General features: G+C 36.5%; 1 protein-coding gene across 1 annotated transcript; it reads right to left on the reverse strand.

The window, feature by feature from the left end:
• Positions 1–146,007: 146,007 nt before the first annotated feature.
• On the reverse strand, positions 146,008–463,572 carry LOC137235772 (protein sidekick-like). Its single transcript, XM_067758618.1, has 7 exons — positions 463,364–463,572; positions 460,480–461,127; positions 222,074–222,175; positions 153,757–153,933; positions 148,807–149,554; positions 146,375–146,502; positions 146,008–146,062 (listed from the first exon to the last, which is right to left on the reverse strand). The coding sequence occupies exons 2-5, from the start codon at positions 460,643–460,645 to the stop codon at positions 149,253–149,255; spliced, it is 747 nt and encodes a 248-aa protein (XP_067614719.1). The 5' UTR covers positions 460,646–461,127; positions 463,364–463,572; the 3' UTR covers positions 146,008–146,062; positions 146,375–146,502; positions 148,807–149,252.
• Between the last annotated feature and the right edge of the window lie 113,144 nt (positions 463,573–576,716).

Raw genomic sequence — 576,716 nt, forward strand, 5'->3', positions numbered from 1 at the left:
GAGTATTTTAAAAGGGAGTAATCCTTAGTTCCATACGTGGACGCCGTTTCGAGATATCGCCATAAAGGTGGACCAGGGGTAACCCTAGAATTTGTTTGTACAATATGGGTATCAAAAGAAAGGTGTTTATGAGTATTTTAAAAGGGAGTAATCCTTAGTTCCATATGTGGACGCCGTTTCGAGATATCGCCATAAAGGTGGAGCAGGGGTGACCCTAGAATTTGTTTGTACAATATGGGTATCAAAAGAAAGGTGTTAATGAGTATTTTAAAAGGGAGTGGGCCTTCGTTCTATAGGTGTTCGCCTTTTCGAGATATCGCCATAAAGGTGGACCAGGGGTGATTTTAGAATATGTTTTTACGATATGGGTATCAAATGAAAGGTGTTAATGAGTATTTTAAAAGGGCGTGGGGCTTAGTTCTATAGGTGGACGCCTTTTCGAGATATCGCCATAAAGGTGGACCAGGGGTGACTCTAGAATGAGTTTGTACGATATGGGTATCAAATTAAAGGTATTAATGAGAGTTTTAAAAGGGAGTGGTGTGAAGGCGTTTTCCAGATATCGACCAAAATGTGGACCAGGGTGACCCAGAACATCATCTGTTGGATACAGCTAATTTATTTATATATGTAATACCTGCCAAGATTTTAAGGGTTTTTTATTTCGCCCTGTAGAACTTTTTCATTTTCTTCTACTTAATATGGTAGGTGTCACAACCATTTTATAAAGTTTTTTCTAAAGTTATATTTCGCGTCAATAAAACAATCCAATTACCTTACCATGTTTCATGCTTTTTTTCGTATTTGGTATAGAATTATGGCATTTTTTCATTTTTCGTAATTTTCGATATCGAAAAAGTGGGCGTGGTCATAGTCGGATTTCGTTCATTTTTCATACCAAGATAAAGTGAGTTCAAGTAAGCACGTGAACTAAGTTCATTAAAGATATGTCGATTTTTGCCCAAGTTATCGTGTTAACGGCCATGCGGAAGGACAGGCGGACGCCTGTGTATAAAAACTGGGCGTGGCATCAACCGATTTCGCCCATTTTCACAGAAAACAGTTAATGTCATAAAATCTATGCCCCTACCAAATTTCAAAAGGATTGGTTAATTTTTGTTCGACTTATGGCGTTAAAAGTATCCTAGACAAATTAAATGAAAAAGGGCGGAGCCACGCCCATTTTGAAATTTTCTTTTATTTTTGTATTTTGTTGCACCATATCATTACTGGAGTTGAATGTTGACATAATTTACTTATATACTGTAAAGATATTAAATTTTTTGTTAAAATTTTACTTTAAAAAAATTTTTTTTTAAAAGTGGGCGTGGTCCTTCTCCGATTTTGCTAATTTTTATCAGGCGTACATATAGTAATAGAAGTAACGTTCCTGCCAAATTTCATCAAGATATCTTCAACGACTGCCAAATTACAGCTTGCAAAACTTTTAAATTACCTTCTTTTAAAAGTGGGCGGTGCCACGCCCATTGTCCAAAATTTTACTAATTTTCTATTCTGCGTCATAAGTTCAACTCATCTACCAAGTTTCGTCGCTTTAGCTGTCTTTTGTAATGAATTATCGCACTTTTTCGGTTTTTCGAAATTTTCGATATCGAAAAAGTGGGCGTGGTTATAGTCCGATATCGTTCATTTTAAATAGCGATCTGAGATCAGTACTCAGGAACCTGCATACCAAATTTCATCAAGATACCTCAAAATTTACTCAAGTTATCGTGTTAACGGACGGACGGACGGACGGACGGACGGACGGACGGACATGGCTCAATCAAATTTTTTTTCGATCCTGATTATTTTGATATATAGAAGTCTATATCTATCTCGATTCCTTTATATATGTACAACCAACCGTTATCCAATCAAACTTAATATACTCTGTGAGCTCTGCTCAACTGAGTATAAAAATTTTAAGCAGTTTTCGATAGCAGCTACTAAACTTTGTTTGGTCCTAAGAAGTACAACAGTGCCAAATAGCATCCACAAAAAAAAACGAACAAGAACAAGCATTTTATCAGGTGAGCGTGGCTGTGTATGTGCGTGCTGCTACATATCCTACTTGTAGACCTGTACAATGGGATTGTAGTTCAATGCAAGAATAAAGAGTCATGCGAACTACTGCAGAAGAAAATAGCGGAACAAATTGGAAAAGAGTTCGAGGCAGAGAAAACTAAAGACAAGAGAGAAATGAAGAAAATATTTAAAGTGATTGGTTTAACAGAGAGACTAAGCAGTGAGCGCTTAGTAGAATGCATTACGAAACAGAATAGTATATGTGAGGGTAAAGAGTGTAAAGGTGTAAAGATTTTTGAGAACTATAGTCGTAGAGAAGAATTTTTTAATGCACTTGTTGAAACAGATGCAGAGAATAAATATAGAGTGGGACTCTTGCATTACCATTGAGTACGTAAGAGTATTTAGATGCTTTAAATGTTTAGGTTTTAATCATAAGGCTGTTGAATGCATTAAAAAAAAGCATGTAGTAAATGTGCAGGAAATCACGACTTAAAAGATTGCTCATCAAGTATTTTTAAGTGTGTAAATTGTTGTGAGCTTGTACATAAAAAACTATTAGAAGCGGATATACACCATACTGCCTTTAGTCAGGAATGCCCCGCATATAGAAGATATATTGAAAGTAAATCTAGAACTAGAAAGTAGCAATCAAGAAATCAATATCCTATTTGTCTTTATCTTAATATTAATAGTATTTTAGGCAATAAAGAGGAACTCGAAAGACTTATTGAATTAAAAAAGCCAGCTTTAATATTATGTGCTGAGACATGTACTACTAATGAAATTTCAAATTCAGAGTTAAATATACATACTTACAAACTAGTGCGATGCGATTCACATAGTAGACATACTGGCGGTGTGCTGATTTACGTACATAATTCAATTGAATATAACATTAAATTCAACAAAGCAATAGATAAAAATCTTTGGTGTATTTTTATTAAATTGAAGCACTTCAACCCAAAATGGCAAATTGGAGTGATTTATCACTCTCCTAGTACAAGTTATGCCGATTTTATTAACTATTTGCGCAACGTCCTAGGTAGTACTTGCGAACTGTCAGATAGCAATATTCTTGTAGGTGATTTTAATATCAATTTGAATAATAGCTCAACTTATAGTATTCAACTAATTGATCTATTTAAATCATATTCAATGAATCAAAAAGTTGATTTTGATACCCGTATAACTGAGACATCTAAAACTTGTGCGATTTTAGCAACTTTAATAGAATTGATTTAGAGTCCAAAGTAGGGCTGGTTAATAGCAATCTTTAAATGCCATGCGAAACTTAACGTATGAAAAGGTAGTACACTTAAAGTTAATTAATAAATGGTATGACAATGAGTTAGCCAACATGAATAAATATAAATTAGAACTTTATAAACTAGCTCAAATATCCGGAGAATGGGATGAGTATAGAAACATAAAACAAGTAAGGAAGGTTAAGTTCGGGTGTAACCGAACATTACATACTCAGTTGAGAGCTATGGTGACAACATAAGGGAAAATAACCATGTAGGAAAATGAACCGAGGGAAACCCTGGAATGTGTTTATATGACATGTGTATCAAATGAAAGGCATTAAAGAGTATTTTATGAGGGAGTGGGCCATAGTTTTATAGGTGAACGCCATTTAGGGATATAGCCATAAAGGTGGATCAGAGTTGATTCTAGAATGCGTTTGTACGATATGGGTATCAAATGAAAGGTGTTAATGAGTATTTTAAAAGGGAGTAATCCTTAGTTCCATAGGTGGACGCCGTTTCGAGATATTGCCACAAAGGTGGACCAGGGGTGACCCTAGAATTTGTTTGTACAATATGGGCATCAAACGAATGGTGTTAATGAGTATTTTAAAAGGGAGTGGGCCTTAGTTCTATAGGTGGATGCCGTTTCGAAATATCGCCATAAAGGTGGACCAGGGGTGACTCTAGAATGTGTTTGTACGATATGGGTATCAAATTAAAGGTATTAGTGAGGGTTTTAAAAAGGAGTGGTGGTTGTTGTATAGGTGGTCGCCTTTTCGAGATATCGCCTTAAAGGTGGACCAGGGGTGACTCTAGAATGCGTTTGTACGATATGGGTATCAAATGAAAGGTGTTAATGAGTATTCTAAAAGGGAGTAATCATTAGTTCCATAGGTGGACGCCGTTTCGGGATATCGCCATAAAGGTGGACCAGGGGTGACCCTAGAATTTGTTTGTACAATATGGGTATCAAAAGAAAGGTGTTAATGAGTATTTTAAAAGCGAGTAATCCTTAGTTCCATACGTGGACGCCGTTTCGAGATATCGCCATAAAGGTGGGCCAGGGGTGACTCTAGAATTCGTTTGTGCAATATGGGTATCAAACGAAAGGAGTTAATGAGTATTTTAAAAGGGAGTGGGCCTTAGTTCTATAGGTGGACGCCTTTTCGACGTATCGCAATAAAGGTGGACCAGGGGTGACTCTAGACTTTGTTTGTACGATATGGCTATCAAAAGAAAGGTGCTAATGAGTATTTTTAAAAGGGAGTGGGCCTTCGTTCTATAGGTGTTCGCCTTTTCGAGATATTGGCATAAAGGTGGACCAGGGGTGACTTTAGAATATGTTTGTACGATATGGGTATCAAAAGAAAGGTGTTAATGAGTATTTTAAAAGGGCGTGCGGCTTAGTTCTATAGGTGGACGCCTTTTCGAGATATCGCCATAAAGGTGGATCAGGGGTGACTCTAGAATGAGTTTGTACGATATGGGTATAAAATCAAAGGTATTAATGAGAGTTTTAAAAGGGAGTGGTGGTAGTTGTATATGTGAAGGCGTTTTCCAGATATCGACCAAAATGTGGACCAGGGTGACCCAGAACATCATCTGTTGGATACTGCTAATTTATTTATATATGTAATATCTGCCAAGATTTTAAGGGTTTTTTATTTCGCCCTGCAGAACTTTTTCATTTTCTTCTACTTAATATGGTAGGTGTTACAACCATTTTATAAAGTTTTTTCTAAAGTTATATTCCGCGTCAATAAAACAATCCAATTACCTTACCATGTTTCATCCTTTTTTTCGTATTTGGTATAGAATTATGGCATTTTTTTCATTTTTCGTAATTTTCGATATCGAAAAAGTGGGTGTGGTCATAGTCGGATTTCGTTCGTTTTTCATACCAAGATAAAGTGAGTTCAAGTAAGCACGTGAACTTAGTTCATTAAAGATATGTAGATTTTTGCTCAAGTTATCGTGTTAACGGCCATGCGGAAGGACAGACGGACGACTGTGTATAAAAACTGGGCGTGGCATCAACCGCGTTCGCCCATTTTCACAGAAAACAGTTAACGTCATAGAATCTATGCCCCCACCAAATTTCAAAAGGATTGGGTAATTTTTGTTCGACTTATGGCGTTAAAAGTTTCCTAGACAAATTAAATGAAAAAGAGCGGAGCCACGCCCATTTTGAAATTTTCTTTTATTTTTGTATTTTGTTGCACCGTATCATTACTGTAGTTGAATGTTGACATAATTTACTTATATACTGTAAAGATATTAAATTTTTTTTTTAATTTTACTTTAAAAAAAATTGTTTTTAAAAGTGGGCGTGGTCCTTCTCCGAATTTGCTAATTTTTATTAAGCGTACATACAGTAATAGGAGTAACGTTCCTGCCAAATTTCATCATGATATCTTCAACGACTGCCAAATTACAGCTTGCAAAATTTTAAATTACCTTCTTTTAAAGTGGGCGGTGTCACGCCCATTGTCCAAAATTTTACTAATTTTCTATTCTGAGTCATAAGTTAAACCCATCTACCAAGTTTCGTCGCTTTATCTGTCTTTTGTAATGAATTATCGCACTTTTTCGGTTTTTCGAAATTTTCGATATCGAAAAAGTGGGCGTGGTTATAGTCCGATATCGTTCATTTTAAATAGCAATCTGAGAGGAGTGCTCAGGAATCTACATACCAAATTTCATCAAGATACCTCAAAATTTACTCAAGTTATCGTGTTAACGGCGGACGGACGGACGGACGGACGGACGGACATGGCTCAATCAAATTTTTTTTCGATCCTGATTATTTTGATATATGGAAGTCTATATCTATCTCGATTCCTTTATATATGTACAACCAACCGTTATCCAATCAAACTTAATATACTCTGTGAGCTCTGCTCAACTGAGTATAAAAAGAATATAAGAAGCTGGTAAAAATTAAAAAAATTAAGCATATGGAGCATAAGATACAGATGAATAGTAAAGATAGTAAAGCGATGTGGAAATATTTGAAATTCGCAATAAGTAGGGTTAATGAAGACTCTTCTTTCAAGAAAATTTTGATAAACGATACAGTATATATGAATGAATCTGAAATTGCTAACAATCTAAATAAATATTTTGTTGATAACATTGAATATATTTGCAATAATATAGAAGAATTTTATACAGAAGTAAATTTTCCTATTCAGTAAAATGGGATTTTCAAATTTGTAAAAGTTAGTACAGACGACGTCATCAAAATTGTTATGACGTTTAAATCTAAGCGAGGTGGTAAAAAGCTGTTATCAGATGCTGTTCTTAAAGACATGATATCATATCTGGGATACTTCTATGCGCAAATCATAAATGAAAGTTTAAGTAGTGGCATAGTTCCGGGTATTTGGAAAACTATAGTTATATTTTGCGTCAATAAGCCAATCCAATTACCATGTTTCGTCCCTTTTTTCTTATTTGGTATAGAATTATGGCATTTTTTTCATTTTTCGTATTTTTCGATATCGATAAAGTTGGCGTGGTTATGGTCGGATTTCTGCCATTTTTTATACCAAGATAAAGTGAGTTCAGATAAGTACGTGGACTAAGTTTAGTAAAGATATATCGGTTTTTGTTCAAATTATTGCGGAAGGACAGACGGTGGACTGTGTATAAAAACTGGGCGTGGATTCCACCGATGTCGCCCATTTTCACATAGAACAGTTACTGTCATAGAATCTATGCCCCTACCAAATTTGAGAAGGATTGGTAAATTTTTGTTCGACTTATGGCATTAAAAGTATTCTAGACAAACTAAATGAAAATGGACGGAGCCACGCCCATTTTGAAATTTTCATTTATTTTTGTATTTTGATGCACCATATCATTACTGGAGTTGAATGTTGACATAATTTACTTATATACTGTAAAGATATTTAATTTTTTGTTAAAATTTGAATTTAAAAAAAAAAATTTTTAAAAAGTGGGCGTGTTCTTCATCCAATTTTGCTAATTTTTATTTAGCACATATATAGTAATAGTAGTAACGTTCCTGCCAAATTTCATTATGATATCTTCAACGACTGCCAAATTACAGCTTGCAAAACTTTTAAATTACCTTCTTGTAAAAGTGAGCGGTGCCACGCCCATTGTCCAAAATCTTACTAATTTTCTATTCTGCGTCATAACGTCAACCCATCTACCAAGTTTCATCGCTTTGACCACCTTTGGCAATGAATTATCGCATTTTTTCGGTTTTTCGAAATTTTCGATATCGAAAAAGTGGGCGTGTTTATAGTCCGATATCGTTCATTTTAAATAGCGATCTGAGATGAGTGCCCAGGAATCGACATACCAAATTTCATCAAGATACCTCAAAATTTACTCAAGTTATCGTGTTAACGGACAGACGGACGGACGGACGGACGGACATGGCGCAATCAAATTTTTTTTCGATACTGATGATTTTGATATATGGAAGTCTATATCTATCTCGATTCCTTTATACCTGTACAACCAACCGTTATCCAATCAAAATTAATATACTCTGTGAGCTCTGCTCAACTGAGTATAATAATAAAAAGGCAATAATAGCAGTTTTCATTGATCTTAAAAGAGCTTTCGAAACTATAGATAAAAAAATATTATTAGGAAAATTGGAAGGAATTGGTATTGGAGATGTTGAACTGGATTGGTTTAAAGATTTCTTAACAAATCGCAAACAAAGAACAGTAATTGGTTCCATAATATCAGACGAAGTGGATGTTAAGATTGGCCTACCCCGAGGCTCTGTTCTTGAACCAATTTTATTCAACATTTATATTAATGATATAAATTCTGTTTTGAAATTCAGCTCCATAAAACTTTTCGCTGATGATGCTCTAATTTCTATAAATGGCAAAAATGAAAATGATATAAGAATCAAGTTACAAAGTGACTTAAACGCACTTTATATCTGGCTGTGTACAAACAGACTTAAAATTAACATAGAAAAAACTAAATACATGCTTATTTCAAGAAAAAACATTGCTAATTTTGAAACTATTACTATAAATAATATTGAAATAGAAAAAGTAAATACGATTAAATATTTTGGTGTTCAGATTGATTGCAAATTAAAATTTGATGCCCATGTTGACTATTCAGTAAGTAAAATAGCAAAAATATTATGGTTTATTCAAATAACTTGTAAAAACTTAAGTAATTATTACAAAGTAAAGGTTTATAGATCCAATAATTGAGCCTTACTTTATTTATTGCTCAACAATATTTTTTATTATGAAAGATTCGCAAATTGATAAGTTGCAAAAAATGCAAAATAAAGCAATGCGCTTTATTTTAAGCAAACGTTATGATACTCCTATAAAAGACATGCTTCTAAGTTTAAATTGGATGAGCGTTAAACAACAAATATTCTTTAACACAATGAAATTTATATATAATATAAAGCACGGAATTTTGCCAGAGTATCTCAGAACAGGTATTACATTTAATTACGAGGTCCATGATATAAATACAAGGCAGATAAATAATTTTAAATTGCCAAATTATAAAACAGAATCGGAACAAAATAGTCTTTTTTACAAAGGGTTTAAATACTTCAACGAACTACCTGAATATATAAAAAATTGTGATAGAAACATATTTAGCAGCCGGTTGTATGACTACACCAAATCTAGGCCGATTAAATGATATAGTCGTTGAGATTTAAATGCATTAGTGATACATGTGTCATAATTAAAATTTTTTCTTTAATTTAAAAATTCAGATTAAGTACACATGTTAATTAATGCAATCATATTTTTATGTTTTGAACTAGGCTCTTAGAGTCGTAATAAATAAATATATATAATATTGGGAGCATCTAGTGTTGGCTCATCATAATCTAAGAATTGTACCAAGTGGTCGTATGGAATATTTCGTGTGAATGCCGGTTCAGATAGTAAACTATCGTCATTCAGATCAATCATATCGGTATAATCTGAAGCATTAAAACTGATATTATATTTTTTGTAAACTCTGGGTTTAGTTGGATCATATATTTTTTCTCGATAGTATAAAATTTTTTTGAAAGCTCTATCACGTATGGCTTTTCTATCATTAAATAACATTGTTAATAAAATGTTTTCTGGATGAGCGTAGTATGAATTATTTAGGATTACACCATCTACAATATTAAGTAAATTACGTGGTAGGTATCGTGCCCAACGAATAAAGTTTGATAAAATTACATTGCTGTATACAGCTGAATTATAATATTTTACCTTTAAAAACATTGGCACATAAATTCTAATAATATAAACTGCTAGAATTTTCAAATTTTTCGATGGTGTATTAGTTGTTATATATAGACGTAATACCCTGCTTGCTTTGGTTAGACATCGAGAATGTACAACTGATCCTGATTTTAACTGAATCAACTGAAATAGCACCATTTGAAATTTGCCTTCGCCTTTTGATATAAATATTTAACATCTGTATATAATTCTCATTCTTATTCATCACTGATCATACAAGGCATAATTTCCAATGCTATTGGTTCAAAATCACTCACAAACTGAAAAATAAATTTTTTTCGATCAATTAAAATTAGTATAACTTTCCTATTTTAATTTGATTGAACAAATATTATAAAATAAATTTAACAAATGCATACCTGAAATTTTTCACAGTCTTGGATGTCTTTGTATATTATTCCACTTGCTGCTCTTGGTCCACTCGTGACTGTTTTATCTAATGCTCTGAATAAATGACCAAATGGTAATTCATTGGAATGAAGCAAACATATAAACCAGTGCAGTGGTCTATTTAAGTGCTTTTCAAAATGTATTTTAACACCATTTTCTATCCCAGTATTAGCTGGTTTTCCATCGCTGTATATGCCAATTAATTGATCTATTGACAGTTTTTTGCTATGGAAGGATTCATTTAATTTGTGTTTTGCATTTTCTTCTTCTCCCAAATTAACACATCCAAGTAATTCAGCATTAGGCTCCTTTAGAACAACTAAATGGGGTTTTTTGCCATATTTGTATGAAATTTCTAATTAATTTTCTCTCTAGTTAATGAATAATTTTTTCCGCCATCGAAAGAAAATGCAGTTATGTTGTAACCTACGTATCATTTGCAAAGCACTTCATCTCTAGCTTTAATTTTTTCTCTTGCAACTTTAAATTTATCCATTATGACAAGTTCACCGTGAACATCTCGAAAATTTATATCTTCCAAAAGGGCTGTTGCTAAACATGAAGCAACGTATTGTTGAGTATAATTTCCTCGTTTCATTGTAACAAATACTTCTGCAACTGCTTGTTTTGTAATTTGTGCTTTACCTGTTCCCATATCTGTTCCAAGTGGTTCGTATGTTGGATCATCACATAACTGTTAGCATTGTTGGTCTAGTTGTACGTGTTTCTTCTACAATGTCATCCGTATATTCAGGAATTGGGTATTTTCTATCATTATGTTGGTCCATCATAAATTCTTTTAAATGGTTTGGTATTAAACCACATGAGCATTCTGTTGTTTTTCACTTGCATTTACATTTTCCAATGTAAAATAATTCATTTATTGATTGTACGAATGCTGTAAATACCTGAACTTTTTTCTGTGTTTAATGCTTTCGTCATATTTTTCAATTAAAACATTTAGATTCTTAGAATACTACGTCTATCAGTTAGTTGAATATTCAATTTATTCCAAATTTCAAACAATTTATCAATTACATGGGGATTTAAATTTTTATGCGAAAACATTTTGCTTTCAATTTTAGTATGATCACTTAAAAAAAATAAAATCTTAAAATGTCACGACTAGACGGTAAATTTAGATTATTTAATTCACTTGATAAACCAAATGCAATAATATCGTGTTCAAGTATATGTATGTTATAAAGTGGATTCAGATGATGTAGAAGGATTCCTTTCATCCATTTTAAATTTAAATACAAAAAGCTGTAGAAAAAAAAATGTTCCATAAGAAATTTGTTAAAAATGATAATATAGTAGTTAAAAGTTCATTTTAGGCTAATTTCTCATTATTTAAGCCTGATATCTCTACTAAAATCCACACCACTACGGATATTAATACAGATTGTGAAATTTACGTAAAATATCTTTAAAGTAAGCCCAATATGATATTTTTCCTTAAATTCTATCAGAAGCTATGAAGATTTTTTGGCCAAACCCTACATTCATTTGGCAAAATATCTATTTTGCAAAAGTGGGGGACTCGAAATCGGACTTTGAGCTATGGTGTCTTCAGCAATTTTTCTTAGAATCATATGTAGATTACGCTTTTGCTATACTCCTGATGGAAAAAAAATTTCACCCGCTCTGTTGAACAGGTATACAGTTTTATAGACCTTGGTGTTAATATGAACAGTAAACTTAACTTCAACCTTCATATTACTGCAACTCTTAATAAGGCTAGAGGTGTCCTGGCGTTTGTAAAGCGATGGTCTAAAGAATTTATCGACCCGTACGTTACTTAAGCTCTTTATACAACATTAGTCAGGCCGATATTAGAATATGGTGCAAAATTTGATCATCTTGATCGGCTAGAATCAGTCCAAAAACAATTCTTACTTTTATCCTTAAGAGATTTCCATTGGGATTCTAAATATAATCTGCCGGCTTATACTAATCGCCTGAAACTTATTAATCTTCCCACCCTTGCTAGTCGTAGGAAAATGCTTGGAATTGTATTTATGATTAAATTACTAAATGTTTCGGTCACTAGCTCATTTCTGTTGATCAAAGTAAACTGTAATGTCCCTTCCCGGCCTTCAAGACATTTAAAACCTCTCCACCTAAAACATTGTGGAACGAATTTTGAATTAAATTAGCCCTCCCGCTGTTTGTGTCAGAATCACAACTCCCACTCTAGCACATTTGATGTTTCGGACTAGATTTTTGCATTAAAAAATCTATTCTTTCCTCTCTTAATAATAACTAACTGTATTCATTACCATACTGAGCTCAATTTCTACTAATTCTATCCATTATATGTATATATATTAATTTCTAATACGTTATTTATTTTACTTATCTGATGAGGTTTCCTCTGTAGCTGAGCAGTTTTAGATTTCGACGGTTAACAAACAACTGCCTTACAACGACTCGGCATGAACAGATCCAATTGCGAAATTTAACTGTTTCTACCCGTTCAAAATTTATTTAAAAAAAAAAAAAAAAACAGGCGCTTTCAATACCAGCTTAGAACGAATTTAGCTTCACCGAATTCACCAAGTAATTAAAACAAAACACTAAAAAAAATTATATAAAAAATTTAAATACTCACTTTGCATAATTTTTTCAAAAAATTAATAAGCAACAATTAATTCAAATAAAATGACCCAAGTCGAACATGTTTTCAAATTGTCCTTAAGTTGTTAAAATGTAAGTTTCCCGAAAAAAGTGCCGCTTTTTTCAAAAGCTCTATATTCCAATTGCCTAAAACAGCGGTCGTCACCACATAAGCGCTTTCGCGCAATTGTTTTTGTAAAACGCTTAGACAAGCGCGCTACACATCCCCGCGCACACGCATTCTATCCTTACGCTTGCAACCGAAGGTAGTCTGCTGTGCCCATTAGGAACTAAACTGCAATAATTTCGTGTAAAATGACTTTGAAGTAATATTTTTGGTTATATTTTTGGTTCACCTGTACGAAAGCAATAAAGCTTTGTTTGATTTATTAAATCAAAGGCATGTAGAAGTATTTTTAAATGCCTTCAAGAAAAAAATGCGACACGTTCATTTTGAAAGTTACCAAGTGCGACTGGGTATGTGCCAACGCCATCTCTGCTCGCTGATTGGTTGTTGTTATTTTTTTGAGAAATCAAAATGAAGAATAGACATGCACGGACAAAAATTTAATAGAATATAATAAAGCTTGCTTAAGCGTTGATTGCTTATCGTATTTTTTATTAGTGCGTCGCAGAACGTAAACTATTTCGTCCCTCTGTTGGCCAAATCCTCTGACGTACATGCGCAGGCCGTATTTTGCGAATTTTGAAGTAATAAAATAAACTTTGAATATTTCTAAAAATTAAATATATATTTAAATTGGTTTTTACAGTGTACTTTTTACTAGGTCCGTCGCCATTTTTTTATTGTTGGACATCAATTTTGTTTCATGTAGTTGTACTCACGCGTCCATAAGAAGTTTCTGGCGATCGCTGATCATCTATACAATCAATTAATTTTCTCAAAAACTGAAATGTTTTTCCCTTGGTTATAGGAGTAATTTTTTTAAAAGGACTCAAATACTCTTGATAGAAAAAAATTAAGAAAAATGTTTTCTCAAGTTAATGAAGTTTTATACAAAAACGAACCGGACCCGTGCGCAACTTGCGCAATAAATATAAAAAACTCATATCAAATATCAACAGAAATCAGCTGTTCTATCAATCAAGCATCTATAAACTTACATGCTATAGCGCTGCCATCTGGCGAATGTTAGCAACTGCCGGTAATGCAGTGTCAGTTCTAATCCAATATTCACAATAAGGCCATATTACAAATAGATTTCATTGTGGGCTCACAATCGTCTATTTTTAACAAACTATTTTAATAAAATATAGCTAAACAAAAGCACTACGACTAATAATTCCCAAAGTGCGCTAATATCAAGAATTCCCATATTTACAACCAAAACTTTATTTATAGATATGGATTCCAAATAAGAGCGAAAAACTGTACATCGAAACAGCAGTTAGAAACAAATATATAGGATAAGAAATTCTTACTAAATGCATTGACATTTTCCAGAGTATAAAGAAATTTTAAGAAAATGTGTTTCTTATTATTAAGAATTCATGAGCTTAAAACCGGCTTATAATAATTGAATATTCAATTAATATGTTTTTCTTCCTTTTCCATAAGTGTAAGTATTGGGTAAATTTCTCGAGATCATACACATCACATACAAATCACATCAATGATCAAACGTAAGTACATACACGTAAATAAATACTGAATAGAAAATTTAAAGCAAATTTTAAGATCAGCCGTCTCGTTGCCCATTACCGGCGAAAACAACAGTACATTTAGCAAGGTTGGAAATAAGCGGCATATACGGGTTTTAGCCCAAACTTATCAAACGCGGAGCGACTATGAAAGTACTGCAACGTAAACCCATGGGGATATATAGCATTACTTAGACGATAGGAGTTAAGGTGCACGTTATAGTCCCTTACTGACTTTAGGCGTTCGATAATTTCTCCAAAGAAAAAAGGGCGCGTGTACTTATGTACGCGCGTGAGATGTTTTAGTCCTTAGTCATTGTCAACAAGACCAATAAAGTTCAGTTTAAATTTGAAATATTAAATAAATAAATATTTATTTGCTTACATTAAGTGTAGCATAAATTCGCGAGTTAATCGAATGTTATTATTTTTAAATTATGTCCACTTCCGTAGCATCTTCCAGTAATGTCTGAATCGGAGCTTCAGTTATCAGTGGCTTATGATAAAAAGGGCTAGGTACCTATGTATCAAATTTCAGGCAAATCGAACCATAAATAGAGTTTGTTGGAATAGACTGGTCCATGGTCCACTTTCCGAAAAAAGGAAGTTCCCCTGTACCACATTTCTAGTAAATCGCAATTTAAACTGTCTCAAGTTGAATAGGTCGACCCCTGGTCCACTTCTCGGAATTAAAAGTTTCTCAAATATTATCTTCTTTGTCAAAGAGGTACCCATGTACCGAATATCAATAGTAAGATATTCATAAGATTATTTGGAATAGGCCCACTTTACGGACCAAATTGTGAATCTCAAGAATTCCCAAACCCCCTTGAACATACCCACAAAATTTTATTAAATTCGATCCAGTCATTTAGGAGGAGCTCAGTAACAAGCACACATACAGTAAGTGTAAGAGCATGTGCTAAAAAGTTATGAATTTATTTATTTATTTATATATTATTAGTATTACAGCTTTTATGCCTAGATTTACAACATATAAACTTATCACACGTAATATGAAATCTCTATCGTATCACAGTTGTACTACAATATAAGTATAATTTATTTTTAAACATATTTAAGTCTTCACAGTTTCTTATTTCTACAGGAAGTTCATTAAATCATTTTAGACCTTTATAAAACAAGTAAAGCTGTCCTCTTTCCGTTGTAAAGAGCGGAAGTCTAAAGCTATTTTTATTTCTCGTATTAATATTGTGAACGTCTCTTTGATATACAATATTGTTGCTCAAATACTCCGGCAGATTACCCTTTTTAGTATTAAAAATAAAAATCATCACAAAGAAAAGGGTCCGCTGTTTTACACTAAGACATTGCAATTCATTTATCATTTCTTTTGTCGGAGTATCGCATTTTTTTCTAAGAAAAAACCTCATCGCTTTATTTTGCATTTTTTGTAAACTGTCTATCACACTATCTGCCACTAAAAACAATATTGTAAGGCAGTAATTGAAATGAGGTTCCACGATTGTTCTATATACAAGAATGTTATGCTTTTGTACTGCCTCCAGTCACCACTCATTTAACTACTTTTATAGAGACCATTTTTGCGTCTGTTTAGATCAGTTAATTCGCGATTATACCATTGATTCATTAGTCTCACTTCAATTTGTTTTTCAAACGTTAGAACTTTCACTGCTTGAACCATAACATAATGCAAAGCTTTGATTTTATCTTCAAGTGCTAAATTGTTTAGTATACTCAAGTTATAGTATTTAAAGATATGAAGAAGGTTTTCAGCATTGTAGCACCCCCAAGAAGTTATAGTTTTTGATACACGCATTTGGTACTCTTTCTCTGATTCTAAATTAAACCCAATTGTTTCATGGTCAGAGACTTTATTTTCTTCAAGCCTCATACAGTTAATTTTATCACTATATGAGTAAAGTAAATCAATCCTTGTTTGAGAAGTTTCTGTTATACGGGTATTGAAATCGATTTCTTGAGTCATACATACATGTCTATATTGAAATCCCCCATAAGTAAGTTATTATCGCTTGATTCAAACTTATGTAGAAAATTTTCACACAAGTATTAATGAATAGTATTTGTGAAGAAACTAATAATTACCTCTGCAGAAAATTATACTCACCTGTTCAGAAAAGCTACTTAATTGCGAAGGAAATTTTAACCTGTGAAAATTTCACAAATTATAGAAGAACACACACAATTTATAAAAAAACAAGTAAGGAAGGTTAAGTTCGGGTGTAACCGAACATTACATACTCAGCTGAGAACTATGGTGACACCATAAGGGAAAATAACCATGTAGGAAAATGAACCGAGGGAAACCCTGGAATGTGTTTGTATGACATGTGTATCAAACGAAAGGCATTAAAGAGTATTTTATGAGGGAGTGGGCCATAGTTCTATAGGTGGACGCCATTTAGGGATATTGCCATAAAGGTGGATCAGGGTTGACTCTAGAATGCGTTTGTACGATATGGGTATCAAATTAAAGGTGTTAATGAGTATTTTAAAAAGGAGTAATCCTTAGTTCCATAGGTGGACGCCGTTTCGAGATATCACCACAAAGTTGGAACAGGGGTGACCCTAGAATTTGTTTGTACAATATGGGCATCAAACGGATGGTGTTATTGAGTATTTTAAAAGGGAGTGGGCCTTAGTTCTATAGGTGGAAGCCGTTTCGAAATAACGCCAAAAAGGTGGACCAGGGGTGACCCTAGAATTTGTTTGTACGATATGGGTATCAAATTAAAGGTATTAATGAGAGTTTTAAAAGGGAGTGGTGGTAGTTGTATATGTGAACTCGTTTTGCAGATATCGATCAAAATGCGGTCCAGGGTGACCCAGAACATCATCTGTTGGATACCGCTAATTTATTTATATATGTAATACCTGCCAAGATTTTAAGGGTGTTTTATTTCGCTCTGCAGAACTTTTTCATTTTCTTCTACTTAATATGGTAGGTGTCACAACCATTTTACAAAGTTTTTTCTAAAGTTATATTTCGCGTTAATAAACCAATCCAATTACCATGTTTTATCCCTTTTTCGTATTTGGTATAGAATTATGGTATTTTTTTCATTTTTCGTAATTTTCGATATCGAAAAAGTGGGCGTGGTCATAGTCGGATTTCTTTCAGTTCAGTTAACGTCATAAAGTCTATGCCCCTACCAAATTTCAAAAGGGTTGGGAAATTTTTGTTCGACTTATGGCATTAAAAGTATCCTAGACATACTAAATGAAAAAGCGCGGAGCCACGTCCATTTTGAAATTTTCTTTATTTTTTGTATTTTGTTGCACCATATCATTACTAGAGTTGAATGTTGACATAATTTACTTATATACTGTAAAAATATTAAATTTTTTGATAAAATTTTATTTAAAAAAAAATTGTTTTAAAAGTGGGCGTGGTCCTTCTACGATTTTGCTAATTTTTATTAAGCGTACATACAGTAATAGGAGTAACGTTCCTGCCAAATTTCATCATGATATCTTCAACGACTGCCAAATTACAGCTTGCAAAATTTTAAATTACCTTCTTTTAAAAGTGGTCGGTGCCACGCCCGTTGTCCAAAATTTTACTAATTTTTTATTCTTCGTCATAATTTCAACTCTCCTACCAAGTTCCATCGCTTTATCTGTCTTTTGTAATGAATTATTGCACTTTTTCGGTTTTTCGAAATTTTCGATATCGAAAAAATTGGGCGTGGTTATAGTCCGATATCGCTCATTTTAAATAGAGATCTGAGATGAGTGCTCAGGAACCTACATACCAAATTTCATCAAGATACCTCAAAATTTACTCAAGTTATCGTGTTAACGGCCGGACGGACGGACGGACATGGCTCAATAAAATTTTTTTTCGATCCTGATGATTTTGATATATGGAAGTCTATATCTATCTCGATTCCTTTATACCTGTACAACCAACCGTTATCCAATCAAACTTAGTATACTGTGTGAGCCCTGCTCAACTGAGTATAAGAAAAACAAACAAAAAATGTTATAACGTACAAAATCAAATCCACACAATTATAGACCTGCATAAATGGTACATCTAAAAGAAAAAAAATAACAACACCTGCGGATATAATTGACTTAGTATTTGGCAGTAAATTTTCCCTATTCTTTTTTCCATCACTGTAAGTAATTGCACAATTGAATTGAATTACTAATTTGCGAACGATTATTTGATATGTGTACAATAACTGTATTTTTAATGAATAAATAGAGAAAAGTATAAAAGCAGACTTAATTAGTTCTATCTGTTTTCAAACTGCTAATACGTTCTTTTTTCTCCCGCCACAAAAGCATAGTTAGGGGCAGTGCAATATATTTTGAGCAACAACACTGCTCGAAACTAAGCTTAAGACGACATCTGTTGGAATATGGAAATTGAGTTTACATCGCTACATATAAAAAAAGGCGTGCGTGTACTTATGTACGCACGTGAGAAGTTACACTTCTTTGTCATCATTAAAAAATAGCTTTTAAGTGCATGCAAATAATTAATTTCAATAAAATAATAAGAGGATTGGAAAATGATTGCCAACAAAGACAATAAAGTACAGTTTAAATTTGAAAAATAAAATAAATAAATATTTGTGTTCTTATATTAATTGCAGCATAAATTCGCGAAGTAATCAAATGCTATTATTTTTAAATTCAGTCAACTGCCATATTATCTTCCAGTAATGACTGAATACTTCAGTCATCTATCAGTGGCTTATGACAAAAAGAGGCTACCTATATACCAAAATTCAAGCAAGTGGAATTTTGAATATAATTTTTTCGAATAGACCGGTCCCCAAAAAAAACATCGTTAGTACTTATCTAGGCAAAGGACTACCTACGACGCAAATTTCAGGCAAATCGTACAGGGAATTGAATTTTTTCGAATCGATCGGTCCCTGTTCCACTTCCCAAAAAGAAACTTCACAGGAACACTGTCAGGGTTCGCACAATAAATACGATTTATTACAATAGATCAAACCCTGGTCCACTTTCCGAAAAGAAAGAAGTACCCCTGTTCGAGCGGGGATAAATGCAGCCGGAATTCCTCGTGAATTCCGGAAACGGGGAACCTATGGGGAGCCGGTTCTTGAAACTCGCGATAATGAAATGGAAAACTTACCAGCTACGCCTCGCTGTCCAACAACAAACAGATAAGTTAAATATCCAAAGATATGAAGTATATATGTATATATATATATAATAGCCTGTCGCACAGGCCTTTATTGAAAATATAAAAGGACGAAAATGTACAAATGTATTGGCAAACACTCACCTGATGGATCGCTGGTAAAAGAATAAGGGCGAGTCTATCGCTGTTCGTCCCTTTTATAGGCTCCAAGGAACTGATGCCATTTAACGGATCCGTATGATGGAACAAAGTCCAAGAAAGGAAAAAAAACGCAACGAGTGCTTGCAGCGAGTCTTCTACCAGCGACCCCTTCAGGTGAGGTTTGTAGTTGATAATGCAGACGTTAACATGCCGCCCGCCTTGCAGCATCACTGCAATATAAATTCAATATTAATGTATAAACTTCATTATAAATTCAATTACGTATAAACTTCATTTTTTCTTAACGCTAAAGGTTTTGCTTGCCAGCTCAGTATGGGGTTACTCCGAATATGACCCATCCAAAAACGGTGTTTTGAGCAGCCGGTCGCGTCGGGGTTGCAGGCCTAAGTCCAGGACGGAGTATGGCTCCACACGCGTCTACTACCAGAATCAGAGACACTGCGCCTGAGCGATAGAATGAGGGGTCTGCCAGGCGCAGGTTGTCGAAATCATCGGCGACACGCGCATCAATAGTACGCTCAGGGGCGTTCCTTACGAGGCTCCTAAGGACCTTTGCCTGGATTTGCACCCTCTCATTCAGACCCTTCAAGGTAAGGTCGCAGTGTTCCCTTTCATTCCATGGCAGCAGATGGAGTCGTTGTGCAAGGCCCCGAGATATGGTGGATATGGGTTGTCCAAGGTCGAGGACCGCGCGTACTGCATGAGTTCGTCCCATTGTCATTACTTTGGTCACCACGGTAGGCATAAGGACAGAAAAACCCGTAGCGTTTCTGGCAGCCCATTGTATTCGCTCTCGAGCGTCTCTTAGCCCTCGGGGTGCACCTTGTTGTGCGACGCGCCTTCGTTGGTGTCGCTGTGCTCGACGCTGGTGGGGCGCAGGAGGCGGCCGAGAAACTATGGACCGGATACCCGACAGGGGTGGTCTGAGTACCGGTGTTTCGGCGTTGACTGGCACAAGAGCATTTATCTGCTGGAGGTCTTCATCGCTGGCATCAATCTCCAGTATTTCTTCACTTGAATCCGACAGTTCTCGAGTCCGGTATGGTCGCGGTCGCTGAATTGGCCGATTTTCCACCTCTTCAAGGCCCTGTGGCACGTCATCCTCTCGCCGTGGTGTCTCCCATAGGTGGAGAAGGCTGTGATGCTGCTCATGGCATCGGTCACATCGCCCTGTTGACGGACAATTGCGCGTTACATGGCGCGGGGACAGGCAATTGGCACAATGGCGGTGGAGGAGGACGGCGCGTAGTCTCTCCTCTGGTTCCATATGGCGCAGCTGGCGACAAAACAGAAGTCGGTGGTTATGCTGACATAAGGGGCATCGATGGGGGTTTTTAGTATTGGCTCGGACCATTTTGGTTTGAACGACTTTTATCTAAGAGAAGAAAAAAAGAAAGAAGAAAAAAGAAAGCTGAAAAGAGAGAATTGGTTACTTAGGGATTTCGATAGGTAGTAGGACTAATTTAACTATTGGCCGGGTAATCACACCACGGGCTGTGCGTATTTCTACCACCCGTACTCGATTATCTTGGCCTGGGAAAACCTTCACCACTCTACCAAGTCGCCATTCATTAGCGGGTAAATTATCCTCTTTGATAATTACTAGATCGTTAACCTCAAGATTTCGTTGGGGGTGTTGCCACTTAACCCTCTTATGTAGCTCCTTCAAGTACTCTCCCTTCCATCGTTGGCAGAATCCTTGATGAATAGCTTTGAGCTTTTGCCATCGGTTGACGATTGACATCGGTGTTCCTTGAACCTCTGGTTCTGCATTCGCGAGTATGGGGCTTCCAATCAGAAAGTGTCCAGGGGTGAGGGGTTCAAGGCAGTCGGGGTTGTCAGACATCGGACTGATCGGTCTCGAGTTCAGACAGGCTTCTATTTTGGCCAGTAGAGTGGATAATTCCTCCATTGTGAATCGCATGGTAGTTGAAATTTTGCGGAAATGGGTTTTGAAACTCTTCACCCCTGCTTCCCATAGTCCTCCCATGTGGGGTGCTCCTGGTGGGATAAAATGCCAGTGGATTTCTTGATGGGCATATGACATAGTGGTATGCCGAGCAGCTTCAGTCATGAAATTCCGAAAGTCTTGCCTTAATGCTTTGTTTGCTCCTACAAAGTTCGTCCCATTGTCCGAATACACCTGGTGGGGACAGCCTCGCCGAGATATGAACCGCGCAAATGCAGCCAGAAATGTGGCTGTCGATAGATCGCTTGTTGCCTCTAAGTGTATTGCTTTCGTAGCAAAACAAACAAACACGCAGACATAACCCTTCGTTAATAGGCATGCCCTGCCCGTATAATTTTTGATGTCGAACGGACCAGTGAAATCGATTCCGGTATTAGTGAAGGGTCGCGAGAGCTCCGTTCGTTCTGGCGGTAGTGCTGCCATCAACTGCTCACGTGCCCTTTTCCTGTAGATGAGACAAACTTTGCAATTATTTATTTTTTTTATCAAATTTTTTAGCTTCACGATCCAATATTCTGATCGCAAAAGTCGTAGCATTAGTTGATTTCCCCCGTGTAGGGAAATCAAATGGGAAAATTTTACTACAAGCCGCGAAAACGCGCAGTCGTATGGGAGAATAATTGGACAACGTTCGTTGTAGGGTATCGTCGACAGCTCCAATCTTCCTCCCACGCGCATTATTCCGTCCGCATCGAGGAAGGGGTTGAGGGTGCGGATGGAACTCTTTGAGCTCACGGCATCAGTTGAAGCTAGCATCCGATACTCTTCAGCGTAGCATCGTTTCTGCGTTAAACGAATAAGCCGGGCTTTTACCATCTTAATTTCTTCTGGTGAGATATCTGGGGTGCCCTTGCGGGGGGTCAACTTATGCACAGGATGCGTGTTGCGGTAGAACTGGAAGATCCGGGCGATGACTCTGAGGGCTCTCGAAAAGTCCGAAAATCGCTCCAGAAGATCCGGAAGTTCTTGAGCGCTGGTGGTATGTGCTCGGACCGCTCGTTGTTCTAGGTCCGTTTCCATAAGCAAGGCATCTGTTTTGCTTGGCCACTCCGATGGGGGCGCCTTCAGCCATCTGGGGCCTTGCCACCAGAGCTTGCTGTCCGCCAACTCTTGCGGAGTCACACCGCGACTGCCCAGGTCCGCTGGATTATCGCTAGATTCCACATGATTCCATCCCTCCACTCCGACGAGCTCATCAATTTTTGCGACCCGATTCGCCACGAAGGTTGTCCAGCAGCACGGTGGCTTCTTCATCCAGGAGAGCACGATGGTCGAGTCCGTACATTTGTAGATGGTCGGCTGCGTAACGTCGAATTGGGGGAGCAAAGCGTGGATAAGTTCGGCCAGAAGCAATGCTCCACATAATTCCAACCGTGGTAAAGAGACGGTTTTAACTGGAGCCACCTTGGTTTTACCTACCAGTAAACTGACATGAGGAGACCTGTTTGTTGTGGGGTCGTACACTCTAACATAAAGGGCGGCTGCATATGCCTTTTCCGAGGCATCGCAAAAACCGTGGAACTCGATTTCATGCCACGGTGTGAAATGAATCCACCGTGGAATTTTAATTTCTGAAATGTGGGTATAATTTTTTAGAAATGTTTCCCATCGCCGGTGAGGGTCTGGAGGGAGGCTATCATCCCAATCAATCTTCGTAAGCCATATGTCTTGCATCAAGATTTTGGCTTCTACTACTATGGGTCCTAACCATCCTGCGGGGTCAAATAATTTGGCAACATAAGACAAAACCTCACGTTTGGTGTAATTTGGTTTTGTAGGGATTTCCTGGACGCTAAAATGGAACATATCGTGTACCGCATTCCACCGTATACCTAACATCCTGGCTTCACTGAGGTCATCAATTTCCAGGAACTCCTCCTTTAGCAGGTGCTCCTTTGGTAACGCTGCCAAGGTCTCTTTCGAGTTTGACGTCCATTTCCGAAGGGGGAATCCAGCTCCTTTGAGCGCTTCAATGAGCTCGTCACGAGCTTGTAGTGCTGTCTCGCGGTCATGGGCACCTGCGAGAACGTCGTCGACGTACATATGCTGCTTCAATATCCTGGAAGCCAAAGGGAAACGAACCCTAATATCGTCAGCTAACTGGAGGAGAGTCCTGATAGCTAAGTACGGGGCACAGTTTACTCCAAAAGTCACTGTGCGGAGTTCGTAGTCTACTAGCTCATCGTTCTGGGACTCCCGAAAAATTATCCTGTGAAACTGGGTGTCTTTGGGGTGTAACAGGATCTGCCGATAAATCTTCTCGATGTCTGCATTGAACACATACTTAAAAAAGCGCCATTTTAATAATAGGGCAGTAAGGTCGGTTTGTAGAACTGGGCCAGGGTAGAGAACATCATTCAGACTAACTCCATTCGACGTGGGACTGGAAGCGTTGAAGACCACGCGCACCTTCGTGGTTGTGCTGTCCGGTTTGATGACTGCGTGGTGAGGTAGGTAATAGGGAATTGAGGAGTTCCTGCCCTCCGTGGGCTTCACTGGGCTCATATGCCCCAGCATGATATACTCCCGCAGCACCCTATGGTACTCTTCCTTTAACTCCGGTTTTCGACACATAGCGCTTTCGTTCCGGATGAACTGTTGCACTGCGCTGCTTCGCGAATGTCCAATATTGATGTCGTCAGGGAATTCACGTCGAAATGGTAATGCTACCATGTACCGTCCTTCATCATTCCTGATCGCTGTCCTTACATAGTGGTTTTCGCAAAATTGTTCTTCGGGGGTAACGGACTTTTTGTTCGGAACTTGCTCTAATTCCCAAAACCGCGTTAACTGGGCGCTGGAAAATTCCGTATAGAGGGAGACGCAAGACTCTGAACTCGTTTGGAGGGGGAGCGGGGCTGGGCCAGTTAGGATCCAGCCAAACACTGTTTCTTGAGCTAACAAGGAGCCTAAGACATCCTTCTTTACACACCCTTTTATTACCGCGGGGTACAAGTCAGCACCGATAATCATGTCGACCTGCTGACTTTTGTGAAAGTTGACGTCGGCCAACTGCATCGGGGGGAGTTGACCAAGATAGGCTTGGTCGACAGAAAACTGGGGAAGACTACCTGTCAGTTGGGGGAGAATGAGGCCTCTTGCCTCGATTTGGAGCTGGGGGTCGACAGGTGATCCTAAAATGAACAGTGCTACTTTACGCACGTTTGCAGCGGACGTGGCATTGATGCCGCTTACCTTGGTGTTTGCAGCGAGTGTTGGAAGTTTGATGCGTCTCTGGAGGCGCTCCGTGATAAAGGTCCCTTCTGAACCCGAATCCAGAGGAGCTCTGGCTTCATATGCTACTCCATTATGACATACGTGTACCATGGCGGTTCCTAAAATAATATTCTTAAAATTCGCCGCGTACAACGCGTTTACATTCCCTGAGGTCGTTGGGTCCTGAGAATGTTGAGTCGTATTAGTTTGGGGGGAGGGACTGGCATTTGATGGAATTTGCCTGTTTCCGTTTGGGTTGCGATGCAGGAGTGAATGATGACGCTGATGGCAAGTCATGCAATTAAAGGTGCTAGTACAATTACGTGCAACGTGTGAATGCGCGAGGCAATTCATACATAAATTGTACTTCCTTACTACCCTACAGCGCTCCTCTACCTTCATTGCTAAAAACTTGGGGCACGACTTCAGAGTATGGGGAACATCGGGGCACAGCCTGCAGCCTGCCTGCGAAACATTGCCGTGATTGGCAGATACCTTCCTTTTTTCGTGGGTGAATGTCGAGGGCCGACTGATTGCTCCGCGGGAAACTCGAACTCCTTGAATGTCCGACACTGTCTCCAAGGTTTGGAACCTGCTCGTCAGGAAATTGTCCAGATCCTGCCACGCCGGAATCTCGCTTTTGTTGGTAATTCCCTGCTCCCATAAGGCTAGTGTTGCGTCCGGCAGCTTGCTGGATACCAGATAAATAAAGATTGCATCCCAGTTGTCGGTATCAATGCCATGCATCTGCAGTATTGAGATGCAGTTATTTACAGATCGCTGTAAATTTTTTATTTCAGTTCCCCGCTCTCCTGTCACAGATGGCAGATTAAATAATATTTTCAGCTGAGAATTGATCATAATTCTCTTATTTTCGAACCTATCGGAAAGGTTCTGCCACGCAATGGCAAAACCCTCATTCGTGAGTGGGGTTTTCTTCACAATATCCCTGGCTTCCCCCCGAGTTTTGTGATTTAGATGGTATAACTTTTCCACTTCACTTAACCGCGTATTATTTATATATATGGCCGTAAACAGATCCCGAAAGGACGGCCATGCAGTGTAGTCACCATAGAATATTTCGGTGTCGCACGGTGGAAGTTTAACGCTGGAGCGCACCGTCAAATCAGGCTCGTGTGTGAGGTGATTTACCGTGGAAGAGGGTTGACGGATGAGGGTGAGGTTATGGATGGTCTCACCCATCAGGGCTGCGCACGTCAGATATGCTGTGTAGCAGTTTTGGTATTTAACCTTCGCTTCTCGCAAGGCCGCGGCCCCGTCATCGTCGTCGTTAAGGTCTCGGGAATAGCTGCAGGAAGACTTTTTCACTGTGTCCCAAAGGGCCTTAAGTTCCTCCTTTTGAATTTCTAAGGAAAATACCGTATGATGCGCCCCTGGAGATTCGTTGAACCGATTTTCAAACTCCAGAAGTGCATCACAAGCGCGAGAGAAATCCTGTGCGTTGGCCATGTTCAGGGACCCTGATAAATAGCTATTTACAAACTGGTGAGATAGGGGTCCTGCGTAGGGGGACGGTGTTCGTCGCAACTTAAGGGGGTTTGGTCAACCTATGTATCACTATTCCGCTTGTGGGTACGTAAGGAGGGTGGGTGTGAAAGTTGCCTTTAGCGCTGCTGAGGGGGTGGAAAGCTAGAGAGGAGTACTGCGCCGCAACTTGAGGGGTTACTAAACTAAGTACCAATAAACTGTTTAAAATAGGCAAAGTATATAAAAAAAACTCACCCGTTTAGTGCCTAACGTTTTGTCGACTTACTGCTTGGGCGGCGCTTGCAGATTCCCAAAGCGGTGGGCCGTTCGTGTGGGCCTTTTAGGATGTGTTGCGTGTTATCCAAAGCGATGGGCCGCCCGTCTGGGCCTTGAGAAGGTTGCGCTACACTATTGCTTTCCAATTCGGAGGGCCGTGCGTGAGGGCCTTTGAGCTGGCGCTCGTCTGCTTACCCGATTCCAAAAGCGGTGGGCCGTTCCTATGGGCCGATACCTACACAGACAGACGTGGGGAGGTGAGTTCAGGATAAGTTACTTACCTGGCCTGTAACTGCCACACGTCTTCCTTCTATCTATGCCCGTTTTAGAGCTGACCGTCTGAATTCTTGGACCGTGGCTGACCTTCTGCCTCTTGATGACTCCGTACAGTTTTACTGGATGCAGTAGGAGGGTTGATGTTGCCTGACAGCCCCGTTTGCCGCCGAGTTGTCCTAGCTTCAATTTTTAACCCAACAAATTTCAATTTTTATCAAAAAAAAGGCTACACTCGGTCAAATATGCTCTTGAGCGTTTTCAGTGGCTGTCACCCTCTTTTGACCGCGTTTTGTGGAATCACTGCCCTGCTTTTTCAGGGACTTTTGCACTCACACACACTTTTACTTTGATTACTCCGCTTTTTTTTGGGGGGTAGTATCACCTTTTTTGAAGCACCTTTTTCAATTCACTGCCCTGCTTTTCAGGGACTTTTGCACTCACACACACTTTTACTTTGATTACTCTGCTTTTTTTTTGGGGGGGGTAGTATCACCTTTTTTGAAGCCCCTTTTTCAATTCACTGCCCTGCTTTTCAGGGACTTTTGCACACACACGCAACTGGCCTAGTATGCTCTACTTTTTTGGGGTATATTCACCCTCTTTTTAGGCACCTTTATATCGCTTCACTGCCCTGCCTTTCAGGGAGTTTTCCACTTCACTCGCGACTGGCCTAGTATGCTCAGCGTTTTCTTTGGGGGGTATATTAAACCTCTTTTAATGCACCTTTTTTCACTCACTGCCCTGCTACTCAGGGACTTTGAATCACTTTCACTCGCAACTGGCCTAGTATGCTCAGCGATTTTTTTTGGGGGGTATATTAACCTCTTTTAATGCACCTTTTTTCACTCACTGCCCTGCTACTCAGGGGCTTTGAATCACTTTCACTCGCAACTGGCCTAGTATGCTCAGCGATTTTTTTTTTTTTTGGGTATTTTAAACCTCCTTTAAGGCACCTTTTTTCACTCACTGCTCTGCTTTTTTGGGGTATATTCACCCTCTTTTTAGGCACCTTTCTTCACTCACTGCCCTGGCTTTTCAGGGGCTTTTATTTCGTTACCTTTCAATTTACTGCCCCGCTACTCAGGGACTTTTAATCACTTTCACTACTAAGGCTTTTTATTTACTGGCCACCGGTGGGGACTGTTCGCTTAACAGTCTTATCGCACCGGTATTCTAATTGTGGTCCTGGCCACACTCTTTCGGTGAGTCGGAGCGCAAACTGGTCAACGCACAGGCAAACTGGTGAATCACACTTAGAATATGCCGTGTACGGAAGGCTGTAATGCTAATACAAACTCACAAGAAAAAATATGCGTTTTCCTTTAGTTTTTGATATATGTACATGTAAAAGTACAATACCTACGTTACCTTTTTCCAAGTAAAAATGTTACCTTCTTTTGGGTGCTTTCCTCCAACACTTCGCTGTTGCTCCGGTGGTTTTCCTTTTCCTGGGCCGTCCTGGAGATGTGCTGGTGCTCGCGGCCGCCGAATTTCCAATAAAAAACCACGAATTTACTGTGGTTTTTCTCCAGCAAACTTACCAAAATCTGTTTTCCCAATGGCTGACTTCTGAATGTCAAAAACCAAATGTAAACAAGCAGCTTCTTACTTGCACTGCCTATTCACAATGGATTTTGGTATGGTGTGTTTGTTTGGTTTCCAATGGGACTTGGCAATTGTTGGTAGACAGGTTTTAAAAAAGCAACATTGTTGGAAAAGACAAAAGATATGAATTTGTGTTGTTGGACGCGTATAGGCAAAAAGACAAACTAATTGCAGCTGGTTTTATTACCAAAAAAAATGAAAAATGTTTCAAAATCCGGCTCGAAGGACCATGTTCGAGCGGGGATAAATGCAGCCGGAATTCCTCGTGAATTCCGGAAACGGGGAACCTATGGGGAGCCGGTTCTTGAAACTCGCGATAATGAAATGGAAAACTTACCAGCTACGCCTCGCTGTCCAACAACAAACAGATAAGTTAAATATCCAAAGATATGAAGTATATATGTATATATATATATAATAGCCTGTCGCACAGGCCTTTATTGAAAATATAAAAGGACGAAAATGTACAAATGTATTGGCAAACACTCACCTGATGGATCGCTGGTAAAAGAATAAGGGCGAGTCTATCGCTGTTCGTCCCTTTTATAGGCTCCAAGGAACTGATGCCATTTAACGGATCCGTATGATGGAACAAAGTCCAAGAAAGGAAAAAAAACGCAACGAGTGCTTGCAGCGAGTCTTCTACCAGCGACCCCTTCAGGTGAGGTTTGTAGTTGATAATGCAGACGTTAACAACCCCTATACCAAATTTCCAGCAAAACGCACTATAAACTGTTTCATGTAGAATAGGTCGGCCTTGGTCTACGCAATCATTAAATCACATACTTTCGAGATTATCGATATGGCGGAAAAACAAAAACTAATTAGTTGGCTGTGGTAAGGTTATGACAAAGGCGCTATGCTATCCATAAGGTTGGTTGGATCAGCTGTTTTATACCGTTATGGATCAGTAAAGTTTGCCTTACTTATTCCGCAATTCTCTTTTTCTTTTTTTTTTTCAAGTTCTATTAATTAACGAGTGAACTTTAAAGCTAAGATTAAAGTTTGATCTCACAACCTAAGGCATTTGCATGCGTCACATTTTAATTGAATAAAATCAAATTTTTTTTTAAATCGCAATTATAAACATTTATTTGTAAATAACAATTCCACTCTGCACACCCTGCAATTTATTTCATTTCTTTGAATTTATAAAATCTTGAACTTTTTCATTACTTATATTTGTATATACAGCCGGAAAAAAGGTGTCAGAAGGGGTTATCCCAATTGATAGCACAGCACAAAGTTGTTCATTTACAACGCCCGGGGCACCAGAATCACCCGAACACGTAGCAGCTATTCGACTTCTAGCACAAACCATTGATTCTGTTAAAACTTTCCCTGCCTGCCAATAACGTTTCGCACATTTGAGCTTGTCAAATATATGCATGTAAGCAGATTTGAGTACAGGCGAATAGCCCTCATTGTAAAGATCTGTCGAACCCCATCCACTAACTTTGATTGATGCGTTTTTTTCTAATGTGGTACGGCAAAGTGGTATTGCTTTTATTATATCACGCTCGATAAATGGCTCACACAATTTAATCACTGCGATATCCATCTCAAAATTTTCGAAATTAAACTCATGTGGAACATGTATACTCTGTGCATTCTGAATTTGTCCTCTTGCTGGCAAATCACGTAAGTCGGATACACCAGCTCCAACGGTGTAGTAACGCTCACTTAAATCCTTAAAGCAATGCGCAGCTGAAACCACCGACTGCAAAGTGATTAAAGAGCCAACGCAAGTATATATGCCGGTATAATTTATGGATACCAAATAGGGGCTATTCAGTATATCACAATCACTGCCATGATACACGCGATATTCCGAATTCGTATTAGCCAAAAAACAGCTATGGGCGAAAAATAGGATCGCGAAAAAACTGCATGAATTCATTTTATTTTAAAACTTTCAGTCGGTTGTTCAGTTTAAGGTGAAGCAAGTTAAATTTTGTGGGCGCTATTTATACAAAATTTTGTTGTGTAAAAAAAGAAAACAACAAAAGCTTTTTCCTCTGAATCTGAGAAATAACAATACTTTTTAATTAAGGTTAAATGAATTGAAGTAAATGCTAATTAGTTTATTCACTCGGCCCATTATAGCTTGAGGAAGTTTTCGGGCATTTAAATTTTTAAATATTGAACAAACAGCTTTTGTTCTATCAACCTAATTAGTGGAAATATCCTTGTAGTTGTTTACTTTTATATACGGAAGCGTCTGCACAATTGATTTGATATACTTGTTTGTTCACGATTATTTGATATGTATACAATAACTGTTTTTTTAATGAATAAATAGAGAAAAGTACAAAGGCACACTTAATTAGTCCTATCTGTTTTCAAACTGCTAATATGTTTTTTTTCTGCCGCCACAAAAGCATAGTTAGGGGCAGTGCATTAAATTTTGAGCAACAACACTGCTCGAAGCTAGGTGGATTGACATAATCAAAAGATCTTGTATTAAGTGTTGATGGCACGTTAATTTATTTCGATTTAAAAATCTGTTAATTTTTAACATATTCGTTAAATTGATTAAGACGACATTGGAATATAGAAATTGAGTTTACATCGCCACAAACAAAAAAAGGCATGCGTGTACTTATTAGAGATATACGCCGCCGCCGCCGACGACTTTAGTCGCTTTTCGCACGCCGCCGCCGAATGTCAAAAATATCGGCGGCGGTAGCGGCGTCCGGCGCGTTACTATATTTTCTACTCGTTTAAGACTGTTTAGGCCATTTATTGTTCATGTCGAAAATTGGTCGGATATGATCGAAATTGATATCAACGGATGCGCATCACTGTCAGTTATAAGAAACTAATTGCGAAATTTAACTATTTCTAACTGTTCAGAATTTTTTTAAAAAAACAGGCGTTTTCGATGTCAGCTTAACACTGATTTTGCATCACCCAATTCACCAAGTTAGAAAAACAAAACACTAAAAGAAAGGTTACATATATGTATACAGCCCAATTCTAACCGAAAATTCCGTGCGAGTTTTTTCCCTTCTCCCATTCCTCGTATTCTAAATAAAAATTCCTTGTGAGTTTTTTTTAGTTCTCCCTTTCCTCCTATTCTGAACAATGTTCGGAAAAGCGGAAACCGGTTATGTAAGAAAAGTAGGTCTTATGAATATGAGGGAGAGGGAGATTTCTCTGCCATTTCATATGGTTTTTTCACTTGTTAAATTAAAGGGAATGCATCAAAATAGTTAAAGGAAATTGGTTCTTTTAAGAAAAATCACTTACTTGTACAAATTTGTGCTAAGATATGTATTTACATTCTAACACAATATTCTCACTGTTAATACAACAACAACAACAACCACAATAGTCTTTATTTTAAGTAGAAAAGTATATCATAAGCAACAGAAGAGCTCTTGGTATATTTGATGCAGCCATCCAGAAATTGCGCAAGAATTTTTAAGAAGGCTTAAATAGATTTTGGCATATGGCGAAAGGCGAACTCAAGTCGACTTGGCCGCCAGAAAATTGCTTTGCTGAATGAAAGCAGGCAACTTCAGCGGATTTGTGTTATCACGCCGTCTTCTTCTTCTTATGCTCCTCTGTTGATGTTGCTGTGGCACCAATTCATTACCCATTTCAGTGAATACCACATGAAATGCAATACTGTGCATTGTTTATATTTTATTTCTTAATTTCAAACAAACTTGCAAATAATTAAACTTTTAAATTTTTTAAACAAAATAAGAAATGCGCAACGAAATTTCAATTCACAAATTCGAAATTCCTATTCCCCAATTAGTCTTCTCCCTAGGAGAAAAGAATTGGAGGAATTTTTCCACGGGAATAAAAAAATCCGCGAGAACAAAATGCCGCGAGAATATTTAGAATTGTTCTGATATGCTCACTTTGCATATTTTTTTGAAAAATCTAATAATTAACAAGTGAGTTCAAATAAAATGACCCAAGGCGAACATGTTTTCAAATTGTCCTCAAGTTGTTAAAAAAAAGCAAATTACCCAAAAAAGGTGCCGATTCAGCGAAATCAGTGATGCAAAATGCTTTAGCAGGTTCTAGGGACATAAAAACTCCTTTGAAATGATTCTTACCTCATACTTAAGTTGAGGATATATGTACTTATGAGAAGGGTTTGGAAAATCACTTGGTCTTACATCAAACATCTGTTGTTTATTTGCGAAACTATACAGCAGCGTCTGAAATGTTAATTTTGATTTTCACACTTCATCCTTCAATACCCAAGTCTCCCGGTTTGACATTTCCTAAAGTTGGCGGCCGTATGCAAATCTAGTCCCTTGGAGTGAATCACATTGTTTATAGCCTACCAAGTTTAAATATAACCTACGTGTTACGGCTCCTTTTACAAATATGAATACGTAGGCACATATATTTACCAGGTCAGGCTTTGTTCTTCGCAAGAACACTCATAGTGGTGAAGCAAAAGCTTTCCCAAGACAGTCGAACTAATGACTGTTTGTGCTACTAACCTAACGTTGTGGACAGTCGAACTAGTCTGAAAACTGAAGCTATGCGGTCATCCATAATGAGCTCTTATATTATAAGGCCGGAAAACAGCAGCTAACATATTTCAACTTAAAATCGGTCGACTTTCATTCTAAAATATCGTTTTGATTTAACGAAGACTATTGAAATCTATGTTGCGAACACAAACGTCTGCAAACTTTGGTCTACATTTCAAAATTTTATACAGGGTCCTTGTACAATTTTAATTATGTAGATGTGTCGAAGATTATACGATTTTCACCCATGAGTTACGCAATGACATCCACTTAGACTGCTTATGATTTCGAGGGCGGCATCCTTGGCCGAATAGTCGCTCCCTAACGTTTCAAGGTATTTCTCTGCTGCAGCTCGGCATCATAGCGCGTAAAAACATCCGTTAGGAAGTCTTCGGAGCCTACACCTAGAGCTTCTAGAAAAGTGACTTCAAAGTGAGTTCGAAGTAGCAGTCCTATAGCTTCTGTGCTGGTATATGGTGTGAGGGCCAGGAGAGGTAGTAGCGACCGGTGGTCAGGATTGCTACTGTTCGCATATCGGGAATTGTAGCTCTTAAAAACAGCTGAAAAAACTGGTGGTGCCCTGTGCCACGAGAGTAATGAGTATTAATAGACCATTAATAGCAACCGTGTGTCGCCTTTGTGCGTGACCGCCAAGGAGCCACAAATGATTTTAAGAAATTGTGTTCGCGACGCTTATTAGGAGTCACCAAGTGAAACTACGATTTGCACGAGATATACAGACAAAAGTGTGACCATTTTATGTACTCTGTTTCTTTTCGGTAGATGGAGCAGTACCAATTGCAAAGACCTTGGTTAGGTACGAAGCCTCTTTGGAGTAAGCGAACGAGGGACAATCCCTCAGCAAGGAGCTACTCCTGAAAATTTTTGAACGGTCTGCGAAATCTTGAGGCGAAAACCCCGGATCTTTCCGAAATGGCCAACACGTTGATTTCCTTAAATACATACAAACAAAACTTTTCCTAAATATTATTTTTTTAAATGGAAAAATTAAGCATTTTAAAGTAAGAACACCGGAGTACGCCGGCGCGCCGCCTACGCCGCCGCCGCCGATAGAGTTATCGGCGTAAATCTCTAGTACTTATGTACGCACGTGAGATGTTATGCTTCTTTGTCATCATTAAAACATAGCTTTTAATTGCATGCAAATGATACATGATAAATAAAACTCCAATATAATCCATGACTTTCGTAATATGTTTGAGGTAAATGGTTTTTTATTAGCAAAATAAGAACGCCGATAAAACTCTTTTCAATAAGGAAATCTACTATTTGGCATTTTCAAAGAACCCAAGAAAGATGTAAACTCTACATTCTACACTATCTGTGAACCTCTTTTCCAAGTTTTTGGTATGTGTTTTACGCCGACTCCAAACCATATCTGGAAGAAAAATTTATATAAGGAATATTTTCATGACACTTTCTGGGCTGGCCGAACCACTGCCGATGAGTGAGCCGCGGTTAAATAAAGTTTTGAAATAGGTTATTATGAATATATAAAGGCATTTAAAGTCAGATGGTGTATTATTATAAGTCCAAACAATTTAATATGTGCAATAAACCTTATAACAATGTTATACAGTGGTACACCAATGATTATAAAACCTCGTTACTATAACAGCTTATGTAAGCCTGTTTTTGGGTGGCCTATATATGAGCCTTATATAAAACATCATAATACAACTAGTAGTTTCTTTTAATAAGGCCTTATGTAAGTAAGCCTTATTATTGGTTGCCCATAATAATAAAGTTGTTATATTCTACCTTATGGCTTATAATAATTCCTTACGTAAGCTTTACTTTATATGAGCTAGAAGCCTTACACACAACGGTATCTTTCAAATAAATTGTATGCTTGTTGACATATGTAAGCACAGAAAAACAAGGAGTTATCCCATCCGTGTCGAAACGATTTGCAACGAGTCGAGCTCGTCGTTTTACGTAGCATATGTGTATCATTGCATAGCTATTTTGTGTACATGTGGACTTAGAACCCCAGTTAAATATTTCTGACATCAAAATTTCAATTTCGCTCGGAAGCGGTTTCGAAGCAGATGAAACAGTCATAGAATCGAGTGCAAACACACGGATATTATTTTCAAGTTGTCTCAGTAAAGTTACTACGCTTCGATTTCTGCCAACATTAGCTGTTCCTTAGCCTCTAAAATTTTTTAAATCTAGCCCAAATTCATTCAATGTTCTTAAAATTTAGTAGACATAAAGCTAAAAAAGCTAAGAGCTAAAAAATTTAAAACAAAAACTGAAAAAAGGCTTAAAGCTAAATCGCAACTTTTCAAACTAAATGGAGGAAAAAAGGTAAAATGCCAACACAAATAATAGTTGATTAACAAAGGAATAAATATAATAAGTTGGCATCTCTACTTTGCTTTGAACATAAGCCTATTTTCGTACTGGCGTCCATTACTCTTTTTTTTGTGATGTGTCAATATCTTTGTTCTCAGTTTGGGAACGGAATAAAAAAGGATATTTGAGAAACAATAACCGAAATTAGAATCGAAACCTGTCTGAGTGTTATAGAGGTGTTAACGGTTTGTTATCGAAAATATCATCGATGAAATACTGGTTTGTTGTCGACGAGTTATGGGCATGTTTTAAATTGCTTTTCGACGAGTGAACGGTTGTTATTGGCATGTTATCGACAAGGTTACAATTTTTTTATCGATTATAAGTGGTATCGATGAGTTTTTTAATCGATGGACTATCGATTTTGTAGCGAGGAGTCAACGGTTTGCTATATAAAAGTTAAAAATTTGTTATCCAAAAGCTATCGATGCGCCTTTAGAAGGTTAATTGTCTGTTATCGATGACAACCATTATGGGTCAGTTATATTTGTTTTTGTCGACGAGCTATGGACGTGTTTTCATTTCTTTTCAGCAAGTTGTTGAATTAAATAAAAATAAATGTAAGGCGCGATAACCTCCGAAGAGAGCTAAGGCCGAGCTTCTATTCCAATTTGCGTCGTGCTCCTCTTGATGTTCCCTACAAATAGGCCGGACAGGACCTACATATTTTATGCCGACTCTGAACGGCATCTGCAAGGCAGAGGAGTTTTCACTGGAAACTTTTCATGGCAGAAATACACCCGGAGCGATTCCCAACACTGCCGAGGGGCAACCCCGCTTAGAAAAATTTTCTTCTAATTGAAAAACCTTATTTCTAAAATTTTGATGTTGCTTTGCCCGGGGTGTGAACCCAGGTCATAAGGTGTGGTAGGCGGAGTACGCTACCATCAAACCACGGTGGCCATCAAGTTGTTGAATTGGGGTCCTATATTTTTTCTTATCGATTTAATATAGGTGTATTATCGACGAGGTGTTGATGAGCTATCGATTTCTTAACGAGGTGTAATAAATTTGTCATTGATATCAAACGTTCTTAGTGAGTTATCGGTTTTTTATGGACAGGCTATGGATTTTATTGTGACGAATTATCGGTTTCATACATAAAATTGATGGATTTTTTATCGAAAAGCCATCTATGTGTTATAGCCGGCGTTATATACCATTTTTTGTAAAACTATCGATTTGTTATTAATTTTGTATCGTAAACTATAGATTTGCTATAGAAAACAAAAGTTATACATTTGTTTATCGTTATACATTTATTATCGAAATGTAGCAACTAGCTATAGACAAGTCATCGACGGGTTTTTGATTTGGTTCCAACAAGTTATTGCTTTTTTGTTCGAAGTGTTGTCTTGTTATTATCGATAGCAGCTTTTTCGACGACTTATCGATTTTTTATCAAACAGTTATAGATAAAGCTTCAATTAATAGATAACCCCGTTGTAGACCCGAAATAATATTTCTTTGAAAATATATCACAACCTTGGAAAATCTTTTTAACGACAACACCTAAGCAGAGAAAGCTGAATGTAGGGTGCGTGCATGTCAGAGATGCGATAAGCGATAAGAGCGTTGATAAGAGCGAAGCGTAGAAAATTAATGCATGTATTTTAATAGAAGTGTGCATGTCGGAGCAGCGCGCTAACTCAGTCTTCGCACGCTATCATCGATAAGAGCGTAGAAATTGTAGGTCAGTAATTTCTTCGCTATTATCGATAATGGACACAGTAGATTTTATAAGTGCAGTATTTTTAAAACCTGCAATTTGGGATCAAAAAGGTCCAAGTCACCACAACAGGTTGATTTTGGTTAATTGTGGCAACAGATATCTAAACAATTAAATACAACAAGTGCAATAATATGTTTCATGTTTTTTATTATACAATTCTTGTTTAAAATATCAATTTAATTGATTTAATTAATAATTGAATTTGTTAATTTTTCTCCAAAAAAATTATTCGTATGTACTTTATTGTAAGCATCAATCGCTCCTCTTGCAAAATTGGCCTGTTGTGCCAGTTTTGCAAATTATGCTGCAGTCGATCCGAAATTTGAGACAGAATATTATGGAATGTATCGCTTGTCATTCTCATATATTCGAAAAACCTTTTTGGATCCTGTCTCAAACTACTATAGAGATGGTAAAATTCTCCTAGTTCTAGTCTTGCTTGGTTTATAGGATGCGCCGAAAACTGAACGTTTTTCCCTTACAGTATTATGTAGATGATAATATGCAGCAGTATGCGTCAGCAACAACATATTTTCTTCCTCTTATGAGGTGGGTTTTGTCTAAGGCTGGGGTAACGCTCAGTCAATCCAGAGTCGAGTAGAGGTCCCACAAACCCCTACTGAATAAATACACAATATTTATGTGTTACGAACACACGCACACACGGCTGGCGGTATTAGGCGGAAAGCAGCTTTCCGTTGCAAGATGGCGAGGGGGCGGAGCGACGGCTAACGGTCGTTGGAGTAGAGGTGGTTCGGTAGGGGGTTGAACGGTCGGGTAACGGACGGACTCGTACGGCGGTATGGAAGCAGCGGCGGGATTGAAGCAGCGGCTTAACGGCGGTAGGATGGCAAGCGGCCAACTGTCGTCGTGGCAGCGGCGTGACGGATGCAGCAGCTCAAAAGCGGTAGGGCGGCGAACGACCAACGGTCGTCGTAGCAGCGGCGGGACAGATGCAGCGGCTTAACGGCGGTAGGATGGCAGACGGACAACGGCCGTCGTAGCAGCGGCGTGACGGATGCAGGGGCTGAACAGCGGTAGGATGGCAAACGGCCAACGGTTGTCGTAGCAGCGGCGTGACGGATGCAGCGGCATAACGGCGGTAGGATGGCGAACGACCGATGGTTAGTGGGGCAGCGGCTGCACCAGCAAGGCGGGATGGGCACGGCAGTAGTATGGCGGACGGCCAACGGTCGGCGTAGCACCGGCGTGATGGAAGCAGCGGCGGCACCAGAGGGGCGACGATGCGACGGCAGCGGCGGTGGGCTACGGCAGTAGTATGGCGGACGGCCAACGGTCGGCGTAGCACCGGCGGGATGGAAGCAGCGGCGGCACCAGAAGGGCGACGACGCGACGGGGGAAATATGCTAGCGATGGTGTTTGCCTAGGCAGCGGCGGCTCGTTCCGGGCAGGGTCGGTTGACGGTATCGGCGGGATCGGATTGGTCGGCAGAATCGATATTAGGCCAGTCGGTCACCTGGGGAAGAGACTGCGAGGACTCGTTAGTGCTGGTTTCACCGCTGCATACCCCCGCCTCCCTAGTTGCACGCTAATAGAAGGTGCGTAAGAGGGGCGGGGCTGTACCAGCCGATACACCGTGGGTCAATCCGTGCGCGGAGGGGAGTGCACCCTAACGGCACAGCGGTAGCCCCTTATGCGCACGCATCGGCTCACGGCCGAAACCAGAGTTGAGGGGGAGCGGATATAGTCATTAAGGCGTCGGGTCGCTCAACACCCAGGGGGCGACGGGTGGCAATAGCACAAAGGCATCCGCCCCGCTCGTCCTTACCTGGGTGAAGGGTGACACGTGCCATGACGGCGCCCCTTCCACTCAATTAGCCGTGGCCAGAGCTGAGGGGGAGGGGGTTATATAGTCATTAAGGCGTCGGGCCGCTCAACACCCAGGGCGCGACGGGTGGCAATAGCAAAAAGGCATCCGCCCCGCTCGTCCTTACCTGGGTGAACGGTGATCCGCGCCATGACAGCGCCCCCTCCACTCAGCTGGCTAGCCGGAGTGGCAATTTTGTCTTTAAAAAGACAACCAGTGTTGCCAGGTTAGCTTTTCGAGGCTAGATTTAGCCTTTTTTTGCCTTTAGCCTCGAAATTTTGTGTTTAGCTTCGTGACTTTTTTCCAGCCTTTTTTACTCCGATATATTTTTAAAAATTTCTAAAATAAAATAATTTCAATAGTTCCTGTGAACACCTAATACCTAATAATATGAGTTCTCTACAAAAGATTAATTCTTTTTCTGCTGAAAATTCGTTGAAAATTTCAAAGCCAGATGTATTTTCTTACTTTGAAAAAGAGAAGTATAGTTATTCTAAAAGTCAAATAGCATTAATAGAGCTGCAGTGGCGAAAGCTTATAACTATACAATGGAAAAATGTACACTCCACCATGGAATTTTGGTCGGAAGTCCGAGAACATAAAAATACATTGAACGAACCTCCTTTTTTAGAACTTGTCGAATTCATATTTAGTTTTTTAGTATTACCACTCAGTAACGCGGAGGTTGAAAGAGTTTTTAGTGGCATGAAAATTCTGAAAACTAAATTAAGGAACAAACTAAAAATTAAAATGCTTAATGCGCTGCTTAATATTAGATGCTCGTTAAACCGCTTATCTAAATGTTGTAATAACTTTGAAATTACCTATGATCTCATATCTATGGTAAATAGCCAAACTTTATACCCAGACATAAGCTCTTCTGATTCTTCAGACGGGGAATATTTTATACAAATAATTAGCAGACCCGGCAGATGTTGTTCTGCCCTAAATTTGGCTTATCTGCATATATTTTAATAAGCTTTTTCCGTTAACTCTGCCATACCCCTCTACACTTTTTCCTAATCTTTTTATTCACTCCCCCCTCCGTCTTTTTCGCTTCATATCCATCTTCGTCTCATTCTATCTCTTTCTCAGTCTCCTTCTCTCTTTTCTCTTCTCTCCAGTTTTCCTCCTTCTTCTTCATCTCTTATTGCCAGTCCCAGAGGGTGGAATATATTTTGTTCCAGTCCCATTCCGAGTCTCAGTCCCAGTCCCACTCCGAGTCTCAGTCTCAGTCCCAGTCCTAGTCCTAATTCCTGTCCCAGTCCGTCTCTGGTATACTTCACGGAAAAAAGCATCCTAAATACTAATATAGACAAATTTATATACCAAATTTCAGGCAAATCGAATAGGACGTATATAAATAGGTATGTGGGTATTATTAATTCTTGTCTTTATTTCGGCTTCGCATGCATATTTATCAGTTTTGCCAGATTGATGCGACTAAATCGAATATCACAATGTACTTTAGAGCTCTCAGCAACAGTTTTTATTTGATATCCATAATACACACACATTCTAGGGGTATCCGGGTTCATGCTTTGGCCTATATCTCGAGACCCTAGCCTCCCAGTTGTATGAAAATTATCCTGTACTATAGCACTCATCAACAGCTTTCGTTTGATATCCATATTGTATAAACACATTCTAGGGGTATCCGTGCCCACGTTTTGGCCTATATCTCGAGACTCTAGTCACCCAGGGGTATGAAAATTATCCTGTACTATAGCACTCATCAACAGCTTTCATTTGATATCCATATTGTATAAACACATTCTAGGGGTACCCGGGTCCACGTTTTGATCTCAAGACCCTAGACACGTAGCGAAAAAAAAGGTAGACGTTGGCCGATTCTCAGACCTACCCAATATGCTCACAAAATTTCATGAGAACCGGTTCAGCCGTTTCGGAGCAGTTCAGCCTCTAAAACCGTGACAGAAGGATTTTATATATTAGATTAGTTTGTAATATTTTTTTAATGTATATACACATATGCAATCATTTAAAGTAATTCCATGTGCTAGTCAAAGAAAATGTGCCTGATATGTTTTGAAACAGGAAGTTATGCTTAAGTTATGTTTATAACTTTTTTATAAAAAAAAATTAATGAATTAACCAAAAAATTTCTGGCCTTTTTTTAACTTCTTTTTTTCTAAATTTAGCCTTTTCTAACCTTTTTTTTTGCCAATCTAGCTTCTTTTTTTTTTGCATCACCTGGCAACACTGAAGACAACCACTCCCGCTGGCTCACCTGCGAGGACTGAATTGCAAAAATGCAAATTCGCTGTTTATATGGGTGGTGCCGCAAACTGGTTGAGAAATCAACACACCATTATTGTCATTTTCATTGGTTTGATATCAGTGGTTGTTGAGTATGCTATAGAAGAATAAGTACAGGGAGGTTCAGGTGGCTATGCTATAGAAAAATGAGTACAGGGAGGTGCAGGTTTAAGTGGATAAGGAAATACAGGGGGGATACGTTATTGTAACGCTACGTTACACTCTGAATCACTCATTATTATAAATAATAAATATTATAGCTGTTCACTTTTCAAAACTTAAATTGCAAATGCAACTAACGCTCTTATCGCAGCTCTGTTATATACATCACACAAAACTAAAGCTCGAAGCTATGCTCTTGTCGCTGCTCTGATCGACGCTCTTATCGCTTATCGCATCTCTGACATGCACGAACCCTAATGCAATTCCAGTATAAACAAGTAAAGGTGTCTAAGTTCGGGTGTAACCGAACATAATATACTCAGCGTGAACTTAAGTTGTACATTTCTTTTCAAATAAATAACTTTTCTACATAACACGTGGCACCGCCCGTTAAAAAAAACCTGATAAGTGAAATATCATTGATTCAAAACTATTTTTTGCTAAGTTATAACTTATTATTCTAGTCTTCGACCTTTTTAAATTTGTTTTATATCTAAGTTGCCGTAGTCATTAACCGATCTCTCCCATTTTTCTAGAAATATTTCCTGCTTTAGGGAAAATTTGTGTACCTAATTTTATTACGATCCATTAATTTTTCTTCGAGTTAAGGCTCCCGAAGCACAGAAAATTGCTTAGTCATAAAAGGGGCGGTGCCGCACCCATTTTCAAAAATTTTAGTGTTTTAATGATACAAAGCTCTTTTTAGCTAAGATATAGCTTATTATATCGTATACGACCTTTTTAAAAATCTTTTGTATAAAAGTGGGCGTGGTCCTTAACCGAATTCGTTAATTTTTCTTCTAAGCATTCGTTATAGTAAAGGCAACCTCTCTGCCGAATTTTGTTACGATAGGTTTAACGATTTTTGATTTATGATTAATAATATTTGTAAAATTGATTTTACCACAAGTGGACTGTGCCACGCCCATTTTAAAATTTTTATCAAGAGTCTCAATATCAGTCCACACATAAAATTTCAACATTCTAGGTGAATTATTTACTAATACTAAATAAATACTGTGTTTTCCAAAATATTATATATATAAAAAGTGGGCGATGTTATCATCCGATTTCGCTCATTTTCAATACCAATCTATTCTGGGTCCAGATAAGCTCGTGTACCAATATTTCAATATTTACTCAAGTTATCGTGTTAACGGACAGACGAGCAGATGGACGGACGGACGGACGGACATGACTCAATCAAATTTTTTTTTCGATACTGATGATTTTGATATATGGTAGTCTATATCTATCTCGATTCTTTTATAACTGTACAACCAACCGTTATCCACTCAAAGTTAATATACTCTGTTTGCAAAGGACGCTGAGTATAAAAAGATCATCCGAATTGCTATAATCATTTTTCTCGACAGTTGTCTACATACAAAGTAATGAATGAGTATAAGACAACATATTATTACGGTTAGGGGCAACGCCACTTGAAAATATTTTTTCATAAGGACAATGCGCTATAGTTTCGTGCTTTCTATCCTTCTAATAATTTTCTAAAGTGACAATATCGAATAGAAGAGATCAGTAAATCAGCAGGAGGCTCTATACAAGAATAGGAATATAATACCCGATTTATGTTTTTGTGTTGGGTGGTACCACTCATGGTTGAATTATATGGTTGGCTCATCTTTACAGGAACAACATATCTATGTTCAGATTGTTCAAATGGAAAGGAATGAAAGCATAAAACTTTGTAGTTCTTATGTATGTAAGAAAACATTTTCAATGTGTTGGTTGCATTATGCGTTTGTCATCTCCTTTTGACAATTCCTACTCCAGTGAAATAAAAAAAATAAAATCAGTTGGTGAGATGAGCCAACCATATAGTTGATCCATGGTACCGCTAAAAAATTTTGTTTCCGAAAACGATGTCAACAAGTTTTTTATTGTTTTGAGGAAGCCGATTCAACCTACGCAATTCCATTTTTTTACTTAACTGACAGCTTTCTGAAATATTCTGCTTGGTATCATTGAGGTAGTCAATCTCTGCATTAGAAGTAGGCAATAGCTTCGATGAAAATGTAATAAGAAAGTCATTAGATATTACGCAAATTAAGCATAATTTAGCGCAATAAACAAAGTTTAAAGTTCATATAGAGCAGACTGCTGTCATGCAATTTTATTTGGCCTCCAAATATTTAATCCTAATATATGGCCGCCAACATGTCATGCACACATTCGTACAAACATTCCATGCCACAAAATATAATTTACGTATTCTTTGCGAACAACACCCTCTAAATGCTTTGAATGTTGCTGAGAATTTCTACTTATGCACATTGAGTCTCTTTGCGATGCATAATTTTGTAATAAGTGGAGCAGAGTAGTAAATCATACGATTTCCGGTCTCCTTCATCGAGCAACAAACTCCTTAGTGGGAATAAAATGGAAATTATAAAAACTATGTTGAGTATGTTTACAGGCGTGCCTGGCTATAAATTTTAGGAAATTTCACCTCAGCATAAAATCATTGGAATAAGCAAGCATATGAAGTTTTAAGTTGGCAAACTGTTATTATGGCATCTAAAATAAACCACAGCGGGTTGGGCGATTATATTATTTCCGCAGCAAGAAACGCCTGTCGTAAAAATGGATCCATTTGACCGATTTTTAAAAACGCCAGGTAAGGATTCTATAAAAATTAAAATATGAAATGGTGCCTCGAATGCTACTAACGCATATAAGAATAGGAGGGGATATGCCCCTTTGAATACTTCCCACAATAAACAGAAGGGATTATTGGAATATAAAAAGAATATTCCCGAGATTCTTAGACATGACTAAAGTCGTAAGTGGAAAGTTTTATCGATTGGCACTTATGCAGAGTCGGAAATCGACTTAGCGTTGGCAGAGGGAATGCATTTGAATACAGAAGATATGTTCCAAATGGGCTCAGCTCAGAGAAGACTGCCCCTATCGACGCATTTTGTTTAATGTAAAAGAGCTGTGGGATCCAAATCTGATATTGGATAGTGTAAAAATGCTTAGGACCTGCCTATAAGAAGCAATAAACGCAGTTGTTCCTGCTTCGAATAGAGGAACAGCTGCAATTGCGATGAAGCCAAATTCTCATTTTGAACTTGATAGCTGGAATGGAATGTGGAGACAATATAAAGTCGACCTCTTGTGCCAATCAAGGTAACCCTGCGCCAAGATTGATAAAAATCAACCCAACATAGACATGATTCCAAAAAACAAGAGTCCCTTGTATATGACTTAATCCAAATAAAACTGACCTACAAACAGTTGGGCTACCAAAGTTCCTGAAATGCAAAGGTTGTCTTCGCGCCAAGACTAATAATAATTCACCCAACACAGCCATGATCCCAAAGAAGACGGCTGCGGAATGAATCCTTAGTGCATCCGAATCAAGTCGCCCTACAGAGAGGCTACTTAAGTTCTTGCACTGCAAAAGTCATCTATTCCGAAGCGTAATCAGTTCTGACCCATTCAGTGCTAGTAGGTAACTGGCACCAAAATTTCCCACAGACCAATCTGCCATGGTTCGGTAAAAGACGGATTCCTACCCAGCGAATAAATCGATTGAGGTTTAATCGGAATTTTATATTCACTTTACGTTATGAAAACTTCAACCTGGCAAAGTGGTGAAGGCGCTGCTCAGCGTATGAAAATGGACCAGTCCTCCGTGGATACACTCGCAGCAATATTCGGAAACCGGTCTCTTATTGGGAAGGTTGTTCTTGTATTTAGACTGCGTGAAAGTTCCTTGCCCTCGTAGGTGTGAGACTTTCCTTGTTGTTTACCTAGGTGAGAATTTTCCGTCCTCGGAGGGGTAGACTGCATTTATTCATTAACTGAGTGAGAATTTCCCGTCCTTGCCCAAACAACTTATATGGAAATAATTGGCCTTAATATTGTGTAACGATGGGTGTAGTCGAGTAAAGGCTTGGCCACAATCAAATCAGAAGGTATATAAATCTCAAAGAACTTGCTTGGCTGGAGCGTTTGAAACTGCTCATGTACAACACTGCCACTGTATTTTTAAAGGAAACGATTACCCCTGAAAAGGCAATCTATAATACATATATTGGCTCAGTCTTTGAAAGCAGAAAAAAACGTAACAAGTCGTATCACATTTTCTCATTCTCTCACGCTACTTCTTCTCTCTTCCTTTTTTAGTCTTCCATACGACCGACGGTATCAAGTATTAGGTAACAATTAACTGACTTAAGTGAAAGTATTGTAAGCAATTTCCTCATTAGATTGCGGAAACCATCAACTAAATTTGATTGTAACCAAACGGAACGAACACGAAGTATGTCAGAAGGAAGTTTCCCTTGAAAAATGCTTTTCGCTCAAATCCGCCCATGCAATTTAGCTACACACAGCTACTTTTCCCATTGTAATTAATATTTCCGATACGATCATTTTGTACGCGGCTTTGTGTTGTATTTGTTCGTTTTCTTGACACACATTTTAAGGATTATATGGTGCGTGATTAGTTTACGAGGAGGGGTAACTAAGTTTCTGGAATTGGTGAATTAGTAAAAAAAAAGTCTAATTTGAAACCCAGTCGGTAGATCTTAATGGTAGTGATGGTAGTGCCACATAAGCTTAACAGTAAGAGCGTTGCTGGCCAGATTGGAAACCCCTTTCAGAGTAGCGGCTTAAAATTAACTATGGGTCGCTTTCGTCTTGAAAAATTGGAAAGCGCAGTAAAGCAATATTGTAGTTACTTTTTGCGCTAGATGTTTTTTGATGTTCATAACTCATAGCTTATTATTGGTATCTGCTATTTTACAAACAGCTTAGTGAAATTTAACTACCACCAGTGTTGCCAGGTTAGCCTTTTCGAGGCTAGATTTAGCCTTTTTTTTCCTTTAGCCTCGAAATTTTGGGTTTAGCTTCGTAACTTTTTTCTAGCCTTTTTTACTCCGAATGTATTTTTAATAATTTCAACAGTTCCTGTGAACACCTAATACCTAATAATATGAGTTCTCTACAAAAGATTAATTTTTTTCTGCTGAAAATTCGTTGAAAGTTTCAAAGCCAGATGTATTTTCTTACTTTGAAAAAGAGAAGTATAGTTATTCTAAAAGTCAAATAGCATTAATAGAGCTGCAGTGGCGAAAACTTATAACAATACAATGGAAAAATGTACACTCCACCATGGAATTTTGGTCGGAAGTCCGAGAACATAAAAATGCATTAAACGAACCTCCTTTTTTAGAACTTGTCGAAATCATATTAAGTTTTTTAGTATTACCACTTAGTTTCGAATTCGTTTTAGAGGTATGGTTCCTTCGGCAAAGTTTCTTATTTTGATCCATAGAATATGATTTTCAAAGAGCAATGGGCGATTTTTTTTGCCTCCCCACAAATCGACCCGGCCTAATACTCAGCTGAGCAGAGCTGACAGAGTATATAAACTTCGTTCGCATAACGGTAATCCGTAACGGCATAAACTAATCGAGATAGATATAGACTTCTATATATCAAAATGATCTGGGCGAAAAAAGAAATTCATTTAGCCATGTCCGTCCGTCCGTAAACACGATAACTTGAGTAAATTTTGAGCTATCTTGATGACATTTGGTATGTGGGTTTCTGTGCGCTCATCTCAGATTAGTATTTAAAATGAACGGAATCGGACGACAACCGCACCCACTTTTTCGAAATCGAAAATTTCGGAAAACCGAAAAAGTGCAAAAATTCATTACCAAAGACGGATAAAGCGATGAAACTTCGTAGGTGGGTTGAACTAGTGATGTAGAATAGAAAATTAGTAAAATTTTGGACAATGGGCGTTGCACCGTCCACTTTTAAAAGAAGGTAAATTAAAAGTTTTGGAAGCTGTAATTTGGCAGTCGTTGAAGATATGATGATGAAATTTGGCAGGAACGTTACTAGTATTACTATATATGTGGTTAATAAAAATTAGTAAAATAGGATGCAGAACACGCCGACTTTTTAAAAAAAAATTTTTAAAAGTCAAATTTTAACAAAAAATAGAATATCTTAACAGTATATAAGTAAATTATGTCAACATTCAACTCCAGTAATGATATGGTGCAACAAAATACAAAAATAAAAGAAAATTTCAAAATGGGCGTGGCTCCGCCCTTTTTAATTTAGTTTGTCTAGAATAATTTTAATGCCATAAGTGGAACAAAAATTTACCAATCCTTCTGAAATTTGGTAGGGGCATAGCCTCTATTACGCTAACTATTTTCTGTGAAAATGGGCGAAATCGGTTGAAGCCACGCCCAGTTTTTATACACAGTCGACCGTCTGCCCTTCCGCTCGGCCGTTAACACGATAACTTGAGCAAAAATTGACATATCTTTACTGAACTTAGTTCATGTAATTATCTAAACTCGTTCTATCTTGGTATAAAAAATGGCCGAAATGGAACTATGAGAACGCTCACTTTTTCGATATCGAAAATTACGAAAAATGAAAAAAATGCCATAATTCTATATCAGATATGAAAAAAGGGATGAAACATGGTAATTGGATTAGTTTATTGACGCAAAATATAACTTTAGAAAAAACTTTGTAAAATGGGTGTGACACCTTCCATATTAAGTAGAATAAAATGAAAAAGTTCTGCAGGGCGAAATCAAAAGTCCTTGGAATCTTGGCGGGAATACTGTTTGTGGTATTGAATATATAAATAAATTAGCGGTATCCGACAGATGATGTTCTGGGTGACCCTGGTCCACATTTTGGTCAATATCTCGAAAACGCCTTCACATATACAACTACCACCACTCCCTTTTAAAACCCTCATTAATACCTTTAATTTGATGCCGATAACGTACAAACACATTCCAGAGTCACCCCTGGTCCACCTTTATGGCGATATCCCAAAATGGCGTCCACCTATATAACTATGGCCCACTCCCTTTTAAAGTACTCTTTAATAGCCTCCATTTGATACTCATGTCATACAAACACATTCCATGGTTACCCTAGATTCATTTTCCTAAATGGTGATTTTCCCTTATTTTGTCTTCAAAGCCCCCAGTATGTAATGTTCGGTTACACCCGAACTTAGCCTTCCTTACTTGTTTTAAGATCCGCTTTAAGCAATGACTACTTCTTATGGAAGAAGGCGCTCTATTACATAAGGTATTTCTTTGGGCATCCGTGGAAGAGGAACGAGTAGTACTCCACTGTGCTGGACGAGATAGGTGAAGGAAGGTTTGATCTCCCTTAGTGATCTAAATCAGCGTCAGTTTTCACGAAGCGGGTATGACTCTTATGACTTGTTACTCAATGGCCAAAATAAGGATTTAAGCGCCAAGGCAGCTTGCAGCCAGTTGCGGTTGACTTCGAGATACTTAATGGCATCTTCCTTTGGATTGAAAATATTTGCCACCAAAAAAAATTAGAGAAATTCTTCCAATGTTAAGTTAGGTTAGGTTAGGTCAGGTGTTATCTGCCCTGATAGGGGAAGCTCACTTGGACAACATAAAGATCCGTTGTGATGTGACATAAACCTTGGATAAATCCTCGGGAGAACCAATCAATCATAAAGTGATTTGATGATTCCACCTCATCATCCTCCATACAGCTACAGCAGGATAGATCCATGGGGCATTGCCCAATCAAAACCACAATGATTTAAGGTCTTATGCGGTTTGGTGGCGACGAGTACCGCAGAAGATTTAATGATGAGCTATAGGGCCAGATTATGTATGACGCTGTGATACTTTGCTTCGCAGTCACTCACATTCACAGTCATATTATATAATACCAAAAATTTCACTGGCTGAAATGAATGAAAGCACGTGGATGATAGGAATTTTGGTTCACACCAGAAAAAGTTATTCTTTGCATGATTTGCTAAAGCATATTATGCGACTGAAAGGTGATGTTGCGACCAAGAAGATTTTCATATTGGAACCCGCCTACGGAAACCAAAAATATGACCCCCCTCTACGCTTTAAGGAACATAAATTAAATTTGCTTGATGTTACCAGTTGGCGCCAGTTAGCTAAACGAAGAAGCGACTGGTGCGACTTGTCGGACGGCCAAAACCACGTAAGCGATTAAGCGTCAATTAAGTAACTAAGGTATAGTCGGATTCTGTATACAATGTCATAAATGATAGACACTATAGACACATTAAGTCTATGTCAGGTCTTTATTGACGAGGCAGTTCTTGCATAATAGAGTATGTTTACTGATTGTGGTCGCTCTCTACTCTTATTGAGAGTCCCTCTCCCACTTCTACACCTGCCCGAATTCGCACTTCCACTTACAACAATCGATACCTAGGTTATTTTTCTATTGATGTTATCGATTCACCTTCGCCCTCGTTCAGGCCGGACCATACATCTGTGATGGGTTCCCGGTCATAAAGGGAAATAAGGTAACGAAAAAACCGATAAGTTGGCAAGAAGAATGCTGCGCTCGACGTCTTAATACGTTTGGGAAAAATCAAGAGGCAGAAGTTGCAAATAATTCATCAATCAAGAAAGACGTGGGTAGAAGTTTGATACTGCGAAATTTCTAAGGACATGTGCAAATCCTACCTTATCAGACTTTCAAAGCTGCTCATATCCCTAAAAGGAAAAAAGAGAGAAAACGTAAGGCTCATGATGGGCATACTAACTGGGCATAGAAATAAGGCGTCACATACTTATTTATTATGCCTCTTTAGCAACAAAATGTGTGAGAAATGCGAAAAGAACATGCTGTGTTCGTGTCCTGCGCTCGCGAAGTCAAGGCTGCAGTTACTATGGGCGGCCAGGTTACAAGATCTGGAGGCAGCAATTAAGCTGGACCTTAGAAATCTTCTTGTATTTGCCAAGAAGGAGATTTTTTAAACGCTTTTATTTAGCTTGACTCTGTGTAGCTGCCGGCCGATCGGCCGACACGGATTTTGTAATTAAAATTTAAGTAATTTCCCGATAAAATACAAGCTTCAAACTTGGAATATAGTTCAGAACCCGATGGCAATGCAATAATAAAAAAAAAAAAACTCCGATGGGTGGCGCATGGTTCGAAATATTTCAAAAAATCTTATTTGTGGTCCGACTTGGCTCATATTTGGAACACTTAATACATACACGAATAGAAAGAGACCGATAAAAAATAAAAAAAGCGCCGCCAGGTGGCACACGGATCGAGATATTTAAAAAAATCGTATTTGTGGTCCGATTTGGCTCATATTTGGAACACATAATACAGACATGAATAGAAAGCGACATATGAAAAAAATCGCCGCCAGGTGGCGCAAGGATCGAGATAGTAAAAAAAATCGTATTTGGGGTCCAATGTGACCCATATTAGGAAACCGTATATGACATACAGAAATAGAAACCACTTTAGTAAAAAAATTCACGATAGGTGCCGCAAGAACTAAGATATCTAAATAAAATAAATATATCGGAAAGGAAAAAAACCTATGTGTTTTATTTAAAGAGACCTTGAGCCAGCAGAATCGCCAAATAGTTAAATAAAATAAATTTAAAAAAAATGTTAAGTTAAACGGTTTTATTGAAAACAATACTTACAGGTCCTAGAAACTAGTCATCACGCTCCTCATCAATCTAGGGCGTTGATGAGAAAAATTAATAAAAGCGTGGGCCGCGTCAAATTTCTGTTGATAGTCAACCGCTTATATCTTTATAAATGATATTTTCATATATCAATGAGTAAGATCAATTGAACCTTAATTAGGTTATGCTACGCCTCACGTTTTTAGAAATTTCACGTTCCCAACGCTTTTATTTATTTTTCAGATCAACGCCCTAGATTCACGAGGAGTGTGATGACTAGTACCTAGGACCTACCTAATTATTTTCTATCTTTTAGTATTATTATTACTTAATGTAAGTATTGTTTTCAATAAAACCGCTTAACTTAAAAAAATTGTTTTAATTATTCTATTATAACATAAGTTCTGGTGGTTTCTCGTTTGGCTCTCAAACAAATTCTGGTATGGACACATTCAGTTGATTAAGAGGTCTCTGTTGACCGGCCAATTCAACCTAACCTAACCTAACGGACTAAAGCTTGTATAGACAATTTTGTCAACGCAGGTTTTACCTTAATAATCTTTGAAAGTACAAGAAATTGTTTAATTTATCGTTCGTACCTCATTAACAATTTTTATTTGCTTCAAATTATGATTAATAAAACAACTGTGGTTGTGTAATTATTAAAGTCCACCTGTTTGGTTTATGTCTGGCACTGTGGGTGTTATTTTCACTTTAACACTTCATTTCCTTGCTCCAAGCACACTTGAATAAACAATGGAAAACCAAAAAGGTTTCAAGCATTCTACTCGTACATGGAACATTACGCAAACAAACAGCAATTAGTTAGAATCATTGAATACTTAAACGCCGAAAAAGTCCTAGACAACGCGCCATCGCAATTAAGCCGTCCATATTCTACTTAGCGATCGATGATAAAAAGCAGCATAACAGGGAAAAAAAACACCGCAAGTATAGAGCAAAGCAACAAGCAGCAAATTAGTGACCAAAAAGTTGATTTATCTAATGATTGATTAATAGCGAAGCATATTTAAGGCGTTTTAACTTTCTTTGACTAATATAAACAAAAAGGAAATGCGCATACGCCAGGTTGATTTCATTCAATCACTGTCATGCCGTTGGCTTTTCAATTAAGGAGGGTGAAGCCAAAAAACACCGTATCACCAAGGTGTATATGAGGCGCTGTAATTCAACTTTAATTGCGTTAACCCTCTATGCGCCTATGCATGTTTGTTTATTTCTTTTCAATGTGGTTGGTAGAATTAATTAGTGTACAGTAAAATGATTTGGTTGAAATTGTATATTGAATAAATTGTTAAAGGAAGTGATGTTAAGCTGGAGGCGTGTAAAAGGCTTTTATTGAGTTCAAACAACGTAATTTAATTAGTACCCACTTGGCTAATTGAGCATTAATAGCAATGGAAATTGATAGCATTTATATTACAAAGTTTGATTAAGTTAGATCTGCTTGTATGTATATATCTACTTGTATGTAAGCAAATTGTTCTAAACCAACAAATGGGTACGATTTGAGATAACGGCCCTGTTTCGGTTACTTCGCGTCACGTACCCAAACCGAATTTTGGCTTCAAAGTAAAACAAATTTATTTTATATCTAAGAGCAACACCAAATAATAAATAAAGACTTTTCCTGGCTTAAGGCATTAAAGGATTTTAAAGCAAGCCTTGCCAATCCCTTCGAAAACGTCCTATGTTAGAATTCACATTGTTATAAAATCAATATCTTGCTATTAGGAACCTAATAAAAGCCCGGACAGCGGCCGCTCTTCTAACAATTTCCCCTTCATATATTTGATCTTGAAATTAATGACAGAGTTGGTCTTGTACGAAGGGTAATGCTGATTGCAACTACAAGCAGCCGTTGTATGGTTTCTAGCCTTTTAAAATTGAATGCGCTATCTTCAGCATTTCACTAGACCGGCACTCCATAACATTGCCCAAATGAGCATGTAATACAGCCAAAGTCACCGTATCGAGAAATTTGTGTAGAATTTTCTACAGGGTATCTGAGAGCTCCATCTGCAATGGCCAGCAATGTACAGCTGCCCCCAGGAGGAGGGAAAGACAGAGTACCCTCCGCGGCGTACCCCTTTTCACTGTTGTTGTTGTTGTAGCGATAAGGACACTCCCCGAAGGCCTTTGGTAGTGTTATCGATGTTGATGGTCCTTTGCCGGATGCAGATTCGGTACGTTCCCGTAACAAGCATCATAAAGTCACCAGCCCGACCATCTCGGGAACGATTTGGTATGACCACATGAAACATTCCAAGTCGACCCGCACTGCGAGCCCCCCCCCCCCCCCCCCTCCCCAAATTCCTTAAGGAACTTGGGGTCGCCAGAGCATAGGCTGTTAAAGAAACAGGAATCGCCACGGGTAGGCGAGGTTGATAACTGTGTTGGAGAGCTATACATTGCGCTGGCAACTCCATGAAAGGGTTGCGCTACACAACCCCTTGAATCAATTCGGTTTTTTTGTCGCCTCTTACGATTACCTGCCGCGGGTATATTCTAAGCCTCCTAACCCGCTGGGAGACCCCTTTTCACTCTGCCACTGAACATCCACGTTCTGTTATGACAGTCCTGCCAACCAGAAGAGTGTCGATAAATAGGAATAAAACCGATTCTATTAACAGCCTTTTCGTTGTTAAGACACACAACCGGCACACATTTTTTTCGCTCGAGTGACATTTTTATTAATCTGGCGACATAATAAAAGGCTGTCTCAATGGGCGTGCCTTATAATAGGCATTTTGCGATGCCTGTGCAACCCGTGTAATGCTTAAGAAAGTTGATAGCTGATGCCAACTCGTTTCATTCCAGAGGGATGGCTGGTTACCCACACGAACTCCTGTGCAACTGGGACACCAAGAAAGTGAGTGCCAATGGGAAATTTTCAGGATTTCTCACCACTCATTGACCAGCTGCCACCTATCTTTCTGAAGCACACCAGGGAAGCAGGATTTCTCAAGAATATGTTCCTGAGCGTCCTGAACTTATTGCACCCTTCCACGTTTTCGTAGAAGCTTCTCAGGGTTGTCTCTCTGGGCTCTATCTAGTTCTGACTCGTAGCTTTTTACTCCAAACTTGTAAAGCTCCCAGTATGAGGGAAGTTAAGTCCGCATGGCCTTGTTGAAAAGCCGTCCACTGGAAATTTTAAGGTCATATGACACCGCCCTCTACCACGAAGTGGAAAAATAAACCATAGGCACTATTACAAGCTGTAGTACACTTATCAGCCACAGCTTTAATGGCGGTCTCAGATAATTCCGAAACTCTTAAGAATGCCACCGGCAGTAATTTCTCTCGCTTATACTTCTTAGAATGGTCTCTACTTACATGCTTGGGATTCCATAACGTGATTTTACTGGAACGCTGTTCATTTTAAGCGAATTGTATGCTTCTGTATTCGGAGAAGGGATACTTTTAAAGTACTATCAATCCTGATATCATGAGAAACAAAGTAAGGCTGAGGTTTGAAACCTCTTTCCCAACTGCAATAATGAAATTTGAGTAATCAATCACTCCTCCTTCTAATATATAAACCCTCGTTTAGAATAAAAACAAATATATTTCTCATATTTTGCTCTGGAATCCTATCTCTCTTTTTCGCAGGCTGGACTGGGCTGCATCTTCAGCTCGCAGCTTCACATTATAACTGACCACATATGTTACAGGCAAATTATTCCTCTTTTTAATAAGATAATTTTACTGACGTTCTTAGAATTTGGCTGCAAGGACTATCATTTTATCGCTTCTGCTATTTCGCCTTTTATTATCCTCTTTTGACCTAAACTAAATTTATTTTTAAGTGATGCGGGGTAAAAGGTAAGCAACAAATTGTTTCAAATGGAAATTGTGCGTTTAAGCCGTGGCATAATCCTTAATGAATACAATTAAATTTTACTCATGATAATTAATCTTCTGTGTTCACTCACTTTCGCTTTCACCTTTTTTATCTTTAAATTTTTTTATTTTGCTAAGTAACATGTTGCGAATGTCATGGGAAATAATAACAGTTAATTGGTGAGGAAAATAATGCCAACAAATAAAAGGAAAAAAAGAAAATCATATTAAATAATAATTAAGTACATTTGAATGTTTTGCGCACACAATTATATAAACGTAAGATATTCCCAGCAAACGAATTCGAAATCATGAATATCTGTTGTGAAGTTGCCTTGTTTGCTGAACACTCTTGGCATGAAGTACAAATTTTTCATCATATCCGAATCATAAGAGATCCCTATTTCATCATATTTATGAGGCTCATATTTTTCACACTCATATCGGATTGTCAAATTACGACCCATTTTAGACTGTTTCAGGGGTTTGAGTAATTAAATGGCATTTTTGAAAATTTTAGTAACACATAAACCTAATAGACTCTGTATAATATCTATGTATATAAAGCATTTCCATATACACGGCCGGCTCCAAGATAAACGGTAGAGTTGGAGGTGAAGTATACTCAAGGGACCTTGACCTCTAGCTCTCCTTCAGACTACCCGACCGCTGCAGTGTATTCCAGGCAGAAGTTTCAGGCATCATGGAAGCCGCAGCTAGGATAGGGACACACACTCCTACTCGTTCAATTCTGAACTAAAACTGAACTGTCACCGATCTCTTCAAGAGATGACCGAACAGAACCGTTTACACCTCACATGGGTCCCTGGACATACGGACATCGAGGGAAACTGCATTGCAGATGAACTCGCTAGTCTGGGTATAACCAGACAGATTCTTCCTGACCAAGAACGCCTAGTTATGCCCATGTCCACATGCAAGCTAATGCTAAAAGAACACATCCACCACCAAGCGCATGAAAGATGGCTACAAACACTGGGGTGTCTAACATCGAAGGAAACCTGGCCAAGACAGGATCCTAAAAGATCACGTCTACTGTACAACCTAAATAGGGATACAATTTCCACACTTGTTGGGCACTAACTGGTCATTGCCTTATAGGTAGGCATGCAGAAAGGTTAGGACTACCTTATCGTCGATGCTGCAGGAGTAGTAAAGAGGATGAGGAGGAGGAAACGTCAATGACCTGCTAGCTTTTATCAGGTCCTCAAAACGTTTCGAGGAGGAAAGGAAATTGTGTATTTTGGTGGCATCACAACGGGCCTAATATTACTAGAATAAGCGTGCCCTCGGGCAGCCACCTCAACCTCACCTAACCTAATCTATTTATGTATAGTAAAACTTTAATAATGATATAAGCGGTCGTTCTTAGACCCGCTGAACCCAAATAAAAAGTTTTTAGAATTTTATGTATTTGTCTGCATATTGTGCAACTTTCATCGATGTTATTGTTGTTGTAGCAGAATTTCGCCCCATCGAATAGGTGTGATTACCTACAAATTATCATCAAAATCCTCTACCGAAAGTCCAAAAAAGCCTATTTATTATTTATGTCGGTCCCTGGTCCACTAGCTAGTCATGGAAGTACCCCTATTCCAAATTTCAAGCAAATCGCACTATACACTATTTCTATTTAGAATAGATCGGCCCCTGGTCCACTTCCGGGAACGAAAAGCTTCTCAAATATTATCCTGGTCAAAGATGTACTCCTGCACCGAATTTTAAACGAATCGTAGCATAAATTAGACTTTTCGGAATAGGTTTGTTCCTTGCCCACCTTCTGGAACAAATTGTGAGTCTAAAGCATTCTCAAATATTTTTAACACACACAGAAAATTTCATAAAAATCGGTTCAGTCATTTAGGAGGAGTTCAGTCATAAACACACATACATTAGAAATACATACATATATATATGCATATTAAGATATATGTACATACGCTTGTTATAAGAGAATCCATTTGGAAAACCAGAAATAGTTGAAGATTGATTTGTTGAATTCAATGGATATACGTTATTATATAATAGTATGTGTGCATATGCGTTTCTGTGGTGTTTTTTTTTTATAAAACTTTAAATTGTTTGTATGAAAGCATTGATAACTCAATCGAATTTCAAAATTTCAAAGCAAATAGTTTACCAAAAATCTACGGAGCAATTTACGATAATTGCTATTGAAAAAGTTTTATTATAAAAGCTACTGTAGGATTAGTGGGCATAATCGTATGTGCATATGTGTATATACATACACACAGGGCCGTAGAGAGAAAATCCGCGCCCGGGACTAAACAATTTACGGGCCCTCTATAAAAAATCCACTAATACATTTGATTAATCTGAATTAATGACATCTCATTCATGAATCATTATTGATGGGTTACATCAAAAAAAATTTTTGCCACATCAATTAAATGATTATTGGACTAAGAGCTGAAAATAAAATTAACACAGAATATTTACTATTTATACTATTTTATTGTAATGTAGATATAAAATTCTCTTTTAATAGCCACATATTATTTCAAATAATCTTTTCTAGTTATTTGGTAACATTTTAATACATTTCTGATAAATTTAATGATGATTATAAATTTTAATTATTCAATATAGTAAGTTCGGATATCAAAGAGTGGCTTTACTTGCTTTTTTCGCCGCAAAATTTTTATAATAATATCAAAATTTAACTGTCTTGCCAAAACGGATTCAACACAAAGCGTGGCAAGTCCTGAAACTCGCTCTTGAGAAGAACACGATCTATGAAAGTTTTTCATTCTTGAAAGGACGCCGAAGGAACGTTCTGCACTAGCTACAGTGACAGGTATGGTGCAAAAAATATGTAAAGTAACACAAGTGTTGGGGAAAATTGTATACAGATTTTGAACATATGTAGATGGCATTTAGCAATTCCAATTGTGACAGACCTTTATCAAATTTGCTTCGTAAATGTGTTTCAAGTGAATTATTTCGAATTCTAAGCTTTGAGAAATGTCCAAGTTTTATTTTTCGACGAATTTCGCTGCTCTCGCCCGAACCGTTGTTTCATCCATGTCTTCAAATTGCCACAAAAAGGAAAACGTCTCGCTCAAATTTCTCATAGCTGCAAATCGTTCGTTACTGCCAGTGATTACCGAATCAACGATCACCAGGAATGTATTGCTTTTAAAATCAGACTCTAATCATCCGTAATCATCTCATTTAAATAATCTTCAGAACGTCTTTTGGGTTTTCTCTTTCGAATGTCCGGAAACTTTAGCGAGATGTTCAATTGAATAGCAACTGTTTTGCATTCGCTTAAAATTGTTTTCATTGCTTCCTGATCAACTTCAAATCAGCAAATAAGGCATCTAGATGTCGGACCTCAACATCTATGGTGGCGTTTCTAGCTTGGAGGACCACGTTTCTTTCATTAATGGTAGTCAGTATTTTGGACCAAATTAAGGGCAGAAAGATACATTCGAACTTGTTGATGTACTTGAGAGAATGCCGGTAACATCGCCGTATGCTTGCGCAGTCAAATTTGGCCTTTGGCTGAAAGACTATGAAGAGTGCTCGGTACATTTTTTTTTTTTTTTTTTTGAGTATGTCCCATCATCGTGGAGTGTTGCTGAAAATAGAAAAACATTTTTGTACAACTCCGAAGAAAGTTATTGCAGCCGACAACATTCTGCAGCAACAACACCACATAAATTGAGACTATGGGTTGCACGAGGCGAATAATCAGCATTTGAGTTTTTGTCGAGAATGTGACGTAGTGCTCCATTGGAAGCTTCTTTCATATTGGCGCCGTTATCGTACCCTTGTGCACGACAATCTTTTAATTGCATTTCATGCATACCAAGAATGTGGCAAATTAGATCAGCGATTTTCTGGCTAGTTTTTTTGGTTACAATTCACGGTTATTGAATTGTAAAATTTGTTACTTTCGAATTGAAATGGAGTTAGCTTAAAATGAATGTAGTCAACGTGACTAGCAAAATACTTGGCTTTCTTGCCTTGATCTAATGTAGTTTCCCTCACGTGCTTTGCACAAATTTCTATAAACTCGTTCTGCTGTTGTGAAATCCTATCTTTCTCCAAATGATGAAGTATGGGATCATAATGGCTTATGAGATCTTAGATGCCCAAAAAATGTCCATTGTTTCGTTCACCAAGATATATACTTTCGCCTTTGAAAGCTAGGCCTCTTTCACCCAAAAATAAAATAGTGTCCAAAATTCTATATAAATTTTTTTTCCACTTTTGAGTTTCAGTGTTTAGCTGTTCATTGATAAGTATATCAATTGTAGCCTCATTTGAATTAGATTTTTTAAAGATCGCCATTGAATATAACATTTAATGTGACCTTGAGTATTTTCGTGTGATGGCAGTTTATCGTATAGCTCCTTCCATACCTGTAATTTCGAATATCCGCCAGGACAACAAATTTTAGGTAGATTTAAAGTATTTGTGCTTAATATGCGAAATGGTAGGCAATAAAAAGCATTACTACTGGCACTCCAGACTAACCAGTCATGCTCCAACTTCCCTCCATTTGGCAACGAGGTAGGAAATGCCTCCTCATAACAATCACGTGGAAAAATAAGAGGACACTTTTAATGACCTCGAAAAATTATTTCGTTAGCTTCTTCAGATCGCAAAAACTCATTATTCACGGTATCGATATCGAAGTCGTTTGCATAATCTGGACTTTGATACAGAGCTGGTGGTATTTTTGGAAGACTTTTTGAAGATAATCTTTCGTCAATATCACCACGAAAACTTTACGATTTCGGATTCATGTAAACATACATTTTTGTTTGATGTTTTTATTGTTTCCTCACTGTTCAAATGCTTTTAAAATTCGGCTTAAAATTTGCACACGGAACAACTAAAGACTCTCCTGAATTAAGAAAAAATGTCTTAGTACCCCTAAATCGCGGGCCCCATGAGATACCCCGGGCTCCTTTCATACAAAATACATGAAGAAAAAGTGTATTTACATTTTAAAAGTAACTATTACTGAACCTACCCCCAGGGGTTCTCCTAGGTTCATTTGGGGATCATTTCGTATTGATTTTGCGGACTTTTTCACGATCCTCCGATGATTTGGGGGACTCCGAAGGGATCCCGAGAAAAGCTATAACAAAACTAAACAAACGCCATTGCACCTCTGCTGATGCACTTAGTGCTTTAGTGGGAATACCTGCCCCTTCCATGCTCTAAAAGTGAAAGACCAAAACTTCAAAATATCTCTGAAAGTTTTGCTAAAAACTCATTGGGTATCTTGTAGTGCAACTACTTCATGCATTGCCCCTACTCTCAGAATCTCACGGAATTTCAAAGCGTCCATTGTGGGTAGAGCTCTGCGAGAAATATTGAGTCTCTATGCTGAGCCTGACTCCGGGGTCTGGTTCACAGATTTATCAAAATTTGATAACAAAAAACGGGAGCCGGCATCTATACCAATATTTTTCAGGCAGAAATCCATGCAAAAGAAGTTTGCGGTAGAGAACGTCTACGAAGAGAAGTAACCTCGAGAAGCATCCTTATTATGTTATTGATGAATGCACTGGAATCCTAAATGATGTGAAAGTCAAAAACAAGTTTTGTTAAGTTTGGTTCCCGAGCATCAGGGACACGGAGGCAATGTACATACAGACTGTCTAGCCGAGTAGGGTGCTTTAGCAGCATTCTATGGTCCAGAGACCTTCTGTGAACTCATAAAGACACACAATAGGAAAAGTATAATTAACTAGGAAACAAAGCAGCTCAGACGGACCCGCATTGATTGCCCAGGGAAAAGGCAGCCCAATTAAGTATATTTCCAGCATCGAGAGTATCATCCAAAGAATTAATCTAAACATAGAAAACCTACGAACCCTCACAGAGTTTTTTACGGGTCACTGAAATCTACGACATCACCTAAGTAAGTCACATCTCTCCGATATACAAATTCGTCGCTTTTATGAGCTGGAGGATGAAACGGTGATTCTCATTCTCCCCTCTAGCTGGCGTGACTATTAATCCTTCGTTATATGGAGAAAAAAGCCTGAAGAGATACTTATAAACATGAAAGACCGCCACATAAAGTAATAGGCTAGAACGTCAATCACAATAGATCTAAATAAAAATCGCAGTTCATGTCCGTATATGTTTTTCCCCTTAACCAATAACGTAGATTTTTGAAGTTATACTTCTTTTGGCGCATTATGAAAAAATTATGAGAGTGAAATTTCAGGATACACGCGTTTCACTCTAGCACGGAAGTAACAGGTTTCAAATGACGTTCGTATGTTTGCTCGCTGTGAACTGTACGAGCAAACTTTTAGATGGAAGGGTGAAAAAAGCGAGCATTCGCTGTACATGTGTTTTGACTCCGAAAGCACTCAGCCAATTTTATTCAAATTTGGAGGAAAGCTTCACAGCAACACGCAGATTGTTGCTGTGAAATGGTCCAGGGACCAACCTATTCGAACAAATTCTATTCACGGATCTGAAATTTGGTATATAAGCAGGCCTTGTACTAGATTAGTTTTTCCTATACTTTTCAATGATGCCAAAAAAGTATAACTTCTGACGCGCGTACATATGTACACGAACCCTTTTTTAATTTTTTAAGGAAATTTTTGTTATTAATTTATTTATTTTTGTTGTTTTTTTTTTTTTTGCTGTTTTCGCTTTTAATTTTTTTTAACTTAATAAATTAGTAAGTTTTTTGTTTTAGCCCTTGAGAAAATGGTTTATTCCTTTTTATGCATTTTTATCATTTTTATCGCTTAAGAAAGTACTTTATTTTATTTTATTTAAATTTTTTTCTTCAAAAAAATAATAATTTTTTTTTTTTTTTTTCATTTTCTTTGCTCAGGACACTTAGCACCGACGTAATATGAAAATGATTTACAGTTTTTATTGTTACAGACAAATTTTTTGATTTGTGCAATGGCAGATTTGGAATTTTCAGGAACTTTTTGTTGGAGTTCGGATATGCCCATATATTGTCCGGCCTGGTTTGTGTCTTGCAGGGTTTCTGAAAAAGGTCGGGATTATGCCTTCGCAGATAGTCGGAATTATAAGGTGCTCCCCAAAAATATATGTGATTTCGCGCTCATTTCTAATACATATATGTTGTGTATAAATCGTGTAATGTTGTTGTTGTTGTTGTCTTAGTGATAACGAAACTCCCCGAAGGCCTTGGGGAGTACTATCGATGTTGATGGTCCTTTTCCGGATGCAGATCCGGTACGTTTTAGTAACAAACACCATTAAAGTACTAGCCTGATCATCTCCGGAACGATTTGGTATGACCACATGAAACCATTGAGGCCATCCCGCACTTCCACTCCTAGATCCATGAGGAACTTGGCGTCGCCAGAGCCTCGGCTGTTATAGGAACATGATTCGCCACGGTAAGGATAGCTTGACAATTGGGTTGGATAACCTACATATATCGTTGGCAACACCTTGAAAGGGTTGCGCTACATAACCCCTTGCATAAATTTAGTATTTAATCGCCCCTTACGACTACCTGCCGCGGGTATATTCTAAGCCCCCTAAACCGCTGAGGGGATAAATCGTACAATGGAACCGTTCAGTTCTACATGCGTTTCCTTATCTACCCAAACGCATACATACAGCCATAATTGCTACAATACTTGCACAATCTCTTATTCGTTGGTGTGACAACATTGTACTGTAACAAAAAGGGCGTTGGCGGCAATGACACAAATATGACATCTGAAACCGTGTCAGTGTCAGTAACAACTTTTCTATGTATTCCACTTTCTAACACCTAATCAAATTGTGCCAAAAAGAGTCATAATAAAAGCGCCTAGAACCTTACGAGCGGAGATGTTTGTGACAAAAGATGGTCCTATCCTTTCAATGTTTCCGCAAAAACTTGGCATTGAAAAACTACAATAGCGCTGGTGGTTTACATGCAAAATGTTGGCAAAAAGCAAAAAAATTACAAAAACAATTTGAGTACTAGTAAATAGAATTTGTATGTCAGCAAAGTGGTTAAAGAAATTTACGATCAGACTGCAGTTACAGGCAAGGAACAATTGTACATACATATTTGATTATGGAGGACGATATTTGTGCGCGATAAATAAGAGAGAACAAAAATTATTTATGAACTTTCGTGCATGGTTGAATATGAAAAGCATAGCGGTTGTTTCAGTTTCGGAAGAGTTGGTAACTATGATTTCTTCACCAGCTGAGGTTTAATAGACCTAAACAGCAAGTTAAAAAGCTGCTTGTAGGGTTACAATGGAACTTTGTTATTGGCAGCCTAGAAAATTCGCCAGTCCAAAATTTTTTGGTAAAATTCCAAAAAAACTGTTAAGCATGTGTAAGACTTAGCCACATTCCACAAATAAACAACCAAGTCAATTATGTATAGTTTGCACGCAAAGGGAGGAAGGTCTTAGCCGAATTACTTCAGGCTTATCAGCTTTTATTATGTCCTTAATTGCGTAATCTTTCATCCAAATCTTATAGCGTCTTTTTTACATGCACATCAGAATTAATTTGAGCATTTACAATCTCTCTATGCATACATCAATCCGGGAATGCAGCTCCCCGCATTATCACCATAAAGATACAGAAAGGGATTTTTTTCTGGGAGCTAACTCCGGGCATCTTTCTCAACATGAAAAACTACGCAATAATACCATACACATCGAAAAGTAGGCAGGCAGTACTATCCCGACGTCGCGAGAACCTTTTTTTTACCCTCGAACGTTCGGGTGTGGTTATTTTAAAAATCTCCTAAGTCTCTAAAGGCAAGAGTGCCGCCATCATCATCATTAACGGGCGCTTAGGCGCTCAAGCGATTTCGCAAAAAGTCACGCCATCAAGTCTGTTTCTGTTGTCAAGTCTTCCTCTACCTACCTCCCAACTTAGTGCAGGTCTCCCACTTTGAAACATTCTTTGGCCGTAGCATTTTCGTTCATTCGCATAACTGAACTAGCCAACGGACGCACTATCTTCACATCTATGTAAAGTTCGTTTAGCCTATCATTAAATATCCTCACATACTCGCCATCTGCATCACGGATTGGACCAATAGTCTTCCGTAGAACTTTTCCTTCGAGCATTCCAACAGCCTTCTCATCTTCTAACGACAGGTTCCATGATTTCCAACAATACATCAAACCAGGTATGATGGGCGAATTGTTTGTCTCGAGAGGACTTAACTTATCAATTGCCCATTCAGATTAAAGTAGCACCTTTTGGCAAGAGTAATTCTCAGTTTGTTTGCTAAGCCTTAAGAATGCCTTGTCTTGGAAGTAATCTTAAATCCCTTAAGCTTCGTCTCTTGTCGCTCTCTCATTTCTCTTGTCGGCCTCATTAACTTTTCATCTACGTCTGGCTCATCGGTTTCAGCGATATCATCTTCCTTAGCTTACGAACCTGTTTTCCCTATCTTCCATTCCTTATATTGGCTGTAAACTTCAAGGCAGGCTGACAGACCATTTATGTAATTACTTCCCTACCGCCTTGGTATCAGAAAGACACCTTTTATACCCTCTGGCTACAAAACTAAATAAGCAAAAGATGTAACCCTTCGTTTGGTGTGTAACGTTCACATTTAAACGTATGGATATGCAAGACTATCAACCTGGAGTCAAGAAACAGGCTCAGACCTTAACTCTAAAACTCAATGCAGAATGCCAAAGGATTCAAGGTTTTTTGTTTATAACCCTTTGCGTTGTTTTAAATTCGTTTGCCGTCTGTTTGGAAGTGTCATTTTGATTACCACAAATGTCCTTCGAAATGGTCAATACGTTGTCCCATTCTGGTTGCATACAAATAATAAACGAAGTTGTTATACCCTTTGAATGTTAGTCAACACAGTTTATACATATATACTTGCATACATACAACCGGGTTTTATATTCTGACGCGTATAGAATTTGTCCTATTTTCCTACTTTGCTTAGGCATCTCAAATGCTTCTGTTTTCTGCATTTACTCAAACAAAAGCAGTAAAGCGCAATAAATGCATGAACATGAAATGAACTCAAATTGTCCGCCCGGTTATAACAATACTCACACGATTACGTTCATCATTTGAGCTGAATATGATGCTTTTAGTATTGCTTTAGGATTTGTTTAAATTATCATTTCGCTTAAAACGAGTTGGCAAAATGTTTCAACAATACTGTCCGAAAGAAGTATTGAGGCTTTACGACGTGGAAAGCGGTTCAAGTGAGTTACATTAGTAGACGCTTGGAAAAATTTAACAGACGGACTCCCATGGTATCTTTATATGTAACTCCGCCTCTTCCTTTTTCCCTGAACGTTGTGGCAGTGCACTGCCCTCAAGTGGACCAATGAAACCAGGCTGTCCTGTTAGTGCCTCCAAGGCCCGTGGGACCACTGTTAGGCATTATGTCACGGGGAAGTAAAGGCTCTTCATTCAGCAACAACAGTCCAACAGTCTATGTATCTGCACATTAAATAAATAAAATAAATGTAAGGCGCGATAACCTCCGAAGAGATCTAAGGCCGAGCTTCTCTTTCAATTTGCGTCGTGCTCCTCTTGATTTTCCCTTATTTCTAAAATTTTGATGTTGCTTTGCCCGAGGTGCGAACCCAGGGCATACGGTGTGGTAGGCGGAGCACGCTACCATCACACCACGGTGGCCGCCTGCACATTAGGGATAGTAAATTCTTCGTGCAAGGTTCGTCCCCAAAAGCTCCGTGTACAGGGATTCTTTCGTTTACGTATTCTGCGTTTTGCAATTCGGTCGAACAGGGCGGCCAAACGGGAACCTCCTCTATTCTATGCTTGTATAAATACTTCTTTAAACGGCTATTACGCTACATTTCGAACTAACATGAAGATCCAGCAGTTGGTAACAGGTAGTTGCCAAATTTCAATATGATACAGATCGGCCTTTTCACTTGATAGCAGATCTACTGGGATTTTTCGAGACCTATAAGTACTGGCTTATCATATAGCATTAATTCGGCAGGCTGCCAATATATCTTTTTGGAGGATCGTTGTACGTCCGTGCCACACTGGGGCTACTCATATTATTATCGAGCTAGTTGTGTAGGACAATAGACGACTGGTAGCTTCATCTAAGCCGTCGATGTTGAGCATTATTCACATTGGGGATCCACCAATTTTAGAAACTTTCTATACCTCTGCCTTGAAGTACTGCTTAAATGTGAGTTTTGTGTAAATGTTTACTCCTAAATATTTCAAGTAAAACTTTGAATTTATTGGATAATTTTCGGTAGGTAGCACTAACTCATCCAGAATCCACTTTTATCTTACCAAAACCACTTCTGTCTTATTGCTAGTCACATACAGTCCCATACTCTTCATCCATTTCTTGAATCTTGCTTCGGCGTCATTACTTTATGACTGGTCAGATCCAGTTTCTTGGTCACTGCTACGACGATAATATTATCTACATAGTCGAAAGTTTGCGTGCATCGGGGAGTGTCGATTTGTAGCACACCGGTTATGGTTTTACGAGCTATATTGGCAACTGTTTTTTTTGCATCTATCGTGGATCTTGATTTTCGCAATTCGAACTGTTTATGTGATGAGCCACCTTTAATTTTTAGGGTCTCTTGAAGGCGCTCACAACTCTTTGGAATGCGGTGTATGACGACGTGCTACAAATCGACCTTCCCGGAGGCACGGAGATTGTCGGCTATGCAGATGATATCGTCGTAGTAGCAATGACCAGGAAATCTAATCAAGCATTATGTAATGTAATGTAATTATGTAATGACGCCGTGTGAAGAATAAAGGAATGGCTGACGAACATGGGGTCGGAGATGGCTAGCAATAAGGCAGAAGTGGTTTTGGTGAGCTCAAAGTGGACTGTTGGTGAGTTAGTCCTAACGATAGGAGATTATCAAATAAAATCAAAACCTTCCTTGAATAAACGTAACCAGCTCTATAATATTATATGCAGCACCAGTATGGCACGGATCCAAAAAGGTCCACCAAAAAGGCAGCCTACAGCATTACTGCTATACGAATAGCATGTGTTTATCGGACGGTGTCCGACGACGCGATGCATGTTTTATCCAGGAAAATCCCTGTAGGTCTACTCACAGGTTAAATGGCCGATCTGTATGGCATTGGAATCAGCCGACCAGTTGAAGATGATAAGAAAAGCGCAAGGTCACGAACAATAGTTAGGTGGCAAGAACGGTGGGAAGAATCGAGAAAAGGGCGCTGGGTATTCAGGCTAGTTGGGAATATAGCGGAATGGTACGAGCGAAAACACGGCCAACTAAATTACCACCTCACACAGATATTGAGCTTGCACGGCGACTTCAAGGAATATCTACATAAGCGAGGGATAGAGGAGGATCATTTCTGCCCACACTGTCCCTCCGAATTGGAGAGCGCAGAAGATGTAATGTTTCACTGCCCTCGTTTGTACGGCGAAAGACTTACTGTACACAGAGTTTTTGGAGCGGAGCCTTCCATTAGGTGACCTTTATAGTTATGACGAAACTGATGCATGATGAAAGGGAGCGTAGAGAAATGTGCATACGAAGCAAAGGCGACTGAATCGCCCGTAGTGTTACCAGAAGTTTATTTTACGACAAAACTGAAAACTCCTATCAAAAACCAGGACTTGTGTTATAAAATAACTCCATCCTCTGGCAAATACAAGAAGTTCTCTAGGACTTAAGCCAATTGCTGCTTCTAGACGGCTGTACGACTCCTAATAGCTGGAGTCTTAGCCTGGCAAGTGCAGGACACGGCCGCAACTCCGCACTTCATACGTCTGATATCACTGTCTTAGCCTACTTTAAAGGCATGTAACGCCAGAAAGCAGTGTCCAGTTAGAATACCCGTCATGAGTCTACACTCCTCCCTGTTTAATGATAGAGAGGTGGATTTATTATCAGCAAGTCTGTGTCCGGCATTCAGCACCTCTTGCTCTTTAACTTGTGGGACTTCCATACCTTCGAGGTCCTCGCTATTATATGTCCAGTAGTCGTGTATCGGAAACAGAGTTTCCATTTAGCTTATCAACTGTATCGAGCATGTAGATTACTCTGGTTTCTATCCTTTAATTTTAGCTATCACAGATCTACAAGCCGAAGGATTAGGATCGGCACTATCTTTTAGTTTCTTGAAGCACACTCCTTGCCTTCTTTATAGCATTTTTAAGCGCTGTTCTTAGGGCTAAATATCGCTCATATCGTGGTGCGTAGCTTATCATATCGTGGTGATGGGCTCTCTGGGCCCTCATTCGTGCTTTGTGGCATTTTCTAAGCTTTTCGCTACTTCGTCGTTCCGACTTATCTTTGCGCAATTTCCAGGCATGACAACGCCACACGCCAAAGCTAGAAAGCAATCCTTAGCGAAGTTCAACTAGGTCAAAACTAATAGCTTCGTGGTCATTCGATCTCTATATATACCTCTGCCTTAACCCCAACTTCCTCCTCTACCACAACTTCTACGTCGACCTCAGCCAATAACATGCTTCGTTTAATATTTTAGTAATGCATACCCTACAGGGTACTTTATTGCAATTACAGCTGTTGTTTATTATCTGTTCAATACACTCAAAAGTACTTTGTCTATTAAAGCTAACAGTAGCATAAGAAAGCAAATGTGCCAAAGTAGAGCAACAGGCAAGATATTTATTACGAAAAGACTAGTGAAAACCAATTGTTATTGTTGTGTATGTTTATTGCTTGTTAGTACTGTCCATTGGAGCATAATCAGCTTATTGCCCGAGCACAACGACATGAAGCAATTAAAAATTAGAAACTGAATCAGCATAAACATCATCTGCATCATCATCACTTCAATTATCAATAATTCCTATGAAGCATCTAAAGCCGGAATTGGCAATTCAAACAAACTTGCAAATGACTTGAAAGCCTTTCAAATTTTTTATTTTATTCACGAGTGTTCCTTGCTGAGAAGCATTTCGAAATTTTAAATGAATTGCCCTATTATAAATCACACTTTACTTAGATCGAATAATTATTATTTAAAAAAACATTGAATCCTATAATGCCATGTAAATAAAGTAAATATATATATACTAGCAGACCCGGCAAACGTTGTTCTGCCCTATCTGCATACATTTTAATAAGCCTTTAACTCTGCCCTCCCCCAAACCCTCTAATTTTTAATGATCCTTTTATTCACTCCTCCCTCCGTCTTTTTCGCTTCATCTATCTCCATATTCATCTCATTCTATTTCTTTCTCAGTCTCCTCCTCCTTCTCTCTTTTATCTTCTTTCAGGTTCTTCTCATTCTTCTTCATCACTTTTTGCCTGTCCCAGAGGGTGGTATGTATTTTGTTCCAGTCCCAGTCCCAGTCCCACTCTGAGTCTCAGTTCCAGTCCTAGTCCTGATCCCAGTCCCAGGTCGTCTCTGGTCTACTTCCCGGAAAAAAGGATCGTAAATACTAATATAGGCAAATTTATATACCAAATTTCAGGCAAATCGAATAGTACGTATGTAAAGAGGTATGTGGGTATTATTAATTCATGTCTCTATTTCGGCTTCGCATGCATATTTATCAGTTTTGCCATGTTGATGTGACTAAATCGAATATCACAATGAAAATTAATTTAGAATTCTCAGTAACAGCTTTCATTTCATATCCATATTACTCACACATTCTAGGGGTATCCGGGTCCACGTTTTGCCCTATATCTTGAGACCCTAGTCACCAAGCGGTATAATATATTACTCTGTACTAAATCGCTCATCAACAGCTTTCATTTGATATCCATATTATATAAACACATTCTAGGGGTACCCGGGCCCACGTTTGAACAAAATCGACCGACGCATCTCTTCAAAAACCGGCGACCAACTAACACACATTTTAGCCTTCCTTTATATATATAGATTTTTATTTTTCACACTTCACTAAATATTAAAACGAAATGCAGATATTCGTTGCTTTTGAAATTCGGCTTAAAAATTGCACATGGAACAACTAAAGACTCTCCTGAATTGAAAAAAATATCTTAGTACTTCTAAATCGCGGACCCCCTCAGAAACCCCTGGTTCGGGGGTAATCCCCCCATTCCCTCCCCATCTCGCCGGCCTGGTGATGTGATATCATTCGCTATAATATTTTTAATTAAACACCAACCAATTACACGGAAGTATATCCGCACCACCTGAAAGAAGTACCGTTGCGTATACGTAACATTTTATTATTACGTATAAACATATAAAAAAAATTGCAATAAAATAATATTGCGACTATAAACTAAGATACTACCTATCCTATACTTCAAGCTAGATCAAACTACATACGGGATGCATAGCAAATTCAAAATCGGTTTACTAGTTTAGGAGTCCATCGCGGACAAACAATGTGACACGTGATTTTTATATATAAAGATGTTATGTGCCTATGGTGCGTACTTTATTTAAATTAATGCCTCTTAAATATTAAATTTCTCATTAAAAGTTTGCTATTTTCGAAGTAATAACCAAATCTTACTACATCTGAAATATTTACCTCGAATTTTCATTAATTTGAATTCCTTATAAGCAACTTCATGCATAATGAGTACATAAAACATATTTCGTTGTTTTATAGCTTTTAAACGTTTAAACGGTTAAGCGCCTATTAAGTAAGTAAGTAAGTAAGTAGTAGAGAACAGCGGAGGCATTGTTAAATAAAGCGCTGCTAAAAATCCAATGTAACTAGGCTCTGTTGATGCGCGCCTGTAAATATACCACACAATTTAGATCAAAAAACATTCCTTTTGTAGATTGCATTCCAAAAAATTATATACGGCTTTGCATTTGCTACGTCATGGCAAATATGCAACCTCAAAAACCGTAGTTTATTTTTGTTGATGGGTTGCAAACATGTGATATAAGTTATATATATTACCAATCTCTATGCTTTTTTTAGACAACATTTTTTGTAATATATGTAAGCATTGTTTGAAATTCGAAGCTTCTATCAACAGTCCTGCATAAATGCATTCACACGTGAATGTACAATGAGACATACTGATACTGTCTCAGTATCCATTGTACTTCACGCCAATGAGTTTGTATTGTATGAGTGATGGTATGCAAAGAGAAGTTGTATGTACACGCATTTTGTCTGCGTTGTATATGCGCGCATTCATATCATTACCAAAGAAATTCATACATACACATGTCTCATCGAGAGGCACAATGAGATAAACGTTGTACAAGTTGTACCAATGAATATATCTACTATGACTACTAAGTACCTATGTACTTGTGTTCGTTCTAAAATGATGTGTGCATTTATGAAAAGTTAAATGTTTGCGTTGAAACTATGAAAAATTTAACAAAAAATATAAGTATTTTTAAGTGGCAAAATTTTTTAATAAGAAATAAAAAAATTAATATATTTTCTTAAGAGCTAATAAACGTTTACAAATCAGCCATTCTGGAGAAAATGTTTCCCGCCTTTCATACAAAAATTTCAAAAATTAACAAAACTTCAAAATATATATTGCGCCGTTATTCCTAATCACCATCAACTTGTATGATGTATGTATAGAATTTTTCTAAGCTGAAAGTCATTGATTATTTGGTAAAACGTTATTTCCCTAAAATGAATACACATGCATACATACATAAAATTATTTTCATTAGACAATGAAAATCGGCGATACAAAACAATGGTAGGCATTCTCATCTTATGTAAGGATTTCCCATAACTAACGATCCTGAAACATGTATGTTGTGCATCGCTAATCACCATACATACACTTCTATGATGATAGACACTATCCTGCCTGAAGGACATCGATTATGGCCTTAAAAATGGGTTAGGATATGTTTATGTACATATGTACATATTGCATTGTGGAAAAATGTCATTATCTATTTCTTTAACTATTTATATAATCAAACGCACTTCAGTATATATAGAATACATGTACATACGCGTTGAAATAAAGCGCGGAATAGAACTATTTAAATAGAGAAATTAACTGAAGAAAGATCATACCAATGGATAACTACATTGAAGTATCACCAACTAAACCACAATACTTTTTCTTTTCATGGACCAATTAACATGAGCCAATTCACCAATTTCCGTAAAAAATCGCCAGTTTGCCGAAATAAAAGAAAAACTAGTCAAGGGAGACGATAAAATCATTTTAACTGCCGGAAAGAGCAAAGTTTGGAATATTTTCGGCAAAGCAGATATTGGCGGTAGCTTTTTGGACAAAGTAGCAGCATGCAAAGACTGCAGTAGCGTTTAACCTTTACGAAGATCACATCGAATTCAGTCAAACACAAGTGTTACAAAACTTTTACAGATCGAGTTGACAATAGGCCCCGACTAAATGTTGATGACGAAACAGAAAAGGACGTTGTCCGATCTGTTATAGGATGGGTTGTAAAAATTGCCGATCGTTTCAAATTGTCGAGGATGAACGGCTGTAGGAGCACACAGAGCTAATGTTGTCAATAGGAGCCAAGTATGGTCCAAATGTTTAAAAAATTGCTACCACACCCTACCACTGTATCCAGAAACATAGACAAGCTCTACAAAATTGCCTACGATGAAATGAGAACAGAATTAAAGGAACTAAGTGGCGGATTTCTTGGACTCACTTCGGATATATGGACAGACACTGTTACAAAGCATTCCTACTTATCAAATTAGTCACAAAATTGCTTGCTTTTAAGTCCATGGACTCCGAGCCCTGTACCAGTAAGAATTGCCTATTTCAATACCATGCTGAATACCCTGTTTGTTTTTTCACGAACTTTTTCCCAATAGATCAAACAATTCTGCAAAAAGTGACGGAAGCTCTGGACGAATTTGATTGGTCTTTGGATAATTGTTACGGATAGAGGACCTAACATGAAATCCAACATCACAGCCACATGTTTTGTATTACCCATTTATTGCGCAACATCGTGGAAAAATCTCTTAACTAGTCAGCCGATATTAGCGAAATGAAAGAAAAATGTTCACATGTCGTCAGGTATTTCAAGAAATCTGGAGCCAATGCACAATTGACAACAACTCTTAAAATTATTTCTCCGACAACATGGAACAGTTTACTACATGCTACAGTCTCTCAAAAATAACTGGGTTGACGTTGGAAATATTTTGGAGGAAAATCGTGAACTGAGCTGTATTAGTGGAATAAGCTTAAATGCCATAACATATGTCCTTAAAGTTCTGGGTAAATTTAAGGAAACATCAAAAGATATGGAAGGCGATAGCTATCCAACCTTACATTTAGTAATAGTACATGTTTACTACTTAATGCGGCATTGTGAATCAACCAACGATGAGTCAGAATGCATACAAGATTTGAAGCTACGGCTGCGCACATTGCTTAAGGACCTGTACTTAATAATTTAACAATGATTCATAAAAGAGCTCTATTTCTGTTCCCACCGACTAACAATCTCTCCCAGTTTACTGCTGTTGAGAAAAATGAAGTCAAAGAACATTGTAAAACTTTGCTTGAAAGGCTAATAAATGAAGACAATTTGATAAACAATGAAAACTGTCAGCAGAATTCTCTTTCAAACGAAAAAGAATGCCTATTTTCCGGATTTCTCCAGACTCAAAACATGCCTAGTAGTATTGACCGAGTACAGCAAGAATTGATGCTATATGAAAATAATTATGAGGTCATGCACAACGATTTTGACGTTCTAAAGTGGTGGGAGTTTAATAAACTAAATATCCTCTGTTATTCCAGCTAAGCCAAAAAATATTTGCTACTCCTGCTAGTAGTGCCCCTTCATAAAGAGTATTTTCAAGCGCCAAGCAATTACTTTCAGATAAGCGTAGTTCCCTAGGGCTTAACCCGACATGTGTTGAAAAAATTATGTTTTTACATATCAATATGAAAAATATTTAGAACATATATAAAAAAAAAACTTGCTTGCTTAAATAATATAAGTTAAATCTACTTGGTTAAAGAGATATTAATATCTAACATAAGAAAACACATTAATATGAAAACTAAATTAAATAAAAAAATGGCACATTTATGCACTTTTTTTTATAATAAATGGGTTTTACACGGGCAACTAGTGCACATTTTTATAATTCCTTTAAGTTCACCAAACTGTAGTTGTATACACAAGTACACCTGCGATACATGTAGTACTACTTAATATACAAGTTGTACTAGTGAATATACAAGTTGTACTACACACATGCGTAGACGCCATTGGTTGTAGTTGTGCTGCATGAGACGAGACCGTGCAAAGACTTGTATATTTTGCTACTCATAGCTTTTTGTACGCATAAACATAAGTTCTCATGCCAGTGAATTGAATGAGTGCTTGTACAAAATTTTTGTGAATGTATTCATAGGCATATTTTTGTGCATTCATGCAGGGGTCTACTTCTGTCTGTTAAAATGGTGCAGAAATTACGAAAAGTACCAAAAAGTACCCTTATACTCCTTATACTAGGGAGTTCAGAATTTTGTGTATTTGGTTTTGGAAACGTTGCTACAGCAAATGAAAGTTACGCATCCTGAACAACCTTTTTTCGTTTTAAATTTTTTTTCTCTATAAGGGAAGTTCACGATTCGGTGTAAATGACCTTGCATCGTTGCATAGAAAATTTTCATTGCACACAATTCGCAATGCAACAACAAAATAGACATAAATGCAACTGTCAGAAACTTTGGAGTATGCAATGCTAAACGTCCGATGCATTTGAAATGCAATATGCAAAGTGCAGCTGATATTCCCTGCAAGAATACTTACGGTTAGATAACAATGTTCGCAAGGAAACTTCTTTTGATTTAATTATATAAATTAAAAAATATATGCGTGTAATCTTCTCTCATTTTCTAATGCTTTAGTCATGTCTTTTAGGGCTGTTTTTGTTTGTTGGTTGCTATGGTGTTTGCTGTGATCATTCGCCAAGGTCGCTCTGGTACATTTTCATGCAATTGCATAACTTTGTCACCTCATATGCAATTAATGGTGAATGGCCGTTATATGCTTAACACGATAAAATAGTTGCAATTATATATATGAATAATAAATCAGATTAAAATTTTCTGCGAACGATAAGGCAATTATATAAAATTGCCTAGCAGAAATTCCTAACTACAGATCCTCTTATCTGCAAACTTTTGCTAAGTTCGAGTCACTAAACTGTTGAATAAATAACTCCAATATTTAATAATGAAAAATGACCTTTATTAAAGTACTTCACAATAACAGTCAAACTGATTTTCAAAATAATACTGCTATTGCCCGCTAGATAGCGTCTTAAATCCAACTAATTTCGCGCCTCTACTGGTGTTGCCTTTTATATTCTCTGATTTCCTCGTTCGCATCATCTAGGCGCTTCCATTTCCAGAATCTACTAGTTGGCCATCAGCTATCAAATTTCTCAGCTGTAACTACAGATGCACGATTTTATAGCTTCTCTCATTGCATACTTTCGGGAGTACTCAGGTATATGCATGTGGTTGCTTCTCCGCTGCGTGTACGTACATCTGTGTAGACATAATGATTGATTCGTTTATGTAGATAAATAATGATTGATTTATGGATGTGCATACAATTACTGCTTAGCATCGGCTTAGAGATGGCAGTACCCCTTAGTGTTGCTAATATTCATAACAATATGATTGGGCGATAAGAATGCAGTATACTAAATAAGAAAATAAACTAATTTTAGTCGAAATATAAGTAAGCCTATTACCAACTGTACTATTTGACTGATATAATAAAATATTCCTCATCTGCGTGGTATTCAAATAAAGCTAAAGGCCAAAACTCCTTGATTCTGAAGGAGACGAAATCGGGTCCGTTCCTGTGGCTAGGAACCAATAATATCGTAATGTTTGTGAAATTAGCTTCGGCCTGAAGCGATTTCTTGTAGGTCTGACGGTCTTAGTCGAAATGATGGCAGCATATATAGAACTTCCCTTTGGAAGATAATAGCCGAATGGGGAAGACGCACTGAAATCGAATCCTTAAGTTGCTCAGAGAAGATATATGCTCCTATGCAGCGTTCTATATTGGATCCATCGTCATAAAACGAATTTTCGTCCTTCCTGTGCACCCCGCCCCTTCTCCAGTACCCTATTGAGCTTAACCTTTATTCTGTAACGATTTAGCGTTGATGTGTAATAATATGGTGACGAAGCCATACCGAGGAGCCTTCTGAGTATACCATTGTGACCATACAGCCTCGAGTTCCAACAGTCACAATCACAAAGTCTTGCTGCCGAACAAGTTGTCGTTCCACGTAAGTGAAGGTCCGGAGGTAGTTTTGAAAGTACATTCAGTGCATCAGTTGGACACAATCTTTGTGCACCTGTTACCTCTCCGAAGACTGCTCGATGCACTCTATGCATCTTTTTGATATGGTATTGTTTGTTCATGGCGGCTTGCGGTAAGAAAATGACTTTAACCCTTTTGCAGCTTCAAGAAATAATGGCTAGAGTGATACACCCGCTATACACCCTTTCAAGCCAGAGTATCATAGGCTCACCAAGTTTCGGGAGCAGGCCGGAGTGATACGATTTGGGCACGGTGATGTGAAGAACGAGAAACTATTAATAGTGAATCTTATTTTTTCCCTGTTAATGACAGTCTCTCTGGTAGCCGCAGGTTTTTCATAGCTCGTTTAGATGAGGGGCAGCCGTGTAAACTAGTGTGCTAGAGGATGTTTAGTGATACTTCAGCAGATTCAGTCCACACCCAATCCTCGCTTCTCGCGAAGTGATCGTTGTGATTTTGGTTGGGCAGAACCTTGCTGATTCTCGACTATACATGGATGTTGTTAATTGACTAGCAGAAACATTTCCAACACTCGATCTTAGCTGTCTTTATTGCAGTCTTTTCAACAGTCGTTGTATAGTTAAGGTACTTTTGACCTTAGCACCCTTAGCATTCGGATTTAAATCAACCCCAAATTGGCGACCCATTTCTCCATAATATCGGGCTTTTTCGGCTTTGTCCGTCCACATCCCGAAATAATGCACTTTTTGTCGACCGGCATTTTAATTTTCATTTAATTTAAATTATAAAACTTTCGCGTTCGCGTTTCTGAAAAAATCACTTTGAATTAACTGGATTATAAGTAACTGGACATTTACTTGGAATTTTCGCAATTCCGGCGCACTTTTAACCTCTGACTAAAATCTAATTAGAAAATATTTATGTTTATGTAGCTCGTAGGACTAATTACAATTCAATATTACAAAGATGAAATGTGGCCATATAAATCGTTCCGAGATGGTCGGGCTAGCGCTTTAATGGTGCTGTGCTACCGGAGCGTACCGGATCCAGGAGCGGATTCCCCCCCCCCCCCCCCCCCCCCCAAAAGGTCAAAAAATTGTATTTTTCAAATAGTTTACAGAACAAAAATGAAATATCCAAAGAAAAAAAATTAAAATGTTCAATACTTAAAGTATTTGCAAAAATAAAACTTTGTAGGGAAAGTCCAAGGTGTGGAAATGAAAATATTTAGCATCAATACTGCGGGCAATTTTTGTCTCAACGGAATATCATAGAGAGTAAAATTTTGCGTATGTACTTTTCCTTGCGTGCAAAAATGTGCTCAAGAAGAATTTTTTTGCACGGTTTTTGCAACAATTTTAAAAATAGAAATTTATTTCACAGAAATAAAAAATGGGCTCTTAAAGAGTTTTTAATTACCAGGAAATTGGTGTTTGAATTGTCGGTAAAAGTCTAGTTGAGGGGTCGACTGCTAATACGCTACCAAAAATATCGAGAGAGGTGTCAAAAGACGCGTATTGACCTCGACAATAATAATGTGAACAAGTAAGGAAGGTTAAGTTCGGGTGTAACCGAACATTACATACTCAGTTGAGAGCTATGGTGACAACATTAGGGAAAATAACCATGTAGGAAAGTGAACCGAGGGAAACCCTGGAATGTGTTTGTATGACATGTGTATCAAATGAAAGGCATTAAAGAGTATTTTATGAGGGAGCGGGCCATAGTTCTATAGGTGGACGCCATTTAGGGATATCACCATAAAGGTGGATCAGGGTTGACTCTAGAATTTGTTTGTACGATATGGGTATCAAATTCAAGGTATTAATGAGGGTTTTAAAAGGGAGTGGTGGTAGTTGTATAGGTGGTCGCTTTTTCGAGATTTCACCATAAAGGTGGACCAGGGGTGACTCTAGACTTTGTTTGTACGATATGGGTATCAAATGAAAGGTGTTAATGAGTATTTTTAAAAGGGTGTGGGCCTTCGTTCTATAGGTGGTCGCCTTTTCGAGATATCGCCATAAAGGTGGACCAGGGGTGACTGTAGGATATGTCTGTACGATATGGGCATCAAATGAAAGGTGTTAATGAGTATTTTAAAAGGGCGTGGGGCTTAGTTCTATAGGTGGGCACCTTTTCGAGATATCGCCATAAAGGTGGACCAGGGATGACCCTGGAATTTGTTTGTACAATATGGGTATCAAAAAAAAAAAAAGGTGTTAATGAGTATTTTAAAAGGGAGTGATCCTTAGTTCCACAGGTGGACGCCGTTTCGAGATATCGCCATAAAGGTGGACCAGGGGTGACTCTAGAATAAGTTTGTACGATATGGGTATCAAATGAAAGGTGTTAATGAGTATTTTAAAAGGGAGTGGGCTGTAGTTCTATAGGTGGACGCCTTTTCGAGGTATCGCAATAAAGGTGGACCAGGGGTGACTATAGACTTTGTTTGTACGATATGGGTATCAAATGAAAGGTGTTAATGAGTATTTTTAAAAGGGTGTGGGCCTTCGTTCTATAGGTGGTCGCCTTTTCGAGATATCGCCATAAAGGTGGACCAGGGGTGACTGTAGAATATGTCTGTACGATATGGGTATCAAATGAAAGGTGTTAATAAGTATTTTTAAAAGGGAATGGGCCTTCGTTCTATAGGTGGTCGCCTTTTCGAGATATCGCCATAAAGGTGGACCAGGGGTGACTCTAGAATATGTTTGTACGATATGGGTATCAAATTAAAGGTATTAATGAGAGTTTTAAAAGGGAGTGGTGGTATTTGTATATGTGAAGGCGTTTTCCAGATATCGACCAAAATGTGGACCAGGGTGACCCAGAACATCATCTGTTCGATACCGCTAATATATTTATATATGTAATACCTGCCAAGATTTCAAGGGTTTTTTATTTCGCCCTGCAGAACTTTTTCATTTTCTTCTACTTAATATGGTAGGTGTCACAACCATTTTACAAAGTTGTTTCTAAAGTTATATTTCGCGTCAATAAACCAATCCAATTACAATGTTTCATCCCTTTTTCGTATTTGGTATAGAATTATGGTATTTTTTTCATTTTTCGTAATTTTCGATATCGAAAAAGTGGGCGTGGTCATAGTCGGATTTCGTTCATTTTTTATACCAAGATAAAGTGCGTTCAGATAAGTACGTGAACTAAGTTCAGTAAAGATATGTCGACTTTTGCTCTAGTTATCGTGTTAACGGCCATGCGGAAGGACAGACGGAGACTGTGTATAAAAACTGGGCGTGGCTTCAACCGATTTCGCCCATTTTCACAGAAAACAGTTAGCGTGATAAAATCTATGGCCTTACCAAATTTCAAAGGATTGGTAAATTTTTGTTCGACTTATGGCATTAAAAGTTTCCTAGACAAATTAAATGAAAAAGGGCTGAGCCACGCCCATTTTGAAATGTTCATTTATTTTTGTATTTTGTTGCACCATATCATTACTGGAGTTGAATGTTGACATAATTTACTTATATACTGTAAAGATATTAAATTTTTTGTTAAAATTTTACTTAAAAAAAATGTTTTTTTTAAGTGGGCGTTGTCCTTCTCCGATTTCGCTAATTTTTATTAAGCGTACATATAGTAATAGGAGTAACGTTCGTGCCAAATTTCATCATGATATCTTCAACGACGCAGATGTTCGGAAATAATACTTCCGTCTTCAAGTCATGAAATTTGTTCAGAAGTTGAAATGGTGGCAGCGAATCTCATCCTAAATTTGCTAAGTGGATGGCTTTGAGATGAGTGATTTCATCTATTAGGTCCGTAGAAATATCGATACCATAAATCGTGCAGAATGCCGCTGCCTGTTCTGTGAGCTCTTCTTCCGTCAGATCCTGATACTTCCACAAAAAACTAAATTTAATCGCAATGTCATTTACGGCTTCGAACCATCTTGTCATGTTACCAATCAAGCAGTCCAAAAGAATGTAAAAAACTTGCCGTTTGTATTGAGTTTTGGAATCACACTCAGGTGATTCGCCAGGTAATTCATCGAACTGGCACTTTCTTATCTTCCTTATTTTCTCTGCGAAGGTATTCACAACTCCTAGCATCTTATATTCTTGAAGTATGATCGACCATTGATCCCTGAACTTCTTCAAGTCATCAATCAGGCTACGTATATTTTCTGTTTCCACGTCCAGTGTGGCATTTCTAGCTTGCAGTACCAGATTTCGATGGTTGATTACCATCAACACTTTGAGCCAAATGGAGGCTAAGAGGATACACTCAAATTTCCCCATATATGCTTCAATACCTTCCAAATCCCTTACTGTTTCTGAACTCAGATTCAAAAGCTTGATTTCATCAATAGCTTTCTTGGGGAATGTGAATTGCGAAAGGTTTCACACTATCCACACGAGCAGACCATCGTATTTGTGACATGCTGTGCAAAGAGCAATTAGTTTTTTCCTTGAGTATTTCCCATCTCTGAGGGCTTGCGCTAAAGATATTATACAATTTCTGCGTAATACCGAAAAATGTGATGACTTCTGCACAACATTCAGCAGCTTTCACTCCACATAAATTTAAGCTATGACAAACAAAAGGTGCAAATATTGCCAGGGAGTTATCTCTCAGAATATGACTCTGCGCTCCTTTGTAACGTCCGCTCATATTACTGCCATTATCATACCCTTGCCCACGGCAGTCATCCAGTGGAATACACTGCCTTCTTAGAGTGCTGCGAATCAGCTCAGCGATAGTTTCTCCTGTTTTTGCGTTACAATCGACAAACTCTAAGAAGCGTTCTTAGATTTTCCATTTTCAGGAGTCCCTGTCTAATAAAACATAACGCAATATAAAAACAGTCTTCTCACTATGCTCCGAATCAGGGGTCGCATCCACTATTACTCTGTAATACTTGACGGACTTTCTATCGCCTCCTATCTTTCTAATTGCTTGACTTGCTCATATTTCTAGAACACATTTTATATTCCATCAGACAAATAATGTGCTTGGAGACGATTCTTTTTCGTTTGAGATTCCCTCACCTTCTCCAAATGTACATGCAATAGGGGGTAATAATTGCTGATCAGTTCCAAAATACTCCAGCGAACTGCTTCATTTTTCAGGGTTTCCGCTTAGAGAAAATCCACCGAACTTGCATTTCGAATTCTTATTTCATATTGGCGCCACTCTATATAGCAATTTTTATGATCTTGACTATTTTCGTGTTCAAGAATTTTGTCGTGTGACCTCTTCCAACCTTTTGCTTTAGAAAACTGAAGATTTTGTCAAAACTGATCGGGTATTTTCGGAAATTTTGCTGAAAAGCCGGCATGGAAAACAAAAAAGCGCTTCTTTTGTTGCACTCCAAACGAGCCAATCACGCTTTACTTTTTCTCCGTTTTATTAGAGTAGTATGGAGTGTGATTTGAAGGAAATGGCGACCACTTAAGTCGTTGGGAAGTCGAAATAAAATGTGATTTTATTTAGTTGAAGCATTTTTGACAGATAGCGCTTATAAAATTTTGCCAAACGTTTATCTAACTTAAAATCATCCCTCTCCGCGGCCCTGAAAGTATTTAAAAACAGAATACATACATACTTTCGAAAATACTTTGAAATCGAAAGCTTACATTTTGGTATTATTAAGCGCTGTACGCAGATCACAAAACATTCAAGAAAAATTTTGCAAATAGCAGGAGACACAAAATTTTGTATTTGACGATGCACGGCAATTTATACATGAATACCGCTTTTATAAAAATAAATCCCCCCCCACCAACCAAGCTCACGATCCGCCACTGACCGGATCTGTATCCGGCTAAGGACCATCGCATCGATAACACTCCCCAAAGCCTTCGTGTAGCAACCTTATCGCTACAAGAACAACAACAACAACAACAAAGATGAAAACAAAGTATTGCACACTTATACGAATATTTGTATGGATACCTTTTCAGAACATACAAATTAACGCATAATATATACAATGCTTTTGTTTATTCGAAGGAAGGAAGTAACACCAGTAACACGACACAACAACATAAAACAATACACATTTTGTTATCACTTCACAACATTGCATTGATTGCGATTCGAGTTGTATTTTATTTAATTTTTCACTGCAATTATAAATATATGAAACTAATTTCATTTGTCTTCTTCTTTTCGGCTTCGATGTAATGAAAACGAAAACAAAATAAAATAGAAAAACTGCGATGTTACGAATGATAACAAAGCAAACTCGATAAACGCGCCGAAAAAAACAAATAAGTGAATTAAGAAATAGAAAACAAAAGGGATGGTGAATTCTTCGTACAGCCGTCCCACAATTTCCACAAAGCTTTAGAACTCTACAATGTACCATCTTATATCTATAGAGTCTTTGGTTAAACCCTCAGTTAGACGACGTACCCGTTATATGTCTAAATCGGCGGTCATAGCAAATCTTCCTCTATATACCCGGCTATAGGCTTAGAAATATTTTTGGTTGTACATAGTGTAGTGTACGTTGATACCGTTTCATGCCATTGGGTACATCTTGTTAGGTACTTAGACACCTTCTTCTGAAACAATCTAGAACGAATTTCGAACTAAATGAACCTTTTCTGTGTTTATCCCAAGATTATAGCTTTTTTCTGTAAAAAAAGACTGTTCTCACCTCTCTTAATAACTAATGTTTAATACGTTTGTTTCTGTTCCTTTTAAGTATTACGCTAAGGTGATGATATCTCTTCTGTAGCTGAGCACTCTCAGATTTCGACGCTTGACAAACCGCTGCCGATCAACGACTAGGCAAAAACAAAAAGAGTTATTATGGATATCTTAATATATAAAAAACACGTGTCACAACATTTTTGGCTGCGAATGACTCCTAAACTACTGAACCGATTTTGAATTTGTTTTGCAGCCCGTGTGTAGTTTGATCTAACTTGAGAGATAGGATAGGTTATATCTCAGTTTATAGTCGCAATATTATTTTATTGCAATTTTTTTTTTTTATTTTTTATACGCAATAATATATATAAAATAATATATAAAATGTTATATTTATATTTTCAGGTTTGTTTCATTTTTTATTTGTTTATACGTAATAATAAAATGTTACTTATAAGCAGTGGCACTCATATTTTCAGGTGGTGCGGATATACTTCCGTGTAATTGCTTGGTGCTTAATTAAACAACCTGCTTATCAATAAACAATATTATAGCGAATGATATCAAGTATAGCACATCACCAGGCCCGCCGAGAGGGTGGGGCGGGGGGTTTGATGGGGCCCGCGATTTAGAGGTACTATGAAATGTTTTTTAATTCAGGAGAGTTTTTGGTTGTTCCTTGTGCAATTTTTAAGCCGAATTTCAAAAGCAAAGAAAATTTGCATTTCGTTTTAATATTATAGTGAAGTGAAATATAGGCCGACACGTGGACCCGAGTACCCCTAGAATGTGTTTATAACAATGTGTGGATAACAAATGAGATTGTTTAGGCCATTTATTGTTCATGTCGAAAATTGGGCGGATATGTTCGAAAGTGATATCAACGGATGCGCATCACTGCCAGTTATAAGAAACTAATTGCGAAATTTAATTGTTTCAAACTGTTCAAAAGTTATTAAAAAAAACAGGTGTTTTCGATGTCAGCTTAACACGGACTTTGAATCGCACAATTCACCAAGTTATTAAAACAAAACACCAAAAGAAAAGTTATATAATAAATTTATATGCTCACTTTGCATATTTTTTTCAAAAAATTAATAATCAAAACAATGAATTCAAATAAAATGACCCAATGCGAACATGTTTCCATATTGTCCTCAAGTTGTTAAAAAAAAGCAAAATACCCAATAAAGGTGCCGATTTTTTTTTAAATTTTATATTGCGATTGGCTGAAAGAATAAGCGAAATCAGTAATGCAAAATCCTTTAGTAGGTTCTAGGGGCATAAACACTCCTTTGAAATGATTCTAATCTCATAATTAAGTTGAGGATATATTTATGTACGTATGAGAAGGGTTTGAAAAATCACTTGGGCTTACAAACATCTGTTGTTTATCTGCGAAACTGTCTGAAATGTTAATTTTGATTTTCACACTTCATCCTTCAGCACCCAAGTCTCCCGGTTTGACATTTCCTAAAGTTGGCAGCCCTATCCAAAACTAGTCCCTTGGAGTGAATCACATTGATTATATCCTATCAACCAAGTTTAAATATAACCTACACATTACGGCTCCTTTTATGTGAAAACGTGTGCACATATGTATATTTATCAGGTGAGGCTTTGCCCTTCGCAAGATCACTCAAAAGGTTTCCCAAGACAGTCGAACTAAAGACCGTGTGTGCTACTACCTTAACGCAGTGGACAGTCGAACTAGTCTGAAAAATGAAGCTATGCGGTAATCCATAATGAGCTCTTATATCATGCGGAAAACAGCGGTTAACATCTTTCATCTTAAAATCGGTGGACTTTCATTCTAAAATATCGTTTTGATTTAACGAAGACTATTGAAATCTATGTTGTGAACACAAACTTCTGCAAACTTTGGTTTACATTTTAAAACTTTTATCCACGGTACTTGTAAAGTTAAAATTATGTAGCTGCGCCAAGGATTATACGATGTTCACCTTGAGTGACGCAAGGATACCCACTTAACTGCTAATGATTTCGAGGGCGGTATCCTTGGCCGAATAGCCACTCCCTAATGTTTCAAGGTGTTTCCCTGGTGTAGCTCGGCAGCATAACGCGGCAAAAGCATCCATTGGAAAGTCTTCGGATCTACACCTAGAGCTTCTAGGAAAGTGACGTCGACGAAGGTATGAGTTCGAAGTCGCAGTCCTATAGCTTCTGTGCTGGCATATGGTGTGAGGGTCAGGAGGCGTGCTAGCGACTGGTGGTCGGGATTGCTACTGTTCTCACATCGGGAATGGTAGCTCTTAAAAACAGCCGAAAAACTGGAGGCGCCCTGTGCCACGAGAGTTATGAGTATTAATAGCAGCCTTAAGTCGCCTTTGGGAGTGACCGCCAAGGAGCCACAAATGATTTAAAGAAATTTTGTTCGCGACGATTATTAGGAGTTATCCCTGGGTGAAACTACGCTTTGCACGAGATATACAGACAAAAGTGGGACTATTTTATGTATCTCTATTTCTTTTCAGCAGAGGCTGCAGTATCAATTCCAAAGACCGGGGTTAGGTTCGTAACCTCTCTGGAGTAAACGAACGAGGGACAATGTTTCCACAAGGAACTACTCCTGAAAATGCGTGAACGGTCTGCGAGATCTGCAAAAACCCCGGATCTTTCCGAAATGGCCAACACGTTGATTTCCTTAAATATATTAAAACAAAACCTTTCCTAAATATAATTTTTTTAAATAAAAATTCAAGCTTTTTAAAGTAAGAACACCGGCGTATACCGGCGCGCCACCCTCGCCGCCGCCACCGGTATAAAATGGAACCTACGCCGCCGCCACCTATAAAGTGATTGGCGTAAACAATTAAATTAGCAATTAAATTTAATGTTGAATCTACGAAGAGTGAAAGGAGAGTGAGTTTATAGAATGGTTTAAGTTTGGCGTAAAAAATGGTGCTTAATACTCTGGGGGGTATTGTACCATAAGCGTGAACGTAGGCAGTGTATTCCCATATGTGCTCATTTGATAACGATTATCGATTGTCTTCAGACTAAATATTTTTCTAAGGTGATTTTTAAGATAAGAAATTGCCAATAACTTTGCAAAAAGTTTCTTTTTATTTCTTTCTGCTGAATATTCTTCATACTTACATTCAAGGACTTGCAGTAGGTATGGGTATCTAGACACAGTTCATAATCATTGCCATTTAAGAAATGTTTGCCCCTTAAGTATCCGTTTTTTATCTTAAGGCATTTTCTTTTCTGAAAATAACGTCGCCCTGCTGGTTTTAATAGAGAGTATAAAAGCAGCGGAAGCTCAGGAATAATTAATCAGTGTCAGTTAAACACGCTATTAGTGAAGTCAAGAATTTTCCAGAATTTTTTGCAGAATGTTCCTTTCACAGAATATTTTCCACTGAATAAGAAAAGACAACATTACCTAAAGACTCAGTTTATTTGCAGAGCGCGAGGTAATCTAGATCAAAAGTTAGGATTTTCGAGGGTAACATTTTTTCCGGAAAAGAAAATGACATTGGATTATATTTCCAAAAGCAGCTTTTGACTGTTAAGCAGTTTGCACACCAATCGTTGATGCGTCCAACGTGAATAAGTGCGCTTTCCATGAGACTAGGAAAACCATTTTTTGATAGTCCCCTCAACATTAAAATCATTGGTAAAGCCAGAGTAGACAAGTAAGGGGCCATCCCAGATGTACTATCTCGCATCTGATTGAAGTTGATTACTATCACCTCAGCTCGGGATATGTTTGGAAGCCTCCTGGTTACATAAAAAAGAACTTGACCTCGTCGTTTGCAATCGAAAACCTGCTGACCGAGCTATCTAGCTGATGATTATTCCAATTTCATCTCAGAACTGTTCATTGTACGCTATCATTGACATAACAATGCAACCGAGCCGTGGAGGCACATTCTTAAGGCTGAATTGATATACTGCCTTGGAAAAGGAGGACACTCCCTAAGTGGCTTTGCTGAACAAGCTCGTAATAAAGCAAATTATTTGGAATCATTAAAGTGATGCGAAAAGAAAAAGATACGCCAGCTTGGAAGAAATAAACGTGGAACAGAACGGCGTGCGTGTAAAAAGCTTTAGCTAATGGCTGGTAGGAGTAATGACCGAAATACTTCCACAAAATCTGTCGGACAGCGGTATAGCGAAAAGTTTCTCGCGAGGGAGGCAAAACTAATAAATATGCATGCGAAGCTGAATTAAAGACAAGAGTTAATAATACCCATATACCTATTTACATCCGTCCTATTCGATTTGCCTGAAATTTCGGATATAAATTTGCCTATATTACTATTTACGGTGCTTTTTTTCAGGAAGTATACCAGAGACGGACTGGGACTGGGATTAGGACTAGGACTGGGACGGAGACTGAGACTCGGAGTGGGACTGGGGCTGAGACTCGGAATGGGACTGGAACAAAATACATACCACCCTTTGCGACTGGCAATAAGAGATGAAGAAGAAGGAGAAAAACTTGAGAGAAGGGAAAAGAGAGAAGGAGACTGAGAAAGACATAGAATGAGACGAAGATGGAGATGAAGCGAAAAAGACGGGGGAAAAGTATAGAGGGATAGGGCAGAGTTAGACGGAAAAAGCTTATTAAAGTGTATGCAGATAGGCCAAATTTAGGGCAGAACAACGTCTGCCGGGTCTGCTAGTTTCAACATATTTTACGAATTATTTGAAGATTTTTTGAAGATCAGTTTGAGACTATTTCGATATCGGAATGACCAAAAAATAATGTATTTTCGGGTTGACTTAAGAACTGTATGGAGATATTTTTGGAATCATTTCAAGATTTTTCGCGTTCAATTCGGTACTTCTCCGGGGTCATTGCAGAATTACTTCCGCGATTGGAATAATATACATTTCGCTCTAAATTATGTATTTTACCAGGATACTTCAAGATGTTCTCGTAATCGGTTTGGAACTATACCAGCATAATTCCATAATTATTTCAGGAACAACTACAAACCTAAGTTGACATAATTTTGGTATTTCGGGAAATTTGGGAGGTAATTTCAAGACTGTTTCGGAACTTTTCCAAAAAAGTTCGATATTATTTTTGGGGTCATGTATGATTTATTTCGGGACTACTTTAGGGTATTGTTCCCGACCATTTTGAAATTCTTTCGAGATTATTTTCAGGCTCATTTAGAGGTTTTTTTCGGCGTCTTCGAGATACTATATCTTCAAGATACTACTCTAGCCATTTTTTAATAGTGGATCAATTTTCACTAATATTACTTTCCTTTTGGGTCAATTGTTACCATTTTTCGGAAGGATAAATATACAAACATATTTACCCAAAACGCTCAGATAAGCTTCGCCATTAAAAGTACCCGCTTCGTTGGAGCATACACACGTATAATGACCAGCATCCGTTTCGCGGAATTAATAAATCACCTGATTCAAGAATTTGTATGCGACTTGATATTTCAACATTTTGTTTTTCTGCAGTTATAATTGTTGTTGCATGCATAATATTTAGAGTATAACCGTGAAATGCATCCAGATTCGTATGACGAATGTTTGTTGGCGACGACGTGGAACCGAGGCATACAATTTTCGCCAAACAAAAACAAATGATACACATCCAGTTGAGTAAAGTTGACTCAAATTTTGTTGTTATTGTTGCCGCAATTGTTGTTAGCATAGCTAAAATGGCATCAACATGACCGCAAGCAAAATGTAGTCACATATCAAAAAACCAATTAAATAGTAGACAGAGGAGTCGCAAGCACATCCAGAGCCATGTGTACATTCACAATTTTACCAGCGCATTAAATATTTGAAGTGCAAAGGAGATTTGTTGCATAGTAGAAGTGTAGTAAGTAGGTGGTGGGAAGTGCATTTGGTGCATTTTGTTTTGATAGTTGTTTTTGTTGTTGTTGATATCATTTTGGTCATATATGACAAGCATAAGTGAGCACGCCAACACCCCATTATCGGCGAAGCAGCATGAACGAGCAGCAATACACCAACGCTCCCACACACACACATATGTAAATATATAACCACAGTCATGGCCAACAGGACAGCAGGTAGTGGCACAAATAATTAACATTTTGATGCGTAATCCATAGTGTTGTTGTTAGTTCGGGGTTTTTTATACTCAGTTGAGTAGAGCTCACAGAGTATATTACAGGGATGCACCTTAACGTTAAGCTAATCGTTTATCAAAAAATTTCCACCGTTTCCGTTGAAACACTTCGAAATATTATCGATAAAGAAATTATCAAGATAAATTGTATCTCGTTTTTAACCGAAACGAAAAGCTTTCGTTAACGTTTTTAACGTTAACGAAAACGTGATACTTTATGTTTGAATTATGCTGGCAATGCTATAGCCATGGTGAAGCCGTAAGGTGGCAACAACGAGCGCATATACACACACAAACTCTATGTAATTTGTTTGTGTAATTCGTTGGTGGTAATGTCAAAAATACTCTGAGAAATGTTCGTACTGTCAAAATTCATGAGAAAAGTTGCAATCAGCTTGGATAATGCTTTCACCTTTAATTACTCCGCCATCAATGAGCTTTGCCAGCATAGTTTAAAATTAATAATCAACATAAACGATTTGATTTCGTTTTGATATGGCAGAAAACGAAACGAAATCATTTCGTTAATTTGACGATCTTAACGTTAATAAACGAAACGAAATGACTTCGTTTCGTTTATTAACGTTGATTATCGTAACGAAATGATATCGTTTCGTTGGTTAAGCATGCCTGGTATATTAAGTTTGATTGGATAACGGTTGGTTGTACATATATAAAGGAATCGAGATAGATATAGACTTCCATATATCAAAATAATCAGGATCGAAAAAAAATTTGATTAAGCCATGTCCGTCCGTCCGTCCGTCCGTCCGTTAACACGATAACTTGAGTAAATTTTGAGGTAACTTGATGAAATTTGGTACGTAGGTTCCTGAGCACTCATCTCAGATCGCTATTTAAAATGAACGATATCGGACTATAACCACGCCCACTTTTTCGATATCGAAAATTTCGTAAAACTGAAAAAGTGCGATAATTCATTACCAAAGACAAATAAAGCGACGAAACTTGGTAGATGAGTTGAATTTATGACGCAGAATAGAAAATTAGTAAAATTTTGGACAATGGGCGTGGCACCGCCCACTTTTAAAAGAAGGTAATTTAAAAGTTTTGCAAGCTGTAATTTGGCAGTCGTTGAAGATATCATGATGAAATTTGGCAGGAACGTTACTCCTATTACTATATGTATGTTTCATAAAAACTAGCAAAATCGGCCTTCTCACGCCCACTTTTAAAAAAAAATTTTTTTAAAGTAAAATTTTAACAAAAAATTTAATATCTTTACAGTATATAAGTAAATTATGTCAACATTCAACTCCAGTAATGACATGGTGCAACAAAATACAAAAATAAAAGAAAATTTCAAAATGGGCGTGGCTCCGCCCTTTTTATTTAATTTGTCTAGGATACTTTTAATGCCATAAGTCGAACAAAAATTAACCAATCCTTTTGAAATTTGGTATGGGCATAGATTTTATGATGATAACTGTTTTCTGTGAAAACGGGCGAAATCGGTTTATGCCACGCCCAGTTTTTATACACAGTCGTTCGTCTGTCCTTCCGCATGGCCGTTAACACGATAACTTGAGTAAATTTTGAGGTAACTTGATGAAATTTGGTATGTAGGTTCCTGAGCACTCATCTCAGATCACTGTTTAAAATGAACAATATCTGACTATAACCATGCCCACTTTTTCGATATCGAAAATTTCGTAAAACCGAAAAAGTGCGATAATTCATTACCCAAGACAGGTAAAGCGACGAAACTTGGTAGATGAGTTGAATTTATGACGCAGAATAGAAAACTAGTAAAATTGTGGACAATAGGCGTGGCACCGCCCACTTTTAAAAGAAGGTAATTTAAAAATTTTGCAAGCTGTAATTTGTCAGTCGTTGAAGATATCATGATGAAATTTGGCAGGGACGTTACTCCTATTACTATATGTGCGCCTAATAAAAATTAGCAAAATCGGAGAAGGACCACGCCCACTTTAAAAAAAAAAATTTTTTAAAGTAAAATTTTAACAAAAAATTTAATATCTTTACAGTATATAAGTAAATTATGTCAACATTCAACTCCAGTAATGACATGGTGCAACAAAATACAAAAATAAAAGAAAATTTCAAAATGGGCGTGGCTCCGCCCTTTTTATTTAATTTGTCTAGGATACTTTTAATGCCATAAGTCGAACAAAAATTAACCAATCCTTTTGAAATTTGGTATGGGCATAGATTTTATGATGATAACTGTTTTCTGTGAAAACGGGCGAAATCGGTTTATGCCACGCCCAGTTTTTATACACAGTCGTTCGTCTGTCCTTCCGCATGGCCGTTAACACGATAACTTGAGCAAAAATCGACATATCTTTAATGAACTTAGTTCACGTACTTACTTGAACTCACTTTATTTTGGTATGAAAAATGAACGAAATCCGACAATGACCACGCCCACTTTTTCGATATCGAAAATTACAAAAATGAAAAAATGCCATAATTCTATACCAAATACGAAAAAAGAGATGAAACATGGTGAGGTAATTGGATTGGTTTATTGACACGAAATATAACTTTAGAAAAAACTTTATAAAATGGTTGCGACACCTACCATATTAAGCAGAAGAAAAGGAAAAAGTTCCGCAGGGCGAAATAAAAAACCCCTAAAATCTTGGCAGGTATTACATATATAAATAAATTAGCGGTATCCAACAGATGATGTTCTGTGTCACCCTGGTCCACATTTTGGTCGCGATCTGGAAAACGCCTTCACATATACAACTACCACCACTCCCTTTTAAAACTCTCATTAATACCTTTAATTTGATACCCATTACGTACAAACACATTCTAGAGTCACCCCTGGTCCACCTTTATGGCGATATTTCGAAACGGCGTCCACCTATAGAACTAAGGCCCACTCCCTTTTAAAATACTCATTAATACCAATCGTTTGATGCCCATATTGTACAAACAAATTCTAGGGTCACCCCTGGTCCACCTTTGTGGCGATATCTCGAAACGGCGTCACCTATGGAACTAAGGGTTACTCCCTTTTAAAATACTCATTAACACCTTTCTTTTGATACCCATATTGTACAAACGCATTCTAGAGTCACCCCTGGTCCACCTTTATGGCGATATCTCGAAAAGGCGACCACCTATACAACTACCACCTCTCCCTTTTAAAACCCTCATTAATACCTTTAATTTGATACCCATATCGTACAAACAAATTCTAGGGTCACACCTGGTCCACCTTTATGGCGATATCTCGAAACTGCGTCCACCTATGGAACTAAGGATAACTCCCTTTTAAAATACTCATTAACACCTTTCATTTGATACCCATATTGTACAAACGCATTCTAGAGTCACCCCTGGTCCACCTTTATGGCGATATCTCGAAAAGGCGACCACCTATACAACTACCACCTCTCCCTTTTAAAACCCTCATTAATACCTTTAATTTGATACCCATATCGTACAAACAAATTCTAGGGTCACACCTGGTCCACCTTTATGGCGATATCCCGAAACGGTGTCCACCTCTGGAACTAAGGATTACTCCCTTTTAAAATACTCATTAACATCTTTCGTTTGATACCCATATCGTACAAACGCATTCTAGAGTCACCCCTGGTCCACCTTTATGGCGATATCTCGAAAAGGCGACCACCTATGGAACTAAGGATAACTCCCTTTTAAAATACTCATTAACACCTTTCATTTGATACCCATATTGTACAAACGCATTCTAGAGTCACCCCTGGTCCACCTTTATGGCGATATCTCGAAAAGGCGACCACCTATACAACTACCACCTCTCCCTTTTAAAACCCTCAATAATACCTTTAATTTGATACCCATATCGTACAAACAAATTCTAGGGTCACACCTGGTCCACCTTTGTGGCGATATCTCGAAACGGCGTCTACCTGTGGAACAAAGAATTACTCCCTTTTAAAATACTCATTAACAACTTTCATTTGATACCCATATCGTACAAACGCATTCTAGAGTCAACCTGATCCACCTTTATGGCTATATCCCTAAATGGCGTCCACCTATACAACTATGGCCCACTCCCTCATAAAATACCCTTTAATGCCTTTCATTTGATACACATGTCATACAAACACATTCCAGTGTTTCCCTGGGTTCATTTTCCTACATGGTTATTTTCCCTTATGTTGTCACCATAGCTCTCAACTGAGTATGTAATGTTCGGTTACACCCGAACTTAACCTTCCTTACTTGTTTTAAATTGTTTTTGTTGTGCAATCGTAAAATTAATGCGTTGGTTTTGCGGTAAAAGGATTTGAATAGCAAATTTAGAGCATTTTAAAACACGTATTGCCACATATTTTTGTTGTATTTATAATTGTTGTTGTTTGCAAAATTATTGGCGTTGTTGGCATTGGTTTTAAATGGCCATTTGGCTGTTCAGTGTTTTTTTTGGTTGGTTGTTTGTTTAGCAGTTAGTTGCAGGGCATACACAAAATTAGAAAAGGAAGTACAAAAACAAAAAACAATTCATAGGCATTAGTAGACACAAAATTTTAAGCGTGCTAATTTAAATACATAATATTTTATTAGCCTATTTATGTTATTAAATATTTATAGTTATTTGTAGTCGTGAAAACAGATGTGTTTTAAATTGTTCAGGCTAAATGCTTAATGCGTTTTTATAGTTAAATAACGGCACTTGTATTTAGCATAAAGTTATTAATGTTATGTAGCATAAACAAATTTTTGGCGAATTTTTCGAGCAAACAAATAAGCGAACAACACATAAGGACATATGTAGGTATGTATTAGGTTAGGTTGAACTATAAAGACTTCCATAGTGTTACCAGAATTTGTTTGACGGCCAAACGGAAGGACCCCAATCAGGCGCCAGGACATATGTTATAGAATATAACTCCGTCCTCTTGGAAAACACTAGCAGTTTTCTAGGACCAAGTTTAATTGCTGCCTCGAGATCTGGCAACTCTGGCGCCCCTAATAGTTGGAGCCTTGTCCTGGCGAGCGCAGGACATGAACACAGAATGTGTTTAACTGATTCTCCGAACGTTTCGAACGTAAACGAGAATGTACATACTAGTGTACTCCAAAAACAGGACACGCCTCGCTTTAGATATTTCACGAATTCAGCAGTGATGGATTTTCGCATTTGCTTAAGTAAAACAAATTTTGAAAAATGGTTTAGATATACAAATATATAAACGTTGCCATCACAAGTCCGTAGATATGGACGCATGAAGTTGACGAACAAACGTTGAAAAGGGCGCTCGGTGGGGTGTTGCTTTCCAATGGTTTGCTTGTGGAAGGCATTTCGATATTGTGCACTGCTCCTTCTACTCAACATCAAAGCAGCTAAGTCGGACCGCAGAGTTTCAAGGCATGGTTGTAAAATCGTACGCCTGTAGCTTAAGGCTTTATCTTGTTAGTTGGCCTGATCGATCCTTCTGGCTCATGAGCCACTTTAATTTCGCGTGAACTGTTATCACAAAAAGGTAAACCTTCAACGTAGGGCCTGAACGTCTTAATGCTTATTACAGCTGCGTAACACTCCAGTTCCGTAATACTTTAAGAATTTTGATATGCGGGTATCGGGTTATAACAAACGTGATCGTACCAGTTACAACATATTTGGAATGATGATATCCATGACGGTGGAACTGAATATACCACTTTCATTCGAAAGCAAACTGGCGATCGTTTGAACACAAATTTCATTGAAAATATAAGTTAAATGTTAAAATAGATGAATAAGTAAAATATAATAACAAATTTCAAAATCTTATTATTAACAAATGTCGAATTCAGACAGGGTTCATCCAGGCCAAAAGGAAATATTGCCGGAATTCAAGGCGAGACACCCGCTTTGGTATCGGCTTTCTTCAAATTCAACTTCTCCAGAAAGTAACTAAAACCTTCTTAAGTTAAGAAATTTCTTCAAGAAACTCCAAAAATTTTTTGCTACAAAGAAATAATACATAAATGACATGCTTACGCTTTGTTCGACAAGTCCAAAGGGTTACTGCGCTCTCGTAATTGCCTTCGGACTATCTTTTCATCGCCTTCGCTATTACTAGAGCTCAAACAAAACGATAAAATTGGATTCATCGCAGTTATTTTCTCTACTTTTTATATTTTTGGCAACCAATTTGACAGCTCAAAATCTATTGTGATCTTAAAATACAATCGAACCTAATGTGGATCGTAAAATTTATTGTGAATTGAAAATAAATAATGTTCCGTTTGCTATCGTATGTTAAAATCCCATTTTGTTTATACGTTTGACGTATCACGTAATTTTCTTTCGTATAGTTGCCGATCCGTGATTCTATGTTACGATTAGAGCTATGGGTAGACTTTGGTTGTTTTTTTTTTTACTCGATATGTAAACAATCAAAAAAAAAAAAAAACAACAAAAAATTAACCTTTCAAATCATAAAAGCTTTAAACGCATAAACAATTCAAATCTTATTAAAAAAATTTGCAGTGGACTATAATTATTAAATTCATTGAAATAGAACCACTGTACAACGCATTTATAAAGTTACTCGTATGCACCGCCCCTCATATTCCGCTATAGCATAATCAGAAAAATTAAGCATTTGAACGCATGTGTACGCATATTTTACAGCAGTTACATTCTTTGTGAATAGTATAGAACCATTTACTAAATTAGTTTTGTAAGCGTCTTTAAACATGTCATTATTTAACCATATTTAATGCTTTTTAACTTTTTTTAAAATTTACAAAATTAGTTTTAAAATCCTTTCAAAGTATTTATCTCTGTTTGTAAAACAAACTTTTCTTAGTTAAGTAAAAAGCAAACAGATGCTCGACCAAAACTTTGCTCATTCATGTAAGCATGAAAATTTTAGTTTAATGAATGTCTGAGTTCTACTCTAATGCAGAGAAACAAACACAAAAAAAAAACGTGCAGAAAACCTCCAAAAAAACTTTCGACACTTTACCTCAATGTATGAAATAACAGCAAACTTGCTGGCAACAAAAATTACCACACATAAAAACAGCATGTGCACTTACACAAACATATATATAAACTAAAGCGTGTGAATTTGTACGTTTATTTCCGAGTTATTAACTAAGTGGTAAAGTAAGCTAACATTGTGATTGGGAGTGTGTATATGTGTATCTACGCATACCTATGTGGCAGCAAGTGCAGCATTAAGCGTACACAAATATACACACACACGCTCATACATATGTACATATGTGTATAGAACTCGTACCATACACACTTTTGTTACGACTTACCGTTATAAATCCATGTGATATTGGGATTTGGCGCTCCAACTGCACGGCACCAAATAGGCGCGTCCTTGCCATCCAATGCTGTAACATTTTGTGGTGAAAAAAAAAGCGAAAAAAGCGCATATAAAATATAACGTCAAAAAGTAGGATAAAAACAAAAAAGAATTAAAAAAAATTCAAAAAACGACACAGTGAGTGAAAAAGAGTGAAAACAAGTGAAAAACTCTTAGCTCGGATGGAAGCGAGCATTATACATATACCCAGCTGTATATTCTTACACTCTTAAACTAAAGAAAAATACAAAATAAAAAAAATGAAAATTGAAATGTACAACTTATCCATATGCAAAACAGGGTAATACACAGGGTTAAATAATTTTTGTATACAATTTAAAAAATATTAGAGATTTTATTTCGTTTTTGTGAGCTTCTTATTTCTTTCGGAAAATAACAGCAACAATTTTATTTTGTTCGAAAAATAAAAGATATTTTTCCAGTTTTTTATTTGGTTGAGAAAATAACTGTTTTATTTTTAAATTTTTATTTCGTTCAGAAAAAAAAAACAGTTATACATATATGGATTCTGTTTTATTTATATCGGAAAAAACAGTTAATTTGTGAGTTTTTTATTTTGCTCAAAAGTTATTGGTTATATTTTGACTCTTTATTTCTTTCGGAATATAATTTACTTTTTTAGTGTTTTATTTTGTTTGGAAAATAAAAGTTATTTCTTGTGTTTTTTGTTTGGTTCGGAAAATAACAGTTATTTTTTGAATTTTTGATCTCGCTGAGCAAATAAGAGTTATTTTTTAGTGTTTTATTTCGTTTGGAAAATAACAGTTATTTTTGATATTTTTATCTCGCTCTTTTTGTCTTATTTTCTTCCAAAAACATTAGTTATATTTTCTCAATTATTATTATTTTTTTAATTTTTGATTTTGTTCTGAAAATAACCATTGTAGTTTGAGTTTCTTACTTCGATCGAAAAATAACAGTTATTTTCTGTTGTTTTTATATTGCTTGGAAATAATCTATATACTTATTAAAGCCTGGAAACGATGGCGCAATTTCAGCACGGAACATTTTGATACAGCTGGGTATACAAGTCTAGTAAATTGTATGTATTTAACTACACGCAAGAGTATGTAAATCGAAAAATAAAGTAAGTGTACGTGCTGTTAAAATTTGAGGGTGGTTGGATGTGTGCAATCAAGTGGTTTATATAGTAGCAGCTGGTCAGCTAGTCAACAAGTCAACACAGCAAAGCAGATAAGCAGCGGGCAAGTGCCAACCCAATTATTCATTTACGAACGTTGACTAGCTTGATAAGCAAGCAAAAAAAAAAAACAATTAAGGAAGTCTAAGTTCGGGTGAAACCGAACATTACATACCTAGCTGTGCACTTGAAATACTGTTGTTGTTTGTTTTGTGTGCTTAATAGTGTTACAAGGCTGCGCAATAATACATATACATATGGTTCTATTCTGAACTAATTTTTCTTCGAGTTATGGCTCCCGAAACATAGAAAATTTCTTAGTCATAAAAGGGGCGATGCCACGCCCATTTCTTAAAATTTGAAGTTTTCCTATTTGTTGTTATAAATCCACTTGGGAAATGAAATACCATTAATATAAAGCTCTTTTTTGCAAAGATATTCGTCCACGACCCTTTTAAAAATGTTTTATATAAAAGTGGGCGTGGCCCTTAATCGATTTTGTTAATTTTTCTTCAAAGCATTCCTCATAGCATGCCGAATTTTGTTACGATAGGTTTAACGCTTTTTGATTTATGATTAATAATATTTATAAAATTGATTTTATCACAAGTGGGCGGTGCCAAGCCTCTTTTTTAAATTTTTTTTTTAAATTTGTATCAAGAGTCTCAATATTAGTCCACAAGTTAAATTTCAACATTCTAGGTGTACTATTTACTAAATAAACAGCTTTTTTGTGTTTTCCATATATATTGTTATATATATATATAAAGTGGGCGTGATTATCATCTGATTTCGCTCATTTTTAATACCAATCTCTTCTGGGTCCAGGTAAGCTCGTGTACCAAATTTGGTGAAGATATCTCAATATTGACTCAAGTTATCGTGTAAACGGACGGAAGGACGGACGGACGGACGTACATGGCTCAATTAAATTCTTTTTCGATACTGATGGTTTTGATATATGGAAGCCTATATCTATCTCGATTCCTTTATACCTGTACAACCAATCGTTATCCAATTAAAGTTAAAATACCCTGTGTACAAATACAGATGGGTATAAAAAACACAGAAAATAAGGTGTAAGTGCAAATACACATTTCTAGGTGCTTACATGCCTATGCATGTGCATATGTATATATGTATGTATGCGCATATTGAGTGAATCCTAGTGTTTTTCGTTCAGCCAACGCTTGGCCACTCAAATTGCATGGTATTTTGCTTGTGTAAATATGCAAAGGAATAAGGTAAACGTTGTAGGAACTAAAGTGACTATGGGAATGTGTATTGGTGTGAGAGCATATGTTTATATATGTATACGTGAGTGTATATTTATACAATATGAATTTCATAAATTTCATATATTTCATACAAAAAATACTCATACCTATGGATATGTAAATATTTGCATGGCAGGAGTAAAGTAAAGTGTTGTTGTATTAAGTGAAAGCATTAAAATATTGGCGTGACTGTGGAAATATTGCGTGTGTTTGTACAGCATAAATAGCATATACATATATAGCTACATATATATATTTATACACTTTGATATTTCAATTCATTTGTAGTATTACATGCAAAAAGAAATTTACCAAAAAAAAGAAAACAAAAAATGTTGGCATATACAAGTCAAGTGAGCAGTTGGCTTTTGATCCCGATATGAATATACATATTTGCAAAAAAAAAAAAACTTACGTGCATACATTCATACAAACATAAATAAATTAATTACATTCAAAACTTTAGCTTTTTTGTAAATTTTTTAATCGGATTTCTTTTCTTGAAAATGCTTGTAATTGCTGCTTACAATTACTTGATTGATAAAAATAAAAAATAAAATCATATTAAGAAATAAGACAATTATATGTATGAATGTAATAATTATCAGGGATTTTCCTTTCAACAATGCACCGAATATGCCTATTAATCAAAATGTAATTACCAATTATGAGTAATTAAAATGACTAACTTTTTGTTAAGTCACTATTTGATAACCCAGAAACTTATATATAATTAGTCACGATATTTAATAATCAACAAATCAAAATTCATTTCTTAAAAAAATCAATTACAAGCAATCAAAATTATTTATTTCTTGATTAGTCACAATTTGAACAAACATAATTAAATTTATGGTTTGCTGGGTAGAGCTTTTATGGTCGGTTTAATAAGTGTACTTTGTTGTTTTTGTATTCTTTGACGCGTTTCGACGCTTACTGCGTCATCATCAGAAAGCTGTTTTTATTTGAAAATATATCAAATATATAAACATTAACTACTTTATCCAACAATAAACATGAAAATGTTATCTTGACAATTGTTACTTACATTGATTGTTTAACTAATTGTAATATCACAGTTTAAAAACACACATACATATTTACATATTATCAAGTAGCACTGATTTGCGCTTGTTTCTTTGCTCTTTGTACAACTGCGGTATAGATGTTGCTTATATTGTTAGCGTCCTCTTTGAAATTCATAACCTGGTGTATTTTTTGTTGTATTCTTAAGCTCTCCAAAGTTAGACGTGTTTTTTCTCTTTTTTCTATGTCTAATATTTGTGCATGGTCAAAATCCGCTGTATGGTTACTCTTTGTAAGGTGCTGTGCGAGAGCCGTTGTCATCTTCTTATTTTTCGCATCTGTTCTGTGTTCATTTAGCCGTATACCCAGTTGTCGTTTTGTTGTGCCTATATAGTATTGATCACATTTTTCACCCACTTTGCCATTACATTTTATTTGATATACTACATTGTTCTGTTGCTCTTTTTCCACCGGATCCTTTGTTTTTGTAAAAATATTTCTTAGAGTGAAGTTTGGCTTGTGTGCATAGTTCACATTTTTAATTTGCATTATTTTATGCAGATTTTGGTTGTCCGTTAAACCCGGGATAAATGTTACTCCGATGTATTTTTGGTGAATTTCATCGGATTTTTGTGTTTCCTTTTTATCTTCGCGAATTTTATTTGTTACATTTTCTATTAATTTGTCAATAAGCTTGTGTGGATAGCTGTTGTTGTACAAAATTTTTTTAATCTTTTGTTTGTTTTCTGGCATAAACTCGTGGTCAGTGAGTAATATTGATTTTCTAATTAGGTTCTTCGCTGTGTTTAACTTTTGTTTCCACGGATGGTTCGAATGGTAATTAATTATTCTCCCCGATGCAATGGTTTTCGTGTACCATTTCGTTGTACATTTTCTATTTTTATGGATTACTTTTAGGTCTAGGAAGGCTATTTCATTTTCTTGTTCTATTTCCATTGTGAATTTTATTTTAGTATGCTGTGCGTTCAATATTTTCAAGATGTCTCCCGCGTCCTTTTTCTTTATGATTGCGAATATATCATCTACATACTTTTTTATGTATCTGATATATATGTCATTGGTTTTAAGTTCAGCTATGCTGTCGTCAAGTATTTTGTCAAGAACTATGTCAGCTATGGTTGGCGATAGGGGATTGCCCATGGGCATGCCGTACATTTGCTGATAAAAATTCGTGTTGTACATAAAATAATTATTTTCTCTTAGACAAAACTCGAGTATAGTCTGGAAACGTTTCTTTGAAATTTTTGTGTGTTTTTCCAACTCTGGCTACTTTTTCATTATTGTTTGTATTGCTAAATGTATTGGGATGTTCGTAAATAATGAAACTACATCAAAAGATATTAGAATTTCGTCATCTTCTATATGGATATTTTTGAGATTTTCTTTTAATTGAAATGAGTTCTTTATATTATATTCTTCAGATATTATATTCTTCAGTACAACTCCAATATGCTTAGATAAGTTATAGCATGGTACTTTTGTCGACGATACAATTGGCCTTAAGGGCATGTTTTTCTTATGTATTTTTGGAAGACCGTATATTCTAGGAGCGATGGCTGCAACACTAGATAATTGAAATTTCTGTTTTAGCTCGATTTCGTTTTGCTTAAACATTTCATTTATAATTAGGTTGTTCTTTCTCATAAGCTGTTGTGTGGGATCCTTCTGTATCTTTTTGTATACATTACGGTCATCTAACAATTTTTTCATTTTTTCCTCATAAATATTTTTGTACATCAAGACTGTCTTGTTTCCTTTGTCAGCCTGAGTTAAAACTATCTCATCTTTGTATTTAGATATGAACTCTTTTGTGTTCTCAAAAGTTTTTAGCAAAAGTTTATCTTTTGCGTTATTGTTGCGCCTACTCTGGTAATTATTTATCTTCATTGCGATGTGGCTTCTTACACTGTCCTTAGTTCTGTCATCTTCGATTTTTTGTACTCCTTGTTCCAGTTCCGCGATAACTTGCAATGGTGAGAAATTTTTGTTTGAAACCGGTAGTGAGAATTTGTAGCCTAGCGAAAGTATCCAACGATATTCTTGCGGTATTTCGATTTTCGTAGTATTAATGAACCAGTCTTCATTGAATCGGATCCCAAACTTTTGAATGTTGCTAAATATTTGCCTTTGAAGCTTTTTTTGATGAGTTTTTTCCATGTCAGTGCCGATGTGTTTTATAAATTGATCTCGTGTCTCTACGATATTACTGTAATCTTCTTCTCCGAGTACCGCTATTAGCGTGTCTTTTATGCGTTTCAAATCTTTTTCTATTATTTTTATGGTTACATTTGTTTCTTTTATTTCCAATTTTAAAATTTTTTGTAGAAAACATTCCTCTATTTTATCAAATTGGCGACGTGTATTGTCAAGTTGGAAACAATGTAGTAATGCCTTTGTTTTGCCGCGTAGGTGTGGTGGTGTAATTCCATAGTTTTTACACTTCAGCAAAAATTTCAGTTTCCCCTTTTGTTTAACTATTTTTTTCGAGTTTTTGTTAAATTGCTTGATTGTATACTGTGTTTCCTCATTGTATTTTAGTTTTATGTGTCGAAAAAACTGTTTCATTGTTATGTTTATTGTTGGTTAGGTATTAATAGTATTTCGGATTTGCTCACCGATTATATACTTTTACTATTTTTATTTAGACCAATTTGAAACTATATGGTTTGCTGGGTAGAGCTTTTATGGTCGGTTTAATAAGTGTACTTTGTTGTTTTTGTATTCTTTGACGCGTTTCGACGCTTACTGCGTCATCATCAGAAAGCTGTTTTTATTTGAAAATATATCAAATATATAAACATTAACTACTTTATCCAACAATAAACATGAAAATGTTATCTTGACAATTGTTACTTACATTGATTGTTTAACTAATTGTAATATCACAGTTTAAAAACACACATACATATTTACATATTATCAAGTAGCACTGATTTGCGCTTGTTTCTTTGCTCTTTGTACAACTGCGGTATAGATGTTGCTTATATTGTTAGCGTCCTCTTTGAAATTCATAACCTGGTGTATTTTTTGTTGTATTCTTAAGCTCTCCAAAGTTAGACGTGTTTTTTCTCTTTTTTCTATGTCTAATATTTGTGCATGGTCAAAATCCGCTGTATGGTTACTCTTTGTAAGGTGCTGTGCGAGAGCCGTTGTCATCTTCTTATTTTTCGCATCTGTTCTGTGTTCATTTAGCCGTATACCCAGTTGTCGTTTTGTTGTGCCTATATAGTATTGATCACATTTTTCACCCACTTTGCCATTACATTTTATTTGATATACTACATTGTTCTGTTGCTCTTTTTCCACCGGATCCTTTGTTTTTGTAAAAATATTTCTTAGAGTGAAGTTTGGCTTGTGTGCATAGTTCACATTTTTAATTTGCATTATTTTATGCAGATTTTGGTTGTCCGTTAAACCCGGGATAAATGTTACTCCGATGTATTTTTGGTGAATTTCATCGGATTTTTGTGTTTCCTTTTTATCTTCGCGAATTTTATTTGTTACATTTTCTATTAATTTGTCAATAAGCTTGTGTGGATAGCTGTTGTTGTACAAAATTTTTTTAATCTTTTGTTTGTTTTCTGGCATAAACTCGTGGTCAGTGAGTAATATTGATTTTCTAATTAGGTTCTTCGCTGTGTTTAACTTTTGTTTCCACGGATGGTTCGAATGGTAATTAATTATTCTCCCCGATGCAATGGTTTTCGTGTACCATTTCGTTGTACATTTTCTATTTTTATGGATTACTTTTAGGTCTAGGAAGGCTATTTCATTTTCTTGTTCTATTTCCATTGTGAATTTTATTTTAGTATGCTGTGCGTTCAATATTTTCAAGATGTCTCCCGCGTCCTTTTTCTTTATGATTGCGAATATATCATCTACATACTTTTTTATGTATCTGATATATATGTCATTGGTTTTAAGTTCAGCTATGCTGTCGTCAAGTATTTTGTCAAGAACTATGTCAGCTATGGTTGGCGATAGGGGATTGCCCATGGGCATGCCGTACATTTGCTGATAAAAATTCGTGTTGTACATAAAATAATTATTTTCTCTTAGACAAAACTCGAGTATAGTCTGGAAACGTTTCTTTGAAATTTTTGTGTGTTTTTCCAACTCTGGCCACTTTTTCATTATTGTTTGTATTGCTAAATGTATTGGGATGTTCGTAAATAATGAAACTACATCAAAAGATATTAGAATTTCGTCATCTTCTATATGGATATTTTTGAGATTTTCTTTTAATTGAAATGAGTTCTTTATATTATATTCTTCAGATATTATATTCTTCAGTACAACTCCAATATGCTTAGATAAGTTATAGCATGGTACTTTTGTCGACGATACAATTGGCCTTAAGGGCATGTTTTTCTTATGTATTTTTGGAAGACCGTATATTCTAGGAGCGATGGCTGCAACACTAGATAATTGAAATTTCTGTTTTAGGTCGATTTCGTTTTGCTTAAACATTTCATTTATAATTAGGTTGTTCTTTCTCATAAGCTGTTGTGTGGGATCCTTCTGTATCTTTTTGTATACATTACGGTCATCTAACAATTTTTTCATTTTTTCCTCATAAATATTTTTGTACATCAAGACTGTCTTGTTTCCTTTGTCAGCCTGAGTTAAAACTATCTCATCTTTGTATTTAGATATGAACTCTTTTGTGTTCTCAAAAGTTTTTAGCAAAAGTTTATCTTTTGCGTTATTGTTGCGCCTACTCTGGTAATTATTTATCTTCATTGCGATGTGGCTTCTTACACTGTCCTTAGTTCTATCATCTTCGATTTTTTGTACTCCTTGTTCCAGTTCCGCGATAACTTGCAATGGTGAGAAATTTTTGTTTGAAACCGGTAGTGAGAATTTGTAGCCTAGCGAAAGTATCCAACGATATTCTTGCGGTATTTCGATTTTCGTAGTATTAATGAACCAGTCTTCATTGAATCGGATCCCAAACTTTTGAATGTTGCTAAATATTTGCCTTTGAAGCTTTTTTTGATGAGTTTTTTCCATGTCAGTGCCGATGTGTTTTATAAATTGATCTCGTGTCTCTACGATATTACTGTAATCTTCTTCTCCGAGTACCGCTATTAGCGTGTCTTTTATGCGTTTCAAATCTTTTTCTATTATTTTTATGGTTACATTTGTTTCTTTTATTTCCAATTTTAAAATTTTTTGTAGAAAACATTCCTCTATTTTATCAAATTGGCGACGTGTATTGTCAAGTTGGAAACAATGTAGTAATGCCTTTGTTTTGCCGCGTAGGTGTGGTGGTGTAATTCCATAGTTTTTACACTTCAGCAAAAATTTCAGTTTCCCCTTTTGTTTAACTATTTTTTTCGAGTTTTTGTTAAATTGCTTGATTGTATACTGTGTTTCCTCATTGTATTTTAGTTTTATGTGTCGAAAAAACTGTTTCATTGTTATGTTTATTGTTGGTTAGGTATTAATAGTATTTCGGATTTGCTCACCGATTATATACTTTTACTATTTTTATTTAGACCAATTTGAAACTATATGGTTTGCTGGGTAGAGCTTTTATGGTCGGTTTAATAAGTGTACTTTGTTGTTTTTGTATTCTTTGACGCGTTTCGACGCTTACTGCGTCATCATCAGAAAGCTGTTTTTATTTGAAAATATATCAAATATATAAACATTAACTACTTTATCCAACAATAAACATGAAAATGTTATCTTGACAATTGTTACTTACATTGATTGTTTAACTAATTGTAATATCACAGTTTAAAAACACACATACATATTTACATATTATCAAGTAGCACTGATTTGCGCTTGTTTCTTTGCTCTTTGTACAACTGCGGTATAGATGTTGCTTATATTGTTAGCGTCCTCTTTGAAATTCATAACCTGGTGTATTTTTTGTTGTATTCTTAAGCTCTCCAAAGTTAGACGTGTTTTTTCTCTTTTTTCTATGTCTAATATTTGTGCATGGTCAAAATCCGCTGTATGGTTACTCTTTGTAAGGTGCTGTGCGAGAGCCGTTGTCATCTTCTTATTTTTCGCATCTGTTCTGTGTTCATTTAGCCGTATACCCAGTTGTCGTTTTGTTGTGCCTATATAGTATTGATCACATTTTTCACCCACTTTGCCATTACATTTTATTTGATATACTACATTGTTCTGTTGCTCTTTTTCCACCGGATCCTTTGTTTTTGTAAAAATATTTCTTAGAGTGAAGTTTGGCTTGTGTGCATAGTTCACATTTTTAATTTGCATTATTTTATGCAGATTTTGGTTGTCCGTTAAACCCGGGATAAATGTTACTCCGATGTATTTTTGGTGAATTTCATCGGATTTTTGTGTTTCCTTTTTATCTTCGCGAATTTTATTTGTTACATTTTCTATTAATTTGTCAATAAGCTTGTGTGGATAGCTGTTGTTGTACAAAATTTTTTTAATCTTTTGTTTGTTTTCTGGCATAAACTCGTGGTCAGTGAGTAATATTGATTTTCTAATTAGGTTCTTCGCTGTGTTTAACTTTTGTTTCCACGGATGGTTCGAATGGTAATTAATTATTCTCCCCGATGCAATGGTTTTCGTGTACCATTTCGTTGTACATTTTCTATTTTTATGGATTACTTTTAGGTCTAGGAAGGCTATTTCATTTTCTTGTTCTATTTCCATTGTGAATTTTATTTTAGTATGCTGTGCGTTCAATATTTTCAAGATGTCTCCCGCGTCCTTTTTCTTTATGATTGCGAATATATCATCTACATACTTTTTTATGTATCTGATATATATGTCATTGGTTTTAAGTTCAGCTATGCTGTCGTCAAGTATTTTGTCAAGAACTATGTCAGCTATGGTTGGCGATAGGGGATTGCCCATGGGCATGCCGTACATTTGCTGATAAAAATTCGTGTTGTACATAAAATAATTATTTTCTCTTAGACAAAACTCGAGTATAGTCTGGAAACGTTTCTTTGAAATTTTTGTGTGTTTTTCCAACTCTGGCTACTTTTTCATTATTGTTTGTATTGCTAAATGTATTGGGATGTTCGTAAATAATGAAACTACATCAAAAGATATTAGAATTTCGTCATCTTCTATATGGATATTTTTGAGATTTTCTTTTAATTGAAATGAGTTCTTTATATTATATTCTTCAGATATTATATTCTTCAGTACAACTCCAATATGCTTAGATAAGTTATAGCATGGTACTTTTGTCGACGATACAATTGGCCTTAAGGGCATGTTTTTCTTATGTATTTTTGGAAGACCGTATATTCTAGGAGCGATGGCTGCAACACTAGATAATTGAAATTTCTGTTTTAGCTCGATTTCGTTTTGCTTAAACATTTCATTTATAATTAGGTTGTTCTTTCTCATAAGCTGTTGTGTGGGATCCTTCTGTATCTTTTTGTATACATTACGGTCATCTAACAATTTTTTCATTTTTTCCTCATAAATATTTTTGTACATCAAGACTGTCTTGTTTCCTTTGTCAGCCTGAGTTAAAACTATCTCATCTTTGTATTTAGATATGAACTCTTTTGTGTTCTCAAAAGTTTTTAGCAAAAGTTTATCTTTTGCGTTATTGTTGCGCCTACTCTGGTAATTATTTATCTTCATTGCGATGTGGCTTCTTACACTGTCCTTAGTTCTGTCATCTTCGATTTTTTGTACTCCTTGTTCCAGTTCCGCGATAACTTGCAATGGTGAGAAATTTTTGTTTGAAACCGGTAGTGAGAATTTGTAGCCTAGCGAAAGTATCCAACGATATTCTTGCGGTATTTCGATTTTCGTAGTATTAATGAACCAGTCTTCATTGAATCGGATCCCAAACTTTTGAATGTTGCTAAATATTTGCCTTTGAAGCTTTTTTTGATGAGTTTTTTCCATGTCAGTGCCGATGTGTTTTATAAATTGATCTCGTGTCTCTACGATATTACTGTAATCTTCTTCTCCGAGTACCGCTATTAGCGTGTCTTTTATGCGTTTCAAATCTTTTTCTATTATTTTTATGGTTACATTTGTTTCTTTTATTTCCAATTTTAAAATTTTTTGTAGAAAACATTCCTCTATTTTATCAAATTGGCGACGTGTATTGTCAAGTTGGAAACAATGTAGTAATGCCTTTGTTTTGCCGCGTAGGTGTGGTGGTGTAATTCCATAGTTTTTACACTTCAGCAAAAATTTCAGTTTCCCCTTTTGTTTAACTATTTTTTTCGAGTTTTTGTTAAATTGCTTGATTGTATACTGTGTTTCCTCATTGTATTTTAGTTTTATGTGTCGAAAAAACTGTTTCATTGTTATGTTTATTGTTGGTTAGGTATTAATAGTATTTCGGATTTGCTCACCGATTATATACTTTTACTATTTTTATTTAGACCAATTTGAAACTATATGGTTTGCTGGGTAGAGCTTTTATGGTCGGTTTAATAAGTGTACTTTGTTGTTTTTGTATTCTTTGACGCGTTTCGACGCTTACTGCGTCATCATCAGAAAGCTGTTTTTATTTGAAAATATATCAAATATATAAACATTAACTACTTTATCCAACAATAAACATGAAAATGTTATCTTGACAATTGTTACTTACATTGATTGTTTAACTAATTGTAATATCACAGTTTAAAAACACACATACATATTTACATATTATCAAGTAGCACTGATTTGCGCTTGTTTCTTTGCTCTTTGTACAACTGCGGTATAGATGTTGCTTATATTGTTAGCGTCCTCTTTGAATTTCATAACCTGGTGTATTTTTTGTTGTATTCTTAAGCTCTCCAAAGTTAGACGTGTTTTTTCTCTTTTTTCTATGTCTAATATTTGTGCATGGTCAAAATCCGCTGTATGGTTACTCTTTGTAAGGTGCTGTGCGAGAGCCGTTGTCATCTTCTTATTTTTCGCATCTGTTCTGTGTTCATTTAGCCGTATACCCAGTTGTCGTTTTGTTGTGCCTATATAGTATTGATCACATTTTTCACCCACTTTGCCATTACATTTTATTTGATATACTACATTGTTCTGTTGCTCTTTTTCCACCGGATCCTTTGTTTTTGTAAAAATATTTCTTAGAGTGAAGTTTGGCTTGTGTGCATAGTTCACAATACATGCACATGCATGATTGTTCAAATTGTGACTTTTGTATGTGCAATTCATGAAAAATCAGTTATAAGTCATCAACATTGTTAAATTGTTTATGCGTAAACACAAGTCACAATTTGAATAGTCACATTAAAATTAATTTCATGATGCGTATGGTATAATCACTTAATCAAAATGTCTTACTTATTATATTAGTCACAACACTGAATAATTACCAAATAAAATTGAAATTACTAAGCCAATCAGTTACGAGTTATCAAAGTGATTAAGTTCAAGATCAATCACAATTTGACTAGCCATAATCTATTTAAATTAATTAGTCACAATATTGAATAATAACTACAAAAAATTTTCTTTATTTAACAAATCAGTTACGAGTAATCAAAAGGATTAACTTCTTGATAAGGCGCAATTAAAAAAAAATAAATAAAAATAAAAAGCAAGGTGCGATAACCTGCGAAGAGATTTTAGGCCGAGGTTCTCTTCCAATTTGCGTCGTGCTGTTTTTTAATTTTTCCTACAACTTGGCGCAATTTAATTAACCATAAACTAACTAATTTAAAAAGTCACAAAATGAAATAATCAAAATGATCAACTTTTTGATTGGTCACAATATGATTATCCATAAACTAATTAATGTAATGAAATACAACATTAAATAGTCATCATATGATTAATCAAAAATTGAATTGCTCTAATAGTATTCTCTTTATTTATGGACATTATCATACAGTTGAATAAGAAGTATGTAAGCACACTATGGGTGTTCCTTATAAATCAAGTAAATGATTTTTTTAATAAATATGAATTTTGATCCAAATTGGAGACAGTTAAGGTGTATCGTCGAGGGGTCAAAATTAAGATTTCTCTATGGAAAGTCAATAAATTTTAGTTTGACAAAGTAAAAGTTATTGGTCTCTCAAAATTTGATTTATGAAATCTGGTTTCCATAAAAATTAGAAAAATTTGTTTTGTTATATAGAAGAAAATTTAAAATACTATTGGGGAAAAATTGTGTCAAAAATTACTAATCTTGAGAGACCCAAAACTTTGTCCTTTTCCAGATTAAAATTTATTGGGCCAAAATACTGCATAATCAAAAAATTCAGGGAGCTCCAAATAAAAAGGACGAAAGTTTCGAAATTTTTTTTCGAATACTCGTATTTTTTTAAAAAAAGTTTTACGATTGATTGAATTAAAAATTTTGGAAAAATTTAAACAACGTGATATCTGGGAGGAAAAGACGGAAGTTGTTAAAATAATACATTGTAGATCTCTTCAAAGCCTTTTCATCTGGGAGTGGGAATCGAAACAGCTTTTCTTGAGTTCGGTTTATATAGTTCCGGTTACAACATTTCTTAAAGTAAATTGCCACGCGGCGTGAAAACTTTTTTATATCAGGTTTGTTTTATAGGTGAAAAAAAATTCAATGGAAAATGCTTATAAAAAATAAAACAAATACTTTCACCTTTAAGTTTTATAAAACAAACCGAACAAAGGAAAATGTGCTGTTGGAAATCACATAAAAAGTTAAATAAAAGGTTAAGCAAAAACAAAAATGTCGCCCTTAATTTAAATAAATATTGGTTTACTTCGCAAACTGAAGAAGTTCTGCGTGCAAATTACAAACCATTATTAAAAGAGAAACGCGCAAAAGAAATTAAATTTCAAAAGCTTATACGTACGTGAATGTCCATATGTATGAGTAGGTCATGCAAGAAATTAATAATAAAAAAATAAAAACTTAAGTAAATATTTACGTCACACGAAAGGCAACAAAGAACATTATAAAGAATAACTTATATAAGAAATTAAGTTCCAAACTGCAGAAGTCGTTGTCTTAACGAGCCTATACTTACACACACCATGTCACATGCACCGCCTCTTACACGACTCAAACTTTTATAAATATATTTTTCAATATAAAATATATACTCATGTATGCAAATTCATAGAATAAATGCTATGGCTTGAAAGTTGGTTGGTAAAAAACTTTACATATAAAATTTGCACATTAATACTTTTTGCCTTACGGTTAAGTATTAAATGCGCTCACGATAATTGGTCAGATCAGGTTGTTGAACAATGACTATGAAATTGGTCCAATAGAGGTGGTGGTTTACACAAAAAGTAAAAAACACGGAAAGAAGGAAGGTCTATGATCGGGTGAAAACAAATATACCCAGTTTAAACTTAAAAAAAAAAAATAGAAAAACACTGTTTAGTAATTTGTATGCTATGTTTTTATAACATAAGCCTTCGTGCAATGAGAATTTAAAATTAAAGAAAATATCAGATATTTTCTCAATACTGTATAAAAATATGCACTTTTTTTTTTTTTTTGTATAAAGATAATACATTTCAAGCCTTTCATATGACATATCACTACCTCTATATTGCTCTGCTTCTGTCATCCCTTTTCTTCTGCCTTCAGCTATCCCCTTCTCGCCAGTTTCGCTTTCCTTCTCTCTGGCCTTATAACACTTTTTTTTATCTCTTCGTCTTCTTTATCCCTCCTTATACCTCTCGATTCCCGATAAATACGAATTTTCGAATAAATTTATCCCTGGCCCGTTTCATTGAAGCATTTTTTTGCTCCAACTGGGGTACCTTTGTACATACGTATTCGAAAACAGTTTCTAAAAGTTTTTCATCGTCCATTCATTCTCTGCCGCTCTTTTCTTCTTGCATCACATTTTATTCCTTTTTCTTTCACTTTCTTTATCCTGTTCTGTAACTTTACCCTTATACGTCTTTCTCTTCCCTTACCCTACGTTTCTATCACCCTCTTCATTGCCTGCCTGTCTTATTCCTCTCCTTCTACTCTTCCACAAAACATCACCTCAGTCGCACTCTCACTGTCTTTCTTCCTCTCTCCACAAGTTTTTCCGAAAAAAAAACGTGAAAACCAAATCTTTTGTTTGTATCGGAGATGCTAAGGCCCCTTGTTATTATACCCGACAGAGCGAAGCTCATACAGTACGTTACTACACACTACAAAGCATTGCAAATTTTCTAACGGTCTGACCTTTAAAATAAAAGTTTCCTCAAAAAGTGGGCGTGGCCTTCCAACGACTTCGATAATTTGCCCTAGTCTATGACTAACACTTCCGCTAAATTTCAACATGATATCTTTCTTGCTTGTAAAAGTTCAAACTTTTTTTCTTGAATGTAGGTGTTGTCGTGCCCACTTACATTTTTTTTTAATTTTCAGCTTGCGCCATAGGACCAATCTATTACCCAATTTTCATTACTTTAATAAGTTATAATACCTTTCGAAGATTTCGACACCGAAAAAGTGGGCGTGTTAAGCGCCCATTTCGCCAAATTTTATCAGTTTATCGCTATATTTTACGAGTTATATAATTTTTCCAATTTTAGAGATTTTCGACTCCGAAAAAGTGGCCACGTTTATAATCCCATCCGAAAAGCTTCATCGGTTTATCAGTATTCGGTTATGAAATATCAATTTTTTTAATTTTTAAAATTTTTCGATTGATTTTATCATTCGACTCTCCCAAGTTTCATTAATGCACACGTTCATATTTCTAAATTTTTATATATCAAAAGAGTGGGCGTGTTTATCATCTGATTTCATAAAGTTTCATAAGTTTATCGGTACATATTTTTAAAAATTTGTGATATCGAAAAATTGGGTTCGGCGATAAGATTTGGTCACAATTCATGTGATCCACTTTTAGATTTTCCCAAATTTCCGACATAAAAAAGTAGGCGTTTTTTCGAATACTTTCACCTGTTTCTTAAACCAATCTATTCTGGGCCCAGGTAAACAAATCTACCAAACTTGGTGATAATATTTTATGATTATTGTGCTAGCGGACTAGAATTTCTTTTTTCGACAGTTGGATTTCCACAATCTCGATTTCCTTGTATAGTGCTTATCCCACTGAAGTTACAATACCCTTTATATAAGTACAGCTGAGTAAAAAAATTACGGCTTATAAGTGAGTAAGTATGTGTGTGCGAAAGTTTAACAATTGTAACAATTGTAAATGCCATTAATCAGCACCTGAATATTTTGCATCTCTCCTGCTCCATTTACATCTTCCTTACAGAGTCAATAAAGGTGAGCAATGAACAATTTGCGAACTGCTATAAGCAACAATAAAAGGGATGGCAAAAAAACAAGAACAACAATCAAACAAATTCACGCGTAAGTGAGAAAAGCTTGTCCATGCTTTTATTGTCCATGCTGTGTGCATTGGATAAGTGTGAATATTTATGAAAATGGTCATATTAAATTTAAATATTGGTCAAAATGGAATAACTGAACGAATATACATGCAGTTAATTATGTGGAGGATATGAACAAATTAAGCGTAAACAAGCATATAAAACGAGTTGTAATTGTTACACAGACTTTTCAAAAAAACAAAAAACAAGTAAGGACGGGACTGTCTTCGGCTGTGCCGAAGGCTTCATACCTTTCATGAATGGGGCTGAACAATAATCTTATCCCATTCGTAATAATGCGCTGTATAAGATAAGAAATATATAGTGAACAGATGTACATACCTAAACGATTTTAAGATAAATATAAAAAATGGCAAAAAAACCCCTTATCTGAACGATCGGTTGTATGGGATATATATTACATATAGCTCCGATCGAAATGATTTTTACAGGAAATCTTCTAAGATATATTAGAATAAATATCACCAAGTTTCACGTTTTTAATTGGAAACTAAGGGAGAAATGGCGATAAATCTTTCTATCTGAAGGATCGGTTGTATGGGATATAACTATATATAGCTCCTATCAAAGTGATTTTTTCAGAAAATCTTTTATGATATATTAAAATAAATATCACTAAGTTTAACGTTTTAATATTGGAAACTAAGGGAGAAATTGCCAAAAATCTTTCTATCTAAACGATCGGTTGTATGGGATATATATTATATATATCTCCGATCGAAATGATTTTTTTATGAAATCTTCTATGATATATTAGAATAAATATTACCAAGTTTAACGTTTTTATATTGGAAATTAAGGGAGAAATTGCCAAAAATCTTTCTATCTGAACGATCGGTTGTATGGGATATAACTATATATAGCTCTGATCAAAGCGTTTTTTCAGGATATCTTCTTTTTTATATTAGAATATATATCACCGAGCTTCACGTTTATACTTTCTAAATTGCGGCAGGAATGACCAAAATCGTCATATCTGAACTATCAGTTGGATGGGAGATATATGTTATAGTGGTCCGATCATACCGGATCCGACAAATGTCTAATATAATACAAAAATACATCCTTGTGGTAAATTTCATTGAGATATCTCAAAATTTGAGGGACTAGTTTGCGTTCAAACAGACATACGAACGGACGGACAGACGGACATGGCTATATCAACTTAGTTCGTCGCCCTGATCAATTCGGTATACTTAATGGTGAGTCTATCTTCTATATTTCTCAACGTTACAAACATCGGACCAAAGTTAATATACCATTTCATGTTCATGAAAGGTATAAAAAGAAAAGCTTTTACAACAAATATAAAGTAATAAAGTAACGGAATGAAGTCAGAGGGCATCGTGTTTTTCATGCACGTGAAATTTTAAAAGCGCATGCATCATTTATCTTCTTAAACAAAGTAATTTTTCCGTTAGCGGCCGTACTCCATCATTTCAAAAGGGACATCCTTGTTTGTCGCGCGCCTTTCGCTTACTATGTAATTCTGTGGAGAGAGCAGGGTGATCAAGGAAAATAAAAATATCATCTATCACCACTAAAATGTAGCTGCAATGTCATAACGGTTTCTCATTCTACTTGCAACGATTGGTATCAATATGGGATGGTACAGCAGCTGTCAATATCTCACACAGTTTCTAAGACATCAACCTAAATGTAGACGCCTGTCGCCCACAAATGTTGTTCTATGACATGGAAATCCTAAGAGTATTTTAAGTAAAGGCTTGAGCTTGATGGTAGCTTTATGAGAAAGTTCAAGTTATTTGGAGGTAAGATTCTACACACACGATGAATTGTGGTCTCAAAGATCCGGCAAAATTTAATCCGTGCAAAAGCCAGTATGGGGGCAGCTAGCTCTTTTATTGCTTCCTGGATGTCAGATATGTTTTTTATCGCTGCGGCGAATCGCACCCATCCGAACTATAGCAGAGCTCTCGCGTTTGGAGATGGTACTCGCAATGCTTCCAGCTGACACTGTTAACATAGGGATGTCCTATAAAACGGTAATTATTTGTATGCAACAATATCTTTGTCAGCTGGTATCATCCCTTTCTGTTCTTGCTTGGAAATATAATATTATTGCTACTCGAATACTTCAGTTTGCGGTGTCAGTCATCTACTTTGGAACTAGTTGTGCCCGTACGAAACAGGCTATGTTTTCCCAGCAGCAGGATTCGTATAGTTTACCAACGATTTGTGCCGCTGAACAGAGTAAATGCAATTCCATCGGAGGCAAGTATGAAATGGAGCCAACAGCCATCCCGGGAAAGCAACAAAGTAATATGGCACCAACTAACGCAATGCGTTGATCCTTATGTATACTTGTAAGATTGTGGTTCTTCATAAGGGCTTTCCGTCATACTATACAGCATACATCAGCATCGGTGCCACAACTGCGCACATCCATAGGACAATCTTCGGCTTGAGACCACATTTTTTACCGTGCATCAATTTACACAGCACAGAAAGTAATTCAGGATTTCCGTACTTGCCTCCTGCATGCCTTGAAATGTATGTTACATTTTCATCAGGTTCTTAGTTTCAAGAACCCACCTCTACGGGAAGTTACTCAAATAGCGGTCAGAATATATCACATTTGTAAGTGGACTTTCTAAATATCTCGATCCTTGCCCCTTTTAGGAATATTTTTTATCCTAGGAGAACAACGTAAAAAAGCCCGAAGCTATGTTCGAAGTTGCAGATCTCTGAGTTATCGGGAATTTCCTTAAACTGGAAAGCAAAATTTTCAACTTCGGATGTTTTTTTAGAACTTTTCGGATTCCTGGACCACTCATAAAAGTTTCTTCATGGGCAATTGTCATTGGGTTCGCATGTGAATACTCTAGTTCCACGGAAGTTATTCAAAAATAGAATACAAGATTCTTCAGTTTTGTATAGAAATTGGCGGAAAAACATCACACGATTCTAATATGTTTAAGGTTGAAGTGGTTGCCCAAGGGCACACCTAAAATACACCATACCTTTCCTCTTAGAACCATTTTGATGACCTGACAAAAGCTACCAGGTCCTTGATGTCATGCTCTGTAACCTGGCTCAGGTTATCTAGAAATCGAGAACCCAGAAAGCGCTGACGTGCGCCACTTAGTGCCGAGCATTTGCAGATGAAGTGAAACACCGGTTCCTCCTGTTCATCCTCTTTACAACTCCTGCAGCATCGACAGTAGGGCGCTCCTAACTTTTCTGCATGCCTACCTATAAGATAGCGCCCAGTTAGTGCCCCTACAAGTGTGGAAATTGTGCCCCTACTTGGTTTGTATACGTGACGCGTTCTACTAGGATCCTATTTTGGCCAGGTTTCCTTCCATGCATGACGCCCCGGTATTTGTAACCATGTTTCGTCGGTTTTACGATGGATGTACCCTTTTAGTATCAGCTTGCATGTGGCTAGGGGCTTAAATTAACAGTTTTGGCCGAGAAGAATCTTCCTGGTTGTACCCTGCCTAGCGAGTTCATTTGCAATATAGTTTCCCTCTATGTCCCTATGTCCGTGGACTCATGTGAGGTGCACACAGTTCTGTTGGGCTATCTCTTGAAGAGATTGGCAAGAGTTCAATGTTAGTTCAGAGTTAAACGAGTAGAAGCCGAATGATTTTTTGACAGCATGGCTATCGCTGAAAATAAAGGTTTCTTTGCCGACATTGTATGTCCCTATCCTAGCTGCGGCTTCCATGATGGCTGAAACTTCTGCCGGGAATACGCTGCAGTGATCGGGTAGTCTTAAGGAGAGCTGGAGGTCAAGTTCTCTTGAATATACTCCACCTCCACTTCTACCCTTTAGCATAGAGACGTCCGTGTATATGGAAATGCTGCCGCAAAGCACTTATCCGACTCGGTCCAATCATCCCAACTTGGAATGTTTATCATAAAGTTGGTTTCCGCAACTGTTGTGGTCGCACAGCGATTCATGTTAGGAGAAAGAAAACTGTATTTGTTTTGTATACTAGAGTGTCCTGTGGTTTTGTTGTTCTAACAGGACAACTCCTTTAAGCGCATGGCTGAAGTTGGCGCCGCTCGATAACCAGCTAAATCCAACAAATATAAAGGAAGTATAAAAGGAAATTTTGTACTGAATTTTGAATAACACATAAGATTTGAAATAATAATCGCCTTTTGAAACAATAAACAATACTCTAATGTTATTATACATTTGGAAATATTTCTCAAAGAATTATAAATTTTCCAATGAATTTTCTCTTGCTTTACCCAGCAAATTACCGCTTTTATTGTATCGCGACAGTAGGGTTAGTTAACTGAAGTTGATTGTGTGGTAGCAATTGTTGTTGTTCAAGTTTGTTTGTCATTGCTGTTGGTCAGAATAGCAATTTAATTATGGCTTCGTAGTAAACATAAGTGGACCGCGCCAATTGAATATGACCTAAATTATTGCGGCCAACCAGGCCTATATAGAGGCTATCACGCAGTCGACAATGCATCGAACTGATCAAAGCAGCAGAAGCCCGTTGGTAGCGCAGACGGCACGACAGGTGTCACACTAACACTACGAGTATGTAGAATAGCAGGTGGGTAGGGTTTCGCACATAAACTCTATTTAGAGAATACGCCGTCCAATGGATCTATGCGGTATTCGCGGGACAAAATTGCATGCTTTTAATTTTTAGTCTTTTGCTTTATTGCGAGCCATGCTCAATGCAAACTAATCTTGTCGCTAGAGTTGTTTTCCAGGTTGGAAAATGTGTCGCGTTGCTAGATGAATGGGTTCTGTTATAACGTTTATCGGTTCAACGTACAACTTTTGAGGTTTTCATTAGTGGACGCAAGGCGTTTAGCGTGCGGGGTTTGTACATATGCGAGTATACGGCTACTCTATATTTATTGCTGTGGATAAGTGTTTGCATATGTGTGTATGCACGCTCATATCCAGCAATGTAAATATTAAAGGGACACTGCCTTTTAAACGTTTTCCTACCTGTTTTTCTCGGTATTGTCACGGATATTACCACCCCTAAGTTATCCCATCACTAAGGCGATGCTAAGGCCATGCCAAGCAGTATTTACGTTAATAATCAAATCAAGTATACACATATATAAGGCAGCCCAGAGAGATGTCACACACAGATGCATTTACTTATACGGCTATGTGCGCGCGAGAGACTGTAAACTACAAACATTCACATCAATAATTCAATCTTTATGTGTTTACATAAACGAAAAAATAATTGCGTCTACACATATGTACGTATACGAGCAGCGGAGCGGCAATGCACAAACTCATGCATATATCTTATCTCAGTGGTCACAAGAGAGGGCAATAATTTGTGCACGTAGTTGTGGCTGGCGATTTTGTAGCCGAAACAACTAGTAACTTCTGGAAATCGAAGAGCCTAGAAGTATGCAGCGTAAACTATAAAAGCGGTGCAGGCGAGTAAGAAATAATTCAGTTTGATTTGAATTGTCAAGCAGTTACGAGTAAGACGATATCTAGCGAGCAATAGCACTATTATTTTGAAAGTCAGTTTCCTTTAAGCTATCAGTTTGGTTATTAAGCTATTCGTTGCACAGTTTGAGTGTTATTGTGAAGTATTTTAATAAAGGCCATTTTTCCATTATTCAATATTGGAGTTATTTATTCAACAGTTTAGCGATACGATCCTAGCAAAAGGGCAAATAAGAGGATTTGCAGGAAATTCGTTACAGTATAATCAAACGCCCACTGCTACATGGTCTACTTTTAATTTCCTCAATGGTATATACATATGTAGGTACGTATATACGTTAGTGGCCAATATATATACATACATATACACTGCTTAATTTGTTTGCATGTCGGCGCATAAATGCACATTAATCATTGTATATACCAGAGAGAACGGTGACCATTAAATTCATACATACCATATAACTAAATAATACAAAAACAAAAGTCCTAACAAATAATAACTAACTGACTCGAGTTTTATGCTTCAATAGGGTACTACAGCCAACTGAATATTGCAGCTTTCAGTTTGCCGCTATAGAAGCAGCACGGTAATAAGCTCGAAGGGCGATAAGCTTCGCTGTTATGCAAGTGTCGGGTAGTCACCAGCCAAATCCAGCGTACTAGTTCTGTGTAACGAAGCGCAGCGCTGTGCTCTTGCATTACCTCTGTAGTAACGCTATTGGTGCCAACATTCTAACTTCAGGAGAACATTGTTCGAAGCTCACAATTTAGGAATACTTTTTTTTTGACTTGAGCTCAGGTGCGAATAGCCAAACAAAATTTGGAATAATAAATTAAAATTTTAAAACACTGATTTAAAATTTTGGTTATTGAGATTACCCTAATTAGATCCTTTGCCTGTTATATTTCAATTCTTGACTTGCTATAGAGACATCGAACCTGCAGAGTAATTCTTATATAGCAAAGATAAGGACGAGCACTGCAGCACATTTAGAGTATCCAACGATCTTTTATGGGTAGTCGGAAGTAATATATTTTGTTTTCTGTCGAACTGAAACACATCGTTAACGTGACGTTCACTCATTATCAAACGTAGGCTTAAGCTTTTAAGAATCTCATCTAGAAGATCTTATACATTACCTAGGTCCTTAATAGATATGGCCCTAGGTCCTTAATAGATATGGCCCCATGACTGATGACTTTATGTAGGGCCTAAGAAGGATCCACGGAGGTTCACGCCCCGGGAAAAGCAACTAAGCACTGTCGCCCCTCGGCAGTGTTTGGCAAGCACTCCGAGTGTATTTCTGCTATCAAAGTCTCTCAGTGAAAACTCACGTGCCTTGCAGATGCCCCTCGGATTCGGCATAAAACATGTTGGTCCTGTCCCGCCGATTTGTAGGAATAATTAGAAAGGAACACGACGCAAATTGGAATAGAAGTTCGGCCTTAAATCTCTGCGGAGGTTTTGGCGTCTTACATTTATTTATTTTTTTAGATTAACTGTTTTTGTTTGATTTACCATGAAGGGAGGTCGGTAACAAGTGATACACATTTCTGGTTTAGAAGTGAACATAAAAAACCGAATAAGAACTTGTTGGATAATAGATGAATTTTCTCTAATTCGGAACTATGGAGAAAATAATGCAGTGGTGGATAATTTCCACCGCCTAGGACATCGCCATATAAAATTCACCAGTAGAAAGCATGTAAAGGAGATTGATGGCGAGCTTGTAATGGTTCTAAAGGCGCTAGAAGTGCACCGGTTCAGAACAAGATATTTTGGCTACAGGTAATGAGCTACGATTATGAGTATGCATTTTTTCGCTATTCACTGAAGCTCTCCCTACGATATTCTCACTGGTTTAGAAATATAAAAAAGGGGGATAAAATCGTACTAGAAGCAACACGTACAATTTCTCTCTTATTCTGTAACAACGAAATAGTACCAAGAAAAGAACTAGATCTGTACTGTACATTTTTACCCTAGTTTGGAGCTATAGAAATAATCCATCTCGGGAATAATTTAATATGACCACAATGAACCTTCTTTGCCATCACTACCCCCACTCCTTAGTTCCAGAAGGAACTTGGGGTCGCCAGAGCTTGTGCTGCTAAAGAAACAGGATTCGCCACGGGTAGGTGAGGTTGGCGATTGCATTTGAGAAGCTATAAATGACGATGGGAATTCTTTGAGAGGATTGCGGTACATAACCCCTTTAATAATTTGGGTATTTCAGTCGCCTCTTATGACAGGCACACCTGCCGTGAGTGTGTTCGTAGCCCCCTAGACGCTGGGCCCAATGTCGATTTAGTCGGTTTAGCTGACGCTCTGAGCCATGGTTCGATTCTTGTTTCGTTTCCGGTTTTTTTTTTTTTTTTGGTTTTAGGTTCAGTTTCGGTTTAGTGTTCACTCTTGGTTCAGTTTCAGCTTCTGTTTGGATTTTCAGTGTTTAACCAAAATTAAACTTAGCTTTCACCCATGGCCCAATTTGCAGCTCATGCTCTAGTTTAGTGTCAATCGTGCCTTCATATTCAGCCTTATTTCAAGATTCGATGGCGGTTTCATTTTCGATTCACTTTTCAGCTTTTGTTCCAGTTCCGGTCTTGGTTTAATATTCAACCTTAGGTCAAGATTCGTTGTCGATTTGGTATCGCATCTATTTTCAGACTAAGTACAAGTTTTGATTCTGTTTTCAGCTTGGTCTCGATTCTGCCCCTATTTCGGTTTCAGCTTCAATTGCAATTTGGTTCGCGGATGCGGTCTAAATATCGCTTGTTTTGGTCTCAGTATATATACAAACTCTAGTTTCGACTTCAGTTTCATTGTAATTCTTTTAGTTTAGGCATCGGCTCCAAATCCAGTCGAAAATATCGGCCTTTGTTTCGCTCGGTTCTGATTTCAAATACGGAGCCAACTCTTATTTCGGATTGTGTGCACGATTCGTTCTACGTACTTGTTTCGGATTCAGCACTGCATACAGTTTCCTTTTCCGTCATCGCGCCGATTTCGTGCTGGGCGCGAGTTGAAGATTCGCAAGCAACTTACTAGCCAAGTTTGTCTGGTATCTTTATCGCGAAATTATTCCTCTAATTTGTGCTGTGTTTTCTCTAAATTTTTCTATAAAACGTCTACACCGACGGTATCTGCTAAAGCAAATTAATTTTCACGGATAAACTCTTTATTACAAAATGTTTCAAATATTTCAGGTTAGCTACCTCGAATCTGACAAAACATATAAAAAAAATTAAAAGAAGTAAAAATATTAAGCGCAATTGATGGACTAATAATATCTCCTTTCCCACCATCTTTCCAATCCAAGTAATTTGCGCTCCACTTTTATATTTTTACTTCTCATAAATATGTTTGCAATTTCTATATCAAAATTTAAAAATCAAAGTTTAGCAAGAATATGTCTTTATATAAGGAGACACTTTTCGCTGATTTTTGTCCGTTTATATAAAAGAAGTGCTTGAAATATTTCTATTTTATTTTCATTTTCTCCTCTTATTACATTTTCTCGGTGCCTTAACCTATCTGTTAAGTTTTACGCTTGTAGCTCAGTCAAGACTTACATAAAATCAATCCCAAAATTCCCTCCGTTCCGTTTGATTTTTCAAAATATCTCATCCCGTGCGCCCCCTAGCGAAACTTTTCGTATAGTGTCACCGGCTGTCATCGACCTCCGAATAAAGCTCTAAATTTTTAACCTCTAGCTCATAGAGAAGTTACTTTAAACCCGGTTTCAAATTTCCAAATTATTATCTAATTTTTCCGATCCGTGCGCCACCTAACGGAATTTTTTCTCCTTTTGTTCCTTTGTCATGGTGTCTTAACATGTCTCTGAGGTTTCGTGTCTGTAGCTCGATGGGAAGTTACTTTAAAATCGATCCCAAAACACCAAATTTTAAAATTCTTATCTAAATATTTTTGTCTCCTTTTCTTAAATTTCCTCGGCGTCTTATCCTATTTATGAAGTTTTACTGAGAACTTACATACAAATCAATCCCAAAATTCCTTCCGTTTCGTACGATTTTTCTAAATATCTCATCCCGTGCGCCCCCTAGCGAAGCTTTTTTTATTGTGTCACCGGCTGTCATTAACCTCTGAATTAAGTTTGAAATTTCCAGTCTCACCGACGGTATCTCCTCTAGCTCATCGAGAAGTTACTTAAAAGTTGGTATGAAAATTTCCAAATTCTTATCTAATTATTTCGATCGGTGTGCCACCTAACGGATTTTTTTCCTTTTGTTGCATTGTCACGGTGTTCTAACCTATGTGTAAAGTTTCACGTTTGTAGCTCAATGAGAAATTACTTAAAAATCGATTGCAAGATTTTTTTTAAAAAACGGACAAACATTCAACCGACATAATATAAAGGAAGTAAAAAAAGAATGTTACATTTGCAAGCAGTTATGAAGCAATTAAATGTGTTTATGTCAAATGCGCAAGTATGTTTTCATTGAGAATTTTTAGCTTAACAAACTGGTGTGAGAAGGTCTCTTGTGCTTCAGCACGGTTAAGTAACGCCCAAGAAGTATATCACGCAAATGCGTTCACTTATGCGCTGTGATACGAAAATATGAGCCAAAACCCACCACCAAACCGTGGCTGCATATCCCGCTGGCAGTTGTGTGAATTTATTTGCTGCCCAGGTGGAGGTTGTTGGCAAAACGATTTGAATTTATACCCCGCAACTCGTTGTGTTTATGATGGAATTAACTTTATTTATTGTGTGTAAACATGTTTACAATCAAAAAGGACGCATTTAACGTTTATGTGCAATTTCACTCATACAAACGAACCGATAAATCTTTATTGTGTGTAGGTCAGCAGCGGCTAACGATATTTTGCCGTGTATTGAGTTTTTTTTTTTTAATTTTTTAATGTGTTTTTATACAGTTTATTCAACTTTGACGTTTAACTGTAATGAACGGCTTTCATGCTAACCGCTGCTAAATGGAAAACAGCAACAACATAACTGTTCAAACAACTTTAATACATTGAACGTTTTAATGACAATGGTAACACCTGACCACAGTAAACCGCTACTAAGTATACAGAATTTTACACTATTTTACAAGAATCTCCTACAACCTATTGCAATAAAAAATAACTAAAAACAAGTAAGGAAGGCAAAGTTCGGTTGTAACTGAACATTACACACTCAGCTGAGAGCTATGGAGACAAAATAAGGGAAAATCACCACGTAGGAAAATGAACCTAGGGTAAACCTGGAATGTGTTTGTATGACATTCGTATCAAATGAAAAGTATTAAAGAGTATTTTAAGAGGGATTAGGACATAATTCTATGGTTGGACGCCATTTAGGGATATCACCATAAAAGGTGGACCAGGGGTGACTCTAGAATTTGTTTGTACGATATGAGTATCAAATGAAAGGTGTTAATGAGTATTTTAAAAGGGAGTGGGCCTTAGTTCTATAGGTGGACGCCTTTTTCGCCATAAAGGTGGACCAGGGGTGACTCTAGAATTTGTTTGTACGATATGGGTATCAAATGAAAGGTGTTAATGAGTATTTTAAAAGGGAGTGGGCCTTAGTTCTATAGGTGGACGCCTTTTCGAGATATCGCCATAAAGGTGGACCAGGGGTGACTCTAGAATTTGTTTGTACGATATGGGTATCAAATGAAAGGTATTAATGATTATTTTAAAAGGGAGTGGGCCTTAGTTCTATAGGTGGACGCCTTTTCGAGATATCTCCATAGAGGTGGACCAGGGGCGACTCCAGAATTTGTTTGTACGATATGAGTATCAAATGAAAGGTGTTAATGAGTATTTAAAAGGGAGTGGTGGTAGTTTTGTATGTGAAGGCGTTTTCGAGATATGTGGAAAATGTGGACCAGGGTGACCCAGAACATCATCTGTCGGGTACCGCTAATTTATCTATATATGTAATACCACGAAGAGTATTCTTGCCAAGATTATAAGGGCTTTAGATTTCGCCCTGCAGAACTTTTTCATTTTCTTCTACTTAATATGGTAGATGTCACACCCATTTTGCAAAGTTTTTTTCTGAACTTATATTCTGCGTCAATAAACTAATCCAATAACCATTTCATCCCTTTTTTCGTATTTGGTATAGAGTTATGGCATTTTTTCATTTTTCGTAACTTTCGATATCTAAAGAGTCGGCGTGGTCATAGTCGGATTTCGGCCATTTTTTACACCAATACAGAGTGAGTTCAGATAAGTACGTGAACTGAGTTTAGTAAAGATACATCGATTTTTGCTTAAGTTATCGTGTTAACGGCGGAGCGGAAGGACAGACGGTCGCCTGTGTATAAAAACTGGGCGTGGCTTCAACCGATTTCGCCCTTTTTCACAGAAAACAGTTATAGTCCTAGAATCTAAGTCCCTACCAAATTTCACAAGGATTGGTAAATGTTTGTTCGACTTATGGCATTAAAAGTATCCTAGACAAATTAAATGAAAAAGGGGGACGCCACGCCCATTTTGAAATTTTCTTTTATTTTTGTATTTTGTTGCAACATATCATTACTGAAGTTGAATGTTGACATAATTTACTTATATACGGTAAAGATATTAAATTTTTTGTTAAAATTTGACTTAAAAAATCGTTCTCCTGCTTTGCTAATTTTTACTAGGCATACATATAGTTATAGGAGTAACGTTTCTGCGAAATTTCGTCATGATATCTTCAACAAATGCCAACTTACAGCTTGAAATACTTTTAAATTACTTTCTTTTAAAGGTGGGCGGTGCCAGACCCATTGTCCAAAATTTTACTAATTTTCTATTCTGCGTCATAAGTTCAACTTACTTACCAAGTTTCATTGCTTTATCCTTCTTTGGTAATGAATTATCGCGCTTCTTCAGTTTTTCGAAATTTTCAATATCGAAAAAGTGGGCGTGGTTATAGTCCGATATCGTTCATTTTAAATATTATAATTTCATCAAGATACCTTAAAATTTAGTCAACTTAGCGTGTTAACGGACAGACGGACGGGCGGACAGACGGACATGGCTCAATCAAATTTTTTTTTGATACTGATGATTTTGATATATGGGAGTCTATATCTATCTCGATTCCGTTATACCTGTACAACCAACCAATATTCAATCAACGTTAAAATACTCTGTGTACAAAGTTAAATATGAAACGAACTATGAAGCAAGCATGTCTGTTGTCCGTCTGTGCGCATTTATTTATTTTTACAACGGTACCAATAACTCTACTACGTAATCAAATATGCAGATGTATTCGTAAGGCACGCAGAGTTTTTGTTGGATTCAATTGTTATGCTAGCAGTGGGTGCTTCGCGGGCAATGCGTGCAGTTAGTTATTGATACGGTTTTCGGCTAGATTTCGAATTCGTATTCTATTCCCTGCAGAAGAAATGAGAGACAATCCAACAAACCGAATGTTACGCACAAAGGTTCAAAGAATACCTCCGAACTGGTGCTAACAGAATGCAGAGTGGGACGGTTGGTAGCCCTTTATGTATTCACTTTCCCGAAGTGTGAGCTATTTGTATTTTAATTGTTTAATCAAACGCTACGACAATTTCCGAACCACCTACGACGAAAACAAGTTAAAATAAAAACACGTTGAAAAGGTCTGCAAAGGCGCCAATGGCCATTCTGAAGGACACCACAATGCAAAAGTGTCAGCAGAATGCATTGCGTGTGGACAGAACCAGAACTAGGACCTTCTCATAATGCGGTAATTCTGCGCTAGCTTGGAGCTATGTAATGGGTTCCTATTTAATATATGGGATTTTTTCAAGTACCGATTGTTTCCTTGGTAATTGCTGAGTTTCAGCGTTGAGTTACAAATACGCCTTTTCTTCACATTTTAGTTCAAGAGTTCTTGAGATTTTCGTTACGTAGTCAATTCCAGCTTCATTTCTAGATCAGATTTTGCGATGAAATCTGAATTTGCCTTCTATTCCTACTCGAGTTTGTAGGTTTTTCAATGTTTTCGTTCAGATTTTGATTTGGGATTTAGTAGTTATTTCAGTTAAGGCTCCTATTTTCGGTTTCCTTTCCCGTCTTAGTAACGGCTTCAGTTTTGGTTGTGGTTAAATTTAGGATTAGGTTTGAGTTTCGAATCCGGTAAAAATTTCTGTTTTAACTTCATGTTCGGGTTTCGTTTATATTTTGTTTCCGCTTTAGTTAGGGTTACTTATTTTTCTTCGACTTGCGTGTGCATTCTTCGACTTCTGCTTTATTCTGTGCCGACAACTGTCTCTTTTATGGCATTTAACACACAGATTCACTTGATCGAGTGAGGTATGAGATAAGGGACCTAACTTAATCAAGGATGTGTCGAAGTTGGAGGGCAAGCTTGGTGGCTAGGTGGTCTGTCAGAAGTTCGAGGTAAGCTAAAATTTAAAGCTGCCCGATTATGATGTGTCCTGCAAGCGGAAAAACTCGCTATTAAGGGTGGGATATATAGGATGATATCCAGTGGTACTACGGTCAAAGAATTTAACATTTACTCATATAGTCAAGCGATAATCTGGCTTTGACTCTGACATCCTCTGCTGTGCATTTTGTAAGCATCTGACTCTGCTAGCTTGCTTATTCTAGGTAACTGCCCTATCTCTCAGCTGCAATTGAACTTGTCTGGCGGCCTGTGGCCACACGTGGTGTGCTCTCGTATAGATGGCCAGCGTGTTGGCTAATGAAATCCTGAGGGTAACATTCATAGACTTAAAAGTTGGTACCACGGGGAGAAGATAAGTCCTCGGAGCTTGTATCTGTTCTGCTCAATTGGGATATCCAAATGAAGAAGAGTTGCTTGATTCGAATACCAAGTTGTTTTGCAACCGGGTGCCTATACCCATAGATTGGAAGAGGTATTAGAAAGGCCTCCAATCACACAATGGATGGTGTGTCCACTCACATTATCATTTGGTACCAAGGTAAGCAAGTCTTGGGCGCTGGTCAAACATAGCGTTAACGCGTGCGCATTGGCCCATTGTGAAGATGGCCAACGACAGCAGTAACTTACGTTTATTCAATAACTTTCATTGTAGGTTAGCGGGATTCCTCTTGTCAGAAGTGGATAGGAAACAGCATACTAAAATTTAGTTTATAGAATTTAGTTCGCTGCAGTTATACTCATTTATCCTCGGCGATTAGGGTCACTTCCTAATAACCATAGTATACAACTTTTAAAGCTACAACTGCTGTTGCAGTGTTCCGGTTACTTTTTGCTTGACTGCACAGCTTTTACTAGAACAGTTTAATCGGATCTCTACGGATAGTATCCTAGGACGCGAAACTACATCAATGCTACACAGCACTTTTCTAACTAATTTTGTGCTATCAAGCACAGTTCTTCATGAGGGCTAAGTAAACTTTCTCTACTGGGGAAACTACCTTTCAACTCAACCTAACATATTCCTTAATTCCTTTCAATACTTCGCCTGTTTACTGTGCCCATCATAAAACTTTCTGCTACGAATATTTCCAATCTCAAATGCGCTCTCACTAATTCACTTTAAAAGAACTAAATGAACAGTTTATTTGCGGTTTTACTGTCCTATGAAAATCACGCGCTCTGCTGACCAAAGGGTATTTGTTGGCAGCTTTGCTATCGTCATTCCATTCAACGTGATTTTTCCAAATTAGCACAATAATGAACTTTGACTTGAGCAAATATAAAACAAACAACTTACAAATACGACCAAAGAAAAAAAAAAGTTTTGAAAAAAAAAAAAACAATATTTTGTGCAAATAACGAATGTAGCCTTTGGGGGGGGGGGGGGGGGGGGGGCTTATTTAATTACCACTTGAAATGAAACTTCAGTGCTTCGAAGTGTTTCAAATTCAATAGCTTAAGTGCAGTCAAGCAAACTTTGACGTTCATCGTATAACAAACACAAACATCCTTGCTCTTATCCTACCGGCAGCCAATGTCTGTATGCATTTCCTCATATTTGTTCACGCGCACACCCCCGCCTTTTTCAATTTAGCCACTGGTTTTATTATGCTCGAACCCCACTGGTAAATGCAATATCGAATTGAATCGTGAGCAAAAGTTACAACGTGCTTTATGAAAATAATTGTGAAGCGCAGAGGCGCGCGCGTACTTGCAACCGAATGGAAAGATAGCAAGGGATAGAAAGGGATAGCAAATAGTATGCTGAAATACTCTTAGAAGAAAGATAGTAGCGAGAGCATAACTTGTAAAGGTGACATGTGGGTAGGCCAAGTAAGTTTTGTAAAGTACGATTAAAATCATTTTCCGTTTAGAAATTACGTAACTATGTATGATTCTGCATTAACAGCTGTGTATACGCAGCACAGCAATTAATTGCACAGTCTTTTTTTTTTTTCAATTGCAAGCTGGAAGGCGTTAGAATGTTTGCGTGTGACTAGAATTCAAGTAAGCACATAATTCTTGGTAATGCAGTTTATGCTTGTTAAAGAAGACAAGAAACGTGGGAGCATCGAATTCTGATTTTATGAGCAGCCAGAAAGCTTTTCGGGATATTTGCATTAAAGAAATGGCAGTTGAAAGCGTGATACGGAATATATTTACATGCATGTCACTAACGCATTCTATTAAACCAAAGTAGGAGGTAGAAGAGGAAGAGGGAAAGATGGAGATGAAAATTGCGAAAGGGCTCTCCCTTCGTCTCCCGGGAGTAGACGAAAAGAAAGTAAGGGAGCAGGTCGGGCATCAGGAGAGCGATGAAGGTTTTTATATCGACAGTCAAGCAGCAATTAAGGCAATAAGCTCGCATAGCATAACATCTAAATGCGTGTTGGAGCGTAAGAAGTCCCTGCAGAAAATCGGGACAGGGAGAAGCATATATCTATATGGGAATAGATGGGAATAAAAAAGCGGATGAACTAGCTAAAGAGGGCGCATTCCTTGAAGCTTGCTCCGCAGACGTCACAATTAGACTGGGCGAGATTAAGCGAAGGCGAGAGGTGCACATGATCAACCAAGCAGGAACAGCGTGGGTTCAAGCGCGGGGCTGTAAAGTGTCCAAGATTATGTGTAGGTCTTACAACCTTGGACTATAATTAAAAAGAGAGGAATGTAGACTCATGACGGGTATTCTGCCTTTGCCGTCACATGCCTTTAATTTAGGTTTGGTCAGTGATAGCAGATGTAGGAAGTGCGGGCTGGAGGAGGAAACGATCGAGCACATTCTCTGCTCGTGCCGTGCGCTTGCCAGGCTAAGACTCCAGCTATTTGGAGTGATACAGCTGTCAGATCTAGAAGCAGGAAGTGGTTTAAGTCCTAGGAAGCTTCTAATATTTGCCAAGAGGATGGAGTTATTTTATAACATAGGTCCTGGTTTTTGATAGGGTTTTTCAGTTTGGTCGTTAAAACAAACTTCTGGTAACACTACGGACTTGCTCAGTCTATGTGAGGTCCTCATGAACCGGCCAGTTCAACCTAACCTAACCTTGTGTGGCTTTCAGTTTCGTTTTGGCATAGCTCGGAGGCCATGTAGTTCTTAACGAAATGGAACACGCCAGTTAAAGCCATTGTTTCTACGTCGCTGTAAATCTAATAAAAGTGGCTTAGAGAGCAACGATTTTAATATATCAATATTTTAGAAGGCAAAATATCTTAAAAGTACTGCTGAAATGTTAAAAAAAAAAGAAATCCCGAAAAGTTTGCAACTGGTGCATTTTCATTTGACAACTTGACACAAGTTCTTTCTAATTTGATGATTTTTGCGGCTTTACTAGTTTTTGTATAATATTGTAGAATTTGAAAGGACTGTTGCTTCACCATCACTTAATCAGTTGGCCAATGCAAGGGAAAATGTAAAGTAAAGTAACTGCACTAACAAACCGGTGTGAAAGAAGCTGGCATGGATTTATATGTATATATAGATTTACAACCTTTTCAGATGTTTCTACATATCAACTAAGTTAATGAAACTACTAATAAGTAATATGATTCCAGAGCTGACGTGGCTCTTTCAAAGCGACCTTATTAGTGCAGCTTGCGCTACGTATATGGGAAAACTGGAACTCGAATGAAGGGTAAAATAGCATATATAAAAATGGAGGTTTCCTACAAAATCGTATAACTTGATTGAGGCATGTTTACTCAGTTTAAAGGATCTGAATTATCAATCAATCAATCGACTTATGATATGGACTTTGTTTAGTTTTGAAACAATAAGGCTCGAGATTTTTAATTAGAATACGCTTCTTTATTATTGCTGTTGTTTTTGTGACAGAGAATAAAAAAAATGGAGTAAGTACGAAACATTTGTGATGTTCGATGTTTAAATATACAGGCGTACGTCTAGAAAACTAATCATTTTAAATCAACTAGAGCTCGCTAAGGAGTTGAAATTAAGCCAGAATAAAGCTAACTTTACCAGAAACATATAATTTGGGGCTTTTTGAGGAGAACTTCGCTGCTGTTGCTGTTTGCTAATGAAAAAGACACTTCCCGAAGGTTTCGGGGAATGTTATCGAAGTTGATGGTCCTTTGCCGGATATAGATCTGGTATATTCTGGTAACAAATCACCATTAAGATACTAGTCCGACCATATCGAGAACAATTAATGTCACCACATTAAACCATCTAGACCAATCCTGAGCTGGCCGGTCCGTGGGGACTTCACATACACAGAATTAGTGCGTAGTGTCACCAGAAGGTTGCTTAGGGACCAAACTGAAAAATTCTATCAAAAACAGGACCTATCTATAAAATAACTCCGTTCTTTTAGCAAATACCAGAAAATTCAGGGACCTAGCTTCTAGTAGTCAAGAATAGCTGGATTTTTAGCCTGGCAAGCTCAGAGCACGAGCACAAAATATGCTCGATCGTTTTCTTCTCTAACCCAGACTTCTTATATCAAATACAAATCGATTACTTTTCGATAGTTTTTATATAGTAAATCGACAGACTTGGGATAACAAATCGATAATTTTTCTATTGCGAATCGATAATTTTTTGATAACATATCGACTATTGATCTGTAACTTTTCGATAATGTCAATAAATTTACGATATCTTAAGAACATGAAAAAAAATTTAGGAAATTTTTAACTGAATTTTCCAGACGAATAAGGATATGGAAAATTTAATGAGCCACAAAAGTGCATATCCTTAAAAATTCTTAAAATTTTTAGTGAAAAAATTAGGAATTTTCATGAAAATTCGCGGAATTTTTCCGAATTTCGGGTCAAGCCTTAACCTTCAATTTATACTGCTCTTATTGTGTATTGACATAGGTTTTCATAAAAATATAGCGAAATCTTACTAAAATTTGCCTAACAATGGCTGCATTTTATCTTTTATGATTGACCCTATACCGACTGTTGAGCGGAATACCACACTCGGCTGCCGTTTCAAAACGCCCTATCTCGGAAATCGATCGTATTTTAGAATTCGTTTCAAAAAAGCCACATATTAGAACGAATTTAGTACATTGTGACGTTAGGTATTGCGTTTATAAAAAAATTCTGAGATATAGCATTTTTAAAAAATCTTCTTAAATAGGTCGTTTTAGAAGTGAAATTTTGATTTCATAACAATTATTATTCAAAATAAAATAAAAATTATTTCATGTAGTAAGTAAATAAAATTTGTTAGCATTTGAGGTACCACAAACCACAATCCTTAAAAAGAGAAATATCTTAAATCAATTATTTACGCTATATACCAGCTCTCGAACACGGCGTTAAAATACGGAAGGATGCAACTTTATTCAAAACACTTTTCAAAAATGAAATCGAAGTGTGATTTTGTCAGAATTTGCTCGCAGTCTTCCCACCTTAGCATTTAGCTGAAGAAAACACTGCTCCAGAATTTGAGCACTTGAAAGCACTTGAGGAAAATCTTACTCTGGATTTTAATTAAGAATATCAGGCCTATCTTACAGTAGGGTCTATGCTAGGCCACTAAGTCAGTAAACAGGGGCACGCTTCTGCTCAGACTATCCTTAAAATTGTATCACTATCACAAGATCTCAGCTAAGTTTGGGACTTTTCGCATATTTCGAAAAAGCACACAAATTTGGTTTATGTAACTCATTTAGTGCAAAGTACTATCCACATTTATATTTGAGATATTCTCAGAATATCTAAGCAAGTTGCTGATAATCCCTCTGTTTGTTTTTTTGTACGCAAGTTGAATGAATGCATTCAATTACTTAAATAGGCGCTTGCCAAAGAAAGCAATTTTCGCTGTTTTTCCGACAGGAAAAAATCACGTGCTTTGTGGATAAGACATAATTAAAGTTATATACAATTATTTTCTTAATCCTTTTATACGTCACCTAAAAACAAAAAGGAACTATTTTGAAATTGTTTCATTGCTTGGAGTGTTTTTTATTACAAAAAAATCACGCTATTACCTGCACGTAACTACATTCGTTACACAATTAACGCCCTCTATTATTGCTGTGCGCCCACGCGCTTTTGTGTAAATACGTTTTGCATTTTTTTCACATTAATTCACATTGTTTGGAAAAAAAATGCGCAATTACGTAGTTTTCACTTTACACCATCTTACATGCATATAACTCTGAACACTGCACCCCCTCACTAATCTCAAGTTTGCCTGTCACTTATTCTTAATATGCACGAGTCATTTAGTTTTGCACTATGCATTTGCCCCCCTTTTGTTTTTGCTTTTACGTTGTAGTGAGCTTGCAGCGTATTGAAGTAGTGCATTTGAAATTGTAGAGCATGACGTGTCTAACTGTAAGACACTTGTTGCAAAAGTCATTCAGACTTTGTTATTTAATTAATTCGTGATGCATGAGGTAATAAGTTTGTACGATAAGTAAGTTTGTGGGTGATTTTGTGGTTGTTGACTGTTGGTTGACCTGAGTGCTCTTCGTCTAATGTCTTGAACGACGTTAGTAAATGAACAACTTTGTTGACGCTTGTAGTACTTGGGTGTATACTTATGTATATATTCGTGTTGATGTGTATGTAGGTAAGTGCAATTTAACCTACTAAATGTCAGAACCTTACTCAACATTCTGCCCGCACCATAAAGACACTTAAGTGGTGCGAATTACTTATTATGTGGTTATTGACTTAATAAACTTTGTTAATGGGACATCAAAGTTATACAACAAATACATGCATATATACACACATACATACATAGATAAGTGTGCATTAAATTGTCAAAGCTAACACATTCTTCTGTAACTTGCTTGTAGTTTTCCAAGAGTTCTTAAGAAATAAATCACTCAAGCAATGAATGACAAACAAGGTAACATAAAAATATAAAAAGTGCATTCGCTGAAAATGTTACTTATTGTGAAAATGTCGTGCTTATTTTAATTTAAATTACAAATTGACGGGAAGGGAGTTACAAGTTTTACGCCGATCCGCTCATTAAGGAGCTTTTCATGGCAGAAATACCCTCGGAGTGTTTGCTAAATCGCTGCCGAGGGGTGAACCCGCTTAGAAAACCTTTTTTCTAATTGAAAAAAAAACATGTTTCTAAATTTTCGAAGTTGCTTTGCGTGATGGGGCGTGAGCCGAGTATTTTCGGGGTGGTAAGCGGAGTACGCTACCACCACACCATGGTGAGAAAAAGAATTCGATGATATATAAAGGAGAGAGCGAAAAGGCACAAGAAAGTAAGTAAATGTAAAGAAGTTGAAACAGAAGTAGTGGAGAAAGGAATAATAATGCCGACAATGATTTACATGATAAAAACGATAACTTATGGTTATCGTGACGTTTAATAAGCCAAGGCAAGCCAAGGAAATGAAAGGATTTGTTTTAAGTTTACTGTCGAGAAGTTATCGAGTTATTATCGATTTATTATCGAAAAGTCATCGATTATTTATAGAAAAGTTATCGATATGTTAACAAAAATTTATCGATTTATTATCGAAAAGTCATCGATTATTTATAGAAAAGTTATCGTTATGTTAACAAAAAGTTATCGATTTGCATTCGAAAAATCAGTGATTTACTGAAGAAAAGTTATTCATTTGTTATAAAAAGTTATCGATATGTTATTAAAAACTTGTAAATTTTTTTTATCGAAAAGTCATCACTTATTATTGAACAGCAATCAACTGCTTATCGGAAAGACATTTATATGTTACAAAAAACTCATCGATTAGTTGTTAAAAATGTATCGACTTGTAATCGGAGTGTTATCCAATTTTAAAACATTAGTTTTCGTTAGGTCATCGCTTTGGTATCGAAAACTAATCTAATAAAATGTTATCAATATATGTATAGTCAAAAAGTTATCAATTTGTTATCGAAGAAAAGAAATGAATTGCAAGGAAGGATATGTTGTCCATTTATTTTCAAAAAGTTGCCTATTATTCATCGAAAATTGTATCGATATGTTATCAAAATTGTATCGATTCTATCGAAAATCTATCAATATATTATAGCCTGATCTATTTGTTGTTGAAAGGTTTTCGATTTGTTACCAAAGTCTTATCGATGAGACATAGAACATTTATCGGTTTTTTATCGAAAAGTCACAGACTTGTTATCAAAAATTTATAAATTTGTTAGAATAAGTTATCGATCGATCAATTTTTCGTTGATGTGCTATGGATTAGTTGACAATAACTCAACAGTTACCGATAAAATATCAGCATACAGTCAATAACATATCTGTAAGCAGTCGCAAACAAGCTGATAAGAAAGCGATAATTCGACGATTTTTTAGTCACGCTTTTTTATTTCTAAGCGGAGCCGCTCCGCAACAATGCTTTCGCTAACACTTCGATTGTATTTCTGCAATGGAAAGTTTCTTAACGAAAATTCATCTGCATGCAGATACCGTCCGGAGTCCATATAGACATATACATAGGTCCCGCCCTATCGATTTGTTGGGAATACTAAATAATTATAGCACGACGCGTCTTGCATTTATTCAAATACTATGTTCGGTAAAGTTGTGGTTTGTCCGAAAATTGTTGCGAAATTTGTATAAATTCGTACAACTCATCACGTACCAACCATGGAATGCTCCATAGCAGTAAATGTTACGTATACGTCATGTATGTACTGCACTAAGCTAAAAGTTATTAATACCAGGAAATGCATTAAAACCATAAAATGAGCCTCATTTCGAACCTTTGATGTGTATTTTTCTTCGACATATAAAAATTGACAAAATACTTCCGTCTTTTAAGGTAAAAAGCAAGGATGCATCGTAATGCTAATTTAAACGATTAACAAACAAATTGATCGCTTCTGTTGAAATGATTAAGATTTTTTACATTTAGGTAATAAAGGAAGATATATCTTTTCGTCTTTTAACATATACGAAGTCTAATCGTTGATTTTGAACACACGAGTAGCCGTAGCAGGCAGCGAGACTTGGTCCAACTGGGTCCCCGTTAGTAGAGGAAGGGTAGCGAGTTGAGCCTCACGATATTAAACTCACATGGTTGCTCATATCACTAACGAAAAAAGGCTTAAGGTTTTTTTTGACGCATACCGGGACACTGTCTTCTGACGTCACATGCTTACCAATTAAACCTCGTCGGTAGCAACAGTTTTTATAGATGTTATGGGTGCAAGAATTCTAGGGGGGCAGTGTTACAGTTCTAGAAGCAACAATCCAGACTTTAGATAACTTTTGGCAAGAGGACGAAATTATCTCGTAATTGTCCGGAAATGTTCACGTAAAGAATTGTGAACTGAATGAGAAATGATACAGAGATAATCAAATATTTCCAAAAATAGTCCTAAAATCATCCAAAATTGTCCACAAGAACCATCCCAAATTAATTCTTAAATTGTTCGGAAGTAGTTCTGAAAAAATGCCTAAAACACACAAAGGTCTCAAAATTACTATGAAATTATTCCGAAAACAATGATGAAATGATCTTGATCTATTCACGAAATCATCATTGGAGGTAGGTCCGAAATTATCCCGAAAATTATTCCAAATAATTTCACACTAATCTCAAAAACATCAGGCGCACAATTCCAAAATAAAACAGATACAGTCGCAAGATTATCTCGAGTCGGTCAAGTTAAATGAGGCTGGCACCTATACCGATTTAAAAACTGCTAACTCAGCGGTGCCTAAGGAAGAAGGGAGGGCTGGAAAGTGTAAAGACCTTGATTAATTTGACCCATATATGAATTTAAAGTAATTGGTCGAGGTCAATATAGTGAAAGTTATTTCGAGTAACAATAACAAAAAGTATTTCCACATAGGTCCGGTGTATCTCCGTTCCATTTCTAAAAGAAATGAAGCCAGTAAATCCCTGCAGCGCAATGTCTGTCTGCCTGCCAACTAGTAGTAGTAGTAAAGTTTGGCTATCCAAATATTGAAATTTATTACCCTTTCACATACCCAAGGAGAGTGCAATTGTGCTGTGGATAGCAGACACCTCTCTTTATAAAATAACATTTTATAATAAAAATGGAGACTCCATCATTTCTGCTTTCCACCACTTTTTCTGGAGGCATGAGACAGTTGCTACGTTATGATGCAGCATATTGCTAAAGATTTACTCGGGGCTCTTTAACTTCTGGGGTAAACAACATATGGTAGCACTAATGGTGGAGATTTGAAGTGTTAGTATGAAATATTCAGCTTTTATACAGGGAGCAATATTTTTTAGGGCAAATAAGTTACAACTCTTCTGGCTTTTTTGGAACTTAACTAAAAGCCTCATTTGACCCCTCAATTTTAACGTGCTGCACTGTAAGTATATTCGGCGAAAATTATGTGTCCCAAGTGAATTTTGTGAACAATACTATGGCTACTTTGCTGCAACAAAAAGTTTTTTTGGGCTATTTGATTGCAAGCTCTTAATGAATTGAGCATCACAACTGGTTCGCGTGAGGCTAAAAAAAGTAATTATTTTTGTTTATTTCACAGAATCGTATTGAAAATGGTTGCCAACGCCATATGCCGCGAGAAGTGCTACAAACTCATCTGAAACATGTTCAGAAAATATATAATAAAAAAAAGTTTGCCAGCGCATTTGGCAAGCAATCAAATTAGTTTTAAAAGGCAGTACACTTCGTGGCAATTGGAAAATAAATCGATGATGAAGTGTCAACTTTATAACATTTAAAAAGTAAGTCAAACAGCTGTAAGGCATATCACATATACCCTGGACTTGTGAGCTAACAAATCAGAAATTGGCTAAGGCAGTCGGTTGTCATTTACTTATGTGTAAGTATTTGTGATATTTATTGTATTTGTAGCAATATCCTGCAACAAAGCGGAAACAACTTTTTGGAAAAGTAGGAAATTAATGAATTAAGTCCTAGCTGGTCAGAGAAAATTTTTGAGCTGAATAAAGTTTGTGCTAGAATTTTTTGTAGGCGCAATGCAATGATTATTAAGTTATTAATTTTCCTTCAGTTGAGTAAAATTTATATGGTAATAAAACTCTTCTTTTGAAATGTTATATTTCAGTTAAAGAAATAGTTTACTCTAGCAAAATATGGAATGCATAGTAGGGTGGGTCGATTTGTATGGACGAAAGTTAACCGATATCGCGCCATCGATTTTTCGAGAAAAAAAATGTTCACTACGCATACCCAAAAAATTATTTTCGAGTCGGCGAAATTTAATTTTTTTGACTTTGATTTTTAAGGTTTTTTCATGACCTACTAAAAACATTTTCATATGTATACCCTGTCCGACCAAAAATGTCCACTAAAAACATTGTCGATAACAGATTTTTGAAAACAAAAGACCTTAAAAAATTTTATAATGAAATGAAAATTTTTTTAGTAGGTCATGAAAAAAACCTCAAAAAAAATCAAAGTCGAAAAAAAGAAAAAAAAAAAAAAAATGAAATTTCGCAGGCTCGAAAATAATTTTTTTGGGTATGCGTAGTGGGACCATTTTCCTGAGCCCAAATCTTATCGAAAAATCGATGGAGCGATATCGGTTAATAAATCGACTCAGTCTGATGCGTAGTAATAATTTTTGCAGAAGAAGCTTAAAGCCGTCACATATCCATTCTTGATTTTGTATGTGGAGGCTTTTGATGCATATAATTACCTCTTCTGGCCTTTTACTCCATATCACATAGGGATTAAGAGCCACACCACCAGACGGGAGGGTCTATGCCTAGCCAGAGCGACGCATTCGCAGATAATGTGAACCGGCGTTTCATCCTCCAACTCACAGAAACGACAAATTTGAGTATCGGATAGATTTATCTTACTTAAGTGATATCATAGACCATAGTGCCCCGTATAGCACCCAGTGAGAGTTCGTAGAACCTCCCTGCTTAGATTCATGAGTTTGGCTGATACTTTTGTTGACAGAAGTATAAAAAGTTTGGCCTGTCTTTGCCCTCGGCAGTAAATCAAGCGACGTATGAGTAGTTTAGTTTCCAAGTTACTTATAGTTTACCTGGTGTGTGCTTTTGTGGGGCCACAGAAGGGCCCGGGACCACAGAATGCTGCTATAGCACCCTGATTTTGCTAGTAATCTGCTGTTCATTACTTTCATGTCCCTGATGTCCGGGAACCCATTCTAACAAAACCTTGTTTTGGCTCCCAGGTCATTAAGGATTTCAGTGCAGTCATACAATAGCTTAGTTATAAGTGTGTAGGATTGCAAGGCACGCAGGGCCGCCTGGCTGTCCGACATAATTTAGTTGCTCTTAGAAGTTGAGTCTCTCCGCAGACATTCTCTACCGCAGACTCCTATTGTATCGATTTAAATTTTTTGGAAGGCGACCGTAAAACCATAAGTGCTAACTAAAAGTTAATATAATATGATGCAGGAGAATGTACAGACAATATTGTTAGTATGAAGCCTCTTTCGAAAAAAACAAAAGTTGAAAAAACCGGCCGAAAAAATTACTTTTTCAGTCCGACACTTAGGCAGCTAACATAACGAATGTGATGTCTCTACCCGTATCAAAGAGTAAGAAGTCAAGTAAGTTTGAATAACATAAACAACTCCGTAAGAAAATTTGGTGAAAGGGACCTTAGTACATGTAAAGCACTGCTTTTGAATGGGGATGATATCCACCGAACCTTAAGATGGGTATAGCAGAAGATGTAGCAGCTTTTTTTTTTATCTATTTGAGAATTCGCATCGTCCGGTTGACGCCGCGCATGTTTTGCCAAACCTTCCCCCTCTTTAGCTTGATGAGATGTAACCACTAATTTTGTCTGTCTTGCTGTAAGTCATGCTCAAATTATCACAAGAAGACTTAGCGGCCTCCACAAGAGACGGAAACCAGTAAAATTAAAAACTACAGCTGACCTTGTACCTCCGGAAAGGGTTTCAAGGCATACACCATTAAAGAGCACGACAGCCAATATCATTGCCGACTCCATCTCATAAAGTCATAGAATATTTCTAAGATTTTTATTGGGTCCAATGGTCCCAGTAACAAAGAGTCTGTATTCGGTTGCAATGGCATCTTTCACATTTTTTCAACGCTTGCTATGCCAATAAGTTTTACTGGGGGCTTATGAATCTCGAGAGACTTGTTATAATCACATGAAATAACCTTGAACTTGCCCTGCGATCATCCAGCATCAGTTAACGGAGGTTTTGGTCCAGGTTATTTCCGAGTGCTTAAAATTCTATTTAATAATAATATTTTCTGCTCCATAAAAAATTTCGAAATAACGATCCATATTATCTGCGGTATCCGATGAACACTTTTATAACTGGGTTTAGCATTAGCTGGGAGAACAAAGGAGTCGGGTTCACAGTTTCACAGCTGAGTATACAAAATACTATTTCCAAGTATAAAATTTCTCTTACGATACCCGTTTGTATGTTTGGAGCTGTGCTCAAATTAGTTTCATCCATTTTCGTAATATTGCCCATCTCTGGCCACATAAAAGTACACGCCTAGGTTTACCTGGTATAAGTGTACATATAAATACTTAAATATATTTATTATTATATACAAAAGTCAGCTTAAATAGTAACTACAATATTAGATGAATATTTTTGTTATCCATTAAACTTAGTCGTACCACAAGAAAAGCCAGAGACATTCGAAGGCTTAGAGTTCACTTAAATGAATGCATATAAACATAATCTTACACAGATTAGGCAACATTAGAACAACAGGTGCCAGAGACAGCTTTTTGCTGGGGTAGGATGAGTAACATAAGGCCAACAAACACTGTTAAAGTGGAGATATATCGTAAAGGAAAATGATCAGGAATCCTTTAAATGCGACTTGTTAAGAACTTTTAAGTATTTAGTGCCAACAAGTCATATGCTCTTATGCATGAATAATTGTTAAATGTAACAGAAAAAGTTCACTTACATATACTTTGATGTACATACATATATGTACATATATGAGAAAACTTGAATCCGAAGTATGTAAGACAAAAGCAAGGAGAAGAATGCATAAAGCATGAAAAACTATCACAAGGGAAGTCAAGTTAAAATCGTTGAAATGAAACAGATTGTGTAGTGTAGTAGAGGGGTCAGAAGTGAGCAATGAATGACATACAAGGTAAAGTAGAACCAATGGTTGACTGTTGCCAGTTGGCAACAAAAGACATACCGATTGAAAAGAATTGGTACACTCGTATGGTCCACATTTAAGAGCTCAATGTAAGAGATGCGCGAATTGGAAGCTGGGTTTTGTACTTCCTTTGGGTGATACATGAATGAAGACATAATCGGATGGAAGTTGCTGAAAATAATGCACGCCTGGATGGTCACTCAGAGTGTATTCGAAAGGGAGCACCAGCATTGAGCTTAAATAAAATATTTTGAGCCATGTACTGAGCAAAAAAATATAAAATATTGCGTATGAAAAAAAAGAGAAATGAAATTTTGCATGATATTCGTAATCGATTGAAAGTTTTAAGAGAATAAACTAAAAATATTCCGATAACTCACTTATATATGGGGTATTCCATCCCATTTCGACCAATTTTGAACCCGACCCCTTTAGAATCGGCTAAAAGTGTTTCTTCTTTTTCTAGCTTACGAAAGACGTTTTTCAGAATTTTTTAAAATTTTTTCATCCAACTCAAAAAAAGTTATGAATTAAAAAAAAAATCACGTTTTTGTTTTCAAAATGCTATAAATTTTTCAAAAACTGACCGTTTGGAATTTTTTTTTTTTTAAATTTGTTTTAAATGCACTTTTCGGAAAAAATACAAAAAAATTTTTAAAGTTTTTTTTTGTAATTTTTCAGTTTTTCGAGATTTTTCGAATTTCGCCATTTTTTTTTTTTCATAAAAAACTTCAATCAATTCTGCAATCATCCCCACTAATCCCGGAGTGGGCCGATTATTTTTTTTATTTTTTTTATTTAATTGAAAAAAAAAAACTTTAAGCATTTTTTTGTATTTTTTCCGAAAAGTACACAAATTTAAAAAAAAAGATCCCAAACGGTCAATTTTTGAAAAAGTTATAGCATTTTGAAAAATACACCATTTTTTTTTTAAATTCATAACTTATTTTGAGTTGGACACCGTTTTTGATTAGTTTATATTTTTTGATTCGCTTCTTTTTGTTGATTTGCCGACAGGAATTATTGATGTATATTGGAACGGTTTTCCGTCGTCCCTTGTCAAATTTGGCTTGGTTTTTAAGATGCTGAACGGATTCAACTTCGCTTTATAAAATCTCTGTAATAACACAGTGCAACAAAATAAGAGCTTTTTCTTGCAACAGCGTAACTACGGTATTTTTCGCCAAACGGACTCCGTACAGATAAGTGTTGCTGAACATATTATAGTTTAGCACGTCTGAGTTACTTTTTATTTGCACTGAAAGAAAAGAACTGGCAAGGATACTTTGGTCAGGTTGTATAAAGTCTGGAAGATGTACAACTCAACTGTACGAAGCTTAAAATTTCATACCATATCTCCAGTTTTCAACAATTAGTCCTCCAAACTTTTGTTTTTCCGCTGCAGTGAAAATACAAAGTGAATTTTATGCAAAATATTGCATCAATACTTATTAACTTTCTAATATCTTTGCGGAAAATTTGGAAAAACTAAGCGTACGATTTCAAGTTTTGAGCTCAATGATAAGTTACTTTAAAATCGATTGTAAGATTTCTATAACAATTTTCTAAATATCTCGATCCTTCTCCAATATAGAAGCATTTTTTATACGAACCTATCTTATATAAAGGAAGTAATGAAAATACCAAAAAAATTTCAAACCAGTACTCACAAGCAAAGCGAGAGCTACAGTATGTAATCCATAATAGGGTACTTAATGTGATGACAAAATGCTCTCGAACCAAAATTTAATAAACATATTTTTCAGATCAAAAAGAAATAACAGCAACCAAGTATCTGTCTTAAGTTCCAACCAAATTGTCCAATATATGTGACTTTTGGTAAGTATGCGCCAGGTAGAAACCTAAACCGGAACCAATATTTCAGGAACTTCCTGATGAATAAACTGTATTCGTGTAGTTTTTCTGATCGACTTGCCTTTTAGAAACATTGAGCAAAGTAAATGTACAAGTAACTTTGATTCGAAAAATTATATCACAGAAACCAACAACGCTAAGTGTGCCTATTGGAAAATTTGCGTGAAAAATTAAACATTTTTTTTTTCGAAAAAAAAAAACTGATTAACAAAAATAAGAGTTTAAAAATTTTCACGATCCCTGTAAGTTAAAACCGCGAATAATTTCTATGTTATTCGCCTTGATGTGCGCTGTCACTCATAGAAAGTGCGCAAGGAAAAAGTTGTACAACAGTTTAAAACAGAAAAGTTATAATTAACCTAACGTCCCTAAGGGTGATTCTAAAAGATTGCCACCTGTTTAACTTTTACTAAACAAATAAAGGAGATATGCCAGTATTGGTTCTTCACGCCGCAACTTAGAAAAACATTTTTTTTTAAATGTGACTGTTTTGAGGTGACACCCTTCACCTCTAGCGATGCTACTCAGTATATTTTTACTAAGTTGCCACCTCTTAGGGAGTTTTCCAAACAATTGAATGCAATATGTCAATGATAATATCAAACTAAAGAATAGCAAAATAAACGAGCGCATCTAGTACCTATATTAACTGATAAATTAAATAAGTACCAGACGGGATAGCCTCCGAAGAGATTTAGGGCCGAGCTTCTCTTCCGTTTCGCGTCGTGCTCCTTTTAATTTTTCCCACAAATTGTTTTTACACCAACTCCAAATGGCATCTGTAAGGCAGATGCGATTATATTGAGAAGCTTTTCATGGCAAAAATACACTGGGAGTGTTTGCCAATCACTAGCGAGGGGCGACCCCGTTCAGAAAAACGTATACATATATGTATATTTTTCTAATTGAAAAAACTTGTTTCCAAATTTCTAATGTTGATTGCAGGGCTTGAACCTAGGATCTTTGTTGTGGTAGGTGGAGCACGCTATCACTTCATAAGGGCGGTAGATGGTGAAGTTGTAGAATTTCTAAGCAAAGTAAACTCTCGCCGAGCTCACTAACACAGATACTGTTCTTAAAAATAATGCCTTGTTAAGATCCAAACAAATGAGTCTAAATCAATACCTTATGTAAATAAAAATGAAAGTATAGGAACTGCTCCAGTATTTACTTATTCGTTAAGATAAAGCTATGTATGTATATGATCTATGTTCTTCAGCAAAAATATCCTTAAGCGACAGGCTGTTACTAAAATTAAAGTAAGGTAATAGTACGATAACTTCGTGGCGATATTCGCTTGCACATGTACAATTTTCACATAAGATTGAAATTAAGTTTCCCATCTTGACTGTCTTGCTCTATATGATAATATACAAATTTTTATGTGTCAAGTCATAGTGTCTTGTTTCCTTTTTTTACCTTACGGCACACGTGTCAAAAATTTCTTACCGAACCTTTCAGTGAGGCTGTGAACTCGACATAAACCAGAGATTTGTGTTACCGTAATTAACAATTAATATATGAGAATACAGGCAGGGATGATGGTGCAGTGTATAGGACAAAGATGAAGATTGAACATGAGTTTTCGCATATGTAAAATGTACATTGTACATAGCACCTAAATGCGTATGTGTTAGAACAGATTGTTAATGTAATGGATAAACTTTTAATGGGGTTTTGAATATTTCTATATTCAGTTGAGAAGAACTCACAAAGTATATTAATTTTGTTCGCATAACGGTAATCCGTAACGACATAAACTAATCGAGATAAATATAGACTTCTATATATCAAAATGATATGGCGAAAAGAGAAATTATTTAGCCATGTCTGTCCATTCGTAAACACGATAACATGAATAAATTTTGAGGTATCTTAATGAAATTTGGTATGCAAGTTCCTGGGCACTCATCTCAGATTCCTATTTAAAATGAACGAAATCGGACTATAACCACGCCCACTTTTTCGATATCGAAAATTTCGAAAAAAAATGGGCGTGGCTCCGCCCTTTTTCATTTAATTCGCCCAGAATACTTTTAATGCCATAAATCGAACAAAAATTTACCAATCCTTATGAAATTTGGTAAGGGTATATATTTTATGACGTTAGCAGTTTTCTGTGAAAATGGGCGAAATCGGTTGAAGCTACGCCCAGTTTTTATACACAGTCGTCCGTCTGTCCTTCCGCTCGGCCGTTAACACGATAACTTGAGCAAAAATCGACATATCTTTACTAAACTTAGTTCACGTACTTATTGAACTCACTTTATCTTGGTATAAAAAATGGCCGAAATCCGACTATGACCACGCCCACTTTTTCGATATGGAAAATTACGAAAAATGAAAAAAATTTGTAAAATTGGTTTGACACCTACCGTATTAAGTAGAAGAAAATGACAAAAGTTCTGTAGGGCGAAATCAAACGCCCTTGGAATTTGGCAGGAATACCGTTCCTGGTATTACAAATATAGAGTCACCCCTGGTCCACCTTTATGGCGATATCCTGAAATGGCGTCCACCTATAGAACTTTGGCCCACTCCCTTTTAAAATACTCTTTAATACATTCCATTTGAAACTCATGTTATAAAACACATTCCAGGGTTACCCTAGGTTAATTTTGCTGAATGGTGATTTTCCCTTATTTTGTCTCCAAAACTCTCAGCTGAGTATGTAATGTTCGGTTACATCCGAACTTAGCCTTCCTTACTTGTTATTCTTAAATTTTTGATCTTTAATTTTTTGATCCTTTAGTTTTAGTCTTTAGTATTTAATACCTAGTATTTAAATCAATGAAGATGCTCTTAAAAAATGAAATGTTTAGTAAAACTTGTAAATCATTCAAACCTCGTAAATTTATACGAGAAATTGCTTTACTTTGTGGTCTGCGTGACAATGAGACATTTACGAGTTTAAATGCATTGCCCTATACTTTTTATTCACTGTACCAAATAAGGATTCGCATTTAGGAGAAAATAAACTACTAACTAATTTAAAAATGCACCACTTAATATATTTAGTTTATTGTATCCAGTACGTTGGTCTTGCCAATAATTTATTCTGTACAATGTGCAATAATAGAAATCATAATTTTATTAAATAACTACATGCGAAGATATTTTAAATTTTCTACAAAAGCATAAACTTCTACATTCCAAAAGTTCGAATTCACTACAAAAATTTCGAACAACAAAGCAGGACGTTATGGTGCATGCAATGCTTCAATTAATTTTCCATTCAACTACAATGAAACAAAAAAAATACATATGGACATATCTTTGTGTATGTGTAAGTGCAAGCGAAACAAAATCTCCAACATTCAAAAAGTTGATACCAAAAAAAAAAAAAAGTTAAGAAGTGCATGTGAGTCTGTCGTAAGAGAGTCTAATAAATGAGAATAAGAAGTAGCTTTAAGCACCCATACCAAAGCGTAAATCCTTGCGCCGATAGCCACTACCCATGCCAGAATGCGATGACGATGCTCTTACACGCAGGATACGTGGTTGTGCCAGACGCTTGTAGCGCTGCAACAATTTCTGCACGTACCCTTGCGACAACTTTGAATCAAGCTCTTCAACTAAATGCAATGAAACTGCATTCGGTCGTTGGTTGTTGTTGTTGTATTTGTTATTTGTAGACAAGCGCAAAGCATTATGTAACAAATTAGTAGTAGAAGTGGAAGTTGTGGAAATTTTTGTGGTTTTGTTTAATAGCTGCAAGCTTTCATTGTGATCATCCACTGCGGCTATTAGCGTCCAAAATATTAGACGGTTCAATAAGTTCATGCGAGCGTTAAGTATGAATTTATGAGCAGACATCATTTTTTTGTTTGTTAATTTTTTTCCATATATGCAAGATATTTTTTTAAAGGGGATTAAGAAAAGAGAAAGAGATTATATGCAGGAATATGAAATATAATGAGTAAATATATTGAAAGTTTTGGGATTTTGATTGATGGAGTATATATTTACAGACATTAAAGATATTCTTATTTTTTGCTTTTCATAATTTTCACAGCAAGCGTATTTGTATTTCTTTTTTTTTTTTTTGTACTCACATTTGACACGTAGCCAAGTGTAGGCGCTTTTTTCGCCTGCCTCATTGCTGGCGAGACATTGAAACATTGCTGCATCCTTCAGTGTGAGCCTTTTGATAATTAGGGAATTGTCATCCTGCATGGAATATCTGAAAAGGGAAACAACTTGTAATGATTGCAATGAAATTTTAATAATCAGTCTCTTAGCTTAAATCTATAGACGTTCTAATCTTCTCTAATCTTTGGTCACTACTATTTAACCTTTTATTTTTAAAATGTAATCTTTGATCATTAATCGTTAACCTTAAGTTTATATTTTAAAACATTGTAATGAATTTACTGCAATTTCGCTTATTTCAAATCTTCTACTAAGGTTCGAATCACTAAATTGTTGAATAAAATAACTACAATATTAAATAACGGAAAAATGGCCTTTACTAAAGTACTTCACAATAAAAAACTCTATTATTGCCCGACAGATTGCGTGCTCAATCAAAACTGATTCCAGCGCCTCTACATTTGCTGCCTTTTATACTATCTGATTTCCTCGTTCGCATCTTCTAGGCGCTTCCATTTCGAGAATTTGCTAGCTGGCCATCAGCTATCAAATTTCTCAGCTGTAACTACAATTGCACGATTTTATAGCTTCTCTCATTGCATACTTTCGGGAGTATCTCAGATATATGCATGTGGTTGTGCGTTGCTCTCAGCTGCGTTTACCTACATATGTGTAGACATAATGAATGATTCGTTTATGTAGATACATAATGATTGATTTATGGATGTGCATACAAGGTGCTGCTTAGCATCGGCTTAGAGATGGCAGCACCACTCAGTGTTGCTAATATTAGTAACAATATATAATGTTTAATCTTGAAATATTTCATATGAAATCTTTTATCCTTCATCTTTAAAACTTAGTATTCAAAATTAAAGCCTTATTCTTAATCTTCAACAATTGGAAGTTTAAAGATTAATAACTAGAGATTAAGGAGTCATTAATCTTTAAACTTCCAACTTCCAACTTTGATATTAAATATTTAAAATTATATATTCCCTTTTGCCTTCACTATTTGAAGCTAACACATTACTCTTAAATTAATACTTTTTACTAATCTTTATATACTCTCAAAATTTTAATATAAAATATTTCATTTTTGATCTTTGGTCTTCAGTTTCCTTTCTCAACATTTATGTTTTACATCTTATCTTCAATCCTCAATCTTTGTTATTTAATCTTCAATATTTTTCCTTTATACTTTAGTCTCTTAAATTAGTTTTCAATTTTAATCTTTATTTTTAATCATTTGACTTATTTTTAATCGTGTATTTTTAAATCCTCAATCCTATTCTTTAATCTACAAATGTGTAATCTAGAATCTTTAATTTTCAAACCTTAAACTCTATTATTCAATTTTAATACTTAATTTTTAACCTTTAACCTATATCTTTTCACTAATATGACAATCCCAAACCCAAATCCTCTAACAGCAAATGACCACCTCTGGTCTTAAATCCCAAACTTTATCGTTGATTTTAAAGCCATTTCCTTTCATCTCCTTTTTTAACCATTCACTTTGCATTTTAAACTTTAATCTTTCACCTTAAAACACAAGTCATGATTTTTAAAACTAGTTTGTTTTAATTTAAATTTTGTATTCTTAAAATTTAAATTTTTTATCTTTAGTGCTTAATTTATGTTAAAAATTTTAACTTTAATAATGAGTGTCTAGTCCTTAAAATTCAATATCTAATCTTAAGCTTGTAATCCCATCAAATTTTGAATACATTCGTTCAACTCTTAGGCAATATTTATAGTTCCATAGTAAAATTTTAATTTTGGGTTTTTGTTTTTAATGTTCCATTTTTAATTTTTGTTCCTCATTTTTCAATAATAAATGTATTAACGCTTTTTCTTTAGCCCCAATATAATTGAATTTTATATCCAATACCTCGTTTCCAATCTACAGTTTTGCATTATTTCATCTTTAAAACCTAATCTTCACATTGCCATTTTAATCTTTATACTTAAAACAAATTAAGCTTTAATTTGTAATCTTTACTTGTTCTTCTCTAATTTACAATCTTTAGCCCTAACATCAAATCTTTTTTTTTAAATGTAATATTTAATCTTTAAATTCAAGTTTGAATTTTAGAAATCTTCTTTGTTATCCTTAAGTTTTAATACTGAGTTCAATCTGCAAAATTTAATCAACTTTAAAAAGTTATTTAAATCTAAATTACCTATTAGGGTTGATTTTCTAAGAACCATTCTAAGCAATTTTGTTTAACGCAATATGAGGCTAAAACACTTCGACGCCGATATCTTTCATTATTACATAGTTTTGGCATCACACCGTGTTTCGTGTTTTTGATGCACTACAAATCGGCCCGTTCTAGTGTTAATGCATTCACACACATTTCTACTCCCCATTTCTCATACCCATACTTACTTCTCGTCATGTGTATCTATTGGTTTTGCATTCTTGTACCATTTCACCACTGGCATTGGATCACCCACAACATCACAGGGTAACGTAACCATTGCACCAAATTCTCCAAACGTGTCCGTGCGCATTTGTGTGAAAAATGTAGGCGCCTCTAACACCTCCACTTTGGCGCTAACACTGACAGTGTCATAACCGCCGCTACGTAACCGCACCTGACACGAATACTCGCCTGAGTGTGTTAAATTGGCTGACAGTAATGATAGTGAACGATTCCATGGATCGTTAAGTGTATGCGGTACACCAGAATTTTCAATGGGTATGCCATCCTTAAGCCACAGCGTTTCCAGCTCATGCAATGGACGCGTATTAGCAATACACTCCAAAACCGCCACCTGTTCGCCACGTCTCACTTTCATATCTTGTGGATGTACAACGATTTCTGGTGCTACTTAATCATATGGATCACCACTCACATTCAATTGGATAAATGCACTATTTTCCTCTTTGCCCATTTGTGTATTAATAGCACGCGCACGATACGCTTTGCGATCATCTTCATCAGCGCTGAGTATAATCAATTGATTCGATTTCGTTACAGCATACTTAATGTCATAGTTCAGCGGACCATCAACTGTTTGCCACATCACTGATGGCGGTGGTTGTGACTCGATTGGTGGCAAATCGAAAACGGCTGGATGACCTGATGTCACTGTGAGATGGCCCAGCGTAGTGTTTTCAAAGACACCCATATCTGAAAGAAGGGAAAAAAATGTATAAAAAAATGTATGATTTGAGTGCGTCTGCCAGCTGAAAAAAATTTAGTTATTTGTAGGCGTCAAAACAATGTCGTTGCCATTAAGAAAATTCTCACATAGCAGCAATTGTTCGCTTGGAAAACGGATGTTGTCTGATTGAATAAGACAACAACAAGTAAAAGTAAATAAAAACAGAAAAAAGCCAGAGTAGCTCACTTTATCACAGCCAAGAACTTCTTAGGTGTATGGAAGGGCTACATATTTAGAGAAAGTAATCTTAAAAGGAAACAAGTAATTAAGGCATGCTTAAAAAGGTTCTTTGTGCGCCAGTTTGTTTATTCTTTGGGATGGTTGTTAATTTTGTTTCACCGGTTTGAAGTTCCTCTCAAATTGAAGCAGGAAGTCACACAAGTGGAGAGATTTAATTAATTCCACTGTCGTTTATGCGTTGTTTTTTTTTTAAATTTTGCTCTTCAACCTCGAATAATACGCTAATGATATAACGCATAAAATTTGGCAGCGAGTGGGGACGGTTAAGTAATGTCTTCATAACAGATAGAACTTTGTCCCCGGAGGACTCGTTTTAGCCTACCAAAATGTATATGTTGTATCTTTAACTATGGTATTACCGTTTAAAATGGGGAAATTGAACAAAATCATAAATACAAAATTTAAAGGTTTGAGGGCCACCCTAATGTTTATAAGCAGAGAGTGCGTAAACTTGGAAAGAGCAATATTTTTCTACGTCGTTCCTAACAGATTCGGATTTATTATAAAATTCTCAAAAGAAAACTCCAAAAATGCATGGAATTATAGCAGCGGTGCACAAACTCAACATATTTTGTAGTAGTATGTGTGTACAATGAGTATGGAGAGCAAAATTTGAGCACATAATTTACGCCACTGCTTGCTCCGCTGCACGGCATACAGATGAACGCCAAATAAATTTCCGTCGGTTACCAAATTTGAAACTGTGGCTTTGCTGGTAATAGTACTAGCATCGTAGTAGTTGAATAACGAGCAACGAGCGAAGTCATATGCACGCAGTTTTGATAATACTCAATAAATAATTGGTAAACATTGAGTTAACAGCGTTTGTGTTAGCAACCATTTAATCTGTTAATGGCTGTGTTTTTTTACATCTACATACACATGCACTTAAGCCTTGTATGGATTGCCAAGAGCACAGCTTTATCTACACTTATGAAATTGTTGCCAGAAAACGAGTACTGCTACATTTCAGTTTGCATTATACTTAGCTGTAACTGAAATGTGTCTCTCCATTTTATCTCTGCACTGTTTTCCAATTATATGAACAAAAAGTGTGTGTGTCCACGATTCATCGCTACCGATTCAGCTATAGGTTATACACGACGGCCTACAGAGGTGCGTGTCTCCGCTATAACGCACAACTTGTTTTATGGCGTGTTATTTAACCACTACCGCGAGTCTTCAATAACTGCCGCTAGATAGGTCTCCTAAACATTATCTAAGTGATGATAAGCGTTTTTTACCCACAAATGTATATATATTTAAAAAAAAAAAAATATCGCGAGTTAATATCGAGCTCAAGGCCTAACAATAATTATTTTATCATTATTATTGTTATAATATATTTTTTCTTAATTGAAAACATTTTAAATTAGAATAGAAGAAATAAAACTATTCTGTAACAGATGTCGCAGTGCTGTGAATATCAATTGGCAAGAACCAGAATTGAAGTAGGAATAATGAAGACAAACAAAAAACCGCTGTGATGGCGAATGGTTATAGCAGCGGCGCCTAAACGTTGCCGATGAAGGAATTTAGCAGTTCCGAAATGGATCTATACAACGAGCTTTGGCAGTTGTCTAAATTTTTTTTTTTTCTTCTATTCTAATTTAAAATGTTTTCAATTAAGAAAAAATATATTATAACAATAATAATGATAAAATAATTATTGTTAGGCGTTGAGCTCGATATTAACTCGCGATATTACAAATCAGTAGGCCGATATAACAACAAAAATTGTAAAAAAAAAAATAGCTAATAGCTCAATTCGGTTACTTTGCGTGTTGGTTAAATATATAAGGAAATTAATCAAACAAAAGAACACCTTTTTTGTTTTTTGCTTTTAGCACTTTTAACATATTCAGTGCATTCGTCGTACTCGTAAATTCATCTGGGACGCAAGAAAATCTTGCTAAAATAATTCAAAATTTATTCTCAAAAAGCTATCCTTATATATTTGTTTGCACGAAGTTAGAGATGTTATGACTACGTTTTTTACTTCAGTCTGGCCAGCCCCCTTTGGCAGAGTGCCGCAGCTAGTAGTGACGAGCAAGATTGAGGCAGAGGTAGAAAGATTTAAAAGAAGTTGTAATCTTTATATTCCTGCTACATTTATTTAAATTCTAAATAGTTTCCCAAGCTGCATATACGGTTTGTAAATTTCCTATAGTGCAAATCTTTTTTTAAATATTATTTGCTATCAAAACAATTACTTGAACTGTCTGTAATTTGTCACTCAAACTTTTTTATATAAGCTTTCCTGTTTTTCGTCCTTCTTTGTTTAAATAATAGAATTTTGTGAACCTGGGTATGCATGTACATTAGAGTGTCTCACAAAAAAAAAAAAAAAAATCGCATGTTCATGATATACCTCCAGGTACCGATTATTTGGTGGAAAAGGCGAAGCTTGGTCCAAGAAAGCCTCGATAAACTGAAGTTTAAAGGTCTCTAGCGGAGTTTTCAAAGCCCATTTCTTTTTATCTCGTAAGTTTCGAATTGAAGACGGTATTAAAATAAAAGATCAGTGACGTTTCCTTAAAAAGCTGATGGTGAAACTAATTGAATAGTAAGTTTTTCCTTGAATGTTACTAGTGCCCGAAAATATCCAGTCCAATTCTAAACGAAAACTCCGTGCGAGTTTTTTCCCTTCTCCCATTCCTCGTATTCTAAATAAAAATTTCTTGTGACCTTTTCCGCTTCTCCCTTTCCTCCTATTCTGAAAAATGTTGCAAAAAGTGGAAACCGGTTATGGGAGAAAAGTAGGTATTATGAACATGAGGGAGAGGGAGATTTCTCTGCCATTTCATAGGAGTTCTTTCACTTGTTAAATTAAAGGGATTGCATCAAAATAGTTAAATAGTTAAAGAAAATTGGTTCTTTTAAGAAATGACACTTTTTTGTAAAAATTTGTGCTAAAATATGTACATTCTACCACAATATTCTTCATTTTAAGTCGAAAAGTATATCATAAGGAGCGGAAGAGCTCTTGGTATATTTGATGCAGCCATCCAGAAATTGAGCAAGGATTTTTTAAGAAAGCTTAAATAGATTTTGGCATATGGCGAAAGACGAATTTAACTCGACTTGGCCGCCAGGAATTTGATATGCTGAATGGAAGCAGGCAACTCCGGCGGATTTGTGTTATTTATTCCGCCGTCTTGTTGTTGTTGTTTTTGTTGTATTAACAGTGCTTCGCCCCATTCAATAGGCACGACCACTCACAAATTGTCATCAAAGTCCTCTAACGGGAGTCAAATGAAAGTGACTCTTTCAACAGAGGCGGACCATAGGGAGATATGTGTTAGAGGCGTAAGTTCCACATTACAATTGAAAAGGTGGTTGATGTTATGTGGGGACACATCACATGCAGTGAATACCACATTAAATGCAATGGTGTGCAATGTTTATATTTTATTTCTTAATTTCAAACAAATTTGCAACAATAATAAAACTTTTCAATTTTTTAAACAAAATGAGAAATGCGCAATGAAATTTCAATTGACAAAACAGCTGACTTCGAAAATTCGAAATTCCTATTCCCCAATTATTGTTCACCCTAGAAGAAAAGAATTGGAGGAATTTTTCCGCGGGAATAAAAAAATCTGCGAGAACAAAATTCCGAGAGAATATTTACAATTGGGCTGATCGTCTCTTATGAGAAAAAATTAAAAAAACTCCTCATTTTTTAAACTAAAGTTACGATCATCAATAGATACTTCAAAAGCGACAAAAACGCCTTTGAAAATATTTATTATGAAAAAGTTTACGCTTTTACCAATAGGGTCTAGTAGAAATATTGCTTAAGAATTATTAATGGCAGTCGGCTAAAAATTTAAAAACTTAGGGGGAAAGTATTTTCTATTTGGAAACACCCTAATGTGCATATATGCATATGTATTGGTATTCTCATGAATGCTTTTTTACTTACATGCAACTTCGATGTCAATTTTTTCACTGAATATCGAACCAGCATCGTTTTTTGCTATACATTGATAGCTGCCAGCATCCTCACGACGTGTTTTTTGTAAACGATAATATTGACTCGAAGAGAAATCACCAATTGGTATGCCATCCTTTAACCAACGAGATGTGGGTTGTGGATATCCTGTAAATAAAGAAAAAACCACGAAAATCTATTCTTAGTAAAGTGTACACATAAGAGAATGTATTGGTTGAACAGTATTTTAATTAAGTATAAGAGAGGCCACGCGTATTTTATTGACAAGGAGTATAAAGAAAAGTGAAGAAGAGATCGTAAACTGAAAACAGAATGAATGCTATCCAACGCCATAAAGTGGACACAGCAGGTAGTTAATAGGCATTGTGGTTAACGAGATCAGCAAGATTTCCAAAAAGTTGCAAAAAAAAAGAGCTTAACTGGTTCAATTGGTTGAGAAATAGGTAATAGTAATCAGACTAAAATCTTAGAACTAGTTCGACGGATTGATTGAACTAGAAGTGATCTAGTCATTACATTGAACTAATAACACAATTTGAGGAATAGCGGGGGGGGGGGGGGGGCGAATAAGAGGAAGGGTTAAATAATAGAACGTGTTTAATATTCTAATATTCTTGTACGTCAATACGCTTTTTCACTGATACGATGACGATAGTAAACGATTACTCAATACGACATTAAGCTTTTCTTACGATAACGACTCCGACCATGACTATAAAGAACCTACAATCACAACTACGACTACGAAATAGTTACGATCTTTTAGGATTTTACGGTAATACTCTACTTTACATATGCTCAAAAATTCTTATCTTCCCATACGAAAAAACGTTCCTATAAAAATCGATTTGGCAAGAACAATTGAGCAGCTGTAGGCAAGCGGTACAGCTAAGTATTCCCAGAACTGTCCTCGTATTTGAAGCGACCACGCGGAGAGGTCACCTTCCACCTGACAAAATTTATAGCCGGGTACGGTCTGATCCGTAAATAAAGAATGGGGAAATTTAATTATCCGAATTGCTTGTACTGTGGTTATGTAGACGATGTACGCCACACCTTCTTCCAATGCGAAAACTTCGCCCAACAACGAATGAAAGTAGAAAAGACCGGTGTCATCAATAAAATGAGTGCTGAAGAGGAAGCTGGAATAAGGTCAGCAGGTGAGGAATATTCTTTTCAGAAAACGAGAGGAAGCTGGGATAAGATCAGCAGGTGACAGTCGTGGTTTTTGATAGGGTTTTTCAGTTTTGTTTTTGTTGTTAAATAAACTTCAGGAATTCAGGTAACATTACGGAGTCATTCAGTCTATGTGAGTTCGTCACGGACTGGCCTAGAATATTTATGGTCCCTGAAAATAGTTATTAAGAACAAGTAAGGAAGGCTAAGTTCGGGTGTAACCGATCATTTCATACTCAGTTGAGAGCTGTGGAGACAAAGTAAGGGAGAATCACCATATTGTAAAAAGAACCTAGGGTAACCCTGGAATGTGTTTGTATGAGATGTGTATCAAATGGAAGGTATTAAAGATTATTTTAAGAGGAAGTGGGCCATAGTTCTATAGATGGACGCCATTTAGGGATATCCCCATAAAGGTGGACCAGGGGTGACTCTATAATGTGTTCGTACGATATGGGTATCAAATGAAAGGTGTTAATGATAATTTTAAAAGGGAGTGGGCCTAAGTTCTATAGGTGGACGCCTTTTCGAGATATCGCCATAAAGGGTGGGCCAGGGGTTACTCTAGAATTTATTTTGTACGATATGGGTATCAAATGAAAGGTATTAATGAGTATTTTAAAAGGGCGTGGGCCTAAGTTCTATAGATGGACGTCTTTTCGAGATATCGCCATAAAGATGGACCAGGGGTGACTCTAGAATTTGTTTGTACGATATGGGTTTCAAATGAAAGGTGTTAATGAGTATTTTAAAAGGGAGTGGGCTTTAGTTCTATAGGTGGACGCCTTTTCGGAACATCGTTATAAAAGTGGACCAGGGTTGACTCCAGAATGCGTTTGTACAATATGGGTATCAAACGAAAGGTGTTAATAAGTGTTTTAAAAGGGAGTGGGCCTTAGTTCTATGGGTGGACGCCTTTTCGTGATATCGCCATAAACGTGGGCCAGGGGTGACTCTAGAATGCGTTTGTACAATATGGGTATCAAATGAAAGGTGTTAATGAGTATTTTAAAAGGTAGTGGGCCTTAGTTCTATAGGTGGACGCCTTTTCAAGATATCGCCATAAAGGTGGACGAGGGGTGACTCTAGAATTTGTTTGTACGATATGGGTATCAAATGAAAGGTGTTAATGAGTATTTTAAAACGGAGTGGGCCTTAATTCTATAGGTGAACGCCTTTTCAAGATATCGCCATAAAGGTGGACCAGGGGTGACTCTAGAATTTGTTTGTACGATATGGGTATCAAATGAAAAGTGTTAATGAGTATTTTAAAAGGTAGTGGGCCTTAGTTCTATAGGTGGACGCCTTTTCAAGATATCGCCATAAAGGTGGACGAGGGGTGACTCTAGAATTTGTTTGTACGATATGTGTATCAAATGAAAGGTGTTAATGAGTATTTTAAAAACGAGTGGCCCTTATGTGTTATGTATATGTGAAGGCGTTTTCGAGATATCGACCAAAATGTGGACCAGAGTGATCCAGAACACCATATGTCGGGTACCGCTAATTTATTTATATATGTAATACCACGTAGAGTATTCCTTCCAAGATTCCAAGGGCTTTTGATTTCGCCCTGCAAAACTTTTTCATTTTCTTCTACTTAATATGGTAGGTGTCACAACCATTTTACCAAGTTTTTTTCTAAAGTTATATTTTGCGTCAATAGACCAATACAATTACCATGTTTCATCCCTTTTTTCGTATTTGGTATATAATTATGGCATTTTTTTTATTTTTTGTAATTTTCGATATCGAAAAAGTGGGCGTGGTCATAGTCGGATTTCGGCCATTTTTTACACCAATACAAAGCGAGATCAGGTAAGTACGTGGACTAAGTTTAGTAAAGATATATCGATGTTTGCTCAAGTTATCGTGTTAACGGCCGAGCGGAAGGACAGACGGTCGACTGTGTATAAAAACTGGGCGTGGCTTCAACCGATTTCGCCCTTTTTCACAGAAAACAGTTATCGTTCTAGAATCTAATCCTATACCAAATTTCACAAGGATTGGTAAATTTTTGTTCGACTTATGGCATTAAAAGTATCTTAGACAAATTAAATGAAAAAAGGTGGAGCCACGCCCATTTTTGATATTTTCTTTTATTTTTGTATTTTGTTGCAACATATCATTACTGGGGTTGAATGTTGACATAATTTACTTATATACTGTAAAGATATTAACTTTTCTTTTAAAATTTGAATTAAAAAAAAATTGTTTAAAAAGTGGGCGTGGTCGTTCTCCGATTTTGCTAATTTTTATTAACCATATATACAGTAATAGGAGTAACGTCCCTGCCAAATTTCATCATGATATCTTCAACTACTGCCAAATTACAGCCTGCAAAACTTCTAAATTACCTTCTTTTAAAAGTGGGCGGTGCCATGCCCATTGTCCAAAATTTTACTAGTTTTCTATTCTGCGTCATAAGTTCAACTCAGCTATCAAGTTTCATCGCTTAATCCGTATTTGGTAATGAATTATCGCACTCTTTCGGTTTTTCGAAATTTTCGTTATTGAAAAAGTGGGCGTGGTTATTGTCCGATATCGTTCATTTTAATAGCGATCTGAGATGAGTGCCCAGGAACCTACATACCAAATTTCATCAAGATACCTCAAAATTTACTCAAGTTATCGTGTTAACGGACAGACGGACGGACGGACATGGCTAAATCGAATTTTTTTTCGATACTGATGATTTTGATATATGGAAGTCTATATCTATCTCGATTCCTTTATACCTGTACAACCAACCGTTATCCAATCAAAGTTAATATACTCTGTGAGCTCTGCTCAACGGAGTATAAAAATATTATCTGTTCTAAGTGAGGATACATCGTCATTATTACATTTTGATGAGTTTAAGAAAATAATACCGTTTTTGAATATTTATACATACATACAAACATTAAAAACTATATCCAGGATGAATGCCAAGTCGTATGTGAAAGCTCAGCAGAATTTACTTTCGTGCTATGGGAATTTATTTATAAAGCGATTTATTCGTTTATAAGCGGGCTTACATACAAACATATGTATAAGCGTATGGTACACACATACATACATATATAGAATGGGCACCAGTATAAATGTCGATTAATCAATTGAAAACAATAAAATTGAACAAATAAAGGCAAGAGAGTGCAGATATATTTATAATAGAGTAAAAATTGATATGAAAATCAATTGTTGAAAACGGATATTGCTAACTGTCAACATAAACACCTACACCGAATAGTAAGTCACTTGCTTGTATGTTTGTATGTACACAACGGCAATTGTAGTAAGGACAACAGCCACTATTTGTTGGAAATTGGCATCGTTACAGACAACCATTGAGCAAATTGACAATGCAAGCACACACACATATTTACATCTATATATATTTGTAGATATATTTTTTTATTATCTTGATTAAGCCAGTTTAAGCCAGTAATATAAACCCACATGCATGTTTTCCCAAGTTTATTTACGTTAGACGAATTCTCTTTGTTAAAATTTAATAAAATCTCTTTAGCCGAACATATATAAAAAATTATGTTTGCCTTAGCATGTTTGTGTTTTTTACATATGTTCATGTGTGTGTGCGTATAAATAGGAGAATTGCAGGAAAAATTCATTAAAATATTTCTACGAACATATTTTGCATTTTTATTTTTGCTAAGATGCACGTTTTTGTGTTAAAATTTGGTATCTGCGTATTTAAGAGCACAATTGTTAAAGTTTATTATCCTGCTTATACACATATGTTTTATAATACATATGATTCGTTCCATCTTAAATCGACCAAACACAATACCGTTAGTCAAAACATTTCTTTAGTCCTTTGATAAAGAGTGAGAATCACTAGAAGGAGTAGTAAATACTAGATTCAATTTCAGCAAAACATGGGTTTTGCCGTTACAACAATAAAAATATAGCTTTGGTCGAGCCCGGTGCATCTCAATTAGTGAGGATGTTAGAGTCAGTGATTGCATATAAAGTACGCAAAAGACCAAGAATAACAAGAAAACTGTAAGGACGGGACTGTCTTCGGCTGTGCCGAAGACTTCATACCTTTCATGAATGGGTCTGAACAATAATCTTATCCCGCTCGTAATCTCCAAATAATCGGATGTATAAGATAAGAAATATATAGTGAACAGATGTACATACCTAAACGATTTTTAAGATAAATATAAAATAAAAAATTGCAAAAAACCCCTTTATATGAACGATCCGTTGTATGGGATATATATTATATATATCTCCGATCGAAATGATTTTTATAGGAAATCTTCTATAATATATTAGAATAAATATCACCAAGTTTAACGTTTTTATATTGGAAATTAAGAGAGAAATTGCCAAAAATCTTTCTATCTGAACATCGGTTGTATGGGATATGTACTATATATAGCTCCGATCAAAGTGATTTTTTCAGAAAATCTTCTATAATATATTAGAATAAATATCACCAAGTTTAACGTTTTTATTTGAAATTAAGGGAGAAATTGCCAAAAATCTTTCTATCTGAACATCGGTTGTATGGGATATGTACTATATATAGCTCCGATCAAAGTGATTTTTTCAGAAAATCTTCTATAATATATTAGAATAAATATCACCAAGTTTAACGTTTTTATATTGGAAATTAAGGGAGAAATTGCCAAAAATCTTTCTATCTGAACATCGGTTGTATGGGATATGTACTATATATAGCTCCGATCAAAGTGATTTTTTCAGAAAATCTTCTATAATATATTGGAATAAATATCACCAAGTTTAACGTTTTTATATTGGAAATTAAGGGAGAAATTGCCAAAAATCTTTCTATCTGAACATCGGTTGTATGGGATATGTACTATATATAGCTCCGATCAAAGTGATTTTTTCAGAAAATCTTCTATGATATATTAAAATATATATCAATGAGTTTCACGTTTATATTTTCTAAATTGTGGCAGAAATGACCGAAATCGTCTTATCTGAACGATCGGTTGTATGGGAGATATAATTTTTAGTGGTTCGATCCTACCGGATCCGACAAATCTATAATATAACACAAAAATACATCCTTGTGCCAAATTTCATTGAGATATCTCAAAATTTGAGGACCAGTTTGCTTTCAAACCGACAGACGGACGGACAGATAGACGGACGGACAGACGGATATGGCTATATCAACTCAGTTCGTCGCCTTATCAATTCGGTATACTTAATGGTGAGTCTATCTTCTATATTTCTCAACGTTACAAAAATTGGACCAAAGTTAATATACCATTTCATGTTCATGAAAGGTATAAAAATTAAGTAGCGAAAAGTAAAGCGTGAGACAAATAAGAAGGGGAAATAAGGAAGAAAAAAACAGGCGATTAGAAAGAGGCCTTTATTTCCAACAGGACAGGCCCTTCTCTTCACCTTAGTCTATCGTACGGGAGAGCACACGTCAGAAGCACTCAGTTGGAGAGTGTACCAGTTTAGTGGTTTACGCATGGAATGAAGTTGGACGAGAACGATGGTTGGGAAGAGAGAGGACTCTTTCTGGAAATCAATAGAGGTACCTGAACCGTATTACAGGTGGTAATTGCTACAAGTTATGCGGTTAAGGATGCGGTGAACGTAACGCTGACTAGGCAACAACGGTTAAAACCTACTCAAATAATAAAGCGGGTTGACGATCGTCTCGGAGTGCCTGATGTCGACTGCGTTTGCAACGAACTATTTTAAGATTGTGATCTTCAGGGTCTGGAGTCATAATATTGGAGTCAGAATATTGCCACACATATTGCTTAGTGAGCATGGGAGCAACTGGGCCCGATTTAGATGACTGTATAGAACTCGGAGCTCCGCTTGGCGCCTGTGATTGGCTTATGTATTAATGGGATTCGCAACGGCTTAATTGGGCCGATACTGGTTCCAGCAGGGGTTACACCAAGACCAATTTATCAACGATGACTGGAGGTTCGATTGGTGCATGCAATACATCATAACAATGGGGACGCATTTCCTAACAGCTACATGGATGAGAAAGAGAATTAAATTAGGCCATATTTGCGTTATTTGACGCCAATTGGGAGCATCAAGGGATATCAAGTTTTCGTCCACGTATTTCTCAGTCGAGGTCTGCCCTTTTTTGAAAAACAAAGAATCGTTAAAAATATATTTGATCTTGGCATAAGCTGGACTTGACCCCTTTTTGCGTGCAATTCCTCAATTGTCAATATTGAAAAAATTAAAAAAAAAATTAAAAATTGAAAATGTTCGATATAAGGCGACCTGCCCCATATACAAAATATTTTTCTTTGTTTGTTTTCGTGCTTTTATTTTCCAGTATTGAAGTATTTCTATGTATTGCAGTTTATGTTTGTCCAAAAGTCCATATGTATGTATGTATTTATACCAGTTGATTATATATTTACAAATGTTCTCTCTATAATTTAGCAAGGCTATTTGGAAATAGTACATCAAATGCAGAAGCCATGTCGATTTGAATTTGCTTATTTTACTTTATGTTTCACTTAAGAAGAAAATAAGCACTAATATTTGGTTTTAGTAGCAAAGTATATTTTTCTAAAAGGACTTAGTTTTTATTTGATCGCTTTAGCAATTTACAGCATTAAAGTATGTGCAGGCGTATATAGAGAAATGTTTATTAGAAACCTTAAAATATCATTAATTTTCTTGTTTAAACGAATAATGCAACTGAAAAAATAGTGATATTTCCCATACTTTGAACTAAGTAAGTATGTAATTGGGAAGTAAAGTCCGCTCTCCTCGCAAATTAAAGTGAAGTTATACAATAGTCTTATTGTACCCGCCCTGATACATGATGCCAAGCATGGATGCTGACTTTGCCGGCTTTGGGAATAATGGTTCGAGAGAAAATTTTTCCCGAAAGTTTGATGAACAACTAGACTTTGATGTGCCGATATCGTGAGCGAATTGTAAAATAAACCAAAATGAACCCATAGAAATAATAAGAGCATTCAAACATCGACTCATGTTCGGTCCAATTAAGTGAGAGTTTAGTTTAGCCCAGTGGGCTCAAATAAGTGACCTCAGCCAGGAAATCAATCATCAGTATATCACGACGAATAAATCTAATCACTTAAGAACTCAAACTCTCTATTCCTATACACAAAGGTACACAAAGCACTAGGAAAAGCTACATATTCGACGGCCGAAAATCTTGGTTTAAATCTTAAACTTGTTGATCTACATATGACCAAACATTTTTTTGGTTTTAAATGCGGATCTTGCAAAGTTTAAAACGAAACCAGCTCATACTACTGGCTTTCAATTCGAATATTTTGGTTTAAAATTTAGTCTGAAAAAATTTCATTTTCAAACTTTTGGACTAAAACTTAAACCCACTCTATATCATAGCTTAAAATACGGTACGGCTAAAACTTTTTGGTTTTAGTTTTAAACTTTTCATCGAAAATTATATTTTTCGAGTGCCTAGACTAAAATTAAAACCAAGATATCTTATAAATTGCTTACAAATATTTAGTGGTTTTGGAAGTAGTAAAAAAAGATTAAAATCAGCTGTAAACTTTGCTAGGTTTAAAATAATAAACTACAATTTTTGTCCGTGTATTAATGCATACGTCATGGAAGCAGCGATATGTAGCTAACTTTTGAGAATTAATTATCAAGCTGAGAGATTCAATCTGTCTCCGTCAAATACTTATCTTGTTCCTGAAGTATGGTAACAGGCAAGTTTGGCCGTCTTGTTGGCAATTTATCAGTATCGTATTAGTTAGACCCAAATGACTATTTTCGAAAGGAAATTATTTAGTGATGAGTTGAGACTCCGCAAAATTTGTTAAGAGGGTATTTACTTTTAGAGTATATCGTACAGAAGTTTTTATGTAACTTGCGAAAGTTTTATCTTAAAACAATGCTTGAAAAAAAAAGTGTCGCGCTAAATTCAGCTGGGTTTAAATATGTAAAAATATGCAAAGAAGTTCTGGTATTTACTATGTTATTATGGCGCATAAAGGAAAACTACACATTCATATGTATATCACTTCTGCACCAGCATCTTTATTCGTCGCCCAACACAAAATAGTTCGCTTTGAACTCTGAGAATGTTAAACTGACGTCGTTAGTTTCAGTCCTTGCGGGTTCACTGCACATACGATTTCGAGCTAAAACTAATGCTGACCATTCGCATGTAGAGTTATTGGTTCGCTGGTTTCATATCAGTGCAAATTTGCAGATAAATCTGATTTGTTATTTTTGTATGTGGGTCTTTTGTATTCATTTCATTAAGAACTTGAATTAGTTTTATGCGGCAGTTACCCACCGACGTGTGCCGTACGTACGGGTGTTTGTCGTACGAAGCACGTTTGACCGAACTCTCAAGCCCGTAGGAATCAATGTGTGCGTCTGTGTACATGTACATAACATATTTGTGTGTGTATTGTTTACAACAAAGCACTGTTGCCATTGGCCAGGTTGCATGCATGCTTATGTAAACATCAACGTTTTCCAATTTAATTTTTGATATTGTAAAATGCCGGAATACATATTAAATAAGTATAAATAGATTACATATTTATAATCAGCACTTTTACATAATTATTTCGAATTGTTTTACAATTTTTCAAACTTTAATTAGGTGTTTTTGCATAAAATTGCAAACGGTCAAAAATTAGCGTACAAAAGTTTACTAGGCAATTCTGTCTAGTGAGAGAGCGATCAGCTGACACGTTCTTACGGAAAAAATCAAAATTGTTTTGATTTCTACGTTCCGGGCTACGTATGTACGGGCGTTGCACGTCGGTGAGTTTTCGTTTACATTGCACACTCATAAGATAGGTCGTGTCAGCTGACACGTTTTTGGTACGTACGTTCGTGAGTAACTGCCGCATTAGACTTTGGACGTTGGTCAGATAACCGCAAGCCAAGTTAAATAATAGGATTTCTTTTATTTTATAAATTTACATAGGCAAAGGAGCTGCTAAAACAAATCAAAGTAGGAATTGGATTGTGTATTTTTAGTACGTGGGTAATAAAACATACATATATAAGTAACTGGCTTTGTTTCCTATTTCTTATGCTCTCACTTGTTCCTTCTACTATAAAACGAACTACATTCACTACAATGAGAATTGTATTGATTGAAAATCACACAAACCATGTGTATTCAAATGATAGGGAATAAATTGTCGTTCATAAGTTGCCAGCGAATCGTTATTCCTGGACGATATCTGACTTCAATTCAAGGCCTGAAGTGAGACTCAAACTTCCTTCTTCTCCCAATTTATTGCATGTGTTCCTCTTTCTCAGCCGAAAAATTTGCACATAAGGACAGGTACGATTAGAGGTTTATGGAGCATTGGAAGCTACGTCAGCATTTCTGCCTCTCGATAACTGACTCCAGGTTGGTCACTAAGGAAAATCAAGTCTTCTCTCACAAGCTTCTCCAACTCAATTAAAGTCTCTCACTTCCACTGCTGTTAAGCACGGGCGTCAAAAGGAAAACTTTTTATAACTATTTCGAGCAATGACAAACCTAATCAACTTCAGCCAGGTCGGAGGTTATGCTACATGGAGGCTATAGAAGTGTGATAGACACAAGGGACGGGGCGGGAGAGGAATAGGAATTGGAATAGCAAAAATAAAATGCATAACAATTATATATATTATAAAAATGCTTACAGAAATATGAAGAGGATTATGAATGGGAATTAGAATAGCAAAAATAAAATGCATAGCAATTGGAGTAGGAATAGGAATTATGAGTAAATAGAGAAAGAGAAAAAGGAATAAAACGTGGACAGGAATTGTAAGCGGATAAGGAGAATGGAGAGAAAAAAAACGTCCAAAAAGGGAAAAGGAAAGGCAGATAAAGCAGAAGAAGAAATGGATGGTAAGCGGGGTAAAGAAAAGAAATGGCGGAGAAAAAGGCGTGAAAGAGTGAAGGTGAGGGCTAGAAGTAGTTAATCAAATCGTAGGCGATCGAACGTGATTTTCTAATTTTGTAAATTGGCAGATCGTCAAACACAATTTAAGAATGTACTACGAAATTTTACGACCATTTTGGATCTGTAATTTTGAGTTTAGAAAAGCTAATACTAGAATCGTAAGCATCCTTGGATCACGTTATACACGTGCTTTAATCTACAATAAATCATCAATAGATGATCTACGCATTTACAGATGTTACATCCCTTGGAACTAGATTATTTTTAGTTAAATTTTCACATTTGTCTTTTATTTTGTGCTTCCAATTAGAAATTACACTCTAGAGTTGGAGTTTTTATATGAAAAAAGTCCGCAGCTCTAAAATTTTATCATTAATACCGATTATCCAAGTGTTAAGTTTATATGGGAATTCTAGTTATATAATTAACAATTAGGACTTAAGAACGAAAATGAAGATAATCTTCTTATATGTAAAATAGGTCGTGTTTTCATCGATATCAACTCCAAATCATACTTTCGGGCGCTATATCTATTCTAACCATATAGGGCAGATATGAAGTTGAAGGAATATACGTCAGTGATATAACTGTACAACAATGCATATATTATTGTAATTAGCATTTTGAGAGTTTCGAGAAGTTTATAGTATTTCAAGTCTTTTTATTTAAAAAAAAAGAAAAAATAATAATAAGTACTTGTTTTTTTTAATAGCAAGAAGTATTTCTCAATAATGGTGATGTATTATCAAAAGTATATCTATTTTTGACCACCCTAATGTATATATTACATGTAAGAAGCGTTTCATGTTAGAGTAATAAACATTTTTATTGCAATGCCCAAGAATTTCTTTTATCCGAAACTAAATATTACCAGTTACTTTTAATTAATGAGACACATTAATATAAAATTACGTAAGAATACCCAGCAAAAACTTGCACAAGCGCTTGTAAGCAATAAGGAAAACTTTCATTCCTGAAAGATAAATCTTGCAATAAGGTTAATAAAATATATAAAAGTGCATCATATGCCTTATAGTAATACCTTAATTTAGGCTTATTAACGGTGCGAATAAGCCTTATTCGTAAGGCAAACCGAAATATAAAAAATAAATGTTGCCTAAACTTAAACGATATGTTACAAATAGAAATTTTCGTAGTATTTTTAAGCAAACTGGATATAGTTTTTATTTCAAAAATAGAACGCCGATAAGGATGGTTTGAAGGAACCCATAAAAGATATGAATTCTATATGTCTTGCTGTTGTCTAAACAGCTCTATTTTAGGATTTTTATCTTTTTCACAAAAGGTGGCTACGTTTTTTATGCCGTTGCCGAACAAAATGTGGTAAATATATTTTTGAAGAGAATATTTTCATAGCTGATATACGCGTTCTGGACAGGCCGAACAACTGCCCGTTTAGAGAAACTTTCTTTTAAAACTTTTAAATGTTACTTGTCCCGTAATTTAAACGTAGGAACTGAAAATAAATTTCGATGGCTATTACTAATCTATCCGTGAATAAATTTTTTGATATTGGTAATTATAAAGGCATATATAGGAACTTAAAGTCATATGGTGTCTTATTATAAGTCCAAGGCAAGCTTGATTTTATATGTACAATAACACTTAAAACTAGGTTATAATATGGCATACTATTCCTTAACCTGACTCATAAACCATATATTCCATTTATATTTACTGTACTCGATGTTTTATCTTTTTTCAATGCCTTAAGTTAGCCCGATTCTTATTGGGTTATAAGCCTTATATAAAAGGTACTTGCTATATTATAGTATCTCACAATAATGCCTTATGTAGGCCTTATTTTATTTGGTACAGGCGCGTTATAACAATTCCTTTTGTAAGCCTTACTTTATATGGGCTATAAGCCTTATGCATAACATTATCTTTCAGATAACTCTTAGGCCAGAAAAATAAGGAGTATTATAAGGAATACGTCATACAAGTAATATTGCTTATAGAACTAAAAGCGCTGACAAAGTTGACATATCCATATCCGTATAAAACAGCTGATCCAAATGAATGTTGTTAGACAATGGTGCCGTACCATAACGCCCTAGCCATAACCATACCATACAAACCAATTGGTTTTTCGGTATCTATAAATATTTCATTTGGTGAATTCATTAGCTTTTGGATGTTGTTTTGGATACGCTTTGACTAAGATACTTATTATTTTTGAATTTTCTTCATTCTTGTGACATTGTCACATATAAGATATAGGTGAAGGCACCAATAAGAGATGCAAATTGATATGGATAAGTAAAAATATGGTTACGATAATGGTTTTATGACTATATCAACTTTACCAAGCCCTTAAAGCATGCTACCATAAGCCTTTTGGCCATATGAAATAAATCTTATAAAAGGTTCAAATATTTTGCCGGGTATATAAACAAAAACAAATATACACATGCATACGTAAGAATGTGACCAACTCACGAGAAAAATAGAATGAAATGTAAAATAATGCATAAATTACCTGACAATACAAGACACAAAAAATATCTCACTAAAATAATAGAAGAACATAAGAGGTAAAACCGCAAAATAGCCATGCATAAAACGAAATGAACAACACAACTTAATTGACTTAATAAAAAAATAGATAGAAAGTAAAAGAAATAGAATCTTACTTTAGTTTATGTATGTTTATATATTTTAGAGTAGTTAAACTCTACATGCATCACCCATACATACAAGAAGATGCACAAAGTATTTAACTACACTAATCATTCTAGCCACAAAGTATTCTATAAAAGCAGACATTATTGAAAGACATAGCTGCCGGTCATTTTATGTCTACATAAAATTCTAGAAACCCATTTTTTCGCTACGCACCTCATCGAATGAGCTATTATGCATCCAGGTGAGATTAAATGTATAAGCTTCGCCTGTGAGAGGCTGTTAAATATTCGTGTATACTAAAATCTGTATAAAGTATTTGTACAAAATTTTACTATCTTTCTAGTTATCTTTTTATGTATTTTTTTTTATCGCTGTATATTCTACGCTTCTCATTGCCAGCTCATTTTTTCACACCCAACTACTCTACTCATCGCTTTGCACTAACTTCTTTTTCCTATGAATTTGTAATGTATTCAAAGTTTAAGCAAAAATTGCTGTATTTTTAGCAAAACATTTACCGACTTTGTACGTACAAAAAAAAAAAAATTGAATCGGAACAATATGCAATGAAGGTGGTGTGACCATTTGTAGCTATCATGCATTTGTATCTGCACTAAGGTGGTTTGAAAACAAATTTTAAACCAGGGATTTTAATGAAAGCGAATCGTTCATATTCTTCATAAACTAAACTTCCTAGAGGAGTTTTATCAAACCATCTTAAGAGGTTGTAAAAATACAAATCAGAAACCGGCACTGTAAATTTTAAACTCGTCCCATTTTAGAAATCTCTCACTTGTTTGCACTTTATTTTCCAATTTCCAACAAACTGTTTTTCTTCTCAAACCGGTTGCATTCTGGAAAAAGGGTACTCTCTCTTTGGAACCGGTTAATTTTTTGAAACCGGTAACTATATGGGAAGCTTTTACTTTTTTAGAACAGTTTTACTTATTTTTTTTTAATGGGAAACCTTCTTGAAAGCTTCCATTTTTTTATGCTTTTTTTTTGAATGGCTAATTTTTTGAAGGTTTAAGTTTTTTTTAAAATCGGTGACCTTGTTGAAAACGTGTCATTGTTGAAGTTACGAAATGACTAATGAAAGGTTATACTTTTTGGATGTGGTTTGTTTTGAAAGCTTTTACTTTTTTGAAAGCTGACCTACTTGTTATCATTAGGCCTATAAAAGCGTAGGGAGCCATAGTATGGTGGACAGCACTGGCTAAGGAATACAACAAAGATGAGGGAGTCTCGCTAACAACGAAAACAACGCAAAACTGTATCTAAGAACGTAACCAAATACAACGGTAAGCCTGTTTATGCGTGAGCAAATAGGTCGTGTCAAACTGATGTTATAAATGTAATTTTCTATAAGCTATAATCAGCTGGACGAAATTTAATAAATATTTCGTCTGTTTTGAGCTTTGTTGGAAGCTTCAATGGAGATGTTCCTTTCGATAAGGGACTAAAAAGGTGACAGAGTATGTAATGAGGGTATTGTATTACAATCGACAGTTGTATGACTAGAACATGTAATAGTTGCAGTCTTCATAAGTCTTCCAAACTCATATAGTATCATCGAAGCACTAGTATTAAAGAGAGATTGGGTTGGTGGCTTTATGCTAGTATGTTCGATAGGTGGTCAAGGAATTCCACACTCAAGTTCTCTGAATTCTCCATGATTCTATTAATCAAAACTTCGATTAACCCAATTATTATTGGTTTGCTTTTTCTCACCAAAAGTTATTACCTAAACTGGGATTTGATTGCCTTTGCATATTTGTAAAAATTCTGATATATATTTATGGTACAATAATCGTTTCAATTACGGGTGAGCACTTAACTAATTAATAAACATAGTTATTCATCATTATCTAAAAAAAAAAAACAATCAATCGACTAAGTTCAATCTTAATCTAAACAAAAAGCGTGTACATCCGAGTAGCTCATTATTCGATAAGTGGAAACCACAATAATTAAGTGGTCTCCATTTCGATTATTCCAAGTTTGAGCAAAACAATTATTCGCATTATTACATTCTTCTTTTCCAGCGAGTATCTAAGCAAAATATGCAAGTTGTATACTACCCGATATCAAAACCAGTCATGTAGTGTACGATTTTCTCATCTCAACTTTTGATTAATCACGCAGTTACTTAAACCCACCATTGAATAATAAACTTACTGATTCGAATAAAGGCACGGCTCTAACTGTAGTTGATTTTCTTGCGAACTCATAATTGTCATATGAATTGGGTAGAAAAAAAAAAAAAATAAAAAAGTGCATGTAAATACTTGGATTGCAATCGTAAAAATTGAGTTTTGGTTTGATTTTATATTTGGCTGTTTTTTTTGCAATCATCCTTTATATAGTTTTTATTGAATTAATCAGTGCTTCTGAGCAAAACGTAGCTATATTCATTTACTTTAAAACTTAGAGATTGGTTTCATTAGAAGATATTTTTCTTTTTGTGTTTTGCAATCACATTTTATGTACAATCAATGACTGTTGGTACAATTAAAAAGATCCAAAAGATTTTAGGTTGTGTTTCCAGTCATTAATTTATGACTAAACAATCAATGATTGTAAGAAAAATTGTTCCAATTAATCAATAATCAAAGTTATATTAAATTTAAATTTTTACAAAGATTAGTTGATTGCAAGATTAGGTACTAGTGACTGCGATAAAATTTGACTGCGCTTTCTTACAGGTTATGTATTAATCTCTATAATTGTTGGTTAAAAAAGATCAGATACGTTTTCTTTACTACAAAAAAACTACATTCACTTAAATTTTGTGTTACCCTAATGTGCAACTGTCTTTATGTATACATTCATGTATAGGAAAAAAGTGTAGGTGTATGAATGTAGCAGAACAATTTGTGTTTGTGGGAATAACGGTTGGCACAAAAACAAGTTCTATATATTTTTCTTAGCTTATTCTCTATTTGGTCGTACATTGTAGTTGCCTAATGAAGACATGAATAATATATAAGATTTGCCAAACTGCTATAATGCGCCGCCATCCTAAACCTCTCACCACCACCTGTCGCTGCTGCTGCTGCTGCTGCAGCTATTTACGCTCCTGTTGTTGCTCTTCAATACCTGACTTATTTTACCCTAGTTGTTGCTGTTGGCAATCTTTATAGTAAATTTCACAACTTTTCTACTTAAGCGGCGTACTTATAAGCTTTCATGCATTCCACTATCCTCTTTTCTTAATTTTGCTTATTTTTTCTCAATTCTTTTCATAGCAGGAAGCTAAAGTTTTGAATGGGTTGCTTAAAAGTCAGTCGCCATTATGAGCTAAGCTGTAGACTTCATTTCTATCGTCGATTTATGCCATCGTTCGCTGCCGCTTCCTACATCCTACTGCTGCTTCTAGCAACAATGACCGCATTATTTCTAAGATAACCTAAAAGGCTTGAATAACTACATATATACTTATATTCCCACAATTCAAGTCAATGCAGCTATTCCTGTTGCAGTTTCGATTAAGGATAAGGCATTTGTTAGTATGCTGTTATACTACTTCTACTACATATCCGTTTCTCTTTCCCTATATATGAGCAGGGGAGAATCGTTTCATATGCTGCCAACTCTGTATACTTTTTTAGTTACACTACACTCATTCTATAAGGCAAGTTATGTTGATGTGTCCCTTAGCTATTGGGATGATTTCCAATGAGTTACAGGCAACTGCTTTAAGTAATATTTGATACGTGCTACATACGCAATTTTTAAAACTATAGCAGTAATGGAGAATGATTGTATGCATGAGCATGGAAGAAAGGATTTGTTTAAAGTTGCAGCTTCCTGCAGTATCAGGTGTTACGTGCTCTGGGAAGGCTTTCATGATGGCCCTAATGGATATAAGCAATTTTTGAAAATCGTGAATAATTTAGATTAGAATTTATTTAGCCTAAGGCAGATGGTTACACGAAATTGGCGCTGACGGTTGTGATGAGTGTAGAAAATGGGTATCAGATGTGAGTTCATACAAAATAGACATTCTTGCGGAGTTACAAGCTCCAATTTAAACGTAGTGCAGTAACATATTTTATTTCCCATTTGAGTCATTATCTGTTTTTATTTTTATTTTTTTTATTCAAAGTTACAAACCCGGGCACGAGAAATATGAGCAATGGTACTGTGTTATCTTTCGTCAAGCAAAAAGTAGAAATGTGCCCACCTCTTATTAAAAGCATGCAAAATTGGCTACGGAAAGAACTTTTTGAAAGCTTGCTTAATATATCGATTTTCAATTTGAATTTCCGAGTTGCTTATGATGTTAGCAGGCACACTACATGTATGTGAATTAATCTATAAAAGGCAGCTACTAGCTCAGAAACACCAACAATTGAATCAGTTTTAAAGCGATTGCTTAGCGCGATGCAAAGCTTTATAGCGCCACAGATTCACAACTCAACTGTCAACCTCATCCCACATATTTTAAATTAAGCTGGCGAGGCTGTCGCGATTATAATTTTCACAGTAAACTAGGAGTTGGAGAGGATATGGCCAAGAAGTTTCAATGTGGCCCCCGGGCCCGGGGTTTCTGAGGGGGCCCGCGATTTAGAGGTACTAAGACATTTTTTAAATTCAGGAGAGTTAATTCAGGAGAGAGGAGAGGCCAAAACGTGGGCCCGTGAATGCCAAGACAGTGTATATACAATATGGATATCAAAGGAAAGTTGTTGATGAGTGCTTTAGTACAGAGTAATATATTGTACCGCTGGGTGACTAGGGTCTCGAGATATAGGCCAAAACATGGGCCTGGAAACCCCTGGAATTCATAGTAATATGGATATCAAATGAAAGCTGTTGCTGAGAGCTCTAAAGTAATTTTCATTATAATATTCGATTTAGTCGCATCAACCTGGAAAACTGATAAATATGCATGCGAAACCGAAATAGAGACATGAACTATTCCTGTGTGTAATTTGTGTTCTAAATATGAGCCAAATCTGACCACAAATACGATTTTTTGAAATATTTCCATGCGCCACCTAGCGGAGTTTGAAGCTTGTAAGTCATCGGGAAGTTACTTAAATAATAATTACAAAATCGGTGTCAAGTCAAGCTAAATAAAGCCGTTGAAAAACAGAGACAACTACAACACCAATAATACAACAACAACAACAAAAAAAATTAAAATTTAAATAAATACAAGGCGCGATATACTTCCGAAGATAATTTAGGCCGAGCTTCTTTGCCAATTTGCGTCGTGCCTATTTTTAATTTTTCCCACAAATTGACCGACTCCGAACGGAGTTTGCAAGGCAGATGAGTTTGCATCGAAAAGTGTTTCATGGCAGAAATACACTCGGAGTATTTGCCAAATCACTGCCGAGGAGCGAATGCACTTAGAAATACTTTTTCATACTTGAAAGAACCTGTTTCTAAGTTTTGGATGTTGCTTTGCCGGTGAGTTGAACCTAGGATTTATTGTTTGGTAGACGGAGCGCGCTACCACCACACCACGGCGCACAGTGTATTACTTTCATGTTCTAGAAAATATTAATTAAAAAAAGTATAGCCTTGAAAAAATAAAAAACTAGAAATTTGAGCTAAGTTGAATTGACTAACGGTGCTTTATTTGGAAGCATATCAATTGGGGAAACGTTTTAACTCGATTTTTGCCATTGAATGGGAAAGTTTAAATTGCTGGCCTGCTGTGAGTTATACTTCAATTGCTAAAATATAATATTGTGTTCATTTTCTGAGTTATGATAATTTTAGTAAATATAAATTTTTTGATTTTAACTAAAAAGGAGTTAGTTTTTCATGTTATAGTGGGATAATGTTCAATTAAGTAAAATTTTTGAAATGTTTTGATTTCATAAGAGCAGCGATTTCGTTATTAGCATTTATCCGATTTAGTTTGTATCTAAATTTGTTTGCTTCTATTCATAAAACTAAAGTTGTACAACTCTAGCTGCAGTTAAATGCAGGTTTTCATGTAATATTTTGTTTTCAGGAAATATGGCAATCTCAAGGAACGAACTTTTCGAGATTAGGTATAAGCAAAATAACGCAAAAGAAAAAAAATTACAGCTCAAAGTTGACTCCAATGAAAAAAGCAGTTTCAAAATATGTGAGTGGAAAAGTTTCAGACGTATTTTAAAAGAAGAAGGGACGACCAGTGATATCTTTTCGGATGCTAGTCATCCGTCGAAAAAAAAGTTATATTTGATACGAAACTATTCAAAAGAAGAGTTGGCTATTGCAACTGCTTCCAGCTTGAGGTTATCAGGTCAGCAGGATAAAGCATAATGGTAGAAACCGTCGCAAAAAGTTTCGGCGCAACTAAACTCAAACATGCCATTACTCGACCAGCATCAATGTTAGTTAAATGTACTCCAGAAAAGGCAGTCGCTCTATACATAAATCGAAAGTTTATAGTTAAAACGTATTTAGAAATACGATTTAGAAATACGATCTGGGGCTAAACAAAGATATGCTGACATTTACCCATCATATGAATTCCTCAGAAAAGAAAAAAATGCATGCTATCCTCCAAAGGATTCCATTCTTATAAGTTATAACTGATCTGTCAGCGGAAGATCGCCTTGTGTTGGTGGACAAAACTCTTGAAGGAACGAAAAACAAGATTGTTGAAGAGAAAACAAGAAAGATTTAAAGAAATCGTGACTTTATATCAGTTAGGTTGATGATATATCACACATGCGGCGGCCGCCAAAAAAGACAATGACACCTTAAATATCAAGACCAACAACAGCAATAACATCAATATCAATAACAACAACAACGAGGACAGCTTATGTTTCAACCTAATCAACGTAACCATTCCACTCGAAAATATATTTGAATCCTTCCTCGATCAAACTCTAAAAATTTGCATGCGTTTAGCTGACGGAGCTAGGCCTTGAAATTTGGCTGCAGGAGTTCATTATGAAGGCTGTCGGTGAATGAAACGTAGCAAACATTTGGCTAATGAACCTTCTTTCTGTCTTGACTTAAAACCAGAGGCTGGTGAAAACGCATGACCAAAGCTATATTTGGCAGGCTTCGAAAGTTGTTTGCAGTTAAATGGGCTACAAGCATAAAAAATAGTATTTTCCAATATTTAATTTTTAGGTATGATCTAGCTTCTTGTAGCCTGAGTAAATACTCACTTTTGAGGCATGCGGTCCATTATTTCTTGGCTTAAATTTGTTCGTGGTCTTATGTTTATTATTTTTCCCCAGTTTTCTTCAAATCTTTCTTTCCTCTACTTCTCAAAAACGATAGGAATTGCCTAAGGAGCCCAAAGAAAAGCCTACATAATGTCTAGCTTCCCGCTTAATCTGCAAGCATGCGTGCATTGCGGCAATTTCTGCACTCAAGTGAGTGCCCACGCGTGAGAGCGACTCATTGAATGCGCCACGTTTCATAACTTAAGCGGATTTTTTTTATATGCACTACTAAAACTAAACTATGAATATCAGTAAAATATAAAATAGTTCATGTGGAAGAGAAGAGAGGAGGCAAATAAGTTTTAACTTCAACTCTTCAGTGTACAAGACAAACAAACATGGGGAATGAAATAAAAACTAGCAACAAAATCGACTATCAGAAAGGGTGTTTTTAACAGTCACGAGCCACTTGCAGTCAAAAATTGCACATGTCGCAGCAACACTCGAACGAATTGCTCCAGCTATCGAGCACCTTTGGGCTATATACCGCAGCTGAAAAAATTCATATAGTTGCACGATAGCGTGCAGTGAATTTCACTCAAGTGGTATGAAATTTTCATTGTACCTATAAAAAAGAAAAACAGAAAAAAAACAAAAAAAGGAACTTTATGAAAAGAGGTTGTGTGGAATGAGCTAGAGAAAAGAAAAACGCACGAAAGGAAATAAAAAAAATAATGAAAAAACAAGTAAGGAAGGCTAAGTTCGGGTGTAACCGAACATTACATACTCAGTTGAGAGATATGGAGACAAAATAAGGGAAAATCACCATGTTGTAAAAGGAACCTAGGGTAACCCTGGAATGTGTTTGTATGACATATGTATCAAATGGGAGGTATTAAAGAGTATTTTAAGAGGGAGTGGGCCATAGTTCTATAGGTGGACGCCATTTAGGGATATCGCCATAAGGGTGGACCAGGGGTGACTCTAAAATGTGTTTGTACGATATGGGTATCAAATTAAAAGTATTAATGAGGGTTTTAAAAGGGAGTAGCCCTATGTGAAAGCGTTTTCGAGATATCGATCAAAATGTGGACCGGGGTGACCCAGAACATCTTCTGTCGGGTACCGCTAATTTATTTATATATATAATACCACGAACAGTATTCCTGCCAAGATTTCAAGGGCTTTTGATTTCACCCTGCAGAACTTTTTCATTTTCTTCTAGTTAATATGGTAGGTGTCACACCCATTTTACAAATTTTTTTTCTAAAGTTATATTTTGCGTCAATAAACCAATCCAATTACCATGTTTCATCTTTTTTTTCATATTTGGTACAGAATTATGGCATTTTTTCATTTTTCGTAATTTTCGATATCGGAAAAGTGGGCATGGTCATAGTCGGATTTCGGCCATATTTTATGCCAAGATAAAGTACGTGAACTAAGTTTAGTTAAGATATATCATTTTGTGCGCAAGTTATCATGTTAACGGCCGAGCGGAAGGACAGGCGGTCGACTGTATATAAAAACTGGGCGTGGCTTAAACCGATTTCGCCCATTTTCACAGAAAACAGTTATCGTTATAGAGCCTATGTTCCTACCAAATTTCACAAGGATTGGTAAATTTTTGTTCAACTTATGGCATTAAAAGTATTCTAGACGAATTAAATGAAAAAGGGCGGAGTTACGCCCATTTTAAAATTTTCTTTTATCTTTGTATTTTGTTGCACCATATCATTACTGGAGTCGAATGTTGACATAATTTACTTTTATACTGTAAAGATATTAAATTTTTTGTTAAATTTGACTTAAAATTTTTTTTTTTTTTAAATGACACGCCCACCCGATTTTGCTAATTTTTCCTTAGCACACATATATTAATAGGGGTAACGTGCCCACCAAATTTCATCATGATATCTTCAACGACTGCCAAATTACAGCTTTCAAGACTTTTAAATTACCTTCTTTTAAAAGTGGGCGGTGCCACGCCCATTGTCCAAAATTTTTCTAATTTTCTATTTTGCATCATAAGGTAAACGCACCTACCAAGTTTCATCGCTTTAGCCGTCTTTGTGGGCGTGGTTATGGTCCGATTTCGTTTATTTTAAATAGCGATCTAAAATGAGCGCCCAGGAACCTACGTACTAAATTTTATCAAGATACCTCAAATTTACTCAAGTTATCGTTTTTACAGACGGACGGGCGGGCATGGCTAAATGAATTTCTTTTTTCACCCAGATCATATTGATATATAGAAGTCTATATCTATCTCGATTAGTTTATGCCGTTACAGATTACCGTTATGCGAACAAAGTTAATATACTCTGTGAGCTCTGCTCAGCTGAGTATAAAAATAATGGAAAAAAGAGTTCAAGCAAATATCCAAGTTAAACTGCTGTTGGAATAGCTTTTGAGCATGTGTAAGTAGTTGTTGTAACTAAGAGCAAGTAAATAGAAATTGCAGATGAATAGAGATAGGCGGCGTAAAGACATCTTTAGGGATTTGTGCGTCATGCAAGCGTTCACTCAATCAATGATCGCTTGAGAGAAATACAACTTGGTATGTATGTATGTGTGCATGTACATACATATGTACAAATGTGTATTTCAACGCTTTTACCAAATTCTATGTATGCCGTCGGGACTCAGCATCAGTGAATGCTGGTATTAACTTTTCACTTCAATTACATTTTTATAAAATTGTTGCAAAGGTGAGATATGTACATACATTCATGAAATGCCAGTGTAAAAAGAGCAAAACTGCATAGGAAAGGAAAACATTTTTGTTATATATTTTTATGTTGGTACAATGAAAACACAAACTTTGCGATTTCTTAATTTTTTTTTATACCTAACGAAATGGGCAATAGAGATATATTATCTAGCAGGTATCTTTGAGTAATACTCGTGTGTGAATGGAGAGCTGCGTTTTGATCAGAGCTCCCGGATATCTCTCATGTAATTTATAATAACTATGAAACTAGGCTGGGTACTGGATCGGTTAAATTTTTTTATAAATATATTGGTTTATACGCATAAAAGCAGTTTCTCTGCTTTAGTCTCCTAAACATAGATTTTGGCTTTCGAAGTTGGAACTTATTAAAAAAAAAATTTTTTTTGTATACATTTATTAACTTACATGTAAAAGTGGTCTTCGCTTCTCCTCAATCACTCTCTTTTCCATTCTCGTATTTTCTATCTTCAATGCCTTCTTCTTATTCCTGCCTTTTTCTCATTTCCCTGTCATCCATATAAACCTCATAGAACTTGAGCTAGCACTCTCACTCCCACACCCACTACCACTACCACCCCCAGCGGGTTAGGGGGTTAGAATATACCCGCGGTAGGTATGCCTGTCGTAAGAGGCGACTAAAATACCGGATTCAAGGGGTTTGTGTAGCGCAGCCCTTTCAGGTTGCCAGCGCAATACATAGCTTCTCCAAACCCAATTGTCAACCTCACATATCCGTGGCGAAACCTGTTTTATTAACAGCCGAGGCTCAGGCGACCCCGAACTCCTCATGGATCTAGGGAGTGGAGGGTGGGGTGGCCTAGAAGGTCGCATGTAGTCATAACAAATCGTTCCCGGGATGGTCAGGCTTGGTACTGGAACGTACCGGATCTGCATCCGGCAAAGGACCATCAACTCGATAACACTCCCCAAGGACTTCGGGGAGTGTCCTTATCGCTACATCAACAACAACACCACTACCCTTTCACTACCACTATCATTCGCGTACCAACTACCACTCCCCATCTCACTCCCACTCCCACTTCTATGCTTGTATTATACGAATTTTTAGATTTATGCAGATAATTTCCATGCACATCAGATACTTTTTTTTTGTTTTTTAGGAAAATTTTATTGTTTTGAGTAGAGCTTACGATTTCGCGAACATATTCGAGAAGGGATTCTCGAATGTCGAATTACTCGTAATTCTCGAGAGATTGTTGAATCTCGAATTATTCGTAAGGCTTGTGAGATTCTCGAATCTCGAATTAATCGTTAGGCTCGCGAGCTTCTCGACATTCAACTTTATCGATTCATTGTTGTTATAGAGTATACGATTTTTTCTGGAGCACAAGCCAAAATGTCCACAAGTAAAAAACTCCGAAATGTATAGAATATTGCCAATGCAGCGACTGAATTGACAGTCGAGAAGATTGCGTGTATTACGGGTAATTCGAGATTCGAGAATCTCGCAAGCCTTACGAGAAATTCGAGATTCGAGAATCTCGCGAGCCTTACGAGTAATTCGAGATTCGAGAACCTCGCGAGAAGCCAACACGGCTTGATGCCTCTTTGAAAAATAAAATATTGCGAACAAAATTATATGTATAATAAGTATGTTTTGAGTTAAATGTCATTGAAGCAATATAATCAACAAAAAAGTCAGCGATTAAGTAAGAATGTCGAGAAGCTCGCGAAATTTACGAGGAAATCGAGACACGAGAATCTCGCGAGAAGTCGAGTTCTCGATTACTCGGGTCTCGAAAATCTCGCTTGTGTTCGAGAATGATATCTGTGTCACAGATTTTCAGGTTTTCGTTGGCTTTGGGGAACAAACTCTCCCTTAGTGCCCCATCTCCGCCACTGTCTTTATACAAACCGCTGCCTATTTAAAGTCATAATAGTCTCTGTCACCAATGAATAACCAGTGCGTTTGACGTCGAAGATTCAAGTGTAAATTTCTTCAAATACACGTTGTTTAAAGAAAGAAAAAAGGCAATCTTTGTGACAAACTATAATCTTATCAAAGTTAATAATTATTTAAGTCAGAAATAAATTTTTAGGTATCTCTTATTTTGTAGCCCAGGCTTGAATATCATAAGTATATGGGGTATTCCATCCCATTTCGACCAATTTTGAACCCGACCCCTTTAGAATTGGCTGAAAGTTTTTCTTCTCTTTCTAGCTTACGAAAGACGTTTTTCAGAATTTTTTCAAATTTTTTCATCCAACTCAAAAAAAGTTATGAATTTAAAAAAAAAAACCGTTTTTGTTTTCAAAATGCTATAACTTTTTCAAAAATTCACCGTTTGGGATCTGTTTTTTTTTAAATTTGTTTTTAAATGTACTTTTCGGAAGAAATACAAAAACATTTTTTAAGTTTTTTTTTTGTAATTTTCCAGTTTTTCGAATGTCGCCATTTTTTTTCTTTTCTTTTTTCTCATAAAAACCTTCAATCAATTCTGCAATCATCCCCACTAATCCCGGAGTAGGCCGATTTTTTTTTTTTTTAATTGAAAAAAACTTTAAAAATTTTTTTGTATTTTTTCCGAAAAGTACATTTAAAAACAAATTAAAAAAAAAAACACCGCTTTTTTTTTTAAAAACTCATAACTTATTTTGAGTTGGACACCGTTTTTGTTTTCAAAATGGTATAACTTTTTCAAAAATTGGCCGTTTGGGATCGTTTTTTTTTTTTTTTAAATTTGTTTTTAAATGTACTTTTCGGAAAAAATACAAAAAAAATTTTAAAGTTTTTTTTTCAATAAAAAAAAAAAACAAAAAAAATCGGCCCACTCCGGTATTAGTGGGGATGATTGCAGAGTTGATTGAAGTTTTTTATGAGAAAAACAAAAAAAAATGACGAAATTCGAAAAATCTCAAAAAACTGAAAAATTACAAAAAAAAAAAAATTTTTTTAAATTTTTTTGTATTTTTTCCGAAAAGTGCCTTTAAAAACAAATTTAAAAAAAAAAAGATCCCAAACGGTCAATTTTTGAAAAAGTTATAGAATTTTTTTTTTTAATTGTATGAAAACATTTATTTGAAGCAATTTTTAATTTTATAATTTATTTAATAATTTGGGAAAAATTGGGTAAATCGTTGTAGTTCTATAAATAGAACAAAAACAGCAACAATACAAAAGTTATAGCATTTTGAAAACAGAAACGGTGTTTTTTTTAAAATTCATAACTTTTTTTGAGTTGGATGAAAAAATTTGAAAACATTCTGAAAAACGTCTTTCGTAAGCTAGAAAAAGAAGAAAAACTTTCAGCCAACTCTAAAGAGGTCGGGTTCAAAAGTGGTCGAAATGGGATGGAATACCCCATATACATATACAAGATTTCACGCCATTGAGTGACAAGCGATGATGTGCTTGTGCACTGTGTAAATCTTTGAATTATTCATTCCAATTTAAACTGACAATGCCAAAAGTGAATTTCATGCCTTTGAAATTTTTTGTTGGTTGACTTGAACTTCCTTATGCTTATTTTTTTCTCAAATATGATTTAGAATAACTAGTTGAGGTTGAGTTTTTATTTTATTAAATTATTTTGGAAACATTTTAGTTTTTACTTTACAAAAATTTCCAAATAGGTAGATATCAGAGTCATACGTTAATTATATTATTTAACTAATTATTAATCATTAGAAATTCGTTCTGAATGAGCTAGTAAAAGCTGGTTATAGTTTAAATATGCGGATATATTAATGTGGACTAACTATGCTTATAAACCGGCCCTGTGAGGTATTACGTTAATCTCTCGCTAAGTAATGATAATATAAAGAACTTTTTATCCTATTTAAGGAGTTGAGCTATTAATTTTTCTTAAAAAATGGTATGATAACTGTCAGTAAATAACCGACTCTGAGAGTTAACTAATTTTTGCAAGAATATTTACTTAGACTTCTCTTGCAATATCCCGATCCCACTTTCGTTAAATATTTTAAATAGACTTTCCGTTGATACCTTCAGTATAATGAATTTCTTAATAGGCCAATTATATATACATAGATATGTATGTTTAATTAGATATCTGGATATATAATTTGGTCGTTATTCTCAAAACGATCTAAGGTGTGGAACTAAAAACCACAGTCTCTTCAAACGTTTACCAATAACCGTGTCATATCACTACTAGAACCCGTTTTTCAGTACAAGTTCAACTCAGTTTATCAGCTGAACTAAGCTCAAACTTATTCTGCAGTTTTTATGTGCATTTTAACTGAAGCTTAGCTGAGCTTAAGCGGCTGATCTGGCAGGGTTAAACTATACTTAACCTAACAGTTATTGGAGTAGAATATACCCAAAAAGCAAATGACGTTTAGTACCATTACAGCTTACTTATGTAAATAACTAGCATACTTTTAAAATTTCAAGAGTTGCTGCGAAACAGTGGTTCGATTTGAGAATCATAGCATTTTCAGTAAAAAAAGAAATATTTTATAACGCAAAAAATACTCTTAAGTAAGTTTAAAAGAGATAGTACTCTTGTATTTGTTCTCAAGTTTTGATTCGTAATTGGATTCAAATGTATGAATCCAACATTACAGTATTTTCACCAAATATAATAAAACATGCATAATTTATATTTAATTTATACTGCTACCAACGACGTGTTTATTTTTCACAATAAATAGCTGTTGGCTTTGGTGGTGCCACCTTGGAGAACATTTTTCTTCAACTCCACCTCAAGTCGATATATAATGTAGGATATTAACTGGAGAAATGTGCTGGATATTCTTTTGAGAATTATTCGTTTCTCAAAATCTCTCAAAGCTTGGAGAATTATTTGAGAATGACGTTGGAGATCAACTGGAGAACTATAAATTTCACAAAGATTTTCAAAGGTTGGATAGTGATTGGGGAATGATGTTGCTAATCAACTAGATATCTATCAGGTGTAATTAGAAAATGTGTCGGATATCAACTCCAGCACAATATTTTCATATATTCCTTTAAGGGTGTAGAAATGTATTTTCCATGTTTGTTGGGTAAACAAAATCCAGTTGTTGCCGTATCTAGTACCAATAAAAAAATAGATAATAAAAAACCAATGTTGCCGTTCAAAAAAGCCTACACCAGATGCGGTCTAAAACAGTGACTGAAAAACTGCTTTGTAGTTTAACTGGACTTTTGAACTAGAGATTAAGAAATCTTAATTTAAGCATAGCTAAATCAACTACTGAAAAACCGGGCATTAGATGAATTTTTTACAGTTCTCAAGGTTCTCAGATAAATGAGAATAGCGATTTCGACAAATATTGTTTTATTATCGGCTAATTATCGATTGCGTATTTATCGTCGAATAATCTGTTTGTTACCGATGTGTCATTGCCACAGAATTGTCATCGATTATATATCGAAGTTTTATCCGTATCCGCTTCATAGCAAGCCAATGATTCGTCGATAAAAAAATCGATAGCACGCCGATAGTAAATTGGAAAAACTCCGTCAACAAATCAATAACTTTTCGATAAAAAATAGATAACTTTCCGAAAAGAAAAAATCGATAAACTTTTATACCATATCGGCCACTTTATCACAAATCAATAACTTTTTGATAACATATCGATATCTGTTGAATAAATAAGGGATAACTTTTCGATGGTAAATCAATAATTTTTTTTATAACAACTCTACCACACTCACCCTTCTTGCATTACGCTACAATGTACTGAATACAAATACGTTTACTTTATTGCATAGGAGGACAGCAGGGGATTTTTTGAAAGGAATAATAGTGTGAGGTTAGTTAGATTACGTTAAAATGGCCATCTCCGCTGCTCAGCGGAGACTTACGTAGGCCATTGTGGCCCGTTGTGATGCCACGAAGGAGCCCAAGTTTCCCTTCTGTGGAATGTGGCTCATACACCCATAAAGCTAAACCAGTGCGTTTGCATAATGTAGCGGAGGAACTTGTTTACATTTGCGAATTCTAGCACGGCAATGCAACCAGAGAAGTGTCTGTGGAGACATCGGTACCAGGTCATCGACAGGGCCGGCAATGGCATTGAGAGTGTTAGTCCCAACCCTAATAATAAATTGATAATTTTTCAAAAACAAATCCGTAACAACCGAATACAAATTGGTAACACTCCGATATCATATAAATAAATTTTCGATAACAAATCGAAACTTTTTAATAACAAATTTACCACATAGATTATTTTTGTATTACGCTACAGTGTTCTGACTACCTAAACTTAACTCAAAGGAAAACAGGCCCGGAGATTTTTTTAAAGCAACAAGAGGCATCATATCCCTATATCAGCCGTATGGTGTTATGCCACAGCACTTTATGGCACCGGCCGATGGTTGACCTATAGTTATTACCTCTCCTATTACCAATTGTCTGCTTTTTATTCATTGTTTGTTCGAGACATCTTATGAAGAACTGATGAGTGAAGCTCCACGGAATAATATAAAGTCCGTTGTCACAAATAAAGGATGTGCAACTAATCTTCTTAAAAAAAAGCAGTAGGAAAATAGTAAGCAAGCCCTTGGAACAGTGGCCTAGGTCCCGTTGAACCTCTTAACGCATATGAGGTAATCACAGCTACCGCGAAGCTGCCTAATGGAGCCGGGTGCGTGAAAAGTAGTTTGGTTTACTCCGAGGGGAGCAAAAGGGATAGTCCCCAATAAATCGATTGCGGTGAGAGATCGAAGAACGAACGCTGTTTTTGAAGAAAATAAAATTGAACACTATTTTTTATGTAATGTCAGTCAAATATTGCTGCACAAAGAAACAATGTAACTCATCCGGAGCAGCATATAATAAATATTTTCATTGAATAAATTGTTTGTAGAGCAATTTGCACGAGGTAGCCTTTAACAAGCGCGTGCTGCTTTCATTCATCTTCCCCTAGTAGTTAGCGAAAGTTTTACAGAAACTGACAAAAACAAAATACCAAAAAACAAAAAAAAAAAAAACGCCAAACGTCAGTTAATATTTTTGCACGAAGCTGCAGGTAAAATAACCAAAGTTCACTTGTCATTCTGTTAGCGTGCCAGAGACAACAGACAAGCAAGTTCGGCACGTACACCAAAAAGTCGTTTATTCAAGCAGTTCAACGTTCAGGTAGTAAGTTATTATTACCACAATTTTCCCGTTATAACGACGGGTCCTACGCGCGTGCAACGGAATGTTGCCACATAAACTAAGAATGGAATGCCGAATGAATGAAGTAAAGAAAGGCAAATATGTATGTATGCACGTATGAATGTATGTAAAATATGCAATTCAATAGTACTAGGGAATAAAATAGTATTGTAAGCGCAGTATAGTAACGAGGGGGTCATCGGGATTTTTCACCTATCAAAATAAATCACTTTGGCAATTTTTGTACATTAAAAATGCAACAAAGTTAAAACTTCGCAAGTTGGCTTTTCAGGCGAACACAATTCAAAAGAAAATTAAAAGCAATAAAAATAAAAATTTCAATAAAAGCAATGTAGACAACTGAATGGAGGGAGTTTGCTGCATTCTTAAATGTTTAAATGAAAACTCATAAAATTTGGGGAAACCTTGTGAAGCAACACGATTTACTCGCGGAATAAGTAAAAAGAGTATTCGTTTTCTCGATATTGCTTTCAAATAAATTGAATGTATATTGTATGATACTGCAATGTTATGATAAAAAAAGTCAGATTTAAGTTTTGAAATTTAATTATATTTGTTGTTGCAGCCTAAAACACTTGCGGTGATAGGCAGTCCTATGCGGGATTTAAATCTGTTACGCTTCGATACTAACCTCATCTGCCATTTACTTGCTCGACTGCCTCTGGAACGATTTGTTTCGAGCTCACACCTTTGGATTCGTGGATTTTAGGCACCTTTTACCTAATGGGGATGTCTTATTCAATACAGTTATTTGACCGCGTTGAGTTGATATTAACGTAATCGGACCCAAAATAAGTTAACGGAACCATACCAAATCAGAGCAACAAACCGAAGAATAAAGAAAAAACAGAGACGAAGAGAGAGGAAAAGGAATATGAACGAAAAGAAGATGACTGAGAAGAAAAGGAGGTAAGAGAAGCAGAATAAATATGATTTTTAGGATGTTAATTGGAACAAAAAGTAAAAATTAGAAAAAACGTATTTCAAGAATAGATGAGTCAGATGTGGCCCTAATTACTTACTAATTTAATTAGGGCTTAACTGCTTTAAAAAAAGATTTTAAAAGGGTCGTGGACGAATGAAATAAGCTATATATATGCAAAAAAGAGCCGTATATCAATGTTATTTCATTTGCCAAGTGGATTTAGGAAAAACTTCAAACTTAAAAAAAAAATGGGCGTGGCACCGCCTCTTTTATGACTAAGAAATTTTCTATGTTTCGGGAGCCATAACTCGAAGAAAAATTAACGGATCGTAATAAAATTCTGTACACATATTTTCCTTATAGTAGAAAATATTTCTAGTAAAAATGGACGGGATCGGTTAAAGACCACGGCAACTTAGATATAAAACAAGTTTAAAAGGGTCGTATACTAGAATAATAAGATATAACTTAGCAAAAATTAGTTTTGAATCAATGACATTTCACTTATGAAGTTCTATTGTAAAAGGAAATGGGGAGGCATTTATTTTTTTTTAAACGGCGGGTGCCACGTATTATGTACAAAAGTAATTTATCTGAAATGAAATGTACAATTGAAGCTCACGCTGAGTATATAATGTTCGGTCGCACCCGAACTTAGACACCTTTACTTGTTTTATCTCTCCTTTGTGCTTCTCCGTCTCGCTCGTTTTTCCTCTCTTTCTCTATATATTTCCAGTCTCTTGGTGATATCGGTACAAGCTCTTCAATCAAGTTGCTGCCGTGGAACGAGGGCTTTGTAAAGTAGGGATGTGGTGAAAGTGAGATTACACAAATTGGGTCAGAGTGTCGAAGAGATGTTGTAGACACAAACATCTAGTTAGGTGTGAGGAGGATATGGAACAAAATAAAGCTCTTTACGTTTGATAAAACGAAAAACTAATTTGCGAGATTCAAAGGAAAATGCAAAGCTTTGTAGGCTCAGAGATTCCGCAACCCAATTGTCAACCTCATTTACGCGAGGGGAATCCTGTTAAAAATTTGAATGCATCATACACATATTTAGCAAGCCAGGCTCTGGCGACCCCAAGTTCCTCGTGGAGCTAGAGGGGGGTGTTGGGATGGCCTAAGAAGTTAAATGTAGTAATATTAATCGTTGCCAAGATGGTCGGGCTAGTACCTTAATGGTGCTTGTAACCGGAACGTACCGGATCTATATCCGGCAAATCACCATCAACATCGATAAAACTCCCCAAAACCTTCGGGGAGTGTCTTTATCGCTAATACAACAACAAAAAAACTAATTTGCTGAGACGAAAATTTATATCTGCCTCAAGTGTGTCAACTGTTATCGAATATTAGGTACAAATGTAAATTTTTTTGCTACATTTTGACAAGTACCCCTTTTACTGGTCAACTTCCGCAACAATTTCGATAGAAACAGCCAGAACCGAAATCGGAGTCAGTAGTCTGTTATAATAGAATGTTCGGCCATTTCGGTAATGGAAATTAGTCTCTTTAGTACGAAACTCATTTGCTGAAAATCACTTATTATCGATGCTTTTCTCAGCCATGCTTCACTGCGGCTCACTGAGAAGTAAAATATAAATTAATTAGTGGAGATTAAGTTTCCTTTAAGCTATTCTGATCTATTTCGTTTTAGTGCGAATAAAAATAAGGTTTATTCAACCTTACGGCCCAACGTTTCGCCAAATTTCCATGGCATCATAAGGGGCGTAATATTCTATTTATTATTGTATAAAATAAAAACAATAAGAAATGCAAAAAGTTACAATACTACAATTTTTAAATGCTTATGAATATACATATATCCACAGACAAAACTCAGCGAAACAGATGAACAAATACAACATACTTCTGAAAACCAACTTACTTTAGATGTGGCGGTAGACAAAATTACAAAATGAAAATAAATAAAATTTACAAAAATTACACTATTAATTACATATAAAATCGGTACCATTGAGTTGTGGTACACTTTGTCACATTAAACCAGGCATGCTTAACCAACGAAACGATATCATTTCGTTACGATAATCAACGTTAATAAACGAAACGAAGTCATTTCGTTTCGTTTATTAACGTTAAGATCGTCAAATTAACGAAATGATGTCGTTTCGTTTTCTGCCATATCAAAACGAAATCAAATCGTTTATGTTGATTATTAATTTCAAACTATGCTGGCAAAGCTGATTGATGGCGGAGTCATTAAAGGTGAAAGCATTGTCCAAGCTGATTGCAACTTTTCTCATGAATTTTGACAGTACGAACATTTCTCAGAGTATTTTTGACATTACCACCAACGAACTACACAAACAAATTACATAGAGTTTGTGTGTGTATGTGCGCTCGTTGTTGCCACCTTACGGCTTCACCATGGCTATAGCATTGCCAGCATAATTCAAACATAAAGTATCACGTTTTCGTTAACGTTTTTAACGTTAACGAAAGCTTTTCGTTTCGGTTAAAAACGAGATACAATTTACCTTGATAATTTCTTTATCGATAATATTTCGAAGTGTTTCAACGGAAACGGTGGAAATTTTTTGATAAACGATTAGCTTAACGTTAAGGTGCATCCCTGCATTAAACACTATAAACATAATAAATAAGCCGCGGCAATATTGTCAGTATCTTCCTTCCTGTTGATTGTCTTTTCTCTATTTTGCAGTATTCGTAGGCTCTCTGAAGTGTATCGTTTTCTTTCTCTCATTTCTTTATCTAAAACTTTCGCGCCTGCAAAGTCAGCTCTGTGATTATTTGTTATTGCATGCTGCGCTAATGCTGTGCTTTGTTTTTGTTTTCGTATATCGGCTTCATGTTCAGATAGTCGCGTACCTAAAGGCGCTGACACAATGACATTTTTCATATAGATGCGTTTAACACAAGCTTATGCATTCCAATAACATCGCCACAATCAACCAAGATGTTGCGTTTGTAAATATGAAGGAACTTCAGACTTGGCAATTGAAGTTTATTACGCCTTGCCCATTCACATACAAAATTTTGCAAAGCACTGTTTTAAACATTCTCCCTATACAACAAAAATACTTGCTATCATGTTTTGTGTCGTACTCGATTGTTATATTGCAGTTTTTAATTGCGAAAAATGTTAGAAAATTTACCAACCCTTGGAAAAAATAATTTCACTTGCAAAGTGTGCCAACACCCTTAGCCAAAGCAAATGTCAAATTCTTCTTCTTATCATTTGCTTGGGACAAAATTGGGGAGTTGGCTAATTTTCAATATCAGATGGCGCCAGTGTCGCTCATTCTACCGTTCTCCATAAAAATACGTGCAATCTACTCATAATGCATAAGCATGTGTTAAACTCATCTATATGAAAAATTGCTTATGTGTCGGACCTATACAGCTTGTTTGGTCGTCCCGATGTACACTTTGTTGCATTTTTCTTCGTCCTTTCCTTTGCATTGTCTTTGATACACTACGTTGCTTTGTTGTTGGAGATCTACAGGGCTTTTTGTTTTTGTAAAGCAAGTCGCCAAAGTGCAAATTATTCAAAAGCCAATGTCTTGTTTGATGTTTTTATAAGATCTCGCGTGAAGTTTTCTGTGAGCCTAGGAATATATGCGACACTGAAGTATTTCTTTTTTTGGTTGTTGTTGCCTGTGTGTGTTGTTTAGATAAGGAAATGAGAAAAATAAAACGATACACTTTAAGCTGGAGACATTGGTGCTTTATCGGTAACTGTATCGGTAACCTTATAAACAGCTGATTCGACCAACCTTATGAGAATCAATCGATTATTGGTGCCGCTAAGGTCGTAACCGTATCGTAGCAAACCAATTGGGTTTTGGTTTACCGTCGTAACGATAAACAGCTGTTTACGTTGGGGATACGGATACAGCGATACGACATACGGCACCAATGACTCCGGCTTTAGAGAGCCTACGAATACTGCAAAATAGAGAAAAGACAATCAACAGGAAGGAAGATACTGACAATATTGCCGCAGCTTATTTATTATGTTTATAGTGTTTAATGTGACAAAGTGTACCACAACTCAATGGTACCGATTTTATATGTAATTAATGGTGTAATTTTTGTAAATTTTATTTATTTTCATTTTGTAATTTTGTCTACCGCCATATCTAAAGTAAGTTGATTTTCAAAAGTACGTTGTATTTGTTCATCTGTTTCGCTGAGTTTTGTCTGTGGATATATGTATATTCATAAGCATTTAAAAATTTTAGTATTGTAACTTTTTGCATTTCTTGTTGTTTTTATTTTATACAATAATAAATAGAATATTACGCCCCTGATGATGCCAAGGAAATTTGGCGAAACGTTGGGCCGTAAGGTGGAATAAACCTTGTTTTTATTCACACTACAACGAAATAGATCAGAATAGCTTAAAGGAAACTTAATCTCCACATATGTCATATTGATCGGAAGAAAATTATTCAATAAATTAATTAGATTAATGAGAAATTTAACTTAAGTCTTAGAGCACTACTGGCAACTTTAAATGAATAAGACTGGTGGCCAAAATATCACTTTTTGTCTGCTGCATGGAGGTTTTCTTTTGTTTCTCACTAATTTGGTGTGGCTAGTTTCAAATCCGTGGTGAATATTTCAAATGTTTCCTAAATCATTTTCAAAGGTGAAAGCTGGCATTTTTGACGGACCACAGACAAGAAAACCTATTTGTAATTCAGAGTTTATTAGTCGCATGAAAGCACCTGTAAAATCTGCATGGGACGAGTTCGTTCGGGGTGCAAACAAATTTTAAAGAAACAGGAAGTTACCTAGCTTCTCTGAGCATACAGACCAACTCCTGCTACACTTTCAACATTAAATGGAATCATACTGACTCTTAAACGACTCACTTTGAGGGATGTTTGCTATTTAGGTGTCTTTTTAAATTTAAAGCGTAGTGAGCTAAAATACAACACTGCTTAATCCATTCGTTTGCTGTAAATGTTTGAGCTTTAAGTTTAAAAGTCCCGTCAATTATTCCTGTTTTGGGATAGCCGATGGCAAGTCAGAGCAGGGATATCAAGTCTCCCCCAATTGATCTTCTCTCCTCAGTGCCACGCTAGATCTATTTAGAAATTAGAATGTCGAAAGGAATACATTCTGTTATGGAGAGTCTTCATCTATTCACATAAAATAATCTAGCCGGTGAAGCCTGGCTATATAAAGTTCAAACAGCTCCTTATGAACTTTGATGCGGCTTTGAAGTAGCGAATACGCCATCTCTCTTATTAATCACAGTAAGTTCTACGTCTTACACTCATTCACTGGAGGAACCATATTTTTCGCCATTTATCGATATCAGAGAAAGCAAAACTTTTGCCGCCCATTGCGGTTTTGAGCAGTTGGGTAGCAGGTTCGTCATATCTTTCGTTTCCTACACTCTTTGTACCAATTGTCTACGTACTCACACATCTCGGCTAGATATTTAGGTTAAAGATTTCTCATAGTGTGCGGATGTGAGAGCCGGAGTAGGCTAATTGTTTGCTGCCTATTTCTTGACTGAAAAATTTCCGGCACTACCTTTAAGTAACGTTCTGTGTCTATATTTGAACCACGTCGAGTGTACGCTGGTGCTATACCTGCCGCCGACCATGACGTGCTTGATGTGCAACTTGGATATGGTCAGTTTTCTGATAAATTCGAGTTTGAATTTCCAGTATAAATTCAAAACTATTTTGGGTAGTTTTCAGATTATTTCAAGATTGTGTTCGGAATCGTTTCGTGACTATTTTATAAATTTTCAGAACTATTTTGGAACCGTTTCGGGGATATTTTTCAAATGTCCTGATCTTTTTGGGTCTATTTCCGGTCAGATCACCATATTTCGAGCCGCTGCAAAGTTAATAAACTTCAGGCCTTAGTAGCTGAATTTTTCGACTGTAGGACCAAATACCTCCTCCTTGCTCCCCTGGTGTTAAAATATTTAATCATGACTTTGATGTTATGCCAGGTAATCTTATGTAATAATCTTATGTAAAACAAATGTTGGTCACAAAGATATGTAACATTGAAAAGCGTTGTTGTGACTCCTACCCAGCGATGTCTCTTTTGCAAAACAAAACCAACGCAGCGACTTTGATTTGCTGTTCTCTATTGTTGTTGTTGTAGCGAAAAAGACACCCCCGCAGGTATTGGGAAGTGTTTTCGATGTTCATGCTTATCTGCCGGTTATAAATCCAGTACTTTTCGGTAACAAGCACCTTTTAGACCGTCTCGCCCTCTCATCTCCTAGATCCATGAGAAACTTGGTGTCGCCAGTCTTCTGATGCTAAAAAAACAGGATTCGCCATGGAAAGGTGAGGTTGGATAAACTATAAATTGCACTGGCAGCCCATCGAAAGAGTTGCGCTACACAATGAATCAATGTGGTATTTTTTTCGCCTCTTACAACAGGCATACCTGCCGTAGGTATATTCTAAGCTCCCTAACACGCCAGAGGAATTTTCTGTTCCCTCCTTATAGTCACTGTAGTATACATCTCAAGGTAGTTTCCTGAATTGCGGTGGGGTCACCACTTGCCTTCAGGAGTCAACAAGTCTCCTAAAAACTGCATGTTTTGCCTTCAAATTACAGTCCTTAAAACATTCTCAATTATCGCCATAATAAAAAGAGAACCTAATTACGGCCTTTTAGCTCATATAAAGTTTTACAATAACAAATACGTACAAGGCTATCAAAAATCATCAATAAGGGTTCTTGTTATCTTTTTTATTTGGTAGTGGTTCTTTCGCAGCATGCCTTATTGTAAATCCCCGAAAATAAAGGGCCCGTATCCTATTTCATTAAAATGATAATATGTGTCCATGTCACGTAATAACGCAATCCTTATCACAATTTCAGTGCTGTTAAACAAATCACTTAATACAAGGCGCTATATACCTCCGAAGAGAATAGGGATCGAACTTCCATTGAATTTGCGTCGTGCTCCTATTAATTTCTTCTACAATTCGGCGGGAAGGGACCTACGTGTTTTACGCCGGCTCCGAACGCCATCTGCAGGGCAGACAAGTTTTACTGAGAAGCTTTTCGCAGCTTCGAAGCGACCCCGCTTAAAAAAATTTGTTTCTGATTGAAAAAACTTGTTTCTAATTATTGATGTTGCTTTGCCCAAAACTGAATACTGAGAAAAATTCAAAAACTCTAAATAAAAAGTTCGAAATTTTCGTAAATTTTTTCGAATTTTCGAAAAAGTTTTTAAGAGCGCTTTGCATAGTGTCAGTTACAAAATTCATAGAAACTTTTTCTAGAAGAACTTAACTGCAGAAATTTGATAAAATTTCCCACTTCTGCGAGCAACATAAAAAACTTAAAAAATTGATATTAAAAAGTTTTTTTTATAACAAAACTTATAACAGTTACGTACGTGTTTAAATATGTATGTAAGTCGCTAAACTCTTTAAAATGTTTTCAATGCTTAATCCTTTGTTGTATGCGCATTTAATATTTTTAAATAATTTTTTTTCATTTTTTCTTTCCTTTTTTCGCTTTTTGTTTACCATCATATTTGCCTTTTAGCAGCATTTTTATACCTAGCTGTACTTGTACACAGGGTATTATAACTTTGATTGGAAAACGGTTGGTTGTACAGGTATAAAAGATTCGAGATAGATATAGACTTCCATATATCAAAATCATCAGTATCGAAAAAAAAATTTGATTGAGCCATGTCCGTCCGTCTGCCCGTTAACACGATAACTTGAGTAAATTTTGAGGTATCTTGATGAAATTTATTATGTAGGTTCCTGGGCACTCATCTCAGATCGCTATTCAAAATGAAAGAAATCGGACTATAACCACGCCCACTTTTTCGATATCGAAAATTTCGAAAAACACAAAAAGAGCGATAATTCATTACCAAAGATGGGTAAAGTGATAAAACTTTGTAGGTGAGTTGAACTTATGGCGCAGAAAAAGAAATTAGTAAAATTTTGGACAATGGGCGTGGCACCGCCCACTTTTAAAAGAAGGTAATTTAAAAGTTTTGCAAGCTGTAATTGGCAGTCGTTGAAGATATCATGATGAAATTTGGCAGAAACGTTACTCCTATTACTATATGTATGCTTAATAAAAATTAGCAAAATCGGGGAACGACCACTACCACTTTAAAAAAAATTTTTTTTAAAGTAAAATTTTAACAAAAAATTTAATATCTTTACAGTATATAAGTAAATTATGTCAACATTCAACTCCAGTAATGACATGGTGCAACAAAATACAAAAATAAAAGAAAATTTCAAAATGGGCGTGGCTCCGCCCTTTTTCATTTAATTTGTCTACGATACTTTTAACCACATAAGTCGAACAAAAATTAACCAATCCTTTTAAAATTTGGTAGGGGCTTAGATTCTAGGACGATAATTGTTCTGTGAAAAAGGGCGGAATCGGTTGAAGCCACGCCCAGTTTTTATACACAGTCGACCGTCTCTCCTTCCGCTCGGCCGTTAACACGATAACTTGGGAAAAAATCGATATATCTTTACTAAATTCAGTCCACGTACTTATCTGTTTGGGTATAAAAAATTACGAAAAATTAAAAAAATGCCATAATTCTATACTGAATACGAAAAAAGGAATGAAACATGGTTATTGGATTGGTTTATCGACGCGAAACATAACTTTAGAAAAAAACTTTGTAAAATGGGTGTGACACCTACCATATTAAGTAGAAGAAAATGAAAAAGTTCTGCAGGTCGAAATCAAAAGCCCTTGCAATCAGGGCAGGTATTACATATACAAATAAATTAGCGGTATCCAACAGATGATGTTCTGGGTCACCCTGGTCCACATTTTGCTTGATATCTCGACAACGCCTTCACATATACAACTAAGGGCCACTCCCTTTTAAAACCCTCATTAATACCTTTAATTTGATACCCATATCGTACAAACACATTATACAGTCGCCCTGGGTCCACCTTTATGGCGATATTTGGAAAAGGCGTCCACCTATAGAACTAAGGCCTACTCCCTTTTAAAATACTCTTTTTCACCTTTCGTTTGATACCCATATTGTACAAAAGCATTCTAGAGTCAACCCTGGTCCACCTTTATAAACACCTTTCATTTGATACACATATCTTACACAAATTGTAGAGTCACCCTTGGTCCACCTTTATGGCGATATCTCGAAAGGCGTCCACATATATAACTAAGGCCCACTCCATTTTAAAATACTCATTAACACCTTTGATTTGATACCCATATCGCACACACAAATTGTAGAGTCACCCCTGGTCCACCTTTATGGTGATATCTCGAAAAGGCGTCCACCTATAGAACTAAGGCCCACGCGCTTTTAAAATACTCATTAACACCTTTCATTTGATACCCATATCGTACACACAAATTGTAGAGTCACCCCTGGTGCACCTTTATGGCGATATCTCGAAAAGGCGTCCACCTATAGAACTAAGGCCCACGCGCTTTTAAAATACTCATTAACACCTTTCATTTGATACCCATATCTTACACACAAATTGTAGAGTCACCCTTGGTCCACCTTTATGGCGATATCTAGAAAGGCGTCCACATATAGAACTAAGGCCCACTCCCTTTTAAAATACTTATTAACACCTTTGATTTGATACCCATATCGCACACACAAATTGTAGAGTCACCCCTGGTCCACCTTTATGGCGATATCTCGAAAAGGCGTCCACCTATAGAGCTGAGGGCCATTCCCTTTTAAAATACTCATTAACGCCTTTCATTTGATACCCATATCGTACAAACAAGTTCTAGAGTCACCCTTGGTCCACCTTTATGGCGATATCTCGAAAGGCGTCCACATATAGAACTAAGGCCCACTCCCTTTTAAAATACTCATTAACACCTTTCATTTGATACCCATATCGTACACACAAATTCTAGAGTCACCCCTGATCCACATTTATGGCGATATCTCGAAAAGGCGTCCACCCATAGAACTAAGGCCCACGCGCTTTTAAAATACGCATTAACACCTTTCATTTGATACACATATCGTACACACAAATTGTAGAGTCACCCCTGGTCCACCTTTATGGCGGTATCTCGAAAAGGCGTCCACCCATAGAACTAAGGCCCACGCGCTTTTAAAATACGCATTAACACCTTTCATTCGATACCCATATCGTACAAGCAAATTCTAGAGTCACCCTTGGTCCACCTTTATGGCGATATCTCGAAAGGCGTCCACATATAGAACTAAGGCCCACTACCTTTTAAAGTACTCATTAACACCTTTCATTTGATACCCATATCGTACAAACAAATTCTAGAGTCACCCCTGGTCCACCTTTATGGCGATATCTCGAAAAAGCGTCCACCCATAGAACTAAGGCCCATTTCCTTTTAAAATACTCATTAACACCTTTCATTTGATACCCATATCGTACACACAAATTGTAGAGTCACCCCTGGTCCACCTTTATGGCGATATCTCGAAAAGGCGTCCACCTATAGAACTAAGGCCCACGCGCTTTTAAAATACTCATTAACACCATTCATTTGATACTCATATCGTACACACAAATTGTAGAGTCACCCCTGGTCCACCTTTATGGCGATATCTCGAAAAGGCGTCCACCTATAGAACTAAGGCCCACGCGCTTTTAAAATACTCATTAACACCATTGATTTGATACCCATATCGTACACACAAATTGTAGAGTCACCCCTGGTCCACCTTTATGGCGATATCTCGAAAATAGAACTATGGCCCACTCCCTTTTAAAATACTATTTAATACCTTCCATCTGATATCCATGTCATACATACACATTCCAGGTTTACCCTAGGTTCATTTTCCTACATGGTGATTTTCCCGTATTTTGTCTCCATAGCTCTCAGCTGAGTATGTTACGTTCAGTTACACCCGAACTTAGCCTTCCTTACTTGTTAAATTTCAAATTCTTTTATTCACACTTTATTTTTATTTTAACCATTTTATTTTATACCATTCAGACATCAAAGTACTTGGTAAATATTTACGCTGCTCTCGACTACACTTGTCAGCAGGCTAAAGCAACGTCTTTACCGCCAACAATCCGAGCACCCAGCTGAGTCAAGAGCTTTGATAATGTGTTGATATGTGGCATACAAACAACTTGCACACACGCTAGATACAAAGCACTTGCTTACACACATATGCACATATGTAGTGTATAACTGTATTATAGAACCAGTCACATACGAATTCTACATTCTTTTGTGTATTCGCATTGTCGACACGACTTTCCCATCTTTGCGGCAAACAAATCCGGTATAAAGACACCCCAGGGTGTTGGTGTTGTTGTAGCAAGTATTTTGTGGTTGTGCAGCATTCGCCAACGAAACTATGAAATATTGATATCCAAAGTCCCTTAGTCTTTTGTATATTCCACATCCGTACTATTTGTTTAAATCTTTCGTCTATCTTTATTTGCTGAAGTAGCGCGTGCTTTTGGGGTTTGTATATGAATGTACGTAGGGCTTTGGTATTCTTGACATTTATTTACTCTTGAAGAATGTGAAAATAAGAAAGGGATTTATTTCTTTAAAAAAGTTTCAACGATGTGGTTTTTATTGAAGTTGTGCTTTGTGATTTAAGAATATTTGATTTTGTTTACAAGTTGGGGCTAACCATTTGCAGGCAGTTTTCAGAATTCATAAGGAATTGACAAAAGGTTTCGAGACGTGACAAATTATTAACAAACCATGGGCAAGCGTTGCTCAGAGCAAATTTCTGGTTTTTATCTTGCTTCATGCCGTTGTCACTTGAGAAACCTAGTGAGTGTTGTACGTAAACCTATTTAGAACAGCAGAAAATGGAGAGTTTGACATCGACAGTGCTCTATCCGCAATCCTTATGGCTGAAATGGTCCCCAAATGGCTCAGGAGCCAGCAATTGGTGCATTCGAGTCTCAGGCTACAGACTTCGCAACAGCATACATGAATATATCAATATATGATGGCGGTACCAAACAACCACCGAACGGTTTTGTGCAGAGAAGAAACTCTGCAAAAGTGTCACAGCAACTTTCCTTTATTGGCTGTATATTTATATGTCGTTAGTTACCTCAGGGAAGAACGTGATAAACGGGAGGAGGTGATAGGCCTGGAACTAGATTTTAAATCCAAAACTCCGAAGGTCGAGTAAGAGAAGGTTAGAGACCGCATATTCCGCTAAAAGATAACGATTTACTTAATAATTTGGGAAAAATTTAACCAACGTGACATCAGGACGGACAAGGCGACAGCTATTTCGATTATACCTTGGTAATCTCTTCAAAGCCTTTTCTCCGCACTCCTACAATGGTTGAAGAGTTACAAACGCATTCACGTTGTTTAAAATTTTCCCAAATTATTAAATAAATTAAATTTAAAATTGCTTCAAATAAATGTTTTCATACATTTAAAAGCAATAAGGACAACCCCCGCTTAATTCATACAGATAACGACTTAAGCCGAGCTGAAGTGACAATGCAGGCATGTTGAGAAGCGCTTCGAGGAATACCAGCAAGGGAATTGAGGACGGAGACAGCAGAGGACTGGTGAAGGCGATCGATAGACGAAAGTAGCGAAACAAAAGGAGGCTGCAGAAGGCCGTAGGAACTGAAGGTGAGGCAGAACCTTATCAAGGAGGGATGCGCCTCTCATTTTCGAAATCACATATGCTATATGTGTGAATTTCTAGTCAAAAGCCAGATCCTATACCAATATGATCGGCTTAACTTAACTCGTTCTGTTACTTAAGAGAAGTATTACCCCCTAAATGAGAAAAATAGTAGTGTGTCAGGCAAAGCACTGATGTGTGTTCGGAAAACCATCCAAACTTTCCGAACGTAGCATGGCAGTTAGTGTGAAAAGGGCAGCTCGGGAAGGGGTGTGGATCTCGAAAGCCGGGCAGTGAAAATGGTTTTTCCGGAAGCAAACAAGAGTTATTATTGAAGAAATGTTTTTCCAGCGTCAGTTGGATGTCAAACTCTCGGGGGACGCGATACACTAATCAAGGCTTTCCGTAGCTCGCAAATTTGGGAATATCGAATCTTAAGAGCTGGGAAGAAGCAACCATGTGGATTCCTCCAGTGGATCCTGACGCGTCTTCAGTAGTGAGTGTGAGGGTGTCGCTAAGAGGAAGGGCAGGCTGGTGTGAAATAATAAAAATGATGTGATCGAAGAATTTTCAATCTGTTTGCAAAGAATATACAAGTTTTAAGACAGTAACAATGGGAAGAATAATGATGATGTTGGTAATGGTGGTACAGAAAATGTAGCGAAGACGATGACGAAAATGGAGATAAAAATTAAGTTAATTTCGTAACTGTAACGCTGGCAACTCCTGATATTAAAATCAAAAACTGAAAGTTTTATGGGCTGCCTTTTTTTTAAAGTCGGGACAATATTCTCACTACATGAAAAGAAAAAAAATATAACTTTTTTGGTTCACCCTAGTATATATTGTGACGAATATTAGCATCACTAAGTGGTACTCAAATCACTAAGTAAATAAAGGAACAACAACAATAAAGTAAGCTGCCACTCTTGGGTACATCAAATCAATCATCATTTACTCACATGTATGCAAGGCAACGGAGATATACGCAAAAACACGTGTAGTCATCAGCCGAAATAATAATCACATATACACGCGCATATGGTTGCAAACTACAAGTATACCATGAAGCATGAAGTTCGAGAAATTACTAGACCTTAGTAGGGATATGCGAATGAAGCAGCGGTATTGTATTGATTTAAGCATGCTATTGGTTGTGAAGTATAACGTTATTGTGAAGTACTTTCAAAGTAGTCTAATAAAGACCATTTTGCTTTATTGAATATTGGAGTTATTTATTCAACAGCTTAGCGATTCGAACGTTTGCAGAAACTGCCGGAGCTTCCCTAAATTCGTTACAATATGATAGGGCAACACACAACTCTGTATAAATATACTCATATTTTCTCCCTTATTTCTTGATGTTTTTTTGGGAGCATAATATTGTAGCTCTTATACGCTTAATGCTTGCGCATGCCTGTTTCACATTTGTACAAAAGACGATCAACCAAAATTTGAAGTGCGGTGATTTAGACCACTACACACTTATTAAAGTTATCCCATTTATTTAGATTTATAACCAAAGCACTTCAAAAACCCAATAGCAATAAAATATCGAATCGTACTTTTGACGAGTCATCTGCATGATGTGCAAGCGCTTTCTACCCTCCCCCAACTAATGTGTTTCAATCCTTGGAAATCATTAACACTGCAACGCACATAAAAAACTTATTTGAATCAGGCGAAAGAAGTTAAAAGTTAAATGACGCATTTACTTTTCGTCAGCACAAGAAACTGAACTGCAGTCAAATGCCAAAAAATCACAACACACTGCAGACCCAACCAAAGTTATTAAAAACTACGTTAATAAATTCGTCATGATTTCATCTGTGCGCAGCGTAAAGACATTATCAATGAAATTTGCATAATCTCTGAGCTATGTCGATGTAACTTTCGGCAATTTCATGAAATTCAACTTCCACGATGGGATGGTTTTATGGTCACAGTGTACATGGAGGTCATGTGGTCCTTAGATAAAAAAAACAAAGAACGTTGAATGGATTATTTCAGTTTTTTATAAAACTCCAATATGCGCACAAGCATTTTTTGTGCTGATATAGAGCCTGTTAAGTCTCAGGAAGATTTTCTGACTCAAATTGCATGGTTTTGTGGCTAGAAATAGCTTTCTCCGATCAAACTCGAGTTTTTTCGATGTTGTTCTTGTTGTGGGGAAAAGGTTACTCCCCGAAGGCTTTGGAAAGTGTTTTCGATGTGATGGTCCTTTGCCGGATACAGATCCGGTACGCTTCGGTAACACAACAACATTAAGGTGCTGGCCCGACCATCTCGGGAAAGATTTATAAGGCCACATTAAACCTTCCGGCCATCCCTGCCTCCCCACCGCCAAGTTCCTGAGGAGCTCTGGGTCGCCAGAGCCTCGTCTGTTAGTGAAACGGGATTCGTCGCTCGAAGGCGAGGTTGACAATTGGGTTGGAGAAGCTAAATATTGCGCTACACAACCCCTTCAGTCCCTTTTCGATGTCATAGTCATCGGTTTTAGCGTTCAATGTAAATTTGTGTCAAAAATAGTGAATTCTTAGAAAAGTGAAAAGAAAATAGATTTCTGTCTAAAGCAAGTCGTACTTTTAAGCTTCACTGTTTACTTATGAACATGTCGAGAAAGTTGGCACTTACTTACCTACACACTGAAAGAAACTGATTTTTCTGGCAAGAACAAATATTTATTGTTTTTGTGTTGCTATTCAATAACAATGAGCATAAATTTATTATTTTATTGTTTTTCTTTTTGGAATGGTTTTTAGTGGGGGTACTGGCACTTCGGGATGTACATTAGGGTGGGTCGATTTGTATGGACGAAATTTAACCGATATCGCGCCATCGATTTTTCGATAGGATTTGGGATCAGGAAAAAAAAGTTCCACTACGCATACCCAAAAAAATAATTTTCGAGCCTGCGAAATTTAATTGTTTTGACTTTTTTCGACTTTGATTTTTAAGGTTTTTTTCATGACCTACTAAAAAATTATTATTATTTTTTTTCAAAAAACTGTTATCGACATCGTTTTTAGCGAACATTTTTGGGCCGGACAGGGTATACATGTGAACATTTTTTTAAGTAGGTCATGAAAAAAACCTTAAAAATCAAAGACGAAAAAAGTCAAAAAATTAAATCTCTCAGGCTCGAAAATTATTTTTTTGGTTATGCGTAGTGGAACTTTTTTGTTGAGCACAAATCCTACCGAGAATAGATGGCGCGATATCGGTTAATAAATCGACCCAGTCTAATGTACATGCCTGGGCACATGGAGTCGGGTTAACTGCCAACGCGGAGAAACCCGATACAGTATTACTTACTTTGAATTTTAAGGTCCCTAATTGGACTAAGCCTAAGCTTCGATAGGTAACCCTACAAGAAAACTAGATAGTAAGTTATCGTGGAAACTCCACGTGGAGGAAAGAGAGAAGAAAGCCTCCGCGGTACTGTATGCACGTAGCAGGATGCTACGATCCACGTGAGGTCTGTCACCCAAACTCTCTCGTTGCGTATTTACGACAACTGTCAAACCCATATTTTACCATGGGGTAATTGTTTGATGTACAGCCACACAAAAATGTACGAATACCAAAAAATTTGAGGGGGTATGCAGATTATCAATGATAATGATAAAAACTTCCCCGACAGCAGCATCGCATGCCATTTTAAACACCCCGCCCGCAGGTCGAATAACCAAACATTTCGCGTTAGCAAACTCTACCTTAAGGCCTCCGGACAGCTTGAGTGTAGGCCTTAAGGCTATAGCAGTATAGTGCCATCTAATGTCGGGCAAGTGGAATATACGGTCCCGTGCCTGACCTTTAAAAGAGATATTGGGGCCAAAATTGAGTACAACACTTCGGTGCTAGGGTGCAGAAATAGCAGAACATATAATACACGCATATACGCCTGTTTCCAAATTAATAAAAGGGGTCGGGTCTGCTGTTTACTGTGTCAATCCAGAGGTAAGTAGATCCTACAGGCTGCCAGACTACTGCAGCGTCTTTCAGGAGGAAATTATAGCCGTGATGAAGCAGTAAAAATTCTAGAGGAAGCGTGCATAAGCTGCAATAGTGTTAGCATATATATATATTGATAGGCAGGCGTCAATATATATATTAAGGTGGATTTTTTTTTTTCGTAATGGCCTAGCAATAAAAATTTGTCTTTATAAGAGTTAACCAAAACCACCAAATATTTCGTAGGATGTCGTTTTGAGGTGCCCCAGCCCCAGGAAATTGAGCAAAATAATCGCGATTTTACAAAGCTCATTATTTACATATTTATTTTATTTCTTTTTTAATATACATAACATTAGTAAAATTACATATTATAACTAAAAACGACAAATTTTAAATGGTGTTTTACAGTTTTTTGTTGATAATAGTATGTTTCTAATCAAGTGTATAAGTAAGAGCTTTACAGGCACATAGTAGGCCATGAAAATCAGCAGGCTCTGAAATCAAGGAGCACAATAACAACAAGCGAAAGTAAATCAATGAAAAAAAAAAAAAAAAAATTTGTACCTACCATCTTTTTCAAAGTTTAGTTGCGTTGCGGCACCTCTAAACATACGATGAGTGAAATAAAAAGTTTCAATCTTTTTCTGTTCTAGAAAGGCAACTTTCTGGAGGTCAGCCAAAAGCGATTTCGAAAAAAATAAATTCACTCCACCTTAACATATATACGCTGAAAGAAATGGTCATAGTAAAATCAGCAAATCGGTTCTGTTGTTCTTGACTTAATTCGACCGAGTTCTTTGTCAAACGAACAATTTAGTTTAGTTATTTCAACAGAAGAGAAATTGTCGCTCTTAAGTTAACAAAATTCAGCAAAATTGACAGATTCCTCGTCAATCTAACTGATTTTCTGTTAACACAACTGATCTCACTGGTCATTTTAACAGCGACCAACAGTCAATACATGAGCAAATTTCAAAGATAATTTTACGCTCACTGCGCTCTCTACTTTGGTAAAACGACAAAAAACTAGTTTTTCAGTTATCAATACAAAACCAAAAACCCTTTTTTGAATTTACTGTGCAAAAAAGTATGAGATACCGGGACACCTCTTTATCGGTTACAATTTCGCAACTTCTCCTCCAAGCGAAATGCAAAATTGCGCCCTCTTGTTGCAAAAGTTTTGTTTGAACGAACAGGATTTTTCCAAAGTTAGTAACTTTGTTCAAGTTTTTACGAACTTTCACTCACGCGAAGGAATCTAATAAGATAATAAAAAAAACATCATTTTTAATGTTGATGTTTCCGACAACATAAAAATTTGAGTTGTTTTGGAATCGTTTCAACTTAAAGTGTTACGAAAATTACACTTGCCGAATTACATGTAAAGTTACTCCAGTGGTGAATTACTTTCCTGCGATTTGATTCTTTACTTTTCTATAACTTACAAGTTCTTTATTTAAAATGTCATGTCAAACATTTATACTACAAGTTCGAAACAATCAAGTGTGGCAACTACATGCGAGAGAAGAAATTGAGAATGAGCTGAGCTGCAACCGAAAGAATTGAGAATCAGTTTTGTCTACTATTTTCATTTCTAAATAAATTATAAAATATAAAATTTGGTGAAAGTGCGTTTAATAAAACAAAATAATAAAGTGTATAATGTTTAATGTGTGCCAGCATATTTGATGCAAGCCCAATTAACGTTCGGTTAGTAAGTGCCACCGTGGTGTGATGGTAGAGTGCTCCGCCTGCCACACCGTATGCCCTGGGTTCGCAACCCGGGCAAAGCAACATAAAAACCTTAGAAGTAATTAGAAGAACATTTTTCTAAGCGGGGTCGCCCCTCGGCAGTGTTTGACAAGCGCTCCGAGTGTGTTTCTGCCATGAAAAGCTCTCAGCTCCTCGCAGATGCCGTTCAGAGTCAGCATAAAACATGTAGGTCCCGTCCGGCCAATTTGTAGGCAAAATCAAGAGGAGCACGAGGCAAATTGGAAGAGAAGCTGGGTCTTAGATCTCTTCGGAGGTTATCGCACCTTACATTTATTTATTGATATGACAACATGGGTGCTTTCGTACAAAGCTGTCGCAACTACTTTTTTTGTTCATTTGACTACTAAAACGGTCAGTTACGAATAAACAATTTGTGCGCAGTTGATTCAACATCTTGTTGCGATGGATAAAAATTAACAGAAATTTTGGTTGAATTGACCCGTATTTCGTTTGATTTTACCAGTCCTTTGCTTTCAGTGTATTGATAATTTCACTCAATACTTCATCAAGAAGTGTCCTACAATGCAAGAAACATTCGGAGAACTTCGCTCAGGGCGGTCCATGCATCTATACTTGGCTCCCGGGCATAGAAAGGTAGAAGGCAACGATGAGTTGGCAAAAAAGGGTGTAGAACTCTTTGAATCAACTGTAAACTTCCCAATCCGTTTGCGAAAGTCAAAAAGAGATTGAAGTTGCATCTGATCCATAAAGCAGAAGAGGCGCGGAAAGAAGCGTGGAACTGTAAAATGTTCAAGACCATGTGCAATCCCACAACATTAGGCTCACAAAGTCGCTCATATCTCTGAAGAGAGAAGACTTAAGGATCACGATGGACATACTGACAGAACACTGCCTTATGGCGTTACATGCTCATAAATTAAGCCTCGTCAGTAACTGTAGATTTAGGAGGTGCGAGCTGTAGGAATAAATAGTTGAGTACGTTCTGTGTTCGTGTTCTGCGCTCGGCAGTTCAATGCTCCAGCTATTAAGGGCGAAATAGTTGCTAGATCTCGAGGTAGGAATTACTTAGACCCTAAGTTTATTAGACCGCGACAGAATTATATATTAGGGCACTTTCTGTACTTTAAAAACATTCCGTCAACAATAATGCTTTTTGCAATAAAATTTTACATAACTTAGCGGACATCTAGAGATTAAGGGCTACATTCCGTAGCCCGGTGGTAATGCAACATCATATAAAATTCCGCTATCGGCACATTAGTCGAGATGTTTGCAATATTCTTTCAGAACTAATGAATATAGAATAAGTAAAATGAAAATAGAATATAGTTCAGTTCCTGATGACACTATGCGAAAAAAAGTCTCGCTAGCTGGCGCATGGATCGAAAGTTTGGTAAATTCGTTCCAAATCTATGTTATCGAGACTTAAGTAACAATCCTGTATTCCAGGTCTGCGGATTATTTCGGTTCTATGTCAGGCTAATTTCAGAATTTTTTGACATGTTGTCTACTTCTGGATCATGTCAAGTTTTTTTTCGAGATCTTTTAAGAAAGATTTCCAGAATATTTATTGGTTATTTCGGGACTATTTCGAGGTGATTTCGGGCTTGTTTTAGGGGTAATTTCGATAGAGTTTATTTTGAGCAGTTTCGAGATCATTTTCGGCATTATTTAGAGACTAATTTGTGATTGCTTTTGGAGACAGTTTTGGAGATATTTTGGGGCTATTTTGGGTTGATTTGAAGGTTGTGTTCAGAAAGATTTTAGTATTGTTTGGAACTTTCGAACTATAACGGAATATTTTCGGGCTTCATCTGTGAAGCGATTTCGGTATTATTTTAGGAATTATGTGGGAACTGTTTTATGCTAATTTTGGGATTCTTTTTTGAATAACTTCAGGACTGATTTAGGGATAATTTCAAGACGATCTCACGACCATTTCGGGACTGTTTTCGGGATTATTTTGGGGATATTTAATTTGCGAGCCATCTACGGATCATTTCTTGAGTAGCTGTCGCAATCTCTTCTCTCATTTTTAAATAAAATTTATAATATTAATAAAATAAATGGTTTCGGGGTCAATAAATTTTTTTTTTTTTGAAATATGGCAATTTTCTAGAAAGTTACAGAAAAATTTTGAAATAGTTTTTTTGGTTCTAGTTTATGCTATTACTATTTAGGGATCGCTTGAGGAGTAATTGGGAATTGCTATCTGAAATATTTGGGAGTTGAGTTTAGAGTAAAAAGCTTTATTGGGTTAATTTTCGCCAACAAACTTCTCTTTTTTCTTGACCAAATTTACATACATATGCAAATTTTTTTAATAAATGAATAATTTATCTAAGCACATTCAAGCCTAACTACTTGACTTTTGGTAGTAAAATTTATAAAATAAATTCTTCATAAGAAAAAATTTTAATTTATGCGCTCTTGATTTACAATCAAAATTTTTTTACTATTTTTTTAAGTTAAATTTTGCATGAGTTTTATAAATATTTAAAATGCAGCTGAGCAAATAGTTGAACGTTTAAGAAATAACTTAGCATTTGCATAAATTCATTCATTCTTTTGTTTGTCTTATTTATGCTCTCTTTCGCATTTTGTTTTCTTTCATACAACAAATCTTGCTGCGTTGTAACCAAAATTTCATAAGTAAATAAGAGACGGTGGGGAGAATACACTGCCAAATTTTGTGTATGCCCACAAGTATTTTTTATTGTTTGTTGTTGTGTTGATAGTTGCATTAGAATGCGCCGCTACTTTGTGGCTGCCGTTGGCGCGTGAGATATCTTGTAAACAATTGGGAATGTGACGCGCTGCAAATAAAATCTGGTAGCGAGTGATGTCCTTTACAGAAATGCGACACGCTTACTTATTTTCATAATTTTTGTTTTTACTTTCATTCCATTCAAAAATAGTGCCCAGATTTGATGTTTAGATTCATACAAAACAAAGAAGATGTCTTCTATTTTATACTTAAGACTTGCTCTACCAAATTTCTTTTCATACATTTTTTTTCTCCGTTTTACTTAAATTTTCTTTTGCCAAAGCTTTTACGCCTGAGAAATTTTGTGTATTTTTGCATGCTCTTTAAATGTAAAATACGAAATTTATAAAGTTTTAAACTGGCAACGAGGATGTGTGGCTGCTGGTACGACTAAGCGTATGAGTAACTTTTAAATGATTGTTGTCAATGAAATTTTTAGCTATCGTTGTAGTAAAACAAAGAAATGTTAAATAGCGACTGATAAGTTAAGATTGTACAAGTAAGCCGAAAAAATACAACAAAAAAAACAAAAAAAAAAAACACGGAAAATGTTAGCGAAGGTGTTATTATCGAAGTGATTTCATTTTTATTTTATAGCGATCAGTCAGGTTCATTGCAAATAATACGCTTAATAGGAAAATATGACGCTAGTTTGTCTGAACGGATTGGGATGATATTACGTCAGGAGAAATGGACTCGCTACATTGGCATATTAGGTATTTTTAACACGCTTATATTAGCTTTACTTGTATGTATGCTATGCTAGGCACGCAAAGGAGAATTAAACCCACCTAGTAGCAGTTATTGAAGTGGTTAAATAACTTGCTACAAAACGAGTTGTGCTTAATAGCGGAGACACAAACCTTCTGTACTACGGTGCTATCAACATAAAATATCTAAGTGGGTTGTAGATACTAAAACGGCACCATATTTGCGTGTTTTTTAGTTTCTTTAAACTATAATTATATTATTATCATATATGAATCGGTATAACTTTAAGTCAGTTAGCTCGAGGTCTATATTGTCGAAGCAGGGACGCCAGTCTCATTATCCTCCCTCCGGAATCAAATAAGTTCAAGGCCATTTCCGCATTGTTTTGAGCTTATTTCAGAAATTTTTAAAGGAAACCTTTCGGGATCATTTCAAAGCGATTTCCGGAATATACAAGGAAACATTACCGGAAGATTATAGTGTCCAGAGCTTTATACGGCATATTTCAAGCACATCAATGTATCACTAACATTTTCGCGATAAAGTGGCACTATATCTCAATCATTGTTTTTATACTCAGCGTGCTTTGCACACAGAGTATATTAACTTTGATTGAATAACGGTTGGTTGTACAGTTATAAAGGAATCGACATAGATATAGACTTTCATATATCAAAATCATCAGTATCGAAAAAAAATTTGATTGAGCCATGTCCGTCCGTTAGCACGATAACCTGAGTAAATATTGAAATATCTTCACCAAATTTGTTATACTAGCTTCCCAAAGAATATATTGGTATTGAAAATGAGCGAAATCGGATGATAACCACGCCCACTTTTTATGTATATAAAATTTTGGAAAACACAAAAAACCTAATAATTTAGTAAATAATACACCTAGAATGTTGAAATTTGACATGTGAAACATTTGACATTGAAACATATTTTAAAATGGGCATGGCACCGCCTACTTGTGCTAAAATCAATTTTACAAATATTATTAATAATAAATCAGCGAAAAAGAGAACATATTCTGAAAGTGAGGTCACAAAGTTTGTCGACCCTAACATATGTATGCATGCGCTTGCACATCTGTCACTAATTAGTACACTTAATTTAATTAAATAAATTGTGTAGTTTTATGTTTGCGATTTTTCCATTTAAAATTTTTAACAAAAAGTGAGTTGCCATGAAAAAATATGCCGATAGGCTATTTTTCGAACCAAACAAAAAAATGTTCATAGATTAATGACGCATGTTCATAAAGTAATTTGATAATTGTTTCCCCAAAGTGCATTGTTATTTTTTATAATCTGACAATAAAGATTATATGATTTTAAATTGTGTTATTTTAATTTGATATAATAATTTAAAAATTATGAAATAGTTGAAGCTATTCCAGGAAAAAATTTTAACCAGACTATGATTTCTTCGCAACCAGGCTCGATGCTTCGGGGCAGCTTGAGCGCCGACCATATGGCCATAGTAGTATAGCGTCCTCAGTCACAAGACGAACAGACTACATGATTCCCTACCTGCGCTTTGAGGGAGATCTTAAGGCCACAATAGAGGTGAACGGTTGGCGCAAGGGTGCGCAAATGGCGGACGAGGCGATACATGTGTACACCGATGGTTCCAAAATAGTGGAAGGAGTAGGGTCTGCGGTATACTGCGCTGATCTGGAATTAAGCAGATCCTACAGGCTGCCGGATTACTGTAGCGTTTTCCAAGCGGAAATATTAGCCGTAACCAAAGCAGTAGAAACCCTGGAAGAGAATAGCTTAAGCTGCAACCGTGTTAACTTTTATATTGACAGTCAAGCAGCAATTAAGGCAATAATCTCGCATAGCACAGCATCTAAATGCGTGTTAGAGTGTAAGCAGTCTCTGGAGAGAATCGGGACAGGGAGAAGCATACATCTATATTGGGTCCCAGGGCATATGGGAATAGATGGGAATGAAAAAGCGGACGAATTAGCTAAAAAGGGCGCATCCCTTGAAGCTTGCTCCGTAGACGTCCCAATTAGATTGGGCGAGATTAGGCGAAGGCGAGAGGTGCACACGATCGACCAAGCAGAAAAGGCGTGGGTTCAAGCGCGGGGCTGTAAAGTGTCGAAGATTATGTGTAGGTCTTACAACCTTAGACTAACACAGTTGCTTCTATCATTAAAAAGAGAGGACTGTAGACTCATGACGGGTATTCTGACTGGACACTGCCTTCTGGCGTCACATGCCTTTAAATTAGGCTTGGTCAGTGATAGCAGGTGTAGGAAGTGCGGGTTGGAGGAGGAAACGATCGAGCACGTTCTGTGCTCGTGCCCTGCACTTGCCAGGCTAAGACTCCAGCTATTAGGAGTGATACAGCTGTCAGATCTAGAAGCAGCAAGTGGCTTAAGTCCTAGGAAGCTTCTAGTATTTGCCAAGAGGACGGAGTTATTTTATAACATAGGTCCTGGTTTTTGATAGGGTTTTTCAGTTTGGTCGTTAAAACAAACTTCTGGTAACACTACGGACTCAATCAGTCTATGTGAGGTCCTCATGGACCGGCCAGTTCAACCTACCTATGATTTCTTTAGTAAGTAATAGGATAAAAAAGTATACGAATTGATAAAATTTGGAAAATAAAATAAATAAATTTTGATGGGTTTCGCAGAATCATTAAAAATATAATTTGCATGCGTGTGCAAGGTATTCAAGTTTAAATTTGTAAGAGTTTTATTTGCTTGAATATAAGCGCGTTGTTTTATTGAAAAAACCAACCAATTACATACAAACAAAACCGTACCACCTGAAAAGACGGGTACCGGTGTGTACGTATATGTTAAGTTTCTATAAATGTGTGTGTTATAAATATTTTGGTGGACCTATCCATTTCCCAGATTGTTATACAAAGCGGGATATAATAACTTGAATCGCTTATCGTTGCGTTGTAATGTCCATGAACCATAATGAACCATGCCCGCTTGTCCGTTTATTGTCGCGATGAGTCGAGCCAGAACTGAGGCATTTCCAACAAATCTGAACCCACCTTGTTTTTCGATATCGAAATGTTCGAAAGGAAATATGGCATACCAGCAGACCCCAACAAGCGTTGTTCTGCCCTAACTTTGGTCTGTAAGTATTTTTGAGCGCTGTTTCATAGGAAAATAAAAACAGGAAATTTTTTCTTAAAAAAATATATATATAATATATAAATAATATCTTCGTCTAACTCTAACTCTACCTCTATATCTTTCTCCTTCCCTCGTTTTTCTTCCCTCTAGTTTTTTTTATTCTTCTCTTTTCCTTATTTCCAGTCCCAGTAGCAGTCCCAGCACCATTCCGAAAGGGTAGTAAGTATTTTTGATGATTTTTCATAAAAAAATAAAAACCATTTTTTCTCAAAAAAAAAACTTAAGTGGTGGATCACATTTACCTTATCTGATTGTCAAACCTATTCAATATATTCACAAAATTGTATGAAAATCGGTCGAGCCGTTTCGAAGGAGTTCAACTTAAAATACTAAGACACGAAAATTTTATATATAAGGTAGATAATACCCTTGAACCACATTTTAGCATTTATCTCATAATCGGGTTGCGATATCACAAAAAGTTTACCTTTTTATTAAAGTTATCATTAACACCTTTCATTTGATAACTATTTTGTGCATCCATATTCAAAAAAATACCCGGGTCCACGTTTTGGGTTTCAACAGCCTAGTGTGCCTGATTTTAAAACATACAGGACCAAAACAATAAAGGTTCATGTACATAAAACGTGTGTAAGTTTGGTCAAAATCCCCTCACCCGTTTGAGTACCAACTCTGTACATGTAAAAACAGCCTCCATTTTTATACTCAGTTGAGCAGAGCTCGCAGAGTATATTAACTTTGATTGGATAACGATTGGTTGTACAGGTATAAAGATATCAAGATAGATATAGACTTCCATATATCAAAATCATCAGTATCGAAAAAGAATTTGATTGAGCCATGTCCGTCCGTCCGTCCATCCGTCCGTCCGTCCGTCCGTTAACACGATAACTTGAGTAAATTTTGAGGTATCTTGATGAAATTTCGTACGTAGGTTCCTGGGCGCTCATCTCAGATCTCCATTTAATATGAACGATATATGACTATAACCACGCCCACTTTTTCGATATCGAAAATTTCGAAAAACCGAAAAAATGCGATAATTCATTACCAAAGACAGATAAAGCGATGAAACTTGGTAGGTGAGTTGAGCTTATGACACCGAATAGAAAATTAGTAAAATTTTGGACAATGGGCGTGGCACCGCCCACTTTTAAAAGAAGGTAATCTAAAAGTTTTGACAGCTGTAATTTGGAAGTCGTTGAAGATATCATGATGAAATTTGGCAGGAACGTTACTCCTATTACATTATATATGGGTAATAAAAATTAGCAAAATCGGAGAACGACCACGCAAACTTAAAAAAAAATTTTTTTTTAAGTCAAATTTTAACAAAAAATTTAATATCTTTACAGTATATAAGTAAATTATGTCAACATTCTACTTCATTAATGATATGGTGCAATAAAATACTAAAATAAAAGAAAATTTCAAAAAGGGTATGGCTCCGCCCTTTTTCATTTAATTTGTCTAGGATAATTTTAATGCCATAAGTCGAACAAAAATTTACCAATCCTTGTGAAATTTGGTAGAGGCTTAGATTCTAGGACGATAACTATTTTCTGTGAAAAAGGGCGAAATCGGTTAAGCCACGCCCAGTTTATATACACAGTCGACCGTCTGTCCTTCCGCTCGGCCGTTAACACGATAACTTGAGCAAAAATCGATATATCTTTACTAAACTCAGTTCACGTACTTATCCGAACTCACTTTGTGTTGGTGTAAAAAATGGCCGAAATCCGACTATTACCACGCCCACTTTTTCGATATCGAAAGTTACGAAAAATGAAAAAAATGCCATAATTCTATACCAAATACGAAAAAAGGGATGAAACATGATAATTGGATTAGTTTATGATGCAAAATATAAATTTAGAAAAAACTTTGCAAAATGGGTGTGACACCTACCATATTAAGTAGAAGAAAATGAAAAAGTTTTGCAGGGCGAAATCAAAAGCCCTTGGAATCTTGGCAGGAATACTGTTCGTGGTATGACATATATAAATAAATTATCGGTACCCGACAGATGATGTTCTGGGTCACCCTGGTCCACATTTTGGTCAATATCTCGAAAACGCCTTCACATATACAACTACCACCACTCCCTTTTAAAATACTCACTAACATCTGTCATTTGATACCCATATCGTACAAACAAATTCTAGAGTCACGGTGGTCCACCTTTATGGCGGTATCCCGAAAAGGCATCCACCTATAGAACTAAGGCCCACTCCCTTTTAAAATACTCATTAACACCTTTCGTTTGATACCCATATTGTACAAACGCATTCTAGAGTCATCCCTGGTCCACCTTTATGGTGATGTCCCTAAATGGCGTCCACCCATAGAACTATGGCCTACTCCCTCTTAAAATACTTTTTAATACCTTCCATTTGATACACATGCCACACAAACACATTCCAGGGTGACCCTAGGTTCATTTTCCTACATGGTGATTTTCCCTTATTTGACAAAGTATGGAGGAAAATCGTTCCAAAAAATGACACCCTTGATCTACAATTTGGTCGATATTTCCCAAGCGTATGTGATATGGAATTAAAAACCACTTGTAAACAATCTACGAAACCAACACAGCTAAGCTCTCAGCTGAGTATGTAATGTTCGGTTACACCCGAACTTAGCCTTCCTTACTTGTTATATATATATATATAGATTTCAATAAATAATGCTGACTAACCAATAAAGTAAAATTTTCAAAAATTAGCTTAGCACCGCCTACAGTAGATAGAAGGAAATCTTATAAGTTACTTATAGATCAGAAGCCATAAAAAATTAATTTGGAATATTTCAGAATATTATTAATAAAAGACCATCTAAAAATTATCAGGTGATAAGAATGTGCGATTTGTTTAAAAGTTCAAATATGGGCGTGTCCCCCGAAAGTTGGTAAAAATATTGTTCTAATGGGCGTTGTATCGCCCAATTTTCCGTATGAATACATGCATTCTAACAGAAATCTTTAAATGAACTTTAAATGTGGATACGTTGCGAATCGGTTTCCGTCAATTGAGTGATAGAAAATTGAGGGAAAAGGACTTTATAAATTATTTCCCACATTTCACTATAATATTAAGAGAAATATTATATTTATAACCAATACTTTTAAATCTCAAAAAAATTTCAGAAAGCCGAATAACCACGTTTAGCGAAAAAAATTTATGCTCAGTCATTTGACGTCAAATGCCAACCGTTGAGTGAAACAAAAATATTCAACGGGGCGTTAAGAAAATTATCGCTCAACCATTGCTCAACACTTGTGTTCGCTGAAAGTGCCAGGAAAATAACTAAGAAAGTCAAAGTTCGGTTGAAAGCGAACAATGCATACCTAGCTGTGCATTTGAAACGCTGTGAGGTTAATAGTGTTATAAGGCTACTTTGTAAGACCTATTGGAAAAGTGGGCGTGGCCATTAACTCAATCTATATAATTTAGCAAGGATAGTATCGCTGAAAAATTTCAGTTATATCTTTTACGGCTTTTGATTTATGTCTAGTTAAACTTCCAAATTTTCTTCTCCTAAATGTAGGTGGTGCCACGCCCATGTTCCAAAATATTTTGAAATTCATGTTTTGAGCCATAAAACCAATCCACCTACCAAATTGCATTAGCTTAGCCATATTCGTTTTTGAGTTAAGTCACATTTTCTATTTTTCTAAATTTTCGATATCAAAAAAATTAGTGTTGGTTATTGTCCGATTTCGTTCATTTTCAATACCAGTCTATTCAGGGTTATTTGCTCAAATTATTTTGTACCGGACATGGCTTCAACAAATGTTTTTTTCGATACTGATGATTTTTATATATGGCACAAACAACCGTATACGCGTACCGCTTGGTATAAAAGTTTTGCAATTGTGGGCATTTTGTATTTTTCCAATATACCATAATCGTAAATGTATGCTTGTAAAAAATATGATATTCGTATTAGCTAAGTAGCAATTTTATAATCCTATTTAAGCCTTAGCAAAGGGTGAAAGAAAAAGGGAATTGAAGTATCTCATGTGGATGCATAACATAATCTCGATTCACACAATCCCGATTAGAGAATACCGAAATACATTATCCAGACATGCCTAAATACTGACCACTCATAATTCGGGCACGGCATATTGCTCTCCAGAAAATGTGTTTGTATTGTGCTTTGTCGGCATTCAGTATTTACCCTTGTCTAAATATTTTTTTGTGGGCACTTCAAAATATTTATACTCTGAAGGAAAAGGGGCTAACTACGATTAAATTATAAATTCATGTTAAACAAATTATTTGACCTTTAGAGCTAACTACTTTTCTATGGCGATAACCGAAAAAGTCAGAAAGAGTAACTTCAACTAAAAAGAAAACAAAAAAGTAATGATTTGTGGCTACTTTTATGACTTAAAATCTAGGAAACAGCTAACGTGTTTATAGTTAACTAAAAGTGATATATTTTTGGATACTCGCGTAAAATAGTCAACTACTAGTCAGCTTATTTATATTTTTTTTGTAGGGTATGCCTAAATTAAGTCTTTTCTGGAATTTTTCTGTATTATCGGGATTATAAGGTGTACCCATCTCGTATGCAATCATGTATACCAAAAGTTATAATATACTTACGCATACATACATACTAATTTATACTTCAAGCTATAGACATTTTATAATTCTACAAGAGTTATATGCCAACTAAATGTCGTTTTACATGACATGTCTGTTAGGCTTAACTATAGGATGTGAGTCGACACATGAACCAAGTGACAGATCCCGCATCAAAAAATGAGAGTACAAAAAATCATAGTTAGCTTTGAAATAAATTTTCTCGGCATGACGTCACGCTTTTGACAACATGTTTTATTGCTGACGCAGGGTACAGACTTTATTCCAATCGGAGTATTTTGCTCCGCTCTTACCTCCTACTACATTTTTTATCTCAAAGGTTTATTTGGGTCGAGTTAGAAACTAAATAGTATTACTACGTAATATGTTTTGGTTGAAGCTTTTATTGTATGCGTATGAATAGCTGATTGTTTACAAGTGACGATTGGATCAAATGACGTGAGTTCATTGTTTGTGTCTTAAGACATGTTTGTTCACACTTTACTCACAGTTTTTGAACTTTTTTCGTTCGGAATGAGAAAAGAAGGAGTAGAATGTAAGCAAAAAATATGTCCGGGCGAGATTGTAAATCCAGCCAAAATTCAACATACAGCACTTTTTGAAGTTTTATATAAAAATGAGGTCAGCTAAGCCTGTTTTGCGATAATTGGGGGCACCAAGAGAGGTCATATCTTCCTCCAAATGTCTTTCCCAGCTCAGGGAAGGTTTTCACTTGTCCCTGTTTACAAACTGCTGCAGCGTGTTCGTTCATCCGCTTAACATGCCCTAGTTAGTGAAGCTTTTGGATTTTCAATCTATGCACTATCGTCATGTCTGCGTAAAGCTCATAACTCATCATTATAGCTCCTTCGATACTCGCCGTCGACATCACGGATAGGACTATAAACCTTCCGGAGAACTTTTCTCTCGAATACTCCAAGAGCCATTACACCTTCTCTAGACACCTTCCATGATTCCGAGCCATACATCAGGACAGGTATGATGAGTGACTTGTAGAGCGAGAATTTTGTTCGTTGAAAGAGGACTTTCAATTGCCTAAAGAAGCACTTGTTGGCAAGAGTTATTCTCCATTTGATTTCTAGGCCGACATTGTTTTTGCTTTTAATGCTGCTTCCGAAATGAACGAAATTCTTCACATTCTCGAATTTATATCCATCAACAGTGACTTGGCTACAAAGGATACGATGACAGCAACTACTTCGCCTTGCCCAAAATTCACTGTAAGACCAACTTTTTTTATTCTTTATCTTATATCAACTCTTGCCGCCATGTTTGAACAGCCCTGCGGGTATCCCATCATTACTTGGCACCTTGTGATTCTTTAGCCGTGATACTGGATGCCAAGGAGTGTTTTTCATCATCGGCAATCGGGTAATCGGATACGTCAGTTACCAGGTCGCCATTATCGTTTCTACAGGAATCTGCCCCGGTCTTGAAACCTTCTGTCATTAAAAGATCTTGAAATATGTATGGTAAACCGAAAAATAATATTGTTTCGCGATAAATATCCGGGGAGATAGAATGTGGTGTGTTAATGGGAGCATTAATTGGTCATCCTACACGTTTTAGGCCGACTCCATGTGCATCTGATAAGGCAGATAACAATTTTGCTGAGAAATATTCCATGGCAAAAACACAATCGAAAGGTTTTCCAAGACACCAAATCAATTTGATGTTAGTTGTTCGCGCGCTTTCAAAAAGGAAGAAAAAATATAGTTCGAAAATTTTATTTTTACTCCGGCGTAGTCTTTTACTCAGGTAACAGTTTTAAGTACTTCGAACACTGGTAGCGAAATATGAGAGAAATGTAATAAATCGAAAAATTTCAATAGCGCTACGTCATCAAACTTTTTTTTTCAAATTCGATTACAAATACAACAATTCCGGAACGCGGGATCTTTGCTCATTCGATTATGGAGTCGACACATATTAAATTCGTCGCCTAAGCCCATCATAAGAAAATGTTGAGAAGTTCAAAATAATTGTTTTTGAGCTGTCCATTTGATATATGTAGCTGTTAGAAAACTGGGAATGTATTTTCCAAATACCACTCTAAAGAACGTTGCGAAGAAGAAATAGTAGATAAGCCATTTGCAATAAAACAGATTTTATGCTGGGCTTTGGAACTTTGTAAAAACCATGTGAACCATGTGAAAACAATGCAAGCTCAAACTCAGTGGAGAGCTAAAGTTCTCTCTCGACGAACATGTCATTTGCTTAATTTTTCAAAGCATAATTTTAGCCTTGCAGCATTAAAAAATTAATTGGAAGCATTTTAGAAAATAATATATCCGATGATCTTAATATAAAAAGTTCACTTCAACTTAAAGAAAAAATCAATAATTTCACAATTCAAGACGACGAAATTCTCATTTCATTCGACGTCGTATCTCTTTTTACGAATATACCCATACATTTAGCAATACGCACTATTATGCGAAAATGGGAAAAATTGGAGACACATATGTACACAAATAGACAAAAAACAGTTCCAGACGATACTAGATTTCTGCTTACGTGACAACAATTATTTTTCATATAACAACACCATATACCAACAAATCTACGGAATGCCAATGGGCAACCCGCTATCTCCAACCATTGCAAATGGACAAAATATTGGACGACAGCCTCGCTGAATTAAAAAGCAAAGACATATATGTCAAATACATAACCAAATATGTAGATGACATATTCGCAATTGTTAAAGCTAAAGACGTGGAAGACATACTAACATTATTTAATGCACAGCATACCAGGATACAATTTACTAAAGAATTAGAGCAGAACAACAAAATTGCCTTCCTAGACGTAGAAATACACCGAAAAAAACAAAACTTAACGTTCAACTGGTATGCAAAGTCGATGGCATCAGGAAGAATTATCAATTATCACTCCAATCATCCATGGAAGCAGAAAATTAACACAGCAACAAGTCTAATAAGGAAAATACATCTTCTAAGTGATGGTGATTTCATAGAAGAAAACAAGAAGAAAATAAAAAATATTCTCTTCAAAAATAGCTACCCGAATACTCTAATAGAAAAGCTTATAATTAATACGACACAAGAAATGGACCACCCTAATTCATCAAATGGACAAACAGAAGCAAACACAAACAAAACTTATATTGGAGTTACCTATATACCCGGACTAACAAGTAGTCAATCGCTCAGGAGAATTATGAAAAAAGACAACATAACATTTGCTCACAAACCACACAATACACTTAATCGTTTCTTTACAAAAACAAAAGACAAAATAGACAAGGGACAACAATGCAATGTAGTGTATAAAATTCAATGCAACGGTAACAACAACAATGCCTGCAATAAATGTTACATTGGCACAACGAAAAGAGCATTGAGAACGAGAATACACGAACATGAAATGGACGCAAAAAACAGAAAAACAAATACCGCGCTTTCTCAACACCTGACTGACAATGACCATACAGCTGATTTTGGGAACGCAAAAATTTTAGATGTTGAGAGAAGATGCAAAAGGAGGATGACACTGGAAAGTCTCCGCATCCACCAACATATGACGAATGTCATGAATTTTAAAGAAGACATTGACAATACAAATAGCGCTTATACAGCAATAATAAAAAATGATAAAAACAAAAATAGAAAATAAGAAAAATTAATGTGTCGATTGTCCTGTGATATTATTGTATTTGTACAACTAATTAAATTATTGTGAGTTATTGTTTTAATGTTGAATTTGTAATGTTTATTGAAAATAATGATTACTTTTGTATTTTCATGTTGTTTGTTTGAAAATAAATAGACTTCCTGATGATGACGCGGATGCGTCGAAATGCATAGAAGAGAAAAGTAAAAACTCTTGGTTTTTTTCTTTATACATATCGACCAAAACAGCTCCAACCCAGCAAACATTTTCATAAAGAATTTGGTCCAATCAACATATTAAAAAATTAAATTAAACATGTTTTAATTAAAATGACTATTCAAAAGTATCCCTTCGTCTATCTGGGCCAAACATATGCCATTTTAAGGTCCAAATTACAAAAATCAGCCCGGTTGTTCGGCCGTTTTGCTCTAAGAAGTCAAGGTCTACAATATAGTAATTTTTGGGTCTTCGTTAAATCACGGGACTGTTTCTTAAAATTGGATGAAAAAGTCTCACTGAGGTTATTTTTTTTTTTTAAGTAAACTTCAACTCTCATGCGGTTGATTTTTATGTAAGCGATTTTTAAACCTTAGTCAGCATATTCGTTACAGACTTCGTCTTCTCCGAGTATGTAAACATTTTCTTTTATCTATATTTTTCGTTTAAAGGTTTCTTTTCCGTGCCCAACATATTTTCTACAATGAATTCTAATTACCTCAATAACTGGGTTTATGCCAACTCGCACCCCAAAAGTAATCACCAAAACAAGATAAGGGAGTAAGTCAATGCAATTTGGCGCATAAGTGATCATAGTTGTGTCCCAAATAGCTCTCGCGTTCTAGCTTCTCTGCTCGTTAGTTCTATTTGACTTCTATCGCGTAGCGTTGATGTTGTTGTTGTGTTAACAGAGCTTCGCCACATTCAATGGGTGCGACCGCTCACCAATTTTCTTTAAAGTCCTCTAACGGGAGTCCAAGAAAACTAGCAGTTTCAACAGAGGTGGACCATAGGGAAGTTGGCGTTAAAGACGTTGGTTCCGCATTATAGTTAAATAGAGAGTTGGTGTCATGTGGGGACACATCGCACGCGGGGCATACATTGCTTATGTCGGGGTGGATTCTGAATAAACAAGAGTTTAACCTGTTCCAGTATCCAGAACGAAGTTGCGCCTTGTGTCTCCCTTGTTAGTGGGCTTTGTTATGCTGGATGGGTGGGATATTGTACATTAAAAACGGGGTTCACCGGGCACGTCCTGGCAAGAGCGTTTAAAGATTGTGTATGGATTTGGCTTAGGGTCTTCTCGTGCTCGTTTGGATCAAATGGCTATGTTGGCAGGTGCTGGATCTCATCATAGTGCTTATGGAGACTTTCTCTTAACCCTCTGTAGGCGAGGATAGATCAAGCAGTTGTGTGCTAAGATATCCTGGTTTGTGAAAATTAAGCAAACACTCTCTGTTCAGCATTTTGTTGTCTTATTTAATATTGAGCTCTTTGGCTTCGCTATGTAGGTGATGTTCAAGGGTTATAAGGGAGACATCCCATAGCAGTTCTTAGTGCAGAACTTTGATAGGCCTGCAGCCTTTTCCAGTTTGTGTGTTTATGACCACACCACCAAACTGGTGATGCGTAGCACATGAGCGGTCAGCCAATTGCTTTGTGAGAGGTAGGTGAAATTTCTTCATCTTTCCCCAATTTCCTCCGGCAAGTCACTTGAGGATTTTGTTGCGACTTTGTACTTTAGATTCAATTTCGGTGGCATGTTCCTTGAAGGTGAGCATATTATCGAACATTACCCTTTAGATATTTGGATGGTTGACAGTCGGTAGCGTAACACCATCGAAGTGAACGTCCAGTAAATGCGTCATCTGTTCCTTTTATGTCATAAACAGAGTGGGCGTAGATTTAATCGGCTATAATGCGTGAGTTAACAAGCTAGACAGATTGGGGAGGGACAGGTCCCGTTATCATTATCGTGCAATCGTCGGCATAGGAAATGATAGTTACTTCTTCTGGTGAGGAAGAGAGCTTTTATATTTAGATATTAAACAGAAGCGTGGATACGAAAACACCCTGCGGTACACTATGTTTAATTCTCTTAGGCTTTGATGCTTCTTTACTAAATTGAACCGACGCTTGCCGAACATTCAGATAATTTACGATACATCTATTTAGACAAGGGGGAAGGGATGAATCTTCTATGCCTTGTAGTTGCGTACTGTGGTTGACTGCATCAAAAGCTTTCGGCAGGTCGAGTGCCACGAGCACCGTCCTAAGATGGGGTTTCTTCTGATTTAGTCGGTAATTTATCTGAGTGTTTATGGCGTTTAACGTGGTGATAGTGCTACTTTCTAACCGCATTTAATGGCGCAGCGTCTTTGCACTTAGAAGTCGAAAAGATGTCTCAATGGTCCAAAATCGAATGCCCTGACTTTACCCCTCGCAACTAGTTTAAGTAAGGTACATACATAACGCATACTTTCTTAAACATTTTTTCAAACATACATACATGCATGTCCCGTTAAAAGACACAAAATATGCGCATTAATGCAGATAAGGTAAGTAATCAAAATTGGATATCGAATGTCAAAGGATAGTTGCAAGAAAGAAGAAAATGACAAAAACCAAGGGTATAAAGTAAATTACTAAGAAGCTTTCACAATAAAATGCGGGTGGCCATCTACCTACTTGGGAAACAAAATATTATAAAAACAACAAACAAAACAAAATATAAGATAATAAAAAGTAAAATGTATTGAACAGTCACAGGAAGCCCCATAAAAAGTTATTATTTTACCACTCGATTATCCAAAAAGAGAACAATGTCGTTGCGGAACATTTGTGCCTAGAGATGTGCAATGCTGCCAGCTTATACTTAAGCAACTCAAAAGCAATGAAAGAAAACGATAAGATGGAGTAGAGACGCTTACGATTATATCGACTGACTGTGTCACCAAGTAAAAGGTAAAGAAGAAAGTAAAAAAAACAACCCTTCAGTTCGATAAACAACAACAGTGCGGCACAGAGATTATGGGTTGGTTTGTGCAACGAGCTTGGATGGCGCTTACCAGTTGTTGGTCAGTAAACGACGACCATGTACTTAAGTATTCAATCGTGTCGATATTTGGTCAGCTAAATGGCTGGCAGCATTCCTGTTCAATGGACGCGCGTGTTGTGAAGGGTTTACAACAAAAAATATAAGGCTTAAACAGAACAAACGGACGAACATACTTATATACTTATATTTGTTACTTGCAAACTGGAAAATGTTGAGAATTTGAAATTTTTTTTAAAAGTAAGACGGAAATACTCGTAAGTAAGAAATATTCAAGAAATGCATACTTCGAACGTTATTTGAAGGGATTTTAGTAATGGCGCATTGTATGGATGGCATTGGATTATCTACTTACGATATTAAATTTGTTACACGCACACATAGCAACGTATGTATGTATGTAGTTATGTAGTTTTAAGTGAAAGGTGGATAGTACTTACCCAAGGCATGACACTGTAAGATTTTCGTACGTCCTTCACTCACTATCGAACCCGATGATGAGGGTTGTGTAGTGAAACGCGGCGCCTGTAATTGTGGACCATCTGGAAAAAAGAGAATGAAAGTAAATAAAAATTTGTCAAAATATTTTCTTGGTAACAAATAATATAAGTATGATTATAGAAAATGGACACAACTAAGGACGCTTAAGTTCGCGTAAAACTAGAATGAGTTAGGAAATTAAAATGTAAAGATTCATGATTGTGTAGCGGTGCCTAAATGACCGAACCAAATTGTACCCGGTGTTGTAGATGTGCGCACGACTCGGCGTCACAATATCTACTCGGATTGGGGTGCGTCATAGCTAAAATCCGCCCCCCTAAAAGGCTGCAACAAAAGCACCAGGAAGAATGTGAGAAGACTGTGCGAACGCTACCCCAAGTAGAAGAATGTAGCGAGAGCTTCTTCAGTGAAAAATGTAGGGAACACTTATCTGCCTTATTAAGTGGAGGCGGTGAAAGAATAAATTGAACTGGAGTTCAGAATCGAAGATGATAGAACTAATGTAATCCCATTATACTATGACGAGTATTGAATAGCAATATTCAATATTGATGTTAGAGCCGTTGACTCTATAGTACAGTTGTATAGATGGTTGTGTCAAATGGAGAACATCACACATCACACATGAACAATGAAGACTTTAGCCTATTAATATGTACAGATCAAAGTTGAGCCGACGTGGCGTGTCATTCCCTAGTGCATTTCCTTTTTCTACGATGGTTGGACATTTTAGATTTAGATTTATTCATTCATTCCTTTCTTACAATGTAACATTTCAACTTAAAATTTACATCATATAGATTAATGCTGTTATAATAACGGCGTTCATCGGAATTGACTCTTAGCAATATTCTTTGTATAGATACGGCTGTGGGTCTATATACTATTCGGATCAAAAAGCTGAGTTATTTATAGTCGGATAATAATGCTTACAATATAAACGCTTTTCGGACGCCATAAGGAGGCATCTCCTGGCAGAGTTTCGGCACAGCTGCCTATTTAATCAGATTAGGTTTTGTAAGATTGGAGTCCATACTGGCGATGCCGTCAGACTAAGTTGACTGCCTGATCTGTTTCCTATATCTAAACAGAGACTTTGATTTTCCCGAAGCGCGTAAGCTCTCAAGTTGCTACTTTGTATTTTGAAGGCAACCACGGATGCATCTGAAGTAGAGCTTATGACCGAACGTCGTACGCAGGAGGTTTTGGTGTTCCACAGTTCGAAACGTTATTTCATCTGCTTATTTTAATCAGCTCATTTAAAGTTGGAGGACACTATCAAATCTAAATTTTTATTTAATTTAAATGAACTGAATTTCCTTCACGTTCGGCGATGTACCCAACATTCGTTATTTTTTCTGAAAAGCTCTTATACAACAGATTATTGAGCTAGGAAGGGAAAACCTAAAATTTTGCCGACACGTTTTATAAATACTCGAAAAAATCTGCTAGAGAGGGCAATTGACGTTCTGTTAAGTAATTAAATAAAAAAAAAAAAACAAAAAAGAATCGTACAATCTTTGTTTTAAGTATGACAATTCCTTTTCATTTTATAACTTCACAGAACATAAACTGCGTAACTTATGGGGTGAGAATTTCGTCATATATTTCTTTTGTAGCTCGTCCAGTCTTTGTTACGAGTTTTGGGAAATTCTTGACTATTCTGCGCCTTCTGTTTAGTTCCATTTGCTGAAATATCGAATAAGTCACTCAAATATTCAAAGAAGCCAAATGTTTTTCACCTACAACACTACTATCATAGTATTACTTCACTAACAAAGTTTTAAAATCAGCTGACTAACTATTCCTCAGCTTGCGCTGCTTTTAAACTCTTAGTTGCCTCGTTGGCCTGTTTCCGATAGGGTTTAGAGTTTTCACAGCCTTCTCGAATTGTTGTTTATTCATTTCTGTTTCTCATGTTCCCATCTATCTTCTAGTTACACGCCTGTTCACATGTACACATGTGTAAAAATTTCTGAGTTCTTAAGCGCTCCCGCTGTTGCCTTCTAGGCCGAGTAATACGCGCTGTTTATTACTCTTTCTCTACGCTCTTACCGGCTTTTATTGTGCAGTTACTAGCGCCACAGTGATGTATTGAAATTGCTAATATTCGCCACAGTATTACAAATGACCCATACTTCTATAAGATCTAACGCCGCTAGACCTGCCAAAGAAATTCCGAGCCTTGCTTGTAAGAACATGTAAGTCCCTAATTTTTCGAGTAATTCAAACCGTTATAGCTCACTGTCAGAGATTCGTGATAAGTATTACAACTGAGTATATTTTGTCAAATTATAAGTATAGGAAAACAAAAAATGGTCATCTACCCCGCCCTGCCACTAATGCAAACCCAAAATAAAGTTACTTGGGCTACGAGCAAACTAACTTTCTTTTACAATAAAACAAGAAAAGTCCAAACGCAGGTGCCACTGCTGCATTTTATGGTTACATCGAGGTGGCGAGTGAATGTATGCAATGGCCTTTCGGCTTCAACGAATTTCCACAAATCAATTCAACAGCTTTCATTTTATCCTTTTTCAGCTTGCCAATAAGGCTCAAAGGCTGGTAGAAACAAACCGAGCAAAAAAAAAGAAATGTTTTATAAGCTAACAAATCGTTTTGTGGTCAACAATTTGCCGACTTTTTTTCGTTTTGAATTATTTGTAAGCACTGTTTCCTTTTTTAAATTGTTTTGGGGTTTTCTTATTTGTTTTGGTTTTGGTTTGTGAGCCAAACAAAAGGACTCATAAAAGTATTTTTTTAAATGCTTGTGTTGCAGTATTTTAACGGTTCAAAATTGTTGGCGTGTAATAAATTTGTTTGATGAAAAAAAGTACTACAAAAAAATTAAAAAAATCGACTGGCAACGCGTTGAGGTGACACCGTTGAATTCATTACTCACTGACCACAAATACACAAGTGAATTAATATTTCAGCGAAAAAAAGGAAGAGAACAAAAAATTTTAAATAAATAAGTATGAAGAACAAATATTAATTTTAGCAATTAATGCGAAACAAAGCTTCATTCGTCATGTACGTTTACTGATGAAAGCTACCACACAAGTGAATGATAGATACATATACATGTATTTATTTAGGCGTGAACAATTTTTTATAGAATATATAAAAAAAATGTGCATAAACTTACACAGAATTTCTGTAGCAAACACTTGCTTATGGGCATTCACGAACATATGTATTTGTCAAAACTTATTTTTGTTTTAATTTTTGGAGTAAATACCTCTAATCTCTTATTGGGTATAAACCCGAATAACTGAAATGAAATTGTCTCACACTGAAAGTCTATATCAACGAATAGGCACGAATTTTTGGAAAATTGGATAATACTAGTCATGACGTTATAAACCAGACAGGAGAAGTCAATATTACAAAATGGAGTCCCATTTGACAACACTTGCCCTCATAATAGATTTTTTCAGTATCATTAATAAAGTACTGCATTTATGACCATCTGCAATATGGAGTAACGTGGAGGGGTTTATATTCGTTTCCTGATAGGAAATGGAAAAGTTTTAGTCAACGGTACTGAATAGCTGGGTCGTCATTGTCCACAACTAAGGAATATGGAAACATACTACTGACGTCATTGAGATGACCGATGATCTGAAACAATATACTGAAGTTCTGGATGAGTGTTTGGAAGGCTGGTAATACGAAAACTTTTGATTGACAGTATACGGTCCGAAGACCCAACATTTATCTATGTAAACCAAGCGTTTATGTAGGCGCATTAAGCACTCCTCTTTCTGCTGGTGTAAATTTATATAGCGGCAGATGTATTACAGAAATGATGCTACAACAAGTCACAGATTTGGAATTTGCCTGATGGCAAAAAATAAAACTTTGGCTTATCAGAACTTTATTTCAAACCGCTCTGGTAAACCCCCTAAAACATTTAGACAAATATAAAATACTCCCAGCCGTATGAGCACACTGGACAGATATTACTCTGACTTTCTCTATCCACTCACCTACCTCTAACCCTTTGCCCTAACACTCCCCTCTACATTTTCTAGTTTACCTTTAGGTTAGATTACACTGGCCGCTTCATGAGGACCCCACTTTTCCTTAATCGGCTCATTCATCTTCCCTATCCCTTTCATTATTCTGTATATCTTCCCGCTGGGCCTCTTACGCCTGTGGCGCTTGCTCTTATCCAAAACTAACTCACACTATTACTCTCAATCTTCTACTTATGTATTCTTATTCATCTGTTGACCTCTTTTGCCTCAAACCATTAATCTTACTTTTACTCTCACTCTCCTTTTTCCTTTTGTTCTCTTTACTTCTCTGATTCCTTCCAACATCCTTTACTCTTTTTTCTCGTTTCCACTGTTTTCTCTTTTCTTTTATGTCCTCATTTCCAATGTCCAGATATATCGAGTTTGGCTTTTTTTCGCACATTACTAAAGTAGTAAAAAAGTAGCAAAATAGTACTAACAATTTATCCTCCCTACTACTTTAGATTTAGCTCGTTGAGACTTTAATTAAATATAATTGAAAGGATTTCGCAATTCGGTATGACTTGTTTCAATATCGCGTTGGCGTTGTAACTGACAGATTTCTTGCGATTTATACTGCGCTGTAGTTGACTTCCGAGCGGTGGAATAAAAAAAAAACGATGTTGCCACATTTTTTAAATTAAATGCAATGGCTTGCTCGTTCAATCAATTTTGTCTACACTTATGTAAGTGAAGAAAAGTGCCGAAGTCTTTCCCCTTTAATTCCATAACGGGGAGAACACTTTTTGTGATTTTTATGAACTTTATTGGACAGCTTTGCGAAATCTAATGGTGGCCAATCGAGCTCAATTTAAAGGCTAGTGGATAGATGCTGTTAAACTTTTTTTCTATATTGCGAAAATTGCTTAGATTGAAGTTTGTAAAGGCAATGTGTATTGCTTTTTTATTATTTCTTGTTTTTTCTTTGTGGAAATAGCCTGAGAGATACTTAACCCTTGCCTTCCATCACGTGACAACTCGAATCAACCGAAAAAGATGTTTCACTTCTGTTGTGCTTTGGAGTTTATGCAACATTTTTTGTTTAACATTTATATGAAAATTATACGGAGTTTTACTGAATTGCAACGAACTAAACTATACAAAAATTTGATAGAAATATGTGAAATGAACATAAATTTATTTTCATATAAAACATCAAATTTTTTCACTAAACATTATTAATAATGTACATTGCTAAAAGTGTTATTCAAACATAACTGATAGATTTCTTTCAATTATTGTAATCTATTGAAAAAATACACATTCAACGAGTTTTGCAAATTAATATCAATGCGACATGAATAAATATTGAGTGTTCTGGGAATTTTTTTTTTTGCTTCTAGAATTCATCATATTTTTGCTCAACTTGTGTTTTAATTAACAGCTGGCTATAAATTTTTAAGGTCACATCAAGGGTTTAGGAATTTTTTGTGAAGCCATCAATAATGGATCCAAAAAATGTGGCAAATAAAAACTTTGGCTTTTGTTTAAAGTGTAGACAATGCAACAGCAATCTATGCAAATACCGATAATTCTACAAATAAACTAATTTTTTTAGGCACTTTCCATCCACGGAAACTCCCAATACCAATTTGAATTGCCGGCGGATGCCATGGTGTCGTGGTAGCCTGCTCTGTCTACCAAATCAAAGGATTCAAGTCCCGGACAAAGCAACATCAAAAACTAAGAAAAAAAATGTTTCAATTACGAACAAGTATTTATAAGCGGAAGTGATTTCTGTCCTTAAAACTCCACAGTGAGAACTAATCTGCCTTGCAAATGCCGTTCGAAGTTGGCGAAAACCTGTAAGCCATTTTGTAGGGACAAATAAAAAAAAAAAAAGAACATGACGCCAACTGGAAGATAATCTCGGCTTAAAATTTCTTCGTACCGATATCGAGAATGTTTTGTTTTTAATCGCCTTTTTCTCGAAAGCCAATTTTCATTGTCGAGGTATAGATTTTCTATCGGTTTGTTATAGCCGCGTCACCCGATTTTTATGAACTTTTTACCGTCTTGTTATCGGCGGGTTATAGATGTGTCATTAAATTAAATCGACTTTTTATGGGTATCTGTTTCTTAACAAACCAAGGAGTCGTCGGTGACAAATCGATAACAAGATGATAACAAATTGAAAACACTCCGTAAATAAATCGATAACATTTTTATAACAAATCCATAACACGCGTAAGCAAAATTATCTCATTCCGATAACGATTTGATCACTTTTCGATTTCATGCCGATAGCTTTTCGATAAATAATCTATAGCTTTTCGATTGTAAATAGATATGTGTAAGATAAAAATTTGTTAGTTGCTTTAGAACCACTCGATAAATTTTCGAGTACAAAAAATAAATTTTTTATACCAAATCGATAACAAAGAAATAACCTTTTGATATAAAACACTGCGAGCATTTTTCTGCCTCTTACCTCCTCGGTAGTAAATCGCGCCAAGTATTTCTTTTTAACATTTAAATAACAACTCTTCGACACCAAATCGATAATATTTTGATAATATAACGATAGTTTTTCGACAAATAATCGGTAACTTTGGATGGTAAATTGATAACTATTCGATAACAAACCGGTGAAGAATCGATCACTCATGTTGTTGTTATTGTTGTAGCGATAAAAAACACTACTCGAAGCTTTAAGGGAGTGTTATCGATGTTGATGATACTTTGCCGGATATAGATCCCATACTTTCTGGTAACAAGCACCAATCAAGTACAAGCCCGACCATGTCGAAGGCGATTTGATATGACCACATTAAACTTTCTGGGCCAGCCCGACCCCCACCTTCTACTTCCGTGAGAAACTTGGGGATCACCAGAGCTTCGGCTGCTAAATAAATAGAATTCGCCAAGGGTAGGTGAGGTTAACAATTGGGTTGGATAAGCTATAAATTGCGCTGACTTTTCCTTGATAGGGTTGCGCTAAACAACCACTTGAATCATCTGGGTATTTTAGTCGGTTTTTACGACAGACGTACCTGCCGCGGGTAAATTTTAAGCCGCCTAACCCGATAACCGTTGTTAAAAATAGCTTCACAACGTATATAAGTTCTAATCAACCATTCCAATGTAAACAAGACTGGAAACAAGGTCGCTTATATGCCGTTGCTGACCAATATAAAGAAAAAAAAAAAAAATTTGGTCTTGCGTTTGAGAAGACAAAGACGATGAACTTGCTGTGATCACGGAGAGAATCAGCGCATAAATGTCGTGACAGCCACTTCACTGAAAATATTCATTTGAACTTTTATCAAGTGCTACGTTGGACTGAGAGATTTAATTTCCCGCCGTAAAAAGATTACGCTATATAAGTGTCCATCAGAAGTGGTAGATGTCATTTTCATTAGCGGTCCTTCTCTGTACCCACTTCCCCTCACTATATCCTCGAACCATCTCTTTTTTAGCTCTGGCCTGTCCTTCTTCTCCTCTAACTCTCTTGCTGAAAATTCCTGGCTGGAGTGGGTCGGGATTCATCAGATGTTTCTTTGAAATTTACTACGGGGTTTATAACAATTCCCTTCATGTGAATGTAAATGTGAGTGTGTGGGACCCAAAGTGTTAGCGCGTCAAACCACGTCTGGGTTTAAATTTTCAAACTATTGCTACTTATTTTAAAAGCATCGCCCACCAACTGTTCGATAATCGGTTAGAGTGATCAAATTACAAATAATGTATCGTAAGCAGAATCTCAGTTAAAATAAATCAAGAACTTTGTTAAAACAGCATATGTGCCACACGTACGCAGTCAAACCGAGCAAAGCTAACACTCATCAAAATGCATAAAAGAAATGGTGATAAAATAAAGAGAAGCTATTCTTAATTGCGTATGGCAATTTAATCCGCCGCAATCATGCTGAGGGTGAAGAAGAACTACAAATATGAAGTTGCGCATGCGCGCCTCCAATGCGCAAGCCACTCCACTCGTGGAAACCACAAAGCCGGTAGCCGTTTAATATAGAATACAAAGCAGGCTGTGCAGGTAACGCCTTTCTATGCAACTGAAATTTCTAATGAGAAATAGGGCGATTGAGGTGCCCGCGTATTGTAGGGCAACATAATTTAGTGTAATGCATCCGAAGTAAACAACTTGAAATGAACTGGGAAGTATACACACTGGCACATACAAAAACAATGACACCATTTATGCAAAGTGTACTTGAGAGCACGGTAAAAAGTTTGTGCACTTTATATAGGAAAGATAAAAGCATGCTAACCAACAACAATAAATATACAATTATGGCAAATCCAAAGCTGTAAGATGATATAGAAGAAGCCTGCAACAGCTGCACACGTTACTAATTTAACGGTTACATAATTTTACATGCATAAAAAGGAAATCGAGAAAATATTATGTCTTGACTGAGAAGTTGTAGAGTGTGGGGCCTTGTGCTTTTATTTTGTCGCATCTCTATAATTTTAGTTGGAACTGTTTCTATAAAATCGTGGTAATTTTGTAAGTGAGTGTCAATATCCTAATGGATCACAATCTACTTAGAACTGGAAGTGTTTGTTCTGTTATTGCATGAGGACTGTTCGAGCTTAAATGATTGCGCTTTTTATTTGCTTTACTTGTATAAAGATACATAATGAGAGAACACATGTAAGTAGATGTTAGTTATGAAGAAATATGTGATATTTGAGATCGTATTATACTAGGCTACCAGGATACAAAGAGCTTGAATAACACTGGCCATGCTAAAGTTCAGAAGTTCTATTTTTAACGTAGATAGTTTCGAATAAAATTGGGAAAGTTCCAATTGAAGTTCAGAATTCATTTATTTAATCGTCGCTGCTTCTCTGTGCCAGCTTTCATTAAGCATCCATCGTGTTATAACTGTAAACGCCATTGCATGGCCAATAATTTGTGTGCCTCCAGCACACTGTCATACCTTGCACAGGTTCATTCATAGCACAGCGTTGGGCTCAGAACTGATCTCTGCTGGACGCCGCCGCTAATGTTGTGCTTTTTTTGGTGCCACATCCTTGTCAAAGAGAAGTACTCTGTCGCAAAAATAGCTTCCAATTATTCTGCTCAAATAAGTAGATGTGCCAAAGTTTCTTCATTATTTGCTTCCAGTTTGCAGTATTAAAAGCATTTCTAATATCCAAAGTAATCAATGGACAGACCTTCCCATCTTATCAGGTTTTAGCAAAAGGACCAGTTTTTGACATTCCTATGAGCGGGGGACGACGCCTTCTCCGATACAAGCGATGAAGATATTCGTAAACGCTGGACCTGCGAACTTATTATCGTTAACGCTAAGTACCTCTAGCTCTGTAATTCTTGGAATTTCCATACCTCGCTTTGGTAGACGCGAGTAGTCTTGTATTGACAATAGAAAAACCCATTAATCTACATTGTAATATTTAGCTCAGAAACAATTTGATATATTGAACGATGGTCTGTGTGGAAAACACATTTATTGAAGCGTGGCTCACATGTTAGTTGCTATTTTCAAACCCTAATCACTAAGAGCTATGAAACTTACTAATCAATTATTAAAAAAAAACAAAAATCCCAAAGCGGGCTAGAGGGCTTAGAATATACCCGCGGCAAGTATGCCTGTCGTTAAGGCGACTAAAATACCAAATTGATGATTGTGTAGCCCAACTTACAGTTTCTCCTACCCAATTATCAACCTCTCCTCCCCGTGGTGAATCCTGTTTCTTTAACAGCCGAGGATCTGGCGACCCCATGTTCCTCATGGATCTAGGAGGTGGGAGGGCGACATGGTCTAGCAGGTTTCTTGTGGTCATACTTATTTGTTCCCGAGATGATCGGGTTTGTACTTTAATGGCGCTTGTTACCAGAAGAACGTTTTGTATCCCGATAACACTCCCTAAGGCCTTCGGGGAGTGTCCTTATCGCTACAAGAACAACAATAACATTAAAAAAACTACTTGACGCGATTTACCTCCGTGAAGATTATGGTCGAGCCTTTATTTTTTTTGCGTCGTCATCCTTTTAATTTGTGCTACAAATTGGCTGAAACCGACGTACATGTTTTATGCCGACTCCGAACGGCATATGCAAGACAAATGAATTTTTTCTGAGAAGCTTTTCATGGCAGATGTACGCTCGAGGGGCGACCCACATTGGAACAACTTTTGTTTATTAAAAAACTTGTTTTTAAACTTTGATGTTAATTTGCCCGGGAGTTGAACCCAGTACGCTCGGTGTAGTAGGCGGAGCACGTTACCACTACATTACGACGGCCGCCTATTTCAATTATTATACTCTGCCTCATGAGATTTTGACGTATTAGATATGCGTACGAAATACCTACATAGTTTGTGTATAGTACCTAAGTTTAAAAATGAGTTCATGCAACTTATGTAGCACCAATTTAAAATTGCTATATTTCTTCCATACGGAATGTGCAGCCACTTTCTAAAAAAAAAAAACCATTTATGACTTCATCTATTTTTTATACAGGGCAACCAATTTTCAGTTTTTAAAACCAAAAACAGCAATGATGTCTGATAACATTTTTAGGAACATGTACCCAAGTATATATGTATGTACATATGTATGCATACATTCCTATATATAGGGCAACATGTCGTTATGCTTAAGTAAAAATGTGCTCATAAAAGCATTTTGGTTTATTCAAGATGTATTGCATTTCACTGCAGCATCAACCACATTGCAAGCAAGAAAGAAGCAACATCAAATATGTGAAACGAACCGCAAATGGTAGCACAATAAAATACAAACTATCGGCAGGAGTTGTCAACATGCATAAATGTGTTAGTGTGCGTATTCGAAGTAGAGATGTGAAACTAACGTCAACGCTACCGACTGTTTAAATTGGGCTATCGATTTTGCGAGCTTTTGGACTCGAGCGTACACGGTCGAAATTTTAGTTTATTTTCAAACTTAGCAAAGTTTACTGCTGATTTTAAGCTTCTTGTACTACTTTTAAAACTATTAAAGAACTTTAAGCAATTTATAAGATAACTTGGTTTTATTTCAGTCCAGACACTTAAAATATCTAAGTTTCAATGAAAAGCTTAAAACTTAAACCAAAAAGTTTTACCCGTACCGCGTTTCTGAACATTTGTGATCTATATCACAAACGGTGAGAGAGTAAAACCAATTTTTAATATACTTGGCTTTAAATTTTAGTCCAGAAATTGGAAAAATGGTAAGTTTTTGGAGACTATTTTAAACCAAAATGTTTTATTTCAAAACCAGACATATTAGCTCGTTTTGTTTTAAACTTTGCAAGGTCTGGATTTAAAACCAAAAAAAGTTGGGTCATATACGTAGACCAAAAGGTTTAAGATATAAAACAAAGTTTTCAGCCGTGTTCATTCTCTCTTAGTAGTAGAGAATAACACTTCAATGCATTGAAATCTAGCTCACTGCCGTACCTTTGTTGTACGCCGCTTTTATACTCTTCCAGTACGACAATCTTCTCACCGAAACGTCGCCACACGCCTATGGATGGCTCGCGCTTCACATTCTAAAATACTGGCTTTATCCTTAGGTAATTCCACTTGTCACTATAGATTTTTGTATTTCTGCACAAATGTGTAAGTGTATCACTAATTGTTGTTGCTGTTGCAGCAGTGCTTTACCCCATCCGAAAAGTGCGACTACTCATATATTCTCATGAGCATCATAAACTGTTGAATAAATAACTCCACTATTCAATAATGCAAAATTGCCTTTATTAAAGTACTTCACAATAACACTTATACTTCCACAACCTAGGCGTAGTCACCCGTCACTTACCCCTAGAGTGGCGGCGTCACCCCTCATGCACTTCAGAATTCTGCAGTTAAACTGTAATGGACTAACTGGGAAGATTACGGAGACAACATCCGCATTGCTGCGATTCAATAGGCTAAACTCACAGCAAGATCTGCATTGCAGACCTGCTCTGGGTATAATGTCCACAGGAAAGACCGCGAGAGCGGAAATGGAGGTGGCCTCGCGTTTATTATACACCACTCTGTGTAATATTATATATTTGATCCAGGCATCGACCGCAGGGACAATGTCTTAGAACGTCAAGGCCTATCTGTTCGGTCAGGCGATGCAAATCTAGAAATCATCAACATCTACATCCCTCCTGTCACCTGTACCCCAGTGGATACCGCCCTAATATCGAGGCCTTACTCACTGGCAACAATCGCATTATCTTAGGCGATTTCAATGCCCATCACGACCTATGGCATTCAAACTTGCGGGCGGACAGTAGGGGTGAGATGTTGGCGGATCAAATAGAAGAAACGACGTTCTGCACAATAAACGGAGACGCCCCCACACGTATGGTAGGAAGCTGTCATAAAAAATAAATAAATGTAAGGCGCGATAACCTCCGAAGAGATCTAAGGCCGAGCTTCTCTTCCAATTTGCGTCGTGCTCCTCTTGATTTTCCTTACAAATTGGCCGGACGGGACCTACATGTTTTATGCCGACTCCGAACGGCATCTGCAAGGCAGATGAGTTTTCACTGAGAGCTTTTCATGGCAGAAATACAATCGGAGCGCTTGCCAGACACTGCCGAGGGGCGACCCCGCTTAGAAAAATTTTCTTCTAATTGAAAAATCTTATTTCTAAAATTTTTGATGTTGCTTTGTCCGGGAGTTGAACCCAGGGCATACGGTGTGATAGGCGGAGCACGCTACCATCACACCATGGTGGTCGCTGTCATAGCTCGCCAGATATCTCAATCGTGAGCGCAGAACTCGTAAACTGCGTCAACTGGCAGCCGATGGTAACATTGGCATCCGACCACCTGCCCATACTTATTTCGTTCGAGCGTACCGCCGACTTCATCGTCACCGAAAAACGCACTTTCATAAACTTCAAAAAAGGAAAGTGGGAAGAATATAAATCTGCAACAGACAGCAGCTTTGCTGCCCTCCCTATCCCAACTGATGCCCGCCAAGGGGAGCGTGCCTTCCGTAAGGTCATTGAATCCGCCTCGGCACATTTCATTCCCGCCGGGAGAATTCCGGAAATCCGGCCCCACTTCCCGGCGGAGGCCGCGAGCTTAGCGAGGGAACGCGACCTTATAAGACATCTTGATCCAAGCGACCCCCAAATAAGGGATATAAACCAACGCATCAGATTGCTTGTGGACGAACACAAGCGGGCGAAATGGGAAGAGCACCTAAGAGGTTGTAACCTCTCTACCGGTGTAGGTAAACTTTGGTCCACCGTAAAGTCCCTATCGAATCCGACTAAGCACAAAGACAAAGTTTCCATCGTCTTTGGCGATAAGGTGCTGTCGGATGAGAAAAAATGCGCGAGCGCTTTCTGCCGACAATATATAATGCATCCTACGGTCGACAAAGATAGACGGAGAGCCAATAGACACGCATATAAACACAAATTCAGCGCGTCACCAATTACCATCACCGCTAGAGAGGTTGAGGACGCCATTGGTCGCGCTAAACCATCCAAAGCAGTGGGCCCAGACGGCATAGCCATGCCGATGCTTAAAAACCTAGGGAAAGAGGGTTTCAAATATTTAGCGCATGTCTTCAACCTGTCTCTTTCCACCTTTGTCATACCCGAGAAATGGAAAATGGCCAAGGTGGTCCCGCTACTAAAGCCTGGGAAACCAGCTAACATAGGTGAGTCATATCGTCCGATATCTCTCCTATCGCCAGTGGCAAAGACGCTTGAAGCCATTTTGCTCCCTTATTTCCAAGCACATTTGCAGATAGCCCCTCATCAGCATGGCTTCAGAAAACTCCATAGCACTACCTCCGCGCTAAATGTCATTAGCACCCAGATAAATTGCGGTTTGAATCAATACCCCCACCATAGAACAGTACTCGTAGCGCTAGACCTATCAAAAGCCTTTGATACGGTCAACCATGGCTCGGTACTGCAAGACCTGGAAGGGTCTACCCTTCCCCCATGTCTTAAATGGTGGACCGCAAATTATCTGGGTGGTCGGCAGGCATCGGTGCAATTCAGAAACGAAACATCAAAACCAAGGAGAATTAAACAGGGGGCGCCACAGGGTGGTGTCCTATCCCCACTTTTGTTTAATTTCTACATATCTAAGCTACCTTCACCACCGGAAGGAGTCACAATCGTTTCCTACGCCGATGACTGCACAATAATGGCCAGAGGCCCAGGCCCAGAGATCGATGAGCTATGCAATAAAATAAAGGGCTATCTCCCTGATCTCTCCAGTTTTTTCGCCTCACGAAACCTGGCATTGTCACCGACTAAATCTTCCGCGACCTTATTTACACATGGACGCCCCAAATGTCGACCATATTGAACATCCACGTCGATGGCACTACGCTACCGACTGTCCTACACCCCAAAATCTTGGGTGTGACGTTTGATCAGGATCTACATTTTGGTGCGCACGCAACCGCAATTGTTCCGAGAATTCAGAGCCGTAATAAAATCCTCAAATCCCTTGCTGGCAGTACCTGTGGAAAAGATAAAGAAACGCTCATGACCACATACAAAGCAATTAGCCAGCCGATTACGTGCTACGCGTCACCCATATGGTCGCCAAGCCTAAAAACCACCCACTGGAAGAAACTATAGGACTGCCAAAATACTGCTCTCAGAATCGCCACGGGTTGTCTTCTTATGTCCCCAGAACACCATCTGCATAATGAGGCGAGAATACTCCCCATCAAGGAGAGACCAAATAGTTTCTGTTGAACACCCAGAAACCTGGGCATCCCAACAGACATCTGATTGACGAACCAGCACCGCCTAGGGGCCTAAGGAGTCATCTCCGTAAGCATTTTGAGGAAATACGGCACCTGAGAACCCAGCCGTATGAAGCGAAAAAACACAAGCAGGTCCTTGGTGAACTCCATAGACAGGCGTCGGACCTTTATGTCGGGAATTGCCCGGTGAATCAAGTACTTGAAGAAATATATCCAGAACTCGCGGAAGAGGAACTCATACTCCCCAGGGAAACGCGTGTCACTCTTGCTCAACTTCGTTCTGGATACTGTAACAGGTTAAACTCTTACCTATCCAGAATCAACCCCGACATACAAAATGTATGCCCCGCTTGCAATGTGTCCTCACATGACACCAACCATCTCTTTAATTGTAATGTGGAACCAATGCCTCTAACACCCCTTTCCTTATGGTCCACCCCTGTTGAAACGGCAAGTTTCCTTGGACTCCCGTTAGAGGATATTGATGACAATTTGTGATCGGTCGCGGCTATTAGGTGGGGCGAGCATTGCTACAACAACAACAACACTTATACTTCGCAACTGATAGCTTGCTTAAATCAAACTGATTGTCATGCCTCAACTGCTGCTGCTTTTTATACTGTTTGGTTTACTCGTTGACATATTTCTAGGCGCTTCTATTTCTAGAATTTACTAGTTAGTTATCAGCTATAAATTTCTCAGCTATAACTAAAGATGCACGATTTTATAGCTTCTATCAAAGCCCATGCGCGTGTATATGTGAGTGATACTTGCACAAATGATTGCATACTTTTGGGAGTATCTCAGATATATGCATGTGTTTGTGCGTTACTCTCCGCTGGTCGTACGTACATATGTGTTGGCATAATGTTTGATTCGTTTATGTAGATACAAGTGACTGCTTGCTTTATTGTTGTTGTGGCTTCATTTGCTTAGCATCAAACTAGTGAAGTGATTATCACTTAGTGTCACTAATATTCATCACAATACATTATGTATGTCGGGGTTGATTCTGGATAGGTAAGAGTATAGCCTATTACATTATCTATATCGAAGTTGAATTAGAGTGACGCGCATCTCCCTGTGGAGGTTGCTTTCCTCTACTGCGAGCTCATTTGACTTTAAGAACGGCGTTCGCCGTGTAATTCCTGACATATAGGACCGAGGCCTTTTTGTGCATATCACTGAGGACCTCTTTGTGCTTTTATTCTACATACGGCTGAGATTTCAGATGCCGTATTCCCTCTTAATGCTTGTGGATATTACTTCTTAAGTCCCCCTTCAATTAGACGTCTCTTGGGATGTCCAGGTTTCTCCCTTACTGGGAGTATTCTCGCCTCACTATGTAGATGGTGTTCTGTGGATAAAAGAAGACAACCCGTAGCAGTTCCGAGAACTGTATTCTGACAGGCATATAGTTTATTCCAGTGTGTATTCCTTAAGCTTGCCGACCATATTGGGGACACATAGCATATATACCGCCCAATTGCTTTGTAAGGGAAAATATGCTGCAGGGAAGAGATTTGAGGATTTTGTTACGGCTCTGGATTTAAGATACAATTGCTGGAGGCATGCGGAACGTCAGGTGGTTCGGTAGATGACTATGTCAGGTTTCGCAAAGCCAAGAAACTGGAGAGACTAGGGAGTTAGTCATTTATTTATTTCATAGCTCATCAAATGGTGGAACGGGCCTGTTGCCATTTTCGTGCAGTTATCCGCGTAGGATACAATAGTAACTTCTTCAGGTATCGAAGGAAGCTTCGCTATAAAGAAATTAAAAACAAAACGGCGATAATACACCACCCTGAGGCAGCCCTTGTTTAATTCTGATGGGTTTATAAATTGCACCGATCCGTCCAGAGTGATAATTTGCAGCTCACCATTTGAGACTAGGAGCAAGGGTGGACCCTTCCTAAGTATTGCAGTAACGTTCCTGAATTACTGCATGAAAAGCTTTTGATAAGCGTAGCGTGACGAGTACTGCTATGTGGTAGGGCTCTTACTTCAATCCGCAACATATCTGTGCGCTGATTACCCCTCTCGATATCTTTTGTCGTTCTTGTCGTATCGGCATAAGTTTCTTAGTAGCTGGAACTTGAAAAAAAAAAAAAAATTTAAGAAAAAAAACTATCAAAAATGTTGCTAGCGGGGTTATCGATACGCTCACACCTCTAGCATGCAGGTACATTCAAAGCAGAGTAAGTTTATGTAGTTATAGTAGCAATTGGCATCGTCAACACAATTTCATATGCAAATATTGTTGAAACTTATCTGGTTACATTGTGTTGAATAGCCTTCTGCATTTGGTGTTTGCTTCGATATCACGAAGCACTTGCAGTTGGCTGTTGACACAATGCAGTAAACCGAAAGGAAGTTGCCAAGATTGCTACGCAAAACAGCAAATAATAACAGTAAAGTGCATGTGCGTTGTATTGTGTTTTAGCCAGGGAGCGTGAAGATTTTGATCACAATTAAAATATAACCACTAATAAAATAAAAACTGAGTTAAAGCAGCCCCACGGACAGAGGACCTTCTTGCGGTATAAATCAAAGAAGTTGCGATAAAGGCTGCCAGGAATCAAGTTGGATATAATGTCTTAGAAATGTACAATTTAAAGAATTATAGAAGGACCAGCAGTACCATTCATCCATCTACATATGTCAATGTCGGACATTATGCATGCTATATGCAATATGAAAACAAATTTGATGGCTTCTGAAGCCACATATTGCAGTTACCATTATGCTATAACAAATGAGCTGTCAGTGGAGGGTGGAGCCGTGTAAAGAAGTCCACCAAAGTGGGAAAAGCTTCTAACCGCCATACACCAGGGAATGGCCAAAGCAATTATTCTGCATGCGGTTGAAGCAGCTCGCCACTTCCGGTCGCTTGCGCCCAAGCATCCTCTGGGTAGTCATCCATTTAGTGTCGAGCTAATGTGAGAAGGCGAAAACTTGGCTAAACCACTCTGACATACTCGGTTGGAGGGCTAGCTGAGTGTTTTCATCGGCATTGTCCGTTCACCATAACGTGCAGCTGCAAGCGGGCGTCTGTCTCGAATCAAGCTGCTCGAAACGTGCAAGTAATATTTTCATCTCTCCCTGAGCGGGTTGTTCGCTTGGTTTGGAGCCCGCCACGTAAACGGCACTCCAATGAAAGACGACAAAAAGCCTCGAATAAGAAGACAACCCTTAACTCATGATGAACCCCGCAAATGTTAAAAGGACAATGATTTGAACGCATGCACTTGGAAAATTCGTTTCCTTAATGGGGTTGGTGCAGATGTCCAGCTGGTTGATGTACCGCTAAAGCAATATCCGACAGCACCAACATCCAAGAAATGGCAAAAAACTATCAACCAATGTGACATTTACTGGAGTGGCCATGCGAATAAGCCCAGTTTTGTCATCAAATTCGTGGTGGGAGAGAGGCTTTGTCGCAAGTAATGACGGTCATGCTTGTGGACGAATATCTCGCTACTATCGGAATAAAAGAAAAAACAGTGTGTACACTTTTCTACCTTCCTATTTGGTTTGAAGAAAAACCGGGTTTAGCGTGGTGCCATCTCCAGGGTAATTTGTAGTTCTGCTCCCAGATTGCCGTTTTGGTCCGTTCATTTGTTAACCACGTAACTGCAATTCTCGAGAAAATGTGTTTAGGCTTAGGAGAAGATCGTTTGCCGAAAATAACAGAATATTTTAAGTTCCTTCATTTACCACTTGCCTATATTTCAATGGGATATGGAATTACTTCAGTGAGTTTTTTTCGCTGTCCCGAAAATTTGTCAATGTTAGACACCTGGGTTAACGAATGAAAGAGATGGATTGCCTGGTATTTTTAGTTTAAACATCCATTTTGACATTACCTTCTCAGGTACATATGAACTATAAATATAAGACAAACGACAGCAACATACCAAAATGACACTGAAAATGGTACAGCGAAGAAACCGGCTTGTCCCCAAACCAAATTTTACAAAGGATCTCGGAAAATCATTCCAATATGCATCAATTATCCACCCTGTCGTAAAATCACAGTTCCACTTGACTTAAAAAAATTAATTACATTAATTCGGGCTCCTGACTTAATTTGACTGTGCAGACTTTCAAAACATCATAATTAGCTACTTTAATTTCGCTTATGATTGAAATAAGAATATTATAGAATTTTAAGATATCTATTTATTACTTAAAAAAAATCATACTTGCTTTGCATTTCCTTGATTAGTTTATCCTTAAAGTAGCACAACTTTAACTTGAACCAGTTACCTCATAGCAATGCTAGGAGGTGTGGTAATTTATATGGTGTACACCTCAAAATAGCAATAAAAATGTGAATAAAAGGGCAGATACAACAACACTATGAAACACCAAATTTTCGGATTATTATACATTTATTTCATCGGTATAAGCTCGATTGGAACTAAATATTCTATTTTCAGGAAAGATTTTACACAGGTGATATTACTTTGTTTTTATTTAGTTTAAAGAAGTAAGAAAGTCAAAGTTTGGCTGAAACCGAACACTAAATACCCAGCTGTGCACTTGAAACGCTGTTGTTGTTTGCTTTGTGAGGTTAGTATTGTTATAAGGCTGAGCAATAACTAATATATGGTTCTATTCTGAACTCATTTTCATTCAAAAGTAGCTAGAAGGTTACAGAAGCTTCCAGTTATGAACTTGAGCGGGTAAAAATATAGTTTAACAGTTGTAGTAGCTATTAAAAAACATGTTTATGCCAAAGTTCGTTCGAATTGGGAGCATTTTGTTCGACTAATGGCATAAAAAGCATTTTGGGCAGAGTAACAAAAAAGAGGCGGGTCACTTAGTCTATATAATCTGCCAAATTTCAATGCAATATCTTTAACTACTTTTGTGGGTTGTGCCACGCCAATATTCCAAAATTTTTTAGAATTTACGTTTTGCGTCTTAAGACCAATCCATCTACCAAATTGTATTAGCTTAGCGGTTTTCGTTTTTGAAATATCTAATTTTTTCCATTTTCCTAAAATTTAGATATTGAAAAAGTGGCCGTGGTTATCGTCCGATTTCGCTCATTTTCAATACCAATCTATTCTGGGCACAGATAAGCCCGTATACCAAATTTGGTGAAGATATCTCAATATTTGCCCAAGTTGTTGTGTTAACGGACGGACAGACAGACGGACGGACGGGCATGGCTTAATCAATTTTTTTTCGAAACTGATGATTTTGATTTATGGAAGTTTATATCTGTCCCGATTGCTTTACACCTGTACAAGTAACCGTTATTAAATCAAAGGTATGATACCCAATGTACAAGTACAGCTGAGTATAAAGAGAAAGAGGCCTATATAACGAAGCTGTGACTGAGAGTTTAGTCTACGCTACGCTGTCACCATATTATGTAAGAATTAATTACAAATGTTACATAGTGTAATAGTACACTGTAATCACACTTGTTGTTGCTGCTGTGTTGCATACACAGTTTAGTAAATTGACTGACGGCAACAGCTCTACCGCAGCGATTATTGCTTTGCTATTTTGCATGCAGCAGATTGCCATAACTATTACTATTGTTGGCACATCTGTATGTATGTAAATGCCGTCTCACATGTGCCACGCATGCGAAATGGCATACAAAATATGCAGATGAGAGATTGTGCCATGAACTTGTACTATGAATATGAAATTTAACGCGCTCACGGTTTACTTTGTAGGATTTATATTTAATGCGCTTAAAACCGCTGATGTGATGTATGGTACATTAACCGCAGCCGTAACTGCTATTTAAATACAAAATTTATATCCATGAATTTAGTTATACCTGTAGGATAGACGCTATTTATGTTTGGACGAGTTATAGATTGAAACGAAATACGTACATAGGTTTCTTTAAAATTTCCATTAGTTCATATTTTAAGTAATATGATTCATACAGGCACCCGGTATATAAAGAAATAATTTTCGGCATAATTATTTCGCTAGTGGGCCTTAGCGGCTAAAAAGTTATACATTTGCTCTCAAAAGTTCGAGGCCAAAGTTGTTTTTATATAATTCTATAAAATTTTGGCGACGTGCCATGATATTGTCAGTTTCACTTCTACAAAACCTTTGTAGTTTAATATTTTTAAAATTGATTTGCTAAGTTAAGAATAATGTACTTTATAACTGGCTCACTGAAGTTTTTCGACTTTTAATTCAACTTTGTATCTTTTTAGTATTATTATAAATAGGTGGCCACCCCATCAATAAATATTTTTATCGATAGTCTTAGTGGCAATAATCAGGTGGCAACAACTGCATATGTAGAAATATCCCACATAGCATATGGAAGATTGATTAACCCTAGAATGCATACGTTGAGCCTCCTGGGCTCACTTGGATATATATTTCAACATATCTTATAAATTTGAAATAATTTTTACAAGAGGATTTTGGAATGCTATATTTGAATTATTTTAATCATAGTAGGCATTGACTTTTTGAAAAATCCCCTTTTATACATATGATGAGCCTGTGAGGCTCATATGGCTCAACCAAGTATGCCATGCACATTTATTTGAGCAATGACCGTTATTTATGCATCTGAAGTGAGTCTATTTCATAGTAGTCATTGATATTTTGAAGAAAAAAACAATCAACCAAGTATGCTCTTGCAGAAGAGTAGTATTCGATTCGTGGTCAAGTGCAAAACAATATATTTGTTTATTGATAAGAAATAAATAATTTCGCTTCAAACTACATCAGGTAATAAAAAAAAGCCCCGAAGAAAATATAGACATATCGGACAGCTGCAGTAACTCCTTTTCCGGAAAAAATTGGTCTATATAGAATAGTTCACCACCCCAGCAGAACAAAGTTCGTGCACACAACTTAATGCGTTTTACTCCTGGTGTTATACAAAAATGTAATATTTGGTCTAAGAAGAACGCTTGGAACAAATTTTCTACATCGGAAATGATCGACGTAATCATATTATGTACAAACAGGGAAGCTAGCCACTGTTTTGGGGCACAGGGAAATATTGGTCACCCCTGGAGAAAGACGAAATTGAGGCATTTTTTGGGTTATTCCTGATGGCTGGTGTGGAAAAAAATTGGGACACACCCGTCCGTGAGCTTTTACTGGATAAGACGGCAAACCCTTTATACAAAGCTACAATGCCAACAAACCGCTTCGAAAACATACGCAGGACACGCGCAAGTTTTATTAAGTATATGTTATCGAAGCCAGCCAAGTCCGGAATTAAATTCTTTTGCCTCTGTGAAAGCGATTCGGGTTATGCCATTGATGGCCAAATTTATTTAAGTCGCCAGCCCGGAAATAATATTCAACATAATGTAGCTGAAAATATAGTAAAATCCCTTGTTACAACCATACAGGATTCTGAGCGAAATCTAAATTTGATAATTATTTCACGAGCATTCCCTTTGCATAGTGTTTATTAGAAGCTGGAATAACAATTGTAGGAATTTTACCTAAAAATGAAAAGGAAATACCAGGAAAATTCCAAGCTTCTAAAGAAAGAAGCGTTTACTCATCTCAATTTGATTTGAAAGACGACTTAGCATAAGTAAGTTATGTTCCGAAAAAAAACAAAGCGGTTATATTACTAAGCTCTATGCATCACGATGATATTTTTAATATTGATAATGTAACTAAAAAACCAGGTATTATGGAGTTCTATAACAAAACTAAGGGGGTGTAGATCATATGGACCAAATGGTTGGTAATTATATATGCAAGAGGCAAACAAGGCGTTGGCCTATGGCTGTTTGGTATAATATAAAGGATGTTGGAGCTCTGAAGGCCTTTTTAATATTTATTCAGGAAAATCCCGCCTTTGCAATTGGGGTACGGCACAAAAGGCGTATCTTCCTAAAGGAACTAGCAATTGAGTGCGTACTTCCATTTATGAAGCGGAGAGCACAAAGTTCAACCAAATAGTTTAAAGTTCATAAAATGGCTATGGCAAATTTTATACAGACTGAAGAAGAAGCAACGACTAAGAATGATGCTCCGCTGACAAAAAAGAAAATATGTGAATTCTGTCCTTCCAAAATAAATCGCATGAACAGGTTTTTTTGCGCTATGTGTGCTAAAAGTATTTGTAAAGAACATTCATTACTGCTTTGTGAAACATGTTCCAATTGTACTAATTAGCACATAATTTTTTGTATTTATATAACCATTAAACGTATTTGTAATAACAAAATGAAACGATAAACGAATTAAAGTTTTATTCCAGTAATATTTTGTTTTATTTATAAGTAAACCCATACTTCTAGTACTTGAGCCCCTGAGCCTCATTGTATGTATAACTGTAGTTTTTTTACGCATGCATCCTAGGGTTAAAGTATAAATCACCACAATGAGACATATTCGACTCCTTTTGAAGACCAAAAACTGTTTAATCAATTCTGAGATCAAAAGAAGACTCGAAATCGACTCCCTCTTATGAGTGAAATATGATTTATTGAAAAAGCAACAACAAAATGTAAAGCGATAAAGCTTATTTTGATCATGCTGGAGACTCGAAAAAGACTCTAATAAGATTAATAATTTCAAAAAATGCTGGGTGGGATGTGACATTATGTGGAGTCATTTCTGTGAAAGCAGTGGATTTAAAAATATATGATTAAAGTAAGGCGTCAACCCTAGCCAAATTTATCTCTGCTAGGGTTGAACTGGATTGTCAATAAGACCTTACATAGACTGAATGCGTTCATGGTGTTATTTAGTACTCCAACGGACATACATATATCATTTCGGTTTCAAAATAGTTTAAAAAGGCAGTAAACATTCATATATTTATGGTAAAATGGCAGGCCTAACTAAAAGTATTTTTACTAAAAAACGACATGAAATTTCCTTCGTTAGTTGATCATATTGGCATGCTTCCTTCAAGATTTTTTTGAAAGGTGGCAACTCTTAAGAAATTTTCTAAGTGGTTACATGTCGAATGTTTTTTTCAGTTTCACTATTATCATATGAAATTAAAAAATAATACACTAAATTTTTTCAACATATATTATTTAAGATAATTTTAAATAAGCAGCCAATGTCCATCTGCTTTGGTGTGGTGGTAACCCCAACGAAAACCGTTTTTTTTTTTTTAAGTACGATGTTAACTGACACCCAAATTGGCAAGAGAGTATTTGTACTGAACAACAATCTTAAATTACTATGTACTTTGTTTTATCCAACAGATACCTTAGTTATAATATATATTTAAATTAGCAGCTAATGATTTAGTTTCTTTTTTGGCCGTTAGTATATACCGCTGTTGTTATTGTTGAGCTCAAGGTCGGATTAAATAAAACGCTTTTATTTAGTTTTTTTGTTTTTTTGCAAGCAAGTGCAGCTTAAGATGTAAGTTGTGTTGATATGATATATGTTAATTAATGTTTTTAGGTGCATATGTTTGTTATAAATACGTATTGTTTTTCGCAGTCCTGATGATGACTTCAGACTGAGGTCGAAATATTGACATTAAATTAAATAAAAACAAAATAAAGGTGTTTTATTTAATCCGGCCTTGAGCTCAACAATAACAATATTGGCACCTAATGTAATAATGTAATGGAGGTCTTCATGGACCGGCCGGTTCAACCTAACCTAACCTAGCAGCTAATGTCTTTATATTTACAATAGGGTGGCAACACTCATTAAACATTTTTTATTGAAAAACTATGTAAAATACCTTTCGATTTACACCCATATTTTCACGTTCGATGTAATTTTTAAATAATTCTATATAGGGGCAACCTTTACGTTTCTTATTATATAAAACAAAAAAAAAAAAAAAAAAACAAAATACTTAATTTTTTCCAACAGGGCTATTCAAAGTTTTGTAAAGGTGCGCCAACATATTGTTGAAGATAAATGCAGCAGCAGTCTAGGCATTACCATTCATTTGCGATTGTTGCTTTATCACTATTGCTACAGAAGGCATACACAATTTCTAATGTCAATGGAATTAGAGGAGGGATGTTGCCCTAAAAAAACCAAATTAGTTTTAAGTACTTGCCTACTTAAGCGGATTATGACCACCACACCTAGTCAATGTGGCCTACCCCCAATTTCGTCACACGTTATAAGCGGCACACACCACATGGATTCACTCAGCGCATTAGCAGCTCTGCCAAAAAGTACTCTCGTTGGCGTAAGCACTGAAATATTAATTGGGCGAATTTGACAGGTCCATTAACTTGTTGACTTATGAAAACCAAAATTGAATTTTATATGTATTGAGAAACTAAATTATGTAATTAACAAACTAATCGCAAAATAATTCTATTATGAATACAATCGTAGGATATCTCAAATTTTAAGTGCGTTTCTTATGAGTAATCTTTATATTTGTAAAGGACACTCTATGTTGTAAAAAACAAAACTTTTATGTTTTCTACGTCATCGATTTTCATATTCAATTTTGGTTACACAACGCCGAAATGCCATTTTTGTTGATTTTGGCCGTTTCGTAGCTAAGTATGCAAAGCGTCCCATCTTAGCGATATCTCACGGCTACGGATGTTTTCCGCTTTCTTTGTTGCTTAAGACGAGTGGCGAAAAATATATTTTCCGCGCTGTAGTGTCTACACATGACCTAAAATGTAATATCACTATATTCGTATACATATATTCGCTGCTCACTGGAATGATCCAAGCTTTTAACATTGTCTGTGAATTTTCATCTGCTTTAAATAGCATACGTTGTTCTATTAATCGAGATCGTACTTTAGTTCTTCACGCCACTGTTCGCTTACATCGTTGCATCGAGCACTGCCCGCAGAGCGCAGTTGTGGGAGTAGATTTGAAAATTGGTACCTGGGCCCGTATTACGTGTTACGATCCGTGATCGAAACTAATTTTTTAAATCACAATAGTTCTGAAGTGGTGGATCGGATAATTTGCATATGCGAACCAGCGACAAATAGTACTCGTTAGATCCATAATTTATTATATTTTTTAGAAATAGTTAGACGGTTGCATAGTTATCGCCTGATTGAAAATGGTGTTCAGTCACTGATCATAACACGTAACATGGGGCCTGTCTGTTGCCTGTGCAGCTTTTCAATGGCAAACTTTCACTGAGATACTGTGCGCACTTTCTTCGGTTCAAGTCGATATTAGAACCTCGTAGTGAGCGTAAATCTAGAATGCTGGAGCTATGCCTGCTGTCCTTGTCCGATTGGGTTGTTTTCCTCTTTTTATATCAGGATACAACCAGGTAGTTGTTTGAATTTTTTAGCCTAGAAACAGACAGCAAATTGCTTAGCACAACTTCTATGCCATAGCGGGAAAAGCTATCACACGTGCTTTTCTAAATTAAGTATTATAATCTTTGTAGACCTCAATCGGAGAAGCTGATAAGCAAAAACACAGTCTGTAGTTTAGGAGGTTAGAATAAGTCCTGAGCCGATTATGAATCCGGTAAACCCCGCGAATAGCACCTGCTGATATTTACCCCAGTGCCGAAAGAGTGTTTGCTTATCTGTTGTCTTAATGCTGTCGGAGTTAACAGTACCACCTAACGTATAGGAAAGCAGAATATTTATTTCCAGAAGTGAGAGGCATGATTTTTGTAGATCAGCCATCGAAGTCCATAGTAATACCCTTCTCCGCATCTATCTAAAAGCTTAAAATAGAGCACATTTCCTGTATCATGACAACGATGGATTTGCATCAAAGAGAATATCATCCAGTCAGCCGCTCTTTGTAATGGGATCGACTTCCTAATTTATCTACGTTAAAAAGTTTTCCATAGTCGTCATCTGAGAAGAGAGTTCTCATTCTAGGTATTGCTATCCCTTTTACTCAATTGTCTAATATTTCAAATCAGGTATCAGAGTGCCATGGCTTGAAGGGCTTGCTGTGGTAATATCAGCGTGTCACAGCTGATTGAATTAATTAACATTTAGCAGCAAAGGAACCAATAAGTGCTCGTTCGTGCAAATATATATGCGAACAACTTGTCATAAAGCAGTTCCATGCCCTCCTCTGTTGGAGCCCCGGGCAAAGAAATCTTGAAGCGCATGATTTTAGTGATAAGAATATATATTCACGAATTGCAAAATATCGACCATAGCATTGAATATATAGGAAGCACTCAGCCCATCCGGAGTTCAGAGGATACTTGTTTCCTTTCTGAAGGAATACATGTTACTTCATTGGTGGTATTTAGTTCAGAGGTACACCCACACCCCCCGTGTGCGAGGGTTGTGCCGAGTAGTAATATTGAAGGGGAACTGTATCCAACCGCTAATTAATTGAAGGGCTGACAGGCGGAGGATCTTCGAACACCGTCCGGATGCCTGTGGAATTGAGAGACAGTAGCGTACTATGGTCCTTTGAACCTCTATAGGGTGTTACGATCGTTGGACATGCGACTGGTGGCGTTGACGACTTGGGGTCGTTATGGTCAGACCCAATGAAGCGATGTATCCATTTCCAAGCAATGCTTAGTGAAATCGATGGCCGAGGGGTACAGATGGCACGTAATTCATTTTATGGTGGCCTGAACCCATAGGCAGGGGCGGTGGACGCACCTCTACATGGGATATGAAAAGTGTAGGAGCGAGGTTCCTTCAAGCATCTGCGAAAACACCAAAAAGTTCATGACATTGTGGATTGCTCGATTTTCGATAGCTTCACCTTTGACATGTTAACCAGACTGGTGCAGAAAATACAGAGTTTACAGGAGCTTTTAATATTGTTTGGAGGTAGGTTGGGCCTCTAGGTCATGCCCAACTTACACTTAATGCGAACAGAGATATAAATGGACTATTTTTTTCCAAAGAAATTATCAGCCCAATTCTAAACGAAAATTCCGTGCGAGTTTTCTCCCTTCTCCCATTCCTCGTATTCTAAATAAAAATTCATTGTGAGTTTTTTCACTTCTCCCTTTCCTCCTCTTCTGAACAATGTTCGAAAAAGCGGAAACCGGTAATGGGAGAAAAGTAGGTATTATGAATGTGAGGGAGAGGGAGATTTCTCTGCCATTTCATAGGAGTTTTTTCACTTGTTAAATTAAAGGGAATGCATCAAAATAGTTAAAAGAAATTGGTTATTTTAAGAAAGAACACTTATTTGTACAAATTTGTGCTAAAAGATGTATTTATATTCTACCACAATATTCTCACTGTTAATACAACAACAACTACAACCACAATATTCTTTATTTTAAGTCGAAAAGTATATCATAAGCAACGGTAGAGCTCTTGGTATACAAATTTGATGCAGCCATCCAGAAATTGCGTAAGGATTTTTTAATAAGGCTTAAATAGATTTTGGCATATGATGAAGGACGAATTCAACTCAGCTTGGCCGCCAGAAAATTGCTTTGCTGAATGAAAGCAGGCAACTCCGGCAGATTTGTGTTGTGCGGCCGTCTTCTTATGTTCCGCTGTTGATGTTGCTGTGGCACCAATTCATTACTCATTTCAGTGAATACCACATGAAATGCAATAAATACTGTGCAATGTTTATATTTTATTTCTTAATTTCCAACAAATTTGCAACAATAATTAAACTTTTCAATTTTTTAAACAAAATAAGGAATATGCAACGAAATTTCAATTAACAAAAACAGCTGACTTCGAAAATTCGAAATTCCTATTCCCCAATTATTGTTCTCCCTAGGAGAGCAGAATTGGAGGAATTTTTCCGCGGGAATAAAAAAATCCGCGAGAACAAAATTCCGCGAGAATATTTAGAATTGATCTGTATATTTTTTAAATATATATTCTTTAATATTAAGTATCAGTAACACTGTGCGAATCATTTAACTAAAACGCAGTTTTTCATTTTCCTCATAAGACTGTCGTAGTGGTGATTAGGTGGAAGCACTTAGGCAACGAAGTACACAAATTATGTTCGAGTACTATACAACCGCCTTTCGTGCCGACTACACTTAACGTGAGTTATGGCTAAATGTCTTGCCATAAGAGGATTTATTTAGCCTTTCAAACACTTCCTCTGGCAAAAAATATGACCAACACCCATTTTCGAGGGATACAACGAGGTCACATACCCACACATGTTTACTATGCATTTGTAAAAACTCAAATTTCACACATTCCTTTAAGTAGACGCCTACTGAAGTCATACAATTTCTACGATTATGCCAATTTGGATAATATTTTTGAGGGTTGTTAAGTTAGCGACTTTACATACAGTTTGTGGTATGCAACTTTTTATGGGTACTTAGCGCGTATACAGTAGTGAATAGAGAAATAGCAGTACTGCAATCATCCCCGAGAAAAATTAGTGAAGTCAGCTGACAGAAACCATTTTTCAGTGCTGCTACTTTTACAAACTCATCTGTGGTTAGTTGAAGTGCAAACCAAATAGCGAAGAAAAACTTCACCGTGAACAGAGAAACGATGGTAATTGGCATTACCACATGGAATTAGACTGCAATTCGAAGTAATGGTAAATATATTACTAGTTCAACTTAGGTGATTCTTGTGGCGATACTCAGAGAAGCAAAATATTAACTTTTTAGAAAATTTAATATTCATAGCTTTCGAATAATCGCTGAAATATGTAACTAGCTTCTCACACGTGAAAGTCTAATATAAGTTCATATGTTGGCATATATTTGTTCGTCGAATAGGGGTGGATGTGATATGTAGTAGCAGCTCAAGTGTCAAAAAATTTCAAAAAGAAACTCCACTTGAATATTTATTACGACTACGCCATCTTCTACAGTCAAACCTTACTATAACAAAACCACTTCAACTCAAATACGTCATAGCCGTAGGCTGCTTGGTGTTAGTAAAGTTCCAGGAACTTTTCAATCCAATGTATTGTGTAAAATATATGCTAACTAGCATACTTAACAAGTTAAAAAGTAACACTAATCTACAACGAAGTTAATAATGTACATTTTGTGGGCTAGGAGGCTGTTAGGAAATGAGTTAGCCTGAACGCTTGAAAGGCTGATTAAGAATTTAATGAAATCATGTAGAGAGTCCGCGTGTTTTTGAGTTATAGAGTTAAGTTGTATATTCTGATTGCTGAGAAAGTCTGAATAACACATTTTTGTGCGATGGATTGCGAACCGGGCAAACTTTGTTCTGCTCGACAAATGGTTCACTTCATAAGAACAAGTCGACTTAAGGTGCTGTGGAGAGATCAACTAAAAAGGGCACATTTGAATTTAATTTTATTTACTTTACTCCGCCATGTTATTTCGTTTTATAAATATATTTAAAATTTGGCAAGATTTAACCTTAAAATACTTTTGTTTATTTAAGTAGACGTGGACGTCAACCAGTTTTGCTTAGAACTACATAGGTATAATACCAAGAACCATATTTCTGCAAAATTAAAAAAATATATCAACGGTTTTTGTTTTGCGACTTTCAAGGCTTGGTATTTTTCCTTCGCAAAATGTGGGCGGTGCCACGCCCACTTTCCAAATTTTTTTAAAATTTCTCTTTTGAGTCACAAAGTAAATCCACGCCCCAAATTTTACCACCTTATCAGTATTTATTAATGCATTGTGTCTGTATCTTCGTTTTCCGAAGCTTTCGAAATTTAAACACTCCTAGTGTATTTCTTTCATGAAAAGCTTCTCAGTTCAAACACATCTACCAGTTAGTCAGTGAAAATACAGATGACGTTCGAAGTGGGTGTAAAATATGTAGGTCTTGCCCGCCAATTTTTAGAAAAGATTAAAAGGAGTACGAAGTAAATTGGAAGGGAACTTCGAGCGAAAATTTCTTCGGAGTTTATCACGCTTTTGCCGTTTGGCATTGACTTGGTGTATTTCTGCCATGAAAAACTTTTAACCAAAAATTCATTTTGCGGTATCACTAAGTACATATATATTTCCTATCTTACTTCAGGGTAGATCTCTGATCCTTGATTGTGTTAGAATTGTGGAGGAATATGCAAAGTTTACTTTCCAGTAATGAGTGTCGTTCAAGCATGAAATCAAACAACTTTTTTCTTTCTATTTACCTAAATTTACTTCCTCTTTAGTCAAAATTAATCAGTACACACAAATCTACTGCAAACACATAATCATAGTGGTGGCATGGCAATCATAAGGTATTATCATTAGCAGTGAACGTTTTTCGTGCGCATTGCTTTTACTACACCATTTAACGCTGACTATCATTTAACTGTTTATCAGCATTTAAGCCACCACCATTAAGCAAACATTACTTATCTACTTCTTTATAGTTCATATTTGCCTGATAGTGAAAGTATCTTCAGAAATTTAGTATCTCCAGAGGAGGGTGGCAAGCAGTCAAGCAAACACATTTTGAAATACCGGAAACAATCATACGATAACAACCAAATAATTCTAATTTAATCATCCCCCTTTTGTGAAAGACGCTAAAACTCCCTTAAAAGATTTAACTGGTCTTGTTTTTCGGGTGGTTGTTATGTTAGATCAAAATTCATGTAGTAATTTGTTTCGGATACATTGCGGGGGTTAGCTTTTTGTGTTATTGAAATTTGTTTCATCTACTAGTAACAGTCAGCGAGTTACTTTGGCGTCAACAAAATTATTATTCATATTTTATTTCTTTTTTATGTTTTAACTTTCATTCATTTGCAGAGTGAAGGGATTCCAGTTGATCCTTTTTAAGCTTTTCTTGTTACAAAATCAACTGGAACGCATTGTCAGTGTAATACATAATAACAATAATAATAGTTTTTTGCTGAGAAGCTTTTAGTGTCAGAAAAATACTTGAAGGGATGGTATGCCACTGCTGTGACGGGGTCGCCCTACAAGAATTTTTTCTTTTAATATTAAATGTTAGTTGCCCCTTCATTTAAGTTAGGAGTCTTTGTTTAGCTAGGCCGACATATCACAAAGCTCTGGATCGAGACCTTATATAATTCCTTATCAAAGTGGGCGTATTGAGTACTTTTAAGTTAGATTTTATTACAAATTAAATTCAAATTTAAAAGGTTTTATCCGAGAAATCAGATATGCATTAGCCTTTATACTTCCCGTTCGCACTAAGAAAATAAAACATACAATTTTGTTAAACTAAATACGCAAATTTGTTTTGATCACCTCGTTCTAACTCTATGGCCTATATGGCAATATAATATAATTTTAAAAACAGTTCCGATAAGAAAATCTGTTACGAAATTGTCCCGCGATAGTCGTATCAGAAGATATTTCCTCTGTGATTTGAAAATGGGTATTAAACAGTCCTGAAATGATTTCTGAAATAACAAGAAATATTCGTGAAAATATTTCGAAAAGTTTCGAAATGGTCCCTTTATGATGTTTAAACCAGTTTCGAAATCGGTAGCTCAATTATCGTGTAAGTTATCTCGAATTTATTTCGAAATAGAACAGAAATGATCCCCAAACAATTTCAAAATTATGATGTAAGAGTATAATATATTATCCTGAAACAATTCCGAATTAATTATCACAATAGCCCACCAAAGGTCCCAAAAACAATCCCAATATTATCCAAAGCTAGTTCCAAAATGAAACAAATTCTTAACCAATCCCGAAAACGATCTCGAGGATATTCCCAAACTGTGCTACATGAAAAAAATTGCAAAATCATCATCATCGCATAGCTACAAAGTAGTCCTGAAAATCCAGAAATTGTTTCCAAGTTATTCCGAAAACAGTGCTAAAGTCATAAGTGATTGTCCCGTAACGATCTCAACATGCTTAGAAAACGATCTCTAAAAAACAACGAAACAATCCAAAAACTATCCTAAATCATGCCAAAAACAGTTCCGAAATTATACGAAGAGAGTTTCGAAATGATACGGAGATAATGGCAAAATATCCTGGGAATAGTTACGAAAAACTATTAAAATAATTTCGAAAATGATTCTGAAATTATCCAAAAATATACTTAATTTTTCCGAAAACAGAAAAAAAAATTTCCCAGCTATACTAAAAGCAACCTCGAAGTCATCAAGGAACAGTCTCGAAACGCGAAATTTTTAAGAATGGTTTAGAACTCGATCTTAGTTCCCAAGATATTAAATATTTTTAGTCTAGGCCAAACAGATTCCGAGTTAAATTGTTCCGTGGACGGTGCTAGAAGTGCACTGCCTACTTTTCCTAAAATTAAACCCATAGCCAAGAATTCGAAAAAAAAAATTCATGCCGACGATCCAATCTGTTATTTAAAGTGCTAACCACAGCGTCACCTACCGATAAAGCTATTCCCTCATGAAGGGATACGCATAATTATTTTCAAGCTTCGAAACAAACCTTAACTTTTTTGTGTCTGCTGTCATCGATTAAGAGATATGAACTAAGTTTTTGAGCGCAAATACCTGGCCAGTCAAAAGGACAGCGCCTAAACTTATGCAGCATATCCTTCAGTGGCTTTAGCTAACAATAAGTTCTGTCACGTTTATCACATTCGCATTAAGTTTACAGAAACCGTACTTATATATATGTATAGCTATATATATATAAGCATCCGTACATTTGTTTTTAGATGTAAGTTAGTCACGAGCTCCAGACGTGTTGTTGTGGATTTTGTACGACAAAGTTTTTGATTGGTGTAGCGTTCAACATTTTGAAATACAGAAAATGCCACTTTGAGTGTTTTTATGTTTTACACGTACAAAAGTACCAAAGAAACAATGTCGGTATACTTTAAAGTGTGAAAGTTGTGATTAATAGGTGGCTTCGTATGATGGAAGAGATCCAAAAATTAAGCATTTTTAGCTACTTTTTGCTTCTGGAAACATTAACGCTACCTGTAACATTAACCTGTAAAAGGGCCAGATCGGATCATAAAAACAAAAAACAAAAAGTGCTTCCTCGTTTAAAGTTTTTCATAGATATAATGTTTACACTAGTTGTATACATATATTCTGGGGATAAAAGTAGCGAGATCCTGCAATTGTTTCCGGAATATTTTCGGACAGTTTCAGGGTTGTGTTTAATTTTGGATCTATTTCTGAACTGTCTTTTGAATAATTTGGAGATTATTTGACATTTTTTTCAGGAAAATTTCTAGACTCACTCGAAATAGTTTTTGGATACCATTTCTGAACTATTCCGGAATTGTGCTTGAAACAATTTAAGGATTAATTCGTGGTTGTTTTTGGTATTATTCTAAGGGTATTTCAATACCGTTTCGGAATCATTTCCACACTATTTAAGAATTATGTTAGTCATCTAGGGACTATTTTGCCATTGTATTTAAGAGCATTCTTAAACTATTTCTCGATTCTTATCGGGATAATTTCAGGACTATTTCGGAATTGTTTCTGGCATACTTTCAGTATTATATCAGGATTGTTTCGAAATTTTATCGCGACGCCTTCGCGATTGTTTTAAGGCATATTTAAGGATTACTGTGGGATAGTTACATAACAACTTTGCGTTGTTTTCGTGATCGTTTCAGGCCTAAAAATTCAATTCGTCCCAAGCTAGCTGAGCATAGACCTATGGCACACGGTAACGATCTTACTCTGCACCAAATATTTTGTTTATTAAAACTGGAATAAAGTCTTACTGTCATGTGATGTTTATCAGTAATGCCTTTATTTATTGAACTGAAAAGTAAACAAAACAATTGCTGACAAAATACTAATTAAGGTTTCCATTTTGTCGTGTCAATAAAAAATAAGCAAATGTTGTTTCTTCAAGTTGCCAGAAAATCGTACGAAAACAACTTCAAAATTATAGCTAAAACTATTTAAAGCAAATGCTAAGTTTTTACATTTAATTTTCTCATTGTTTTGCAGTCTTAAAGAAACAGTCTTAAAGAATAAACAAACATATTTCAATACGTTTGTATCTTTTCCAAGTAAATTCTTTTTTTTTTGTTTTTTGTAAATTTGTGTTGTTTTCGTGATCGTTTCAGGCCTGTTTGGGGACTACCTCTGGGTAAAGTAGAATTATTTTTCGTTAATTTCGGGATCATTTCAGGTTTATCTCCTGTATAATTAGTTCGCCTAAATTTTAGGTAATAAACTAATTCTACCGGAATTTTCTAGCACTGCTAAAATTTGGAAAAAAGGCTGTCAAAACTTTGCGAGTTAATTTGACAACTAAATATTGTTTGTTTATTCAAAGAATATACAAATGCAATATACTCGTAAATGCATGGTTCAACAGAACAGGGGTCAATGAAAGGAGAGCATCCTAGATAGCAGCTTAAAAAATGCAGCGTCTTCAGCTTAAGGGTATTTATTTTCGAACATCGTAGAGTATATAGAGAGAACGTTTGTCACGATGATGGGACTAATTTGGGTTTACCCCAAATAGTTTATTTTGGGGCAGTGAAAAATAAGTGCAGTTTCTGATTCAAGTTTGAAGATCGAGGATCCAACTTTAATGTCGCCAGCATTAACGCGAAACTATTCCAAATGATCACTACAACATTCAATAGCCGATCGATCGGATTCACATCGCAGGTAAATCATCGCCCTCGGAGAGCTTTTCAAAAACGCCCCATTTAATAACTTGATTGAAGAACATTCTATTTCAGAATTTGTTTTGAAAACGTCATATTTGTTAAAAAAATTCACAACATTTTGACGTGATTGTGAAAACTAAAATCTCAAATACATATATCCTTTTTCAACCGATTTTTGATATGGCGTCGTCCTATAAAACTAAGACCCTCATTAACGCCTTTCATTTGATTCCCATATCGTAAAAGCACATTCTAGAGTCACCCCTGTTCCACTAAAATCTCAAATACATATATCGTTTTTCAACCGATTTCTGATATGGCGTCCACCTATAGAACTATGGCCCACTCCCTTTTAAAATACTCTTTAATACCTTCTATTTGATACCAATGTCATACAAACACATTCCAGTGTTACCGTAGGTTCATTTTCCTACATGGTGATTTTCCCTTATTTTGTCTTAGCTCTCAACTGAGTATGTAATGTTCGGTTACACCCGAACTTAGCCTTCCTTACTTGTTGAGTCTAGTTTTGCCTAGAGGACGCTGTTATTCTATACTATATGTCCTGTCACCGGATTGGAGGTTTTTCGGTCGGTTGTCAAACAAACTCTGGTAACACTATGTGAGGTCTTTACTGACCATAGTCAGTTCAACCTATTCTAATCAATACAACGAGCAACAGCGCTGATTCCAACATTAGTTTTACCATTGCAATTTATTTTTTGTATGAATTAATATATTAAAAGAAGTGAAACTTTTTTTAGTGGGAGTGCATTGGAACACTTAGAATGATCGAGATTGTCCAAAAAAAACATCATCATCATTCATCATTTATTGGCACTTAACCGCCTAAGCGATTTAGGACGTTTCGTAACAAATCTCCTGCTATCCCTGTTTAGCGCTAACTGACGCCACTTTTTTCGCAATAGCTATTCTCCATTTCATATCTTAGCAGGCATTGTTTTTGCTGCTAATTCTGGTTCCCAAGTAGACGAAATTCTTCACAATCTCAAATTTACATCCGTCAACAGTGAAGAAGGGCGAATACGACGACCTTGGATTAATCAAGTACTTCGTCTTGTCTCTATTTACCGCAAGACGCACTTTCTTGGTTCTTTATCTAATACCGACAAGGCGGCGCTCACAGCGCGTTTGTTCAAGCCAACAATATCAATATCCTCAAATTCAAACATTCCGGGAACTTTTGACGCAGTAACAACATTTCTGTTGACCTCATGAAAGCAGTGCTCAGACGTAACTGTGGGTGAATGTAAAGCGGGATAGTCTGATAAAGCGAGAAATTGTGAGAAATACTGATTTTTGTGACCTTAGAGCATTGATTACCTAAAAATTCAATTCGTCACAAGCTAGCTGAGCATAGACCTATGGCACACGGTAACAGTCTTACTCTGCACCAAATATTTTGTTTCTTAAAACTTAAATCTGGCTGCCATGTGATGTTTATCAGTAATACCTTTATTTATAGAACTGAAAAGCAAACAAAACAATTGCTAACAAAATACTAATTAAGGTTTCCATTGTGTCGTGTCAATAAAAAATAAGCAAATATTGTTTATTCGCGTTGCCAGAAAATCGTACGAAAACAACTTCAAAATTATAGCTAAAATTATTTAAAGCAAATGCTAAGGTTTTTTATTTAATTTGCTCATTTTCTTTCAGTCTTAAATAAACAGACTTAACGAATAGACAAACATATTTCAATACGTTTATATCTTTTCCAAGTAAATTCTTTTATTTTTGAAATTTGGAGTAATCATTTTTGGTATAAAAGGACCGTTGGCTGTCAAGCATTTTACAGTTATATATTCAACTTCGATTAAATTTGTCTCTAAATAGAAATGAGAGCTCTTACGACTTTACTAGCTATCCTAGTAGCTTTGGTGTCGATGGTGAACGAGATTTCATCTAACAGTGATCGCCAAACTGACCTTGCAAATGATCCTTCTCAACGTGGTAAGGACGATAATCAACTACGAGATGGTCCTGCTGCTGATATTGTAACTGACCGTAAACTTGGCGCTGCACATTTTAGAGGTGGTTCTTTTAACTGTTTTAACGGTGGTGGAGGTGGTAAACGTAGCGCAGGTGGTAAAGGTGGCGTAGGTAGTAAAGGTGGCACAGGTGATAAACGTGACACAGGTGGTAAACGTAGCGCAGGTGGTAAAGGTGGTGCAGGTGGTAAAGGTGGCGCAGGTGGTTATAATAGCGATGATGGTTATAATAGCGATGATAGTTATGACAAAAATGGTGGTTATAAGGGTTTTAATGCATCAAGACCATTACCAATCGGTTTTAATGATAAATTGGATTTGTTGAGTTCAACAAAGTCAATCGAAATTGACTTAAAGGAAAAAAAAACCTAAAAAATAATTGTATGCTTAATTGGTTGCTATTTACTTTTGTTTATTTTTTACCTTTTTTTACGTTTAATTCCTTTTGTTTCACTATTTTGAACTCTACTTTTCCAATTTATCATTAAAATCGATTGTTACATCATAATAAAATAACAAAACAACTGGAAAAAATAGTCAGTAGAGTCAATAAAGTTCAGTTATAATTTGTAAAATTAAAGCAATATATATTTATTTTCTTACATCTGAATAAATTCGCGAATTAATCGAATATTATATCCACTGCCTAGCATCCTCCGGTAATGACTGAATCGGAACTTTAGTTTTCAGTGGCTTATGATAAAAAGGGCTGCCTATATAATGCTTCTATGCATTCCACTACACTTCTTGATGAAGTACTGTGTGAGACAACTGCCCTAATCGCGGTCTGACTAACAATATATATATATTTTGACACAAGTGCAGCTTAAGCAAGCTTCCTCTGATATTTCTGTTGCTTTCTTCATGGCTTCTTGTGACGATTGTTGTTGTTGTTGTAGCAGTGCTTCGCTCCATCCAATAGGTGCGACCGATCACAAATTGTCATCAACATCCTCTAACGGGAGTCCAAGGAAACTTCCTGTTTCAACAGGGGTGGACCATAATGAGAGGGGTGTTAGAGGCGTTGGTTCGAAAATACAGTTGAAGAAATAGTTGGTGCACCTTACAAGCAGGACATATGTTTTGTATGTCGGGGTTGATTCTGGATTCTTACCTATTTACCTGTTACATTATCTAGATCGAAGTTGAGCTAGAGTGACTCGCGTTTCCGTAGTGCGTTCCTATTCTGCAAGTTTTGGATATAATGCTTTTAGTACAGGATTCACCGGACAATTCCTGGCATAGAGGTCCGACGCCTGTTTTTGGAGTTCACTGAGGACCTGCTATATTTTTGTCTTCATATGGCTGTGTACTCAGGTCCCGTATTTCCTCATAATGCTTACGGAGATGACTCCTTAAGCCCCTGGGCGGTGTTCACTCATCAATCAGATGTCTGTTGGGATGCCCAGGTTTCTGGGTATTCAACAGGAACTGTTTGGTTAGCATTTCATTTCTCTCCCTAATGCGGAGTATTCTCGCCTCATTATGTAAATGGTGTTCTGGGTATATAAGGAGACAAGCCGTGGCGGTTCTGAGGGCAGTATTTTGGCGGGCCTGTAGCTTCTTTCAGTGAGTAGTCTTTAGGCTTGATGACCATATCGGTGACGCGTAGCATGCAACCGGCTGGCAAATTGCTTTGTAAGTGGTAAGGAGCGTTTCTTTGTCTTTTCTCTAAGTACTGCAAGCAAGAGATTTGAGGATTTTATTACGGCTCTGGATTTTCGGTACAATTGCGGCTGCATGCTCACCAAAATGTAGATCCTTATCATACGTAACACTGAACATTTTTTGGGTGTAAGACAGTCGGTAGCGTAGTGCCATTGACGTGGATGTTCCAAATGGTCGACATCTGGGATGTCCATGTTGTAAATAAGGTCACCGATGATTTAGTCGGTGATAATGTCAGGTTTCGCGAGGTGAAAAAATTGGAGAGATCAGGGAGGTAGCCGTTTATTTTGTCGCAAAGCTTATCGATCTGTGGGCCTGGGTTTGTGGCCATTATTGTGTAGTCATCGGCGTAGGAAACGAGAGTAACTCCTTCTGGTGGCGAAGGTAGCTTTGATATGTAGAAGTTAAACTAAAGTATGGATAGGACACCACCCTGTGGCAATTGAACCTATGCCTGCCGACGACCCAGATAATTTGCGGTCCAGCTTTTAACACTTGGGGGAAGGGTAGACCCTGCCAGGTCTTGCAGTAACGTGCCATGGTTTACCGTATCAAAAGCTTGCAAATTTGCTTTGAAATAGGGGAATAAAAAGGCTTCAAGTGTCTTGGCTACTGGCGATAGGAGATATCGGGCATATGAATCCCCTATGTTAGCTGCTTTCCCAGGCTTTAGTAGGGGGCCACCTCGGCCATTGTCCATTTTTCGAAAATGACAAAGGTGGAAAGGGACAGGTTGAAGACATTAGCTAAATAATTGAAACACTTTTTTCCTAGGCTTTTAAGCATCGGCATGACTATGCCGTCTGCGTCCACTGCTTTAGATCGTCTTGTATGACCGGTGGCATCCTCAACCTCTTTGGCGATGATGCTAATTGTGGATGCGCTGAATTTACGTTTATGTGCGCGTCTGTTGGCCCTCCGTCTAACTTTGTCAACCGTATAATGCATTATATATTGTCGGCAGAAAGCGCTGTTTTTGTTGTTGTTGTTGTTGTATTAACGATAAAGACACTCCTCGAAGGCTTTGGAGAGTGTTATCGAAGTTGATGATCCTTTGCCGGATATAGATCCGGCACGTTCGGGTAACAAAGCACCATTAAGGTACTATCCCGATCATCTCGAGAACGATTTATATGACCACATTAAATATTCAAGGCCATCATTCCCTCCCCACTGCATAGTTCCATGAGAAGCTTGGGGTCGCCAGAGCCTCGTCTGTTAATGAAACAGGATTCGCCGCGGGTAGGTGAGGTTGCCAAATCTAAAGTGTGGCAGTAAGAGCTCGCGCATTTTTTCGCATCCGACAGCACTTTATCGCCAAAGGCGATAGAAATTTTGTCATTATGCTTAGACGGATTCGATAGGGACTTTACGGTGGACCAAAGCTTACCCAACCCAGCAGAGAGGTTACAACTACTTAGATGCTCCTTCCATTTCGCCCGCTTGTGTTCATCCACAAGCAATCCGATGCGTTGGTTTATTACCTTTATTTGGGGGTCGTCGGGATAGAGCTGTCTTAAAAGGTCACGTTCTCTCGCTAAATTTGCGGCCTCCGCCGGAAAATGAGGTCGAGTCGGATTCAATGACTTTGCGGAAAGCACACTCCCCTTGGCGAGCATCAGTCGGGATAGGGAAGGCAGCAAAGCGGCTGTCTGTAAAGGATTTGTACTCATCCCAATTTAATTTTTTAAAGTTTATGAAAGTGCGTTTTTCGTTGGCGATGAAGTCGGCGATGCGCTCGAGCGAAATAATTATAGGCAGGTGGTCGGATGCCAATATTACCATCGGCTGCCAGTTAACGCAGTTTACGAGTCCGGCGCTCACGATTGATATATCTGGCGAACTGTGACAGCTTCCTACTATACGAGTGGGGACATCTCCGTTTATAATGCAGAACGTCGTTTCTTCTATTTGATCCACCAACATCTCACCCCTGCTATCCGCCTGCAGGTTTGAATGCCATAGGTCGTGATGGGCATTGAAATTGCCTACGATAATGCGATTATCGCCAGTGAGTAAGGCTCTGATATCAGGGTGGTATCCACTGGGGCTACGGGTGGTAGGAGGGATGTAGATGTTGATGATTTCTAGGTTTACATCGCCTGACCGGACATATAAGCCGTGACGTTCTCTTATGACGGTCTCATTGAAATGTATGACCTTGACTCCATAATATTTTAACGGCTTGTAACAGTCACTACTCTGTGCAGCACTTTATCAAAGTAATAAATGTGGAATTCTGAAGCGAAAATTTCTTTTATATGTATGTAGGTGCATACAAAAATATACCATAAACTCATTACGTTCACCGATATTTAGTATGAATGGTGAACAAATTAAAGTTTAATAGACATACGTACACACATAGGTATGTACGTTCACCCTGAGCTATCCACTATTCTGAGTAACTTAAAGGACTTCATCAACGCATGATAGATTGAATATATGCGTTTATACAAATTTAAATAAATAAACATAAGAACATTAGTTTATAAATATGGATGTATGTAAATCCGTTGAAGCATTTCGAGTTGATATATTTGATTTATGAAGGACACTCACGCCACCACTTAAAGCACCTACCTTAAACGTGCTTAAGTACTCTTTGGAATGCGGAATTTCATCTGAATGCGTGCTTCAATTGTATTTAAATATAAAAGTATAAAAAAGTATTAACTTTTAAATTTTGTAACAAATTTCTCTTTTTGCCTTAAAGTATTCTGATATTGGTGGCTTCATCTACTTTGGTTATAATGGCTTACCTCGTAGACATGCCGAACACATATTGAATTTAAAAGTTCATATGCATATGAATGAGTCTATATCCCACCCTGCAGAGAAACTAATAGTTCGTAGCTAAAAAATCTAAATTCGGTGGATATAAGAATTCGATTTCTCGGAGGGGAGAAGCAGTCACCTCGTTCACAGAATCAAGTACATTTGAGTTTCGGCATATTGAAACGATTTTCCACCGATATTTCTTGAAAATTTCGTTTGATGCCATATCGGTTTGATGGGTTCTGGCATATTTGGTGTGATTTTTAATCAGAGCAAAACGAATCTATTTGACTCCCACTGACTTCTCAATTTGCGCAAGATAATGTAATAAAATAAAAAAAAAACGATTGATCGGGTTTATATGACGGTTAAACCCATTTAAGCGACAATTAAGAAGAAAACTCTTTAAAATATGCACCCTCCTAGTAATTAATTTTCCGAAGAAGTTTTCAGAGAAATCGAACAACAAATTTGTTTCCCTAGATCAAATCGGTTTGCTAATTTATTAGAACATTTGCCAGCAAAATTCGCTAGCAATTAATATTCCTTAAATTCGGTGGTGAAAAAATTTCGATTCAAAATTCATCAGCCATTTCTACTTACTTTATCTCGTCAGGGAAATTCTGCAAACAAGTTTGCATCATTTTAAACAGCTAATTCGAATTCGCAGAAATTTTTTGTAATTTCGCCAGAGAAGTTCTGTTAAAGATTTTGTAGGGAATTAACATTTCCCTCAAAGTTTGGCTTTTCTTTTTAGTTCACATAAAAACGTTTATGACTTTATTAAGTTATCGTCATCACTAACAATGGAAACTCCACCCAACATTATCATCAAAATCAAGAACCCTAACTGGTTAGGGGTTCTAGAATATATTCGCAGCAGGTATGCCTGTCGAAGGAGGCTTATTAAATACCTAAATGATTCAAGAGGTTGCCAGGCAATTTATAGCTTCTCCAAACCAACTGTCAACCTCACGTACCAGTGGCGAATCCTGTTTCTTTGGCAGTCGATAGTCTGGCGACCCCAAGTATCCTACGGAACTAGTGGAGGGCGGGATGGACTAGAAGTTTTAATGTACTCATATTAAATCGGTTGCGGGATGGTCGGACTTGTACCTCAATGGTGCTTGTTACTGCAACGTACCGGATCTATATCCAGAAAAGGACTGTCAACGTCGATAACACTCTGCGAAACCTCCGAGGAATATCTTTATCGCTACAACAACAACAACAACAGCCAAAATCAAGATGTCTTAAAACATGTATTAGTCATGACAGTCACCCAAACATTTACTCAAACTCTATGAACAAATGCAACAGCCAATTTTATTCGCTAGAAAATTTATTGTAAGACTAGCCAGCGAAATTCGTATTGGTGGAGAAGTTTGAATCGAATTCGACATCCATTTCGATTAGCCCAAAAAAGAGCATAAAAGTCGTGGGAAAATAAAAGATAAATTTGCTAGAAATTCGGGGGCTAACTCGAATCAGTACAGATTAGGCTAAAATTGTTCAGCAAATTCACGTTTACTCTGAATGTCGGCTTCGTCTTTGAGGTAGCCTGAGAAGAAGTCTACGAATTCCACTTTCTATAATCCAAATTAAATGGTAGATCGAATTCCAAAAATCCGTGTGCACCAATTCAAAACGAAATTTTATTTTAATGGTGGCTTGATCATTTAGGCACGTTGGCCGCGGACGAGTCAATGTCTTGGAGATGAGTGGTATATGAGTTATTTTCAGTCAGGAGAATGCATAGGAAGAGAAGCCATAGAACGGATTTATTTTCCAAATAGAGACCTTGTGCAGGATAAAAAAAAGAGCTCTGCTCACACAAGATTCTTTGGCACATACCTTACCAAAAAATCGCCCTTACAATACTTTCGTTAAGTGCAAATATTTGTACTTAAGTATAAATAATGATGAAGCTTTTGAGAAATTTACGCACTCTCTGTAAGCGATTGTGTCGCGAATGAAATGCTTGAAAGTTCTGACTTCCATTATGCAGTTGGCTTTCGTTCGTTTGCAGCGGACTCTTACAGTGAGGGCGCAGTGTTATTTGTGATGCCACTGAAGCAGAGTAGCGGCGGAATGCTTACTGAGTATCTGAAATTTAGTTGTTTTACTCACTTCGTTACAGCTACATCGCCGATATAACTGCTATAGAAGTCTACTCAGAACTATGTAGAAGTCATTCCTACAGGTCATGCATACATACCTATAGAGCTACGTACTCATTCACCAAAGTGCATTGAGATTCAATAAAGAACGTCTGCAATGAACTTGACAACCAAGGTTTTTGAACTTTCTACCATGTGTATGCACACACACATTTGTTCACCTTATCAACTGGCTACCACTGCTGGGCTTTTAGTAATGTCCCTAGGAGTGTCGACAACACCCGAATTAGCTCAGCTCATTGTTAGTCACTTTGTATGCTTCTCCATGTCTGTTGCAATTGCAACTGTGTCTGCCTGCTTCGCCTCTTTCATCCCAAGAATTTCAATGCAAAGGCACCTCCAATATACAAACATACATCACTTCTTCTACTCATGCAGAACAACAACGATTTTACTCAAGTATGTGTATGTGACTGCATATACACCTCTCAGTTGGCTAGGTGTGTTGGTGTTTGTTACCTATTTTGTATTTTAATTGGCTTTGCTATCTACGTTAACTAACTTCATTCTAAGTATTTTATTGGCGTCATGGATAAATTTCAGATAGTTGAGCTCAATGAAGTTCACGGTAGCCCAATGTTTGCTGGTAGTGTTGAAAATAATAAACTCAGTGTTGGGCTTCAATCAAAGGTAATGCGGAAATTAACGAAATGAACTTAGTTAAATGTATTTGGTGAGGTAAAGGAGATTGCTTTGCATCTATATTATGTTAAGTAAATAGATTGATACTTTCGTTGGGTTGAAGCTTGGTTTTGAAGTGCTAGCAGATGGCGCTACATTCGTGTTATGAGAAACTATTCTATTAATAATATAAACAAAGACGATGCGATCATGCATCTTTTAGAAAGATGTGATTTATAATGCCAATTTATTTATTTATTTAAAGTCGACGCAAACACAAAGCGGTCGACTAATTATTGTAATAGACAGATATATATGTACAATACAGAGCCATTCTTAAAATTAAAAAATTCAAGAAAGGTACATAGAAAATTTGTATGTTATAATCATTTGACATCGCATTGTATAAGAAAAAATAAAATTAAAATATCAGGCTAAACATAAGAGTATAGCAGTATGTAAAGCAGCAAACGAACATTCAAAGCCAATGCAGTTATACAAATCATTGTACCGCGAGCACCAATGGCGCAGGGGACTGTTTCTAGCAAAATTTTGCCGGCATAGAGGTAAATGAAAAGGCACAAAATGTCTGGACGCCCTAGCAGGAACCGCAAAATTTAGTTGACTGATTAGGTCAGGGGAGTCAATCACACCAATGATGAGCTTGTGAATGAACATAACGCCAAGTAATACTCTACGATTCTCTAGAGATGGAAAATTAATTAGAAGAAGTCTATTCCTGTATGGTGGAAGATGAGTATTTGATTCCCAGTTGAGACCTCGTAATGCAAAAATTAAAAACCGTATCTGGACCGACTCAATCCGATCAACATGGATTTGATAGATCGGAGACCAGAAACATGAACAGTACTCGAGAATAGGACGTACCAGCGAGGTATAAAGGATCTTTGTGAAATAAGGGTCATCAAACTCTTTAGCCCAACGTTTGATAAAACCTAATACACCAGTTGCTTTGTTTATAGCGGTTGAAATATGTGTGGTAAAACTTAATTTCGGATCAAAAATAACTCCTAGATCAGTTACAATAGATATCCGCTCCAAGGGGTCGCCGTTAAGTGTATAAGATGATAGGACCGGCTTCACACGGTGAAAAGTCATTTGCTTACATTTAGAGTAATTCAAAAAAAGTAAATTTGCAGTACACCACCTTTGAAATGAGTCAAGATCGGCCTGAAGCTGATTAAAACAGAACAAGTTCGAAGGCAGATATGTGTAACAAAGTTTTACATCATCTGCATACATAAAAACTCTAGAATGTAATATAACCTTTGGTAAGTCGTTAATGAACAGGTTAAAGAGTAATGGACCCAAATGGCTACCCTGGGGCACGCCAGAAGTTACATCAAACGACTTTGAAAGATTGTTGTTAAAGAAGACTCGCTGAGTCCTATTTTCAAGATAACTTGGAATCCAACTTAATAAAGGCGCTGGAAAACCCAGAAGATCAAGTTTGGTAACTAAGAGCTCGTGATTAACAGAGTCAAATGCTTTACTAAAGTCGGTGTAAATTACATCTGTTTGTTTGCAAACTAAAAAACCATTAATAACAAAAGACGTAAGTTCAAGCAAGTTGGTAGTAGTTGATCTCCGATGAACAAAACCATGTTGGCAAGGCGATATTAAAGAGCTACACAAGTATTGAAGCTGATATGTAATTACCTGCTCAAAAGTTTTAGGGATAGCTGAGAGCTTAGCTATGCCTCTGTAGTTCTCAATATTAGACCTACTACCTTTTTTATGCAAAGGTATAATAAACGATTGTTTCCAAATAGATGGGAATGATGCGGATTCCAGAGACAGTTTAAATAATTTAAAGATAGGCTCTGATAAGCTGACAGCACAGTACTTAAGTACACAACTAGGAACACCATCTGGACCCGGTGAAGATATCGGCTTCAATGCAAGAAGTTTATTAAGAACAGTATCTTTATCAATAAATGGGTTTAAAATATTATTAGAACTTTCCAAGCAATACGGATAAAGATTAGACTGGACACATTGGGATGAATAGGTTGATTTAAAGAAATCAGCAAATAAATCTGCGATTTCATGATCAGAATTTGCGTTTTTGCACCCATAAATAAAAGTAGATGGGAAACCAGAAGTTTTCTTTTTGGAATTAACAAATCTGTAGAAACGTTTCGGATTATTAGTAAATTGGAACTTGCAACATGATAAGTAACCTTTATAACACTGCTGGTTAAGACGATGAACATTGGAGCGCGCCATTAAATATTCAGATAAATCAATAGCTTTACCAGATCTTTTGAAACGCTTATAGAGTCTAGATTTAATATTATCAAGTCTTAATAGTTGCTTTGAGAACCAAGGTGGTTTATCCGTGGTGGTACTGGAATTCAGTCCAAATATCAAAATTTGTTATACGTGGCGTGTCCCGTTATCAACATGAGTATCTCGGTACATATGTATGTATGTATATTGAGGAGTACGCAAGGATAGTGACGCGTAACTCTGTGACCAACGCAAAAATATGTGTACTACCTACTCACTATAGCTTTCAATCTATATAGCTATACCAAGGGAAATTAATAATTTTCATTAAGCTCGGTTGGAAGCAACTTAATGTGCCCTTTTTGGCCTTGGTATTTAAGTTCCTATCGTGAACTGGAAAGGATTGGTGCTGCCGTCCAGAATAAAGTGGACGGGGTGCAATTCAATGAGTCATGTGTAAGAGTGTTAAGCATATATTCGGTGTCAGGTCAAAGCGCGCGGATCTCTTAGCCTGAACTGGCCACTGAGATATTACTGCATCTTTCCAGGTGTAAAGATCTTTGTGGTTATGGTATACACCAAGTGATAGGCTGAACTACTAGGCCTCACAAATACCCTTTTCTCAATTGTGGTTGAGTGTTGTCGAGAAACTGCTCGTAATAGCGTTTAGCCAACGCACGGTGGGGTATTTGATCAATCTAGCTGGCAAAAACTAAAACAACTGTTATTTCTGTTAAAAAAGTAGTTTGTCTCACTTCATTGTTATGTAAGGAAATATTTGACAGTAAATTCACGGTGTTCCGCGCAGAATTACTATGGATCTAGCCCCCGGTATCGGAGGGACCCGGGGTAATTTTTTGGCATTACATGAGATATGTATGTCAATATGGGATTCCAACGAAAGGTATTTTACTCCGCATTTCTATTGATACTTTTAAATAGGGTGCCCACTTAGGGTTGCCACCTCACCTTCTTTTTTTTATTTTTTTGTATATCCACTACCATCTCCGAAACGGCTTAACCGATTTGAGTCAAATTTGGTACATCGATGTAGTATAACATTTTAAGACTCTTCACCTAGGTGTTGCCACTGAGGATTTTTTCACAAGGGTGCCACCTTTTCTCTTACAAAATTTATCACCACTCAAAAAATCGCGGACATGCGCAGCCGTTTTTGTTATTAAACTTTGAAACAAACACGAGCTTATGTATTGCCAAAAAATTGCTGACATGATATGCCATGAAAAAAATATATCTCTTTTTGTTTGCGAGGTTTTTAAAAAATTCAGTATTGAAAAGTAGTAGCATTACAAGTAGAATAAATCAGTTAAGACATGCGGTATAAAAAATCTAACATATGAATTACGGCGACACGTGCCCCCTCTCAAACTGTACTTTTAGTGTTGTTGAGATTTCATTAGAATACAGATTTCCCGTATATGCTACGACGACACGTGCCCCCCTCGTTGGCTGGGAAAATATTTCCCGTTCGTGTTTACCAAGATCAGTCTCAAAATTTAATTTTTTTAAGCATTTGGTATAGGACCTAAATAATTGATTAAATTGCAAACATTTTTCACAATACCTATTGCTAAAATTTAAAATCAAACTCCACACTATTGGAAATTTTGTTGTGAAATAACGTTTTGAGTCGCCTAATTTTGCGGTTTTTACCCGTTTTTTTTTTAATTGTAAACAATAACTCAAATAAATCAAAATCATAATTCTTATAGATTTTGAAATTCTACAGAAATATCTATGTCCAATGAAAATTTCTCTTGTGAACTGTATATTTATATACATATGTACATAATATTCGAATTTAATTTCAAGGAAATGTACTTTTTAAATTTATTTTCACACTTCTAAATAACTTTAAAAGAGAAAATTTGAGTTATAAACAACACCCCGAAAATTACAAACCAAAGATATTGATATAGCTTCTGCATTTAAGCTTATTGATATGACCACATCAAGTTTACAGAGACAACGTGAAACTAGCACTGACTCTTTTAAAACATTTTTCAACCAGGCTAAGGCCATCGCGAATGAGATTGGTGCAGAAATCACGGTCCCCAGAATCACCGGGCGTCAAAATAATCGACCAAACATTCAGACTCAGTCAGTTGAGGATTGTTACCGAGTTGCAGTTTATATTCCTTTTCTAGAGGGAGCATGTCATTATTCTGTATTACAAAATTCTGGGTGACAAAATTCTGTAAATTGCAAAAAAATTCTGCTTGAACAAAATTCTGCTTTTTTAAAATTCTGCTTTTTTAGAATTCTGCTTTTTAAAATTCTGCTTTTTCAAAATTCTGCATGTTTAATTCTGGAAGTCGAAATTCCGGAATCATGGCATGGCGTGGCCGGTGTTGGATCGGCTAAGGGTTATTTTTTTAAAGTGCGGCCGAAGGCCGCCTACACAGAAGGGTATACTATGCAGAAGGCCATCACCGTGGCGGTAGCCACGGTTACACCACACACCCGGACTTGGCATGGCGTAGCCCAGGGTTCTTTTTTATAAGCGCGGCCGAAGGCCGCCTATGCAGGAAGGTGTTCTACGCAGAATTACTGTGCATGGCGCACTTTTTCAAAATAATTACATGAACTATTTAACATTGTTAACATTATATTTTAATACAGAATTTTGTAATACAGAATCTAGTAATACAGAATTTTGAAAGCAGAATTTTAGAAAGCAGAATTTTGAAAAAGCAGAATTTTAAAAAGCAGAATTTTGTACATACAGAATTTCGACACCAAACCTTTTCTAGACTATATTATAAACGAAATGTCATCCAGATTTCCTAAAGCCTCCATGCAAAGAATTGGGCCATTGCAAAAGTTGCTGTCCCAAAACTTCAGCGATGAAGATTTGGAGAATGATTTACAAGGCGCAGAAGTATATAAAGAAGACCTTCCTTGTTTTGAAGCTTTGAAGGGTGAAATAAAAATTTGGAAAGATATGACAGAAAATATCCCAGATTCTGCAGCAGATGCCTACAAATGAGCAACGGCGTTGCCAAATATTAGAACTCTTTGTCAATTAATGTACACGTTTTCAGTGACTACCAGCACTGCCGAGCGATCTCTCTCCACCTTACGCCGATTAAATTCGTATTTTGGCAACAGGATGACAGGAGAGCGTTTGAATGGATTGGCTTTAATGAATATCAATGAAGATATTGCGGAAAAAATGGACCCTAATGAAGTGCTGGACATTTTCAGCAGGAAATATAAAAGAAAAATGTCTTTACTGTACACATAATTTTTTATTATTTTGACACTTTTATAAGCCTTCCTATATATGTATGTATATACTTGAACCTCTATAACTAAATTTGAAGTAGGTATGCTACTTTTAAATATTTATATAAGCTCTTGTTAACTTTTATACGGGTTCGTTCTGTGTGCCCCCCCAAAAAAAAAAATCCTGGATCCGCGCCTGGTTGCGAGTGTATGTATGTATATATATAGGTTGTGCCTGATCTATAAGGAATGTGCATAAGTACCTACTCCTACTGCCTTTGATAAATTACCTTCAATACGTCTTTTTTTTCTCCAACCTAATAGGTCCGACACATAAGCAGTTTTTCATATAGATGAGTTTAACATATGCTTATGCATTATGAGCAGATTGCACGTATTTTTATGGAGAACGGTAGAAAGAGCGACACTGGCGCCATCTGACATTGAAAAGTAGCCAACTCCACAATTTTGTTCCAAGCAAATCAAGAAGAAGAATTTGACATTTGCTTTGGCTAAAGGTGTTGGCACACTTTGCAAGTGAAATTATTTTTCCCACTGGTTGGTAAATTTTCTAACAAATTTCACAATTAAAAACTGCAATATAACAATCGAATACGACACAAAATATGTTAGCAAGTATTTTTGTTGTATAGGGAGAATGTTTACAACAGTGCTTCACGAAATTTTGTATGTGAATGGGCAAGGCATAATAAACTTCAATTGCCAAGTCTGAAGTTCCTTCATATATACAAACGCAACATCTTGGTTGATTGTGGCGATGTTATTAGAATGCATAACCTTGTGTTAAACGCATCTGTATGAAAATGTCATTGTGTCACCGCCTTAAACTTACTTCTTAATTCATGTGAGAAGCATTTCGCAGCCGCATTTTGTCTCTTTTGTTGCACATTGGCTTAATGTATGGGAAACCTTTTATATGCATTAGACTGGGTCGATTTATTAACCTATATCGCGCCATCGATTTTTCGATAGGATTTGGGCACAGGAAAAAAAGTTCCACTACGCATACCCAAACAAATAATTTTCGAGCCTGCGAAATTTCTTTTTTTGACTTTTTTTCGACTTTGATTTTTAAGGTTTTTCTCATGGCCTACTAAAAAAATTTTAATTTGATTGTAAAATTTTCATGTATACCCTGTCCGACCCAAAAATGTCCGCTAAAAACGTTGGCGATAACAGTTTTTTGAAAAAAAAAAAAAAAAAAAAAAATATTTTTTATCGACAACCATTTTAGCGGACATTTTTCAATCGGACAGGGTATACATATCAATATTTTTTTAGTACGTCATGGAAAAAACCTTAAACATTAAAGTCGAAAAAAAGTAAAAAAAAATAAATTTCGAAGGCTCCAAAATTATTTTTTTGGGTATGCGTAGTGGAACTTTTTTCCTTAGCCCAAATCCTATCAAAAAATCGATGGCGCGATATCTGTTAACTTTCGTCCATACAAATCAACCCACTCTAATATACATCATCGTTTCCAAATATTTATACACAGTCATAGCTGAGTGTAGAATTTGCTAAGCTAAAGCCAACCAACTACCTGTTGGTGTGTTCAAAGTACATTCTTCATTGCATGCAAATTACGGTAATATTTTTTCAACATCGCAAAATGCCAGTGAACCTTAAATTTTATTGAAGTACATATTCGTATGCATATACATAAGCACATTTGTGTGTATGTGTGTATGTACAGTTGTAGACTTCTGCTGCAATGCAGTAAAATAGTTTGTAAAATTCTAAAATTTTGAGGTGGATAAACGAAAAGAAAATGTGGGAAATTTCTTATTGCAACAGTTGGTTTGCATGTTAGTATGCAATAATGTATGTATGTATGTATGTATGTATGTATGTTTAAGTGAATGCCTGTGCGGATGTGTAAATATGCTATCATTTAGTAATTTGTGTAAAATGGCAATTGATTACATCCGATTGTAGACATTTTGTGAAGTTGAGTAAAGAAAGATAACGCCAATTGATTGATTGTTACCACAAATTATTTAGAAATCATATGCATAAGTAATTTTTTTATACATACATACACATGTACATATATTTAAGATGGATGTAATGAAAATAATTTAGGAAAATATAAGACATTGGTTTTTTGATATAAAGTTTGGAAAGAGACTAAATATTAAGGGGTTATAGAAGAGACTTTAACTAGGACTTGCAGAGCTCCGAAAATATAAGAGTCTGGGGAGCGCATGGAGAGGGAAGAGAGAGAGTAGTATAAAGGATATTGTAAAAGAGAAAAAAAGGAGTTGAGATGAATCAAAATGGAAGAGAGGGAAAACCTGGCGTCGAGTGGAATAAAAGGAACAGACGGAGAGGATAAAGAGTTCAGCAAAATCGAAAGCTTTTGATACGGTCAACCATGGCACGTTAAGGCAAGACTTGGAAGGGTCTACCCTTCCCCCAAGTCTTAAAAGGTGGACTCCAAATTATCTGGGTAGTCGACGGCATCGCTGCAATTTAGAAACGCAACATCAAAACCAAGAAGAATTAAATAAGGGGTGCCACAGGGTGGTGTCCTATCCCCACTTTTGTTTAACGTCTACATATCAAATCTACCTTCGCCAGCAGAAGGAGTTTTTCACCTCGCGGAACCTGACATTATCACCGACTAAATCATCGGCGACCTTATTTACGACACGGACGTACCAAATGTCGACCATTTTGAATATCCACGTCAATGGCACTATGCCACCGACTGTCTTACACCCCAAAATCTTGGATGTGACGTTTGATCAGGATCTAAATTTTGGTGAGCATGCAGCCGCTATTGTACCGAAAATCCAGAGCCGTAATAAAATCCTAAAATCTCTTGCTGGTAGTACTTGGGCAAAAGATAAAGAAACGCTCATTACTATTTACAAGGCAATTGGCCAGCCGATTGCATGCTAGGCGTCCCCGATATGGTCGCCAAGCCTTAAGACTACTCACTGGAAGAAGCTGCAGGCCTGCCAAAGTACTTACCTCAAAACGGCCACGGGTTGTCTCCTTATGTCCCCAGAACACCATCTACACAATGAGGCGAGAATACTCCCCATTAGGGCCATTAAGGAGAGAAATGAAATGCTAACCAAACAGTTCCTGTTGAATACCCAGAAACCTAGGCATGGCAACAGACATCTGATTGATGATCCACCACCGCTCAGGGGCTTAAGGGATCATTTCCGTAAGCATTATGAGGAAATACGGCACCTGAGAACACAGCCTTATGAAGCCGAAAAACACAAGCAGGTCCTCATTGAACTCCGCAAATAGGCGTCAGACCTCTATGCGAGGAATTGCCCGGTGAATCTTGTACTCAAAGAACAATAGCCAAAACTTGCAGAAAAGGAACGCACACTCCCTAGGGAAACGCGAGTCACTCTAGCTCAACTTCGATCTGGATACTGTAACAGGTTAAACTCTTACCTATCCAGAATCAACCCCGACATACAAAGCATATGTCCTGCTTCTAACTTGTTCCCTCATGACACCAATCATGTCTTCAACTGTATTGTGGAACAAACGCCTCTAACACCCCTCTCATAATGGTCCACCCCTGTTGAAACAGCAAGTTTCCTTGGGTCCCGTTAGAGGATATTGATGAAAATTTGTGATCGGTGGCGCCTTTGGATGGGTGAAGCCCTGCTACAACAACAATAAGTCAGAAATTGGTACATTTGTTACAAGGACGGAAGAATGGATACTGTAAGAGTTTGTCTCGGTCTTGAAACCTCCGTGGGTTTTGCCGTCGGCTGGGGTAGCACTCTGCCAATCCAGAGTCTAGCACTTATCGATATGTGACTTGTTCAATGTTATTGGTTCACATACATGCCGCAAGGGAGAGTTGGATTTGTGGGAATATGAACGGTAAATGACTAAGTGCCAGATTAAAGATAAGAGTAGAAACTGGTGGGTAACCGTGATGTCGGCGAACGGCGCACAGGTTTTCAGAAGCGGCAAAACGTGTATGAAGATATAAGAATTGTAAAACTTTTTTTTTTTTCATAATTTCCATTCTTTTATTAGCTAATTGAATAGGCGATTGAGACGGTTTTTTGATATGCAGACTAATAGTTTGCAGATTAATAATTCTGATATAGCAAAGTGTGAGTTGTATTTTTCTAAATATAAAGGTTAATTTAAAAAATTTTAATGCCTATTTCAAATATATCCACACAAATTTCATCCCCTAGCTCAACTTTTTATAAACCGCTAATTTGAATCCGCCATATTGATTTTTTCTTTTAATTTCGAGTTTCTAATCTATGACTTCTAAAACCTTTTTGTTTTAGTTTGTACAAATATATTAAAGTTTGCTTAAAATATTGAGTATTTCCGGTTGCCAGTACAACCCTAAACGCTGTGCGACAGTTGTTTCAATTAAACAATAAAAATAAAAAATCATAAACGCGAGCTACCTCCGAGGAGAATTATGCCGAGCTTCTCTTCCGGTTTATAGGAAAAACACGTTTTTTTATATTTTTGATGTAGCCTTTGCTGGGGCAAACCTCGAATCGTGACCTTCAGTATGGTAGGTGAAGCACGCTAGCATCATACCACGGCGGCAGCATTCGAACTTGAACATCTACGATAATCGATTTGTTGACAAACAGACTCAGCCAACATCACGCTTTGTTGATGTACAACTTTTCCCAATAGCCTCTGCTACGAAGATTAAATTTTTTATTTTTTACAGAACATACATCAACAGGACGAAGCCGTGGTCGAGTCTAATTGTTAACAGATCGATCATAATAGGAATGCGGGCTCGAATCCCACATTGAAAAGATTTACAAGGTATTGTTGAAACTTCCGTTAGTCTGACCGTCCTCATGTCGTGCTGTTTAAATTTCTCACGACCACAGAGACTTTTAAAATGACTTTCTCACACAAATTTTCAATTATAGGATCTACATATTATATATTTCATTTTTAATAAATAGGGAGGTCAATGTCTAGTCTTTTCAAAAGGTCCATACATATTTTAAATTTCCTCTAATTTTGACCGTAAATAAGTGCGGTTTCCTTTTCTCGAGTCATTATCGAGAAATTAATAAAATATAAAGCATTGAACCTAATAAGCCCATAAACTCAAAAGTTTAACAAGTAAGGAAGGCTAAGTTCGGGTGTAACCGAACATTACATACTCAGCTGAGAGCTTTGGAGACAAAATAAGTGAAAATCACCATTTAGCAAAATGAACCTAGGGTAACCCTGGAATGTGTTGGTATGACATGTGTATCAAATGGAAGGTGTTAATGATTATTTAAAACGTAGCGGGCTTTAGTTCTATAGGTGGACGCCTTTTCGAGATATCGCAATAAGGGTGGACCAAGGTGACCTAGAACATCTTCTGTCGGGTACCGCTAATTTATTTATATATCGTATACGACGAACAGTATTCCTGCCAAGATTTCAAGGGCTTTTGATTTCGCCCTGCAGAACTTTTTCATTTTCTTCTACTTAATATGGTAGGTGTCACAACCATTTTACAAAATTTTTTTCTAAAGTTATATTTTGCGTCAATAAACCAACCCAATTACCATGTTTCATCTCTTTTTTCATATTTGGTACAGAATTATGGAATTTTTTAATTTTTCGAAATTTTCGATATCGGAAAAGTGGGCGTGGTCATAGTCGGATTTCGGCCATATTTTATACCAAGATAAAGTGAGTTTAGATAAGTACGTGAACTAAGTTTAGTTGAGATATATCGTTTTTATCGTGTATAAAAACTGGGCGTGGATTCAACCGATTTCGCCTATTTTCGCAGAAAGCAGTTATCGGCATAGAATCTATGTCTCTACCAAATTTCACAAGGATTTGTAAATCTTTGTTCAACTTATGGCACTAAATGTATTCTAGACGAATTAAATGAAAAAGGGCGGAGTTACGCCCATTTTGAAATTTTCTTTTATCTCTGTGTTTTGTTGCACCATATCATTAATGTAGTCGAATGTTGACATAATTTACTTTTATACTGTAAAGATATTAAATTTTTTGTTAAAATTTGACTTTAAAAAAATTTTTTTTTAAGTGTGGGCGTGTTCGTCATCCGATTTCGCTATTTTTTATTTAGCACACATATAGTAATAGGGGTAACGTGCACCAAATTTTATCATGATATCTTCAAAGACTGCCAAATTACAGCTTGCAAAACTTTTAAATTACCTTCTTTTAAAAGCGGGCGGTGCTACGCCCATTGTCCAAAATTTTTCTAATTTTCTATTTTCCGTCATAATGTCAACGCACCTACCAAAGTTCATCGCTTTATCCGTCTTTGGTAATGAATTATCGCACTTTTTGTGTTTTTCGAAATTTTCGATATCGAAAAAGTGGGCGTGGTTGTAGTCCGATTTCGTTCATTTTAAATAGCGATCTGAGATGAGCGCCCAGGAACATACATACCAAATTTCATCAAGAGACCCCAAAGTTTACTCAGGTTATCGTGTTTACAGACGGACGGACGGGCATGGCTAAATGAATTTCTTTTTTCACCCAGATCATTTTGATATATAGAAGTCTATATCTAAGTTAATCTCTCGTGTCCTGAGAGATATAAAAAATTAAAGGTGCGGCGAACCCACTGTTCGCCGATACTGATTTAAGAGTAAAACACGAACAACTTCAATTTAAATTAATCACAATTTATTACGTGCCACTTGCACGTCCCAAAATTAACTGAACTAAACATCCAAATTAACTTATTAGCTAACCTATTACTGCTAACTATTTATGCTGCGGTTGCAGTTCCCATATTTCGCAAGTCGAACGCTTGCGCGTGTAGACAGGAATTGCTTATATTGCATTTCCCATGATTTCAATAATTTCGATACCTGACCTGATCGTTGGTTGCGCGTGTGCTGCGTCAGCGAAGTTAGTAAGTGGAACAATATGATCACATGCCTGGCAGCGTGAGTAAAGGGTGCGCCATTAGTTAGTATTGGGATTACAGGTGACATAACTCCTCCCCCTTTAAAGATCTGCGTCTCGTAGATCAAAAGTTGAAAATCGTGAAGGGGTAAAATTTTGCAGTGAGTGGTATCGGCTTTCTGATGTTATCTTGGTCCTGATCGCTGTAACTGGTAGGCTTTTATCTGGTCAATATAGTTCGGGTGCGGATTTTCCTTTAGCGAATATGTTAACGCTGACGTTTCCCGTCGAATGTGTAGGAATTTGAACCGGTGGAAGATCTAGTCTTTTGGTGTAGCATCTCCATAGCACGCCTAGATACTTTACGTTCTTCATCGTGATGTCGTGAATATATTCCAAGTTTATCTTCGTGGTATGATTCTTTAAGTTAGATGGTACAGATGGCAGGTCATGCGTTGTAACCGCCTCGCATTTATTACCTTTGAACCATTATTACTCCTGATTATGCCTTGGTAGTTAGAGATAAAAATTTCGTTTTCGTTTATCAATTCTATATGCGTGTCATTCCGCCTCTTAAATTGGCATCTAGGTTCTCTTTGTTTTAGCAATCGTGGGAAGCAGTCGCTTTCCTCCATTTTGATCAAGGATTCTGATTTACATACTGTGGATGAGCTGATCATTAAACAATCCTTCGTCAATCAGTATGTTCCTTTTTGATTGACGAGCATACTGCAGAGTTCTAAGTCACGCAGGTCAAGTTTTCTTCGTAGATTCCAGTGCGAGTAATTAGGAGGTTATATTTGTTACGCGTAACTTTGGGCATTGGGAAGATGAGTAGTGTCCCGTTTGTAAATACTGCATTTGCATCAGAACTGTGATATATTGTTGGAGGTTGACAACGTGTACCAGCTTTAATCACCCACCGATGATTCATCCAATTCCGTCCTGGATTATTGCGATTGGTGCCTTGTAATTGAAAATATGGAATCCGCTGATGGCCGATGCCAGCAGTGGGAATTTGCAACGCCAAATGTTATATCTAATTTAATGTTGTTAGTGGGTTAGTAATCATTCGATTCTATGAATGTAGGTTATTGTTATTGGGTTAGCAAACAATTTGTCCTGTCACTTGTTGACTATTTAAGTATGTAAAGACTAGGTTTTTTATTTGGCTAAATGTGTTAGTAGAGGTTTACAAAATATATTTCTGTTTCTTTAAAACGTTATTCCTAATTTAATGTTGTTAGTGGGTTAGTAATTATTAGATTCTATGAATATAAGTTTTTGTTTTGAGTTAGCAAAAATTGTTTCTACTACTTATAGATTACTTTTAACTATTTAAGTATGTTAGGGCTAGGTTTACAAAAGTTAGTTTTGCTCTTATTTTTTGTTAACATGCAAAATTCTTAGAGCTTTTCATTTTGTCGCTTTCTTATTTTTGTTAGTGTGCTAGTATTGAGGCATTGTTACAAGAATAGTTACAATCGTTAGTTTGTTTAGTTAGGAAAAAATTAAATGTAGAAAAAAGGTATTGTCGTTCATTTTCTTTTCGTGTTTTTTTTTTTTTTTTTTTTTTTTTTAGAATCTTTGAGTAAGAAACAGAGATGTTCCTTATTTTGAATTTTTTAGTTTGCCTCAACTAAATTTACAGAATTTAGAATGTTAAAAAAGGTATGTCCTTTCATGCGGATTAGGCAAAGGTTATTGTTTTCTGTTTAATTTGCGGATCAAGCGCAAAAAGACAAGAACAAAAAATTATTCCTTTTTTTTCTTTTTTCTTTGTTCGTTTTTTTGTTTTGTGCGGATTAGGCGCAAGTGTTATAATTTTTTCTTTTAGTCATTTCACGGATTAGGCGCAAAATATATTAATTTTAAAATTTCGTATACTTGCTTAGCTGATTAGGCGCATAAGCTTAAATTTTATTTTATTTTTTTATTTTCTTCTGTGGATTAGACGCAGAGTATTATAATTTCATATATTGGCTTAGCGGATTAGGCGCATAAGCTTAAATTTTTTTTTTCTTTCTACGGATTAGGCGCAGATTATTCAAATTTCATATATTCGCTTAGCGGATTAAGCGCATAAGCTTAAAATTGTTTTCTTTTGTTTTTTTTTTTTTTTTTCATTCTACGGATTAGGCGCAGAGAATTAAATATGAATTTGCTTAGCGGATTAGGCGCATAAGCTCAAATTTTTCTTTTTTTTTTTTCATTCTACGGATTAGGCGCAGAGAATTAAATATGCATTTGCTTAGCGGATTAGGCGCATAAGCTCAAATTTTTCTTTTTTCTTTTTCATCTACGGATTAGGCGCAGAGAATTAAATAAATATTTGCTTAGCGGATTAGGCGCATAAGCTCACATTTTCCTCTTTTCTCCTGGACCAGAGGTGTTAACATTTCTCGAACCAGCTATGGGGAGATCGCCAGAATCCCGTTTGGAAGTAGTGTAGCCATTTGTCAAATTCGATGGCACTACGAGCCTACTAAGGCACGATTTGTCCCACTTACAAGCCCGCTCTTGTTAGATAAACTCCCTCTTGGTGCCAGATCTTTTATAATTTCTTTTCAGGTTTTTTGTATGTTTGTTTGTTTTATTATGTGGGGGTATTTTGTCCCCTTCTTTTTACATTTTTTATATGTGCTTTATAATTTTTATCCCACTAAGTGTGGTTACAGAAACTTCGTTCTCCTTGGCAACTATTTCCTTTATATAAATTTGTTTTTGTTTCCCCTTTATTTGCTTATCCTTAACGTATATAACATCATTTTTGTTATAACGCTTCTGCATGGTCCTTCTCCTATTATGTCTCTCAACCTTAGCCATCTGTTTCTATTTTAATAGTGTTTTTATGTATCTATTAATTTTCCTGCTTTTGTCAAGGAGTTCCTGATAGTTAGAAGCTTCTGAGCGAATAAAAAATATATCCGAAGGTTTCCTGTTCGTTACAGAGTGAACTGAATTATTATAGCGATCTACTGCTATATTAACGAGTCCTTTAGTCCTGAGATCAGAGTTTTCCGCCTTCAGGCATCTATAAATTTCTAGTAACGTGGAGTGGAATCTCTCAATTTGGCCATTTACCTCACTTCTCTGAGATGAAGTGCGGTAAAGCTGAATTCCCAATGATTCTAATAAGTTCTGTATTATTGGGTTAATCAATCCCCGTTCATTATCACTGACTAAAATTTTTGGAGTTGTAAAATAGTGGAGAAGCTTCACAATTTTGTGTTTAAGGTGCAGAGTTCCTTTGTTCCTACCGTGAAAAAGCTTTGCGAATTTTAAAAATTTGTCAATAAAAATTAAAAATTGTTTGTTTCAAAAATATCTAGGTGAAGGATCTCGCAAGGTTGTGATGGGATTGATGTAGCCTGTAACTCTGTTTTATTAGGGTGTCTATCGTACTTACTAAACTTGCATGTTTCACAAGCCAGTACATATTTCCTAATTTGAGCACGCATTCTAGGGAAATAATACCGCTCTAAAATCTGCTATTTTCAGTGACATTGCGGTGAGCCCTCTTATGCTCCTATCAACTTGGCCAAACATCTCTTCGTGCTTGCTAAGGATTCTACGGATTTTTTCTTTTGTAGGCTCTGAAATGTTAGGATCGATAGGGAGGTCCGTGTAGATACTATTAACATGTGCCGTTTTGCGCTTAAGAGATATTACTGTGTCTGGTTTTAATATCAATATGTTCAATTCCCCCTCAAGAACTGCTCTGACTTCTGTCAGCGTATCGTCTCCAAGGATTCCATCAAAGGAGTTTAGCCCGGAAGGTTAAAGAATGTAGTGGGGATGTCCTTTCCCACAAACGTTAAAAAATGTCCACGAACTTTTCTATGTATTTTAATATTCCCCCCCCCCCCCCCCCCCCCCCCCCCCGCCGAAATGATTGTGAATGGTTTTTCCACCGCTGTGGAATTTTGTGCAACTCGTTCACTAATGTAATTCTTGTTATCCCCCATGTATACCAAGAATTCTAGAGTTCCCTGATGTGGAGTGGCATAGTCTAAGTATGGTACACCAGACACGAGGCCCCTGCCGTAAAATTTAGTTGATCGCCATCGCCTTGCTCCTGACCGTGTTCGATCGTAGTGTCTTCTCCTGCTTCCTCATCCACTGGTATTAAGTGAAACAACTTCTATTGTTTGCTTGGCCCCCTGCCTGATTGGAATAAAAACCTTTCCGAACGTGTGCCCCTTTTTAAATTGTTAAAGTCCTGTATTTGGCCGGTATTTTAGATATTCTGGTTTGGCGGGAAGGACTAGGGTTTGTTCTAATAAATCCTGAAGGGGTAGAGTTGCTACGCCAATTTTGCGTAGTCTGATTGCTATTTCTCGTTTGACCGGAGTTCGGGTAGTTGCAGTTTGGTCCTGCCCGGCCTTGGTGTATACCTGAGAAATTTGTAAATGCTCCTGGTTGATTTGGAGCTGCCCTAACCTGACCGGCGTCATTATATTTGGGTTTACATAATACCGAGGGGCTATCGATTGGGAGTTGTTATTGAAATACCTATTTGGGCGGGGCTGGCGATATATGGCATTCCTGCGGTTGAAGTTCATGAACGTAAGGCATGCCGAGTAGGCCTCGGGCGACGATTTGGGTTTTGCACTAGTAGCCGAGTGGGGAGGTCACCATTTAGGCCTCTAATGAACACATCTAATGCTCTTCGAACCTTCTAAGTTGGGCGAGAATGGCTTTAACGGCGTCATTCATTTCCGTTAAGGAGTTTTTCATTTTTCTGGATTCATGCTGGAATGAAAAGATATACAATGAGGCTTACGATTTGTTACTTACAACCACCACTTCATTTGGGCTCGGTAAGTTTTGCTGATGCTTGTCTCCTTTTTGTTTTCTTGTTCTTATTTTCACTGTAAGGATTTTTAGTTGATTCTTGCATATGTTTTGGTTTCTTGAATAAAAAAAAAATTTCTTTGTTTCGTATCTTCAATGCAAGGGTTTTTTACTTGATTCTTCTATCTTTTTTGTTTTCTTGAATAAAAAAAATTATTTGTTTCTTATCTTCACTGCAAGGGTTTTTTTTATTCTTGAATCTTTTTTTTAACAAAATAATTTTTTGGTTCTTATCTTCACTACACGAGTTTTTTATCCTTTGATACTATTAACTAAATACAATTTCACTTGGAACGCGAACCCTGCACCGCACTGCTCGGGCGCCAGTTAATCTCTCGTGTCCTGAGAGATATAAAAAATTAAAGGTGCGGCGAACCCACTGTTCGCCGATACTGATTTAAGAGTAAAACACGAACAACTTCAATTTAAATTAATCACAATTTATTACGTGCCACTTGCACGTCCCAAAATTAACTGAACTAAACATCCAAATTAACTTGTTAGCTAACCTATTACTGCTAACTATTTATGCTGCGGTTGCAGTTCCCATATTTCGCAAGTCGAACGCTTGCGCGTGTAGACAGGAATTGCTTATATTGCATTTCCCATGATTTCAATAATTTCGATACCTGACCTGATCGTTGGTTGCGCGTGTGCTGCGTCAGCGAAGTTAGTAAGTGGAACAATATGATCACATGCCTGGCAACGTGAGTAAAGGGTGCGCCATTAGTTAGTATTGGGATTACAGGTGACATAACTTCTATATCGATTAGTTTATGCCGTTACGGATTACCGTTATGCGAACAAAGTTAATATACTCTGGAAGCTCTGCTCGGCTGAGTATAAAAAGTGCGTATTCTCGTTTCTGAGAAATGGGCGATGATATAATTTAACATACTTAACATGACTGCCATAAGCTGTACACAACTATTGACATAAGATGCTACTTATTTACGTTAACCTTTCATCATATTTCACATCACAAACGCCACAACTGTCTCGAAAGTTATTTAAAAAATCTGAGATTTATTGTACTACCTTGTGCACAAAATTCCTTGCAAATTTTGTCTTTCTAACAAAAAAAAAAAACATCGAACATAATTTTTGACTTCCGAATCACGTCACGACTGCGGACAGCCAAAAATTCATTAAGCATAAAAATATGATAAACAGACAGACGATGAAATATGCCGAAATCAGGTTATTGCGCTTCAGATAGCATAAACGCGAAGCAAGCATTTTAGCAGCGGAAGTTGGTAGAAATTGCCCCCTACAAGATTGTGATTTGCGTGGCTCTTGTCTTCATAGCTACTTGAAAAGACATATTCATAATGTTTCATTACCCGCATATATGCGAGATTGTAAATGTATGCCCATTTTATGGCATTTGAAAAATATGTAAGTACTAGCCTTTACCCGCGGCCCCGTCCGCAAGGAGAAATTTAAATATATGGGCTATTCGCGTTAGCCTACTTATTATCTGTTTAAAATTTTGTTTTCTGTCTAATGCATTTTATTTTTGTAATTGAGTAAAAAAAAGAACTAAATGAGCTGATAACCTGATAGGATCCCAAATGGTCCCGAAATTATCCAGAAAAAGCTATGAAATTACCCCCACGCTATCGCGGACGGATCCCGAAAACCATCCAGAAATGCCCCGAAAGGGTCTCCAAAAGTTCCCCGAATAGTCCCCAAAAAAAACCCGAAATGACAGCGACACGATTCTAGACGTATCTAGAGAACCACACAGAAATGATCCCTGAAGGTGTTCCATAATGATCCCGAAAAGGTTCCGAAATGACCCTGACGGGCTCCCGGGCGGATCTCAAAACCCATCCAGAAAATATCGAGGAAGGGTTCCTAAATTATCCCGACATACTCCAGAAAAAGTTCCGAAATGGCTCCCAGGGGATCCACCACGGATCGCGAAAACCATACAGAAATGATTCCGGAAGGATCCCAAAATGGTCCCGAAATAGTCCGGAAATGACCCAGATGCGATCCCGCACAGATCCAGAAATGATCCCGGAAGGGTGCAAAAACTATCCCGGAAAAGTAACAAAAAATCCGGAAATGGCTCCTACGGCATCCCGGACGGATCCAGAAATGATCTCGAAAGTTCCCCAAATGTTCCCAAAATGGTCCCGAAATGACCCTGATGGATCCGTCAAACCATCAAGAAATTATGCCGAAAGGATCCCAAAATGATCCCGAAATAATACAGAAAAAGTCACGAAACGACCCCTACAGGATCCCCAAATGATCCCGTATTAGCCCCGAAAAGGTCCCGAAATAACCCCGACGGGATCCCGGACAAATCCCGAAAACCATCCAGAAATGATGCCGGAAGAAATCCCAAATGATTCCGAAAAAGTCCCGCATTGATTCCGACGGGATCCCGAACGGATACCGAAAATCATCCAGAAGTGATGCCAGAAAGGTCAGAAGGTAAGGGGTCATGGACGGATCCCATAAACCATCCAGAAATGATCCCGATATAGTCCCGAAGAAGTCCCGAAATGACCCTGACGGGATCTCGAACGCACCCCTAAATGACCCCGACCGGATCCTGAAAGCCATCTCTAAATTATCCCGAAATGACCCTGACTGGACCCCGAAAGGATCCCGAAAACTTTTCAGAAATGATGCCGGAAAGGTCCTCAAATGATCTCCTAATAGTTCCGAAAAGACCCTGACGGGATCCCGAACGGATCCCGACAACTATCTAGAAATGATGTCGAAAGGGCCCGCAAATGATCCCGTATTAGTCGAGAAAAAGTCCCGAAATGACCCCGACGGGATGCCGAACGAATCCCAAAAACCATCCAGAAATGATGCCGGAAGGGACACCAAATGATCCCGAAAAAGTCCCGCAATTACTCCGACGGGATCCTGAACGGATACCGAAAACCATCCAGAAGTGATGCCGGAAAGGTCCTCAAATGATCACCTAATAGTCCCAAAATGACCCTGACGGCATCCCGGACGAATCCTGAAAACCAATCTTAAATGATGCCGAAAAAGTCCCGAAATGACCCTGATGGGACACGGAAAGGATCCCGAAAACTAACCAGAAATGATGCCGGAAAGGTCCTCAAATGATCTCCCAATAGTTCCGAAAAGACCCTGACGGGATCCCGAACAGATCCCGACAACTATCCAGAAATTATACCGAAAGGGCCCGCAAATGATCCCGTATTAATCGAAAAAAAGTCCCGAAATGACCCCGACGGGATGCCGGACGAATCCCAAAAACCATCCAGAAATGATGTCGGAAGGGACCCCAATGATCCCGAAAAAGTCCCGCAATTATTCCGACGGGATCCTGAACGGATACCGAAAACCATCCAGAAGTGATGCCGGAAAAGTCCTCAAATGCAAACCTAATAGCCCCAAAATTACCCTGACGGCATCCCGGACAAATCCCGAAATCCATCCAGAAATGATCTTGGGAAGGTCCCAAAATGATCCCGAAATAGTCTCGGAAAAGTCCAGAAATTACCCTGACGGGTTCCCGGACGAATCCTGAAAGACCTCCTTAAATGATCCCGAAAAAACCCCGAAATGACCCTGACGGGATCCCGAAAGGATTCCGAAAACTATATAGAAATGATGCCGGAAAGGTTCTCAAATGACCCCCTAATAGTCCCGAAATGACCGTGACGGGATCCCGAACGGATCCCGGCAACTATCCAGAAATTATGCCGAAAGGGTCCGCAAATGATCCCGTATTAGTCGAGAAAAAGTCCCGAAATAACCCCGACGGGATCCCGGACGAATCCCAAAAACCATCCAGAAATGATGCCGGTAGGTATCCCAAATGATCCCGAAATAATCCCGAAACGACCTCGTCGGCATCCCGGACGGATACCGAAAATTATCCAGAAATGATGCCGGAAAGGTCCACAAATGAGCCCTAATATATCCGAAATTACCCTGATGGGATCCCGGACGGATCCCGAAAACCATCCAAAAATGATGTCGAAGGGGTTCCCAAATGATCCCGTATTAGTCGCGAAAAAGTCCCGAAATGACCCCGACGGCATCCCGGACGGATCCCGAAAAACCATCCAGAAATGATGCCGGAAGAGCCCCAAATGATCCCGAAAAGGTCCCCAAATGACCCCGACGAGATCCCGGACGGATACCGAAAACCATCCAGAAATGATGCCGGTAGGTATCCCAAATGAACCCGAAATAGTCCCGAAATGACCCCGTCCGGATCCCGGACGGATCCCGACAACTATCCAGAAATGATGTCGAAAGGGTCCCCAAATGATCCCGCATTAGTCGAGAAAAAGTCCAGAAATGACCCCGACGGGATCCCGGACGGATCTCGAAAACCATCCAGAAATGATGCTGGAAGAGACCCCAAATGATCCCGCAAAAGTCCCAAAATGACCCCGACAGGATCCCGGACGGATCCCGTAAACCATCCAGAAATGATGCCGGAAGAGACCCCAAATGATCCCGCAAAAGTCCCAAAATGACGCCGACGGGATCCCGGACGGTTCCCGTAAACCATTCAGAAATGATGGCGGAGGAGACCCCAAATGATCCCGCAAAAGTCTCAAAATGACCCCAACAGGATCCCGGACGGATCCCGAAAACCATCCAGAAATGATGCTGGAAGAGACCCCAAATGATCCCGCAAAAGTCCCAAAATGACCCCGACAGGATCCCGGACGGATCCCGTAAACCATCCAGAAATGATGCCGGAAGAGACCCCAAATGATCCCGCAAAAGTCCCAAAATGACCCCGACAGGATAGATTTTACACCAGAGGGGGCGATAAAGGGGGCGCGGGGGCGGGCGGAGGGTGTCACTGCTTACTTTGTAAGCCCTCGACATATTTGACCACTTGAGTCTGTGATATTGGTGAAGGCCAGTATACATAAAGTTATGTGTAAAAATTATTGAAAAATAATTTCTCGAAGGGGTCGTGGGACCCCCACCCCTTTTTCCATGTTCGAAAAAAAAATCGCTAGTATACTACTGTCTGTGTCCCAAATTTCATCAAAATCCGTGTAGCCATTCTGGCGTGATTCAGTCGCAAAGACGAAAAAGTATAATTATTAAATTATAACTGTTCCTAGGGGGCGGGGACCACGCCCCTTTTAAAAAATATATAGTTAGTAGATCCTTCTAGACTATTGGCTATATGTGTGCAAAATTTCATCCAAATCGGTCCAGCTGTTCTTGCGTGATTGAGTCACAAAGACAAACGTCTGGACAAACATCCAAACATCCAAACATCCAAACATCTTAACATCCAAACTTTGCCATTTATAATATATACTAGCCTTTACCCGCGGCCCCGTCCGCAAGGAGAAAATAAAATATATGTGCTATTCACGTTAGCCTGCTTATCAAGTTGTCTGTTTAAAAATTTTTTCTGTCAATGTATTTTATTTTTTAATACAGTAAAAAAAAGAACTAATAGTACAATAGTACAATACACTTTTTTCGAATTAAAAAAATACATTTTGTTTCTAAGTTAAATTAATTGATATGACAGGGGTGAAAGAATTACTACTCATAGAACAAAGGAGTGAAACTACAATTAGCTAAAACCAAAAGGAAGTTTTTAAATGAAAGCAGTGTTGCTTTTTCGGGTATTTAGTTGGTTAAAATATCACAAAAATTTTAATTATAGTTGTAATAGCTCGTTACAGGATTCATTTAAAAATAGAACGAAAAAGCTGTGATATATTAAAGATAAAACATACCGAATTTTAATTATGAATAATTTGCCGTAAATCCACGGCCATGTGTGCTGAATTACCGGTTTCGAAGAGACCTAAAATGATCCCGGAAGTGTCCCTAAATGACACCAAATAGTCACGAAATGATGCCGACGGGATCCTGGACAAATCTCGAAAACTATCCAGAAATGATGCCGGAAGGGTCCCAAAATAATCCCGAAGTAGTCACGAAAAGTCCCGAAATGACCCTGACGGGATCCCGGACGGATCCCGAAAACCATCCAGATTTGATTCCGCAAATGATCCCGATATAGTCCGAAAAAGTTCCGAAAAAACTCTGACGGGATCCCGGACAAATCCCGAAAATCGCCCAGAAATTATCCCGGAGGAGTCCCAAAATGATTCCGAAATAGTAGTCACGAAAAAGGCCCGAAATGACCCTGACGGGATCCCGAAAACCATCCAGAAATGACTCTGGAGGGATCCGGAAATGATCCCGGAAAAGTCCACAAACCATCCAGAATTGATCTCTGAAGGTTCCGCAAATGATCCCGAAATAGTCCCGAAAGTCACGAAAAACTCAGACCCATCCCGAAAATCATGAAGAAATTATCCTGGAAGGGTACCAAAATTACCCCGAAATAACTCCGACGGGATCCCGGACAGATCCCGAAAATCATCCAGAACTGAGCTCTGAAACGTCCGCAAATAATCCAGAAATAGTCCGGAAAAAGTCCCGAAAAAACTCCGTCGGGATCCCGGACAGATCCCGAAAATCACCGAGAAATTATGCCGGAGGGGTCCCAAACTGATTCCGAAATAGTCCCGAAAAAGTCCCGAAATGACCTTGAGGGGATCCCAGACCGATACCGAAAACCATCCAGAATTGATCTCTAAAGGGTCCGCAATTTATCCCAGATAAAGTCGCGAAAAAAACTACGAAGGGATCCCGAACAGATCCCGAAAATCATAGGGAAATTATCCCGGAAGGGTCCCAAAATGATCCCGAAATAGTCCCGAAAAGGCGCGAAATAACCTTGACGGGATCCCGGACGGATCCCGAAAACCACCCAGAAATGATCTTTAAGGGCAACTGACCCCGAAATAGTCGTGAAAAAGTCCCGAAATTACCCCGACGGGATCCCGAAAACCATCCAGAAATTATCCCTGAAGGATCCCCAAATGATCCAAGAACAGTCTCGAAATTCCCTGACATTTTCCCGAAAAAGTAAAAAAATAAACCCGACGGGATCTCGGAAGGATCCCGAAAACGATCCAGAAATGATGCCGGAAGGGACACCAAATGATCCCGAAAAGTTCCCGAAATTCCCCCGATGGGATCCCGGACGGATCCCGGACCATCCAGAAATGATGCCGGTTGGTACCCCAAAATGATCCCGAAATAGGCCAGAAATGACCCCGTCGGGATCCCGGACGGATCCCCAAAAGTATACAGAAATGATGCTGGAAGGTGAAATGATCCCCTTAAAGAGAGATGAAAAATGAAATGATCCCCTTATAGTTCCGAAATGATCCTGACGGGATTCCCGACGGATCCCGAAATGATGCCGGAAAGGTTCCCAAGTTATCCCCAAATAGTCCCGAAATTACCCTGACGGTATCCCGGACGGATACCGAAAACCATCTAGAAAAGTGGCCGGAAGATACCCCAAATGATCCCGAAAAAGTCCTGAAATGGTCCAGACGGGATCCCGGACGAATCCCGAAAACTATCCATCTAGGTACCCCAAATGATCCCGAAATTGTCCCGAAATGACCCCGCCGGGATCACGGGCGGATCCCGAAAAAGTCCTGAAATGACCCCGACGGGATCCCGTACGCATCCCGAAAATCATCCAGAAATGATGAAAGTAGGTACCCAAATGATCCCGAAATAGTCACGAAATGATCCCGACCGGATGCCGGACGGATCCCGAAAACCAACCAGAAATGATGCCGGTAGGTACCCCAAATGGTCCCGATATGACCCCGTCGGGATCCCGCACGGATCCCTAAAACTATCCAGAAATGATGCCGGAAAGGTCCCCAAATAACCCCCTAATAGTCCCGAAATTACGCCGACGGAATCCCGGACGGATCCGGAAACCATCCAGAAATGATGCCGGAGGAGACCCCAAATGATCCCGCTAAAGTCCCAAAATGACCCCGACAGGGTCCCGGACGGATACCGTAAACCACCCAGAAATGATGCCGGTAGGTACCCCAAATGGTCCCGATATGACCCCGTCGGGATCCCGAACGGATCCCTAAAACTATCCAGAAATGATGCCGAAAGGGTTCCCAAATGATCCTGTATTAGTCGAGAAAAAGTTCCGAAATGACTCCGACGGGATCCCGGATGGATCCCGAAAACCATCTAGAAATAATGCCGGAAGAGACCCCAAATGATCCCGCAAAGGTCCCAAAATGACCCCGACAGGATCCCGGACGGATCCCGAAAACCATCCAGAAATGATGCCGGAAGAGACCCCAAATGATCCCGCAAAAGTCCCAAAATTACCCCGACAGGATTCCGGACGGATCTCGTAAACCATCCAGAAATGATGCCGGAAGAGACCCCAAATGATCCCGCAAAAGTCCCAAAATGACCCCGACAGGATCCCGGACGGATCCCGTAAACGATCCAGAAATGATGCCGGAAGAGAACCCAAATGATCCCGCAAAAGGCCCAAAATGACCCCGACAGGATCCCGGACGGATCCCGTAAACCATCCAGAAATGATGCCGGAAGAGACCCCAAATGATCCCGCAAAAGTCCCAAAATGACCCCGACAGGATCCCGGACGGATCCCGAAAACCATCCAGAAATGATGCCGGGAGAGACCCCAAATGATCTCGCAAAAGTCCCAAAATGACCCCCACAGGATCCCGGACGGATCTAGTAAACCATCCAGAAATGATGCCGGAAGAGACCCCAAATGAAACCCCGCAAAAGTCCCAAAATGACCCCGACAGGATCCCGGACGGATCCCGAAAACCATCCAGAAATGATGCCGGGAGAGACCCCAAATGATCCCGCAAAAGTCCCAAAATGACCCCGACAGGATCCCGGACGGATCCCGTAAACCATCCAGAAATGATGCCGGAAGAGAACCCAAATGATCCCGCAAAAGGCCCAAAATGACCCCGACAGGATCCCGGACGGATCCCGTAAACCATCCAGAAATGATGCCGGAAGAGACCCCAAATGATCCCGCAAAAGTCCCAAAATGACCCCGACAGGATCCCGGACGGATCCCGAAAACCATACAGAAATGATGCCGGAAGAGACCCCAAATGATCCCGCAAAAGTCTCAAAATGACCCCGACAGGATCCCGGACGGATCCTGTAAACCATCCAGAAATGATGCCGGAAGAGACCCCAAATGATCCCGCAAAAGTCCCAAAATGACCCCGACAGGATTCCGGACGGATCCCGAAAACCATCCAGAAATGATGCCGGAAGAGACCCCAAATGATCCCGCAAAAGTCCCAAAATGACCCCGACAGGATCCCGGACGAATCCCGAAAACCATCCAGAAATGATGCCGGAATGGACCCCAAATGGTCCCGAAATGACACCGACGGGATCCCGGACGGATACCGAAAACCATCCAGAAATGATGCCGGCAGGTACCCCAAATTATCCCGAAATAGTCCCGAAATGACCCTGACGGGATCGCGGACGGATTCCGAAAACCATCCAGAAATGATGCCGATAAGGTCCCCAAATGATCCTGTATTAGTCGAAAAAAAATTCCGAAATGACTCCGACGGGATCTCGGACGGATCCCGAAAACCATCTAGAATTGATACCGGAAGGTACCCCAAATGATGCCGAAATAGTCCCGAAATGACATCGACGGGATCCCGGACGGATCCCGAAAACCATCCAGAAATGATGCCGGAGGAGACCCCAAATGATCCCGCTAAAGACCCAAAATGACCCCGACAGGGTCCCGGACGGATCTCGTAAACCATCCAGAAATGATGCCGGAAGAGACCCCCAAATGATCCCGCAAAAGTCCCAAAATGACCCCGACAGGATCCCGGACGGATCCCGTAAACCATCCAGAAATGATATCGGAAGAGACCCCAAATGATCCCGCAAAAGTCCCAAAATGACCCCGACAGGGTCCCGGACGGATCCCGAAAACCATCCAGAAATGATGCCGGGAGAGACCCCAAATGATCCCGCATAAGTCCCAAAATGACCCCGACAGGATCCCGGACGGATCCGGTAAACCATCCAGAAATGATGCCGGAGGAGACCCCAAATGATCCCGCTAAAGTCCCAAAATGACCCCGACAGGGTCCCGGACGGATCCCGTAAACCATCCAGAAATGATGCCGGAAGAGACCCCAAATGATCCCGCAAAAGTCCCAAAATTACCCCGACAGGATCCCGGACGGATCCCGTAAACCATCCAGAAATGATGCCGGAAGAGACTCCAAATGATCCCGCAAAAGTCCCAAAATGACCGCGACAGGATCCCGGACGGATCCCGTAAACCATCCAGAAATGATGCCGGAAGAGACCCCAAATGATCCCGCAAAAGTCCCAAAATGACCCCGACAGGATCCCGGACGGATCCCGTAAACCATCCAGAAATGATGCCGGAGGAGACCCCAAATGATCCCGCAATAGTCTCAAAATGACCCCGACAGGATCGCGGACGGATCCCGAAAACCATCCAGAAATGATGCTGGAAGAGGCCCCAAATGATCCCGCAAAAGTCCCAAAATGACCCCGAAAGGATCCCGGACGGATCCCGTAAACCATCCAGAAATGATGCCGGAAGAGACCCCAAATGATCCCGCAAAAGTCCCAAAATGACGCCGACAGGATCCCGGACGGTTCCCGTAAACCATCCAGAAATGATGCCGGAGGAGACCCCAAATGATCCCGCAATAGTCTCAAAATGACCCCGACAGGATCCCGGACGGATCCCGAAAACCATCCAGAAATGATGCTGGAAGAGGCCCCAAATGATCCCGCAAAAGTCCCAAAATGACCCCGAAAGGATCCCGGACGGATCCCGTAAACCATCCAGAAATGATGCTGGAAGAGGCCCCAAATGATCCCGCAAAAGTCCCAAAATGACCCCGAAAGGATCCCGGACGGTTCCCGTAAACCATCCAGAAATGATGCCGGAGGAGACCCCAAATGATCCCGCAAAAGTCTCAAAATTACCCCGACAGGATCCCGGACGGATCCCGAAAACCATCCAGAAATGATGCTGGAAGAGACCCCAAATGATCCCGCAAAAGTCCCAAAATTACCCCGACAGGATCCCGGACGGATCCCGTAAACCATCCAGAAATGATGCCGGAAGAGACCCCAAATGATCCCGCAAAAGTCCCAAAATGACCCCGACAGGATCCCGGACGGATCCCGTAAACCATCCAGAAATGATGCCGGAGGAGACCCCAAATGATCCCGCAAAAGTCTCAAAATGACCCCGACAGGATCCCGGACGGATCCCGAAAACCATCCAGAAATGATGCTGGAAGAGACCCCAAATGATCCCGCAAAAGTCCCAAAATGACCCCGACAGGATCCCGGACGGATCCCGTAAACCATCCAGAAATAATGCCGGAAGAGACCCCAAATGATCCCGCAAAAGTCCCAAAATGACGCCGACGGGATCCCGGACGGATCCCGTAAACCATCCAGAAATGATGCTGGAAGAGACCCCAAATGATCCCGCAAAAGTCCCAAAATGACGCCGACGGGATCCAGGACGGATCCCTAAAACCATCCAGGAATGATTACGGAAAGGACCCAAACTGACCCCGAAAAAGTCCCGTAATGATCCCGGAAACCATCAAGAATTTATCTCTCGAAGGTACGCAAATAATCCCGAAAGTACCCCGACGGGATCCCGGACGGATCCCGAAAACCATCCAGAAATGATGCCGGAAGGGTCCCCAAATGATCGCGAAATAGTCCCGAAATGATTCCGGAATAGTCCCGAAAATGTCCCAAAATAACCCCGACGGGATCCCGGACGGATCCCGAAAACTATACAGAAATGATCCCGGAAGGGTCCCAAAATGATCCCGAAATAGTCCCGAAAAAGTCCCGAAATTACCCCGGCGTAATCCCGGACCGATCCCGAAAACCATCCAGAAATGATCCCGGAGGGTCTCGATATGACCCTTACGGGATTACAAATAAGGTGAAGCTAATTATAAAACCATGTTAATAAGGCAGCAGGCGCATTGGAGTGAATAAAAAGTTACATAAAAACATACAGGTAAAGCTAATAAAAGCGTGCTAATAAAAACAATTGATGGAGGGCGGATGGCGGGAGTAGAGGAGAGGACCACTGATCGTTCCTCCAAAATTGTCTAGATCTCGTTCTGTATGTACCAGATACCAAAAACTATTGATTTAGGAGAAAATTTATATTGATTTATAACAATTAATAGATTTTACACAAGAGGGGGAAATAAAGGGGGGGGGGGGCCGGCGGAGGGTGTCACTGCTTACTTTGTAAGCCCTCGACTTATTTGACCCCTTGAGTCTGTGATATTGGTGAAGGCCAGTATACATAAAGTTATAATGTGTAAAAATTAAAAAAAATAATTTCTCGAAGGGGTCGTGGGACACCCACCCCTCTTTCCATGTTCGAAAAAAATTTCGCTAGTAGACTACTGTCTGTGTCCCAAATTTCATCAAAATCCGTGTAGCCATTCTGGCGTGATTCAGTCGCAAAGACGAAAAAATATAATAATTAAATTATAACTGTTCCTAGGGGGCGGGGACCACGCCCCTTTTCAAAAATATATAGTTAGTAGATCCTTCTGGACTATTGGCTATATGTGTGCAAAATTTCATCCAAATCGGTCCAGCCGTTCTTGCGTGATTGAGTCACAAAGACAAACGTCTGGACAAACATCCAAACATCCAAACATCCAAACATCTTCACATCCAAACTTTGCCATTTATAATATACTAGCCTTTACCCGCGGCCCCGTCCGCAAGGAGAAAATGAAATATGTGGGCTATTCACGTTAGCCTGCTTATAAAGTTATCTGTTTAAAATTTTTTTTCTGTCTAATGCATTTTATTTTTGTAATTGAGTAAAAAAAAGAACTTTTTGAGCTGATAACCTGATAGGATCCCAAAATGATAACGAAATTATCCAGAAAAAGCCACGAAATGACCCCGACGCTATCGCGGACGGATCCCGAAAACCATCCAGAAACACCCCGGAAGTGTTTCCAAAAGTTCCCGAAGTAGTCCCAAAAAACCCGAAATGACAACGACACGATTCTAGACTTATCCAGATAACCACACAGAAATGATGCCTGAAGGGTACCAAATTGATCCCGAAATAGTCCCGAAAAAGTTCCGAAATTACCCTGACGGGCTCCCGGACGGATCTCAGAAACCATCCAGAAAATATCCAGGAAGGGTCCCTAAATTATCCCGACTAACTCCAGAAAAAGTTCCGAAATGGCTCCGAGGGGATCCACGATGGATCGCGAAAACCATACAGAAATGATTCCGGAAGGATTCCAAAATGATCCCGAAATAGTCCGGAATTGACCCAGATGGGATCCCGCACAGATCCAGAAATGATCCCGGAAGGGTGCAAAAACTATCCCGGAAAAGTAACAAAAAATCCCAAAATGGCTCCTACGGCATCCCGGACGGATCCAGAAATGATCTCGGAAGGGTCCCCAAATGATCCCAAAATGGTCCCGAAATGACCCTGATGGATCCGGCAAACCATCAAGAAATTATGCCGAAAGGGTCCCAAAACGATCCCGAAATAATACAGAAAAAGTCACGAAACGACCCCTAGAGGATCCCCAAATGATCCCGTATTAGCCCCGAAAAGGTCCCGAAATAACCCCGACGGGATCCCGGACAAATCCCGAAAACCATCCAGAAATGATGCCGGAAGGAATCCCAAATGATTCCGTAAAATTCCCGCATTGATTCCGACGGGATCCCGAACGGATACCGAAAATCATCCAGAAGTGATGCCGCAAAGGTCCTCAAATGATCACCTAATAGTCCCGAAATGACCCTTAAGGGGTCATGGACGGATCCCATAAACCATCCAGAAATGATCCCGATATATTCCCGAAGAAGTCCCGAAATGACCCTGACGGGATCTCGAACGCACCCCTAAATGACCCTGACGGGATCCCGGACAGACCCCGAAATCCATCAAGAAATGATCTTGAGAGGGACCCCAAATGATCCCGAAAAAGTCCCGCAATGATTCCGAGGGAATCCTGATCGGATACCGATAACCATCCAGAAGTGATGCCGGAAAGGTCCTCAAATGATCACCTAATACCAAAATGACCCTGACGGCATCCCGGACTGATCCCAAAATCCATCCAGAAATGATCTTGGGAAGGTCCCAAAATTATCCCGAAATAGTCTCGGAAAAGTTCAGAAATTACCCTGACGGGTTCCCGGACGAATCCTGAAAGCCATCTCTAAATGATCCCGAAAAAGTCCCGAAATGACCCTGACTGGACCCCGAAAGGATCCCGAAAACTATACAGAAATGATGCCGGAAATGTCCTCAAATGAACACCTAATAGTTCCGAAAAGACCCTGACGGGATCCCGAACGGATCCCGACAACTATCTAGAAATGATGCCGAAAGGGCCCGCAAATGATCCCGTATTAGTCGAGAAAAAGTCCCGAAATGAACCCGACGGGATGCCGGACGAATCCCAAAAACCAGCCAGAAATGATGTCGGAAGGGACACCAAATGATCCCGAAAAAGTCCCGCAATAATTCCGACGGGATCCTGAGCGGATACCGAAAACCATCCAGAAGTGATGCCGAAAAAGTCCTCAAATGATCACCTAATAGTCCCAAAATGACCCTGACGGCATCCCGGATAGATCCCGAAATCCATCCAGAAATGATCTTGGGAGGGTCCCAAAATTATCCCGAAATAGTCTGGGAAATGTCCAGAAATTACCCTGACGGATACCGGACGAATCCTGAAAACCAATCTTAAATGATGCCGAAAAAGTCCCGAAATGACCCTGATGGGACCCGGAAAGGATCCCGAAAACTAACCAGAAATGATGCCGGAAAGGTCCTCAAATGATCTCCCAATAGTTCCGAAAAGACCCTGACGGGATCCCGAACGGATCCCGACAACTATCCAGAAATGATACCGAAAGGGCCCGCAAATGATCCCGTATTAGTCGAGAAAAAGTCCCGAAATGACCCCGACGGGATGCCGGACGAATCCCAAAAACCATCCAGAAATGATTTTGGAAGGGACCCCAATGATCCCGAAAAAGTCCCGCAATTATTCCGACGGAATCTGAACGGATACCGAAAACCATCCAGAAGTGATGCCGGAACGGTCCTCAAATGTTCACCTAATAGTCCCAAAATGACCCTGAGGGCATCCCGGACAAATCCCGAAATCCATCCAGAAATGATCTTGGGAAGGTCCCAAAATGATCCCGAAATAGTTTCGGAAAAGTCCAGAAATTACCCTGACGGGTTCCCGGACGAATCCTGAAAGCCATCCTTAAATGATCCCGAAAAAGCCCCGAAATGACCCTGACGGGATCCCGCAAGGATTCCAAAAACTATCCAGAAATGATGCCGGAAAGATCCTCAAATGATCCACTAATAGTTCCGAAATGACCGTGACGGGATCCCGAACGGATCCCGACAACTATCCAGAAATTATGCCGAAAGGGTCCGCAAATGATCCCGTATTAGTCGAGAAAAAGTCCCGAAATGACCCCGACGGGATCCCGGACGAATCCCAAAAACCATCCAGAAATGATGCCGGTAGGTATCCCAAATGATCCCGAAATAATCCCGAAATGACCTCGTCGGCATCCCGGATGGATACCGTAAATTATCCAGAAATGATGCCGGAAAGGTCCACAAATGATCCCCTAATAGTCCCGAAATTACCCTGATGGGATCCCGGACGGATCCCGAAAATAGGAAATAGGTCCGAAATTACCTCGTCGGCATCCCGGACGGATCCCGAAAATTATCCAGAAATGATGCCGGAAAGGTTCCCAAATGATCCCCTAATAGTCCCGAAATTACCCTAATGGGATCCCGGACGGATCCCGAAAACCATCCAGAAATGATGCCGAAAGGGTTCCCAAATGATCCCGTATTAGCCGCGAAAAAGTCCCGAAATGACTCCGACGGGATCCCGGACGGATCCCGAAAACCATTCAGAAATGATGCCGAAAGGGTTCCCAAATGATCCCGTATTAGTCGCGAAAAAGTCCCGAAATGACCCCGACGGGATCCCCGACGGATCCCGAAAACCATCAAGAAATGATGCCGAAAGGGTTCCCAAATGATCCCGTATTAGTCGCGAAAAAGTCCCGAAATGACCCCGACGGGATCCCGGACGGATCCCGAAAACCATCCAAAAATGATGCCGGATGAGCCCCAAAATGATCCCGAAAAAGTCCCCAAATGACCCCGACGAGATCCCGGACGGATCCCGAAAACCATCCAGAAATGATGCCGGATGAGCCCCAAAATGATCCCGAAAAAGTCCCCAAATGACCCCGACGAGATCCCGCACGGATCCCGAAAACCATCCAGAAATGATGCCGGAAGGGTCCCCAAATGATCGCGAAATAGTCCCGAAATGATTCCGGAATAGTCCCGAAAATGTTCCAAAATAACCCCGACGGGATCCCGGACGGATCCCGTAAACTATACAGAAATGATCCCGGAAGGGTCCCAAAATGATCCCGAAATAGTCCCGAAAAAGTCCCGAAATTACCCCGGCGTAATCCCGGACCGATCCCGAAAACCATCCAGAAATGATCCCGGAAGGGTCTCGATATGACCCTTACGGGATTACAAATAAGGTGAAGCTAATTATAAAACCATGTTAATAAGGCAGCAGGCGCATTGGAGCGAATAAAAATTTAGATAGAAACATACAGGTAAAGCTAATAAAAGCGTGCTAATAAAAACAATTGATGGAGGGCGGATGGCGGGAGTAGAGGAAAGGACCACTGATCGTTCCTCCAAAATTGTCTAGATCTCGTTCTGTATGTACCAGATACCAAAAACTATTGATTTAGGAGAAAATTTAGATTGAGTTATAACAATTTATGGATTTTACACCAGAGGGGGAGATAAAGGGGGGCGGTCGGAGGGTGTCACTGCTTACTTTGTAAGCCCTCGACTTATTTGACCCCTTGAGTCTGTGATTGGTAAAGTTATAATGTGTAAAAATTATGAAAAATAATTTCTCGAAGGGTCGTGGGACCCCCACCCCTCTTTCAATGTTCGAAAAAAATTTCGCTAGTAGACTACTGTCTGTGTCCCAAATTTCATCAAAATCCGTGTAGCCATTCTGGGGTGATTCAGTCGCAAAGACGAAAAAATATAATAATTAAATTATAACTGTTCCTAGGGGGCGGGGACCACGCCCCTTTTGAAAAATATATAGCTAGTAGATCCTTCTAGACTATTGGCTATATGTGTGCAAAATTTCATCCAAATCGGTCCAGCCGTTCTTGCGTTATTGAGTCACAAAGACAAACGTCTGGACAAACATCCAAACATCCAAACATCCAAACATCCAAACATCCAAACATCCAAACATCCAAACATCCAAACATCTAAACATCCAAACATCCAAACATCTTAACATCCAAACTTTCCCATTTATAATATATATTAGATAGCCTTTACCCGCGGCCCCGTCCGCAAGGAGAAAATAAAATATATGTGCTATTCACGTTAGCCTGCTTATCAAGTTGTCTGTTTAAAAATTTTTTCTGTCAATGTATTTTATTTTTTAATACAGTAAAAAAAAAGAACTAACTGAGCTGATGGGCACGCTTACATGAATAGTACAATACACATTTTTCGAATTAAAAAAAATACATTTTGTTTCTAAGTTAAATTAATTGATATGACAGGGGTGAAAGAATTACTACTCATAGAACAAAGGAGTGAAACTACAATTAGCTAAAACCAAAAAGAAGTTTTTAAATGAAAGCAGTGTTGCTTTTTCGGGTATTTAGTTGGTTAAAATATTACAAAGATTTTAATTATAGTTATAATAGTTCGTTACAGGATTCATTTAAAAATAGAACGAAAAAGCTGTGATATATTAAAGATAAAACATACCGAATTTTAATTACGAATAATTTGCCGTAAATCCACGGCCATGTGTGCTGAACTACCGGTTTCGAAGAGACCTAAAATGATCCCGGGAGTGTCCCTAAATGACACCAAATAGTGACGAAATGATGCCGACGGGATCCTGGACAAATCTCGAAAACTATCCAGAAATAATGCCGGAAGGGTCCCAAAATAATCCCGAAGTAGTCACGAAAAGTCCCGAAATGACCCTGACGGGATCCCGGACGGGATCCCGAAAACCATCCAGATTTGATTCCTGAACGGTCCGCAAATGATCCCGATATAGTCCGAAAAAGTCCCGAAAAAACTCTGACGGGATCCCGGACAAATCCCGAAAATCGCCCAGAAATTATCCCGGAGGAGTCCCAAAATGATTCCGAAATAGTAGTCACGAAAAAGGCCCGAAATGACCCTGACGGGATCCCGAAAACCATCCAGAAATGACTCTGGAGGGATCCGAAAATGATTCCGGAAAAGTCCACAAACCATCCAGAATTGATCTCTGAAGGTTCCGCAAATGATTCCGAAATAGTCCCGAAAGTCACGAAAAACTCAGACCCATCCCGAAAATCATGAAGAAATTATCCTGGAAGGGTACCAAAATTACCCCGAAATAACTCCGACGGGATCCCGGACAGATCCCGAAAATCATCCAGAACTGAGCTCTGAAACGTCCGCAAATAATCCAGAAATAGTCCGGAAAAAGTCCCGAAAAAACTCCGTCGGGATCCCGGACAGATCCCGAAAATCACCCAGAAATTATGCCGGAGGGGTCCCAAAATGATTCCGAAATAGTCCCGAAAAAGTCCCGAAATGACCTTGAGGGGATCCCAGACCGATACCGAAAACCATCCAGAATTGATCTCTAAAGGGTCCGCAATTTATCCCAGATAAAGTCGCGAAAAAACTACGAAGGGATCCCGAACAGATCCCGAAAATCATAGGGAAATTATCCCGGAAGGGTCCCAAAATGATCCCGAAATAGTCCCGAAAAGGCGCGAAATAACCCTGACGGGATCCCGACCGGATCCCGAAAACCACCCAGAAATGATCTTTAAGGGCAACTGACCCCGAAATAGTCGTGAAAAAGTCCCGAAATTACCCCGACGGGATCCCGAAAACCATCCAGAAATTATCCCTGAAGGATCCCCAAATGATCCAAGAACAGTCTCGAAATTCCCTGACATTTTCCCGAAAAAGTAAAAAAATAAACCCGACGGGATCTCGGACGGATCCCGGACCATCCAGAAATGATGCCGGTTGGTACCCCAAAATGATCCCGAAATAGGCCAGAAATGACCCCGTCGGGTTCCCGGACGGATCCCCAAAAGTATACAGAAATGATTCTGGAAGGTGAAATGATCCCCTTATAGTTCCGAAATGATCCTGACGGGATTCCCGACGGATCCCGGAAACTATCCAGAAATGATGCCGGAAAGGTTCCCAAGTTATCCCCAAATAGTCCCGAAATTACCCTGACGGTATCCCGGACGGATCACGAAAACCATCCGGAAATGATGGCGAAAGGGTCCCCAAATGATCCCGCATTAGTCGCGGGTTCCGAAATGACCATGACGGGATCCCCGAAGGATCCCGGAAACTATCCAGAAATGATGCCGGAAAGGTTCCCAAGTTATCCCCAAATAGTCCCGAAATTACCCTGACGGTATCCCGGACGGATACCGAAAACCATCTAGAAAAGTGGCCGGAAGATACCCCAAATGATCCCGAAAAAGTCCTGAAATGATCCAGACAGGGTCCCGGACGGATCCCGTAAACCATCCAGAAATGATGCCGGAAGAGACCCCAAATGATCTCGCAGAAGTCCCAAAATGACCCCCACTGGATCCCGGACGGATCTCGTAAACCATCCAGAAATGATGCCGGAAGAGACCCCAAATGATCCCGCAAAAGTCCCAAAATGACCCCGACAGGATCCCGGACGGATCCCGTAAACCATCCAGAAATGATGCCGGTTGGTACCCCAAATGGTCCCGATATAACCCCGTCGGGATCCCGCACGGATCCCTAAAACTATCCAGAAATGATGCCGGAAAGGTCCCCAAATAACCCCCTAATAGTCCCGAAATTACGCCGACGGAATCCCGGACGGATCCGGAAACCATCCAGAAATGATGCCGGAGGAGACCCCAAATGATCCCGCTAAAGTCCCAAAATGACCCCGACAGGGTCCCGGACGGATCCCGTAAACCATCCAGAAATGATGCCGGTAGGTACCCCAAATGGTCCCGATATGACCCCGTCGGGATCCCGAACGGATCCCTAGAACTATCCAGAAATGATGCCGAAAGGGTCCCCAAATAATCCTGTATTAGTCGAGAAAAAGTTCCGAAATGACTCCGACGGGATCCCGGATGGATCCCGAAAACCATCTAGAAATGATGCCGGAAGAGACCCCAAATGATCCCGCAAAGGTCCCAAAATGACCCCGACAGGATCCCGGACGGATCCCGTAAACCATCCAGAAATGATGCCGGAAGAGACCCCAAATGATCTCGCAAAAGTCCCAAAATGACCCCGACAGGATCCCGGACGGATCCCGTAAACCATCCAGAAATGATGTCGGAAGAGACCCCAAATGATCCCGCAAAAGGCCCAAAATGACCCCGACAGGATCCCGGACGGATCCCGAAAACCATCCAGAAATGATGCCGGAGGAGACCCCAAATGATCCCGCTAAAGTCCCAAAATGACCCCGACAGGATCCCGGACGGATCCCGTAAACCATCCAGAAATGATGCCGGAAGAGACCCCAAATGATCTCGCAAAAGTCCCAAAATGACCCCGACAGGATCCCGGACGGATCCCGTAAACCATCCAGAAATGATGTCGGAAGAGACCCCAAATGATCCCGCAAAAGGCCCAAAGTGACCCCGACAGGATCCCGGACGGATCCCGAAAACCATACAGAAATGATGCCGGAAGAGACCCCAAATGATCCCGCAAAAGTCTCAAAATGACCCCGACAGGATCCCGGACGGATCCTGTAAACCATCCAGAAATGATGCCGGAAGAGACCCCAAATGATCCCGCAAAGTCCCAAAATGACCCCGACAGGATTCCGGACGGATCCCGAAAACCATCCAGAAATGATGCCGGAAGAGACCCCAAATGATCCCGCAAAAGTCCCAAAATGACCCCGACAGGATCCCGGACGGATCCCGAAAACCAACCAGAAATGATGCCGGAATGGACCCCAAATGGTCCCGAAATGACACCGACGGGATCCCGGACGGATACCGAAAACCATCCAGAAATGATGCCGGCAGGTACCCCAAATTATCCCGAAATAGTCCCGAAAGGACCCTGACGGGATCGCGGACGGATTCCGAAAACCATCCAGAAATGATGCCGATAAGGTCCCCAAATGATCCTGTATTAGTCGAGAAAAAATTCCGAAATGACTCTGACGGGATCCCGGACGGATCCCGAAAACCATCTAGAATTGATACCGGAAGGTACCCCAAATGATGCCGAAATAGTCCCGAAATGACATCGACGGGATCCCGGACGGATCCCGAAAACCATCCAGAAATGATGCCGGAGGAGACCCCAAATGATCCCGCTAAAGACCCAAAATGACCCCGACAGGGTCCTTGACGGATCCCGTAAACCATCCAGAAATGATGCTGGAAGAGACCCCAAATGATCCCGCAAAAGTCCCAAAATGACCCCGACAGGATCCCGGACGGATCCCGTAAACCATCCAGAAATGATGTCGGAAGAGACCCCAAATGATCCCGCAAAAGTCCCAAAATGACCCCGACAGGATCATGGACGGATCCCGAAAACCATCCAGAAATGATGCCGGGAGAGACCCCAAATGATCCCGCATAAGTCCCAAAATGACCCCGACAGGATCCCGGACGGATCCCGTAAACCATCCAGAAATGATGCCGGAGGAGACCCCAAATGATCCCGCTAAAGTCCCAAAATGACCCCGACAGGGTCCCGGACGGATCCCGTAAACCATCCAGAAATGATGCCGGAAGAGACCCCAAATGATCCCGCAAAAGTCCCAAAATGACCCCGACAGGATCCCGGACGGATCCCGTAAACCATCCAGAAATGATGCCGGAAGAGACTCCAAATGATCCCGCAAAAGTCCCAAAATGACCGCGACAGGATCCCGGACGGATCCCGTAAACCATCCAGAAATGATGCCGGAAGAGACCCCAAATGATCCCGCAAAAGTCCCAAAATGACCCCGACAGGATCCCGGACGGATCCCGTAAACCATCCAGAAATGATGCCGGAGGAGACCCCAAATGATCCCGCAAAAGTCTCAAAATGACCCCGACAGGATCCCGGACGGATCTCGAAAACCATCCAGAAATGATGCTGGAAGAGACCCCAAATGATCCCGCAAAAGTCCCAAAATGACCCCGACAGGATCCCGGATGGATCCCGTAAACCATCCAGAAATGATGCCGGAAGAGACCCCAAATGATCCCGCAAAAGTCCCAAAATGACGCCGACGGGATCCCGGACGGTTCCCGTAAACCATTCAGAAATGATGGCGGAGGAGACCCCAAATGATCCCGCAAAAGTCTCAAAATGACCCCAACAGGATCCCGGACGGATCCCGAAAACCATCCAGAAATGATGCTGGAAGAGACCCCAAATGATCCCGCAAAAGTCCCAAAATGACCCCGACAGGATCCCGGACGGATCCCGTAAACCATCCAGAAATGATGCCGGAAGAGACCCCAAATGATCCCGCAAAAGTCCCAAAATGACCCCGACAGGATAGATTTTACACCAGAGGGGCGATAAAGGGGGCACGGGGCGGGCGGAGGGTGTCACTGCTTACTTTGTAAGCCCTCGACATATTTGACCACTTGAGTCTGTGATATTGGTGAAGGCCAGTATACATAAAGTTATGTGTAAAAATTATTGAAAAATAATTTCTCGAAGGGGTCGTGGGACCCCCACCCCTCTTTCCATGTTCGAAAAAAATTTCGCTAGTAGACTACTGTCTGTGTCCCAAATTTCATCAAAATCCGTGTAGCCATTCTAGCGTGATTCAGTCGAAAAGACGAAAAAATATAATAATTAAATTATAACTGTTCATAGGGGGCGGGGACCACGCCCCTTTCAAAAATATATAGTTAGTAGATCCTTCTAGACTATTGGCTATATGTGTGCAAAATTTTGTCCAAATCGGTCCAGCCGTTCTTGCGTGATTGAGTCACAAAGACAAACGTCTGGACAAACATCCAAACATCCAAACATCCAAACATCCAAACATCTTCACATCCAAACTTTGCCATTTATAATATATATTAGATATTAGATTAGATTTACTTTATTTTTATTTTTAAAAGTTGTGGTCTTTACTTCCACACTCATCTGCGACTTCCTTGGTGAGCTGTGAAGAGAGATGGTTTTTTGTTAGTTTGTTTTCCAGTTTTACACGCCTTTTAGACTCATTTTGACTGCACTGTTTTTTAGACTTTTTCTTATGCCATTTACTCATAATTATTACGCTTGCGTGTTTATTTACATGTATTATTGTTTTTTTCATTTTTTTTTTTTTCATCGTACGCTCAGTTTCTTCTAAATATATATTTGCTGGACTCGGCGCCGTTGCCTCTTGAATTTTTCATTCAGGCGGCGTGTATAAGCCAAAAGCAAATTACGCCAGATGTTAATATAATTTAAAAATCATAAAAAATGCCATTATATGAACACGAAGGAAAGTTTGGCTCACATGTATTTACTCGGTGCATATTTGATTTTCTTCATGTTCATATTGAAGATGGGCGTATAGTCCTAATAGTATAATCCCGAATAGGTTAGGTTGAGAGAGTGCGCTTGGGAGCTTCCCTTACTTCTAATAAGAGAGTATTTCCCCATTTTGAATGCTTACGGTGATTGTCGATTGGGCGCAAATCTATCTAATCATATTATCTGTGATTACAAACGTTAATAACCTAAGTCGACTTAAGTATAATTCAAAATGCAAAACTTTTACTGCCGAATTTCCTAACAAGGATCCATGATCATTTTAGTGAACAACATTATTTAAATAGCTCATAGAAAAAGTAATATGAAATCCAAAAAATTTTAGAAAAATTTGGGGTTTTATTATTAAAAACGGGCTCTGCACATTTCCTTAGTCGACTTAGGCTGTTTTCTCTCGTGACCAAAAATATATCTCTTAGTTGGTATAAAAACAATACATTTCTTTCAAATATGATATTGCTACTTTAAACCTTCTAGGTCTGTTTATTTTAGCCGCCTCCTACGACAGGCATGCTAATCACGGTAATATTCTCAGCCCCATAGCCCGCAGTTTCGGATATAGGCCTCAAAAGTGAATTATGAACTCGTCTTCCCACTCATCCTGACAGCTTCTGCAGAGGCAGCTTCTTAGTATAGGTCATCGTCGAAGCATTCAGTATAACGGTGAACTATGCTGACGCACGTGAAAACTCTTTATGCAAATTGGTTTAGCTTGAAAACAGGGAGCTTGCCACCTCGTTTATATTAATTATAGTTCGCCCAGTGGATGAAATTTAATCACTACGAATGGCATTATACCTGTAAATTATGCTTTCCGTTATGCATATTAAGCTGCATCCCTTCAGCGGAAGTCAGTGTTGTTTGCTATGTGCAGTTCAGTAATTCTCTCCAGTGTTTTTAAAGTAAAGGAAGAGAGGGTTACTTGATCGCAATCATTCGGAAGTTACCGTTAAGTTGTAGTCACTTTGAAAGGAAGCTAGGTAGATGAAGTATCAATCGTGAGCGGCTTGCAACAAGACTGGCATAACATTCAGTCCAAACGAGTTAAAAGGTTCAACTGGATGCATTGTCCATAGTGTATTATACCGGTCTGCGATATTTGTGATGTCGATTTTAGGAGAACAATGTTATCTTTATTATGTTTTTCGAAGTCTTAAAGTATCATTTGTTTTCCAAAGGCTTTCACAGTATTGCTTCTAAGATTTTTTCCTTTTAGCACAAAGGGAATTCTTTATTTGTCAAATCTATAACTATGGATATCGCCGCCCTTTTAGAGTTGTTTATGCTTACCTTTGTTGAAGAGTTTCCGCGGCGTTGACAAAAATTCCCCCAACTCCGCGTACCACCACACTACCTGGGGTCTAGTTTCACTAACCCTCCTCCTGCTGTTGTCACTCTCACTTCCACCCTCACTCCTATTCTCACTCCCACTCCACGCCCACTCCTACTCCTACCAGTTTCATTTATCTATCACTGACCTCGTTTTGCGCGATTTATGTCAATTTTATCTCAATAAAAATATACTTACAACTTCTCAAAGCATTTTAAAAATGTTTAGTGCTTAGTTTAGTTGCATGGCCTTCGCATATCCCGTTAGACCACATCTTTAGTGCATACGCATATTGATATGTTCAAAAAAAAAAAACACCATATGTGCCGCATGTTGCGTGCTCCTTTGGTTTTGTTTGTGATTCTTTAATGCTTCTTTCTATATACGTTTATTTTTTGTTCCACATTTTCATGGTATTTATTTTTATTTTACTTCCCTTCATTTCAATTTTTCCATTACGCAATTTTTATTTACTGCACTTGTTTAAATATTTATTTGTGGGATATAGACTAAAAGAACTTTTATGGTCTGGTTATGCAACTCGAAACTAATTCATTACTTCTTTACAAATTTTAAAACTAAAAAAAGTTTATTTTACAAACAGGTTTACCTTATTCTCGATGTGGACGGTAAGCACAACATCCACCAAAGACCTGTGCTAATTAATAAATAAATATATATTGTATAGAATTTAGGGAAAATTTCGCTTATTCCAGCCATTCTGCTAACGTTCAAATCGCTAAAATGTTGAATAAATAACTCCAATATTCAATAATGCAAAATGGTCTTTATTAGACTACTTTGAAAGTACTTCACAATAACACTTATACTTCACAACCAATAAAAATAAATAAATGTAAGGCGCAATAACCTCCGAAGAGATTTTAGGCCGTTTGCTGCGTGCTCCTTTTTTTAATTTTCCTACAAATTGGCTTGCCGGGATCTACTTGTTTTATGCCTACACCGAGCGGCGTCTGCGGGGCAGATGAGTTTTCACTGAGAGCTTTTCATGGCAGAAATACACCCGGAGTGCTTGCCAAATACTGCCGAGGGGCGACCCCGCTTAGAAAAATTTTCTTCTAATTGAAAAACCTTATTTCTAAAATTTTGATGTTGCTTTGCCCGGGGTGTCAACCCAGGGCAGTCGGTGCGGTAAGCGGAGCACGCTACCATCACACCACGGAGGCCGCTCAATAGCGCGATTAAATCAAACTGATTATTGACTATTCAGCTTTCCATGCTTTTATACTCTCTGTTGTCTCGTCCACCCATTTCTCCTAAGGTCTAGTAATTTCGCGAAATTCATGTTTGGTTACCAGCCATATATGTACATGTATTTGTAGTTTATAGCCTCTCGCATAGGCACATGCGTGTGTATATGTGAGTACTACTTCGGCTGATGATGAGTATCTCTTTGATGCCTTGTATATATGTTGGTAAATGATGATTAATGTGTTTATGTAGCTTGCTTTAATGTTGTTGTGCCTTTATTTAATAACCTTAGGGATATGAGATCAATTAGTGATGCTAATATTCATCACAATATAATAGATTTCCTATTACGCCTCGAGTTAGTTCACTAGTTTTACAAAAATGATAAAATACACTCAATGGAAAAAGAAAATACACATACGTCGAAGGTTAATATATTTTTTCTATTTAAAAATTTTGTGGGTGACAAAATGGACATTTTTTTTAAACGATAAACCAAAACTAAACTCTTACAACATAAAATGATGTGAACGAAATATCGGACTTACTTAAAATTTTTCGTCTCAAAAGAAATTGCACAAAACAAGAGGTTGTCAATTTTCAGTACTTTGTGTGCTTTCCGTTTGCATTTATTACGATTTGTTAACGCCGTGGCATGTAACTAACAAGTACTGTTGTCACCCCCGATACAATTTTCTGCTACCATTTCATTGCATTTAGCATATCTTATTACAAATAGTCCTTTTTCGGCTTTTTCTGTCTAGGTTGAGGTGCAGTGGCTGCAGTGGATGATCTAACTGCTTAGGGCGCCACAGAGCATCCATTATTTGACAACTTTCCACGGTGTTCGGAATCATTGTCCGGTAAAACACCCATTATTGGTCCAACTCAATTTTAGGGCACTCATTTATTCTTTAACATATTCAGATAGTCTAATTTATTCTTGGAATTTTCTTTGAAGACCAAATTTCCAATATCGCTTAACGCCAAACAGCCCCACACCATCGCATTGTTTGTCGAGAAGTGTCTTTTTTTTGTTCTCTATATTTTCTTTGTTTTTTCTTCCCTGAAACCTCAAATTTGCTTTGGTTGCTAAAAGTACATACCGAAAGAAGTTGTGTTTGTACTACTTTTCATAAAAGTTTAAACGTTTTATTTGGTTAGGTTTATATATTAGAAGTTTTTTCAATGAAACTTGCGCATATATACCGTTTGCATATACTGCCCGACGAAATTTCTAGGCCATACGGCCTCCGAATTAGGGGATGTTTTAATGGGGAACTTTGGGTCGCCACAGCCTTTCCTGCTAAATATGTGAATGACACACTCATATTTGTAACAGGATTCACCTCGCGTTGAAGTTGACATTTGGGTAGGGGAAGCTTTGAATTACGCTTAACAACCCCTTGAATCCCGTCAATAATGCATTTTGCAGTGGTGTCATCTATCATAGTAATATAATTATAATATGGATAAATACCTAAAATTCGGTTCTAATGATGTTTTATCACAAGCTCGCGCATGTCGATAGACATTTTTTTTCAATTGCGAAAAATTTTCTTCTGCCAATATAACTCAAGATCGCGACTACCCAAACATTCAAAATAATTTAAGTCGCCTGCCATCTAAAGCCGGTATGTGTGTCACGGATCTAAAGACTTCATTCGGTGCAAGCATGTGTGCTCCAACTTGAACATTTTCCTTTGACTTTAAACATTTGATGTATTTCCGGTTTTTCGTCCATTGAACAGATCTACATATTCTTTTCAAAAAGTAAGTAAGCAGAGCTAATACTGTTGCATTATACTGTGTACACTTTCTTTTGACACTGACTGTACGTTTTTTTGTATTGAGAATTTCAAGTTAAAACAATGTTTTCAAATTTAACATATGTATCTAGGAAATACCTCTGTTTACCCGCTTTCATTAGATTATCCTAAAATGCGACACAATTTTTGTGAAGATTCTTTAATATATGTTTAGTTACCTGAAAAGAAAAGAAGGATTTTCGTGATATAAAAAATTTATTTCGACATTTTTGTATCATCAATAATTGAAATATATGTAAGCAACTCTATAGATCCCAGTCCTCCCTTAGCACATGCAAAAATTCGGCGCACGAGCAAGATAAAAAACATTTGTATCTGAAAAACAAACTAATATCGTAAACGCTTTATTCATGTAGAAATCATGAAAAAATATTTGTTTATTCATTTTTTTTTATTTATTATCTTTATATCACCAAATATGAACAAATAATTTTCAAAGGTACCAGCGAACTATAAATGCGAACCAATATTGGAGTTTTTAAATATATTGTACATATGTAGATACATACATACATGTACGGTTAGAAGCTCCGCACTGTACATATATTAGGATGGATCAATAAAAAAATCAAACATAGAAAAATACGCAAAGACATAAAATGAAAGCAAAGGTGGAAATTAAGCAAATAAAATCAAAGAAATTACACTGTGCAACAGCAACTTTGGACGCGAATTAACTCCAGTTCAGTATAAAGGACGCGGATCCATTTATTAAAACTTCAAATTAGTTTCGCATACTTTGGTCAAATTTCATTGCTACGATCATTTTAAATTTTGACTATATTGTCTAAATGATTTTAGAATAAGTGAAAGAAATATATGTCGAATCGAATTATGCAGCTGAAGTATATAGGCAAATTTTAAAAGGAATAGTTCTGTTAAAAAAATATTCTAGGTTGAAATACTCTAGAAGGATATTTGCCCGAATATTTCACTGGGAAGGCCTTTGTACAAGGAACATAATGGGGGCGATTCAGGGGGGTGGTTGATAAGCGAAATTCATAGTCCACGCAACTGTGGAACTAGGGGTGTGGCGGGATGACCTAGAAGGTTCAATGTGGTCACATTAAATCGTCACTCAAATGGTCGGGCTAGTACCATAATGGTGCTTGTTACAGGAACGTATTGGATCAATATCCGGCAAAGGATCATCAACATCTATAACACTCTCTAAATCTTTCGGGGAGTGTCCCTATTGCTACAAAAATAAAAATAACAAGGAAAATAGAAGGACCATATTGAAGAAAATCAATCTTTATCTCTTTCATGAAAATAAAATGATATATTAAGTTTGTTACGAATCTCAAAATTGTAAGTCTTTAAAGAAGTGAAGCTAGGCTCACCGCTAAATATACCGAAATGATTAGGTTGACAAAATGGTTTGATTTAGTCATGTTCGTCTGACTGTTTAAACGCAAACTAGTTCCTGATTTTTTGGGATATCTGTACAACGCGTATATTAGGCTGTACGCTTAGATATTTGTCGGAACTATAGCATACTATATTCTCCATACAATCGATTTTTCCAAAACCCGTTTTTTGTGTTAACTTTCTCATTTTATTAAATTAAGACTTCAAATATCCCTAATTGCTTTCATATATGGCACAGATTGTCGTTTCAAAAAATCGTTGAGGTCGATTTTATATGGAGCATATATCCCATACAGCCTTTTTTTCAGATAAGAACTTTTCGTAATTTGTGATGAAATTAACAGCTACAAGCTTTATATAAACATATTGTTCAGATAAGGAGATTTTAGTAATTTTTCTTTATTTTAACAGCTAGACGCTTTAAAATCCATCAAATACTTCCGTATACGTTACATATATCGGTCGTATACAAAACGTGTATCCCATACAACCAATTGGTCTGGTGAGAAGATTTGTCTGAAAAATATTTTAGAGATCGGTGGAATATATATCATATAAACAGATTGTTCAGATAAGGAGCTCTATTTGCCCCATTTTAACAGCTAAAAGCATCAAATATTTACGTATACGTCATATATTTCTAAGATAAGGGATTTATGGTCATAGATTTCTCATGCAGACAACAAGACGCGTGAAACGTTCTGTGAGGATTACCGATCTATTCTTTATTTGATATTTATTAAAAAAGACGCGTAAGTATGTATATTCGTTTGTTCTCTAAATATTTCACATCCCTTACAGCCGACTATTCGGATAAAATGAATGGGATATGATTATTGCTCAGCTCCACTCATGAAAGATATGAAATCATCGGCACAGCCGACGACAGTCCCGTCCTTACTTATTTTATTCTTAAACACATCCTTACTAGTTGCTATGGCCAAAAAAGTCTACTTCATACAAATCGATCTACCCTAACGCTTATCAACCTACGTAAGTATGTATGTACGGAAGTACAAGAGCCAAATATAATTGGTTGTTTGATATTTGTAGTCATGGCATTTGCTTCTGGTTTTGAATTGAAAATAAATTAAGAATACTTGGAAAGCTAAAAGCAGATATATCCAAATACCACATACACGGGAACATCTTTACATATAAATATATGTAGTAATTGTTTTTTGCTCTACCAAAATTTCATTGAATTACAAGCTCAATTTTTTACATGCGACGTGGGAAACGAACACGAAGATTGGTCTAACAAATGTTCTGCGTATTGAGTAATTCATGTATTTCAAAATGGAAAAATAGATACGGTAAAGCAAACATACATTAATATTAAATTCTTCGTGCGTGTAAGCTTTTGATTTTACAACGAAGTGTTACTGACAGCAAAACAAAATTTTGGTGCAGTACTTGCCGCGTTGTTAGCAATATGATTTTGGTGATTTTACCCATATATGCTGAAGCAATGTAAACAAACAAGCTAAAAATAAATTGTTGTAAGAAATATCTTCTTGTTAGTTCACTGGAAACATTTTTTAGAATTGGTGGAATGATAAGTACATGCGTGCCACATTTGCATTTGTTTGTGTTTCAATTGGCACTTTTAAGATACGCAGATAAATTCCAATCGCTGCACGTCACTTTGACGGATAAAAATTCGAGATTTTTTTGAACTCGTCTACTTGGGAACTAGCATTAACAGCAAAAATATTTCCAGCTTAGAAATGAAACGGAGAATAACTCTTGCCAACTAGTGATACTAGGATTGGCCTGAGTAGGCAATTGAAAAGTAAAGGCCTATCTCGACGAATAAAAATCATGCTCTACAAGTCGCTCACCATACCTATCCTAATGTATGGCTCGGATTCATGGACGTTTTCGAGAGAAGATGAAAAGGCTCTTGTAGTGTTCGAGAGAAAAGTTCTCCGGAAGATTTATGGTCCTGTCCGTGAGGCCGACGGCGAGTATTGAAGGTGGTATAATCATGACCCGTAACAGCTTTACATAGATATGACAATAGTGTAGCGAATAAAAACCTAAAGGCTTCGCTGGCGAGATCATGATATGCGAATGGACGAAGACGCCCAGGCCAAGAAAGTATTTCAGTACACACCGCAGTTGAAAAGCAGAGGAAGGGGAGACTTCCACTGAGCTGGTAGAGGTAGATGAAGGAAGACTTGACCTCACTCGGTGCTCCCAATTCATGTCTGTTATCCCGAAACAGGGAAAGCTGTCGTGACTTGTAATGCAACTGTCGCTTAAGAGTTTAAGTATCAATTAATGATGATGATGTTAGTACTTGAATTGAATCCAAGGTAGAAGTTAATATTTTGTGAAATACATATTTTTCTTTATTATTTAAATTGGGACAGCTTTGCAAAAATTTCCAAGAATAACGAGTTCATCGATGATAGCTTTCTTTGAATTTTTGTTGAATACAACTTTTAACATTGTTCGAAAGAAGTTTCCTCAATTTGTTTTGTTAGTTCCAAGAAGGAGCTTCGTAATTTAGGTTCATACCTTCGAACTCTGTATGAAAGTGCTGGCGCACTCCAGAGACATTGTTTTGTACGAATTGTACCTTTGACATTGAATTTCAAGAAATATCATCAAGACGTTGCTTTGCTCTTACAAAATTAGAAACAAAATTTCGTGCATATATAAAACCCGTTGTATCTACTTATATCCGTGCAAAAAAAAACAAAAAAACAAAAAAAAAATTGTGTCTGATTTCGATATAATTTTGATATTATTCGTAAAAAAATTTAGAAAAGTCCAGAAATGGCCGCAAAATAACACAGCAAAAGAACCAAAAATTCAACGGATATAATGCCGAAATTTTGATGACCACGAAAAAAAATGTTACTCTCATCGTTTAAATTATTTTAGATTATTAGCTATTTCATTAAAATCTGACCAGCCGTCCTGATATGACAAATTTGTGGACAAACCGTCATCCAAACATATCAACTTTGATATTTATAGAATTACTTAATTAAATATTTCCACACTCTACTCTATGAAAATAAATATGTGTGAAGCCTTTTCTCATAACATGATACCGTCTTTTATGAGACCATTACAAAGTATTGTATATTATACCTGTATATATTAAATAATTGGTTATGCGTGTTAAGCATTGAAGAAGGTGGTTCGCTACCTCCCATAAAGTTGGAAAATTTCAATAAAGCTTTTCGAAAACAATATAATAATTAATACCTAATCAAGCACGTATTCTCTCATTGACTTTGCGCTTACTTTTATCAACCCATATACCCAAGTACATGCATGGAAAAAATACTAAAATAATAAATAGCCTAAAATAGGTTTTGTAATATAATACTATCTTCCCACTGAATATACGAAACCATGTCATAATTAATGATTAACATACCGTAGCATGACAAGTGTGATATTTTTTTTTTTTTTTTTTTTTTTTTATACTCAGTTGAGCAGAGCTCACAGAGTATATTAAGTTTGATTGGATAACGGTTGGTTGTACATATATAAAGGAATCGAGATAGATATAGACTTCCATATATCAAAATAATCAGGATCGAAAAAAAATTTGATTGAGCCATGTCCGTCCGTCCGTCCGTCCGTCCGTCCGTCCGTCCGTCCGTCCGTCCGTCCGTCCGTCCGTTAACACGATAACTTGAGTCAATTTTGAGGTATCTTGATGAAATTTGGTATGTAGGTTCCTGAGCACTCATCTCAGATCGCTATTTAAAATGAACGATATCGGACTATAACCACGCCCACTTTTTCGATATCGAAAATTTCGAAAAACCGAAAAAGTGCGATAACTCATTACAAAAGACAGATAAAGCGACGAAACTTGGTAGATGGGTTGACGTTATGACGCAGAATAGAAAATTAGTAAGATTTTGGACAATGGGCGTGGCCCCGCCCACTTTTACAAGAAGGTAATTTAAAAGTTTTGCAAGCTGTAATTTGGCAGTCGTTGAAGATATCATGATGAAATTTGGCAGGAACGTTACTACTATTACTCTATATGTGCTAAATAAAAATTAGCAAAATTGGATTAAGAACACGCCCGCTTTTTAAAAAAAAATTTTTTTAAATTCAAATTTTAACAAAAAATTTAATATCTTTACTGTATATAAGTAAATTAAGTCAAAATTCAACTCCAGTAATGATATGATGCAACAAAATACAAAAATAAAAGAAAATTTCAAAATGGGCGTGGCTCCGCCCATTTTCATTTAGTTTGTCTAGAATACTTTTATTGCCATAAGTCGAACAAAAATTTACCAATCCTTCTCAAATTTGGTAGGAGCATAGATTCTATGACGGTAACTGTTCTCTGTGAAAATGGGCGAAATCGGTGGAAGCCACGCCCAGTTTTTATACACAGTCCACCGTCTGTCCTTCCGCTCGGCCATTAACACAATAACTTGAGCAAAATCCGATATATCTTTACTAAGCTTAGCCCACGTACTTACCTGAGCTCACTTTTTCTTGGTATAAAAAATGGGCGAAATCTGGCCATAACCACGCCCACTTTATCGATATCGAAAATTACGAAAAATGAAAAAAATGCCATAATTCTATACCAAATACGAAAAAAGGGATGAAACATGGTAACTGGATTGGTTTGTTGACGCAAAATATAACTTTGGAAAAATCTTTGTAAAATGGGTGTGACACCTACCATATTAAGTAGAAGAAAATGAAAAAGTTCTACAAGGCGAAATCAACAGCCCTTGGAATCTTGGCAGGAATACTGTTAGTGGTATTGCATATATAAATAAATTAGCAGTACACGACAGATGATTTTCTGGATCACCTGGTCCACATTTTGGTGGATATCACGAGAACGCCTTCACATATACATCTAAGGGCTACTCGCTTTTAAAACCCTCATTAATACCTTTAATTTGATATCCATATCGTACAAAAACATACCAGAGTCACCCCTGTCCCACCCTAATGGCGATATCTCGAAAAGGCGTCCACCTATAGAACTAATGCCCCCTCTCTCTTAAAATGCTAGTAACACCTTTCGTTTGATACCCATATCGTACAAACATTCTAGAGTAACCCCTGGCCCACCCTAATGGCGATATCTCGAAAAGGCGTCCACCTATAGACCTAGTGTCCACTCCCTCTTAAAATGCTCAGTAACACCTTTCGTTTGATACCCATATCGTACAAACATTCTAGAGTCACCCCTGGCCCACCCTAATGGCAATATCTCGAAAAGGCGTCCACCTATACACCTAATGCCCACTCCCTCTTAAAATGCTCAGTAACAGCTTTCGTTTGATACCCATATCGTACAAACATTCTAGAGTCACACCTGGCCCACCCTAATGGCGATATTTCGAAAAGGCATCCACCTATAGAACTAAGGATTACTCCCTTTTAAAATACTCATTACCACCTTTCATTTGATACCCATATCGTACAAACACATTCTAGAGTCACCCTGGCCCACCCTAATGGCGATATCTCGAAAAGGCATCCACCTATAGACCTAATGTCCACTCCCTCTTAAAATGCTCAGTAACACCTTTCGTTTGATACCCATATCCTACAAACATTCTAGAGTCAACCCTGGCCCACCCTAATGGCGATATCTCGAAAAGGCGTCCACCTATAGACCTAATGTACACTCCCTCTTAAAATGCTCAGTAACACCTTTCGTTTGATACCCATATCGAACAAACATTCTAGAGTCACCCCTGTCCCACCCTAATGGCGATATCTCGAAAAGGCGTCCACCTATAGACCTAATGCCCACTCCCTCTTAAAATGCTCAGTAACACCTTTCGTTTGATACCCATATCGTACAAACATTCTAGAGTCACACCTGGCCCACCCTAATGGCGATATCTCGAAAAGGCGTCCACCTATAGAACTAAGGATTACTCCCTTTTAAAATACTCATTACCACCTTTCATTTGATACCCATATCGTACAAACACATTCTAGAGTCCACCTGGCCCACCCTAATGGCGATATCTCGAAAAGGCGTCCACCTATAGACCTAATGCCCACTCCCTCTTAAAATGCTCAGTAACACCTTTCGTTTGATACCCATACCGTACAAACATTCTAGAGTCACCCTTGGTCCAGCTTTATGGCGACATCTCGAAAAGGCGTCCACCTATAGAACTAAGGATTACTCCCTTTTAAAATACTCATTACCACCTTTCATTTGATACCCATATCGTGCAAACACATTCTAGAGTCACCCTGGCCCACCCTAATGGCGATATCTCGAAAAGGCGTCCACCTATAGACCTAATGCCCACTCCCTCTTAAAATGCTCAGTAACACCTTTCGTTTGATACCCATATCGTACAAACACATTCTAGAGTCACCCCTGGCCCACCCTAATGGCGATATCTCGAAAAGGCGTCCACCTATAGACCTAATGCCCACTCCCTCTTAAAATGCTCAGTAACACCTTTCGTTTGATACCCATATCGTACAAACATTCTAGAGTCACCCCTGGCCCACCCTAATGGCGATATCTCGAAAGGGCGTCCACCTATAGACCTAATGCCCACTCCCTCTTAAAATGCTCAGTAACACCTTTCGTTTGATGCACATATCGTACAAACACATTCTAGAGTCACCCCTGGCCCACCCTAATGACGATATCTCGAAAAGGCGTCCACCTATAGACCTCATGCCCACTCCCTCTTAAAATGCTCAGTAACACCTTTCGTTTGATACCCATACCGTACAAACATTCTAGAGTCACCCCTGGCCCACCCTAATGGCGATATCTCGAAAAGGCGTCCACCTATAGACCTAATGCCCACTCCCTCTTAAAATGCTCAGTAACACCTTTCATTTGATTCCCATATCGTACAAACACATTCTAGAGACACCCCTGGTCCACCTTTATGGCGATATCTCGAAACGGCGTCCACCTATGGAACTAAGGATCACTCCTTTTCAAAATACTCATTAACAGCTTTCATTTGATACCCATATCGTACAAACACATTATAGAATCACCCCTGGTCCACCTTAATGGGGACATCTCGAAAAGGCGTCCACCGATAGACCTAAGGCCCACTCCCTCTTAAAATGCTCAGTAACACCTTTCATTTGATACCCATATCGTACAAACAAATTCTAGAGTCAGCCCTGGTCTACCTTTATGGCGATATCCCTAAATGGCGTTCATCCATAGAACTATGGCCTATTCTCTCTTAAAATACTCTTTAATACCTTTCATTTGATACACATGTTATAAAACCACATTCCAGGGTTACCCCAGATTGATTTTCCTTATTTTGTCTCCATAGCTCTCAACTGAGTATGTTATGTTCGGTTACACCCGAACTTAGCCTTCCTTACTTGTTTTTTTTTTTTTTTTTGCGGGGAGGCTGAAAAATGCCTAATGCACCATAATTGCTGCCGTCGCAGCAACCGTGTGTCCGTAGACTAAAAAACAGCCCCGTTCTGGAACCGTCGCCCACCCCGGCACCACTTTCGCATTACTTCAGGGTGGCGTTCCATATTTCTCATTTTTTAAGAGCCTACTGTTGTCCCTGCGTCCAGGTTCCCGCTATTTGCTCTGAGTGTCCATTTAATCACCACTGCTTCGCATGCGCATTTCTCTGCGCTCCCTCTCAACATCCATCAGGCGTGTCATTACTATAAATGCCATTTTGCTCACTGCAGTCCAGCATTCTTTCCTGCTGCACATATGTGAAACTAACTTTCTCGTGGTAGGTTCCTCCCCAAAGACTCCATGCAAGGTGAGTCTTTCTTCGTGGAAACGGGGGCAGTAGAACATGACGTGTTCTGCGTTTTCTAACTCTGTGGTACACATTGGGCAATGAGGATCTTCCTCTATCCTACGCTTCCATAAATACTCTTTGAAACCGCCATGTCCACTCATTATTTGCGTGAGATGGTAGTTCAGTTCGCCGTGCTTCCGCTCATTCCATTGAGCTACGTTCCAAACTAGTGTGAAAGTCCAACGCCCTTTACTCGAGGCCTCCCACCGTTCTTGCCACTTAGCTATTGTTTGTGTCCTTGCTCTTTTCTTGTCTTCTTCAGATGGTCGCTCGATATTAGTGTTATACAGATCGGCCATTTCGCTTGCCAGTAAGTCCACTGGGATTTTCCGGGTTAGCACCAGGATCGCGTTGTCGGACACCGTCCGATAAGCACTTGCTATTCTTAAAGAAGCAAGTCGGTACGCTGCTAATATATATTTTTGATGGGTCTGTTTAGATCCATACCACACTGGTGCTGCGTATAGTATTATTGAGCTGGTTACTGTGGACAATAGCTGACGTATAGCTTCGCTCGGACCACCAATGTTAGGCATTATTCGCATAAGTGATCCATTAACTTTGGTAATTTTGTAATTTTGACAAGTGTGATATATATGTACATATGTATGTCCATGTACCTAAAACTAAAACTCAATCACAGGATCATCTACTTTTACGTACAGATATAATCATAAAACTATTGTATTTGATTCTTGAGTTAATTTGTCCTGAATGGCGAGGTAGGTACTATATGTATATTAAGATATTTACATCTGAATATTTACCTATATATTTTTGGGTATATGAATGTGATATTTTATTATACAAAGTTCATTAATTAGTCGCTTTTGTAACTTAAATAGCACAAAGTTCAACGTAGGCTCTATTTATCTTAAGTTTTGATATAGAGATTAATAAATGTACATAGTTTGCCGATATAAATATTTTTATAAATCGATATTGCGATAAATTAGCATACTGCGCCAAATTTGATAATTTCTGAATTGCCTAACAAATCATCGAAAATATTTTATGCAAACAATTATCTATCACTGGTACTTAAGGTTGACAATTGAGTATTAATTGCGCTTGTAAACTTTTGAGGTAGTGGTGCTACACTTGACCATGAAAACCACCCAGCAAACTATTCTGTGTCGGTAATTTTGGGCACACACACTGCAGAAAGCGCTGTGCATTTTCAAATCGTACATTACATGGGATCTACACTTTGGTCTTTATTGCGAAGTGGTTTGATGTTATCGGCCAAAGTATTTCCCGATGACGTAGGGAATGTTATGGATATAGATGTCGATTTGAAGTATGCTCTGGTGCCAGCCCGATTGACCGGAAACGATTTTTTTGTCCCCTCAAATCTTCAGGTTTGGGGACTTTAGTTGCCTCTCACGCCAGACATTTCTATCATGGGGATACTGCTCAAGTTTATTATTTCCCACAAATTGGCGGCCACCGTGGTGTGATGGTAGCATGCTCCGCCTACCACACCGTATGCCCTGGGTTCACACCCCGGGCAAAGCAACATCAAAATTTTAGAAATAAGGTTTTTCAATTAGAAGAAAATTTTTCTAAACGGGGTCGCCCCTCGGCAGTGTTTGGTAAGCGCTCCGGGTGTATTTCTGCCATGAACAGCTCTCAGTGAAAACTCATCTGCCTTGCAGATGCCGTTCGAAGTCGGCATAAAGCATGTAGGTCCCGTCCGGCCAATTTGTAGGGAAAATCCAGAGGAGCACGACGCAAATTGGAAGAGATCTTAGATCTCTTCGGAGATTATCGCGCCTTACATTTATATTATTTATAATTGGCGGGACGAAACAAACATGTTTTATGCCGACTCCGAACGTCATCTCGTAGGCACATTAATTTTCGCAGAGAAGCTTTTCACTGCAGAAATACATTCTGAGCATTTCCCAATTTACTGTCGAAGGGCGGCACCGCTTAGAAGAAGTCTTCACAAAGTATTTTATTTTGCGTTTCCCTGACCTTGAATCCAGAACATTTGTTGTGGTAGCCCAGTGCGACGAGTGCCCACGGCAGCTGCTCAGGATGTTGCTTAGATATTGTGACCCCTCTTCTTTTCTTTGATGTGCATTTTCATATGATCGAACCCGCTTGTCTGTCTTCACCGACCTAACATAAGTAAATTACTCCGCTTTTAAGCAGGCCTATCGATTTCAGCTGATCTCTGCCCTTTGATTGCGACCGAAGCTACTTTCTCCCAAAACCGAGAATTCTCGCTGCAAATTTCTGGTAAGCGAACTACGTTTCACTAGGGTCCGTATTAAGTGTTACGGTAAGTGAATGAAAACCATTTTTACTCAAGCGATAATACTGCAACTGTCAACCTATTTTCTATATATTTTAATAAATTATGGATCTAATGAGTTGTATTTGTCGCATGTCATGTCGTTAATCCGATCCACCATATCCGAGCACCCCAGCGGGTTAGAGGGCTTAGAGTATACCGGCGGTAGGTATGACTGTGGTAAAAGGCGAGTAAAACACCAAATTCATTCAAGGGGTTGTGTAGCGCAACGCTCTCCTGAAAGGTTGCATATGGTCATATCAAATCGTTCCCGATATGGTCAGGCTAGTAATTTTATTGTGCTTGTTACCGGAACGTACAGGACCTGCATTCGGCAAAGAACCTTCAACATCGATAACACTCCGCAAGGCCTTCGGGGAGTGTGCTTATCGCTACAACGACAACAACAAAAACAACAAAAACAACCATTTGGGAGCTATTATGATTTAAAAAATGGGTTTCGATCACGGATCGTAGCACGTAATACGGGCCCTGTTTTCACTTCTATGCAGGCCAATCCTTTTCCTCTCTTCTTCTCAGTATCAGACTCCTTGCCGCACTTTTTCTGATCTCATTGATTTATCGCCACATTCCCTCTCCACTTTTATCTCCTCTCTTGTACCCATATCATTTTATCTCACTGGCGACATTATTCTCTCTTCCTTTTTTCGTCGTTATAAACTTTAGAATGATTCACCTTGAACGTACGATCACGTGCCCAACAACGCGTCATCAACGATCTATAACTGGGAAGGAAATCGTCCTCTTATGCAGCTCATTCTAAAAACGTATGTGTATCTGTAAATACGACCACGACCAGTTTTTGTTAGATTCATGCATTAAAATTTTTACTAAGATACATTTGAACTTTTTCCTCAAGCGTATCGAGTGCAGCATTCTGTACTGAATTGAGGCAAAATCTACGGCGTCTACAAAAACAAATTTGTTATTACCTTTGCTCAAATTTTGGGTCAAACGCTTTTAATATAAATTTGCCTAAAGGTGCTCTTAAAAGAAAATTTTATACTTTTAATATCTTAAGTCATTGTACTAAGTACGTTATTAATCAATACAAAATGTGTTGAGGCTGGCTGACGTCTGCAGAAAGCGAAACAATTTCTAAGTATATTCATTAATATGGATCATAAAAGGATTAGGCTGGAGATAATTAGTTTTTCGTACTTTATCTTAAAGTTCTTTAATATTTAGAAGAAAATGGGTTTGAAGACCAATTTTAGGATGAGTAAAGACATACGCACAAATAAAATCAATGAAGGTAGCAATTTTCACCTGAAATCTATGACATGAAAAATAAATATCATGAAAATTCGTATTGCTCTCAAGAGAATTAAATCAAATACAAATAATAAGAAAATGTTCGAATAATAAGAAAAATGCTCAATTTCATTTGACGTCATCATCCATACTACCATTAGAAACTAATTACATTTTAATAGGCTAAAGCAATGAAAAACAAGATTAAATGAAAAATGAATGAAGGAAAATTGTGAATATTAGAAATATTTGCCAAATGGCGTTGCAATGACCAATAATATAATGGCTAACGAGCCAATAAAATGCAAAGATGTTATAATAAAAAATAATTAAGTAGCATACTTTAAGGCGTCGACTCCTTAAGGCAAAAGCAATAAGATTTGCGAAGCAAATTGCGTTTAAATAAATGAAGAAATAAGTAATGAAATATTTATTTGAAACTCAGAATTATATAAATATATTAAATTGTGATGTATATGAGTACTAATTCATGTCGGAACATATATGCATACATAAGTATGTACATATATAACGTAGAAATACCTTTTATTTTTGTTAAAGTTTCAAAGTTTTCATGGGCTTCTAAAAGTTAAAAATTCTTTATTTTTTTGAAAATGCCGAATTTCCGGTAATAAACTCACTTGATTACATTTTCCCCTGTAACTTCATCAATAAATTCCAATGTGTTGTGCGAAGGAGAGAATTTAAACTATGTTATATGAAATGAAAGAAACTTTTTACATAACTTACTTAGATGATGGAAAATGGATTACATAAGTAAGAAATAGTTGCTACGTAGATATAACGGAGTTGTTTTGAAACCGAAAAAATAATTATGGATGAAAATTTGAAAAAAGAAAAGGCGTGAGTACTCGTGAAGTTCGACGTGTAAACATACGGGTGTACATTTAGAGAACTTATGTTTTTAGTTAAAAAGGCAGAGGTATTTCTGAAGGAAACAAAAAAATTGTCGGTCTTTTTGAGAAGAGATTCGTCGTCTTCTTATCGGCAACAACCGACACCGACAAGCTTTTATATTTTTATCGGCTTATTATCGATAGCGAATAACTTTCGTCGATTTAACAGTTTGTTTTTGACTTGTTATAGACTAGTAATCGGGTTTTAATTGGTACTAATCGACTGGTTGAAAATGTGTCATCGTTTTTCGTTGCAGTTTTAACGTTATCTGTTTTCTTACATTCCAAAGAGTAGTCGATAACACGCCGATCAAAAATTGGTAGCACTCCGATAAGAAAAATACTACTTTTCGATATCAAATCGGTACTCTTTTGATAACAAATCGATAACTTTTGGATAACGAATCAAATGCTTTTCGATAACCAATGGATTATACGCCGATAACCAATTGATAACACTCCCTTTACAAGTCGATAATTTTAAGATAATAAATCAATAACTTCTTGATAATACATCGATAACTTTTCTAAAATTGATCGATGATTTTTTGAAAAACAATCGATAACTATACGATAACATATCTTTAACTGTTTCACAACAAATCGATTTCTTTTTTATGACAAGTCGATAACTTTTTGATAAAAAGACTACACCGTTTTAAAAGCAAATCGATGACTGTTTTGATAAGTTACTGATTACTTTATTCGATAGCAAATCTAGAAGCGAATTCAGCCAAGAAACTTATCGAAACACAAATTGGCTCGTTTATTTTTCATAGCGTAGCTTAAATTTTCCATTCTTTTCATTAGTTTTGTGAAACATAGTTTACAAATTTGCACCTTACTAGAAGTGAAGGAAATGAAAAATTTAATTAAAAATATAAGAAAAGCACAAGAAAATAAGCTAGATTCTAGGATCTGGTAAAGCTTACAAAGACTTCTTTTGAGGCCTTCCGAAAATTAAATTTACGTTTAATTTCCCTCTTTGGAAGCGGTTTGTAAGGTATATGCACTCAAAAAAAAAAAAAAAGTATCACTATTAATTTAATACATGATGTGCAAAAATGAAGCTATAAACGGTATGATTTTCGTGGTATCAATGCAACGATAAATATTATAAAAAGTATAATTAAAAGTATCAATTTTGTATTTCGACTATTGATTTGCCCATGGAAAATATTTGTTTCGGCCTTAAAATGTATCAAAATGATACCTGTATAAATTTCCTAGTTTCATTATGATAACTTTTAATACTAGATTGATTAAAAAACGCATTACATTTGTATATAGTCTATTAACTTGACAAATACAAGTATCAAACTAATATTTCGAAAATGTTAATAACATAAGATCATTGATGATGAAAAAAAGATAAGCAAAAATTGTACATTGATGCCTAGATGGCATCGCCTTGATGATAACTTTTTTTTGAGTGTGCCGTTTATTTTAAATTTTATTTTAAAAAGGTTACAAAGTTCTCCCCCGAAAAATTGGAAAAATATTCTTACACTCTCAATATATGAGATAAGGAAGTTATTAAGAAGCACAGGGACATCGTTGCAATCTTGAAGGAAATGTTCAAATTGGCGAGAACGAGAAAAAATTTGCAATTATTCGGGATGAATGTTCGCATGAAGTCTAGACCCTATGAAAAATAACGGCGTTCCAACTAAGTGGTATATAAGCAGCGTAATCTAAGGAATGATAAATCAGTTTGATTTTAACACGTTGTTAGTGAATTGCGCAAATAATTAGAATTGTGAAGTTTGGCGGTTGTGGTGAATTAAGATTCTTTGAAATTTTGGATACAAATAATAATCCTCTAACTGAAAAAGTTTATTTTAATTACTTAGATTAAGTATTAAGATGAATTAAGATTAAGTTTGTTTGAAAGTAACAAAACCAAATTATAGTAAAATTTATTATTCTCATATGTTTACATTTGTTTAACCAAAACGAAATATCTGAATAAATATATGTGTAAGAGAAAAGACATTTTTTTAATCAGTTTAATCAATCTATGCTTTACTACACATATACATATATGTTCGTGTTCGTGTCTTTTTTGCATGACCTCATACGCGTTAGATATATCTCATAGTAAATAAGTTTATCATGGGGAAGCTCTCAATCATAGATTAAATCATCACTTTCAAATTGATTGATTGATGTTACAAAGTCCTATGTCTCCACAAAAGAAAAATATCCACCTTTTCCATTCTATTTATCGACCTTTCGCCCTGCTTCTTGCCTCTTGTGTGTGTGTGTGTGTGTGTGGGAAAACTTTTCCAATTGAATTTGTTTATTTACTACGTTTACCTCTGCATGCCCTGCAAGCGAGGAAATACTTATTTAATGCAGCGCTAAAGTTTTCTTTTACCTGAAATTGATGGATTAGTATCGATATATTTCGAGGATTTTTAAGAGTTTGTATTTTAAGTTTAAAAATTCAGAAGAAAAAGCTGAAAAAATATTTCAACAAATAGGAGATCAACTGTCGCACTAATCCAAAGTGAAGACTCACAAAAGGTGTAAGTTGGGGGAAGTATTGGACTATAGTAAAAGTTTTTTTCGTGATAAGGACTTCCGATCGATCAGTTTAAATCAGGTCATCGGCAAGAGCTGGGTACTCTCGCCAAGGGATTTGCATTGGCTTTGTAAGACAGAAGTCAATCTTTATACGCTCTCTAGAGTGCTGATCTGGTTGACCGATTTGGCCCCGGATGGTATTACCAAAATGTTAGCATTAGTACTGAGGAGAGGGACTCATCTGAAGCAGTGGACTGTTTAGCTGGTTCACGGATGAGTAAAAGCTGGAGGTGAAGGTTGGATTAGGGGCTAGAAGCTCGCTGCAGCCGTTATTTCACTTTCCCTGATCACTGTAGAGCCTTTCAGGCGGAAGTAGCCGCTATTTCAGATGCAAGTGAAAGGATGCTATCCATTGCTGCTACGGTTAGAGAATTTTACACCTACTTGGATAGGCAAGCTGCTATTAAAGTGCTGAGCTTATCTGTGGTGCTATATAAAGTGGTTTGAGAATTACATACATCTTTTTAGGATTGCATTGAAATATTTAAAGATAAGCACAATCTGGTTTCGGTCCATAGCGGTATCACGGACAACTGTTACTCGAATCCTTTAGCCCCTATAGATTCAGCGGAATCGGATAAAGTGTGCTGTGGGCAATTCAGTAATTTTTGGTTGACGGCTTAGCTAATCAAATGCTGGGCAGATTCTACCTCTCTCAGGGTAGCAAGATTCTACTGGCCGGCAGTGGACAGCATTTCATTGGATGCACCAATGGTGATTGGGGCTCTAATGATTTACTGTCTGTAAGAGCCCATCCGGTACATCTCTGTGTACTAGAACGCCCCTTCTTGCTGCAACTGCAAGGCGGATGACGAGGTTGAATTATTGAGTAACTTCTGGCTTAACTCTTTTTGCCAGAACAACGCGAAAAATTTGGCGCCACTTGTATCTCCAGAGGACTCATCGAGCCTGAAGATATCGCTTTAATTTGAAATATCCTTCAAAAAATATATATATCATTTAATGTAATGTAACGGCGGCGCCGTGGTGTGATGGTAGGGTGCTCCGCCTATCACACCGAAGATAGTGGGTTCACGCCCCGGAAAAGGCAACATCAAAAACTTTAGAAACAAGTTTTTTCAATTAGAAGACAATTTTTCTAAGCACAAACTCGGAGTGCTTCTGCCATGAAAAGCTCTCAGTGAAAACTCATCTGCTTTGCAGATGCCGTTCGGAGGCGGCATTAAACAAGTAGGTCCCATCCCGCCAAATTGTAGGAATAAAATAGGACGACGCAAATTGGAAAAGAAACTCGGCCTTAGATCTCTTCGGAGGTTATCGTGCCTTACATTTGTTTTTTTTTTTAATATTTTATTGTTATAATATAACTATTGTTGTTATGTAAAAGACATATATGTATCTTCGTTACAAAAAATCGTATAAAAGTAAATAAAACTGTTGTGATGAGCAAAATATATATATAAAAAATATAGCAAAAATAATATCTATAACATGCTAAACCTAAAGTATCAAGAAAACAAGTAAGGAAGGCTAAGTTCGGGTGTAACCGACCAATACATACTCAGTTGAGAGCTATGGAGACAAAATAAGGGAAATCTTCATGTAGGAAAATGAAACTAGGGTAATCCTGGAATGTGGTTGTATGACATGTGTATCAAATGGAAGGTATTAAAGAGTATTTTAAGAGAAAGTAGGCCATGGTTCAATGGATGGACGCCATTTAGGGATATCGCCATAAAGGTGGACCAGGGCTGACTCTAGAATTTGTTTGTACGATATGGGTATCAAATGAAAGGTGTTACTGAGCATTTTAAGAGGGAGTGGGCCTTAGGTCTATTGGTGGACGCCTTTTCGAGAAATCGCCATAAAGGTGGACCAGAGGTGACTATGGAATATGTTTGTACGTTATGGGTATCAAATGAAAGCTGTTAATGAGTATTTTGAAAAGTAGGGATCCCTAGTTCCATAGGTGGACGACGTATCGAGATATCGCCATAAAGGTGGACCAGGGGTGTCTCTAGAATGTGTTTGTACGATATGGGTTTCAAATGAAAGGTGTTACTGAGCATTTTAAGAGGGAGTGGGCATTAGTTCTATAGGTGGACGCCTTTTCGAGATATCGCCATAAGGGTGGGCCAGGGGTGACTCTAGAATGTGTTTGTACGATATGGATATCAAATAAAAGGTATTAATGAGAGTTTTAAAAGCGAGTAGTGGCCCTTAGATGTATATGTGAAGGCGTTCTCGCGATATCGACCAAAATGTGGACCAGGTGATCCAGAAAATCATCTGTCGGGTACTGCTAATTTATTTATATATGCAATACCACTAACAGTATTCCTGCCAAGATTCCAAGGGCTGTTGAACTTGTAGAACTTTTTCATTTTCTTCTACTTAATATGGTAGGTGTCACACCCATTTTACAAAGTTTTTTCCAAAGTTATATTTTCCGTCAATAAACCAATCCAGTTAGCATGTTTCATCCCTTTTTTCGTATTTGGTATAGAATTATGGCATTTTTTTCATTTTTCGTAATTTTCGATATCAATAAAGTGGGCGTGGTTATAGTCGGATTTCGGCCATTTTTTAAACCAAGATAAAGTGTGTTCAGATAAGTACGTGGGCTAAGTTTAGTAAAGATATATCGGGTTTTGCTCAAGTTATTGTGTTAACGGCCGAGCGGAAGGACAGACGGTGGACTGTGTTTAAAAAACTGGGCGTGGTACCGTCATAAAATCTATGCCCCTACCAAATTTGAGAAGGATTGGTAAATTTTTGTTCGACTTATGGCATTAAAAATATTCTAGACAAACTAAATGAAAATGGACGGAGCCACGCCCATTTTGAAACTTCCTTTTATTTTTGTATTTTGTTGCATCATATGATTACTGGAGTTGAATTTTGACTTAATTTACTTATATACAGTAAAGATATTAAATTTTTTGTTAAAATTTGAATTAAAAAAATTTTTTTTTAAAAAGTGGGCGTGTTCTTCATTCAATTTTGCTAATTTTTATTTAGCACATATATAGTAATAGTAGTAACGTTCCTGCCAAATTTCATCATGATATCTTCAACGACTGCCAAATTACAGCTTGCAAAACTTTTAAATTACCTTCTTGTAAAAGTGGGCGGTGCCACGCCCATTGTCCAAAATCTTACTAATTTTCTATTCTGTGTCATAACGTCAACCCATCTACCAAGTTTTATCGCTTTAGCCGCCTTTGGCAATGAATTATCGCATTTTTTCGGTTTTTCGAAATTTTCGATATCGAAAAAGTGGGCGTGGGTATAGTCCGATATCGTTCATTTTAAATAGCGATCTGAGATGAGTGCCCAGGAATCTGCGTACCAAATTTCATCAAGATACCTCAAAATTTACTAAAGTTATAGTGTTAACGGACAGACGGACGGACGGACCGACGGACGGACGGACGGACATGGCTCAATCAAATTTTTTATCGATACTGATGATTTTGATATATGGAAGTCTATATCTATCTCGATTCCTTTATACCTGTACAACCAACCGTTATCCAATCAAAGTTAATATACTCTGTGAGCTCTGCTCAACTGAGTATAAAAAGGGCGAATGCACACGAAATTTTCACTACAAAGTTTAGCACAAAAAGGAAAATCATGTCTGCTTGGTTTTGGCAACTCATAAGAATGAAAATAATAACTTTATATGAATTACATACTTGAGAAAAGAGAATAACAAAGAGCAGCAGACATTTTGGGGTTTCTGTAAAAACTTTTCAAAAAGTTGTTGCTGCAAACTTGCAAGCAAACAAAGCAAAATAGAACAAAAAAAAATGTTTCTGCAAAATATTTGTTTATTTAACTCAACTGTCAGTTCATTCACACTATATGTCACTACAAAAGAATTTCAAAATATATAAATTTCATATGCTTCACAAAGGTGCGATTTGGCCAAAAACTTTGTATGACTAAGACAGGGCTTAAACAGTCTTAGACTATGCTTAAGGCCTGACTGTAATCGAGCTATAATGTTGTTGCTTTTTTAAGATGTACATAAGAAGCTCAGAGAGCATAAATTCTTTTATAACGAAGAAATGTTGTTGTTGTTGTATTAATGACAGACAGTCCTTAGACGGATATAGATCCGGTACGTTCCGGTAACAAAGCACCATTAAGGTGCCGACCATCTTGGAAACGATTTGGTATGACCACATGAAGCTTTCTGGGCCATCCCGCCCCCACCCCCTGGTTCCATGAAGAACTTGGGGTCTTTGGATGATTTGGTGGCTGTTTTGGGAACATCCGGAAAGGAAACGGCGAGGTCGTTTCGGAACTGTTTCGAGTTCAATTCGAGATTATATTTGGATTATTTCGGGATTTTCTTTAACTATTTCGTGATTATTCCGCAACGCTTCGTGACCATCTCCAGATCGCTTCGTGACCATCTCCAGATGATTTTTTATAAAATTTCGAGTTCGTCTTTGGGATCTATTTTGTTCTCGGGATTTGTTTTCGGTGTCATTTAAGGACAAAATGATGATCACGAAATTGTGCCAGAGTAATGTTGAAAACGGCGGCCGCCGTGTTGTGGTGGTGTTGTAGCGCCCTCCGCATACCACGCCGAAGATCCTGGGTTCAATTCCCTGGAAAAGCAACATCAAAAATTGGATAAAAAATCGAAACAAATTACATATGTATTTATGACATGAAAAGCTTCTCAGTGAAAACTCATCTGCCTTACAGATGTTGTTTGGAGTCGGCATAAAAGCAGGGACCTTCCTACCTACCGCCAATTTGTAAGAAAAACTAAAAGGAGCAAGACGAAAATTAGAAGAGAAGTTCGTACTTAAATCGGAGGTTATCGCGCCTTGTATTTATTTATTTATTTATCTTGAAAACAATTTCTTAGCTTTCGCAAAATAGTCCTGAAATAAACCCTAACATTTTCCTGCACTTATCTTGACGGGAAATGATCCTTTTTTATCCTTTTTTATCTGATACGGGATAAATGCGTAAGCATTTCGGCATCATATTCGGATTTTTTTGAGGTCTATTTCGTTAAATTTTTGAAATCAATTTCAAGATTATCTCGGCGCAATTTTCGTATTGTATTGTGCGAAAGACGGATGCCCAATGCGGACAAAAACGACATGAGCTTCGCCGGCGTTAACAAACAAGCCGTAAGTGCATCCTTTTCTATTCTCGACTAAGTTAGCAACTAAAAATAAAAGTCATTGCTATAAATATCTTATAATATCCGTCCTAGTGTGCAGCTCAGAGGGTATCAAGATTCAAAAAAAAAAGTTATCTAAAAGATTTAAGGTCCTTCCCGTGATATCAGCGGAGTATATCGAAAGAAGTAAAAGTGTACTCTGTCTCGGTTGTGTCATGCGAAGTATGAACACGCGCCGGTCTAAAGAATATGAAGCCCAGGAAGGGTAGACTTCCGTATTGTTGAAAATGATAGTTGGAGAAAGACTTGTAGTTTCTTGGTTATTACAGTTGGAGTCAGTAATCGCTAAGAAAATAAACTGGCTTAAATTACTAGGGAAGAATAACATTATCTATAGGGTTGAACGCTAGTTAATGATGATGATTATAATGATATACATCAATTTGGACATTTATTTTTCTCACGCTCATATTGTGTTGAAACATCGTTGAAAAAAAAAAAATAGAAAAAAGGAATTACTAGTAGAGTAACCATGAAGTCTTAAAGCAAACTTTCCTTAAATGAACGCTTCAATTAATAAAAAAAATATTATTATCATAATAACGTGGCGACCACCTAATAAAAGAGCTAAGACAATTTATAAATGTTGTTCCTTGGTTAATGAATAAATTTCGCCAATAAAGTTTAATAAATTGCGATTTTTTTTTGATAATGTGGCTACATACAATAATTGAAGCTCAAATCCATTTAATTGTTGGATTGTTCCATTACTCTGGCATTCGGTGCTCCCCATTTTTAGTCATTTTATTTGTGGCCAATTTTTCTCTTCTGGAGTTTGCATCGCTTGATGCATCTCTCGCATATCATAATTTGTTATTCCACAGAATAAGAAAGGAAATTATTGTTGAGTTCAATTGATGAGGGCAACAGCTGCAATAACTAATTTGTAAAGAAGAGTTTATAGCACAAAAAAAAAACACAAAAACAAAAAAACTTGCAGGAGAAGTGGAGCAGTCATACAACCACGATTAATTGTAATTAAACATATGAGCGCTCGAGTTGTAAGACCTAAAAGAAAAAATTCAAGACGAACAAAGTTGAAAAATTACTTTGATATATAGCATCTTTAAATAAATTTCATTCTACTTGGTTCAATTGCAAGTTCACGCGCTACTCGTGCAACTAAAGCATGAACAGCTTCTCGTAGCAAGACTTGAATATAAAATAAAAAGTTACGCACTACGAAGTTTAAGTTACAGTAATTCATAGTCGAAATAGTAGTACATTTGTGAAGTTTTTGAAGGTAAAATTGATGTGAATTTTTTTTTTTTGCAAAATTGGTTGAAATTCAACAAATTTTCTTGGAAAATTTAAACTATAAAATAATTTGTGAAGATTCATATACTAAAACTTGCAGTTATTTTAAAAAGCACCTGATCAACGTCGATATGAAATAAGGTCCTACAACCAGGGATTGTAATAATTATAAGTTTTATTACAAACATTATTTTTTGAGTTTAATATTTTGCTCAGAAAATAATGATGGTTGCGGTCTTGGGAAAATGATACTAAAACTACTACTAAATCTAAGGCCATTGATGAAGTTCTGCTGAACGAGCCTAAAAATATTCCCCACAATTTGAATTCAAAACATATAGTATAAAAGGAATAACAACAAAAAGGCAATACTTACAAAGAAATTACATAGCGTGCAGAGAGGCATGTATGTATATGGTTGAGTTGAAAGAGGCCTCTGTCTTCAAATTCGTATGAATGTAGAAGATTTGAGTTCAAAACTCAGCTCCCGAAAAGCTAGCTTATGAAGAAATGAAATTTTAGAAACACGTCCTAGTAACCATCGCCGTGTACAGGTTTTGTTATTTTCCTCTAATATCAATAACAAAAATAAAATAATAAAAAAATTTTTTTTTAAGTTAAACGGTTTTATTGAAAACAATACTTACATGAAGTAATAGTAATACTAAAATCTAGAAAATAATTAGGTAGGTCCTGGGTACTAGTCATCACACTCCTCGATTTTTGTGAATATCTCCTTGCGCCACCAAGCAGCAATTTTTTTCTTATTATTGTATTGTCATCGGGTTCTGAACTATATTCCAAGTTTCAAGCTTGTAGCTTATCGGAAAGTTACTTAAATTTCAATTACAAAATTCGTTCACAACGGCCGTGAAGCCTGTCTGTCAAGTCAAGCTAAATAAAACCGTTTAAAAAGCCGTTTATTTTTTGAATTGCTTATTTCGTTCGGATAAAAACCGTTATATACGTGCATGTATGATACGGACCACTATAGTATATATCCCCATACAACCAATTTTTCGAAATAGAGGGGTTTGTTATTTATTCCTCATTTAACGATAGAAATTTAGAAATGGGCCCTTGACGTATTCGACCAATCTTTCCTTCTGGGACTTAATTTGATATACGTACTAACTTTCACTGAACCTCTGTTACTTGTGGAAAAGGATAGAATTTAAAACTTTTTAGTGTGCACGTCTCTTCACGAGATGAAAATAAACGGTTTCATTCTGAATGTGAGTGACTGTACGCATCAAAAAATGTTTAAATTTATACACCCTTTGTATACCTCTTAGCTTTTATAAGCTTATGTGCATTTGTAATTAGCCAGCGACGACGATGACATCTCAAGCTTAAATATTATACACTTGGTTGTTGTAAGTTAAAAAACTAGCAGCATTAGACACAAGTTTACAACACGCAACAATACTCCTTCCTTCACAGCAGGGCTGGCAGGCGTATACTAATTATATGATTAGCTTAAACTTTTTCAAGAGTCACTGTGGTTATACTATGCACTCATGTATGTGTGTATACATATGTATGTGTTTGTGTATCTACTCAGTTATCAACCATGCCACATCGACCAACGACTTGAGTAAGCTTGCTTGTCTACTGTTGCCTTCATCGTTGCTATCTCTATAGTGGGGTCATTTTTGGGGGCAGCTTAACTGAATCATCTTCTTGCTCTTCCCTTCGCGTCTTATCTTTTGCATGACACTTTCAGTTGAAGTGAATTTATTATTTTCTGGTTTTGGTTAACATCGGTGACACAATTTTGTGCCGCTATAGTCACTGGATTATTTTTGCTATGATGAGACCGAGTGACGTCATTTAAAACTGCTTTGGCTTTCAGCGTCTGTGTTAAAAGTCAAAATAGTTAGAGTAAAGATGAGTTGGGCGTTGTTGACAAAACAAAGTAAAGCGATTATCTATAAGATTAGTCACACTTCTCAGTCGGTGTGCAGATCTATAAGTTAAACTAAATGTAGTCCGTACGTGACTTGTTTGCAGTAAGTTTGTGGAAATGTAAAATACGATTCAAGATTTCTGAATATTTAAGAGATCGCGGGTTCTAATCTAGCTCAAGGCCTAACAATAATTATTTATTATTATTTAATTATTGTTGTGATACATTTTTTTGTTTTTCTTAAATGAACAATTTTCTAAATCAGAATAGAAGAAAGGGTTACCTTAGGTTATAATCCGTATATATTTTACTTTTTGTATTATTTAAATTCTACCAGGACGTTTGTCTTAATCATGTTAACAAATCTTAAGTTATCGATAACACGCCGAAAAGAGCTTGACAGCACTCCGAAAAAAATCGATAAATTTTCGATACAAAGTCGAGAATTTTTGATAAAAAATAGGTCCTTTGGATAACAAGTCGATAAGTTTTGTTGGGCTTAGTTAAAGTGGCTGCCACGAGTACACATATACACCCCTGATATTAGGCGCGATGTGATACCACACGAAAAGAAACCATTACCTTTCCTTTTCGAACCATTTTGTGGACCTTATAAATGCTGCCAAGCCCTTGATATTACAATCTACGACCAAGCGTCGATTATTATAAAGGGAACTCCCTGGAAGGGGGGTGGTGGGGCGGGATATCTTCCTCTCGAAGACATTTTTGGCCATTGTGATTACCCTCAGTGAGTGCCAGCGGCGGCACATTCGTCCAACCAGATAACTTCCTAATTATTCTCAACGAACCACTTGCTTTATATGAACTAAAGTAAGAGAGAAAAACCAAAATCTGATCATTCCTGTACGCCGGCAGAAAAAGTGGTGAATCGACTTCCCTTCCCCTTCATCCTCACAGCTTCTGTAGAGGGAGCTTGTTGGTACGCGGCACCGCCGGAGGATCGGTGCAATAGCGCATTGATATGTGATTGTACCTGTAAGTACTCTCAACTGCAGATTTGTTTAGCTTGAGAAGGGATCTAGTTATTTTCCTATCCAAACATTGCCACAAGAACCTTGAAGCCATGCAATCAACCCAGCTGGTCAACAGCAGGTCACTTGCCCTACCATTATATTCCTAAATTTTTCTCAGGAGTCAATCCAGTGGTAGTCGGCCGGAGATGTCCACCTCGCTTGTGTCAACTTCGGAGCCTTTTCTGACCATCTCATCTGTGTATTTACTCCTTTGAATATCGCTGTACCCAGGGTCCCAAGATGGGAATGTAGAGATGTGTTTTAGACGTCAGCGACGCTCGAAGACTGCACACAGTATCTAAATTTATCACGTTGGATCCATGTTCACAAATCGAAACGAATCGGTAACCATTTTATAATATATCGATAAATTTTTGGTAATAAATAATATATCCAAAACTTTTTGATAGCAAATCCAGAAATTTTGATAAAAAATCGATACAATATCGATGTAAAATCGATAAGTTGTCGAAAGAAAACCAATAATTTCTTGTTAACTAATCAATAACTTTTCGATAAAAATCCTTAGCTCATCAATACACTCCTTATCGATAGCAAATTTATAGCACTTCTTCGATAAAAACTCGATAACACGTCTCTAAATAGTTGTTGTTTTTTCGTAGCGATGAGAACACTCCATAAAGGTTTTTGGGGAGTGTTATCGTTGTTGATCGTCCTCATTAAGGCACCAGCCCGACCATCTCGGGAAATATTTAGTATGACTACATGAAACCTTCTAGGCCATCCCACCCTTCAACCCCCTACATTCACGAGGAAATTGAAGAGCCTCGGCTGCTAATCAAACAGAATCCGCCACGCGTAGGTGAAGTTGACAATTTGGTTGTAGAATCTATAAATTGCACTGACAATCCCTTGAAAGGGCTGCGCTACACAACCATTTGAATCAATTTCGTATTCTAATCGCCTCTGACGACAGGCATATTTACCGTGGCTATATTTTAACTCGCTGGGTATCCTTCGGCGATTTAGATAACATATCTATAGCTCGTCGATAAAGAAATGATAAAACGCCCATAACTATTTAATAACAAACCACTTCTCACCAGTAGTGTTTACTACGTACATTGTTCCCATATAACGCTACACTGACGCTTCCATTCTGTATTCCCCCAATACAGCATATCAATACTCATACCACTTCCAAAAGCTACGCTTATGCTTACACATACCCTCGCTTATATTGTGATTTCTCTTCTACCACGAACAAAGATTTCTACACATCTAAAACGCGAAATTTCCTTAGAGTATATTGAATACGTGATAAAAGCTTAAACTCCTTGTAACTTGTCCCTGAGATCGGCATTAAATAACTCATCTTTGCTGCAGCTGAATGCCATTGCGCAGATGTCTACTTCTTCTGCACACTTTATGACAGTCATATATGTATCAATTATCATCAACGCCTACACAAAAATCATTATGACTGTCATCAGCTTATCACTTTGGTCGACATTTAAAAAAAAAAAAAATAAATGAGCAGCTATAATGTCAAGTTGTCATTTTCAAGAGCTTAAACCAAGCATGGATGGGTTGCGTCTGCTGCGTTGCATCTTGTTGCGTCTCCTTATTTGCTTCCGCCATTATAATGAGCATAACTTAAACCATAAAAAAAGATATCACACTTAAATGACGTTTCAAGTTGACGATAAATTTATCATACATTTTCTTTGCTTACTTTAATATGTGATTATTATCTTCCGTATATTTATTAATAACAATTGTATGAGTATGAGTTTTTGTTTGTCCAAGTGTGGCATTTATTTGTTTTCATTTTAATTAGCAGATGGGTATGTTTCGTTCACTACTTAAGTAAAATAATTACCACTTAAGTTTGCCTGTATGAATGTAAAGAATGTTGTTCTATTAAATGCTACTGCCAACATCACATACATCTAAACATGAACCAGCAACAACATACCAAAGAGCTCTGCGGTATACGTGATAAGACTCTTTAGTCATCTAAATGATTACGCATAATTTTCTTTACAAATGTTTGCATGTGTGCGTGGGTTTGTGTTTGACATTATGATGTGGTGTTTTGGTTAGAAAGACGTGCTTTGAAAATTTTTACATGCTTTTCCTAAATATTTACTCTTATGTATCTACTACATGGTTTCTTATTCAATGTATATTTATAAACTTACAAGAATCGAGCCATGACTTTTCATGCACGAATTGATTGTGCGCTTCTTCTCCACACTTTAACTTCGATGCATTACAACAATAAAATATATTCAACATTCCTTCAGCAGACGTTTCTGGTTTTAGTAAGTACATTATAAATCACTATATATGTACATTTATATATGGGAGCATGTCACAATAGGGTGTCCTTTAGTTTCCAAAAAAATTGTTTTGTCCGCGCTTCTTATTGAAAGAGTTTGCTAAAAAAGTATCTTATTCAAAAAATTTTATATTTTAATTAGTTTGTGCCAATACCACATGTCGTTTACATGTGCCATAATTACGAGTTTAGTAAATATTTTGGTCAGTGCCCCACGTGGTTAAAGTTTCCTAGATAAACAAAGTTAGTTTTTAACACCCGTTTTGTTTAATGCAGTGAAATTCAGCGGCTAGATGTTAAATTGGTTAAATGCCACAAAACGTAGAATGTTTTCTTACTTTGAGCCATCGAATAACTTCAATAGTTCTGTTTTTCAATCGATGTATAAATAAATCAGGATCCCTAATGAAGATGTGAAGAAAAGTGTAAAAAGGCATAGTTCTTGTTTCGACAATAATTAGAGCCCATACTTAAAATAGCCTACACAAATCTGCTATGAGAGACTTCCGAAACATCTTGCGTATGTCGAGCCACGCAGTTGAGCTGAAAATGCTCCATAGTTACAAACAACATAAACCTTTTCAAATAGCGCAAGTCACAGCTGATCGCGCAAAATTACCACACACACAAAAACGTTGCTACGTAGTACACATTTTTTTTAGATAACTCAAGTTAAATTTTAAACAGGCATAAACCCTTCCAGTTTTGAATATATATTACTAATAATTTGCTGTTTTAAAGACATACTTTTAGTATATATTGAGGTTTGTAATAATTTTTACGTTTGTTTGTTAGGTTAGATTGAACTTGTGGGTCAATAAAGATCTCACATAGACTGAATGTGTCCATAGTGTTACCAAAGTTACGTTTGTCTGTAATATTGATTCATTGAAACTCTGGTTTTCGTGCTTTTCTCCATTCACTGCCTTCATCTATTGCCTTCCACTCATTTCGCTACATAATTAATTTAATCTACCAAACAGTATAGTAAACAGTGGTTTCGACGTCTTCACATCTTCTAAAGTGGTCATTATGTTAAAAACATTCCGCATACGTGTCTATACATATCTCATACCAATGATTGCAGCCCACTACAGTTTTATGCATCTTGATATTACGCAAGTAGTGGCACCCTTTCACTTTGTTATTTATTCCCTTACTTCCCACTTCTAAACCCCGAGTCATATCCTTGGAATCCTTTATGATGCCGAACCCATATGATGGAAATGGTCGAGGCAAGGCGATGACTTCAGGAGACCACCAAAAAATAGAGCTTAACTTAATTAATAGCGCTTGTCTTGTTGGCAGAGTGATATCAACTACACAACATTTCAGATAGGATGCTATTGGTCATTTTAATTGTTGTTGTTGTTGTATTAACGATAAAGTCACTCTACGAAGGCTTTGGGGAGTGGTATCGATGTTGATGGTCCTTTGTCGGATATAGATTCTAGTACTAGCCCGACCATCTCGGGAACGATTAATATGACGACATTAAACCTTCTAGGCCATGCAATATAACTATAGAACGCATCAGTTCGTAAAAATTAGTCACTACAAATAAATAAATGCAAGGCGCGATAACCTGCGCAGAGATTTAAGCCCGAGTTTCGTTTCCATTTCGCACTCAACGCCGACTTCCAACGCTAACTGTAAGGCAGATGCATCTTCGCTGAGAAGCTTTTCATGGCAGAAATACAAACGCAGTGTTTGCCAAATCACTGCCGAGAGGCGACCCCGCTTAAAAAAACTTTTTTCTAATTGAAAAAACTTGTTTCAAAATTTTTGATGTTGCTTTTTCAGGAGCCGGAATCCAGGATATTCGGTGTGGTAGGCGGAGACCGCTGCGTCCACACCACAGCGGCCGCCGTCATTACAAAACGCAACTAAAAAAACAAAATTGAAAATAGAGGACAGCCTAATACAATACTTTTCTCACATGTTTTGATTTAAAATTGATGAACCTTGATGTGTGTCTGATTAGCAAAGTGCAGAAGGAACTTGTGTATTCAAAACAAGGAAGAAGTTCATTTATACAGACATATGCTTGTTCTGTTCCCGGACCATTTTCTCATCTATCCCCACTACCATACGTCTCAAATTGAATATGATTATATCGTGTGGAGTATTATACTCGACTTTATGTAAGACTTTAATGAAGAGCGAAAATGTACTTTTGTAAAACTAAAAATAGTTTTAGTATATATGTTTTTTGTATTAGAACTTACGATTTCTTTTCGAATACAAGCTTGAATTTCGAGACTCGAAAAATGGAGCGCCTGTTTTCTCGCGAGATATATGAACCTCTAAATACTCGTGCAGCTCGCAAGCTTTTCAGCACTCAACTTTTTCGCTGCATTGCCTGCGTTATATGAAGAGCTAAAAACTTTTTCTCGAAAACAAGCGAGAATTTCGATACTCGGGAGATCAAGAACCTGTCGTCTCTCGATATTCTCGAATCTTGAAATACCAGCAGCAGTTAAGTTGAGTGTTTCGACTCTCGATAAATGTCGACAGCTTGTATCACATAGTCAATATGCTATAAGACATTTTCGCTACAGAGCGCAGACGCTGGATCTAAACTCCTTTCAATTTTATGGATAATGATATCCGATTGCATGGCACTGTCATCCTGAGTTCCAAACCATTCTAATCTAAGTAGAAATAATTCGCTGCTTCATGTTCTGACCCTTGGGAAACTATCAGTTACATAATACTCGAATGCGGTAGTATTTTTTCGTTACGCTACCAGGTTCGAATTGATGATTTCTTCTTCTGTACTTATCGCCGCCATCATTCATTTCATTGCGTAAAACTTTTCACTCCCAACACTCCCAAAGCCGCTCCATATTGTGTTTTCAGCGTCCATACCATCACAGCAGGACAGATTTTATAAGTGCTTTGCAAAGCTTGATTTTCGTTTGCCGGGAGAAGCCTACTGATGCCAAGGTAGAATTTTTGGAAAGTGTAGCTCTGTGCTGGATTTCTGGGCTGACATATTGTGTGAGTAAATTCTGGTTCCAAGATAAACGAAGTCCTTTAATTTTTTGAAACTATGTCTGCCAAGAGTGACGTGACTCGTGACAGCAGGCACTTAGTTTGCCCTCGTCCACAGTTTAGTATAAGTGAAACTTACAGCGGTGTTTAGGCTAATGATTACGCAGAAAGCAGCTTTAAATAATTCTTTTGAAATATCTTTGAAATTGTAACAACAACAAAATTTTACCATTTTCCCGAACATTTTTGTAAAACATATTCTACGTTAAAGAAAATTGATAACCAAAATACATAAAAATGTTTGACAAAACTTCAGAATGTATGCGAAATCAATCAAGCAGATGAGTCGATATTCGCAATTGATTACTTATTTCTATTGACAACATATAATAATTTTTCTATCAAATTAACTCCCACCTTTGCATACTCATAAATCATCAATATCGTCTTGACATAAGCTTGGTTAACATTGGCAAACATTGAAAATAAGTAAATTCATATTACTTAAGTATTACGTTACACACTTAAGTTAAGCTTTAATATTTTATCTGGATTATTTAAATTTCTGCTTAAATTTGTGATGGCGGTTTAAAAGTATTTTTCTTTATTATTATTTTTATATTATTTATTATTTTAAATAGGAAAACAGGCGAAAAAGAGAAATATACTAGAGGGAGGGCGAAAGAGTAAAAACAAGAGGAAAAGGGATAATAAAAGAAAGAATAGGAATAAAAGGTTACCAGTAAGAGTAAGAAAAACTAAGGATAATTTTATGGGAAACACTAATGATAATAAGTGCAGAGTAAGACAAAAAGTCTGAATATTTACGGAAGAATGAAAAGTATAAGGGAATTGGGTGGTGATTATGATAAACCGAAAAAATGCAGAGGGGAGAGAAAATTAGATAGAACAAGTAAAGGTGTCTAAGTTCGGGTGTTATATGTTCAGTACATTATATATTCAGCGTGAGCTTCAATTGTACATTTCATTTCAAATATTATTACTTTCCTACATAACACGTGGCACCGCCCGTTTAAAAAAATTTCTCCCCATTTCCTCTTACAATAAAACTTTATAAGTGAAATATCATTGATTCAAAACTATTTTTTGCTAAGGTAAGGCCTATTATTCTAGTCTACGACCCTTTTAAACCTTTTAAATTTATTTTATATCTAAGTTGCCGTGGTCTTTAACCGATCCCGTCCATTTTTACTAGAAATATTTTCTGCTATAAGGAAAATATGTGTACACAATTTCATTACGATAAGTTAATTTTTCTTCGAGTTATAGCTCCTGAAACATAGAAAATTGCTTAGTCATAAAAGGGCCGGTGCCACACCCCTTTTTTGAAATTTGAAGGTTTTCGTACTTATTGTTATAAATCCACTTGAGAAATGAAATACCATTGCTATAAAGCTTTTTTGCAAAGATATAGCTTATTTAATTCGTCCACGACCCTTTTAAAAATCTTTTATATAAAAGTGGGCGTGTTCCTTAACCGATCTCGTTAATTTTTCTTGAAAGTATTCCCTATAGTAAAGGCAACCTCTCTGCCGAACTTTGTTACGATAGGTTTAACGATTTTTTATTTATGATTAATAACATTCGTAAAATTGATTTTATTACAAGTGGGCGGCGCCACGCCCATTTTAAATTTTTTTTCAAATGATTTTTTTTTTTTTTTTTTTTTTTTTTTTTTTTTTTTATTAATCGGGGATTGCCCATATTGCTTTTTTTTTTAAATGTATGAAAACATTTATTTGAAGCAATTTTTTAATTTTATAATTTATTTAATAATTTGGGAAAAATTTAAACAACGTGACATCAGGACGGACAAGGCGACAGCTGTTTCGATTATACCTTGTAAATCTCTTCAAAGCCTTTTCTCCCGGGAGTGGGAGTCGAACTCGCACCCCTACGATAGTTGAAATGGTTGTAAACGCATTCAGCTACGTCATGCCTGTTGTGAAGTCTTTCCCAATTGCCTTCTTTTTGCATATTTTAATCTTTTACACATTGCATACTTCGTATGCAATTATGTGTTAAAGCTATGCTTGGTACTGCGGTTTTCAAAGAAACTTTGGTTTTGTTGCTGTTTTCGTTCTATTTATAGAACTACAACGAATTAACCAATTTTGTCTGTATGTATGATTTTTTTTTTTTTTTTTTTTTTTTATTAATCGGGGATTGCCCATATTGCTTTTTTTTTAAATGTATGAAAACATTTATTTGAAGCAATTTTTTAATTTTATAATTTATTTAATAATTTGGGAAAAATTTAAACAACGTGACATCAGGACGGACAAGGCGACAGCTGTTTCGATTATACCTTGTAAATCTCTTCAAAGCCTTTTCTCCCGGGAGTGGGAGTCGAACTCGCACCCCTACGATAGTTGAAATGGTTGTAAACGCATTCAGCTACGTCATGCCTGTTGTGAAGTCTTTCCCAATTGCCTTCTTTTTGCATATTTTAATCTTTTACACATTGCATACTTCGTATGCAATTATGTGTTAAAGCTATGCTTGGTACGGCGGTTTTCAAAGAAACTTTGGTTTTGTTGCTGTTTTCGTTCTATTTATAGAACTACAACGAATTAACCAATTTTGTCTGTATGTATGATTTTTTTTTTTTTTTTTATTAATCGGGGATTGCCCATATTGCTTTTTTTTAAATGTATGAAAACATTTATTTGAAGCAATTTTTTAATTTTATAATTTATTTAATAATTTGGGAAAAATTTAAACAACGTGACATCAGGACGGACAAGGCGACAGCTGTTTCGATTATACCTTGTAAATCTCTTCAAAGCCTTTTCTCCCGGGAGTGGGAGTCGAACTCGCACCCCTACGATAGTTGAAATGGTTGTAAACGCATTCAGCTACGTCATGCCTGTTGTGAAGTCTTTCCCAATTGCCTTCTTTTTGCATATTTTAATCTTTTTTTGTTAAAGCTATGCTTGGTACGGCGGTTTTCAAAGAAACTTTGGTTTTGTTGCTGTTTTCGTTCTATTTATAGAACTACAACGAATTAACCAATTTTGTCTGTATGTATGATTTTTTTTTTTTTTTTTTTTTTATTAATCGGGGATTGCCCATATTGCTTTTTTTTTTAAATGTATGAAAACATTTATTTGAAGCAATTTTTTAATTTTATAATTTATTTAATAATTTGGGAAAAATTTAAACAACGTGACATCAGGACGGACAAGGCGACCGCTGTTTCGATTATACCTTGTAAATCTCTTCAAAGCCTTTTCTCCCGGGAGTGGGAGTCGAACTCGCACCCCTACGATAGTTGAAATGGTTGTAAACGCATTCAGCTACGTCATGCCTGTTGTGAAGTCTTTCCCAATTGCCTTCTTTTTGCATATTTTAATCTTTTACACATTGCATACTTCGTATGCAATTATGTGTTAAAGCTATGCTTGGTACGGCGGTTTTCAAAGAAACTTTGGTTTTGTTGCTGTTTTCGTTCTATTTATAGAACTACAACGAATTAACCAATTTTGTCTGTATGTATGATTTTTTTTTTTTTTTTTTATTAATCGGGGATTGCCCATATTGCTTTTTTTTTAAATGTATGAAAACATTTATTTGAAGCAATTTTTTAATTTTATAATTTATTTAATAATTTGGGAAAAATTTAAACAACGTGACATCAGGACGGACAAGGCGACAGCTGTTTCGATTATACCTTGTAAATCTCTTCAAAGCCTTTTCTCCCGGGAGTGGGAGTCGAACTCGCACCCCTACGATAGTTGAAATGGTTGTAAACGCATTCAGCTACGTCATGCCTGTTGTGAAGTCTTTCCCAATTGCCTTCTTTTTGCATATTTTTATCAAATTTTTATCAAGAGTCTCAATATCAGTCCACATGTCAATCTTCAAGATTCTAGGTGTATTATTTACTAAATAATCAGGTTTTTGTGTTTTCAAAAATGTTATATATATAAAAAGTGGGCGTGGTTATCATCCGATTTTGCTCATTTTCAATACCAATCCATTTTGGTACCAGATAAACTCGTGTAGCAAATTTGTTGTAGATATCTCAATATTTGCTCAAGTTATCGTGTTAACGGACAGACGGGCGGACGGACGAACCGTTATCCAATCAAAGTTAATATACTCTGTGTGCGAAGCACGCTGAATATAAAAACGAAGGTTGGACATGGCAGAGGCAGGTGGACAGTTAGAAAAAGTCAGAATAACATCATAAGTCTGGAAGTATTTAATGTTCTACTGCACATTTCTCACAGGCATACATCAGATGGCAAGGTAAATCTATACGCTCTGATTTTTTGAAGCACAATTTACCTCTCTCTGCTCAATGGTCCTATCTCTTGATACTTGGTTCATATAGGTAAATGTTGTACCTTGGAGCCGTATTACAAGCCTCCCAGTTATCTGCATCTTCATATTATTGCTCCAAATGGTCAATCATCTCATTAGCGTTAACAATCTGTTTGCTATTCCTTAGTTGTGAACAATGTAATACTCTGAAGATCACTCAGTGTCGTTGAAAAAAAAGTTGGTCATCCGTAACTCTGGTACATCGGAATAATGTCCGCGTAATTAACGCCCTTGAATTCTTTAAAGCTTATTAATGACTTTAGGGTATGAGTAGTGATAGAACTTTTAAAAGAAGTATCGGTACCGGTACTCATATAAAATACTCGGATCAAAGTATCGATGCTATTACTCATACTCAGTAAAAAGTATCGGGTATACTCGATCCAGAAGTTTTATCGAAAGTGAATAACTTTTTTTTTTTAAGTGAGATCTTATATTTTGAACTTAGTAGAAAACAAATAAGGAAGTTAAAGTTTGGACGAAACCGAACACTATATACCTAATTGTATACTCTTACATATATTTTAAGGAAACGTCACAAGCATTAAATGATTTAAAAAATTTTTGATCGACTTATTGCATAAAAAAATAGTTTTTATAAGTCAGTTTTTCTAAATGGGGTCGACCCTCGGCAGTGGTTTCGCAGGCACACCGAGTGTATATCTTCCAGTGAAAATTCATCTGCCTTGCCGTTAGGAACCGGCATGACGTATGCAGGTCTTGTCCCCTCAATTTGTAAGGAAAATAAAAAATAGCACGACGCAAATTGGAAGAGAAGCTCGATCTAGATCTCCTCGGAGGTAAATCGCGTCAAGTATTTTTCCATGGCACTAAACGATTTTTGGAGAAATTAACTAAATAGATGGGGATCAAATGATTATCCTTTTTTTAACTTTTGTACTTTGTACTACCATATCTCTATTGGAAGTATAGTTACGTACCAACTATATATATATTAGAAATTTATTTAAGATTTAAGCTGTAATCCCCTTTTTTCAAAGTAGGCGTGGTCCTTAACCGCCTTTGATCGGATCTATATATAATACCAAGGACCACATTTCCGTCAAATTGCAAAAAGAAATCAAAAGATTTTGATTTACGGCTTGCAAAACTTTTAAATTTTCTTCTGCTTAATGAGAGCGGTACCACTCCCATTTTACAAAATTGTAATAACAGAAATCTACCTAAAAGATATAAAATTTCAAAACTCCGTAAGTAACTGTAATGTGTTAAACCTACGAATACGAGAAATAAGGAGTGAAAATGTCCCATCCGTCACTTTGGTTACCATCTAACGACATAAACAAACATATGCATACTAGGGCGGGTCGATTTGTGGGGAGGCAAAAAAATCGCCTATTGCTCTATGAAAATCATATTTTAGGGATCAGAATAAGAAACTTTGCCGAAGGAGCCATACCTCTAAAACGAATTTTGATGTCCCCCCCCCCATTTAGCGGTAAATTTTGAAAAATCCCACTTCGACCCATTTAGAGTGCTCCAATCGAGTCCAAATATATGACCGACCCCTACTAACTTTGGAGGCCCGACCCACCGATGCCATTGGCACACTCCCTGGAACCCCCCTGGGGGTTCACCATACAAACATTTCAAAAAATCTCCGGTTTTGCACTTTACATGAAAAAATCGGCGATTTTTTGAAATGTTTGTGTGGTGAACCCCCAGGGGGTTCCAGGGGGTGCGCCACTGGTGTCGGTGGATCGGGCCCCCATAGTTAGTAGGGGTCGCCCATTTAGAGTGCTCCAATCGAGTCCAAATGTATGACCGACCCCCAGTAACTTTGGAGGCCCGATCCACCGATGCCAGTGGCACACCCCTAGAGAGCAATGAGCGATTTTTAAATCGACCCGCCCTAATGCTTAATTTTGTCTGTTTGTATCTTGCAGGTGTTAACGTAAACATGCCTTACTCCAGCCAATCAATAATGCAAACATTTAAAAAACGAAATACCAACAACAATGCAAGATAAATAAAATTTGAAACAAAGCACAGTGAAATTCACACCACCCACCATAAAACAGTTTTTCTTCACACTTCAATTTGCTGTTGGCAATTTTACACTACTTTATTTAATAATTTGGGAAAAATTTAAACAACGTGACATCAGGACGGACAAGGCGACAGCTGTTTCGATTATACCTTGTAAATCTCTTCAAAGCCTTTTCTCCCGGGAGTGGGAGTCGAACTCGCACTCCTACGATAGCTGAAATGGTTATAAACGCATTCAGCTACGTCATGCCTTAGTTGTTGTAAAGTTTTTCCCAATTGCCTTCTTTTTGCATATTTTAATCTTTTACACATTTCATGCTTCGTATGCAATTATGTGTTAAAGCTATGCTTGGTACGGCGGTTTTCAAAGAAACTTTGGTTTTGTTGCTGTTTTTGTTCTATTTATAGAACTACAACAACAAAAAAGAAGGCAATTGGGAAAAACTTTACAACAACTAAGGCATGACGTAGCTGAATGCGTTTATACCCATTTCAACTATCGTAGGAGTGCGAGTTCGACTCCCACTCCCGAGAGAAAAGGCTTTGAAGAGATTTACAAGGTATAATCGAAACAGCTGTCGCCTTGTCCGTCCTGATGTCACGTTGTTTAAATTTTTCCCAAATTATTAAATAAATTATAAAATTAAAAAATTGCTTCAAATAAATGTTTTCATACATTTAAAAAAGCAATATGGGCAATCCCCGATTATTAAAATCAATTTTACACTACTTTTACACGTTCACATCATACAAAACTTTGCTCACTGCGCAGAATCTTCTTTCTTTCGCACAAACTTTATTACTTTTTTATGTCCAAATATTCATTTTTGCAATGGGCTCTAATTCAACAATGCACCTGAAACAGATCTGAACTGTAAATTTTTACACTAGTTCGGAACTATCGAAAAAGTAAACCAACTAGCTCCAAAATGGCAATGTTTGTCTAGTTCGAATACGTTCAATGCCTCTTTAGAACAGTGCTGCTCGTTGCCTAGCCCAAAAGCGCAGCTTTTCAAAGCTCTTTATATATGTAGCTTAAAACAAAGGCGTGAGTACCTGAGGTCGAGAAGTTTGAAGGCATCTTATTGGTTTCTTATTGGCTTTTTAAGTAAAATTTTGTCGGTGCTGTCTCATAACAAATCGATAAAATAGCAATAACACGCTGACAAAAAATTGCGAACACTTCGATAAACAGTCTATAGTTTTCGAGAGTAAATCGGTTTTAGATAACAAATTATAATTTTTTCGATAAAAAGTCGATAAATGAACAACCTTTTCTACAACATATCGATAGCTTTCTGACGAAAATTCGATAACTTGCCTTTTCGCCAAGTAATCAATAACTTTTCGATAATATCGTGGTTTTTCGATAACAAATATTTTGTTATTGATATCAAATTTACAGCACTTCGATAACAAAGCGATAACTCGTCTAACACAACTAGCACAACGCAGATTGGAAGAAAAGCTCGGCCCAAATCTCCTCGGAGGTATATTGCGCCAAGTATTTATTTGTTTCTTTTTGTAAGAATTACTAAACCTATTTCAACAATTCTCAAATTAATAGGTATAAACAACATTGTTTGAGGTTTCAAAAATCTATTTTAAAAATGTTCCAATTAGGTACTGTTCACAACAATGAAATTTCAGCCTACAAATTTTGTTTCCATGCAATTAGCAGAAAACTGTATTCATTGCTTATATGGAGATGAAAAGATGATAAATAAACAATGCAAAGAAATATAAACAAATGAAATTTCGAACAATTGTGTAATATACAAAACAAATTGATTGGGAAAAGCTTCCCTGATATACCTTTGTAAATTTATACTTTTGTTGAAGGTGAAAGTAATCGATACTTTGTACATTATTTGTAAAATTCAAATAGACACATTCAGTAAACATAGAGTAGACGGGCAATATAGCAGAATTTTCTTTTACTTAGATTTTTTTTTTAGAAATCAGTACAACCTTCTACATGCTCTAAAAAATTTTTCAATCAAATAAAACAACCAACAAAGTAAAAAAAAATGTGTACAACTTAGTCCATTGGCCTCTAACACCACCCTCGAAAAATTTGCACCCACAAAACATTTGTATTACTTTGTTGTTGTTACATTGCTGAGTCATAAGGCAAAAGCTTAGCGAACTGCTTCTGAAGTTTTTACAAATGTTGTTTACTAACGGAAACTTTTCATTCGTTGGCCTGGCCAGTCATCGATTCTATTGCAGGAACGTGACAGTGAAGTCAGAAAAAAGCAGCAACTAAAGTTAATGTATAAGTACAAAGTTGCTATAAATATATAAATGAGTGCATGCGATCTTGTGGTCCTGAAAATATTAAAGTTGTAGAGCAAAATATACCCAATATAGCTTATTTAATTATGTATATTTGCAGAATTTTTTCAGACGATTAATTTTAAACAAACTTATATTAGATTCCTTATTCAGTTGTTTGATGGGCCAATGTTTATTATGTTTGGGTTATTTTATATAAGAGCTATTTCGCCGGTAGTTTTTAAGCGAAAAACTAAGTTTTCCTTTATCCTCATACGCGTTTCGGTACATTCTGTACCTTCCTCAGGGAGATCTGTTTTTATTAATAACATAAAACAATTATTTGCAAAATAAACATTTTACACAACATTGAGGATTTCACTTACATTACATTCAATTAAATTTAAAAATTTTTTTTCAAAACTATATACATATGTTCGCTCTGCATCCTTTTCGTTGTTCATCTCATCAAACTGTGTGCTTTTTGATTGCTCTGAAGTAAGCACAGTTGATATTGTCTACGTCTTCTTTGAAGTTCACACAGTCTTTTATTCTTTGTAGTATTCGCAAGCCCTCTAGTGTTAGCCTTGTTTTTGTTCTTCTTTCAATGTCCAATAAATGCGCATTCGAAAAATCAGCTGAGTGATTGTGTATTGATAGGTGTTGTGAAAGTGCCGTAGAGGTCTTTTTGCTTCTTTCGTCTGCTTCGTGTTCGCTTATTCGTATTCCTAATGATCTTTTTGTTGTCCTCGTATAAATTTTGTTGCAGTCTTCAAAGCATTCCCCTTTCACTTGATTTCGTATATCACATTATGTTGTTGCTCCTTTTCGATTGTGTTTTTTTTCGTGTAAAAATGTTATTTAGAGTGCAGTGTGGTCTGTGCGCAAATCTTGCGTTGTTGTTGTTTATGATATTTCTCAAACTTTTTATTCATTTGTATGTTCTTTTATATGAAACCAGCAGCCCCGCAGACGTTGTTCTGGTCTAACTTTGTCCTATCTGCATAACTTTTAAGCAGTTTTTACCTCTTACTTACTTACTACTTACTTTGTATCCCTTTCACAGGGAAGAAGCCTTTTTTTTTTCTGCGTCTCTTTCTCCCTCTCCGTCTTTTCCCACTATCCCTTGCTCACAGTCCCAATCCCAGCCCAATTCCAAGTCCCAGTCCCAGTCCTAGTCCCAGTCCCAGCCCAAGTTCAAGTCCCAGTTCCAGTCCCAGTACCAGTGCCGGTCGCTATCTGCTCCGTTTCGCGAAAAAAAGTGTCGTAATATTTAGGCAAAGGGCTATATACCAAATTTCAGACAAATCGAACCATGAATCGGTCCCTGCGATATGTGGTGTTCAAATTTTATTAAAATCGGTTAAAGAGTTTAGGAGTCCATCGCGGACAAACGTGACACGAAATATATAGATATTAGGATTTTGAAAATGTAACGTATACGCCCCGGTACCCGTATTTTCTGGTGGTACGGATATATTTGCGTGTAAATGTTCTGTTTTTAATAAAACTGTTCTCTGTAGACTCTGAAAGGGGTTTCGTTGCAGAAATATACTTGTAATGTTTTCCAAACCACAGTCAGGGTGGTCCTGCTCAGCGAAATTGTTTCTTAGTATTAACTTGACTTTTCATGAGCCTTGAACCATACCGAGGTCGGTGGCCGAGCACACTACCCCCATATAGCGACGGCAGAAGCTTTGAGTAACCACGAATACCAGTACCTTAAGAAGTTCTGGAAATCCTAAGAACAAAAAGAATAATGACAGTGGCACATGCTAACTATCAAGCTTCAGCCAGAGCTCAGGGAAGTGGCACTTGGCGGCATTTCATAATAGGCAGGACAAAACGGGTTGGGGATGTATTTCACTAAAAGGAAGCCTGAACTGTTCACTAGAAAACCAAAAAATCTTTACTGCCATTTATCGAAACTGATTGGTACTAGAGCCAAATAATTTGACATAATTCTGGAAGACAAACTTTCTGAAAGAGGAATGTTAGAGCGAGATTATAGAGCATTCGGGAAGAATTTCATAGTCTCGCCATATATCATCCATGATACGTATACACACTCCGCCGAACGATATTAATTTTGTGGAAGGCGTTGGACTAAAATACATAATTTAGAGAGGTAAAAGGGAGCCAATGATACCACATGCTTGTCCATGGTTAGATAGAAATAACAGCTCGCTGAAAAAGAGAAAAAACATATGGAAATCAGCCAGCGATGGATATATAACGATATAAGATGGCATGGCAAGGATTAGAGAGTATCAAAATCTGATCTAGCGTTTGACTGAGATACGTAATATAGAGTACTGTTCGCCAATTGGCGAAGCGAAGAAGGGAGTGGCGCGTTTTGTTGGACGGCCATAACCCTTAAACGGTTAAACCCCAATTAAGTAAGTAAGTAAGTATCTGATGAGGGCTTAGAGCGAGCCAGAAAAGAATCTGCAGGTCAGGCAGTCTTGCAGGTTTTCTGCTCCTCCATTGTAGTTCCAATCGAAGTCTTGGCCATAGAAAGATCTAGTGTGACTCTAGCGAATAACATAATGATCTTCCATTTTTTTCTGACTAAATACTGTGACGATCGGCTTCGATGTTGTGCATCTTCAGCTCTACTTTACGTTCATTTTTAATAATTCCCACTCACAAAGGGCCCACACATGATACTTGCTATGTGCCTCCTTCAGTTTAGTTAATTTTTAAGTTTTTTTGTTACAAATTGCTAGAAACCGGCAAAATCGGCCGACTGATAAAAAATTTCATATTCTAAAGATATACCGCTTTTGAAAAACTGCACCAGCGTTGCCTACAAATGCACCCTACTCTGTAGTGTAAACGAAAATTTAAAATACATTTTTCGTTTACTTTTTGCTTTTCTTAAGTTTTTTTCTCCCTCTGAAGCAATCATTTTTTTTTTTCACTTTAATTCATTAAAGTAAATGGAAGAAAAATCAATTCAATTCAATATGCAACGAATCTTGTATACCAAAATATCGAGAATTTATATATTGGAAAACAAGACAGAAATATCGAGTACCTGCTAACGACTTAATGGGAGCGGGCAGCGAGTTGACTTAAAACACACAAGAAGATCACTTAAGATAGATAAAAAAAAGTTCAAGCAATCTGACGGTAAATGGCTTTGAACAGCATTTGAAGCTTCCCAGCTCTGAAAAAATTGGCAAACAGAGTCGAAAATATATTTAAATTAATTTGCTTAGTAAAATGCAATGCAATTATTTGCAAGGGAACTGAAGATTTCGAAGGTGAATAGATATTAATGAGAGAAAAATAAAAATGCATAAGCATTATGAGTCATTATAGTGAAATACGCGTAGCTCCATAAGGACTTTGAATGTACAATGAGATGGCGACACTTACTTGCTTAAGAAAACTGATCAATTAAGGGATTAAAAGTTAGATTTTTCGTTTTATTATTTGGCTTAAATATGTTTGTAAATTTTTTAAGTAAAAGTTTGATAATACGAGCTCGGAATTGCGCAACATCAAAATTGCAATATTTCTTGCACCTTAAATGTTCCAAATAGACTTACATTCAGAAAATAATGCAACTGAATCAATGTAGTCGAGTCACAGGAAGCCAGTTTAAAAGGATGTGACTGAAAACATAAATTTTTCGCCAAAAGAGATCCGAATTTATTTTAATTTTGTTCTTTCTTTACAATTTTCACAACATACTTAAGTAGGTTAACAACAATAAATAAAAAGGATATTTGTGACCCGGCCTATTAAAAGGTGGCTTATGACTCAAAAAAGAAATTGCGAGAAAAATCTATTAAAAATAAACAATGCATTTCTTCAGTTTATTAGTAGTTTTCTTTTTTTTTTTTTTTTGATTTATAAGCCACCTTTTCATAGGCCGGGTCACACATATTAAACTAAATTTGTATTTCTTTAGTTCCAGTTTATAATATGGTTTACTAGCTACAGCCTCTTGAGATGCATTCACAAATTACAAATTCTTAATAGACTTCGTTAAGATAGGACCTTACTAACAGAATTTCTGAGAAGCCATAAATCAAAATTCGTTAAAGATATCACGTGGAAATATGGCAAGGGGCTGTCCTTGCTAATATATACGTATATACACTACCCTTGAAATCAACTCTGTTGGCGTTCACTTTGAACAATTTTTCTTGAAGTAAGCAAGTGTGAAACAAAAATTGCATACAAGCAGATAGAGCAAGACATAGCAAGGACATTTTGATATGACTTGACGGTACGGATGTTATTGTACTATTCCCCTCTCTTCACAACCCCTTCGCCTATGTCGCGACAGACTTGAATTCAAGAATTATATGGTCTAATATGGAACTATGTTAGTACAAACGAATAACTAATTAAACAAAAATTAAATGGTCATGGTCCGCCGGCAGTACACAACAGGGTATATTATGTTCGGTTTCGCCCAAACTTAGGCATTCTTACCTGTTATCCCTTCTTTGCATGGGGATGGAAATTTCCATCAGAACATATAGCGATCAAAGAATTTAGCACCAAACATATGTATTGTAGTTTTTTTGCATCTGGCATGTCTGTTAACATCTTATAAACAGTTGGTAACATCCTTTTTAAATAAAAAGCTATCCACGCCATCAATATAACGGTTTAAAATTGGCATTCTACAGTTTTTGTGGTTGGAAGCAAAGTACTATTTCTTGAATATTTAAAAAAATAATTTGAAAGATATTTTCATAACAAAAAAGAATTATGAGTGTGAAAATGGTTTGTTTTTATGTTTTTATTACTTTCTGCAAATTATACAAGACGTATCCCACATAATCTGACCAAAACGATGTGACAGAAATTTACATCACTGTGCAGTTACTCTACCTTTAGTGCGAGTGAAATTGTGGTGCGCTATTATTATGTAATATTTTTTTTTTTTTATTTTAGAGAAACCTAACCCATCATGAGATTAAACTTTATTTTAACTATTTAGAAGACTGTGCGCTATCAGAAGATGATCTTGATGGAGAAAATTCTGACGATGAGTGTCGCCGTGCAGATGATGTTATAAGAGTCTTACAAGAGGAGAGCGACGATTGTGACGAAGCAGATGAAATTCTTGACGATGATCCCTCTTTTATACAGGAGACCAATTCGGTAGAACAACAAACTACTCTTTCATCTTCATCTCTGACTAATTTTGCCACTTTTTCTTTTGATAAAAGGAAGTTGATATGGAAAAAGGGAAAGAAGGTGCTTCATAGAGATAATATCAGTCTCTGGAAATTCTTCTGTTTCTAATGAGATATCACAACTGGAAACCCCATATCAATGTTTCACCCACTTTATTACAAAAGATTTCATCAACAGATTAGTAGAGCAAACAAATTTATATATAATTCAATGTAATCCCAATTCCACTACATCTGTCACAGACTCAGAAGTCAGTGGCTAGGGGTAGTTATGAAGAAAGAGTATCTACAGTATTATCCACATATGCCGGATACTTGCCAGCTTAATTTTTTATGGAAGAAAATCTGAAACAAAAATTATCAATAATCAATGCGAATTTTAAGGAGACCTTTTTTATACTTTGTCGCACTAAAAATGATTAGGGTGAAAAACTGCATTCTCCAAAAAAATTCGGAAGACACTAAATAAAAAGCACGACATTTTAATAAAAGTTTTTAGAAAATTTTCGAATTTTTGAATTTTTTGAAAATGTTTTTGAATGGTTTACAAAAAGAAAACAGAACAAATGTATCATAACAATAATAATGTTAGGCCTTGAGCTCGATTCAAACCCGCCAAAAAAGAAGAGTTTCATTGAAGAAAGTTTGTGATATTTGTAACTGAAACTATGCTTTTATTTAAAATTTTCTCATTTAGAATTTTCAAAATTTGTTTGAGAAAGCAGTTTTGTAGCAAATTAATATATAGGTCACTCAAAATACGAATGGATTTTTGACATTATTTTCCGAGGGATGTTTTATATTTTCTTTGGTACAAAGGACGCATAAAAAAAATGTAAGGCGCGATAACCTCCGAAGAGATCTAAGGCCGAGTTTCTCTTACAATTTGCGTCGTGCTCCTCTTGATTTCCCTACAAATTGGCCGGACGGGACCTACATGTTTTATGCCGACTCCGAACGGCATCTGCAAGGCAGATGAGTTTTCACTGAGAGCTTTTCATGGCAGAAATACACCCGGTGCGCTTGCCAAACACTGCAGAGGGGCCACCCCGCTTAAAAAGTTTTTCTTTTAATTGAAAAACATTATTTCTAAAATTTTGATGTTGCTTTGCCCGGGGTGCGAACCCAGGGCATACGGTGTGGTAGGCGGAGCACGCTACCATCACACCACGGTGGCCGCAACAAAGAACGCATAGCTTTAGTTTTTATATGGAAGAGAGTCTCAAACAACTCTCGGAAGAAAATTGTCAAAAATCAATGCGATTTTGAGAGACCTATACTCGAAATAAAACGTTCAAAATTTTTGTAAAATTTTGTAAATCTTAAACGTTTTTGAGATTAATTTGCATGGCTTATGTTGCAAATTGCATATAAGATTTTTCTCTAGTTATCGAAAGAAAAAAGAAGAAGAATTTAACGAACGAAACTTGATAAAACATCCCACTGCTATTTTCGTACACGTTGCTATTCTTAAGCTTTTTTAATAACAAATACGTAGCTTAAAAAATGCTTTAATACAACCTCTCTATTTGAAACAACAATAATTATTCCTTCTTTGAAGAAGGTGTGAAAGCGGCGAAACGCGTAAAAGGGAAAAGTGAAAGTTTCGGAAGGGAATCTACTTTGATGGTTAAACAATTATTTCTTTTTGGCAGATATCTCATTGAATCACCTCTTAAGTACATTTTTCCTTCGTTTACCATTTTCTGGCACCTTTTTATTTTTAGCCACACTGGCCTTGTCATAATCGAGTGGTGGAAAGTATATTCTAATCTTATCTCCCTTTTATACCCCTTTTCAGAAAATTACAATTAAAGTTTAGAATTTTCAATGGAACTTCAAGTATATTTTCTGAACTATAAAGAGAAATTTTGAACTACAATTTTAAGTTTCTGAACTAGAACTGCACGCGCATTCGCTCTCATAGAACACTCAACAATTCTTCATAATTTTCTATCCAAGTTAATGCTTTACCGCTTATTGGAAACAACAAATATCAATCGCAAAATTTCCAAAATTAAACAGGAAACAAAAATTATTTGAAAAAAGCCTTAAATTCTACATATTTTTTCAATGATTTCTCGTTGCATTTGTAGGTCAAAATTGTACAAAAAAGCACTGAAAAAGTGATTTGTAAAAAAAGGTTACTCAAGTTTGCAATACAAAAGTTTGCATATACACATATACTTATAAAATTTTTCTGTAAAAATGCTCACTACATTCGTCTTTTATTGCTTTTGTTGTTATTGTTCAAAGAGCCGTATTTACTCGAATTGGCATTGTTTAATGGCCGAAAAGAAAAAGTGTTCCAAAAGTGACGCAGAAATTACACAAACAATAACAATGCAGATATCGGATATGTACGGCAACAAAGCTTTTATAACTGTACACATTTGTTTGTAAATTGCAACTGCAACTGTAGCCAATTGTTGCACATTTTCCATATCCACAAACTGCTGTCGCGAATGCACTTTACGGGTATATGCTGACGACCTTTTATAATAGAAACGATCTTTATATCCCGATTCTACTATGTTGCTTTTGTTATTGCGCTGGTAGGCTCTAGTTTTATAGCAAATTTGTTCGGCCATTTGTTTGAGGTCGTTCAATGCGCTTTGCTGTTTATTCAGCGTAAAGAAAATGCAATCGGTTTTGATTTTTTGCTCCGTGGTTTTACACTTTGCTGTAGCTTTAACGTGGTTGCTTAAGCACTTATGTTAACTTACTTCATACCTTTAAAAACAAAAAAAGAACAAGTAAGAATGAGGATTTTCGGTTGGTCCGAAGGATTTATAATATCACGAGTGTAACCGAAATATAAACTTAAGGATTTTTCAAGATATATGCAGCTCAGAGAATGCCTATCTTCGAGCTGGAAAAATCAATTATATTTCTTACTTTGAAATGTTCAAGACGTAAATTTATAATATCGGAACAGTTTAAACAAATCTAAAAAACGGAAATTAATGTAGATACAATCTTTGATCTACCACGTTCTTTGTGCAACGATATTATTTGGAAACCCATGGGTTAAAACGGAAATCTCATATAAGAGGTAACTTTTTTTTAATTGAGAAACGCTCAGGTTCTAGGTTTGATCTAGTTCTTCAAACTTAAAGCAAAGCGCTCAGCTTATACCACGGTGCTTCGCTAAGTTCACGTCTAGTTAGTGAAGCACGAAAATGAGGATTTCAAAAAGGGTAACACGGTTTTTCTTTTCGCACCTAATTAGCGACTAATACGTAACAAAATACCCACTAAGTTGCTTTCCAACAAGCGCAGACAGTAGGCTCTTCGCTTATTTCACATGAACTTAGCGAAACACTAAAAACATCACCTCAAAAAGACTGACAAATATTTCTTTTCGCAATTAATTAGCGGCTTATAGGCGCAAATATACTAGCAAAGCCGCATTTCGATCAGTGTAGGGCAAGTCAAAATTTTTTTCTTCTCCACTAATTAACACATATTTTGGGACAAAATACCGTCCTATTAATTTTGTGATCCACCAAAGATGCTTCGCTAACTACACGTTCAAAAAATTTTAAAATTTCCAGCTTAAAATGACAAGAGAAGAGATTTGGGAGCTGTAATCAGTAAACATTTTTAACTGTTCAAAGACCGGGCTAACCGATCAGTATAAGCTCTTCAAAGCAGAAGTAGTTGACAGTTACATAAACGATGAAGCTGAACTTATGGTAGTTCTGAATTCCAATGGCCTTTGTAACTCAAAGAACGTAGTGTCAATGAAGCAGACGTCGAGCTCGAACAAATATGTGTTTGGTACGTAGGTCTGTTTTATCATACATTGGCCCCAAACGTTAAGGTTTCATTTCGTGTTCATCGTTCGTTGTTATAACTTTGAAAATTGCGAAGACAGGGGAACGTATTGGATTCTGCTGACTGTCATGAAATACAGAAAAGATACTACCCCTTCACCCGCTTATCAAATCAAAGTCATGAGTTGTGAATTTAGTGTCGGGGGTGCAACCATAATCATTTTGGTCCTCCGAAACAAAACATCACCTAACGGGTTGAGTTTAATCGGCATTGCATATCGCCAGTGTCCTGGAATCCTCTTCTTCAGCAGCCAATACATTGAAACGCGTCTGATTTATTCCCCGAAAACTCTTTCGAACCGGTTTTACAGCATAAAACAAGTCATATTATTTAAGATTGATTCGACGGTTACGGCTTTGGTTTGGGTTTCGTGTTTGAAAAATTAAAAAGTAAAAGTCACAGTTCAAATGGCTACGGTTCCAGTTTTGAAAACAAAAGTCGGTTTCAAACAATTACAAATGTTAAGGGCTGCAGTTTGGGTTTAGAAAATTGAAAGGCTTAATGGTTATTATTACGGTAAGAACTTTGAAAAACTGAACGTTTTGCAATGGCTAATGTTTTGGTTTTTTGTTAAGAAAGTTAAAAAGCTTCATTTGCACACAACCACGGTTTTTGTTCGATTTAAAAACTGACAATATGTAGTTCAAATGGTTACGGCGACGGTTCTGAAATTAATAAATGAAATCGTTTTAGACTGTTACTATTTTCTATTTAAAATTTGAAACTGTTTAAACTGCTAGTGGCCCTGGTTTACGGCTAGGTTGGAATTTGCGTCTTTTTCTTAGCGTTTTACAAAACTATTTGTTATCTATTAAAGGTTCTGCTACATGTGTCACGATCTTTTTTCCTAGTTGCACTCATTCCGCCCCTTAAATTTTTTTGCATTGCTCTATCCAGGCGTAATACGTGTACAGGTTTGGTTTACCAGTTATGCCTTTTATACAAAAAAATTCCCTTCGACGTATTGGTTGTTCACATAAATGGTTTCAATAAACCAGTTTGGGTATATAAAATTGAAAACAAGCGGAAAAGAACAAAACAATTCCACCAGTTCAGCCGGCTGCAATAACATGAGCACGGACTATGTTTTCTTTTTGGATAGAATGTGCTGCAACACAAAAAACAAGTGAAAAAGAACAAAGAAATCTAAAAAAAAATTGTATAAACTAACTACACGCTAGGTATCTACTCACCAAATGCAACAGCAACATTGCAGTGAGTCAGTATCTAAAGGTAAACTTTTGGGGCTGGACAGTCAGTCAGCAAGACAATTTGTCAGCCAAGTACTCGAAATTCCGAGAAAAGAAAAAACAAACAACTGCAAGAGCACAACAAGTAGTGACACTGACAGCTACGGCAGTACGAAGAGTATGGGCGAGCTAACTTGGTCATGACAGTTGTGCCCTGAAACGTTGCATGCCCCTAATACACTCTCACTCCATGTTCAAGTGTTTGTTGCTGTTGTGTGTGAGTATTGTAAATAACACAATAACTACAAACCACTTGTAGTATGTATGAGACGTTGTGCGCTGACCTCTGTACAACCTGATGGATAATCGTAATCGTCAAAAGCTGTTAGGCTTAGTAAAAATAATCAGTTTAACGCGGTTGCCTGCCAGCTACAAAACAGTAGTTCCGAAGGCAATAACATGTTGTGGACGAGAGTGCTTCATCAACGATAGGTTTCTTCTGACTTGCTTGTAGCACACAAAGTACGTCAATAGCGCCACTGAAATTAAGGCAGCTTACATTGCATTTGATGCGGCAGAACCAGTAGCGAGTAGCAATGTAAAGGATACTTAGGGCTAAATTGTATATAAGAGGAAAATAAGCCGAAATTCGCATTCGCTGCTTCGTTTAAGCTGTGTTACGAGAAAAGTTTTTAAATTGTAATAAAAAGTGAGGGAAAGCTTCTTTTTAATGAATTTGAATTATTATACTAGCGTAGATAGTGCAAATGCTGAAAATGTGGACGGAAAATTAACAGACATTTAAGAAAAAAAAAAAACGCAAAACAGTTGTCTTCTTGGCTTCCCATTTTAGACCAGAGTAGTTCGCCTTCGGCTTAATATATTATCTTTTTTGTGGAATTCTCTAAGGTCAAATGAGGATATGATGCTATATTTGGTTAATGCGAAGTCATAGAGATAAGAATACCTCTGGCAGCTGACCTTGAGTAGGGGGTCTCATTTGAACAGTATAGTGGTGCGTTATGCTTCTGCCTAAAATAACTGTTATTAGGGTGAGTTTCGCGGCACTGGGAGCTCAGTTAAACAACATGAACTTGTGAAAGTCCTGTGAAGATGTGCGTTCCGATTCCGAGTTTCGTCCGCCATAGCTCCATGAATAAAAACCGTGCAGTTAAATATAAGCGGAACTGACGACGCCCCCAGCCGTCTTCCGTGCGGCTACAAGAAGAAGGGTTTTCAGCTAGGTGAGACGCCATGTACAATATAACCGAATATTAGTGGAATATTATTGAAGCAATAAGCATCAGTGGATTCAATGGGTTCGGTCGAAGGTTAAGGCCTACAAGCTGACTTGAGTCCCGAATTCCATCTGCTCAAGAGAAAATCAACGAAAGTCCGAATTTGTTACAGGTTTACAAGTTTCTATTCAGGCCTGTGACGGCTCACTAGAAACCTTATGGCTCGAGGTCAAAGAGGACAAGGTGAAACACTCTCAGACCACCCTCAAATGCACCACCATTGAGCTAGGATCAATTTGGTTGTTGTATAATGCGTAGTAAAAAGTTAAAAACACAGCTCTCAGAGTTGAAATTGTTTTCGAGGGAATAAAGCTGTTCAGGGTAGCAAAGGAGGCAGAGACTTTTTGTTAATGCTAAATAAGAAAATTGAGGCCACGCGTACCATTCTACAGATACTAGTGTTATGTTATTATTCGCCTTCTCTAGTGCGTACGACCAGCCAAACAAAGGAGTATAAGAATAACTACAATCTCACGAGCGCTCCACGGCAGATCAAAGCAACGGAAGTCTCCTCATCCGTGTTCCTTACACTGAGTTTTGAATTAACTTCACTCTCACCACATTTCCTAGACATCTAAGAATATCTTTCGATCAACTTCAGATTTTACTTCTGGTCCAAATTGGGAAAATTCTGAGTTTGGTTCAGTATTATTTCTGGATCAGAATAATTTTAATATCAGCGTACTATTTCTTGGACAAATTTAGAACGATTCCGGATTACGTTAAGGATAATTTTGATACCATTGTGGTTTAAAATAAAAATCCGGTTTTGAAGTTTCGAAAAAATTGGTTCCGAAAAAGAAATCAGTTTTCAGGGGTCTATGAAATTACTCGGCTTCAAAAGAAACCGGTTTCGAAAAAGTACCCGATTCCAAAAAACTTTTCAGTTTTGAAAAGTCCCAGTTGTGAAAAGTATATACATATTCTTCTGTTTAAAAAGTGAAAAAGTAAACAAAGAGGCCAAATTTCATAGATTTGAGCCGGTATGTACGTTCCATGTTTAGAGTACAATTGGAACATTTGTTGAGTTTAAATTGAATAGCGCCCCACAGGCCTCCCCTCTATCACTGCAGCTAACGCTCTTATTTATCAACATAAAATAAAAAATACAAAAAAGAAAAAAATTAAGCAAGCAAATGATGAAAAACAATTATTCAAAAAGCAAGAGAGAACTAAGAGCGCCATGCCAGCTGAGAAAAAAAGACCAACAAAGAACGCAAAAAACTGGTGTAACTGGTTAGAGCATGGCGTTTGGCTGCACTCGATGGTGGCAAGCCCTTATAAGCAATTCTTATATGCACATACATACAGACCCCCAACTACCAAAGCTTGTTTTCCACGATGGGGCTATCGCTAAAGCCATTGTTACTATTACATCGTAGTTCAATTTAGTTTTCCACTGCCGCTGCTGCATGTTGCATCTAAGTGTTGCAATGTCTTTTCGGGAGTTAACAATTTTTTGCTGTTTGCTCGTTTAGCGTTTGCTGCGGTCTCTAAGGTCACATCAAGTGTTCAGCGGTCATTATCTGGTATTTTCTCATATTCTTTATATTTTTTTAGTTACTGTTGTTCATTTATTATTTGCTCTTTTTTCGCTGCTTACCAGTTACCAGCAATCATCTTATCCCAAAGGTGCTGTGGGCACATTATGTATTTACCACGGTTCAACAATGTTTTTTTTTTTTTATTATATCGTTTAGCTCATTAGTTATACTCAGTTGAGCAGAGCTCACAGAGTATATTAAGTTTGATTGGATAACGGTTGGTTGTACAGGTATAAAGGAATCCAGATAGATATAGACTTCCATATATCAAAATCATCAGGATCCAAAAAAAATTTGATTGAGCCATGTCCGTCCGTCCTTCCGTCCGTCCGTTAACACGATAACTTGCGTAAATTTTGAGGTATCTTAATGAAATTTGGTACGCAGGTTCCTGAGCGCTCATCCTATCGCTATTTAAAATGAACGATATCGGACTATAACCACGCCCACTTTTTCGATATCGAAAATTTCGAAAAACCGAAAAAGTGCAATAATTCATTACCAAAGACAGACAAAGCGATAAAACTTGGTAGGTGAGTTGAACTTATGACGCAGAATAGAAAATTAGTAAATATTTGGACAATGGGCGTGGGACCGCCCACTTTTAAAAGAAGGTAATTTAAAACTTTTGCAAGCTGTAAGTTGGCAGTCTTTGAAGATATCATGTTGAAATTTGGCAGGAACGTTACTTCTATTACTATATGTACGCTTAATAAAAATTAGCAAAATCGGAGAAGGACCACGCCCGCTTTAAAAAAAAATTTTTTTAAGTAAAATTTTAACAAAAAATTTAATATCTTTACAGTATATAAGTAAATAATGTCAACATTCAACTCCAGTAATGATATGGTGCAACAAAATACAAAAATAAAAGAAAATTTCAAAATGGGCGTGGCTCCGCCCTTTTTCATTTAATTTGTCTAGGATACTTTTAAAGCCATAAGTCGAACAACAATTTACCAATCCTTTTCAAATTTGGTAGGGGCATAGATTTTATGACGTTAACTGTTTTCTGTGAAAATGGGCGAAATCGGTTGAAGCCATGCCCAGTTTTTATACACAGTCATCCGTCTGTCCTTCCGCATGGCCGTTAACACGATAACTTGAGCAAAAATCGACATATCTTTACTGAACTTAGTTCACGTACTTACCTGAACTCACTTTATCTTGGTATAAAAAATGAACGAAATCCAACTATGACCACGCCCACTTTTTCGATATCGAATATTACGAAAAATGAAAAAAATGCCATAATTCTATACCAGATACAAAAAACGGGATGAAACATGGTAATTGGATTGGTTTATTGACGCGAAATATAACTTTAGAAAAAACTTTGTAAAATGGTTGTGACACCTACCATATTGAGTAGAAGAAAATGAAAAAGTTCTGCAGGGCGAAATAAAAAACCCTTGAAATCCTGGCAGGTATTACATATATAAATACATTATCGGTATCCAACAGATGATGTTCTGGGTCACCCTGGTCCACATTTTGGTCGATATCTGGAAAAGGCGACCACCTATACAACTACCACCACCCCCTTTTTAAATCCTCATTAATACCTTTAATTTGATATCCATATCGTACAAACATATTCTTGATTCACCTCTGGTCCACCTTTATGGCGATATTTCGAAACGGCGTCCACGTATAGAACTAAGGCCCACTTCCTTTTAAAATACTCATTAACACCTTTCTTTTGATACCCATATCGTACAAACAAATTCTAGAGTCAACCCAGATCGACCTTTATGGCGATATCCCTAAATGACGTCCACCTATAGAACTATGGCCCACTCCCTCATAAAATACTCTTTAATACCTTCCATTTGATACACATGTCATACAAACACATTCCAGGGTTTTCCTCGGTTCATTTTCATACATGGTGGTTTTTCCTTATGTTGATACCATATCTCTCAACTGAGTATGTAATTTTCGGTTACACCCGAACTTAACCTTCCTTAATTGTTTTAATTTCTTTTCTTTTTGAAAATAAATATTAGATTGGAGAATTCATTAGCAGCCAACATTAAATCGTGATAACATCGTTATTTTGAAATTGTATTATATTATTTTCATGTTTCTTTGGTTGTTGTGAAAAACTTTATGTAAATATTTTTTTCGGTTTGAATTATCTAAACAAAAACCATCAGAATCTGCAGAAAGGAGTTAAGTTTGTTTTAGAGAAGATTAAATTTGATTCAGCATAATGATATATTTCCAAGTTGTCTGTTGGCGGAAAGCTTTCGGAATTTTTGTGAAGAAATTGCCGCATGAACTTTTCGGTTCTGAAATTCCCTGTTAAACCTTTTTCAACCGAAGCACCCATAGCATATACGATGACTGTTTCAATCCATTTGGAAGAAGTAAAAATTTGGTATCGCTTGTATTTGAACAGGAAAGACTAGTTTTACGATATTAGACCCACGAAGTTGGAACCATATATTTAAAGGGAGAACACTTGATGCCTTTGATGGGCGCACGCACAGGCCCCTGCCTCTTGGAGTCTCATTATTATGAATTTGATCTGCGAATGTAGAAAATCAAAACTGTTGATTGTGCACGTTCTGTGCTTTGTACTATACTATCCAGGTTAAAGCTCACTCAACAAGGGCCAGCAGAGTTATCCGATCTTCATTGAACGACTAAAATGGGCCTAAAAAACTATTTGGCAAAAAGGCAGAGCTATATTTTAACATAAGTCATCAAAGTAAATTAAGGATTTCCGTTGATTGAATTTGATCAATGATGTTCAGTAGATAAATCATTGAAATCTAGTCCATTTATGAAAAGAGAGCGGCGCCATGTAAACCACGCCCTACAGATTTTAAATTGTATTAATCTGTTTTACACTGATCCACTATATTTGGCATTTAGGTCATATATGTCGAGATCACAGCAATTTTCATCAAAGGTAGCAGTGGCCAATCTCCCCAAAAGTGTTCACTCAAATCATTTGAGTATATCTAATATGATACGGGTTGTAGTTATACATCGAGGTTTAAGAAATATTTCTATATCTGTATAATTTAGGAACTATTTTTGTACCAATTTGGGATGTTTTTGGAGATGTTTGAAGATAATTTGCGACCTTTTAGGGATGATTTCAGGACTGTTTCCGTATAATATCAGGATTGTTTTTGGAATAATTATGGAGCTATTACACGATATGGGATTATTTCTGAGAAATTTCGAAACTATTTTCAATTCGAGACAATTTCGGGATTGTTTCTGTACTACATTGGGTCTATCTTAGGATCGTTTCGGTATTATTGAGGGGATCAGTTCGTAACCATTTCGGAATTATTCCGGTGATATTTTCGGAATAACTTCAAACTATTTTAAAAATGTTTTCAGAATAATTTCGGGAACATTTCGGAAATGGGTTTTTACAGGATAATTTTGTAATTATCTTTGGAACTCTTTCAGAAACATTTCGGAACCTGTCCGGCATGATTTCGACATTATTTCAGAAATGATTTTCGGATCATTTCGGGATTGCTTTTAGCCTAATTTTGGGAATACGGGAATTTTGTATTTTTGTTGTTAATATATCTGTGTGGTATATATTTTAGACTCTTTTTTGATCGTTTTGAAGACTGTTTCTAGACTATTTTGGGATTGTTTTTGTATAATTTTTAGATTGTTCTGAGATGATTTCAGAATCGTTCCGTAATTATCTATTTATGATCCCGACAAGATATTAGAGAGGGTTCCGGAATTATTTCAGGATTAGTTTTGGATTATTTAGGGATCATTTAAGGACTGTTTTCAATATGCGAGACTTTTCGGGTTGGATATAGAATTGGTTTCGGGACCATTTCAGGACTGTCTTGGATCATCTCCCACCGCCCTATCCCATGAAAATAGTTTTTTTTAATCGTTAAAACTCCGAATGTATACAAAATATCAAAGCAATGTCGAAAAAGTGGACAAAAAATTTAATATGTTAACTGAAGCATAGTTAAATAACACTAAGCTCAGTTCGATCACACAAACTCTTGTCATGTGGAGTAATTTCAATTACCTAATAGTAGGACAAATTTTAATTGCGCCTATGGTTTTCTAGTTTCACTGTTTTGTCGTCTACGGACCTGCGAAAAATAAGTTTTTTTTGTTTTTTTTTTGATTCTCGTGTTAAATCAACTTCTTCAAAAAATTACCGGTTTACTTTTATATTTTTCTTCAATAAAAAGAAAGATAAAACAATGATGTCGAACAATAGACAATTTTTAAATTTTTGTATGTAGCACGTCCCAGTCATTATACCGAAGAAAATACGATAAATATACCCAGTGCGTACAACGTCTGTCATATTTAATAGAATTTTATGGCCACATAATGCAAAAAAGCAAGAAAGGATGTAGAAAAAAATTAAAAAAAAAAAAAAAATACTAAAAAAAACATATGAAAAATATACAACAGCAAAAGTGATTGCTGTTGCATTAAAGTGTGTCCTAAGATCAGAAAACGACTTGATTTTTATAATAAAATTAACAAATAAACACAGCAAAGTTGTAAGGCCAGTTTGCGTCCAACGACGTGCAGCAATAGAACGTAATGAAACGGAAAAAGCAAATTCAGCATTTAAATGAAATTCTATGCTTTCAAATTGTTGTTTTTGTTGTATAAGTTGCCGGTGGCTAGAAATTAAATGGTCGATTGCTGTTCATAACATTAATCTCTCATTCCAGTTTTAATAAAAAAAAAAATTATCAGTTTTTCATTCTATTTGCTTCGGTTGCAATATTTTCATTATGGCGACTGCAGTTGTAGTTGTTTTGTTGCAAGTTGGTTGCCTCCACCAAGCTGCTATCTTATTGTAGTATAGCAGCAAGTTGAGAGTTTTGTTGTCAGTGCATCGAATCTTTCCGCATTCTATTGTTAACGAGTTTTTAGATATTTTAATTCTTTTTTTTTGACCAACAAAACAATTTCGCTTATTTTGCAGATAGTTGCGTAGAATTTTCTACTACTCATTAGTGGTTTTATAGTTTGGAACAGAATAAGGAGCTAATATTGTGGTAGTTTTGAACTGGAATCTATATAGTAAATGTAAAATAGTAATGGAAACATTAAAAAAAGGAAGGAGCTAGGAACTCTATTGCATTTGTGTTTATTTGAATTTAGAAAAGAAAAGAAGCAATAAATTAAGGTATTTAATGGGCAACGCTCAAGCGTATATGTGGTCATATATATTCCATCCCTGTTCACTAAATTATTTTCTGTCAAATTTTTACGTTTCTCTTTTTACGAAAATGAAGATTATCTCGTTCTGTGTAAACTAGGCCTAAGTAGTGTAAATATTTTATTTTATTATTAAGATTATGATAACAGAGGTGTCCTTGCTTGGTTATATTTTCTTTTCCGAACTGCATTTTTCTTTCCTTCGCTGACTTTCTTTCCCCTCCCTCCTCTTGATTCTCAATCTATTTTCTATGCCCTTTCATTTTATCTTTCTTCCCCTGTTTTTTATCTTTTATTATCTCTTTCCATTCATTTTTGCTTTTCGTTGTTGTTTTATATTTATCAATTTCTCCCTATTTCTACTTATTTTTATTCTTCGGCTTTTCAAGTTATTTTTCTCTTTCGCACGCAAATTCTTTTTATTTTTACTTTTTTTTCTCCTTTTTAGCTTTATTTCACTTTTCTCCCCCTTTCTATTTTCTTTATTATTTTTTCTTTTCCCTCTTTTTATTCTTTCTCATTCTCTTCTAATTTTTTCTTTCTCTTCATGTTTATCTTTCTCTTGCTTTATCTATCTACTTTTTTCTCTCTATCTCTCTTTCTCTTGAGCGGTAGCGTAATGGTTATTGCCTAGTGTTTATTTGCTAAAGAAATGAAAGCCCAAAGGTGGCGACTTAGTAATTTGAAATCAAGGGATAAGAGGAAGCTCTAATCGCCGTAGAAGATTCTGCGACGACAAGGGATTGTAAATTAACTAAAATAAAATGGATGGTGGTACGGATTCGGCTGGGGCAAAGAACTAGCACCAGTTGAGCCCCCGGCTAAGGAACGTCGAGACTAGTAGTCATGTCTTCGAAGATGGCAAACTATACATCTAACGAGTCAATCGCAGCTTTCTGCAATGCGCACTTTTCGACTACAGACTACAGACAGACTTTTCGCCGTGCTTCCGGACTAAGGCGCTTGTTGATTCAAATGTAGCTGCCGAATTCACACTGTATCCAGTACTCTTTCGCGCCATACTATGATCTTAAGCTTTCGCAGCATAAGCTGTACTGAGACTCGCCACCATTCTCTTTTTTTTTATGATTATATCCTTATCTCGCTCAATAAAAAAGGCAGGATGTTTCTTTGGTATTATCATAAGGTAGTACGCAGAATTTTTGTAACCTAATCATATCACATCGGCAACGCTGATCAGGGATGAGGTTTCTCTGACGATATCATTGCATGTACTCAAACCCTTATATTGAGAGCAGTATTGCCCCTATACAACCGAATCACAAATCGCCTTCGCTTTGCTCGTACAAGCTTCGCAAACACAGCATCTGTGGTAATAAGTGGGATAAGACTGTGTAGCCTGTGGTGCTAGAGCACAGCTGAATCTCGAGAATGCCTCCTTGCCCTCCATGTGTCGGAACTGAGAATCCAACCCTGTACAGTAAATTTTCCAGCATTATCTTTGCTTTTCTGTACTTATTTGTACTTCAAAGTTTCTTTGAAGTTTTCTACGGCGTTCGTTGTTTGGCGCCCCTTTCCCGGGTAACAGATCGTGTCGTTAAACACATTATGCGTTAGATGACAACCTGGTAATCGAGATCTGTTTTATCTAACCGGAAAAGAAAACTACGCATCTATTACCTTTTAGGCACATCGCAGACTATCTAGGTGGAGGTAGCGGCAGCGTGATCCCCTAGAACCTGATAAGAACGCTGTTAGCTGTCGCACTGCATTATGTTAATTTTCATTGCGTCACTATACACCTTCCGCGTTGAGTTAATGTATGCAGAAAATGTCGTATTTGGGGTGAAACCTAGAAATGACTATACATTAAGTAGGACAACAAGACATCTTTAAAAGCTACGACCTTTAGCATACCTATCAGATCTTATTCATAAAGGCTCTTCAATCAAACGGATCTGTAAATACTAGGAATTATTTTACAAATAAAAAAAAACCTCTTGCCAAGTAAGACAGCTAATGCAAAAGCTTGTTAGATGTTTTGTAGTAGTTGTTGTTCTTAATGATAAATAAAAAAAAAATAATCCTGTTTTGATGGGTTCCGAGACACGCGAGGCATAACCCAATATCATTGGGGTACGCTCTTGCACAAAAGGTTAGTTTTTTTCAATAAACTTGTACGGCCTAGCCATACATAGAGTCAGTGGTAAATGGGTGTAGAGCGATCAATCTCATATCCCATGAACGGCCCATCAGACCTTGCCGAATTCGCGAATTTCACCTCATTCATCAGTTGTTGAACTGAAATAGCTGAAAAGCGTGGTGAATTTCGACAAAGCCTTAAACGCTCGAGAGCTATAAATTTTAGCCTGCAATATGGATCAAATTCGGTGTATGGCACCGAGCAAAGAAGCAAATTTCTTAGCTTTTTATCTTTATCCCATTATTTAGCTCCACTGTTATATTTACTTATCCCAAATTTTGATGTTTCATTACGTTTTGAATTTAAATCAAAACTAATGAATTAACTGTCAGCGTGTGCTGTCGTGCTAATATGCGAACCCTGCCCAATTTTCCCAATTCTCTTTAACCTTTCACAAACTAACTTTCATTAATTCTAAAATACTCGCCACATTTTCAGCTTCTTCGACTTGAAGCCAAAATTGCTTTCCCCAAAAGCCGGCATGATTGGCGCTCTTCTATTCGCACTATGTATTTACACTTGACTTTAGACGATTTTACAATTACTCAACATCAATTGTGATTGCTACGAGCAGCAGTTTGTAAGTCTCTTATCGCTGTCATCTAACTGCTATTTATTTTCATCTGCTGAATATTTTTTTATTAGTTGATTCACCCATGCTGCAGGATAGAAGTGCATATGTATGTGCATAGGTATGTATGTATGTTAAGCCAGTTAGATCGATGTATAGTCAGTGTAACGAAAAAGGAAGCTGCATTGTTAAACTATCATAAGAGCTCAGGCGAAAGTTAAATACTTTAAATAGGTGAGCACTTTTGAATAGAATTGGCATCTTCACTTGTTCATACATGTATCTTTATATGTATATGTAGGGAGCATTCCATGAAAACTCGTCATAGCGATATATTTTTATCCCTCAACAAAGTTTTGTAAGGTTTTTCTCAAAGAAGATATGTGTTTTTTTAAATTTTGGGACTCCTTGAATATTTCCTTTTTTAAAAAATTGTGAAAATTTGAAAATTTTATCTAAAATCTAGTGTTGATTTTCATAAAGTTTCTCAAAAGATAAACGAAAAACAGCCAATTATAATCCTATTACCAGATTCGGATTTCCCCAAAGCAAAAAACAAAAAAGAATCATGTTTTAACATTTTTCAATTTTGATGCTGAACAAAGCACAAAAATTTTATAAAAAAATATAAAAAAAAAAAAAATAGAGAAGCAGGCATCTCGATGAAGCTAAAACAAAAATTAAAATAAAACCCGACAAACATATTACGAGGGTTCAAAAAAGTGTTAAAATTTTTGGAAAGTCGATGATGGAAATTTGATCAGTATGTTGAGTTCTCATGGAATACCCCAAACATCTATACACATGTTCAAATGTAAAGATCTACATATGATGGTTCATATGTAAATGGAGTTTATGTTGATACGCATACATATGTAACAAGTAAGGAAGGTTAAGTTCGGGTGTAACCGAACATTACATACTCAGTTGAGAGCTATGGTGACAACATAAGGGAAAATAACCATGTAGGAAAATGAACCGAGGGAAACCCTGGAATGTGTTTGTATGACATGTGTATCAAATGAAAGGGATTAAAGAGTATTTTATGAGGGAGTGGGCCATAGTTCTGTAGGTGGACGCCATTTAGGAATATAGCCATAAAGGTGGATCAGGGTTGACTCTAGAATGTGTTTGTATAATATGGGTATCGAAAGAAAGGTGTTAATAAGTATTTTAAAAGGGAGTAATCCTTAGTTCCATAGGTGGACGCCGTTTCGAGATATCGCCATAAAGGTGGACCAGGGGTGACTCTAGAATGTGTTTGTACGATATGGGTATCAAATTAAAGGTATTAATGAGGGTTTTAAAAGGGAGTGGTGGTTGTTGTATAGGTGGTGGCATTTTCGAGATATCGCCATAAAGGTGAACCAGGGGTGACCCTAGAATTTGTTTGTATAATATGGGTATCAAAAGAAAGGTGTTAATGAGTATTTTAAAAGGGAGTGGGCCTTAGTTCTATAGGTGGACGCCTTTTCGAGGTATCGCAATAAAGGTGGACCAGGGGTGACTCTAGACTTTGTTTGTACGATATGGGTATCAAATGAAAGGTGCTAATGAGTATTTTTAAAAGGGAGTGGGCCTTCGTTCTATAGGTGTTCGTCTTTTCGAGATATCGCCATAAAGGTGGACCAGGGGTGACTTTAGAATATGTTTGTACGATATGGGTATCAAATGAAAGGTGTTAATGAGTATTTTAAAAGGGCGCGGGGCTTAGTTCTATAGGTGGCCGCCTTTTCGAGATATCGCCATAAAGGTGGACCAGGGGTGACTCTAGAATGAGTTTGTACGATATGGGTATCAAATTAAAGGTATTAATGAGAGTTTTAAAAGGGAGTGGTGTGAAGGCGTTTTCCAGAAATCGACCAAAACGTGGACCAGGGTGACCCAGAACATCATCTGTTGGATACCGCTAATTTATTTATATATATAATACCTGCCAAGATTTTAAGGGTTTTTTATTTCGCCCTGCAGAACTTTTTCATTTTCTTCTACTTAATATGGTAGGTGTTACAACCATTTTATAAAGTTTTTTCTAAAGTTATATTTCGCGTCAATAAAACAATCCAATTACCTTACAATGTTTCATCCCTTTTTTCGTATTTGGTATAAAATTATGGCATTTTTTTAATTTTTCGTAATTTTCGATATCGAAAAAGTGGGCGTGGTCATAGTCGGATTTCGTTCGTTTTTCATACCAAGATAAAGTGAGTTCAAGTAAGCACGTGAACTAAGTTCATTAAAGATATGTCGATTTTTGCTCAAGTTATCGTTTTAACGGCCATGCGGAAGGACAGACGGACGACTGTGTATAAAAACTGGGTGTGGCATCAACAGATTTCGCCCATTTTCACAGAAAACAGTTATCGTCATAAAATCTATACCCCTACCAAATTTCAAAAGGATTGGTTAATTTTTGTTCGACTTATGGCGTTAAAAGTATCCTAGACAAATTAAATGAAAAAGGGCGGAGCCACGCCCATTTTGAAAATTTCTTTTATTTTTGTAGTTTGTTGCACCATATCATTACTGGAATTGAATTTTGGCATAATTTACTTATATACTGTAAAGATATTAAATTTTTTGCTAAAATTTGACTTTCAAAAAAATTTTTTTTTAAAAGTGGGCGTGGTCCTTCTCCGATTTTGCTAATTTTTATTAAGCGTACATATAGTAATAGGAGTAACGTTCCTGCCAAATTTCATCATGATATCTTCAACGACTGCCAAATTACAGCTTGCAGAACTTCTAAATTACCTTCTTTTAAAAGTGGGCGGTGCCACGCCCATTGTCCAAAATTTTACTAATTTTCTATTCTGCGTCATAATTTCAACTCATCTACCAAGTTTCGTCGCTTTAGCTGTCTTTTGTAATGCATTATCGCACTTTTTCGGTTTTTCGAAATTTTCGATATCGAAAAAGTGGGCGTGGTTATAGTCCGATATCGTTCATTTTAAATAGCGATCTGAGATGAGTACTCAGGAACCTAAATACCAAATTTCATCAAGATACCTCAAAATTTACTCAAGTTATCGTGTTAACGGACGGACGGACATGGCTCAATCAAATTTTTTTTCGATCCTGATTATTTTGATATATGGAAGTCTATATCTATCTCGATTCCTTTATATATGTACAACCAACCGGTATCCAATCAAACTTAATATACTCTGTGAGCTCTGCTCAACTGAGTATAAAAATTGTAATGGGTTCACTGATGCATATAAAGCAAGGCAGAATATACTCAAATTGAGAGGTTGGTAAAAGAAGATAGGAATTCGAAGACACAGTCGCTCAGGCACTTAATCGAGCTTGAAGGCGGAAACGGCAGCGACAATAATAAAAGGCAGTTGAAATGAGAATCGGAAAAAATGTTTCAAGTTGTCAAGGCAAGCTGGCATACAATCAAAGAGGTAAATGCTGCTGAGTAGTATTGCATTCATGGTTTGGAGCATTGCAATTCATTAAAAAGAGCGTAGGGAACGATTAATGCCTTGCAGGGAAGATTTAAATTGTACAGAGAAGTTAGTAATGTTATCTCGTTAAAAGTGAATATAATGCGATATTTAAATCTTAAATTTTAAAACTTTCATATGTTTAATTGGCCTAAACGATAGCAGCAATATAATCGAACGGGAATGAGTCTATAGTTATAGCAGGGCTTTATAATTATACTTAAAAGCCTTTTCTGCTTTTGTTAATAATATTAGATATTACTCTTTCATATACTATTCTATATTGTCCTTCACTAATGACAATAATTTTAACTATTACGTGTTTTAGACCGAAATTTTTACCATTTTTTAGTATGATTGCAAAAAAATAAAAATTATTCCGGTTCAAAAGTTTATTAAAATTTCGAACATCATCTACTCGCGTAGTTAGTTTTTTGCGTATGTATACTTAGCAATATGACCTAGAAGGTTCAATATGGTCATAAGAGATCATTCCCGAGATGGTCCGGCATGTATTCTAATGATGCTCGTTACAAAAACGTACCGGATCTATATACGAGAATGGAATTACTACATCGATAACACGCCCCTGATAAGGAGAGACCAGAGAGGGAGACTAGTCTTTGGATCGCTATCGCTGATATTACATTAGTATCAAAAACCTGTACATGACTATAACCATCTTACTTTCACCTAAATAACATAGAGTAGTTAGCATACGAGGAAAGCGCCGCACATGAAAGTAAAATGGGACGCAATCGCGGTTGATGCTTCGTTGTTCTCCTCTTTTTTACAAGCGGTCGGTTTTATTATAGTCGGCAGTCCGAAGCGGTGTATGCTAAGACTAAAGACTATGAGCTGCTTGATCCACGTCTGCAAAGGTACTTTGAGAAGGAAGCTAGGAATGAGAGTACAGATACAACAATGCGATTAGGAACCTACGTAAAGTGCGCAGCGATATTTCTCACTCGACTTAAAGGTGAGAACGGCCATGTCACTCATGGAGACAACGATGTGGAACCATTCCAACCAATAGAATCAGATGGGATGCCCGTATAATCTGACTATGGTGGAAGATAGTACATCGCATGACAATCGCGAAATGTCTAAGAGACAACTACTTTCCATCATTCGTCCAGCCTCTATACATTCTCCTCACGGCTGCAATATTGATGACGACTGATAGTAGATATTGAAGATAGAAAGGGTTTGTTCCACTGACAGTAGGCTTCGGGGGATGCCACTCCATAGTAGACATCATTACCGAGGTAACAAATGTGTGATCAATTCCGAGACGACGCGCCACCACGCAAGGCTTTTTTAGAACAAATCTTTTAGAAACCGATTACATTAAAGGAGCTGATAATTTTTATTACCGGTTGCTTTTTTTGAGCAAGTTAAATTTTTGGAAACGTATATTTTTTAAACTGGTTTTCTCTTTAAAGCTGTTTCCATTTGGAAGCGGCTCCTTTTTTAGAGCTGGTTTCCTCTTGGGCCGTTTAGTTATTTGAAACTGGTTTCCTTTTGGAACCGGTTACCCTTTAACACTAATTTCCGGTAACTATTTTTGCTTTTGGAACCGATTACTTTTTTAGAACTGGTTTCCTTTTGGAACCGGTTACTTTTTTATAACTGGTTTCCTTTTGGAACTGGTTACTTTTTTAGTACTGGTTAATCGTTGCAGATACCGCTTGGAGTCGGCATGAAGCATACAGTTACCGTCTCGCCAATTTGTTGGGAAAATTTAACATGCGCACGACGCAAATCTCTTCTGAGGTAATCCGTCGCTAGTATTTATTTTATTCCTAGAAAAGGGAACTTTTTTTAAACCTTCAGATATTTTGAATGAATTTGAATCTGTAAATTTTTTTCTAGGTAGCACATTTAAGTTCTAAGTATTAACTAAAGTTAGCTGATTGAAAGACTTATTTATGAAAAAAATCTTGTCAAAATTTTGCAAGTAATATTGAATTTTTTTTAATTTTGTAAAAGAAAAATAAGATATATAAGAATCCTTTGGACCTAGCCTATTTTCTAACAAGGACGCTTTCGACTCAAAGATATATATTAAAATGTTTTCATGACTTTTTCTGGACAAAATTTCCTACAGGGTGTTATTCCGCCCCAGTTGTATTTTTTTTTTTTTTTGATTTTATTAAAGAATAAGTTAATGAATGAATGACAGTCTTAATTACACAGGAGCCTCCACAAACCAACATTCACCATGGCACAGCAAAAGACAGTATGTACTTTAATTTGTACTTTCACATTAAACTTTTGCTTTTAGTTGTTTTATTCTTATTTTAATTTAAGCCGACTGCAGAGGCATGCTGACATATTCTTATGCTACACAAGCAAATTCTAGAGTCACCCCGGGTCACCTTTATGGCGATATATCGAAAAGGCGTCCACCTATAGAACTAAGGCCCACTCCCTTTTAAAATACTCATTAACACTTTTCATTTGATACCCACATCGTACCAACACATCCTAGAGTCACCCCTGGTCCACATTTATGACGATATCTCGAAAAGGCGTCCACCTATAGAACTAAGGCCCACGCCCTTTTAAAATACTCATTAACACCTTTCATTTGATATCTATATCGTACAAAAAAATTCTAGAGTCACCCCTGGCCCACCTTTATGGCGATATATCGAAAAGGCGTCCACCTATAGAACTAAGGCCCACTCCCTTTTAAAATACTCATTAACACTTTTCATTTGATACCCACATCGTACCAACACATCCTAGAGTCACCCCTGGTCCACATTTATGACGATATCTCGAAAAGGCGTCCACCTATAGAACTAAGGCCCACGCCCTTTTAAAATACTCATTAACACCTTTCATTTGATACCTATATCGTACAAAAAAATTCTAGAGTCACCCCTGGTCCACCTTTATGGCGATATCCCGAAAAGGCGTCCACCCACAGAACTAAGGCCCACTCCCTTTTAAAATACTTATTAGCACCTTTCGTTTGATACCCATATTGTACAAACGCATTCTAGAGTCAACCCTGGTCCACAAACAAATTCTAGGGTCACCCCGGGTCACCTTTATGGCGATATCTCGAAAAGGCGTCCACCTATAGAACTAAGGCCTACGCCCTTTTCAAATACTCCTTAACACCTTTAATTTGATACCTATATCGTACAAACAAATTCTAGAGTCACCCCTGGTCCATCTTTATGGCGATATCTCGAAAAGGCGTCCACCTATAGAACTTAGGCCCACTCCCTCTTAAAATTATCATTAACACATTTCATTTGACACCCATATCGTACAAACAAATTCTAGAGTCAACCCTGATCCACCTTTATGGCGATATTCTATAAAACTATGGCCAACTCCCTCTTAAAATACTCTTTAATACCTTCCATTTGATACACATGTCATACAAACACATTCCAGGGTTACCCTAGGTTCTTTTTACTACATGGTGATTTTCCCTTATTTTGTCTCCACAGCTCTCAACTGAGTATTTAATGTTCTGTTACACCCGAACTTAGCCTTCCTTACTTGTTCTTTTTATCTTTATTTATCTCTTTCCATTAATTTCTGCTTTTCGTTGTTTTTTTTTTTTTTATATTTATTAATTTCTCCCTATTTCTACTTCTTTTTATTCTTCAGCTATTCTAGTTATTTTTCTCTTTCGCACGCAAATTCTTTTTATTTTTACTTTTTTTTTTTCTCCTTTTTAGCTTTATTTCACTTTTACTTATTCCCCTTTCTATTTTCTTTATTATTTTTTCTTTTACCTCTTTTTATTCTTTCTCATTCTCTTCTAATTTTTTCTTTCTCTTCATGTTTATCTTTCTCTTGCTTTATCTATCTACTTTTTTCTCTCTATCTCTCTTTCTCTTGAGCGGTAGCGTAATGGTTATTGCCTAGTGTTTATTTGCTAAAGAAATGAAAGCCCAAAGGTGGCGACTTAGTAATTTGAAATCAAGGGACAAGAGGAAGCTTTAATCGCCGTAGAAGATTCTGCGACAACAAAGGATTATAGATTAACTAAAATATGGTGGTAGGGATTCGGCTGGGGCAAAGAACTAGCACCAGTTGAGCCCCCGGCTAAGGAACGTCGAGACTAGTAGTCATGTCTTCGAAGATGGCAAACTATACATCTAACGAGTCAATCGCAGCTTTCTGCAATGCGCACTTTTCGACTACATACTACAGACAGACTTTTCGCCGTAATCGGATCTTAAATGCTTCCGGACTAAGGCGTCTGTTGATTCAAATGTAGCTGCCGAATTCACACTGTATCCAGTACTCTTTCGCGCCATACTATGATCTTAAGCTTTCGCAGCATAAGCTGTACTGAGACTCGCCACCATTCTCTTTTTTTTTATGATTATATCCTTATCTCGCTCAATAAAAAAGGCAGGATGTTTCTTTGGTATTATCATAAGGTAGTACGCAGAATTTTTGTAACCTAATCATATCACATCGGCAACGCTGATCGGGGATGAGGTTTCTCTGACGATATCATTGCATGTACTCAAACCCTTATATTGAGAGCAGTATTGCCCCTATACAACCGAATCACATATCGCCTTCGCTTTGCTCGTACAAGCTTCGCAAACACAGCATCTGTGGTAATAAGTGGGATAAGACTGTGTAGCCTGTGGTGCTAGAGCACAGCTGAATCTCGAGAATGCCTCCTTGCCCTCCATGTGTCGGAACTGAGAATCCAACCCTGTACAGTAAATTTTCCAGCATTATCTTTCCTTTTCTGTACTTATTTGTACTTCAAAGTTTCTTTGAAGTTTTCTACGGCGTTCGTTGTTTGGCGCCCCTTTCCCGGGTAACAGATCGTGTCGTTAAACACATTATGCGTTAGATGACAACCTGGTAATCGAGATCTGTTTTATCTAACCGGAAAAGAAAACTACGCATCTATTACCTTTTAGGCACATCGCAGACTATCTAGGTGGAGGTAGCGGCAGCGTGATCCCCTAGAACCTGATAAGAACGCTGTTAGCTGTCGCACTGCATTATGTTAATTTTCATTGCGTCACTATACACCTTCCGCGTTGAGTTAATGTATGCAGAAAATGTCGTATTTGGGGTGAAACCTAGAAATGACTAGACATTAAGTAGGACAACAAGACATCTTTAAAAGCTACGACCTTTAGCATACCTATCAGATCTTATTCATAAAGGCTCTTCAATCAAACGGATCTGTAAATACTAGGAATTATTTTACAAATAAAAAAAAACCTCTTGCCAAGTAAGACAGCTAATGCAAAAGCTTGTTAGATGTTTTGTAGTAGTTGTTGTTCTTAATGATAAATAAAAAACAAATAATCCTGTTTTGATGGGTTTCGAGACACGCGAGGCATAACCCAATATCATTGGGGTACGCTCTTGCACAAAAGGTTAGTTTTTGTCAATAAACTTGTACGGCCTAGCCATACATAGAGTCAGTGGTAAATGGGTGTAGAGCGATCAATCTCATATCCCATCAGACCTTGCCGAATTCGCGAATTTCACCTCATTCATCAGTTGTTGAACTGAAATAGCTGACAAGCGTGGTGAATTTCGACAAAGCCTCAAACGCTCGAGAGCTATAAATTTTAGCCTGCAATATGGATCAAATTCGGTGTATGGCACCGAGCAAAGAAGCAAATTTCTTAGCTTTTTATCTTTATCCCATTATTTAGCTCCACTGTTATATTTACTTATCCCAAATTTTGATGTTTCATTACGTTTTGAATTTAAATCAAAACTAATGAATTAACTGTCAGCGTGTGCTGTCGTGCTAATATGCGAACCCTGCCCAATTTTCCCAATTCTCTTTAACCTTTCACAAACTAACTTTCATTAATTCTAAAATACTCGCCACATTTTCAGCTTCTTCGACTTGAAGCCAAAATTGCTTTCCCCAAAAGCCGGCATGATTGGCGCTCTTCTATTCGCACTATGTATTTACACTTGACTTTAGACGATTTTACAATTACTCAACATCAATTGTGATTGCTACGAGCAGCAGTTTGTAAGTCTCTTATCGCTGTCATCTAACTGCTATTTATTTTCATCTGCTGAATATTTTTTTATTAGTGGATTCAACCATGCTGCAGGATAGAAGTGCATATGTGTATGCATAGGTATGTATGTATGTTAAGCCAGTTAGATCGATGTATAGTCAGTGTTACGAAAAAGGAAGCTGCATTGTTAAACTATCATAAGAGCTCAGACGAAAATTAAAAACTTTAAATGAGTGAGTCCTTTAGAATAGAATTGCCATCTTCACTTGTTCGTACATGTATCTTTATATGTATATGTATGGAGCATTCCATGAAAACTCGTCATAGCGATATATTTTTATCCCTCAACAAAGTTTTGTAAGGTTTTTCGCAAAGAAGATATGAGTTTTTTTTGGAATTTTGGGACTCCTTGAATATTTCCTTTTTTAAAAAATTGTGAAAATTTGAAAATCTTATCTAAAATCTATTGTTGATTTTCATAAAGTTTCTCAAAAGATAAACGAAAAAAGCCAATTAGAATCCTATTACCAGATTCGGATTTGCCCAAAAAGCAAAAAAAAAAAAAAAAAAAAAATAAGAATCATGTTTTAACATTTTTTAATTTTGATCCTGAAAAAGCACACAAATTTTATAAAAAAACTTTGTTGATTTTTTTATAAAGTTATAAAAAAAGTTAAAAAAAAAAAAATGGAGAAATAGGCATCTCGATGAAGCTAAAAAAAAAATTTAATAAAACCCGACAAACATTTTACGAGGGTTCAAAAAAGTGTTAAAATTTTTGCAAAGTCGATGATGGAAATTTGATAAGTGTGTTGAGTTCTCATGGAATACCCCAAACATTCATGCACATGTTCAAATGTAAAGATCTACATATGATGGTTCATATGTAAATGGAGTTTATGTTGATACGCATACATATGTAAAAATTGTAATGGGTTCACTGATGCATATAAAGCAAGGCAGAATATAGTCAAATTGAGAGGTTGGTAAAAGAAGATAGGAATTCGGAGTCACAGTCGCTCAGGCACTTAATCGAGCTTGAAGGCGGAAATGGCAGCGACAATAATAAAAGGCAGTTGAAATGAGAATCGGAAAAAATGTTTCAAGTTGACAGCAAGCTGGCATACAATCAAAGAGGTAAATGCTGCTGAGTAGCATTGCATTCATGGTTTGGAGCATTGCAATTCATTAAAAAGAGCGGAGGGAACGATTAATGCCTTGCAGGGAAGATTTAAATTGTACAGAGAAGTTAGTAATGTTATCTCGTTAAAAGTGAATATAATGCGATATTTAAATCTTAAATTTTAAAACTTTCATATGTTTAATTGGCCTAAACGTTAGCAGCAATAGAATCGAACGGCAATGAATCTATAGTTAATTATACTTAAAAGCCTTTTCTGCTTTTGTTAATAATATTAGATATTAGTATCTCATATACTATTCTATATTTTCCTTCACCAATGACAACAATTTTAACTATTATATGTTTTAGACCGAAATTTTTCCCATTTTTTAGTATGATTGCAAAAAAATAAAAATTATTCCGGTTCAAAAGTTTATTAAAAGTTCGAACATCATCTACTCGCGCAGTTAGTTTTTTGCGTATGTATACTTATCAATATGACCTAGAAGGTTCAATATGGTCATAAGAGATCATTCCCGAGATGGTCCGGCATGTATTCTAATGATGCTCGTTACAAAAACGTACCGGATCTATATACGATAATGGAATTACTACATCGATAACACGCCCCTGATAAGGAGAGACCAGAGAGGGAGACTAGTCTTTGGATCGCGATCGCTGATATTACATTAGTATCAAAAACCTGTACATGACTATAACCATCTTACTTTCACCTAAATAACATAGAGTAGTTAGCATACGAGGAAAGCGCCGCACATGAAAGTAAAATGGGACGCAATCGCGGTTGATGCTTCGTTGTTCTCCTCTTTTTTACAAGCGGTCGGTTTTATTATAGTCGGCAGTCCGAAGCGGTGTACGCTAAGACTAAAGACTATGAGCTGCTTGATCCACGTCTGCAAAGGTACTTTGAGAAGGAAGCTAGGAATGCGAGTACAGATACAACAATGCGATTAGGAACCTACGTAAAGTGCGCAGCGATATTTCTCACTCGACTTAAAGGTGAGAACGGCCATGTCACTCATGTAGACAACGATGTGGAACCATTCCAACCAATAGAATCAGATGGGATACCCGTATAATCTGACTATGGTGGAAGATAGTACATCGCATGACAATCGCGAAATGTCTAAGAGACAATTACTTTCCATCATTCGTCCAGCCTCTATACATTCTCCTCACGGCTGCAATATTGATGACGACTGATAGTAGATATTGAAGATAGAAAGGGTTTGTTCCACTGACAGTAGGCTTCGGGGGATGCCACTCCATAGTAGACATCACTACCGAGGTAACAAATGTGTGATCAATTCCGAGACGACGCGCCACCACGCAAGGCTTTTTTAGAACAAGTATTTTAGAAACCGATTGCATTAAAGGAGCTGATAATTTTTGTTCCCGGTTGCTTTTTTTGAGCAAGTTAAATTTTTGGAAACGTATATTTTTTAAACTGGTTTTCTCTTTAAAGCTGTTTCCATTTGGAAGCGGCTCCTTTTTTAGAGCTGGTTTCCTCTTGGGCCGTTTAGTTATTTGAAACTGGTTTCCTTTTGGAACCGGTTACCCTTTTAACACTAATTTCCGGTAACTATTTTTGCTTTTGGAACCGATTACTTTTTTAGAACTGGTTTCCTTTTGGAACCGGTTACTTTTTTATAACTGGTTTCCTTTTGGAACTGGTTACTTTTTTAGTACTGGTTAATCGTTGCAGATACCGCTTGGAGTCGGCATGAAGCATACAGTTACCGTCTCGCCAATTTGTTGGGAAAATTTAACATGCGCACGACGCAAATCTCTTCTGAGGTAATCCGTCGCTAGTATTTATTTTATTCCTAGAAAAGGGAACTTTTTTTAAACCTTCAGATATTTTGAATGAATTTGAATCTGTAAATTTTTTTCTAGGTAGCACATTTAAGTTCTAAGTATTAACTAAAGTTAGCTGATTGAAAGACTTATTTATGAAAAAAATCTTGTCAAAATTTTGCAAGTAATATTGAATTTTTTTTAATTTTGTAAAAGAAAAATAAGATATATAAGAATCCTTTGGACCTAGCCTATTTTCTAACCAGGACGCTTTCGACTCAAAGATATATATTAAAATGTTTTCATGACTTTTTCTGGACAAAATTTCCTACAGGGTGTTATTCCGCCCCAGTTGTATTTTTTTTTTTTTTTTATTTTATTAAAGAATAAGTTAATGAATGAATGACAGTCTTAATTACATAGGAGCCTCCACAAACCAACATTCACCATGGCACAGCAAAAGACAGTATGTACTTTAATTTGTACTTTCACATTAAACTTTTGCTTTTTGTTATTTTATTTTTATTTAAGACGACTGCAAAGGCATGCTGACATATTCTTATGCCACACAAAACCTTCGCGTGCCCAGCGGAATTTATTTTGTTTGTATGATGATATAGAGGTGGTAGGCAAAGCTGCCGTAGGATAAGTATTTCATAGGTATGTAAACATGTAGCAACATATGTATGTATGTATGCATATATGCATGCCTATGTATGCATATAAAAATTGTTTATGTTTACTGGGTAGACATTTTTTCTATATGTGAATCTCTGTTTGAATTGACATACATATGTGAGTGTCTCAGAAGTTGTTTGTTTTTCATACGCGTGGCGTGTGAATATTACGATCGCATTGTGCCAAGTGGCTATGACCGTGACTGTCAGCGTCATAGACTGACGGCATCTCTGGCTGCCTGGTTGGTTGTCTGCTTGCCTGTGGCAGTGACAGTGGCTCAATTGATGTTATATGCCGACAATGCTTGTTATGTGGTTGCCGTATAAGTTGCAATAACAAAAACTTTATTTCTTTTTCTTCGTGCTTAATTATTGTTGTCAAAGAGAAAACAAATTTTGCTGCTTTTGAGGACCATTTAATACCCAGCTGTACTTGAACACAGGGTATTATAACTTTGACTGGATAACGGTTGGTTGTACAGGTATAAAGGAATTGAGATAGATATAGACTTCCATATATCAAAATCATCAGTATCGAAAAAAAAAAAAAAATTGATTGAGCCATGTTCGTCCGTCCGTCTGTCCGTTAACACGATAACTTGAGTAAATATTGAGATATCTTCACCATATTTGGTACAAGAGCTTATCTGGACACAGAATAAATTGGTATTGAAAATGAGCGAAATCGGATGATAACCACGCCCACTTTTTATATATACAACATTTTGGAAACACAAAAAAACCTGATTATTTAGTAAATAATACACCTAGAATGTTGAAATTTGACACGTGTACTGATATTAAGACTTTTGGCACCACCTACTTGTGATAAAATCGATTTTACAAATATTATTAATCAAAAATCGTTAAACCTAGCGTAAAAAAATTCGGTAGAAAGGTTGCCTTTAATATAAGGATTGCTTTGAAGAAAAATTAACGAAATCAGGTAAGGACCACTCCCACTTTTTTATACAAAATGTTTAAAAGGGTCGTAGACGATAATAATAAGCTATATCTTAGCGAAAAGGAGCTTTATAGCAAAAGTATTTCATTTCCAAAGTGGATTTATAACCATAAATCGGAAAAATTCCAAATTTTAAAAAATGGGTGTGGCACCGCCCCTTTTATGACTAAGCAACTTTCTATGTCCCGGGAGACATAACTCGAAGAAAAATGTACATATCGTAACAAAATTGGGTACACATATTTTCCATATAGCAGGAAATATTTCTAGTAAAATATATATATATATTATATATATTATATAAATGACTTTAAAAAGTAGCGTAGGCAAAAATGATAAGTTAAATCTTAGCGAAATATAGTTTTGTACCAATCGTATTTTTATTGTTCTGTTATATTTTTATTTTAAAATAAACAGTAGGGAAATCCCCATATTTGAAGGAAAACTTCACTATTACCTGCTCAAGGTCATTGGTATTAGCCTCTGTATCCTTTTTACTTCTTTAAACGAAAATTTGTTCAGAATAGAAACATATGTATATGTATTATTACGCAGCCTTGTAACACTATTAAGCACACAAAACAAACAACAACAGCATTTCAAGTATACAGAGGGGTATGTAATGTTCGGTTTCACCCGAACTTAGACTTCCTTACTTGTTATCCTTGCAAGCATATAAGCCTATACATTTTAATGGACATTCTTTCCGTTGAAGTTTTAGATGGTGTTTCCACAAACTTCTAGGCATATTTTGTGTTGTTCTGAATAGTTCAAGGTACATAGCATTGACACATACGTCCACATCAAATAAGCTTTCTACTGTTTCGCTTTTGCATAGTACTTACAGACGTTTCTTTTTCTTTTTCCGTTTCCATTTTTCACAATTTCTGCAATTGTGTTGAAAATAACACTTGAATGTATGTATGTGTGTACGGATGTTTCTTCCTACATAAGGCAATGTCCAAGGCATGCACTAATTACAAAGAATAAGCAGCAATCAAATCTACCTGCAAGTCTGCCCTCTATATAAGTAAATGTGTATTTCACTGTGCTCACCTGTCAACGCTGAAACAATACCAACAAAAGCTATACAATGACATTATAATACAACCTTTTTGTTTTTTCATACTTTCTGTAATCATAATTTTATGCTTACTTATTTATAGCTCTTTATACAGTTTCCTTTTTTTTTTGTAGAAACCTTTTTTTTTAATTTTTTTATGCATGTGAAATTAAAAGCTTGAAGCCATCCCGGAAGATCGTAAAGTGGCTGAAACAATTGCGCTTAATTTGCATCTGGGAAAAGATATCATTTGTGTGCGAACAGGGAACATATTTCCTTACCTGCAAAGAAAAAAAAATAATTACAAAATAGATAAGAAAATTTCACCGCATTTTTTTTGTTTATTTATATAGGTTTAAATATTTAAATTTAAAATAAAAGTTATTATTTGGTTAAAAGGTGGAGTGACTGCAAATTTTATATTATTTGTTATACATATTTAATTGTTTACTTTTAAATATAAAATTTTATGATATTAAATATGATTAAAAAGCTTTACTTAATTAAAAAAATTTTGTAAGGGGGAATTTGGCCAATCATATTATGAGCTTTGTGAACAGTGTAACTTTTCACACATTGTAGCTTTGTTAACATTATAACGTTGTAAACATTGTGAATTTGTAAGCATTGTAAGATTATGAGCATTTTGCAGGCTCTGGATGAATAAACGGTGGAATGTTATGAGCGTAGCCTTTGTATTTCTCCTGATGATCGACAAAGGGAATAATCAGTTAGCAAAAATTGTTGAGTAAAATAATTGATTATCAGTAATGAATTTTTAGACTATAAATTTTTTTTTTTGTAATCTTTAATGAGTTCCGAAAATTCTATATCCAGCTTCCTTTCCGGGAACTTATTTTTTATCGAACTTTTTAGTTTTCTGAAACTTTTTGACGTAAATTTAGTTTAATTTTATTGTTTATTGTCAAAAAAAAAAAAAAAAAAAAAAAATAATTGATGAAACCGTCAATATTCGAATATCAGCAAGTCGATTTCCAATAGTTAATGAGTGATAGTAAAGAAGTGCTTTAGTGGAATCGGGCAGAAAATCAAATATTTTCAATACTTTCACTATCATATCGGAGCGGCCCCGCATATATTCTGAAAATAATAAAAATATAATACTGGATTGATCATTAAGTCATGTCGAATATCTCCGGAAATATTTTCAAAGTATTGTCGAAATTGCCTTTAAACCACTTTGTCTTGTCATTAAAACTCTTCCATATCATGGAACTCTTAGTGTACAATGCCAAAACCCGCTAAATTTTTTGGTATTGTAACACAGAAATGTTTATTAATGCCTTTTTGGTAAAAAAAAGTTATCCCAACATAAGTATCAAATGAAACGTAACTTGAGTCGATTTTAAAAATAACCTTCGGAACCAATTGGAGATAAATTTGGGATTGATTAAAGATTATTTCGTGACTGCTTTCGGCTTTGATTCGCAACTGATTATTTCAGAATCATTTCGGGATTACTTGAGAATCGCTTGTATCTTTGGTCGATCTCAAGAGCAATATCGAAGTTTTCACGAAAACTTCCCAACAGAAATTCTGAAATATCTAAAGTGCATTCACAATAATTAATTAATAGTGCAGAAAAAAATTCAAAAGTCGACTGCTGAGTGGAGTCAAACCATATTTCGGCTGCCAATTTGGAAATGCGATATCTCAGCATATTTTTGAAAACCGCGTATAAATTTTTTTAAAGACCCGCATAAACGCCATATTAAACGTCAAAATGACTTTAATTCAAGATTTCCGTTACGGCGGATGAGTAGCATGATATCCCTCTTGGCAATCAAAGAGATCCTAAAGCTATATCGAAATGGTTCCATTATCATTTCGGGATCATATCGGTATCGTTGCGGAACCATTACGAAACTATCTGAGTGATGGTTTAAAGACGATCTAAGAATTGCCTTTTTTTCCATTTAGGGATAGTTTTGGCACTATTTTCAAAATTTTAGTGCGACCTTTTCTGATGCAATATACTTTCGGGATTGTATTTGGGATTTTCTGGACAGTTTCGGTATTGTTTTGGGCATCATTTTGGAAATATTTCGAAATAATTTCGGTAAATTTGTCGGCATAATATCGGAAAACGTTTACAAATTTAATGCAATAGTTCTTTAGTAGTGTACCCATATATTAAACACGAATATCAACGAGTACCTTGTACTAAAATTAGGTAAGCATAGAAACCAGCATAGTAGCTTTGTGGGTAATCCGATATTTGTTTACGAAAATGTTTGGAAACTTCACTTTTCAATTACTTAATAAATATAAAAGCATGTTCGTGGAGTAAACCAAAACAGAGTTAGAAGTCATTATATGTCAAAATAAAGAAAAAAGCGGTTTTTGGCCATTAGCTTCAAACTTTTGGGTTATAAATGAAACTCTAAGTACGCAGACTTTGTATATTAGCTTGAGCCTACAACATGAGGTATAGCTCGAAAAATAATCGATTTATTTTATTCTTAACCTTTAGCTCTGTTAAAAATTTGTTTATATCACCCTTAGGTCCACTTGCATAACGGCAAGTTATCTTTTTTAACTCAGAGTTAATTTGAAAAATTTGTCAAAAATATATGAGCTTAGGCTGAGTCAGGCTAATTCTGAGTTAAAAACATAACTTTCCGTCTTGCAAGTGAGCCTGTCAATGACAACTTTTGAAAATATCTGTAAATATCATAAGAATAGCAATTAAAAGTGTTGATAAAAAAATAAATAAATGTAAGGCGCGATAAGCTCGGAAGAGATTTTAGGCCGAGCTTCTCTTCCAATTTGCGTCGTGCTCCTTCTTTAATTTTTCCTACAAATTGGCGGGACAGGACCTACTTGTTTTATGCGTACTCCGAACGGTATCCGCAAGACTAATGATTTTTCACTGAGAGCTTTTCATGGCAGAAATACACTTGGAGTGCTTGCCAAACACTGCCGAAAGGCGACCCAGTTTAGAAAAATGTTCTTCTAATTGAAAAAAAATTTTTTCTAAAATTTAGATGTTGCTTTCCCCGGGGCGCGAACCCAGGATCTTCGGTGTGGATGGCGGAGCACGCTACCATCACACGACGGCGGCCGCTAAAACTAATAACATCAGTAGTTATAACCAGTTATTTTAATAGAAAAATTATTAAATTGTTTGAGAATCTGAAATTTTTAGGAAATATTGTTGACCTGAAACCAAAAGTTTATCTTCTGTTGAAATGGCTAAGCAAATTCGATCTCTTGACGAAAAAAATCTGTTGAACTGACTATAATGCGATAAATTTTACTGAATAAAAAATGTAAAATTCGTCATTTCTTAGTTTTAATTCAATTGGCATTTCAAATATCTATATTCATATTCGCAACAACGCTAGTATCTATGAATGTGTGTAATAACTTTTAACTTATATGCTCTGTATTTTATTTTTATTTATTTGTTTTTACTTCAATTACATTTCTGGAAATGTCTGCTTGATATATTTTGACTTTTGAAATTAAACAAACATGTCAGAGAGTTGAAGTGGCTTAGTTTTCTTCTATGTATTGTATGTAAGTACACGCCGACTCTCTTAAGAAATTTACGAATTTTATATCCGTTTATATTAACATTGGCATGTTTGTACTACAAATACCAGAAATACATACATGAATGAGTTGGTAGCAATTAAAACAAAAAATTTAGCAAACGTTGCATTGTTTTGATGATGAAATTACACGAAATAAGTAGAAAAAGCCTTCGTTCGAAGTAGCAGGGAATGTATATAGCCAGCTGTAGATTTTTTTCGTTATAGACAACTCGCCTTTTTTAAGTAAAGAGTACATACTGAAGCAATCATGTAATCTAAATCACATTGTTTTTTTCAAAAATTTACTTACATGTAAACACCAATGATTACCCTTTCTATTCAGAGTTGGGCAAAATTTATACGAATAACAAATTAAAGGTAACTCTTTTTTTCGGTTATTTATGACTACGCGTAATTTTGATTATTGTAAGAAATTTGATTTGAGTATATAAACACGAAAAGAAAAACTTAACTGAATTAACTTTGAGCAGTTTTTTTAAGCTATAAGAATAATTATCTTAATAAAAATTTATTGGAATAACGCCCAATTCTGTTTCTATTTCAGTTTTCGACAGAGGCACTTTGAAGTAGAGAGCACGCTTCGTTTTCTTGTTATGGCTTTCGCGGCAACGCGGCAGGCTTTAATATAAAGACAAGCCAACAGTAAAAAAAAAGTACTGAAACCCGATTTTTTGTAATGATTGGCGTAGTCAATAGTTGATTTCATGACCTGTCCCGTCCGTCACAAACTTAAATAAGTTTGTCCTATCTGTCACAGCTGCAAAACATCAAGTTTTCGCATAAAATATGAAATTAAGCTTAAAGTTCCATAAAATATTGAGATTCGTAATAACTAAATGTTCAGACATTTCTTAAAATTTGAGCAATAACGAGTCAAAGTGTCCTATCCGTCACTTATGGGCACATTATTATTTAAATCAGTTAGCACATATAACAACACCTGTATTTTAGTCTCATCTGTATGTTTGTAAATATGTATTTATAAAAAAAAATATTACCTATTCTCACTGGCAGCCGCCGTGGTGTGGTGGTAGCGTTCTGCGCCCACTACGAGATCATGGGTTCAACTCCCGATCAAAGGAACATCGAGAATTTAGAAAAACAGTTTTTTCAAATAGAGACAAGTCTTTCTATACGGGGTCGCTACTCGGCAGTGATTTGGTATTTCTGCCATGAATAGCTTGTCAGTGCAAATTCACCTGCCTTGCCGTTCGGAGTCGGCATAAAACATGTAGGTCGCGTACCGACAATTTCTAGGAAAAATTAATAAAGAGCAAAATTGCATAGCGTTCAATTTTGTAAATTCTAGATACAAATTTTCTTTGACACAGATTTGTATTTAAACTATCTTCTGTATTGATACTTTGCTTAGACATACTTGGCTAGACCAACGGAAAATCTTGACTTAGTCAATTTTTCTATTCATCCTTAAAAGCTATCTGAATTAATTTTTGTTACACTATATTCTTTTTAAGTGGACAGCTGGGTATAATACTAACAAGTATTTAAATTACCATTACGTATTATAATACTTAAGCCTGGAATTTTGCATGAAAACAATTTTTTGAAACACAAATATCAATATTCAAGTGTATATTAATGTAACCCAGTCAACATTTTTATTTAATTTTGTCTTAAACGTAAGAACAATTTAGAAAATTTCGCCAGTTAAATTCTTTCTCCTTTATTTTCGAAAAAACTTCTATGAAGTTTGCAACGAAAATTATACCACACCGAAGATCCTGATTCCTGGTCAAAACAACATCAAAAACTTAGAAACAAGTTTTTCTAAGCGGGGCCGCCCCTCGGCAGTGATTTGACAAACACTCCGAGTGTATGCATTTCTGCTACGAAAACTCTTCTGCCTTTCATATGCCGTTCGAAGTAGGCACAAAGCATGTAGGTCCTCTCGAGTCAATTTGTAGGAAAAAATTAAAAAGCAGCATTTGGCTTTGGAGGTAATCGCGCTTTTTATGCAATCTCAAAAATGTTTTCTAATAAATTCGAAAAATCGAGAAAATTTTACAAATATTTCAAGCTTTTGATTTGAATTTTTCTGAGTATGCAGTTTTGTAGCCCAATCAATTTTAATCTAACAAAGTACAAGTTATAGGTCTTTGAAAATTCGCATGGAGTCTTAAAAATTTCTTGTTTTTGCACGATATGGGTATCAAATGAAAGGTGCTAATGAGTATTTTAAAAGAGAGTGGGCCTTAGTTATATATCTGGACGCCTTTTCAAGATATCGCCATAAAGGTGGACCAGGAGTGACTCTAAAATGTGTTTGTATGAATGGGTATGAAATTAAAAGTATTAATGAGGGTTTAAAAAGGGAGTGGCCCTTAGTTGTATATGTGAAGGCGTTTTCGAGATATCGACCAAAATATGAACCAGGGTGACCCAGAACACCATCTGTCGGGTACGGCTAATTTATTTATATATGTAATACCACGAAGAGTATTCCTGCCATGATTCCAAGGGCTTTTGATTTCGCCCTGCAGAACTTTTTCATTTTCTACAACTTAATATGGTACCCATTTTACAAAGTTTTTTCTAAAGTTATATACTGCGTCAAAAAACCAATCCAATCGCAATGTTTTATCCCTTTTTTCGTATTTGGTATTGAATTATCGAATTTTTTTAATTTTTTGAAATTTTCGATATCGAAAAAGTGGGCGTGGTCATAGTCGGATTTCGCCCATTTTTAATACCAAGTGAGTTTAGATAAATACGTGAACTAAGTTTGGTAAAGACATATCGATTTTTACTCAAGTTATTGTGATAACTGCCGAGCGGAAGGATAGACGGTCGATCGACTGTGTATAAAAACTGGGATTGGCTTCAACCGATTTCGCCCATTTTCACAGAAAACAGTTATCGTCACAGAAGCTATGCTCTTACCAAATTTCAAGATTGGAAAATTTTTGTTCGACTTACGGCATTAAAAGTATTCTAGACAAATTAAATGAAAAAGTTCGGAGCCACGCCCATTTTAAAATTTTCTGTTATTTTTGTATTTGATTGCAACATGTCATTACTGGAGTTTTATCTTGACTTATATACTGTATAGATATTTAATTTTTTGTTAAAATTTGACTTAAAAAAAATTTTTTTTTTAATTGGGCGTGTTCGTAATCCGATTTTGCTAATTTTTATTTAGAACACATATAGTAATAAGAGTAACGATCCTGCCAAATTTCATCATGATACCTTCAACGACTGCCAAATTACAGCTTGCAAAACTTGTAAATTAGCTCCTATTAAAAGCGGTCGGTGCCACGCCCATTGTCCAAAATTTTACTAATTTTCTATTTTGCCTCATAAGGTCAACCCGCCTGCCAAGTTTCATCGCTTTATCCGCCTTTGGTAATGAATTATCGTACTTTTTCTGTTTTTCGAAATTTTCGATATCGAAAAAGTGAGCATGGTTATACTCCGATTTCGTTCATTTTAAAAAGCGATCTGAGATGAGTGCCCTGGAACTTACATACCAAATTTAATAAAGATACCTCAAAATTTACTCAAGTTATCGTGTTCATGGTCAAACAGACGGACATGTCTAAAAGAATTTCTTTTTTTGTCCCAAATCATTTTGATATATAAAAGTCTATATCTATCTCGATTAGTTTATGCCGTTACGGGGTACCGTTATGCGAACGAAATTAATATACTATCTGAGCTCTGCTCAGCTGAGTATAATAAACGTTTGAGCCTTTATACCTTTGGAAAAGTAGTTCGGTTGTTTGTTGGGATACGAATATATACATACACGTACGTAAATAATTGGACCGGCCAAACAGTAATATGTGTATGAGCGTATGTGTACTTGTATAACAAAATATGAAAAGTCTACATATGCCGTTCCAAAAAAGGTATCATATTGCAGACGGGAAACATTTTCAGACGTTGTTTCAAGTGTATCTGCACCTCGCTGAAATAAACAGTGACAAACCTTGAGATTTTTTATAGACTCATTGCACGGCGAACGATATGACAGCTGTTTTACTTGTACTGGAACAAAATTTTTGTTTAGTGATACAATGAAGTGAAAATATGTGCATAAAGTGCATAAATTCAAGTGTGTGAACCTTTTTTTGTTTACCTCACCATAGAACAAAAATTTCCGTAGTTTGAGCTGGGCTTGACGCTGAATAAGGAATAGTAGCTAGAACTAAGAATGAGGGACTCCATGTGTACATATGTAGAATAATTGTTGGCATGTAATTGCTGTTGGTTGTAAACGATGATAATGATTTAGTATATATGGGGCGCCTAAATTATAGAGTAGAGTTACGCCAGAGGATGGGAGTTAGCGTGCAAAAAATTGATTGTGTGATAAAAATATTTTTTTTTGATACACGCTTCCATGTTAGCGTTTCCTTCAGACGAGACAACATCATCTTGCACTATAACGATTTCAGTATGCAAGTAAAATATATGAAGCAGAAGGTTATGGAGAAACTTACAACAATAGCAAACGGAACATTGATGACCCATGCTGACAATATTTTTGATACAGGAGTGTGAAGGCGCTTGGAATTTCCTTATAATTCAACGATTTTAGGCAGAATAGGCCATGATTCAATCACAAAAGGTTTGCTTGCCTGACAAATTTGTTGACAATTGCAGCCATTTTGCTCCCAAATCGAATTGACAACCGTTAATTGCATAATGTCTTAGAACGTTTTTTTTTAAATTTTATGATAAATTTGGTAACGATGCCATTATCTATTAGTGTAGCTGAACATAGATAATTGAATTATGGAATAGACGACAAAGAAAGGGAAAACAGATTGAATTAGTAAAAAATTAACCTACAAATTGTCATGATATTCTTTCAATAATCTTATTACTTCAAATTGTTATAAAATAAAAGTCTTTAAAATGCCTATGCACTTACATTATACAATTTTTATACTCAGTTAAGCAGAGCTCACAGAGTATATTAAGTTTGATTGCAAAACGGTTGGTTGTACAGGTATAAAGGAATCGAGATAGATAGAGACTTCCATATATCAAAATCATCAGGATCGAAAAAAAATTTGCTTGAGCCATGTCCGTCCGTCCGTCCGTCCGTTAACACGATAACTTGAGTAAATTTTGAGGTATCTTGATGAAATTTGGTATGTAGGTTCCTGAGCACTCATCTCAGATCGCTGTTTAAAACGAAGGATATCGGACTATAACCACGCCCACATTTTCGATATCGAAAATTTCGAAAAACCGAAAAAGTGCAATAATTCATTACCAAAGACAGATAAAGCGATAAAATTTGGTAGATGAGTTGAACTTATGACGCAGAATAGAAAACTAGTAAAATTTTGGACAATGGGCGTGGCACCGCCCACTTTTAAAAGAAGGTAATTTAAAAATTTTGCAAGCTGTAATTTGGTAGTCGTTGAAGATATCATGATGAAATTTGGCAGGAACGTTACTCCTATTACTATATATAATCTTAATACAAATTAGCAAAATCGGAGAAGGACCACGCCCACTTTTAAAAAAAAATTTTTTAAAGTAAAATGTTAACAAAAAATGTAACATCTTTACAGTATATAAGTAAATTATGTCAAAATTCAACTCCAGTAATGATATGGTGCAACAAAATACAAAAATAAAAGAAAATTTCCAAATGGGCGTGGCTCCGCCCTTTTTCATTTAATTTGTCTAGGATATTTTTAATGCCATAAATCGAACAAAAATTCACCAATCCCTTTCAAATTTGGTAGGGGCATAGATTTTATGAAGCTAACTGTTTTCTGTGAAAATGGGCGAAATCGGTTGAAGCCACGCCCAGTTTTTATACACAGTCATCCGTCTGTCCTTCCGCATGGCCCTTAACAGGATAACTACAGCAAAAATCAACATATCTTTACTGAACTTAGTTCACGTACTTATCTGAACGCACTTTATCTTGGTATAAAAAATGAACGAAATCCGACTATGACCACGCCCACTTTTTCGATATCGAAAATTACGAAAAATTAAAAAAATGCCGTAATTCTATACCAAATACGAAAAAAGGGATGAAACATGGTAATTGGATTGGTTTATTGACGCGAAATATTACTTTGGAAAAGTTTGTAAAATGGTTGTGACACCTACCATATTAAGTAGAAGAAAATGAAAAAGTTCTGCAGGGCGAAATAAAAAACCCTTGAAATCTTTGCAGGTATTACATATATAACTAAGTTAGCGGTATCCAACAGATGATGTTCTGGGTCACCCTGGTCCACATTTTGGTCGATATCTGGAAAACGCCTTCACATATACAACTACCACCACTCCCTTTTAAAACTCTCATTAATACCTTTAATTTGATACCAATATCGTACAAACACATTCTAGAGTCACCCCTGGTCCACCTTTATGGCGATATCTCGAAAAGGAGACCACCTATAGAACTAAGCTCCACGCCCTTTTAAAATACTCATTAACACCTTGCATTTGATACCCATATCCTACAAACAAATTCTAGAGTCAACCCTGATCCACCTTTATGGCGATATCCCTAAATGGCGTCCACCTATAGAACTATGGCCCATTCCCTCATAAAATACTCTTTAATGCCTTTCATTTGATACGCATGTCATACAAACACATTCCAGGGTTTCGCTCGGTTCATTTTCCTACATGGTTATTTTCCCTTATGTTGTCACCATAGCTCTCAACTGAGTATGTAATGTTCGGTTACACCCGAACTTAACCTTCCTTACTTGTTTTAGCCACAATTTAACAAATTTTTATATTTCCACTAATTGAAGTCTTTACGATCATAAATTGTCGTTGCGTACTTACTTACAAATTATCTACCAGAATTTAAATATGAACGTAAATAATCGTATAAACGCATTTGCAAATAAAATGCTTGAATCGAGAAACAACAATTTCAAAAACAAAGCATAAAATTTGCTTACAACAAGCAAACGCCAAATTAACACAATAATACAAAAAAGACAAAAGTAAACAAAGCTTGGCAGAAGATTTCCCAGAACCTTTTGGCCTTAAGTATGCTTAGTTATCTTATTACATACATAGCAACAAACTAATAAACAACAATAGAATATAAGATACTCGTTGCTTGGGATTTGGTTGTGGAAGATGACTTCTTAAAAGGCAGCAGCAATGCGATAGCGCGCCCTAAATGGGACCATTGTCTTAAACCAATTATGGGAGCAGCGTAAACGACAACTACGAGTTTGTTTTTGAAAAAAAAAAAGAAAAACAGAAAATGCGCTACAACAGCGGTAGCTAACAAAAATACAGAAAGAAATTACAATAAAAACAAATAGCAACAGCATAGTAGCAGAAAGTCGAGACATTTTAAATGGAAAAGCAGAAAAACAAGCCGCACGTATAAGGGAACACAGTTAAGACACGTTGAAAAAAAAAAAATAATAATAATGAAAACAAATAAAAACATGAAAGCAAGAAAAAAAAGCACACGTATTTGAGTGAATGTGTGTGGATAGAACTTTTGTTATATTTTTGTAATTGTTATACCCTATGCTTGTTTCAATAAAATTGTTAATAAATGTTCTAATATATAATTGAAGCTTGCATGTAGATCATATTAAAGCTTTACCGAAACGACTCTATACAAATATTTATTTACAAACTTAAGACCAAAGTCTTTATTAGAACAATTCAATCGATGAAAACTAACAGACCCGGCAAACGTTTTTCTGCCCTAATTTTGGTCCAACTGCATTACTTTTACAAGTTTTTAGCGCTCCCTCCCCCTCTCTCCAACCTTTCTATATCCTTTTATTCGATCCCCTCTCTGCGTCTCTTTATCATTCTCAGTCAATCCATCCTTGTTTTCCCTCTAGCACCCTATCCTTCCTCTTTCCCCGCTCTATCAATCACTATCTCTCTATCTTCGTCTAACTCTATATTTTTCTCAGCCTCTTTCTCCTTCCCCTGTTTTTCTTTCGACTATTTCTTTTAATTCATCTCCATACCTTATTCCCAGTCCCAGTATCAGTCCCAGAGGATTGTATGCATTTTTGAACGCTGTTTTATAAAAAAAAATTGTAAATAAAAAAAATTTTTTTGTATAAACAAAAATTAATGTTAGAGGGTGAACCACCTTAACATATTGGGGTATGAAAATAGATTAGACACGATTCTCAAATTTACTCAATACGCTCACAAAATTTCTTGAGAATCGGTCGAGCCGTTTCGAATGGGTTCAACCTCAAACACTGGAACACTAGATTTTATATATAAGATGTATTATTTCGACATGCATTCGTTTGTGCTAAGAGATCATCCACAGACCCTAAATATCTATACATAATACAATTCATTACATACATAATACAATAATATGTCGAAGTTCGCAGATTAAAAAAAACTGAGCAAATTTCTAGAAGTGTTAGCTCTTTTATCTCTACATATAATATAGTTGTAACAAGTTGATGTCCGTGCACTGAAAATATTTAAGAAAAAAACACATAAGGAGTTATTATTAAACCCTGAATCCAAATCAACAGTTTATTGAAGTTTTATCTGTCTGTACATCAGTCTATAGGGTTCTGCGCGTTTCTCAGAAACTAAGAATAAAAGTGAGTTCAAATTTCACCTTTGCGTGTCTAACTTACAGTTAGGCCTTTAGGATCGGTACACGAATGAAGTAGAAACTTGAAGAAAACCCTACGTGAAGCAATCCGGGCACGCTTTTTTTCAGCGGTGTAAAAACCAACAGCAGCTGAGCAATTTGGTCATAACTTGTTGTAAGTGACACGTTTCGAAATACTGTAGAATGTGAAATTGTAATAATATTTTTTGTTAATGAATCGAATGATTGGATATTAGAGCGTATTACAAAAAAATTTGGATTGGATTTGGATTACTTCGTAGAGCTTAAAAAAAAAAAAAACAACTTTTTTTCAGCACCATGAACAAACAGCGAAATGGGTTTTTTTCTTCCAACTTATTTATTCGATCTTCAATTTAAATGAGTGATACATTGTTGTGATGGTATTTTCGTCAGGGCACAATTTGTCCAAAAAGTAATTAGCCTGCCTCGCCGCGTTCAGTCTTTATCGACGTTTTCCAAAAATCGGCACCCCTTATTCGAGTCCTACTGCATATGTATGTATAAAAAGGAAAAGAAAGTTCAGATGTTATTGGTATGCCATTATTTGAGAAAATAAGTTCCTACCGAAAACTAGGTCTAGAAAACCACAGAAAAGCCCAATTTCACTGCTTTTACAGGGTGCCCCATTTTTTTTTTTTTTAGTTTTTTGAACTACTTATAAGGTAAGTGTTAAACCCGGAGTGTCACATTTATACGCTTTATAGTACATATAATTTGGGTTTGTTTATTTGACAATTTAGTGGTACGAACCCATAACAAATATTAAGGAAATCAACAAAATCGAGAGTTTATTTTTGCTTTATCTATCTTTATTTAAAAAAATGAAAAGTAAAACGTTATAATAAGGTAATACATTTGCGAATTTACAAGAAAGGAAAGCTAAGTTCGGGTGTAACCGAACATTACATACTCAGCTGAGAGCTTTGGAGACAAAATAAGGGAAAATCACCATTAAGCAAAATGAACCTAGGGTAACCCTGGAATGTGTTTGTATGACATGTGTATCAAATGAAAGGTGTTAATGATTATTTAAAACGTAGTGGGCTTTAGTTCTATAGGTGGACTCCTTTTCGAGATATCGCAATAAGGGTGGACCAGGGGTGACTCTAGAATGTGTTTGTACGATATGGGTATCAAACTAAAAGTACTAATGAGGGTTTTAAAAGGGAGTAGCCCTTAGTTGTATATGTGAAGACGTTTTCGAGATATCGACCAAATTGTGGACCAGGGTGGCCCAGAACATCTTCTTTCGGGTACCGCTAATTTATTTATATATGTAACACGACGGCGGCCACCGTGGTGTGATGGTAGCGTGCTCCGCCTATCACACCGTATGCCCTGGGTTCAACTCCCGGGCAAAGCAACATCAAAATTTTTGAAATAAGATTTTTCAATTAGAAGAAAATTTTTCTAAGCGGGGTCGCCCCTCGGCAGTGTCTGGCAAGCGCTCCGATTGTATTTCTGCCATCAATAGCTCTCAGCGAAAACTCATCTGCCTTGCAGATGCCGTTCGGAGTCGGCATAAAACATGTAGGTCCCGTCCGGCCAATTTGTAGGGAAAAATCAAGAGGAGCACGACGCAAATTGGAAGAGAAGCTCGGCCTTAGATCTCTTCGGAGGTTATCGCGCCTTACATTTATTTTTTTTTTTTTATGTAACACGACGAAGAGTATTCCTGCCAAGATTCCAATGCCTTTTGATTTCGCCCTGCAGAACTTTTTCATTTCATTCTACTTAATATGGTAGGTGTCACTCCCATTTTACAAAGTTTTTTCTAAAGTTATATTTTGCGTCAAAAGACCAATCCAATTACCATGTTTCATCTCTTTTTTCATATTTGGTACAGAATTATGGCATTTTTTTTCATTTCTCGTAATTTTCGATATCGGAAAAGTGGGCGTGGTCATAGTCGGATTTCGGCCATATTTTATACCAAGAAAAAGTGACTTCAGATAAGTACATGAACTAAGTTTAGTTGAGATATATCGTTTTTTCCGCAAGTTATCGTGTTAACGGCCGAGCGGAAGGTGTATAAACTCTGGGCGTGGCTTCAACCGATTTCGCCCATTTTCAAAGAAAACATTTGTCGTCATAGAATCTATGTCCCTACCAAATTTCACAAGGAGTGGTAAATTTTTGTTCGACTTATGGCATTAAATGTATTCTAGACGAATTAAATGAAAAAGGGCGGAGTTACGCCCATTTTGAAATTTTCTTTTATCTTTGTATTTTGTTGCACCATATCATACTGGAGTCGAATGTTGACATAATTTACTTTTATACTGTAAAGGTATTAAATTTTTTGTTAAAATTTGACGTAAAAAAATTTTTTTTTAAAAGTGGGCGTGTTCGTCATCCTATTTCGCAAATTTTTATTTAGCACACGTATAGTAATAGGAGTAACGTGCCTACCAAATTTCATCATGATATCTTAAACGACTGCCAAACTACAGCTTGCAAAACTTTTAAATTACCTTCTCTTAAAAGTGGGCGGAGCAACGCCCATTGTCCAAAATTTTTCCAATTTCCTATTTTGCGTCATAAGGTCAACGCATCTACCAAGTTTCATCGCTTTATCCATCTTTGGTAAAGAATTATCGCACTTTTTCGGTTTTTCGAAATTTTCGATATCGAAAAAGTGGGCGTGGTTGTAGTCCGATTTCGTTCATTTCAAACAGCGATCTGAAATGAGCGCCCAGGAACCTACATACCAAATTTCATCAAGATACCTCAAAATTTACTCAAGTTATAGTGTTAACGGACGGACAGACGGACGGACGGACGGACGGACATGGCTAAATTATTTTCTTTTTTCACCCAGATCATTTTGATATATAGAAGTTCATATCTATCTCGATTAGTTTATGCCGTTACGGATTATCGTTATGCGAACAAAGTTAGTATACTCTGTGAGCTCTGCTCAGCTGAGTATAAAAATCATTGTGAGCATTAAAGCACGAAGGAGTAATAAGAGACAGCAGGAAAAACAACAAACAACAGAGTTCAAATGAAGAATGGCACAAGTTGTGGCGTTGAAAGCAATGACGTTGTTGCTGCTACTTGCAACACAAACAACGTTCTGCCACACGTTCAAGCACAAATATTGCATAGACAGCAGCAGAAATAATAACCACGGTCTAAATATGTATTACCAGCAACGTGCTTTCAAACAAGTCAGACAGCTAGCTACCAGAAGCTACAGCGAGACTATGACCAAATCTAACCTAAGAAAAAAATTGCAACTATGTATTGCCATGGTATTTTCAAAATATTTATGTATATGTATTGGCGCATTTTAGGAGACAAGTATGTATGTATTTATGCTGCATTTAGCTATGTTTGAAAAAATTTGTTGTGGCAACATTCCAAGCTATGAGTATAGTATTCATGTTATTGGTACAGGAATACTGCGAGACATTGGCATTGGCAAATATTAGCAGCTATATAAAGTGTATTGGACGCGACTTCCTATATACATACATATGTATATACAAGAAGTAAGAAGGCTAAGTTCGGGTGTAACCGAACATTTCATACTCAGTTGAGGGCTGTGGAGACAAAGTAAGGGAAAATCACCATGTTGTAAAAAGAACCTAGGGTAACCCTGGAATGTGTTTGTATGACATGTGTATCAAATGGAAGGTATTAAAGAGTATTTTAAAGGAAGTGGGCAATAGTTCTCTAGATGGACGCCATTTAGGGATATCGCCATAAAGGTGGACCAGGCCTGACTCTAGAATTTGTTTGTACGATTTGGGTATCAAACGAAAGGTGTTAATGAGTATTTTAAGAGGGCGTGGGCCTTAGTTCTATATGTGGACGCCTTTTCGAGATATCGTCATAAAGGTGGACCAGGGGTGACTATAGAATTTGATTGTACTATATGGGTATCAAATGAAAGATGTTAATGAGTATTTTAAAAGGGAGTGGGCCTTAGTTCTATAGGTGGACGCCTTTTCGGAATATCGTTATAAAAGTGGACCAGGGTTGACTCTAGCATGCGTTTGTACAATATGGGTATCAAATGAAAGGTGTTAATGAGTATTTTAAAAGGGCATGGGCCTTAGTTCTATAGGTGGACGCCTTTTCGAGATATCGCCATAAAGGTGGACCAGGGGTGACTCTAGAATTTGTTTGTACGATATGGGTATCAAAAGAAACGTGTTAGTGAGTATTTTAAACGGGCGTGGGCCTTAGTTCTATAGGTGGAAGCCTTTTCAAGATATCGCCATAAAGGTGGACCAGGGGTGACTCTAGAATTTGTTTGTACGATATGGGTATCAAATGAAAGGTGTTAATGAGTATTTTAAAAGGGAGTGGGCCTTTGTTCTACAGGTGGATGCCTTTTCGAGATATCGCCATAAAGGTGGGCCAGGGGTGACTCTAGAATTTTTTTGTACGATATGGGTATCAAATGAAAGGTGTTAATGATTATTTTAAAAAGGAGTGGGCCTTAGTTCTATATGTGGACGCCTTTTCGAGATATCGCCATAAACGTGGAGCAGGGGTGACTCTAGAATGTGTTTGTACGATAAGGGTATCAAATTAAAGGTATTAATGAGGGTTTTACAAGGGAGTGGCCCTTAGTTGTATATGTGAAAGCGTTTTCGAGATATCGGCCAAAATGTGGATCAGGGTGATCCAGAACATCATCTGTCGGGTACCGCTAATTTATTTATATATGTAGTACCACGAACAGTATTACTTCCAAGATTCCAAGGGCTTTTGATTTCGCCCTGCAAAACTTTCTCATTTTCTTCTACTTAATATGGTAGGTGTCACACCCATTTTACCAAGTTTTTTTCTAAAGTTATATTTTGCGTCAATAGACCAATACAATTACCATGTTTCATCCCTTTTTTCATATTTGGTATATAATCATGGAATTTTTTCACTTTTCGTAATTTTAGATATCGAAAAAGTGGGCGTTTTCATAGTCGGATTTCGAATTTTTTGCACCAATACAAAGTGAGTTCAGATAAGTACGTGAACTGAGTTTAGTAAAGATATATCGATTTTTGCTCAAGTTATCGTGTTAAAGGACGAGCGGAAGGACAGACGGTCGACTGTGTATAAAAACTGGGCGTGGTTTCAACCCATTTTGCCCTTTTTCACAGAAAACAGTTACCGTCCTAGAATCTAAGCCTCTACCAAATTTCGCAAGGATTGGTAAATTTTTGTTCGACTTATGGCATTAAAATTATCCTAGACAAATTAAATGAAAAAGGGCGGAGCCACGCCCATTTTGAAATTTTCTTTTATTTTTGTATTTTGTTGCAACATATCATTACTGGAGTTGAATGTTGACATTATTTACGTATATACTGTAAGGATATTAAATTTTTTGTTAAAAAGTGGGCGTGGTCGTTCTCCGATTTTGCTAATTTTTATTAAGCAGATATATAGTAATAAGAGTAACGTTCCTGCCAAATTTCATCATGATATCTTCAACGACTGCCAAATTACAGCTTGCAAAACTTCTAAATTACCTTCTTTTAAAAGTGGGCGGTGCCACGCCCATTGTCCAAAATTTTAGAAGTTTTCTATTCTGCGTCATAAGCTCAACTCACCTACGAAGTTTCATCGCTTAATCCGTATTTGGTAATGAATTATCGCACTTTTTCGATTTTTCGAAATTTTCGATATCGAAAAAGTGGGCGTGATTATTGTCCTATATCGTTCATTTTAAATAGCGATCTGGGATGAGTGCGCAGGAACCTACGTACCAAATTTCATCAAGATACCTCGAAATTTACTCAAGTTATCGTGTTAACGGACAACCGGACGGACGGACGGACGGACATGGCTCAATCGAATTTTTTTTCGATACTGATGATTTTGATATATGGAAGTCTATATCTATCTCGATTCCTTTATACCTGTACAACCAACCGTTATCCAATCAAAGTTAATATACTCTGTGAGCTCTGCTCAACTAAGTATAAAATACCGCAGAGAGCACTGCTGGCGATGACAAATCCGATTTACATAGAACGATTTGCCATGAGATTAACTTCGTAAGAAAAGTTCAATGCATGGTTCTCCAACTTTTATCAGTGCTCATACCAAGGCTCGATGGAGTTATGCTCTAATATACGGCGCCTGCAGACGGTTAAGAATACTTACACCAAAATGTATCCGAAATATTACAATTAATATTCAAGATAGGAAATGAATAAGAAGTCTTGTCTTACTTTAACTTTTAGTGGTACCCAAATATTTAGAATGAATACGAAAACATCTTGAAATAGTTTTGAACTTATTTCGAATATAATGCCGGTATGATAAAGAGATAGTTCCGAAGTGATTTCAAATTGATCCTCAAACCAATGCTAAAATTACCCGAACAGAGAACAATGCTGAAATGATTCCGAAATTGTTTCCAAATGGCATAAAATTAATTCTGTAAACAATCCCGAAATGCTTAGAAATCATAACTCATCCCAAAACATTTCTAAGCAGAAATAGTCTTGCAACGATTCCCGTGATCTCGAAACTGTCACGAAGTTGTCCCGAAATTACCCTTAAAGCGCCAGTCACGAAAGGATACTCGAAAGAACTTTTGTTTTACTTTAACTTTTACTGATACTCAAATACATAGAAAGAAAAAGAAAACGCACTGAAATAGTGCTACAATTAACCCGAAAATATTGCCGATATAATCCTGAGATATGTGGTTCCGAAATAACTTCGAATTAATCCTCAAAACAATGCCAAAATTATCCGGAGATATTCCTGAAACTATCCTGAAATGGTCTCCAAATGATATAAAATGATGCCAGAATTAATCGCAAAATAGTTGCGAAATTATAAGATCGCGGGTTCGAATCGAGCTCAAGGCCTAACAATAAATATTTTATCATTATTATTGTTATGATACATTTTTACTAATTGAAAAAATTGTAAATTAGAGTAGAAGAAAGAACAAATTTAGATAACTGGCAAAGCTCGTTGTATAGATCCATTTCGGGAACTGCTAAATTCCTTCATCGGCAACGTTTAGACGCCGCTGCTATAACCATTCAGCTATCACAACGGTTGTTTGTTTGTCTTCATTAGTTTTACTTCTATTCTAATTTAAAATTTTTTCAATTGAGAAAAAATTTATCATAACAATAATAATGATAAAATAATTATTGTTTGGCTTTGAGCTCGATTCGGTCCCGCGATCTTACAAATCAGCAGGCCGATATAACAACAAAAATAGTTTCGAAATTATTCTAAAAAGTTCCAAACTCATACAGAGATAGCAAAAAAAAAATCAACGAAATAGCCCCGAAAATTATTCAGAAATTGTCCTGAAGCAAATTCGAAATAAACCTGTAATAACGCCGAAATAGTTCAGAGGTGATCCTGTCCCGCATTAGTACGGAAATAGTTTTCTAAAAATGGTGACGAACCAATTCATAAATTTTCGATAAATACCGAAATGATTCTGAACACAATTAAGAAACCGTCCAGGAATAGTCCCGAAGTGAAGCCAATAATTATACCGAAATAATACGAAGGTGATCCCGAAATGGGAAATAGACTCCCCCCAAATAGATTCAGAATAAATCCGAAAACAATCCCAATAGTCCCGTAATTAAAAAAAAATCTAGAAATAGTATTTCTGGGGAGATTGCCACTGCTAACTTTTTCGACTTTAGACCTTGATTTATTTGAACTATATGCAAAATTTGCTTGACCAAGGTCAAAGAGACAGCAGCCGACGTATGGACCTTGACAAGAACAAATGGGGCTATTCTGAGAGTATTGAGGAGAAAAGTTCTTCGAAAGATTTGCGGACCAATATGTGTTGGATATGATGGGAGGAAGCAGATTTCGTGATGCACGTACGAGCTTTATGCAGTCTTCAACACTCAGAAAAACACTCGGACACACAAAAAAACCTGATTATTTAGTAAATAATATACCTAGAATGTTGAAATTTGACGTGTGGACTGATATTGAGATTCTTGATAAAAATTTGAAAAAAATTTTGAAAATGGGTGTGGCACCGCCCACTTGTGATAAAATCAATTTTACAAATATTATTAATCATAAATCAGAAATCGTTAAATCCATCGTAACAAAATTCGGCAGAGAGGTTGCCTTTACTATAAGGACCACGCCCACTTTTATATAAAATATTTTTAAAAAGGTCGTGGACAAATAAAATAAGCTATATCTTTGCAAAAAAAAGAGCTTTGTATCAATGGTATTTCATTTCCCTAGTGGATTTATAACAATAAATAGGAAAATCTTTAAAACTAAACAATGGGCGTAGCACCGCCCCTTTTATGACTAAGCAATTTTCTATGTTTCGGGAGCCATAACTCGAAGAAAAATTAATTCGTAATGAAATTATGTGCACATATTTTCCTTATAGCAGAAAATATTTCTAATGAAAATGGACGGGATCGGTTAAAGACCACGGCAACTTAGATATAAAACAAGTTTAAAAGGGTCGTGGACTAGAATAATAAGCTACGAATTAGCAAAAACAAGTTTTGAATCAATGATATTTCACTTCTCAAGTTTTATTGTAAGAGGAAATGGGGAGACATTTTTTTAAACGGGCGGTGCCACGTGTTATGTAGAAAAGTAATTTATTTGAAATGAAATGTACAATTGAAGCTTACGCTGAGTATATAATGTTCGGTTACACCCGAACTTAGACACCTTTGCTTGTTTTTAATTCTCTTTTAAAGTGTGTTCATCACTTTGTCGTTAATCACACTCGAAGAAAACGTGCTAGCACACACCAATACCACAAAAAAGTCTCTAAGTGGAAAGCATTTTTTCTCTTCGCACATTTCTCTAAATCTGTCTACTCTTGTTTTGCTTGTTTATGTTTTTCTAGCCGGTTTATTGCTTTAATGCTGACTTGGATGTTTCCGTAAATCTTTTCCCTTACACTTTTTTTGCCTCACTTCATCTATGTAATTCGTTGAAATCTTATAAAACAAACGCACCGTATGTCATGATCGTCGTTGATGCCATCATGAGCTTATAAAACGAGATGCGTATACACATACATATGTATGTACTTCAATGTAAGTTTTTTCTACCATGCATGTTTTCTTTTTGCCTTTTGGAATGTTCGCATTTATTCTTACTCCAGCTTATTGGTCAGGTTGTTGCCTTTCTGTAAGTTGTTGGCCATGTAAAGGTTATCTAATAGTCAGCAATCTGATGAGACTGAAAATGTAAGCATGTGTACATGTGTGTGTGTCTTGAATTGTTGACGCAGTGATTTTTTTTTTACATCACTTTTTCATTGCTTATCTTTTTTGGTTTTTTTTTTTGTTACTTCTTTTGAACTGTATGAGAAAATAATCAAAAGCCATTTAAATGATAGCAAGTCAGCTGTAATACCAGAGCTAAAATGACTGAGTGATGGCAAGATATTATTGTAGAAGAAGATTGTCCATCAGAAACAATAATAATAGAAGAAACCAGGGAAGGTTGGACGATACATTTTATGGGAGAGTGAATAGGTTGATTAATGCATTTGGTAGGTGCAATAATGCAGTTAAGATGATAGTTTTTGATGTGACTTATTTAGCTACTTAACTTGCGCTTAAACTTTTAGGTTATGATCGTCCAACAGGGCGCGTCAAGCGCTTCTTCGTTGTGTTAACTGGCGCCAATTAGTCACTCCAAGGGACTTAAAGAGTTTTCGCCCTGGAACCTCCAGCTCCGATAAAAACACGTTCATCTTTCATTCGCATAATATGACCTATCAGGCGTAGCCGCTGTGTTTTAATTCGCTGGTCAATATTTTTGTTTGCGTAAAGCTCGTACAGCTAATCATTAAATCTTCTTCGGTGCTCGCCATCGCCAATGCGTAGAGGTCCGTAAATCTTCAGGAAATCATTTCTCTTGAACACTCCCAGAGCCGCCTCATTTGATGTTTTCATGTTCCAAGCTACTGTATCATATAGCAGGACGGGCATGATTTTCGTTTGCCGAGAGGGGACTTTACTTTTCAATTGGCTACCTAGTCCATAGTAGTATTTATTGGCAAGAGTGATTTTCGCTGGATTTCCAAGCTAGCGTTGTTGTTTGTGTTAATGCTGGTCCCCAATAAAACGAAGTTTTTTACTGTTTCGAAATTATGTGTTGGCGTGGTTATTAAGGCGCAAATCCGCGGAATTTTTCTTTATGACATCAGGTATTTCGTTTTGTTCTCGTCCACCATCAAACCCATTTTTTCCGCTTCTTTTTCCAATTTGGAGGAAGCAGAACTTACGGCGAAGGTGTTCAGGTCGATGATATTAATGTTAGCATATGCCAGTAATTGCACGCTTTACAGAATGTCTGTAGCCTTGTTCATTTTCGGAATGAGCTGGCAGTGTTGCTCGACGTCACTTTTCATAGCCAAATTAGTTTTACGGCGAAACCAAATTCAGATATAGCGGCATAAAGGCAGCTCCTTTTCGTGCTGTTGAAGGCGGCTTTAAAATCAACGGAAATGGGATAAGTGTAAATTATTTGTTCGCTGTTTTTCCAAGATTTGGCGCATAGTGAAAATCTGGTCAATGGTAGATTTACCAGGTCTGAAGATTCATCATCCCTGGGCGATACATCGCTGTATTCATTTATGATAGCAGAAAATTGTTCCCTTCATAATCTTAGTACTCCCTAGGCGTCAGAATACTTTAGATTTTGCAATACTAAGTATAAATTATTGTTTTGAAATTTTTTTTTGTATTTATGTAAATTTAATTCGAAATTTGTATGAATATATACATATATATGTACAATTCTTATGAATAAGGGGGTTGAAAGTTTGCTAAAAATATGTAAAACTCTGTATTTCATTTGTTGATTTTCCGTACATGCATATATGTATGTATATGAACAAATATTCAAGTTTAGAAGTTTGGTCAAAAACTTTGACTCTGGAAAAGCATCATAGATTTTGAAAAAGTTTGAGCTATTTTTTTAAATTTAAATAACGACTAGCTTAGAGAAATATCTCCTTATCTCAGATTTCGTTTCAAAAATAACTTATCTCAGATTAAACCCTCTATATCAGACTTTGTTTGAAGATCGCCCCAGTCCAGAATTTTATTCGAAAACGCCCCTTCTCAGAATTTGTTTAATAACGCTAAACCTGGGCGTAAATTCAATGCAGAGAAATCGACCATGAAATAAGTTTTGAGATAAGATGTTTTTCAACCGTATTGTGAAATAGTGCGTTCATGAAAAAAATCCTGAGATAAGACATTTTAATAAATTGTCTGAGTTAGGGCGTTTTCAGCCGAGAAAGGGTATGTTACAATTAATAGTCAATACCCAAAAAAACTTAATTTCGAAATCAAAGTTAATTTTTTGTACATTTTTTGGTTGTGAAAATTTTAAATTTTGGAGAAAATTTGACTTTTTTTTGAAAATTTGGAAGATTTCTTTTTTAAATTTCTTTATCGATGCATTTTTGCAATTACATACTTTAAATAGGTTGACGAAAGACATTTAGGGATTCAAGGGGTTGATAAGAGCAATACAAGGCTTCCGTAACCCAATTGTCAACCTCACTACGCGAGGGAATCCTGTTACAAATATGAATGTGTCATACACATGTTTAGCAGGCGAGGCTCTGGCGACCCCAAGATTCTCATGGCACTAGGGGGTAGGGAGGGGGCAGGTATGGCTTAAAGGTTTAATATGGTCATATTAATCGTTTCCCGAGATGGTCGGGCTAGTAGCTTTGTGGTGCCTTATGACGGATCTGTCTCCGTCAAAGGACCACCAACATCGATAGCACGCCCAAAAACCTTCGGGGAGTGTCTTTATGTTTAATACAACAACAACAGCAAAGACATTTAGCGCTTTCACCGGTACATACAAAATGTTCTAAATATAGATATCATGTTTTCCCATACAATTATAGATCTGTAGATATATGTACGTCCGATTGTATGCAACTCATATTACTCTGTTGAATATTTGCTTGGAAAATATTATTACTGGGAGATTAATTGAAGCTTATGGTTCCATTTTGCTTTGTAGATATGTAACATCCGATAAATGTAGCTTAAAAGTATAAATAAAAGCAACAACAACAAGTTAATTGCAAACAAAGGAGTAGAAAGACAGCGAGTGACAAATGAACTGACTCAAGGCAGTTCATATAAATTTTAATTGATGTTCAATTAAAAAAGAGTTTGACATTAATGTCCTTCTTTCGCATGCAGACTAGCAGAATTTTGCTTAATACAATGAACGGAAATTTTTACCAATAAATTCTTGCCTAATTAACATACTTAAGATATATGCGAAATTGTGAAACAATATACATATTTGCACATTTTTTTATGTACATATCTGATTACATATGAATTTACAAAGTATAAAGTTATATAAAATTTGAGTTGTGTTCTGAGTCAGAATTTCTGACAGAATGCCTTGAGGCTGCATACACATGTAAACATATATTTATGCAGTTCATTGTTAGACTCTGTGCATTCTCATATAATTTTTCTTAAAATAAAGGAAATTTTATCTGATTGCCAATGGCGAATTTGTAGAGGAGAGTATGTGTATTTTGTAAGTACATTACGCACACCTAGATCAACAGTGAGCTAATAGCTCCGCCACATAAGCAGTTTTTCATATAGATAAGTTTAACATAAGCTTATGCATTATGTGTAGTAGATTGCACGTATTTTTATGGAGAACGATAGAATGAGCGAACCTGGCGCCATCTGAAATTGAAAAGTAGCCAACTCCCAAATTTTGTTTAAGCAAATTATAAGAAGAAGAATTTGACATTTGCTTTGGCTAAGGGTGCTGGCACACTTTGCAAGTGAAATTATTTTTCCCACTGATTGGTAAATTTTCTAACATTTTTCTCAATTAAAAACTGCAATATAACAATCGATTACGATACAAAATATGTTAGCAAGTATTTTTGTCGTATAGGGAGAATATTTATAAAAGTGCTTCGCGAAATTTTGTATGTGAATGGGCAAGGCGTAATAAACTACAATTGCCAAGTCTGAAGTTCCTTCATATTTACAAATGCAACATCTTGGTTGATTGTGGCGATGTTGTTGGAATGCATAAGCTTGTGTTAAACGCATCTATATGAAAAATGTCACTGTACCGCGGCCTTAAGTAAAAATTTTTAAATTTTAAAGTTATGAGTACCTCCGGGATTCGCATTTCAATAGCTACCGAAATGTATACTGCATTTACTAATAGCTTCACTAATCACCGAGAAAAGAATTTGTAAAAAATAATAAAAATATCAGTGCTGCATTTGGAAGAGGCAGTCAGTTTTCCATATTTTCTGAACGTTGTTTTGATCTAGGGTTGCGATATAAGTATGTTCTTGATTGCTAAACAAAAATAATATAGATTTTCTTCACCCCTGTAAGTGTTCAAAAGTGTACATTGCATTTCAAAAGTCTTTCATTGAGAATATTTATCGACGTAAAATTTATGCTTGAAAGCATCTAAGGTCATAATCAAAATATCTTCTACATAAATATGGTACTACTGGCGATTTTATTACTGAACCAGGCTAGGCTACTAATAATCCTATCCAGTATCTATCTAATAAGACTCCAGTAAGTGGTCTACTCCTGCATATATGGACCTAGAATCAGCTCAACAAGCGTTGGGTCAACACCACCTCTTGCAGGTTAGCAAAATTTTTCTGACCGGTAGTGAATGACAGGGGGTCTACCGAAATGAGTGGGTTCGCCAAGGTTTATCTATGAACGGTCACTGGAGTTTGGACAGGGCATTGTCCAATGGGAGTCCATGCGGTACGTCACAATATAATGGAACCCCATCCTGCTGCAGCTGTATAGAGGATAATGAGGTGGAATCATCAGGTTACTTTATGCTTGACTGACCAGCTTTTTTCAGAACTGGGCGCAATTATTACGGTTTCGACTATCGACTCTCCAAGTAGCTATAGCTTACGTCCCAGTTATTCTACGTGGTAACACAACTGATCTTCATGCTGACCAAAGGAGCTTCGCCTGGCACCTAACTTAACCTAACCCAAGTCTTGAATGCATTGGAACATTAGAAGTATAACTTATTTTGAGAATATTGGGACAAAATAATTTACAGGAATCACGTATAGCGCAGTCTTCTGCTTTGGGAAATTTGAATAATTTTGAATAAAAAGTAATCCGGCACATTATAAGGCTGGACTGGGTTATATGGTCTACAAAGAGGTCGCCAGCTAGTGAAATAATTATTCCCCGCACACTTCACATTCTTTTTTGTGCAGTAATCGCTGCACAAGCAATTTGAAAACGGGCATTACCTAGAAGAGATGGTATAGACACAGAGGATGGCATATCTTCATTGTGGATTTATACAATGGAGCAAGCAGAGTAGCAAAATGGAAGGAGTCTTTTGTTTGTTTGTGAATTTCAAAAAAACAAATGCTCAAAATGTTAAAATTTTTAAATGTTGGAAATATATTTTGCTTTCATTTTTGTTAGCTACAAAATTATATTTTCATAGTTATAAAGTGTTAACAAACATGTGTGCGTACCTCTTGCCCCGTTGTTTTTTAATTAACCTTTACCACTACTGTTGCCAACCAGTCTAAATTTTAATTTTGTTAACCACTGGTTTGCAACGGGGACATCGTTCGGTATTACTAACTGCTGAGGTGTCATTTTGTTGAAAGAACACATCGACTGAGTACAGATAAATGTGTCTACAACAATCTAATAAAAGTTTTTGAAACTTGTATCGTTTTTTTTTTTTAAAACAGTATTCGATTTCGTTTTTTAAAGCTACTTAGTTTGGTTATAAAAAATGAAGTTCGGCTTTCTAAACCGGACAAACAAACGCCGCGTCGCACGTCATATTCAAATGCCTCAAAATAATATATGTTCAAAAAAGATTACAACACAGGCAGCTAACACGAGCACAGATCACGAAATCTACACCCAGGAGTCAACCAAATTAGAATCCATGACTTCCACCTGCCAACGAATCGCACACAGCCATGACCCAGATACTCACTTAACATACGCGTTTCACGAATAAAAAAGAATTATATAAACACGACATATCTTAACAAAGAGTTCAGAATAACTAAAGAGTATACACATTTACAACAAAAGACGACTCCGGCAGTTTGAACAAAATTCAGCACTGAAGATGACTCAACCTGAAAAATCAACAACAAAGGAAGCTATATTCTCTTTTGTTCCGTTCCTTTAAATTTCTTTCAGCTTCGTTATCCAGGTTTTTTGTTTTGTGCTCCAAAGTTTGTTGCAATTTGGTTACTATAAACTTGTTTCGACTTCATTAGGATTTAAAGTTAGTTTGATGAACTAAAGTTTTCCAAAATATAATTCAAACATTTTAAAACTAATTTCATATTTGGCTCTGTTTTAAGTATAAGTTTCGGTTTTTCGTTCCGGTAGAACTTTACATGTATTTAATTTGTTCATAATGTGATTTCCTAAACTAGTTTCGTTCTAGTTTTTTTAACTGGTTTTCGCTTGTTGCTTACTTAGATTTCGTGATTAAAACTATGCTACTCGTAAGTCAGTTTTGCTATTGAATTGATTTGGTTTTGTTTTTCAAAATTAGTCGCGCTTAGGTTTATATTATACAGTCATTTCGTTTTAGTTTTCTAATGTAATTTCTTTCGAGGTTTCTGCACTAGTTTCGCTTTCGTTTTTCAAAATGTATACACTTTTTTTTCTATTTCTAAGCTAGTTAACTGACATTAGCGCTTTCGGTCCAGCTCTTGAACATTATTTTCGCTTTTCCTCTTCTAAGCTAGTCTTCCTTAAATTTGTTTATCCATTTTCGGTTTTATGTTTACAACTTCGATTACGTCATTGAACCATAATTACCTTTTATTTGCTTTTTTAACAAAGTTTCCCGTTCTCCATCGTGCTAAAATTTTACTTAGATTTTGTGATTAAAACTATGCTACTCATAAGTCAGTTTTGCTATTGAATAGATTTCGTTTTGTTTTTCAAAATTAGTCGCGCTTCGGTTTAGTTTATACAGTAATTTCGTTTTAGTTTTCTAATGTAATTGCTTTCGAGGTTTCTGCACTAGTTTCGCTGTCGTTCTTCAAAATGTATACACTTATTTTTTCTATTTCTAAGCTAGTTAAATGACATTAGCGGCTTCGGCCCAGCTCTTGAATATTATTTTGGCTTTTCCTCTTCTAAGCTAGTGTCCCTTAAATTTTTTATCCATTTTCGGTTTTATGCTTACAACTTCGATTATGTCATTCAAACTTAATTCCCGTTTATTTGCTTTTTTTAACAAAGTCTCCCCTTCTCCTTCGTGCTACAAAATTAATTTCGTTGTTATTTTTGAATTCTTTGGTTTTAGTTTTCTGAACTCTTTCCGGTTTAATTTTATTGTTCTTGTTTTTTGGTCTTAGGTTTATGAACTTTTTTAGTTTCCGTCTTTAAAACTATGCTAGATTTCGCTTCCATCCTTTAAAACTATAGTTTTTTATTCTTTAAAATTCATTAATTCTTTTGTTTTCTGGTCCATTATCCAAACCTAGGTTCACTTTCTGAAACAATATTCCTGAAACAATATTAAATTTCGTTTTCTTTTTTAAACTTGTTAGTTTTGCTATTCTTAATGCGGTGAGATACAGATTGAAAGCCTGATATGTGCTAGATTACCAATCTTGGATCATAAGGAATTCCCCAAAAAATAACAGCTTTATCCATTGAAAAGTTCAAATTTGATCAATACTATCATTTCTTTTAATAAAATAAACTATCCTATACTTTTTACTAGATTTAGTCTTATAACAAGTTTTTATCATCATTTTGTTTAATAACCAATAAAAAGAAATATCGGAAAATATATTTTTTTTTCTTTTAACTTTTTACTGGCAAATTTTTACGTAGTGAATCGAAATGAAATAATAAAATTTTGTTGAAATCAATTTATATATTCACAATCGAACAAAAAACCCCTGCCAAGCGACGCCTCGTTGCCACACATTCTCCAGCAAGATACATAGAACATTGGCGTGCTCCAAAAACAAATATAACAAGAAAAAGGTGTCTAAGTTCGGGTGTAACCGAACACTATATACTCAGCGTGAACTTCAATTGTACATTTCATTTCAGATAAATTACTTTTCTATATAACACGTGGCACCGCCCGTTTAAAAGAAAAATATCTCCCCATTTCCTCTTACAAGAAAACTTGATAAGTGAAATATCATTGATTCAAAACTATTTTTTGCTAAGTTATAGCTTATTATTCTAGTCTACGACCCTTTTAAACTTGTTTTATATCTAAGTTGCCGTGGTCTTTAACCGATCCCGTCTATTTTTACTAAAAATATTTTCTGCTGTAAGGAAAATATGTATACACAATTTCATTACCATATAAATCCACTTGGGAAATGAATTACCATTGATATAAAGCCCTTTTTTGCAAAGAAATAGCTTATTTTTTTCGTCCGCGACACTTTTAAAAAAATTTTATATAAAAGTGGGCGTAGTCCTTAACCGATTTCGTTAATTTTTCTTCAAAGCATTCCTTATAGTAAAGGCAACCGCAATGCCGAAGTTTGTTACGATAGGTTTAACGATTTTTGATTTATGATCAATAATATTTGTAAAATTGAATTTATCAGAAGTGGGCGGTGCCACGCCCATTTTTTAAAAATTTTCCTAATTTTTATCAAGAGTCTCAATATCAGCCCACATGTCAAATTTGAACATTCTAGGTGTATTATTTACTAAATAATCAGGTTTTATTTGTTTTCAAAATTTTATATATAAAAAGTGGGCGTGGTTATAATCCGATTTCGCTCATTTTCAATACCAATCTAATCTGGGTCCAGATAAGCTAGTGCACCAAATTTGGTGAAGATATCTTAATATTTACTAAAGTTATCGTGCTAACGAGCGGACGGACGGAGGGACGGACGGACATGGCTCAATCAAATTTTTTTCGATTCTGATGATTTTGATATATGGAAGTCTATATCTATCTCGATTGCTTTATACCTGTACAGTCAACCGTTATCCAATCAAAGTTAATATACTCTGTGTGCAAAGCAAGCTGAGTATAAAAATATTATTAACCGACTTGTATTATTCTCACTAGTTAATCGCATTGTAGTTTTGGATTCAAAATAACGGAATTTTTTTTATCAATTTAGCTGTTTAAGCAGAAAAGTAATACCATAAAATTCTTTACTATATCAAATGAGCATTGCATTATGAAAAAATGTTATTAAATCAAATATTTGTGCAGATATCTCTAAACCTGCGTAGTGTACAGAGCATGAAAGCAGTCAGATGGATAAGTTGGACTTTTCATTGTTGCAATGCTTTGGAGAAAGTTAATATACCGATCGAAGTATAGTAACTTTTTCCAGTAAATAATGATATAACATTGCAAACTTTTTTTTTAATTTTAATTTTTATTAGACCACCTTAATAATCATACAAATATATAAATACAATGGGAACATAGCTATGATATAAAACCATAATATGTATGAAAAAAGTATAATAAAAAGATACAACAATATTAAATTGGAGCAATATCGCACCACTCTCGGCATGCAACAATCACAATTCATTGTTAATTGCGAATTGAAAGAAAACAGTTGTTGTGCTATTTTTTAAAACGCTATACGTACATACATGTATATATTCCTATGTATGGATCTACAACCCAGATATGATAGAAGTAGTTTGTATATAAATACTAACGCTTCAATTTAACCGCGATCGCGGGCATTTGCCATAATTTGAACTAAAATCGTGAAGTAGATAAGCAACAGTAAAAAGTAGATAATAATCAACGATGGAAGAAGATAATCTTAATTGATATTGATTATGATTATAAAAATGTATTTCTTATCACCTAAGAACTATTGCATTATTTTCTCTTTTAATTCAAAGGTGGACTGATTTAAAATATTTGCTTTTTAATTAATATAATTCTTGAACCACTGCGTGATGCACGTTGGGGACGAACTTTTCAAAACCACCTATATATCACAAATATTAACCGATTTTAATCAGTTTTGTACAGAAATTTTTGAAATTGAATTCTGAAGAGACTCACATCGCCCGATTTTTAAAATTAATTAGAAAAAAATTTTGAAAAAAAAAAAAACAATTTCGCAAAATGTTCTTTAAAAAATTGTTTAAAAAATTAATTTTGCAAAACGAATGTCAATTAGCAATACCTACTATCTCTTAAAGTGTATATCATTCTCTTAAGTATTGAGCAAAAATTGTATGTCACGAAAGTGATACATATATACGTATTATAATATAAAGTTCTGCAAAGAATAGGTTATTTTGCAACAAATTGTTTAATAAACAAATTAATTTGAAGAATCAAGCGATGTGAGTCTCTTCAGAATTCAATTACGAAAATGTCTGTGTAAACATTGTTGCAGTGGGTTGATTTTTCGAACCTGTAAGTGGTTTTGAATGAAATTAGTGCTTAATACCCAATGTGGCCTGAATTCCAAGAAGTATTTTTTATAACCTTTGGTGTATATTTCCTCAATGCGTTTTTAAATACAGTGGCTCTGTGTTTATTGAAGAATAATGCGAGGAAAAGGTTTTTGAAAAGAAAGCTAATTTTCCAGTTTTCGCATTCCGGAAAATCTCACATGTTCAATTTAAAAACCTCTTTTGATCTTTTCAAAGAGATTCGAAATTTCTTGGGAAAATCGGAACAAGTTAGGTTAGCTTAATGAGAAAGCTACATATTTTTTATCAGATTAAGTAATAAAATTTGAAGGTAAATTTTTTTGAATTACCGTCAAAGCTTTAAGGGTTTATGGCTTAGTTTTTTCGTCCCCCAAAACATTTTCATTTTCGGTTTGGGTTTGTTGTCCTTCCCAAAGTTTCTATTGAGTTACAGTTTCAGTGTCTCTTTTCAAATCCACCTCCATTTCGTTTTTGCTCTGGTTAAATTTTCAATATATACAATTTTTCCAGTTACTTTAAAATGTTTATATCCTTTTTCAAATTGTTTCGGTTCTAAAACGACCCGAGGCCTTTTTAAACGGTTTTATTTAGCTTGACTAGACAGGCCGGCCGGCCGTTGTGAAAGAAATTTTGTAATTAAAATTTAAGTAACTTCCCGATAAGCTACAAGAGTGAAACTTAACAATGCAATAATGAAAATGCAATAATAAAAATTTTAAAGTTAAACGGTTTTATTGAAAACAATATTTACATTAAGTAATAATAATACTAAAAGCTAGAAAATAATTTGGTAGGTCCTAGGTACTAGTCATGACACTGCTAATGAAACTAGGGCGTTGATCAGACAATCAAATAAAAGCGTTGGGCGCGTGAAATTTCTAAAACTGTGAAGCGTAGCATAACCTGATTAAGGTTCACTTAGTCTTACTTATGACTCTCAATAGAAATTTTATGCGTCCAACGCATTTATTTAATTGTCTGATCAACGCCCTAGATTGACGAGCAGTGTGAGGATTAGTACCTAGGACTTACCTAATTATTTTCTAGCTTTTAGTATAATTATTACTTAATGTAATGTATTGTTTTAAATAAGACCGTTTAATTAAAAAAAAATCTTTAATTTATTTTATTCAAAATTATTTCCATTTTGTTCTAGTTAAAATTTTGTCAGCAATATTCTTTCATTTTCGTCTCGGTTAATGTTTCGATCTTTGAAACTGTATCGCTTTCATTCATTAAAATTTTTTTTGGTTCATCTTAATTATCTGCGTTCTTTTTCCAAAACTATTAAATTTTCGTTCCTCATAATTATTTTGATTTTGTTCGTATTCTTCTGGTTTAAGTTTCGGTCCTAAAACTGTTTTGGTTTAGTTTTGTTTTGCCCAATTATTCGGTTTAGATTTTCAAAATTATTTCGAATTGATTTTTTAAAACAAGTTAGGTTCCGCTCTCAAAAATTTTTTCGATTATTTTCTTTTTCAGATCATTTCGATTTCAATTCCGCTCTTCCATATTATTTAGGTTCCGTTTTCAAAATTATTCAGATTTCGTTCTTGATAATTTCCTCGACTTTCTTGTTCGAAAGTGTTTCGGCTTTGTTCGGGTTCGGTTTTAGCTTCAAACTTTTGAATTATTTCGGTTTTCTGTTTAAAAATTTATTTCTGTTCGTTTGTCAAAATTATTTCGGTTTCGTATTGAAAAATGATTCGATTTCATTTTTAAAATTGTTTCGGTTATGTTCGGCCTCAGTTTCGGTTTTTTAAATTATTTTGGTTTCGTTCTTCAAAATAATTTCGGTTTCGTTTTTCAAAATTATTTTGGATTCGTTCGTTTTAGTTTTGTTCTTAAATTATATTTCGGTTTCGATTGCTAGATGCCGCTATGAAGCAGCACTCGCTTTCTACCTAACCTGCCTGTTACTAACTCTATACTAATTTTTTCTGGGGTTTATGATATACTTGCCAGGTTTTCAATTATTTCTACATAACTATGTATATATATGCTGTGCAGGTACTTTTATACATATGTATGTACATATGCGTAACTATTTATGAAGTGTACATTTTTCATCTTAAGCGCGCTCTACTGAACTTCTTTTCTACTTTGTATAAGTAACTGATTCTACTTGTACCTCTTCCCACAACCCACACAATTTAAAGTTGTTTGCGGTGTTTCACTTGAGTGACCATACAATAAGATACAAAAAAATCATTTAGTATGTAGCGCAACTTTCATTTTTCTTGAGGATATCCATTATTGCAGCAATGAATTTGGCTTTTTCGAGCTCGTCAGCTCATATTTTAAAACTAATAAACAAATTTCGTTCATAAAGTTTTATATGATGGAATGTTTAAGAAATTGCCATTAAAAAGTTTTCACATATGTTGAAGAATACATAAATATGTAGCTGCAGTACATACAAAAATACATAGAATTTTAAAACAGCTGTAGCAGTAGGAAGGACTAAAATCGCGTTTCGAGGCGAAAGGCCTTAATAGAATAATTGTGGACACTGCAACCCAAGTCAAGAATTATGGCTTGGCTGTATAGCTACCAAACTTGCTCAAACACAGATAAGGTAATCTAATAGATCAAAAACATCCACCGAAGGGCATTCGAACGACCTCAGATCCATCATAACTGTCACCTCAGCATATTGGCAAGATTGTTTTAAGCTGATGCACTCATCATCAGCAATGCGGATTCTCTTATAATAGAGTCACAACACTAAATGCCTGCAAAAGGTAACTCGGTCTTAACGCCTGGGTCCTTGAATACGGAAGTATAGAATGAACCGAGTGAGTGGGGAGGAAATTGACTAGAAAGCCCATCGACCCTATCACTATCTCGAATGAAATGAGGAAAGGATACACTTTGGTGTCGAGTAAGACTTTATTACTCTGCGCTGTGTTGAGTTATTGCGATGATACCGAAGGCAGCGTCGCTGGTGCCGATGCACCCATACCGTGGCGCAATGTCTGCATACAAATGATAATTGAACAAACGACTATTACTTTATTTCTAAGAACTAATGAGCTTATCAGTGGTTAGTAATATAATAATTGTTATTCAGTTATTATTTATGCTTATTAGGTAAGAAGCGAAGAAAAAAGAACATTACTGTCATATTGGTATAGTACAGTTTCAAAAGACTCCACGCCAGCAAAGCCAGCCAGTTTCGTAAAGGTTTTTGGTAATGTTTCTTCCATATTGCAGGAATCAATATAATGTGATATTAGGGGACCTTTTCAAAGGGTTTCCAACTCAATTTATAGCTTCTCCAAACAAATTTTCAACCACACCTATCCCGAACCCTGTTTCTTCAGCAGACGAGGCTTTGTCGACGTCAAGTTCCTCACGGATCTAGGGGGTGGGAGGGCGGTATGGTCTAGAAGATTTCAAGTGGTAATAGTAATCGTTCCCAAGATGATGGGGCGGAAATGTATGTAATGGATATGTATCCGATAAAGGAACATCAATATCGAAAACACTCCCAAACCTTCGGGAAGTTTTCTTATCGCTACAACAACAACAACATGCGACCTTTAGATTGCCAAAGAATATCGTATTAGGATCGTAAAGAAGTATATGCATATACACGAGTCTGCAGACTTTTTAACAGATTCTCCTCGAGTAAGATATCACCTTGGAAAAAGCGTCATGGATCTGGTAGGGGGAGGATTCTGCTTCTGTGAAACGATTAAGTGAAAAAAAATTCCCATACATTTCAATAAATTTTTGTTTGACATTTTTTCATATCACCGTTTGACAGAACAAAATCAGAATCAGAGATCGGTGAAGTGGGGAATAGTGGGGAAGTTGGCTGATGCCAAAATAATCGCTCGGGAATCGATTTACATATACCTAAATTTACCGGTGTCCAGAACCACCGGCAGAGTTAGGTGATATTGAACATTCGAATGGTAGGTGGTGAGTGAAAAGGTTTGATTTTGGAGACAACCGATGGGGAAAGGTGCCTAAGTTAAAAGAAGGTTTAGAATAACCGAATTGGTGAACGTTGGAAAAATGACGACCGTTTGGTAAAACTAACGCAGCAGCCGACTGAAAAATAGAAGTGGCATTTTTTTTATCAAATTTCGTCGATTAAAATCTTCTGTTTTTTGTTTTCAATATTTTATGAAAAAGCTTTTATGAATTTCGGAACTGAAACTATGCAAACGAGTCCCAAAAACGTTTTCGGAAATACTCAAACAAGTTTCACGACAATTTCGAATTTTTATTTGGAAGACTGTGAATATGTACAACAAAGTTGAAGATAAAAATACCTCCGACAATTCTGGATTTTCTTCCATATGAAGTAAAATGTTTCCACCCTGTCTGGAGGGCAGTCAAAAACATCCTTCGGAAAAAAAATTGTCAAAACTTCTGCTTTACCAGACTTAAGTTGAATACGCTATAAAATTGCATATCCAAAACGATTCAGAGAACTCCAATTAAAAATTCTCGCAAAATTTCCTCGATTTTTAAAATTTTCCGATTTTATCCCAGAACGCTTTTTGAGATTGGTTTTCGCCTTTTCACTTAGATTAATCATTGAAGTTTTTTTTCAATATCGAAAATAAAAAAGAAGAGTTTAGTTCACGAAAACCATTCTGTAAGTGTTCTTGCAGTTAAGTTAAGGTTCTAGCACCGGATTGCGACTAAGATCCTGCTTCAGTACCAGTTCTCCTCCAGGGTCTCAGACACTTGCGGATTCTTGCTTCCATGGTAATGTTTCTTCTTTTGCTAAGTCGGATTTCAGAGCCTGTTCTAGTTTCTTCTTTCTCTAAGTAATTTTTTGAGCTCCGGTTGCTTCCTTTTACAAGTAAAGTTTTTGTGCCAGCTCATGTTAATTCCTTTGAAAAGTCCAGTTTCTGGACCAGCTCCGGTTTCTTCCAATGATAAGTGAGGTTCTTGAGCCACTTCCAGTTTTTTTTCAACAGTCAGGTTTCTGAGTCAGCTCCAGATTCTTGCTTTTATACTAAGTCAGTTTTCTGAGTAAGGTCCAGTTTTTACCTTTTATAAGTGGGGTTTTTGAGCCAGTTCAATTGTCTTATTTTTATGGGTCAGCTTTCTGAGTAACTTCCAGCTTTTTTTTTTAATTAGGTTTCTGAGTAAGTTCCAGCTTCTTCCTTTCATAAGACATGTTTCTGAACAGGCTCCAGCTTCTTCCTTTAAATTTCAGCAGCACAGAACCAGCACCGGTTTTTGATTCAGCTGGCTCGGGTTTCTGAGCCAGCATCAATTTCTGAACCAGCTTCGATTTCTACGCCAGCTCCTGTTTTTGACAATACCTGCTCATGTACCTACGAAAATCGACACTGATGATGACACAACGCCGAAACCGGTTTGTCTCGAAAACAAATTTGACCAAGGGATGACGGAAAATCGTTCAAATATACATCATTTATCCACCCTGTCGGAAAATCAACAAAATGAAATCACTTAGCCCCGATTTTTAATCAGCATTGGTTTATAGCCTGCTCCGGTTACTGTGCCAACTCCAGTTTCTGAGCCACCTCCGGGTTCCGAGCCAGATTTGGTTTCCGAGCCAGCCCCGGTTTGTTAGTCGGTGGGTTCTTAATGGATTAATTAAAAATTATGCACTCAAACTGAACTATTAATTAAAAAGTCACTTTCCATTGTATAATGGTGGCATTCCTAACACGCACCTGTTTAGTAATAATTTTAGAAACGCACTGTTGGGTACTTCGAAAAGACCTGAGTCCAACTATAATGTCAGACAATTCATAAAGCTAATATAAAATTTAAAAAAATTAATTTAATTTAACAGCCTTCACAGCTTATACTTTTTAAATCATTATTTTTTTTTTGGTTAAAACAGGGTGACGCAACATGTGATCAACGTATTTATCAACGGTTGCGTATTAGAAACGAGTCCAATTCATACTCATTTCATTATCTGAAATGTTCTTATCACCAGTTTATTATCTAAATAAATATTTCATTACAAATACTATTTGTAAATTAATGCAATAACTTACGATGACGCCATCGCGCAATGTCTGTCTCTATAGAATTCATTATCTTTGTTGTTATAATGATAAGGATAACCTATTTCTGTCACATGGTAATTGGTTTTATTAAATGTTCTTTAAAAGAAAAAATGCAGGTCTAGCGACACTGAGCATTCAGATTAATAAAAAATTAAGGAAAGTTACGCCAGTGCTGATACTTATGGAATAAGTAACAAACGTAGGGTCATACATAGATCGACAAGCATAAATGAGATTCTAACATGTGATCGTAAACCGTTTGTAATTTATTTTGACTTCTTAATGAATGCAAAGATCTTGATGGTTGATTATTCAAAGAGGATGGATAGGAAGCATGACCATCGTTCTTTTAAGCCCCGTCACATAAGCAGTTATTCATATAGATGCTTTTAACTCAATCTTATGCACTATGAATAGATTGCACGTATTTGTATGGAGACCGGTTGACTGGGCGACACTGGCGTCATCTGACATGAAAAAATAGCCAACTTGCAACTTTTGTTGCAAGAAAAGCATAAGAAAAAGAATTTGACATTTGCTTTGGCTAACGGCGCTGGCACACTTTGCACGTGAAACTTATTTTTGCCACTCGTTGGTAACATTTTTCGCAATTAAAAACTGCAATATAATAAATGAATATGACACAAACCATGTTAGCAAATATTTTTGTTGCATAGGTTAATGTTTATACCAGTGCTTCGCGAAATTTTGTATGTGAATGGGCAATGCGAAATAAAATTTAATTGACAAGTCTGAAGTTCCTTCATATTTAGAAACGCAACATCTTGGTTGATTTTGCCAATGTTACTGGAATGCAAAAGCCTGTGAAAAGTTTCATCGTGCCGCGGCCTTTTGTGTTCTTATGAAATAATACATACAAACGCCATGTCTCTGCGTTACTAACGGTGCTTTCAGATTTGCAGAGATTGCAATTTTCGCTTCCTAATTCAAATCTACTCTCTTTAATTTTTATCAAATCTTGTTTAATACAGAATTGTAAATGAATGCACCAACGGTAATAGATACTTTGTTTAAAGCGTATAAATAAAGCAAAATCTGTAAAATAACTACAAAAGTAAAATAATCTACCATATTTCCACTTTATCCAAACATACAAGTTTAATTATGTGTGTAAATTAAAATGCTTCCATACTCGTATGGAAGCAGTATGAGTACTCATGCACTTTTACATGATGGCCAAAAGGCGATCTTCCTCATGAATATTGCAGCAGTTAGCTACTCACACTGGCCACTTTAAACTTGCTAACGAAGTGTCGTGGCGGCATATTGCTAGGCCACAAAAGTTAGTCCCCAACCAACCAGTAACGCACAAAACATTACTGCATGAGAATGTTTTAGTCATAATTCTTATTATATACACTTGGGCACTTGCAACCAACACCGAACAGGCAGAAAAGTGTAACAACATCTGCAATGTACACTGGAAGCCAATTGAAAAGGTTTAAATAATTTTATTGCGTAAAAATTTCAATTCAATGAGGAAACACAACATAGATGTAATAGCGAATTCACCGGTCTTTCGAACAAATTTTTAGTCTAAGTTTAGTCGTACCTATTTTAAGGATAGAATGGGGTGGTGACAAGTAAAATGAGTAGGAACGGGACCATCGGACAAGATGTGTCGAATCCCTCTAACATTTCATTACTAAAACAAATAACTCTCAAATACATATTCAAATATATAATTGAATGATTATCTGGACAAGCAGATGGATAGGATCTACTTAAAAAAAAAACTTTTTAGGAAATAAAATATTTCCATTACATCCTTTTAGAATATAAGCTATCTATGAGCTACGCTTCATCGATACTGCAGCTGTTCTGTCGTGATTGAGTCATAAAGGCGACATCTGGTCATCCCAATGTTCACAGTTATTTTTTGTGGACATTACAAAAGCATTCGATATGGTTGATCATGGCCGTCTTTTAAATAAGCTTTATGATTTGGGAATTCGTGGCTTGTTATACAATTGGTTTGTTTCTTATTTAGGAAATCGAACCCAAAGAGTGAAAATAGGCAACAATCTTAGTGAGACCAAAGTCATAAACTCTGGTGTACCACAAGGATCGGTTCTGGGTCCCATATTATTCCTTATCTATGTGAACTCACTATTTATTCAACCTTTTAAGGGCAAAGTCGAAGCATTTGCGGATGTCCTAGGAATTGCATATAACTCAACGGATCCTTTAAATTTGATAGCGGATCTGAACCACGATATACACATACTTCGGTCATGGTTTGCGGAACATAAACTGGTTGTCAGCAATAAAACCAAATTAATGTGCTTTAGTCCAAAACTTCAAGAAGCACAAGATCTTAATATAACTTTTCACAGTGCAATATGCAAACGTAATATCCTATATAGTAACAAGTGCTCCAACCATCGTTATCAGTATTCTTTTCAAAATAATACAGCATGTGACTCTAACTGCTTTGAAATTGAAAAAGTGAATAGCTTCAAATACCTAGGAGTCACAATTGACAGTAATCTATACTGGAATGAGCAAATCGCAACTGTAAGAAAATACTTACTTTCAACCAATCGTATACTTTACCGTCTTAGAAAATACGTTCCAAACCATACACTGAAAACAGTTTATTATAGTATATTTCATTCAAAATTAGAATATGGAATAAGTTGCTGGGGTGGTGCTCACTCCAATAAAATAAATCAATTAACTGTACTGCAAAAATGTGCAGTAAGGAAAATTTTTAATTGTTCACGTCGGACTCACTCCTTTGACTTATTTAGAAGATCAAAAATATTTCCAGTTCGGCATTTGTTTGTTCTATTACAAAGTTTTAAAAATTTTTTACATGAGAGGTGGCTATTTGCAAAATCCCACACGAGGAATGTACAGCCTGCGTAGTAACCATAGCACACTTGTTTCTTTAAAAGTCTTTCGAACAACATTGTTTAGAAATTCCTACACTGTCTTATCCTGCAAACTTTTTAATTCCCTTCCAGAAAACATACGAGACATTAGATCCAGATCTGTGTTTTTAAAAAAAATAAAAACTTGGCTTCTTGAGTTTGATACCAACCAGATAGAAATTTTGATGCACTACGTTGTATAATATAGTCTTTAATTTTATATATGCATTGTATAGTTTTGAATTTTCTTTTTGCTGTTTTCTTATGAGGAATTCTGTAAACTTAGCTTTTGTATTCTTTCTTCAAATTGTTTCATGACTTAATTTAGTCAATTTATTTTTGAAATATCTTATTCTCATTTTAAATAATTTTTTTTTATATATATCTTGTATTCTTTTTTTGTTCACCCCACTACTACTATTTATACAATGGAATTTGTTAAAACATGATGTGACATACAACACTATTTTTATTATATAAAATAAAGATGTCACTAACTATTCTCTAAGTAATGATATTGTAGACATGTAAAATTAAGCTATCGAATATGTACATACGCTTATGAGAATAATGAAATAAATAACAATCTAATCTAATCTAATCTAATCTAATATGTACCAACATATGTATGGATCATAGTTTTCAGGATACCTACAGGCTTATTTCGAAACCATTTCCGTATTATTTCGAGGCTAATTGCGAATCATTTCACGGATTTTCTGGTTTTTTTTGCGGGCCATTTTTTCATTACGAGGTTTTTTGGAATAACTCTTGGACCTTTTAGGAATAATTTTTGAATTGTTTTTGGAATCATATCGAGGCTATTTTAAGACTAATTAAGGATGATTTTCGGGATAGATTCACTAGAGGTCTTTTTCTAGATTGCTTCGGGATTACTTTAGGGCCGTTTCGGGATTGTATTTGGAATCCTGTCAGGATTATTTCTAGATTACTTGACAACTATTAAGGCTACGTTTTGAGATTGTTTTAGAGACCTTTTCGAAGCTGTTTCAATATTCGTTTGGACTGTTTTGAAACTATTTACGGATTGTTATCGAGACCTTGTCTAAACTGTTTTAATCGGTTTCTTGGTTGTTTTCACAACAGTATTTCGATACTATTTCGAAATAACCTCTACACAGTTTTAAGAATATTTCGAAATTATTTCGGACTGTTTGGTGAATGTTTTTGGAGTCATTTCGAGGCTGTTCAAGAAAAATATCGGATGGATTGCTGGTGAATATTTTTAAACTATCACCGGTTCATTGTTTGGAGAATGTTTCGGAATTATTCCAAGGCCACGGATCATTTCGGAAGTATTTCAATATTTAAAATATCTTGTCATACTTCCTTTTATTGCTCATTACTCGTTTATCTCTGGAATATTTGGCGATTGCATGCGTTATAACTTCGAGATATTTTCTATACTAATTCAGGATGTTTTCAAGATCACATCGGGACTATACCGCAATACTTATATATTGTATTTTATTCGTGCAGACGGAGCGCGCTTAAAGGCTAGTATTATATATATGACCGATTTCGACAACTTTTTTTACAAAATTGAGCATTCTTTATATGAAAGCATCTTCAGCTTGTAGCTGTTAAAAATATAAAGTAATAACGAAACCCTTCTTATCTGAAAAATTGGTGATATGACGGATATATGCTATAGCAGTCCGATTTGGTCCGTTCAATGATCAATAGGAAACATAAATTGGTGGGTTTTTCTCTTCTAATTTAAGATCTTACAATTTTCGAGAAACGTAATAATGAAAATAAGAAATGTGTGGAGTTTTGGAAATGGGAGAGCGTAGATTTTCTCAAAAACGGTTGCGGCGAGCATAGGTTAATGCTCCTATGTTAGGAAAACTAATTTTTAGACCTTTAAATATGAGCAGCAGTGTTTTTATATTTATTCATTTGATAGGCCAGGTGATGGAGGGGTACCTCTTCCTTATGCTTTCATTATTTACGCCATTACAAAATAGGAATGAACAAATGAAACATGTGAATAAACAAGAGCGAAGCAGCAGAAGTTAAAAGGTAGAAAAACAAGAAGTGAATGTGCGTAAAATAACCAAAACAAATGAATCAAATGAATGATGAGGTAAACAATATGAAAAGAGTGAAGAGCCCATAAGTATCATACAGTCGTGCGTGTGAGTTCCTTACCAAGAGCTATGCCAATAAAAGTAGAAAAAGTGGTAAGAGAAAATCAGCAAATTGTAAGAGTTGTGTATGCAGCAGTATATTGCTGCAAGGTAATATTGCGGAAGCAAGGAAAGATACAAAACAAAGCAGAAAGATAATGAAAATTATCGGCTTTTAAAAATTGCAAACTTCAAAAGTGTTAGCGAAACAGAGAAAAGCACGAAAATGTTTGGTTGTGAAATTGTTAAATTAACTGACAGATTGTGAATTCATTTACAGTAGGACGGAATGGAGAACGCGATATACTAAATATATGTAAATAAAAACATTAGCTGGTTACAGATTAGGACAGATCATGAACGTGACAGGAACCTTTTTTGTTGTATTAACATCTTTTATGGGGAATTTAGAAGGCAAGGGTTAGGTAAATGTGAGTGTAGGCGTAGTGTTTTAAAGTGATAAACTGTATGAAGTAGTACAGAAAAAAGTGTATGGTAAGCGTTGGTGTATTACTTGGGAGTGGTGGGAGGAAACGAAAAAAAATGCAAGGTAAAAAGGAAACGAGGAAAGTAAAGAGGAGAATTCTAAACCGAAACCGGGCGGCACGCTAGCGATTTATTATCGGATTGCTTTGACTGGTAAGCGACGTTGTACAGAAGCGTTGTCCATTTGTGATCGAAGTGCAATAATTTTACTATCGATACCAAATGTTACCGATGAGCTGTCGGTTGTCTTGAACGGCTTATAGCTTTTTATCGGCGAGTTATCGGATTGTTATCATACTTAATCGTTCCGAAGGCCTTTGGGATATATACTCCTCTCATTTCTTTTTCATACTTTCAAAAGTGTATCCAAAAATTTAGTTTTTAGATTGCGATGAAGCATAGTTAAAAAACCATCGTATTTTTATGCAGTACTGAATTATATGGTGGCCGTAGTTCGTCTCCTCCATCTTTATAAGGTTCGTCCAAAATCGGTGGTTTTGCTAAAATTAGGCAATACAATGTGGTGCTGTTTGATCAAAATTCAAGAAAATTATTCTCAAGGAGGCATCCGAAAAAAATTTGCTTGAGTACTTATTTTAAGGCTATAAAATGTGATAATATAACATTGCTATTCTAAAATGCATTGAAAATTATGTTTTGTTCTTGGCCATACGCCTTTTTAAACAACAAACATTCCGACCTTACCACAATGCATTCTTAGCTCACTTGATAACAACCAAGACCGGATATGACTAATGATGCATTGCCCGCGCCAAACCCATCCTCTGTAGTTTAGCAAATGCAGATAAGTAACTTCGAAGCTTGTGTGACTAAATAGCGTTTCAGTGATACGTGCATTCCGCAATGCAGCAGCAACGAGAGAATTCGTCATTTGTAAAATATTTGCATGCATATTTGTCCATCTGTGCGTTATTTAAGCAATTTCATCCTTGAATGTTCCTTTGTATATGTAAGCATAAGAGTTGATACGAATATGTTACCTGTCTAGCATATGGATTGCACATACGAACAATTTGTAGATACAATTGATTGTACAAAAAAGTAAAGGCTTTGCATACTCAGCACCTGGAAAGTGGTTTACATTGACGTTGCCTATTTAGTTGCAACTACCTGGAGGTACTGTGAGTTGTTGTTCCTGACCGCATGGATTTCATATGCAAATGAGCGAACGGCGACTGTCATTTGTCGTCGTTACAAAGAGCGCTGTCAGCGAGGACTTATGTGGGTATGGATGTGTAAATTTTTAATGTGCACACATGCAAAAATTAAATAGAAATGTATTTGTGTTGATGCTTAAGTGAAATTTCTTTTATCGTTTCGCTGTGCAAGTTTGTGTGCAATAAATTCACTTCTTTTTGCTTGCTTTGTTGGCTTTGGTTGGTATCTTTTCGTGCTAGTCTCAATTGCACGTGCGTTTTGCAGTATACCCCTTAGGGTGGTCAGCACAAAAAGTACGATTTTGCTATTTCTTTGACTTTTTGAACATTTTTCGTTCGTTTGTTTCATTAGCCATTGAGTGTGCTTGTAATTCTCAACTGGTTAGTGAAATTTATCCCAAAGTGGGATTTTCCAAAGCAGCCAATACCTTGGAGCCCCCAGTGCTGGCCGAATGAATACATACAAGGTGTAACAGGCGCATAGCGACCTCTCTCTAAATAAAATAATATACAGCCCACTTAAATAACAAATAATATAATACCAAAAGAACTATTCGCCCGTCGAATCACCAAAGTTTAGACACGGGCTGATATAGAAAAATTTAATTTAAAATGAAGATGACCCAACGCAGAAACACATATTTCCTCATATCAAAATTGCAAAAGGATGAGGAACATTTTGCTAAAATTATTCGAAATAAATACCTTGGTACTATCTACCAAAACCCGGGAACCCCATTTTCCTAGATGACAGCTTTAGGATTGAGCCACACCAAAATGCCTGGCTTGAAATGAACGAAAAGTTGTATGGGAACTATCTTTTCCGATCAGGAATATATCAGATGTTTTAAGCATTAGGTTTCAGAGAAAGTATCTGGAAAGTCCGCACCATTTGTAGAGAAAGCAACGATATTGTAGATGTTCTCTTGAGGGCAGATGTTAAAGTAGAGCCTTTAGAAATATTTTCCCCTCGTCTTACGTTAGCCTATTTTATATAGAAAGCTAATATACAGAGGATTGCAATCTTTTAATTATGCATCCACCATTGACGACTACCTATAACAGAGCATCGGCTGTTAAAAGATAAACACCGGTGAACGGTGGGGGTTGATTCGGCTGCTCCAGAGTGGCTCGAAATATAATCACCTGAAGTACCAGATTCCCACAGAATAAGATGGGCCAAACTACTTAATTCATTTAGGATCAATATACTTAAAAAGAAATGATCTGATTTGGCGCTAGCGGCCTTGGTGTGTGCGTTCTACGAGATCCCAACATAAACTCGGATAATCATATTGGGACAGCTAATACAGGCATAACTACTACTGTTCTACGAAAAAGTGTGCCACCATCGGAGGGGTAGTTTCCTCTCGAATAGCAGTTCAGTCAATGAACAGCCGACATATTCTTGCTCTACAGTCGCACCTTCGCGCCTACTTCTCGTGATTAACATTCGATCTAACCCCTTCAAGTGATAGTCTGATAGCAAACTTGATAGGAAATGGCAATCTGTTTCGGAAAATAAAGCGGTTCCTTTATTGTTCTTCATAGTGCAGCGACATAATGCCTCGCAGGCTAAGCTATGTTAGGAAAATTAGTTCGGAGCCAATTTCAAATCCTTTTCTGCTAACTAATAACTTCAGTTTTTGCTAAGGATACATACCTGGTTGTCTATGCCACTAAAGCTCGCGGAGACGTAAACCCGAAAGAGTTTTGCTACCAAAGAATATCAAATCAATGAAACTCACCCGCTGAATAATATATGTAACAGAGAGAAACAACAACAGCAGCTTTAATACAAATTTGCTAGCAACCAATGAAGGAATTTCGATCGATTGATACCGTATGGAGACCTATTGCGTGGAGATCCTAGGTATAGGCGATTAAGAGCCCATTAAAGATGATGAGAAATGCTATTTTTCAAACGTTCAAATATCACATAAGAAAAAAAGCTGTCTTAAAACTAACAAAACAATTAACACCCTAATGTACATAAGTACATGCATACATATATAAGGGCTATATATTAGCGTTGACAATAGCGGAAATCAAATATAGAAGAGTTTCGTATAATTACCATGTACCAAAAAAATCTCCTTCAGAAATTTTGCTAAGAAGCTTTTGTCAGTTGTTATGCAGAATAATGTGTGTGAACTCTTCACTTGAGTAAAAGTGGTTCTATGCAAGCGTAAAACTCGAACACATAAAATGCTGCATCAAAAATGCTATGTGCTCGGGGTTGTAGCAGACATACAAATTGCCGTGATTGCAGTAGCATTGCCACCGACAAATTTCATTTTACCTTGGCAATCAAGAAGCAGAAAAGCAGCTGCGAAATGAGATGAGACCAGCACAAAAAAAGTAAAACAAACGCAAAATGTGTTGCTCGAAATGATTCCGAGAAAACATTAGAGGAAGAATCACAACAAGAAATAAAAACAATGACTCACTTAGAGCAATTGTCATAGATTGAGGGAGGTATGTATGTAGATACATATGTACATTGTAGTCGCATTGTTTGTCCAGATAGGTCGTTGCAAATGACTTGGCGAGTACTTCTGTACAAATCATCATCAACACATGTGATAATTGTAAAATTGCTCCTTTTTAGTGCAACATGCCACATGATTTTAAGCTTCTCAGAGCTTTGCATATTCACTACGACGTAAAGTAGGATGTGCATGCATACGTAGTACGTGAGTGCATCATGTGCATGCATTAAACATTCAGACAAAATTGATCCGATGAAGTAAAGAAATTATGTACAGTCAGGAAGGAGGTTCAAAAATTTTTTTTTAAGTTTTGGGGACATCTTTTATCCACAGTTCCTCAAAAAAATTTTTTTTAGGTACGACCAGGTGTGGCCTTTTTTGCTGATTTTTCAAATAAACAATTTTTTGGTATTAGATATGAGAATTGAAGTTGAAAAATCAAGACCTGGCAGAAGTTACAAAATTGGCAGATGATGCTTTGAATGAATTCAAGATAAAGCAATACAACGCTGACTTGTACTTTAATTTTGTCTTTCAGAATATTGTTGAAACGTCGCGATTATGGAATCGTCAAGTAACTGCTCCAATATTGGACCTCAAGGAATTGAAGATTACTATAGAGTCACATTTTGCGTGCCACTACTCGACACATACATTTGTCACCTTCAAAACCGCTTCGAAAAGCACAAATCATGCGTTGGGGGGCTCGGACCAGAAAAGGTCCCCTTCGTGTATGGGCCCCTGAGGACAGTAGTGATACTGTCGCAACCGCGAAAACAGTAGTGGGAATTTTTTATCAAATAGTGTCAATTAAATTCTTCTTTTTTTTATCTCCAAAGTTTTAAGAAAAGACTATAAATGTAACTCGAGCTAAGCAAATCAATCTATAAAACGTTTTCGAAAAATCCAGAAAATTTTACGAAAATTCCAAGCTTTGCAGTTGAAGTTATCTAAGCTTTTTGGGTATGCAGTTTTGTAGTCTAGACAATTTTAGTATAACAAAGTACAGGATTTCCATGGTCTTTTGAAATTGTTGTTTCGAAAGGTTATTCGGGTTCTATTCCTTATTACAAAATGATCCCACTTCGTGCGGAGGATAGTTTAAAATACACTTGGAGGAAAACATGTCAATAAAAGTGATGCGAATTTCGAGATACTTATAACTTTTTTATAACTTGCGCTTTGCCAAAAAAAATTGATTGAGCTGCATACTCAAAAAAAAAATACACACAACTCTAAATAAAAAATTTGGTAAATTTTGAAAATTTTTTGAGATTGGTTTGTATGGTTTAATTAACAAAATTCAATAAGGTTTTTTTTTAACTTTCGAAAATAAAAAATATATAAAAATTTTCGTAGTTTCGAAATTTCGTAATTTCAGCTTTATGTACTTAAATGGTTTGTGGTACACTTTTAAAAATTTTTTAAACATATAGTTTTAGAAATTTTTAACAGTGAAAAAAAGTGACGACGTGAATTAATAAGGATAGCTCCCAATGTACAGTTTATAATTTATTATTTGTGTAAATTAATTTTTAAATTTGGTTTTTAACTTTGGTTTATCTACATAACTTGCAAGAAGTTTTTACCTCCTTATCGCCCTCTCTCTCTACCCATTTTCTTTGTCCTCTCTCAGCGTCTCTTCCTCACTCTCTGTCTTTACCATTCCTTCTTTTCTCTATATCTTTCTCTCTTTCTTCTTCCCGCTACATCTATCCAAATCTCTCTATCTTTTTCGTCTAGCTCTATTTCATTCTCAATCTCTCTTAGTCTCTTTCTTCTTCACTCGTTTTTCCACTCCTTTGTTCCTTTTATTCTTCTCCATCCCTTTTTCCTAGTTCCCGCTCAATCTTAATTTTATCGATAAATAAAAAAATGTAAGAGAGGATCACCGTTACCAGATCGTGACAATGTTACACCAAAATTTCATATATAAGATTTTTATTTCGGTACTTGAAATCCCGGCAATATGCTTATATGTAGGTTTTAAATAAAATTTCATTTGTTACTTGCATTCACTTATAGAAGGATATTTGAATGGTACATGATTATATTGTTATCAGTCACATTTTCACATACCTGCAAGTAAAGAAAAAGTGTTTAGCTTAATGAACATAACCTGCTTTAAATTTAGTATACTCTGATATAAATCCGTAAAGACCCTGCCAAAAGTATCAGTACGAGCATAAGATGAGGCTTGCTAACTAAGATGAAACCTTTTTGTATTACATATATGGCCAAGCCAAATTTCGTTTTAAATATTGTTTATGCCGGTCTTCCTAAAAATGAGTGCACAGAATTGAGTTTCAACTATCTTTGCAGTTATGAAAAAAAGTAAAATCTAGTGAGCGCTGGCCTAGTTTTAAACCGACGTGCCACGGGTTCCAGTAGCTTACTAAGCTATCACACTTTTCTGAGAAAACATATGATTACACCTTTTATATATGACATACTGTTTCGTAAAATAATCTATAACTTTCAGTACTTTTCACTAGCGAAACTTTTTGTTTTTTTCCACACAGAGAAGTGACTACAAGTTTCTATTTTTAGATTTTTCAGATTTTTTTGGTTTTGGTTTTGAACAATTTTTAGATTTTAGCCTTACAGCTCAAATAAGTTTTGAATTAAAATTAAATAAAATTAAAAAACACAGTAGTAAATTGGGAGATTTCTTACAAAAAAATTGCTTAAACCGATTAATGATTCCAAATTTAGCCTCAAATTTCTAACTATGTAAGTCTATGATTTCATTACGAATACAATTTAGACCTTTTAATTTTCGATATTTTAGAAATATAAACTTCTCTGACTTTTGTAACTCCAACTATGCAAAACATTCTCAAAAACGTTTTCTAAAAAATTTGAAAATTCGATAAACAAAACTTCTATTAAAATATCTAAAAAATAGTATCGGTTAATAGGTTTTCTTCACTTTGAAATGCCTCACGCGGGATTTTGCAAATTAAAAAAATTTACGTATTGGCATCCCTTTGATTGATGGCAACATGAAGATGCTTTTACCAATGAATAAATTATTAAATTATGACAATGTTTAGAATAAAATTTTCAAATACACAAGCATTTGTAACGGCATCGTCTACATATTTAAATAATGTAGGTAACATTAGGGTGTTTAATTTTTAGGTGATATTTTTTCTCACTATGATGTCCGCGAAATGTAATAGTTTATCTTTAGACACACACAGTTGATACTTATTTATGATAATTAACACTGATTGAGAGCGCCCCAAAGGATCTTTCTCCATTAGTTTTTCAGACATCAGAGCTTTTTTGCTTTTATTTTATATGACAATAATATATATTCTTTGAATAACCAGATTATAGTACACAGGAAAAAAATATCGGTTAAATATGTAACAACTTATGTACATAAATTAGACTGAAGCGAAAAAAATAGCAAAAAACCACCAATAAGTCTAAAGCCTATGTTAAACTTAAATTTTTTTCTTGAGAATTTATATATTGCTCTTTTAATGTCCTCTTAAGTGCAAAAATGGTTTTCATGCAGTTCGAGTGCTAAGTGTAGCCCTTAAATTATGGCTTCTTTTGTCACTATGAATGCGGAAAAGACTTCACGCCTTGGAAAGGTATTTTAAGCAATTATAAAGCTGCTCAAGGCCAACATAAAGACATAGCCAACTTTAAAAGAATGTCGCTATTCCTCTTTAAAACTCAGTACAAAAATTTCTGAATTTCTTTTGTTTTTTGTTTTTTAGAATTTGGTTTATTTTTTACTTTTTTTGCTGTTTCATTTTATTTTATTTCATTTAGTAAGACAGTAAAAAATATCCGGACAAATAGCCACTTCCATTTAAAAACTGGATGCAAAGAGGTACGGCCCCTTGTATCATTTGTATGTGGACCTATGCCTGGGAGGAATCCTTATTTTGTGCTCGGATGAAGTGAAACACTGTTAATCATTTGAGTACATATTTTTTTCATACGTAAAACAAAAAAAGAGCCTTGGAGTAAGTCAACAACAACATATTTTTATTTTTGAAAATAGGCTCAAAATTAATGGTTTGGAGGAAAGAGGTCCCATTTATAAGAAATTCGATTTTTGGCAGAATTCGATTCAGGAAAACTAGAGGAGATAACATTCCCATTTTTTCTCAATCACAATTACCTTCAACTATAAAACTATTTTCTCGCTTGGGAAATCACTGCCACTGCTTTAAAAACCAACTAATCTGAAAATACGTGGTTTTAGAGATTACTTGACTCCCTAAGAAAATAGCCAAATAATTTGAATTTACCTTGTCATGCAAAGCTACGATTAACCTAAAATTAACTTAAGAAATAGCCGAGACTCTTTTTCGAATAGAACAAAAGAAACATTTTTTAATCCATCTAATGTTGGTGGGCATCAACATCAGGGCGATGCAAAAAAAAAATATTTGGATCTTTTTCAGTGTCCCATTTCAAACTGTAATATCACAGTCATATGTATAAATCTATATTTGCGATTAAAAAAACCGCTTATCATCATTTACATAAAGTTTAGGAAACGCATCTAGTGACAATTATTAGAGACTCGCAATGATTAAATAAGTCGCTACAAAACGGGTTGTGGCTAATAGTGGAGATGCGCACCTCTGTTGGTATTGTGGATAACCCATGTATAGCGAATCTGTGGCAATTATGCGTGGACTCACACACTTTTCGGTCATAGAAATGAAGAATGGTGTAGAGATAAAATGCGGAGACACGACACAACATAGTATATTGCATATTGAAATTTGGCAGTACCAATTTTCTATGCTACAATTTCATATGTTTAGATAAAGGCATGCACTTTACAGTCCATATAAAATTTAAGTGCATATGTATATAAATGTAATAAAAACACAGCTATTTTGTTATAAACAGCTAATATATAAATTTTGGTATCGATTGCAGACGTTCATCGCATGGCGCACAGTACGCAAAGCTTAGATTACTCTAACGATCTTCAAATAATTAAAATACGTTTTTTTCTAATTCCCAAAATCAATAATATTTTAGCAAAATTTGGTGTCACATTTAAATTTTTGGTCACGATTGGAAAGATTCAAGCTGTGTCCTGATTGATTTTTAAGCACCACCCAACTCCATATATGCACAAACAAATCTTTGAACAAATATCCATTGGCAAAACGGAATTTCAAATTTAGATTGTAATACAGGAATTGCAATGCTTTTCACCACATTATTTATTTATGTTTCAGGCACCACGGGAAATAAGCACACCAACAGTACACTCAAACATTTAACTATCCAACCAACATGAAATTCACTCAAGGGCCGGCCCCAAGTGCATGCAAAAATCAGAAATCAAATACCAATACTTGCGCGTGCCTCCGAACAAACATAAACTGCTATGCATGTAAAACTGTAAAACAGGATTAGCTAATTGATAGAGGGAAAATTTGCAACGAATTAAAAACATATCCAATTGGGATGCATGTATTATAAAGCAATCGAGAGTATTTAAAATGCATACCAAGAGACATACAAATAGCTTTACACTGATTCAAATTGAATTGTTGTTGTTGGTGTTGAATTGAATGTAATAGCATATCAGAGCTACGCATGTAACACAATATTTCGCGTCATTGACTACACGTTGGAAGCATTCTGAATTGCATAGCAGGGAATAGAGAGAGGCAAGCGATAAAAATAATGTAAATTTTGCTAACTAAAAATTTTTCGAACAAAAATTGGCGTTAAATGTCGCCAGCAATCATTAATGCTATTTGTTTCTGGTATTTATGTAGTGAAATGCAATATTTAAATTTTTGTTGTTGGACGCTAGTTATTTTCCCATAAAATATTCCAAATATAGGAAAAAAAAAGAACATTGAAAACGGCGGCGCTGATTTAGCAAATTAAGTTTGTTAGCCAAGCGCAACAACAACACTGCAAATAAATTGCAAACGAATACCAGCTAAATACGATAGTAGTAGGACGTGTTGCCAGTGCTTTTGAAGCAGATAGGGTAGGGAGTTTCGGCATTTTGCACGCATGTCGCAGCTTTTTGGAAATTCACAAAAACGTTGTGGCGAATGTTATCAAGTATCGCACATCACTATGCAAAGCTACAAAAGTACATTTTAAGGACGAATGAACACAATGATAACGACTTCGAATATGAGGTAAAGGGGAACCGCTAACCGATCAGATAGCGCTTCTAAGCTGCAAATCGCCAACAACTCAGGGACATGTAGAGACTGCCAAGTATGAAGACTGTCTCTCAAGAATCTATAAAAGGGTGGCGTTCAACCGAAAAGGTGTTAATTTTTTGGTAGTGAACAAGTGAAAAACATACTAAAGTGTGAACATTTAATACTTTTGTATGTAGTTTATAGAACTGCAGTATCTAAGTAAGTTGATTTATTCATCAATTGAGTGAAAATAAACGATAATACGTAAACGAGATATTCTTCATATATGAGTTGTGTTTTTTTACATCTAAGTATATATGTAAATATGCACTTAAACTTTATATGAACTGCCAAGTGCATGCCTTTATCCACACTTTTGTTGCGCAGAAAATTAGTACGGCTAAATTTCGGTATGAATTATACTCAGATGAGCATGTTTCTTCATTTTATCTCTACACCATTCTTCACTTCTATGACCGACAAGTGTTCGTGTCCACGATTTATCGCAACCGATTATGCTATATGTTATACACTACGACCAACGCAGGTCGTGTCTCCGCTATTTTGTAGTGAGTTATTTAACCACTGCCACGAGTCTTGAATAATTGCTGCTAGATGGGTCCCCTAAATATTATGTAAGTGATGAAACCCGTTTTATACCCGCAAATGGAGATGTACATACATACAACGTGAAAATTTTGATGTTTTGATACCTGTATATCTCGACATCCAGGTATCAAAGTATCCAAATTTTAACGTTGTATGTATGTATATGTCTTTCTGACTCAATGTCTGAATGACTGTTAAATCTGTCAATAGTCTGGAAAATTCTATATACTTCTTTCGAAAAATGGTAGGGATCGCACGGGGCAGTTCTTTATTAATTGCCAAGGATGTTGAGGATATTTTCAATCATATGGGTCTGGATCTTTTTTTTTAAATCGCTATTACTCTAAATGTATTTGAACTAGACCAATAATTTTTGGTATATTTCTAAGATCTAAAACTTTTTGGGGCCCATAAGATTTTTGAAAAGTGGGCAGCAACTTACTGGGACCATCTTAATTTTAAATAACTTTGAGACCATTTGACTTGGCCAAGAAATTTGTTTTAAAGGCCATACTGATCAAGGTCTTTGGGAAATTGACCGTTACTAACGCCCCTTCTTCCACGCCTTAAGCTCTAAACCATTCTTATTAATGATTATTAGTCATAACTATTTGACATAAGATTTTTGGTTATGGCTCATTCGAATTCTTAACTATTTTGTAGAAGCGAGCAGTGATCTCAGTTTTTATATATCGTTAGGTCTCCGCGCCTGTTTGACCAATACCAACAATATTTGGTATCAAAACCTTGTAGAGCGAGGTCTAAGCAATAGTGGACACTTGAGTTAGAGAAATGGCATCCTCCAGTTTGTATAGATCTAAGTTCATTTGACCCACACCAATAAAATTCGAAATATGAGTCATAAAGACCGAGCCGTAAGCTAAATTCGGAGATGTTTTCAGTATCACCTGCCTTGCACTAGAAAGGAACATTCGGGACTATTTTATAATAATTTCAGTATAATTTTGGGATTATTTTTAAACAATTTCGCAATTATTTGGAGACTATTTCGAGAACGTTTTTGAAGTAATTTTGGAGTTGGTATAGGACGATATCAGAACTGCAAAATATCAGGATCATATCGGAGTTGTAATCAGGTTATGTTCGGGAAAGCTTCGGAAACGTTTTGGGATAATTTTCTTGTTAAATTCTCAACTATTTTCAGTGGGATATCGAAACTACTTGGATACCTCTTCGGGATCATTGGGGGGTTTTTCGTGATCTTGTCCGTTACATTTCAAACTAAATTATATTGAAAAAACAAAATGTCTGATGATTTCGAGATTTTCTTTTGGGATTTTTTAAGGATGATTTCTGGACTATTTTGCGATAATAATGGGATCATTTTGGGACTATTTCGGGATTGTTTCTAAATTATTTCGGGCTTATCTCCGGTATATTTACTGAATGTTTTCGGAATATTTTGGGGCCAATTTTAGGTAAATTTTTACAATAATTTCGAGATTGTTAACGGCATCTTTCAAGTCTATGACAAGGTGATTTCACGATTATCTCCGGGTATTCCCTAATAATTTCGGGAGTATCTTCTGATCATTTTCACATTATTTGTGACATGACTTTGAGCTTTTGGAGCTATTTTGTGATAATTTCGGCATTGTTTTCGAAATCGTTTCTGTATTTTTTCGGGATTAAAAAAATATTGTAATACTTGGCGCAGTTAAGCTTCGCTGAGATTTTCAGGCCGAGCTCCTTATTCCTATTAGCATAGTGCACCTTTTAGTTTTACTATAAAATGCAGGGCACAGATGAGTTTTCATTGAGGAGCTTTTCATGGCAGAAATACACTTGGAGTGTTGCCAAATCACTTCCGAGAGGCGACCTCGCTTATAAAAAGTTTTTTCTAATTGAAATGACTTTTCAACAAACTTTCGGGATTATATCAGCATGATTTAAGAATCGTTTCGGAGTTGTGTTCAATGTCACTTGGAAACTATTTCGGGTCTGTTTTTGGAACCATTTTAGGATTGCTTTGAAGCCAATCCGGGGCAATTTAAATATTGTTCAGCATTGTTTCAGATATCTTACCGACACTATTTGGGAATAATTTCCAAATTGTTCTCCGGATCATTTGAGAACTAGTTATATCCGGATAAGTTTGGCTTTTTTGGACACATTTCAGAGCGATTTTACGATTATTTCAAAAGTCACTGTTTCCAAAGAGCAAGTGGGGATATGTCTGCATCATTCTATTATGGCGTTTTCTTTTGTAAAAATAATGTCGCACTGCCGGTTTTTCTCATCTATCTCGTGAGTTTGTGGGTTCCTTTCACAATATATTTTCCAATAGATACGGGAAGGGGGTCTCATTTCCTACAAATGAGTCAATTTGCATAACTCCAGGTGACCTAACTGAAAAGTTAGAAGTAGAGAGTGAAAAATGAAGGTAACTTTTTTTTCAGAAACGAAAACACCATTATTATGTGTTATAAATTCAAACAATTTCGGAAACGCGGCCAACGCGGGACCGATACTTCAATACTTAAAATGTAAACTTTTAGTTTAACGAAAATTTATATTTTATTTTCTTTGTAGGACGAAACGGCAGGTAAAGGCTAGTATATAATAAAATAAAAATTTTACAAAAATTGTAATAACAAATGGGAAATAGCTTTCTAGAAACTAGTAGAACGTTACATTTACCGATTTACAGATTTATTTATTTTTTTTTTTTTTTGGTGTTTTGGCGTCAGGTGTATTTAATACCCATTTTCCACTGACCAGCATACATACATACATACACTTGTGTCTAAAACTGCATTTGAATAGGTGTCAAATAACATCAACACCAAACGCGGAATGATTGGTAAAATCGCCTAACTTGCCAATTGCGTCTATGTACATAGTTGAACGTGTTGAAATTATAGCCGCTGCGGTTGATTATATTCGCTTATTGTACTCTGATTTCAAATTTGCGCCAATGTGATAGGTGAAGTGAATTGAGTGAGGTTTTGTAATGCAATACCTGTTTCTGGCATACGTTTTGTTTGAAAGAAAATAGCTTTTGGGAAGTGTTGTATTTTTTTCTTTGAATCGTAAAATTTTACATTCGCATTTGCACAAAAAATCCTGGGATCAAATGGGATGTTTGCTTTGGCGGCTTTGTGCTTGGTTGCACTGCGAAGTTCTAGAAAGAAAGAAAAACAAAATTCGCAACAGATGGCGCTATGGGCTAAGTGCTTTCTATATAGATATTAAATCCAATGCCAAGATATATACTTGGTTTTTCTTTGGAATATAACTACTACACATGGAGTTGACAAATTTGATATTTTAAGGACCGGTTTTCAGTACGAACTGAAACTATGGTTAAACTTGCTACCTTCTTAGTGCGAATTAGAGCTGTAATTAAGTTCAGCTCAACTTAACCTGACACTTTGTTCAATTACGTTTAACAGTTGCTAAATTAAGTGTGTCCTAAAAAAGCGGGCCTCAGCTTTGGTTGGTTTTAACTTAAAAATTAATAAGGCCCCTGGGGAAATACGCAGAGGAAGGATAGGCAAGAAAAAAAGAAAATAGAGTAGAGGAAAGGAAAGGAAATATGACAAGACAAAACCGGATGGTTTGCTATACAACCATAATCAGCGATTTATCGGATATATCCAGTAGTTATCGGTATGTTGTCGGCGTATAGGTGTACATGAGTTATCTGTAACAAATGCGATAAATAATTGATATCTGTTCGATAACAACTCGATATTTTTTCGTAAGCAAACCGATATATTTTCTATAATAAATGGATAGCTTTTCGATAACTAATCTATATTTTTTTTCAATAACATAGAAATAACAGCCCGATACCTTTTTGTATTCATAAACGAATTATTGCAAATCTGACCAAAATGTTTCCAAATGAATCCCACAAAAATTCCGGAATAGGCATACAAATATTTCCCTAAAACACTCTCAAATTGATCACGAAAATGTACTTAAAACAATACCCAAAATCCACAAATAATCCTGAAATGTTCCCAAAATAGTCCCGGAATGATTTCAGCATTACTACAAAAAGGTTTCAAAATGAGCCCGCAACAGCCCAGAAATTATCTCAAATTTTTTCCGCAAATAGTTCTTAACCCTAAAAATATACGATCGGCACGTATGATTTTTATACCTTTCACGAACATGAAATGGTATATTAACTTTGGTCCGATATTTGTAACGTTGCGAAATATAGAAGATGGACTCACCATTAAGTATACCGAATTGATCAGGGGGACGAACTGAGTTGATATATCCATGTCCGTCTGTCCGTCCGTCCGTCTGTCTGTTTGAACGCTAACTAGTCCCTCAAATTTTGAAATATCTCAATAAAATTTGGCACAAGGATGTATTTTTGTCGGATCGGGTAGGATCGGACCACTAAAACTTATATCTCCCACATAATCGATCGTTCAGATAAGACGATTTTGGTCATTCCTGCCGCAATTTAGAAAGTATAAACCTGACACGCGTTGATATATATTCTAATATTCATAGAAGATATCCTGGAAAAATCACTTTGATCGGAGCTATATATAGTTATATCCCATACAACCGATCGTTCAGATAGAAAAATTTTTGGCCATTTCTCCCTTAATTTAGAAAGTATAAACGTGAAAATCGGTGATATATATTTTAATATATCATAGAAGATTTTCTGAAAAAATCACTTTGATCGGAACTATATATAGTATATATCCCATACAACCGATCGTTCAGATAGAAAGATTTTTAGCAATTTCTCCCTTAATTTCCAATATAAAAACTTTAAACTTGGTGATATTTATTCTAATATATCATAGAAGATTTCATGAAAAAATTATTTCGATCGGAGCTATATATAATATATATCCCATACAACCGATCGTTCAGATAAGGGGGTTTTTTGCCATTTTTTTATATTTATCTTAAAATTTTTAAATTTTCGAAAACATTGGTTTGCATAGTTTTTGTTAAACAATTCATTAAAGTTCCATTTCAAATTGAAAAAAAAAATAAATAAATAAAATAAAAAAGTAGAAAATTACTGATACCATTTACAAAATAATTTTGCTGCTATTTTTCCCCATGCGGGTGTACATACATTCATATCCACTGGCTGTGCGTATGCGTTGTGTGCAAATATTTTCAGTAATTTATTTGTCAACATAAATGCTCTTTTACAGCCTAACGCCACTTTAGATACTCAGATTCCAAAAAAATGGCATTTTTTCAAATTGCTCTTACTCATTTAGCTAATTAAATACAAAATTTATAATGAAGCCAATGCAAGCGGAAGCAATCGCGTTTAGCAGCGTGTGAGCGGCGGCAAAATAAGAGTAAACGCTTTTTGGCAAAAGGATTACGTAATTAAATTTAAAAATTATTATTTATATAATTCCACAGTATGTAAAGCAGCAAAAAAAAAGCTGTAGACCACTTCAAATAGTTAGTAAATATTTGCATGACTGCGCTGCTCAACAAACATTTATATTTTGCTTGCTAATTTAGTGATGCCATAGTGAGTTGATTTTTAATTTTTCTTTATTTTTTCATTGCGGTTAGATTGGTAAGTTGAAATTGGTAAGTTAGGGATGGTTGGCTTTTAGCCGAAACTGGCTTTTATCGTTATGGTGCATTGGGATATAAACTTTAACGGTTATTAAATATCAGACGTCGTCATACTGTGAATTTTCAAGCTCCATATCAATTTTATAATGACGTTTTATCGGCATATGTTTCATAGCGGTCAGTAAGAAATAGATAACATGCCGATAATAATGGGGAAGAAGATACAATCCTGTCAAAACCCCGCTCTCAGAACCGCTGCGGGATGTCTTCTTATGTCCCCAGAGCACCAGCTATGCAGTGAGGTGAAAGAACTATCCATTAAGGCGAGAAATGAAATGCTGAACAAACAGTTTCTGTTGAATACCCAGAAACCTGGACATCCCAACAGACATCTCATTGAAGAGGCTCCGCCTCCCACGAACTTAAGAAGTAATCTCCGCAAGCAATATGGGGAAATACGGCACATGAGAACTCAGCCATATGTGGAAGAAGACAAAAGGGTCTTCAGTGATATTGTCAAAAAGGCGTCGGACCTATATCCAAGGAACTACCCGGTGAACCCCGTTCTTAAAACTAAATACCCTGAGATCGCAGAAGAGGAAAGCAATCTTCCAAGGAGACTCGCGTCACTCTAGCTCTACTTCAATCTGGATACTCCATTTTTTAAATTGCAATGTGGTACCAACGCCTCTCTCTCTGGTCCACCCTGTTGAAACTGCAAGTTTCCTTGGACTCCCGTTAGAGGATATTGATGACAATTTGTGAGTGGTCGTAACTATCGTATGGAGCGCAGCACTGCTAAAACAACAACGCCAACAACAAATTGATAGTACTACGTTTAGAAATCGAAAACTTTTTGATAAAAAGTTAATAAAACTCTGATACTAATTAGATAACTTTTCGATAAAAAAAAAAACCAACAACATAGCAAACTGATAACTGGTCAATAAAATAGCGATAAATCATCGATAATCTTTGTTAACGATAGCAAGTTTATAATACATCGATAAGAAATTTATAGCTCGTCTATACGTCGTTGATAACGCACCCATAACAAATTGACAGCGCGTCGAAATGAAATGGATAACAAGCCCGTTGGGAAAGCATAGTCCCAAAATGCAGAATCTGGACTTACCGAATTTCAGAATTCACGCGCCCAACGCTTTTATTTAATTGTCTGATCAACGCCCTAGATTGATGAGGAGTGTGATGACTAGTACCTAGGACCTACCTAATTATTTTCTATCTTTTAGTATTATTACTACTTAATGTAAGTATTGCTTTCAATAAAACCGTTTAATTTAAAAATTTATTTTATTATACTGAAATTTCACTAACAAAATTTTAATTTATGTGCTCCAAAGTATTCTGACGTCCTTCTACCAGGAAATGACTTTTTGTACTGAAATTTCACTAACAAAATTTGAACTTATGTGCTCCAAAGTATTTTGATGTCACTTCTACCGGACTGTATATAATATTTGTTCAAAGAGCCAAATCGGACAGACCAGTACGAGTTTTTTGAATACCTCAATTTTTGCGACACCTAGCGTGAATTTTTTTTCTGCACGTCAAATTTCCAAATATGAGCCAAATCGGGCCACAAATACGATTTTTGTGAATATATGGATCCTTGCGCCACCTAGCGGCGATTTCTTATTATTGTATTGTCATCGAGTTCTGAACTATATTCCACGTTTCAAGCTTGTAGCTTATCGGGAAGTTACTTAAATTTTAATTAAAAAATTTGCGCTGGCTGGCCGGTCGTCCAGCCTGTCAAGTCAACCTAAATAAAACCGTTAAAAAAAAAACAATAATATATTAATGATCTAGTGAGTACGCATTGTCCCTAGTTCAGATATTTCATTAATCTGATACACCATTTCGGAGCTATTGTGATTTCGAAGACTGCATTCGATCACGAATCGTATGTTATGATTTGGCCCCTGATTTAGCCGTTTTCAACAGTCAAAGCACAAGAAGAAACATCTCTTTAAAAATATTAATACACTTGCATTATGTTGTGCAGTTATTCGCCGTTTAAGTTACTAATAAATCAGTTCTTTTAACAATAAAATCAGTTATATTTAATGCTAATCTGCCATTTTTACAGAATATTATTAACCTGAGAGCAAAAGTTTTTCTTACGTTGAAATGATTAAAGACTTGTTTCGCTTACCAAAAACCCTCTTTTATTAACCATAATGCGACACAGTTTTCGGAATGTGATTTCTTTCGTTGTAAGAAGCTTTTGGAACGAGCTATTAGGTATGTATGGGCTTCTTCAGCCGAACTGTGGGCACTATCGCTATATATGCAAGTATTTTAAATGTGAAAACAGCACCACAAACATCATGACTTTTTTTATGTAAAATACTCATTGCAAGATTCCATTTATGTATGAAAATAGTTTTTCATGAAGTTCAGCCAATGGTCTAGCATCATTGCATTGCAAACTTGCGTAACATATTTTTTACAGTACACAAACAAAATACATGGCAATGCATTTGCTACGTCATTGCAAATACTCAACACCAAAAACCGTAGTTTATTTTTTAATATTGAATAGCAAAGCACTAACTGTTAAAAGAAAACAAAGAGTGCAAAGAAAAAACTTTAAATGCAACAAGTAAGGAAGGCTAAGTTCTGGTGTAAACGAACATTACATACTCAGCTGAGAGCTTTGGAGACAAAATAAGGGAAAACCACCATGTAAGAAAATGAACCTAGGGTAACCCTGGAATGTGTTTGTATGATATGGGTACAAATGGAAGGTATTATAGAGTATTTTAAAAGGGAGTGGGCCATAGTTCTATAGGTGGACGCCACTTCGGGATATCGCCATAACGGTGGACCAGGGGTGACTCTAGAATGTGATTGTACGATATTGGTATCAAATGAAAGGCGGTAATGAGTATTTTAAAAGGGAGTGATCCTTAGTTCTATAGGTGGACGCCTTTTCGAGATATTGCCATAAAGGTGAACCAGGGGTGACTCTAGAATGTGTTTATACAATATGGGTACCAAATTAAAGGTATTAATGTGTATTAATGAGGGTTTTAAAAGGGAGTGGCCCTTATTTTAATATGTGAAGGCGTTTTCGAGATATCGCCTACCATGTGGACCAGGGTGACCAAGAACATCATCTGTCGGGTACCGCTAACTTTTTTATATATGTAATAAAACGAACAGTATTCCTGCCAAGATTCTAAGGGCTTTTGATTTCGCCCTGCAGAACTTTTTCATTTCCTTCTATTTAATATGGTAGGTGTCACACCATTTTACACAGTTTTTTCTAAAGTTATATTTTGCGTCAATAAATCAATCCAATTACCATGTTTCATCCCTTTTTTCATATGCGTTATAGAATTATGGCATTTTTTTTAATTTTTCGATATCGAAAAAGTAGGATAGTCGGATTTCGTTCATTTTTTATAACAAGATAAAGTGAGTTCAGATAAGTACGTGAACTAAGTTTAGTAAAGATATAACGATTTTTGCTCAAGTTATCGTGTTAACGGCCGAGTGGAAGGACAGACAGTCGACTGTGTATTAAAACTGGGCGCAGCTTCAACCGATTTAGCGCATTTTCACAGAAATCAGTTATCGTCAAAGAATCTATGCCCCTACCAGACCTAGACAAATTAAACGAAAAAGGTCGGAGCCACGCTCAGTTTGAAATTTTCTTTTATTTTTGTATTTTGCTGCACCATATCATTACTGGAGTTGAATGTTGACATAATTTACTTATATACTGTAAAGGTATACAATTTTTTGTTAAAATTTTACTAAAAAAAATTCTATTTTGCAAATTGCTATTTAGCACACACATAGTAATAGGGGTAACGTTCCTGCCAAATTTCATCATGATATCTTCAAGGACTGCCAATTACAGCTTGCAAAACTTTTAAATTACCTTCTTTAAAAGTCGGCGGTGCCATGCCCATTGTCCATAATTTTAATAATTTTCTATTCTGCGTCATAAGGTCAACCCACCTGCCAAGTTTCATCGCTTTATCCGTCTTTGGTAATGAATTATGGCACTTTTTCGGTTTTTCGAAATTTTCGTTGTAGTCCGATTTCTTTCATTTTAAACAGAGATCTTACATACCAAATTTCATCAAGATACCTCAAAATTTACTCAAGTTATCGTGTTTACGGACAGACGGACGGACGGACATGGCTAAATGAATTTTTTTTTTCGCCCAGATCATTTGATATATAGAAGTTTATATCTATCTCGATTAGTTTATGCCGTTACGGATTACCGTTATGCGAATAAAATTAGTATACTCTGTGAGCTCTGGTCAGCTGAGTATAAAAAGTTACTCGCGATCTCTAAGTTATATTTGCTATAGCAACGTTACCAATGTCAAATAAACAAAATTCTGAACTCTCTTAATAATATATTCTTTAAAACGTGACAATGCTATAAGTTTATGATTTATTTCAATTTAATCAATATTAGCTCGCGAAATAAAAATACTAGTATCGCCTGTAGTCGAAATTCGACCAACGTGTATTCTTTCAACTCAGTCTATGCATCAAGTGTTGGAAATATAGCAAACTGGTCTAACTTACTTAACTTTTTCTTTAAAATTTTGAATTTGATCTAAGACTTTGTACTTTTGATTGTATTTTCTTAAATTTTCTACAAACTTTTCACATGTAATTATAACGTTTTGGTATGGAGCTCCTTAAACAAAAATATGAAAATTATGTAAAATCAAATGAAGTTGACATAGAAAAATAGATTTTTCCACACCACCCGGAAGGTCCCCGTTGGCGCGCTACCAAAGTTAGTTTTGGGAGCTCGGTTCCCCAGTAGGCCTATATCACCCATATACATATATCGCCCATTTACTTCAATAGAGTGATAATTCAAAAAACATGAACTCTTAGTTAAAAACGAAGAAATTTGCTAAAGAAATTTAGCCCATTTCACGCCACCCGTTTAATCTAATATATAAAATTCTTCTGTCACGGTGTTAGAGGCTTAACTCCTCCGAAACGGCTGAACCGATTCTCATGAAATTTTGTGAGTATATTGGGTAGGTCTGAGAATCGGTCAACGTCTACCTTTTTCTCGCTACGTGCCTAGGGTCTTGAGATCAAAACGTGGAGCCGGGTACCCCTAGAATGTGTTTATACAATATGAATATCAAATGAAAGCTGTTGATGAGTGCTATAGTACAGGATAATTTTCATACAACTGGGAGGCTAGGGTCTCGAGATATAGCCCAAAACGTGGACCTGGGTACACCCTGAATGTGTTTACACAATATGGATATCAAATGAAAGCTGTTGATGCGTGCTATAGTACAGAATAATTTTCATACTACTGGAAGGCTAGGGTATCGAGATATAGCCCAAAACGTGGACCCGGATACCCGTAGAATGTGTTTGTACAATATTTATTTATTTATATAGTAATTTGACCAGTTACAAATTACAAAAGTAGTCTAGTACAAAAATATACTTACAGACTACGTAGAGTTAAACAAATGTAATACAAAATACAAAATAATAAAATATAATATAATTATGTATGAGCAATTACAGTTTTAAAAATAGGTTTAGATAATGAAAAGTCGATTTCTAAAGAATTTGAGCGAAGATTAAATTCTGTTAATGTCCGCGAAATGGGAGCATTAGAAGCATAGAAGGTCCGAATAAACCCCGTATAAAACATGTTGCTATTTCTAAGCGGCCTGTTTGGTACATGGAATCGAATACCCTCGAGGAGGGCTGGCGCATCGATTGAACCATTGATAATATCGAAAACAAAAGTCATTGACAGCAAGGTTCTTCTAGATTCAAGAGACTGAAGGTTGATGAGGGCACATCTGGCTTCGTAGGAAGGAATCGGGTCGGAAAAATTCAAAGAACGCAGTGCAAAACGAACAAAAAAAAAATTTATTTGTATTAAATTTGTAAACACTCCACTTCATGAATATATATGATCATATCTACCATAAGATATTGTCTGTGAACAATATAATACTAAGATATAACAAAGCAGAATAAATTAAAAGGAAAAGAAAAACAAACAGAAACATTGAAATTATTCACGCAAACATATTTACTAAAATAAAATTGATTTCATAACTTTAAGCGATATAAACAAATAAGGGTTATGGGATCTAAACATCCGATTAATGGATATATAATCCAAAAAAGTTAGCCTAATAATAAATATAGTGGGTAATATACTGCCTATAAAATACAGCCGCTATGATGCCGGTTGCTGCTTTGACCTAAAATCAAAAACGTTTTTGGGACGTTTTTTTTGTTTCGTTTAATATACAACGTGAAACTTTCCGATTCAGTCAAGTTGCATTTAAATAATAATAAACCAATTTTAAATAAGAGAATATATAATAAAATAAAATAAGAAATAAAATAAATTAGCATAAAAGGCAATATAAAAAATTTTATGTTATATTTTGTAACTTTTTTTCAGTATAAGACGTACTTTATCTAAAATAAGGATTAACTCTGCAAATGCAAACACATTTTCGAGCAAATTTGCCATTAATTGTTATAAATAAATTAGTTAGTTTCAACAAAAGTTAACTCATTATTTGTGATTTCATGTTTTTTTGAAAACAACTAAAATAAAAAACAAAGAATCTGTTAAATAAAGACATGTAATTACGTGTAAGTGAAATTTGCCACAAAAAATGGGCCGGTCAAAAATTAATTCTATTTAAGATTTTTTGGTAGGCTACAAATTATTTTGGAACAATTTTTTAGGATTTTGGTAGAGGCTATTATGGGTAAGTGGCAACAATAGGAAACCATATTTGTATGTAGGTGAAACATTTGTGCTTTCGAATTTAGCGGGGATACATAAAGGTTTAGGTCTTTGAAATTTGCATTAGAACACTTAGATAATTGTTCCCAAAGACGGTTTAGGTCTTTGAAATTCGCATTAGAACACTTAGATAATTGTTCCCAAAGATGGCGCCTTGTGCACGAAAATGAATTACGATATTTGTATGAATTGTTCGAATTTACAAAAAACTTTTTCTATTAATTATAAACAAATAGAGTAATTTTTGTTAATAAAAATATGCATATGCACTGCGGCTGATCAATACGAATCGATTCATATAACTTTTATATGATTTTACGTATGCTAAGCATGCGAAACAGCCTGTCAATTGATTGTATGGAAATTTTGTTAGCGTATTAATATATAGATATTTATCTTAATTGCACACATATTTATATGCTGTATTAATGCATAACAAGTAGCATATGGTAATGTCATATTTATTCTTGTTTACCTCATTTTTATTATTTCGCTTGTTAAAATTCATTCTGGTCGTTACGAATTTAAGTGGTGAACCATTTAAAACTATTAGCTGCTTGTTTGGTTCCATTATCAATTGATTATTGTTTATGTAAATTTTTCGCAATATATTTATTTAGACACAGAACATATTGATGGGAATCATTTGAATTAAAGCTATTGCCATGTGCTAATGACATATGTATGTACATATGTATATAGGTATATATCCTACAGGACAATCTATTATTCACAGCTCAAATCGAGCAGCTTCACGCTTTTGTTCTCAAGTACTTACACAAGTACACATACATACATATCAACATGTTTTCGCATACGCCTGTAAAAAAGTTATATTTATACCTTTCATGAACATGAAATAGCATATTAACTTTGGTCCGATATTTGTAACGTTGAGAAATATAGAAGATAGAATCACAATTAGGTATACCAAATTGATCAGGGCGAGGAACAGAGTTGATATAGCCATGTCCGTCTGTCTGTTTGAACGCAAACTAGTACCGCAAATTTTGAGATATCGCAAAGAAATTTTGCGCAAAGATGTAATTTTGTATTAAATTAGACATTTGTCGGAACCGGTAGGATCGGACCACTATAACATATATCTCCCATACAACCGGTCGTTCAGATAAGACGATTTTGTTCATTCCTGCCGCAATTTAGAAAGTATAAACGTGAAACTAGGTGAAATATATTATAATATATCATAGAAGATATCCTGCAAAAATCACTTTGATCGGAGCTATATATAGTTATATCCCATACAACCGATCGTTCAGATAGAAAGATTTTTGGCAATTTCTCCCTTAATTTCCCATATAAAAACGTTAAACTTGGTGATATTTATTCTAATATATCATAGAAGATTTCCTGAAAAAATCACTTTGATCGGATCTATATGTATATAGTATATACCTATCCCATACAACCGATCGTTTAGATAGAAAGATTTTTGATCAATTCTCCCGTAGTTTCCAATATAAAAATGTGAAACTTGGTGATATATATTCTAATATATCATAGAAGAGTTACTGTAAAAATTATTCCGATCGGAGCTATATATAATATATATCCCATACAAACGATCGTTCAGATAATGGGATTTTTTGCCATTTTTTTATATTTATCTTAGAATCGTTTAATTATGTACATCTCTTCATCATATATTTCCTATCTTATACAGCGCATTATTTGGAGATTACGAATGGGATAAGATTATTGTTCAGCCCCATTCATGAAAGGTATGAAGTCTTCGGCATAGCCGAAGACAGTCCCGGCCTTACTTGTTTCTGTTGTTGTAAACCTGCTCGTTGTATTGACTAGCTGTCTATCTATTTATTTATTCGCGCAATTCAATTCGTATAACAATCAATGAATTTGGCAAACCGCGCCAATTCTGTGGATCAATTCATGCGTTTTAACTGGAATCTAATCTTTAACGACATACAAATAAAAGCAGATATGTACCCTGCAGTCAAACCAACTACTTGTATAATAAAAGAATAATAGTTTGTCAAAAATCTCAACTAGTTAGAGTTCTGTCTTTTTTCCATATCAGTAACTGGTATTTTGAACACGCGATGTCCTACGAAATATCAATTGCCAGTCTCTGCAAGAGCATCATACCTGTTGACAAACTAGTCATTATGTATATGCACCAGAATCGTACCAGAGGATACACTAGTCAGTCTATCGTCAGAATTACACCAGATGACATACTAGTAATTATATACATCAATATTATACTAATTGACATACTAGTTAGTTTAAGCAAGAGTATATTGATAACAGAGTTCTCCAGGCGCGACCTAGCGAAGGTACTTACCAACTCAGTGTGGATTAGACTTAGGACCTGCTTTGTTTATCTGGATCAACAGGATGAGTTTGTGGATGGCGTATCTAATAGTCGCGCTTACGGAGTTGCTTTCTTATCCCACTGGGAGGCAGGGTTAAATCAAGCAGTTGTTTGCTGAAATGCCCCGCTTTATGGTAACTCAGATTGGTCGGATCGCCCGAAACGAAAAAAAGGAAGACCGGCTCTATTTCTTTTGGCAACTTATTGGACTATTGAGCGGCCTTGGCCTGTTGCCATGTTGGTAGCTCGTTCTGGTGGTAAAGGTAAGTTAACCAAAATCGAAGATAGGACACCAACCCCCTTTAATTTCCCTAGGTTTTGAGGTTCCGCTTTTAAATTGAATCGTTGCTTGCCGCCCACGCAGTTAATTTTCGATCCACCTTTTCAGACAAGCGGGAAGGGGTGAACCTCATATGTCTTGGAGTAATGCGCGGTGGTTGATAGTGTCAAAAGCTTTTGACATTTCAAATGCCACGAGCACCACCCTATAATGGAGTTTTGGGTTGTTCAGTCCGCATTTTATGTGGGTGTTAAATGTTGACTACTTAGGCTTTTGACTGCAGGGTAGTATATATACATAGTATGGTATACATCCTTGAATTTTCTTTTATATGTGCGTAATTGACATGCACGCTTTGCTTTCATTTCACTCTGCGAAAATTTTGTTCTTCACTTATCACCTCGACACCTGTCCAACAAAAATGGCATTCAACCTTTTGAGGTGTTAATATTGAGGGCACCGCTAGAACCACCTTTTAACCTTTGCTCAATTACAGATTTGGTAGTTCATTCTAAATTTGTATGCTATCACATTTTAATGGATATTCAGTGTTATCTTTTTAAACGAAATTTTCGTGTATTCAAAGTTTTGTTTGTTTGATTACTTTTGCGGTACCGGCATCAAAGGGAGTCTTGCATGTGAAATATGGGGAACTGAGAAAGGTGGGCAGATTAAAATTTCAAAAAAAAAAAAAAAGGAATACTATGAAAAAACAATAAGCGGAGTCTAAGTTATAACATAGCCGTATGTGAGCTTTAGCCAAAAAGTTTGAGTTTGCGTCGAGCTGAAACAAGAGCCGATGACACCAACTTAAATCAGCTACTAATTAGAATATCGCCCTATCTCTACTTCCATTTCATAAACGTCATATATAAGAAAACTTTTGACAAACTCCCTACTTGAGAATTTATTTCAAAAGTAAGTAAGTAAAGGATTCGTCATGGGTAGGTAAAGTTGAAAATTGGATTGGAGAAGCTAGTATTGCGCTACACAACTCCTCGAATCAATTTGGTATTTTAGTGGCCTCTTACGACAGACCTACCTGTGGTGGTATATTATAAGCCCCTTAATCCGCTCGGGGACAAGAACAAAGTAATCACATCGTGTGTCAGTGAAAATATATTCTCTTTTTTAAAAGAGTGAAAATATATTCTTTGCGAGACATGCATCAAGTTCTAGGTTTAGGCGAGTATACGAAAACTACATACCATGGTATAAATATTACAAGGTAAAGCCGGCGAGAGCCGAAATTACGTTTAAAAAACATTTTTAAATTCCCACTGCTCTCACATTTTTATTCTTTTATTTTGGTTTTATTTTCAAAACAAAAATATAACAAACTGTAATATATTTGATAATTCTATACGACAGCATGACACTCTTAATACACGTACAAAAATATCAAGAGGGGTATCAAAAGACGCGTTTTGAATCCAGAACCGCGTATCCGAAAGCGGAGGTGGGTCTGTCAAGAAATATTTGCAAAAGAAATTTTGAAAATTTTCATGTGGTTATTGTAATTTTGATGCTTTTGTGGTACCCACCAAAGAAAATTGTGAACATTAGGGTTTTGCGCGGATATAGTTTTGGTCTCCAAACCGGTGTTGGACCCACCCAAGATAATTTTTTATAAGCGCGGCCAAAGGCAAAAATATTATTAATCCCACTCTCGGTTTCGGAGCAATTCGGGGTAATTTTTCGGTTTTTCGTTAATATCTTTTTAACGATCTAAAATTTTAATTTTCCGCCTTTGGATTGTTGTTGTCGAGGTCAGTACGAGTCCATTGACGTCTCTGTCTGTATTTTTGGATGCTTATTACCAGTGGCATGCATTCGTATAGAATTACCATAACTATATTTTTGCGTTCTAACAAAAATATTACGATATTTTATCCAAAACCGAATTTTTTTTTGGTGGGAAAGAAATCTCAACGGTCAACCGCATTCCAGAATTTTTAATTCAAGAATTGTATAGTGGTTTCCCGCAAAAAGAAGCATCAGGCCACGATCCTCTTCTGAGGAATTTTCCTCAACAAGTAGTATAGAAATTTATCTACGTCTGCGCGACGAGAAGAAAAACCCGACTTACCGCCAAGGTGTACGAAAGAGATACAGATCTACTAATAATAACAATTTGGTGTGATATATATCTGTGGAGATTAAGGTCTAGCTTTCCACCCAATTCGAAGGCTACGTATCATGTATTCGTTTTTCTATGAACTGGCTCACCTAAATACATGTTTTGTGCCGACCCAAAAATTTATCTGCTAAGGCGGACGAACTTTTGGTGCCAAAGTAATGCCGAGGGACCATTTAAAAAAATTTCTAAAATATTTTTGATGGATAGGTCAACACAATAGCACTACACCACGGCGGCAGACTTTAACCGTTCAGCCGGTCAATTCGCCTCCACGAACTTTCGTACTCCAAATGGACGATGATGTTTAGCTAAGCTGCGAAGAGCTACAGCGTTTTTGCTGGCTTGGGCAAGTTATGGGAAGATCTCCACTAGGTTAGGGAAGCAGGAGGGGGGGGTAGAATTTAACCTCTCTTGGTGCCCCGCGTTGGCGTCATTTATCGCGGAACAGGGTTAGCTGGATTGACTTATTACGCAACGACCAGCATCTCCTAAATGGTTAAGCGCCAATTTAATTTATCTTCCAACCGCGAGGAAAAGGACCATAACAAACCATAGAATACCTCCAAGATCATTATTTTCCGCAGTAGCGAGAACACTTGAGACTGCTGAACTCTTATAAAGTGAAGTTTCAGCATATTGAAAGGTTAAAGACGTATCAACCAAGTGAAAAAGGATGAATGAAAAATAAATAAGGGTAGTCTCCAACATTCGCTTCATAATTAGAAGAAGTTAAGAAGTAAGGCCTTTTCTTTTGTCCCTTTGCAAAAATAGGACGTGTTGAGGCATCCATAATATTGGTAACTAATTTTTTTGCCATATACATAGAAACCGATTTCAAAACTTTTCAAAGTTTAAGAGAGTGATTTTAAAATTTTTTTTAAGAATGAAAAAACCATTATGGCTGCCAAGAACAGTAAATGGTTTTACCTGGTAATATTTATACCATTCTACATACTAAGAATTTCGAACATAAATTAAGTTATTGTGAAATATACGGTTCAACCTATGAAAAGGGTTTTTGGCTCATAATTTAAAATATTGTGGGTCTATTGGAAAATTTGTGCATGCAGTTTTTGTACACCCGAACAGACCTAGAAGCAAAGTGGATAAATTATGATAAGAGACGTCACTCGTTACTCGCAGCCATTTGCTCGATATTTTCTAAGAGTTAGTCGCTGTTTTTTTTTTGCGAGATGTGCATAAAATGTCTTCTATACATTTTCGTGGGGTATTTGTGTTTATTTTTCCGACTGTATTTAATTAATTAATTAATCCTCTTTCCAAAAATCACAGTTGCACAAGGTGCCTACACCGCATGGATAAATGCGAGACAATTCAAAAATATCCCTCTTAGAAAACATTCGGCATCAATTTTTTAATATCCAGCGAGTTACTCGCCACTCGTAGCAGACTGGTGGGCGGCTCTTATTATATTTATCATCTTTGCTAGAAGTTGATGTAATCACTTAAAGGGTATATTCAATTTTTTTTTAAGGGTAGGTATTTCCTTTTTATTCTATCAGTGTTTAATTTTATTTCCACTGAGAAAAACTGTAGGGTTATGTGTTTTCTATTCTGAAAGTAATGTCACCCTATTTGTTCTTCTCAGCTCGCTCGTTATCTTTCATGTTCCTTTCACAAAATATTTCCGGCGGGATAAAACAAAGGGCTACCATTAACTACATATTCAGCTCTTTGGAGGAATGCCAGGTGATCCAGTTCAAAAGTTAGAATTTAAGAGTGCAACATGAGGGTAACATTTTTCACAGCAAAAAAAAAAAACGCCATATGAAGACATTAAATATGGGAAGAGAAATCAGAAATAATGAAGTTAGGACTCAATAAGTGCAACTATCAAATATGTACTTGGAAAATACATTATTAAGTATTTTCTTGCACTTTCCCCTGCGCAACCTAGGCGACTTATCATAAGTCCCCTCATATTTTATAATAAACGAATCTTCAGCTTAGCTAAGTGTTTAAAATTTATGTCACACTTTTATCCCCAAACGTATGTTTTTCTCCCCCCACGTTAAACGCTTAAACAAAATGCTCCATTTATATTCGAAAAATACTTTTTCTGTAATTTTTACACGTGCAGCGCGTGACATGCTATTTTCTTCGACACAATTACCTTCAAACTGAAAAATACATGATATTTGTCACAGGTCAGTGCCTACCTATTTGTATGTATGTATATTGAGTGTCTCACACAACTGAAATCGTTTGTAATCACGGGAATTTCGGCAACGACTTTTTTACTAAGCTTACATATCAACAAACATATGTTTATGCATATAGAGCGCGTTCTGTATTAGATCGACACGAAAAACCGCCAACCCACACACACACATACACAGATTAATGGTTTTTCGTAAACGTGAGCTCTTACATACCTGAACTGTAGCAGCTGTCGATGAGGCTGAACAGGAGCCAGACACCAAATGTAATCCATAAATTTACTTTTGATGGCACTTTAAAGCATTTGTTTATATTATTGTTGTTGTTGTTGTTAGAAAGCACAAATTTGGTTTTAAGTAAAGGTCGTTCGCATTCCTCCATGGCTGCTTTATTTATTAATTTCTCTTTTTGTTGTTGGATTTATGATAATTACAATAGACGATATGTTGCAGCTGTGAGTTATATGGCAAAGGTCAAGGTGTGAATAAACCTTAAATACCTGCTCTTAAACTTATTTTACACTGATTGTGTTTTCTGACCAATTAATTTTCATTTCTCCCCGTAAATAGGTAAAATGGGCTTTTTTATATTTGCTTATTAGGTAAATATTTTTCCCCCTTCATTGGATCGTCACCTATTTCAATAGCGATCTAAAGACGTTTATTTATTTTGGCGCCTTCGCATTGTTGTAATTAATTTTTTATTTATTTTCGGCTTTTTGTTTTATTCTTTATTTTCGCTCACTTCGTTTTTTATTAATACTTTCAAATATTTTTTCAAAATGGCAATGCTGTATTTGTTGATTAGAGAGCACAAAGAAATGTTAAAATGTATGTGTTTGAGGTGAGATCAACGATCGTCGGCTGTTAAATTAAAAACTGGATTCATCAATACATACGCGTGTAGGTAAATCTATCGGTGTGCTGTCAGTTGTTGATAGCGCACAGTGGTATATTTTGCAGAAAGATTTATAAAAATCAAATGGAGTCGTATTCAGTTTAGTATAAGTGGCATTTGTTTGTTTTGAAACATATAAAATGTTAAAAGTTTATGGCTTCAGGGTGACAGTTCTATTTCTATGTAGTGATTACCAATTTCATGCACCAAAGAAAATTGCAAATGGTTGAAACTTTTTGTTTTTTGAACTAACTGCTCGAAGCCAATTTTTCTTCCGCATTAGGTGTATTTAGGTGCCAATCATGTGTAACGCAACAAGTAATTTTCTTTTCTATTTAATCCAAATTCGTAGCATTTGAGAGAAATCACTCATTTATGTGAGTGACAGTAAATCTTGGTGCCTCTGTAAAATTTTACATTACAAAGTAGTGAATGTAAAAAAAAAAAAGTATAATAAAAAAGAAAAATACAAAATTTCACACTATAAACAGTTCAAAGTTTGCTCACAAGGGAAAAGTAAAAAATTTCTTGAGTGTTTTCTTGTAATCTGTATAACGTGCTTAGCACAAGACGCTTTCCAGGACCTATCCTAACTGCTGCTTTTAGATCTGAAAGTGGTACCACCCCTAATAGCTGGGGTCTTTATCTCAGGCGAACATAGGTCATGAACAGAGAAAGTGCTCAATCACTTCCTCCAGACTGCGGCACTTGAAAGCAGTGCTCAGTCACAGTAACAGCCGCCCTCTTTAGTGAAAAGAGTAAATTTATTAGCCCGCTATTGGCTTTAAAACTTTCCTGCTTGTCATATATGCTTATCATGTGCACCTCTAATCCCCATTTTATCTCCCCAATCTCATTGGAAGGTATATGTTACAAGATTTGAGAGTTGAAGCTCCACAAGATTGATTCGAGATCTTTACGTACTTAGGATGCGCCCCGCTATTACACTATAATCAAATCAAAACTATCATTCGCCGGAAGCGTTCGTTAAGAAGCGATAGATTTTAATTTGTTTGTTCCTTGCCGAGATTATTATTTTTATTTTTTTCTTCTTTTGTTGGTTGACATTCTGTTTCTAAAATTACTACGTCATTAATTTGATATTGAGCAGCTCTATGATTTCTTCGAACATCCTTTAAAGCTTAATTCTCTTTTTAAAATACACATTTTCTCATAGCATTATGAAACTAGAATCGTACTTTAGGGGTCTAGATTTTGTCTAGTGAAGAAAACTTCATAATGACATCAAAACTGGAAAGTACATTAATATAGAGCTTTTTAAGGCCAAAATAACGACACATAACATTTAAAAATCGGATGTCAATAACCAAGTTGCAATAAAAAAAAAAAAATCAGCTGTATTTGCAGGGACCCTCTTTTTTAACCCAGTCTTGTGTCTGTATTTCATATTTAACTCCTACAACCGAGAAGAGCATTGTCGTCATAATTTCCTCATGTGTATAGCTAGTACTGTGAAAATGGGATTATCAATCAATTATGAATTTAAGATTGGACAAAATGACCGCTTATATCTGTTTTCTCAATAATTAACTCTTTACAGATTTTATGAATTTTCGTACTTCTATTCGATTATAGTTCAGTTCCATTCAGGTTCGCTTTATTTTCCAACAAGCTATGAAAAGAGGACATCAGAACTCAAAGAGGACTTTAAAAAAAATATCGAAATTCTAAGCCCATAATAATGGCATGAAAAATTTTAAAATCGGATTACGCAGAGCTCTCTTTATTTAAAAAGTCCGTTTAACTTTCTTATTTGGTATTGGACCGACTAGGTACTACCGCTGGAAAGGACTTCTGGTTACCACAGCTGTATTCCATGCTGAATTATATGATTTTGAAACAATCATCATACAAAATAGCCCACTCTGCGGCGTTGCTGACAAAAACTGGTTTTTGGTTTGATGCTCATAACAACAACTCTACTTATACAGCACACATGCCTGGTAGTGCAGAAACGGCATTTCCCCGCACATTAACGAACTTTATTACTCATTGACAGACGCTGACTTTGGCAGCAGTGACGACTATCAGGTAAACACATAAATGAGCGCAAAAATGCGTTGCGTCGTCGGTGGTGTGAGTGTGTCTGTATTTATGAGCGCGCGCAACTCACACAATTCACTAGAACTGCTACAACAACATGAAACACTGAATTATTCACAAACTAATGCAGCTACTCACACTAACACTTATAAACAAACATAGATACAGCGAGCCAATACTAGAATGGCCAGTTGTAGATTTTTTTCTTTTACTTTTTTTTCAACTTCATTTTGGAATTCTCTACCCTTTACTTTTCTTAACACGAATTTTTCTGCATCTACTTTTGCATTGAAAATCTATGCACCGTAAACTGGATTTATATGCACCAAATAATTTCACATTTTATTTTATTTACTTTTTACATTTCTTTGCAATGCTGTTTCCGAAACATGGGTACAAAAATTTTGAGCATATACATGCAAGCCACTTGGCCAAAAAAATTTTCAAATTTATTCGCTGCCAAATGCTTTTATTATTCGTTTGTTAATATTCAATCACTTCATGCTGTAGATATGCTTTGCAAACGCTGAGCAATTTTTAAAATACTACACATTCTGTTATTTTCGAAGCTTCAAACTTTTGTTTCTTTAAAAAACTCTTCACTAAGAATATTTAATTGATGCGCTGCCGCCGTTCACTTTTCAATTTGAATGTTTGTGTATGTATCGAACGTAGCTTCATTCTGTAATTGCACACAACACACACCGTTCGCAAATCTCACAAAAAAACATCATTCACAAAACAAACAAACGTTTAGCGTAGCTTCCGGCAGCATACGACTATCGCACAGCACGGCACAACGAAATCTATTCACCATCATCGCAACAAAATTCATATGAACTCCAGCCAATAGCATTTGCATTGCGTACACAAATCACTCAAGAAACTCACCACAGGAGAATGAGCGCAAAGCGTAGTGCACACAAGAAACCGGTTCAGCGCTACTCAAACATACACAAGTGCAGGTGTTGGGAGTTGGATTTGCTAGAAATTGTTGATGTTGCCACAAAATGAGTGAACTTTATGAGTAGAAAAAGAAAGTGGAACACATCGAAGGGGAAATGAGTTTATAATTGAATCAAATTGAAAAGAAAAGCTCAATATTTAATTGTTCAAAATTGTATGCATCAGAACTGCAGAATCTGCAATATCTACATACATACATTTTCACTCGTATTAACTTTTTTTGAGTCCTACATTTGAATTTTGGAGTTTGCGTACTGGCGTAATCTGACAACAGGTGTTTTTTTTGGTTACCGGCATATGTTTTGGAGGTCGTTAGAAAAACAGTCGTATGCATGTATGTGTGTTTGTGTAAGTGTGTATTTGCCTTGTATATTTATTTACCTTTTTGGCGCCACTCGCAAAAACAGAAGGGAACCAAAATTACTTTCCACCTGACAACTCCATTGCAGAGAGGACCCCCTTCCTCTGCTATCATGGGCGGGTTCCGGTATGAGACGCTCTGTACTGACGTATATTCTTTTATTTGCATGTCATAACACCTTAGGCCATGGGCGGATCCAGAAAGGCATTTTGGACGGGGAGCTTCACGAAAAAAAATCCGATTTTTTCGGTAGCCACTTTCGAATTGATCAGGGTATGTTAGCATTGCTCATCCATTCATCGGTATATACATAAGCCTATTTGTTGTCATCATCACAAGTTTTTTTTTTTTTTTGTGCAATAACTATAGAAATGTATTGTAATTAAATTCAAATCACCTCTTCTCCAGATCGATACTAATACTTCTGTAAAAAATAAGTATTATTTTAAAACGAAACATAATTTTATGAGAATTCAATACATAACTGATATTTGCGGCATTTTTAAAGCTACAATGCAAAAATTTTACATGAGCAACTTCGCCAGGTTAACTTAAAAACTGTATTTAAATATCGTGAAAAAAAATGAGCGTGGCAACGCCTACTAAGGCCGCTCGAATCTTTAATTGACTTCAAAAACGGTTGAAGATGCTGTGACTCTCTATAAAAATTAAAAAAAAAAAGACACAAGTAAGGAAGGCAAAGTTCGGGTGTAACTAAAAATTACATACTCAGCTGCCAAATTACAGCTTGCAAAACTTTTAAATTACCTTCTTTTACAAGTGGGCGGTGCCAGGCCCATTGTTCAAAATTTTTCTAATATTCTATTATGCGTCATAAGGTCAACCCACCTACCAAATTTCATCGCTTTACCTGTCTTTGGTAATGAATTATCGCACTTTTTCGGTTTTTCGAAATTTTCGATATCGAAAAAATGGGCGTGGTTACAGTCCGATTTCATTCATTTTAAATAGCGATCTGAGATGAGCGCCCAGGAACTTACATGCCAAATTTCATTAAGATACCTCAAAATTTACTCAAGTTATCATGTTCACGGACAGACGGACGGACGGACATGCCTAAATGAATTTCTTTTTTCACCCCGGTTCTTTTCGATATAGTTTATATATTAGTTTATGCCGTTACGGGGTACCATTATGCGAACAAAATTAATATACTCTTTGAGCTCTGCTCAGCTGAGTATAAAAAAACAAATCCACATATAGAACACACATACAAATTCGAGATCTATAACATCTACCGCTTTTTCCAATATTTTTGGCGATGAAAAAATTTACATAAATATATTCTTCATAAATATTCATTTACACAGCAATTTTATATATTAATTAATGGAGTGAGGACGGTCGACATCGCTATTTATCGAAATTTTTTCATATCCTGCTCAAAGTTCAAATATTAAAAGATCCATAAAGCTACGTGGCTGTCATCGGATCGAAAAGTACGGCACCGAATATAGAAACAATTTAAAATGGTGCCAAAATTCGGCGAAGGACGGAGGGTTTCAAGCGGCTTGGTAACAAATGTTCAGAGAGTGCTCAGATTCTAGAGGGAAGTTGTCTACGTCATCTTAAACGGAGGCAGCTTTGAATCACCCAGATAAGGTGATAATATTCCACCTTCTATTCTTCCACGGGTGGTACGAGATAATGAAACTTATAAAATTTAAAAACAAGTTTTCTCAATAAGACAAATTTTGAATGTATATCTGCCATGGAAAGTTTCTCAGTGAAAATTCACATGGCGAAACGACACAAGGTGGGGCAGCACGGGACAGCTGATTATAAACTTTTTTTATTTGATTTGATATACCAATTTCCGGCGCAGTGCGATTTTGACATTTGTCCATCGAATTTACAAAAACAAAGTACATGAAACTTTTATTTATGTTTGTAGGTATGTCACCATGCTGCCACCTTGTATCGTTCCGCCATGAAAATTCATCTGCAAAATAGTGCTCGGAGTTCGCGTGAAATATTTAGCACCAGTCCCTCCAATTCGTAGGAAAAATTAAAAGGAGCACGACGCAAATTGAAAAAGAAGCTCGGCCTAAATTCCTTCGGAGGTATATCGCGCCTTATCTTTTATATAGAAAAATGGATGTAGTGGTTGTCTTAAGCAATGTTTGTGCATAGAAATTTACTCCAGTTTACTTATATTATAATACATTTTCCAAGTACAGGCTTAGCTAACTAATATTATTTGATTTTTGATTTGTTTCACGTTTTTTTCCATACCAATTTTTTTCTCGACTCTTTTTCGACTTTATTTTAAATTCTTCCTCCTTGATTGGTTGAGGTGTGATATATGTATTAAAAATTTATTAGCATTACAAATTTATAAGAAGGGCAGTTCCCATTTTTCTGGCCCCCTTTGGATCCACCACTGCCTCAGGTGCTGCATAGATCCAGAAATCATATGGGTAACATAATAGTTTACATCACTAAAGCTTCTCGTGCTCCATGCTTCAATATCTGTGATAAATTTCGCTTCGTTGTTCATTTTCCCGTCGGTCTGGCCACATCGTACACGTTACTTCCCTTCTATCTTTGTTAATGACTTTCATGCGTTATTGATCCGTCCAAATTATTTTCCCATAACCTTCGTCTTTCCCGCGCTTATAGGTCGATGAGGATTGTTTCGGTTATCCCTGTTACAGCTTCTCCTGATACAAGCGAGGCTGCTCCCAGAGCTGCTGTTAGAAGCTTACAGCGATTCTACTTCTCCCTCTGTGCTATTTCTATGCTTTTAAGGACTTCTGCAATTGAGCCTTAAGTGCAGTTTCCGGTCCCAAAGCCACCCTGCCTGGGGGGTAGTCCTACGGCGTGTGCGGTACATAGTTTTAGGAGACTTTCAAATAGTTTTCCGGAAGTATCAAGTATGCATTTAGGTTGGTATGCTAATGGTGAATTCGATTCCCAGTTGCATTGACTATTTACCACAAACTGCTGCGTTTTCATGTTTCTGGAACAACCCGCAACTTGCATTTTGCTTATCCAGCATGATATCTTGGAGCATTTTTGCAATATATTTAATAGCCTTATTTTGTTTCAAGTTTCTTACTGCAAGTTGTAACTATGCTGATTGTGTTAGGTATAGTTTTTTTCGCACCAGCTCCGGGAATGTCTTCTGGATAATCTCAAGATTATTTCAGGATTATTTTCGACCGTTGTGAGATTGTATTCGGAGTTACTTCGTTACTATTAAACATGAAATATATCGAAATTAATTTAGCGAAGACCATCTGCCTATTTCAGTACTGTTTTTGTAATTATGAATATTTTAGAAACATTTTAGTATATTTGGCACCAAGTACGTTTTTCGGGTAATTCGCTTAAGGCTAACTTCGGAACCATTTTGGGATTGTTTCAAGGATATGGGGACTATTATTTTGCGGCCGTCATTGTGTGGCATCAGCGCGCTTCGCCTACCACAACCAAGGCTCTGGGCTGAGGCAGCGGGCAAAGCAACATCCAAAATTTTGAAACAAGTTTTTTCAACCAGGAAAAGTTTTCCTAAGCGGAGTCGCCTTTCGGCAGTGGTTTGACAAGTACGCCGAGTGTATTTTTGCTATGAAAAGCTTACTAGTAAAAATTCATCTGCCTTCTAGTTGCCGTTCGTAGTCGCCATACAACATTTAGGTCGTGTTCAGCCAATTTGTAGGAAAAATTTAAAAGTAGCTCAACGCAAACTGGAAACTGGAAGGAAATCTCGGCCTAAATCTCCTCGGAGGTATAACACACCTTTTATTTTTTGTATGCGTTTCATCATTGTCATATATTTGTTATTCGCTAAATTACAATCCCCTTACTGCAACAGTTTAAACCAAAGTATTATAAGAATTTACACAAATACCAGCGGTTGCTGCAATATTATTTTTGTTGGTAACGGAGGAGACCCTATATAAAATATTAACGGTAAACTTTAATGATAGCAACTAAGGAATTAAATATCTTACTATGTTATGCCGCATAATGAAAAGCGTATTAAGAAACAATTGTACCTTTATTGCCATCAACTGTCTGAATACTTTTGATGAATTACAACACTAACAGCTAAATGCCTTTATAGAAATAGGATTGTGGAATGCGGGATAATATTTAGTAATGACTATTATGAAGTAGAAGGAATAGGTGCAATAAATATAATTAAGAACTAAAAATTTCATATTATTAGTTTTTTCGCAATAAATGTAAGCGAATGAACGAAGTTGATATGGCTTGTTCATCGTTTTAATATCAACGAGTGCGTGTACTATTTAAAAATTGAAAAATTGCTATGGCGCTAGACAAATCCAATACATCAACAGCGATGTGCAAACATTTAATTCCCTTAACATGAGAATTAAACGAGCAACTTTCAAGTTATTTCATGCATTTCTAGATAAAGTGGTATTCTACTTTTGTGCGAGGTATACTTTTTCAAAATTTTCATCAATGCAGATCGTGAGTCTATGCGCCGTTTTTTCTAGCAAGAGTTTATATGCCGGACAAAAAGTTGTTTTTAAGGAGTTTCGATCTGAAGCTCAGAACCATTTTGTTTATACACCAAAATACTTGTTATACTTACCTTTTTTTTGTTCATAAAAATCATGATAGCTCTACTTTAATATATTAATCGTGTCAGCTGACAATTGTCACATTTATTACTTTACTTACCCTTGTGTAATTTTCAGAACATTATAGGGTAGTAGGACAGTTAGAAAAAAACATTTCCAAGCGGGGTCGCCACTCGGCAGTGATTCGTCAAATACTCCGATTGTATTTCTGCCATGGAAAGCTTCTCAGTGAATGCTCATCTGCCTGGCGTGTGCCGTTTGAAGTCGGCGTCAAATATGTAGGTCTCGTCCCGCCACTTTGTGGGAAAAATTACAAAAGGAGCACGACACAATTTGGAAGAGAACGTCGGCCTAAATCTCTTTTGAGTTGTATCACGCTTTGCATATATAATAGGGCAGTTTACGATTAGTTGCAAATGGTATTGCATCGTTGCATAACAAATTTTCATTGCATACCATCCGGAATGCAACAAAAAAATACAAAAAACTTAAACTTTGCAGAATGCAAAGTTAAAAGTTCATTGCTTTTATAATGCAATATAGTAAGCAACGCTTAAAATAGCTGATACTCTCTACAAGGACACTTTCCGTTAGATAGCCAGTAGTCGCAATAAAACTCCTTTTAAGTTAATAAAATTATTTATCAATTATAAATATATGGGTGAGATCTTCTCTCATTTTCCAATCTTGAAAACAAATTTCTTTCAGTTAATTCGCAATGCACGTGTTGTTATCAATATCTATCTAAGTAGTCATCGCTTTAGTTGTGTGTTGTGGGGCAATTTTTGTTTAAAGGCTATGGTATTTTGTTGTTGATGATTTACTAAAGTCGCTCAGCATATAACGATTTCTTTATTCAGTAACTATTTTGTATCGATATTTGTTTATCAACGATCAGATGTGTTGTTAAATAAACCGTAAGTAAATTGGCTACGTTAAAAATCACGCAATTAATATCTCTGGCAGTTTTAGTTAAAAGAGAAAATCGGAACTTTAATTAAGTACTTTCAAACACGAAAAGCTGCTTTATAAATCAAATGGCATTTGAGTACTTCGCATATGTTTTATCCCAAGATGAAGAATTTTTAAGTCCATCGCCAGTGGACATATACTATCTTAGAGAACTTAGAGAAGTAGATAGCTAATTCCATTTGAATGCAACGGAGTTTCGAAAGCTGTACCGACTAACCTCAGACTTGGCTCATGTATTATGGTCAATTAAGGGGTACAAGGATAACTGCGATATAAACAGAGAAAAATAGAAATTAATACCGCATTTACTTACCTTTTGTTAAAATAGGTAAAAACTTGGACAATAATGACTTAAAAGCAGTATACGGAATTTATTTATTTTTAGCATTTCTTTTGTGCTTTTCGCATTTTTTAGGTTTCGTTAAGTTGTGTTGTCACCTTTCTACTATTAAAACGAAATTTAAATGACTTTTATTTCGAGTCGTTAAAACTATGTTAGTGGATAGTACAATCGGTAAGGCAAGCGACAAAATCGTTAATTAAAATCTCGACAAATCGCATCGTTATAAGTTAATGAATTCCACTACAGGATCTGGTGCATTTTCATGCAATTGCATAACTTTGTCAACTCATGTCATGCAATAAGAATAGTTGCGGGTATTATGGTATAGGCGGGTAATGCGGTACAACAGCTTTTCTGGATAACTATAAATGTGACAGAACCTGAATCTATCTAAATATCTCGGCGTTCTTAGAATAATTAATGCATAATTTGACTTGTGCTTTGTAGGCGAATTTTTGTGTCACTAAAAATTTGAGTAAAATTGCGTGGAAGTGCGATTGACTTTTTTTCGAGCATACAAACCGATTTTTTGAAGCAAAATCAAGAATTTACAACTTTATTCATTAATCGGAAAATAGTCAGAGAGTATTATATTTTTGAACTGTATATGCTATGCTTTGTATATATTAAATTGTATACATATATATATTATTTTTATTGGGAAAAACTGAAAAGAAGGAAACATTTACTGGCACATTGCGATGGTACCATTTCGAAAACCGCCACGTTATCATCGTCAGGCAATTTCGTAATGTTTATTTATTTCAACAGGTTTCACCGGGGATTGAATAACAATTATTATTCACGTGTGTTAAGCTCATTAACTCTTAAAAAGAATCTTAAGTAATAATTGAACACACCATTAAACATACAAACATATTTGTCGGAAACTCTTTCATGATTTAAATATCGCATAATCCTAAAACCATGGCTGATCTTTATTTTGAAATATATTTTAAAATACATAATATGTACATTAGATTTAGAGGTGGCGCAAAGGGCTTGAAATCCTGAAAAATGACGAATTTTTACAATTTCGTCTTTCAGGCTTCCATATTTCTAAATCCTACGATTTCTAAAATGGCCACAATCTTCAAAATCGGTCAACCAATAACAGAGTTACAGGGCAAAATATATATTGCTTTCGACAAGCAAATATGAAAAGTAAATTAAGTCTGTGCAAATGTGTTGCACGTGCATGCTGAAGCAAAAGAAAAAGTATAACGAAATGAAAATATATACATGTTTTCAAATTTCAAACAACTACAAAAAATTTCTTTGACGTTTTCTTATTAAAACTATACTGCTCTTGAATGAAAAAATTTTGAATAGTAGGTTTTTTTAAATAGATAAATTGCGGAACTTTGCATTGGGATGGAAAACTACTTCCAGAAATAACAGATCATGAAAAGGTGGAACGACTTCCAGTTGTTGTTACTTACAGGAATGGCGAACAGTTAATAGGATCTCTAAAATAATATACTGCAACAGGCTCGGAAAAAGCTGATACGTTGTATGAACTGTTATTTGATTGAGATCTGAAGGATGATATCCTGGCCTCTTGTTTTGATACGACATCGAATAACACAGGTGTTATAAAAGGAGCTGCAACGTTATTGAAAAAAAACTAGAGCGAAAACTTTTGTATCTACCTTGTCGTTATCATTATTTTCCAGTAAATACTAGTAATAACGTCCAGTTATTTCGACGATTTCAAGAAAATTGGAAAAAAATAGTTTTAAAGATTTGCTACACGAATTGAAATTACTTTTAAGCCATAGAAAAGATACTGTTAAAATTTCTCTAAGGAAGAGTTGAAAAAGAAACTAGTAAGAGATGACAATAGGGAATTATTGGAACTAACGTCTTTATGTCTAGGAGCAAGTGATGGCATAAAGTTTCGTGTACCAGGGCCCACTCATCATGCTCGGTGGATGTTTAAGGCATTGTATTACTTAAAAATCTATTTATTTCGTGAACAGTTTAAACTATCGGAGTATGGAGAGAAATATTATAAAATTCTATGTTAAGCTTTGGTTTAACTATACCAATTCTCATAGATCACCTCTTCAGAAACGTTAATGAAAAAATATCTGACATTGCAATAAACAAGTTTTCTAACCACCTATGGCACCTGTCTGAAGAATTGGCATTTTTCGATGATGACGTCTCTTGTAGCATGAAGAAAAGATTGTGGAAAAAATCAAGAGCATAGACAACTGCGACAATGAAACAGAAAATTTAAAGAGGCTACACTTAAAACCCAGTGAAATCAATATATTCATAGAAAAAGAACTTCAAGATTTTGTAACAGGAAATACAATTGAATTTTTGGACGGTTTGGGATATCATCTCAATTTTCGGAGGTAGAACCACTACACTGGCGGATACAGAAACCTATGAAAAAGCTAAGGATACTGTTATAAATATAAAAGTAGTTAACGACAGAGCAGAACGGGGATTAAAACTTATGGAAGACTATAATAGAATACTTACAAATGACGAAGAAGAAAAACAATATTTATTACAAGTTGTAATTGTTTACAAAAAACAATCTGAATCACATAATAAATCATCATTAATTAGATCCTAAGAAATAATATCATATTATATATGTAGGTGTCAGCTAAAGTTTCACAAGATATACGTAAATGTTTTAAAAATGTATTTTCAAAAAAGTGTATAATAAAAAAAATTTGAAACAAACTCATTTACGTATACTAATTATATACACATTCTTGAAGTAATGACACCGTGTTTAAGGCATAATTTATTTTATAACTATATTATTATTTGACGAATTTTTGTTGTTTTACGTTTACTTCAAAGTCAAATATCTCTAGAACTTACTAATAACACGATAAATTTCGTTTCGCCCATAACAATTGAAGTAGGGTTGCCAAATTTAAGAAATTGTAAAAATTCGTGATTTTTCAGGATTTCAAGCTTTTTGTGCCACCTTTAACCCTTTTTTGATTGACCCAGTTTTTAGGCTATTCGCATATTTCTAGGGGGTGAGATCGCGAATCGGAACACTTTGGAAAATAAGGGCTACCCTAATGTACATAAGAAAAAAAAGAATAATAAACACAAAGCTATTGAATATTCCAAGAAACAAAAACTAATAAGAAATCAAAGCGAAATACAAATTAAATCCAGAATCTTTATTCAATTAACACTTCACATGTAACTAAAATTAAGTAAATACCCCAAATTTGTTACAGTTCAAGTAAGACCGACAAAGTTTCATTAATACTATAACAGTTGCGTACTTTTACTTTTCATTTCCGATTGGTTTTACTATAACGTAATCTCTTTATAGGTGAGCATACACACTTTTGTTAAACTTCGCAAACTGCTAAACGAAATAAAATAGAATACTAAATTCAAAGCGAATGCCGGCTTTGGTACATTAGGTTATACCATTTTAGGAGGCGCTCAGTAGAGCACATTTTATGTGCGAGACATTAATTTTTGTTGTCCTTCCCTTGATAAATAGCGCCCTAACATAATTTTGACCCTAATATGTGGAATATGGTCCCTGGTAAGGACTTTTAATGGAGACTGTTTGATAGCTACTCACACTGCTAGGATGGGCAACGGATCCTACGATTACTGTCAAAAGTAGAAACACGTACAGCATCTGCTTTGCTATTGTCCGGCACGACGTAGAAAAGGCGGTATTGATTAAACTTATTCCCCAACGAAGTGGTAGGATCCACAGTGGCTGGTGCAGTAAGTGTTAAGGACCATTTACGACTTTGCGCTTGGCCCATCAGTGATGTTAGTATCGGATTGGGAAAGTAAATCCTAAGCAGAGTCCTTACGATCTAACCTAACCTACCTAAACAGCCTTCTTATTATTTGAAGGAATGATGAAATTGTATTGCTATTGTGAAACTAATTCTTTTTTGTAGAGTTTTAGAGCGAAAGGCGCGGGACTTCGAAACCCAAAACCATTTTATAATTATGACAACTTTTAAAGCCTTTCATTTTAGTGCAATAAATGTACTGAGGAAATAAAATCATATGTGCCTTTTGAGAGTCCTTTGAGCTCACCGTTTCTTACATCACTAATAAGTTTAACCAATTTTGGTTCTCAATATTTCATTTATAGGTCAACCGTATCTGAGACTTAATATGGCTTCGACACTCGGAACATACGCACTGGTCCTCCGGCTTCCTCACATGTTTGTTGATTTATTAGTCATCTTCCTCAACAGAGTAATGGAGTGGGGAATTAATTCTGGCCAGGAGTCTCGCATTGCTGTTAAATGAAATAAACCTGAGCTGGCGGGGAGGTGCCGAGGTGAGTATTTTGCCAAGAGTTCAATGTCAACCAGAAATTTAGGTTGCTTGATCAATGCAACGTCTTCCCAGTGAAGATGATACATTAAAATTAAATTTAATTTAATGTTATCCTGCACTTTAACTTTGATAGAATTCGATTTTTACTCAGATAGTCAGGCGTAAAGCGCTAAGTTCTGCCACGATAAATTTGGGTGCTGTCTGAGATTATTTGCTTTCGTGGTGTAATTGAATGACTACTACTTAGTACCAGGTCATAAGAATATGTCTGAAAACATAATACTGACTTCTTTGCTCAAATAGGCACTTGTGAAACGAACGTGGGTGCTGAATAAACTTAACAAAGTATGACGTAAAATCGTGGAAATTTACATTAAGAACAGAAAACTTTATTCTAGAACTAAAAAAAGCGAAAATCCTACATTCTAAATGATATATATTTTCATTTCTTGAAACAGAAAGCTTTTACAAATTTAATCTCCATTCAAGTAAACACTTTGACAAAAACGTAAGCCATATTCTACGTAAATGCTAATAATCTCCTACTGAAAAATTCGATTTCCGTTTTATGTCTATAAGCAAAATACTTAAGCCAAACTTTCTTAGAAAAAGCAATAAAATCAACAAATAAAAGGCAAAAAAGGCGGCTATCAGGTTGAACAACTGATCTCAAGGTTTTGTTATACTAATTTGGAAATTGAAAAGTTTGTAAATGAAAAAAGTAAAAAGCTTGCAACAGAATGGAAATAAGAAAGTTCATTTAGCTAATAAAAATGTTCGCATTCTTTCTTATTACTTTTTTATGCATACACTTTTAGATTGTTTTCCAATATTGATTTTAGTTTTATGAACTTTTTATGTAGAATATATCTCAATTTATTTACAAAAGGGTATTTGAATTATTTTCAATATGACAGGAAAATGAACATTGCATATATGTAAGTACTATAATAATAAAATGTATGTAGACTCATTAATTTAAGTATCTCCATAAATGAATTTCTTGTTTGGTATGTAGATCTACATATGAGCATATATGTATGTATGTATGTGTATGCACATGTATTAGTAAGTGCATATGCATATAACATTACTAAAGTCATTAGAAACCTATCAGATGAAACGTTCGTGATAGAGATCACAATAAACACAGACCTGCGAGAAATGTGCTATGTCTCAAGCTTTGTCCAGGGCTTGAGCTCAGGATCTATGGTGTGGTAGGGAGAGCACGCCACCACCACACACCGCCGTGGTGTGATGGTAGCGTGCTCCGCCTCCTGTGTTCACAATCCGGGCAAAGCAACATCAAAATTTTAGAAAGAGGTCTTTTCAATTAGAAGAAAATTTTTCTAAGCGGGGTGGTCCCTCGGCAGTGTTTGGCAAGCATTCCGAGTGTATTTCAGCCATGAAAAGCTTCTGAGTGAAAACTCATCTGCCTTTCAGATGCCGTTCGGAGTCAGCATAAAAAAAAGTAGGTCCCGTTCCGCCAATTTGTAGGAAAAATTAAAAGGAGCACAACTATAATTTGAAGAGAAAATCGGCCTAAAATCTTTCCTGAAGTTATATATAAGCTATAATGATCATTTCAGCAGAGTTGCCAGATCTCTCAGTTAGGTCCTAGAATAATTCTAGTATTTTCAAAGAGAACGGAGTTATTCAATGAAAAAAGTCGAGACACTTAATGGGAATTATTTCGTTTGGTTCTGAAACAAATTTTGGGCCCATTCAGTCTATTTGAGGTCTTCGTTGACCTGTCCGTTCAACCTAGCCTAACCAATACCTTTTCGATGAGAATTCGATAACTTTTTTAAAAAACCCAATAACTCACCGATAAAAACCGATGACTCATCGAAAAATTTTGGTATAAATAACAAATATATAACGTCACAACTCTTCCCATCCTCTACCTTTCCATCCCTTCCCTTCCCTTTTAATCCTTTCCCTTTTTTAACTCTACAAAACACAGGGTTTACTCATTACGCTAAAGTTTTGTTACTACACTACCCCTTAAATTCTGTATTCCCCTATACTGCGTACCAGCATACCAATACCATACAGCATATTAGCCTATATAGCTTATCACTTCCCAATTACCTTACCTTACGATTACACTCTGGATTCACAGTCTATATTATTTTTGTTGGCATTTCAGATAACTAACGAAATACCGTAGTAATCGATTTAAGAATAATTAGAAAATTAAATCAAATTTAATTTATATTAGAATCTCATAAGGCCCACTTGCACAACTGCAATTGTTTTTTCACTAAGAGCTAGTTTGAAAACTTGTAAAAAATTTATGATTTTAACATCTCATGAGAAGCTGACTCTGAGTAAAAAAGATAATTTGCCGTTCTGCAATTGGGCCTATGTGAACTACATTAGAGATCGATTAAAGGACACTTATATTTCTCGATTTGAAAATAAGTGTTCGTTTTGTTTTAGGATACGATGTTTCTCCAGTGCTTGCTGAGTCGTGCTCTAAGCTTAGATAGTAAAGAAAGGGGCGGTTATCTAATATTCCTCGAATTTATATCGAGATTCATGGTTGGTTATGTGAAAGGCGCATTTAAAACCCGAACATGAAAACGACATCAAGAGCTAACCTTCCGATAAAAAAAAAAGTTGAAGAGAAAATCACATTTCGGCGTTAATTACTTACTCACTTACTTATTTAATTAGCGCTTAACGTTCTAAACGGTTATGGCCGTCCAACAAGGCGCGCCAGTCGCTCCTTCGCTCCACCAACCGGCGCCAATTGGTCACACCAAGGGAGTTTAAATCGTTTTCCACCTGGTCCTTCCAACGGAATTGGGGCCGCTCCCTACCTCTGCTTCCATAGGCGGGTTCCGATAGAAACACTTCAATCATCACATTCAACAAACAATCATCTTTCATTCGCATAACATGGCCTAGCCAGCGCAGCCGCTGCGTTTTAATTCGCTGGACTATGTTGATGTCTGCGTATAGCTCGTACAGCTCATCATTAAATCTTCTGCGGTACTCGCCATCGCCAACGCGTAGAGGTCCATAAATCTTTCGAAGAACTTTTCTCTCAACCTCTCCCAAAGCCGCTTCATCTGCTGTTGACATGGCCAATGCTTCTGCCCCATATAGCAGGACGGGTACGATAACTGACTTGTAGAGTATGATTTTCGTTCGCCGAGAGAGGACTTTACTTTTCAATTGCCTACCTAGTCCAAAGTAGTATTTATTGGCAAGATTAATTCTTCGCTGGATTTCAGTGCTGATGTTGTTGCTAGTGTTGATGCTGGTTCTCAAATAAACGAAGTCTTTTACAATTTCGAAATTTTGGCTGCCAACAGTAGCGTGGTTGCCAAGGCACGTATGCGCTGACTTTTTGCTGGATGACAGCAGGTAATTCGTTTTGTCCTCATTCACCACTAAACCCATCCTTACCGCTTCTTTTTCCAGTTTGGGGTAAGCAGAACTAACAATGCGGGTGTTCAGGCAGATGATATCAATTTCATCAGCATATGCCAGTAATTGCACGCTTTTAAAGTATATTGTTCCAGTGCGGTCAAGTTCTGCAGCTAGTATAATTTTCTCCAGCATCAAATTAAAGAAATCGCACGATAGGGGGTCACACTGTCTGAAACCTCGTTTAGTTTCGAACGGCTCGGAGAGGTCTTTCTCAATTCTGACTGAGCTGATGGTGTTACTCAACGTCATTTTGCACAGCCGTATAAGTTTTGCGGGCAAACCAAATTCAGACATACCGGCATATAGGCAGCTCCTTTGCGTGCTGTCGAAGGCGGCTTTAAAGTCGACGAAGAGGTGATGTGTGTCGATTCTCTTTTCACGGGTTTTTTGCAAGAGTTGGCGCATTGTGAAAATCTGGTCGATGGTAGATTTACCAGGTCTGAAGCCGCACTGATAAGGTCCAATCAGCCGGTTCACGGTGGGCTTCAATCTTTCGCACAATACACTTGAAAGGACCTTATATGCGATATTAAGAAGGCTGATTCCACGATAGTTGGTGCTTTTTGCAGTATCCCCCTTCTTGTGGACTGGGTAAAGTACACTTAGATTCCAACCGTCGGGCATGCACTCGTCCGCCCATATTTTGCTTAGAAGCTGCTGCATGCGCCTTACCAACTCCTCGCCGCCGTACTTGAATAGCTCCGCAGGCAATCCATCAGCGCCCACGGCCTTGTTGTTTTTCAATCTGGTTATTGCTATTCAAACTTCGTCATAATCGGGCGGGGGGACATATAGTCCATCATCATCGATTGCGGGATCGGGTTCTTCATCTCTGCGCGGTGAATTGCTGCCTCCATTTAGGAGAGCAGAGAAGTATTTCCTCCATAATCTAAGCACTCTATAGACATCAGTTACAAGGTCGCCGTTTTCGTTCCTACAGAAGTTTGCCCCGGTCTTAAAACCTTCCCTGTGTCGCCGTATTTTTTGGTAGAATTTTCGGGCGTCATTCCTGGTGGCTAGCAGCTCAAACTCCTCGCACTCACGCCTTTCTACTTCTGCTTTTTTCTTCCTGAAAAGGCGTCTCGCTTCCCTTTTCAACTCACGATAGCGTCCACACACTCCTATTGTCGCGCTCGCTTTTAACGTACCCCTGTAGGCAGCGTCTTTTCTTTCGGTTACAACGCGGCATTCTTCATCGTAACAGTTGTTTTTTCGTGGCCGCCGGTAACCAATTTTTTCCTCGACGGCAGTACGAAGTGCTTTGGAGATATGCTCCCACTGCTCCTGTATTCCTTCAGGATGAGTTGTGCTCTCAGAGAGCAGGTGTGACAGTCGAGTTGCGAAATCATTGGCAGTCTGTTGTGATTGAAGCTTTTCGACGTCTAGCTTTCCTTGTGTTTTTTGTTCCTTGGTTTTAGCCGCATTGAGGCGGGTGCATATTTTGGCGGCAACGAGATAATGGTCCGGGTCGATGTTAGGTTCTCGGATCGTGCGCACATATAAAATACTGAAGGCATGTCAATTGTATTCGTGATTTAAGTGCATTACAATCACAACGTGATCGATCTCATTGCCAATATTTCGATCAGGAGACAGCCATGTAGCTTGATGTATCCTTTTATGCATGAACCTCGTGCTGGATATGACCATGTTTCGAGCACCGGCAAAGTCAATCAGCCTCAGTCCGTTAGGAGAAGTTTCATTGTGTAGGCTGAACTTTTCGACTGTAGGGCCAAAAACACCTTCTTTGCCCACCCTGGCGTTAAAGTCGCCAAGCACGACTATTTCGGCGTTCATGATGTCCTGAATTGACTAAAGTGGATGTATATTACTCTTATTGATGACAAAAAAAAAAAAAAAAAACTAGCCAGTGTCCTTGGGCTAGCGTGAGTGGTTTTAAATAATGATGATTGCCAATTATGTTCGTGATTTATATTTCAATTGAATTGAACCCTAGAGCTAGGCAAAGAAATAAAAAATTCAGTTCAGATAATAAAAATTAGTTTTAGTATTATCTATGTATTTTTCTACTAATATTTGAATCGAATTTATTTGACAGGTTTTTTTTATTTTAACTATATATCAGCGTCTGTCAAACATAAATTGTGAACCATTATTATTTGCATGCATACAAAGGCCTTTGGTTTTCGAAATTTTCCAACGTTTTCATAGTAAAAAATTTATCAAATTTTATTGTCACAAATTCACGTAAACTACAAATAAGTAGAGCAGCAATTTAAAGTAAACAAGTAAGGAAGGTTAAGTTCGGGTATAACCGAACATTACATACTCAGTTGAGAGCTATGGTGACAACATAAGGGAAAATAACCATGTAGGAAAATGAACCGAGGGAAACCCTGGAATGTGTTTGTATGACATGTGTATCAAATGAAAGGCATTAAAGAGTATTTTATGAGGGAGTTGGCCATAGTTCTATAGGTGGACGCCATTTAGGGATATAGCCATAAAGGTGGATCAGGGTTGACTCTAGAATGCGTTTGTACGATATGGGTATCAAATTAAAGGTATTAATGAGAGTTTTAAAAGGGAGTGGTGGTAGTTGTATATGTGAAGGCATTTTCCAGATATCGACCAAAATGGGGACCAGGGTGACCCAGAACATCATCTGTTGGATACCGCTAATTTATTTATATATGTAGTACCTGCCAAGATTTTAAGGGTTTTTTTATTTCGCCCTGCAGAACTTTTTTCATTTTCTTCTACTTAATATGGTAGGTGTCACAACCATTTTATAAAGTTTTTTCTAAAGTTATATTTCGCGTCTATAAAACAATCCAATTATCTTACCATGTTTCATTCCTTTTTTCGTATTTGGTATAGAATTATGGCATTTTTTTCATTTTTCGTAATTTTCGATATCGAAAAAGTGGGCGTGGTCATAGTCGGATTTCGTTCATTTTTCATACCAAGATAAAGTGAGTTCTAGTAAGCACGTGAACTAAGTTCATTAAAGATATGTCGATTTTTGCTCAAGTTATCGTGTTAACGGCCATGCGGAAGGACAGACGGACGACTGTGTATAAAAACTGGGCGTGGCATCAACGAATTTCGCCCATTTTCACAGAAAATAGTTAACGTCATAAAATCTATGCCCCCACCAAATTTCAAAAGGATTGGTTAATTTTTGTTCGAATTATGGCGTTAAAAGTATCCTAGACAAATTAAATGAAAAAGGGCGGAGCCACGCCCATTTTGAAATATTCTTTTATTTTTGTATTTTGTTGCACCATATCATTACTGGAGTTGAATGTTGACATAATTTACTATATACTGTAAAGATATTAAATTTTTTGTTAAAATTTTACTTTAAAAAAAAATTTTTTTAAAATTAGGCGTGGTCCTTCTCCGATTTTGCAAATTTTTTTTAAGCGTACATATAGTAATAGAGGTAACGTTCCTGCCAAATTTCATCATGATATCTTCAACGACTGCCAAATTACAGCTTGCAAAACTTCTAAATTACCTTCTTTTAAAAGTGGGCGGTGCCACGCCCATTGTCCAAAATTTTACTAATTTTCTATTCTGCGTCATAGGTTCAACTCATCTACCAAGTTTCGTTGCTTTATCTGTCTTTTGTAATGAATTATCGCACTTTTTCGGTTTTTCGAAATTTTCGATATCGAAAAAGTGGGCGTGGTTATAGTCCGATATCGTTCATTTTAAATAGCGATCTGAGATGAGTGCTCAGGAATCTGCATACCAAATTTCATCAAGATACCTCAAAATTTACTCAAGTTATCGTGTTAACGGACGGACGGACGGACGGACGGACGGACATGGCTCAATCAAATTTTTTTTCGATCCTGATTATTTTGATATATGGAAGTCTATATCTATCTCGATTCCTTTATATATGTACAACCAACCGTTATCCAATCAAACTTAATATACTCTGTGAGCTCTGCTCAACTGAGTATAATAAAAACGTTTTAAATTTATTTCAACAAATTTGTGAAAATTTATTTATGGCATGTGCTATGGCTTCTATTCTATTCAAATTTATACTACCGACTTATTTTTTTTTAGTTAAATTAAATTCGAGTAATTATAGTAATAAGTCCAATAAAAAATGCCTTCAATCTTAAATTTGGTTTCGATTATATAAATTTAGTTGAAGTGCATTTGTAAAATCATGGAGTAATAATTCGACTATTCATAAAAAATAGTGAGACAAAATTAGTTTAATAATTACTTAAATTCATAGTTCAGATCAAAGACCTAAACTTTCCGAGTTAAGGATAGTTTGAGGTAGAGAAAAGCAGAAAGGCTTTGGGTAGAGATGGCGGTAGAGGTAGAAATAGATCTACGAAATAGATGAAGGAATGGCTGAAGAAGATGGGGATGGAGATGGCTAGCAAAAAGACAGAAGTGGTTTTAGTGAGCTCAAATCCGACTGTGTATGAGATAGTCCCAATCATAGGAGCAAATAAAATAAACTAAGAGCCTCTCTTGAAGTATTTAGAAGTAAATATTGAACGAAAACAAACTTTTAAGGCGCACTTCAGGGCGGTGGGATAGAAAGTTTCTAGAGTTGGTGGAACCCTAACGCGAATAATGCCCAACACCTGCGGTTATGTGAAGCTACCCGTCAGCTATTATCCAACGTAACTAGCTTGATAATATTACATGTAGCACCAGTATGGCACGAATCTAAAATGTCTCATAAAAAAGATATATTAGCAGCCAACCTTATTACTGCTATACGAATAACATGTGCATAACAGGCGGTGTCCAACGACGCGATCTATGTTTTATTCCGAAAAATACCAGTAGATCTACTGACAAGTGAAATGGCCGATCATTATGGCATTGGAATCGGCCGACCATCTGAAGATGCCAAGCAAAGCGCAAGGACACGAACAATAGTTAGTTAGCAGGAATGATGGCAAGAGTCGAGGAAAGGGCGCTGAACCTTCATGCTAGTTCGGAATATAGTTGAACTAAACTACCACCTCACGCAGATATTGAGTGGATACCGCGGTTTTTAGGAATTTTTTACATAAGCGTAGGATATAGGAGGATCGTGTCTATTCTAACTGCCTCTCCGAATCGAAAAACGCGTGTCACGTAATGGTTCACTGCCCTCATTTTCACGGCGAAATATACTGTGTACACAGAGTACACGGAGAGGAGCCTTCCATTGGGAATTTAGGTCCCCTAGTGAGCAGACAAATATATTATTGGATTGCTGTGAGTATGATTCTAGTCATGACGGTATTGATGCCTGCTGAAAGGTAGCGCAGATAAATGCGCTCCGTGACGGTAAAAAAAGGTTCAAATAGAGCTAGAGGTAGAATAGAGTTAGGGGTAGAACTATAATTGCTTTGAAGCTGAGCCCTACTATCCGGGAAAGGTTCCGATGGAACAAAAAGGCTGGCGGTAAAAATCTGCGAAGGGCTTATAATTCAAATTCCATAGTCGTAGGAATGAGTAGTATGGGCGCCGGATTTGTTGACGCTCTGACTTGCATTGAAAAAAGTAGTTGCATGTAGCCCGCGCCACATCGGCGTCTTATATATTATCCTCTGTGAAAACCTTTCATAATTTAAATACTCGGTACTACAAAGGTACTACTGTTGCAGGTTGGTTATTGATGGTGACAAGCGGCCGGTTAGAATATTTAGGAAACTAGCCTATCTGATTGGTTATGGTCCGTATTTCGGGCGGAGCTTCCTCCTCAACCGGAGGTTCGAGTGTTAGTTCCTGCCATAAGCTCTCAGCCAGAGAAGATTCCCAAGTTTTTGCGATACTGCAACCAAGACTTTTCCATTCATAACTAAAACAGTCCTCCGAGTGGAGAATGGTCAACGCCGGCCATCACTGATCCTGTAAAATACAGGGTCCTTTCCCATACCGAGTTTCTATATCTTATGGTATCGATCATGTAGCCTTAAGGATCTATAGCGTCGATTTCAGGGCCTCCTCCGTAAATTGAAGAAAAATGAACGATTATTGACACCGGATAAATGTGTGGATTAAAGACAGGAATAAAACAAAAGATTTGTGCATGAGAAGGCAAATAAATCAAGTGTGCTTCTAAATACGAGATAAAAGCCTTTTTCTTTGTAATTTCAGCAAAAATGCTATGCCAAATGTCAGTCAAGAGCTAGGCAGTGGTAAGCATCTACTCGCTAAGCATCTAAGCCACCATTAAAGCTCTAAGCTCAAGTGTGGTGCGGTCGAGTACGGTCAAGAAATGCCTGATTTATTCTAACATTGGGCCCTTCAAATTCCGGGCCGTAGTAATATCTAGCACACACTGTTCAGTGCTTGAGGGAGTTAAAAGAATGAGATACAGATGGCCACTTGTGAACTGCTCCTGTGTATGCCAACCTCAAGTCAGCTTTGCGAACGCTACTTTTTGCAGATAAGCAAGTTTTCTTTGACCTTTAGGGGATGAAAGGTGGTCTGCTGAAATTTTGGGGTCCACCTAGGCTCATCCACTATCGGTAAACACTGTTCAATAGCACGTCTTATTTAACTCGATCATTGAGTCACTCCTTGCTCGAGTGTCCAGCCCATGCTAGTACTAAAATATGCAATGCAACGACTCTCTTAAAGTAGCTTAAGTTCGCGTGGCAGTTATTTTATTGCTATACTAAAATAAAGAATTTGAATAAATGTTCTTCAATCAATTGCTGCACAGTCGTCGGTTCCGCAGGTCAAAAATAAAAAAACCAAACTGAAAAGTTTGACACCAATTGTGTCATTAGTATCTCTTATTATAACAGCCCTTGAAAAGGTATATTTGTTTTTGTTGTATTCGAATTATACTCTTTAAGAATAGCTTCAAAATGAAGTTATTGTATTAGTTGGTTTTTGCAGTGTGAGCAAGTTAAAAAAAAGGACGTGTGGCACTCGGGGACTGCCACGGTAAAGCTATTGCATATTATCAATTTATGCAATTATAATATTTATGCAACATTTTGTTTTCTTTGATATTAATTCAAGTTTTGTCTTTGATATTAATTCAAGTTACACTTTTTAAGCGCGGTGACTGATAAGAAAACAAATTTTTTACTTTTATTGAATAAAACTAGCGTGCAGGTCATCTGGCATCTGGCCGTTACCAGTCCCATCTACAGCGCAGTAGTGAAGATAAATGTACACCAAAGACAACAACCAATATTCGCATAAATAGATCCAATTTTATGTAATCAGCCTGTTGCTAACACCGAAACATTTTCGAACCTTTTCGAACCTTTTTTGACAAATATCCGTTTTTATTGATTTAGTCGCCAAGCCCGCCATAAAATCTATGCAATAGCTTAATAAAGTGCAAGTTTAAGTTATTTAATAATACATAGACTAAGAAAATATTTTGGATTTGGTGAAAATGCAGTAAAAGTTATAAGTATCTATCTGACCGGAAGATATCAGCGAGTGGGCACGGGCTACGATTTATCTCAGCCAAAACCATTGACCATGGGAGTTCCACAGGGCTCTATACTTGGATCTCTATTATTCAGCTTGTTTATTAAGGATATTTTTTCTACAGTGCAACCACGTTAGCTTGCATGCCTCTGCTGACGATGGCAAATGTACTTGGCTGATAAGTTTAGCAAGACCAATGACTTATGCTCTAAACTAAATGCTGCCTTACTGAGTTTTTCTCGCTGGGCTAGTAAAAATGGTCTTTGCGTCAACACTAATAAATCTTATGCTTTGCCAATCTCTAGAAAGAAGGTCGTAATTGGTAACCTTCCAGCCAAATATATTGATAAGAATTTGACAAAAATAGTTAACAAAGTAAAAGATCTTGGCTTTATGGTAAATTCTAGCCTTACATGCACAGATCATATTAATTTTATGGTAGGGAGGGTATACGGAACTCTACGCAATTTAAGGTAATCGTCAATGTTTACACCAGCCGTTATACGTAAAAAACTAGCCATTCAGCTATTGCTGCCAATAGTAACTTATTCAGAGTTAATATACAATAAACTAGACTCTTGTTCTGTCCATAAAATTGATATAGCCTTCAATCATATAACACGCTATGTATACGATCTAATTAAGTTTGATCATGTTTCTGCTTGGAAGTCATTGCTTCTGGGCTGTGTTATCCATAATTAATTGAAGGCCAGGAGTTGTATTTTTCTCGTAAAACTAATTACCACAAAAACACCATCCTACTTATACGAAAAACTTATGTTTCCTAGATTTAACCGTTTAAATAATCTTATTGTTCCAAATTTTAACTTTGTTTCATCAACTCGACTGTTTTTTGTTAACAACATATGCACTTGGAACTCTATTCCAGCTACTGTAAGAAACTGTATAAACGAAGGAAATTATAGACAAATTATTTATAATTTTTTTTCATCATAATCGACCTGAATTGGCCACCTATTATAATATTGTAGTATTGTAATATTGTAGTATTTATATATCTTGTTCTTTATTTTAATCATAGGGTTTATTTACCTATATTTGCTGATATAATCATGTTATGTGCTTCTTCTTCTTCGAAGGCTGTTAATATTAAGATTTAAATTCTGTTGTTTCTCTTTACTTAAATGTTTATAAAATTTTCATGTAATAATGTTTTGTACTATAAAAGACCGGAAGATGGTCTTATTTTACTAATAATTCCCAAATAAATGAAATGAAATGAAAATAAAATATCATTGTATCGAAATAAATAAAAATTAATATTGAAGTCAAAGGTATTTACTTCATTTTTAAATAATTTTAGCGTCTTTAGCTTGTTGCGTTTTTTTTTTTTTTTGTTATTTAAGATTTAACCAGTGCCTTTATTAGTGTTTATTTGCACAAATATTTCAATTTCAGCTAAAGTTTTAGTTCTTTTCCTCACCGTCCGTCACGTTGGGACCCATAGTTTATTATTAGTCAAAGTTTTGAGATTCTATAGTGTTAATATAAGCTGTCACTTTCTTCCAATAACTATGTTTTGCGACAGTTTTCTGATAGCGTCACGCTAATAAATTATTGTCGCATGTTATATATACTCACATGTAACATACGACATTATCTTATCCAGTCGACAATATGCGAATGTAAACTTTTGTGTGTGTTTGTTGTTTTGTTATTATTATATATGCCAGACCCTTTAATTACTTTAATTTCTTTATTTAATCCTATTAAACATTGTATTTGCGATAGACAAATCTTACCACTTTTCCCCCCACATCTACTTACTTTTTGTATGCATGCGGTGAATGTGGTTGGTTCTGGGTCGGTATGAAGGTATCACCCGCACCAATTTTATGAAAAAATAATTCCGACATATTTGTAAAGTCGTGACCGAAGTTTCATGTTGATATCTCTACTGGAAGTATTTTTGGCCACCAACTCCATATAAGACCGACCACTGTGTGCTGGTAGAAATCTTAACCGCAGGTTAAATAAATTTCTTGTAGCCGTAAATGTGGGCATGTCAATTTTGATACCAGCGACTCCTCTGTTTAAACCTTTGAAGCTATGAAAAGGCAACGAAAACTCAATCTTCTTAGCAAATGCTACTTTTTACAGAGTAAAAAATCAGAAAAACTATAGTGTTAAACTGGCGGAATGCCCCTACGTGCTGCACATAATCTCATTCAATTCAATAGAATCTATATTGTACAGTCTTAGTAAGGCTTATGCAAGATCTCGTGCAATTCTTTATTTAGCCATTATTATCAATTTTTCCTCCGCAAACCGTTGGCTTTTAAAATAAAAAAAAATGCCTGCCCTACCTCTCTACCAATAATCGTTTATTCATAGATTATTGCATCCTCTAGCAAAGAGACTAAAAAAGCTTCTTAAATGCTGTCTCAATTTGAGTTCAATGCAGCTTCTACATTTGCTGTTACGATTGAGGATAAAGAAATTTGAAATTTTCCAGTTTTCTGTTCTTATTGCTGTTATTCTAAAACCGTTTTGTGTTATGGACATTAATTGGCCGTTGCTGCCTGGTTTTCTATAGCAAAAATATCTTTACGTTGCTGTTGTTGCGGCGATTTCAATGAGTTACTGGTAATTGCTTATCGTTTCTATGTGACACGTGCCACATGCGACACAGAGACTGAGTTCTATAGCTTAATATAATAGCGTCGAATTGATAGCTATTGCATGCATGTTATGCCTTACACGAATTACAAACACCTGGCACTTCCTACGGAATTGAGTGATGCCTCCTAGTATCTCCCACAAGGCTACTGAAGTGACCTGGTTGGAAATGAGAGATGTTCAATTTCGAAAAAATTTACCCAGTCTTGGCTTAAGCAAAAATTGCAATAAAAACAGTTGCAATCGTGAACAATGCCAAATTGGAACAAAATGGTGATATTCCATCAGCTGATTGTTTGTCCCTGCAATTTTCCACAACAGAAATCCTGAACTCAAATTCCAAGCAAAGCCACATCAAACAAAATTTTTAAGAAGTTGTTTCAGTCAGAAAAAAGTTGTTCCAAGCGATGTGACCCCTTGGCAGTTGACTGACAAACATCACAAGTGTATTTCTTATATGAAACGCTTCTCGGTGAAAACAAATCTTCCGAAAATTTAAAGAGAGGTTCGAAATTCCTCCTTTTTTCATGGCTCTACTCATACAAAAACATCCGCTTACCCAGCCGTCACAATACAGTGCTAGATTTGGGTAGGTTAGGCTGAGAGGATGTTACCCATGCACTCGGAAACATCGTTGTGACTGCACTCGAAAACATCGTTGTGAATGCTTTCGGGTAGGGTACATTCGTTCAACCTTATAATTTTGACTGAGTCTTGAACAAACTCGCTTTCCAATATGAACCAAAATAGAAGTGAAAGATCAGTCCCCCTTACCAATGCTAGACCTCTGCAGCTAGACCTCTGCAATAAAATGTGGAGTCGAATTCAGCGGGTTAAGGTGCTTAGACCATTTTCGCGATAAGGTATGACTGTGGTAATAGGCGCCCAAAATACATAGAACAGAAGGTTTGCAGGGCCAACAAGTAACCTTCCAATATGATCGGTGTAATAGCAGAAGAGTCTAGTACCGGATTCATACTCGACAAAGGTTTCCTTAGGAGTGATAGTTATTGCTTGCGTTTATAACAACAACAACATACATCAACTCCTTTTCTCCTCATGCTGACAGCTTGTTGGTATACGCATCAACGGAAGCATCAGTGCAATAGCATTGTTGTTGACCTATGATGACAGCTATATTAAATTTTATTTCAGATTTTTTGGTTAAAGAAAGGAGCCTGTTATCATTCTGATCAAACATTACGATAAGCAACTTGACACCTACCAGTCATCCTGGTTGCTTCTTCTTCTTCTCCGTGTATAGACAAGGAGACCCCTGAGGGTTTTGGGAAGTTTTATCGATTTTGATGTTCCCATATGAGATGCAGATGCGCTACGTACCGGAGCACCACAAAGATACTAGCCCGACCGATCTCGGAAGCAATTTCATATGATAACATTGAGCCTTCCAGTTCATCCAACTTCCTTCCTCCGTTAGGAGTTAGAGGTAACTAGAGCCTCACCTGCTTAATAAACAGGATTCGCCAGCAGTAGGTCAGGTTGATAATTGGGTAAATTGCGCTGACAGCCCCTTGAAAGGGTCACACTGCACAACCCTTTGAATCTTGTCGGTTTCTTATCTAGAAGTTCGTTGCCATACCATGGTATTTTTCTGAAGATATAACACAGTAGTGGACGCACAGAGCTGTCTACTGCGTTTATATCAATTTCTGGCCACCTCATCCGAAACTCCTACCTTACAATATTTGTGTTCCTAGGGCCTCATTGTAGCTCGCGTTCCATTCCAATCCTTCTGCTGTCTAGAATGAAGCTGTTATAGAACGTAAGGCTACATACCCCCTACTCATCCTTATAATCATACATCTCCGTCTCTTGCAAGCGGTAATCAGACTTGCTTTTTGGCCAACACTAGCCCTTTCCTTCTCCGCTTTAGCCTATTCCTCTCCCTCTACTCTCGCCTCGATGTTTACACATCAAACTTTTCTCTCCGGGCGCTTTCTCATTGATGCACTTGAGCAGGTTCACATGTGCAGAAGAGCACAGACGTAAAAACCAAATATTAAAAAAAATCGTAGCTATAAAGACTAAAACAACTTAGAACAACCCGGTCTAAGCGGATATGCTCACAGCGGAAAAGCAAAGAGAGGTAGATCATGCGGAAGACATAGGCGACAAGAAAAGTGTGCAGAGCCAAAGTAGCGATCTTAAGTCCATAACAAACTGAAAGGAAGGAAGTAGTAACTGAAAGGATTTTACTTGCTGCCTGTGCTGCAGTTTATAACCATTAAGACGCACATGTTCCAGCAACAGTTGAATGAATTGTAAATACATTTGTGTTCGGGTGCTTGAATGCCACATACCTGACTGCTGTGATACATATGTGAACTCGGCAATGTATGTGCGTGTGTGTGTGTGCACATCATCGTGCAGAGTATCTCACTCAAGTCTTGTGCGACTTTTGTGGTTTTGTTTAAAAGTGTATTTGAAATAGATTGAATGGTAGAAAATAATAAAAAAAGAGCATTACGTGCCATGAATGAGCTGAAAAAATTAAAAGAGGAAAAAAATGCGAAAAGGAATGCAAAAATATTTCCTGCAATAGCAGCAAAATCGCAGTTAGAGAGATAGAAGACTGTTGATAGACGACTGCACGTATGCTTGAACTCAGCGCCACCACCCACCGAGATGCTCAGTGATTACCAGTTGGCAGGGAGCAAACGGATGAAAAGCGTTGGTAACCTTCAATGACGCTACCAATTTCTGCTGCCAACATTCAACGAGTTTGTAAGCTGATATTAACCTTTGACTTTCAATTATATTCACGAAATTGTAAAAATTGTAAGCTAAACACATATTCGAATCACTAACTGTAGGGGGAAATTGATGTAATGATAGAATGCACAATGAGCGCGAAATAATATTTTCTGCTATTCATAGCGAAAGAAAAGAATTCAAACACTTCTTTTTTAGATTTTCAAATGAACGTAACTTAAAGAGCGTGTGAATGTGTGGCACAGATTTGGTTTCACATTTGTATAATAACCCGTGAAAGCAAACATATTTTTGTATATGTAAAGAAATATGCTGTAACCTATAAAATGTGAGAGTGTATGTATGTCTTTATATAAACTTTTGTATTTGTTTGAATTTTTCGCTTAGCGCATTTAGTATTATCAGCTTTTAAAGGGATAAGCTAAAGCATTGAAAGGTCAAATAATTGTAAAAGCTAAAACTGACTCATCAAATGATTTTGGCTAGAACGGATGGATCCCTAAACTTGTTTATTTTAATTACATAATTTAGCAAGTATGGCTTTTTTCGAGCAACAAGTTACCCACAATATTTTTTCCGTTTGTAAGAGGAATTTATACTGATAATTTTTATTGAACAGGTAGGGAGAGTTTATCTTATGGGTACTTTCATCGATATTCACAAAATATTGCAGACTTACAGCCTTAATTATCATAAAAACATATATTTCGTTTAAGACAAGGCCAACATTTCATAATGATGCTTTCATTTTATCTTTAACGAGGCTAGATGTCGTAGAAACCGCGTAAACATTAACACGAGCACATAGTACCTAACCGTTACTTCTGCAGATAACAGAAGCCAATAAAAAGGCAAAACTTTCCAAATCAATAGGCACAGACAAAAAAGTTATGCCGCTACTGAAATATCTTGGGCGTAAGGGCATCATCTACCTAAAGCATGTTTTCTTTTTGTCCAAAATACCTTTGTATTCCTGAACAATGAGAAATGTCAAGTTTTATCCCACTATCGAAGTCTGTAAGCCCAGCTAAGAATGGTGAGACATATCTACACACATCATTCCTTTAGCCAGTAGATAAGACATTGGAAACCATTCTGTTTCCCTCGTTTAAACGCAAGTCTTCGGCTAGCCAGGCATTAGCATGGTTTCTGTAAAATGCATATCACTACCACCGCGCTAAACGCCATAACACCCAGATAAATGGCGAATTGAACCATTCATAATCCATCATTGGACGGTGCTCGTAGCTGTCAAAAACTTTCGACTCAGTCAACCACCGTACACCACGTCAAGACATAGAAGTTTCAACCCCCCCTCTTGTCTAAAAAGATGGACCAACATTTCCTATACCGACGACTGTACCTTAATGGCAACAGGCACTGGCCCCTCAATAGATGAATAACTTTCTATAATAAATAGCTATCTACCCAGTCCTTCTGTTTTTTTTTCACCTCGCGCGATCTAAAACTACAGGCGACCAAGTTCACGGTCACTCTATTTAAGAAGTGGAAGGAACATATGACGCAAATATTGGATACATATGTACATACATCAATGACGTTAAGCTATCGACTGTCATTCAGTCAAAGATCTTAGGTGTAAGCAGCACAACTCACAAAGCAAAAATACCGAGTGAAAAAGGCTGCAGGCGTACCAAAATACTACACTTAGAACTTCGGCGGGATGTCTTCATATGATCCCTAAGCACCACCTACATTTTGAGGTAAATGAGCCCAACTTAAAAGAACATTATGAAATGCTTAACAGTTTTTGCGGAATTGGTATGTTATAATCAATAACTAGTATGACATCTAGTATAAGCCTGGCGCGTATGTTAATTGGTATAACCCTGATGCATATACTGATTGGTATCGGATCTGGTACAATTGTACTATGTATAATGACTAGTTTGTCAACAGGTATGATGCTGAGGCAGATACTAGTAATGGATGTCTCATAGGATACCGCCGTATTCAAAATACCAGTTACTAATATGGACAAAAGAGAGAGTTTGAATTAGCTGGGATTTTTGGCAAACTACTATTCTTTTTGTATGCGGCCAGTTCGTTTGACAGTTGATGTATGTCTTTATGTCTGGGCTCAAACTGGGATGATACAATTATAAAAGGTACCTTAAGACCGTCGTATTATCCATTCCCTTTCGACGAGTTTTTGGTTTGTTTTCGATGTGTCAAGGAGATATAGACGAGTTAACGATTTGTTATCAAAACTGTATCGATTTTCTATCAAAAAGTGTTTGATTAAAATCGAGAAGCTGGCGATTTATCATCGATATAGTATCGATTGGTTATCAATGAATAATCTGGTTATTATGAAACAGATAACGACAAAAAAAGAATATCTATAACTCGACGACAGCACTTCGAAGACACCCAATAAAAAGGTGATGATTTGGCAATAACAAGCCGATAACAAAGCAAACAATATCTTGTCGTTATCGGTCGTTATCGATAAGAAGCCGACGAAGGTCTTCTAGAAAAGCCTTTCACCTCAACTCTTGGACGAGAATTTGTTAATTTAAAAACACTAGTTTATGCATTGAACTTCGTGAGTCCTACGTTCTACCTTTTCATTAGTTAGTGAAACAAGAATAATACTTAAAGGGTAACTATCTTAAGCTTGTCACTTATCTATAATTTATCGAAATTTCGGTTCAGGCTGTGCTAATAAAATTATCGAGAGTTAGTTAGGTGCAAGGAAAAAGTGTTACAAAAAGTGAGCTCTTTTGTCGGTTTTCGTGTATTATCCATTGTCTTGTTAGTTTATTTCTGCAAAATATGCACAATTATCTATTCAACTGGGTATTCGCTACTCTGTTTTGGTGAAAATGAGAATGTCAAATGAAGCCATATAAAGAACTTAAATTTTCTAGATAAAATCTCCCTAATCAGAGAAGGTGAAAACGGCCCTAAGATACTACATATGGCTTAGCAGAAAAAATATATGATCCTAACGCTACGCACTCTGGTGAGGTGACAGCGTGCTCGCCCAGGAAGAGCAACATAAAAATCATAAGAAACAAGTTTTTTTTATTAGAAACATAATTTTCCGCTTAGGGTTTGCCAGACATTTCGAGTGGGTTTCTACAATGAAAAGTTTCTCAGTGAAACTTCATATACTTCAGACACAGTCCTCAGGTGTTAAATATAGGCCAATATAAGTCTTAATCTCCTTAAAGGTTTATCATTTATCGTGCCTTGTATTTTGTTTTGAGCACTTATAACAAGGGCATACTTGAGTATCATTGACATTCTTAAATTCCATTAAATTTACTACTCCCACTAAGTATAGTTCACTCAATAAATTATTATGATTGTGATACATTTATTTTATCCTACACAATAGTTTTAAAATTAAAAAAAAATAAAACACTTTAGTTTTCAACAGTTAAATATTTATTTTTCTACATTTTTATCCGGCCCGTTAAGCTCATTTTTTCGCATCGAAAGCTGTCACCGAAGCTCTTGACAAATATTTATCCTAAACTCGAATGCACTTTTGTCTTTATCAGCCATTGGCAGCAACTTCAATGCACGAATGGCGTGTTTATACTCGTATGTGGTGAACAATCAAAGCCACCCACAAATTTATTTACAAACGTGGTTAAAGGCGAAGGTTAAATAAAGACACAGTTTACTAGAAACTGTTTCATTACTGAAAAATAACTTGCGGTTGCTGTTGCAATTTTTTTGTTTAAGAAAACATAAATAAATATTTGTGTTTGAGTGTAGCTGCATATCAAAGGAATTTTTTGAGGAATCCCACATGCGAAGTGTTTGCTGAAATCCTTTGTATATCCCTGTTTACTTGAGATGCTTTTATTCAAACACTGAAACTGTAAATACATATATCTGTGGTCATAAGCGTTAATAACCTCCGTCGACTTAAGGTATACTGAAAATGCAACACTTTTATACCGAATTTCATAACAAAAATGTAAAGACAAAAGCATTTTTCTAATAGCTCTTGGAAAATATCAAAGGGAACAAAATCGGGTAACAAACTAATAAGGCTTTATTACTAAAAACCAGTAGTAAAATTGGCGCCCGCAAAATTTCCTAAGTCGACTTAAATTGTTATCGCTTGTGACCACATATTTTATGACTATTATTTTGTCAGCAAGTTTTACTTGCACATTGGCGGGTAAAGATTTTGTTTATTAGGCGGTTATTTAAAGCGTGATAGCGAAATCGGGATGTATGGCTATGAAATATTTCTTAATCGGGAGCAAGATTTTTAAACTAAGGGCGTTTAAGAAGTTTGGCTTACAAAGTCATACGACAACAACGTCAATAAAAATTACAACAACTGCCTTATCGAAACAACAAAAACAAAGTTCTTGCAAACAACAATCATAAGCTTCGCAAGAAATGCTTCACTAGAGTAACGCTTTAGCAACCATTGGTCTGCCATCAGCGAATGTGATCAATTTTTAACACGCTTTTATTAGCTTGGCCCGTATCTATGTAACGGAATTTTGAGCTTAATTTTCACCGGTTTCTAGAAGTCTGATTAATTTGGAACTTTGCATACGTATCAAGGTCTGATGACAATGCATTAATGTGATGGTGTGGTGATATAAGGTCAACGGCCATAAGGTCAATTGGCCTCTTTACCACTTTGAATGGCCACAAGTTTGATTGAAACTTTGCACACATATCAAGGCTCGATGACAATGCATTAAAGTGATGGTGTGGTGACATAAGGTCAACGGACATAAGGTCCATTGGCCTTATTACCACTTTGAATGGTCATAAGTTTGATTGAAACTTTGCACACGTATCAAGGCTCGATGACAATGAAATAATGTGATTGTGGGGTGACATAAGGTTAACGGACATAAGGTCAATTGAACTTTTGACCACCTCAAACGGCAATAGATTTGAAACCTTGCACATAGTGCGAAAACCGCATTCCTTTATTAATGATAGAAGTGGATGTATGGTACATCTACGAAAGAGCATACTGAAGCCCTTTTTAACACGCTTTTATTAGCTTGGCCTGTATCTATCTATGTATACATGTATGTATGTAACGGAATCTGGAGTGGAGCCGAGAGCCCCGGTAATGCAGAGCTCCGAATCCCGTTGCATCTTTAGAAGCATTTTAAGATAGGTACTTTTAGCTAGTGAAGACCACCAGACCAAGGCACCATAAAGAAGAATCGGGCTCACAATGGCTGTGTATATCCAGTAGGTCACCTTAGGGGGAATCCCCAGGAGATGCCAATTGCCCTCTTGTAGGTGAACAGCTCTGCTGCTGCCTTCTTGGATCGCTTCACTATATGGTCACTCCATAATAGCTGCCTATCCAGAATGACTCCCAAATACTTGACTTGGTCGGTAAACGCTAAGAACGTTTCCCCAATTATTGGCGATGTAAGATTTGGTGTTTTGTACCTCCTCGTGAAGAGGACAAGCTCGGTTTTATCCGGGTTGACTTTTAAACCTGTGGCGGGTTGTACTCCTGGAGCAGCTCCAGGATGTTAGCTGGGTCCGTTGGCGTCACTGGAACCCAGGCTCTAGCCCTTGGTCGTGAGGGGATATCACGCGCCTCCACTACCTTGAGGCGCGCCCCGGAATTTACCACCCCAATCATAGTGACGGCGGCCCTATAGAGGTTTACCGACCTGGCGTTGTCACAGGCAATTAACTTGACATTGCCCTGGAACCACCCTGAATCGGTGTAAGATGGCGGGGGACCAGGGTTGTCTTTCTTAACCTTAACGGCCACCGTAGCGAGCGCGGCCTCGATCCACCTCCACTGTTGTTTCGGGATCCTGCCATCGTCGCTGCTCTCGTCTATAATGCCAATGATCTGCCGACCCTTGGCAATATCGGCGAAAGACGGTGTCCAGCCTCCCTACGTCTTGGCCATTTTCGGTGCCGTGGGGTTGGATTCATCCATGAACAGCTGGCGTTTCAAGGTTTCATCACTCTCGACTAAAACGTTTAAACTTACTTGAACTAAAAAATTAAAAATAAATAATAGTTTAAAAAAACTAAAAAAACACGCTTTTATAGCAAACCGAACTAAAAAATAGAAAATAAATTTCAATTAAAAAGAGTTTATATAACAGTAGTAAAAGGTCAAACAATCGTTTATAGTTAATCACCTCAAAATGAAATTATAATAAAATTTAAGTTATTAACAGAATAATTTAATTCAGATTAAAAAGCGTGGGGTGCATTTGACTACATTACATATCTTTCCTCTCAGATAGTTGCCAATAGAATGTCTTGTTCAATATCAAGCACCCCACGCTTTTTACTGTGAACTAAATTATTCTGTTAATAACTTAAATTTTATTATAATTTTATTTTGAAGTGATTAACTGTAAACGATTGTTTGACCTTTTGCTACTGTTATATAAACTCTTTTTAATTGAAAATTATTTTCTATTTTTTATTTCGGTTTGCTATAAAAGTGTGTTTTTTAGTTTTTTATAACTATTATTTATTGTACCATGTGCTTTGAGCGTGGGCTATCACGAAGTCGGTGAAAGGAAATCATTAAAACCTGAATACCTGCCTCGAAATCTCAACCTCAAGGTATCAAAAAAAGACGGATCTATTTGCATGATTAGTGGCCCAACTAGCGGCTCCATGTTCTTTGACCAAAGCACTACATAGCAGTAAACTATCTTGTAATCGAGCGCACAATCACAAGGTTTTACCTTGTTAAGTTTCGTAGTCTATCAAAGCTCCTTTCCATTTGAAGCATAATGCTTCATTGTCTGATTAAAGGGCTGAATCATGCGATACATTGTATTATTTCACGACTGGTTTGTCCTGTTCCCCACGGTAGCGTTGTTATTGACCATGTTAGCATAGGGTAAGCGATGCTCCCTTTCGAGAAAAGACCACTCCAGGATTGGATAGCCCGATTAGTAAGCGTCATTTGCTCTTTGAGAGAAGTAAAAATTTAAGTTGACACCGAAGTCAAATGCCGTATTTTGATACCTCTATCGACATTTCGGACGTGTATTAGCAGCTAACCGCTATTGTAGACTTGTACTATGATATTTTGCATTGAATCCGAGGCCATGTAGTTCAGGGATATTTGAGTAGGCGCGGGAGTGGAAATAATCGTGGGAGTGGAAAAATTGAAGTGGTATTCAAATGTTTAAGGGGGAACAAAGTTAGGACAAGAATAGGAAGAAAATAAAAATGACAAATTAGAAGTAAAGAAATTGAATGATAAGGATGCGAGGAAATTTAATTTTTAAAATTAACAAACCAATTTTTAGGTAGAGCACCTTCTACCGTGTACGCTAGTTGATTATAATGAATTAAATAGGCTTTTAATAAAATGTAAACCCATGGTGGGATAAAGCACCAGTCATTCTAATACGTAGAGCCGTCAGTCTATGGCAAAAGTAATAATTTGTCGACCTACGAGAAGGCTGCATACAAAATTACCACTGGACATTTTTATATGACCCAGGTCATCACTTACGCATTGAATTTAGCATTCAAGCAAAGAAATGCTTAACAAATAGTCACATTTGACTCGTCACCTCCTCCGGAATCTTAGCATATAACTGCTTGCGAAAAAAATTGCTCCTGGAATTATCAGAAAGCGCTTTGATAACAAGAATAAGAACAACACGACCTATCAAGGAAAATGCTAGTCACTCGGATTATGATCTGGACATTTAATGGCCGGAACTCTTGACCTTATAACTCAAAACCTAAGATACCTTAAATTTGTATGATAAGTATCTGGATAGAGCTCCATTCTTGTAAATACTAGAAGCAAGACGCGTTTAGTTTGGGATACTTTTTAAGGCTACAATTTTTCCACTGTGCGTGTTAGGTATTGCGGGGAATATAAACCATGACTTCACATTATCAGTAAGAAACTGCCCCTCCAAACATTTCAGAGATCCAACTATGTTAAAATCGTGCATCTTTTAGGCCTGCAGTTAGAGGATCGCGCTGACAATCGACAAGTATGGAACTACTTGTTCTTAGCGAAGTTTGAAATCGCAGCCTACAAGAAATAGGGAATTCGGCTGCAGTCTAAGAAAAATGTTATATACTAGGCGTTTTGAATTAAAAAAAGGCTCTACGGTTTTTATCTTGACTAGGTGGTGCGGAAATAAGAGGTTTCTGAGAACATTTTTACACCCAGCTGTACTTACACACAGGGTACTATAACTTTGATTGGATAACGGTTGGTTGTACAGGTATAAAGGAATCGAGATAGATATAGACCTCCATATATCAAAACCATCAGTATGGAAAAAAATTTGATTGAGCCATGTCCATCCGTCTGTCCGTCTGTCCGTTAACACGACAACTTGAAAAAATATTGAGATATCTTCACCAAATGTGGTGGACGAGCTTATCTGGAGCCAGAGTAGATTGGTATTGAAAATGACCGAAATCGAATGATAACCACGCCCACTTTTTATATATATAACATTTTGGAAAACACAAAAAACCTGATTATTTAGTAAATAATACACTTAGGATGTTGAAATTTGACGTATAGACTGATATTGAGACTCTTGATAAAAATTTGGAAAAAAAATTGAAAATGGGCGTATCACCGCCCAATTGTAATTAAATCAATTTTACACAAGTACTATTAATCACGAATCAAAAATCGTTAAACCCATTGTAACAAAATTCGGCAGAGAGGTTGCCTTTACTATAAGGAATGCTTCGAAAAAAATTTACGTAAGGAAATGGGCGTGGCACAGCCCCTTTTATGACTAAGCAATTTTCTATGTTTCGGGAGCCATAACTCGAAGAAAAATTAGTTCAGAATAGAACCATATATGTATATGTATTGTTGCGCAGCCTTGTAACACTATGACGCACACAAAACAAACAACAACAGCATTTCAAGTGTACAGCTGGGTATGGAATGTTCGGTTTCACCCGAACTTAGACTTCCTTACTTGTTTTATTGAAAGTTTAATCAAAATGAAATTGCCAGCTTTTGTACAGAAACTGGAATCGTATTTCAGAATTATCTTATCAGTCCCCAAACTCCAACCTTCGATAACGCTAAAACTCCATCGGCAAAAATATCTAAAACATCACCAGGAATAACAGCCAAACTCATATACTTTTACAGAAGACTTACGCGGTTATTCCTTATAATCATATGGTACTAAATGTTACATGCTCTTCTGCGTAATTCATATTGTTTTAGAGATTTTTGGCGCTGGAGTTTCAGCATTAGGGTAAGTTGGTTTTTGGGGGCAGGATTTCAAGCCATCAATATCCTTCAAATTCAAGCAGTACTAGCAAAGATTAAACTTTAAAATCTGTCTTTTCACTCAAAACGTCAAAGTGTATGCAACGATATTTGATAATGGCATAAGAATGTTACATCTGTAACTGACCACTACTGTTTTTCGAACTATTGGCCCAAAAATATCGGACTGATCTATCTCAATAATAAGGTTGATCGCAGGTTGCACTGAAATTATTAAGTTGTTGCTGTGCGATTTGCACTATGATTTGTCTATGATCACAATGACTATTATTCATACTACCAACGTCAGTTACGGTTACAGCAACAACACTCAAGCTGGTCCTCTGCTGCTTTTGCTTTTGTCCCGGCTATTATAAGATCGAAACAAGGAGCTGTCCTTACGATTGTGGGTTAGTAACCTCTTGGTCAGAAATAATCGAGAGTCTTAATAAAATTAAGAGCCTACTGTCTCGAGCCTAATTGGTGTAGTTAAACTTGCAATACCAATAATAGTGTTCGGATAGCCAACAATACCGTGGTCTGAAGATGGATAATAGTTGACCAACATCTTTATAGTAGGTTCAATCCACCAACAAAACTATCGGCACATACACACATGCCGCCGCCCAATTTAAAATCGAGTATATACCCAAATTTGGTGTGGGTTCGTTTCTTTTATTTTTGCCTACAAAATAGAGAAATACACTCTTAGGGATTGCCAACCACAACCTAGGGGTGACCCTGCCTTTTAAAAATGGAGCTGGAACGGAATTTAAGACTGGAGACGATGAAACTCGACTGGGCAGACAGCTGCGACAGCTTTCATGTTTCCAATTAAGTAACAAAGTATATAAAAATCAACTAGAAGACCCGACAGACGTTGTCCTGCCCTAAATTTGCCCTATCTGCAAACATTTTAATAAGTTTTTTCCGTCTGACTCTGCCCTCCCCCCCCCTAAGCACGTGCACAAAAATATCCATATCAACTGAAAAGAGGTGCATCACTGCGTATACGTAATATTTTATTATTACGTATAAACAAATAAAAAAATTTGCAATAAAATACTATTGCGACTATAAACTGAGATGTAACCTATCCTATATTTCAAGCTAGATCAAACTACACACGGGGTGCAAAACAGGTTCAGTAGTTTAGGAGTCCATTGGCCTCAAAGGTGTGACACGTGTTTTTTATAGATTAAGATTAATCCCCTTTCGGCCTTTGCCTCCAAATCTGCTTATAAATTTTGTAAGCCTTCCACAACATTGTAAATTTATAACTGCCATTCTGTCAGGGTACCACCTCTAACATCAACGACAACAAGAACTTCTCTATACATACTTACTTACAAGAGTTGAAGCACATATTTATGCAAGTGAGTAGAAGTTAGCTAAAGTTTCATAACGAGCTAACTATATAGGTAAGTGTCAGCCTGTGGTTAGTGCAGCAACACAAACTCGACCAAGACACTAGATGAAAGAGCAAAGGTGATGATTGAGGTCGTATGTCATTCTGTTAGCCAAACGAACTGGCAGTAAGGAGTAAAGAATATAATATATACATATGTATATATGTCTGTATATAACAGCTAAGTGTATAGGTCACATCACGGAGTAACGAACTGCAACGTGTAGCAGATTATTATTATTGCAATTTCCGTTTACGGCGAGTATCCCTTTGCGTGTACAACACGGATATGCGGAATGTGGGCACAAGTACTTTAGGAGTTGGAAATGCACTTAGAGGAGTTGGAAATGCGTAAAACATTAAATTCTAAGAGCAGAGTAGGTAATCATTTTAAAAATTGGCGTGGTTTGGTTCAGTAGTACGAAATACCTGCGAAAAGCTTGCACTATGAGCATTGTAAAGACAACTTAAACGCAAGAAAAGGAGAGCTAAACGCACACATAAATGCAATGCATAACTTAGTGTCAAGAAATAAAAGGTACAGAGTATACGCCGTCATATTAGACGAGTACTCGGTTATAGAGGAAAACAAACACATGAAAAACTAAAGTGAATTGAAGAAGCCGGAACTCAATCAGGGGTAAGAACACCGTGAATTAGGTAGAACCAGCAAAAAATCCGAACTTCGTTCACGACAGAAGGTTATGGAAATGGAGGGTATTAATGTGGAAGAGTACGTTCTTCGTGCTGATCGGAATAGAACAACAAATGAACGACAAAGAAGAACAAAACCCCGAATCCAGAGGTAACCTACTACCAGTGCGATAACGGCTTTGTTGACACAGACCGCGGGAAAACAGGAAACGTATTTCTAAAATTCCGTAGGCAGGCTTTTCAGCTTAATAAATAAAAGCCATACCTGGAGTCTCAGCTGACCTCAGCTTTGCCTGGAGCGACCCGCGTTGATAAATTTTTTCTAATGGAAAAAACTTGTTTCTAAGGATTTTGATGTTGCTTTTTCGGGGCCCTAAGCCTAGAACCTTCGATGTGGTAAGCGAGTACGCCACCACCACACCTCGGCGGTCACCTGATGAAATTTACTATTTATTTTTATGGTCATGTGCTGAAATCTTCTACGGTTATTACTCCAACTCACTCGCGAACTTTTGCATTTTGCTGTCTTCCACAGGACATGTTTGTTTCAAGCCAGCCGAGGAAGCACTGGCCTGATTCTTTCTGGATTTCAAAGCACTCGGTGAAGTTATTATGGTTTGCAAAATGAGACTCTGCCTAATGGGAGTACATCCTCAACAGCCTCAGCTATATTGGCTGTTCGGAAAATTATGAGATTAATCTTCCGGTCACTTCATGTTCATCTATCTAGCTTTTGTGGTGAAACGGCGTAATATCTCTGTCGGGACGAATTAAACTCTCTGAGGTAAACATTCAAAATCTTTAGCTATGTCCCTAAATAACTGTAAGCCGGCATCATCGTTGGATAAGGTGGCAACGCAAAGGGCCGTAACAGGGTCCAAATGAGTTGCCTCCTAAATGGACAGCTGATACCCAACCTAATCTGGCACTGCGGGGATTTACACATGTGGTCTGAACTACGATTAGAGTAGTAGCTGCAGTTATGGTTACTGTTACTTTGACGGATATGATAGTGATAAAACTAAAGGTTATGGTAATGCTTATGGTTACGGTAACGGGTAAGTTCAAATTTATGCTTACGGTTATGGCTATCGCTTAATAATTTTAAGTTATTGGAAATCGTAAGATCGTTATAACAAGAAGCCATCTAATTAGGGTGGTAAAAAGAATGATCCGTTGAAGCGTCCATGTGAGCAGTCTCTTCAGGGATCAGCGCCTACCCAACCTAACCTAGCATGGTCTTGAATACGGTTAATATACGGCTAAAGTGTTTCAGTTTAGGGCTACATCTACGACTAAGGCTACATTAATAGCTATGGTTATAGTGCGGTCACATTTAGTACTACGATTGCATTAACGCCAACTCTTACCGATATGTTTTCCACTAAGGTATGATTATAAGAAAAGTAAGGTTTGGCATGACAATTTATGTTTAACTTAAAGGATTTTGGTACTATTACGGCTATGGTCACGTTTACCACGTTTACAATGACGGTTTTTGTGCGAATATGACTACAGTTATGGCGACAGTTGTGGTTACGGTTAAGGTTATGGATATGGTTACGGTAGTGGCTTCGGTTAAGGTAGGGGTTGAGATTACGGTTATGGTTGCACTTAAGGTTACAGTTATGGTAGCGGCTATTGTTACGGTTATGGTTAAAGTTCTAGTTACAGTTATAGTTAAAAATATATTAACGTTTATAGTTACGGTTGGGCCTGCGAATATGGTCATGGAAACAGTTCTGGGTTTGGTTATGCTTACAGTTATGGTTGCAGTTATGGTAACGTCTATGGCTAGAATTATGGGTACATTTAAGGTTATGGTTACAACTACAAATAGGTTAACGTTTAAAGTTAGGGTTTTGGCTGCGAATATGGTTAGGGATGCAGTTATGGTTACGGTTGTAGTAAAGGTTACAGTTATGGTTATGGGGGTGATTACGATTATAGTTACTGTAAGGGTTATTGTAATGGTTGCGTTATAGTTGTAGTTATGGTTACGGTTAAAAATTGTTTCGTTTGAAAAACAGTTAATTTCAAAATCGGTTTGAAGCTCTTTTTACGAATATGCTCGTTGTAGAATATTTAAATTTGAAAAAAAGCAACCAGAACTCATTCGCACATATTGTAAATACTTGTATTAGTTAGAGATGCTCAAGTCAAAATAGAAACTAAAGAAGATAGATAAAATGCCAAAGTATGCTTGAAGAAATAAATCACTTTGGAAATTGCGCGCGTAAAATGTGCAACAAAGTACTTTAAAAGTTTCCAGCATTAGAGCGAATACTATGCAAAAGCAACTAAGCAAACAATGAAAAGTAGAACGAGAGCAATAATATGTCCAGTAGAATGAAGATAGGGCTCGCACAGAAATCTCAAATCACATAAATGCTTTTTTAGACTAATATTCCGAAGAAGCAAAGTTTCTTTTTCTGCTAAGAGGATTTCCACACGGCTTGTACTATGTTACTTAAAACGGGAGTTCTTTCAATGAGGTAATAAATAAGCTAGCTAAATTTATTTTCTGATATACATATGACCGCTGTAGTACATTTTTAACCACATGAACTCTGCTTTCGTTTACAGTAGCATACTTGAAAGCAAATTTTTGCACATTACAAAACCACTGTGCAAGTAACTTTCAAACTGTCTAAGAGAAAGACATAGTACACTGGCATCCTAATACGCGCGCAACTTTGATTCGATTACCGTTGCTGGCATTTCTTGCTGGTCTAGGATGCCATCAGTGAAGAGCTCTTGGCAAACGGAATCAAATGACATGCTGAATGGCCCTTAAGAAATACTCATGGAGGGCATTGCAGTGGGCATTTCGATTAGCAAATTTGAATTTTTACGCAAAAGTAACATTTTTTCTGCCTGCCTTTGCCTATACGTATCTTACTTAAGCAATTTTGAAGTATTGAAATACACAGTGTGCTAAGGGCATATTTTTTTTTCTGGTCTGTTTGTTGGTCTTTTGGCTCGCTTCAGAATCTTTGAATAAAAAAGATAAATTGATACAGTTGTGTTACAAGAAATGCAAACCCACTTTTTCAGCAGAGCCAAAGATAAGGTAGAGTAGAAAATATTGTAACGAATTTAGTGCAATTTGGAACTTTCTACTAACGTTCGAATCACTAAACTGTTGAATAAATAACTCCACTATTCAATAATGCAAAATGGCCTTTATTAAAGTGCTTCAAAATAACACTTCTTCTTCTCAATAGATAGCGTGCTTAAATCAAACAGATTCGTCGTGCCTCAGCTGGTGCTGCTTTTATACTTTTTGGTTTCCTCGTTGGCATAGTTCTAGACGTATCTATTTCTAGAAATTACTACTCGTTTACCAGCTATAAAATGCCCAGCTATAACTACAGATGCACGATTATTATAGCTTCTCGCATAGCCCATGCGCGAGTATATGTGAGTGATACTTCCACAGATGATTGCCTACTTTTGGGTGTATCTCAGATATATGCATGTGTTTGTGCGTTGTTCTCCGCTGCTTGTATGGACATATGTATAGACATAATGATTGATTTTTTGATGTGCATACAAGTCAGTTCTTAGTATTGGCTTAGAGATGATAGTATCCTTTAGTGTTGCTAATATTCGTCACAATATGTTAAAGTTGGATGGCAATCTTTTGTTTTTTACTTCCTTTTGATTTGTTTCGTTTCATGCTTTTCCGCGAATTTCAATACAAAATTGGAGAATCTCGCAATTCAATTTTGAGTAACTTCCCTATGAACTAAAGTCTTGAAACATGAAACACACATCCAAGCCCGATCACAATTTAAGATGAAGAAAAGAAATTTGCTGCGTATCGCAGGGATAGTTAAAATTTAAAAATTCTTTCGAATTTGGATCTCTAAGGAACTTCGCGATAGCCCATAGACCTGAAATTTTGAACAAAGTTTCGGCATCTATAAGGTTGTAACACCTAAGACGAAAGGGTTTTGTAAATGGGACAAGGATATAGATATAAAGCGATATTTAGAAAATCCATTCAGAGCATTTAGAAACTTGCGACCAATTTTTGGAACAAAGAGCATATGTATGTACTTTGTAAAATGCAACAAGAAGGATATAATATTTTGCAAGATAGCCCAGGGATCGTGAAAATAGGAAATCTCATCAGCACTTGGAAATTTACCTTTCAAATTTTAAGGAACTTCCCGATAACCTATAGGAATGAATTTTTAAACATAGCTTAGGGTCTCACTAGGCAGTCGTAATATTCAGAGTAAATTAATTTTTTTAAAGTGTTAGGGATCGAAATATTTGGAGCTATTTGTAAAATTCATTTATCTGGAATCTTGCCGATTTTGGTCGACTTGCACTTAGCTAAATTCTTGAAACTTGAAACATACTTCGGATCCCGGTGACAATGCAATACGGGGGAAACAATTTTGGCTAGATGGAGCTGGGCTCGTAATAAAATCATATGCACCTGGGCATGTTTTTTTTTGAGTTTCATGACACTTCCCGATTACCAAGGAAGGAAGGAAGGGCCATGTTCTGTTGAAATATACGGAACAAAAAATTCTTCTAAATGGAGCAGAGTGCCAGTTATCTAGAGATACTTATTAGGAATCTTGCGATTAGTTTTTAAGTAACTTTTCATTAAACTAGAAACTGTAAACCTTAGACATAGTTCAGGTCACCGTGACACCGTGAATAGGATAGATGGCGCACGGGCCGAGAAAGTAACAAATTACATATTAGATTTGGGATTTTTCGAAAAGTTTCTGGAAAGCTAGAGGTTTGAAATTTCAAAAGTATTCAGAGCCTAAGGAAAGTTTAATACCTATCTCAAAAAACTTCGCCCTGATCAAAATATTAAAAAAATCATGTGATAAATTTTTAAGAGAAATTTAGCTGCAAAGATGAAACTTCACTTATAGTTCAAAGAAACGATATAGTGATACTCAAGAACTAAATAAAAATAAGATAAACGGATTTTAAATACTTCCTTTATATAAATGAACTAAAATTCAGTGGAAAAGGTATGATTGAACACAGACATAGAGTTGATGAGTTTTCCGTTCTTTTCGGATAAACTGGCTAATGGCTATATCATTATTAAAATATCAAAACGAAAATTCATCGACATCACGTCAGTATTCAAGGAAATCTTTTCGTTTTCTTTTGATCCATTTATATAAATGAAGTGTTAAAAAATCTAATTCTCTTTTTATATCTTTCATGACATTGAAATGGTATATCAAGTTTGTCACTAATTCCAAAATTGTAAGGCCTTAAAGTAGAAGAGATATACCCACCAATAAGTATACCGAAATGATCAGGATGAAGAGCTGAGTTAATTTAGTCATGTCCATCTGTCTCAAATTCGTATGCAAACTAGTAACTCAATTTTTGAGATATCTTAATAAAATTTGGTGAGCGGGTTTATTTAGGTGTCCAATTAGACATTTGTCGGAACCGCCGAATCGGACCACTATAGCTTATATTGTATGGGTACAACTGATTTTTTCAGAAAAGAGGATTCTTGTCATATCTTCCTCAATTTATCAGGATGAAGCTTCAAACATCACCGTATGTGACCCGGTCTATGAAAATGTGGCTTATGACTCAGAAATTGCGAGAAACAGCTGTAAAATATAAACAATGCATTTCTTCAATTTCTTAGTAGTTTTTCTTTTGCATTATTAACAGTCATGCCCAAAAGGTAAAGCACAAACCAGTTTCTGACCGATATTTTGGATTCATTGCCATCGAAACAAATGCTATCAAAAAAATCTGAGGATGCTTCACCAGCCACCAAATTGGTATCGAAGGAACCAAAGGCTTCATCGTCTTTCATTTGTGCTCTTCTTTCTCTACATTTTTGGTACACTGCTAAGCAAGGACTTTCTAGTTTTCACCGCGTGAAAGAGCGTCTCGAAAACTATCGAAACTAGAAAAAAAGTGGAAACATTTTTTTGAGTCATAAGCCATCTTTTCATAGACCGGGTCACATGTGCTTTCATATGTAGCAAATATTGTTGTCTGAAAAAATGGATGAGATCCGTCGTATATATTGCGATTGTTCAGATAAGAAGCTTTTCGTTGTCTAAGCTTTGGTGGTTCGGAGGGCGAATCAGTTTTTTGTTATTATATTATTTATTTAAGTGGACTATATATTATTTTATTGTTTAGAGAGAGGCGCCTGTTACACCTAGTATGTATTCGTTGGGGGTGAGCACTGTGGGCTTCAAGGTATTGGCTGCGGGTTGAGCCACCTTGTTTTGCTTTGAAAACTCCCCGATTTGGGATAAAAAAATTTAAACTATGACTTTGTAATATTTCACTAACCAGTTAATAATTGCAAGCACACGTAATGGCTTATGAAACAAACGAACGAAAAATTTTCATAATCTAAGTCACTTAAACAGTAATTACTAATTACTGCCCCACTTTAACAGCCTGAAGCTTCAAATTTCACCAAATGCTTACGTATGTAGCATATATTGATGTCTGAAAGTCATAGAGATCGGTGGCATATATATTATATACGCCATATAAACTGTCATTTCTGACCCCTTTCTTAACGGCTGGAAGCTCCAAGTTTCATCAAATACTTACGCTTACGTTACATATTTGTGAGATAAGTGATACACGGTCATAGCAATTTCACGAAGACCACAAAAAACGTGAAAATTTGCATCCTCACGAAAACTACCTACCTATTTTTTACCTCAGAAATCGCTTAATCTGTTCATTATATATTTCATATCTTATACACCCGATTATTTTGGTATTACGAATGGGATAAGATTATTATTCGGGCCCATTCATGAAAGGTATAAAGGCTTTAGCACAGCCGAAGTCCTGTCCTTACTTCTTTTTAATTAAAATCGTAAAACGGAATTTTTTTCATAGCTGAGTGTCCCACATATGTTTCTGCACTTCATACCAAAAAAATTTACTAAGACAATGCAAAGCCTTCCTGAATTTTACCATAATTTAAACTTCTACATACACAAATCAGTTTCCCGCATATTAAAGTTTTATGTCCCAAAAAATGTAACAAAGTTGATGAAGTTGTATAAATATTTGTAATGTTTGCACTCGAACCTCAAAATCAGTCTAACTGAAATTTGCATTTACTTACTGTCGCGTTAATAGAGCTTTTGGCAATTTCTTTGCAATCATAATATATTTGTATATGTGCGGCACGTACCAGCGCTAGGACTTTTTCCAATAAGTAAGTACCCAATATAAGTTTTGCATGTTTTCAAATGGTATGGCGTAAGTGAGCCCTTATCTTGATTGAACGCTGAAAATTCAGCCAACGTCAAGAACATACAACTTGTTATTGATGCCTGGAGGGACGAAGAAAAAACTCTGCAAACAACATTAAAGCTTCGCTAAGCTAAAGGGTACCACAATGTTTGAACATTAGGGCTGGACGTTAAAAAAAGAACGTTAAGAGCATTAGCTAATTAGCATGTCAATATAATTTAGTATTATTCGCTATTATGTTTTACATCATTATCATTTCCTCGCACTTAACTGCTCAGAAAATTTTGGCAGGTGCACAAAGAAGACTAACTGATCCACCTGTTTCTCCCAACTCAATAGAGATCTCGCCCTTTCTCTATATTTAATTATGGTTGTAGATAGTAATCCGTTTCGGGGCTTTTGCGTCGTTATATATTCGCATAATTTGGATTGAGGACAGTGAAAGCTTCATACAGCTCAACATTTAACCTACTTCGGTCACGGGTGGCACTATAAATATTTAACGAAATCCCTCGAATTCCTCGAAGGACCATCTCATGCATAATGTATTGACATACATCAAGGCATATACGGTTTTTACTTCGGTTCTATAGTCGGGTGGAAAACCGCATATATCGTCGACAGCGTGACGGTGCAGAAAGGCGGGGCGACCCAGTGCGATTAATTATCCTTTCCGAGGTGACCCACTATTACTACCGTTACTACGGTTTGCTAAAATCCGGTACTGTATAGTACCACATTTCGAGCTGCAGCGGAGTCAATGTGGGTTAAACCGCTGGGTTATTTCATAGAGGGTGAATTGTCTGACTGTATACTATTTCCTTGCCCTCCATTGCATTTGATGTTGCTAAAAAAATTTGGATGTGGTTTCGGGAAAGTGATCTTACGTCTTTTTTAAGTTAAACGTAGAAGAAGTCCTTTAACGAAAACAATTTTGAGATGATCTTGAAATAGTCCGGGAATATTCCTGAAATGGTTCAAAGTGATCGTTAACAGTCAGGATATTATTGAAAAACAGTTCCCAAACTATCAATGAAAAATACTAAACTTTTACTTTAAGGCCTTTTGAGAAGAGCATGTTCGGCTTCTAATCGGTAAAAATCGATACCGACCAGTTATGGTTTTTTATTGGTTTTTTATCGATAGTACATTGCCTCTCGGTTTATCAAAAACCGGACTGCAGATGTGTCATACACTTTATGTTGACATTTTAAATGAGTTTTTTGCATAAAAACCATTGAGTCGCCGATAACTAATCGAACACATGCCGATAACGATTCGGTAGCACTTCGATAAGAAATCGATAACTTGTCGCTGCAAATCGATAAATTTTTGATAAATTATTCATAATATTTCTAAAATGAGTCGACAGTTTTCTATATTTAATTAATTAACTCGATAATATATCGAAAATTTTCTGATAGAATATCGATAAATTTTTGATAATTTCGATAGACGTTTGAAAAAAAAAGAGTAAGAAATAGATAAATTTTCAATAAATGATAGCTTTCGTTATTAAGTCGATAGCTTTTCGACAAAAAACGATAACTTATCGCTAAGAAGTCAATAACTTATTTATAACCATTTCTATCGAAAGTATTCATTTTGTTTTCTTGATTTCCCGACAGGGTAGGCAAGGCAGCTGAGTTTACACTGAGAAGGGTTTCATGGCAGAAACACACTCGGATCTCTTCCCAAATCACTGCCGAAGGGCGCCCTTCTTAGAAAAAAATTGTCTTATTGAAAAAAAACTAGTTTCTAAAATTTTGGAAGTTACTTGGCCTGAGATGTGAGCCCAGGATCTTCGGTGTGGAAGGCGGAACACGCTGTATTTTGGAACGGTTTTCCGTCAGCCCTTGAAGTAGTAAAGTATTGTTACGAATTCTGGGGATTTCGCGAAATCGAATCGCTAAACTGTTGAATAAATCACTTCATATTCAGTATTGCAAAGTGGTATTTTTAAATTACTTTGGGAGTATTACTTCACAATTATACTACACAACCAATAGCGTGTTTAAATCAAAACTGATTAGCTTATACTCAGCCTACTCTGCTTTTATACTCTCTGTTGCCTCGACCGCATATTTCTCCAAAGGTCTAGACGTTTCACCTTCTAGAACTGTTGTATCTCCTGCTTGGTAATTTAGTCATATGCGTGTGCATGTGTGAGTAAGAACTTCGGCTGATAACTACATGTGTGTGGTGAGATATCTCTTCGTCGCCTTCTGTGTATGTGTATAAATGATTATTGATGTGTTCACAAGTGTAGCTTGCTTTAATGTTTTTGTAGTGCTGCCTTTATTTACTAACAGCTTAGTGATGCTAAAATTCGCCACAGTATTATGAGAATGCACCACATGCAGGACTTACGTAATGCTTTTCATATTCAATTTAGTCTGAATATTAAAATTTTACTTCATTGGAATTAGTATAATAAAATTAAAACACATCTTAATTATTTTCAGACCGCCCTTATATGACTACTTATATGCCAAGATATACATAAATACGCTTATTTAGAGAGATTGCCTAACTTTGCAGCCAAATTTATTGGCACTGATGTAACATTATTTGGTAGAAAGTGAATTTTAAATTACTATACAGATGTCAAATCCCTACAAATCTATAAATTTAATATGAATATAAAATATTTAGCTCCACTGCATGAGAATCGATCAACGACGAATTATGCAGAGTTTACTTCCAGCCATTTGGGTGCGTTGCGCGCTTACAAAACTTTTATGTTATAACTTTGTGACAAACAAACTTGTATTCAATTCGTGCATGCCCACCCTCTCTCTCAAACACCCTCCTCTAAGTTGAGTTATTTACATGTGTTATGTTTTGAAAGTATTTAAAGTGATTTTTTTAACGCACATTTTTAGTGCAAGTGTTGTGCTCATTCTGCTGCTTTCTCTTTCTCTTATGCCTTTTATGCTTTTAAGCCTAGTTTTCTTTATTTTTTCTGCATTGACGCGCCGTATGAGGTAAAAAGCGTAAGTACATTTTGATCAAAGGAGAAAAATGTGTAACAAAAATGTTGCGCGCATATACCAAATACACACTGGTACAAAAACAACAACAACAACATATTCACACATATGCATACGTATGCACGCAGACTTTCATACATACATATATTGTTTGCATGATGAAAGCTGCTGTTTTTAGTGCACTACTTTTACTGCAGCCTCAATGATATTGATTTACTTATAAACAATTGTTAAAGCGTAACTCTGCAGCCATAAACTGTTGCATACTGCAATTGTTTTATTGTATTTCAATATGCTTAACATTTTTTTTCTATTGTTTGTCACTTTGCTTACATTGTTAGCTTTATTGTATCTTATAGTTTGTTTTCTTGTTGTTGTTGTGGCACAGGTTTTTTATTACATTTTGCATTTATATTACTGTGCCGCTATTTATTTTTAATTTATTAGACAAAGAAAAGTCTGAGTTTCAATGCTGAGCGTCTACTCCGCTTAGTACACCGTGGCGTATGAGCAACTTTTTTGTGTAGCCTTTACAAATCGTCAATTGTAAATGCGTAATCGCAACGTCGATATTATAACAGTTTAAATGTAAATGAGAAAGGTTACATTTTAATTTCTATAGGGTGGAAGCACTTCTTCTATTTCTTTTCCACAATGCATGTTCTGATTTTACACTCTTGTCGTGTATGTAGACGGTAGGCGTCAAAATTGTTTGATAGAGACCATGTTGACACCATTTTCGACTATGAACTTAGTTAGGTCGAGCGAGGTGGAAGCAGAGTGGCTCAAATTAATTTGGACCACCGCTAGCTTAGAGTCGAGTCACCGGACTTAATGACACCATCACTCCTGTTTATAACTTGCAGCGATTTTCGATCAGTAACGATCAATTAGTCGACGACTGTTCTTATCTTAGAGGCTCAGACCATCTGCCACTCATGCACATGCTATTTCAAATGATTCACCGATATAACATTGTAACCGTGCCGTGAAAAAATATTTCCCTGCAGATCCAAAATAACAACTGATTTGAATGAAGATTTGAGTGAGTAATTACCTGCTGCTTTTAAAAAAGGGTCGCTACCAATATGACCAGGCTGTTTAGAAGTGCACAACGCAGTTTAAGTAAGAGAAATTAAAGGTGGAAAGAAAGGCGGTTGGTGAGATGTGAGAGAATCCATTCTATAAATATGATAACTACATAGGTTACACTGAACGACTTTTAAAAAATAATAAAAATAAGCCCAAGCCAAAGGTGCAGCCGCATTTGAACCGAAAAATGCATCAAAACTGAAATTGATAGCGAAACCTAAAGCTGGAATAAGTGATAAATAAAATAAGGAATCCAATCGTCAAGCGAACATGACATCAAAATCAAGATCGAAATCCATACAGCTGCTGAAACCCAACTCAAGCATATATTAAATTGAAATAGGGAATAAAGTCAGTTTTAATTTTTTTTTTTATTTGAAAATATTTTTCTCAAACTCCACGTTCTTTGTTCGTGTCCTGCGCTCGTCAGGTCAAGGCTCCAGCTATAAGGGGCCGCAGGGTTGCCAAAATTTGAGATAGCAACTAAGATAGGTCCTAGAATGCTTCAAGTATTTTCCAATAGGATGGAGATATAAAGTCCTGGCACTTGATTGGGGTTCTTATGTTTGGTCGTCAAACAAATTTATATGAGGCTTTTCTTGTCCGGCCAGCTCAACCTAATCATCAACTAAGCTATTGAGTTTAACCATGTTGCGTATTTTTTAAATTTAAAGAATTTATTACAGTCGTAATTTGAGGTCAACTAAAATTTAATTCACAGTAGTTGCCATTTTGTAGCACAACAATAAACGTGAGCAAAGTTAAACTTCTACAAATGTAAATGCATTAATAGCTTAAAACGAATTTTTCTGCACATTAAAGTTGAAATATGATTAAACCAAAAGCATGTAGCATATTTAATTGAGTTGTGACTTAATTAACTACGAACAAACACATATATGTAAGTATGTGATATAATTAGTTAAGGGTTTTTCGTCAACCACAATGACACGTTGCTTTCGATTTCAGTTTATAATTGGAATTTCTGGTAACATTTTTTTAAAGCAATTATTATTAATATAGCTAATGGAATTTACCAGTGTTCATCTGTGGTTGAAATACAAGCACTTGAATGTTCAATACACTCACGTACTTCACAATAAAAGTTATACGGAAGAAGCTCAAAGATTAAGACCGTGCTTGTTTTTAAAATTGCGGTGTGTTAATTTTTCTTCTTTGCTTACTTTATGACAACTCCCAATGATATTTTCAAAACTTAATTTTTGCCCTGTTTACTGCGTACTAAGCATGTTAGGTAAGATAAGATTGAAGTGGCTGTCGCTGAGCTTCACGGGATCTATTGAAATCCGATTTAGGCAAAATATATTCCTAAGCGTTCTATCCTGCCTAACAAAATCATCAGCTATACAATTTTCCTCAATGTCCCTGTGCCCCGGAATCGATGTAAGATATACAGGGTTCTGTTGAGGTATAGTCTAAAGAGATCGGCGACAGTTTAGTATTATTGTAGAACTAACTAAATAAGAGCCGAGGGATTTTATTGCCGCTTCACTGTCGCTAAAAATAAAGACTTTTATTCCGATAGTTTCTTTTTAGAATCCACACTGCGGCTTCTATGATAGCTGAAACTTCTGCCTGGAAAGAGAGCTAGGAATCTCAATCCGTTGGCCACTCCTCCAATCCTTCCGGTTAAACTCACATCCATCGTTGAATGTGGAAATGCAGCCATCAAAAGCGAAGCACCAGTCCGACTCCACGCAATTACCCCTACTAAGGGTGTTTATCATTAGGTTACTGTGCGCAGCTGTTATGAGCGGGAATAGTCGGTGCTCCGAGTAAGAAAATTATATGATCAAAAATGATCTGAAAAACTTTGATAAGCGTTTTTGTTATAGCACCATCTACGCCGATCAAACTAGAGCTGTGCACTTTCCTTAACAAACTAAGGTTTCACGCACTGGTCTAGAATGGCTTTTGTCGGTTAGTTCCCATTTTTTGCCAATGACTGTTTTATACGTGCACAAGGCAACGTTCGCTTTTTTTGACGCTGAATGACATTAATTTTCCAGCTCCGCTTTTTGTCCCGAGCTACGCCTAGTTGTTTCGCCTTATTGGAGAGGTTATGGCACAGGTCCGATAAATTTACCGATGGTATTTTCTACCGTTCAGTATATAAGAACTGATGCTCAGCCCACATCGGAAGGCCAACTCGCAATGCTACCAGCACCAGGTTGCAAAAAGTTTAAGAGAAGCAACCTATGTTAGCAATAACAACTTTCCCTGTCTGCATAAAATATAATACAGCGAGTTAACTATTGTCTCTACATACATATCTCGATGATATATATACTTGCGGGCAGGTTTGCTGTAGGCGCTTCTGGTGAGTTGTGTAAGAATAACTCTATAGTTACCCCTTTTGTGCTACTCTAGGAACTGTCAGGCCTCCGAAGGACATAGCTGTTTGCGTATTCTGAAGCAAGCTCCGTCCAGTGTTATCAGCTCATTCTACGTCAGTGCAGAAGTTTGTCCACGAAACTTTCTTCTTTGCCCTAATTGCTTTTTTGATGTACGAAAACATTTATTTGAATAAATTTTTCAACTTAATTTATAAATAATTTGTGAAAAAACATAAACAAAGTAACATCACAACAATCGTTCGATTATACCTTGAGTGTGATTTGAACCCGCACTCCTCCGATGGCTAAAGTGCATAAATGCACTCAGCCGCATCATGCCTAAGTTGTTGTAATGCGAATGCGTTTGTAGCACCTCAGCCATCGTAAGAGTGTGGGCTAGAATCCCACTCCCGGGAAAAAAGGCTTTGAAGATATTTACAAGTTATAATCGAAACAGCTGTCGCCTTGTCCGTCCTGATGTCACAATGTTTAATTCTATTTCCAAATTATTAAAAGAATTTTTTCTTTTCCGAGTTGATAAAAGATACATGCCCTCAAAGTAATATCGATTGTTGGATTACTGGTGCTGTCTTGTAAGGAGGGGTACGTCTGAACTGCCTTCAAGGGATAGTTGTCATGGCAGCTATAATGTGGAGAACAGAACTAAGAAAGTTCAAACAGGTGCATACCAATAGTATAGAGCGAGATTAAAAGAAGAGGAGAGTTGCTTATGATCGACCAAGCAGGAAAGACATGGAACCAAGTGTGTGACTGCAAAGGGTCGAAGAGCATGTACATGTCTTACAGCCTTAGACTAACAAAGTTACTCTCTCCACTAAAAAGGGAACCGTTGTTCTATGATTGGTATTCTACCTGGAAACTTCCTTCTGGCACTACATGCTCTTCAACTAGTCCTAGCCGGTGAAATTTTCTTGGTATGAGCAATTGTCACCAGGTAACCCAACATAAACCAATGGAACACCTTGTTGGAGAGTCATAGCCATTTAAACGTTTCAGCGCCAATTAAGTAAGTAAGTGATAGTAAATTTAGGAAAAGCTTGTTGGCGGAAGAAACGCTCGAGCACAATTTGTGCTCCTGTCTCTGCGCTCGCCAGGCTATGACCGCAACCATAAAGTGGCACAGGTATCAGATCTAGAAATAGCATGTGATATAGGTCCTAGAATGCTTCTAGTATTTGCCAATGGGACGAAGGTATTTTATAAAGTAGGTCCTGATTTTTGAGAGGATTTTTCATTTGGGTCGTTGAGCAAATTTTTGGTAACAGTATGGACGCAATCAGCCTGATCAACCTAGCATAACCTAATCATATAAGAGGATGATGCGATTAGCGGTAATGAAAGTTATTATATCATCTGAATGGTTCTTTTTGTTGTCGCTTTCATTTTTTAAATTTGTTTTGGGGTTTTATTTCAAATTTTTTTCATGAACGAATAAAAAAAATAGTAAATTAAATTTCAAAACTTTAATACTTATCTCGTAAGATCAATTTCTATTTGCTTTCCGCTTTAAACATATCCAAAAAATTACCAACCACTCAAAGAAGGAAACCACAAAAAGTAAGTAAATCTCAACACAAACGTTTTGTTGGCTTGTCAAATATTTATGATTCGTTTTGTCCCCATAGGAATGGTTAATTTGAAATATCTAAATGTTGCGATAGATGGCATTGTAAACGAATCGATTTGTTACAATTTAATCCAACCGAAATGGAGGGGAAAGCATCTCTTAACCTTAATATTTGACGTCAAGTGCTCCACCTGTGTTCAATTCAGTACATTTTTCTGTAAAATATTTACATATAAACTTAACTCAATTCGAACCAGCGACATTGTTGCTGTCCATACCTTCACTTATTGGTTAATAAAAAAAATAAAAATTGTATACTTATCTCATCCAGATGAGTACTTTCCGAAAGAAAAGTTCGATATCACCCTCATCAAACTGCTCAATTGAAATACAAAAGGATGAAAACAAAATTGTCCTTTACCTTGTCCTCTCCACACACAAACAGTTGTATATGCAGACATTCAAATATGTAGGTATGTATTTTACATTTACAGCCTGATTCTAATGTGGTAAAAACTTTCTTCACCACGGCAACTTTCTTCATGTGGTAACTTTTGTACCCTTTTGGTATTCTCCCCACGAAAGTAGCCGGATAATTGTTTACCCACTAAAATAGGTGGTAACATCGATGTAACCACACAAAAGCTGTTGTTTAAAAAAAGGCAATACTGAAAAATAAAGAACTGCGAGCGCAAATAAGTAAACATAATAGTAACAAGTAAGGAAGGTTAAGTTCGGGTGTAACCGAACATTACATACTCAGTTGAGAGCTATGGTGACAACACAAGGGAAAATAACCATGTAGGAAAATTAACCGAGGGAAACCCTGGAATGTGTTTGTATGACATGTGTATCAAATGAAAGGCATTAAAGAGTATTTTATGAGGGAGTGGGCCATAGTTCTATAGGTGGACGCCATTTAGGGATATAGCCATAAAGGTGGATCAGGGTTGACTCTAGAATGCGTTTGTACGATATGGGTATAAAATTAAAGGTATTAATGAGGGTTTTAAAAGGGAGTGGTGGTTGTTGTATAGGTGGTCGCCGTTTCGAGATATCGCCATAAAGGTGGACCAGGGGTGACCCTAGAATTTGTTTGTACAATATGGGTATCAAAAGAAAGGTGTTAATGAGTATTTTAAAAGGGAGTGGGCCTTAGTTCTATAGGTGGATGCCGTTTCGAGATATCGCCATAAAGGTGGGCCAGGGGTGACTCTAGAATTCGTTTGTGCAATATGGGTATCAAACGAATGGTGTTAATGAGTATTTTAAAAAGGAGTGGGCCTTAGTTCTATAGGTGGATGCCGTTTCGAGATATCGCCATAAAGGTGGGCCAGGGGTGACTCTAGAATTCGTTTGTACGATATGGGTATCAAATTAAAGGTATTAATGAGGGTTTTAAAAGGGAGTGGTGGTTGTTGTATAGGTGGTCGCCGTTTCAAGATATCGCCATAAAGGTGGACCAGGGGTGACCCTAGAATTTGTTTGTACAATATGGACATCAAACGAATGGTGTTAATAAGTATTTTAAAAAGGAGTGGGCCTTAGTTCTATAGGTGGATGCCGTTTCGAGATATCGCCATAAAGGTGGGCCAGGGGTGACTCTAGAATTCGTTTGTGCAATATGGGTATCAAACGAAAGGATTTAATGAGTATTTTAAAAGGAAGTGGGCCTTAGTTCTATAGGTGGACGCCTTTTCGAGGTATCGCAATAAAGGTGGACTAGGGGTGACTCTAGACTTTGTTTGTATGATATGGATATCAAACGAAAGGTGCTAATGAGTATTTTTAAAAGGGAGTGGGCCTTCGTTCTATAGGTGTTCGCCTTTTCGAGATATCGGCATAAAGATGGACCAGGGGTGACTTTAGAATATGTTTGTTCGATATGGGTATCAAATGAAAGGTATTAATGAGAGTTTAAAAGGGAGTGGTGGTAGTTGTATATGTGAAGGCGTTTTCCAGATATCGACCAAAATGTGGACCAGGGTGACCCAGAACATCTTCTGTTGGATACTGCTAATTTATTTATATATGTAATATCTGCCAAGATTTTAATGGTTTTTTTATTTCGCCCTGCAGAACTTTTTCATTTACTTCTACTTAATATGGTAGGTGTTACAACCATTTTATACAGTTTTTTCTAAAGCTATATTTCGCGTCAGTAAAACAATCCAATTACCTTACCATGTTTCATCCTTTTTTTCGTATTTGGTATAGAATTATGGCATTTTTTTCATTTTTGGTAATTTTCGATATCGAAAAAGTGGGCGTGGTCATAGTCGGATTTCGGGCATTTTTTATACCAATACAAAGTGTGTTCAGATAAGTACGTGAACTGAGTTTAGTAAAGATATATTGATTTTTGCTCAAGTTATCGTGTTAACGGCCGAGCGGAAGGACAGACGAACGACTGTGTATAAAAACTGGGCGTGGCATCAACCGATTTCGCCCATTTTCACAGAAAACAGTTAGCGTCATAAAATCTATGCCCCCACCAAATTTCAAAAGGATTGGTTAATTTTTGTTCGACTTATGGCGTTAAAAGTATCCTAGACAAATTAAATGAAAAAGGGCGGAGCCAAGCCCATTTTGAAATTTTCTTTTATTTTTGTATTTTGTTGCACCATATCATTACTCGAGTTGAATGTTGACATAATTTACTTATATACTGTAAAGATATTACATTTTTTGTTAAAATATTACTTAAAAAAAAAAATTTTTTTTAAAGTGGGCGTGGTCCTTCTCCGATTTTGCTAATTTTTATTAAGCGCACATATAGTAATAGGAGTAACGTTCTTGCCAAATTTCATCATGATATCTTCAACGACTGCCAAATTACAGCATGCAAAATTTTAAACTACCTTCTTTTAAAAGTGGGCGGTGCCACGCCCGTTGTCCAACATTTTACTAATTTTCTATTCTGCGTCATAAGTTCAACCCATCTACCAAGTTTCGTTGCTTTATCTGTCTTTTGTAATGAATTATCGCACTTTTTCGGTTTTTCGAAATTTTCGATATCGAAAAAGTGGGCGTGGTTATAGTCCGATATCGTTCATTTTAAATAGCGATCTGAGATGAGTACTCAGGAACCTACATACCAAATTTCATCAAGATACCTCAAAATTTACTCAAGTTATCGTGTTAACGGACGGACGGACGGACGGACGGACGGACATGGCTCAATCAAATTTTTTTTCGATCCTGATTATTTTGATACATGGAAGTCTATATCTATCTCGATTCCTTTATATATGTACAACCAACCGTTATCCAATCAAACTTAATATACTTTGTGAGCTCTGCTCAACTGAGAATAAAAAAGTGTTGCCTCTTGCTATACATATTTGTTTCCATGTACTTTCACAGTATATATTACAATATAGCTATGCAAAAACGTATGCATGCATTCACATATGTATATACACATCGTCCCGATTATTCGTTAACATCGTATCTACGAGTGACACATTTTCGGTAAAGCCATGGCGGAACCATACACGGTGGCAGCATGGTGACATACCTACAAACATAAATGAAAATTCCATGTACTTCGTTTTTGTAAATTCGATGGACAAATGTGAAAATCGTACTACGCCGGAAGTTGATGTATCAAATTAAATAAAAAAAGTTTATATTCAGCTGTCCCATGCTGCCACCTTGTATCGTTCCGACATGGGTAAAGCGAAGAAAACCAACTTTTAAATTTCACCACAGATACTGGTGAGTTTTTCGGTGATGACAGCGTTACCACTTTGGCCAGAATCGCGAATAAAACAACTGGTAACGATTTTCGGTTACATAAAGTTCTGGGTACTATTTTACCGGCAACGCTAAGAATCGGGCCGTTAGTGTAGTTGTTACGCTTTCCCAATACGACAAAGGTAAAATCCCTGAATCGTCAATCGAATTTTTTATGCATTCTTTGCATTATTTTCAACAAATATTCGATTGTGTATGTTGTTACTTGTAAGTTGGTATATTCAAATAACACTCTAAATATTCAAGCCAGGAATTCTTTAAATAGATATTAGGTAAGCCACTTAGGAGATTAAATATAAATATTTCATTAGAGCGAAAGTAGACTCGTGGGCTGAAATTACTTATTGGCGGAGGGATTTTACGAAAAATATTACTGAAAGAAAATAACTCTGCATAATCGTAAAGCGATTTTAAACCAAAACTGTAAACATATAAACTTCTCTATCTTCATGTCATGAAATATACACATCTTTCATATTTTTTTTATGTAGATAAGCCAATTGTGATAAGTGCTAGTGTAGATATATATGTGGTTATAAGCAATAATAGTCCAAGTCCTATGTAAAAAGATAGGACGAAGATGATTATTGCTTATGATCACAGATATTTGCTTTAAATTTGAAACCTCATTAATACTTGATATAACAAAATCGTGAGTACTTTAGATTTTAATTAAATTAAGAATGGTCGTAAGCATATGTAATTAGTAAAAATAAAATAACTACATAAAAAGTTTTAAGTTGAACGGTTTTATTGAAAAGAAAACGAAAGAAAAAGAAGCGTAGAACGCATTTATTAAATTGTCTCATCATATTACTATATTATTATTAGTAGTATTATTATTATTACTTAATAAGTATTGTTTTTAGTAATACGGTTTAACTTAAAAATTTTTTTTTAATAATTTTATTTTCAAGTTTTTAGTCTTTACTTAATTAACTGTTATTTCTCATTATATTTACTTCATTCAGTTCATTTTTACAAGGACTCTTTCATGACAATTTGTTACAATCTAGGTCCTCAATACATAATCCTTCCAAGGAGTTTACTCGACTCAACGCCACGCATGCTTGTCCCTCCTCGAACTCCAAAGTTTTTTGATGTCACTTCTACCGGATTGTATATAATATTTGTTTCAAATATGAGCCAATTCGGACAACATATACGATTTTTTTAAATATTTCGATACATGCGCCACCTATCGGAGTTTTTTCTTATTATTGCATTGTCATCGGGTTCTGAACTAAATTCCAAATTTCAAGCTTGTAGCTATCGGAAAGTTACTTAAACTTCAATTAAATAAAAAGATGCTAAAAAAATTTTAAGGACTACCTTTATATAAATGGACAAAAAAATAGAAGGAAAATTTTGCTTTAATACAGACATAGTCTTATTTCATATTTTGTATTTCATACCTTTATAATTTTAAATCCCGAAATTCTTTTACAAGAGCTATTGTTAAAGGTTTTTTTACTAGCGCGCCACCTAGTGGAACTTTGTTTTCTATAAGTTGTTTTGTCACCAGACCTCTAACTAAGTGCCTAGTTTCAAGCTTCTAGATAACCGGGAAGTTATTTAAAAATGGATTAAAAGATTCCCAAATTAAAATTTTTTTTTTACTATCTCGATCCACATGCCACCTAGCGAACTCTTTTTGATGAAGTGTTGCATTGTCACCAGGTTCTGACCCACGGCCCAAGTTTCGAGTCTCTAGCTTACCGGGAAGTTACTCAAAAACCCATTGCAAGATTCCCCTCGTTTTTCAAGGATTTATGGTTATCTCGCTTAGCGCACCACATAGCGGAATTTTATTTCCTGTAAATTCTATTGTCACCGGGTCTCGAAATATGTGCTAAGATACAAGTATCTAGGTAACCGGGAAAATAGTTAAAAATGGATAGAAAAATTCCCAAATTAAAATTAATTTTCTTAACATCTCGATTCATGCGCCACCTAGCGGAATTTGTTTGATAAAATATTTCATTGTCACCGGGTTCTGACCCACGGCCCAAGTTTCATGCCTCTACCTCATCGGGAAGTTACTCGAAAAACTATCGCAATATTCCACCATTTTTAAAATATTTGCAGCTATCTTGACTAGCGCGCCACCTAGCGGAACTTTGTTTTCTACAAATTGTATTGTCACCAGGCCTCTAACTATGTGCTAAGTTACAAGTCTCTAGGCAACCGGGAAGTTAGTTAAAACTGGATTGAAAAATTCCCAAATTAAACTTCATTTTCCTTATATCTCGATCCGTGAGCCACCTAGCGAATTTTTTTGATCAAATATTGCATCATCACTGGGTTCTGACACACGGCCCAAGTTTCAAGTCTCTAGCTCAGCCGCAAGTTACGCAAAAATCGATCGCAAAATTCCCCTCGTCTCTCAGGGATTTGTAGTTATCTCAATTAGCACGCCACCTAGCGGAACTTTGTTTTCTATAGATTATATTGTCATCGGGTCTCGAACTATGTGCTAAGATACAAGTCTCTAGGTAACCCGGAAGTTAGTTAAAAGTGGATTGAAAAATTCCCAAATTAAAATTAATTTTCCTAATATCTCGATCCATGCGCCACCTAGCCGAATTAGTTTGATCAAATATTGCATTTTCACCGAGTTTTGATTCACGGCCAAATTTCAAGTCTCCAGCTCACCGGGAAGTTACTTAAAGATCGATAGCAAGATTCCCTGCGTTTCTTCAGGGCAATTTGTTTTCCACGAATTGTAGTGCCATCGACTCGCAAACTTTTTGCTAAGTTTCAAGTCTCTGGATCACTGACAATTTAGTTAAATGTAGATCGCAAAATTTCCATTTTGAAATTAATTTTCTGTATATCTGAATCCGTGCGCCACCTAGTGGATTTTTTGTTACTTGCATTGTAATATCTCCCATATCTGAACTGTGTTTTAAGTATCAAGTGTCTACCTCAACGGGAAGTTACCGAAAAAGACTTTTCCGTGGGTCAAAAATTCGTATGGGAATGAGGGGACAAACACGAAAGTGACTTAATATAATGGTAATAAAAATTATGTTCGCTAGATAGAGTCAAACTAAATAAAGCTGATTAAAAAGATCTTGATTTAGATCGGAATTAGTAAGTTTCCTTGTACTTTTTGCGGTCAAAACGTTCAGCGAAGCAGGTCAACTTTTCATAAAATCAAAAAAAAAAAGGTATAGTTAGTTTAGAGGATAATGAGGCTATAATAAATTATAAAGCTATATATTTGAGTGCGTCACAAGAAAAGTTGAAAATGTGTCCATGAGTTCGAATACTTCAAAACAAACAAACAAAAAAAAAAAAAACAAATTTAAGCGTTTTATAAGCCAGCGAAGTTGGTTTTTTTTTAATAGTTTTTCAATGTGTTGTTGTTGTTGTAGCGATAAAGACACTTCCCGAGGATTTTGAGAAGTGTTATGGATGGTTATGATTTTTTGACGTAGATCCAGAACTTCCGGGAAAAACAACATTAAGTTACAAGCCCGACCATCTCGGGAACGATTTAATAAGATAAAAGTGAACTTTCTAGGACATCCCGCCCCACCCCTTTAGTTCTGTCAGGAATTTAGGGCGCCAGAACCTCAGCTGCTAAAGAAGCAGGATTCGCCGGGGGTAGGTAGAATTGACAGTTGCGTTGGAAAAGGTATAAGTTGCGCTAACAGCCCCTTGAAGGATTGCGTTACACATTTGGGTTTTATGTCGCCTCTTATGACACGTAGACCTGTCGCAGATTTATTCTAAACCCTTTAACCCGCTTCTTACATGATTGGTATGTTAGTGAAAGATATTAACGTAGGGCACAATTCGTCTGAAGCAGTCCCTAACCAACCTAGCCTTTTATTAGAACCAAATATATAATAAAAAAAAAATAAAAAAAAAATAAAATTAAAAAATTGAGAAAAAAATCTACAAAAAGTAAGAATTTATTCAGAAATCATTCGTTGTAAATAGATTACAATCTTTTTCACATTTTTGAATGGGAAAAAAAGAAATTCGAAAATAAAATATGAAAAACATAGGAAAAAGTCCACGTTCCACATGAATTGGGAAAATTTTTCGTTTTACCTGAAAAATTTTTTTGTATGCTTTGGAAAAAGAAAATGAGACCTTTGGCTCACCGAATGATGGTAACTTGTTTGCTTTGTTTGACTGCCATTTTAAAGAGTTGGTTTTGAATAAAATTTTCCTCTTAATATTATGGTGATGTGAAAAAAATAATCTAAAAAGTACTGTTCCTTAAAATTTTAGGATACTTATTTCATTTCTTTCGAACATGTTTTGTGTTCATTTCCTGCGCTTTCAATGCTAAGACTCCAGATATAAGGAGTGATACAGTTGTCAGATCTAGAAGCAGCATGTGACATATATACTAGAAAGCTTCTAGTATTTGCCAAGAGGACGAAGTTTGTTTATAACATTGGTCTTGGTTTTGATAGGGGTTTTCAGATTAGTCATTAAAAAAACTTGTGGTAACACTACGGACTCATTGAGTCTATGTTAGGTCCTCATGGGCCGGTCAGTTCAACCTTACCTAACCTATCTTATTTAGCGGTTGGCTCAAATCGACATTTGGACCACAAATTTTCTATCACTCAGCTGAGGGAAACATGTTTGCTACATATCATCAAAAACAGTGTTCGCCGAAAGCGCCCAACGCGATAACTACAAATAATTAGACAATAATTAAGAGATGGGTAGATACGTCAGCGTGCGCCAACTTTCTCTTTGTCGAACTATAAAATACGGCGCAACGCGAAAGATGGCAATTCAGTTTCATTTTTACTCCTTTTAAGTAGATTACGGCCAAATTGATAAAAAATGTTATATTGCGCTCAACCCGTTGATGGTGAATAAAGCGAAATATTTGTTTACTTACGTACACTTATTTGACAATTCAGTTAAGCGAACCGAAAACATAATCATCCAAATGGCATTGCAACCGATGATAGCGGAATTATTGCAGTTTTTAATTTTTGCTGTACATACGCTTTCAAATTTAAATACAAGCAGTTCATAGTGCAACCAGTTATTGCTCAAGGAAATTATGTGTTTTTTTTATTAAAACTTTTCCGTAAATTATTGTATGTACATATATATGTATGATATTTTTTTTCTAATTTCTATTCTTTTAATTTCCTTTTGTAATTTTGATTTAACTTTTTCAAACAATTGAAAATTCAAAATCGCTTACTGAGATCAAGTTACAAATAATGCAATATAAACATCACTACTATAAAAACAAGTAAGGAAGGTTAAGTTCGGGTGTAACCAACATTAAATACTCAGCTTCCAAATTGCAGCTTGAAAACCTTTTAAATTACCTTCTTTTAAATGTGGGCGTTGGCACGCCCATTGTCCAAAATTTTACTAATTTTATATTATGCGTCATAAGGTCAGCCCACCTACCAAGTTTCATCGCTTTATCCTTCTTTGGTAATGAATTATCGCACTTTTTCTTTATTCGAAATTTTCGATATCGAAAAAGTGGGTGTGGTTATAGTCTGATTTCGCCCAGGAACTTACATACCAAATTTTATTAAGATACCACAAAATTTACTCAACTTATCGTGTTTATGGACAGATGGACTGACAGACGGACGGACGGACATGGCTTAATGAATTTCTTTTTTCCCGCAGATCATTTTGATATACAGAAGTCTATACCTATCTCGTTTAGTTTATGTCGTTACGGGGTACCGTTATGCGAACAAAATTAATATACTCTGGGAGCTCTGCTCAGCTGAGTATAATAAGTAGAAGCACTTAAAACTCAAGTGCACACTTAGCTTTCCCTGCAGCTAAGGAGCACGCGCATACTCTTTAATACGTCATACGAGTAAATAAATATAAACAAATTCCAATGAGATGTAGAAATATCAACGCAATACAAAATGATTGCAAACAAACAAAGAACAGAATTTTGTATTGTGCAAGTAAAAATAAGAAAAGAATAAATACTCTTCGATATCATTGATGATAATATAATCCGGCAGCAATCGATGCTCAGGAAAACAATTGAACTATGTAAATAAATTTTGCAAGTTACGCATGCGTGTCAGCCAACTATTGCACATGCCACATGCCCCGTTCACGCACTTGTGGTAACAAACCGCCGTATTTGAGACCAAGCCGCGTTACACTTTTAGGTGTTATCCAAGAGAGTACTTTTAAATGGTACATGAATATCTAAGAACTACACGTAAAGGGAGGGTAGTTCGCGTGTAACCGAATATTATATACCCAGTTGCAGATTATAATTTGATCATGTTCATCCGTTCTATAGCTAATAGCAAATGATGTTACTATATTTGTAATGTGCCTCATAGATTCAATCCATTAGGGAAATACATCAATTTGTCAGTATTCGTTAATAAACTATCCAACTTTTCTATGTCCCGAAAATTCGGATAGCGAAAAAGTCGACGTGGTAAATTTGATTTTGCCCATTTTCAATACTCATCCTTTCTACGTTCAAGAAACCTTCGTACCAAATTTGGTAAAGATATCTCAAACTTTTCAAATTATTGATATCGAAAAAGTGAACATAGTGAAGGTCTGCTTTTGTACCATGTATTAACAGCGGTAAGGACAATTCAAATATTTGAAATTTTCGATATTAAAAAGTATGGTCCAAATTTAAAAATATTCAATATTATGCGTTCAAAGAAATCCATATACGAAATTTGCCATTTTTTTTTTTTTTTTTTTTTTTATTTTATGGTGAAGGCGCCATTTTGCCTATTTTTTATAACAACTTCTCCTATACTAAACCAAACCCATGTACCAGGGTTGGTAAAGACATCTCAAAACTTAAAAATTTTCGATGCCGAAGAAGGGAACGCGGTTTTGGTAAGATTTCACACATTTTCAGTTACAATCTCTTCAAACAAACCTATGTATTAATTAACCCTGGTAAGGACATCTCAAATTTTCGATTTTGGAAAAGTGGGCGTGACTGCTGGTCAATTTTGACAAATTTCAAGTACATTCCAGGTTTATATATGACAAACATTTTTCATACTTTCGAAACTTTCGATATCGAAAAAGTGGGCATAATTATTGTGCGATTTTGCCTATTTTCTAACAATCTTTCCTGTATTCAAATAGACAGTATTTCAAATTCGTACCATATTTAGTAAAGACATCTATTATTTTCGAAGTTTTCGATATCAAAAATGTGGGCGTGGTTTTGCCCCATTTTTCTTTTATGTTTAAATAAACCCGTGCATACTTAAATATTGATGAATATGTCCCTGAATTTCCCAATTTTCCAATTTTGCCCATTTTCAACGTACAAACAAGGCAGTCATCGAATTAGGTAAGTATATCTAGGTTTTTCAGAACGAACGGTCCGGCGAACAGATCGGATGGACATAGCCCAATCCAAATATGTTTCAGCACTGCATCTCTCTTCGAAACTGTGCATTGTGTTCAAGTAAAACTGGCTATAAAATTTAAATAATATTAGGGTCTGTCCCAGTACTTAGCGTGATTTAAAGTAATGCATCTAAAGCAGGCGACTTGCAATCAACTGGAAAATGCGCACTTGTGTATAAACACACAAATACACATAATGTGCAAAACAAATTTAGCTCCATCGAGTAACAGTGACATCATTTTTATACCCGTACACTCGAGAGTAAAACCAAGAAGGTTGGCAAATGAAATGAAGAAGAAAAAAGCATGCAACAATAACAAACACTTGAAGTAGCAGAAGCGCAATAGCAAACAGCAACAAAAATAACTTAAAGGAGATATAAACAAAACCAACGTTTAGAAGGAGGGAGGCTGCAAAAGCTGCATGCAAGACATACATACATACATAGATAAACATAGGAAAGTGTATATGTGGCGCATATTCTTGTATGGCTAGCAATTTAACGCTGCATTATTTTACATTTTCTATGCATAAAATGGGAGTTAAGAAAATATCATATAATAACAGTATCATCTGCATCTATTAAAGTGAGATGTTATTTTGGTTTTCTTATTCTTTTGCACCTTAGAACGTAGGGACATACTTGCGTGTATTATTGCTTCCTTGTTTGCTCCCGATGTGCTAAGTGTGTTGTATTTATTATCTTATAGCAAGTAAGTAGGACAGGCGTGGTGATAAAACTTTTAAGGCGATTTGTTAAAGCGATAGTAAACGTAGTCCTATGTGGTTTTAATGAAGTATAATTACATTCGATAAGTTAAGTGTGTCACCTCTAATGGCACTTCTACAAGCATTGTAACTAAGAGTATTTTAAGTTAGAAATGCATAAATTACTTGACAATAAATTTTAGATAAATTTGAAGAGAAGACGGGTTTCTTAAGTATTTTTGAGGAATTTGGAGCCATTTAGTTACTGACAAAAAACAAAGCTGTCTTTTTTCTATTAGGCCTTTTGATGCTATTGTACCCTCTTCAGCTAGACTACTTTATTTGGTAAAACATAAAACAACAAATGCGGCATTTGAGGTGTGTTATGGATGTTGATTGTCTTTTCCTGGATATATATCTGGTACGTTCCGGTAACAAGCACCATTAAGGTACAAGCTCGACCATCTCGGGAAAAGTTTAATATGACCACATGGAAGCTTCTAGGCCATTCCTCTCCTCACCTCTTAATTCCATGGAACCTGGGTTCGCCAGAGTCTTGGCTGCTGAAGAAACAGGATTCGCCGCGAATAGGTGAGGTTGACAATTGAGTTGGAGAAGCTCTAAATTGCGCTGGAAACCCTCCGAAAAGGTTGCGATACACAGCCGCTTAAATTATTTGGTTATTTTCTTCGCCTCTTACAACAGGCATACTTAACGCGGGTATATTCTTAGAGCCCTAACTCAACGGGGTTTTAGCGTATTCTGATCTAAGAGTTTTTCAGAACAGTTTGCAAAAAAAAAAAGTTAATTAATAATATATAAGCCCTTTTTTGAAAAAAAAAATTGTTTTTTCCTTTATGTATTGCTAAGAAATCAATATTAATTAATATACCCATCCGGAATCAGTGTGATTTTTGAGCAACTTGCAAAAAAAAGATAAAAGATACTTTTTCTTGACCATGAAAATTTTTCAAATTGTAAAAGTTGCAAACAATGAGGTGTGCATAGAAATATCCCTTACTTTATTACAATCTAAAAATTAATTTTTTCAAATTCTTTCTAAAGTCTACACAAAATTTTACAGACAAAGTTTATGCCAAAAAACTTTTGTTGACTGCAACTTTCAGTTAAACTGTTTTAGGTTCGTATTTGGTTTCCGTTCCAATGGTTCTAGTCTTTGCTTCGGTTTCAGTTGATGTCAAGATCTGGTCTTTTTCGAATCTCGGGTTTAGCTTCAATTTTGTTCGGGGTTTAAAATTTTTGTTCTGGTAGTATTTTTGATTCGGCCTCCTGACTCTGCTGCGGTTTTGGATTTTTTGTGGTTCTGGTACCGTTTTTTTTTTTTTTCAAGTTTCAGATATGGGCTCTGTTTCGTGTTCGTTATCGCATTCAGTTCCACTCTCTTCATTCTCAAGACCTTTTCATTTTTATACTCAGTTGAGCAGAGCTCACAGAGTATATTAAGTTTGATTGGATAACGGTTGGTTGTACATATATAAAGGAATCGAGATAGATATAGACTTCCATATATCAAAATAATCAGAATCGAAAAAAAATTTGATTGAGCCATGTCCGTCCGTCCGTCCGTCCGTCCGACCGTTAACACGATAACTTGAGTAAATTTTGAGGTATCTTGATGAAATTTGGTATGTAGATTTCTGAGCACTCATCTCAGATCGCTATTTAAAACGAACGATATCGGACTATAATCACGCCCACTTTTTCGATATCGAAAATTTCGAAAAACCGAAAAAGTGCGATAATTCATTACAAAAGACAGATAAAGCGACGAAACTTGGTAGATGAGTTGAACTTATGACGCAGAATAGAAAATTAGTAAAAATTTGGACAATGGGCGTGGCACCGCCCACTTTTAAAAGAAGGTAATTTAGAAGTTTTGCAAGCTGTAATTTGGCAGTCGTTGAAGATATCATGATGAACTTTGGCAGGAACGTTACCGCTATTACTATATGTGCGCTCAATAAAAATTAGCAAAATCGGAGAAGGACCACGCCTACTTTTAAAAAAAAATTTTTTTAAAGTAAAATTTTAACAAAAAATTTAATATCTTTACAGTATATAAGTAGATTATGTCAACATTCAACTCCAGTAATGATATGGTGCAACAAAATACAAAAATAAAAGAAAATTTCAAAATGGGCGCGGCTCCGCCCTTTTTCATTTAATTTGTCTAGGATACTTTTAACGCCATAATTCGAACAAAAACTAACCAATCCTTTTGAAATTTGGTATGGGCATAGATTTTATAACATTAACTGTTTCCTGTGAAAATGGGCGAAATCGGTTGATGCCACGCCCAGTTTTTATACACAGTCGTCCGTCTGTCCTTCCGCATGGCCGTTAACACGATAACTTGAGCAAAAATCGGCATATCTTTAATGAACTTAGTTCACGTGCTTACTTGAACTCACTTTATCTTGGTATGAAAAATGAACGAAATCCGACTATGACCACGCCCACTTTTTCGATATCGAAAATTACGAAAAATGAAAAAAATGCCATAATTTTATACCAAATACGAAAAAAGGGATGAAACATGGTAAGGTAATTGGATTGTTTTATTGACGCGAAATATAACTTTAGAAAAAACTTTATAAAATGGTTGTGACACCTACCATATTAAGTAGAAGAAAATTAAAAAAGTTATGCAGGGCGAAATAAAAAACCCTTAAAATCTTGGCAGGTACTACATATATAAATAAATTAGCGGTATCCAACAGATGATGTTCTGGGTCACCCTGGTCCACATTTTTGTCGATATCTGCAAAATGCCTTCACATATACAACTACCACCACTCACTTTTAAAACTCTCAATAATACCTTTAATTTGATACCCATATCGTACAAACTTATTCTGGAGTCACCCCTGGTCCACCTTTATGGCGATATCTCGAAAAGGCGAACACCTATAGAACGAAGGCCACTCCCTTTTAAAAATACTCATTAACACCTTTCATTTGATACCCATATCGTACAAACAAAGTCTAGAGTCACCCCTCGTCCACTTTTATTGCGATACCTCGAAAAGGCGTACACCTATAGAACTAAGGCCCACTCCCTTTTAAAATACTCATTAACACCTTTCTTTTGATACCCATATTGTACAAACAAAAACTAGGGTCACCCCTGGTCCACCTTTATGGCGATATCTCGAAACGGCGTCCACCTATGGAACTAAGGATTACTCCCTTTTTAAATACTCATAAACACCTTTCATTTTATACCCATATCGTACAAACAAAGTCTAGAGTCACCCCTGGTCCACCTTTATTGCGATACCTCGAAAATGCGTCCACCTATAGAACTAAGGCCCACTCCCTATTAAAATAATCATTAACTCCTTTCGTTTGATACTCATATTGCACAAACGCATTCTAGAGTCACCCCTGGTCCACCTTTATGGCGATATCTCGAAAAGGCGACCACCTATGGAACTAAGGATTACTCCCTTTTAAAATACTCATAAACACCTTTCATTTGATACCCATATCATACAAACGCATTCTAGAGTCACCCCTGGTCCACCTTTATGGCGATATCTCGAAAAGGCGACCACCTATACAACAACCACCACTCCCTTTTAAAACCCTCATTAATACCTTTAATTTGATACCCATATCGTACAAACACATTCTAGAGTCACCCCTGGTCCACCTTTTTGGCGATATTTCGAAACGGCATCCACCTATAGAACTAAGGCCCACTCCCTTTTAAAATACTCATTAACACCATTCGTTTGATGCCCATATTGAACAAACAAATTCTAGGGTCACCCCTGGTCCACCTTTATAGCGATATATCGAAACGGCGTCCACCTATGGAACTAAGGATTACTCCCTTTTAAAATACTCATAAACACCTTTCATTTGATACCCATATCGTACAAACGCATTCTAGAGTCACCCCTGGTCCACCTTTATGGCGATATCTCGAAAAGGCGACCACCTATACAACAACCACCACTCCCTTTTAAAACCCTCATTAATACCTATAATTTGATACCCATATCGTACAAACACATTCTAGAGTCACCCCTGGTCCACCTTTATGGCTATATCCCTAAATGGCGTCCACCTATAGAACTATGGCCCACTCCCTCATAAAATACTTTTTAATGCCTTTCATTTGATACACATGTCATACAAACATATTCCAGGTTTTCCCTCGGTTCATTTTCCTACATGGTTATTTTCCCTTATGTTGTCACCACAGCTCTCAACTGAGTATGTAATGTTCGGTTACACCCGAACTTAACCTTCCTTACTTGTTTGATTTAAATTTTTGATTCCCTTTTTTTTTAATTTTCGATACAGTTATATTAGGCTGTAAAGTGTAGGAGATCAAGTGAGGTCTTACTACCTAAGACTTGCAAAGTTACAATTATCCTTAAAAAGAGAGGACTGTAGGCTTATGGCAAGTTTTCTGACAGGAAGCTGCTTTATGGCGTCACATGCTTTTAAATTAGGAGTAGTAATTGATAGCAGATGTGGGAAGTACCGATTGGAAGAGCAGTGGCAGATCTAGAAGCAGGGAGTAGCATAAATCCTAGAAAGGTTATAGTATTTGCTAAGAAAGCGGAGCTGTTTTTTAACATATGTCTGTTTCTGGTAAGGTATTCAAGTTTAATCGTTGAACAAACTTCCGGTGACATCATGCACTCAAACTTGGACCCGGGGCCTTCTTTATGGTAGGTGGGGCACGCTACTACCACATCCCAACAGCGATAGCAAATATATTGTACACATTTTGAAAATTGATTTAAAGCCCTATTCATTAATTTGTGTTAATTATCACCAGTTAAGTTTACTTCCACACCAAAACAAATAGCATATGTCAAATAGTTTCTGACTGATGATGGTCTTATGTTAAATTTGATTGATGCAAACATGAAACAAGCAAGTAAAACCAAAAATGTTTAGGTCAATTGAAAGCGATGTATAAACATTTAACTCATTATAAAAAACTAGCAAACGCACTTTTTCCACCAAAAGTTTTTCATTTGGAAAAAGAATTTAATGATGTGATTTTAATTTCGATATCATCGAATGCATCTTATCTTAAAACGGATCCGCCTTCATATTTGTATAACAATTTGACAATAGCCCTTTATTAGCTGAATTTACAGTCTTTTACATGTATATACATATGGACTTATACTTTAAATGGACTGCAAGGCTCATAGCTTTATCTACATTAATAAAATTGTTGCGCAACAAATTAGTACGGCTAAATTTCAGTACGAATTATACTCAGTTGCAAGTGAAATGTGTCTCTCCATTTTATCTCTACATTATTTTTCACTTCTATCACCGAAAAGTGTGTGTGTTTCCAAGATTCATCGCAAACGATTCAACTATAGGTTATACACTATGACCAAAAGAGGTTTGTGTCCCTGCCATTAATCACAACCAGTTTTGTAGCGAGCTGATTAACCACTGCCCCGAGTATTCAATAATTGCTGCTAGATGGGTCTCGTAAACAATTCCTAAGTGAAGCAAATGTAGATGTGCATACATAAAAAAAAAATACGACTAATGTTAAACGTTTAGACTTATTCTGCAATATTTCAGTCTACTTTAAGCTGAGCTTAAGCGGCCAATCTCGTAGGGTTAAGCTCTTGTTGACCTATCGGTTATCGGTTATTTGCGTTCGTTCGAAATGGCGTCGAATATACCCAACTAGTGGCTTTCTAACTGCACTCAAATGAAAGATTCCATACTACAGTATTTTCGGGAAAATAAATAAAATATATATAATTTATTTTTGATTATTTACGGTTCATTACTGCCATCAACCAAGTGTTTATTCCTCGCAAAAACCCTTGCTGGTTTTGGTGGTACCACCTTGGAGATATTTTTTTAACTCCCCCTTAACTCGACGTCCAATGTAAGATATCAACTGGAAAAATGTGTTGGATATTCATTTGAGAAATGTACATTTCCCAAAATCTCTCAAAGGTTGAAAATAATTTAATAATTATAATAACGTTGGAGATCAACTGAAGAAAAAAATTTCTGAAAGGTAAACATCCCACCTTTAATTTTATTGAAAGAATTTTGATATCAACTCGAGAGCTATCTGGTAAAAGAATAATTAAATAATGACGTTGGATATCACCTACGGAACTAGATATATATTTCGCTGGAGAAATATTTCTAAAAATAATAAATATTTTCTACAAAGGTGGGTCCTAGGTACTAGTCATCACACTCCACACCAAACTAGGGCGTTGATAAGACAATTAAATAAAAGCGTTGGGCGCGTGAAATTTCTAAAAATGTAAGGCGTAGCATAACTTGATTACGGTTCAGTTGGTCTTACTTATGACTATCAATAGAAATGTGACGCGTCCAACGCTTTTATTTAATTGTCTGATCAACGCCCTAGATTGATGAGGAGTGTGATGACTAGTACCTAGGACCTCCCTAATTATTTTCTAGCTTTTATTATTGTTATTACTTCCTGTAAGTATTGTTTTCAATAAATCCGTTTAACTTACATTTTTTTAAATTTTTTTTTTCAAGTTTTTAGTCTTTATTTAATTGCCTATTATTTCTCATTCTATTTAGTTCATTTAGTGACTCATTATTACAAGGACTCTTTCCTGACAATTTGTTACAATATAAGTCCTCAATACATAATCCTTCCAAAGACTTTACTCAACTCTGCGGCACGTATGTTTGTCCCTCATCCAACTCCAAAATATTTTGATGTCACTTCTACCAGGCTGTATTTAAAATTTGTTCCAAATATGAGCCAAATCGGACCACAAATACGAGTTTTTTGATTATCTCGATCCTTGCGCCACATAGCGGCCATTTTTTTCATAGGTCGCTTTCTATTCTTGTATGTATTATTTGTTCTAAATATGAGCCAAATCGGACCACAAATACGAGTTTTTTGATTATCTCGATCCTTGCGCCACCTAGCGGCCATTTTTTTCATAGGTCGCTTTCTATTCTTGTATGTATTATATGTTCCAAACATGAGCCAAATCGGACCACAAATACGATTTTTGTGAATATCTCGATCCTTGCACCACCTAGCGGCGATTTTTTTCTTATTATTGCATTGTCATTGGGTTCTGAACTATATTACAAGTTTCAAGCTTTTAGCTTATCGGGAAGTTACTTAAATTTCAATTACAAAATTCGTGCCAGCCTGCCAACCAATCATCCAACCAGCCAGCCTGTCAAGTCAGGCTAAATAAAATGTTTAATAAAACCGTTTAAGAACCAATGTTGCAGTACAAAAAGCCCAAAGGCGGCCTTAAACTGTGACTGAAAAACTGCACAGTAGTTTAACTGGAGTTTAAATTTGACTAGAGTTTAAGAAAACTTAGTTTAAGCTTAGCTTAACCAACTACTGAAAAAACGGTCCTTAGCTGGAAGAACTCTTAGTAGACAATATTAGATACATCACCGGCTCATTATGCTACAGAGTTTGCGTTAGTTAGCAATTATTAAAATTCACTGCAGGGTACAAATTGTGCAAAAACGTTATGTATATAGGCTGAAAGAAATTTAAAACTGGTGTGGTTTTCGAACTATATACTTTGTTAACTACATATGTTAGTTTGTAGTTACATGTGAGGTCCTCTGAGCAGTTGCGGTTGATATAGTATCTATGTGGGAGGACGAAAATTGCTACATTAAGTTGAGTAATGTATGGAATGAAATATGCATTCGCCCAAAATTTATTGCACAAAATTAGTTACACACAAATATGAAATATAACTGTGGTGCTTTGCGAACGGGCACCCACATTGGACGAACGTTCTTCAAACTTTAATCGTTTTAAATGCAGACGAATTGATTCATATTTCTTTCATTTGGTTTTAAATATTTAGTGCCATTTAGGTCGTAAACCAATGATTATTTTCAAGTCTCACAAAATATCCTCTGAAATGCACAATTAGGGTTCATCGCATATTGGTCCGTTAGCAAACCCAAATGTCTGGAGTTCAATGTGCAGAAGGATTACATAAAGTTAATGGCTATATAGTCAATTGACCTTTTCACAACTTCGAATAGCCCCACAGTCAATTGAAATTTTGAATGGTTAAAATGTCAACGATGTTGAATTATGACTAAACTGTCATGGTCAAAAAGTTAATCATTTTAGAAGTTATGCTTCTTTCGGCGCGTTATGCAAAATTTAACACAGTGAAATTTAAAAAAATGTGACCTTTCGTGTATGTGTACGCTATTTATTGTACGAGCAAACTTTCTTTGAGTGGGCTGGAAAGGGATACTTCCGTGACTAGTGCACTATTTGAGAAACTTTTCTTTCCTTGTAGTGGACCGGGGATCGATCTATTCCAAAAAATGTTATTTGTGGCGCGGTTCGCTTAAAATTGGGTACAGGGGTGCCTCTTTCACAGAGATAATATTTGAAAACTTTTCATTCCAAGAAGTGGAACAGGGACCGACCTATTTTAAATATAATAATGTATGGTGCGACTTGCTTGAAATTTGGTGTAGAGATACTTCCGATACCAGCTCATTATTTGATAAACATTTCTTTCCGAGAGGTATACCAGGGACCGGCCTATACCGAAAAATTTTATTCATGTCGCCATTCGCTTGAAATACTGTATTGAAAAAGATAATACTTTAGAAACTTTTTTTTTTCAGAAGTGAACCAGGGACCGCCTCAGTCGGCATAAAACATGTAGGTTCTGTCCCGCCAATTTGTAAAAAAATTAAAAGCAGCACGACACAAATTTGAATATGGCACCAGCAACCACCCGTCGATATCGACATAGATCAAGTTGTTGTCTCGCATTCCAGAAATAAAATGCAAATAAACCGGAAGCCGGCGTCACAGTTTTGGACCATCTTTTTATTCAAACAAGGTGTACTCAAAGTGCTAAAAAATGAACACTAAACTATTAAGTGCACTGCAATGAATTCCAATTGCCCCACTGTGCTGCAGCTACATAATAGAATACAAATTTTAAGGTAAGAGTAATTCGCTAGGGACCATCATAAATGCAAATTCATACGAGGTGGCAAATTTAATATTAATAACTTTGAGCAGAAAAACCATTTAAGAAGCTCAGCTAAAAATCCAAGAAGTAAGTAGGTATTGTAAAAAATGATTTCTGTCATATCTTTCAGTTACTCAATGTATGTATGTGCCTGCCTTTTGCAGTCCACCCTGACGGAAAGAGAAAATAATTGTGCTATGAGTAAAGTTGAAATTTCCCCAATTTGTTGTAAGTGTAAATTTTTTCAGGATTTTTACAAGATATCGGAAACTTCAGGACTTTATTTATTTCACTAATGGTCAGTGGAATTACAAGCTCATTAGATTAAATGGGAGCTGTCGTCTTACGTCCCCAGATATCACCTAAACAGCGAGGCGAGAACATTCCCCATAAGGTAGAGAAATTAAATGCTGAGCAAACACTTTCTTTTGAATACCCAGAAACCAGGGCATACTAACGGACACCTCGTTGAAAAAGCCCCACATTCGTGGGGCTTAAGAAGTAAAATCCGCAGGCATTATGAAAAAGTACGGCACCTTAGAGCACAGCCGTGTGAAGAAGAAAAGCACAAACAGGTCCACAGTGAAATCCACAAAAAGGCGTCAGACCTCTATACCAGGAATTGGTCTCTAACACCCCTCTCACTCTATTTGACCCCTGCTGAAGCTGAAAGTTACTTGGACTCCCGTTAGAGGACAATTTGTGAGTGGCCGCTCCTATTGGATATAAACTATATTCACACATATTCCCATATTCTTTTGTTAAGTTGTTAGACTGACAGAAACGAATCCACATCGCGCTTTCCCAATACGCTCCATTTATATACTCTAAGTGTCTCTATGAGAAATATGGCTATGCAAAATACCACAATAACGTCTATAAAAAAATTTGAAATTTCGAACTTTTTATGTGGAGTTCTCTGAATTTTTTCGAGTATGCAGTTTTTTAGCTCCATCAATTTTAGTCTCACAAAGTGAGGCAATAAATGTCTCAAAATTCGTATTGATTTGGGACTACTTTTTTCCGAAGGGTGTTTAAGGCTTTGCTCCGTAAAACAATCTTCAGAAAAGAATTTGTCAAAAAGCAATGCGAAATTTGTGAGACGTATAACGTGAAATTTATGAGGATAAAACTACTTTGGATACAAAACTGCACACTCAAATAAATTTAGAAAACTCAAGTTTTCAAGTTGGGTTTAAACGCTTTTGAGATTGCTTTGCATAGTTTCAGTTACAAAATTAATAGAAGTTTCTGCCTAAAATACCGAAAATAAAAAACGAATTTAGTGAACGATATTCGAAAGAAACTGCTACTTATCAGCTCGCTGTTGTACATGTTTTATGCCGCATCCGGAAGGCATCTTCTACGGGAAATAAGTTTGCTGAGAAGTTTTGCATCTTAGAAGTACTATCGAATAACATTCAAAGTTATTCTAAGTTATCTAAGTTAACCCGTCAGTTGAGTCGGGGACTATTGGTTAATTAAGCAAGCACAATACCACTACACCACGGTAATTGGATCAAAGAGGAACTCCGCGTCGTTATGGAATAAAACAACAATGTCCTCAGAGCTGACGTGTATTCTAGCGAAATGCGGTGTGATTGTCAGTGTAGTGTTCATTGGAACCGTGACGCCAAGGAAGAAAAAATGAAGAGGTGAGTCTGACCTCACCAAGTGCGCGAGTTACTGCTTATATGTCGATGTACGTAGGCCCGTATCGTATTATACGATAACGTATCGAAAAGCAATTTCACTCAAAAGTTAAATTATAAACTGTCCAACGATTCGTAAACATGATAATAAGTTTTGAATGTAACCAGTACTCGTTAGCCACCATTACATATATTTCCCTAACTCCCACTTCAGAGCTATTGTGATCTAAAATATTGATTTAGATCACGGATCGTATAACGCGATACGGGCCCAGAATTTCGTTCCACTTGACTGAGCTGAAAAGAGAGAGTAAAGTACTCTTTCGACGAGCAAAAGTCGATAAGCTCTATAAGTCGTTCATCATACCTGCCCCGCTGTATGTTCCTGAATCAGTAAAATTTTTAATATAAGAAAGGATGACCTTTATAGTATTGGAGAGAAAAGCTATCAAGAAAATTTATGGTTCATCCATGGTTCTATGGAGGCACATCTGAGTTACTTTTTATTTCAGCTTGAAGACAAGGTTGATTGGGGAGTGACAGGGGATCTTTGACCTGGGTTTAAAAAAATCTGAAAGAGTTACAACTTTGGCAACTTTGGTGTCCTAGAAGGTAGAGGTTTACTATATCGGCGGCGGCGGCGTAAGCACTATTATATGCCGGCGGCGGCGGCGTGGGCTGCGCGCCGGTGTATGCCGTTGTTCTAGATTTAAAAGGCTTTTGTATGTATTTAAGGGAATCAACGTGTTAGCTATTTCGGAGAGATCCGGGGTTTTTGCCTCAAAGTCTCGCGGATCGTTCAAGAATTTTAAAAGGCAGATCCTTGCGGGGGGACTGTCCTTCATTCACTTAATCCAGGGAGGCTTCGAACCTAGCCCTGTTTAAGGGACTCGTACTGCTGCGTCTGCCGAAAAAAATTGAAACACTTAAAAGGGTCACACTTTTTTTGTCTGTATGTGTTAATGTAGACCAAAATTTGCAGACGTTTGTGTTTGAAACATTGCTTTCAATAGTATTCGCTAAACCAAAACGATATTTTAGAATGAAAGTCGACCGATTTTAAGTTGAAATATGTTTAGGTTATACGCTCAGTTCACACTGCTGTTGTCCGGCCTTCTGATACAAGAATTCATTATGAATAACCGCGCAGCTTCAGTTTTCAAACTAGTTCGACTGTCAACTACGTTAGAGTAGTAGCACACCCGGTCATTTGTTCGACTGTCTGGGGAAATCTTTTGCTTCACCACTTTTAGTGTTCTTGCGAAGGACAAACCCTCACCTGGTAAATATATGCGCCTACTATATTCAAATATGTAACAGGAGCCGAAACGCGTAGGTGATATTTAAACATGGTTGATAGGCTAGAAACACAGTGATTCACTCCAAGGGACTAGTTAGGATAGGGCCGCCAACTTTAGGAAATGTCAAAACTTTGGTGTTGGATGATGAAGTGTGAAAATCAAAACTAACACATGAGATGCTATGACAGATGTTTGAGTATAAGGCCAAGTGATTTTTCAAACCCTCCTCACCACCCCAAACAGTCCGCCACGTAACAAAAAGTGAGAACCATTCAATTTGTAACCCTGCTAATTTTGTGGACTTTGGTGCAGTTGCACGTACTGAACTTGACGTTACCAACGGCATCTCCACCTTGATAGGTATAAGCAATTTGATATTAACGTGCACATAATTAGTATAGATTATGCACCTGAAGTAACTAAAGTAATTTTAACATTTGATGCCATTAATTCTGAACTCTACAATTTTCGGCGAATGCCGCAACACGACAACATCAGACGCCAATTCCATACGCACACAAGCATATATGTATAAACTTTGCACTAGCATTCTTGGTATTTACGTTGCTTTCATGGTTCATGTTGGAAACAAATTTTAAACACTGCATGCAGTAACACTTATATGTATACATACATATGTACACACACCTTAAAACATATGCATATACACAAAAGTACATCAATCAAACTTTAACACTTTACACTGGTCTTGTTTATCTTTTACTTTGCCTTGACGGCTTGTTGCATGTTTTTGCAGCATCAGTTGATTTTTCACTTTTATTTATATTTTAGCGTGGCAGGCAGCATACATATAGACATACAAACATACATACGATATGCACATGTGGCATTGTTTTTTTGTTTTTGCTGCATCTGTTCTGTTGCATGTCTGTCAATGTTTTTCGTTTCCGCTCATTATCAGCATTGCCTTTTATTAAACAGAAGCGACAAAAGTCAAGCAAACAAACTCGCTCGCTTATGGTTGTTAGCAACTGGTTGGTGGGGGATGGATAGGTATGTGCCCTAATTTGCTTAGCTTTTGCAATGTGATAAAGGAAAAGCTGCTGAATAACTGAATGTTGCTTAACTATGACTAGGTGTTAGAGTTAAATTACGTATATCTAATGAATCGAGTTTTTGACTTAAGTCACTATTTTTCTTCTGGTGGAAAGAAAACTTTTTTGTTGCAGGTGTCGTTGTCATATACAACATTATAACGAGGCATCAGGGAGGTAAAAGGACCTACAACCACATTTATTGAAATAATATCGATAGCAAAGGTTTTCAATGAATTATAGATGTTTTGTTGACGAGTTATTGATTTTTAACAAAAATTTAGAGAATATTTATCGAAAAGTTATCGATATGTAACCAAAAGGTTATTGGTCTGTCATCGAATAATTATTGATTTATTATCAAAGTGTTACCAATTTGTTATCGGCGTGTTATGAAAGTCATAGACTTGTTATAGAAAACTAATCGATTTTTTATAAAAAATTATTGAAATTTTAACGGAAGTTATACATTTTTTATCGAAAGATGGATAAGTTATCGGCATGTTATCGAATCGCGATCAATTTGTTATCGAAAAGTACCGATGACACGACGACAACAAGCCGATCAAAACCGATAACTCGACGATAACAATACGCTATCGATAATAAGACAATCATTTTTTGGGTATCGGTTGTTAATCCTTTATCTTTCAATATGTGAATGGGGGTTTGTCAAAAAAATGTACCAGACGCAACGTAGTATGATCCATTCTGATATCAACTGAAAATGGGAGATAAATTCGTCTCTTAGAAACTCAGAGCTAACATTCTGGACATCATCAAACTAGATAGTCGGGGATGAGCTATGTAGAACCAAACCCCTCTTCCAGTTGTTGCTGTTGGTTTAAAGGTGCTTCGCCACATTCAATGGGCATGACCACTCACAAATTGTCATCAAAGTCCTCTAACGGGAGTCCGAGGAAACTGGCAGTTTCAACAGGGGCTGACAATAGGGAGATTGGTGTTAGAGGCATAGATTCCACATTAAAATTGAAAATATGGTTGGGGAACGCATTGCATGCAGTACATAAATTAAGTATGTCGGGGTTAATTCTGGACAAGTAAGAGTTTAACCTGTTACAGTATCCAGAACGAAGTTGGTCCAGGGTGACTTGTGTCTCCCTTCCAGTCTTCAGATAAACTGGAAGACTGACTTGTGAACAGAAGCAAGAGAATCTCCCCACAGTGTTCTTAATTACTTCTGCTCAAGAATTGTTCTGCAGGAGCAAGCGACCTGCTCGAGGGAGTATTAATTGGTCATACTATTTCAAAGAAGAAACTTCAACAAGAACATTGCGAGTCGATTGGGGCATCGAGGTACTAAGCAAGGCTTGGTAAGATTCCTGCAATTAATCATTAAAATAGGCCTAAAAGAACCAGCTTTATGAATCCTTTAAACTCCTTTATGAATCCTTACAAATGTTCACTTTCTGGACCACCCGTGGAGGCAGTGCAATGGATGAAACGGAGCATCAGGAAGTTTTTAAAATACAACCAACAACATTTTAACCGCAGAGAAAGTTATCTGCTTATTATAGGTTACTCGTTATATGCTAAGAGGAACTTCTTGATTAGTTCCCTCTTTTTACGGCACAGCTTACCTTTACTGAAATCCACAGAGGTCATTAAGCGGTGCTTCAGAAGGAATTTACTCTATCCGTGTTTGTTTATGTGAAAGCGTTTTCAATAACATGAAATCTGACATGACCAAATCCGCACTCTGTAGGCCAGAGATGGAGGAACTCATCCATTCTTCTAAGTCAAGAGATATCAGCTATGCTAACGGGACATTAATGGTTTTAAATCGTGAAGTACACTTAGAATAGGGAGATCCAGATTTTATGTCCCTGGCATTTCGAAGAATGGTGGCAAAACCAAGCAGATGGGCACAGGAATATTTGATATTTTTGTCGTATGTTGCGGTAGGCTAGATTCGGATAAGATAGATCTACAGCTCTTAACGAGGAAATGCAAACCACCTACCTTTGAACTACTGGGCTAAGCGGCTTGCAACCTCAAAAGGTATTAGTACCAAGTATCTGGAACTTATGATAAACTGAAACCTAAACTGGAAATCATGCATCGAGGAGCGGGTGCGCAAACCCTGTTTGTTTTCTACGCTTTCAAATTATTGTTTTGTAAGAAGTAGGGTTTCAAGACATGCTGTGTGTAGAGGTGGAGTGACCAGCGCTAGTTCAAAGCCCAAAAGTGTGGAGATAACATCTTCCCAAGAACAAAAATCTCACGAAAGCTCAACGCGCTGTGTGCGATTGCCCTACTGGAGCTTGTTGCACTTGCCCTCTGTTCCCATTTTAAACCTGCTTTCCAACGAGTTTCATACACCCAGTACATCGGCACAAACTGCACTGAGACTCAGGGAGTACGATTGGTTGAAAGACGCTAAGCACGCGCGTCCTTAATCTACTTTTGATGGTAACAATTTGTTTCGATATACATTAATATCAACACAAACCGATGTGTAAGCGGAATGTTAAAACTATCCTCGCAAGTCGAGATGGTTGACTGGAGGTACGTTTGGATTTGGAAGCATAAACATTTACACCGACGGCTTCAGTACGGACTTAGGTATGGGGCCGGAGAAGTGAGTAAAAATGAAAAGGTATCACCGGTTATGAAATTTTAAGTGCCAAATAGCTAAACTGGATAGAGATAGAGAAGGGCAAGCAGACTTCTGAGTAGATCAGCGGCGGACACTCAGAAACTTGCACAGGTCTAAAACTTTCTATTCGGCATACTCATCGATGTTTATGTGTTAAACAACATTGGGAGATAACTTGAAAGCTCCAACGTTAGTTTGGTTGACCCTAATGTACACTCAGTACAAATTACTTCAAATTATTTACATACGGATGTGTGAATGTAAATAAAAACTTTATAACAGTAAACCCTTACGAGTGGTGCTTCTAAAAGTTTCATTTAATTGACAACAATTCACGTTACGTCAAAGCAGCCTTCACGCGACTCCAAGAAATATACGTGATAATGTCACTTGCCAACTGCGTGCAGCAAGGTCCAGTCGGTTGTGGCACGTTCTAGCAGTTAAGTGCATTACTTGCACCCAGGTGTTTGCGTTTAAAACTTAATTCGCGACAGTTAAACTTACTCAAGAGTTATCTAAATGCCAGTGTACAGTTATTTTGTATACAAAGCCATTATGGCACATTTAATGCAATCAAGGCTTAAAATTATCTACTTCAATTAGCAGCAAGATTTTGTAGAGGAATTTTCTCAAGAATGAAAAAAATTACCTAGAATATTGTAAGACATAAAATAGACCTGATTTTACCAATATTAGTTTATCTGAATCGGTAACGATAACTTTGTTTCTGGCTAAAATATGGGCATTAGTAACATCACCGCACTATGCCTGACGTTCTCGAGCAGGCCTCTTAATGTACACATGTTTCAAATACATGCGTATTTATGTATGCCTTCCTTCCTTACATGGTCACCTCTGCTAGTCTGTCTTAGACTTAGGCCCGGTTGGTTAAGTTAAGCTTAAACTAAACATGCTTAAACTCTAGTCAAATTTAAACTCCAGTTAAACTACTGAGCAGTTTTTCAGTCACAGTTTAAGGCCGCCTTGTTGTTGCTGTTGTAGCAATAATTTTGCTCCCCGAAGGCTTTGGGGAGTGTTATCGATGTGATGTCCCTTTGCCGGATACAGATCCGGTACGCTCCGGTAACACAGCACCATTAAAGTGCTAGCCCGAACATCTCGGTAACGATTTATATGACCACACTAAACCTTAAGGGGTATGCTGTTTTGTGCGGCATCATTGCTTTTTTTATTATCTAGATAATTTCTAGATACGGCAAGAGCTGGATTTTGTTTACCCGACAAAGATGGAAAAAAATTCTCCGGCGAAATATATATCTAGTTCCGGAAGTGATATCCAACATTATTATTTAATTATTCTTAAACCAGATAGTTCTCGAGTTGATATCCAACTTCATTCTCCAGCCACTATCTAACCTTTGAGAAATTTTGTAAAATTAAAAGTTTGCCAGTTGATCTACAACGTCATTAATATTTTCCAATTATTATCCTAATTTCGAGAGATTTTGAGAAATGTACAGTTCTCAAATGAATATTAAACCCATTGCTCCAGTTGATATCTTACATTATATATCGAGTTGAGGTGGAGTTGATAAAAATCTCCAAGAAGGTGCCACCAAAACCAACAGCTGTTTATTGTGACAAATAAACACCTGGCTGATAGCAACAATGAAGCGTAATTAATCAAGAAGGAATTATATAGGCGGCCGTCGTGGTGTGATGGTAGCGTGCTCCGCCTACCACACCGAAGATCCTACATCAACATCATTGAATCTTATACTGTTTTCACAAAGACGGCTTATTGAATAATAAAGGCAGCTTTCTACATTAAGACGCTTATTGAGCTCAATCTTCCCTACAAAATTCGAATCTATTATTATTTCATTAGTAGCTAATCGAATGCCTAATGAAGTCAAAAGCACAATGCAACTCTGTTGGTAGCGTTCCGCTTCCGTTTCCGCTTCTTAGTTTTTGGTGTGTTCAGTGCTTAAAAATGTCATTTGTCAAAGCAAATGTCATTGTCTGCATGGCGGAACGATACAAGGTGGCCGCATCGAACAGCTGGTTATAACCTTTTTTATTTGATTTGATACATCAACTACCGGCGCAGTACGAATTTGACATTTGTCCATCGAATTTACAAGTACATGGAATTTTTTTTGTTTGTAGGTATGTCACCATGCTCCCACCTTGTATCATTCCGCCATGATTGTCTGTCTCATTCTTCATACTAATCGAGCAGTTACCTCATTTCATTAGCAGGTGAAATGAGATCATTAAGTTTCTGTGTGAAAACAGTATTACATTTGAGTCCAGTTGTAGAACCACAAGTTGCTAATTACTTAAGTAATAGCATATTTTGCTTTATAGAAAGTTCCCTCTTTTGCTATGATTCTCGAGTTGAGCCACCGTTTCGAAACAATTCTTGAGATTTTAGAAGTATGCCTAGTTATCAACATGAGCTCTAATGGTACTCAAGTCCAAATGCTTGTTGGGTATATTCGACGCCATTTCGTGCGAACGTAAATAACTGATAGGTTAACTTGAGTTTAAACCTGGCAGATCTGCCCTTTAAGCTTAGCTTAAACTTCAGTTAAAGTAGGCTGAAAAACTGCAGAATAAGTTTAAGCGTAGTTTAACTGACAAACTGAGTTGAACTTGTACGGAAAAACCGGGCCTTAGAAGAAGGGATAGAAGCTGTCCATTGGGATTTCTTGACACGAGACACATGTAGCGTAAACAGATATGGTAACTATGACAGCAGACATTTAATACAATAACAACAGCACAGACTGGACAAACATTGACTGCTGACATTTCATTCACTTCACAGCAAAGATGTTGTGAAAATGCCACATGTAATTGCGGTAATGAATTATTGTGCACAACTAAAAATCCTTCACAGAAAAGTTCACTTTGAATTTACCTCATGCATGCTGCTCTTTGTGGAATGCAAAGTTCTTTTCAGACGCATTGGTTTTCATTTTGTTGAAATTTAATTACTTTTATCAATACAGTGGTATAATTGCTGTTTATTGACATGCAGTACAAAAATTAATCGACAATCATTCACTGCTAATCGACCAATTGTGGTGATATCTTGCTGTAGCAATACATGACTAGTGATAGATCTTTTAGAAAAAGGATCGATATCGGTACTTGTATAAAATACTCGGATTAAAGTATCGATGCTAGTACTCATACTCAGTAAAAGGTATCGAGTATACCTGATCCAGGTGAGTACTCTGGAGTTTGTAAAACAAGTGATGAATTTTTTTTTTTAATGTTTTAAGTTTAATCGAAAACTCCGAGTGTATTTCTGCCATGTGAAGCTTCCCAGTGAAAATTAATCTGCCTTGCAGATGACGTTCGGAATCGTCATGAAATATTTAGCGCGAAGCAAATTGGAGGAGTTTGGTCCCAATCTCTTCCGAGGTAAATCGCGTCAAGCACTTTTTTATGCCATTAAACGCTTTGTGTTGAGATTACCTAAATAGAACTTTAAATATAACTTATGTACTTTGCACTGTCACATTTCTAGTGGTTGTTGTTGTTGTAACAGTCCAATAGGTGCGACCACTTACAAATTGTTATCAATTCCTCTAACGGGAGTCCAAATAAACCTGCAGTTTGAACAGGGGTGGACCACAGAGAAAGGGGTATTAGAGGCGTTGGTTCCACATTGCAATTGAAAAGATGGTTGGTGTCATGTCGGGACACCTCCCAAGCAGAAAATATATTATACATGTCGGGGTTGATTCTGGATATGTAAGAGTTTAGCCTGTTACAGTATTCAGTTCAAAATTGAGCTAGAGTTACGCGCGTCCTCCTAGGGAGATCACTTTCCTCTTCTGCGAGCTCAGGTTTTTAGCTTTATTTATGCTCAAGTTGGTGTCAATGAACTGAATTTTGTTGATCTTAATCATGTAGATCATCGGCACTTGGTAAAGTATCGGGGAAAAGTATTGAGGCAAAGTAACGATACTTTACTCAGTACTTGGAAAAGAGCATCGAGTACGAAATACTCGATGTTTTTTTGGAAAAGTATCGATACTACTCACTCAGTACTTGTATCGTTCTATCACTATAAATGACTTGTTATCGAAAAGTTATTGGTTTGTTTTCGAAAAATTGTCGATCCGTAATCGAAAAGCTATCGAAAATTACAAATTTGATTTAAATAACGAAAGTTAGTCAGCGAAATGTTTCGATTTGATTTCGATAAAATTTCGCTTCGATCGAAAATTTATCGATCTGATTGAAAAAGTTACCAATTTGTTATTGGCCTGTCATCGTTCTGTTTTCGAAAATGTATCGAAAAGCTGTCGATTAGTTATCGGACTTTTACCAATTTGTAACCGTCGTGTAATTCGATTTATTATAAACATCTCAAGCGTTTATTATGGAGCAGATAGCAGAAAAAATTCAATTCAAATTCGATGAAACATCCCTAAGCCGATAATTGGGCGATAGAAAGCAGATCAAGTAGCCAATAGCTGTACGAAATTATTTTATTTTTGGAAAAGATATGGATATATCTTCCGAAGCGAGCTTAAGTTAATACACCTGTATGTTCACAAACGAACTCCACTAGTACTTGGTACTCACAATACACAAAGGATAGTACAGAATTCTTTCTAACTTCCACTACATCCCTAGTAAGTCAGATTAATGTGCGCCAGTTCCTTCGCCAGTTTCTTGTCATATCCCTTCAAAGAGGAGGATTGGGCTAATGAAATTATCTGCGACGGAAGTCGGAACCATTGCGCCATGCGTTAGTGAGGTAAACTTTTACTCGAACGATTTTGCGATTGAGTTCAGTCTGCGGGTGCACAAACTCATTGGCGGACCCATCAAGCTACTCTTTGGCCAAGAATATCTGATTACCAGGACCAAGAGACATCCCTCGCAAATATCAAGGGGGTCTTGTCACAAGCTGATACCTCCTAGCGGAGATGGATGCCAATAGGTACTTTTGAACACCGCTGGCTACTTGCAGTATGCATCTGAATAGATGCGCCTTGAGTTAGTTAAGCAAAAATTGGGCTGGCGCCATCTCTTTTCAGGTGTAGTGATCGTTCTGGCCATTTGTTGATGCCATCCTCCCAGCGGAGCTACCAGTGGTTATTGGTGTCTTGAATGCCCCATGGGTATCCATACGGTGCTATTCTATATTTTGAACAGCTCCAGCATTATTAATTGCATAGAGGATGATGAAGTTGGGAAGTCTGATTACTATATACTTAACTACCCAGCCAATAACAAGCGCAAATAACTCCGGAAGTACACCATTCCAACGCGGCAGCATTGAGCGAACGTGAGCTATTTCCACCTAATTTGACCATCGACATCCCAGCCTTACTTTATCTTCATATGTAAAACTATGAAAATAAAGGCGAATTTCTGAGGTTTCTGTGGTATCAGCTCTACCGTACTGAGCTACCTCATTTCTACGCTCTACAAAGGTTGAGCAATCGGGTTTATTGCTATGTGTAGCGCAGTTAACTCTAGTGGTACCATCATTTTCCCGTAATGCAAACACAGATCAGTCGTTGAATTTTCTGAGTTTCTCCTTCACCATATCGCAATCTGCCTGCACGCCATTATTGCTTTTGATACACTCATCCAGGTTTGTTAGAATCATACACGCAATGTTCCTACTTTAAGTTTATAGCAAAATAGTAGCAATTGTTAATGTTACTGATCCTTAGAACTTTCTGAGGAGTGCTATGAGTTTGTGTAGTCCTTTTCCGCATACCTAACTGCTCCTATACGGCACTAGCACCTTCTGGGACTAGATATAGTGCCAAGAGAACAATATTTTTGACCCCTGCAACCTTCGGCTTAGTGGATTATAGTGGCAGACATGCCTTACAGAGGGGATTTTCTTTTTCCTTCGCTTGGATTAATGGTACTCGTGTATGGGTTGCAAAGGTGATCCAAGATTTTCTTTTTTCAATTATGATATAGCCCTTGCATCAGAACTATCACCATTCATTGGCGCTTAGTCGCCTAGAAGAGTCTGGTCGTTGCATAACAAGTCAGGACAATTAGGAGCTACAAGGTAGATCAAGTCTCCTTCTATCTGTCTCTCCCAACTCAATCAATGTCTCCTTCTTTCTCTGCTTTTAAATACCGTGGTCGCTTGGAACACTTCGTTGGCCGTAGTGTCTTCATTAATTCGCATAAACCGTTTAGCTAAACAAATTTTTTTAATTATTTTATTTTCAAGTTTTTAGTCTTTATTTAATTGCCTATGATTTCTCATTCTATCTAGTGTCTCATTATTACAAGGACTCTTTCCTAACAATTTGTTGCAATCTAAGTCCTCAATACATACTCCTTCCAAAGAATTTACTCGACTCTGCGCCACGTATGCTTGTCTCTCCTCGAACTCCAAAATATTTTGATGTCACTCCTACCCAAGCTTATGTAATATTTGTTCCAAATATGAGCCAAATCGGGCATCACAGGTCGCTTTCTATTCATGTATGTATTATGGGTTCCAAGTATGGACCAAACCGGACCACAAATATTATTTTTTGAATATCTCGATCCTTGCGCCACCTAGCGGCAATTTTTTTCATAGGTCACTTTCTATTCTTGTACGTATTATGTGTTCCAAATATGAACCAAATAGGAGTTTTTTTCTTATTATTGCATTGTCATCGGGTTCTGAACTATATTCCGACTTTCAAAAAATTAGTTCACAACGGCCGGTCAAGTCAATCTATATAAAACCGTTTAATTAAAATCCGCATATTTCATCATTAAACCTCTTTCTATAAACGTTTTTCTTTCCACGATAGGATCAAGAATCTTCCCGAGAAATTTTCTCTCGAATACTTGCAGCGACATTTCTTTTTCTCTAGATACCGCCCATGATTGCGAGTCATACAACAGGCCGAGTTTTATCAGTGGCACGTTTGTCGTGAGAACTTTCCTTTTCAATGCAAAGAAGTGCAAACATACTTACATATTAACGTAGACATAAATACGTAACTTTAGCGTTAAGGGCCCGTTACTGATACTTAGCATAGACTTGACTTGACTTGGCGTAAACTTGTCAACTTAGCCACGATTATACTCCACTTAGCGCATACAATCTGGCATCATAATCAGCTTCGTAATTTATTTTTAAATAAATGTAAATTTGTATGACAAAATGTTAACATGAAATGGAAAGAAACAAATGGCATCTCAAAATGTAAACGTCACTTAGAACTTACATACAAAATCAAAATTCAACAGATTTCTAAGTCAAGTTATATGTTGCCAAGTTTTGAGTAATCAGTAACATGCAATGTTCATTTAACAGAACTGTAAGTGACAGTTCTCAAGTTAAGTCAAGTCAATGCTAAGTATGAGTAATGGGCCCTTTAGTCACTCGAATGAAATGCGTTGTCGCCTTCACTGCTGTGACGTTATATTAGCAGTTTTTACTTTCTGTTTCTGTATTCAAAGTCAGACAAGTTAGTAAAGATGATCTGAAGGATGGATGGTTGTAATCAACGATAAGTGCGTGCATGATTGCTATCGATTAGTCACACAGTTTGGTATTTGCAGGCGGAGGTGTGAGCCTTCTTACTTACTTACTTAATTGGCATTTAACCGTCTTAATGGTTATGGCCGTCCAACAAGGCACGACATTCGCTCCTTCGCTCCGCCAACCGGCGCTAATTGGTCACACCAAGGGAGCTTAAATCGTTTTCCACCTGTTCCTTCCAACGGAGTAGGGGCCGCCCTCTACCTCTGCTTCCATAGGCGGGTTCCGATAGAAACACTTTCTTGGCCGGAGCATCATCTTTCATTCGCATAACATGGCCTAGCCAGCGCAGCCGCTGCGTTTTAATTCGCTGGACTATGTTGATGTCTGCGTATAGCTCGTACAGCTCATCATTAAATCTTCTTCGGTACTCGCCATCGCCAACGCGTAGAGGTCCATAAATCTTTCGAAGAACTTTTCTCTCGAACACTCCCAAAGCCGCTTCATCTGCTGTTGTCATGGTCCATGCTTCTCCCCATAGAGCAGGACGGGTACGATAAGTGACTTGTAGAGTATGATTTTCGTTCGCCGAGAGAGGACTTTACTTTTCAATTGTCTACCTAATCCAAAGTAGCATTTATTGGCAAAATTGATTCTTCCCTGGATTTCAGTGCTGATGGTATTGCTAGTGTTGATGCTGGTTCCCAAATAAACGAAGTCTTTTACTATTTCGAAATTATGGCTGCCAACAGTAGCGTGGTTGCCAAGGCGCATATGCGCCGACTCTTTGCTCGATGACAGCAGGTACTTCGTTTTGTCCTCATTCACCATCAAACCCATCTTTACCGCTTCTTTTTCCAGTTTGGAGTAAGCAGAACTAAAAGTGCGGGTGTTTAGGCCGATGGTATCAATATCATCAGCATATGCAAGTAATTGCACGCTTTTATAGTATATAGTTCAGTATTCTTAGGATATCATAATATTGTAAGAAATATGTTTTAAAGCTTTAAAATTTCGGCATTTAAAATAAAAGTAATTTACTAAAGTTTCACAAGTTTTGTGTTAAAATTTTTGTTGAATTTTTGATATTTGAGACGCAGTATGCAGAGTACAGTTGGGCTCTGGCTTAGTCTTGGTATGTGAATTGATAAGAAGGCTTAGACCTACAATTTTTCCCATCCGGCGCCCGTTTTGTCAGCAGAGAAAATAAGAAACCTCCACTGTATTGAAAAAACGGGTGAAGGATTATTTGATTAATACGAAGCATGCAGGACAGGTGTGAATTTCGGCGCAACGGAAAAAATCATCTAGGCTGCTAAAGAATTATGAAAAGCTTCTGATAATGTCAATCACAGCAAATTACCGCAAGTCTTAAAAGGGTCTACTATTAAGCTAATCTGAAAAGGTAGACCACTAATTATCTATGTTGTCGGCACGCATGTAGTCCAGTTAAGGAACATATCATCAAATGGGAGAACAATTAAACAAGAGGTGCCTCACGGCACCTATACTTTCGTTTATTTTTTACAAATCGAAGCTCCCTTCCCCACCTGCTATGCTCTAAAATTAACATACAGCTCCGAGGCATGCTCATTTTTTTCACCTCGCGTGACTTGTTACTAGCCACGACCAAGTTTTTGGTGGACATATTCTCGACTAGGGTGAAGTGTCGGAAATGCTAGACACCCACGTCGATGGAATTACGCTGAAGACTGTTCAAAACCTTAAAATACCGGCTCTGGGATGTTAGCACCCCATTTCTGGAATTTTATAACAAAACATATGCCAAATAATTGGTCACTAATTGGTCATAATTGGTCAGCAGGTTTCAGTAATTGGTCAGCATTAGAAAAAATTTTATGGAAATTTTAAAATTTTCATGGTCGGGTGTGGGATGTTAGCACCCCATTTCTGGAATTTTATAACAAAACATATGCCAAATAATTGGTCACTAATTGGTCATAATTGGTCAGCGGGTCCCACTAATTGGTCAGCCATAGACAATTTTTTATGGCCATTTAAAGTTTTCCAAGGGAAAAACAATTTTCCTGTTTAAACACCCTGTATACATAAATTTTCCAAAAAAAATTATGCCAATTAATTGGTCACTAATTGGTCATAATTGGTCACCAGGTTTCGTTAATTGGTCAGCCATAGGAACTTTTTAATTAATTTTTAAAGTTTTCTTTGTTATCGGATGTTACCCTGTTATCGGATGTTAGCACCCCATCGGTGGATTTTGAATTCGAAAAGCATGCCAAATAATTGGTCACTAATTGGTCATAATTGGTCAGTGGGTCCCACTAATTGGTCAGCCATAGACAATTTTTTATGGCCATTTAAAGTTTTCCAAGGAAAACCAATTTTCCTGTCTAGACACCCTGTATAAATAAATTTTCCAAAAAAAAATATGCCAATTAATTGGTCACTAATTGGTCATAATTGGTCAGCAGGTTTCGTTAATTGGTCATCCATAGGAACTTTTTAATTAATTTTTAAAGTTTTCTTTGTTATCGGATGTTATCGTGTTATCGGATGTTAGCACCCCATCGGTGGATTTTCAAATCGAAACGTATGCCAAATAATTGGTCACTAATTGGTCATAATTGGTCAGCGGGTCCCACTAATTGGTCAGCCATAGAAAATTTTTTATGGCCATTTAAAGTTTTCCAAGGGAAAAACAATTTTCCTGTTTAAACACCCTGTATACATAAATTTTCCAAAAAAAATTATGCCAATTAATTGGTCACTAATTGGTCATAATTGGTCAGTGGGTCCCACTAATTGGTCAGCCATAGACAATTTTTTATGACCATTTAAAGTTTTCCAAGGAAAATCAATTTTGCTGTCTAGACACCCTGTATACATAAATTTTCCAAAAAAAATTATGCCAATTAATTGGTCACTAATTGGTCATAATTGGTCAGCAGGTTTCGTTAATTGGTCAGCCATAGGAACTTTTTAATTAATTTTTAAAGTTTTCTTTGTTATCGGATGTTACCCTGTTATCGGATGTTAGCACCCCATCGGTGGATTTTCGATTCGAAAGGTATGCCAAATAATTGGTCACTAATTGGTCATAATTGGTCAGCGGGTCCCACTAATTGGTCAGCCATAGAAAATTTTTTATGGCCATTTAAAATTTTCCAAGGGAAAAACAATTTTCCTGTTTAAACACCCTGTATACATAAATTTTCCAAAAAAATTATGCCAATTAATTGGTCACTAATTGGTCATAATTGGTCAGTGGGTCCCACTTTTTGGTCAGCCATAGACAATTTTTTATGACCATTTAAAGTTTTCCAAGGAAAATCAATTTTACTGTCTAGACACCCTGTATACATAAATTTTCCAAAAAAAATTATGCCAATTAATTGGTCACTAATTGGTCATAATTGGTCAGCAGGTTTCGTTAATTGGTCAGCCATAGGAACTTTTTAATTAATTTTTAAAGTTTTCTTTGTTATCGGATGTTATCGTGTTATCGGATGTTAGCACCCCATCGGTGGATTTTCAAATCGAAACGTATGCCAAATAATTGGTCACTAATTGGTCATAATTGGTCAGCGGGTCCCACTAATTGGTCAGCCATAGAAAATTTTTTATGGCCATTTAAAGTTTTCCAAGGGAAAAACAATTTTCCTGTTTAAACACCCTGTATACATAAATTTTCCAAAAAAAATTATGCCAATTAATTGGTCACTAATTGGTCATAATTGGTCACCAGGGTTCGTTAATTGGTCAGCCATAGGAACTTTTTAATTAATTTTTAAAGTTTTCTTTGTTATCGGATGTTACCCTGTTATCGGATGTTAGCACCCCATCGGTGGATTTTGAATTCGAAAAGCATGCCAAATAATTGGTCACTAATTGGTCAAAATTGGTCAGTGGGTCCCACTAATTGGTCAGCCATAGACAATTTTTTATGGCCATTTAAAGTTTTCCAAGGAAAACCAATTTTCCTGTCTAGACACCCTGTATAAATAAATTTTCCAAAAAAAAATATGCCAATTAATTGGTCACTAATTGGTCATAATTGATCAGCAGGTTTCGTTAATTGGTCAGCCATAGGAACTTTTTAATTAATTTTTAAAGTTTTCTTTGTTATCGGATGTTATCGTGTTATCGGATGTTAGCACCCCATCGGTGGATTTTCAAATCGAAACGTATGCCAAATAATTGGTCACTAATTGGTCATAATTGGTCAGCGGGTCCCACTAATTGGTCAGCCATAGAAAATTTTTTATGGCCATTTAAAGTTTTCCAAGGGAAAAACAATTTTCCTGTTTAAACACCCTGTATACATAAATTTTCCAAAAAAAATTATGCCAATTAATTGGTCACTAATTGGTCATAATTGGTCAGTGGGTCCCACTAATTGGTCAGCCATAGACAATTTTTTATGACCATTTAAAGTTTTCCAAGGAAAATCAATTTTGCTGTCTAGACACCCTGTATACATAAATTTTCCAAAAAAAATTATGCCAATTAATTGGTCACTAATTGGTCATAATTGGTCAGCAGGTTTCGTTAATTGGTCAGCCATAGGAACTTTTTAATTAATTTTTAAAGTTTTCTTTGTTATCGGATGTTACCCTGTTATCGGATGTTAGCACCCCATCGGTGGATTTTCGATTCGAAAGGTATGCCAAATAATTGGTCACTAATTGGTCATAATTGGTCAGCGGATCCCACTAATTGGTCAGCCATAGAAAATTTTTTATGGCCATTTAAAATTTTCCAAGGGAAAAACAATTTTCCTGTTTAAACACCCTGTATACATAAATTTTCCAAAAAAATTATGCCAATTAATTGGTCACTAATTGGTCATAATTGGTCAGTGGGTCCCACTTTTTGGTCAGCCATAGACAATTTTTTATGACCATTTAAAGTTTTCCAAGGAAAATCAATTTTACTGTCTAGACACCCTGTATACATAAATTTTCCAAAAAAAATTATGCCAATTAATTGGTCACTAATTGGTCATAATTGGTCAGCAGGTTTCGTTAATTGGTCAGCCATAGGAACTTTTTAATTAATTTTTAAAGTTTTCTTTGTTATCGGATGTTATCGTGTTATCGGATGTTAGCACCCCATCGGTGGATTTTCAAATCGAAACGTATGCCAAATAATTGGTCACTAATTGGTCATAATTGGTCAGCGGGTCCCACTAATTGGTCAGCCATAGACAATTTTTTATGGCCATTTAAAGTTTTCCAAGGGAAAAACAATTTTCCTGTTTAAACACCCTGTATAAATAAATTTTCCAAAAAAAAATATGCCAATTAATTGGTCATAATTGGTCAGCAGGTTTCGTTAATTGGTCAGCCATAGGAACTTTTTAATTAATTTTTAAAGTTTTCTTTGTTATCGGATGTTATCGTGTTATCGGATGTTAGCACCCCATCGGTGGATTTTCAAATCGAAACGTATGCCAATTAATTGGTCACTAATTGGTCATAATTGGTCAGTGGGTCCCACTAATTGGTCAGCCATAGACAATTTTTTATGGCCATTTAAAGTTTTCCAAGGAAAACCAATTTTCCTGTTTAAACACCCTGTATAAATAAATTTTCCAAAAAAAATTATGCCAATTAATTGGTCACTAATTGGTCATAATTGGTCAGCAGGTTTCGTTAATTGGTCAGCCATAGGAACTTTTTAATTAATTTTTAAAGTTTTCTTTGTTATCGGATGTTATCGTGTTATCGGATGTTAGCACCCCATCGGTGGATTTTCAAATCGAAACGTATGCCAATTAATTGGTCACTAATTGGTCATAATTGGTCAGCAGGTTTCGTTAATTGGTCAGCCATAGGAACTTTTTAATTAATTTTTAAAGTTTTCTTTGTTATCGGATGTTATCGTGTTATCGGATGTTAGCACCCCATCGGTGGATTTTGAATTCGAAAAGCATGCCAAATAATTGGTCACTAATTGGTCATAATTGGTCAGTGGGTCCCACTAATTGGTCAGCCATAGACAATTTTTTATGGCCATTTAAAGTTTTCCAAGGAAAACCAATTTTCCTGTCTAGACACCCTGTATAAATAAATTTTCCAAAAAAAAATATGCCAATTAATTGGTCACTAATTGGTCATAATTGGTCAGCAGGTTTCGTTAATTGGTCAGCCATAGGAACTTTTTAATTAGTTTTTAAAGTTTTCTTTGTTATCGGATGTTATCGTGTTATCGGATGTTAGCACCCCATCGGTGGATTTTCAAATCGAAACGTATGCCAAATAATTGGTCACTAATTGGTCATAATTGGTCAGCGGGTCCCACTAATTGGTCAGCCATAGAAAATTTTTTATGGCCATTTAAAGTTTTCCAAGGGAAAAACAATTTTCCTGTTTAAACACCCTGTATACATAAATTTTCCAAAAAAAATTATGCCAATTAATTGGTCACTAATTGGTCATAATTGGTCAGTGGGTCCCACTAATTGGTCAGCCATAGACAATTTTTTATGACCATTTAAAGTTTTCCAAGGAAAATCAATTTTGCTGTCTAGACACCCTGTATACATAAATTTTCCAAAAAAAATTATGCCAATTAATTGGTCACTAATTGGTCATAATTGGTCACCAGGTTTCGTTAATTGGTCAGCCATAGGAACTTTTTAATTAATTTTTAAAGTTTTCTTTGTTATCGGATGTTACCCTGTTATCGGATGTTAGCACCCCATCGGTGGATTTTGAATTCGAAAAGCATGCCAAATAATTGGTCACTAATTGGTCATAATTGGTCAGTGGGTCCCACTAATTGGTCAGCCATAGACAATTTTTTATGGCCATTTAAAGTTTTCCAAGGAAAACCAATTTTCCTGTCTAGACACCCTGTATAAATAAATTTTCCAAAAAAAAATATGCCAATTAATTGGTCACTAATTGGTCAGCAGGTTTCGTTAATTGGTCAGCCATAGGAACTTTTTAATTAATTTTTAAAGTTTTCTTTGTTATCGGATGTTATCGTGTTATCGGATGTTAGCACCCCATCGGTGGATTTTCAAATCGAAACGTATGCCAAATAATTGGTCACTAATTGGTCATAATTGGTCAGCGGGTCCCACTAATTGGTCAGCCATAGACAATTTTTTATGGCCATTTAAAGTTTTCCAAGGGAAAAACAATTTTCCTGTTTAAACACCCTGTATACATAAATTTTCCAAAAAAATTATGCCAATTAATTGGTCACTAATTGGTCATAATTGGTCAGTGGGTCCCACTTTTTGGTCAGCCATAGACAATTTTTTATGACCATTTAAAGTTTTCCAAGGAAAATCAATTTTACTGTCTAGACACCCTGTATACATAAATTTTCCAAAAAAAATTATGCCAATTAATTGGTCACTAATTGGTCATAATTGGTCAGCAGGTTTCGTTAATTGGTCAGCCATAGGAACTTTTTAATTAATTTTTAAAATTTTCTTTGTTATCGGATGTTATCGTGTTATCGGATGTTAGCACCCCATCGGTGGATTTTCAAATCGAAACGTATGCCAAATAATTGGTCACTAATTGGTCATAATTGGTCAGCGGGTCCCACTAATTGGTCAGCCATAGACAATTTTTTATGGCCATTTAAAGTTTTCCAAGGGAAAAACAATTTTCCTGTTTAAACACCCTGTATACATAAATTTTCCAAAAAAAATTATGCCAATTAATTGGTCACTAATTGGTCATAATTGGTCACCAGGTTTCGTTAATTGGTCAGCCATAGGAACTTTTTAATTAATTTTTAAAGTTTTCTTTGTTATCGGATGTTACCCTGTTATCGGATGTTAGCACCCCATCGGTGGATTTTGAATTCGAAAAGCATGCCAAATAATTGGTCACTAATTGGTCATAATTGGTCAGTGGGTCCCACTAATTGGTCAGCCATAGACAATTTTTTATGGCCATTTAAAGTTTTCCAAGGAAAACCAATTTTCCTGTCTAGACACCCTGTATAAATAAATTTTCCAAAAAAAAATATGCCAATTAATTGGTCACTAATTGGTCATAATTGGTCAGCAGGTTTCGTTAATTGGTCAGCCATAGGAACTTTTTAATTAATTTTTAAAGTTTTCTTTGTTATCGGATGTTATCGTGTTATCGGATGTTAGCACCCCATCGGTGGATTTTCAAATCGAAACGTATGCCAAATAATTGGTCACTAATTGGTCATAATTGGTCAGCGGGTCCCACTAATTGGTCAGCCATAGAAAATTTTTTATGGCCATTTAAAGTTTTCCAAGGGAAAAACAATTTTCCTGTTTAAACACCCTGTATACATAAATTTTCCAAAAAAAATTATGCCAATTAATTGGTCACTAATTGGTCATAATTGGTCAGTGGGTCCCACTAATTGGTCAGCCATAGACAATTTTTTATGACCATTTAAAGTTTTCCAAGGAAAATCAATTTTGCTGTCTAGACACCCTGTATACATAAATTTTCCAAAAAAAATTATGCCAATTAATTGGTCACTAATTGGTCATAATTGGTCAGCAGGTTTCGTTAATTGGTCAGCCATAGGAACTTTTTAATTAATTTTTAAAGTTTTCTTTGTTATCGGATGTTACCCTGTTATCGGATGTTAGCACCCCATCGGTGGATTTTCGATTCGAAAGGTATGCCAAATAATTGGTCACTAATTGGTCATAATTGGTCAGCGGGTCCCACTAATTGGTCAGCCATAGAAAATTTTTTATGGCCATTTAAAATTTTCCAAGGGAAAAACAATTTTCCTGTTTAAACACCCTGTATACATAAATTTTCCAAAAAAATTATGCCAATTAATTGGTCACTAATTGGTCATAATTGGTCAGTGGGTCCCACTTTTTGGTCAGCCATAGACAATTTTTTATGACCATTTAAAGTTTTCCAAGGAAAATCAATTTTACTGTCTAGACACCCTGTATACATAAATTTTCCAAAAAAAAATTATGCCAATTAATTGGTCACTAATTGGTCATAATTGGTCAGCAGGTTTCGTTAATTGGTCAGCCATAGGAACTTTTTAATTAATTTTTAAAGTTTTCTTTGTTATCGGATGTTATCGTGTTATCGGATGTTAGCACCCCATCGGTGGATTTTCAAATCGAAACGTATGCCAAATAATTGGTCACTAATTGGTCATAATTGGTCAGCGGGTCCCACTAATTGGTCAGCCATAGAAAATTTTTTATGGCCATTTAAAGTTTTCCAAGGGAAAAACAATTTTCCTGTTTAAACACCCTGTATACATAAATTTTCCAAAAAAAATTATGCCAATTAATTGGTCACTAATTGGTCATAATTGGTCACCAGGTTTCGTTAATTGGTCAGCCATAGGAACTTTTTAATTAATTTTTAAAGTTTTCTTTGTTATCGGATGTTACCCTGTTATCGGATGTTAGCACCCCATCGGTGGATTTTGAATTCGAAAAGCATGCCAAATAATTGGTCACTAATTGGTCATAATTGGTCAGTGGGTCCCACTAATTGGTCAGCCATAGACAATTTTTTATGGCCATTTAAAGTTTTCCAAGGAAAACCAATTTTCCTGTCTAGACACCCTGTATAAATAAATTTTCCAAAAAAAAATATGCCAATTAATTGGTCACTAATTGGTCATAATTGATCAGCAGGTTTCGTTAATTGGTCAGCCATAGGAACTTTTTAATTAATTTTTAAAGTTTTCTTTGTTATCGGATGTTATCGTGTTATCGGATGTTAGCACCCCATCGGTGGATTTTCAAATCGAAACGTATGCCAAATAATTGGTCACTAATTGGTCATAATTGGTCAGCGGGTCCCACTAATTGGTCAGCCATAGAAAATTTTTTATGGCCATTTAAAGTTTTCCAAGGGAAAAACAATTTTCCTGTTTAAACACCCTGTATACATAAATTTTCCAAAAAAAATTATGCCAATTAATTGGTCACTAATTGGTCATAATTGGTCAGTGGGTCCCACTAATTGGTCAGCCATAGACAATTTTTTATGACCATTTAAAGTTTTCCAAGGAAAATCAATTTTGCTGTCTAGACACCCTGTATACATAAATTTTCCAAAAAAAATTATGCCAATTAATTGGTCACTAATTGGTCATAATTGGTCAGCAGGTTTCGTTAATTGGTCAGCCATAGGAACTTTTTAATTAATTTTTAAAGTTTTCTTTGTTATCGGATGTTACCCTGTTATCGGATGTTAGCACCCCATCGGTGGATTTTCGATTCGAAAGGTATGCCAAATAATTGGTCACTAATTGGTCATAATTGGTCAGCGGGTCCCACTAATTGGTCAGCCATAGAAAATTTTTTATGGCCATTTAAAATTTTCCAAGGGAAAAACAATTTTCCTGTTTAAACACCCTGTATACATAAATTTTCCAAAAAAATTATGCCAATTAATTGGTCACTAATTGGTCATAATTGGTCAGTGGGTCCCACTTTTTGGTCAGCCATAGACAATTTTTTATGACCATTTAAAGTTTTCCAAGGAAAATCAATTTTACTGTCTAGACACCCTGTATACATAAATTTTCCAAAAAAAATTATGCCAATTAATTGGTCACTAATTGGTCATAATTGGTCAGCAGGTTTCGTTAATTGGTCAGCCATAGGAACTTTTTAATTAATTTTTAAAGTTTTCTTTGTTATCGGATGTTATCGTGTTATCGGATGTTAGCACCCCATCGGTGGATTTTCAAATCGAAACGTATGCCAAATAATTGGTCACTAATTGGTCATAATTGGTCAGCGGGTCCCACTAATTGGTCAGCCATAGACAATTTTTTATGGCCATTTAAAGTTTTCCAAGGGAAAAATAATTTTCCTGTTTAAACACCCTGTATAAATAAATTTTCCAAAAAAAAATATGCCAATTAATTGGTCACTAATTGGTCATAATTGGTCAGCAGGTTTCGTTAATTGGTCAGCCATAGGAACTTTTTAATTAATTTTTAAAGTTTTCTTTGTTATCGGATGTTATCGTGTTATCGGATGTTAGCACCCCATCGGTGGATTTTCAAATCGAAACGTATGCCAATTAATTGGTCACTAATTGGTCATAATTGGTCAGTGGGTCCCACTAATTGGTCAGCCATAGACAATTTTTTATGGCCATTTAAAGTTTTCCAAGGAAAACCAATTTTCCTGTTTAAACACCCTGTATAAATAAATTTTCCAAAAAAAATTATGCCAATTAATTGGTCACTAATTGGTCATAATTGGTCAGCAGGTTTCGTTAATTGGTCAGCCATAGGAACTTTTTAATTAATTTTTAAAGTTTTCTTTGTTATCGGATGTTATCGTGTTATCGGATGTTAGCACCCCATCGGTGGATTTTCAAATCGAAACGTATGCCAATTAATTGGTCACTAATTGGTCATAATTGGTCAGCAGGTTTCGTTAATTGGTCAGCCATAGGAACTTTTTAATTAATTTTTAAAGTTTTCTTTGTTATCGGATGTTATCGTGTTATCGGATGTTAGCACCCCATCGGTGGATTTTGAATTCGAAAAGCATGCCAAATAATTGGTCACTAATTGGTCATAATTGGTCAGTGGGTCCCACTAATTGGTCAGCCATAGACAATTTTTTATGGCCATTTAAAGTTTTCCAAGGAAAACCAATTTTCCTGTCTAGACACCCTGTATAAATAAATTTTCCAAAAAAAAATATGCCAATTAATTGGTCACTAATTGGTCATAATTGGTCAGCAGGTTTCGTTAATTGGTCAGCCATAGGAACTTTTTAATTAGTTTTTAAAGTTTTCTTTGTTATCGGATGTTATCGTGTTATCGGATGTTAGCACCCCATCGGTGGATTTTCAAATCGAAACGTATGCCAAATAATTGGTCACTAATTGGTCATAATTGGTCAGCGGGTCCCACTAATTGGTCAGCCATAGAAAATTTTTTATGGCCATTTAAAGTTTTCCAAGGGAAAAACAATTTTCCTGTTTAAACACCCTGTATACATAAATTTTCCAAAAAAAATTATGCCAATTAATTGGTCACTAATTGGTCATAATTGGTCAGTGGGTCCCACTAATTGGTCAGCCATAGACAATTTTTTATGACCATTTAAAGTTTTCCAAGGAAAATCAATTTTGCTGTCTAGACACCCTGTATACATAAATTTTCCAAAAAAAATTATGCCAATTAATTGGTCACTAATTGGTCATAATTGGTCACCAGGTTTCGTTAATTGGTCAGCCATAGGAACTTTTTAATTAATTTTTAAAGTTTTCTTTGCTATCGGATGTTACCCTGTTATCGGATGTTAGCACCCCATCGGTGGATTTTGAATTCGAAAAGCATGCCAAATAATTGGTCACTAATTGGTCATAATTGGTCAGTGGGTCCCACTAATTGGTCAGCCATAGACAATTTTTTATGGCCATTTACAGTTTTCCAAGGAAAACCAATTTTCCTGTCTAGACACCCTGTATAAATAAATTTTCCAAAAAAAAATATGCCAATTAATTGGTCACTAATTGGTCATAATTGGTCAGCAGGTTTCGTTAATTGGTCAGCCATAGGAACTTTTTAATTAATTTTTAAAGTTTTCTTTGTTATCGGATGTTATCGTGTTATCGGATGTTAGCACCCCATCGGTGGATTTTCAAATCGAAACGTATGCCAAATAATTGGTCACTAATTGGTCATAATTGGTCAGCGGGTCCCACTAATTGGTCAGCCATAGAAAATTTTTTATGGCCATTTAAAGTTTTCCAAGGGAAAAACAATTTTCCTGTTTAAACACCCTGTATGCATAAATTTTCCAAAAAAAATTATGCCAATTAATTGGCCACTAATTGGTCATAATTGGTCAGTGGGTCCCACTAATTGGTCAGCCATAGACAATTTTTTATGACCATTTAAAGTTTTCCAAGGAAAATCAATTTTGCTGTCTAGACACCCTGTATACATAAATTTTCCAAAAAAAATTATGCCAATTAATTGGTCACTAATTGGTCATAATTGGTCAGCAGGTTTCGTTAATTGGTCAGCCATAGGAACTTTTTAATTAATTTTTAAAGTTTTCTTTGTTATCGGATGTTACCCTGTTATCGGATGTTAGCACCCCATCGGTGGATTTTCGATTCGAAAGGTATGCCAAATAATTGGTCACTAATTGGTCATAATTGGTCAGCGGGTCCCACTAATTGGTCAGCCATAGAAAATTTTTTATGGCCATTTAAAATTTTCCAAGGGAAAAACAATTTTCCTGTTTAAACACCCTGTATACATAAATTTTCCAAAAAAATTATGCCAATTAATTGGTCACTAATTGGTCATAATTGGTCAGTGGGTCCCACTTTTTGGTCAGCCATAGACAATTTTTTATGACCATTTAAAGTTTTCCAAGGAAAATCAATTTTACTGTCTAGACACCCTGTATACATAAATTTTCCAAAAAAAATTATGCCAATTAATTGGTCACTAATTGGTCATAATTGGTCAGCAGGTTTCGTTAATTGGTCAGCCATAGGAACTTTTTAATTAATTTTTAAAGTTTTCTTTGTTATCGGATGTTATCGTGTTATCGGATGTTAGCACCCCATCGGTGGATTTTCAAATCGAAACGTATGCCAAATAATTGGTCACTAATTGGTCATAATTGGTCAGCGGGTCCCACTAATTGGTCAGCCATAGACAATTTTTTATGGCCATTTAAAGTTTTCCAAGGGAAAAACAATTTTCCTGTTTAAACACCCTGTATACATAAATTTTCCAAAAAAAATTATGCCAATTAATTGGTCACTAATTGGTCATAATTGGTCACCAGGTTTCGTTAATTGGTCAGCCATAGGAACTTTTTAATTAATTTTTAAAGTTTTCTTTGTTATCGGATGTTACCCTGTTATCGGATGTTAGCACCCCATCGGTGGATTTTGAATTCGAAAAGCATGCCAAATAATTGGTCACTAATTGGTCATAATTGGTCAGTGGGTCCCACTAATTGGTCAGCCATAGACAATTTTTTATGGCCATTTAAAGTTTTCCAAGGAAAACCAATTTTCCTGTCTAGACACCCTGTATAAATAAATTTTCCAAAAAAAAATATGCCAATTAATTGGTCACTAATTGGTCATAATTGGTCAGCAGGTTTCGTTAATTGGTCAGCCATAGGAACTTTTTAATTAATTTTTAAAGTTTTCTTTGTTATCGGATGTTATCGTGTTATCGGATGTTAGCACCCCATCGGTGGATTTTCAAATCGAAACGTATGCCAAATAATTGGTCACTAATTGGTCATAATTGGTCAGCGGGTCCCACTAATTGGTCAGCCATAGAAAATTTTTTATGGCCATTTAAAGTTTTCCAAGGGAAAAACAATTTTCCTGTTTAAACACCCTGTATACATAAATTTTCCAAAAAAAATTATGCCAATTAATTGGTCACTAATTGGTCATAATTGGTCAGTGGGTCCCACTAATTGGTCAGCCATAGACAATTTTTTATGACCATTTAAAGTTTTCCAAGGAAAATCAATTTTGCTGTCTAGACACCCTGTATACATAAATTTTCCAAAAAAAATTATGCCAATTAATTGGTCACTAATTGGTCATAATTGGTCAGTGGGTCCTACTAATTGGTCAGCCATAGACAATTTTTTATGGTCATTTAAAATTTTCCAAGGAAAACCAATTTTCCTCTCTAGACACCCTGTACACATGGAATTTCCAAAAAAAATTATGCCAGTTAAATGTTCACTTATTGTTTATAATTTCTCAGTAGTAGGTCAATTATTTATCCCCTAACCATAAAGAAAATGCGGTTAGCGTTTTTAACAATTTTTCACGGTTGCACTAAAAACTTGGTTATTCCATAATGCTTTCTTAATAATTATTTTTATCTTACGTGGCATCACAGTCGAAAAATGCGCGCAGAAGGCGTAAAGCTTAAATACAACATTGCTTATAATAGTAGAAAAGAAGCAATAGCAGAGATAATAAGATTTGCGTCTAAATGGATTCGTTCGCGGGTTCGATTCCGTCTATATTATTATTATTTTTTTTTTTTTCATTTAATTCTTTTAATATATTTTTTTAATTAATAGTTTTATTATTTAAGTATTATTTTTATTTAAAATATATTATTTTCCTTCCAAATTAAATATAACAATCATATGTTATAGACGTATACAACACAAACCTGCTTACAGCACCAAATTAAATACCTTTAGCTTAATCTCAAAATTAAACAATCATATGTAGACATAAAGCAAGTACAAGTATTGTTAAAAGTGTTACAAAATCACTTAAAAATAAAAAAAAGCAGCTAAACAGAGAATACAATATGAAATGTTGTTTAATTTGCTTAGAGAATTAATTTTCACAAATTGATCATCCATAGAAGATTTTTTATTAAGGTTTAAACTTGATGTTGTTGTTGTTGTTGCAGCGATTAGGTTACTCCCCGAAGGCTTTGGGGAGTGTTATCGATGTGATGGTCCTTTGTCGGATACAGATCCGATACGCTCCGGTAACACAGCACCATTAAGGTGCTGGCCCGACCATCTCGGGAACGATTTATATGGCCATATTGAACCTTCAGGCCATCCCTCCCTCCCCACCCCCAAGTTCCATGAGGAGCTTGGGGTCGCCAGAGCCTCGTCTGTTAGCGAAACGGGATTCGCCGCTCGAATGTGAGGTTGACAATTGGGTTGGAGAAGCTATATATTGCGCTACACAACCCCTTGAATCCCGTTTAAACTTGATCGAGGTACCAAGTTACTTGTCCAGACATTCTGTATAGTTACATGTTTGAAAAAATATATATGCCAAATAGTAAGTCACCATTGGTTATGACTTTTCAGTATGTTTTATTAATTAGAAACTCTTCCATACATTTTTTATATTTTTCGTTTTCGGCTACATTTATACGAAAATATAAAACCCGTTTTGAATATGACAAATTAGTATAACAATTCATTATTTACAGACCAATAAAACCAACATAACATTATATTTTATATTGGTAAAAGTTTGGTGAGACATGGAGTAACTTTAATTAAGTTTTAATAGCTGTCAGCTTTAACCCATACGTTTTTGCGGAGTATTTTCTTACTGGGAATTTGAGCTTATACGAATGTTGGCATGTAACTAGATGCAACCCAGTGTTGCCGTTCTCAAATTACCCAAAAAAACAATTTTCAATTCTCCAAAATATCAAAATTTCGTCAAATAAATTGTTTTGTTGCTTAGTGATAGGCAAAATAAGTTAACTTCGAACTTGTGACGACTGTAAATTACTTTGAAGCTGTAAAATAAATTGAAGCTAATTTCATTTTGACTATAGCAAGCTATGTTAGCCATTGTATCGTAAGCGCGAAATTATGGATTTCTATTTTTTTAAGTGAATACCTCGCAAGTGATAGTGTAAAATTTCGGGAAATAATAAGAAGTTTATTTTATTTTTTGGTTTGTTTATGATTTCATGTCATCACAATTATATCGTATTTATGAATTTCAAAATGTTCCTACTCATAAAATTTTGGACACATGTCTTTACTTTCCATGAACATTGGGTGGGTATCATACTAAATATAATTGAACAATATTTCACACCCATTTTCTGCTCTTTGTTTATTTTCTGAGATTGTAAGACAAAGGAAGACTTTCCGGTTACCCATATTTTGTATTATTTTTGTTTACTTTGAACATTTTTGTATAAGCCATAAAAGCGACTAAGGCTTATAGCATATAAGAACATTGTAAAATAAGAAATATAGGTTTCATAATTTGGTAATAGTCTAGTTGAGGGGACGACTGCTAAGACGCGTCCCAAAATATCGAGAGAGGTGTTAAAAGACGCGTATTGACCTCGACAATAACAATCCGAAGTGGAAAAATAAAAATTTTAACTCGTTCTAAAGATATTAACGAAAAACCGAAAAATGACCCGCGGGTTCCTCCGAAACCGGGGGTGGTATCCATAGTATTTTTGTCCAGAACACGTTTCTGCGTATAAAAAATTACCCTCGGTGGTCCAACACCGGTTTAGAGACCAAAACTATATCCGCGCAAAACGCTTATGTTCATAATTTTTTTGTGGGTACGACAACATTACAACAACCACTTGATAATCGCCAACTTCAACTGCAAATATCTCCGGACAGATATACAATTTTTCTTTTTCGCCTTCGAATTATTGTTGTCGAGGTCAATACGGGCCTTTTGACACCTCTATCGATATTTTTGTAGCGTATTAGCAGTCGACTCAACTAGACTTTTACCCATAATTTAACGCAATCACGCCAATACTGGCCATGACTTCATGGGGTCGGAATAAAAAAAATTATTTTCAGCCGTGAGCTTTAATAAATGCTGCAAACTACTGCAACTGTAGCCAACGAAACACGACGCAACCGAAATAGTGAAGTAAAAAATTTATTTAAGACCTTTCATGGAACTCCTTGCCTTCATAGGTAATAAAGAAGAGCGTACTCGAAAATTACCCACGCGCTTTCGAAACTCCCCAAATTTAGCGAATTACCCAGAAAACGGCAACGCTGGCAACAATATAAAATCTAACTGTTTGCAATTAAACCAATATAACCCAGTCAGCATTAATACATTAATATGATTAGAAAGTACAAAGTTTTATGAAAAACCTGATTCCCTTTATTATGTATATTTATACATATTTTATATATTAAAATGTTAACAAATGTTGATTAGGTTATAACTATTTATTCATATTCATCTCTCTTAATTCTGTCATCGCTTAAAGAAAGGGTTGATTTTTATGTAAATGGTTATTTAACTATATCAACCCCGATTACAGAGAATAAACTAATAAACTGAGTAATAATAGACTTGTTTTTTACACGGATATACGTCTATGTTTGCGGTTAAAAAAACGCTCATCCTCACTCAGGTAATGGTTAGGGGACCCATCTAGCGGCCACTAGCTACAGAACATGTTGTACCGAAAAGCGGAGACACACACCTCTGTTGGCAATAGTGTATAACCTATAGCTGAATCGGTTGCGGTGAACAGTGGACACACACCATTTGTAGAGTTAATACATAGAGGTGAAACATAGACACATATTTCAATTACAACTGAGTATAATGCGTATTGAAATTTAGGAGTACTAATTTTCTGCGCAGCAATTTCAGAAGAATAGATAAAGTTTAACGCTTAGCAGTCCATATAAGATTTAAGCGTATATGTATATAGATGTAAAAAAAATGCAGCTAATAACTAGGGTTAGCAATGAGTTAACTTTGTTTTGGCGAGAAAACTTTCATGCTAAAATCCATTTTTTAATTACTGGGATGGAATGGAACAATATTGCGAATGTCCATTATTAAATAAAGTTTTCATAGAAAGGACCTTTTTCTTCTTTAACATGGTTTATCTATTCTGGGTGATTGGTACCTAATTTTATAAACGATATAAAAAATCACTGCCCCGTTTCCTTGACTCGTTTATCTCTAATCTGAAATGCAGCTACATACATATTTTATAGTAAGTGTATTCGCAATTTGTTGCTAAACGAAAACTAACATCATAACCAAACAAAGAAAATTGATCTTCGTCTATTAACTGAATTCACTAAGTACCATCATATTATGATGTTCTTTGTTATACTTATTTGCGTAAAGTGGGCGTATTGTTTAGTTCTTTATGACATATTTAAACTTTCATTTAGCGTGCATTCGGCGAAAATATGGGCGTACAGGGGCTAAACTAGTATGGGTATTTCCATAACATGCAAATTGTTGGTGAAGGGACTTACGTACTTAGGTCCAGATTCAGTTCAAAATATGTATATGTTTCTCGTAAAAGAACAAATAAGATATTTATTATAGATACAAGATTCTAGCTTTACGACAAAAAGGTTTCACATATACATAGCTTGGTAAATGAAATATAAACACAAAATATAATAAGGAATATGTTTAAAATCGGTTATTATTAGTAATTATTTTCCTTATAGATGTATAGATATGTACGATTACTAACGTTGTTGCTACAGTAGTGATACTAGGTAATAACATAGCAAAAACATAACCTACTCATTTGAAGCAAAGAAAACTTGTAAATGTCCTTACCGCACTAATTAACAATTTTCCCAAAACAAAAGTACGGTTTTATTATTTTAATTTTAAAATAACCAAAATATTCAAAACTTCTCTACCACGTAGTGCTGTTATATTTTCATCTTATAGATCAGATTTATTTCAGGCACAAATTCAATTTCAGCTAGTGTGCAATCATAACAAAATTTAAACAACAGGTCTATTCATCAAGCGTGATTTATATTAGTTTGCCTGATTAAAGAATTGAATAGTGCACAAGATGGGATGTCCTTATTATACGGTTTCACAATGTGCGGCATGCCCAGCCGTAGGAGTATTATTCGTAAGCTACCCACGTACACAGGTAGTTACATTAGTCTCTTAGTTTTTCTGCTACAAGCACAATAACGGAATTTAGACAATCGATCGCGCGACACAAGGATAAAACATTATATTTGTAGTAATTTGCGTAAGTTTGATGCTAATTATAGCGTTCATTATTATGTGCGAAAAAATAGCCTTTTTGTGACATTGAGGATTGTCAATCTTGCGAAATAATTGTATGTATCCATGTATATGTTTGGGTATAATCTTCGTCGAAAGAATTGAATAGAAAAGGATCTACATTGGATGTATGTTTTTGGCTAACATTTAATGAGCTCTCACTAGGGTTTGAAAAATAAAAGATTTTCATGTTTGGAAAATTGCTATGGTTTTGTTGTACATACATATGTAATAATTTCAAAATGTTTATAAAGATTCCGAAAAAAAATTAAAAAGCTCCGTTTAGAAATAGAGTTTACTTAGAGATAAATTATATGTAATGCATTTCTTTGATACATACTCAATCTGTGCCATCTACTTCCTATTGAATCTACATCGAGGCGAATGTAATTAGTGCACAAAAGTTTTAATTTTAATTCTTTATAATTTTATTATCACATAATTCTTATGTTAACGCTAAGTGGTAGTGGTGTAAATAGAAATAAATATCTAAATATTTATTAATTTTCAGTATTATCTTTTATAAAAATTGCTCCACTTTGAGCTAACTTCTGGTCATTTACGATTGATACTGGTTTGTTGCATAAATCGTCATGTAATTCCCATTTTCCATTGCTTCTTCGGCAATACGCTCGGAAGTGTTCAGGTACATAATCAATTATACCTTTCAAACTGAAGGAAGAGATAAAAAAGAAAAGATTTGTTTAGTTTTGTTAATTTTGTATGAGGCTTATATTTAACGCTGATATGTTTATATACCTGAATTTATTATTTTCGATTGAAAAGTTTACACTTTTTTCAATTTCCGACAACTTGCATGTTTGCAGCTCTGATGTTAAGTCTTTTCTTAGCTCCAACTCTACGAATACATGAGTATTGAATGATCGTTTTACATAACATTCTTCACTACATTTGGAACATCGGGAAGTAAAATTTGTGGATATTTCGGCAAGGTGATTTCCTAGTGACTGATAGCCTTCTTCACACAACCTTTTGTGGTCCTTAATCCATAGTGTCGATACTTCATTTGAATATTGACCACAATTTTCGCAGTTGTAGGTGTCATGTCCACTGGGGCAATCAAAAAAACATTTTGACCATACCTCTGATAACGTTGAGTACATATTTAATACTTTGGGAAAAAGCGGAAAAAAAGGCTTTGATGACTTATCTTTTAGTTTGTCTTGAAAATAGTCTACGAGTATCCTTGCGCGGTCCTTATAAATTGTACCTACTCTTGATGCGGTGATGAAGTCCACAATAAATTTCATAATTTTGGACGTACTCGATTTCGCGAAAGAATAGTAAGATGTGTGATCCATCGCTGCTGTTCCCAGTATTTGTATAATGGAGTCAAAGGGGCAGCTATTTTTAATGCTGTAGTGAGTATCACCTATAAGAACTGCTCTGAGTGAGTTTCCGTTTTCTAATACTGTAATTTTTTTAACTGCTACTTTAGAATCTGCATGCATATTAATGAAGGATATGCTGGGCTGACTTTGGAAGTAATAGCCGAGTTTCTTTTGCTTGGGTTCCTTCTTTAAAGGTTCCTCAAAGTCGTTTCTCTCCCTTTTAGATTTATTTCTCCAATTGTCATAAGAATTTGCGTCTTCGTTGATAACTTTGGTAACTTGAAGTTCAGCTCCTTTCTCTTCTCGTTCTTCGATGGCTTCTTTACTTATTTTTTGATATTCGTTTAGCAAGTGCGTATTTAATATCGCTGATCCTCCGTGATGGTCTCGAAATTCAATTTTGAGGAATTTATCAGCTCGTAAGAGATTTTTGTATCCCGACAGTACTCTATGCTTCTTGTCATTAAAATAAGCCTCAGCGTAACTTGTACTGGCATGGCCCTGCTGTCCAGGTAGACAAGCTGCTGACCAAAGAGGAAATTCCAAAGCACTTGTTTTAAAAAAGTCATCGATAAAACGTTTGTTATAGAATCCGTTGCTTTCTCTTCCTATTTCAGCAACTTCCTCTGCTGATTGCCGAATTCTACTAATCCATGTTTTCACAGTGGGGCTGCAATCGTTTGAGTTATCGTCCACATTTTGTCCAATTTTATCTGTGGGAGTATATCTATCTTCACTTAGATTGAAAGTGCGATCACCGATTGCCTTTTCCAAATCCCTTCTTGTATCGTTTACTGTCTTACCATGAGATAAATTGGAGTCATTATATTGATTTAAACAGACGATACAGAGACTTTTCAGGATTGATTCGAATTCGGCCAAAGTTTGAGCGTCAATCAACAATGCAATGCAAAATAAGTAAAACTTTCTTATCTGGCTGTTCTCTATTGCTTTGATGCACTTCCAATTTGCAATCATTTTAACAAAATGAGCTACGTCAAGCCTTATATATGTAGAGATTGCAGGCCGGTTCCTACTCAATGGATCATCGGAGGCCACCAAAAATAATGTCTCAATATACGTTTTTATATTTTGTTCATTAAACGCTAGAGATAGAGCATTAATCAACGCTCTCGAGCAATCACACGCCACCTCATCTGGCTTAGGAGCACCCATTCGTATCCACTTTTTCAGCCATAGCTCTATTAAAATTGTGCTTTGATCATCTGTCAAAAGCTGGTGCACGGATATTGTGGAATGGCTAAAATTAATTACGATAACATATAAAAATATATGGCCACTTTGTTTCCCGTTGTCATATACAATTTTTTTGCAGATGGTCCCTGTTCCATCTATGGCTATTGACGACTTCTGCTTTTTAATTTTCATCAAATTGTGGTAACGCTTGTATGCATGCAGCTGGACGTTTGATCCGTAGAACACATAAAATTTATCTTTTTTTATGTCTCTGATGAAGTTATTAAACTCGGAGCTATATCTCATATTTTCAATGGCTTTTATGACACCAATTTTTGCCTTCCCAATTCCCAACTTGCCATCGCGATATTCATTGACACACTTTTGAACGACTGCTGCTGTCGGAATAGTAGGAGGTATGCGTTGGGTTTGTAGTCCACAAACTTGGCTTTTGAGCCAATTTTTAGCTCCAACAGCGGCAGCTTCTTCACCAATCCGAGCACGCTTCAGTTTTCGTGTAGGTCTACGGACATTCTCATGTTGTAGATCAAAAACCGTGTCTCTACATCTGACACGTAACACTACAGGAAACGTCTCTGGAACGGAGTCAATAAATCCATAAAATGGATTGTTGCAAGCTTGGATTTTGCACTTCCCTCGGATCGTTACGTGATGAGCTGCGCCCTCCCTCTCGTAGATCTTGGCATTTTTAAATACAAAGGCGCATTTGGACTCGCTTACTTTCAGGAATTCTTCCGTTATGTAATCAGTCCAAGCATATCTCTGCAAAACGGGGTAATTTCGGTCATCATAGTTAACACTATTATCCTCACGAAGTTTTTTGTAGAAGTTCTCAGATACTTTAATTTCGAACTCATCCAGATCGGGGGCCTCCCAATCTTCCTCACTGTAATTGTCGTCAAATGTAGTATCAATTTCGTTCCCAAAAGACTGCGTTGAATTGAAAGTATTCTCCACCATAGGGTTTGAGTCGGTTGTAGGATACAACTTTGTCCATATATCACGCCGATTTTCACGGCATTCTCTGTATACGTCTCGCTCTTTCCATTTTCCGTTGAACCTCTCGCTTATTTTCGACCAAATAGGATGCGATGGTCCCGGAAGCAGTGTTCTATCTTCAGGTAGATGATCCAAAAACTCTCTAAGTACAGCCAGGCAGTCATCTAGCGGCACTCTGGAAGCTCGGCCAGGCTTTTTCTTGGAGTAGCAATCCATTAAACAACTCGTTATCTCACAACACAAGCTTCGCAATCAAATAGCAATGACTTTTTCCGCGAACACTTTAGCGAATATTTGAAATGTATATCTTAATATTCTGTATCGTAAAAAAACAGCTTGACTACGCGTTAATCATTCAACAAGTTCAGAAAAGACTGACTGAAAGTATTTCAGTTTCTGTACTATTTATACAAAAATCCTTTTCTTTGTTTAAAAAAAATAACGAATATTTGCTACCTAGGAAAAGGGTTATTTCAGAATATTGAGCATTTTTTAATATTTACCGTCAACTTATTACATCTTAGTGCACATGGCACTTGGTAAAGATTTGTTATCATCGACTACCTAGAACTAACCACATTTGAAAGTTCCTTCTTGAATTAATGTGTTCTGTGTGAGTATTTGTAATACAACACTAAAGTATTTAATTTGGTAAATTACGAGATTTAAAAACGCTAAGTTTATTTGTACCTTTATAGTGGCGTTCATGACTTAGTAATATTTGTAGGAAGCAAAGTTTGTAGATACAACAAGATTGAGTATGTATCAAATAAATTCATTACATATAATTTAATTAATGAGAGAGAAATTACTCGCTAAGTAAAATCTATTTCTAAACAGAGCTTTTTAATTTTTTTTCGGAATCTTTATAAACATTTTGAAATTATTACATATGTATGTACAACAAAACCATAGTGCAAAAGCGAAAATTCACGCAAAGTAATTCCAATTTCTTGTTGGCTTTTATTGTACAGATTCCAATTTTGTTTGGTCCCATAGCAATTTTCCAAACATGAAAATCTTTTATTTTTCAAAATAATAAAACTTTAGCACTACTAGTGAGAGCTCATTAAATGTTAGCCAAAAACATACATCCAATGTAGATCCTTTTCTATTCAATTCTTTCGACGAAGATTATACCCAAACATATACATGGATAC

This window comes from Eurosta solidaginis, unplaced genomic scaffold (assembly GCF_040869045.1).
Source record: "Eurosta solidaginis isolate ZX-2024a unplaced genomic scaffold, ASM4086904v1 ctg00001053.1, whole genome shotgun sequence".
NCBI lineage: Eukaryota > Metazoa > Arthropoda > Insecta > Diptera > Tephritidae > Eurosta > Eurosta solidaginis.

What these genes read in the sequence shown, in the direction of transcription:
- LOC137235772 (XM_067758618.1), bottom strand. Translation starts at nt 460,645, where the DNA reads ATGGAGGAATGCGAACGACCTTTACTTAAAACCAAATTTGTGCTTTCT. An exon ending in CGACAGCTGCTACAGTTCAG is followed by an intron (nt 222,176 to 460,479) that starts GTATGTAAGAGC and finishes TCTTTTTTCCAG; the next exon opens with ATGGTCCACAATTACAGGCG. An exon ending in AATTGACATCGAAGTTGCAT is followed by an intron (nt 149,555 to 153,756) that starts GTAAGTAAAAAA and finishes CCCTTCTTTCAG; the next exon opens with ATATGGGTGTCTTTGAAAAC.